Source organism: Homo sapiens, chromosome 5 (genome assembly GCF_000001405.40).
Source record: "Homo sapiens chromosome 5, GRCh38.p14 Primary Assembly".
In the NCBI taxonomy this organism is placed as follows: domain Eukaryota; kingdom Metazoa; phylum Chordata; class Mammalia; order Primates; family Hominidae; genus Homo; species Homo sapiens.
The window spans coordinates 69,468,245-70,019,185 of NC_000005.10; the positions used below are offsets into that span (position 1 = coordinate 69,468,245).

Genomic DNA, 550,941 nt, shown 5'->3' on the forward strand with positions numbered 1-550,941 from the left:
CTCACTCTGTTGCCTAGGCTGGAGTGCAGTGGTGCGATCTTGGCTCACTGCAATCTCTGCCTCCCGGGTTCACGCCATTCTCCTGCCTCAGCCTCCAGAGTAGCTGGGACTACAGGCGCCTGGCACCACGCCTGGCTAATTTTTTTGTATTTTTAGTAGAGACGAGGTTTCACCGTGTTAGCCAGGATGGTCTTGATCTCCTGACCTCGTGATGCACCCACTTGACCTCCCAAAGTGCTGGGATTACAGGCATGAGCCACTGCGCTGGGCTGAAGAAGGGTGAGTTATAAATGAAAAGCTGCATGTGTGCTCTAATAGAAGCTAGACATGCAAAAACCACAGATGCCTCCAGCATAGACCATGCTTTTGTTACCATAATAGCAGGTATTCAGTCTAAGTCCTGCTCCTCATAGCACAGAAAACCAATCACTGAGACAATGAGTATTGCCAAGGAAGAAAGCTTTAATTGGGTGCTGCAGCTGAAGACATGGGAACTAGTCTCAAATTCATCTCCTGACTGACTATAATTAGGGGTTAATCTAGCAGGGAAGAAATGTAACTATGCATGGGAAAACAGGAACTCAACTTGAGAGGGGTAAGGAAGCAATCATGATGAATGAAGGGCCTGGTGTCTCATTGTCTGGATGCAACGATCTGGTGAGTTTCAGTTCTTTTTCTTCAGGTACTTTTTGAGAGGCTTTTGAGGGTCCTTTCCTGAGGAAGGAACTCAGATAATACAAATGTAAGGTTCAAGCTTAAGACCAGAACTGTCTATGGGACTATTGAGTTGGTTTCACCTTAGCTATTCTTTAATTCCCTCCTAAGACCAAGCCCATGGAAGCAGCTTGCCCTTAAATATTGAATGGCTCAACTGCTAGTAGCACTTTATTCTTCCAAACATTTTCACAGACTGATAAGGTTTGGATGTTTTGTCTCTTCCAAATCTTATGATGAAATGTGATCCCCACTGTTGGAGGTGGGCTAGTGTGAGGTGTTTGGGTCATGGGGGCAGATTCCTCATAAATGGGTTAGTGCTGTCCTCACAATAATAAGGGAGTTCTCGCTCTGAGAGCTCTTGAGAGCTCTGGTTGTTTAAAAAAGTGTGGCACCTCCTCCACCTCCACCACTCACTCTCACCATGTGACATGTCTGCTCCTGTTTTGCCTTCTGCTATGAGTAAAAGCTCCCTAAGGCCTCACTAGAAGCCAAGCAGATGCTGGTGCCATGTTTCCTATACAGCCTGCAGAACGGTGAGCCAATTAAACCTCTTCTTTTTCCTCTCTCCTTTTTTTTTGAGACGGAGTTTCACTCTTGTCGCCCAGGCTGGAGTGCAATGGTGCAATCTCAGCTCACTGCAACCTCCGCCTCCCAGGTTCAAGCGATTCACCCGCCTCAGCCTCCCAAGTAGCTGGGATTACAGGTGCCCGCCATCACGCCCAGCTAATTTTTGTATTTGTAGTAGAAATGGGGTTTCACCATTTTGGCCAGGCTGGTCTTGAACTCCTGACCTCAGGTGATCCGCCCACCTCGGCCTCCCAAAGTGCTGGGATTACAGGCGTGAGCCACTGTGGCCGGCCACCTCTTTTCTTTGCGAATTACCCAGTCTTTTTCCAGCGGTGACGACCTACCCAGGAGAACATGCCTCTCACAAAGGATCTCCTTCATCCCTCTCCAGAATAGGGGAAGAGGAAACACAAGAAGCAGTGCCTGATGCAGAGCCCCAATTCCTACTTCATGGGTGTAAATGCCCAGGATGGTACAAAATCATCACAGTCTTTAGCCATGCACTAACAGAAATTTTGTGTGTTGGCTGCTCCACTGTCCTCTGCCAGCCTACAGAAAGAAAAGCAAGGCTTACAGAAGGATGTTCCTTCAGGAGGAAGCAGCATTAAAAAGCACTCCGAATCAAGATGAGTGGGAAATCATCTCAATAAACACTTTTTTTTTTTTGAGACTGAGTTTCACTCTTGTCGCCCAGGCTGCAGTGCAGTGGTGTGAGCTTGGCTCACTGCGACCTCCGCCTACCAGGTTCAAGCAATTCTCCTGCCTCAGCCTCCTGAGTATCTGGGATTACAGGCATGCGCCACTATGCCCGGCTTATTTTGGGGTTTCATCATGTTGGCCAGGCTGATCTTGAACTCCTGACCTCAGGTGATCTGCTCACCTCGACATTCTAAAGTGCTGAGGTTACAGGCATGAGCCACTGTGCCTGGCCTCAATAAACACATTTTGGATAAAAAATAAATAAATTACCCAGTCTCTGATATTTCTTTATAGCAATGCAAATGGACTAACACAGAGACATTATTGTGAGTGGTAAAGGCAGATTAAATGTCTTGCTTAGAATTACACAGCTGCTACTTGACTTCAAATTATACTATGAGACTACAGTAACCAAAACAGCATGGTACTGGTACCAAAACAGATACATAGACCAATGGAACAGAACAGAGGTCTCAGAAATAACACCACACATCTACAACCATCTGATCTTTGACAAACCTGACAAAAACAAGCAATGAGAAAAGGATTCCCTATTTAATAAATGGTGCTGGGAAAACTGGCTAGCCATATGGAGAAAACTGAAACTATACCCCTTCCTTATAGCTTATACAAAAACTAAGTCAAGATGGATTAAAGACTGAAACATAAGACCTAAAACCGTAAAAACCCTAGAAGAAAACCTAGGCAATACCATTCAGGACATAGGCATGGGCAAAGAGTTCATGACTAAAACACCAAAAACAATTGCAACAAAAGCCAAAATTGAGAAATGGGATCTAATCAAACTAAAGCGCTTCTGCACAGCAAAAGAAACTATCATCAGAGTGAACAGGCAATCTACAGAATGGGAGAAAATGTTTGCAATCTATCCATCTGACAAGGTCTAATATCCAGAATCTACAAGGAACTTAAACAAATTTACAAGAAAAAAACAAAGAACCCCATCAAAAAGTGGGCAAAGGATATGCACAGACACCTCTCAAAAGAAGACATTTATGCAGTCAACAAACATATGAAAAAAAGCTCATCATCACTGGTCATTAGAGAAATGCAAATCAAAACCACAATAAGATACCATCTCATGGCACATGTATACCCGTTAGAATGGTAATCATTAAAAAGTCAGGAAACAACAGATGCTGGAGAGGATGTGGAGAGAAATAGGAATGCTTTCACCCTGTTGGTATGAGTGTAAACTAGTTCAACCATTGTGGAAGATAGTGTGGCGATTCCTTAAGGATCTAGAACCAGAAATACCATTTGACCCAGCAATCCTGTTACTGGGTATACACCCAAAGGATTATAAATCATTCTATAAAGACACATGCACATGCATGTTTATTGCAGCACTATTCACTATAGCAAAGACTTAGAACCAACCCGAATTCCCATCAATGATAGACTGGATAAAGAAAATGTGGCACATATACACCATGGAATACTATGCAGCCATAAAAAAGAATGATTCACGTTGTTTGCAGGGACATGGATGAAGCTGGAAACCAACGTTCTCAGCAAACTAACACGGGAACAGAAAACCAAACACTGCATATTCTCGCTCATAAGTGGGAGTTGAACAATGAGAATACATGGACACAGGGAGGGGAACGTCACATACCAGGGCCTGTAGGGGGGTGGGGGAGAAGGGGAGGGAGAACATTAGGACAAATACCTAATGCATGCGGGTCTTAAAACCTAGATGACGGGTTGATGGGTGCAGCAAACCACCATGGCACATGTATACCTATGTAACAAACCTGCATGCTCTGCACATGTATCCCAGAACTTAAAGTATAATTTAAAAAAACTACGCAGCTGATTTCTGACAGAGCTGAGTTCATAACTGGATTTCCTTTGGATGTTTCCCTCTTTTCTTCTCTTGTGTTGCCAGAACTGATATCAAAGGGAAGGAATACAAGAGAAATATTCAATTTCACTACTTCTTTGATAGTTTGATATGTTGTCCCTAGAAGGCCATGATAATGATATGTTGTCTCTAACTTTCAGGCTAATTATAGGTACAGATAATGGGTGGTTATTTGGACTATTTTAAAAAATAGAGACAGGTTCTCACTATGTTGCCCAGGCTGGTCTCGAACTCCATGGCTCAAGTGATCCTCCCGCCTTGGCTTCCCAAAGTGCTGGGATTACAGGTGTGAGCCACCACACCCAAACTTTTTTTTTTTAATAGGTTCTCACTTTGTCACCCAGGCTGGGGTGCTGTGGTGTGATCATGGCTCACTGCAGCCTCAACCTCTTGAGCTCAAGCAATCTTCCCACCTCAGCCTACCAAGTAGTTGGGACTACAGGTGCTTGCCACCACACCCGGCTAATTTTAAAACTTTTTTCGTGGAGATAAGGTCTTGTGCTGCCCAGCTTGATCCTGGATTCCTGGGTTCCAGTGATCCTCCCACCTCGGCCTCCCCCAGTGTGGAGATTACAGGCATGAGCCATTGTACCCAGTCTATTTGTCCGATTGATTTATTGAGTTGTGGAGTTTGCTGAAGGAAACCGCACCTATGTTTTTGTTTCTAAGGCTAATATTTTCCCTTATGTTTGACAATACATTGATGTGCTAAGACTCTGCAGTGAAAATAGTTTTTTTTTTTTTTTTTTTTTGAGACAGAGTTTTGCTTTTGTTGCCCAGGCTGGAGTGCAATGGTGCGATCTCGGCTCACCGCAACCTCCGCCTCCCGGGTCCAAGCCATTCTCCTGCCTCAGCCTCCCGAGTAGCTGAAATTACAGACATGCGCCACCACGCCCAGCTAATTTTGTATTTTTAGTAGAGACGGGGTTTCTCCATGTTGGTCGGGCTGATCTTGAACTCCCGACCTCAGGTGATCTGCCCACCTCAGACTCCCAAAGTGCTGAGATTACAGGTGTAAGCCACCATGCCCGGCCTGAAGATAGTTTCTTAAAGGCAGTGTGGTATATTGGACATAATGTAAGATATACAGTCAAACTGTGTTTGAATCTCAGGTCAATTACTTGTATCCTTGGGTAAGTCAGGTAAGCTCCATGAGCCTCTGTGTCCTATTAAAAAAAGGGTGATATCACCATCTAGCTACTATACATACTTCACAGGATTGTGGTGAATATAAAATGAGGTAATTGTAGGGAAAGCTTTCCGTTGGCCCTCTGAAGATTTGTTGAACAATAACTCATAGCCAGGCGTGGTGGCTCACACTTGTAATCCCAGCACTTTGGGAGGCCAAGGTGGGAGGATCACCTGAGGTCAGGAGTTTGAGACCAGCCTGGCCAACATAGTTAAACTCCTACAAAAATTAGCCAAGTGTGGTGGCACACACCTGTAGTCCCAGCCACTTGGGAGGCTGAAGCGGGAGGATTTATTGAACCCAGGAGGTGGAGGTTGCAGTGAGCTGAGATGGCGCCTCTGCCTAGGTGACAGAAAGAAAAGGAAAAAAAGAAAACTCATAAAAGGAGATTAATTGGAGAAAAGGCATATACATGTATTAATGTGCACATAGATTGATTACTTCCAAGCTCCCAATAGGGTGTGGAAGTTTATGTATCATCTTGAGGTTCCGTAAAGAATGGGGTTTGGATAGTGGCAAAACAGGTTATGGGAGAGGGAGAAGAGGAGGCCTGGCGAAACCTCACAGGTAGCAACCTTCACGGAGAATAGATGGTGAAGGTTTTTTTCAGATCTTTAAAACTGTCGGACTCTCAGTTAACTTGTTTTAGGTCAGAGAAGGGAAGGCCGTCAGAGAAAACCTAACTGTACTGATGTAGACTTTATTTTTATAGATGTAAATCTCCTCCACAACAAACAACCTTTCAGCTATTCTATTTCTAGCCCTTTTGAATAGACATGTTGAACTATGTCAAGGAAATAAATATGTTTTGGGGTGAAACATCTTGGTTTCCTTCATAATGTTTGTAAAAATACATTTGTAAAGTGTTTCGAAGGGCTCCATGAAATTTGCAAACTATAAGTTTTAAATAACTATGAGATTTTTTTTTTTTTCATTTTAAGACAGGGTCTCACTCTGTCACCCAGGCTGTAGTGCAGTGTCATGATCATAGCTACCTGTAACCCCAAACTCCTGGGCTCAGGGGATCCTCCTACCTCAGCCTTTTGAGTAGCTAGGACTACAGGCATGCACCACTACACTTGGCTAAATTTTTTATTTTTATTTTTCATAGAGACTGGTTCTTGCTATGTTGCCTAGGCTGGTCTCAAACTTTTGGGCTCAAGAGATCCTCTGGCCTATGCCTCTCAAAATTCTGGCATTACAGGCGTGAGCTATCATGCTCAGTCACTATGATTTATTTCAAGAATGAGTATTAATTCAGGCATATTCTACTATGTATGACCAATTATGTGGTTTTTACTGCTGTTCACAGATGAGATAGCCGGTTTTCCTTCCCTTCCCTTCACATGGAAGACTGTGGCTGGGTGGGCCATCTGTCTAGTTCTGGCAATTTTTTGTGAATGGAAGTGATTTGCATCACATCTGAGTCAAAGCACTGAGTTTCCAGTGTGAGACCCTCCAGAGCTTTCTTCTCCTTTCAGATATAGATATATGTGTGTGTGTGTATATATATATGTGTGTGTGTGTGTATATATGTGTATATATGTATATGTATATATGTGTATATATGTTTATGTATATATGTATATTAGATGTGTGTGTGTGTGTGTGTGTGTGTGTGTGTGTGTATGCCTGGTAATATTTGAAATGTTTTCTCTAACAACCTGGGTCCAAGAGTGACAAAAATTATGAAGCAGATACCCTAGCCAACTCTCTCTGGACATGGCCATGAGAAAGAAAGAAAGTTTTGTTGTTCTAAGACATCAAGATTTGTTGTTCTAAGACGTCAAGATTTGTTGTTCTAAGACATCAAGATTTGTTCCCTCAGCATAACCTAGCCTATCCTAATGAAACCACTGTGATTAGCTTGGCCATTTTGGACATGGATGTTTTGGTCTATGTCAGTGAAGGTATATGGAAATGTCTGTTTAGTAAAAGAGACATAAGAAGATAATCTTGGCAAGTAATAGTCTTATGACTTCCTGCGTGTTTTTCCTTAAGCAAAAGAATGTCATAGGTCAGGTGTAGTAGCTTACACCTGTAATCCCAGCACTTTGGGAACCGGGGAGGTGGAGCTTGCAGTGAGCCGAGATCATGCCACTGCCCTCCAGCCTGGGCGACAGAGCAAGACTCCGTCTCAAAAATAAAATAAAATAAAAGGACACATAAGTGGCAGATGAGTGGCAGAGATAAGGCCACTCTCTCTTCTTTTTTTTTTTTTTTGAGATGGAGTCTCGCTCTGTCACCCAGGCGTGATCTCGGCTCACTGCAACCTCCGCCTCCCGGGTTCAAACAATTCTCCTGCCTCAGCCTCTGGAGTAACTGGAATTACAGGCGCCCACCACTACGCCCAGCTAATTTTTGTACTTTTAGTAGAGACGGGATTTCACCATGTTGGCCAGGCTGGTCCCGAACTCCTGACCTCAGGTGCTCCGCCCGCCTCGGCCTCCCAAAGTGCTGGGATTACAGGCGTGAGCCACCGCACCCGGCACACTCTCTGTTCTAAGTGGAACTGCTCACCTGGCTGCCCATCTGTCCCTCCCACTCTAGTCTCTGTGACTTGCCTTTTGAGCACACTAATTCCTCTACCTGGAACATTCTCTTCCCAACTTTGCATCTGGAGGTTCATATTCTAAAATATTGCCAGTGCTTCAAGACTGAGCTGAGATACTATCTCTTTCATTTATTATTATTTTTTAAAAGCTCCTTAAGGCCGGGCGCGGTGGCTCACACCTGTAATCCCAGCATTTTGGGAGGCCGAGGCAGGCAGATCACCTGAGGTCAGGAGTTTGAGACCAGCCTGGCCAACACAGTAAAACCCCGTCTCTACTAAAAATACAAAAACTAGTCTGGTGTGGTGGCACACGTCTGTTATCCCAGCTACTCAGGAGGCTGAGGCAGGAGAATGGCTCAGACCCAGGAGGCGGATGTTGCAGTGAACCCGATATCACGCCATTGCACTCCAGCCTGGGCAACAGAGCAAGACTCCATCTCAAAAAAAAAAAAAAAAACTAGGCTGGGCGCGGTGGCTCACGCCTGTAATCCCAGCACTTTGGGAGGCCGAGGTGGGTGGATCACGAGGTCAGGAGATCGAGACCATCCTGGCTAACATGGTGAAACCCATCTCTACTAAAAATACAAAAAATTAGCTGGGCGTGGTGGCATGTGCCTGTAGTCCCAGCTACTAGGGAGGCTGAGGCAGGAGACTCACTTGAACCCAGGAGGCAGAGGTCACAGTGAGCCGAGATCACGCCACTGCACTCCAGCCTGGGTGACAGAGCAAGACTCCATCTCAAAAAAAAAAAAAAAAAAAACTCCTTTAATTTCTCTTCTTCTCTAAGAAGTGGCTTCCCCCTATGCTGTATATACTTCAAAAACAATTTAAATCAGCCAGGTGTGGTGGCTCATGCCTGTAGTCCCAGCACTTTAGGAGGCTGAGGCTGGCAGTTCACCTGAGGTCAGGAGTTCAAGACCAGCCTGGCCAACATGGCAAAACCCCGTCTCTACTAAAAGTACAAAAAAATTAGCCGGGCATGGCCTGTAATCCCAGCTACTCGGGAGGCTGAGGCAGAAGAATTGCTTGAACCCGGGAGGCGGAGGTTGCAATGAACCAAGATTGCGCCACTCTACTCCAGCCTGGGCCACAGAGCGGGACTTCTGTCTTTAAAAATAATAATAATAATAATAACAATTTAAATATTTTGACCCCCTGAAGTTAAATCACTTTCTAACTTGTATTACTTCAATCGTGTGTGGGTCCCTCCACCTAGGTTTTATTCTCTCTGAGGGTGCCCCTCCATCTGATTCCTCTGCCCCTCCTTCTGGGACTTTGCACTTCTGTTACTTTAGCTAAGTAAATGAATAGTATTCAATGCTTCAGTACTATCCCTAAGTACTTAAGAGTTGAATTATGCTGCTAATGATATTAATGAGAAACTCACTTGCTTTCTGTGTTTATTTCTTCAAACGTGTTCCTTATAGTAGCAGTTTAACAAGGAAGTTTTCTTTACTCCTTTCCCCTAGACAAAGGGAAAAAATAACAGGAAACCAACCCACAGAAAACAATGAAGATGAATATCAAATATTTGTTCCTTTCTATATAAGAGGAGTTAGGCACAAAATTAGGTCATCATACTAACACTTGAAAGAATCAGAGTTTCTTTGAGTTTTAAGAATTTCCAGGAGAGAAATTTGGCTGTTTTTATTGAAGTGGAGTTGAAACATAGCTGCTTAACAGAAATTAGTAGATATTATTCCAAATATCCACAAGCGTCATCTAGAAGCTGCTTTCAAACTTATGATCCAGGAACTTGGTCTGATGCTGCAGGCAGTTAAGTTGCTTTCTTGTTGTGCTTACATAGACATTGTACACTGTAAAAAAATAAATAGAAGATGCCACTTATTAAGTACCGTCTATGTGTCACAAACACAGATGTTTTATACAGTTGTCACTGCAATATCTTAAATATTATCTTCATTTCATAGACAGGGAAACTAAGTTTCATAGATGTTTAAAACGTGCCCCAGGCCCGGTGCAGTGGCTCATGTCTTAATCCCAGCACTTTGGGAGGCTGAGGCAGGCAGATCATGAGGTCAGGAGTTCGAGACCAGCCTGGCCAACATGGTGAAACCCTGTCTCCACTAAAAATACAAAAATTAGACAGGCGTAGGGGCACATGCCTGTAATGCCAGCTACTCAGGAGGCTGAGGCAGGACAATCACTTGAACCTGGGAGGCGGCGGTTGCAGTAAGCCGAGACTGCGCCAGTGCACTCCAGCCTGGGCGACAGAGCAAGACTCCATCTCAAACTGGGAAAAAAAAAATAAAGTGCCCCAAAGTATACAGCTAGCAAAAAATCAGGATTCAAAAACCCATGTCTTTCTGACCCCCACACCCATGCCATCATAGACTTATTTATTTAGGTACCTGCCTCCTATGCCGAACTGTGAGGTCCTTATGTCCACATCACTTACCCTAGTGCTTGGTGCATGAGTATCGAATACTATTGAATACCTTCCAGCTTCCCTTACCCCTTTCATCTTACCTCACTAAATCCTTTTTTTTTTTTTGAGACAGAGTCTCACTCTTATCGCCCAGGCTGAAGTGCAGTGGTGCAATCTTGGCTCACTACAACCTCTGCTACCTGGGTTCAAGCAGTTCTTCTGCCTCAGCCTTCCAAATAACTGAGATTACAGGCGCCTGCCACCACGCCTGGCTAATTTTGTAGTTTTAGTAGAGATGAGGCTTCACCATCTTGGCCAGGCTGGTCTTGAACTCCTGACCTCGTGATCCACCCGCCTTGGCCTCCCAAAGTGCTGGGATTACAGACGTAAGCCACCTTGCCCAGCTACCTCACTAAATCTTACCTCACCAAATTTTATGTTTGTATTCACTCTGTACTTCCATTTATGTGAGACAATACATTGCCTTATTATTTAAACTACTTTAAACTTGTTTTTTGTAGCATTGAGCTGAAATCATCCTGATATAGGAAGCATAGGCAGCTACTAAATATCCATCGAATAATATTTATTTTGTGCCAGGAATAAGGCCATTTTACATACAACCCTTGCAAGGTGGGTATTACCATCACTTCCATTTAATTTTCATTTAAAAACTTTTTTATTGGGGGTCTCATTATATTGCTCAGGCTGGAGTGCAGTGGCTATTCACAGGCACTATACCACTACTGATGATTGGCACAGGACATACCACTACTGATGACTGGCACAGGATATACCACTACTGATTAGCATGGGAGTTTTCAGCTGGTCCGTTTCCAACCTGGGCCAGTTCACCCCTCCTTAGGCAACCTAGTGGTCCCCACTCCCAGAACATCACCATATTGATGCAGAACTTAGTGAGGACACCCAATCAGCCTAGGCTCAAGCGATCCTCCTGCCTCACTCAGCCTTCCTAGTAGATGGGACTACCGGTACCCCCACATAGGCACCACTGGGCCTGGCATCACCTCCACTTTATAAATAAGGAAATTAAGCCTCAGAAGTTTAAGTTATTTATTTAAAGTGTCATAGAGCTGGTAAATACTGAATTTGGGAATCAAAGTAGAATCTTTTGATACCCTGGCTCCCTTACCCACTATACTGATGAAGGGAAGAAGGTGAAGGTGCTCACTCTGTGCTGTGATGCTTTTTTTTTTTTTTTTTTTTTTTTGAGGCAGGGTCTCACTCTGTTGCCCAGGCTCTGGAGTGCAGTGGCACCATCATGGCTTACCACAGCCTTGACCTCCCCAGGCTCAGGTTATCCTCCCACCTCAGCAGCCCTCTTGAGTAGCTGGGACCACAGGCACCCACCACCATGCCTGGCTAATTTTTTTGTAGAGACCGGGTTTTGCCACATTGCCCGGGTTGGTCTCCAACTCCTGGACTCAAGCAGTCTGCCCACTTTGGCCTCCCAAAGAGAAATTAAAGGAGTTTTTTTTTGTTTTTTTATGTGTTTTGTTGTTGTTGTTGTTGTTTTGAGAAGGAGTCTTGCTCTGTCACCCAGGCTGGAGTGCAGTGGCGTGATCTCGGCTCACTGTGACCTCTGCCTCCTGGGTTCAAGTGATTCTCCTGCCTCAGCCTCCCTAGTAGCTGGGACTATAGGTGCATGCCACCACGCCCAGCTAATTTTTTGTATTTTTAGTAGAGATGGGGTTTCACCATGTTAGCCAGGATGGTCTCGATCTCCTGACCTCCTGATCTGCCCACCTCGGTCTCCCAAAGTGCTGGGATTACAGGCATAAGCCACCAGGCCTGGCCCAGTTTTTTTGTTTGTTTGTTTGTTTTTGAGATGGAGTCTTGCTCTGTTGCCCAGGCTGGAGTGCAATGGCGTGATATCGGGTTCACTGCAACATCCGCCTCCTGGGTCTGAGCCATTCTCCTGCCTCACAGCCTCCTGAGTAGCTGGGATAACAGACGTGTGCCACCACACCAGACTAGTTTTTGTATTTTTAGTAGAGACGGGGTTTTACTGTGTTGGCCAGGCTGGTCTCAAACTCCTGACCTCAGGTGATCTGCCTGCCTCGGCCTCCCAAAATGCTGGGATTACAGGTGTGAACCACCGCGCCCGGCCTTAAGGAGCTTTTAAAAAATAATAATAAATGAAAGAGATAGTATCTCAGCTCAGTCTTGAAGCACTGGCAATATTTTAGAATATGAACCTCCAGATGCAAAGTTGGGAAGAGAATGTTCCAGGTAGAGGAATTAGTGTGCTCAAAAGGCAAGTCACAGAGACTAGAGTGGGAGGGACAGATGGGCAGCCAGGTGAGCAGTTCCACTTAGAACAGAGAGTGTGCCGGGTGCGGTGGCTCACGCCTGTAATCCCAGCACTTTGGGAGGCCGAGGCGGGCGGAGCACCTGAGGTCAGGAGTTCGGGACCAGCCTGGCCAACATGGTGAAATCCCGTCTCTACTAAAAGTACAAAAATTAGCTGGGCGTAGTGGTGGGCGCCTGTAATTCCAGTTACTCCAGAGGCTGAGGCAGGAGAATTGTTTGAACCCGGGAGGCGGAGGTTGCAGTGAGCCGAGATCGCGCCTGGGTGACAGAGCGACTCCATCTCAAAAAAAAAAAAAAAAAAAAAAAGAAGAGAGAGTGGCCTTATCTCTGCCACTCATCTGCCACTTATGTGTCCTTTTATTTTATTTATTTATTTTTTTTAGATGGAGTTTCGCTCTGTCACCCAGGCTGGAGGGCAGTGGCATGATCTCGGCTCACTGCAAGCTCCACCTCCCAGGTTCACACCATTCTCCTGCCTCAGCGTCCCGAGGAGCTGGGACTACAGGCGCTTGCCACCATGCCCGGCTAATTTTTTTGTATTTTTAGTAGAGACGGGGTTTCACCGTGTTAGCCAGGATGGTCTTGATCTCATGACCTCGAGATCTCTCCGCCTTGGCATCCCAAAGTGCTGAGATTACCAGGCGTGAGCCACCACACCCGGCCTTTTCATTTTATTTTTAATTTTTATGAGTGTATGCCTCATCTTCTAGACGAGTGGTCCCCAACCTTTTTGGCCTAGGAATCGGTTTCGTGGAAGATAATTCTTCCATGGATCAGGGCAGAGGGGGATGGTTTCAGGATGATTCCAGTGCATTACATTTATTGTGCACTTTATTCGTATTATTATTACATTTTTATATTTAGTGAAATAATTATTTAATTCACGATAATATAGAATCAGTGAGAGCCCTGAGCTTATTTTCCTACAACTAGATGGTCCCAAATGGGGGTGATGGGAGAAAGTGACATATCATCAGGCATTAGATTATCAGAAGAAGCTGCAACCTAGATCCTTTGCATCCCCAGTTCACCATAGGGTTCATGATTCTATGAGAATCTAATGCTGCTGCTGATCTCTAACACACTCGCCAGCCACTTACATCCTGCTGTATAGCCCGGTTCCTGAATTAGCTATTTCCACTGTGCCAGTCCATGGCAGGAGGTGAGAGGCTCGATTCCTAAGAGGCCATGGTCCGTGGCCTGGGAGTTGGGGACCCCTGTCCTAGACTATGTGAAGGAAGAGTGCTGTACAAAAACATATGCTTTAAGCCCGTTGTGATGGCTCACACCTGTAATCCCAGTGCTTTGGGAGACTGAGGAGAGAGGACTGCTTGAGCCCAGGAGTTTGAGACCAGCCTGGGCAACTTAGGGAGACCTCATCTCTACAAAACATTTTAAAACTTAGCTGGACATGGTGAGATGGGAGGATTGCTTGAGCTTAGGATTTCAAGGTTGCAGTGAGCTATGATTGCGGCACTGCGCTCCAGCCTGGGCAACTGAGCAAGACTCTGTCTTAAAAAACAAAAAAACAAAAAGTATGCTTTGATTTCTTCCTGTATCATCTACTGTCCTTAGTAAATAAAAAAGTAACACATCTATTATGGAGGGGAGGGCATTGGTTGACTCATTAAAGGCAAAATAGAAAGAACATATATCACAAGAAGGAAAATTATGTCATGAAAAGTCAATATTTTAATGATTTAGAGTCTGTTCCAACTTCTTTTACTCACACTTACAATTTTTTTTTTGAGACAGTCTCACTCTGTTGCCCAGGCTGGAGTGCAGGGGTGCGATCTCGGCTCACTGCAGCCTCCGCCTCCTGGGCTCAAGCGATTCTCCTGCCTCAGCCTCCTGAGTAGCTGGGACTACAGGCACGCGCCACCACGCCTGGCTAATTTTTGTATTTTTAGTAGAGACGGGGTTTCACCATGTTAGCCAGGATGGTCTCAATCTCCTGACCTCGTGATCCACCTGCCTCGGCCTCCCAAAGTGCTGGGATTACAGGCGTGAGCCACCATGCCCGGCCTACACTTAAAAATTTTTAAAAATTCCCCTGATAGTATTAAATAGTATTGATGTTAATAGTTGATAGTATTGGAAAATAACCATAATGCAACAACCAATGCAATGATGGATCAGCAATGGACACTGAAAGCTTTCATTGGATGAAAGGTTGTTGGGGAATAAGAGAGTCACACAGAATCAAAGCACGGCTCCATGGAATACTTACAAATTACAAAGAGAAAAGAGAGATCTGGAGAGTACACCCTGAACCAAGCATTCAAACTTATCATCACCCATCCTGGGACAATTTGATAGTGATAGCCTCCTGATGTAATGCTCTATGAGGTCCACAACATCACCTGTGTAGTATTTTTGCCAAAATGTTTCCTTTAAATCTAATAATGAGGAAGGAAAATACAAATCCTGGTTGTGAGACATGCAACAGGACAACTGGACCAGATTCTTTAAAAATGGCAGTGTCATGAAAGACAAAAATGGCAATGGAACTGTTCAAGATTTAAGGAGACTTACATTTTGGGAGGTTGAGGTGGGCAGATCACTTGACGTCAGGAGTTTGGGACTAGCCATGAGGTCAGGCCAACATGGTAAAACCCTGTCTCTACTAAAAATACAAAAATTAGCCGGACCTGGTGGCAGGTGCCTGTAGTCCCAGCTCCTCAGGGGGCTGAGGTGCAAGAATTGCTTGAACCGGGGAGACAGAGGTTGCAGTGAGCTGAGATTGTGCCACTGCATCCCAGCCTGGGCGACAGAGCAAGACCCAGTCTCAAAAAAAGAAAAAACAAAGGCATGATGGTGAGATGTGAGGATGATCCTTGATTGGTTCCTGGATTTTAAAAAAGAACACATATATATATGTATAGAAGATATAGAAGATATTTTTGGAACAATTAGAACAATGTAAATATAATCTATATTAATGTTTGCTTGGAGATGTGTTCATGATATGGTAGTTGTACAGAAGTATGTCTTGATTCTTAGGAGATACATGCTGAAGTATTTAGGGTAAGGTATTATTATACCTAAAAGTTAATTTTAGAAAGCTGAACAAAAAAGTATAAATGTTAGAGTATAAATGGTTGGGCAAAAAAAGTATACCATGGGCCAGGAGCGGTGGCTCACGCCTGTAATCCCAGCACTTTGTGAGGCCGAGGTGGGTAGATTGCTTGAGCCCAGGAGTTCAAGACCAGCTTGGGCAACATGGCAAAACCCTGTCTCTACCAAAAATACAAAAATTAGCCAATATCATAACCCGGTCTCAAAATAAATAATAAAAATGTAAAAAATAAAACATACTATGTATACTTTTTATGTATATGTGTGAGAGAAAAAACAAATGTGGGCAGTGTTAACGATTGGTGAATTTAGGTGAAGGATATAATTCATTGTACTATTTCTCAACTTTTGTTTGTTTGTTTGTTTCTTTTTGAGACATTGTCTTGCTCTGTTGCCCAGGCAGGAGTGCAGTGGCACAATTGCAGCTCACTGCTGCCTCTGTCTCGGGCGATCAAGCGATCCTCCCACCTCAGTTTTTGAGTAGCTGGGACTATAGGGATGTGACACCAGGCCCAGCTAATTTTTAAACTTCTTGTAGAGACGGGGTCTCCCTATATTGCCCAGGCTGATCTCAAATTTCTTGGCTCAAGCAATCTTCCCGTCTCGGCCTCCCAAAGTGTTGGGATTACAGGTGTGAGCCACCATGCCCAGTCAACATTTCTATGGGTTTGAAATTTTCAACACAGTATAAGTTAGGGAAAAAATTAAAATATGGCCAGGCATGATGGCTCATGCCTGTAATCCCAGCACTTTGGGAGGCTGAGGCAGGTAGGTCATTTGAGGTCAGGAGTTTGAGACCAGCCTGGCCAACATGGTGAAACCCCATCTCTACTAAAAATACAAAAAATTAGCCAGGTGTGGTGGCTGGCATTTGTAATCCCAGCTACTAGGGAGGCTGAGGCAGGAGAATCGCTTGAACCTGGGAGGTGGAGGTTGCAGTGAGCCGAGATTGTGCCACTGCACTCCAGTCTGGGCAACAGAGTGAGACCTTGTCTCAAAAATAAATAAATAAAATAAAATAAAATGTTTTTTTTCCTAATTGTTGGAAATAATAGATGCCTATTCATTGAGAAATTTTAGAAAATACAGAAAAAGCGTTTTAAAACATCATGCGATTATGGTAGAGCTTCTCCTACCATGTCTCATTCCACCCCTGGCACTGTCACCAGACCTCTCAGGCACAAAGGCCAATCTTTCTAATTAAGATACATGTAGGAAGATGAATAGGAGTCGTCTGCATTTCTCCAGATCCTATCAACTGGGTTTCAGATCACCCAGACTCTCTTTCTCAAGTTTAGTCCTTTCTATTCAGAAGCCACAAACTTTAAAGATAAAATGCTCAAGCATTACAAAACATTATTCTAAAAACAGGAAAATACTTAGGTTAACATGCAGAATTTCACAACATTCCAAACATAATTCATCACCCTTCAAAGCCTTCCTGTTGCAGTTAGAAGAAAACAGACAGTTGGCTGGGTGCGGTGGCTCATGCCTATAATCCCAGCACTTTGGGATGCGGAGGTGGGAGAATTGCTCGAGCCCAAGAGTTCAAGACCAGCCTGGGCAACAAAGTGAGACCCGTCTCTACAAAATAAATAAATAAATAAAATAAAAAGTTTGCCGGATGCGGTGGCGTGCACCTGTAGTCCCAGCTACTCAGGAGGCTGAGCAGAGGGGATCACTTGAGCCCAGGAGATTGAGGCTGCAGTGAGCCATGACTGTGCCACTGTACCGCAGCCCAGGGGAAAGTGAGACCCTGCCTCAAAACAAAGAGAAAGAAAAAGAAACCCAGACACTTTATGGCACAGCATCCAAGATCTGACCTCTGCCTTCCTTGCGTTTCATCTCCCCCATGCTCCCCTTCCTCTTCCTTCCTTTGCTTTGAATGTCCAAAGTGGTCCTAGATTCTAGCCCTAGAATGTTCTTGTCACAGATCTTTGCATGGCTGGTTCCTTCTCACTAAAAGTCTTGGCTCAAATGTCACCTCTTCAGAGCAGCCACCTGTGACCACTCTACAAGGCAGCTCTTCCTCCACCTGCCTCTCCTAGCCTTCTCTGTCCCCTTAGCTGGTTTAGTTTCTCCAAGTCATTTATCATTATCTTGTTTATTTTCAGTTTCATCATCTTTGTTGTATTTCCTCTCCTAACTATTTCCTCCCTAAACTTCCATAAAGGACCTTGTCTGTCTTGAGGCCACTGTTATTTCCAGGGCTTAGAACAGGGTCTGGTATACAGCAGGTACTGAGGTAAATATTTCTTGACTGAATAAATATTCCTTTTCACATACAATTCTCATATGTCCCACTTACGCTGTACCGTGTCAGCCAACAACAACATTTCAGGAACTGTAGTGAGTTTTTGCTTGTAGGCTCCTTGAGTTTATCCTAAAGAAACTCCAAGTAAAATCAGAAAAGCTGCCATATGGGGCCAGGTGCAGTGGCTCACGCCTGTAATCCCAGCACTTTGGGAGGCTGAGGAGGGCAGATCACTTGAGGTCAGGAGTTCAAGACCAACCTGGGTAACATGGTGAAACCCCATCTCTACTAAAAATACAACAATTAGCCAGGCGTGGTGGTGCGCGTCTGTAATCCCAGCTACTTGGGAGGCTGAGGTGGGAGAATCGCTTGAACCCAGCAGGTGGAGGTTGCAGTGAGCCGAAACTGTGCCACTGCACTCCAGCCTGGGCGACAGAGTGAGACTCCGACACTCTGTCTCAAACAAAAACAAAACAAAAACAAAAAAACAAGAAAAGCTGCTATTTGGAAACCCCTGTATCGAATAAAAGGAGTCCCGTACCTCAAAACCAAAGAATAACAAGAGAAATTTGTGATCTGCTTAAAGTGTATTGGTTTCACACTGACCCAGTTCAAGAGATTTTTCTAGGGTTAGGATTCCTTATGCTAAATTACGAGATAATTATTATTATCTTTTTCAGTTTGGGGACACAGGAGGTAAAGAGCCCCATGAAGTTAAAAGTAGGTAAGCGAAGACAATATTTGGTTAATGTTTACTTTTTCCTCTTTCCTTTTTTGAGCTTAAAAGATTCAGGAAGGCTAGTTCCTGAAAAAGCCTGCAAGGCCAGTTTTCCACTGCAATAGATGACTGATACAATTAAAAAAAAGCAGTCCCAAATCTCTTTCTCTGTATTATCCTTATAATTGTGCCAATATTCTGTCCCACACCAAACCCATTTACTCTCTCTTTAGATGCTGATCTCAACTTACTCTGATCCTATGAATGTATTTTCTGCTGGTATTTGAAAAATGTTATTCACAAAACAAAAATCCTAGATGTGGATCTCCAACTATTTTCTAAGACTGTCTCTAAACCCTATTCTTAGCAAATTTTGGCCGGGTGTGGTGGCTAACACCCGTAATCCCAGCACTTTGGGAGGCCGAGATGGGAGGACTGCTTGAGCCCAAGAATTTGAGACCAGCCTGGGCAACATTGAGAGACCTCATTTCTGTTTATTTATTTGTATTTATATTTATATATTTTTTAAGACAGAGTCTCGCTCTGTCACCCAGGCTGGAGTGCAGTGGCGCTATCTCGACTCACTGCAGTTTCCACCTCCTGGTTTCAAGCGATTCTCCTGCCCTAGCCTCCGAAGTAACTGGGATTACAGGTGCTTCCACCACGCTGGGCTAATGTTTTTTGTATTTTTAGTAGAGACGGGGTTTCACCATGTTGGCCAAGCTGGTCTGGAACTCCTGACCTCAAGTGATCCACCCGCCTCCGCCTCCCAAAGTGCTGGGATTACAGGCGTGAGCCACTGCACCCGGTCTGATCTCATCTTTATTTAAAAACAAAACAAAACAAAAATCAGCCAGTTGTGGGTGCGTGCCTGTAGTCTCAGCTACCCAGGAGGCTGAGGTGGGAAGATCGCTTGAGCCCAGGAGATAGAGGCTGCAGTGAGCCATGATCATGCTACTACACTCCAGCCTGGGTGACAGAGGTGACTCAAAATAATTTTTTTAAATTATGAAATACAAAATTCCTACAAAAATGTATATAAAACATATGCACAGCTTGATAAATTGTTGTAAGGCTAACAGCCGTGTAACTTGGACTCGGGAAGAAACAGAATATTGCCTATATTGCCTATAGACAAAAAGTAGTCCTAAAATATAGTAAAACTGTTCAGAACATTGGTTCAGGAATCAGATGACCTGTATTTGAATCCTGACTCTACAACTTAGTAGACAACTTGAGTAAATGATCAATACTTTCTGAGCTTTAGTTTTCCTATGTGTAAAATGGGGAAAATAATAGTACATCATAAAGTTCTTGTAAAGACCAAAAAAATAAAAATAAAAACCCAGCCGGGGCCGGGCGTGGTGGCTCACGCCTGTAATCCCAGCACTTTGGGAGTCTGAGGCAGGCAGATCACCTGAGGTCAGGAGTTTGAGACCAGCCTGACCAACATGGAGAAAGCCCGTCTCTACTGAAAATACAAAATTAGCTGGGCATGGTGGCTCATGCTTGTAATCCCACTTACTCGGGAAGCTGAGGCAGGAGAATCGCTCGAACCTGGGAGGTGGGGGTTGCAGTGAGCCAAGATCGCGCCATTGCACTCCAGCCTGGGCAACAAGAGTGAAACTCCATCTCAAAAACAAACAAACAAACAAACAACCCAGCCGGGCACGGTGGCTCAAGCCTGTAATCCCAGCATTTTGGAGGCTGAGGCGGGTGAATTGCTTGAGGTCAGGAGTTTGAGACCAGCCTGACCAACACAGTGAAACCCCGTGTCTACTAAAAATGCAAAAATTAACTGGGCGTGGTGGCGGGCACCTGTAATCCTAGCTACTCAGGAGGCTGAGGCAGGAGAATCGCTTGAACCTGGGAGGCAGAGGTTGCAGTGAGCTGAGATTGCGCCATTGCACTCCAGCTTGGGCAACGGAGCGAGACTCCGTCTCAAAAAAAAAAAAAAAAAAAAAAAAAAACCCAAAAACCAGAAAAAAATAAAAAAAAACATAAAACTGCCGGGCATGGTGGCTCACCTCTGTAATCCTAGCGCTTTGAGAGGCCAAGGCGTTAGTATCACCTGAGGTCAGGAGTTCGAGACCAGCCTGACCAACAAGGTGAAATCCCATCTCTACTGAAAATACAAAAATTAGCCAGGCGTGGTGGCAGGTGCCTGTAGTCCCAACTATTCAGGAGGCTGACATAGGAGAATCATTTGAACCCAGGAGGCGGAGGTTGCAGAGAGCTGATCACACCATTGCACTCCAGCCTGGGCTACGGAGGAGACTCTGTTTCAAAACAAACAAACAGAAAACCAAAAAAACACTTAGCATAGTACTTAGAACATGTTTTTCCCTGAGTAAATGGTGCTATTATTATTCTTCCACCTGTTGAAGTTCCTGTTCAGGTGCTGAGTCTCTTTGTTTAAATATGGATTCCTCCCAGGAGGATCTTGCTTAACACATAGGAATAGAGAAGATAAAGGTTTACTCATCTAGTGTAATCATCCTTTTAGAAATTGTCTTCCTAGTGGCTTCCCCATAAATTCTTCCATACACCTGTCCAAGGAAACTGTCCTGTGTGGACCAGAAGCCTCCCCCTCCTCATGACTGGGCAGAGAAACTAGAGGCCTTTCAGGCCAGGCCCTCAGCAACTCCAAACTGAGTTGCCTTGGACACATACCAGTCTTTGAATTCATTTACTAAGCAGGCAAGGCAGAGTGGAAACAGTGGAACTATGTTAATCTCCCGTCTTTTCTCCTCTAAACCCTAGTACTAGAGATGTAAGCCTTGAAATGCTACTAAGGAACGTGCGGGTTTCACAATAGCAGGAGGCCATCTGAGAGGAGGACAAGACTCCACAGGCATGTTGGATTTGGGAAGCAGGGCTATAGTCATTCATTCATTCATCCAACACATAGTTATGTAATTCCTATGTGACAGGAACTATTTCAGGCATATAGGATACAGCAATGGCTTGCTCAATTTATTGAGACTTGTTTCGTGGCTCAGCATATAGTCTGTCTTGGTGAATGCTCCACATTCCCACCAACAGACTTATAAAGACAGTATTGTTTATTATCATCTCAAATTTACGGTGGAAAAAAATGAACCTTACATAGTTTAATTTCCTTTAGTCCTACCCAGCTACCAAGTAGCAACACTGGAATTTGAACTGAGATTTCTGACACCATAATCTGAGCTCTTAAGTTTCTCTTTTACACATAGAAAAGGAGAAACAAATTGTCTTTTCATCTTATCCATTTGACTGCAGGTAAAGTCAACAAGTTTCTAATCATGGGGTTCTGAAAATAATATTTACATTGCTCTGAGTCACGGGGATTTTCATCAAATAATATTCAATAGTGGATACTACTCAATACTACTGTGAGTTGCCAAGAAGGAATATTTGGTAAAAAATATAGTAATTAAATTTTGCTATAATTTATGATTATGTAACATGATTAAATTGAGCATGGCATCATTTAACATCCAACAAATTTTGTTTTGGTATTGAAGAATGATGTGTTTAAGTTTTAAGGCTGGATTTTCTTTCTAGACACTTTCAACTATGAAATATACACAATATTGGACAATAGTTAACCGTTCTTTTGATGTTGTTGTTTAGAAAATTAATCTCAAGCGAATAAAATAGAATTCATACAATTAATGAATCCTATTATTCCATATGGATGAACTCAGAACTAACTAGAAAGTAAGTTTCACAGAGATTTTTGAGTTTTGTTCACTCGTGTGTGTACAGATTAGGCACTCAGAAAATAGTTGAAGGAATGAATTGGGAAAGCAAATAGAATATGAAAGCCTTCTACCCAACACAACATGTCTTTGAGTTTAGGTTTAGGGTGGGAATAAGAAAAATAACATGATATGCATAAGTTATCTTAAAATGATAAAAAGTTTAATTTAAAAACCTAATTTACCAAGAGAACCGAAAACATATGTCCACACAAAAACTTGTACACAAATGTTCATAGTAACATTATTCATAACATCCCCAAAGGAGAAACAACCCAAATGTTCATCAACAGATGAATGATTAAACGAAATGTGATACATCGATACAATGGAATATTATTCAGTTATAAAAAGGAATGAAGTACCAATACATACTACATCATGGATGAACCTTTAAAATATTATGCTAAGTGAAAGAAGACAGACACAAAGGGCACATATTGTATTATCCATTCATATAAAATGTCCAGAATAGGCAAATTAATAGAGACAGAAAGTACATTAGTGGTTGCCGAGGGATGAGGGGAGAGGGGAAATGGGGAGTGACTATTAATGGGCATGGGGTTTCTTTTGGGGGCGATTAAAATGGAATTAGATGGTGGTGATGGTTGTACAATCTGGTGAGTATACTAAAACCCACTGAATTGTACGTGCCCTTTAAAAGGGTGAATTTTATGGTATGTGAACTCTCTTTTATAAAGTGGAAAAAAACTCCTAAGATCTCTTCAGAACATGTCAAAATACATTATAAAATAATAGACATGTGTTTACAAATCTGAGAGTATTAGGAAATGTTCCCTTGTTTAATTATAAACCAAATGGAATGTTTGGAGATTTCAGTAATCTGACAGGGAACATTAAGGGGATTAACCTGACTTCCCCAGTGTTAACAATACCAATTTAAACTGCATCATTCAAAAACTACATAGTCATATTAAAGCATTTGTAGCAATGACTTCCACGAAAAAAATACCAATTAAATTAATTACCCATTAAAGCTGCCATCATCTGAAATACCTCATATTTATATAGTGCTTTTACTTCCTCAAGTATGAATTGTGCCTTAAGATCTAATGTATGGGAGAGTCACATCTCTAACCATTTAATTAAAGGTAGAGAAGTGGGTGGGATTGGATAGAAATTTATTAGCAATGCTGACATTCCAGATTGGAACACAAAGACAAGCAGGATGTAAGAAACCTAAAAGTTCGCTTTCAATGCAGATAGTTAAATGCCAAGAACTATAATTGCCACATCCTGGAGTACAATTAAAAAATATGTTGAAAAACAACCAACATACATAAAAATATACACAGTGTTAAGTGCAGACTATGAAATTTCCCTTGGAAACAGAATCCAGATCAAGAAATAGAATACAGCACCCGGAACTAAGGTGCTTTTTCGTTTTCTTAAAAAAAAAAAAAAAGTAAACCAAGTTTATTTTGCTTTTTAAGTAGTGTTGTTCTTAAAGCACTACAGGTTGGTAAACAACGTATAAGGTGCTTTTTCTCAGGCCAAAGAGCCATAATAGTTTAAATTTCCCGGTCCTCAAGAGCGGACCGGGTGGGCAGGAGAGGACCCTGGGGTGGTGATGTGTAAACTGTATTATGCACTTTAGCCTGCTGGATGGCAACTAACACCTACAGTAGTTCACCCTCATTTTAACCCCTCTAAGTAATTGTCTCTTATTCTGAATCTAGAGATTCAGAAACAGCGCCAATGTTTACACACGACTTTTGAAATTTTCCCAGGAGTCTTTCGTTGGAGCAATACATCTAGATGCCTTTTTCCAGCAACAGTTTAATCAAATTCTGGAAGCAGAAAAGTGTCCTGTGAGGACGTGCCTTTCCTATCAAAGTGCTGAGTGCCTGGACCCTCTTTCCGGAGGAAACAGTCCCCTCTGGACCTCGTTCGGCCTCTCTCCATCAGACACCCCAAGGTTCCATCCGAAGCAGGCGGAGCACCGAACGCACCCCGGGGTGGTCAGGGACCCCCATCCGTGCTGCCCCCTAGGAGCCCGCGCCTCTCCTCTGCGCCCCGCCTCTCGGGCCGCAACGTCGCGCGGTTCCTTTAACAGCGCGCTGGCAGGGTGTGGGAAGCAGGACCGCGTCCTCCCGCCCCCTCCCATCCGAGTTTCAGGTGAATTGGTCACCGAGGGAGGAGGCCGACACACCACACCTACACTCCCGCGTCCACCTCTCCCTCCCTGCTTCCTCTGGCGGAGGCGGCAGGAACCGAGAGCCAGGTCCAGAGCGCCGAGGAGCCGGTCTAGGACGCAGCAGGTGGGACTCGCGGCGCTGGCCCGCAGGCTTCCCGCACCCCCTTCCACGTTGGTGCGCATGCCCGGGGGCAGGGCCGGTTGTAGGGAGGAGGGAAAGGAGAGGGAGAAGGGGGAGGAGACGTCCCCAGCCCAGTCCCCGGCTGAGCGCTGGCGGTCGGTGCGGCGTCAGGTGCGCCCGCCAGGTGAGCGCGCTCCCTGGCACCGTTGGCCCCCGGAGGGTCGGGCCCAGTTGCGGCGAGCGGGTGAGTGTTGGGCGCGGCGTCAGGGGCGCACGGGAGCCCGAGGGTCCCCGTGGGGGGACCGCGGCGACTATGTTAGGGGAGGTGCCGGGGGGAGGACGCTCCGCGCTGGTTTCGGTGGCAGTTTCGTCCCCGAGCTGGGACTCGTGGGAACCAGAGAGGCGCGGGTCTGCGGAGAGAGCAGCACCGGCCAACTTGGGAGGCTGCCTCCTGGGGCGAGGGGTGGCTTGGAGCCGCCGATCAAGCTTTATTCCGCGGAAACGCTGAAAGCTAGCAGTGCCTCAGCGGCGCGGGCAACTTTTCACTTTTATGGGGCACGACATTCCTGAACAGCGACGATCCTGCATCCGCTCTGGGGCTGCAGTTTGGGGGGGCGGCCTTCATGGAGAGGGATCCTGCGCCCAGCTCCTTGGGGGTCCTAAGCCTGAGGCTGCAGCGAGGCGGCTGTTCGGCGGCCCGGGCGGCTTAGATCCCGGGGGGAATTTCATTCCTTCCGCTCCCACCCCACCCCTTTGGATATCCCGGGGAGACGGGGGCTGGATTCAATCTGTGAAATATTCCAGGAGTCACGGTGTGGGCCACACTGGCTACTTCGAATCCACTTGTTGCGAGTTGTGTGAACCCGCGTCGATTTAAGCTGGGGGGCGGGGAGTTAATTTCGAGTGAGGCTGGACTTCGAGGGAAGCTGCTCACGCTTCGGATTCTCATCCGTGACCAAAAGGGCTGCCCCCAGGGGGGCGGAACTGCCTCCGGGCGGTGCCTGCCCGGCGAACGTGGGCGCGCGCTGCCTGGGAGCGCCTCGGTGCGCACGGAAGCCGGGACCCGCGCCCAGCCGGGCCACGGAGTTTGGGGACCTCCGGGACTGGGCCGGCCCCGCGCGCCAGCCATGTTGCCTGCGTCGGAGGAAGCGTGCGGGGAGCAGGGGTCGAGGGCCAAGATGGCCTCTGCGCCTAGGGGTTGGGAGCGGCGCCGAGCCCCTCGCGCTCCTCGGGAAGCCACCGGGCCCGAGGGAAAAGCCGCGGCATCCTTAGGCCGGACCCGGGGCTCGCTGGCCACACTGCCCGCTTGGGGAATTACCCTGCTCGAGGAGGAGGCGGCGGCTTTCCAGGCCAGTCAGTGTGTGGCCCTTAGGCAACAGGTGTATTATTGGGATACCTGGAAAAGAGAAACGTTTCCCATGAAGGCACTTATGGTGTTTTTTGGTGATTCTTGGTGTGATAGAAAACTAGGCGTTCCCAAGTGTAACAATAGTAACAGTAGTTCTTTTGCACTGTACATATGAGGTGCTTGTGTGTGTGTGTGTGTGTGTTTTTCCGAGACGGAGTCTGGCTCTGTCCCCCAGTGCAGTGGCATCATCTGGGCTCACTGCAACCTCTGCCTCCCGGGTTCAAGCGATTCTCCTGCTCAGCCTCCCGAATAGCTGGGATTACAGGCACCCACTAGTATGCACAGCTAATTTTTGTATTTTTAGTAGAGACAGGGTTTTGCCATTTGGTCAGGCTGGTCTCGAACTCCTGACCTCAGGTGATTCGCCCGCCTTGGCCTCCCAAAGTGCTGGGATTACAGGCGTAAGCCACCACACCCAGCCTTTATGAATATTTTCTTAGTGGTGCTTTAAAATAGACATCTTAAGTGTGTGTGGGAGGCAGAGATATTTCCTCAAACAAAGCAACACTTTTTTTTTGGTCGTTTTGCAATTTATTTAGTTATTAGGGGCCTCCTTTGTTAGGTGACGGAGCAGAGGATAGGGAGATCGGTAAGACATGATTCTCCACCTTTTGGCAGTTTCCAGGCCATTTCGGGAAATAGTGGGCAGCAGTGCCTCCTGCACGTGAGGCACTGTGGTAAAAGCATTCTGTATTTTCTCATTTAATTATCCCAACAACTCTAAAAGGCAGGCCTTAGTAGAACTCCATTTTAAAAGTGGGCAAATGCCGTGGGGGAAACGTTGCAGGTGGGCTTGCTTGCAAACTGCTTCAGCTAATATGGGAAGGAGTATCAGAAGCAGCGGTCCTTGATATTCCAGAACCAGATTTGGGGAATTTTTCTGGACTTTTCTACCATTGACTAGTAACTGTAGCCTGATACAAGATTTCCCGCATTTTGCTTGATATCAAGGTAAAATTCTTGTTTTCTTCTAAAGGTAGTGTTGGAATTACTACCTTTTCAAAATAGTATATTACTTTTAACCACATAAATGATCTGATGTAATATCTTTCATCTTCCTAGGAACCTCCCAGAAGGAAGTTTTCTTCAGTTGCATTTTAAGGCTTATTTGATTGGAATATTAATGGATCTTTTTCATCAAATTACTATTTATGGAAATAAGAGAGTAAACAGACCATGCAGATTTATGTTAGGCTTTTTGTTTTAACCCCTAGGCTTGCCGCTGTTCCGTAACCCAGTGATTCCAGTCTTGGCTGTGGTATGAATCACTTAGGGATCCTATTAAAACACAGATTCTGATTGGGAGGTCAGGAGTGGGGCCTGGGATTCTGCCTTTCTAACAGGCTCACAGGTGATTCTCAGACTGTTCTGTCTTCTTTTTCTCCCTTTCTCTTAGACTCTACGCACTTAATTACATTTGACAAACTGAAGTTGGAAAAAATAACGTTTATTGAGTGTTGTGTGAAGAACTTCAAGGCATTCACTGCTGGATTGAAATCCCAACTCTAATAATTGACTGTTGGTTTTATTAATTGAGTACTCATTGACAATCACTTTGTGCCAGGGCTAGTTCCAGCGACCAGGGATATAAATGATGGTCAAAATAGACATTTGATGTCTGGGATATGGGCATTCCAGATGCGGTGGAGATGATACCTATATTTTAGGTATGAGGGCAGAGGGGAGTTTGCTCTGAAAAAAAAAACAAGTTTTGTGTGATGGAGTGAGGGACAGGGAGGGCATCTCCCAGAAGGTGACGTCTGAGCTGAGACCTGAACAGCAGGTGTCTGTTGTGTAAAAGATCTGGGCTTTCTAGACAGGAAATTGCAAGATCAATGTCCTTTTTGGATTGACACCTTTATTGTAGACAGCAATTCTCAAAATATGTGATGTGTTTAAAAATCACCTGGAAGATTTATTAAAAATACAATTTCTGACACAGAGTCTATTACAAAATCTGCCTAACTTCAAATTTTTAGACAATTTACTAATGATGTGCCTGTAGTCTAAATCATTTAATATAAGGCACAACTTAAACTTTTTTTTTTTTTTTTGAGACAGAGTCTCGCTGTCTCCCAGGCTGGAGTGCAGTGGCACGATCTTGGCTTACTGCAAGCTCCGCCTCCCGGGTTCACACCATTCTCCTGCCTCGGCCTCCCGAGTAGTTGGGACTACAGGCGCCTGCCACCATGCCCAGCTAATTTTTTGTATTTTTAATAGAGGCGGGGTTTCACTGTGTTAGCGGGGATGGTCTCGATCTCCTGACCTCGTGATCCTCCCGTCTCGGCCCCCCAAAGTGCTGGGATTACAGGCGTGAGCCACCGCGCCCGGCCACAACTTAAACTTTTTAAAGGCAAATTGACAGTTACTGCATGTGCTCTAAAAGGAACAGACTTCTCTTAAATACAATAAAGTTTATTTTTCACTTATTGACAGTTTTCTTTAAAGAATAATTTGAGGCCAAAGCATTTTCAGACTATTTTTTCTTTTTTTATACTTTTTTTTTTTTTTTTTTTTTAAGATAGATAACGGAGTCTTACTCTGTTGCCCAGCCTGATCTTGAAGTTCTGGGCTCAAACAATCCCTCTGCCTTGGCTTCCCAAAGTACTGGGATTACAAGTGTGAGCCACCTTGCCCAGCCTCAGCCTGTTTTTTTCATCTTAGCTTAGTTTTCCATTAAGACAGCTTTTGGTCAGTAAACATTGTCAAGGGGAGAACACTTTATATTTTATCATTAGCCCAAGATGCTGGTTTTCAGATTAACATATTTGACAAGGATCTATCTGCTGCTTCCCTTTTGCCCCCGACTCTAATTTAGCTGTCTGACTTCTGTCCTTGTCACTCTCCTGACATAAGTTCCTGTAGGTGATAAGTGGCCTCTTCATTCTCATTTTTTCCTTCACTCAACACATGTACAGATTGTTAATGTTGCTGTGCTGGGCATTGGTCCTCTTTCACCTTTGGCTGCTGGCCTTAAAGCACAGTCACAGATTCACTTTGAAAGAGACCTTAGAAGTCTTCCAGTCTGGTCTCCAAAAAAATATCAAATAACTTAAGCTTTGCATAAATTGCATGAGCTCAAATTGTTGTTAGTTATTTTCGGAGAGGGTGTGGGGTCAGGGTGAGGGAGAGGCTTCCTAACATTGAGATGAAATCAGCCTGTGGTTTTTGGAATTTTTTTTTTTTAACCATTTCTAGGATAACAAAGACAGCTCTTCATATATTTCAGGGCTGCTAAAGCGATTCTTCTGACGTTAAGTTCTCCAGGCCAAACATTTCCTGTTTTTCCAATCATTTGTCTTAAGACATGGTTTTTCTAGATTTTTTTTTTTTTTTTTTTTTGAGCCAGAGTCTCACTGTGTCGCCAGGCTGGAGTGCGGTGGCACAATCTTGGCTCACTGCAACCTCTGCCTCCTGGGTTCAAGCAATTCTCCTGCCTCAGCCTCCCAAGTAGCTGGGATTACAAGCACACACCACCATGCCCAACTAATTTTTGTATTTTTAGTAGAGACGAGGTTTCACCGTGTTGGCCAAGATGGTCTCGATCTCCTTGTGATCCACCCGCCTCGTCCTCCCAAAGTGCTGGGATTACAGGCGTGAGCCACGGTGCCTGGCCAGCTTTTCTAGATCTTTAATGATCTTAGTCACCCTCCTGGAGAGGCACATAGTTTAGAATGTGATGTACAAATCAGGTTTTGTTTGTTCTTTTTAATAGCATATTATTCCTAGATATGAGCACTATTTCTGTGAATAAAGTTTGGGATAGGTTGTTAGCTTTTGTTGAAATTCTTACCAAAGAAATGCACCTTTAAAAATGAACCACTTTGGGAGGCCGAGGCGGGCGGATCACGAGGTCAGGAGATCGAGACCATCCCGGCTAAAACGGTGAAACCCCGTCTCTACTAAAAATACAAAAAATTAGCCGGGCGTAGTGGCGGGCGCCTGTAGTCCCAGCTACTTGGGAGGCTGAGGCAGGAGAATGGCGTGAACCCGGGAGGCGGAGCTTGCAGTGAGCCGAGATCCCGCCACTGCACTCCAGCCTGGGCGACAGAGCGAGACTCCGTCTCAAAAAAAAAAAAGAACGATTATTAAATTAGTTCTCCTCTATACTGTACTATGGAATTGACTTTTTAAAAATTCAGTTTATGGCTGGGCATGGTGGCTCATGCCTGTAATCCCAGCACTTTGGGAGGCTGAGGTGGGTGGATCACCTGAGGTCAGGAGTTTGACACCAGCTTGGTTAACATGGTGAAACCCCGTTTCTACTAAAAATGCAAAAATTAGCCTGGCCTGGTGGCATGTGCCAGTAATCTCAGCTACTCAGGAGGCTGAGGTGGGAGAATTGCTTGAACCTGGGAGGTGGAGGTTGCATTGAGCCGAGATCACGCCATTGCATTCCAGGCTGGATGACAGAGCAAGACTCCTGTCTCAAAAAAAAAAAAAATCAGTTTACATTTTAAAAATGACTCATTTATGCCACCAATATAGTCACCCTTCAGTATCTGTGAGAGGTTGCTTCCAGGACCCCCATGATACTAAAATCTGAGGATGCTGAAGTCCTTGTTATAAAATAGCTTTGTATTTGCATATGGCCTAAATGCTCTTGTATACTTTTTTTTTTAATTGTTTTTTTGAGACAGAATCTCACTCCATCATCTAGGCTGGAGTGCAGTGATGCAATTTTGGCCCACTGCAAACTCTGCCTCCTGGGCTCAAGCGATTCTCCTGCCTCAGCCTCCTGAGTAGCTGGGATTACAGGCACCCGGCACAATCCCAGTTAATTTTTGTATTTTTAGTAGAGACAGGGTTTCACCATGTTGGCCAGGCTGGTCTCGAACTCCTGACCTCAAGTGATCCGCCCGTCTTGGGCTCCCAAAGAGCTGGAATTACAGGTGTGAGCCACTGCACCCAGACCTCTTGTAGACTTTAAATAATCTCTAGTTATAATACCGTATACAATGTAAATACTATGTAGAATTGTGATATTGTAGTTTTAAAAATCTATTTTTTGTTTTATTGTTTATTATTTTTTTAGACAGGGTATTACTGTTACTCAGGCTGGAGTATAGTGGCATGATCACTCCAGCCTCAACTTCCTCTGCTCAAGAGATCCTCCCATCTCAGTCTCTTGAGTAGCTGGAACTTACAGGGATGTGCCACCATGCCTGGCTAATTTTAAGAAAAATTTTTTGTGGAGATGGGGTCTTACTATGTTGCTGTGGTCAGTCTTGGACTCCTGGGTTCAAGTGATCTTCCTGCTTCAGCTTCCTAGAGTGTTGGGATTACAGGTGTGAGCCACTGTACCTGCCCTGTAATTTTTAATTTTTTTTTCCCCTGAATATTTTCTGTCTGAGGTTGGTTGAATCAGAATTTAAAACCCATGGATGTGGAGGGTCAGCTGTATTTGAAAATGGATACAATATACCTAAGTGCCTAAGCACTGAAATTTCTTACTTTCAGGATAACCACCTTATGATGAATGCAGTTGCCCATTTTCTTGAAGACTTTTTCTTGTGGTTTTTTTCTTTCTTTTTTTTTTGAGCCGGAGTCTCGCTCCGTCGCCAGGCTGGAGTGCAGTGGCGTGACCTCAGCTCACTGCAACCTCCTCCTCCTGGATTCAAGCGATTCTCCTGCCTCAGCCTCCTGAGTAGCTGGGGCTACAGGCGCGCGCCACCAAGCCCAGCTAATTTTTGTATTTTTTTAGTAGAGACAGGGTTTCACTATGTTGACCAGGATGGTCTTGATCTCTTGACCTCGTGATCCACCCGCCTCGGCCTCCCAAAGTGCTGGGATCACAGGCGTGAACCACTGCGCCCAGCTCTTTAAGACTTTTTCTTATCCCAGTGCAGAGGTCAGGATTATTCCCGCATTTGAGTGCACTTAGAGGAGATAAGGAATTTGTCTCAGATTGCGAGCCAGTAAATGGGGGCTGTTAAAACCACTAGGTTGTTTCAAACTCATCATTCTGACATTACAGAGATCTTGCTTAGTGTTGATGGCCCTAGCCAATGGGTTAGTTATCCTTTCCAGTGTGTTTGGTCAGCTGCAAATCTGGATAAGCGTGTCTCCTCCACTTTGTCTGTGTTTACCAGTGGAGACCTCCCACCAGGTGGACATAAATGGTTCATTCTTTTGTGCTAATTGGGTGCCGTAATCCAGCCCCTTGGGAATCTGCCCACCCACACAAGGATGTGCTCAAGATTTTCAGGATTCTTTCTCTCTGCATTCCCTGAAGAGGAAATAATAAAGGAGAAAATAAAATCCACCAGTTTGGTAACCTTCCCAGAAAAGGAAATGAAGTTGGTGTGGCATGACTTGTTCTTAACGAGCTTTCTTTTCTTTTTTTTTTTTTTGAGACGGAGTTTTGCTCTTTTTGCCCAGGCTGGAGTGCAATGGCGCAATACTGGCTCACTGCGAACTCCGCCTCCCAGGTTCAAGCAATTCTGCTACCTCAGCCTCCCAAGTAGCTGGGTTTACAGGCATGCACCACCACGCCCCTCTAATTTTTTGTATTTTTAGTAGAGATAGGGTTTCACCACATTGGTCAGCTGGTCTTGAACTCCAGACCTCATGTGATCCACCTGCCTCGGCCTCCCAAAGTGCTGGGATTACAGGCATGAGCCACATGATTTGGTTCACAATTTAAAATCCGTGCTTTTGGGGAGACGTGACAACTCTGAATCCTGGAAATAGCAGTTTGAAAAGGGATCTTGTTTGAATTTTTGACAACTTAAGACTGAGTCTGGATTAATTTAGAGTTTCCAAAACTACCACTGAACCTAGAATTTGGGGATATTTGACATTCAGCTTCAGAACTAGGATCCCACATTTAATAGTGCTTAACTTCAGATTTTCTGTTTTACTTTTTTTTTTTAAAGGAGTCTTGCTCTGTCACCCACGCTGGAGTGCAGTGGCACAATCTTGGCTCACTGCAACCTCCACCTCGGGCTCAAGCGATTCTCATGCCTCAGTTTCTCAAGTAGCTGGGATTACAGGCACGTGCCACCATGCCCAGCTAATTTTTGTATTTTTAGTAGAGACGGGGTTTTGCCATGATGGCCAGGCTGGTCTCGAACTCCTGACCTAGGGTGATCCACCTGTCTCCACCTCCCAAGTGCTGGAATTACAGGTGTGAGCCACCTCACCTGGCCTAAATTCAGTATTCCTTAATGTTCTTTTTCTGAAGACAATCTGGACTTTTGCCTTTTTATAGTACCATAACATTTTCGCCTAAATTGCTCATTTGTATGTGTGTTTCACCATTACTAGAATATAGAGAAATTGGCCAGGTGTATTGGCTCATGCCTGTAATCCCAGTACTTTGGGAGGCCAAGGCAGGTGGATAGCTTGAGCTCAGGGGTTTGAGACCAGCCTGGGCAACATGGTGAAACCTTATCTCTACTAAAAATACAAAAATTAGCCAGGCGTGGTGGCATGTGCCTGTAGTCCAGCTACTTGTGAGGCTGAGGCAGGAGGATTGCTTGAGCCTGGGAGGCAGGTTGTAGTGAGCTGAGATGATGGCACTGCATTTCATCCTGGGCAACAGAATGAGACCTTGTCTCAAAAGAAAAAAAAAAAAAGTATAGAGAAATTGACTTGAGTGCTAGTTACAGGGCTGTGTACACTTATGATTTGTGCACTTTTCTCTATGGTATACTTTAAAAGTGGCTTTTAAAAATGTAGAAAAGTCATCTTCCTTCATGTCTTTGGAAAATTATGCTAATTGTGTTGGTGTTATTAACATTCTATATATTTCCATCTTTGAGGATTTATCTAATACATAGTTGGGCAGGGTTTAATTCTGAGAGATTTGAAATACACTGTCCTAAAGGGTATAGAAGAGAGTTGCCAGGTGGGGCGTGGTGGCTCATGCCTGTAATCCCAGCACTTTGGGAGGCCAAGGAGGGCAGATTGCCTGAGCTCAGGAGTTTGACACCAGACTGTGCAACATGGTGAAACCCCATCTTTACTAAAAATACAAACAATTAGCCGGGCGTGGCAGCGTGCGCCTGTAGTCCCAGCTACTCGGGAGGCTGAGGCAGGAGAATCGCTTGAAGCCGGGAGGCGGAGATTGCAGTGAGCTGAGATCATGCCATTGCATTCCATCCTGGTGACAGAGCGAGACTCGGCTCAAAAAAAAAAAAAAGAGTTGCCATTAATTTAAAAAAAAGTTTTAAGAGTCTGAATTGATGTACTGTTGTTAATATATTAATGTATGATTGTACAGACCGTATTAGAAAAGGAAAAAAAATCAGATACTTTAATGTACTCATTATAGATGTTACTCAAGTGTCATTCAGGGATCATACCTTTTAAAGTTACTCTGATACTTTTCCGTTACCTTCAACTTGAAAGCACAAGAGGTTTTGCAGGCAGAGATATCCATGGTCCAATCTGGTTCCTGTAAACATTCAACAAATTATCTGGACGTCTACTATGTGCCAGGCATTGATTTAATCAGTGAACAAAACATGCAAAAATTCCTGCTCACATGGAATTTACCTTCCAGTAGATCTCAAAGTTCCCTACTCTACTAATCACTGGTATAACCTGGAAAGAATTTATTGTTGGTTCAACATAGCTAAGGAGTGGCATGAAGTTCTGTAGCTGATGTGGGAAGTACCTTGCCAGTGTCTCCAGCACTGGGTTTTCTAGAATAATCCTCAAGCTTTATAGGTTAGGGGGTTGTGTGTTTACCACATCTTGCTGAGACTTGTCTTTTTCCTGGAGAGCTCTCAGTGCCCATGGATCCACCTACGGACGTAGGCAGATGACCTCCATCTTCACTTCCTCATGGATGCTAACACCAGATGTGCACTCCCCACAAAAACTGGTGTTTCCCAAATGGAACTCATTGTTTCAAACTAGCATAGTGAAAAGCACATGAAATCATCTGGGTTCAAGTTACATCTGAGTGACTCACTGACATCCATATAACCTTGAGCATATTACTTCACATCTCTTTCTGACCCTCTTTGCATCTGTAAAGTGACTAATCAACCATGGAGGGTCGTTTTGAGGATGAAAGGAGGTTTTATGTAAAGCACCCAGCACGTCGGTAGGTGTCTGATGAATGTTAGTTTCCTTCCTATCTTCTGTCTCCTAAGCTAGTCCTTCATTGTTGCCTCACACCTAGGTTTGCTGCTGCTGACTGTAGGTGCTCCTTTTTACTGTTGACTTTGTCTTTCAAATCTGGTTCAAATCAAACTTACACCTCCCTTGCCGAGAATCACGAACTGGCTCCCTGTTTCCTACCTGAAGGAAGTGAGACACTCCCACTAGACTTTCAAAGCCCTCCCTTTTCTTACTCATCCTCCATCCACTATATTCTTACTGTAACCTTATTTTAAAAGATGACACCATTCCACCATGCTCCCACTTCACTGTTCCATAAGCTAGCCACCTGTGTTATCAGCACCACACCAGCCTGGAAGAGCCAGGACCCCAGCGCTGGCTGTCATACGTCACTCCCACAGGCTCTCCTGGTCTAGTGTAGGCACTTAATAAATGCTTGTTGAGTGAAATTTCTCCTCAGATGTTTAGGAACTTGTGCTGAAGAATTTTAGGACAAAATTTCAGAAAATGACCAATTAATACCATGCATATTGTTTTTTCTCCCCTTGTATAAAAATTGTGCTCAGTTTCGAAGACTTGGAAAAGGAGATAAGGGAAAAATATCTACAATTCCACCATTTATAGATGCATTTTATTATCATTTTTAATGATAAAGGCATTTAACCCATTAGATGGTTACTTTGCATTGAGGAGCTAGTATGTGCTAGTGCGGCTATATGTGCACTTTCTTATACATTCTCATTTAATATGAACTTTCAAAAGTAATATGAAATTATATATATTTCAAATTTTTGTACAAAAAATACAGGAATTAGCCAGGCATGGTGGTGCAGGTCTGTAGTCCTAGCTACTTGGGAGGCTGAGGTAGGAGGAGTACTTGAGCCTGGTAGATCAAGGCTGCAGTGAGCTGTGATTGGACCACTGCACTCCAGCCTGGGTGACAGGGTGAGACCCTGTCTCGGGGTGGGGGTGGGATGAAGAAAAGAAAGAAACTGTGAGCTTAGTAGTAATGCCATAACTCTACTTTTGTTGCTTAGATTGGTTTATCTTGGAAGCTAAAGGGCATTGCTCATCCTGAAGATCAGCTGACCATTGACAATCAGCCATGTCATCCAGGCCTCTTGAAAGTCCACCTCCTTACAGGCCTGATGAATTGTAAGTAAATAATTCTTTAGTTATTCTCTTTTAAAAAGTCTATCACATGTAAACAATAAGTATGGTTGAAACTTTAAGTGTTTGCTTTTAAAAATAAAACGATATGTGTACTTGTAAATTTAAATTGTATCAAAGGGTCTGCACTGAAAACTGAATTTCTCTCAACTTTCAGAATGACAGTTTGTCTCTGCTAGGACAACTGCTGTCACCTATTCCTAATGTTTGTTTCAAGAGATTGCCAAGGTTTATATTTGTATGTTCCTTTTTGTTTTGTACAAATGATAATGAAGCTTCCATTTAAATGCCTCATTTAGGTGGCCATTGGGAACATATTGTCAGTTTTTAAAAATAACAGCTTTAGGCCGGGTGCGGTGGCTCACGCCTGTAATCCCAGCACCTTGGGAGGCCGAGGCTGGCGGATCACAAGGTCAAGAGATCGAGACCATCCTGGCCAACATGGTGAACTCCCGTCTCTACTAAAAATACAAAAATTAGCTGGCTGTGGTGGCGCGCACCTCTAATCCCAGCTACTTGCCTGTAATCCCAGCTACTTGGGAGGCTGAGGCAGGAGATTCACTTGAACCCAGGAGGTGGAGGTTGCAGTGAGCCGAGATCACGCCACTGCACTCCAGCCTAGAGACAGAGCGAGACTCCGTCTGAAAAAAAGAAAAAAGGCCAGGCCTGGTGGCTCATGCCTGTAATCCCAGCACTTTGGGAGGCCGAGGCGGGTGGATCACCTGAGGTCGGGAGTTTAAGACCATCCTGACCAACGTGGAGAAACCCCCATCTCTACTGAAAATACAAAATTAGCCGGGCATGGTGATGCATGCCTATAATTGCAGCTATTTGGGAGGCTGAGACAGGAGAATCGCTTGAACCCAGGAGGCGGAGGTTGAGGTGAGCTGAGATGGCGCCATTGCACTCTAGACTGGGTGACAAGAGCAAAACTCCGTCTCAAAAAATAAATAAATAAATAAAAATAACAGCTTTATTGAGATATAATTAACATACTTTACAATTTACCCATTTAGAATGGATAGTTTAATGGTTTTTAGTATATTCACAGAGTTGTAGAACCATCACCACAATTAATTTTAGAACATTTCATTACTCTCCAAAGAAACCTATCCATTGGCAGTCACCTCCCAGTTCCATCAGCCCTAAGCAACTATTGGTCTACTTTCTGTCTCTATAGATTTGTCTATTCTGCATATTTTGTATAAATGGAGAAATCACGTAATATGTGGCCTTTTGTAACTGGCTTCTTTCACTTAGCATAATACTTTCCATACTGTCAGTTTTAAGAGTGATTCCTGCCATGATCTAAAACAAGCAGTGTTGAGGGGTTTTGGGCTCCTTGGTCATGTGAAGACTTATCAGTGAATTTTTGAATTCCAAATTTGCTATCAAACATTGATAGGGATTTCCTCCTCTAAGTAGTTTGCAGCTTTAACCATGATAAGTGTAGTGGAGTGTGATATAGGCAAAAACAAACAGTTTCTCCTGCTGTTCTGTCACAACACATCTGTGACCTCTGATCACCAGAATTTGTGGGGATATTTCCCCACCAGCAACCAAGTAATCAGTTCTACAGTGGACAATAGCTGTGTGTCCTCTAATTATCAGTTCAATTCTGACACTGTCAGAGATAGCATCAGATCACAGGTTCAGGGCTCATTCCCACAAGACTGCCCCCACTTCACGTAGCAGCCACAAGCTCAGGTTGTGGCCTGTGTTTCTGACCCACCTACAGTAAATCAGGATTCCCACAGTTGTCTCCTTGGGTGCAATTAATTTGCTAAAGTGGCTTGCAGAACTCAGGGAAACAGTACTTACCATTACTGGTTTATTATAAAGGGTATTACAAAAGCCAGGTGTGGTGGTGCATGCCTGTTATCCCAGCTACTCAGAAGGCTGAGGCAGGAGGATTGCTTGAGCCCAGGAGTTTGAGGCCAGCCTGGGCAACATAGGGAAACCCTGTCTTTTAAGAATGAATGAATGAATGAACAAACAAATGATATTACAATGGATGCCAACAAACACCAGATGAAGAGGTGGACAGGGCGAGGTATGTGGGAAGCAGCCCTCCCTGGTTGTGCCACCCTCCAGGAACTTGCACATGTTCAGCTGTCCAGAAGTTCTGTGAATTCGGTCCTTTTGGGTTTTTATGGAAGCTTTATGACATAGGCATGATTGACTAAATCATTGGCCATTGGTGAGCAGTTTAAGCTTCAGCCCCTCTTTCCTGTCCAGAGAGGGTTGGGGCTGAAAAGTTCCAACCCTCTAATCCTAGCTCCCATCCTGAAGCTTCCTAGGGCTGCCAGGAACCTATCATCTCATTAGCATATAAGGGATACTTATCACTTTGGAGAGTCCAAAGATTTTAGGAGTTGTATGCCAGAAAATGGAGATGAAGACTAAATACATATTTTACAATATCACGTGAAGGTTGTGTTCCAGTTCTTTAACCTCCTTACTAGTGCCTAAAACATGGTGGGGACACAAGTTGTTTATGACAATACAGTTTTTAAAACATACTAGAGAATATAGTAATTGAGTAATGCACCACTAATCTGACACTTATTTTGTGTTGCTTTTGTAAATAATGGTGAACTGCAACATACATAAAGAAAAGGACACAGAACATATGTAGGAGATCATGAGGAAAGACCAAGCAAACATACATACTCATCACCCAGGTCAAGAAACAGAACACTTCAAAGTCCTTCCCTGTGTCCTCTCCTTTTCTCTGGAGACCACTGTCCTGACGTATGATCATTACCTGCTTTTATCATTTTATCATCTTGTATATCCTAAACATTTCAGTTTAGTTTTACCTGTTTTATTTATTTATTTTTGAGACAGACTCTCACTTTGTTGCCCAGGCTGGAGTGCAGTGGCACAATCTTGGCTCACTGCAACCTCCACTTCCTGGATTCAAGCAATTCTCCTGCCTCAGCCTCCCAAGTAGATGGGATTACAGGTAACCACCACAATGCACAACCAATTTTTATGCTTTTAGTAGAGACGGGGTTTCGCCATGTTGGCCAGGCTGGTCTCAAATTCCTGACCTCAGGTGACCCGCCCACCTCCTAAAGTGCTGGGATTATAGGTGTGAGCCACCACATCTGGCCAGTTTTACCTGTTTTAAAACTTTATGTAAATATAATAATGCGATATGTATTTTTTCATTTTTTTCAGCATTACCTGTAACTGCATGTATTCATAGTTCATCAGTTTTGGCTTCATAGCACTGTAGAAATATAACATGAGCCATATATGTAATTTTATACTTTCATTAAAAATAAAAAGATAATTTTTTTTTTTTAAGACAGAGTTTTGCTCTTTTTGCCCAGGCTGGAGTGCAATGGCACGGTCTCGGCTTACTGCAACCTCCACCTCCTGGGTTCAAGTGATTCTCCTGCCTCAGCCTCCCAAGTAGCTGGGATTACAAGCACACACCACCACGCCCAACTAGTTTTTGTATTTTCAGTAGAGATGGGGTTTCACCAGGATAGCCAGGCCGGTCTCGAACTCCTGACCTCAGGTGATCCACCCGCCTCGGCCTCCCAGAGTGCTGGGATTACAGGCGTGAGCCACCGTGCCTGGCCAAAAGAAGAAATTAATTTTAATATATTTCACTTAATCTTGTATATCTAAAACATTACTTCATCACGTGATTGATGTAAAAAATGAATGATTCAGGAAATATTTTACATTCTTTCTTCATATTATATCTTTGAAATCCATTGTGCATTTTTAAATTTTTTTGCCCTGTCACCCAGGCTGGAGTGCAGTGGGTGTGATCGCAGCTCACTGCAACCTCTGCCTCCTGGGTTCAAGGGATTCTTGATTTTCGTGCCTCAGCCTCCCAAGTAAGTGGGATTACAGGCATGTGTCACCATGCCTGGCTAATTTTTGTATTTTTAGTAGAGATAGGGTTTTACCATGTTCTCCAGGCTGGTCTCAAACTCCTGGCCTCAAGTGATCTGCCCACCTCAGACTCTCCACTGTGCATTTTAACAGCGTATCTCAGTTTGGACTAGCCACATTTCTTTTTTTTTGAGACGGAGTCTTGCTCTGTCACTCAGGGTAGAGTGCAATGGCACGATCTCGGCTCACTGCAACCTCCACCTCCCGGGTTCAAGCAATTCTCGTGCCTCAGCCTCCTGAGTAGCTGGGATTACAGGCGCATGCCACCACGTCTGGCTAATTTTTGTATTTTTAGTAGAGATGGGGTTTCACCATGTTGGCCAGGCTGGTCTTGAACCCCTGACCTCAAGTGATCCACCCGCCTTGGCCTCCCAAAGTGCTGGGATTACAGACATGAGCCACCGTGCCCAGCCGGACTAGATACATTTCAAGTGTATGATAGACCCAAGTGGCTAGTGGCTGCCACATTGGACAGTATAGCTATGGAGTATTCCATTGTATGGATATATTACAGTTACCCATTCCACTGTAGGTAATTGGTACAATCACTTTGGAAAACAGTTTGATACTGTCTAGTGAAGTTGAAGATATAAAAATATGTGATCCAGAAATTCTCCTGGTTATATACCCTAGAAAAATAAGTACTGTTCCGTACCAGAATACACATTCAAGGATGTTTATAGTTAAACTGTTTACAATACCCCCAAACAGAGATAACCCAAATGTCTGAGCAGAATGGGTTGTGGCTAGAGGCCAATAATCTTATGTTTTAACAAGCCCTCCAGGTGATTCCTGTGCACAGATAAGCTTTAGTTTCATTTACCCAATGGTTTAAATTATTCCAAATAAGTTGTGTTCTTTCTGCTTACTACCAAAAAATGCTAACTTGAAATTATTTTCATGTTCATTTCAGCAAACCGAATCATTATGCACCAAGCAATGACATATATGGTGGAGAGATGCATGTTCGACCAATGCTCTCTCAGCCAGCCTACTCTTTTTACCCAGAAGATGAAATTCTTCACTTCTACAAATGGACCTCTCCTCCAGGAGTGATTCGGATCCTGTCTATGCTCATTATTGTGATGTGCATTGCCATCTTTGCCTGTGTGGCCTCCACGCTTGCCTGGGACAGAGGCTATGGAACTTCCCTTTTAGGAGGTAGTGTAGGCTACCCTTATGGAGGAAGTGGCTTTGGTAGCTACGGAAGTGGCTATGGCTATGGCTATGGTTATGGCTATGGCTACGGAGGCTATACAGACCCAAGAGCAGCAAAGGGCTTCATGTTGGCCATGGCTGCCTTTTGTTTCATTGCCGCGTTGGTGATCTTTGTTACCAGTGTTATAAGATCTGAAATGTCCAGAACAAGAAGATACTACTTAAGTGTGATAATAGTGAGTGCTATCCTGGGCATCATGGTGTTTATTGCCACAATTGTCTATATAATGGGAGTGAACCCAACTGCTCAGTCTTCTGGATCTCTATATGGTTCACAAATATATGCCCTCTGCAACCAATTTTATACACCTGCAGCTACTGGACTCTACGTGGATCAGTATTTGTATCACTACTGTGTTGTGGATCCCCAGGAGGTATGAGTGGTGTTTTGGGTTTTTTCTCCATCTCCTTAGCAGAGGCCTTCAACTTGAGATATGTGATAGAATCACTCTGGAAACTCTTAAAAAATATTGATGACAAGGCTCCACTTCTAATTAAATCTGGGGGAGGGGCTGAGTCTCATTAAGATATGATTAACATACCATGTAATTTGATTACTTAAATAACAGTTCAGTGGTTTTTAATATATTCACAGAATTGTGCCACCATCACCACAATCAATTTTAGAACATTTTCACTATCCTAAAAAGAAACTTGTACCCGTTAGCGGTCACTCCTCATTTCCCTAACCATTCTTAGCCCTAGGCAACCACTAATCCTACATCTATAAATTTGTCTATTCTCTAGGTATTTCATATAAATGGAATCACACAATGTGGTCTTTGTGATGGGCTTCTTTTACGTAGCATAATGTTTTTAAGGTTTACCCATGTCATAGCTTGTGCCATTCTCTCATTCCTTTTTATTGCTAATATTCCAGTGTGTGGATAAACCACATTTTATTTATCAGTTGATAGACATTTGTGTCTACATTGGCTATTAAGAATCATGCTAGACTGGGCACGGTGGCTCATGCTTGTAATCCCAGCACTTTGGGAGGCTGAGGCGGGCGGATCATGAGGTCAGGAGATTGTGACCATCCTCGCTAATAAGGTGAAACCCCGTCTCTACTAAAAATACAAAAAAAATTAGCTGGGCATGGTGGCAGGCACCTGTAGTCCCAGCTACTCGGGAGGCTCAGGCAGAAGAAATGGCGTGAACCCGGGAGGCGGAGCTTGCAGTGAGCTGAGATTGCGCCACTGCACTCCAGCCTGAGCGACAGAGCAAGACTCCATCTCAAAAAAAAAGAATCATGCTATAGACATTCTTGTATACGTTTTTGTGTGAACCTATGTTTTAATGATTTCTTGAGTTGGGTTATACCTAGGGGTGGAATTGCTGGGTCATATGGTGACTCTTTAATCTTTTGGGGAGCTACCAGAGTTTTTCCAAAGAGTTTGCATCATTTTACATTCACATCAGAAATGTATGAAAGTTCCAATTTCTCCACATCCTCACCAACACTTGTTATTGTCTGATTCTAGCCATGCTGATGGGTGAGAAGTGAAGTGGTGCTTTATTGTGATTTTGATTCGTATTTTCTTTATAGCTAATGTTATTAGCTATATAGTCATGTACTTATTGGCCATTTCTCTCTTATCTTTGGAGAAATGGCTGTTTAGACTTGTCCATTTTTTTTTTCTTTTTGAGACGGAGTCTTGCTCTATCGCCCAGGCTGGAGTGCAGTGGTGTGATCTTTGCTCACTGTGAGCTACGCCTCCTGGGTTCACACCATTCTCCTGCCTCAGCCTCCTGAATAGCTGGGACTACAGGCACCGGCCACCACGCCCAGCTAATTTTTTTTTTTTTTTGTATTTTTAGTAGAGATGGGGTTTCACCGTGTTAGCCACGATGGTCTCTATCTTCTGACCTCGTGATCCGCCCGCCTCGGCCTCCAAAGTGCTGGGATTACAGGTGTGAGCCACTGTGCCCGGCCTAGACTTGCCCATGTTTTAATTGGGCTATTTTTGTTGTTGTTTTGTTTTTGAGACAGAGTCTCACTGTCACCCAGGCTGGGGTGCAGTGGTGCAGTCACAGCTCACTGCATCCTTGACCTCCTGGGCTCAAGTGACCCTCCTACCTCAGTCTCCTGAGTAGCTAGGACCACAGGGGCATGCCACCACACCCGGATAATTTTTTAAAAAATTTTTTGTAGAGACAGGGTCTCACTTTGTTGCCCGGTCTGGGCTGGAACTCCTGGGCTCAAGTGATCCTGCCTTGGCCTTCCAAACCGCTGGGATTATAGGCATCTTTTCACTTTCTTGATGGTGTCCTTTGCATAAAAGCTTTTAGTTTTGGGCCGGGCATGGTAGCTCACGCCTGTAATCCCAGCACTTTGGAAGGCCAAGGTGGGCGGATCACCTGAGGTCAGGAGTTCGAGACCAGCCTGGCCAACATGGTGAAACTCCATCTCTACTAAAAATAGAAAAATTACCTGGACACGGTGGCGTGCCTGTAATCCCAGCTACTCAGTAGGCTGAGGCAGGAGAATCACTTGAACCCAGGAGGTGGAGGTTGCAGTGAGCTGAAATTGTGCCACTGCACTCCAGCCTAGACAACAAGAGCAAAACTCTGTCTCAAAAAAAAAAAAAAAAAAAAAATTTTTAGTTTTGATGATGTCCAGTTTATTTAATTTTTCTTCTGTTGCTTGTATTTTTGGTGTCATATCTAATGCTTTGCCTAATTCAGGGTCACAAGGATTTACTCCTATGTTTTCTATTATTTAATTTTTCTATAGTTTCATAATTTTAGCTTTTACAGTTAGGTCTGTGATTCATGTTGTGTTAATTTTGGGCATGATGGAAGCAAGGGTTCTGAAAGCTTTCGCATGTTTATATGCAGTTGTCTCAGTGTTACTTGTTGAAAGGACTGTTCCTCCACTAAGTTTTCTTCATGCCTTTGTCAAAAATGAATTGATCATAAATGTGGACATTTATTTCTGGGCTCTCAGTTCAGCTGCATTAATCATATGTCCTAATGCCAGTACCATACTGTCTTGATTACTGTAACTTTATAGTAAGTTTTGAAATTGTGGAGTGGGAGTTCTCCAACTTTGTTCTTCAAGACTGTTTTGGCTAGATTCTGGATTCCTTGCATTTCCATATGGATTTTAAGATCAGCATGTCAATTTTGGAAAAAAATGCCAGCTAGGATTTTGAAGGGTTATATTGAATCTGTAGGTCAATTTTGGATGTATTGTCATCTTTACAATTACAAGTCTTCTGATTCATGAACGTAAGATTCTTTTGATTTATGTAGGTCTTGTTAAACTTCTTTTAATAGTGTTTTATAGTTTTCAGAGTGTAAGTTAGTATGTTTAAAAGCTAAGCAAGTGATTCAAATGTGCAGGTTGGAGTTGAGAAACCTACTTTAGTAACCATGAGTCATACTGATTATATTAATATCTGAAATGTTTCTGAGTTACTGATCTTTTTTCCCTTGTTTTTCCTTTTTTCTTACACTAACTCAGGAGTTCCCATTCCTGAATGAGTCACTCCTTTGGAGTTAGACCTCTAGTATCTGTCTACCATTATTTAGAAGACTGAAGGTTTTCCCTGCAGACGTAGGTTTTCACAGTGCTCGTTGTTGCCATTTAGACATGTCCATGGTAGATAGGGACTGAGGGTTGGTACTCCTATCCTACCACACCCCTATCCCTCTTAGTTCTCTTACTACTTACTCTTTGAAAAATGATGTCACTGTCAAGACAGCTGGAAGGAGAGCCTCTTGTTCCCATTAGCAGACATCCAGGGTAGAGGCCTGATATTTCCCTCAACTTCAAGTGCCTCCCAGGCCAATATACCATTTAATATCCTATCACCACTGGGAGAACTGTTAAGAGTAGGAAGTTTCTTTGTTACAGGGCCCTTTCTAGTAGTATGCAAGACTCCTGAAACAGAGAAACCTGCCAGACCAAATCAATCATTAGTCAATTTGCTATTTATAGCTTGATTAGATCCATGTCTTCATCATTTTTGGTAAGATAGAGATCTATGGACAGAAATTTACATTCAGTGTAAAAAGGCTTGCCAAGCATATGTTTTGAACAAGATTACAAGCATGATTGGCTATTTCAAAGCTGTGAATACTTTTGAGAGTAGCATTTTTCAGGCCCTTTAGAAGTATACCAATGATTGAGTTACTTTACTGGCCATTCTCGTAGGTGCACAAAGCTTGGCCCGTAGGTGTACAAGCTTTGGAACTAGTTTTTTACAGCTCTGAAATGAGGGTGATGATTGATAGTTCCTAACATTAGGCATTTTCTGAGGATTGAGTCAAGCAGTATGTACGTGTGTGTACATTTGCTGGCCTTAGCCCAGTTAGTGTGGGTTAGGTTTTATGATATGTCTGAAATGTAACTATTTGCTTCAGTTTTCTATCAATTAAACCACATGGATTTAGTAGGGCCTTAGGGTAGATAAGGGTTTTAATAATATGTAGAGGGTGAATTGTGATTAAGCAATTAAAATCTAATTATGCCAATATTTTCCACTCCTTTTTAGGCCATTGCCATTGTACTGGGGTTCATGATTATTGTGGCTTTTGCTTTAATAATTTTCTTTGCTGTGAAAACTCGAAGAAAGATGGACAGGTATGACAAGTCCAATATTTTGTGGGACAAGGAACACATTTATGATGAGCAGCCCCCCAATGTCGAGGAGTGGGTAAGTGTTAAAAAATAACTTTACATCTTTTATTAAAGCCCCAAATTTGTGTCTGAATTTTTAGTGCTTTGTTAAACTTTATTCTTAGAATTAATGTTTGTATATGTTGCAAAGGTTGTTGCATTGGTTTTTACTCAGAATTTTAAGAGGATGGGCTAAGTGGAAATGGTTTTACTAAAAGGTGAAAATCAGATTTCCATTTTCAAGGAGTGAATCTTGGTTTTGAAAAGAAATGGCTTCTAAAAAAATCATGCAGAAAGAACTTGGCCTTTGCAAAACAAAAACTACTTCTTCCCTCTACTCCCTTTTATTTTTCTGCTTATCATTTTGGAGATAAACAGAAACCATTGCCAAAGGTGCTCTCGTGGGTCAAGATTGGCAAGAGTGTTTTTGGAATAGCAGGTGGCAGGCCTTTTAAACTTTTTTTTTTTTTTATTGATCATTCTTGGGTGTTTCTCACAGAGGGGGATTTGGCAGGGTCATAGGACAATAGTGGAGGGAGGGTCAGCAGATAAACAAGTGAACAAAGGTCTCTGGTTTTCCTATGCAGAGGACCCTGCGGCCTTCTGCAGTGTTTGTGTCCCTGGGTACTTGAGATTAGGGAGTGGTGATGACTCTTAACGAGCATACTGCCTTCAAGCATCTGTTTAACAAAGCACATCTTGCACCACTCTTAATCCATTTAACCCTGAGTGGACACAGCACATGTTTCAGAGAGCACAGGGTTGGGGGTAGGGTCACCGATCAACAGGATCACAAGGCAGAAGAATTTTTCTTAGTACAGAACAAAATGAAAAGTCTCCCGTGTCTACCACTTTCTACACAGACATGGCAACCATCCGATTTCTCAATCCTTTCCCCGCCTTTCCCCCCTTTCTATTCCACAAAACCGCCATTGTCATCATGGCCCTTTCTCAATGAGCTGTTGGGTACACCTCCCAGACGGGGTGGTGGCTGGGCAGAGGGGCTCCTCACTTCCCAGTAGGGGCGGCCGGGCAGAGGCGCCCCTCACCTCCTGGACCGGGCGGCTGGCCGGGCGGGGGGCTGACCCCCCCACCTCCCTCCCGGACGGGGCGGCTGGCCGGGCAGAGGGGCTCCTCACTTCCCAGTAGGGGCGGCCGGGCAGAGGCGCCCCTAACCTCCCGGATGGGGCGGCTGGCCGGGCGGGGGGCTGACCCCCCCACCTCCTTCCCGGATGGGGCGGCTGGCCGGGCAGAGGGGCTCCTCACTTCCCAGTAGGGGCGGCCGGGCAGAGGGGCCCCTCACCTCCCAGACAGGGCGGCTGGCCGGGCAGGGGGCTGACCCCCCTACCTCCCTCCCAGACGGGGCGGCTGGCCGGGCAGAGGGGCTCCTCACTTCCCAGTAGGGGCGGCCGGGCAGAGGCGCCCCTCACCTCCCGGACGGGGCGGCTGGCCGGGCGGGGGGCTGACCCCCCCCCACCTCCCTCCCGGACGGGGCGGCTGGCCGGGCGGGGGGCTGACCCCCCCACCTCCCTCCCGGACGGGGCGGCTGGCCGGGCGGGGGGCTGACCCCCCCACCTCCCTCCCGGATGGGGTAGCTGCCGGGCAGAGACGCTCCTCACTTCCCAGACAGAGTGGCTGCCGGGCGGAGGGGCTCCTCACTTCTCATATGGGGCGGTTGCCAGGCGGAGGGTCTCCTCACTTCTCAGACGGGGCGGCTGGGCAGAGACGCTCCTCACCTCCCAGACGGGGTCGCGGCTGGGTAGAGGCGCTCCTCACATCCCAGACGGGGTGGCGGGGCAGAGGCGCTCCCCACATCTTAGACGATGGGCGGCCGGGCAGAGACGCTCCTCACTTCCTAGATGGCATGGGGGCCGGGAAGAGGCGCTCCTCACTTCCTAGATGGGATGGCGGCCGGGCAGAGACGCTCCTCACTTTCCAGACTGGGTAGCCAGGCAGAGGGGCTCCTCACGTCCCAGACGATGGGCGGCCAGGCAGAGACGCTCCTCACTTCCCAGACGGGGTGGCGGCCGGGCAGAGGCTGCAATCTTGGCACTTTGGGAGGCCAAGGCAGGCGGCTGGGAGGTGGAGGTTGTAGCGAGCCGAGATCACGCCACTGCACTCCAGCCTGGGCACCATTGAGCACTGAGTGAACCAGACTCCGTCTGCAATCCCGGCACCTTGGGAGGCCGAGGCTGGCGGATCAGTCGCAGTTCGGAGCTGGAGACCAGCCCGGCCAACACAGCGAAACCCCGTCTCCACCAAAAAAATAAGAAAACCAGTCAGGCGTGGTGGCGCGCGCCTGCAATCGCAGGCACTCGGCAGGCTGAGGCAGGAGAATCAGGCAGGGAGGCTGCAGTGAGCCGAGATGGCAGCAGTACAGTCCAGCTTCGGCTCGGCATCAGTGGGAGACCGTGGAAAGAGAGGGAGAGGGAGACCGTGGGGAGAGGGAGAGGGGGGAGAGGGAGAGGGCAAAACTTTTGACATAGATAACAGCATGACAAACCACAGTGACTAATTCTGAGTTAACATTATGAAATACTTCAGTGAGGCAAAGACAGATTAGAAAAATTTCCTTTTAAAAATATATACTATTAATCTTACCAAGCTTCCTATATGATGTGATTTGCTGAAAGCCTGGAAAGTTCCTCTTTAAAGATGCCTCCCAAATGAGTGTTAGTAAACTGTTTTTAGAGCTTTTTAGAGGCCAGGTGTGGTGGCTCACACTTGGAATCCCAGCACTTAGGGAGGCCAAGGTGGAAGGATCACTTGAGTCCAGGAGTTTGAGAACAACCTAGGCAACATAATGGGACCCTGTCTCTACAAAAAATAAAAAAAAAATTAGCTGGGCATGATGATGTATGCCTGTAGTCCCAGCTACTCAGGAGGCTGAGGTGATAGAATCACTGGAGCATGGGAGGTTGAAGCTGCAGTGAGCTGTTATTCTGCCACTGGCACTCTTGCCTGGATGGCAGAGTGAGACCCTGTCTCGGAAAAAAATAAAAATGAAAAGATGTTTGGAGTGAAACTTTTTCTAAGAAATCCTGTTAGGGTCCTGTTAGAAGCTACCTCAGAAACTGACATCACAGGGTTCTTTGAGCAGATTGATTTATTGTCATGAAGGTATGGCCACAGGTTCCCAGGAAGGTTTATTTTGGCCACTGGGAGTGGGGTGGCTAAAGATGGATGCTGGCTGCTGCTAGTCAGGTCTGGGGTAAAGACATTAATATATATATATATATATATTTTTTTTTTTTTTGAGACGGCTTCTGGCTCTGTCGTTCAGGCTGGAGTACAGTGGTGCAATATTGGCTCACTGCAACCTCCGCCTCCCGGGTTCAAGAGATTCTCCTGCCTTGGCCTCCCGAGTAGCTAGGACTATAGGTGCATACCACCATGCCTGACTAATTTTTTTGTATTTTTAGGAGAGATGGGGTTTCACCACGTTGGCCAGGCTGGTCTCGAACTCCTGACCTCAAGTGATCTGCCTGCCTTGGCCTCCCAAAGTGCTGGGATTATAGGCAAGACAATATCTTGAAGGCTTAGCTCTAACATTCTGTAAGTCTGATTTTTAAGGAAATCTAGGAAGATAGATGAAATTTTTTTCTGGTTAATTAAGGAGCAAAAATGAAGCAGTCTTAGGAAAGCCAGGAAGGCTGTGGTATGTATTCACCACTGAGACGATAGTTCTTATGTCCCTGCCCTTGACTTGAAGCCCTGTTTTTTTTTTCCCTCACTTTAAAGTGTGAAGGTGTTAGGAAGTGTTTTCTTTCGACATTTACCTCCAGGCAAGGCCACTTGTAGCTGGAATAGGACAGGTCTATATTATGAGCTATGAAGTAAATGTTTCGCTGAGAGTTTCTGGGTGTGTTAGTTTTCGTTGGCAGTTAGATTTGTTTACTTAAGGTTTCAAGAGGCTTAAAAACAACAAACCCGACTCAAGGGAGACCAATGCCAGTAATATTAGAGTCCCAGTGAACTTTGGCCTCTCATCTGATTTTACTGTCATGAAGGTTTAATCAGTTCTAGTTGCTTTTGATAATTTGGCAAAAGATAGCTGTTGTAACTTATGGAGGTGATGATGATTAAGGTGAAAGAACTACTTAGCTTTTAAGAAGGTATTATTTTAATAAAATTCCTCCTTGAACCTCTGGAAATTTGATAGCCTGTGGGTTGTTGCATGTGGACTTCATTGTTTCTCTCTAGTAACAAGTATTTTCATTGTATGTAAAAGAATTGTCTGTTGAATAGCAGATATATGATTTTGCCCAAACTAATGTTTTATGTGATTCTTAACCAGAGGCAAATTCCTCATTTCTTTTCCTCTGCCCTTCAGTTTTTTGAACTGAAATGCCTCAGAAAGCCTATTTAAAATAAATTATTTGGAGGTGGTTTAACCACAGATATTTTGCCTTTCTTTCTATTCTCCCCTCACCTGCCCAAGTTCATGTCGCGGAATTCAATACCACGTTCTCATTATTTCCTTAATTGATGGAACAGGCAGATGTAGCCTGTTACTCTCATTTCTGCCTGATTAGTTTCACCCTGATAATGTGGCCATCGCTGTGGAATTGTGTCATCCTGCATCTAAACTGTTCACAGTGGAGTAGATTAGGGAGTTTTCTTCCTTTTGGTCATGAGAAATTAATATCAAAACAATCTCTACTTAAAATAGTGGATGAGAATCTAGAATTAACTACTTGCACTAAAGGAGAATTAAAATTTGGGTTTGATTGATTGCAAAGAGCTGAGACAGGTTACTCCCCATATAGCTAATAATGGCTGATTCGGGGGGAAAAGAAAAACTCATGTCTGTAATCCCAGTACTTGCGAGGCCAAGGAGGATCACTTGAGCCCAGGAGTTTAAGACCATCTGGGGCAAGAAGGCAAGACCCTATCTCTACAAAAAATTTAAAAAATTAGCCGGACGTGGGCACAGGTGCCTGTAGTCCCAGCTGCTTGGGAAGCTGAAGTGGGAGGATTGCTGGAGCCTGGGAGGTCAAGGCTGCAGTGAGGCATGATCTCGCCACTGCACTCCAGCCTGGGTGACAGAGTGAGACCCTGTCTCAAAAAAGCAAAACAAAAAAGTACTACAGTAACAATTAGCTACTCAATATTAGTTTAATCCCTCCCTACAGATTGGGGTCGGTCTAGAATTTTATTATGTTACTAAATCTTACTGACTTCCTTCTTGGATTTTTAGCATCTTCAGGATTATAACACGCCTCCTGCCCTCCCACCTCTCAGAGCAGAGGGTAGTCAAAAGCTGTGCCTTCAGTGTTTAAAACAAGTTTTATCCCTTTTGTATAATCTGTGAGAAAATTTAGAGTTTTATAATTCCCTGTCCCTGTTGGCTCAACACAGTGGTTTCTCTGCCCTTCTTAGGGCTTTTTTTCCCCCTTCCTTTTTCTGGATATCTTGTTCCTTGTAAAATAAACAGCTCATGTTTGCACGCTGCTTGGTTTTTAACCTGGTCTTTTATAGTCACTCAGATGGATACCAGTTTGTATTTTAAATGTTTTAAGATTTGTTTAATTAAACTTTGCAGGTCTTTGTTTTGTTCTGCCCTCAAATTTCAGATCTGATTTTTTTAATTAAATATTTTATTTGGTTAAGTATGGATGATTTGGAAAATACAGTGAAGTGCAGTCATTCCTTGGTATACTCAGGTGGTTGGTTCCGGGACCCCCATGTATACCCAAATCCATGCATATTCAAGTCCTGTAGTCGGTGGAACCCATGTGTATGAAAAATTGGCCCTCTGGATACCTGGGTTTTGCATTCCGCCAATACTGTTTTCCATCTATGTTTAGTTGAAAAAAATCCACGTATATGTGGACCCATGCAGTTCAAACCTGGTTGTTCAAGGGCCAACTGTATAAAGTAATTTTTGTTTGTTTGTTTGTTTTTGAGACAGTCTCGCTCTGTTGCCAGGCTGGAGTGCGATGGCACGATCTCAGCTCATTGCAGCCTCCCGCTTCCAGGTTCAAGTGATTCTCCTGCCTCAGCCTTCCGAGTATCTGGGATTACAGGTGCCTGCCACCATGTGCAGCTACTTTTTGTATGTTTAGTAGAGATGGGGTTTTGTCATGTTGGCCAGGCTGGTCTCAAACTTCTGACCTCAGGTGATCTGCCTGCCTCGGCCTCCCAAAGTGCTAGGATTATAGGCGTCAGCCACCATGCCTGGCCTGTATAAAGAAAATTATGTCAACTTAAGTTACCACTATGGGGTACTTTTTTTTTTTTTTTGAGATGGAGTCTTGCTCTGTTGCCCAGGCTGGAGCGCAGTGGCACTATCTCGGCTCACTGCAACCTCTGTCTCCTGGGTTCAAGCGATTCTCCTGCCTCAGCCTCCCAAGTAGCTGGGATTACAGGCGCCTGCCACTGTGCCCGGCTAATTTTTGTATTTTTAGTAGAGACGGGGTTTCACCATCTTGGCCAGGCTGGCCTCAAACTTCTGACTACGTGATCCTCTGCCTCCCAAAGTGCTGGGATTACAGGCGTGAGCCACCATGCCTGGCCTGGGGTACTTTCTTTAATCATCTTTTTCCTTTCCTATTTCTTATTCTAAATTGGAAGTATGCTCATACTCCCTTAAATTTTTTTTTTTACTTTTGTTATTATTTATTTAGAGACAGGGTGTAGCTCTGTCACCCGTGTTGGAGTGCAGTGGTACAGTCATAGCTCACTGCAGCCTCAAACTTGTTAATATTTGTAAAATACTTAGTATAATACCTTGCACATGGTAAATAATGTAATGTTGTTACTTTTAATAATTTGGTGGGATTTTTGTTTTGAGATGGAGTCTCGCTCTGTCACCCAGGCTGGAGTGCAATGGCGCAATCTCAGCTCACTACAATCTCCACTTCCTGGATTCAAGTGATTCTCCTGCCTCAGCCTCCTGAGTAGCTGGGATTACAGGCACATGCCACCACGTCTAGCTAATTTTTGTACTTTTAGTAGAGATGGGGTTTCACCACGTTGGTCGAACTCCTGACCTCAGGCGATCCACCCGCGTCGGCCTCCCAAAGTGCTGGGATTACAGGCATGAGCCACCGTGCCTAGCCAATTTATTTTAAACCCAAAAATTGGTGTTATTTTAAAACCAAAAATAGGATCATAATGTACACGTTGTATGCAGTTTGCTTTTTTAAAAACTTTGTTTTGTGAACATCTTTCCAAGTCTGTCAGCACATAGACCTAATTGCTCTTGGCAGCTGGGTGGTATTTCATAGTATGAGTATACGATGATTCATTCTCCTATTTATGGACATTTTAATTGTGTTCAGTTGTTTACTATTACAGATAACGCTGCAGTGAACATTCTCTCACATGTCTTTATGCACTCTTGCTAGTGTTTGTGTAAGATAAATTTCTAGAACTAGTCATTGAGTGTGCACACTTAAAATTTTACTAGGTTAGCTGGGCATGGTAGCTCGACTCTAGTCCCAGCTACTCGGGAGGATGAGACAGAAGGATCTCTTGAGCTCAAGAGTTGAGGCTGCAGTGAGCTATGGTTGTGTCACTGTACTCCAGCTTAGGCAATAGAGCAAGACCCCTATCTCTTGAAAAAAAGCATTTTACAAGGGATTACCAAGTTGCATTGTTTTTGAAAGCTCTGCAGATTCTACTAACCCTGATGGTATATGAAATTGCTCAGTTCCCAACATTTTTTTCTGTTCTGGTTATTATCTGTCATTAATTTTTGTTAATCCAGTAAGTAAAAATAAAGTTTCATTTTCAAAATTTGGTGATTAAGCATATGCTTATTTCCTATTCTTCATCACTTGACATCTTCATAGCATGGCTTAGTTTTCCGTGATTGTTCGTTCTTTCCTGACTAGAGTTTTTTATATTATGGATATTAATATTTTGTCTTATTGATGATAACTTCTCCCACATTATTGTGGTCTTTCATCTTTGTCTACAGTGTTTTTTTGTTTGTTTTAAGAGAGAGGGTCTCACTATGTTACCCAGGCTCGTTTTGAACTCCTGGCCTCAAGTGATCCTTGTGCCTTGGCCTCCCAAAGTGTTGGGATTGTAGGCATTTGCCACCATGCCCAGACTTCTTATTTTTTTATGTACTTATATTTCCTGTCTCTTTATGGCCTCTACATATCTTTGTTCCTAGAGAGTTTTACACCCCCTTCAAGGTTTAAATAATACCCTCCTGTAGTTTCGTTGGTATTTTAAAGTTTTATTTTTTTTACCCCATGTGTACTAAATGTGTGCAGAGGGTTGAGTTAAACATATGTCAGTCCTTGGTACATTTTAACATCCTTGATTGGTGTAATGTTCCTCTCTCATATTTCTTGTTTTTATTTTCGCCCAACCTAGACCTTTAAGATCACCAGAAGCTTTAGACCACCAGAAACATATTTTTTTAAACAGCTTTATTGAGGTACAATTTATATACCATACATTGTCATCACCCATTAAAAATTTACAGTGATTTTTAGCAAACTTAGAAGTGTCGTGCACCCAATCCAGTTTTTGTGTTTTTGTTTTTGTTTTTAACATCCAGGATATACACTGGACCACCCCCCTTGTTTTTTAAGATAAATGTTTCATTTTAGAATAGTTTTATTAATAGATTTACAGAAAAGTTGCAATTATAGTATGATGGATTTCTGTATACCACGGCACTCAGTTTTCCCTTTTATTTTTTTTTTTCTTGAGGCAAGGTCTCACTCTGTTGCCCAGGCTGGAGTGCAATGGCGCAATCATAGCTTACTACAGCCTTGACTGCTGGGCTCAAGCAGTCCTCCCACCTCAGCCTCCCAAGTAGCTGGGACTACAGACATGTGCCGCTATGCCTGGCTGACTTTTTTTTTTTTAAAGTAGAGACAGAGTTCGCTATGTCGCCCAGGCTATTCTTGAACTCCTGAACTCATGCAGTTCTCCTGCCTTGGCCTCCCAAACTGCTGGGATTACAGGTGTGAGCCACTACCCACAGTGCAGCTAGTTGTCCCTATTGTTAACATCCTACATTAGTGTGGTGCATTTGTCACCACTAATGGACCAATATTGATATTTACTATTTACCAAATGTCATAACTTTATTCATATTGAGATGCTTGTTTTTTATTATAGTATGAGATAAACACTAACTTAATTTTGTTCCCAAATGGTCAACTTGAATAATACTGAAATTGTGTTTTCTGAAATTTTACAATTTTTGGTGAAAGTTGAGTCTTTTGATTATTCTTCCTTTTTTGAACACATTTTGGCCAGCATAATTGTGTAAAAGGGGGCTATTAAGCCATTTTCTAACAGTATATGATAATATTTTTAGAGAATAGACAAAATTGATGTTTACGTTAAATTTGGTTTTATATTAACAGAAAGCATTTTCATCCACATGCCTGGGGTCACATATGGGTGACAAAGCCAGGATTAGAACCCTAACTGAGCATTTCCATGCCAGTAGATTCTTAGGAAAAACCTTAATGATTACCTTTTTTTTTTTTTTTAATTATTTTTTGAGATGAAGTCTTGCTCTGTCACACAGGCTAGAGTGCAGTGGCATGATCTCGGCTCACTGCAACCTCCACCTCCCGGGTTCAAGCGATTCTCCTGCCTCAGCCTCCTAAGTAGCTGGGATTACAGGCATGTGTCACCACACCCAGCTAATTTTTGTATTTTTAGTAGACATGGGGTTTTGCCACGTTGGCCAGGCTGGTCTCAAACTCCTGACCTCAGGTGATCCACCCGCCTCAGCCTCCCAAAGTGCTGGGGTTACAGGTGTAAGCCACCGTGCCCGGCCAATGATTACCTTTTTAAAAACTGGACTTTAAGGCTGAGCACAGTGGCTGACACTTGTAATCCCAGCACTTTGGGAGACCAAGGTGCGTAGATCAGTTGAGGTCAGGAGTTTGAGACCATCCTGGCCAACATGGTGAAACCCTGTCTCTACTGAAAATACAAAAATTAGCTGGGCCTGGTGGCGCATGCCTGTAGTCCCAGCTACTCTGGAGGCTGAGGTGGGAAATCACCTGAACCTGGGAGGTGGAGGTTGCAGTGAGCCGAGATGTGCCACTGCACTTCAGGCTGGGTGACAAAGTGAGACTCTGTCTCTAAAAACAAAAACTGGACTTCAGGTGCACAGAAATAGATTAATTCAATTCTTAGTTTATGACATTATCACCTTTAGTCCATGCATAGCATTCCTGGTACATTTATTGTTTCATAATGAACACCTGCAGATCTACCATCCCACCTAATAATTACAATACATTACTAAGTTACATTATACATTTTTTACTCTCTCATCTACTTGCTTCTACCTGCCCCCAGAGGTAGCCTATCTAGAATTTTGAGTTTATTATAATTTGCTTTTTAAGTTTTTACCTGCATACATGTATAACTTAGCAACATGATTTTGTTTTGGGTGTTTTTTAACTTTGTAGAAGGTGTACCTGCATGTAGTGTCTTGGCATTTGCCTTTTTACGCAGAGTTAGGTTATAGATTAATACATGTTGATGGAGTTGAAGTCCATCTGATGTCGCCATTGTCTGGTCCTCTATTTTATCACATTTCACAGCAGTTTATCCAGTTTCCTTTTAATGGGGTTTTGGATTATTAAGACCATTACAACTGCCATGAACATTTTTATTTTTTATTTATTTATTTTTAAGATAGTGTCTTGCTCTGTTGCCTGGGCTGGAATGTAGTGGCATGATCTTGGCTCACTGTAACCTCCGCCTCCCGGGTTCAAGCAATTTTCCCACTTCAGCCTCCCAAGTAGCTGGGATTATAGGCGTATGCCACCACACCTGGCTAATTTTTGTATTTTTAGTAGAGACAGGGTTTTGCCATGTTGGCCAGGCTGGTCTCAAACTCCTGACCTCAAGTGATCCACCTGCCTTGGCCTCCCAAAGTTCTGGGATTACAGGTGTGAGTGTAATCCCGTGAATCCCGCCTGGCCCCATGAACATTTTTAAATCACCTATACTTGTGAACATTTCTCTTGGCTATGTACCTAAGAGTGGAACTTCTGGGATGCAGCGTTTGTGAGTGTACATTTCTTTCTTTTCTTTTCTTTTTTTTTTTGAGACAGGGTCTCGCTCTGTCACCCAGGCTGGAGTGCAGTGGTGCGATCTCGGCTCACTGCGAGCTCCACCTCCCGGGTTGACGCCATTCTCCTGCCTCAGCCTCCTGAGTAGCTGGGACTACAGGTGCCCGCCACCACACCCAGCTAATTTTTTGTATTTTTAGTCTAGACGGGGTTTCGCCATGTTAGCCAGGATGGTCTCGATCTCCTGACCTCATGATCCGCCCGCCTCAGCCTCCCAAAGTGCTGGGATTACAGGCGTGAGCCACCGTGCCTGGCCTGTGAGTGTACATTTCTATAAGACAATGTCAAATTATTTTTCATATATAATCTAAACCAGCAACTCTTGGTGGTGTTAGACTTTATAATATTTTCCAGTCAAACGTGTAAAAGTGTATCAGTGTTGTCTTGGTTTATATTTCTTCTGAACATGTCATGTTTATTGGCCTAATGTGTTTTCTCTTCTACTTTTTACCTTTTGGCAATTGCTGAGGTGGCAAAACTCAACCAGTTTCTCTGATACTCTTGATTTTTATAAGAGTTTTTATGGGGTAAAGGTCAACTTTTTATGAGGCATAGTCCTGAGGAAGTATAGTCTATTGCGTGATCATTAGTGTCCTTTTCACAAATGACTAACCCTTTATAGATATGACAAGCCAAAGTGCCTTCTCTCCTTTAGGGAAAGATGTGTTCCTTCCCTTTTCCATTGTGTTGATGGTATGATAGAGGTCCTTCTCAGGGCTGAGAATCAACTAATGTTTCCACTGTGATAAAAGTAGGTACCCTCAGCTGTTCTCATGCCGAGTGAACCTTCTCACCGTTTTTCTAGGTTATTTTATGACACCTGGACCAGAAAACCAGGCACTGTCAGGTTTGAGCATCACTGTAGGCAAAAGAGACCCTTAACTTGTAGGTCTTTACGAGGTACAGTGGTCTGCAACATAGAAGAGAATTGTGTCTACGTCAGTAGTTCTCAAACTTTTGCAGGCAACAGAATCACCTGGAGGGCTCATTGAAACAGCCCACTCACTCCCACCCTGGAGTTTATGATGTGTGCGCTAGGCCTGGCTGGGGCCTAGGTCGGTAATATTAATGTAGCTGGTCTGGAGACCATATTTCGAGAACCACTATTTTATAGATTCAAGCTGCAACCATTAAACTGTAAGCAAGTTATCATTACATCATGGCATACTTGGAAAATGGTGACTTAGTACAAAATACTGGAGTAAACTGAGGGGGATCTGGAACTGCAGATGATTGGCTCACAGGCTGGGCGACCAAAGACATCCTGGCACACCTGTTGAAAAACTCTGGCATGAGGTACAGGTATATTTAACAGTCTTCACAGGGATTTTTGTTTAAGTAAGGGGCCTTGAATGAGATCATTGGTAAGCCTCACTGAGTACAAGGTTTTTCTACCTCATCCCCTTCCAGAGCTCTAATAACTTATTGACTCTCAGGGAATTTCAGAATTTACCTTTGGTGGTGTCAACCTAAAGATTGACACAATTATAAATTTAGAAAGGATCTCCAGCTGTGAAAGAAAAAAGTAGAAAGGAGACTATTTATTATAAAGGGTTACAACCTGTAAGGTGGCCATCCTTGACAGTCTTGGAAGCGTAGCTTCTGGCAGACACTGAAAGGCACTTAGAAGGAGATGGAGTTGGGACAAGAGCTTAATGCTGAACAGGTTGGCCATACATTCCTATTCAACAGGTTATAGGAGGAGCTATGAATATCCGTGAATGGGGTCCTGATGCATGCGTAATGAACAAACATTCGTGTTACATACATCCCATGTTCACTTTGGGGTGGAGACTTAACATTTAAATGTATTACAATTAGGCCCTGTACATCAAAAGGTGAAGCAGGGGCCAGGCGCGGTGGCTCACACCTGTAATCCTAGCACTTTGGGAGGCCGAGGCGGGCGGATCACCTGAGGTCAGGAGTTCGAGACAAGCTGGCCAACATGGTGAAACTCCTTCTCTTCTAAAAATATAAAAATTAGCTGGGTGTGGTGGTGGGCGCCTGCAATCCCAGCTACTCAGGAGGCTGAGGCAGGGGAATTGCTTGAACCCAGGAGACGGTGGTTGCAGTGAGCCGACACAGTGCCACTGCACTCCAGCCTGGGTAACAGAGTGAGACTTCGTCTCAAAAAAAAAAAAAAGGTGAAGCAGGAACACAAGGCACTCACGTGCAGCCTCTGCAAGCTGGCCAGAACCATTCCACGGCTGCTAGTCTCTGATCAGGAGAAAGTTACTGAAATCAGTTTCTTGTCCAGTCAAAGCTGTATGGCTTGTGGAACAGGGGTCAGTCAGTATCTGTTGGTGGATGAGCTGCAGTTGTTTTCTTTTTGTATTTTTTTGTAAGTTTTTATTTTTAATTTTTGTGGGTACATAGTAGGCTTACGCAATTGCTTTAATCTTGCTTATCTTGAGGCCAGTGCTTGTTTGGCTGCTGGAGAAAAAGAGCAACCTTATGGTGGTTAGAACATAGTGTATGGTTAGGACAAATGTAGGGGTGTGGGATTTAACCCTTGTCTGGCATGGCCTTAGGTCTTATTTATAATTTGGTGTTTTATTGCCACAAAGAGTCTATTTCTATCAGTCTTGATGATCTCTATGTTAACATGAATGCTGGTCAGCTGTGTCTGAACCGCAGAAGGGAGGGAGTAAATGAGTTGTGTCTGACCTCCCATTCTGTCATGGCCAGGAACTCAGTTAAGATTTCTCTGGGGCACTCTTGGCCAAAAGGGGGTCTTCTCGGTTGGGGGCTTAGGATTTTATTTATAGTTCTCATTGGTCTATATTATTACTGTTTCTTTGGACAGCGTGCAGTTGGGTAGGGGCAATTTGTTTTCTAAATCCTAAATGCCATCTGAGCAAGGTAAAATAACCAGACATGTTCAAACCTGGTCCACGATCTCATTATTTGTGGGATTAGTAGATGTGGGACCGTCTGCCTTCAAGTGACCAAAGGTGGAGAAAAGTCTAAGAGAACTTTCCAGTCGATTTTGAAGCTTTTATTTGGGGGAGTATCTGAGGGTGTAAAATATCAAAAAACAGGAAAAACGAGTTAGACCACTTACTGTTGAGAACCTGTAGTACAAGGGCATAGGGCTGAGGAGGGTGGAATGGGCAGGTTGTAAACCTGGAGATGATCCTTAAGATTAAGATGCTCCTCCCTCTGATGCCTGAGGTATATCTCCACTTTAATCACCAAGCTGGGAAAATCCTACTCTTTCCTTTTTGAGAGAGGTGTTCCTAAACGCTGACCTAAACAAAGGCATGAAACATACTCATAATAATTTTGCATCAATAGCTGCTCTTACAAAGTTAAACTAATAGGCAAATAAAGCTTTTCAAAATGGGGAGGAGTTTAAGACAATGAGAATGGTCTCCTTTGTTACAAAGACCAGTCAAAATACCCATCCAAGATGGGTACTTCAAGCCATGTTTGAATTCTTGAGGTGGCAGTTTTTTATGCCAGAAAGAGCTGAGCTTTGGAGCTAGATGGACCAGGGTTCAAATCTCCCCTCTGCTACTTTACCTTCTCTGTGACTTTGAGCAAGTTAATTTAACTGTAGAAACTCAATTTCCTCATCTGAAAATAGAGATAATTGTATCTCCTTGGGTGGCGGTGAGAATAAACGAAGTCGGGTTTGCCTGGCACATGCTGAATACTCAACAGGTGAACTTCCCTTTCCTTCTTAGAGGTAGATGGCTTTTGCACATTGCTAGACCACATGGGTGCAGGTCTAGCCTGACTCTCTCCCATGTGTGAACTAGGGATGAAATTAGGGCGAGGAGAAAAATGAGGATTAGCTATAATTGCATATAATTTGCATATATTTTGCTTTTACTAACTCCAAATGAAATATGAAATTGATCTAAGTGGGGATAAGTGTTTTCCCCGATCTTTGTTTTGGAGGAGAGAAGATTTTCTTTCAAAGTGACCTAGAACATTCCTTCTTGACCTTTTTATTCCTTCTCTGACTTCAGGGAGTCAGGGTGGGGAAGGTGGGACCAACATGATGGTGTAGACCCATCTTACTCTCAGGTGAGGAAGAATCACGGTAGGTATTTGGAGAAGAGCACCTGAGCTGCTCTAAAGGAGAGCTGCCCTGTTTGTTTTCCTGTTGGCATCCCACAGGGGTTTAGGATGTTTTCATTAACTCTCCAAGGAGTGTTAGATGTTGTTTGTCACAAAGAATTTTTTCACAAGTGACATAATCAGAACACTTCTAATGAGTACAATTAAGCTTTGAATAAAAATTTATCCTCATAATTACCTCTTGTGAAGATCTTTTAAAATAATATTTCATTTTGCTATTTCGGAAATAAATTCTTTCTTGATTGGAATAAGAATCTTAATAAAATTTCCCTGCATATTCCCTAAATTAATAATTCATACTCCTTAAGCATGTTCAGTGTGAGTGCTTGTCCTTTTTGAATGTAATTTCAAGAGTAAGTCTGAGTTACTTTGTTGTTTTTTTCTTTTTTTTGAGATGGAATCTGTCACCCAGGCTGGAGTACAGTGGTGCAATCTCGGCACACTGCAACCTCCATCTCCCGGGTTCAAGTGATTCTTCTGCCTCAGCCACCAAGTAGCTGGGATTACGGGCGTGCGTCACCATGCCTGGCTAATTTTTGTATTTTTAGTAGAGATGGGGTTTCACCTTGTTTGCCAGGCTGGTCTCGAACTCCCGACTTCAGGTGATCCCTCCTGCCTCAGCCTCCCAAAGTGCTGGGATTACAGGCATGAGCTACCGCACCTGGCCTAGAGAAATCTTTGATTTGTGTTTTCATCCTGCTTTCTTCTGTCCTTAATTTCTTAGAGATATCCTCAAGTTACTTAAGGGAAAATTGTTACAAAGACACTTTGCTGTTTAGAATTATGCCTAGCTGGTTTTCTCAAGTACTCATTCTTTAAAAGTGAGATGTAGTGGTGTGACCCTGTAGTCCCAGCTACTCGGGAGGCTAGGGTAGGAGGATTGCATGAGTCCAGGAGTTCAAGTCCAGCTTGGGCAACATAGCAAGGCCTCATCTCTTAAGAAAAAAAAATCTTACTGTGAAAATTAAAATATTTTTCTTTTCCTTTTTAAGAGAACTTTAACTACATCATTGAGTTTTATGAGCTGACTGGGGCATTCTGTCAGTAATAACAGTGAAATTCAGAAGTCATTTCTCTCATAATAGGAAATACAGGTTGGGGACTCCTTGTAGAAATGAGCACCTGTTCACTTTGTATTGCCCCCTCCAACCCCCTTCTACTTTCCTACTGTCCTTCAAAAGCCGCAGATACTGGGTTTATACTTACTTGGCATTGGTACCATTAAGTGGGTTAGAGGAAAAAATATTTTAGCCTTTTTTCAGGAAAATTGCAGTGTAAAGAGGAAAAAAAATGATCGTACTCCTTGTTTTTCAAATATATTTTGCCTTTGCCTCTAGACTGTTGGAGTCTGGCATCAGCTGGCTCAGGATTTAAAAAAAAAAATGGAATGTTTCATGAATTTGGGTGCTGTTCTTGCCCAAAGGCCATGCTAATCTTTCCTGTATTGTTCAACTTTATATATGTGCTGCTGAAGGGAGCACTGCCTTGGAATTTATTATGCATGTGTATAGAAAAGGTTTAATCAGAGATCTTTGCTGAAGGGTGGAGTCAGTGGTCAAGCTAGTCCAGTTCTGCTGATGCTAAGAGAGAAAGGTCAGCTCAGTGTGCCTCATTGATAAAATACTTGGGTATACAGTGTAGAAATAGAACAGTTATCAATGAGGTAAACTTTATGCAGCAAACTTGGGGCTCCCGATTTGTGCCAGACACTGTGTGGTCCTTTGGAGACTCGAAGAGGAAAGCAGGAAACTGCCCGCCCTTGCATTTTCTACATCTAGGTTCTTGGGAAAGTTGTCTAACTGCCTGAGCCACAGCTTCCTCATTTCTGGAAAAGGAACGATATTTGCCTGTAAATCCATGCCTACAAAATGATCTGTCACTTCAATATTTGGCTAATTGTAAGCAGTCAGATAGTGGTGGCTTAAGCCCAGTCCGCTGCCTACTGAAGTGAGATAGGTGAGCAAGCCATTGTTCGGCAGTGCATAAGCGATTTGGTGGGAGGTTTGTATGCACAGGTGTAGGGAGATAGCACAGGTTGGTGCCTCATCCAGGAGGGGCTTGTATGAGGAGGAGGTGGTGGCACATGAGCCAAGAATTGAAACCCAATTAAGGAATAGCTGGCAAAAGGGGAAGGGCATTTTAGCCAGTAAGAAATCTCTGAAAAGATACACAGACTCTGCTAAAGCTCACGCTGTGAGGAGGAGGTGGGACCTAGAGAAGTATAAAATGGGTTTTTAAGCAAAGGAAGGATTTTTAAATTCTGATAAGGTATTGGATTAAGAATAGGCTTTGGTTTGGTGAAGCATTTGCCTGTGAAGCTTGGCAACTTCTGTTGTAAACTTTTGTTGTAAGGAATTCTGTGGGAACCAAGAGTGCTTCCCTCCCTTCCCTCCTGTGGTGGGGTCTGAGCACACTCCGTGGCAACCCACCCACTGGTTTCGCAGTTGCTGCCAAATTCCACTTTCAGAGGGAAATGATTCTATTCCTTTCTGTCTCTGAATGTTAAACAATCAAGAATACCCCTATGTACTTTGAGGGGTAGGTAAATATCTTTCTGTATGTGATACTGCCTGGATACGTCAGGAGAGTGCATCTCATGTTTTAATGTAATGCTACTAAGAATGGGAAACTTAAGATGTAAGGAATATGTATTGCAGAAGATACACTGCATTGAAGCTGAACCTAATTGTAAGGCTTTATAATAGCAAAATAATCCAAATAAAGGTCTTCTGCCACCTCCAAATTCTTGTAAAAATTATTTGATCAGATCAAGTGGCCTTAATTCCAAAATCCAGCATCTTTTGAATTTTTACTGTGTTTAAAGGCACTGTAGTAAATGTGATACCTTGTCACCTCATTTAATCATCAAAATAACTTTATGTACTAGGTAGTTTTCTCCTTTTTTTTTTCTTTTTTTCTTTTTCAGATGAAAACTAAGGCTTTATAGAATTTGTGGTTGGCAGACCTGGGGTGAGCCCAGATAATCTGATGCTATTGGTTGTGTTTGTATGTATTTGAGACAGGGTCTCATTCTGACACCCAGGCTGGAGTGCAGTGGCACAATCAGAGCTCACTGCAGCCTCCACCTCTCAGTCTCAAGAGGTCTTCCCATCTCAGCCTCCCGAGTAGCTGGCACTACAAGCACACGTACCAAACCCTAAAATGCCATTGATCCTATCACAAAGCTAGAGCGGTTCTACCCTTTTGAATAGCAGCTCTTTTTCACAGAAATATCTGTAGATTTATTTTGATTTTTTTCCCACACTTTATTTCTATTCCTTTGCCTTAAAACAACTAAATGATTCATCTAGGATTAGCACTTGTTTGAGGTCTTTGGTTTTTTTCCAATTTTTTTTCTCAATTACAGAGTGATATGTAATAATTTAAAGGCTATTAGGTAAAATGTCAAGAGTGTTGGAGCTGTTACATAAAACATAAAATCTAACAGTGGCCGGGCGTGGTGGCTCACGCCTGTAATCCCAGCACTTTGGGAGGCCGAGGTGGGTGGATCATTTAAGGTCAGGAGTTCGAGACCAGCTTGGCCAACATGGTTAGACCCCATCTCTACTAAAAATACAAAAATTAGCCGGGCATGTTGGTGGGTGCCCGTAATCCCAGCTACTCGGGAGGCTGAGGCAGGAGAATCACTTGAACCCAGGAGGCGGAGGTTACAGTGAGCCGAGATCGCACCACTGCACTCCAGCCTGGGTGACAGGGTGAGACTCTGTCTCAAAAAAAATATATATATATATGTATGCATGTATGTGTGTGTGTGTGTGTGTGTGTGTATACACACACACATGTATATATACACATATATACATATATATATACACACACATATATATATATACACACACACACACACACACATATATATATACACACACACACACACATATATATACATACAGTGTTGGGAGTCTAGTTGGCTGTGCTTTTTATGTTTAAATTTTTTATCCCAAAGGTTCTGTGGTAAGCCTTCCATGTTAATATTGACCTAGGGGAAGAAGCTGAGGCAAAATTAATATAGAAAATTTATTTGGGCCAAGGTTGAGAACAGCTGCCTGGGACATGCTTCCAAGCTGCCTTGGGGAGTGCGCCATGCAACCTTTTTTATAAGCAAGTTTTTAAAGGCAAAAACGGGGCACAAGGAGTGGATAGAAACAAAGTTGTTCATCAGGAATTCTCACTGGTTTACAGAAATAACGTTGTTACATCGTCGAGCTATAGCAGGGTTATGGTGCCCAGTGTGTAGCATTGTTAGATTACGCGGTTTCTGGAGATAACTACATAGCTCAAGGGGGAAGTAGGACTTGATTGCTGTTTCATTTTAATGCCTCTCCGGGCCTGATAGCTTTTAAGAAAGGGCTTACATTCCTCAGATAAGAAGAACCTGTATATGTATTTCACATTAAGGCATAATTTCTTTTTTTTTGACACAGTCTCGCTGTTGGCCAGGCTAGAGTGCAATGGCACTATCTCTGCTCACTGCAACCTCCGCCTCTCTGGTTCAAGTGATTCTCTTGCCTCAGCCTCCCGAGTAGCTGGGACTACAGGTGCATGCCACCACGCCCAGCTAATTTTTTTTGTGTGTGTATTTTTAGTAGAAACGGGGTTTCGCTGTGTCAGCCAGGATGGTCTCGATCTCCTGACCTCATGATCCACCCGCCTCAGCCTCCCCAAGTGCTGGGATTACAGGCGTGAGCCACCGCGCCCGGCCTATTAAGGCATAATTTCTAATGCATGTTACTTTTGTAGGATGAATTCACTTACACATCAGAATGAAATAAGGAAAGTGAAAAGGGAAGGCACTGATGTTGTGTGATATATTGTGTAGGTTATTAGTAATAGAGCCATAGAGAACGTACATTAAGGGAGAATAAACAAATCTCTTATTAAAAGAGTAGAAGTCAGCTTGAACTTCTTAATTTCTTCTGTGGTTTTAACATTCCACGTTGAGAGGTGAATGGATTAAGAACTACCAGTGTGCTTTGTTCTAGATTAGTGCTTTTCCAAGTGTGGTGCACAGACAGCAACATAGCATTACCTGAGAGCTTGTTAGAAATGAAAATTCTCCTAACCGAGACCTGGCTTAGGTTAAATGAGAGTGGTCTTTCTAATGTGGGCGTGAGATAATGAGACCAGTCTTCCTAATATGGAGGTGGAAAATTGCCATAGATAATTATGAAACCTAATCACATTAGGATGAGAACTAGGTGATCAGATTTTTCTTCTTGGTAATATACTTGTTTAAACTAGCAGTAGCACTGTTTATATGTCTATTACAATGTGGATTTAACTATTAACCTGTAATGATTGCCTTTTTATTATTAGTGTTAATAGTATTTAATGGGCCACATAAATATTAGATAATGTATATAAGATAATTTTCTTCAGTGTCTTCCCCCTTTTCATTACAAGATAAATAATAACTATCTCTTGGGGTTTTTTAAGGTTAAAAATGTGTCTGCAGGCACACAGGACGTGCCTTCACCCCCATCTGACTATGTGGAAAGAGTTGACAGTCCCATGGCATACTCTTCCAATGGCAAAGTGAATGACAAGCGGTTTTATCCAGAGTCTTCCTATAAATCCACGCCGTAAGTAGCATCTCTCTTAGTTTGATAGACTGAGTGTAAAAATGAGTATTTGCATATAATTGGTTTTTGTGCCTTTCTGCTTAAAAAAAATATCCAGCAGTGCACACAAAAGCTGGATCTGGATCTTGGTATTACAACAATCTTTGCTTTGTTGGTACAGAGGCCTACGGCTACTTGGAAGACCAGGATGAGGAGGGTGGGGTTCTATTTCCCTTCTAAGTTGAAAATGCTTCTTTTCACTTACTTGTTTAATTGAAAGGTTGGGTTGGGTTCTTTCACTCTAGGAATGTGGTTCTGCTATTTCTGGTTTTGAAGTTTAGGTGAGGGTGAGAGGAAGTTACTGAGCAGAGGTCAGTGCTGTGCTCAGCCTCTCCTTTTGCCTATAATTGTTGGATCTCATAAACAGAAGGGAGGACATTTCACATTAATCAACCCTGCCCACATACATTTCTGTTAAACTAGAAGACTTCATTTGAATCCAGGAATTGTGGTATTTCATTTGCTGTGCTAGGTCCTCAGTATTGCTGGGAGATGTGAAACCTCAGTGAACGTCTGGCCTAGGGTAGGTGTCATATGATAATTGAAATGGTATCTCTGTGGTGGAAACACTTACCCTAAAGCTCAATTCTAATTCCACCTAATGACTAGTGAGAGAAGACTATTGGAGATAATTGGTATGGACGGGGATGTAATTTTTGCCTAAGGATGATGAAGTCGTTATTTTTACATATATAGTCATGCATTGTTTAACGATGGGAATACTGAGAAGTGTGTCTTTAGGCAATTTCATCCTTGAGTGAACATCACAGTGTACTTAACACAAACCTAGATGGATAGCCTGCTACGAGCCTAGGCTATGTGGTATAGCTTCTTGCTTTTACGCTACAAATGCAGACAGCATGTTAATATACCAAATACTCTAGGCAGCGGTAATACAGTGGTATTTGTATATCTAAACACAAAAAAGGTACAGTAAATATAAAAGATAAAAAATGGTACATCTTGGCGGGGGCGGTGGCTCACGCCTATAATCCCAGCACTTTGGGAGGCCGAGGCAGGTGGATCACCTGAGGTCAGGAGTTCAAGACCGGCCTGACCAACATGGAGAAACCCCATCTCTACTAAAAATAGCCAGGCGTGGTGGCGCATGCCTGTAATCCCAGCTACTTGGGAAGGCTGAGGCAGGAGAGTCGGTTTAACCCGGGAGGCGGAGGTTGTTGTAAGTGGAGATTGTGCCATTGCACTCCAGCCTGGGCAACAAGAGCGAAGCTCCATCTAAATAAATAAATAAATAAATAAATAAATGGTACATCTTGTAAGGCACTTACCATGAATGAAGCTTGTAGGACTGGAAGTTGCTCTGGGTGAGTCAGGGAGTAAGTGGTGAGTGAATGTGAAGGCCTAGGACATTACTGTACACTTTATAAACACTATACTTAGGCTACACTAAATTTACTAAACATTTTTCTTTCTTCTATAATAAATCTTAGCTTTCTATAACTTTAATTTTTTTGACTCTTTTGTAATAACACTTAAAACACAATCACATGGCTGGGTGCAGTGGCTCACGCCTGTAATCCCCACACTTTGGGAGGCCCAGGTGGACGGATCACCTGAGGTCAGGAGTTCGAGACCAGCCTGGCCAAAATGGCAAAACCCTGTCTCTACTAAAAATACAAAAATTAGCCAGGCATGGTGGCTCACACCTGTAATCTCAGCTACTCGGAAAGCTGAGGCAGGAGAATCACTTGAACCTGGGAGGCGGCGGTTACAGTGAGCTGAGATCACACCAGTGCACTCCAGCCTGCGTGACAAAGTGAAACTCTGTCTCAAAAAAAAAAACAAAAGGCCGGACGCGGTGGCTCACCCCTGTAATCCCAGCACTTTGGGAGGCTGAGGCAGGTGGATCACGAGGTCAGGAAATTGAGACCATCCTGGCTAACAGGGTGAAACCCCGTGTCTACTAAAAGTACGAAAAATTAGCCGGGCATGGTGGCGGGTGCCTGTAGTCCCAGCTACTCGGGAGGCTGAGGCAGGAGAATGGCGTGAACCCGGGAGGTGGAGCTCCCAGTGAGCCGAGATCGCGCCACTGCACTCTAGCCTGGGCGACAAAGTGAGACTCCGTCTCAAAAACAAACAAACAAAAGAACAACAACAAAAAACACAATCACAAACCCTGGCACAGTGGTGCACACCAGCAGTCCCAGCTAATTGGGAGGCTGAGGTGGGAGGGATCATACTTGAGCCCGGGAGCTCAAATCCAGCCAAAAATAAAAGAAAAGCCAAAAATCCCATACCTACATTGTATAGATATATAGATATAGAGAAGTATTTTCCTTATTCTATAAGCTTTTTTTTTTTTTTTTTTTTTTGGTAGAGACATGGTCTCAATCTGTCACCCAGCCTGGGGTGCAGTGGTGTGGTCACAGCTCACTGTAGCCTTGACCTCCCAGGCTCAAGCGATCTTCCCACTTTAGTCACCTAAGTAGCTGAGACTACTTAGTCACCTCAGTAGCTGGGACTACACATGTGCTCCACCATGCCCAGCTATTTTTTTCTATTTTTTTTTGTAGAGACAGGGTCTTGCTATGTTGTCCAGGCTGGTCTCAAACTCCTGGGCTCAAGCGATCTGCCTGCCTCGGCTTCACAAAGTACTGGGATTACAGGCATGAGCCACCATGCCCTGCCACCAGGCTGTTCTTAGACTCCTGACCTCAAGTGATCCTCCCACTTTGGCCTCCCAAAGTGCTGTTTTCTATTTTTACCATGTAAATTTTATTTTAGTTTCTACACTTTATTGTTAAAAACTAAGATACAGACTGGGTGCAGTGGCTTATGCCTGTAATCCCACCACTTTGGGAGGCTGCAGTGAGCTGCGATTGCACCACTGCCCTCCAGCCTGGGCAACAGAGACCCTATCTCAAAAAAAATAAAAATAAACACACACACACACACACACAAACCCAAAACTAAGATACAAACATACACATTTGCCTAGGCCTACATCAATATCACTGTCTTCCATTTCCACATCTCGTTGCACTGGAAGGTCATCAGGGCCAATAACACACCCAGAGCTGTCATCTTCCATGGTGACAGTGCCTTCTTCTGGAATACCTCCTGAAGCACCTGCCTGAGGCTCTTTTAACTTTTTTTTCCTGTTTCAACTCTTTTTTTTTTTTAATAAGTTGAAGGAATCTAATAAAAAATATAGTGTAAATACATAAACCAGTAGCATAGTCGTTTATTGTCAAGTATTATATACTGTACATAATTGCATTTGCCGTATACTTTTATTAGTCCCTTATTGACTGAAATGTCTTTATGACTTTGTGACTGTAATTCTAGAACTCTAAGTTCCTTTGGAGACTGAAAAAGCCCAAAAAATTTCCTTTCAGCTAGTTTGAATGTCTATGTTAAAGGTGTATCTACTGGAAATAACTTTTTTGTTACTTCGAAGTGTTTTTTTGTTTGTTTTGTTTTTGAGACGGAGTCTCACTCCGTTACCCAGGCTGGAGTGCAGTAGTGCGATCTCAGTTCACTGCAACCTCCGTCTCCTGGGTTCAAGTGATTCTCCTGCCTCAGCCTCCTCCTAGTAGCTGGGATTACAGGTGCGCGCCACCATGCCTGGCTAATTTTTGTATTTTTAGTAGAGACGGGGTTTCATGATGTTGGCCAGGTTGGTCTCGAACTCCTGACCTCAGGTGATCTACCTGTCTTGGCCTCCCAAAGTGCGGGCATTACAGGCGTGAGCCACCGCGCCTGGCCTGCTTTGAAGTTTTATCCCCAATGCCCGACTCCTGATTAGTGGGCCATGATATATGAGATTTACTCTGAGTGCATAGTTGTTTTGGTATTCAGACTTGATCTTGCTGTTGATTTCAATTGTGAATGATTTGGAGAAAGCACATTTTCTCTGTTCTTCTCTTTGGATTTTGACAAAAACTAAAGCACTTGAGAGTGTTAGGGACAAGGGTACGCAAGAGAGATGCAATCCTTCTAAGTTTTTTTTTTTCATCATTTGTTTGAGATGCTGTTTCACTCTGTCGCCCAGACCTATAGTGCAGTGGTGTTATCATAGCTCACTGTGACCTTGAACTCCTGGGCTCAAGCAGTCCTCTTGCTTCATAGCTCACTTTAGCCAGGACCACAGGTATGTGCCACTATGGCTGGCTAATTTTTTATTTTTATTTTTGTAGAGAAGGGGTCTTGCTTTGTTGCCCAGGATAGTCTTGAACTCCTGGCCTTAAGTGATCCTCCTGCCTCAGCCTCTAAAATTTTTAAGCTATGATTTGCAGAACTTTTTTTTTCTCCTTTTTCATGTCAGATGGGTAATGTGCCAATATTGTAACAAGATTTGAGGGTGGGACATTTCACACATGCGTGTGAACACCCAATCATCATGCTCATCAACTATAAAAGGACCAATTTGCAGAACTTTCATACATACAAAATGTATATCTATACTGCATCTTGGCACCAGCTGTTCCTCTAAATTGTAAGGCCTGCGTGGTTACACAGCATTCCCTGGTGTTGTCCCTTTTCACAAAAACCAGGATAGTTTCACAAATTCATTTGAAATTAATTTGAAAGTCTTATTCCTTAAGTATTAATCTTTCTTATTCTTGAATACTTTATGTAGTGGAAAATTTAAAAGGGACAAAAGGTACCAGCTAGCTAGTTCCTCTCCCCAGAGGCAACTAATGTCATCACTTTCTATTTCTCCACAGATTTTAAAACATAAAGATACTGGCCAAAGTACATTGATTCCCCCACCCCCCCTTAAAATACTAGCATACCAGAGCTGGGCATAGTGGCTCATGCCTGTAATTCCAGCACTTCGGGAGGCTGAGGTGGGTGGATTGCTTGAGCCTAGGAGTTCGAGAACACCCTGGGCATTATTGCTAAACCCCCTCTCTACAAAAAATATAAAGATTTGCCAGGTATGGTGGCACATGCCTCTAGTCCTAGCTACTTGGGAGGCTGAGGTGGGAGGATTGATTGAGCCCAGGAGGTCAAGCCTGCAGTGAGCCAAGACCGTGCCACTCCACTTCAGTCTGGGTGACAGAGTGAGACCCTGTTTCAAAAAAAAGAAAAAGAAAATATTAGCATACCAAATGTATCATTAGCAATATATTTTATCTTGGATATTGTCCATATCACTATGCAATGAGTTGCCTGATTCTGTTTTATTTTTTTAATTATAATCAAGAAGAAGCACTATTGTGTTTTATAGCTGTATAATATTCTACCAAATAGGTATACTTTATTTATTTTATTATTATTATTTTTTGAGGCAGAGTCTCGCTCCGTTGCCCAGGCTGGAGTACAGTGGCGCGATCTCGGCTCACTGCAACCTCTGCCTCCCAGGTTCAAGTGCCTCCCGAGTAGCCTGCCTTAGCCTCCTGAGTAGCTGGGATTACAGGCACCCACCACCACGCCTGGCTAATTTTTAGTAGAGATGGGGTTTTGTCATGTTGGCCAGGCTGGTCTTGAACTCCTGACCTCAACTGATCTGCCTGCTTTAGCCTCCCAAAGTGTTGGGATTACAGGCATGAGCCACCGCACCTGGCTGGTATACTTAATGTATTAATCCTATATGATGCACACTTTCCCCCAATGTTTTGTTATTACAGACCACAAATGTATAAGGAATAACCTTATACATTTATCACTTTATACATATGTGAATGTATCTGGAGGCAGAATTGCTGAGCTAAAATAAATGTGCATTTTTTCATTTTGATAGATGTAGTAAAAGTTTTATTTCTTAAGGATTGTACTAGTTTCTGCTCCAAACTTATGCCCCAGAATTTTTTTTGAAGGTCTGGAAAGTGCAAACACGATGCTTCATTTTAGAACCCAGATGAATGGGTGAATGGGAGTGGTACTAAGAGATACTAATGCACAATATCTCCCCCAGAGCATGGTAATGATGGAAGGATTTTACAGCCTCTGGGGGGCAATAGAAATTGTAAAGTGTTGTTCATAGTAGAGTACTGAGTGCTATAGAGGATTCAGAGGACACCCACTTGAATGGGAATAAGAACACATAAGTCATAGCCTGTCTTTCCTAAGGCATTCTTGCAAGTGCTTAGTAACCCATGAGCACCTCTCTTCCTCACCATGCTAGTGGATAGAGAAGGAATTAGATGGAGAACATTGTGTCCATCCACCCATCCGTGCCAAGGATGAGGTAAATCAGTATTAAGATGTTTTTTTCTCCCAACGCGTAATGTACATTCCATAAAAAGAGCACTAATCTTGAGTATACAGCTTGATGAGTTTTCCCATCTATGACCACTTAACTCCCACCACCAAGATACATTTTGAGCCCTACATAAGGTCCCCATGTGCCCTTTCTCCATCAATACCCACCCACACCCACCCCAAGGTAACAGCTATTTTGATGTCTGTCACCATCTGTTAGTGAACGTGTTATTATTGGACTTTAAATAAAATGGAATAATGCAGTTTACTCTCATATCTGGTTCCTTTTGCTTATAATGTCCCATACCTTAGAATTTTAAGGCAGTCAGCTCTGAGAATTAATCCTGCATCAGGGGACACCAGAATTTAGCTGAAGATGGTTGCCTCTCCAAACCTACTAAACGAACTTGGGAGAGCCCTATTAGGTACACTCTCCACTATCCTGTCCACACCCAGGTTGAATTACCCTTCATAAATCAAGGAAGTTGAATGTTGCTGCAATGCAAAGCTTTCAAAGAAGGCTGACTCCTTGCATTGCTAAATGAGACCATTGTTTGGTAGTAATAGGCTGGTAGGATGATGTTAGGACTTTTATGCAAGTTAGAGGAGTTATAGAAGCCCAGTTTAAACTAGTTTAAGATGGGGCATGGTGGTTCAGGCTGATAATCCCAGCACTTTGGGAGGCCAATGAGGTGGGAAGATTGCTTGAGGCCAGGAGTTTGAGACCTGCCTGGGCAACATAGGGAGACCCTGTCTCAATTAAAAAAAAAAAAATCATGAAAAAAAATAGCTTAAGTGAAAGGAGGAATTATCTGAGTCACGTGAGGCCCAAGGACGTCTGTAGCTTCAGTCATGGCATAATCGAAGGATTCAGAAGATAGCAGGGCTGTTATGTGCTCTCTTTCATCTGTCGGTATGTTGGCTTTCTTCTCAGTTCAGCTTCTGTTGTGACAGGATAGCCATCTACATTTATTTATTTATTTATTTTTACTTTTTAGAGATAGGGTCTCACTGTTTCACACAGGCTGGAGTCCAGTGGTGTGATCATAGCTCACTGAATCCTCAAATTCCTGCACTCAAGTGATCCTTCTGCCTCAGCCTCCTGAGTAGCTAGTACTACAGGTGCATGCAACCATGCCTGGGTTTTTTTTGTTGTTTTTGGTTTTTTTGAAATGGAGTCTTGCTCTGTCATCCAGGCTGGAATGTGTTGGTGCAATCTTGGCTCATTGCAACCTCTACCTCCCAGGTTCAAGCGATCCTCCCACCTCAGCCTCCTGAGTAGCTGGGATCACAGGCTTGCACCACCATGCTCAGCTAATTTTTGTATTTTTAGTAGAGACAGGGGTTTCAACATGTTGGCCAGATCGGTCTCAAACTCCTAACCTCAAGTGATCCCCCTGCCTCAGCCTCCCAAAGTGCTGGGATTATACAAGTGTGAGCTACCGCACCTGGCCGGCTTGTTCTTTTTATTCTTCAGTCATTTGTTTTATTCTCTCTCACACTCCTTCACGCTGCCTTTATTGCTCCTACCTTGCCCTGACTCTCAGCAGAATTGTTGTGCACTTTCCTCCACCCCTGTTTTGCAGCCTCCGTGAGAACATGGACCTGGTCTTCCCAGGGTCACCTGGCTCAGTACTCTATGCATGTCAGGTGTTCAGGACAATTACTGAATTGAAAACACATGCATAAGAATCCTTCTTTTCTGATTACACACAGCATCAGTGAAGGCAGAGAAACAACCCATGATCAACAATGCCATGACTATTAGAATGACGTTTGTTGTACACACTGTATTTTAGAGCTGCTACCATTATTGGGAGGCATATCTAAGTCTTGCTAATCAGAGAACATTCTCCTGGCTTCAAGGATGACAGTGACCCAAAAAGGGCCAATCAGAATCTTTTTGCTATGTAAGCTTTGGGAAAGAAAACTTCATGCTGGGCTGGAAAGATCAACGCAGCTTGGGAAATGTGGAAGGCTCAGCCTGGGCAACAGAGTGAGACCCTGTCTCTACAAAAAAATTAAAAATTAGCCCAGTGTGGTGTTGCTCACACCTGTAGTCAATACTTTTCTTGTGAAACATTTTGCTTTTAGCTTTCATGCTAGATCAAGTATGTTAATATTTTAAAGGGGTGTAGGAGGAGGGGAGGAAAACTTCGAAGTTAAAGATATATCAATATCTAATATCATAAAAATTCTGGCAGGAGGCCTACTTTGATGTTTTACTTTTTGTTTTTATGTTTTTTTCTAATTTCTTTTGCCCTTTAGTTCCCTCCCTCTTTGGCCCCACCCCTAAAATGAATCCACTGCATTCTAAAGGTTTTGTTTTTCTACCTCAAAGAAGAGGCATAGTACCTGGCAGTTTTGGCAGAGTGTCTAGGAACTTGTTAATCATTGACTCATGGAGAAAGTCACATTTTCTCTCCATTAGAAGTAACATTAGCATAGCACACAAAGCCATATTACCTGAATAATTTTTTTTTTTTTTAGACAGAATCTCATTCTGTTACCCAGGGTGGAGTGCAGTGGTGCGATCTCAGCTCACTGCATTCTCTGCCTCCTGGGTTCAAGCAATTCTTCTGCCTCAGCCTCCCGAGTAGCTGGGATTACAGATGCCTGCCACAGTGCACTAATTTTTGTATTTTTTGTAGAGATGGGGTTTCACCATGTTGGCCAGGCCGATCTTGAACTCCTGGCCTCAAGTGATTCGCCCACCTCGGCCTCCCAAAGTGCTGAGATTACAGGTGTGAGCCACCGCCTCCGGCCATAAATCTTGAAAGAAGAAATAAATACTACCCCCACCTGCATCTACACACACATACCCCAAAGTTTAGAGTCTGCAAGAAATTGTGTGCTTAGAAATCTAAGACTCTGACAACAGTTACAGCAAAGCACATGTGGATCACCTAGAAAAGGGACTAAACCTGGAAGAGCTCAGTATGATAGTTTATGTAAATTGGCAGCAAAAAGAAACGCTTCAGACATTTTAAATAGTTGATTGGAATGGCAAGGCTGATGCTTGGAAAGTCTTAGGCCCATTCTTTGGTGTTTTCATTTCTGTTCTTGCCCTTTTCTACAAGAAAATGAAACTTCGTATTTCTTTTACTCAGAAGTAGTTCCCACTTTCAACTTTGGTATTTTATTCCTCAGTTAGGGTTATTTTCATGTTTGTGTCCGAAACATGCAATTGTGATGCAACTTTAAATAATTGTATTAGAAGAAAATAGTAAGTGTGTAATGGTAACCCTTCTATTCATTCTACGTGGCTTCAGGATTAACAGCAATTTTAAAAAGAATCCTAAAGGAACTCTTTAATTTATTGCAATGTAAAGCTTTTTACTTTTTTAGTTTAGATATTTAGTTTATTTTGCAAGATTTTATCTTAATATGATAATTGATATATGGTAGTATAAGATCAATATTACAAAGAGCATGTGTGCATTCTTCCCCATGCAGCATTCCAGGGAACTAGAAGAGCCTGTAGAAAAGAATGATCACTGTTTTCCTGACAGCCTTTGTAGAGTAAGTCCCTGGCACAGGTCAAGTAAACACCTCTTATAGATCAGCCTGAACTTTTTAAAATGAAATCTGAGATCCATTGTACTTAGAAGGTATAAAAATGGCTACTCCCCTTTAAATTGGAACCTACTACTTGTGTGTATTAGAGGACTCTGAACTGCTGTCAAATTGAATGCAGAAAACGAGGCATCTGCTCAGTGTTGAACATCTGAAGTCCTCGCGTGAGTGCACCTGCGTGCAGATGTCTGCTGGTGTTTATTATGGCTGTGCTCTGTGATTACAGTGCACTGGCAAAGGGCTGTAGTGTACTGAACAATGATGCCTGTTTTTATTAGGGTTCCTGAAGTGGTTCAGGAGCTTCCATTAACTTCGCCTGTGGATGACTTCAGGCAGCCTCGTTACAGCAGCGGTGGTAACTTTGAGACACCTTCAAAAAGAGCACCTGCAAAGGGAAGAGCAGGAAGGTCAAAGAGAACAGAGCAAGATCACTATGAGACAGACTACACAACTGGCGGCGAGTCCTGTGATGAGCTGGAGGAGGACTGGATCAGGTACCGACTCAGCTCTCCTTTCCTGGCCCACGTGCTCCTTCTGATAATTAAAGGAGACCAACCAGGTGTTGGAGTTATTGCCTCCCAAATTGAGGTCACTGGTGTAATTTCATTCTTTGCCAACCAGGACTGGAGACAGTTTTTTGTGTGGTGTTGGCTGGTTTTTTCCTTAGCACCCTTTTGTGACAAAGTTTGAAGTGGAGAGAATGTTTGGCAGTAACCATGTCTTTGAACTTTGGCAGTAACCACTTTGAACTTTCCACAGTGTGGCTGGTGAACTTCACCAGTGCTCTTTCTTATACCAATAGTCACGGAAGAAAGATGTCCTAGCACTTTGGGAGGCTAAGGCTAAGAGTTCAAGACCAGCCAGGCATAGTGGTGTGGGCCTGTAGTTCCAGCTACTCGGGAGGCTGAGGCTGAGGCAGGAGGATTGCTTAAGCCCAGGAGTTCAAGGCTGCAGTGAGCTATAATTGCATCATTGCACCCCAGGCTGGGTGATAGAGCTAGACCCTATCTCAAAAAACAACCAAAGGCCTTTCAAATAAATAAAATCCAGGTATAGAAGAACTTTGTTTTACTAATTATAAAATTCCCAAACCAGTGCTATGGTTTTCCTTTGGCATTACTTTTTTTTTTTGAGACGGAGTCTTGCTCTGTCGCCCAGGCTGGAGTGCAATGGCACGATCTCGGCTCGGTGCAACCTCTGCCTTCCGGGTTCAAGCAATTCCTGCCTCAGCCTACCAAGTAGCTGGGATTACAGGCGCCCACCACCATGCCCGGCTAATTATTGTATTTTTAGTAGAGACGGGTTTCACCATGTTGGCCAGGCTGATCTTGAAAATCCTGACCTCAGATGATCTCCCTGCCTCGGCCTCCCAAAGTGCTGGGATTACAGGAGTGAGCCACCGCGCCTGGCCGGCAATTATTTTTTAAATTAAGCTTAAAATGATAAGACGAGAGTTTCTTTTAAAGTTTAATCCAAAGAGTTCCGTAAACAATTGAGGTAACAATTTAGTGTTCAGCCACAGTTGTGGTTAAGTTTCTTTGTGTTTTGGTGGTTTTGTTACAATCCATCCACCATCACCAAATGTATTTGTGTATGATGTGTAGCCTTCCTATGCCCAAGTATTCTGAGGACTAAGACGCACATCAGAAACATTTGCAATGTGAATGGTAATCAAAACATCGCTTCTCAGAGAGTGAGGAATGATAGGCGGGGCATGGGTAGCTTGAGATCCCCTATTCACTGATGATTCTGATACTTTATCTTCCCCTCTCCCCTCAAGAGTTTTTGGCCTGGCTTAGCCATCTATCTGTAAAATATTCACCTAACTTGTATCACGGAAGATTTAACTGAAAACTTTATATATTTTTTTGAGATAGAGTCTCACTCTGTTGCCCAGGCTGGAGTGCAGTGGCACGATCTTGGCTCACTGCAACCTCCGCCTCCCAGGTTCAAGCAATCCTCCTGCCTCAGCCTCCCGAAGAGCTGGGATTACAGGCATGCGCCACCACACCCGGCTAATTTTTGTAGTTTTAATAGAGACAGGGTTTCACCATGTTGGCTGGGCTGGTCTCAAACTCCTGACCTCAGGTGATCCACCCACCTCGGCCTCCCAAAGTGCTGGGATTACAGGGGTGAGCTACCATGCCCAGCCTGAAAATTTTCAAAATCTGAAATTCTTGTTTCCCTTTTGATCAAATCATTTAAATTTCTCCCCTCTGTAAAATGAAGATGTTAGATTGTTAGATCTAAAATTTGAAATTCCACATCATTGTGAAACTCCAGTCCTGTGAAAGGATTCAGAGTATTTTCTCTATGGATTATGGGTTAATGGCATCGTCTTCCTATGTAAGGAGTGGCTGGTATATTGAGAAATAGATGTGATACAAAATTTCAGTTTTTCTTCTTTATACTTTAATGAATTGCCAGATTATTTTAACAGTGAGCACATGTTTTTATACATGTACATTTTTAATGTCTATTTTTATTGTGAAAGAAGTAGATAAGCTATTTCCACTTCGGAAAAACAAGAGCAAAAAAATAAATAAACCAGTCTGAAAACTATGGGTGGTAGCAGGAAACAGCCACTTCCAGTCAGCTGTGCTGCCACTGTGGTGATCAAAGCGGACTTTGTGTTCCAGAATTCCAGTTTTAAGACTTTAAACAGGCCAGGCATGGTGGCTCACTCCTGTAATCCCAGCACTTTGGGAGGCTGAGGCAGGTGGATCACCTGAGGTCAGGAGTTTGAGACTAGCCTGGCCAACATGGTGAAACCCTGTCTCTACTAAAATACAAAAATTAGCCGGGCGTGGTGGCAGGCACCTGTAATCCCAGCTACTGTGGAGACTGAGGCACGAAAATCGCTTGAACCCGGGAGGTGGAGGTTGCAGTGAGCCGAGATTGTGCCACTGCACTCCATCCTGGGTGACAGAGCAGGCTTTGTCTCAAAAAAAAAAAAAAAAGAAAAGAAAAACTTTATAAACATAAGTAGTCCATTATTGATATTGTGTATGGGAAATAAGTGAGTTCCTATGACTTGTACCTTCAATTTTGTAAATGATTTTCAAAATTATTTCTGCAAATTACGTAGGCATAGTTTTTATTTTTTAAAAAATGAGCAGTAATATATAGTCACTCTTAATAGAACTTATTTGTATTCTCTCTCTCTTTCCCCATAAGAAACAAAAACGAAACAAGAAAATGTCATTCTCCATACCCAACCAGCTTTATTATCTTTGAGGAAGGAGCATTGAATTTTATGTCTGCTAAGGATACATATGTAGTCATTTTCTCTCTCACCTTTTAGGGAATATCCACCTATCACTTCAGATCAACAAAGACAACTGTACAAGAGGAATTTTGACACTGGCCTACAGGAATACAAGAGCTTACAATCAGAACTTGATGAGATCAATAAAGAACTCTCCCGTTTGGATAAAGAATTGGATGACTATAGAGAAGAAAGTGAAGAGTACATGGTAAATTCAACCTGATATTTATATATTAAACAGAATTTGAATCTAATCTGTGGAGGTACAGCATCCTTTATATTAATGTTGATAAAAATGTGCTAGTAGTTATCAAACTGCAGTTTCATTGAAGAATAGTTGAGATTGGGTTTTGGATGAAATTCTTTCCTAATAGAAGATTGTACTAATGTATAATAGTTAATAATTACAAAGCACTATTCTGTTTTTTTTTTTTTTTTGAGGTGGAGTCTCGTTCTGTTGCCCAGGCTGGAGTGCAGTGGCGTGATCTCAGCTCACTGCAAGCTCTGCCTCCCGGGTTCACGCCATTCTCCTGACTCAGCCTCCCAAGTAGCTGGGATTACAGGTGCCTGCCACCACGCCCGGCTAATTTTTTGTATTTTTTTTTTTTAGTAGAGACGGGGTTTCACCATGTTAGCCAGGATGGTCTCGATCTCCTGACCTCGTGATCTGCCCGTCTTAGCCTCCCAAAGTGCTGGGATTACAGGCGTGAGCCACCGCGCCCAGCCCCTACAAAGCACTATTCTATGTACATCTATCCTTTCCTATTTAAAATAAAATAGCCAGGCTGGGCATGGTGGCTCATGGCTATAATCCCCACACTTTGGGAGGCCAAGGCAAGTGGATCACCTGAGGTCAGGAGTTAGAGAATAGCGTGCCTAACATGGTGAAACCCCATCTCTACTAAAAATACAAAAAATAGCAGGGCATGGTGGCAGACACCTGTAATCCCAGCTACTCGGGGAGGCTGAGACAGGAGAATTGCTTGAACCTGGGATGGGGGAGGTTGCAGTGAGCCAAGATTGCGCCATTGCACTCCAGCCTGGGCGACAGAGTGAGACTCCATCTCAAAAATTAATAATAATAATAATAAAATAGCCTTATTATCTTTCCTATTTATAAAGCCATTCATTCTTTCTGTAGAAAAGAACTTAAGCGGCCGGGCACGGTGGCTAATGCCTGTAATCCCAGCACTTTGGGAGGCCGAGGTGGGCGGATCATGAGGTCAGGAGATCGAGACCATCCTGGCTAACACAGTGAAACCCCGTCTCTACTAAAAAAAAAAAAAAAATACAAAAAATTAGCCAGGTATGGTGGCGGGTACTTGTAGTCTCAGCTACTTGGGAGGCTGAGGCAGGAGAATGGTGTGAACCCAGGAGGCGGAGCTTGCAGTGAGCCAAGATCGCGCCACTGCACTCCAGCCTGAGTGACAGAGTGAGACTCCATCTCAAAAAAAAAAAAAAAAAAAAAAAGAACTTAAGTAACACAGAACTGTATACAGAAAAAGAAATCATCTTAAATCCTACCATCAAGAAATCCTTATCACCAAAATATTAGTTAAAACAATCTCTCCAAGCAGGAGTCACCAAGGCACATACACCTTTCTTTAAGGAAACATCATCTTCCATGTTTCACTTATTTTCTTCCTGTCTTTTAAATCAACAGTTTATGGGTTTTTTTTTTCCCTCCCTTGATCACCTGGCTGAGATAGAATTTGTCCATGTAAAGTTACTGGATTTTTTTTTCAATCCATCCTTTTCATACTGTATTTTGTATACATACTGAAATTAATGTAGTTACACCACCTTTTAGAGGGAGATTAATCTCTTCTTGTTTATTTGTTCCTTTATTGATCAGTCAATCACTTACGTAAGTATGGACTTTACAGATACCTGTTTTATACTGTGAATTATAATCCAAGGCTGCTTTATTTTGTAGCTCTAATTGTTCTCGCTTTGACGGTTGGGAACTTTCAGTTGCTTCCCGTGTCCCTTTGACATACTCTTATTGTGGGGTTTTATCTTTAAAAAAAAAACAAACAAAAAAACTTCCTTGCACTGCTTATTTCTGGCTTTTCTTAACAGCAAGTTTTTTTTTTTATATCAATAATAAAGACCTACTTACTTTTAAGTTTTTTATGTGTAAAATTAGGTAAACAACTTTCAAATTTATGGTTGTATCATAATTTAAGAGTCATTTTCTATGGATAGACATTTAAGTATGTCTCCCCCTACTCCAGTAGTACCAGTATATACTGGTGAACCTCTCTGTTTTTGCACTCTTGTCTACTTATCTAATTTTTTTTTTTTTTTTTTTTTGAGACGGAGTCTTGCTCTGTCGCCCAGGCTGGAGTGCAGTGGCGCTATCTTGGCTCACTGCAACCTTCGCCTCCTAGGTTCAAGTGATTCTCCCGCCTCAGCCTCCCGAGTAGCTGGGATTACAGGCATGTGGCACCACACCTGACTAATTTTTGTATTTTTAGTAGAGACGGGGTTTTGCCATGTTGGTCAGGCTAGCCTCGAACTCCTGACCTCAGGTGATCTGCCTGCCTTGGCCTCCCAAAGTGCTGGAATTACGTGTGTGAGCCACAGTGCCCAGCCTGCTTATCTAACTAAAACTAATTCCAGAATGTGAAATTGCTGAGAGTCAGAGGGTACGTACCTTTGCAAAGTTGCAAAATTGCCCTCCAGAGAGACTGCACCAACTGTGTCTCCCTCTTGATACAATACAGGACTCATTTGATGCACATCTCATTAAATATTCTGCCATTTTTCAGTTGAGGTGATCTACTTTTTAGTTTTGACGTATTCACATCTTTATATAGTTAGATTTATGTATTTCTTTTATGGTTTCTATAGGGTGTTATAGATCTTTCTTAATTTAGTGAACATTTATTGATCACTTATTTTTCTTTGATGATGTGGAAATGCTGGAGCTAGAGACATAAAATCTTGTCCCCACCCTAAAAGAGCTTATATTTTAAGAAAAAAAACCTGACATCTAAACAATTTAGACAGTATGATTAATGCTGTATTTGCATCATGTGTAGAAAGCACTATAACTAACTGCTCATAGAAGAAATAAAGTCTTTGGAGGCTTCACAGTGAGGGAATCGTTAAGAGCTTTCCAGACAGAAGGGTGCGGGGAGGTGCATGATTACAGCCATAAGGAAAACATGATTGAAATCCTGAAGCATTTAACATGTCTCAGTTTTTAAAGGAGTTGCTGATGATGGGTACTGAGACTGGAAAGGTAGGAAACTGGATGAGGGGAGAAGTTAATGGGAAGCTCAGACCAGTTGTGTAGTGGGATATTACCTGATCAGCGAGCGCTCTGTGTTATAAAAGATCTTCCTGGTGTCAATGTAGCATGGGGACTGGCATGAGGAGAGATGAGAAGTAGCAGAACAGATAGTTACCTGCCTATGTGAGTGAAATGTGAAAGATACAGTATCATAAATGTCTCTTCACTGAATTCCTTCAGACCTTCCTGCTGATCATGAGTTTTAAGAGCTTTACGACTTCATTCTTTTAATTGCTTATATTTTTGTCATAAGCTGTCATTTTTAGCTCCAAAGTATAACATCAGGAATGTTACTTTTAAAAGAGAAAATGCCCCAGTAAACATATTCCTTTGTGTCTGTCGTTAATAGGCTGCTGCTGATGAATACAATAGACTGAAGCAAGTGAAGGGAGTAAGTATCCGAGATTGTTCTTTTAGGAAGAACTTTCTTTCTTCTTCTTTTTATTTTAATTCCCATACCTACTCATCTGGAGGAAGAGCTTTTCTATTACATGTTTTTCATTTTTTATTTTATATATTTTTTAAAAGTTGAAGTATACATACAGAAAAGTGTATAAATCAAAGTGTATAACATGGTGAATTTTCACAATGTGACCACATACCTGCGTATGCAGATCAAGAAATATATTTCCCAGTACCTCCCCACCCCCAGCACCCCCACCCTCACTTGTACTACTTTCCAGTGTTTACACTCTCTCCAGAGGGGTCCATCATGCTCACTTCTAACATCATAGAGTTTTGTCTATCTTGCACATTACATAAATGGAACCACACAGTATGTATTTTGTGTGTGATTTCTTTTGCTCAGTATAGTGTTTGTAAGGGTCCATTTGTAGTTCATTACTATTATTTTTTTTAGACGGAGTCTTGCTCTGTTGCCCAGGATGGAGTGCAGTGGCGCAGTCTCAGCTCACTGCAACTTCCGCCTCCCAGGTTCAAGCAATTCTCCTGCCTCAGCCTAGCTGGGATTGCAAGCACGCACCACCATGCCTGGCTAATTTTTGTATTTTTAGTAAAGACATGGTTTCACCACATTGGCCAGGCTGGTCTTGAACTCCCAACCTCAGGTGATCCCCCTGCCTTGGCCTCACAAAGTGCTGGGATTACATGCATGAGCCACCATGCCCGGCCATGGTTCATTAATTTTTTTTTTTTTCCTGAGACAGTGTCTCGCTCTGTCGCCCAGGCTGGAGTGCAGTGGCACAATCTCGGCTCACTGCAACCTCTGCCTCCTGGGTTCAAGCAATTCTCCTGCCTCAGCCTCCCGAGCCACTGGGATTACAGGCAAGCACCACCACACCTGGCTAATTTTCCTATTTTTAGTAGAGATGGGGTTTTACCATGTTGGCCAGGCAGGTCTCAAATTCCTGGCCTCAAGTGATCCACCTGCCTCCGCCTCCGAAAGTGCTGGGATTACAGGCGTGAGCCACCACGCCTGGCCGGTTGATTAATTTTTATTGCTTTGTAGTGTTGTATATAAAATGCAACTTTATTCATCCATTCTATTGTCAATGAACGTTTGGGTTGTTCCCAATTTTTGGCATTTAAAAATATTGCAGCTTCATACATATTTGTAAATGTTTGAGCGTAGAAGTGATGGGCATTTGTCTATCCAGCCTTAGTAGATACTGTCAAATGGCCTTCCAAAGTACTTGTACCAGTTTACATTCCCACCAACCACTACAGACTCCTGTTGCCCTATATCCTTGCTAACACTTGGCATGACAGTCATTATTGACTTAAAACATTAAAAAAAAATTATATTAAAATTTTTGTAAATTACTTATCCAGGTGCTGTGGTTACATGCCTGTAGTCCTAGCTACTAGGGAGACTGAGGCAAAAGGATCCCTTGAACCCAGGAGTTCAAAGCTGCAGGGAGCTATAATTGTACCACTTCACTCCAGCCTGGGCAATAGGATGAGACCCTTTCTAAAATAAGAAAAAAAAATTATAAATTACAGGCATCATGATTTGAAATAAGAGTTTAAAGGGTATACAGTAAAATTTCCCATCTCTCTTATCCCCTATTCAGCTTCCCTTTCCCCAGTCAAATGAGATCACCAGTCTCTTGTTTTACTTACAGTTTTAGATGATGTGTTAGCAAAAAGGCTGGTAAGTTTTCTTGGTCATTTTACAGATTTTTAGAAATGAGGGTATCCTTTGGAAAAACCCAGGTTAGAAGACAGAACTGAGCAAATAGAATCAGCTGCCTGTGTGGTTAGTGATACTGCCAGGCACCTTGCGTATTTTACTTCAATTAACACTCCCAGCAATTCTCTTGACTAAATATTCCATTTCTGTGTTCAATTCTGCCTTCCCAGCAGACCTGTTTTCATTTTGTTGAATTTATGTGATTCATTTTCTCCCTTTTTAGTCTGCAGATTACAAAAGTAAGAAGAATCATTGCAAGCAGTTAAAGAGCAAATTGTCACACATCAAGAAGATGGTTGGAGACTATGATAGACAGAAAACATAGAAGGCTGATGCCAAGTTGTTTGAGAAATTAAGTATCTGACATCTCTGCAATCTTCTCAGAAGGCAAATGACTTTGGACCATAACCCCGGAAGCCAAACCTCTGTGAGCATCACAAAGTTTTGGTTGCTTTAACATCATCAGTATTGAAGCATTTTATAAATCGCTTTTGATAATCAACTGGGCTGAACACTCCAATTAAGGATTTTATGCTTTAAACATTGGTTCTTGTATTAAGAATGAAATACTGTTTGAGGTTTTTAAGCCTTAAAGGAAGGTTCTGGTGTGAACTAAACTTTCACACCCCAGACGATGTCTTCATACCTACATGTATTTGTTTGCATAGGTGATCTCATTTAATCCTCTCAACCACCTTTCAGATAACTGTTATTTATAATCACTTTTTTCCACATAAGGAAACTGGGTTCCTGCAATGAAGTCTCTGAAGTGAAACTGCTTGTTTCCTAGCACACACTTTTGGTTAAGTCTGTTTTATGACTTCATTAATAATAAATTCCCTGGCCTTTCATATTTTAGCTACTATATATGTGATGATCTACCAGCCTCCCTATTTTTTTTCTGTTATATAAATGGTTAAAAGAGGTTTTTCTTAAATAATAAAGATCATGTAAAAGTAACAAATGTGTGAAATTTAAAGATTGTAAATATATATTTACTTTTTTAAGATCAAAGTTTAAACCCCGTGGTTAGAATTTTGTGTGTTTTTAAATACTTTTTATCTTTTTGCATGCCTTTTTTAAAAAACCAACTAGAACTTTTCATTATATCAGAATATCTGATTACATTTATAATTCAATTGTGACTTGAACTGTATCTTACAGGAATGTTCAATTTCTATACATATTTTATAAGGTATTAAACCTGGTGTTTTCTTTCCATAATAACCTGTTTGATGTTATTAGTGCTGTTAACATACAGCAATGGAAAACCACACTCAGGAGTTGTATCTGTTGTTGTTTATACTCCTTTGGATGCTGTGCTGGTTAGTCGTTTCCCATTCCTTTGGCTGTAAGAATGCTGATATGTCTGGGAATAGAATGCTATACCACGAAATACCAAATAATTTCAAATGGTGCCCTTAAATTGTATCACTTTTTTAAAAATTCAGATTCTTATTAGTAAAATTAGTTGATAGCACTGTGCTGACCAAGTTGATTGTGATCATCCCAGCTTAGACTTTTCTAAAAACTTTTTTTTAGAATAATCTATAAACTGAACTTTAGTATGCATTTCAGATATTTAGGTATATAATTTTTTTTTTTTTTTGAGACAGAGTCTCACTCTCACCCAGGCTGGAATGCAGTGGTGCTATCTTGGCTCACTGCAACCTCCACCTCCCGGGTTCAAGCAATTCTCCTGCCTCAGCCTCTCGAGTAGTTGAGACTACAGGTGCCCATCACCATGCGTGGCTAATTTTTGTATTTTTAATAGAGACGGGGTTTTACCATAGTGGCCAGGTTGGTCTTGAACTCCTGACCTTGTGGTCTGCCTGCCTCGGCCTCCCAAAGTGCTGGGATTACAGGCGTGAGCCACCATGCCTGGCCTAAGTGTGTGTGTGTGTGTGTGTGTGTATTTTTTTTTTTTTTTTTTTGAGATGGAGTTTTGCTCTTGTTGAACAGGCTGGAGTGCAATGTCGCGATCTCAGCTCACCACAACCTCCGCCTCCCAGGTTCAAACAATTCTCCTGCCTCGGCCTCCCGAGTAGCTGGGATTACAGGCATGCGCCACCACACCTGGCTAATTTTTTTTTTGTATTTTTAGTAGAGATGGGGTTTCTCCATGTTGGTCAGGCTGGTCTCGAACTCCTGACCTCAGGTGATCCATCCACCTCGGCCTCCCAAAGTGCTGGGATTAGAGGCGTGAGCCACTGTGCCCGGCCTATAATTTTTGATAGATGATTTTGAATTATTTTCCAGAGATAAAATTTTAAATGTTTCCATTATATCACTGATTTATTTCTGCAAATTGAATAAATTCTTAATTTTCTGCATGCACATAATACAAAAGGTATTTTCATAGTTTTGGATTTATACCAAATGAAAAGGATTCTCTTGATGAGCACCTTTAACTGATTTTTCTGTTAAAGTTTTAACAATTTGTTCTTGGAAGTCAGTTCGTGAAGGCAAGTTTGTCAGTATTTTCACAAAACTATTCAGCTGAATCCAGAAAGTGAAACAGCAAGAATTTGCATTGTAAAATTGTGTTATAAAATTGGACTTTGAAATTTCAAAAATAAGAAAAATTTTCATGTGTATTTATACTAAATACCGTTTTAGGAAACTAGGATCAGGGTGTTTCTGTTGGCGTTGGCATTAACTAGCTGGATGTAAATTTGAAAAGCCACTCAAGCAGCTTCCTAGTCTAGAAAGTCAGAGGTTTAGATTAGATTTCCGACATCCCTTCCATTTCTGACCTGTAGTTCTTGTCTGGAATTCTGCTTTGTTATAAACTATTGTTCTAAGGAGTTTGTTGTGATAGCACATAGTTCATTTTGTAAAGATTCCCTGCGTATAAAGTGATGCCCTACATATGTGATTTTGTATTAAAAGTATATAGGATCATTATTTTATTTTGAAAAATTTAAATACAGAAAAGTATAAAATATAAGTACCATCCGCCCAGAAATAACATGTGTTAATGTTTTGTCATATGTGCTTTATATTTTTTGAAATAAAGTGAAGTCAACTAGTATTTATAGTAAATAAGTTACATACACATAAGTACATATATGATATTTAATCCTCACAACGATCTTTTGACATGTGACCATTTCTTATTCTTCTTTTATAGACAAGGAACTAATGATATGATAGATTAACTGGCTGTTGTCACACTAGCAAGTGGCAAAACAAGGGATTAGGATCTTAGTCTCTTCAACTGTTAGATTCTATACTTCCATCCTGTGTTGACTTTGTTAATGGATTGGATAATGTGAGATCACTCTGATGTAAATAAAGTATCCTATATTAATTTCGAGTGCATTTTAAGTACTTGTAACATAAATGCTTCCTGTGAAATATCTGTAAAGACCTGAATGGGTACATGTGTGTAAAGAAGAATCAGGGCAGAAAAGTGCTTTTATCATGGCTCCGGGGACCTTAGCTTCAGTTGGTGTTGTGAGAATTCCTCACACAAGGACATTCTCCTTGCTTCAGCATCAGGATGGAAGTGTTTCTCATCTGGACTTTTTCAAAGACTCAGCTGGAGGAATCAGAATTCATAATTTCCTGGCAGCTCATGATTCTGCTACACTACACCATGCCATCTCTTGTGTGAAAGGACAGATTTGATGGAGGACTATGTCATCCCTCATGCGTTTCTTATTGTCTACATTTATTCTAATGGGAAGAAGTGAGCAAAAACACCTCAATAATTTGGGTAGTTTTTAGAAAACCTTGTTAGTAAATTAGAATAGTGCCACTTTGGCATTATGAGAAAGAAGCATGGATACATAACTAGGGTTTTGTGTATGACTACAACGAAATGCAGAATGGTGTCTCCAAAAGGTTTCCAATTGCTGCCACAAGAACTGCTTGGTATTGCCTACATGTGTTGTCCTATTTTTGCTTTGCCCTTCTGCAGTTACTTGCTGTGGGACCTTGGAGAAATTAACTTAGCCTCTCTGTACTTCAGTTTTTTGTATTTGTAAAATATATTTGTAATAATCTCATAGTTAAGAAGGTAGTTAATGTGTGACTCAGTCCTTGTCTAAAAGTAAATATGCCTAGCTACCCCCATCTTCCAAAGCCAGAAGGTGAAACTTTAACAAGTTTTCTAAAAGCAAATTGTGTTTTTTAAAAGTGCATGTGTCATCCAATCCCATATGATTGATCTGTGCTGGGTGCAGCCTTAGAATGTAAATTCTTTTGAATTCTAGGCAGAGAATGCAGGATTGGCATTCTAAATATTTGTACATGATAAACAAATGCTTCTTTAGGTTAGAGCAAATAGTTTACTTATCAAGATCACAATTGTTAGATACTGTTGTCAATTACAGAGGTTTTAGATGAGGCTTTCTGGAATGATTTAGTTTCCCTGTAAGGGAGCCTGTCTATTGGAATAGACAGGTTCACTTCTCCCAGTCTTTCAAGTTGCATGCTTTTTATATCTGATTCCACTGGCTGAGCTGATTGTGAATGTCCTAACCCTGTTGATTGTGTCTGGCCACTCATGGGCAAAGAACAGATTATCCATTCTTTATAGTTGTCTTTTAGTTTTACAAGTTGAAAAAACATCTGAGTAGGTTAGATAATTTATTCTACCACTTTGTAAATGATTAGAATATGTCAGTCATAATCATGCCAAGAGATTATGGATTTATGCATATTTTGTTTTGCTGTAGTACCATTCCTAGTTGAATCTTAACATCCATGTCTAAAATCTATACAGAACAAATATTACAGTTGGGAAAACTGTTTCAGTCTCCTCTCTTCGCAAATATGCTTTATATTTATTGGGGAGTCCTCTATCTTTTTCCTGGTTTTCCTTAAAGCCTTCCCAGGCTGATGGATAACAAACATATGCAAGAAACTTGGGGCTTGGGATTCCTCTAGGCTGTTTGTCCTAGAGGAATGCATCCCGTCTTGCAAATAGGATGGTCAATTAAGATGGAAGGAAGCAAAAGTGTGGATAGGAAGGAAGGGCACAAAAGGAAAAGTGTGGAATTTGTGTGTGAGTCCTCTAATGAGGTCAAAGGTGGGAGGGAGGCAAGCATGGAAGCTTCCTGGCACTGCGATACTAATTTCCCCTCCTCTCCCTTTTAAAATCCTGTCTTCTGGGAGGAAATGAGACTGATTATGGAGTTCCCACTAAGCCCTGCAGGGTTGGTGGAGACAACCCCATTTTACACATTAGTTCATAGACTTGGGTTGTGACTTGCTTGAGGTCACCCAGCCAGTGTGTCAGAGCCTGATTTTAAATCCAGGGCTGTTCTTTCCACTGCTATGCAAGATACCTTCTGTTTATATTTTTGAGGGAGACAACAGAGATGGGAAAAATTTTTAACAATAAAATAAAGGCAATGGAGGGGATGAGTATGCTGATGGGGAAGGAAAGAGGCCCTAGCTTCTGCAGTTCCTTTGTGTTATTCCTAACCCTTTTCTCATCTGGGGGTGCACTGCCTCTCCATTTCTCAAGTATGGGAAATGCCAGTAATTCCACTTGTGTTAATTGGCAGTCATACAACTTGTCCAAAACTGAATTGATCTTACCCACCCCGCCAACATTTTAATAATTGCAACCCCAACCTTTCAGTTGCTCAGCTAAAGACTATGGAGGTATCCTTGATTCTTTTCTCATAACACACATCCAGTGTATTGGTAAGATTTAGAATTCAGTCACTTCTCACCAGCTGCTGGTCCAAGCCATCACAATTCCCCCAAAGTTCTTAACAGTGCTCACAGCCTCTCCTCCCCACCTTACCCTTCTGATTGCAGCTTCCACCACTCATCCCCTGCTCACTCCTGCAGTCGTCAAAGACCCCAATGCACTTCTACCTCAGGGCCTTTGCACTTGCAGCTCTCTTTGTCTGAAGAGCTTTTCCCCTAGGTATCAGCAGGGTTAACACCCTTCCTCATTCAGGTCATGGCTTAACTGTCTTCCCAGCGAGGACTCCTCTGGCCACCCTATTTTATTTTTTGAGATGAAGTCTCTGTCACCCAGGCTGGAGTGCAAGGTTGGCTCACTGCAACCTGTGCCTCCTGGATTCAAGCGATTCTCCTGCCTCAGCCTCCCGAGTAGCTGGGATTACAGGCGCCTGCCAGCACGCCCGGCTAATGTTTTTGTATTTTTAGTAGAGACGGAATTCACTATGTTGGCCAGGCTGGTCTCGAAGTCCTGCCCTCCGATGATCCACCCCCGCTCGGCCTCCCAAATCACCATGCCTGGGATTACAGGCGTGAACCATCGCACCCGGCCTGGCCACCCTATTTTAAACTGCAAACTTCTCCCCTTCAGTGCTTAGTTTTTCTCCACAGCATTATCACCATTTCATATAGTATATGTTTTTCTTCATACTGACTCCCCTTGGAGAAGGAAAACTCCACGAGAGCAAGGATTTTTGTCAGTTTTTCATTGTTATTTCCTCAGTGCTTAGACATGCATCAGGCTCAAAGTAGATGCTCAATGTTTGTTGAATGAACAGCAAGAGCAATGGAGGAGTCCTGAAATACACAGCAAGAAGCAAGGATAATTCTGGCTTTACTTCTGTGGCCAGGGTCCTTCATCCCAACCTTTTAGAAGTAGAAAGACAAGATCGAGCTCCTCAGAACCCAGGTCGATGGCTGCAGAGCCTTCGACCTTCCGAGAGCGAATGGCGATCACTCTTTCCGGTTCTCTGCGAATTCCAGCTGGAACACCGTCCCTTTCCGCGCCCCAACTCAGCGGAGGCCATGCCCTGCACCTGAGCGCCCCGCTCCGGCAGCTGCACTCTGCAGCATCCGGAACGTTTCGGCGTGGCCGCAGGGCGCGGCGGAATGACTTCCGGGGCGCCCCTAAAGCGGCGGAGAGGAGTGTCGGGCTGAGTTTCCGGCTGAGAGTCCTTCTAGCGGCGCCGGTGAGTCCGCGTGTGGAAGTCTGTGAGGCGCAGAGGTGGGGCAGGCCGTCTGACTAGCTAGGCGGCTGGGAGCGTTTTCGTGGCGGGGAACGGAGGTTGAATTGCCCTGCCTGGGCTCATAGGGAAGGAGGATGTGAAGGAGCTTGTGAAGGCAGAGGAAGGTAACTTTCGTCTGGGGAGCCGCAGAGTAGGGAGGGAAGCTGCAGGCCGTCTCTCCCTAAGTAAAAGCGCGACTTTTAGAAATGATGGTTCAGGGTTCGAGTTTGTGACCCGCTTGAGAAAGTGACCAACCTCTGAGCCTGAATCCCATACCTGAAAAACAAGGACAGTAATCACCCTTGCCAGTTTCACATAGCTTGGTAAGGTGTGAAGAAAAGCTTCTTAAATTGGGATGTTTGGTGCTCTCATTTGTTGGCAGATAGCATTCCGAGCTCATGTAACGGGAATCACACCAGTAGGCTTATGCTGAGGAACGTGGATTGTTTGGGGTTGGATTCCAGGAAACAGATCACTTAAAAAAATTTTTTTTTCTTCGAGACGGAGTCTCGCCCTGTCGCCAGGCTGGAGTGCAGCGGCGCGATCTCGGCTCACTGCAACCTCCACCTCCCGGGTTCAAGCGATTCTCCTTCCTCAGCCTCCCGAGTAGCTGGAACTACAGGCGCGTGCCACCACGCCCAGCTAATTTTTGTATTTTCAGTAGAGACGGGGTTTCACCATGTTGGCTAGGATGGTCTTGATTTCTTGACCTCGTGATCCTCCCGCCTCGGCCTCCCACAGTGCTGGGATTACAGGTGTGAGCCACCCACCTGGCCTCGGTGATATTTTTAAGAAGAAAATGGACTGTTGGGAAGTGACAGGCCATTGGAGATCTTTACAAAGTCCATCTTCAGGATGCATGAATCCTTTAAACAGCATGCATGTTTACAATCAGACTTCCCATTGAACGTCTGCAGTTTTAGGGACCTTAATACCTCCTGTCCAGTCGGATTTCCCATTGCAGGCAGCTCTAATTAAGAAGTCCTTTTAGCCGGGCGTGGTGACTCATGCCTGTAATCCCAACACTTTGGAGGACCGAGGTGGGCGGACCAGTTGTGGTCAGGAATTCGAGACCAGGCCTGGCCAACAGGCTGGTGAAACCCCGTCTCTACTAAAAATAAAAAGGTTAGCTGTGGTGGCGTGTGCCTTAATCTCAGCTATTCGGGAGACAGAAGAGACAGTAGAATCGCTTGAACCCTGGAGGCGGAGGTTGCAGTGAGCCGAGATTGCGTCACTGCACTCCAAGCTTGGGCGACAGAGCAAGACTCTTGTCTCAGAAAAAAAAGAAAAAAAAGAATTCCTTTGATATGGTCAGCCAAAAGTCTCTCAGTTGCTATTTACTTTTATATTTATAATATTTATTATATATTTGTAATTATTTTATTTATTTTGAGATAGGGTCTCACTCTGTCACCCAGTCTGGAGTGCAGTAGTGAACATAGTAGCCTCGACTCTCCTGGGCTCAAGCCATCCTCCCACTTTTGCTTCCCAAGTAGCTGGGACTCAAGTACTCGCCACCTCGCCCAGCTAATTTTTTGATGTTTTGTAGAGACAAGGTTATTGCCCAGGCTGATCTGAGCGCCTGAACTCAAGCAATCCTTTTGCCTTGGCCTCTCAAAGTGCTGGGATTACAGGTTTGAGCCACTGTGCCCTGCGAAGAATTTGAGTTTAAAAACGTTGAGAACGTTATGCGAGTTTTTCATTTTTAAAGTTCACAATACGTAACAGAAAACAGGGAGGAGCAAAATGTTCAGTTGAGGCTGGGTGTGGTGACTCACGCCTGTAATCCCAGCACTTTGGGAGGCCGAGGTGAGTGGGTCACCTGAGGTCAGGAGTTCGAGACCAGCCTGGCCACCATGGCAAAACCCCATTTCTACTAAAAACACAAAAGTTAGCCAGGTGTGGTGGTGGGCTCTTGTAATCCCAGCTACTCGGGAGGCTGAGGCAGGAGGATCACTTGAACTCGGAGGCGGAGGTTGCAGTGAGCCGAGATCGCGCCATTGCACTCCAGCCTGGGTGGTGAGTGAAACTCCGCCTTAAAACAAAAAAAGAAACAAAAATATTCTGTTTACAGGCAGATCACTTGAGGTCAGGAGTTTGAGATCAGCCTGGCAAGTCAGGCGAAACCCTGGCTCTACAAAAATATAAAACATGGCAAAACCCTGACTGTACTAAAAATACAAAAATTAGCTGGGCATGGTGGCACGCGCCTGCAATCCCAGCTCCTTGGGAGGCTGAGACAGGAGAATCACTTGAACCCGGGAGGTGGAGGTTGCAGTGAGCCACGAGGTGGTGGAGTTGGGAGGGAGATTGCATTGGGGAGGATGGAGGTGTGATGAGGACATTTATTTGTGCATGAATGAATGAATGACAGAGTCTCGCTCTCTCACCCAGGCTGGAGTGCAGTGGCACAACCTTGGCTCGCTCCAGTGTCTACCTCCCAGGTTCAAGTGATTCTCCTGCCTCAGCCTCCCGAGTAGCTGGGATTACAGGTGTGCACCACTAGGCCCTGCTGATTTTTGTATTTCTAGTGGAGACGGCATTTCACTATGTTGGCCAGCCTGGTCTTGAACTCCTGACCTGAAATGATCTGCTGGCCTCGGCCTCCCAAAGTGCTGGGATTACAGGATGAGCCACCGTGCCCGTTTCTCTCTCTCTCTTTCTTTCCTTTCTTTTCTTTCTTTTTTGAGGCAGGGTCTCATTCTGTTGCCCAGGCTGGAGTGCAGTGACCTGATCTCGGCTCACTGCAGCCTCCGTGCCTCCTGGGTTCAAGCAGTCCTCTTGTCTCAGCCTCCCCAGTAGCTGGGATTACAGGGGCCCGCTCCCACCAACCTCCTAGCTAATTTTCAAACTCCTGACCTCAAGTGATCACCTGCTTTAGTCTCCCAAAGTGCTAGAATTACAGATGTCAGCCATCATACCCGGCCTGGTTTTTTTTTTTTTTTTTTTTTTTTGAGACGGAGTCTTGCTCTGTCACCCAGGCTGGAGTGAAGTGGTGTGACCTTGGCTCATTGCAGCTTCTGCCCTCCAGGTTCAAGGAATTCTCCTGCCTCAGCCTCCCTAGTAGCTGGGATTACAGGCACCTGCCACCATGCCCAACTAATTTATGTATTTTTAGTAGAGACGGGTGTTGCCATGTTGGCCTGACTGGTCTCGAACTCCTGACCTCAGGTGATCCGCACCTTGTCCTCTCAAAAGTGCAGGGATTACAGGGATGGAGCCACTGCACCTGGCCCTGGCCTGTGTTTGTTTGTTTTGTTTTGTTTTCAACTTTTATTTTCACAGAGTACGTGTGCATGTTGGTTACATGGATAAATTGCTTGTTGTTGAGGTTTGGTATACAAATGATCCCGTCACCCTGGTAGTAAACATAGTACCTGATAGGCAGTTTTTCAACCCTCACTCTTTCCCATCCTTCCCTGTCTAATAGTCTCCAATGTCTGTTGTTCTCATCGTTATGTCCACGTGTACTCAGTGTTTAGTTTCCACTCGTAAATGAGAACATGCCGTCTTTGGTTTTCTGTTGCTGTTTTTTTTAGGCCAGAGTGCAGTGGCACGATCTCGGCTCACTGCAACCTCTCTGCCTTCCGGGTTCAAGCAATTCTCCTGCCTCAGCCTCCTGAGTAGATGGGATTACAGGTGCTCGCCACCACATCTGGCTAATTTTTTTCTATTTTTAGTAGAGACAGGGTTTCACCATGTTGGCCAGGCTGGTTTCAAACTCCTGACCTCAGGTGATCCACTTGCCTTGGCCTCCCAAGTGCTAGGATTACAGGCGTGAGCCATTGCGTTGGGCCTCTGTTCGTGTTAATTCGATGAGGATAATGGCCTCCAGCTGTATCCATGTTGCTGCAAAAGACAGGATTTCATTGTGTTTTTTTTTCGTTGTTTTTTTGGCTGCTAGTATTCCATGATATATTACGTACCACATTTTCTTTATCCAGTCCACCATTTATGAGCATCTAAGTTGATGTGATGTCTTTGCTATTTTGGATAGTGCTGTGATTAATATGAGTGCTCTTGTACTTTTGGTAGAATGGTTTTATTTTCCTTTGGGTTTATACCCAGTATTGGGATTGTTGGATCGACATACATGTGTCCAATAAATGTATGAAAAAATGTTCAACATCACTGATCATTAGAGAAATGCAAACCAAAACCACAATGTAAATCAAAACCACAAACCCATCTCACCACCAGTTAGAATGGATATTATTAAAAAGTCAAAAAATAACAGATGTTGGCAAGGTTGTGAAGAAAAGGGAATGCTTATCCACTGTTGGTAGGAATGTAAATTAGTTCAGCCACTATGGAAAGCAGTTTGGAGATGTCTCAAAGAACTATGTTTAATTTTGTGTCCTTTTTTTTTGAATTATGAGCTATAGCATTTACCCATTTATAAATAATAAATGTGATTTAAAAACTTTTGATTATGAGAAAATTGAGACATACACAGAGAGATAGTACAATGAATCACATGTCACTCAGCTATAATAGTTCAACTACGCCCATACTGACTCCTCACAAGTCTACAGTTTGTCATGTGACACATCTATAAAGCATTTTTGTTCTTTTACAAATTGTAAAAAGACACTTATTTTTATTGGTACCAAGTTTGTGTATAAGTTCATATTATTTCTTGGAAATGAGAAATGGAGTTCTATGAAGATTTTTAAGACAATTATTGAGTAAAATACAAAGAATAAGATGACCTGGCATTCCATTTTTTTTACTTTATATATGTGTCTAATTTTCAAATTTAATTGGATGAATTTTGTAACAAACATCTTTAGATAACTTACATTCTAATGGTTTTTACAGATTATTGAATAATAAAATACAGTTTTGAAAAAAATGGATGAAGAACCTGAAAGAACTAAGCGATGGGAAGGAGGCTATGAAAGAACATGGTAAGGAGAGCTTTATTGCCCTGTCTTTTCTTTTAGACAATGTCTTTTTTTTTCTTTACAACTTTATTAAAGTATATTTTACATATGTTAAAATTCACCCATTTCCAATGTACAATTCAGTGATGTTTTATTAATAATTTACTGAGCTGTGCAGCCATTATCATAAACCAGTTTTAGAATATTGTAACCACTCCAGTAAGATCCTTCACATTCATTTACAATTAATTTAAATCTTAATTTAATTCCACCTGTGGGCAATCATTAGTCTACTTTTTGTCTCCAAATTTTAACCTTTTCTGGACATTTCACAAAAATGTGATCATATACAATCATGTGCCACATAATGATGTTTTGGTCAAAGACAGACTGCATATATGACAATGGTCCCATAATATTATAATACTGTATTTTTACTCTACCTTTTCTATGTATGTTTAGATATACAAATACTGAACATTGTGTTACAGTTGTCTTAAGATATTCAGTATAGTAACGTGCTGTACAGGTTTGTAACCTAGGCGTGGGATAGGCTATACCATCTAGGTTTGTGTAAGTATACCCTGTGATATTCACACAATAATGAAATTGCCTAACAATGCATTTCTCAGAATGTATCCCTGTCAGTAAGCGATGCATGACTATAATAGTTGGTCTGTTGTGGCTGGCTTTCACTTATTTTTAAGACTCATCCATGTTGCAGTGTGTATTAATACTTCATTCCTTTTTTATTGCTGAATAGTATTCCCATCTATGGTTATGCCACATTATTGTTTATCCATTCACTAGTCTGTGGATATTTAGGTTCTTTACAGTTTTTGACTGTTAGGAAAATGCAGCCATGAACACTTACATGCAAATCTTTGTGTGGACATATATTTTCATTTCATTTGGGCTAGTAATCATTTTAGCTTGTCTTTTCAAACAAATAATTATGACTTATAGGGAGATTCTTAAAGAAGATGAATCTGGATCACTTAAAGCTACAATAGAAGACATTCTATTCAAGGCAAAGAGAAAAAGGTATGTAACCTTCCTACGTATCTTAAAAAGGTAAAATATATTCATTTTAAGCCTTTCTATCTATAAATACTCCTCAGTACTTCATTTTAGCTGTGTTTCAGGGAAACTGACCTATTGCCTTCTGACTATGGGGAAAGAACTAGCCACCTACCCTTGCCCCAGCAGGAAATGGTCTTTAGAGACTGTCTACAATACCTATAATTATGTGTATTGTATTCCATAAGTTAATTATTTACTCCACTAAAAATGCACGTTATGACATTCTTAATCAGAATTAGAAAAAAAGAAAAACAAAGGAGGTCAATTGGAAAGTTGTATTTTTTTTTGTGGGGGGGGATAGTATATGGAATTACATTAAAATGTTTGTATAATTTTAACAGAGTATTTGAGCACCATGGACAAGTTCGACTTGGAATGGTATGTCATTATTTTTTCTTTTACTAGTACAGAACTAGTTTAGGTTAGAGAAACATTCTGTCTTGCTAGAAAAAACAATAGCAAAACAACAAAGTTTTTAAAAGAATATGTTAAAAATACGTGCATAGAATATGTAATTATTAAATGCCATTTTTACTAGTCAAAATGGCACTTGAGGCTGGGCACAGTGGCTCATGCCTATAATCCCAGCACTTTGGGAGGCCAAGGCAGGAGGATTGCTTGAGCCCAGGAGTTTGAGACCAACCTGGGCAACAGAACGAGACCCAGTTTCTACAAAACAAAACAAGTACTTGAAATTGGCCCTTTCTTTTTTCCGATAGATGCGCCACCTTTATGTGGTAGTAGATGGATCAAGAACAATGGAAGACCAAGATTTAAAGCCTAATAGACTGACGTGTACTTTAAAGGTAAAATTTAAGTTTATACTAAATCATTTAAATTTGTACCAAAATCACTTAAACTTTTACTAAAAAAGTGGGGAAGAACACTGGATTCTAAAGGATATTTTTAAAGAATGCAATATTTTTTATTTTTTGCCTTGTATTTTTAGTTAATGCTAATGATAGCTAAGTAGAAGTACTGCCAGGTTATTTAGGGAAATTTTAAACCAACATAGCTAATTATTTGTGTTTTTAATTTCTATCCTCCCACCCCACATCAGGATCTTGGTTTATCAGTTATCCCTTTTCTTTCTTGAATCTTCATTCTCCTTTGCCTTACTTAACTCTGTCTCCTCAGATTACAAATATGTTCGTATTCCTAATTTATCAAAACCTATTCTCAATTCTGCTCGTTCTCCCATCTCTCTTCATTGGATCTTTTCCTCATTGAAATTTCTTCTGACACATCCAAATGGTTCCATCTTTTAAAACCTAGCTCAAACCTATCTCATCACCCACCATTTCAAATTAACGTTTTTACTGTTTAATATTTTTATTACTTAACAGTTTTTGAAAATCTGTAAGTTTAAAAGTCATGAGAAGTGACGCTTGATTAACAGGTTTCACAAACATCAGTTGGACATGTTCTTTATGATTGTTATTTTGCCTTTATCTAGTATGTCTTTTTTTGTTTAAACAGTTGTTGGAATACTTTGTAGAGGAATATTTTGATCAAAATCCTATTAGTCAGGTACGTATCTAAGTGATAGAATTCAGAATTAGATTCCTATTTTGCTTCCAAATGTAATTTATTTTTAAAAATTGGACATGTATTTTGTGAATTACCCAAATTGTTTAACCAGTTTCTGGTATACTTAAAAATGAAAAGCGTAATAACTCTAAAAGTTAAACGTAATGTGAACTCATAGCTAAATTTATTTGCCAAAAACAGCATGAGAAAAAGTTTCTCACCTGTTGCTTCTTTCTTTTGTAATTACTAGTTTATTTTAGCTATATAAATTATTTTTTTTTCTGCTCCAATATCATCTACAGGAATAGTTATATATATTCTTAATGGGAGGAAATAACTTGTTATATTAATAATAATTTTTGTTTTTATTTCAAGATTGGAATAATTGTAACTAAGAGTAAAAGAGCTGAAAAATTGACTGAACTTTCAGGTATGCATAAAATTACCTTTACATGACTCAAGGACTTTGCTTTATTTACCCAACCTCGTAGCCCTGTTTATATGGCTGCTTAATAAGTAACGTGAAGGGTGGTTCCTCTGTCTTCTCTAGGTGAAACAATTTAATAACATCTCCCCCACCATTATATTCTTAGGATACAAGGTTAACTATTCTAAATTGAGTTCTGCATCATAGTGGTAAATAATACTACATTGAATATAAATGTTTTTATTTAAATTCTATATGTGCTTATCCTGAAATTTTTTTTTCTTTCCTTTTTTTTTTTTTTTTTTTTTTTTGGAGATGGAGTCTTGCTCTGTCGCCAGGCTAGAGTGCAGTGGCACAATTTCGGATCACTGCAAAGTCCGCCTCACGGGTTCAAGCGATTCCCTGCCTCAGCCTCCTGAGTAGCTGGAACTACAGATGCCCGCCACCACGCCCTGCTAATTTTTTGTATTTTAGTAGATACGGGGTTTCACCATGTTGGCCAGTATGGTCTCAATCTCTTGACCTTGTGATCAGCCCGCCTCAGCCTCTCAAAGTGCTGGGATTACAGGCTTGAGCCACCGCATCCGGCCTTATCCTGAAGATATTAAAATACAGTTATTGTAATCATTTATAAAATCCAGTTAATCTTAAAATTAAATTCTTAAAAAGTTAAGCATCTAATTTAAAAGGGAAAAAGTATAAAAATTAAACTGTAGCTATTGCTAATGAATCAATTTTTCTGCTTCCATGACATACCTAACTGAATTTTAGTTTCAAAACGTAGTAATGGCATTTTTTATTTGCTTTGATATATATGCTGTTACAAATTTGCATCACTGATTCTATTTTATTTTCTGTGAAATACACTCTCCCTTAAATCTGGTTTTCAACCTTTTATCCTTGCCGGCACACATAAGGGAAATGACATACTTTCTTCATTAGTAGTTTTTCATTAAATGCAGTGAGGAGTGAAATGTACATTGGCCTGGAGTGATTCAAGAAACTCAGTTGTGAGTAACCAAAAGAATGTCACACTAGCTTAAGTGCAGAAGGAAAATTTTGGGCTATGTTCAAAGGTGGGCCAATTCCATATATAGTTGCTGCATATGTTGGGGTCCTGGCTTTGTCTGGCTTCATTCTCTGATAGATTTTCTGGAAGTTGAAAAGATGTCTCTTAATTGTCCCAGTTCTACATTGTACCCGTAGCCTATAGCTTCAGCACACGTCTAGGGAGAACTCTGATTGGCCTGAGTTACGATCTGCCCATCCATGAACAAAGTGGCCAGGAAATGAAGTATTTTGTTTGTACGCTTCGATTGCCTGCTGATGCCCAGAGCAGGATAGAAGTAGGGTCAGCACCACATGAACTAAGCAGGATTATTATATAGTGGAAGAAGGATGGTTCCTCCAAGGTAGGAATATAAGGTCAATATTTTCCTCTCACTTTACCCACCCCGAGTTACCAGCAGTTTTCTATTGCTTCTTTTTTTTTTTTTTGAGAAGGAGTCTCTCACTCTGTCGCCCAGGCGGTGCTGTCTTGGCTCACTGCAACCTCCGCCTCCCGGGTTCAAGAGATTCTCCTGCCTCCCCCTCCCGAGTAGCTGGGATTACAGGTGTGCGCTGCCACACCTGGCTAATTTTATTTTTAGTAGAGACAGGATTTCACCATGCTGGCCAGGCTGATCTCGAACTCCTGACCTCAGGTGATCTACCCACCTCAGCCTCCCAAAGTGTTGGGATTACAGGCATCAGCCACCATGCCCGGCCCCAGCAGTTTTCTATGGATGTTAGTGAAGTCATGTATAAAGATGAAAAATATTCTGGAGATTCTGACAGGCCTCTTGAAGCCACCTTTTTTTCCCTCCAATCAGACCACTGCTGTAAACCACACTGACACTATTGTAGTATGCTTTTTTCCTATACCCATAACACAGTGGGAGATTAAAAATAATTTTGTAGGGTAGGAAGAGAAGTGGATAGAGAGCCAGGAGATCTAGGTTTGGGTGCTGCTGGTCCTGCAGTTAAGCAGGCATATGTCTTTGGGCAAGTCATTTCACTTGTTTAGATTAATTTTCTCACTTATGAAGTGAGGGATTTGGACTGCTTAGCGAGGTACTTTTCATCTCTAAAATTTATGAATCTAAAATACTTGCAGTAAATATTAAATATTACAAATGGTTAATATTTTAAAACTTACTCAGATGAGTAAAAACTCAAGGGAGCTCCAAGTTGATGAATAGACAAAGAAGACATGATTCACACAGAAAAAACCCAGAAATTAAATCAGGGAAACTAGTAATCCAAAAACACTCTACCCAATTACATAACATTTTATTTTTTAATATATTTTAAATGAGCAAAATTAAGTTTCCAAAGCAATATGTTGCTTGTGGAACCACAGAGAAACTGTTATTTATAGTGCTGATAGTCTTACAAATTAGTTCAATATTTTTTAGAAAAGCATAAAAATTGTTCCTGAAATTATATTTAGGGAATGTTATGGAAGGAGAATGATCACTCTACAAAGATACTCTTTGTAACATTATGTATAATAGTGACAGATTAAAAATTAAATGTTTAATAGTATGCTTTGATGGATTATATTTTATGACAAAATCAATTTAATGATACTTAGGTTATTGATTGATACGAAGACAGTGCTGAAATGGAAAATGTTTACGGAATACTATATTTCATTGAAACTCAGATTCCATCAATTACAAGATACTTTTATAAGCCATTAAGAAGGAAAAGTCCTAGTAGTTAAACTTTGACACAGTATCAAATGATATATGAGTTGGCTATACTAGCTTCTTGGTAATTTGACATGTACAGACATCTCAAATTTGGGGGCCAGGTGTGGTGACTTACACCTGTACTCCCAGCACTTTGAGAGGCTGAGGCGGGAGGATTGCTTGAATCCAGGAGTTCAGGACTAGCCTGGACAACATGGTGAAACCCTGTCTCTACCAAAAATATACAAAAAAATTTAGCCAAGTGTGGTGCTGGGCACTTGTAGTCCCAGCTACTTGGGAGGTTGAGGTGGGAGGATGGTTTGAGCCTGGGAGGTGGAAGTTGCATTGAGCCAAAATTGCCCCATTGCACTCCAGCCTGGCAACAGATATATATATAATCTAAATATAAATAATATAAAAAAATATTATATTAAAAAGAAAAAAAAGGATTTGGCAGCTTCTCCCCCCTTCATTTGAATTGCTTAGCATAAGATAGACAATCTTTTCAGATGCTATTTGGTAAGATAACACAGCCTCGTCTGTTTGTGGGAATATTCGTTTCTTAGGTCTTGTAAAGTTCTTGATTTCTTCCCTCAAGAAAAATACGGAATTGCATGCATTCTTCCATCAATATTTGATTCATTATAATAAATTTATGCCTCACTGCTGTGTTCCACACCTTTCTACATAAAAATATAGCCTTTTGTATTAACAACATTTCTAAAAACATTTTATTGTTTGTTTTTTGAGATGGAGTTTCGCTGTTGTTGCCCAGGCTGGAGTGCGGTGGTGCAATCTCAGCTCACTGCAACCTCCACCTTCTGGGTTTAAGTGATTCTTGTGCCTCAGCCTCCCTAGTGGCTGGGATTACAGGTGTATGCCACCATACCCAGCTAATTTTTGCATTTTTACTACAGATGGGATTTACACCATGTTGACCAGGTGTGTCTTAAACTCCTGACCTCAGGTTATCTGCCTGCCGTGGTCTCCCAGAGTGCTGGGATTACAGGCGTGAGCCACCGCGCCTGGCCTTAAAAACATTTTAAATGGCAGTTAAACTCACCATGAAGAGGACAATGTACATAATGCAATTGAAGCAACAACATATGAAGACCTATTTGTAGGTTCACATATGAACAGGCAAAGACTATGTTACAAGTGCTGCTGGCTACCAGTAATTATTAAACACATGCTGATTTCAGAGATGTTAAATGTGAAAATGTATTGGTCTTAAAAATGATGAAATATGGAAATATTAAGAGTAAAAAAATGCACTCTAGGTTAGCATTATTTTAAAATATGTATGCTAGTCTATAAGGAGATTATTTGTATTCTGTTTTTCAGTATGAAGTGAGAGTGTTTACAAAATATTGCAGATAAAATTCCAACAGAAATATACATTGAAAGGATTCTGTTCTTTAACATCATAGATATGTAAATTTTGAGAGAAACATAAACTTTTTTAATATATAGGATTTTATTTAAAGACCTTATTTCTATTTTAGGAAACCCAAGAAAACATATAACGTCTTTGAAGGAAGCTGTGGATATGACCTGCCATGGAGAGCCATCTCTTTATAATTCCCTAAGCATGGCTATGCAGACTCTAAAGTTAGTATTATACATTATGTATAATTGAATTAGAAGTTTTTTAAATGAGTTAAGTTGAAGTGATGTGTTAATATGGGGCCCATAAACCCAGCTATAACAAAATTGTTAAGTACGAGAATTATGTAGTGTTATTTATGATGTTTAGTGTGGTGTTGGTTAGTAATTTTTATTTTACATTTTAGTAAGATATTGTTAAAGGTTTTATAAAAATATAATTTAAAACTGTCGGCAGTATCAATAGTACAAAAATAGGTTGATGAAAAAATATTTTATTAAAATGAGATTTAATATAGTATAATAATTGTAAGTTGGTTGTACCTTTATTAACATTTATTATTTTATTTTGAAAGTAATGGCCAAAACCACAATTCCTTTTGCACCAATGTCATATATCTGTAAATTAATAGATATGGCAAGTTCAGCTATATGGAATAGAGCTAAGACCCCAAAGGAAATACTTGGTATAGTTAAAGCTTATATATATATATAAGCTTTATATACATATTATATATATAATTTATTATACATATATATAAAGCTTATATATATGTTAAACTTACATATATAAGTTAAAGCTTATATATCTATTATATATACACACACACACACACACACACACACACACACACACACGTATATATATATATTTTTTCGAGACAGAGTCTTGCTCTGTCACCCAGGCTGGCATGCAGTGGCGTGATCTCAGCTCACTACAACCTCCACCTCTGGGTTCAAGTGATTCTTGTGCCTCAGCCTCCCTAGTGCTGGGATTACAGGTGTGTGCCACCATGCCCAGCCAATTTTTGTATTTTTAGTACAGATGGGGTTTCATCATGTTAGCCAGGCTGGTCTTGAACTCCTGGCCTCAAGCGATCCGCCCACCTCAGCCTCCCTAAAGCTTATATATTTTATCTCTGGATAGTCTGCCCTGGCTCAGACTTATACCTTTATATAATAGATATTTTTCTAGTTTTGAAGTGGATGAGAAGGAGGCAACACATGTAATAGAGGTAAGTACAGTAGTAGGGTCTACCAGTGAGAGCTGAGACGATAACAATGAAAATATAAGCAGGAAAGCTATAACTAATTGATAAAATTGCTGCAGAAAGCATAAAAACGTCTATTTAGTGTAGGTGAAAACTGGTCACCACAACTTAAAACTCTACAAGCTATCATTTTAATTAAATGGTATGCAATATTAATGTTCATGATTATTATGACTCTGAATTACTGTGAGGTTAAATTATAGTAATCCCCCCTTATCTGCAGTTTCACTTTCCAGTTTTAGTTACTCTTGGTCTGAAAATATTAAATTGAAAACTTCAGTAATAAATAATTCATAAGATTTAAGTTGTGTGCCATTCTGGGTAGCGTGATGAGATCCTACACCTTCCCTCTCTGTCCTGCCCAGGACGTGAATCATCCCTTGGTCCTGTAGATCCTCACAGTATATGCTGCCCACCCATGTAATGGCCTAAGTCATCAGATTAACTGTTGTTATTGACTGTCAAAACTATTGCAGTGTTTGTGTTATTTTACTTAATAATGACCTCAAAGTGCAGGAGTAGTGATGCCGGCACGTTGTTATAAATGTTCCATTATTAGTTATTGTTGTTAATCTCTTATTGTGCCTAATTTATACATTATTGATCATAGGTGTGTATGTAAGGCACACCTCATTTTGTTGCACTTTTATTGCACTTTTCAGATAACTTTTTTTTTTACAAACTGACAGTTTATGGCAACTCTGTTGAGCAAGTCTGTTGGTGCCATTTTTTTTTAACAGCATGTGCTCACTTCTTGCCTCTATATCACACTTTGGTAGTTCTTGCAATATTTCAAGCTTTGTAAATTATTGTTATATCTGTTATGGTGATCTGTGATCAGTGATCTTTGATGTTACTATTGTAATTATTTTAGGGCACCACAAACTGCGCCCATATAAGACAACAGACTTAATTGATAAGTGTTACGTGTGTTCTGACTGCTCCACCAACTGGCTGTTTTCCAGTCTCTCTCCCTCTGTTCGGCCCCCCCATCTCCTAAGACACAAAAATATTCAAGTTACACCAATAATAACCCTCCAGTGGCCTCTGAGTGTTCAAGAGTAAGGAGGAGTCGCATGTCTCACTTTAAATCAAAAGCTAGAAATGATTGAGCTTAGTGAGGAAGGCATGTCAAAATGCAAGACTGGCTGAAGGCTAGGTCTCTTGTGCTAAACACTTAGTCACATTGTGAATGCAAAGGTAAAGTTCTTGAAGGAAATTGAAAGTGCTGGGCTGTGCGTGGTGGCTCTTACCTGTAACTGCAACACTTTGGGAGGCTAAGATGGGAGGATCACCTGAGGCCATGAGTTTGAGACCAGTCCTGGTAACATAGCAAGACCTCCATCTCTACAAAAAAAAAAAAAAAAAAAAAATTAGCCAGGCACAGTGGCGAGCACCTGTATGTAGTCCCTAACTTCTCAGGAGGCTGAGGCAGGAGGATTGAGCCCAGTAGTTTGAGGCTGCAGTGAGCTACGATTGTGCTACTGTACTCCAGCTTGTATGATAGAGCAAGATCCTGTCTCAAAATAAGAAAAAAATAATGGAAATTCAAAGTGCTGCTTCAGTGGACACATGAATGATAAGAAAGTGAAACAGCTTTATTGCTGATACAGACAAAGTTTTAATGGTCTAGATAGAAGATTAAAGTAGCCACAACAGTCCATTAAGTCAAATCCTAATCCAAAGCAAGGCTCTAATTCTCTTCAATTCTATGAAGGCTGAGAGCAGTGAGGAAGCTGCAGAAGAAAAGTTTGAAGCTAACAGAGCTGAGCTCATGAGGTTAATGAAAGAAGCCATCTCCAAAACATAAAAGTGTAAGAGGGGCTGGGCGCGGTGGCTCACGCCTGTCATCCCAGCACTTTGGGAGGCCAAGGTGGGCAGATCATGAGGTCAGGAGTTCAAGACCAGTCTGGCCAACATAGTGAAACGCTGTCTCTACTAAAAATACAAAAAATTAGCCAGGTGTGGTGGTGTGCGCCTATAATCCCAGCTACTCGGGAGGCTGAGGCAGGAGAATCGCATGAACCCAGGAGGCAGAGGTTGCAGTGAGCCGAGATCGCGCCATTGCACTTTAGCCCAGACGACACTGTGAGACTCCGTCTCAAAATAAAAAAAAAAAAAGTGCAAGAGGAAGCAGCAAGTGCTGATGTAGAAGCTGCAGCAAGTTATCCAGAAGATCTAGCTAAAATAATTGATGAAGGTGACTACACTAAATATCAAATTTTCTTTTTCTTTTTTGTTTTTGAGAGAGGGTCTCGCTCTGTCACCCAGGTTAGAGTGCAGTGGTGCAATCATGGATCACTGCAGCCTCAAACTCCCAGGCTCAAGCTATTCTCCCAGCCCCACAAGTAGCAGGGACTACAGGCATGTGCCACCACACCCAGCTAATTTTTGTTGTTGTTGTTGTTGTAGAGGTAGGGTTTCGCCACATTGCCCAGCTGGTCTTGAACTCCTGGGCTCAAGCAGTCCTCCGCCTCTGCCTCCCAAAGTGCTGGGATTACAAGCATGAGCCACTGCACCTGGCCTCATATTTTCAATGTAAATGAAACAGCCTTCTGTTGGAAGGAGATGCCATCTAGGATTTTCATAGCTAGAAGAAGTGAATGCCTGGTTTCAGAGCTTCATGGGATAGGCTTCTTCTCTTGTTAGGGGCTAATACAGCTGGTGACTTGATGTTGGCACCAATGTTTGTTACCATTCTGAAAATCCTAGAGTCCTTAAGAATTATTCTAAATCTATTCAGTCTGTGCTCTGCAAATGGAATAACAAAGCCCAGATAACAGCACATCTGTTTACAGCATGGGCTTACTGAATATTTTAAGCCCATTGTTGAGATATATCTCAGAAAAAAGATTTATTTCAAAATATTATTGCTCATTGACAATGCACCCAGTCACCCAAGAGCTCTAATTGAGATGTACAAGAAGATTAATGTTATTTTCATATCTACTAACATAGCACTCATTCTGCAACCCTTGGATAAAGGAATACTTTGAACTTTCACGTCTTGATTATTTAAGAAATACATATCATAAGGCTGTGACTGCCATAGATGGATCTGAGCAAAGTACATTGAAAACCTTCTGGAAAGAATTCACCATTCTAAATGCCATTCATAGAAAGAGGTCAAAATATCTACACTGGCTGGGCATGGTGGCTCATGCCTGTAATCCCAGCACATTGGGAGGCCGAGGCGGATGGATCACTTGAGGTCAGGAGTTCAAGACTAGTCTGGCCAACATGGTGAAACCCGTCCTCACTAAAAATACAAAAATTATCTGGGCATGGTGGTGCATGCCTGTAATCCCAGCTACTGGGGAGGCTAAGGCAGGAGAATTGCTTGAACCCAGGAGGCAGAGGTTGCAGTGAGCCGAGATCGCACCACTGCACTCCAGCCTGGGTGTCAGAGCAAGAATCAGTCTCAAAACAAAAAAAGAATAGCCCATAAACTTAGTTGGTAAAGCATCAGTGGGGTTTCAAAGGAATGACTCCCATTTTGAAAGAGGTACTACTATGAATAAAATGCTACCAAACAGCATTTGCATTCCTTTCATGAAAGGAAGAGTTGACCCATGTAACAAACTACTTTGTCTTATTTTAAGAAATTGCCATAGCCACCTCACCCTTCAGAAAGCACCACTCTGATCAGTCAGCAGCCATCAATATCAAGGCAAGACTCTCCTTCAACAAAAAGATATTATTCACTGACAGTTCAGTCGATTTTTAGCAATAAAGTATTTTTCATAAAGGTGTGTACTTTTTTTTTTAGATATAATGCTGTTGCACACTTACTAGACTACAGTATAGTGTAAACAGAACTTTTCTTTTTCTTTCTTTTTTTTTTTTTGAGACGGAGTCTCGCTCTGTCGCCCAGGCTGGAGTGCAGTGGCGCAATCTTGGCTCACTGTAAGCTCCGCCTCCTGGGTTCACACCATTCTCCTGCCACCACGTCCGGCTCATTTTTTTGTATTTTTAGTAGAGACGGGGTTTCACCGTGTTAGCCAGGATGGTCTCGATCTCCTGACCTCGTGATGTGCCCGCTTCAGCCTCCCAAAGTGCTGGGAATACAGGCGTGAGTCACCATCCCTGGCCGTAAACAGAACTTTTATATACACTAGGAAACCTGAAAGTTCATGTGACTTGCTTTATTGCAAATATTTATTGTGATATTTGCTTTATTGCTGCGGTCTGGAATCCAACCCTGCAGTATCTCCAAGGTATGCCTGTATAGGGAAAAACATGGTATAATCAGCCCTCTGAATCCTGGGAATTCGATCAACCACGCATCAAAAATTTTTGGAAAAAAATTGTACCTGTACTGAACAAATAGACATTTTTTCTTGCCATTATCCCCTAAATAATAGAGGATAACAATTACTTACATAGTATACATTGTATTAGGTATTATCAATAATCTAGAGATGACTTAAAATATATGGGAGGATGTACATAGGTTATATGCAAATACTACGCCCTTTTGTATCTGGGACTTGAACATCTGCAGATTTTGGTATCCATAGGAGGGCCTGAAATCAATCCCCCAAGGATACCGAAGAACGACTGTATATATAGGGTTCAGTACTATCCTTGATTTCAGGTATCCACTGGGGGTCTTGGAATGTATCCTCTGCAGATAAGAGGGGACTACTATAGTCTTTGAGAAAGAAGTGTGTGTTACTGTTTTGAAGCCACATCTCTGCACTTTAAAGCTGATCCATATGATATTGCCACATTTTAGTTTAAAGTTTATCCATATATTGTTGTATTTTTTATTGTATACTCTAGACTTTGTATGAAACAAACCTACTAGAATGTAAGCTTAATGATGTCGGGAACATTGTCAGTCTTGTTTATCACTCTACCCCCAGAACTTGAGAGTACTTGGTAAATATTAAATGAATCAATTAACAATTTTTTGAAGTGCATAGCTCATTTTAGAAAAATTTGCATTAAAGTGTTTAAAATATACTCACAACCTTTCTTTGCATTGTTGAAACAAATGAGATATTCTATAGTCTAAATGTGTAATCCTATGTTTACTGTTCTTTCTGGGTAAATTTTTTGGTAGTATAATTTGTTGTACCTAATTGGAGTGTATTTTATCTTTCTTTTAAGACACATGCCTGGACATACAAGTCGAGAAGTACTAATCATCTTTAGCAGCCTTACAACTTGCGATCCATCTAATATTTATGATCTAATCAAGGTAGACCAAAAAATCAAAACCAAAGTTATAACTGTAAAGAGAATTCTGTAGCAAATTGATTTATATATATATGTATTTTTGTATGTGTGATTCATCTTTGTGTTAGATGTATTGAATTTATTACTAGTTTTCAGAGCATTCTTTATTTTTCAAATACATTAAATCTTAAATGTTTTTCTTCTTTCCTAAAACTATCTATCTACTTGGATTTTATGAAGACCCTAAAGGCAGCTAAAATTAGAGTATCTGTTATTGGATTGTCTGCAGAAGTTCGCGTTTGCACTGTACTTGCTCGTGAAACTGGTGGTATATATATAATTTATTTAATATTTGCTTATAATTACTGTGTAGGAAATAATTTATTAATTAAATTAGGATGTTTTAATCTGTTCTGAGCTACTAAACTTAAAGTAGTCTAAAATATGGGCAGTCATCTTAAATATATCATTGATTCCATAAGAAATCATCTCCAAATGCAAAGAGTTTTCAGTACTTATGTCAGTATTTAGAGGAGGTATTATAACTCTTGGAAAGCTGGAAATTTTACTGTATGTAATTCTTTATAAAGATTTTATAACTTGTCTTTAATTAAATTGTAATTACAGGCCAGGCATGATAGCTCATGCCTGTAATCTCAACATTTTGGTAGGCCAAGGCAGGAGAATCACTTGAGGCCAGAAGTTTGAGATCAGTCTGGTTAACATAGTGAGACCTGTCTCTATTTATATGTTAAAATAATAATAATAGTAATAATAATCAATTGTAATTATAGTTATTCCTAGAGAAGTTGATTTAGATATATTACTTAAATAAGGTTTTAAAAGTGATAATTTAGCTAAAATCATTATTTTAAAAATGTACATTTTCAGATGATACAACTTTTACAGAATTACATAGAACGTACAGTTCGTTATGTCTATGAAGGTGTTTTTTTTTCCCTTTTCATCTTGTTAGGCACGTACCATGTTATTTTAGATGAAAGCCATTACAAAGAGTTGCTCACACATCATCTTAGTCCTCCTCCTGCTAGCTCAAGTTCTGAATGCTCACTTATTCGTATGGGTAAGTGTTTTTATGTTTTTAAAAAATACATATCTAGGCTCTCTATTTTCATTTGCACAAGTTATTTTAATATTTAAGAATTTTTAAAGAAAAAATATGCTTGTTGAAGCAATTTTGGAAAGTACAGAGAAGTGGAAAAAAAAAATTAAAACTACCAGTAGTCCTGTCACCCAGAAAATACTGTTGGCTTTCTTTATTTTTAAGGCTAGAAAGGTATAAACTGTGTTTATAGAAAAATACTTATATTAAGCCGGGCTCGGTGGCTCACACCTGTAATCCCAGCACTTTGGGAGGCCGAGGTGGGCGGATCTTGAGGTCAGGAGATCGAGACCATCCTGGCTAACACGGTGAAACCCCATCTCTACTAAAAATACAAAAAATTAGCCAGGCGTGGTGGCGGGCGCCTGTAATCCCAGCTCCTCGGGAGGCTGAGGCAGGAGAATGGCATGAACCCGGGAGGCAGAGCTGGCAATGAGCCGAGATCACACCACTGCACTCTAGCCTGGGCGACAGAGCGAGACTCTGTCTCAAAAAAGAAAACAAAAGAAAAACACTTATATTAAAAATTTTTTAAAATAAGCTACAAAGGCCGGGCGTGGTGGCTCATGCCTGTAATCCTAGCACTTTGGGAGGCCGAGGCTAGCGGATCACCTGAGGTCAGGAGTTTGAGACCACCCTAGCCAACATGGCGAAACCCTGTCTCTACTAAAAATTACCAAAAAATGGCTGGGCATGGTGGCAGACATCTGTAATCCCAGCTACTCAGGAGGTTGAGACAGGAGAATTGCCTGAACTCAGGAAACGGAGGTTGCCATGAGCTGAGATTGCGCCACTGCACTCCAGTCTGGGTGACAGAGCAAGACTCTGTCTCAAAAAAATAAAATAAAATAAAAATAAAATAAGCTACAAAATTCTCTGTACTGGATGATCAAAGCTGTGTAATACAAACTGTGCAAAGACAAAGCTTGCAGGGAAGTACACCAAATTGCTCAAAGGAGGGGAAATTATTGGTTTTGGATCACTTTTTTTTTTCTTTTTTTTTTTGAGATGGAGTCTCATTCTATTTCCTAGGCTGGAAGTGCAGTGGTGCGATCTCAGCTCACACTGCAACCTCCGCTTCCCAGGTTCAAGCAATTCTCCTGCCTCAGCCTCCCGAGTAGCTGGGATTACAGGCGGGCACCACCATGCCCAGCTAATTTTTGTATTTTTAGTAGAGACGGGGTTTCACCATGTTGGCCAGGCTTGTCTTGAACTTCTGACCTCATGATCCGCCCGCCTCGGCCTCCCAGAGTGCTGGGATTACAGGCTTGAGCCACTGTGCCCGGCCTTGGATCACTTTTTTAAAATGTTATTTTCTTCTATTTTACAAAAATGTTACAATGAAAATTTATTACATTTAGATTGAAAAAAGTATAACTTTTAATAGAAAAATAATCTCCTTATTTAATATGTATGTTTTTAAATGTTAATGAAATAAAATGCTTTTCTACTTTTGGCCTTTTATATTACCAGTCGACCTCTCTTTTCCACGGTCTTCTCATGTGTTTAATGATGTCAGTAACTATCAACCTTATTGTGTGTTTCAAGGATTGAGTTAATACAGATGATGCGTTTAGAATAATGCTTGATGTAAACATTCAATATATTTTAGATCTTATGTTTGGCTAATCTTTTTGATTTACTGATATATTTTCTTATTTCATTTTAAAGTTATTTAAATTTATAATTTATTTATTAGAGTCCTTTAGGAATGTTAACCCTTCTCAGTCACCCGATGCAAATATTTTTCTTGTTGGTTATTTGCCTTTACTTTTATTTATTTGTTTTGATATGTAGATACATTTACATTTTTTATGTAATATATCTTTTTAAAAATGGTTTCTGCTTTTCCTGAACATGTTTTCAGAATTTAAAATTGTATATGGAAAACAAATTACATGAAAGATTTGAGCATTTCAAAATTTTAAACATAAAAGCATAAACGTAGATAAAATGAAGGTGTACTATGATATCTTCAGTTTTATCAGAAATGATGTAAAAATTACAACCTCTTTAAAAAGTAGTGTTAATCATTAAGTTAGAAAATATATAGCTGGGCATGGTGGCAGATGCCTGTAATCCCAGCTACATGGGAAGGTGAGGTGGGAGAATCGCTTGAACCCAGGCAGTGGAGGATGCAGTGAGCCAAGATCATGCCACTGCACCCCAGCCTGGGTGACAGAACAAGACTCCATCTCAAGAAAAAAAAAAAAGAAAAATATATATATGAACTTCAGAATCTGAGGTCATATATAGACAGGTCTTTCCCCCGTTTCCTCTACTTTTTCTTGTAGCTTGGAATTAGTCAGTTTCATCATGCTATAATAAGCTTATCTGAAAGGCAGTAAAGTGATATTTTGTACAACTTCATTGGCTTTTTGAGAAGAACATTTTTAGGTTCTTAGTCCTAGAATTCTGCTGTTTGCTTGGAAAAAGAAAGTAATACATTTTCTTCTATGAAGGATTTCCTCAGCACACCATTGCTTCTTTATCTGACCAGGATGCAAAACCCTCTTTCAGCATGGCGTAAGTAAAGACCTTGAAAATATCAGTAATAATGTTTTTACATTTTTAATTCCTTCTTTTAAGTTATAAATTCAAAAGATAGGCAATGAAGACTATCTCTATATACTTGTATGGAGTGATCTTCAGGATAAATTACTAAGTAAAACAGTAGTTTGAGAGAATTTTGTAGTATGCTGCTAATCACCTAAGAAGAAAGTAGAGATGTAAGTGGATGTATATACTTGTTTATGTTAATAATAAAAACAATAGTATGGAAATAATAAAAACTTAAAAGGGGTGGAGGGGGAAATTTTTTTTTTTAATGTTTACCTCAGTGAGTGTGTAGGGAAAAGCAAAGGGTTAGACCCTAGACTTTTCTGAATGCATCACTTAATGATAGGGACACATTCTGAGAAATGCGTCATTAGGTGATACCATCATTGTGCAAACATCACAGAGTGCACTTACACAAACCTAGATAGTGTAGCCTACTAACATCGCAGTTATATAGTATAGCCTATTGCTCCTAGGCCGCACACCTGTACAGCATATTGTGTACTGAATAATGTAGGCAGTTGTAATGTAACACCTAGTGTTTGTTTAACTAAACACAGAAAAGGTACAACTAAAATGTATTATTTTATGGGACCACTGTCATATATGTGGTTCATCACTGACCAAAATGTTATATAGAATATTACTGTACCTTGTTTTAACTTCAGAGCTTTGTATTTTACATAATTATAAAACAAAATTAAATTTAAGAGAGTAATTCTTAAAAATCACAAACAAGATTTCTGCCTCCAGCCAAAAAGCTGTAACAGGGACTAGATTTACCCTCCTGTCAAAAAAAGCAGACAAAATATATAAAACAGTGGTTTTCAGACGTTGGACAGCAAGCCTTGCTGATAATGATCCCTGAAAGAAAGGAAACAAATGAGATGGGCCCTAAGAGCACTCCACCTTACTGCCTGGATGGAATTTCCAGGCTGCACACAGAGGCTGGAGATGTTGTTGAGTTGAAGAAACAAAGTTCATCTTTCAAGGAGGCTGAGATGGCGATAATTTTGCAGGTCAGAGTACTGGAGAGGAAAGATCTGCACAGAGAGAACTCTCTGGGGAGCTGCATAGACTTGCTCATGAGTCAGCAGCTGAGCGTTGATCAGCCCTTTTGTGTGAGGAGACTACTGGAAGTCAGGGAAAAAATCACTGGAAAGCAGCAGACAGAACAGTTTCCAGAGCTCACACAGAGAACATTCATGTTCTCACCAGTCTGTATGGAAATACCTCTTAACATGACAGGCATTGAATAGAGTCCACAGTAATGGGATCAAATTAATTCTATCACAAGAACTGGAACCAGAGGCAAAAAGAAAAGAAAAGAAAAGAAAAATCTAGACTAACAGCTGTTCTAGACCAGCCTACCAAAGTTTAAAAGCAAATTTTGAAGAGATTAAACTATTTCCAAGTTAATGAAGTATATTTCAGAACAAACCCTTAAATATTTGAGGGAATACAAAAAAAAAGAAAAAGAAAAAATCCAGCCCCCAAAACAAAGCAAAATTCACAATGTCTGGCAAAGCAAAATTCATAGTCCCTGGCAGAAATTACCAGGGATGCAAAGGAAAATATGACCCATAAAATGGAGAAAAATCACAGAATGGAAACATACCCAGAAATAACCCAGTTGGTAGAATTAATAGACAAAGGGTTGGGTGCGGTAGCTCATGCCTGTAATGCTAGCACTTTGGGAGGCTCAGGTGGGCAGATCACTTGAGCCCAGGAGTTCGAGATCAGCACAGCCAACATGGCGAAACCCATCTCTACTAAAAACACAAAAATTAGCCAGGCCTGGTGGCACACGCCTGTAATCCCAGCTACTTGGGAGGCTGAGGTACAAGAATGACTTGAACCCAGGAGGTAAAGGTTGCAGCGAGCTGAGATCGTGCCATTTCACTACAGCCTGGGTGACAGAGCGAGACTCTTATCAAAAAAGAAAAAAAAGAATTAGTAGACAAAGATGTTAGGACAACAATTATAAATGTACTCTGTATGTTCAGGATGTTAGAGAACATGAGAATGGTAAGAAGAGATATGGAAGGTATAAAAAAGACCCAAATCAAACTTCTAGTGATGAAGAATACAGTGTTTTAGATGAAAAATATATTGGCTGGGATTAACAGCAGATTAGACACTGCAGAAGAAAAAATTAGTGAATTCAAAGATAGTAATAGAGACTTTAAAAATGAAGAGAAGGGCTGGGTGTAGTGGCTCACATCTGTAATCCCAGCACTTTGGGAGGCCGAGGCAGGCAGATCACTTGAGACCAGGAGTTTGAGACCAGCCTGGCCAACATGATGAAACCCCATCTCTACTAAAAATACAAAAATTAGCTGGGTGTGGTAGCACGTGCCTGTAATCCCAGCTACTCAGGAAGCCAAGGCACGAGAATTGCTTGAACCTGGGAGGCGGAGATTGTAGTGAGTTGAGATTGTGCCACTGCACTCCAGCTTGGGCAACAGAGTGAGAATCCGTCTCAAAAAAAAAAAAAAAAAAATGAAGAGGGGGAAAAAAATGAATGTAGCATAATTGAGTTATAAGACATACTCACAGATTTTAAAATAGACTTTTAGACCAGGCATGGTGGCTCACACCTATAATCCCAGCACTTTGGGAAGCTAAGGCAGGTGGATCACTTGAGGCTAGGAATTCAAGACCAGCAATATAGTGAGAGACCCCCATCTCTACAAAAAGTTATAAATTTTTTTTTTAAATATAGACTTCTTTTGTTTTTTTTTTGAGATGGAGTTTCACTCTTGGCACCCGGGCTGGAGTGCAGTGGTGCAATCTCAGCTCACTGCAACCTCTGCCTCCTGGGTTCAAGCAATTCTACTTCAGCCTCCCAAGTAGCTGGGATTACAGGCGCCTGGCTAATTTTTGTATTTTTTAGTAGAGATGGGGCTTCACCGTGTTGGCCAGGCTGGTCTTGAACTCCTGACCTCAGGTGATCCACCCGCCTTGGCCTCCCAAAGTGCTGGGATTACAGGTGTGAGCCTCTGCGCCCGGCCAAAAATACAGACTTTTAAATAGATTTTTAAATAGTGTCAAGATTTTAAGGTCAAGATAGCATGCTTTCCCGCTCTAACTTTTCAGATCATTATATATTACCCTTTTTCCCCCTACAGGCATTTGGATGGCAATACTGAGCCAGGGCTTACATTAGGAGGCTATTTCTGCCCACAGTGTCGGGCAAAGTACTGTGAGCTACCTGTTGAATGTAAAATCTGTGGTAAGAAAACAACTATTCATTATTCAGTAAATCTTGAATGACTTCTTAATCTGTATTGCTGCTAAAATTAATGTAAATGTTAAGTTATTCCTATGTTTCTGGATTTAATCTGTGCAAAGAAAAATAGATTACTTTTTAAATTGAGTGCCCAGTACTCCACTTCCACGTATAAATGTAGCATTCTAGTTTCCTGATCCTCTTTCTGAAAAAAGTATATTCTTTAAAGGCAGTGCAGTAGATGTAGTAGACATTTTTCCATCTCTTACCTTTATAAAGTAAATATATATAAGAATGAAGAATTAAACTAATAGAATTGTCGAATTTTATTTCATTTATAATATAAGTAAGCAAATAGACCGAGACAGGTTGGTTACACACTTAGTGACAGAACTAAGACTCCATCCTACAATCTTCTGTTATAGCCACAGGTAAAATTAATAACTGCCATCCTAAAAGAAACTGAACATATTCTGCTGAAGTTACATCTTTTGGCTTTTCAGCCGTTGTCTTCATGAGGTTTGGACTACTCAACATGTCTCTCTGCTTAATGTGTTAGGTCTTACTTTGGTGTCTGCTCCCCACTTGGCACGGTCTTACCATCATTTGTTTCCTTTGGATGCTTTTCAAGAAATTCCCCTAGAAGAATATAATGGAGAAAGGTATTTCAGTTTGGACTAATTTATATCTGTTATAAGTGGTAAGCTAATGTTTGAATAGATTGTTACTACCTTAAAAAATAATCTGATTAACTTGGACAAGAGTACTTCTAATATGGAAGATGAGATAAAGAATGCCATAGTTATGATTGAAATGACTCGTTGCTAAATAGATCTGAATCTCCAGAAACCAAATAATTTCACTAAACCCACCTATGTATAAATAGGGGTGATGATTGTACTACTAAATCAGTTTTCCAGAAGGAAAAGAAAAAAAGCCCTGATTGGTAGTATTTGCTGATTTCCATGGTTTGAATACTCCCACCATGGCCAATTTTTAGCTACAATTAACAACCAGCTTTCTTGAATACATATTTAACAATATATCCTTTTGATCCAGTACAATCCAGTCCTAGCACACTACTGAAAATAAGAGGCTCATTCAGCACTTTGGGAGGCTGAGGTGGGAGGATCACTTGAGGCCAGGAGTTGAAGACTAGCTGGGGCAACATAGTGAGACACTGTCTCTTAAAAAAGAAAAAAAAAGCTGGACATGGTGGCTCATACCTGTAATCCCAGCACTTTTGGAGGCCAAGGCAGGCAGATCACCTGAGGTCAGGAGTTCAACACCAGCCTGAATGACATGGAGAAACCCCATCTCTACTAAAAATACAAAATTAGCCTAGTATGGTGGTGCATACCTGTAATCCCAGCTACTCGGGAGGCTGAGGCAGGAGAATCGCTTGAACTCGAGAGGCAGAGGTTGCGGTGAGCCAAGATCGCACCACTGCACTCCAGCCTGGGTAACAAGAGCGAAACTTCGTCTCAAAAAAAAAAAAATCTGGCATAACATAATTTATCTAAAATCTTTAAGTATTTTTACGAATGCTATTTGTGTGAAATACAACAAATAAGGTCTGAAATAGAGGTAGTCAATCCTTTAGAGAATAGTTTTCAGAAAATAAAGATTTACTACTTTTAAGAACATCTAGGATCGGCTGGCACGGTGGCTGACGCCTGTAATCCCAGCACTTTGGGAGACCGAGGCAGGTGGGTCACCTGAGGTCAGCAGTTCGAGACCAGCCTGGTCAACATGGTGAAACACCGTCTCTACTAACAATATAAAAATTAGCCGGGTGTGGTGGGAGGTGCCTGTAATCCCCAGCTACTCAGGAGGCTGAGGCAGGAGAATCCCTTGAACCTGGGAGGTGGAGGTTGCAGTGAGCCAAGATCACACCATTGCACTCCAGCTGGGCGACAAGAGCGAAACTCCATCAAAAAAAAAAAGAACATCCAGGATTTAGGAATCACATTAAACACTTACTGGCTAGCCAAAAACAATTATGTATCCATCTTGCTTTTCACACTTAAGTCATTTAGAAGTCATTCAATATCACCATATCTAGATCAATGTTGTTTTTGAAATTGTTGCATATTTCAGGTATAATTATGGTTTATATAATCAATTGCTTCCTGTTGGATATTTAAGATTTTCTTTTTTTGCTATTAACAAATAATGCTTATATCTATATTTTTGAACATTTGTACAAGTATAAATGCATGGTAAATTCCTAGAGGTAAAATTACTGAGTCAAGAGTTTTACATGTTTTGTGAATTTTGATAGATATTGTAAAGTTGTTCTTCAAAGAAGTTTCATTTATTGTTTTCCCACATTTAGCCAACATTAGGTATTATGAAACTTTTTTATATTGGCCAAAACTCACAGGCAAAAGAAAAAGAAAAAAGTCTCATTGTTTTAGCTTGGTATTTATTTGCTTATGGTTGAGGTTAAATGTAGTAAAAATGAAAAACCCAGTACTATAGAAGATAGAGTTGAAGAAATATTCCAGAAAGTACAATAAAAGGAGTAAAATAAAGAGGTTCAAATAGGAGAGTAAAGATAAGAATACTGGTGGAATTATCCAGAAGGTCCAATATGAGAATGATACGAGAAAAAAAGAAAAAAAGTAGGATAGAAAATCATCAAAGACATAGTTCAAAGAAATTTTATATTGAAGGACAGAACTTTCTAGATTGAAAGGGCCTGTTGGCTGGGAAGGGTGGCTCATAGCTCTAATCCTTGCACTTTGGGAGGCTGAGACTGGGGGATAACTGGAGGCCAGGAGTTCCAGGCCAGCCTGGGTCACACAGCAAGACCTCATCTCTGCAACGAAGATAAAAGAAAGGGACTGCCAAGTGCCTAACGTATTGAAGGAAGGCAGACCCCATAATTGTGAAATTTCAGAATACACAATAAACCATTAACCCTAAACATTTCCAGAGAGGAAAAACTAGGTCACACACAAAGGATCTGGAATTAAAATTGTTTGGCTTCTCATTAGCAACACCGGATGCAGAGAGGGAGCAGTCACCTTCAAAGTTTGTGGTGAAAATTGTTACCAACTTAGATACCCAGCCAAACTATCAGTTAAGTGTAGGTAGAATAAAGACATTTTCAGACTTGTAAGGTCTCAAAAAGAGATTTTTCTGGGGAAGGTCTGGAAGAGGTAGGTGATTCAAAGGAACTGAGAAGGAGAATGACATGGGATCTAGTAATATGTATCTAATTCAAAACAGGCTGAAGAACGGCCTAGGATGATGGTAAGGAGAAATTCCAGAATGATACCTGTGTGTCACATATGGGGAACCGTCCAGTTTGGAGACAGTCAGGATGCTCCAGGAGAGAGATCACCAAGGGGATGAAAACTGCAGAACTCCTGATGTATTTGAACATATCGAGAGGACAGTTAGACTATTCCGGAGAAGATTGGGCCTGAATTAGTGTCAATTATATAGGAAACTAACCTTGGGAATAGCAACACAGTATTTCCAGGAAAAAAAAAATGTTTTAAATAGGGGAAAACTTATGGCTTAGCTGAGAATATTTTTATAGGCATAGTAAACTAAACATTGATTATTGTTCTATCCAAAAGGAAGACTTCACTATGTAGAAAGAATTGAGAATGACACTAGTTAAATATTTATGCATTACTGGGTTCAAGATGATTGAAAGATAATTAAATTCTCTTCTTTCATAGTTGGAGATTTATAGCCAATAACTGTGAAGAATCACAAAGTAGCACTTATTAGAATAAGTGACTATCAAACAAACGTTAGAAAGTGCTTCTGGCTGGGCATGGTGGCTCATGCCTGTAATCCTAACACTTTGGGAAGCCAAGATAGGAGGATTGCTTGAGCCCAGGCATTCGAGACCAGCCTGGGCAATATAGCGAGACCCTGCCTCAATAAAAAATTAGCCAGGCATGGAGATACATGCCTGTAGTCCCAGCTACTCAGGAGGCTGAGGCAGGAGGATCACTTGAGCCCAGGAGGTTGAGGCTGCAGTGAGCTGTGATAGCACCTCAGCACTCCAGCCTTTGAGACAAAGCAAGACCCTGACTCGAAAACAAAGAAAAATAAAGCATGCTCACAGTTAACCTTAATGAAAATAAAAACTAAATTTTGGGCTGTCAGATGACCTTGTATATACTGTGGAATTTTTTTTTAAATTATTGCTATTCTTTTTTTTTTTTTTTTTTTTTTTTGTGAGTCAGAGTTTTGCTCCCGTTGCTCAGTGTGGAGTGCAATGACACCATCTCGGCTCACTGCAACCTCCGTGTCCTGGGTTCAAGCGATTCTCCTGCGTCAGCCTCCTGAGTAGCTGGGATTATAGGCGCCTGCCATCACGCCCAGCTAATTTTTGTATTTTTAGTAGAGACGGGGTTTCGCCACGTTGGCCAGGCTGGTCACGAACTCCTGACCTGAGGTGATCCACCCGCCTCGGCCTCCCAAAGTGCTGGGATTATAGGCGTGAGCCACTGTGCCTGGCCTATTGGTATTCTTAACTCTTTTTCCTGAAAGTCATGTGTAAAGACAAGTACATATTAATTAAAGGATTCTAGTTAGTGAGATTTTGTTGAACTATTTTAATGAGTAAATTCTAAGAAAAAACATTGTTAAACTTTTTTTTCAGATTTTGTTATGGATGTCAGGGGGAATTGAAAGACCAACATGTAAGTTCTTTGGCTTTCTAAATATTAAGTAATGTACAAGAAATATTGAAATCAATGGTACTATAAGTTTTCAACAGGTTGTTAAAGACCAGGCTCATATCAGTTTATTTCTTGTAAAGATAATGACAATAGGTGAAGGTAAAATAGGAACAAAATAGTTTAAATAGTAGTTTTGTTATTCTGCATTCTAATTTTTGCTATAAAGTATTTTGTAATTCATCTTTTTAAAACTTTTTATTAAAAATTTTTTAATTTTTTTCCTCTTTTTTTAAATTCTTTGATTGTTTTGTCTACTTTGGTACACCCTTGTAAAACATGTAATTTGTCTTTAGCTTTCAAGCTAAACTGCATTTAGTCTGAAAGTATTTAAAATATTTTCTTCATATTATACTTTAAGCTGTGTGATAACACATTGAAATTGTTTAAGGTGGCCACAGATAATAGGTGATTCTTCCATTATGCCAATGAGAAAATACTTTTTTAAATTTTGAAGAGGGCCAACTTTAATAAATAAATTTGTATAGATGTAAATAATATGGATCACTGTCTAGCTTTAATTTTTAATTTAGTTACATGTTCATATTTAAAACTATATATATTATATAAAATAATAATTAGAAGTATTGCTCTTCCACTGTCACAATTTATAAAGTAATTTTATTAAATTTTATATACCTCTTTGACATCAGTAGTTTACTCTTAACTGGAACCACTTTTTGAATCATTTGACAGTTTTTTGGTTTTATTTTCTGAGACAGACTCTTGCTCTGTCACCCAGGTTGTAGTGCAGTGATGCAATCTTGGCTCACTGCAACCTCTGCCTCCCAAGTTCAAGTGATTCTCATGCCTAGCCTCCCAAGCAGCTGGGATTATAGGCGTGCACCACCATGCCCAGCCAATTTTTGTATTTTTAGTAGAGACTGGGTTTCACCATGTTGACCAGCTGGTCCTGAACTCCTGGGCTCAAGCAATCCACCCGCCTTGGCCTCCCAAAGTGCTGGGATTACAGGCGTGAGTCACTACACCCGGCCTCATTTGAGTTTTTAAGAATAGGTCATTGTCTGTGTTGTTTGAAATTTATTTATTCATTCTTTTTTTTTTTTTTTATTCAAAGCCAAATACTTCTGAGATTTAGTGATTTTTGAATCTGTGTATGAAGCTGCCCTGGAAATTTTATCCCAAGGAGCAAGTACTCATATATGTAATGCTGAAAGAACAAATGTAGTTTTTTCCTTTCTGCTTGTCTTATCTGTGTCATTTGACATATTTTTTTAAAGGTTTACTTGAAAGGGAAATATGTTTGCAATTGTGAGGTCATTCCCTAAGAATAATTAAATCGATGTTAAATTTTTATGCTTCTCTTTTTAATTGAATCAATCAGGTGGTCTTGCTAAGCATTCAAAAGTAGCGCTGGTTTGAAGCTCATATGTCTTTCCTAAACCTTAGAATGAAATAATTGAGAGCGAACTGTAATAGAATAGACTTTAAAGACTCAAAAACAAAACCATTCCCTCATTTCTAAGGGATAGTTTTGGGGAAAAAATTAATTGCCTTAGATTTGAGAATATAGAGTACATTGGAAGTAATAAAGTAGGTAGTGGGAAAAAATTGGTAGAGATATAAAAGAGCAAAGCACACCTTGAATGTCATCTAGCTGTGCTGTAATTAACTTTTGGAAACTAGTTTATCACTTTTCTTCTTTTCACTACAGGTTTATGTTTGTGCTGTGTGCCAAAATGTTTTCTGTGTGGACTGTGATGTTTTTGTTCATGATTCTCTACACTGTTGCCCTGGCTGTATTCATAAGATTCCAGCTCCTTCAGGTGTTTGATTCCAGCATGTAGTATACATTGTATGTGTTAAAAAGAAATTTGCAACTGTGAATAAAAGGACTTCTTTAGAAGAAGCTTCATTTAAAACATGAAAGGATAATCTGACTTAAGAAACTTTTTGCTAAGAAAAGGTAATATTTTATTAAATTTTAAATTTGTGTTGTCACAGAAATACCTGAAATTCAGTAGTACTTCATTCAATTAATTTTGTTTTCTATTATTTTGAGTTATACTGTTTTCAAAGTCATTATGCAGTATGTATAAACTTATAAGAATTAAATTGATGTGATAATTTTATGTTTTTATAATTAAATATAGAATCTTTATGATTTATGTTAATTCATTAATTTAGTGTAAGAAGAAAGTTAAGTCTGAATGTAAATTCAGTGTAAGATGAAAATTTATCAATACTTATGAAATTAGGCTGGGCGCTGTGGCTCACACCTGTAATCCCAACACTTTGGGAGGCTGAGGTGGGCAGATCACTTGAGGTCAGGAGTTCGAGACCAGCCTGGCCAACATGGTGAAACCCCGTCACTACTAAAAATACAAAAAATAATTAGCCGGGCATGGTGGTTCACGCCTGGAGTCCCAGCTACTTGGGAGGCTGAGGCAGGAGAATCGCTTGAACCCAGGAGGCGGAGGTTGCAGTGAGCCGAGATTGTGCCACTGCACTCCACCCTAGAGTAAGACTCCCTCTCAAAAAAAAAAAAAGTTATGAAATTAATACATATGAAATGATGTACTGCTACATCCACCAGAGAGGTCTTTTTAGGTTTAACCAAACATCTGGAATATGTTTATCAAGTTAGTACATCTGAAATTATTTGTGGCTATGACCAACAGAAGTCACTTTACATTAAACATTCAAACTCACAAGACTGCCATGGCCATACTTGGTACCCGCTTACTCAGAAGGATATTAAACAGAAACAACAGCCTGCCAGCACAGCATCAAGCAGTCCTCATTAGCAGTGGAAGTCCTTGTAGCAGTCCACTAGTACAATTTGGGTGCAAGGAGATAAGATCCTCCACAGGCATCAAGGAACCAATATCTCTTAACAATTCCATAAACACAGCTTCCAGGTATCCACAAGGGATGTGTCAATTTCAAGAGTCACTACACTCAGGAAAGCCTAAAGCTTGAAGACTCCATTTATTTATAGTGCATCCCAATCCAGATACGTAACAATTAACGAGTTATTTTTACTATAAGCAAAGTTGCCTAAAATCATAGTTGATACTAACCATGGTTAACAGAGCTCTAAAGTTTGACAGAAAGTGAGATTCAAATCCTTTCACTCTCATATGCTAAACCTTTTGCCTTACTCTGGGTCATCAGAGAAATTTAGGTGAGAATGTATGATGAAGTCTGTGTTTTAGATTCAATGCAGATATATCATTGTGGGCAGAACTCTTTCTGGTTATATCCAGTTAAGAGTAAATCAGGCTTTCAGCCGGGCGCGGTGGCTCACGCCTGTAATCCTAGCACTTTGGGAGGCCGAGGCGGGCAGATCACGAGGTCAGGAGATCGAGACCATCCTGGCTAACACGGTGAAACCCCGTCTCTACTAAACATACAAAAAATTAGCTGGGCCTGGTGGCGGGCGCCTGTAGTCCCAGCTATTCGGAAGGCTGGGGCAGGAGAATGGTGTGAACCCAGGAGGCGGAGCTTGCAGTGAACCGAGATCGCTCCACTGCACTCCAGCCTGGGCGACAGAGCTAGACTCTGTCTCAAGAAAAAAAAAAAAAAAAAAAAAAAAAAGAGTAAATCAGGCTTTCATAGCAAAGGTATGTCTATTTTATGTATATAAACTTCAGGTACTCTAACTTGAGTTTCACTATGAAATTTGTGATTTTTTTTTTTTTTTTTTTGAGATGGAGTCTTGCTCCATCGCCCAGGCTGGAGTGCAGTGGCCTGCTGTTGGCTCACTGCAACCTCCGCCTCCCAGGCTCAAGCCATTCTCCTGTCTCAGCCTCCTGAGTAGCTGGGACTACAGGCGCCTGCCACCACGCCTGGCTAATTTTTGCATTTTTGGTAGAGACGGGGTTTCACCTTGTTGATCAGGCTGATCTCCAACTCCTGACCTCAGGTCATCCACCCACCTCCGCCACCGTGCCCGGCCGAAATTTGTGATTTTATAACTAAGAATTTTTAGTTAAGAACATTATCAGTAAAGACAACGTAATCCCACCCTGGAGAGTTTATTGGGAGCCCAGGAATATTCATTTTTAATACACACACACACACACACACACACACACACACACACACACACTGATCAGAGTAACGGGAGTTTCTCTCAGGAGTCATACTCCATGAGCCTGGACCCAGTGGTTCTTTATGTGGAAACAAATTTCACCTATAGGTAACCTGGTAACTGCTATTTTCTTCTGTGTGCTCTGTCAACAAAGGTATCAGTGGCTTGCAGGAGATGCCTTTAATACTCAGAGCATTCTATCTCCCCCTATCTGGTTTAGAAGGAAGGCCTTCATTAGTTACCTTTTGAGAAGTTACTAGAACTCTCTATTAGAGACTTACCCTCCTGACCTGATAAAAAGGGATACCCATGTCTCTATTAACAGCTTTATCTCTTTCTACAGTTTTGGGTATTTGATAAGGTTAAGGCAAAATTTTAGTTATGCTTAAGGAGGAGTTCTTTTTTCACAATTACAGAGAAAATTTTGGTTTGTTGAAGATTGCAGAAACAGCAATGGTAATGTAAGACAGTTTTGGCCTTTAATTTTTTTCTTGAAACTCTACAGTATACTACAATAGTGAAGGAAACTATTATCATGAGAGATCCTTCTGAATAGGATGTCTTTCTGAGTTCCACTATTCAGTTACAAAACTCCTTAATGCTTAAAATTCATTATGAAAATTAGATTTATTTTAAATACTTTCAAGTGTATACATTTTTATTTCATAATTTTTATTGTCTTTTAACTAAAGCATTTAGTTCATTTATATTTACTGTGTACCTTTTATATTTAATAAATATATTTACTTATTAAAAGATTACCACTGATATATTTTATTATAAATATTATATTTATAAATATATTATTTATATTTATATTTATATATTTATATATATTTATATATAATATATATTTTAATATATTATATATTAAAATATATAAATATATATAATAAATATAAATATTTATTAAAAGATTACCACTGATATATTTGGGTTTAAGTCTATTATCTTTGTGTTATTGGTTCCAACAATTCCATCTTTCGTTTTTTTAAATTTTTTTAACTACATATTTGATACGATCTTTTCCTTCTTGCCTTCTTTTTGATTACTTACTTTCTACCATTCTATGTTTTTCGTCACTAGTTTGAAAATTGTATACTTTGTTTTTATTCTTTCAGTGGTTACCCTAGAAATTACAACAAACAAAAATTGCAACAACAATAAATTACAACAAGAAGAATTTTTTTTTTTTTTTTTGAGACAGAGTCTCGCTCTGTCGCCCAGGCTGGAGTGCAGTGGCGCGATCTCAGCTCACTGCAAGCTCCACCTCCCGGGTTCATGCCATTCTCCTGCCTCAGCCTCCCGAGTAGCTGGGACTGCAGGTGCCTGCCACCACGCCTGGCTAATTTTTTGTATTTTTACTGGAGACGGGGTTTCACTGTGTTAGCCAGGATGGTCTCGATCTCCTGACCTCATGATCCATCTGCCTTGGCCTCCCAAAGTGCTGGGATTACAGGCGTGAGCCACCACGCCTGGTCAACAACAAGAATTTCTTAACTTAGGTCCCCTAGGAAGTAGAACCTGAGGCAAAGATGAAAGTATTGTTACTTTATTAGGGAGGGACAGATCTAGGGGGGTGAGAGTGTGGAAGAAAAGGGAAAGCAAAGCAAGGAAAAACGTGATGCATTGTGTTACTGCAGTGACCAGGCTTCATGACAAGCTGTGACGAGATACAGGAGCCTTCCAGCAAGTGTGTTCACTTAGAGTGTGGGGCTTCTCCAGAAGGTTTATAAGGAGAAACTGCCCCTCTGAGCAGTCCATTGAAGGGAGGAAGGAGAAGTAACTTAGTTTCCTAAGTTCTTCCATTTCCCGTTGATCCTAGTTTGCCCACAGGGCTGTGTCATCTCGTCCTTTGGTAACTGCTCAGGAAGCCAGATCTCGTGCTCAGTGGTGTGGCATTGCATCTACTTCTAGAAGGATTTCTCAATACTTTATAACTTCCTCATGTTTCTGGTCATGTCTGTGTTCAGCTATATCTCTAGAACGGTTGGCCAATTCATAGCATGAAATGATTTCATGAGTGGTGACAAAGAAAGGGTGCAATCAGCCCTTGGGGAGTGGGTTAGTGGAATCCCAGTCCTGAGGCCATTAGTGGGTGGCAGAGTTTAGGAGAAAAGGTAAGAAGTTTCAGTCCTTGGGCCCTGTAGTAAGGAGAAAAAGGGTACAGGAGGTTGTCACACTTCTGAGAAGTAGTCTTAGAGTGCCCTAGTGCCTGCTTTGGATCCAGTTCTGTAAGGGCAGAGGATTCATTATTTCCAGGTAATTTAAGTATGTTCTGGGGAGAAGTGTTACAAGATGGACTGGGGACTCGGCTGGGATCCTGATGGGATCTAAATTATTGATTTCACCTGACTGAATTGCTATTTGCGTCACACCTCAGGACCCTGGAAACAATACACAATTTGCCCATTCATTAATTTATTAATTCACTCAACAAACTTGTACATCTGCCATAAGTCTGACACCATCCTAGTTATCAGGGATGTAGATAGTCAAAAGAAGATGTAAACCTAACCTCATGCATCTGTGAATCTCCCCATCTAAAAAGACACAGCCTTGTAAAGAAGCTTGTGTGAAAGTGCTAACGACAGACATGCCAAGTGTTAAGGGGATGCAGGAGAGGCGTGGTAAAATGGGTTGGGAGGCAGCTCAGATGTCTAAAGGGGTCAGGCAGACAATGCAGATAAGTGAAAGAGGGCCAGTTGATGCAGAGTGGGGACATCTGGAAAGCACCCGCCCCATCTAAAGGAGGCAGCCTCTGAGAGTCTGGGGATCAGGGATAGAAGGGAGATGTACTTTTCACTGTACATCCTTTTGTATTTTTTAAATTTTGTTACTTAATTCAAAAAAATGTAAAAATAAAGTGAGGTAACCATTATTTGGCCCCAGCCTATTTTTTTCTTCTGGGAATGATACTTAAAGAGAAACTAAATCTGGATTTTTTTTTTTTTTTTTTTTTTTTTTTTTGAGACAAAGCCTTGCTCTGTTCCCCAGGCTGGAGTGCATTGGTGCAATCATGGCTCACTGCAGTCTCGACCTTCCAGACTCAAGTGATGGTCCCACTTCAGACTCCCTAGTAGCTGGGACCACAGGTGTGTGCCATTGTGCCTGGCTAATTTTTAAAAAGTTTTTTTTTGTAGAGACAGTGTCTTCCTATGTTGCCTAGGCTGGTCTTGAACTCCTGAGCTTAAGTAATCTGCACACCTCAGTCTTCCAAAGTATTGGAATCACAAGCGTGAGCCACCATGCCCAGCCGTAAAAACTGGATTTTTAAAGTGAATTCTCCCAAGTTTGAGATGTTAGCCTCTAATTTAGAAAAACACAGAGGCTAAATAAAACTTATCTTCAGTCCACCAGTTGACAAACTTTGGCCTGGCCTGTCTCTTTTCTATCGTTTATCATCAGGGCAGATAATCTTTTAAGTTTCAGGTGTTACACTTTCCTGGGATATACTCCTCTTAGGGGATAATTTATTTACTTTTTGTTTTTGTTTTTGTGACAGAGTCTTGCTCTGTCAACCAGGCTAGAGTGCAGTGGCATGATCTTGGATCACTGCAACATCTGCCTCCCGGGTTCAAGTGATTCTCCTGCCTCAGCCTCCCGAGTAGCTGGGACTACAGTCATGTGCCACCATGCCTGGCTGATTTTTGTATTTTTAGTAGTGACGTGGTTTCACACCATGTTGACCAGGCTGGTCTCGGAACTCCTGACCTCAAGTGATCCACCCACCTTGGCCTTCCAAAGTGCTGGGATTACAGGTGTGAGCCACCGTGGCCAGCCTTAGGGGATAATTTAGGTTTTTTGTGTTTCTGTTTTAAATTTAAATTTTTATTTTTTTGAGGCAGTATCACTCTGTCTCTCAGGCTGGAGTGCAATGGCACAATCAACTCACTGCAGCCTTGAATTCCTGGGCACAAGTGATCCTCCCAATTCAGCTTCTCAAGTAGCTAGGACTACAGGTGTGCACCACCATGCCTGGCTGAATTTTTTTTTTAAGAGATGGACTCTTGCTGTGCTGTCCAGGCTCGTGTCAACTCCTGGCCTCAAATGATCCTCTCTCCTAGGCCTTCCAAAGTGCTGGGATTACAGACGTTAGCCACTGTACCCAGCCTAGTTCAAGTTTTAAGCATTAAGAATTGACTCTTTGGAGGAATAGGGATCTTTTAAGGATCTCTACAGTCAGTGACTCTAAATGTAGTGTTTGGACCAGTAAGTAGCATTAGCATCACCCAAGAAGTCATTAGAAATGCAAATTCTTGGCCAGGCGCGGTGCCTCATGCCTGTAATCCCAGCACTTTGGGAGGCTGAGGTGGGTAGATCACGAGGTCAGGAGTTCGAGACCAGCTTGACCAACATGGTGAAACCCTGTCTCTACTAAAAATACAAAAATTAGCCGGCCGTGGTGAAGGGCATCTGTAATCCCAGCTACTCAGGAGGATGAGGCAGGAGAATCACTTGAATCCAGGAGGCGGAGGTTGCTGTGAGCCAAGATCGCACCACTGCACTGCAGCCTGGGCAACAGAATGAGACTCCATCTCAAAAAAAAAAAAAAAAAGCAAATTCTTGAGCCCCATCACAGGCCTGTTGAATCAGAAACTCTGAGGATGGGTCTAGCAGTCCGCTTTAACAAATCCTCCAGGTGGTTACCATAAATGTTGAAGTGTGAGAGCTACTGCCTGTAATCCCATTTAGAGAGGTACATAGGTAACTTAAAAACAGGTCCTGATAAAAGAATTCTACTAAACTTAAAAAACAAATTCAGGTAACTTTATAAACAAACAAATCTCGGCCGGGCGCGGTGGCTCACGCCTGTAATCCCAGCACTTTGGGAGGCCGAGGCGGGCGGATCACGAGGTCAGGAGATCGAGACCATCCTGGCTAACACGGTGAAACCCCGTCTCTACTAAAAATACAAAAAATTAGCCGGGTGTGGTGGCGGGCGCCTGTAGTCCCAGCTACTCGGGAGGCTGAGGCAGGAGAATGGCGTGAACCCGGGAGGCAGAAATTGCAGTGAGCCGAGATCACGCCACTGCACTCCAGCCTGGGTGACAGAGCAAGACTCCGTCTGAAAACAAACAAACAAAAAAAACAAATCTCAAACATGGAATTATTTTTTCACTTCTCTCTTTTGTTTTTTTTTTTTTTTTTTTTGAGACAGAGTCTCGCTCTGTCACCCAGGCTGGAGTGCAGTGGCGCGATCTCGGCTCACACTGCAATTTCTGCCTCCCGGGTTCACACCATTCTCCTGCCTCAGCCTCCCGAGTAGCTGGGACTACAGGCGCCCGCCACCACGCCCGGCTAATTGTTTTTTTGTATTTTTAGTAGAGACGGGGTTTCACCGTGTTAGCCAGGATGGTCTCGATCTCCTGACCTCGTGATCCGCCCGCCTCGGCCTCCCAAAGTGCTGGGATTACAGGCGTGAGCCACTGCGCCCGACCTTTTTCACTTCTCTTAATGCTCTGTAAACATTAATGTATTTATATATGTACTTAGAATTTTAAAAAATCAATTTTATTGAGTTATAATTAACATACAGTAAAAATGCTCCCATCTTGAGTAATTCCATGCCTTTTGACAAGTGTTCTGTACCCATGCCACGACCACCACAATCGAGAGAGAACATCTTCATCACTCCAGAAGGGCTCCTTTGCAGTGAGTACTCCCTAGGAGTTCCAGCGGCCGGTGACATTGATCTGTTTTCTGTCACTGTAGATGAGATTTGTCTGTTATATACAATTTTTAAAAATTAAATGATATGTATGGCTTCTTTTGCTTAGCATAATGTTTTTGAGCTTATTCATTTGTTGCATATATCAATACTTTGCTTCTTTTTACCACCTGTACTTCATTTATGGATACGTTGTTTATCCATGTGTTTATCCCCAATGGACATTGGGTTGTTTCTGATTTTTTGGTTATTATTATGAATAAAGTTGCTATGAACATTATTGTATAAATCTTTGTGTGTTCATGTGTTTTCATTTTTCTTGGGTAAATATGTAGGAATGGAATTGCTAGATTGTATGGCAAGAGTATACTTAGCTTTCCATGACACCAGTGAACTGTTTTTCCAAAGACATTGTATTAATACCATTTTACATTCCCACAACTAATGTATGAGCTTCCAGTTGCTCCATATCCTCAACTAACAGTTGATATTGTACAATACAAATGTTAACTTTTAGAATATCTTCACAACTTTAGAGTAGATAGTGATTTCTTAGGACACAAAAACTATCAATCATAACAAAAATTAAAATTGGACTTCATCAAAATTAAAAACTTCTTTTTGAAAGACACCATTAAGAAAATGAAAAGATGGTTAACAGACTGAGAGAATATATGTGCAATGTAAATATCTAACAAAGGACTAGTATGCAAAATATATAAAGAATCCTTATAATTTAGTAATAAAAAGGAAAACACGCACTTTTTAAATGGGTCAAGAATTTAATTACGGCCAGGTGCAGTGGCTCACACCTGTAATCTCAGCACTTTGGGAGGCCGAGGTGGGTGGATCACGAGGTCAGGGGTTCGAGACCAGCCTGGCTAACATGGTGAAACCCTGTCTCTACTAAAAATACAAAAATTAGCTGGGCATGGTGGTGGGCGCCTGTAATCCCAGCTACTCGGGAGGCTGAGGCAGGGGAATCGCTTGAACCCAGGAGGCGGAGGTTGCAGTGAGCTGAGATTGTGCCACTGCACTCCAGCCTGGGCGACAGAGCGAGACTCTGTCTTTTAAAAAAAAAGAAAAAAATTTAATTACCTTACCAAAGAAGATACATGAATGACCAATAAGCCATTAAATTAAAACTTCAGTGAGTATACACATATGCCCTGAAGTAGCTAAACTTTAAAACACTGCCCTATGTGTGTGTACTTTTTAGCTAAAAAAGTGTTTGAAAACAGTATTATTTTGAAACTCAAAATTCCAAATCCTCTCTTCAAATTAGGTAGTAGTGTCACTGGAAGTAAAAGAGAAGTTACTTTAACTGCTAAAGAGTATCCACTAAGAATCTACAACAAACATCATGTTTAATGCTCAAACTTTAGAAGAATTTATACCAAAAGTCAAGAATAAGATAGGATATCTATCTTCATTATTAAGCAACATTATATTAGAGGCCCTAATCAATGCAACAAGGCAATAAATAAAAGACAAAACTGTCATAATCAGATACTACAAACATCTAAGAAAATTCAGGGGGATTTACAGTCATATATTAAACAGTCCAGAAGGAGTCCTATACATCATCAATGAATATTGAGAATAAAAAATAGTTTTTAAAACCCCTCCAATTTATAAGGGCAACAAAATGTACAAGGTACTAAAATAAATGTAATGTGTATTTGGGTATAAATACAGCAACATAATGAAAAGGTTTATTGGGGAAAAAATTACAGGGAGAAGGGTCAACAACGTGAAGAGGTTCCCCTGCCATCTGGACTTCTGGAAAAAGACCTGCTGGTCTAGGCACAGCTGGATGCACCATGGAAAGTGGTTCCAATAAACACTGGCACTGTAACAATTGTGTATGTTGATACAAAAAGAGGGAGCCAATGAATACTTGGTCGATTATTTAACAATTGCTTCTCTGCTGAAGAAATGGCCTTGTTGGACTAGAGCTTAACTGTGGTTCACATACTAATGCTGCTATAACAGCTAGAAGCCTTACTAAGAAATTTACTAAACCACCAAAAAGAGGAAATGAACCTTCTAGGACATCTGGATTGCCTTTTCTTAAAAATCTAGTCTTGGCTGGGTGCTGTGGTTCACGCCTGTAATCCCAGCATTTGGTGAGGCCGAAGTGGGCGGATCACGAGGTCAAGAGATCGAGACCATCCTGGTCAACATGGTGAAACCCTGTCTCTACTGAAAATACAAAAATTAGCTGGGCGAGGTGGCATGTGCCTGTAGTCCCAGCTGCTGGGGAGGCTGAGGAAGGAGAATCACTTGAACCCGGGAGGCGGGGTTTGCAGTGAGCTGAGATCACGCCATTGCACTCCAGCCTGGCAACAGAGCAAGACTCAGTCTAAAAAAAAAAAAAAAAATCTAGTCTGTATGGCAGCACAACATCAGGTAAAAGTACAGACTAGCCAGATCACTGGTTAACCTTAACCCCTATGTGCTTGAGTTTCCTTATCTGTAATATGGAGATGATATAGCAATAGCTGATTTTGGACTGTTAAAGGAATTAAGTGGACACATGTAAAGTGCTTAGAATTGTGCCTGGCAAGTAGTAGGCTGCAATATTGTGATATAATAAATATATATATTTGATCTTCATCCAGTTCCTGGCACAGATCTCCAGAAACCCTTGTAATTTCCTGAGTGACAGGGGTGATAGAAACATCTTTTATTAGAATACTTGGTCTTGGTTCCTGACACAAGAGCTTCTAAGACCTTTGGAATCTCCAAGTGATAAGAGTGTATGACAGTGAGCTAACTGGTGGCTGGGATCCTTTAGACAACTTCAGGATGGGGGCTATCCCGTGAAAGACTAAGGCATGATTAGAGGTCTGGGATTTGCAGCCCCACGCCTCGACCTCCAGAGAGGGTAAAAGGGCTGGCGATTGATTAACCACCAGTTGCCAGTGATTTAGCCAATCATGCCTAAGTGATGGCACCTCCATTAAAAAATAAACCACAGGTTTGGAGAGCTTTCGGTTTGGTTAACCCCAACCACATACCAAGAAGGCGATGCACCTCAAACTGCATGAAGACAAAAGGTCCTGTGCTCACCTGGGACCCTTCTGGACGTTGCCCTGTGTACCTCTTCGACTGCCTGTTCATCTGTATCCTTTATAATAAAGCAGTAAACATAAGTAAAGTTTCTGAGTTCTGTGAGCCATTATAAGAAACGATCGAACCTGGGATTTTCCTTTCGGAAGCCGCTCTCTCTCACAAGGGAGAGAGCTGTTCTCCTTTTTCTTTTGCGTGTTAAACCTCCGCTCCTAAACCCACTCTTCGTGTGTATCGTGTCCTTAACCTTGTTGGTGCGAGACGACGAACCCCGGGTATTGACCCCAGACAACAATGCCACTTCATATTGGGGACTTCGTCTGGGATTCCAAGGTGCATTCATTGCAAAGGTGAGTAAAGGGGCGGACCTCAACTCTGTCCTTTGATTTCGAGGCTCTTGGCCTCCATTTTAGAATCAAACCAAACCAAATACTGGGCCCCCTTCTGCTTCTGTGAATGAGAAAACTCTGCCTTCACCAATTAGCCATTTAAAAATTATGAGCGTGGCTGCCAGCCTTACAAGTTTTGGGGGACAGGCTTGCTGGGGAGAACATGGAGAACCCCCCAATACCCACGGGCTGCTGGGCATATTGGCCATGTTTGAACCAGTTTCCTTTCACGGAGGACCAAGCTGTCGTGTGGGGCTGGAAGAGGTCCTGGAGCAACTGAGGATTTCTGGCTGGGGCTACCTCCTGGTGCCATCCGAAGGCTTCTGGACTGACCCCAGCCTCCGGCCACCCTAAGGGGTGTCGGCAACAGGACCTCCAACTTTCCTATCATAATTCCCTCATTTCCTATCCACGACCACCATGTCTCCTAACCTCTCTCTGTATGCAGTACTGAGGGAGTTTTACAGTTCAGGGAAGTAATCTTGTTAGGCAAGAACAAAGACTGCTGTAGTAACCAGGGATATAGCACAGGGGCATGCTGTTGTGATTTTCTAGGAACAGAGGGTCTCCTCTCCCACCACAGTGAGCGTCACTCTCTGCCCTTGCTCTGGAAAGCACATGGCATGTCAAGGTCACTCTGCCCTTTGTCATAGTAAGATTAGGGTGGGGCGCCCAACCTTCCCCGCGTGCTATGTAAACGTCACACCTGTTCAAACCAACCTGTGGGCTCTGCGCAAATCAGACGCCGCCTCCTCAGGCCTACCTATAAAATCTGGTGCAGTCCACCGCAGGCCGGATTTTCCTTTCGGAAGCCCCTCACAAGGGAGAGATCTGTTCTCGTTTTTCTTTCTTTTGCCTATTAAACCTCTGCTCCTAAACTCCCCCAACCCCCAAGAAAGAAATTATCGAACCTGAGGGGGTTGCAGATACCCATGATTTGTAGTGAACTCAGACAGAAGTGTGGGTACCCTGAGGTCCTAATAGTTGTGGCTGGCATCTGAAGTAGGGGGCAGTCTTGGGGGCTGAGCCCCTAACCCGTGGGGTCTGCACTAACTCTGGTTAATTAGCATCAGAATTGAGTAAAATTGTAAGACACTCAGCTGCTGTCTGTGGAGAATTGGAGAATTGGTTGGTGGAAAACCCATATATTTGATGTCAGAAATGTGAGTAGAGAAATGGTTTTTCCTTGATAGGCTCTATGTAAATTTTAGTTCATGTTTTTGGTAATAAATACACAATATTACTGATTCTTAAAAGTATAAACCCAGGAAAATTAAGAAAACAAGAATGTCAAGTCCAACAGAGTTTAAAGGTAAAAAAAAATAAAATAGAACAGAAATGGGACCAGTAGCACATAGAATATTTTAACACATTCTTGGAAAGTAGAAACTATATGGACTAGTAGTCAGGAAGGAAGCAGCTCAAGGAAACCGCTTCCTGAATATGGAGTCTCCTATGAGAGACTATCTGCCCTATGGAGAAGCTTGGAGTAACTGCGGACACAGGATGCCAGATAGGAAGGAGGGCTGGAGTGACATGAAGGGCTGAAAATTGAGGGACTAATTGGAAGCCCGTGCACGGGACAGTCAGCTCTCTCTACCCCATGATCAGAATATTTGACACACAAGTGTTTACCCTGGGGCAAAAAATTACAGGAGTCTTCCCTGCTTCCCCCAAAATTGAACACATTGCTTTCTCTTAGCTGACCTAGAGAACCAGTGTGGGCACTGGCACCCCAAAACTAAGAATCCTTTTAAGAAATGGTGATTTTATGTCCAAGGAACGTTCCAAGTAAGTTTTCGGCTGCTAGCTTTGTCTTTACAAGTAACGGGCCAGGCCCAGTGGCTCATGACTGTAATCCCAGCATTTTGGGGGACTGAGGTGGGCAAATGGCTTGAGGTCAAGAGTTCAAGACCAGCTTGGGCAACATGGCGAAACCCTGTCTCTACTAGAAATACAAAAATTAGCCAGGTGTGGTGGTGCATGCCTGTAGTCCCAGCTATTGTGGGGCTGAGATGAGAGGATCACTTGAGCCTGGGAGGTAGAGGCTGCAGTGAACCGAGATTGTGCCACTGCACTCCAGTCTGGGTGACAAAGTGAGACCCCATCTCCAAAAACAAAACAAAACAAAAAAAACCCCAAGTAACTTGAAATCATTTTCTGAAATCTTTCTCTGACATTCTGACATTAGGGTAATTCTTGTTCTCCATAGAGTGAAAGGCTCAGGTTCAAGTCCCACTCCTGTGGCTCCTGATTTTTTAATGATTAGTTTGACCAATGTGTTTTTAAATGACTTAATTTTTAAACATGAGTTGAAAACCCAGGATCACTACACATTTGAGGAAAGTTGATAATATGAAAAGTAAACACCAAGGTAAGTGGTAAAAACCTTTGAGGAAACATAATTCAGGAAACAGGAACTTAAACATTAGTATCGTACAGCAGATTCAGGAAGATGGCACTGGTTAAAAAAATTGACACTATGAAAATAAGGCACAGAGAAAAGAAAGAGCTGTGGGAAATTATAATTGCTGAAATTTTAAACTAGATTGGAGAGCCGGAATATAAAGGAGAGGACAGCTGGGTGCGGTGGCTCACACCTGTCATCCCAGCATTTTGGGAGGCTGAGGCCGGCAGATCACTTGAGCCCGGGAGTTTGAGACCAGCCTGGGCAACAAGGTGAGACCCCCATCTCTACACAAAATAAAATATAAAATCAGCTGTGCATGGTAGCACACGTCTGTAGTCCCAAAACTTGGGAGGCTAGGTGGGAGGATCACTTGAGTCCAGGAGGTGGTGGCTGCAGTGAGCTGTGATTGTGCCATTGCACTCCAGCCTGGATGACAGAGCGAGACCCTTAGAAAGTAGGAAAAGAATATATGAAAAAAAAATAAGTGATCAATTAATTACTCACCTGAATAGTGGGAATACCAAAAGAGTAAAAAGAGAGTAACAGACAGTAGGAAGTTATCAAATAAATAATAGAAGGTAATTTCCCAGGCTTGATGGGAGACCCAAGAGCTCAGATTGAAAATGCCCATTGAATACCCAGCCCAATGAATGTAGAGAGGTCTACACTTAGGAGAAAAGATCCTAAAAGCTACCAGAAAGATAGAAACTGTTACTATAACAGAAATAAGACACTAGCACCTTAACTATTAACCAATCTTAACAAACTAGAATAAAGGCCGGATGTGGTGGTTCATGCCTATAATCCTAGCACTTTGGGAGGTCGAGATGGGAGGATCGCTTCAGCCTGGAAGCTTGAGGCTGCAGTGAGCTAGGATCGTGCCACTGTACTCCAGCCTGGGCGACAGAGTGAGACACTGTCTCAAAAACAACAGAAACAAAAAAACTAGAATAAAATACTTCTGGTGTGAGACTCTGTAGGTTTCATTACTCCTTTTGGGTCCTGATTAAATCCTGTTGACTCAAGACCTTAGAGCATTTACTGGTAAAGTCTCTGACTGCGCGATTTTTTTTTGCATTTTAGTTCCTTAAATATTTTCTCACTGCTTCCTACTAAAGGACGGACAGAGCATTTGTTCTTCAGCCACATACTTTCCTTCCACTGGCCAGCATTCTCCTCTATTAGACTAGAACTGTGGATAAACCTCAGGTAAGTAAATTACTATCCCTGGCAAAGGTGCTTTTCTTCCACACCTAAACCTATGGTCCCTTCTTTGTCTTGCTATTGTTTCTCTCTTTGGAGGCAGGATGGTATGGAGGAAAGAGGACAGACACTGGAGTCACACAGACTTGGGTTTAAATCCTAGCTCCATGGCACAGTTGCCTCAATGGCACTCTTAGCACTGTAGTCAAAGAATATTAGACCTGGAAAGGGCCTTGGAAATTACTTCTCCTCCCCCAGAAACAGCCTCTAGACTGGCATGATTGACCACCAAACTTCGTTGTGTCAGACAGGATCAATGTCTGCTGGTCTGCTGCAACTCTGTACTCATTTATCTCTGGGGAGGCCTGAAGCCTTGGTGCTGTTCCTTGGCCAAACCTAAATGAAATGTACTAGCCAGTGATTAATAGAGTCCTGTGCTGGGGTGGGAGACAGACCAGGGAGCAGCCTGTTTCTTGCTTCTTTCTTTCTTTTTGGAGATGAAATCTCATTGGCTTTGAACTTCTGGGCTCAAGTGATCCTCCCACTTCAGCCTCCCAAGTAGCTGGGATTACAGGTGCATGCCACTGCCCCAGCTTGACTATACCAGCTTGTTTCTGGTTTTGAGCCCTGGTATGCAAGCTAGTGTTGGCTACCTGATCAGAGGAGTATAAAAGAGCCTCAGATGAGGTTACAGTTCTCTTGAGACCAAGGTGTCTTGCATGTATCATCTAGCTGGTTCATTGCTTAAAGATGAAGCACATCTTCCACATCCTCTGTGGCTGCAAAAGGACCCTAGGAACTGGGTGTGGTGTTTCACTTGCCTTTTGGTTTGTTGGGTTTTTTTTTTTTTTGTATCTATCCTTTACCTTTATTAAAGCCTTATGTGAGGATACTATGCGGAGTCTTCTAAGTCTTTTCAATGATCCAAACCTGTGTAATTGATGAAGAGGGTACTGTGAATAGGATCATTACTTTTTTTTTGTTTTTGAGACAGGGTCTCTCTCACTCTGTCACCCAAGTTGAGTGCAGTATCTTGATCACAGCTCACTATAGCCTCAACCTCCTGGGCTCAAGAGATCCTCCCACCTCAGCCTCCCGAGTAGCTGGGTCTATAGGCGCACACCATCACGGCTGCCTAACTTTTAAAAAAATTATTTTGTAGAGCTGGAGTCTTACCATGTTGCCCAGGCTGGTCTCGAACTCCTGGGCTCAAGTGATTTGCCTGCCTTGGCCTCCCAAAGTGGTGGGATTACAGGTGTGAGCAACTGCGCCTGGCCCCAGGTTTTTTTTTTTCTTTTTTTTTTTCGAGACAGGGTCTCACACTGTTGCCCAGGCTGTAGTGCAGTGGCACTGAAGCCTGAAACCTCTGCCTCCTGGGTTCAAACAGTTCTTGTGCCTCAGCCACCCGAGTAGCTGGGATTACAGGCATGCACCACCACGCCCGGCTAATTTGTTTGTATTTTTAGTAGAGATGGGGTTTCGCCATGTTGGCCAGGCTGGTCTTGAACTCCTGAACTCAAGTGATCCGCCCGTCCCAGCCTCCCGAAGTTCTGGGATTACAGGTGTGAGCCACTGCGCCTGGCCCCCCAGTTTTTTACTTTATAATTTAAATGATAGCTAAGGCTTTGTTTGGGAGAAAGATGAAAAGTGGGGAAAGATTTAGAGCCACTGGTGCCAGGCTAGTTGCTGGGGAATCCCTGTTTGAATTTGCTGAAGTGCTACAACTCTCAATGGGAAGAAAGGGATGACAATGGAACTTGAAGGTGGTTGATGCAGAGCAAGAGGAAATCGCTAAATAGATTTAAAAAGAAATCCAGACACAGAGGAAGTCAGCCAAGAATACAGTTCCCTGGCTGGTTAGGCTGCTTTGGCAAAAATGAAAGTAACTAAAAAAGAGCCTGTGTTGCCAAGTCCACCAATTTCCTTCTGTAAAGGGAAGGAACATGATGCCAAAGAGGAGTTGGGCAGATATTTCTTCTGATGGGAATGTGACCCTCATCGGGTAGATAATCACCAACGAAACTACAGTGGGAGGGCATCAAGAGACAACTGAAACAGGGAACTACACAAGAGTGAAGTTGCCTGTGGACTGACAGAGCTTCCTGCAGAACCACTGCTGGGTTGGATATACATGAATGACAAAGGAGCTCTTTTCCTTGTATTAGGTACTGTCAAATGTACCTTCAAATGAAAGGGTGTGTTTGGTCTTAATTAGCTGAATTCGTTGAAGATCTTCAATTAGCTGCAGCTTTTGCCGGAATGTGGTTAGCTGGGCAAATTCCAAATCGGTTGAGCTGCACAAAGGTGGCAGTACATAAAACATATCTTGTAAAGGGGAACTGCCCAATTCCACCCATAATTGTTAGAAGAAATACTCCCTAGAGGTTACTGAAATGTTGAGAATGCAAACAAACACATTTGGACTGGTTCTGTGATGAAACTAAGGTATCCCTTAATTTTATGTCTTTGACTTAAGTGATGATTGTTGCTGTGATAAGAGGGCCTCTACCTTCGTAGACTTTTTGTATGACCCTACTACTGGGGGAGCAGGATGAAGTGAAAGCCTGTTGAAGACTTACTAGTTCCTTTGCTCCAAATTGTGCTGAATGATGAACAGATTAATATCATTCAAAAGAAAGGAGGCCGGGTGTCCTGGCTTACACCTGTAATCCCAGCACTTTGAGAGGCTGAGGCAAGAGGATTGCTTAAGCCCAGGAATCTGAGGCTACAGTGAGCTAGAATCATGCCACTGCACTTGTACTACAGCCTTGGCAACAGAGTGAGCCCTTGTCTCCTATTTAAAAAAAAAAAAAAAAAAGGAAAGGGCTGGGCATGGTGGCTCACACCTGTAATCCTAGCACATTGGGAGGCCGAGGCGGGTGGATCACCTGAGGTCAGGAGTTCGAGACCAGCCTGGCCAACATGGTGAAACCCTGTCTCTACTAAAAATAAAAAAATTAGCCGGGCATGGTGGCACATGCCTGTAATCCCAGCTACTCAGGAGGCTGAGGCAGGAGAATTGCTTGAACCTGGGAAGCAGAGGTTGCGGTGAGTCAAAATTGTGCCACTGCACTCCAGCCTGGGTGAACAGAGCAAGACTCCATCTCACTTTGTTGCCCAGACTGGTTTCAAATTCCTGGGCTCAAGCAATCCTCCCACCTTAGCCTCCCAAAGTGCTGGGATTACAGGTGTGAGCCACTGTGCCCAGTCAAGATTCTAATGTATCCTAGTCTTGATGAATTAAACAAATAAACCTTTAGGATGATGCAAAAGCAGAATCTACAGTCACTTTAAAGCAGTGTGATGTAAAGAAAAGGGTGGCAGAGTCTCTTGGTGCTATGGGACCCAAGGACATTTACATTGGTGTGGATAAAATGCCCGGAGTGGTGAAAAACTTTATTGTCATTGTTGGACCATGGTGCATAATGTATTGTTATACCTGCTAATAAAAAATTAAACGGCAATTAACTTAGTTTAGTATGACAATACAACTGTAAGTTTAAGAGTGAAAAATGGGCCAGGTGTGGTGGCTCAGGCCTGTAATCCCAGCACTTTAGGAGGCTGAGGTGGGAGGATCACTTGAGCCCAGGGGTTTGAGACCAACTTGGCAACATAGTGAGACCCCCCCCACCAACACCCCCAACACGCTTGTCTCTATAAAAAATGGTGGTGTGCTCCTGTCGTACGAGCTGCTTGGGAAGCTGAGGTGGGAGGATCGCTTCAGCCCTTGAGGTTGAGGCTGCAATGGATGGTGATCAAGCCACTGCACTCCAGCCTAGGTGACAGAGCAAGACCCTGTCTCAAGAAAAAAAAAAAGTGAAAAATGTCCATATAAAAACTTGCACACTAATGTGCACAGCGGTATTATTTATAATAGCCAAAAAGCGTAAACAATCCACACATCCATCAACTGGGTTGAGGAATAAAATATGGTATATGTGATAATAAAGTGTGGTATATCCACATAATGAAATATTATTTGACAATGAAAAGGAATATGAAGTACTAAAACAATACAACATGGATGAATTTCGCTTCCTTTTTTTGTTGTTCTTTTTATTTTATTTTTTAAGCACCTCTACCAACATGAACATTTTGCAAAGTGAAAGCAACCAGACACAAAGGACCACGTACTGTATGATTCAATTTATATGAAATGTCCCCAGTAGGCAAATCTATAGAGACAGAAAGTAACATAGTAGTTGCCTAGGGCTAGGAGGGTAATGGGGGACATGGAAAGCAACTGCTAATGGGCACAGCGTTTCTTTCTGGGGGGATGAAAATGTTCTAAAATTGATTGTGGTGGTGGTTGTGCATGTTTATGAATATGCTGATATTTATTGAACTGTACATTTTATTTACTTTTTTTAGAGACAGAGCCTCACTCTGTTGTCCAGGCTGGAGTATAGTACTGCAATCATAGCTCCCCGCAGCTTCATATTCCTGGGCTCAAGAGATCCTTCCACCTCAGCCTCCCACGTAGTTAGGACTACAGGCACATGCCACCATGCCCTGCTAAGTTTTCGTTTTCTTTAAAAAAAAGTTTTTTAGAGACAGGGTCTAGCTATGTTGCCCAGGCTGATCTCAACTCCTGGTCTCAAGCAATCCTCCCGCCTTGGCCTCAAGAGCATTGGGGTTATAGGTATGAGTCACCGCACCCTCAGTTGTTCATTTTAAATGGGTGAATTTTATGATGTGTGAATTATATTTCTTTCTCTTTTTTTGAGATGGAGTTTCACTCTTGTCGCCTAGGCTGGAGTACAGTGGTGCGATCTCGGCTCACTGCAACCTCTGCCTCGTGGGTTCAAGCAATTCTCCTGCCTCAGCCTCCCGAGTAGCTGAGATTATAGGCATGCGCCACCATGCCCAGCTATTTTTTTTGTATTATTAGTAGAGATGGGGTTTCACCATGTTGGCAAGGCTAGTCTTGAACTCCTGGCCTCAGCCCCCCAAAGTGCTGGGATTATAGGTGTAAGCCACCACAGCCAGCCCCAACTAGCTGGGACTACAAGCACGTGCCACCACACCTGACTAATTTCTTTTTTTTTTTTTTTTTTTTTGTATTTTTAGTAGAGATGGGGTTTTGCCATGTTGGCCAGGCTGGTCTCAAACTCCTGACCTCAGGTGATCCACCCACCTCGGCCTCCTAAAGTGCTGAGATTACAGGCATGAGCCACTGCTCCCGATGGATTATATTTCAATATAATTCAATTATGCAATATAATTGCATAATTGTTATCATCTCTCCCTGATATATTATCGGAATGGATGTGACATCTGAATGGGGATGCTGTTGAGGAAAGAGATTTCATGAAATGTACAGTGAGTGGCATAATTGTGGCTCACTGTAACCTTGAATTCTTGGGCTCAAGTGATCCTTCTGCCTCTGCTCCCCGAGTAGCTGGGACTACAGGCATGTGCCACCACATCTGGCTAATTTTTGTAATTTTAGTAGAGATGCGGTTTCATCATGTTGCCCAGGCTGGTCTGAAATTCCTGGCCTCAAGTGATCCACCTTGGATTCCCAAAGTGCTAGGATTACAAGCATGAGCCACCTGTGCCTGACCAAGATTTGTTGTTTTCTTTCTTTTTTTTTTTTTTTTTTTTTGAGAGTGAGTTTTGCTCTGTTGCCCAGACTGGAGCCCAGACTGGAGTTTAGTGGTGCAATCTCAGCTCACTGCAACCTCCACCTCTCAGACTCAAGCAATCCTCCCACCTCAGCGTCCTGAGTAGCTGGGACCACAGGTGCCTACCACCATGCCCAGCTAATTTTCATATCTTTTATAGCGACAAGGTTTCACTTTGTTGCCCAGGCTGGTCTGGAACTCCTGGTTCTACAAACTCCTGGACTCAAGTGATCCTCCCACCTCAGCCTCCCAAAGTGCTGGGATTACAGGCATGAGCCACTGTGCTCAGCCCCTTAAGATTTTTAATTCGTAGATTTCCTCTTTATCCATCTCTTTTTTCTTGTCACTTATTTGTTAAAGAAGCCATGTAATCTGTCCTGTAAAATTCCCTCTACTCTAGATTTGGCAGAATGTGTTCCTCTGGCATAGTCTAACATGTTCCTCTACCTTCTGCATTTCCAGGAACCTGACACTTGGATCTAGCAGTTTGGTCAGGCTCAGATTCTATTTTCTTTCTTTCTTTTTTTTTTTGTGACAGTCTCACTCTGTTGCCCAGGCTTGAGTGCAGCGGTGCAATCTTGGCTCACTGCAACCTCTGCCTCCTGGGTTCAAGCGATTCTCCTGCCTCACCCCACCCAGGTCTGGGATTATAGGTGCGCACTGCCACACCTGACTAGTTTTTGTATTTTTAGTAGAGACGGGGTTTCTCCATATTTGCGAGGCTGGTCTCGAACTCCTGACTTCAGGCAGTCCACCTGCCTCGGCCTCCCAAAGTGCTGGGATTATAGGCATGAGCCACCGTGCCCAGCCTCAGATTCTATTTTCTTTAACAAATATTTGTCACACACCTACTACATGCAAAGTTGTTGGTTGGATACTAAATTAACTACAAAACTGGACACAGTTATTTACATTTATAAGTCATCTTGCACATGGACAGCCATGCCCACAAAAGTGAATGGAGGCCCGGCATGGTGGCTCATGCCTGTAATCCCAGCACTTTGGGAGGCTAAGGTAGGCGGATCATTTGATGTCAGTAGTTCAAGACCAGCCTGGCTAACATGGTAAAACCCTGTCTCTATTAAAAATACAAAAATTGGCCAGGCGTGGTGGCAGGCGCCTGTAATCCCAGCTACTTGGGAGGCTGAGGCAGGAGAATTGCTTGAGCCCGGGAGGCAGAGGTTGCAGTGAGCTGAGATCGCACCACTGCACTCCAGCCTGGTCAACACAGCGAGACTCCATCTCAAAAAAAAAAAAAAAAAAAAGGCTGGGCACAGTGGCTCACACCTGTGATCCCAGCACTTTGGGAGGCCAAGGCGGGCAAATCACTTGAGGCCAGGAGTTCATTCAAGTGATGAACTCTCCTCTCCCCTCTTCCCTCTCTCCTCTCTCCTCTCCTATCTCCCCTCTTCCCTGGCCAACATGGTGAAACCCCATCTCTACTAAAAATACAAAAATGAGCCGAGCGTGGTGGTGCGTGCCTATGGTTCCAGCTACTCGGGAGGCTGAGGCAAGAAATTGCTTGAACCTGGGAGGCGGAGGTTGCAGTGAGCCAAGATCACTCCACTGCACAGCAGCCTGGGCAACAGAGTGAGACTCCATCTCAAAAGAAAAAAAAAGTGAATGGATATCTTTGGTATGTTTTGATACGTTGTGTGGGAAAGCAATATGCACAATAAGTGCAGTGTGAGACTTTGAAAATGTTTAAAACCACTCAAACTATATATGGAGTTGCTTGAAAATATATAGAAAACCTTATGAAAATATGTAAACCAAACTGTAGATACTTCTGGATCTGGATTTGTCAGGGGGTGAAGTAGTGATGGATTTTCACATTTATTTTGTTCATTGCTGTCTTGTTTAAATTTTTGGAAACAAGTATATATTACTTTCATAGTTGAAAAGAAAGTGAGGAGATTAGGAGGGAGGAAGTAAACAAGGGAGGAGAGGAGAAAGGCAGGAAGAGGAGAGAGAGAAAGTTAGACAAGTAGATGAGATGGTTATAGGGACGAATGAAGCTAGAATTGAGAAATCATTTGACAGTCACTCTGGCTCCCTGACGAATCAAAACAGCCACCCAGGCAGTCCTTGTCCATGCTGACAGTGCACCATATATGCATATGTAACAGGGAACAGCAGCCCCGGCTGGAGCACAAGCCGCTGCTCGTGGGCACCTGTCTCAGCTCTAGCCTCAGCTCAGGCTTCACTTAGCCTCAGGGTCACTGTGTTTAGTGTCGCTGGGTTATACACTGGACAAGTACCAGTGGCACCACTCACACATGATCACATTATCATGTGACTAGCACCTACTAGAGCCGCACATCCTGTCTGCAGGGGCCTTCATATGCCTTCTCTAACATAGTCAGAGGGTAAGGTAATAAGCACAGGGAGGGGAGACAGCAGTCCAGCAACCACTCCTAGAGAGGAAGGAGTTCAGGCCAGCAAACAAGGGCAGGGGGTAGTGCAGAGGCTTAGGAGATAGAGCCAGGCTTGAATCTGCTGCTACCTGACTACCAGACCCTAGGCAGGTGACTGACCTTGTCTGAATCTCATATGTAAAATGCAGTGTCAACAACAACAAAAAAATTAGAGACAGATATCCCCAAATATGTCAAATTTATTCAGGAATAAGAAAAGAGGGTTATGATTTGGAATGCACTACTGTAAACCACAGGCACGTGCAGTGAGGGAAGAGTAAAGGGAATTTTTCTTGGCAAAAGGGAGAAGTTCACATAAGCTGCTTAGAAACAGAGTTCATAGCTGGGCATGGTAGCTCATACGTGTAATCACAGCTATGTGGGAGGCTGAGGCGGGAGGGTCTTTGGAGGCCAGGAGTTTGAGACCAGCCTGGGCAATGTGATGAGGCTCCAGTTTCTTTAGAGAGAGAGGAGAGAGGGGAGAGGGGAGAGGAGAGAGAAGACAGGGGACGGGGGAGAGGGGAGAGGAGAGAGGGCAGAAGAGAATTCCTTGGTTCTGAAGGCTCAAAGCCTTCTTGTGTGTTCTTGTGTGTTCATTGGTGGAGATGCTGTTCCTGGGCAGGTGTTCTTTTGACAGCATCTCATCTCATGTTATCTTATCTGAATTGCTGCAGTCCAAAAGAATGTGCAGTGATAAACCTTGCCATAGAAATATGTGCGTACATGCAAGCAATGCAAAGCAGGAGATGCGTGACAGGCGTGAAGGGATTTCTTATGGGATTCTTAGAAAGTCTTTGGAACCGTTCCTGTCTTGGACATGAAAGCCTGAACCCCACTCCTTCGTGCCTTCCCAGCCCTATTTTGTGTGGGTCTGATAAAAGTGATTTCATCTTGGTATCTGCGACTTCCACAGCAGATAATAATGTACAGCTTGTCTGGTGGTTGTAAGGATGAGAAACAAAGTATATGGATCAAATGCTTTGTAAAAATTACCATGTATAATGTGAGGATGACAGATGACCCACTGTTTTGCCTTTCATTTGTTTGTCGTCATAAGCACATGGTCAGTCAATAAAATCTAAGAGCTGGAATTAGAGCAAGAATCCCCAAGTTTCTTGTTGGGTTACTCTGTCTTTAGCTTTCTGGACTTCAATTTGTTGCTTCTTTTTATCAACTGTCAACAAAATGAGTATACCCTTACACTTTTTAAAATGTGGCACTCCATAAATGTAAGATGATTTTATGGTAACTTTTTAAGGTACTGAGTTCCTCCTCAATCCATATAAATCATGAGGACAGGGAACCACCCCGTGCATTGTGTGCCATGTAGGTTATGTGCAGACTTACGGCAATCCTTGGAAACATTTATACACCTGAAAACTGGGGACCCTGGCTGCCTATCACATAGAATCATGGCCCTGGGGAAATATGCAGATCATCTGATGGCATCCATGTTCTCCTGTGATTATAAGAGAACATGGCAAGGTTGGTCACATCCCCACTGGTGGAAGAGCGGGTACTAATGCTCCAGCCTTTGGGTTCCCAGCCCATTCTTTGCTACAGCACCATAGAAAGAAAACTTAAATTTGAATTGGAGGGATTTTTATTTTTATTTTTATTTTTTTTGAGACAGAGTCTCTCTCTGTTGCCCAGGCTGGAGTGTAGTGGTACAATCATGACTCACTGCAAACTCTGCTTCCCAGGTTCAAGTGATCCTCCCGCCTCAGCCTCCCAAGCAGCTGGGATTACAGGCGCCCGCCACCATGCCTGGCTAATTTTTGTATTTTCAGTAGAGATGGGGTTTCACCATGTTGACCAGGCTGGTCTCAAACTCCAGGCCTCAAGTGATCCACCCGCCTCAGCCTCCAAAAGTGCTGGGATTACAGGCATGATCCCCCATGCCCAGCTGAATTGGAGGAAATTTTAAAAGTTAATTTTAAAACTGCTTCTCTTTTATGGGAAAGGAATATGTTTTTAAATGGTATTCAGTGTGCTCTTTTTTAAAAAAATCAAAAATTATCCATTAACATCCGTTACTTTTTTTGTTTTTGGTTTTTTTTGAGATTGAGTCTTGCTCTGTTGCCCAGGCTAGAGTGCAGTGGCATGATTTCAGCTCACTGCAACCTCCACCTCCCAGGTTCAAGCGATTCTCCTGCCTCAGCCTCCCAAGTAGCTGGGATTACAGGCGCCCGCCACCACACCCAGCTAATTTTTGTACTTTTAGTAGAGACAGGGTTTCACCATCTTGGCCAGGCTGGTCTCGAACTCCTGACCTCGTGATCCACCTGTCTCGGCCTCCCAAAGTGCTGGGATTCCAGGCGTGAGCCATCACGCCTGGCCTAATAGCCATTACTTTTTAATGCATGGTAATTTTTTGTTCAGTAGATAAATATATTGTTATCTTAAAAAGATTTTTTGTATTTACTTTTGAGACTGGGTCTCAGTCTGTTGCCCAGGCTGGAGTGTAGCAGCCTGATCATGGCTCAGTGCAGCCTCTACCTCCCCGGGCTCAGGTGATCCTCCCCCTTCAGCCTCCTGAGTAGCTGGGACTACAGAGGTGTGGCACCATGCCCGGCTAATTTTTGTATTTTTTGTGGAGATGGGGTTTTGCCATGTTGCCCAGGCTAGTCTTGAACTCCTGGATGTGAGCCACTGCGTCTGGCCTATTATTTTAAATATAGTTCTCTTTACTGCCAGTAGCTTTCATATAACCCTAGCGACTAGATTTAGTCACCACTGCTTAATTCCAAAAAACAAAAGCTCCATCCTATATTTACTGTAAATCAGTCTCTTTGATTGTATTGCATGTTTTATTTCAAGAAAAAAGTTAACCTGAAGATTTAATTTTAAATAACTACACATGTTGTCACTAATAGAAATAACAAATAATTATATGAGAATAATGGTAATTCTCCTAAGTTTTGTGGTAAATTTTTTGGCAATTTTATTGAAGTATAATAAAATTCAACAATTCAATACGTCTTTATAAATGTTCATTGTGATATAGGACAGCTCTATCACAGTACTGGGGTAAATTTTAATTATATTTATTAATTACAGATGTGAATTTCTTCGGAGTAAGAAATCCTCAGAGGAAATTACCCAGTATATTCAAAGCTACAAGGGATTTGTTGACATAACGGTAATGTATAACAGCAATTTTTTTCTCAAGTTTTTGGATTACCTGTAAGTGTCTGACTCAGAAGGGCATAGGCATTCTTTTTATGTCATGGGTTTGATTTCTTTCTTCCTTTCTCCTTTCATTCCCCTGGCTCCCATCTTCAAAGTGAAAAATATCACATTCACTTGCTGACCTAGAGCCTTTTTCTTTTTCCAGGTCTGGCTTCTGACGGGCTCTGCTTGCCTTCCTGATAGTCTTCCCCTTTATGAATGAAGCCACTTGCCCCAGCTTCCCTCTGCTGCCCCTATCTGCAGGCTTGCTAAGATCTCCTGACCTAGGCGCTGTCACCCACAGTGGGCTGCAGAGCTGGCTCTTCCTAGCTGGCTAACTATCCTGAATCAGTAAAAATTTCCTAGTGGAGAGTGATGGGAAATCGAATCCAAACTGGCTTAAACAAAAATGAGAATTTATTGATTAACATGACTCAGGAGACCAGAACTCTATAGAGAACATGGCCTGACAGTGGGGGAAGAGAGGTGTTTCCTCAAAAAGAAACTGGGTGCAGCTTTCCCAGAAGAATCAGTTGCTCAATATATAATACCCTGATGAATTTAGTTACCATTCTATGTCTCTTACTTCCTCATTCGTCAAAGTACATCTGTGATATTTAAATGCAGGTCTGTTTTCAAGGTCAGTTTCCGGAAACAGTGACCCTGAGAAGGCTTCCTCCTGAGTATGCATAAACATTCACAGCTTGCATGCGTGTGTGTGTGTGTGTGTGTGTGTGTGTGTGTGTATGTTTGCTTGCACTGCATAAAAACAATTGCAACATCAACAGAAATAAAAATTAAAGGAATAATTCTCCTCCGACTCTGCCGTTCCATCCAGTGAAACTCTTCATTCTGGGGTAAAGTTCCTTCAGTTCTTGTTCATAGATAGGTATATACTTCATAAGTCAAACAATCAGGCTGGGCGCAGTAGCTCATGCCTGTAATCCCAGCCCTTTGGGAGGCCGAGCTGGGCAGATCACTTGAGATCAGGTGTTCGAGACCAGCCTCAAGACCTCCAACATGGGCCGGGTGCAGTGGCTCACGTCTGTAATCCCAGCACTTTGGGAGGCCGAGACGGACGGATGATGAGGTCAGGAGATAGAGACCATCCTGGCTAACATGGTGAAACCCCATCTCTACTAAAAATACAAAAAAAAAAAAAATTAGCCCGGCATGGTGGCAGGCGCCTGTGGTCCCAGCTACTCGGGAGGCTGAGGCAGGAGAATGGCGTGAACCTGGGAGGCAGAGCTTGTAGTGAGCCAAGGTCGTGCCACTGTGCTCCAGCCTGGACGACAGAGCGAGACTCTGTCTCAAAAAAAAAAAAAAAAAAAAAAAAAAAGACCTCCAACATCGTGTCTGTCTCTACTAAAAATACAAAAAAAAAAAAAATTAGCCGGGTGTGGTGGCACATGCCTGTACTACTCGGGAGGCTGAGGCAGGAGAATCACTTGAACCCAGGAGGCGGAGGTTGCAGTGAGACGAGAACCTGCCACTGCACTTCAGCCTGGGCAACAGAGTGAGACTCTGCCTCAAAAAAAAAAAAAAAAAAAAAGTCAGATAATCAACAACTTGAATTTTAATTTCCCTCAGGGAGAACATTTTGTGAATTCCTGGGTCCAGAGAGAATTACCTATGGCATCAGGTAAAAACTCAAACATTTTCCAAAGGCTTTGCTTGTTTATTTCTTCTTTTGATTTTTTGTCCCTATCTCTTTTTGTCGTCCCCCCCGCCCCGCCCCGTTTATTTTGAAGCAAACTCTAGACATCATTCCATCTGTAACTGTGAAGGGACAACTTGAACGCTGATACTTGCAATATCAAAGCCTACTGGTCTCTTTAATTTGTGCAGCAGCAATAAAGATATAGAAAAAAAAAAGACTAAAGCCTGCTGGTCTCACCTTGTGCTTTTTATTCAAGCTTATTGCAATGACAGCATCTTTGCTTACGAAGAACTACGGCTGGACTCTTTTAAGGACTGGCCCCGGGAATCAGCTGTGGGAGTTGCAGCACTGGCCAAAGCAGGTCTTTTCTACACAGGTGAGTCAGTAGGTTGTGCCCACTTGCTTGCTTGACCTTTAATTCCCACATAGACTTTATGCTCCTGGGCTTACGTTTAGCTACACTCAGCAATGTCCACTAGCTTCAGCGTTTCTTTTTCTTTTCTTTTTTTTTCCCCCTTGGAGACAGAGTTGCCCAGGCTGGAATGCAGATCTTGGCTCACTGCAACCTCCACCTCCCGGGTTCAAGAGATTCTCCTTCCTCAGCCTCTGGAGTAGCTGGAACCACAGGCGCCTGCCACCACGCCCAGCTACTTTTTTGTATTTTTAGTAGAGACAGGGTTTCACCATGCTAGTCAGAATGCTCTTGATCTCCTGATCTCGTGATCTGCCCGCCTTGGCCTCCCAAATGCTGGGATTACAGGTGTGAGCCATCGCGCCAGGCCTCTCTTCAGCATTTCTTATAGATTCGTTTTCTTTTCTTTCTATTTTTTTTGAGACATGGTCATCCAGGCTGGAGGGCAGTGGCGAGATCATGGCTCACTGCAGCCTCAACCTCCTGGGCTCAAGTAATCCTCCTGCCTTGGCCTCCCAAAATGCTGGGATTACAGGTGTGAGCCACTGCACCTGGCATACATCTCTTTTCTTTCCTGCATCATAAATCCTCTCCCAGTTTTCTATTCCTCCCTTAGGTGGTAAACCTTCAAATTTGAAACCTTAAGGTCTGGACTAACAATGAATACAAGTATTCTATTTGTGATAATTATCATGTCTTTTCTTTCTACACATTACTCTCCTCACCTCTTGTCCCCTGACAAAGTGCTCCTAGAAACTGTCACAGGACACTTCTGCTTATATTTCTTTAATCAGAACTTAGTTGGATGGGCCGGGCATGGTGGCTCACGCCTGTAATCCCAGCACTTTGGGAGGCCGAGGTGGGTGGATCACCTGAGGTCAGGAGTTTGAGACCAGCCTGGCCAATATGGTGAAACTCTGTCTCTACTAAAAATACAAAGAATTAGCCAGGCATGGTGGCGGGTGCCTGTAATCCCAGCTACTTGGGAGGCTGAGGCAGGAGAATCGCTTGAACCTGGGACGTGGAGGTTGCGGGGAGTCAAGATCATGCTATTGCACTCCAGCCTGGGCAACAAGAGTGAAACTCTGTCTCAAAAATAATAATAATAATAATAATAATAATAATAATAATAATAATTATTATTATTATTATTAGTCAGATGACCATACCTAGCTGTAAGAGGAGCTGGGAAACCTAATCTTTTTCCTGGGTGACAATGTGCCCAGCTAAATATTGGGATTTCTATTAGTATGGAAGGATTTGAGATAATAGGAACATGGATAGCAATCTTTGCCACATTCTGCCTGCAGGAGAAAATCAGGAAATTAATTTTCATGATTCCTAAACACGTAGAGCCTTCCACCAGATTGTGGCATTTTCTCTTTAGCTGCTGGTCATTAGGAAGCACCTCTGCAATCTATAAATGATGGGCTGGTTCCTGTCAGCTAAATCTCTGCCTGAAATACAAGATGATCAGGGAAAGGTTCCTAGGTACCTTGCTGGTCTTGCTCAAACCGAACACATGCATAAGTTACAGTGGAGGTTAATGCAGATCTTTAACTGAGAGATCAAGTAGTTGTCACAAATACCATAGAGCAACACAGAGAAGCAGAATATAGTTGTCACTCTACCTAACAGACATGTGCCATTGGAAAAAAAAAATCTGACTGCCTCACAATCTTAAGCCTTTGGAAAGAGTGTTTGCCATTTCTCCCTACTCTACTGTGTCTTCCTCTTGTCAGCCTTCCGCAAGACCCCTCTGACCAGTGTGCTCCCCCTCTTCCTTTCCAATCCTCCACCACTCCACACAAATCCTAATCATCTCTGACTGTTTTCAGATCTTGCAAGCTCTAGGATCTCATATTTCTGGGAGGCTTTCCTCTGCCCCAGCTTTCCCAGAGTGGAAGGAAGATGAGAAATGCTCTGTTTCTAGTTTGATCCTTTTGCAGAGCTAAATACCAATTTCTTTCCAAAGAAATATAATTTCACAAAGAGACTTAATCCTATTTCTGGTGTAATAAACATGGCAATAATGTGGTAAGAGGCAATTAATTCTTCATGCATTCACTTACATAAGGGCTGCTAGATTTGCTGGTATTTTTTTTTCCGTGAGCTCTAAATATATTCTTTCTGATTCATTCATTAAACGAATACTAATTGAGTGCCACATGAGTGTCAAGCACTTTTCTAGGTTCATGTCATTCATTAGTGAGCAAAAACCTCTACCCTCATAGAGCTTATTTTTATTTTTATTTTTTGAGACAGAGTTTCACTCTTGTTGCCCAGGCTGGAGTGCAATGGCGTTATCTTGGTTCACTGCAACCTCCGTCTCCTGGGTTCAAGCGATTCTTGTGCCTCAGCCTCCTGAGTAGCTGGCATTACAGGCATGTGCCACCATGCCCAGCTAATTTTTGTATTTTTAGTAGAGACAGGGTTTCACCGTGTTGGCCAGGCTGGTCTCAGACTCCTGACCTCAGGAGATCCGCTGGCCTTGGCCTCCCAAAGTGCTGGGATTACAGGCATGAGCCACTGCGCCCAGCCCCCTCATGGAGCTTCAATTCCAGATTCTGGTTGCCAATCTGTTTGTTGATCAAAGGAGAATGGGGCAGAGGGATGGTGTGCATCAAAGTGCATGGTGTGTAGGAGCATTCAATGACTACTTGCCAGTTACCCCATTGGTGGACAGAGTCTTATATAGAAAATTGCCTCACTGGTAACCAACTTCTGACTGTCACAAAACCCAACTGGAGACTGAATAGGCTTTCACTATTACAGGTCTGGTGGTTATTATCTGCATGTTAATGGACAGATGCCCATGCCAGTGGCACTGATCAAGTTTCCTTACTTTTAGGTATAAAGGACATCGTCCAGTGCTTTTCCTGTGGAGGGTGTTTAGAGAAATGGCAGGAAGGTGATGACCCATTAGACGATCACACCAGATGTTTTCCCAAGTGAGTGGAATGAATGTTAACCATCTGCAACTTTGGATGCACTTCAACAGTTTTTTTCTTTTTCCTCATTTCCTGCCTTATTTTATCTTTAGATTGAGTCTTTATCCACTCCTCGGATTCAGGCTATGAAGGATGAGTCTTCATGTCTTTCATCCCTTTGCTCCATGACCCCCTTCCTGTACTAGCCTTCCCCTCTTTATAGTTATGGCATAGTTTTGGCTAGATTCATATATTCACATTACATGTTTACATTATCATGACTATACAAATGCTATGTGGAGCTGAAGCTTGTGGTAAATTTTTATTTATTTTTCCCTTCCTGTATATCCTTTTATTTTTTTAGGAAGTAATAACTGTCCTGTTGGTATGTTAGCTTATTTTTTTTTCCTGAGGTAAAATTCAGGTAGTAACCATTTTATTTATTTATTTATTATTTTTTGTGACAGGTTCTCTCTCTTGCCCAGGTTGGAGTGCAGTGGTGCAATCATGGCTCACTGCAGCCTTGACCTCTCTGGCTCAAGCAATCTTCCTCGCTCAGCCTCCCAAGTAGCTGGGACTACAGGCACATGTCTTCACACCCAGCTAATTTTTTTTTTTTTTTTTTAAGAGACAGGGTCTCTCTATGTTGCCCAGGCTGCTCTCAGACTTCTAGGCTCAAGCAGTCTTCCCATCCTGGCTTCCCAAAGTGCTGGGATTATAGGCGTGAGCCACCATGCACAGCAATTAAACCATTTTAGAGTACACAATTCTGTGGCATTTATTATAGTACATTCACAATGTTGTGCAACCACCCCCTCTATCTAGTTCCAAAACACTTTCATCGCCCCCAAAGGAAACTCTGTATCCATCAAGCAGGCCCCCCTCCTCTCTCCACCCCACTCCATGCCCAGCCCCTGGGATACACCAACCTAATTGGTGTCTATGGATTTATTTGTTCTGACTATTTCCTCTAAATGGAAGCATACCGTTTGACCTTTTGCATTTGGATTCTTTCACTTGGCATATTGTTTTGAAGTTTATCCATGTTGTAGCTTGCATAAGTACTTCTTTCCTTTTGAGACCAAGTAATATTCCATATGGATACACTGCATTTTATTTATCCATTCATCTATTTGTAGATATTTGGGTTGTTTCTACCTTTTGGCTACCATGAGTAATACCGATAGGAACATTTGGGTACAGGTATCTGATGGAGCATGTAACTGTATTCAAGTCTCTGGGGCATATACCTAACAACGATATTGCTAGCTGTATAGTAATTCTATGTTTTTACTTTTTTTTTTTTTTTCTCACACAGAGTCTCACTCTGTCACTCAGGCTGGAGTGCAGCGGTGCGATCTCAGCTCACTGCAACCTCCGCCTCCCAGGTTCAAGCAATTTTCCTGCCTCAGTCTCCTGAGTAGCTGGGATTACAGGTGTCTGCCACCATGCCCGGCTAATTTTTTGTATTTTTAGGGTTTCACCATGTTGGCTAGGCTGGTCTCAAACTCCTGACCTCAAGTGATCCACCTGGCTTGGCCTCCCAAAGTGCTGGAATTACAAGCGTGAGCCACAGCGCCTGGCCTGTTTTAACTTTTTGAGGAAATGCTAAACTGTTTTTTCCACAGTGCTTGCACCATTTTAAATTCCCACCAACAACAATGTTGTGCAACCACCCCCTCTATCTAGTTCCAAAACACTTTCATCGCCCCCAAAGAAAACTCTGTATCCACTAAGCAGGCCCTCCTTCTCTCTCCACCCCACTCCATGCCCAGCCCCTGGGATACACCAACCTAATTGGTGTCTATGGATTTATTTGTTCTGACTATTTCCTCTAAATGGAAGCATACAGTTTGACCAACAATGTATGAGGTTTCCCATTTCTCATCAACACTTTTCTATTTTTAAAAAAATTATAGCCATCTGCTTAATTTTTTTTTTTTTTTTTTTGAGATGGAGTCTCACTGTGTTGCCCAGGCTGGAGTGCAGTGGCATGATCTCGGCTCACTGTAGACTCTGCCTCCCAGGTTCAAGCAATTCTTCCTGCCTCAGCATCCCAAGTAGCTGGGACTACAGGCATGCACCACTATGCTTGGCTAATTTTTGTATTTTTAATAGAGATGGAGTTTTGCCACGTTGGCCAGGCTAGTTTCAAACTCCTGACCTCAAGTGATCCGCCTGCCTCAGCCTCCCAAAGTGCTGGTATTACAGGCGTGAGCCACTGCGGCTGGTCCATTTTCATCTTGGAGGAGTCATCCATCATTTTCACCTCCTTGAATGAGTTTCCCTGGAAGTCTTCTGGCCTGCTGGATTATGAACAACTTGTCCTATAATCATCCTGGGATCCAGGGATCTTTCTTCACAGGCATCCTGGAGATTATCTCCTCTGTTGTATCTCCTGGATCTAATGTCATCCTCTTCTTGGTTCACTCGCTCATTTTGTTGGAACACTTCATCGGAGTTCCCTGGGAAAGACTGCATAAGAAATACACACTTTTAGTTGCATATAATGCATATACAGACATATAGATCTATCTAGATATATGTTTTTCCTGTATTCTCACACTTATTTGATAGTTTAGCTAGGTGTAGAATTATAGGTTGGAAGTCATTTTAATTCTAAATTGTAGAGGCACTGCTACATTTCTACTGGTTCCTAATGTGCTGTCGAGAAGTTCCATGCCTTTCTGCTTGTCAATCCTTTTACTGCAAACAAAATTTTTTTTTTTCCTGTGCTGGAAGCTTTCAGAAAAATATCTGTTCTAAAATTTTACGAAGAAATATTTCTTTTCTATGAATCTTTAAACTTAATTTTTTTTACCCATCAAACTCTTTAGAAATGTTTAATTGCAAGAAGAAATTTGTGTTTTCACTATGTAATTAGTAAGAGTTTTTTTTTTTAGAAATGAATATGAACACATACAGATTTTAAAATGAATGCTTCCTGCTCATTTGTATAGTGGTAAAAACAAAAATAAAACAAAATGAATACTTCTATCTAATTTTATTGCCTTGAAGGTATTTTGATAGCAGTAGTTACCTCATTTTTCTTTCTTATTTGGGCTTAGTGTATAATAAATTATTGAGAACAATGGGGACATTCTACTTAATTCTTGGAAGGATAAGCTAGGATGCAGTCTAGTCTTATTTAGAACTTACTCTGGAATCGATCAACTCCCTTTTATACTATTATTATTATTATTAGTTTTAGTGTTTTGTTGTTGTTGTTTTTGAGATGGAGTCTCACTCTGTCACCCAGGCTGGAGTGCAGTGGCGTGATCTCGGCTCACTGCAACCTCCGCCTCCCGGGTTCAAGCGATTCTCCTGCCTCAGCCTCCCAAGTAGCTGGGATTACAGGTACCTCCCCACCATGCCTGGCTAATTTTTTGTACTTTTAGTAGAGACGGGGTTTCACCATGTTGGCCAGGCTGGTCTTGAACTCCTGACCTCAAGTGATCCTCCTGCCTCAGCCTCCCAAAGTGCTGGGATTACAGGTGTGAGCCGCCACACCTGGCCTTTAGTGTTTTTTTGTTAAGAGACTGGGTCTCGGCTCTGTCACCCAGGCTGGAGCAAGTGCAGTGGTACAATCCTAGCTGACTGTAGCCTCAAATTCCTGGGCTCAAGTGATCCTCCCACCTCAGCCTCCCAAGTAGCTAGGACTACAAGCATGTGTCACCATGCCCGACTAATTTTTTAAAGTTTTTTTTTGTAGAGATGGGGTCTTGCTTTGTTGCCCAGGCTGGTCTCAAACTCCTGGCTCCAAATGATCCTTCTGCTTCAGCCTCCCAAAGTACTTGGATTACAGGCATGAGCCACTGCTCCCAGCCAACTCCTTTTTGGATTTTTACTCTTCCTTTGCCTCTTAAAAAAACTGCAAACCAGTATGTCTCCAAATGATTACCTAAAATTTTTATGTATGCTTTAAAGAATGAATAAAAAGCAACCTATGAACCTCCTAGTAAAGTCAAGAAATTGGACATTATCAATGCCTTAAAAGACCCCTGCGGCCGGGTGCAGTGACTCACGCCTGTAATCTCAGCACTTTGGGAGGCCGATGTGGGCAGATTGTCTGAGCTCAAGAGTTCGAGACCAGCCTGGGCAACATGGTGAAACCCCATCTCTGTTAAAAAGCAGAAAAATTTAACCGGGCCTGGTGACACACACCTGTAGTCCCAGCTATTAGGGAGGCTGAGGCAGGAGAATGGCTTGAACCTGGGAGGCGGAAGTTGCAGTGAGCCAAGATGGCGCCATTGCACTCCTGGGCGACAGAGCGTGACTCTGTCTCAAAAAAAAAAAATAAAAAAAAAAACAACTCTGCATGCCAACCACCCCCTAATTCTGATTATATCCCTGTCCCTCCAATCCAGAGGTAAATGTGATGCTCAGTTTGGGTTAATTATTCCCTTGCTTCTCTTTGTGGTTTTACGAACTACATATACATCCTTAAACATATTTAGCTTTGTCTATTCTTGAAGTTCAAATAAGAAGCATACTGCATGATTCTTCTTGTAATTGGCTGGTTTTACTCCACGATGTTTTTGAGATTCATCCATATTTATATGTACTACACAGTTGTAGTTCACTTGTTTTCATTGGTAAATAGTGTATTATTTTATGAATATATAATAACTTATTTTACTGTTGATTAACCTCGTGGGTCGTTTTCAGAGTGTTGCAAATTCAAATAATGCCCTATGAACATTCTTGTACATATTTTCCAGTGCTCATGTGTGTTTCTCTAGGATACATAACAAAGTAAAGAATTGCAGAGTCATAGAACTTTGCGGGTGTTCAACTCCACTAGATAATGCAAAGCTTTTTCCCAAGTGGTTGCACTGATTTACATTCCCATTGGCCTAGATGCGTTGCTATTGATTTGCTTCCTCACTAACTTGGTATTGCCCAAATTTTAATTTTTGTCAGTGTAATTACTAATAATGTTAAGCTTATTTTCTTCTTCTTTTTTTCTTTCTTTTTTTTTTTTTTGAGACGGAGTTTCACTCTTGTTGCCCAGGCTGGAGTGCAATGGCACGATCTCGGCTCACCACAACCTCCGCCTCCCAGGTTCAAGTGATTCTCCTGCCTCAGCCTCCCGAGTAGCTGGGATTACAGGCATGTGCCACCACGCCCAGCTAATTTTGTATTTTTAGTAGAGATGGGGTTTCTCCATGTTGGTCAGGCTGGTCTCGGACTCCCAACCTCAGGTGATCCACCCACCTCAGCCTCCCAAAGTGCTGGGATTACAGGTGTGAGCCACCGCGCCCGGCAGTTGAGCTTATTTTCATATTTTCCTGCAGAATAGTCTTGTTCTTTCTCTTCAAGAGTGTGTCTTAGCTATTTTTTTGCCCTTTGGTCTTTCATATTCCAGAGAATATATTAAATATCCCAAGCAGGCATGGTGGTTCACACCTATAATCCCAGCACTTTGGGAGGCTGAGGTGGGAGGAGTGCACAAGGCGAGGAGTTTGAGACTAGCCTTTGCAACATAGCTAGACTCCATTTCTACAAAAAATTTTTAAAACAAACAGGGTGTGGTAGCATGCATCTGTAGTCCCAGCTACCTGGGAGGCAGAGGCAGGAGAATCGCTTGAGCTCAGGAGTATAGGTTGCAATGAGCTATGATTGTGCCACTGTACTGTGGCCTGGGTGACAGAGTAAAACTTTGTCTCTAAAAAACAGAAATATCCCTCTTTATCCTTGATAGTATTTTTTAGGCCTTTATTAGTTTTTTCATGTTACATCTTTTAGATTATTTTCTTTTTAATCTATCTGTGACTATATTTAAAGTCAATTCTTGTTTTTTCCTTTTCCTTTTTGTGGGTAACGGGGTCTCACTATGTTGCCCAGGCAGATCTCAAACTCCTGGGCTCAAGCTGTCCTCCCACCTCTGCCACCCTAAGTGTTGAGATTACAGGCATGAGCCACTGCACCCAGCCTTAAAGTGAATTGTTATAGGCAACAACACAGTGGGGTCTTTTATTTTATTTTTTATTTGTTTATGAGACAGACTCGCTCTGTTGCCTACGCTGCAGTGCAGTGGTGCAGTCTTGACTCACTGCAGCCTGGACTTCCCAGGCTCAAGCAATCCTCCCACCTCAGACTCCTGAGTAGCTGGGACTACAGGCACATGCCACCATGCCAGGCTAATTTTTTTTTTCTGGGCCTAGAGATCTGTGGAACTTTGAACTTGAGAGAGATGATTTAAGGTATCTGACAGAAGAAATTTCTAAGCAGCAAAGCATTCGAGAAGAAGCAGAGCATAAAATTTCAGAAAATTTGTAGCCTGATGATGCAACAGAAAAGAAAAATCTATTTTCTCAGGAGACTGGGTTGTAGAAATTTGCATAAGTAATGAGGAGCCAAATGTTAATCACCAAGACAATGGGGCAAATGTCTCCAGGGCATGTTAGAGACCCTCACAGCAGACCCTCCCATCGCAGGCCAGGAGGCTTAGAAGGAAAAATGGTTTTGTGGGTCCAGAACCCCCTGCTGTGTGCAGCCTAGGAACTTGGGGCCCTGCATCCCAGCTGCTCCTGCCATAGGTAAAAGGGGACAAGGTACACCTCAGGCCATGGCTTCAGAGGGTGCAAGTTCCAAGCCTTTCAGGTTCTAGGTGGTGTTAAGCCTGCAGATGCACCGAAGTCAAGAATTAACGTTCATGAACCTCCGCCTACATTTCAGAAGATGTATGAAAATGCCTGGAAATCCAGGCAAAAGTTTGCTGTGGGGGGGAGGGGAGGGGGGGGCCCTCATGGATAACCTCTGCTAGGGCAGTGTCAAAGGGAAATATGGGGTTGGAGCTTCCACACAGAGTCCCCACTGGGGTACTGCCAAGCAGAGCTGTGAGAAAAGGGCCACCATCCTCCAGACCCCAGAATGGTAGATCCACTGACAGCTTGCACTGTGTGCCTAGAAAAGCTGCAGACACTCAATGCAGCCAGAAGGGGGGCTGTACCCTGCAAAGCCACAGGGGCGGGGCTGCCCAAGACCCTGGGAACCCACTTCTTGCATCACCTAGATGTGACACATGGAGTCAAAGGAGGTCATTTTGGAGCTTTAAGATTTGCCTGCTGGGTTTTGGACTTGCATGGGGCCTGTAGCTCTTTCGCTTTGGCCAATTTCTCCCATTTGAAACGAGTGTATCTACCCAATGCCTGTATCCCTGTGTATCTAGAAAATAACTAACTTGCTTTTGATTTTACAGGCTCATAGGTGGAAGGGACTTGCCTTGTCTCAGATGAGACTTTGGACTATGGAATTTTGAGTTAATGCTGAAATAAGAGTTTGGGGGACTTAGGGGAAGGCACGATTGCTTTTGAAATATGAGGACATGAGATTTGGGAGGGGCCGGGGAAGAATTATATGGTTTGGCTCTGTCCGCACCCAAATCTCATCTTGAATTGTAACAATTCCCATGTGTCAAGGGTGGGGCCAGGTGGAGATAACTGAATCATGGAGGCAGTTTCCCCCATGCTGTTCTCATGGTAGTGAATAAGTCTCATGAGGTCTGATGGTTTTATAAATGGATGTTCCCCTGCACATGCTCTCTCCTGCCCACCATGTCTGACTAAATTTTGTATTTTTACTAGAGACGGGCTTTCACTATGTTGGCCAGGCTGGCCTCCAACTCCTGATCTCGTGATCCGTCCACCCCGACCTCCCAAAGTGCTAGGATCATAGGCATAAGCCACCACACCCGGCCTCTTTTTTTTCTTTTTCTTTTTTTTATCTGGAGACTGAGTTTTGCACTCGTTGCCCAGGCTGGAGTGCAATGGTGCGATCTCAGCTCACTGCAGTCTCCACCTCAGCAGGAGAGCAGGAATCTTCAGTGATCCACGGGCAAATATGCAGCCATTGTGGGCACCTGTTCCTCCCGCGACCTTTGTGCCCACGTCTCTCCCTCCAGTACCTACTGCACGACCCCCCACGTCCGCCTCCTGCCATTGCCAGCAGGTGCCTTGCGCGGGTACCTGGCTGCGCTTATTCATCCATTATGGTCGCTCTGTCACTGGTGCCATTATGTGCTCACATGCCCACTCCCTCAGGTTTAGAAGTCGCGTTGCCCGGCAACAGAACAATCTGCTGGCTTAGCCTTTGGCCAAGTTGGCAGCTGGACGAGGACGCTCAGAGCCCAGCTCTTGAGAGTTCAAGTATCCGACAGTTCCCCACTGCTCCCAGGAGCGGTTACCCGGGCACTCTGTGCCCCTCATTCCTGTTTGGGCCAAGGCCGAGGACCTGCGAGTAGGGCTCAGTTGCCTGGAGCCCCTTCAGCCCATCCCCCAGTTCACTTTGCTTGTGGGATCTCCCCGTTGCTCCTGCCCCTGGACTGAGTGGCAGGCCATCCTACAAACACCCGCACACTCGACATCAGTGGTGTCAAGACAACTCTAAGAAGGTTTTCCGTGATCCTGCAAGACCTGTGTTCCATCCTGGTGATTCTGTCTTCAACTTCACTGCACAGGTACCACAGTAAGCCAGTGCTGTGTGCTCTGAGTTCCAGGGCATCCCCCAGCTCAGCCACTACACTGAGCACAAGGACTCTGTGGGGCCCAGGAGCAGGTAGTCACCCCTTTGGGGTCCACAACACCCGGCTGTCCCCAGACTTGTGTCCAGGGAAGATAGTGTTGAGGGCCCTCAAGGAGAGCGGGGCAGGGATGCCTGAGCAGCACAAGGACCCCAGAGTCCAAGAAAATCCTGATGATCAGAGAACGGTCCCCGAGGTCACCGGGGATGCACGGTCTGCATTTTGGCCCCTGCGGGACAATGGAGGCCCCTCTCCCTTTGTGCCCAGGCCCGGGCCTCTGCAGACAGACCTCCACGCCCAGAGCTCAGAAATCAGATATAACCACACATCCCAGACATCCTGGACGAGCTCGAGCACCAAACGAAATGCCATCTCCAGCTCCTACAGCTCCACGGGAGGCTTGCCGGGGCTAAAGCAGAGGAGGGGGCCAGCCTCATCCCGCTGCCAGCTGACCCTCAGTTACTCAAAGACAGTGAGTGAGGACAGGCCTCAGGCTGTCTCTTCGGGTCACACACGGTGTGAAAAGGGGGCAGATACAGCACCAGGGCAGACAATCGCCCCAACGGGTGGCTCCCCCAGATCCCAGGACTCTAGGCCCCGTAGACGCAAGATTCCCCTGCTGCCACGCAGGCGAGGGGAGCCTTTGATGCTGCCACCTCCCTTAGAGCTGGGGTACCGGGTCACGGCTGAAGACCTGCACCTGGAAAAAGAGAAGGCATTCCAGCGCATCAACAGTGCACTGCACGTTGAGGACAAGGCCATCTCGGACTGCAGACCCTCACGGCCTTCCCACACTTTGTCCTCACTTGCAACAGGGGCTTCGGGTGGGCCTCCCGTTTCTAAAGCACCCACTATGGATGCACAGCAGGACAGACCCAAGTCCCAAGACTGCCTGGGCCTAGTGGCCCCCCTAGCATCTGCAGCAGAGGTCCCCGCTACAGCTCCCGTGTCTGGGAAGAAGCACAGACCACCAGGACCCCTGTTCTCCTCCTCAGATCCCCTTCCGGCCAACTCTTCCCACTCCCGGGACTCAGCCCAGGTCACCTCGATGATTCCTGTCCCCTTGACAGCTGCAAGCAGGGATGCCGGCATGAGAAGAACAAGGTCGGCTCCTGCAGCTGCCGCAGCAGCCCCTCCCCCCTCCACATTGAACCCCACGTCGGGGTCACTACTCAATGCAGTGGATGGAGGCCCCTCACATTTCTTGGCCTCAGCCACAGCTGCAGCACGTGTCCAGAGGTCAGAAGTGAGATATAACCAGAGATCCCAGACCTCCCGGACCAGATCGTGCCTCAAACGAAATGCCAGCTCCAGCTCCCACAGCTCTACGGAAGGCCTCCAGGAAGTAAAGCGGAGGAGGGGGCCAGCCTCATCCCACTGCCAGCTGGCCCACAGTTCCTCAAACACAGTGAGTGAGGATGGACCTCAGGCTGTCTCTTCGGGTCACCGCTGTGAAAACAAGGCAGGTACAGCACCAGGGCAGACACTTGCCCCCAGGGGTGGCTCCCCCAGATCCCAGGCCTCTAGGCCCCACATCAACACTGCACTGCACGTTGAGGACAAGGCCATCTCGGACTGCAGACCCTCACGACCTTCCCACACTTTGTCCTCACTTGCAACAGAGGCTTCGGGTGGGCCTCCCGTTTCTAAAGCACCCACTATGGACGCACAGCAGGACAGACCCAAGTCCCAAGACTGCCTGGGCCTAGTGGCCCCCCTAGCATCTGCTGCAGAGGTCCCCTCTACAGCTCCCGTGTCTGGGAAGAAGCACAGACCACCAGGACCCCTGTTCTCCTCCTCAGATCCCCTTCCTGCCACCTCTTCCCACTCCCGGGACTCAGCCCAGGTCACCTCGCTGATTCCTGCCACCTTCACAGCTGCAAGCAGGGATGCCGGCATGAGAAGAACAAGGTCGGCTCCTGCAGCTGCCGCAGCAGCCCCTCCCCCCTCCACATTGAACAACACGTCGGGGTCACTACTCAATGCAGTGGATGGAGGCCCCTCACATTTCTTGGCCTCAGCCACAGCTGCAGCACGTGCCCAGAGGTCAGAAGTGAGATATAACCAGAGATCCCAGACCTCCCGGACCAGATCCTGCCTCAAACGAAATGCCAGCTCCAGCTCCAGCTCCCACAGCTCTACGGAAGGCCTCCAGGAACTAAAGCGGAGGAGGGGGCCAGCCTCATCCCACTGCCAGCTGGCCCACAGTTCCCCAAACACAGTGAGTGAGGACGGACCTCAGGCTGTCTCTTCGGGTCACCGCTGTGAAAACAAGGCAGGTACAGCACCAGGGCAGACACTCGCCCCCAGGGGAGGCTCCCCCAGATCCCAGGCCTCTAGGCCCCACATCAACAGTGCACTGCACGTTGAGGACAAGGCCATCTCGGACTGCAGACCCTCACGGCCTTCCCACACTTTGTCCTCACTTGCAACAGGGGCTTCGGGTGGGCCTCCCGTTTCTAAAGCACCCACTATGGACGCACAGCAGGACAGACCCAAGTCCCAAGACTGCCTGGGCCTAGTGGCCCCCCTAGCATCTGCTGAAGAGGTCCCCTCTACAGCTCCCGTGTCTGGGAAGAAGCACAGACCACCAGGACCCCTGTTCTCCTCCTCAGATCCCCTTCCTGCCACCTCTTCCCACTCCCGGGACTCAGCCCAGGTCACCTCGCTGATTCCTGCCACCTTCACAGCTGCAAGCAGGGATGCCGGCATGAGAAGAACAAGGCCTGGCACCTCGGCTCCTGCAGCTGCCGCAGCAGCCCTTCCCCCCTCCACATTGAACCCCACGTCGGGGTCGCTACTCAATGCAGTGGATGGAGGCCCCTCACATTTCTTGGCCTCAGCCACAGCTGCAGCACGTGCCCAGAGGTCAGAAGTGAGATATAACCAGAGATCCCAGACCTCCCGGACCAGATCCTGCCTCAAACGAAATGCCAGCTCCAGCTCCCACAGCTCTACGGAAGGCCTCCAGGAAGTAAAGCGGAGGAGGGGGCCAGCCTCATCCCACTGCCAGCTGGCCCACAGTTCCTCAAACACAGTGAGTGAGGACGGACCTCAGGCTGTCTCTTCGGGTCACCGCTGTGAAAACAAGGCAGGTACAGCACCAGGGCAGACACTCGCCCCCAGGGGTGGCTCCCCCAGATCCCAGGCCTCTAGGCCCCGCATCAACAGTGCACTGCACGTTGAGGACAAGGCCATCTCGGACTGCAGACCCTCACGGCCTTCCCACACTTTGTCCTCACTTGCAACAGGGGCTTCGGGTGGGCCTCCCGTTTCTAAAGCACCCACTATGGATGCACAGCAGCACAGACCCAAGTCCCAAGACTGCCTGGGCCTACTGGCCCCCCTAGCATCTGCTGCAGAAGTCCCCTCTACAGCTCCCGTGTCTGGGAAGAAGCACAGACCACCAGGACCCCTGTTCTCCTCCTCAGATCCCCTTCCTGCCACCTCTTCCCACTCACGGGACTCAGCCCAGGTCACCTCGCTGATTCCCGCGCCCTTCACAGCTGCAAGCAGCGATGCCGGCATGAGAAGAACAAGGCCTGGCACCTCGGCTCCTGCAGCTGCAGCAGCAGCCCCTCCCCCCTCCACATTGAACCCCACGTCGGGGTCACTACTCAATGCAGTGGATGGAGGCCCCTCACATTTCTTGGCCTCAGCCACAGCTGCAGCACGTGTCCAGAGGTCAGAAGTGAGATATAACCAGAGATCCCAGACCTCCCGGACCAGATCCTGCCTCCAAGGAAATGCCAGCTCCAGCTCCCACAGCTCTACGGAAGGCCTCCCGCAACTAAAGCGGAGGAGGGGGCCAGCCTCATCCTACTGCCAGCTGGCCCACAGTTCCTCAAACACAGTGAGTGAGGACGGACCTCAGGCTGTCTCTTCGGGTCACACCCGCTGTGAGAAGAAGGCAGGTACAGCACCAGGGCAGACACTTGCCCCCAGGGGTGGCTCCCCCAGATCCCAGGCCTCTAGGCCCCGCATCAACACTGCACTGCACGTTGAGGACAAGGCCATCTCGGACTGCAGACCCTCACGGCCTTCCCACACTTTGTCCTCACTTGCAACAGGGGCTTCGGGTGGGCCTCCCGTTTCTAAAGCACCCACTATGGATGCACAGCAGGACAGACCCAAGTCCCAAGACTGCCTGGGCCTACTGGCCCCCCTAGCATCTGCTGCAGAGGTCTCCTCTACAGCTCCCATGTCTGGGAAGAAGCACAGACCACCAGGACCCCTGTTCTCCTCCTCAGATCCCCTTCCTGCCACCTCTTCCCACTCCGGGGACTCAGCCCAGGACACCTCGCTGATTCCTGCCCCCTTCACACCTGCAAGCAGGGATGCCGGCATCAGAAGAATGTTTCGTGTTCGAAATTGTTTGAGGGGTTTGGGTTTATTTTTGTTGGTTTTTTCTTTTTTTTTTTTGCTTACGTGGGCATCCTTCAGCTTTTAATAATCTGAAAAATTGTATTTACCCATTGTCAATGTGTATAAATTAATCTCAGTCAATTTTATACAATAAAAGGTGAACTTTTATCCATCAAACAATAATTTAACAAAAAATGTACCGGAAGAAGAATGTTCATTACAAATATAGGAAACATAAATATTACCAAATATTGGCAAGCACTAAAATGTTCAGAAATATAAGTCTATTACAGTTATAGCTCTCTCAAGCAAAAAAACAGCAGAGAAAAACTTAGTTTTCCTGAGGGGCTATTTATTTACTTAGGGATTTGTTAAAAGGTCAAATGGGGTCACACAGAATACTAAGAAGAGCTGTTCACCCAGGCCTCACTAAGAACTCTTCTTCATGCAGTAGCTATATAGGAATATGACAACTGCTCCTACGACCCAAAGAGGAACTACAGCAACTACTCTTTAGCATCTGTTGCTCCCAACTCTGCTTTGCAATTATATGACTCAAGCATTCTGGCTCCGTTAACTATTACTGCTGTTACTCCCAAGTAAATTCCCTCTAAAAAATAAAAATTTTTAAAGCTGTAATTTAAGCTCTCTGCTGCCTCATGACTTCAATTCCATCAGAGTTACGCATTGTTTCCTCTGTACATCTTTGCTCTGCTTCCATTGCTAATTCCCTAGTAAAGTGTTGTATATTCAAAGTTCCAAAGAAACAGAATATCCAAGACATCACCAATCATCCAAAACACAGTGTAGGAGGCCACAGTTAAGAGAAGCAAGACCATTAGCTCTTTTTATAGGCTCGAGAACAACAGGATGCTTTGGTCCTGTATCAGCAGGACGCTTTTTGGGTAGATCCTACTGCCACCCTACTATCGGGTAGATCCTACTGTCACCCTAGCTATGGGCACATGTCAGAGTCCCATGTAATAAAGGAGACAAAAGGAAACCACCACGAGTATAAACTAAGAAAAGTACTCCAAGGTTTCTAAGAATGGAGCTGTATAACTCACTTTGCCCCGTTTGTTACTTCTCCACGGTACTTACCACCACCTATTACATATATTTTGTTTATAGTCAGTCTTCCCCCATTAGAATGAAAGTTCCGTGAGGATAGGACTATACAGTCAGCCCTCAGTATCCATGGGGGACTGGTTTCAGGATCTCCTGAGGGTAACAAAGGATACTCAAGTCCCTGATATAAAATGACATAGTATTTGCACATCACCTTTGCACATCCTCCCATATACTTCATATCAACTCTAGATCACTCATAATATCCGATGTAAATGTCATGCAAATAGTTATTGTACTATATTGTGTAAGGAATAAGGACAAGAAAAAAGTCTGTACATGTTCAGTACAGACGCAATTTTTTTTTCCAATATTTCCAATCCTTGGTTGCCTTAACGGATGTAGAACCCAGGAATAAGTTCTGGTGTCCTATTGCATAGTAGGATGAGTATAGTTAACAATAACATATTATATATTTGAAAATAGCCAGAAGAGTAGATTTTGAATTTTCTCCCTACAGAAAAATCATTATGCAAATTACCCTGATTTGATCATTACACATTGAGTACATGTATTAAAACATCACATTCTACCCCATATATATGTACAGTTATTATGTGTCCATAAAAATTTAATGTCAATGTGTGAAATAAAATGAAAAAATAAAAATTTTTAAAGCTGTAATTATCTCCATCTGGTAGGAATATATACAATCTGAAATAAAAAATATATTTGTAATTGTTAGGACAAAATAGATTATACATTAAGTCTGCAAATTATAAATTATAAAATTCTCACAGAACCTGAAAAATTATTGATACTGTTAAATATTTAAAAAGCTGTCCTTGGAGAGAAAGAAACCTATCAGATTTACATCAACAAGTGTAATATGTCAGCCTATTACCATCTGCTACAGACTGCATGTTTGTGTTCCCTCAAAATTCATATGATAGGCCCGGCGCGGTGGCTCATGCCTGTAATCCCAGCACTTTCGGAGGCCGAGGCGGGTGGATCATGAGGTCAGGAGATCGAGATCATCCTGGCTAACATGGTAAAACCCCGTCTCTACTGAAAATACAAAAAATTAGCCGGGCGCAGTGGCGGGCGCCTTAGTCCCAGCTACTGAGGAGGCTGACGCAGGAGAATGGCGTGAACCCAGGAGGCGGAGCTTGTAGAGAGCCGAGATTGTGCCACTGCACTCCAGCCTGGGTGACAGACAGAGCGAGACTCTGTCTCAAAAAAAAAAAAAAAAAAAAAAATTCATATGATAAAGCCCTAACCCCCAAGGTGAGGATACTGGGAGGCGTGGCCTTTAGGAGAGAATTAGGTTTAGATGAGGTCATGAGAATAGAGCCCCTATGGTGGCATTACTTCCTTTATAAGAAGAGACACTAGAGCTGCTTTTCTCCCTGCCATGTGAGGATACCGAGAGAAGATGGCCATTTCCAATCTAGGAAGCAGGCCCTCTTTAAGAAACATAATTTGCCAACACTTTGATCTTGCACTTCCAGTCTGCAGAACTGTGAGAAATATCTGTTTTTTTTTGTTTGTTTGTTTTTGTTTTTTTTGAGACAGAGTCTCATTCTGTCATCCAGGCTGGAGTACAGTGGTGCGATCATGGCTCACTGCAACCTCCGCCTCCCAGGTTCAAGCAATTCTCCCACCTCAGCCTCCCAAGTAGCTCAGACTACAGGCGTGCACCACCACGCCCAGCTAATTTTCGTAGAGACAAGGTTTTGCCATGCTGCCCAGGCTAGTCTCAAACTCCTGAGCTCAAGTTATCCACCTGCCTCGGCCTCCCAAAGTGTTAGGAATACAGGCATAAGCCACCACGCCTGGTCAAAATATCTACTGTTTAAGCTACCTAATTTATGGTATTCTGTTTTAGCAGCTGAAGCAGACTAAGATACCATCCTATAAGCTACAGACCAGCACTATCCAATAGAACTTTATATGACGAGGAAATGTTTTATATCTGTGCTATCCCTTATGTTAGCCACTAGCCACATGTATCCATCAAGTATTTGAAATATGGCTAGTGCAACTAAAGAACTTAATTTTTAATTTTCTTTTTTTTTTTGAGATGGAGTCTCGCTCTGTCCCCCAGGCTGGAGTGCAGTGGCGCCATCTCGGCTCACTGCAAACTCTGCCTCCCAGGTTCACGCCATTCTCCTGCCTCAGCCTCCTGAGTAGCTGGGACTGCAGGCGCCCGCCACCACGCCCGGCTAATTTTTTGTATTTTTAATAGAGATGGGGGTTCACCGTCTTAGTAAGGATGGTCTCGATCTCCTGACCTAATGATCTGCCCGCCTCGGCCTCCCAAAGTGCTGGGATTACCGGCGTGAGCCACCACGCCCGGCCAATTTTTATTTTATCTTATTTAAATAACCACATGTGGCTAGTGGCTAATGTATTGAACACTACAGCTGTAGACAATACGAAATAAATATAAAGCAGTCTCAACTTTGGAAAAACAGAAGACTCTTACTGCCTCATAATATAGATGAAAAATGAAATACTAAGATAAGTAAAACGTTCTTTAAAGAACAAAAACAAAAGAAAACCTAATGAAAGCTATAAAAGTCCATTGGATAATAATGCTACCAGTACTAAGGAAGTACAGCCCCTAAGAGTGACTTGCAGTCACAAATATAAAAATGACTATTCAACTGAACTCCTAAGGTGAAAATTTCTTATTCACCATGCTCCAAAATGGTCTGTAATATTCTTCAGAGATGGCATGGTGGGGGAGGCAAGTGGCATCTCTGCCCAGAGAGAATACACAAGCAGAAAGTTCAACACCGCTTACCTGGTGAAGCCCTACAAGCGTTTCCACTCCATACGCGCTCTGAATAATGGGATTGTGATGTCTTACACCAATTCTCAAACTGGGCGGCCAGCTGCAGCTGAATCAACTCCAGGTGCCCGTAGTTGCGATACCAAGAGTAGTAGCTGTTCACACGGATCACATCCACATACAGAGCCTAGGACCAGAGCAGCAGAGCCCGTTCAGCAACCACAAGACCGCATGACTCAGTACTCACATGCTGTGGGGGCTCCTCTGACAGAGAAGGTAAGAAGGGGATGTAATCCCAGCACTCTGGGAGGCTGAGGCAGGAGGGTGGCTTGTGGCCAGGAGTTCGAGACCAGCCTGGGCAACACAGCAAGACCCCAGCTCTACAAAAAATAGTATCAAGAAAATCAGCACGGCACAGTGGCTCATGCCTGTAATCCCAGCACATTGGGAGGCCAAGGTGGGAGGATCACTTGAGCCCAGGAGTTTGAGACCAGCCTGGGCAACGTCGTAGGACTCCATTTCTACAAAACAAAACAAAAAGCCTAGAACGGGAAGAGCTGCCTCTCGGGGCTGAGAACATCCAACTGCACCAATTTAGATCCTGAAATTACCCTGCCCCACAAGCAAAAAACATGGTCACAAAGTGGCCCAAAGGAGGCAGGCCTGTGATTGCACACTGACGCTCACGACGTGTGCAGCTGGGAAGGGCTGTGAGAGGCAGAGCAGCTGCCAACACGCAGTCCTCAGCCAAAACCCAGGGCCCCCGCCACTGGAACTGACTCCTCTCCAGGCAGCACTCCCAGCACTGGGCATCCCCTCACCTTGCCCTGGAGAAGCCCTCCCACCCAAGGGGCCAATGCAGTCATTCTCGCAGATAATCTTTTTCCGCTTTGTTTGGAAGACAGAGTCTCGCTCTGTTGCCCAGGCTAGAATGGAGTGGCACAATAATGCAAGCTCTGCCTCCCACGATCAAGCGCAGGCGTGGTGGCATGTGCCTGTTATCCCAGCTACTTGGGAGGCTGAGGCAGGAGAATTGCTTGAACCTGGGAGGCGGAGGTTGCACTGAGCTGAGACTGTGCCACTGCACTCCAGCCTGGGCAACAGAGCAAGACTCTATCTTAAAAAAATAATAAAAAATAAAAAAGAATGCTAGTATCAGCCAGGCACGGTGGCTCATGCCTGTAATCCCAGCACTTTAGGAGGCTAAGGCAGGAGGATCACTTGAGCTCAAGAGTTTGAGACTGGCCTGGGCAACATAGTGAGATCCCATCTCTACAAAAACATTTAAAATTAGCCGGGCACAGTGGTGTACCCCCGGAGTCCCAGCTACTTGGAAGGCTGAGGCAAGAGGGTTGCTTAGGCCCAGGAATTCAAGGCTGCAGTGAGCTGTGATCACACCACTGCACTCCAGCCAGAGCAACAGAGTAAGACCTTGCCTTCACACACACACACAAAAAAACAAAAAACTCAGGTTCCAACCCTGGAGTTACTAAATCAGGATCTCAGAACGCAGAGATCTGGCATTTCAATAAAACTTCCCCTGGAGATTCTGATCAGCCAGGTTTGGGCCAGATCAACTCTAAGCTCACTTAAACCTTTGACATTTTATGAGTCTATTAAATCGAGTACAAAAAATGCTGAGTCCAAACCGGGCAAACAAATCCCATCTCCCTATGCCCAGCCTCCTTGGATTCAGAAAGCCACACTGCCTGGAGAGTAAGCAGAGAGAGAATTGTCATTAACCCAAAGACCATCTTTGAAAACAGACTGGCTGCGGCTGAGTGCGGTGGCACACGCCTGTAACCCCAGCCCTTTGGAAGGCCGAGGCAGGAGGATCACTTGAGCCCAGGAGTTCGAGACCAGCCTGGGCAACATGGCAAGACCCTGTCTCTATCTTTCTAAGTAAAACAAAATAAAAAGCTCAGACTGGCAGCACATGGTTCTTTCCAGCTGTTCCCATGAGCAGGCTTCAGGACAAGCCCAGGCAAAGGCAGGGAGAAATGGGGTGGGGACCCCCAGGCTCACCCCCTTGTCTGCTGCGTAGGTGGAGTTGGTCACAAAGGTCACAGGCTGGGAGGGGTCCAAGGCTTTGGTGTGAGCAATCACCATCCTGTCCACAAAAGAGAGAAGACACAGGTTCCGTCAGTCCGGGAAAGGCTCAGACACCCTCCCATCCTCTCTGTCCCATCTTCCCCTGCCAGAACACAACTGGGGGCCAGGCACGATGGCTCACGCCTGTAATCCCAGCACTTCAGGAGGCTGAGGCAGGCAGATCACTGAGGTCAGGGGTTCAAGAACAGCCTGGCCAACATGGCAAAACCCCATTTCTACTAAATATACAAAAATTAGCCAGGCTTAGTGGCACGCATCTGTAACTCCAGCTACTCGGGAGGCTGAGGCACAAGAATTGCTTGAACCCGGGAGGTGGAGGTTGCAGTGAGCCGAAATCACGCTACTGCACTCCAGCCTGGGCCACAGAGCAAGACCCTGCCCCAAAACAAACAAACAAACAAACAAACAAAAAAAAAAAAAAGAAAGAAAGAAAAGAAAAAAAAAAAAAAAAACAAAGCACAGAGCCGCTGCTTTCTTCCCTAACTTGAGATGTATTTTACATAAGGGCACGTTCCTCTAGTCCTAGACCGAGCTCTCTAACAACACTCTTTCTCCCCCACCCCTGAATCCAACTCCCCCAGAGGCGTAGCCACCCTGCCGGGTACACAGAGCTGAGGTCACTGGACTGAACACTGCCAGAAATGAGGTTCACTTCCTGAAATAGCTCTTGAACACAGGAGTGAATGGGCTGTGGATTCAGGTGGAATATTTATTAATGCATCAAGCAAACAGGTAGTGCGAGGTGGGAGGTAGGCATGAGGCTGGGTGCTAGGTGCTCAGTAATGACTCAAATCTAAGTCCACAGGTCCTGGGCAGTGGGAGTGGAGATGCATGCACAGAAAAACGGTGCAAGTGCCAGGCGAGGTGGCTCAAGCCTAGAACCCCAGCACTTTGGGAGGCTTACTTGAGACCAGGCGCTTGAGACCAGCCTGGACAACATAGCAAGACCTTGTTTCTACAACAAATTTAAAAATTAGGGCCGGGCATGGTGGCTCAAGCCTGTGAGCACTTTGGGAGGCCAAGGCAGGTGGATCACGAGCTCAAGAGTTCGAGACCAGCCTGGCCAACATGGTGAAACCCCATCTCAACAAAAAATAAAGAAGAAAACTAGCTGGGCATGGTGGCGTGAGCCTGTAATCCCAGCTACTCGGGAGGGTGAGGCAGGAGAACTGTTTGTACCCAGGAGGTAGAGGACGCAGTGAGCCAAGACCGCAACACTGCTCTCCAGCCTGGGAGACAGAGCAAGACTCTGACTCGTGGGGAAAAAAAAATATTAAAATTTAGCCTGGCAAGGCAGCGCACGTCTGTGGTCCCAGCTATTTGGGAGGCTGAGTGGGGAGGATCGCTTAAGCCCAGGAGGTCGAGATGGCAACGAGCTATGATTGCACCACTGCACTCCAGCCTGGGCAACAGAGTGAGACCCTGACTCTGAAAAACAAACAATGAAAGAAATGTTGCGAATGGAAATGACAAGTGGTGGCAGGAATTGGGCACTCTATGAGACAACAGACACATCCCCGATTGGAGAGTCAGGGACAGGCTCTTAGAAGAAATGGCCTTTATGCTGAGTCAAGTTAACCAGGAGGGATGAAGGGAAGAGGCTCCCAACAGAGGGACCAGTCCGTGCTCAGAGCTCCCAGCATCTGCCCAAGGCCTCCACAGAACAGACTGTTGTGTTTTTGTTTTGTTTTGTTTTGTTGAGATACAGAGTCTCATTCTGTAGCCCAGGCTGGAATGCAGTGGCATTATCTCAGCTCATTGCAATCTCTGCCTCCTGGTTCACCTGAGGCGATTCTCCTGCCTCAGCCTACCTGGTAGCTGGCATTACAGACGTCCACCACCATGCCCAGCTAATTTTTGTATTTTTAGTAGAGACAGGATTCACTACCTGTTGACCAGGCTGGTCTCGAACTCCTGACCTCGGGTGATCCACCCACCTCAGCCTCCCAAACTGCTGGGATTACAGGCGTGACCCACCGCATCCGGCCTAGACCGTTGTTGAAGCTGGTTTTCTTCTTCTTTCCTCAGTTCTTTTCTTTTACATCTTCCCCCCATCATTGCTCTGCCCATCCGAAGGCTGTGGCTGGCACAGGACAGAATAGAACCTCCTAGCCTCAAGTTCCAAACCCACACTCTCCAATAGCCAGGCTCTCAGATGGGAAGCTTCAAAGCCTTGTGACAGCCTGGCTGAACCTCTCCAGCCTGGGCCCTCCCTCCATTTCCTGCCCCGGAAACAGGCATCTCCTCTGGCCACCTCCCAAAGCCTGTCTGGAAGCCTCAGGCACCCGCTCCTGGAAGCCTGTACGATTCACAACAAACGGCCTGTCCACCCAGTCGTGCTGAGCACACCCCTATTCCCCCGAGCTCTGAACTGTCCTTTGCCCAGGCTAGGACAACATCTCAGAGCCTTCTGCCTGCTGCAGACTCGGCTCAGCCCAAATCACTCCATGAAATTGGGGTGTGGCATCTGCCTCAAGGAGCATTTCTACAACCTCTGCTGCCTCTACCGCAAATGAAACTGGCTCTCACCCACTGGCTCTCGGTGACGGGCACAGTGCGGAGCCCCACAGGGAGTGTGTAGAAGTCAAAGGCCCCAGTGACTTCTGTGCAGTCAGCCGCACCTACGACAGCCAAAGCGCCAGGTGTGAGCGCCCCGACAGCCTGAGCCCCATCTGGCCTGCCCTACAGCAGGAAGACCCCTCGTGCATGCACCCCAGAAGTCGCCACTGGGCCTGCAGAGAAGCAGCAACCAGAGGCTCTGCCCTTCACTGGCTGACCCTGGGACCTGCCCTTCAAAATCAGGCCTTCTCCTTGACCAGACGAGGTGGCTCATGCCTGGAATCCCTACACTTTGGGAGGCTAAGGCAGGAGGATCACCTGAGTCCAGGAGTTCAAGACCAGCCTGGGCAACCTAGTAAGACCCCAACTCTATAAAAAGGAGTTTTTTTTTTTTTGAGACAGTCTCACTCTGTCACCCAGGATAGAGTGCTGCGGCATGATCTCAATTCACCGCAGCCCCTGCCTCCTGGGTTCAAGCAATTCCCCTGCCTCAGCCTCCCGAGTAGCTGGGATTACAGACGTGCACCATCATGCCCTGCAAATTTTCATATTTTAGTAGAGACGGGGTTTCACCATGTTGGCCAGGCTGGTCTCCAACTCCTGGCCTAAAGTGATCCGCCCGCGTCAGCCTCCCGAAGTGCTGGGATTACAGGTGTGAGCCACCATGCCCGGCCTACAAAAAAAATTTTTTTAATTAGCCAGGCATGGTGGCATGTGCCTGTAGTCCCAGCTACTCAGGAGGCCAAGGTAGGAGGATTGCAGCTCAAAGCTGCAGTGAGCTGTGATCAGGCCATTGCATTCCAGCCTGGGTGACAGAGTGAGACCATCACAAAAACAAACAAATAAATAAATAAATAAATAAATAAATAAATAAATAAATAAAAAATCTGGGCCTCCCACCAAGGGTGGGAAACATCAGAAAGCTCAGAGGACCACACCTGCCCGTTCACCTGTCCTGGGCTCCTGCTGAAGCCAGGGCTACCAGATGGGGGCAAAAGACCTCCCTTACGCAAGTCCCAAACCACCATTACCTCCCACGAGTACAGGTAGGCGGGGTGTTCGTGCATCAGGTACGGCCACCAGAGGTTGGCACCCAGCACCTTCAGCTGGCCCTGGGTCCCAGCCTGGTTGTCCACGACTTTGTTTTCTGCATTCAAAAGACACACTTCCAACTTGAACTGGTTACTGCACTTGACGGAGATCTGGTAATTCACCAGCCCTGCAGGAGGCAAGAGAGACCAGGGCTTAGGGAGGGACATGACCTGGGTCACACAAACGGGAAGGCCCCACAATGACCACTCCCAGGCACTCTCATTTGCTTCTGTTGCTTTTTTTTTTTTTTTTTTGAGATAGAATCTCGCTCTGTCACCCAGGCTGGAGTGCAGTGGCATGATCTGGACTCACTGAAACCTCTGCCTCCCAGGTTCAAGTGATTCTCCTGCCTCAGCCTCTGGAATAGCTGGGATTACAGGCACCTGCCACCACATCCAGCTAATTTTTGTATTGTTAGTAGAGACGGGGTTTCACCACATTAGCCAGGATGGTCTTGATCTCCTGACCTCGTGATCCGCCTGCCTCGGCCTCCCAAAGTGCTGGGATTACAGGCTTGAGCCACCGTGCCCGGCCCTGAACCAATGCGCCCAGCCCGCTTTTAATTTAATTTTTTAATTTTTTTTTTTTTTTTTTTTTTTTTTTTTTTTGAGATGGAGTCTCACTGTCACCCAGGCTGGAGTGTAGTGCTGCGATCCTGACTCGCTGCAACCTCCACCTCTGGAGTTCAGGTGATTCTCCTGCCTCAGCCTTCCGAGTACCTGGGAATACAGGAATGCACCACCATGCCCGGCGAATTTTTCTATTTTCAGTAGAGACGGAGTTTTGCCATGTTGGCCAGGCTGGTCTCGAACTCCTGAACTCAGGTGATCCACCCGCCTCAGTCTCCCAATAGATTACATATATTATTAATGAATTGCTTCCTTTAACACCCTATTCATTGAATTTTCCAGTAAACCACAATTACTAATTACTCCTGAAATCAGAAAAGAGGTTAAAAAGATTTTATAACAGTATCCTATGAAATCTACTACTTTCAAGTAATAGTAGTTGAATTACCAAAACCCGTCACTCAAGCCAATGACTACAATTAAGATATGAGTAACATTTCCTAGATAAATAAAGTCAATTAATTATATTTGCATCTGGGAAATAGAGAAAGTACATATAAGCCATGATTTTGAAGTCAAAAGAGAGAGAATATTTGCCAAGGAGGGGTGAGTTATAGTATGTAATTATAACATACAGAAGTTTTTTGTATGCTGGTAACTAATTTTAATTTCCTACATTTTTATGTAGATTTCTGCTATTCTTGTCCTATTTTCCTAATCATCTTTCTATATGAATGACTACATAATTCTGAGAATACCAAAAGAGACAGACACAGAACCAATCGGATTCCTTTCTTCTTGAAGCTTCTGCACAGCAAAAGAAACTATCAACAGAGTGAACAGACAACCTACAGAATGGGAGAAAATTTTTGCAACAATGCATGTGACAAAGATCTAATGTCCAACACTGATAAGGAACTTAAACAAATTTACAAGAAAAAAAAAAAATCTCATTGGAAAGTGGGCACAGGACATAAACAGACACTTCAAAAGAAGACACACATGCGGCCAACAAGCATATGAGAAAAAGCTCAATATCACTGATCATTAGAGAAATGCAAATCAAAACCACAATGGCATACCATCTCACACCAGTCAGTATGGTTATTATTAAGAAGTCAACGCCGGGCATGGTGGCTCACGCCTATAATCCCAGCACTTCAGGAGGCCAAGGCAGGCAGATCGCATGAGGTCAGGAGTTCCAGACCAGCCTGGACAACCTGGCGAAACCCCGTCTCTACTAAAAATACAAAAATTAGCCCAGCGTGGTGGCGGGTGCCTGTAATCCCAGCTACTCAGGATGCTGAGGCAGGAGAATCGCCTGAACCCGGGAGGCAGAGGTTGTAGTGAGCCGAGATCATACCACTGCACTCTCCAGCTTAGGTGACAGAGCGAGACTCTGTCTCAAAAAAAAAAAAAAAATATTTGAATTTTGTTTAAATCGCTAACACATACTGGGCATTTAATAACAAAAAAAAAGGACATGAGATTGTGATCCTTATGAAGGTTTGAGAGGCATTTCACTAGGGTTCAACATACAGCAGTCTGAAACATACTGTAATAATTTAATCCAATGGCTCATCTACAGCACCTAAAAAGATTACAGCAGATTCTCATTATTCAGTGTAGTTACGGTCTAGAAAGTTCCATGAACAAATAAAAAGTTAGGTTTCAGCAAGCTACTGGTCACACTTTTGTAAGCTTACCAACACCTACTTTTGTTGTATGTGTGCTTATTTAATATATATTGTTGGCCAGGCACAGTGGCTAACGCCTGTAATCCCAGCACTTTGGGAAGCCAAGGCGGGCAGATCATTTGAGGTCTGGAGTTCGAGACCAGCCTGGCCAACGTGGTGAAACCCCGTCTCTACTAAAACTACAAAAAAAAAAAAAAAAAATTAGCCAGGCATGGTGGCGCATGCCTGTAGTCTTAGCTACTTGGGAGGCGAAGGCAGGGGAATCGCTTGAACCCAGGAGGCAGAGGTTGCAGTGAGCCAAGACTGCACCACTGCACTCCAGCCTGAGCAACAGAGTGAGACTCTATCTCAAAAAAAATAATAATAATAATTAATTAAATGAAGAATAAATAAATAATATACATTGTTCATTCATTAACATTGAACTCACAGCCAACGGCACTACAGCACTCACGCCTGAATGGAGTTTATTTAATGCATGTATTTTCTCTGTAAGACACATCACAGACTTCTTGGACTTGTGAATGCTAAGCAGCACTTCAGCACTATGCTTGGGGGTTAATTTAAATGGCAAAACAACCAACAAACAGTACAAAAACAGGAAAAGCATGGCATTAAATAGACCACAAAAAGGATACCTGACTATTGTATGAGAGCTGAAAAAGAAGGCAGAATATCATCCTGTTCAAACTCAAATTCTTTGACACTCTGCGCAAACACATGACTATGAAAGTGCTGTGAGTACTGATTTGGGGGTTACAAAAAATAGTAGGTGAGTTCACAAATACAAAAGCTGAAAACAAGGAGGATCGACTGTATTTTCGTAGACAATCTAATCTCAGAAGATTTCAGTTCAGACAAAAATCATGATAATTACTGTATTACAAAAGGGCACTAGATAGGGGGGAAAGAGTAAAAATCACAATTAAAACAAAGGTTCAAAATTCTGCAGCAACCATATCCAGTTACACTTTAATATGTTTGCGGCAGACTACATTATTGTTCCCAACTCATCACCCCTCCCTATATCTAAAACCTTTCCCCAAGACAATGCAGTTCCTCCTGCTAGAGATCAGGTATATTTATCTATACTATCAATGTTAGCCATGGACAAGGTATGTGCTTTGGCTGACTGAATGTTAGTGGACATGAGAGAAGCAATGGCTTAAAATGTACTTCCAGAACTGGAGTTTCCTTGTGATTCTATCACTGTGACAGAAACACATTCTCAGGTAGTCCACTGATCCAAGGGGGAACAAACACACAGAAAACATACCTAGACTCTATCTGCAGCTTGCAGCCTCACCAAGCCAACAACAGTCAACTCACAGATATGTTAGCAAAAATAAATGTTTTTCGTACCTTAAGTTTTATATAATTATTGACCTGCAGTTAACTGATATACAATATACATTAATCTTAAAATATCAGTATCCCATTAAAAATATTTACATTAAAAACTGAGACCACTTTCTTTCCTCCTTTTTTTTTTTTTTTTTTTTTAAATTAAGAGACAGGGTGTCTCAATGTTGCCCAAGCTGGAGTTCAGTGGCTAGTGGCTATTCACAAGAACGATCATCGCACACTACCTCAAACTCCTGGGATCAAGCAATCCTCCTGCCTCAGCTTTCCAAGTCGCTGGGACTATAAGTGTGTACCACAGCATGTCAGCTCTCTCTCTCCTTCTTGACCTAAAGCCTAGCATAAAATTAGCTAAGTAGAATGTTTCCAAAGATGCCTGCATCAGTATCTCCCATCCCACATAATTTCTGTTTGATTTTGCCATTCACCCATAAAATGGTGGGATCTACCTCCCCTCCTTGCAAATTTGAGCTGGCCCTCTGATCCTGTCTAAGATCTGAAGCCAGATATTAAGGTACTTCATTAATTTCCATGTTTGTCCTCTATGCAACCTAGCAATCAAGCAAGAAGTCAAAACATACTGACATAGTTTGGATGGGTCCCCACCCAAATCTCACCTTGCATTGTAATAATTCCCACGTGTCAAGGGTGGGGCCGGGTGCAGATAACTGAATCATGGGGATGGTTCCCCCCATACTGTTCTCGCGGTAGTGACTAAGTCTCATGAGATCTGATGGTTTTATAAATGGGAGCTCCCCTGCACATGCTCTCTCCTGCCTGCCACTATGTGAGACATGCTTTTGCACCTCCTTGCCTTCCACCATGACTGTGAGGCCTCCCCAGCCATGCAGAACTGTGAGTCAATTCAACCTCTTTCCTTTATAAATTACCCAGTCTCAGGTATGTCTTTATTTGCAGTGTGAGAACAGACTAATACAATAAGTTGATACCAGTAGAGTGGGGTGCTGCTGTAAAGATACCCGAAAATGTGGAAGCAACTTTGGAAATGGGTAACAGGGAGAGGCTGGAACAGTTTGGAAGGCTCAGAAGAGGATAGGAAAATGTGGGAAAGTTTGGAACTTCCTAGAGACTTGTTGAATGGCTTTGACCAAAATGTTAATAGTGATATGGACAACAAGGTCCAGGCGGAGGTGGTCTCAGAGGCAGATGAGGAATTTGTTGGGAAATGGAGTAAAGTCACTCTTACTATGCAAAGACACTGCAGGCATTGTGCACCTGTATTAGAAACGGGCATAAGATAGGCGGGAAAGAGGGAAAATAAGAATTTTTTTCTAGAGTTCCCTACAGATCTGTGGAACTTTGAACTTGAGAGAGATGATTTAAGGTATCTGACAGAAGAAATTTCTAAGCAGCAAAGCATTCGAGAAGAAGCAGAGCATAAAAGTTCAGAAAATTTGTAGCCTGATGATGCAACAGAAAAGAAAAATCTATTTTCTCAGGAGACTGGGTTGTAGAAATTTGCATAAGTAATGAGGAGCCAAATGTTAATCACCAAGACAATGGGGCAAATGTCTCCAGGGCATGTTAGAGACCCTCACAGCAGACCCTCCCATCACAGGCCAGGAGGCTTAGAAGGAAAAATGGTTTTGTGGGTCCAGAACCCCCTGCTGTGTGCAGCCTAGGAACTTGGGGCCCTGCATCCCAGCTGCTCCTGCCATAGGTAAAAGGGGCCAAGGTACACCTCAGGCCATGGCTTCAGAGGGTGCAAGTTCCAAGCCTTTCAGGTTCTAGGTGGTGTTAAGCCTGCAGATGCACCGAAGTCAAGCATTAACGTTCATGAACCTCTGCCTACATTTCAGAAGATGTATGAAAATGCCTGGAAATCCAGGCAAAAGTTTGCTGTGGGGGGGAGGGGAGGGGAGGGGGGGCCCTCATGGATAACCTCTGCTAGGGCAGTGTCAAAGGGAAATATGGGGTTGGAGCTTCCACACAGAGTCCCCACTGGGGTACTGCCAAGCAGAGCTGTGAGAAAAGGGCCACCATCCTCCAGACCCCAGAATGGTAGATCCACTGACAGCTTGCACTGTGTGCCTGGAAAAGCTGCAGACACTCAATGCAGCCAGAAGGGGGGCTGTACCCTGCAAAGCCACAGGGGCGGGGCTGCCCAAGACCCTGGGAACCCACTTCTTGCATCACCTAGATGTGACACATGGAGTCAAAGGAGGTCATTTTGGAGCTTTAAGATTTGCCTGCTGGGTTTTGGACTTGCATGGGGCCTGTAGCTCTTTCGCTTTGGCCAATTTCTCCCATTTGAAACGAGTGTATCTACCCAATGCCTGTATCCCTGTGTATCTAGAAAATAACTAACTTGCTTTTGATTTTACAGGCTCATAGGTGGAAGGGACTTGCCTTGTCTCAGATGAGACTTTGGACTATGGAATTTTGAGTTAATGCTGAAATAAGAGTTTGGGGGACTTAGGGGAAGGCACGATTGCTTTTGAAATATGAGGACATGAGATTTGGGAGGGGCCGGGGAAGAATTATATGGTTTGGCTCTGTCCGCACCCAAATCTCATCTTGAATTGTAACAATTCCCATGTGTCAAGGGTGGGGCCAGGTGGAGATAACTGAATCATGGAGGCAGTTTCCCCCATGCTGTTCTCATGGTAGTGAATAAGTCTCATGAGGTCTGATGGTTTTATAAATGGATGTTCCCCTGCACATGCTCTCTCCTGCCCACCATGTCTGACTAAATTTTGTATTTTTACTAGAGACGGGCTTTCACTATGTTGGCCAGGCTGGCCTCCAACTCCTGATCTCGTGATCCGTCCACCCCGACCTCCCAAAGTGCTAGGATCATAGGCATAAGCCACCACACCCGGCCTCTTTTTTTTCTTTTTCTTTTTTTTATCTGGAGACTGAGTTTTGCACTCGTTGCCCAGGCTGGAGTGCAATGGTGCGATCTCAGCTCACTGCAGTCTCCACCTCAGCAGGAGAGCAGGAATCTTCAGTGATCCACGGGCAAATATGCAGCCATTGTGGGCACCTGTTCCTCCCGCGACCTTTGTGCCCACGTCTCTCCCTCCAGTACCTACTGCACGACCCCCCACGTCCGCCTCCTGCCATTGCCAGCAGGTGCCTTGCGCCGGTACCTGGCTGCGCTTATTCATCCATTATGGTCGCTCTGTCACTGGTGCCATTATGTGCTCACATGCCCACTCCCTCAGGTTTAGAAGTCGCGTTGCCCGGCAACAGAACAATCTGCTGGCTTAGCCTTTGGCCAAGTTGGCAGCTGGACGAGGACGCTCAGAGCCCAGCTCTTGAGAGTTCAAGTATCCGACAGTTCCCCACTGCTCCCAGGAGCGGTTACCCGGGCACTCTGTGCCCCTCATTCCTGTTTGGGCCAAGGCCGAGGACCTGCGAGTAGGGCTCAGTTGCCTGGAGCCCCTTCAGCCCATCCCCCAGTTCACTTTGCTTGTGGGATCTCCCCGTTGCTCCTGCCCCTGGACTGAGTGGCAGGCCATCCTACAAACACCCGCACACTCGACATCAGTGGTGTCAAGACAACTCTAAGAAGGTTTTCCGTGATCCTGCAAGACCTGTGTTCCATCCTGGTGATTCTGTCTTCAATTTCACTGCACAGGTACCACAGTAAGCCAGTGCTGTGTGCTCCGAGTTCCAGGGCATCCCCCAGCTCAGCCACTACACTGAGCACAAGGACTCTGTGGGGCCCAGGAGCAGGTAGTCACCCCTTTGGGGTCCACAACACCCGGCTGTCCCCAGACTTGTGTCCAGGGAAGATAGTGTTGAGGGCCCTCAAGGAGAGCGGGGCAGGGATGCCTGAGCAGGACAAGGACCCCAGAGTCCAAGAAAATCCTGATGATCAGAGAACGGTCCCCGAGGTCACCGGGGATGCACGGTCTGCATTTTGGCCCCTGCGGGACAATGGAGGCCCCTCTCCCTTTGTGCCCAGGCCCGGGCCTCTGCAGACAGACCTCCACGCCCAGAGCTCAGAAATCAGATATAACCACACATCCCAGACATCCTGGACGAGCTCGAGCACCAAACGAAATGCCATCTCCAGCTCCTACAGCTCCACGGGAGGCTTGCCGGGGCTAAAGCAGAGGAGGGGGCCAGCCTCATCCCGCTGCCAGCTGACCCTCAGTTACTCAAAGACAGTGAGTGAGGACAGGCCTCAGGCTGTCTCTTCGGGTCACACACGGTGTGAAAAGGGGGCAGATACAGCACCAGGGCAGACAATCGCCCCAACGGGTGGCTCCCCCAGATCCCAGGACTCTAGGCCCCGTAGACGCAAGATTCCCCTGCTGCCACGCAGGCGAGGGGAGCCTTTGATGCTGCCACCTCCCTTAGAGCTGGGGTACCGGGTCACGGCTGAAGACCTGCACCTGGAAAAAGAGACGGCATTCCAGCGCATCAACAGTGCACTGCACGTTGAGGACAAGGCCATCCCGGACTGCAGACCCTCACGGCCTTCCCACACTTTGTCCTCACTTGCAACAGGGACTTCGGGTGGGCCTCCCGTTTCTAAAGCACCCACTATGGATGCACAGCAGGACAGACCCAAGTCCCAAGACTGCCTGGGCCTACTGGCCCCCCTAGCATCTGCTGCAGAGGTCTCCTCTACAGCTCCCGTGTCTGGGAAGAAGCACAGACCACCAGGACCCCTGTTCTCCTCCTCAGATCCCCTTCCTGCCACCTCTTCCCACTCCGGGGACTCAGCCCAGGACACCTCGCTGATTCCTGCCCCCTTCACACCTGCAAGCAGGGATGCCGGCATCAGAAGAATGTTTCGTGTTCGAAATTGTTTGAGGGGTTTGGGTTTATTTTTGTTGGTTTTTTCTTTTTTTTTTTTGCTTACGTGGGCATCCTTCAGCTTTTAATAATCTGAAAAATTCTATTTACCCATTGTCAATGTGTATAAATTAATCTCAGTCAATTTTATACAATAAAGGGTGAACTTTTATCCATCAAACAATAATTTAACAAAAAATGTACCGGAAGAAGAATGTTCATTACAAATATAGGAAACATAAATATTACCAAATATTGGCAAGCACTGAAATGTTCAGAAATATAAGTCTATTACAGTTATAGCTCTCTCAAGCAAAAAAACAGCAGAGAAAAACTTAGTTTACCTGAGGGGCTATTTATTTACTTAGGGATTTGTTAAAAGGTCAAATGGGGTCACACAGAATACTAAGAAGAGCTGTTCACCCAGGCCTCACTAAGAACTCTTCTTCATGCAGTAGCTATATAGGAATATGACAACTGCTCCTACGACCCAAAGAGGAACTACAGCAACTACTCTTTAGCATCTGTTGCTCCCAACTCTGCTTTGCAATTATATGACTCAAGCATTCTGGCTCCGTTAACTATTACTGCTGTTACTCCCAAGTAAATTCCCTCTAAAAAATAAAAATTTTTAAAGCTGTAATTTAAGCTCTCTGCTGCCTCATGACTTCAATTCCATCAGAGTTACGCATTGTTTCCTCTGTACATCTTTGCTCTGCTTCCATTGCTAATTCCCTAGTAAAGTGTTGTATATTCAAAGTTCCAAAGAAACAGAATATCCAAGACATCACCAATCATCCAAAACACAGTGTAGGAGGCCACAGTTAAGAGAAGCAAGACCATTAGCTCTTTTTATAGGCTCGAGAACAACAGGATGCTTTGGTCCTGTATCAGCAGGACGCTTTTTGGGTAGATCCTACTGCCACCCTACTATCGGGTAGATCCTACTGTCACCCTAGCTATGGGCACATGTCAGAGTCCCATGTAATAAAGGAGACAAAAGGAAACCACCACAAGTATAAACTAAGAAAAGTACTCCAAGGTTTCTAAGAATGGAGCTGTATAACTCACTTTGCCCCGTTTGTTACTTCTCCACGGTACTTACCACCACCTATTACATATATTTTGTTTATAGTCAGTCTTCCCCCATTAGAATGAAAGTTCCGTGAGGATAGGACTATACAGTCAGCCCTCAGTATCCATGGGGGACTGGTTTCAGGATCTCCTGAGGGTAACAAAGGATACTCAAGTCCCTGATATAAAATGACATAGTATTTGCACATCACCTTTGCACATCCTCCCATATACTTCATATCAACTCTAGATCACTCATAATATCCGATGTAAATGTCATGCAAATAGTTATTGTACTATATTGTGTAAGGAATAAGGACAAGAAAAAAGTCTGTACATGTTCAGTACAGACGCAATTTTTTTTTCCAATATTTCCAATCCTTGGTTGCCTTAACGGATGTAGAACCCAGGAATAAGTTCTGGTGTCCTATTGCATAGTAGGATGAGTATAGTTAACAATAACATATTATATATTTGAAAATAGCCAGAAGAGTAGATTTTGAATTTTCTCCCTACAGAAAAATCATTATGCAAATTACCCTGATTTGATCATTACACATTGAGTACATGTATTAAAACATCACATTCTACCCCATATATATGTACAGTTATTATGTGTCCATAAAAATTTAATGTCAATGTGTGAAATAAAATGAAAAAATAAAAATTTTTAAAGCTGTAATTATCTCCATCTGGTAGGAATATATACAATCTGAAATAAAAAATATATTTGTAATTGTTAGGACAAAATAGATTATACATTAAGTCTGCAAATTATAAATTATAAAATTCTCACAGAACCTGAAAAATTATTGATACTGTTAAATATTTAAAAAGCTGTCCTTGGAGAGAAAGAAACCTATCAGATTTACATCAACAAGTGTAATATGTCAGCCTATTACCATCTGCTACAGACTGCATGTTTGTGTTCCCTCAAAATTCATATGATAGGCCCGGCGCGGTGGCTCATGCCTGTAATCCCAGCACTTTGGGAGGCCGAGGCGGGTGGATCATGAGGTCAGGAGATCGAGATCATCCTGGCTAACATGGTAAAACCCCGTCTCTACTGAAAATACAAAAAATTAGCCGGGCGCAGTGGCGGGCGCCTTAGTCCCAGCTACTGAGGAGGCTGACGCAGGAGAATGGCGTGAACCCAGGAGGCGGAGCTTGTAGAGAGCCGAGATTGTGCCACTGCACTCCAGCCTGGGTGACAGACAGAGCGAGACTCTGTCTCAAAAAAAAAAAAAAAAAAAAAAAAATTCATATGATAAAGCCCTAACCCCCAAGGTGAGGATACTGGGAGGCGTGGCCTTTAGGAGAGAATTAGGTTTAGATGAGGTCATGAGAATAGAGCCCCTATGGTGGCATTACTTCCTTTATAAGAGACACTAGAGCTGCTTTTCTCCCTACCATGTGAGGATACCGAGAGAAGATGGCCATTTCCAATCTAGGAAGCAGGCCCTCTTTAAGAAACATAATTTGCCAACACTTTGATCTTGCACTTCCAGTCTGCAGAACTGTGAGAAATATCTGTGTTTTTTTGTTTGTTTGTTTTTGTTTTTTTTGAGACAGAGTCTCATTCTGTCATCCAGGCTGGAGTACAGTGGTGCGATCATGGCTCACTGCAACCTCCGCCTCCCAGGTTCAAGCAATTCTCCCACCTCAGCCTCCCAAGTAGCTCAGACTACAGGCGTGCACCACCACGCCCAGCTAATTTTCGTAGAGACAAGGTTTTGCCATGCTGCCCAGGCTAGTCTCAAACTCCTGAGCTCAAGTTATCCACCTGCCTCGGCCTCCCAAAGTGTTAGGAATACAGGCATAAGCCACCACGCCTGGTCAAAATATCTACTGTTTAAGCTACCTAATTTATGGTATTCTGTTTTAGCAGCTGAAGCAGACTAAGATACCATCCTATAAGCTACAGACCAGCACTATCCAATAGAACTTTATATGACGAGCAAATGTTTTATATCTGTGCTATCCCTTATGTTAGCCACTAGCCACATGTATCCATCAAGTATTTGAAATATGGCTAGTGCAACTAAAGAACTTAATTTTTAATTTTCTTTTTTTTTTTGAGATGGAGTCTCGCTCTGTCCCCCAGGATGGAGTGCAGTGGCGCCATCTCGGCTCACTGCAAACTCTGCCTCCCAGGTTCACGCCATTCTCCTGCCTCAGCCTCCTGAGTAGCTGGGACTGCAGGCGCCCGCCACCACGCCCGGCTAATTTTTTGTATTTTTAATAGAGATGGGGGTTCACCGTCTTAGTAAGGATGGTCTCGATCTCCTGACCTAATGATCTGCCCGCCTCGGCCTCCCAAAGTGCTGGGATTACCGGCGTGAGCCACCACGCCCGGCCAATTTTTATTTTATCTTATTTAAATAACCACATGTGGCTAGTGGCTAATGTATTGAACACTACAGCTGTAGACAATACGAAATAAATATAAAGCAGTCTCAACTTTGGAAAAACAGAAGACTCTTACTGCCTCATAATATAGATGAAAAATGAAATACTAAGATAAGTAAAACGTTCTTTAAAGAACAAAAACAAAAGAAAACCTAATGAAAGCTATAAAAGTCCATTGGATAATAATGCTACCAGTACTAAGGAAGTACAGCCCCTAAGAGTGATTTGCAGTCACAAATATAAAAATGACTATTCAAGTGAACTCCTAAGGTGAAAATTTCTTATTCACCATGCTCCAAAATGGTCTGTAATATTCTTCAGAGATGGCATGGTAAAGTACGATAAAAGGGTAATATTAACAGTATGCTGTCACAGGTGCCATTCTCTTAAAAAAGAAATCCAAAAATAAATATAAATGGAAAGCAAATAATTAATGGAGTTTTGACGGTCAATCAATGGTAAATATTATTGGCATTAGATTTTTCTATTAATTATAGTTTACCTATGATCATGTATTTTTCCATTTAAAAATTACCCTAAAACTTAATGGCTTAAAATAACAAATATGTATGACACAATTCATAGAAGTCAGGGAAATGATGGATTTGGGTAGGTGGTTCTGACTCAAAGTCTCTCATGAGTAAAGGTTGCTGTCATGTTGTTGACCCAGGCAGCATCCCCTGAAGCCTTTAACTTGTGTTGGAAGGTCCGTGTCTTAGTTTGTTTGCACTGTCGCTACAGAATACCATAGACAGGGTAGCTTATAAACAACAGAAACGTTTGTAATGGTACCGGAGGCTGGATGGTGCAAAATCAAGGTGCTTGCAGATTTGGTGTCTGGTCAGAGCCCATTTTTTAGTTCATAGATTACTGTCCTCTAGCTCACATGGCAGAAGGGGCAAGGACGCTTTTTGGGGTCTCTTTTATAAGGGCACTAATCCCCGGCTGGGCACGGTGGCTCACATCTGTAATCCCAGTACTTTGGGAGGCTGAGGCAGGCAGATCACGAGGTCAGGAGTTCCAGACCAGCCTGGCCAGTATGGTGAAACCCCGTCTCTACTAAAAATACAAAAATTAGCCAGGTGTGGTGGTGCGTACCTGTAGTCTCAGCTACTCAGCTACTCAGGAGGCTGAGGCAGAAGAAACACTTGAACCCAGGAGGCAGACGTTGCAGTGAGCTGACATGGCACCACTGCACTCCAGCCTGGGTAACAGAGCAAAACTCTGTCTCAAAAATAAATAAATAAATAAATAAAAATAAAAATAAAAACAAAAAATAATAATCAAGGCACTAATCCCCAACATGAAGACAGACTATCATCTACCAAAAGCTCCACCTCCTACTATCATTACACTGGGGGTTAGGATTTCACAAATTCAGTGCATCATAGTCTGCTTCTAGAATGTTTAATCATTTGGCTGGATATCAGATAGGATGCCTCGGTTCTTCATGTGAGCTTTCTAGAAAAGATAGTTTGGAATTATTTGCATGGTGGCTGGGCTCGTAAAGAGTTGAAGGAGAGAAAGAGAGAGAAACACCAGTAAGGAGCAAATTAGTTCACTCAAAATTAAAACCCTAGCCTTTGTGACCTTGTCTCACAAGGTAACATTCCAATCCTGCGGTGTTTTATTTCTTAGATGGGAGTCACTCAGCTTAGCCTGCCTTCAAGGGGAGGAGTATGAAGCTCCACTTCTTAAACTGAGAAGAATCAACAAATATGTAGATATATATATATTTTTAATAGTATTACAGCTCATGAACCCATTTAAACCCATTTTAGAACTTTAAAGAAATATTTTAAAACGGAATTTTCAATTAAGCAGAAGAAATTGCCAGCTGTGGAACAGTGAACTTTATCGCTGAAATCACACACACATATATACACACACACAGTGCAAACTCATACATGATCAAATCTATAATCTTATTACACAAAGTTTTGTGAGAGGAAAAATGCTTGACTTTTCAAAAGGGCTCATTTATTAAAAATAAAATGACCATTGTGTTCATTTTAGCTGCAACCTTTAAGCAATCAATGACTATATACTTGCTGTAATCATCCTTTAAAATTAGAATTATTGAAAAGCTTTATCACTGATGAATGAAAGAAAGTAATATTGATTTGTGGCCAAGAGAGATAATCTCAGGCAATAAACAGGTGCAGTCTTTGAAGGAATCATTTTATTTTATTACTTTCTGACATTATTGAAGCCAATTTTAAATAAATTCATCATGTTTTTAAATTTAATCACGTATTATTTTATCATACATTAGGTAAAGTTTCAATCTAAGTAACTCCTGGATAAAAAATGAAGTATATCAATTTACAATTACAAATACCCAAATTGTACAGGCATGCATTTTTCAATGACATTTATAAACTGTGTTTTGTTGTTTGTGCCTTGTGTTTGTTTTATTAATCAAATTAATTTATACAGATATATGTATGGAAATGAGACAGATATAACCAGTTCTCTATAAGTAAGCATTATTTAATGGAGTCTTTCCTTTCACTAATGATCATCAGGACAGCTAGGGAAGTGAGTTGAAATTTTCAGGCCATTAGGTTAATAGTTCTAGTAATTCTAGTAATGTTTCGACAGTCATAATATAAATGATACTATGTGGCTTGAATTAATGCATTTTCTTATGTAACAAATAATAAGACAATTTTTAAAAGTGGTAATTACTATTTTTAAATATGACAATTAAAAATAATGAAAGAAAAGAGGTTGTACATTGAGTAGCCATAACATTATCTTTAAACATATTTATTCTTCATTTCCTAACTTTTCCCACCTTTTGGCTAAATCGTATGTTCTTTCTCTAACCTCACTTCTGTTTTATTACTCTCTGGGAAAGATTTTTATATAAAACGTCTAAGCAATCAAACCTAACACAGGATGAATTTCTACACATTACTATACCCTCTGGTCACTATTTTTTTCTTCTCTTTATTGCCCATTTCCCTGTTCTTGAAACATTCCAATTATTTGCCTTCCATGACATTCTACTCTTACTTTTACTTTTCTGTCTCTGATTACTCATTTCCAGTTCCTTTTGTCATCTCCTTGTCTTCCTACACCTGCCAATTAAATTTGAATTTCCTCTGCATTTCATCTTATGTCTCCTTTTCTTCTGCCAAATTCTCTCCTTAGACAAATACAGTCATTCCCATGGTTTTATATCCCACTTATATTCAGGGGCTCTAGAATGTATAGCGCCAGGCCAAATCTATCTTAAGAACTTACTTTACTTAACCAATTACATCTGCATCTGCTCAGGATCATGTAACCCACATCAGCATTTGGCTCTTTTGTAGACCCATTTTTTCTTTTCCTGGAAGTCTATTTTGACACCTACTTTCTGTCACTACCCACGTTTTAGCATTTAGCCTTGTCAATTTACTCTCATCCATATGTAACTCTATCCATTTTCTTCTCTCTATTATGAACAGCAGTTTGAGCCATCATGACCAATTTTGCAGTATCCCTTCTTAAATTAGCCTCCTGTTTCGCATTGGACATTTTCACCCCCCAGCAATTCCACCGATTTCATTCTCGGAAAAATATAAATGAAGAGTTACATTTTTCAATAGCCATAATCATTAAATTTCCATGTGTAAGAAAATGTTCAGAACAGTATCAGTGCATTTATAATAAAATTTTAAAACTTGACCCACAAATCTCTACTTGTCCTTCTAGTTTTATTTCATTTGTCTCTCGTCAATCTCTACATTCTGATCACCACAATCTTTTAATTCATCTGAAAGCTAAGCTCTCTCTTAATTTACATTCTCTATACTTGCAATTTTGTCTACCTAGAAGTGTCTTCTTCCATCTTTGGATTGTTATTGCAAATCCATTGAATAGTTCTCATCTGAATTGTTTCTTCCTTGGGATGACTTATAAACACTTCATCCTACAGCCAAATCAGAAGACCAATATCAAAATCTTTCATCACATCCTAAATTTGCTTATATGTAATTATATGGCAAGAATCTCTTTGTCTTTATAATCATTATTCACTTATCTATGTTTTTTAAAAACTCTTCTAGGTGGTGATGCTAAGCTCCGTAATGTTGGGCTTGTTACCTGTCTCAACTATCTTCCACACCTACCACAGTACCTGCTACATAGATGTATTCAATATATATTTTTAGAATTAGTAAATGATGAGCAAGCGTGTACTTTTGTTCTCTTTCATTACAGTGTTAGAAATGCTATTACAGCATTAGAAAAGATAATCAGAAAGAAAATTTAATAGATCATCAGAAAAAATCCCAAGACTTTTAGGCAAATGAGCCTACAAACACAGGTGGAATGGACTTGCAATTTACCAAGAAATAGGTTTGTCATACTTAGAAACCAACTGCATAAACATGTTTTTATCTATTAATAACTTCATTTTCCAAAACGCTCTACTTTATATGAGACGATTCTTGATGGAAATACCATTTGCTTCTAGGCTCGTTGCTTAAACATAAAGTTAAAAATCTTTGTATGACACATAAAATTGTGGTGACTGCTTAACTTTGCAACTATAGTGCTCCTGAAATGCTCATTTAACCAGTCTGTGTTCCAGACCTACAGAACTTAGATGGTGCTAAAATTGCGCAAAAATTGTGTATTTCTTCTACAACTAACTTCTGATAAAAAGGGGGCAGAGAAGGTTAACTCTCTCCCCCTTTAGCTTTATTTGCTTAGTGAATTTCTACAAAACATAATTTAAGTGCTATATTTTTCCAAGGTTTTAATAAGGAAATAAAAACCGCAATAGGTATCTTAAGCAGAAAGTGCATTTCATACATATACAATAGGAAGGGCTAAAATAACTAAAGTAGCTGTGGCATGGAGGAAGGTTTTGAGTTCTTGAATTCAAAGGCACGCAATCATTTCTGCAATCCTGGGTCAAAAAGATGCTCCTGCTATTAAAACTTTAAGCCTCTTATGCCCATGAAACTGGGGATTAGGCACAAGGATATTGAATCCTACCACTTCCACTACTTCTGAACTATTGTCCCCATGATTTCACTTGCCAGAATCAACAATAGCAAGACAGGCTTTGATCTCTTCCATTTTTCTAAGTCTGATTCATATGCAAACAATCGGTAAGTGGTCTAAGCTGCATTCATAAAGCTAGCTCAAGGGAAGCTGCATTGCTTGTTTTGTTTTGTTTTAGTTTTCTAACCTCTTCAAAGAGTGGAACGAAAGTTGAGGAAACCTGTCCAACAGTCTACCACACACCTTCCATGAAAGGTTCCCCAACACCTCCAACAAAATAATGTAAACACATGCTGGAACCTGTATTACTCTCGCACCATAACACTTCCCACACTTCCCACGATACTTTTTCTCTTCATGGGAATATCCTTCCAAAACATGCTGATATCTCCTAAGCATTATTCATCTGTCGAATTTTCCCACCTATTGTAAGGTCTTCCAATTGTTAGGTTCTTAATAAATATATTTTAAATTATTAAAATTCTGAACTAATGGGTAATCAACTGTACAACCCGAATTGCTGATTTGCATACAGCTGAAGTCCCTCCTCAAAACTTCTGTAATACATGAAACTTAGGCAAATGGTTGGGTCATTACCATATATTACTTTATATTTTTATTTATCAGTATATGTGATTACAGTTATGCTTATGTTAATTGATATGTATATGTACATTGTATTATTCTGTTACATAGCACAGCATTTTGTACTCAAAAAGTGACCAATAATAATAAGCTACATACTTTGGGAAGCATTGCAGGCTAGTCGTACAGTTTTGTTTTGTTTTTTTCCCTGCAGCCTGACAACCTTTTTAGTCATTCACTAAACCTCTCTCAGCTTCAGTTTCTTCATCTGCAACATATAGCAAATAATAAAACTTAACTCAGATGGTTCTAGTGTGAAATAATACAGAGTAAATGTGCCACCAAATACAAACCAATGGCTTGATTGACATAACTCACTGTTAATTTTCTTGAAATGATTCAAAGTATTTTCCAGACAAGCACACACTGAGGGAATTCGTCACCACCAAACGAGTCCTATGAGAAATACTCAAAGGTGTCCCAAACACAAAAATGAAAGGTCAACATTCATCATCATCATCAAAACACATGAAAGTAGCAAACTCATAGGTCTTGTAAAACAGTCACACAAAGTAGGACGAGCAATCAAATAGCAACACAACAGATTTCCACCAAACCACAAAGACAAAGAGACACACAGAAAGAAAAACAAAAAACAACAACAAAATAACCCCAAAGAACTTATAAAACAAGTAGAAAACAAACAGCAATATGGCAGAAAGAAAACCTCATGTATTAACATTAACCTTGAATGTAAATGAATTAAACATTCCACTTAAAATATATAGATTGATAGATATTGGGCCAGGTGCAGTTGCTCACACCTGTAATCCCAGCACTTTGGGAGGCCGAGGTGGGTGGATCACGAGGTCAGGAGTTCGAGGCCAGGCTGGCCAACATAGTGAAACCCTATCTCCATTAAAAATACAAAAATTAGCCAGGCGTGGTGGCCGGCACCTGTAATCCCATCTACTTGGGAGGCTGAAGCAGGAGAATCGCTTGAACCTGCAAGACGGAGTTTGCAGTGAGCCAAGATTGCGCCACTGCACTCCACTCTGGATGACAGAGTGAAACTCCATCTAAAAGTAAAAAAAAAAAAAAGAAAGGTAGATTGATGGAACGAACTAAAAAATGATCCAAAAATATTATGCTTACAAGAAACATATAGACACATACAGACTGAAAAGTAAAGACACATACAGATTTAAAGTAAATGGGTGAAAAAAGATACTCCATGTAACGGAGACTAAAAGCAAGCAGGAATAGCTATACTTATATCAAGTAAAACAGAACTTAAATCTAAAACAGTATAACAATGACAAAGGAAGTCATTACATAATGATAAAGGGATCAATTCAGCAAGAGGATATAACAATTCTAAACACATATGCATCCAACACTAGACCACCAAGATTCATCAAATAAATATTACTAGACATAAAAAAGGAATAGACAGCAATACGATAATACTGGGGGACTTTACCATCTCACTCACAGCATTAAATGTTATCATCAAGACAGAAAACAAATAAACCTAAGACTTAAATTCAACCTTAGATGAAATAGACCTAACTGACATTTACAGAAAATACTACCCAGCAACTACAGAATATACATTCTTAATAAAACCGCAATTTCACCCAACAATCCCACTACTGGAGATCTACCCAAAGGAGAACAGATAATTGTATGAAAAAGGTATCTGCACCCATATGTTTATCACAGCACTATTCACAATAGCAATGTGTCCCTCAGTGGATGATTACATTAATAAATCTGGCACATATGCGCTATAGAATACTATTCAGCTATACAAAAGAATAAAATCATGTCTTTTGTAACAACATGGATGTAACTGGTCATTATTTTAAGTGAAACAAATCAGACACAGAAAGACAAATACTGCATGTTCTCACTTATAACTGGACGCTAAATAATGTATACACATGGACATAGAATGTGGAATGATAGACAACAGAGACTTGGAAATTTCAGGAGGGTGGGAGGAGGGGATGATGAGAAATTATGTAATGAGCACAATGTACATTTTTCAGGTGATGTATATTCTAAAACCCTTACTTCAACACTATGTACTTTATGGAGGTAATAAGATTATATTTGTATCCCATAAATTTACATAAATAAAAAATTGCCTTCTGTACTTACTTTAGCCCAGTTATTGTTAGGTTCAACATTCAGCACTTTACTCAAATTTTCTATAGCTTTCTGGACCTTTTTTTGATATTTATATATAGTAGTGTGGCACAGAAGTGCTAATATTTACCAAAATAAAAGTTATATTTTTAATTAAAAATTAATTAAAAGGTTGTAGAATCTCAGGATGGAATGCAGACTGTTACAAATTTATCTAGCTCTATTATGAACCATACAAAATAACTTCAGTGAGGGACTTAAGGGAAAGGGTGCTAGTCAAAGTGATATTGAAAATGAGTGCAGTCTCTTAAGATGAAAGGCAAAAGAAACTTGTACGAAGGCACTTAATTTAGTTGATAAAGATGTTCTTCTACTAAGGGCAGGTTATCAATTCTGGTACAGCTATATACATATACTGGAAGTGAACAATTAACTAAATAGATGTCACAAAGTAAGAGTCAGGATTTTTATTGTTGGAGTGGGGGTTTAGAGATACAGGAAGGCATTGATGCTTGCGGGACTAGGTTAGAGGTAGTGACATCAGTAAGAACCCATGTTTAGCTTAATACAGACATAGATGGTGATATGGTTTACATTTTGTCCCCTCTCAAACCTCTCGTCCAATTGTAATCGCCAGTGTTGAAGGAGGGGTCTAGTGGGAGGGGACTGGATTATGGGGGCAGATTTCCTCCTTGCTGTTCTTGTGATAATGACTTAGTTCTCACACAATCTGGTTGTTTAAAAGTGTGTAGCATCTCCCCCTTAGTTCTCTTCCTCCTTCTCCAGCCATGTAAGATGTGCCTGCTTCCTCTTTGCCTTCTGCTATGACTGTACGTTTTCTGAGGCTTCCCCATCCTTGCTTCCTGTACAGCCTGTGCAACTGTGAGGCAATTAAAGCTCTTTTCTTTATAAATTACCTAGGATCAGGTAGTTCTTTATAACAATGGGATAATGGACTAATATAGATGTTTACATATAGAAATATTTAAAGATATGTGTCTACATATGTGTAAGAATATACACATTGTTTCTTTGCTCTCTCATCTTAGAGAGCTATGAAAAAATTGATACTCCCTTAGCTACAGGCACAGCTAGCACTTAAATATTGATTTCATATATAGAAAGCAGGGCGTCTTTGAAAGTGGCTGATTCTAAGAATGGGGAAGAAAATACACAAGATGAGCCTGGGACATCCTCTAGTGCCAGAAATTATGAAAATACTAACAAAAATCTATTTGTGAGATATGTCAAACAAGCACAGGGGCCAGGTGAAAGGTCTTTCAATTTCTAGAATAATTTTAGCAACACAATACATTAATTGGTAGTATATTTGGATTATACCCAAAAATGTAATTTTCCTTAGTCCATATTGATATCAATAAATGACTGAATAAACAAATGAATGAGATAAAAGAGGTAAATCTCCTCTGCAAATAATTTACATATGTATTCCAACTAAAGGAAGTCAGCTCTTAAAGACATCTTAAGCAATACTGCAACTGAATTAGCTTTCCAAAGATACTGTCACAATTCATCTATTCCAAGACCTATACATTTCATATTTTAATATCTCCTGAAAATATAATGCATTTTACAATTCAGTGGTATGTCTTAGTTTAATTAGCCACAATGCGAATTACTTGCTTAACGGGACATAAAATAGTGCATTATACAATCTATGGGCTCTTGGACTCAAGAAAATACGATAGAAAGGAGTTTATGTTAGAGTCTGCGCACTGACTAAAGATCAGAGCAGAAAGCAGATTCTAGGAACAGTCACATTTGTGGCAGTCACTGGTCTCGGCATGCAACAAAATTCAAAGTAAATAGTGGTAAGGTGGGAAATGGACAAAGCTATGTAGCTAGAATCAGAAGTCCTTGAAATCAAAACATCAAGATTCAAACTATTTAGGGGCAGTGGGGCTGACGTGGTGACCGTGGGCCTGATCAGATAAAACCTTTACAAAGAAACAGTAGCTCTCAGACTCACCTCCTGAGACAGAGTTGTTCTGAGGGGAAAATGGGTAAGTTTCCACAGTAACATACAGTACTTAAACATACAGTAAGATACAGTACTTAAAGCCCTGACCTGTCCAGTTCCCAACACATCTTTCTTGATGGGCACCTAAATGTCACCTTTTGGTTTTATTTTTGTGTTTTTCTCATCTAAGCTCGGAGAGCAAAGCCTGACAGGGTGAGCCCCCAAAGTGTGTTCATGTCTTAAGAGTGTCCAGAAGCCACCTAGGGAGTGTGCAAGTTTTTCATTTTCATGCCAGGGACAATGTCTCTCTTTATTGAGCTAATGGCAAGGTATGGGCCTCAGAATATGTACAGTTTGAACATATTTGCATCTTCCCTTTAATTAACTGTGAAATCTGTGAGGCTAATGAGAAGAAAATTGATGGGTAGTCGGTGGAAGAATTTTTTTTTCATTGTCATATCTTCAACTTTCCTGGGGTATAATAAGAGATGCACAGTCAATTCAGTATACTTGAAATGTGTGATGTGGTCAAATTTGAGATAGATATATATATATATGTATATACTTTTGGAAATATCACTACATTCACAACCATCATTATGAAAAGTTTTCTTGTGCACCTCAGTAATCAGTCTCTCCCTCCATGCTGTCTCCAGGCAGCCATTTGATTTTCCATCAGGTAACATGAGTGAGAAGAAAATGTTTGTTGCAAGCTATTGAAATTTTGTGGTTGTTCACTTTTTAGAAACTCTTTGGAATTTTCTTTCTCATATCTTTATTAACATATAAAGTGTCTGTCTGGCATACTTTCAGATAATGTAAATAATATACTCAGCAATTGTTTTGTGCTGGGCTTCCATTTAATCTTTCAAGATCATATGGATTTTTATAGCTTTATATGTTGTGTTTGGCATCTTAAGCTCACTATCTACCTACTGACTCTTAAATCCCAAACTCTAAAGAGGTTCTGAAGATTCCAAACAATGGCTTGATAGCTTAAAGTAAAAAAAGCTCAGGATAACTCAAATTTTGTGACTTAGCATGCTTGAGAAAGTTTTTTTTTTTTTTGAGACAGAGTCTCACTCAGTCACCCTGGCTGGAGTGCAGTGGCGGGATCTCGGCTTACTGCAAACTCCGCCTCCCGGGTTCACGCCATTCTCCTGCCTCAGCCTCCCGAGTAGATGGGACTAAGGCGCCCGCCACCGTGCCCGGCTAATTTTTTTTTGTATTTTTTAGTAGAGACGGGGTTTCACCGTGTTACCCACGATGGTCTCGATCACCTGACCTCGTGATCTGCCCACCTTGGCCTCCCAAAGTGCTGGGATTACAGGCGTGAGCCACCTCGCCCGGCCTTGAGAAAGTGCATTTAAGCTCCTTCCTAAATGAATGATTATTTAGTCTTGCAGTGTCCATAATTTCTTTAGGTCACTTACGGAAGTCTCAAACTTGTCTGTAACACCTGATAATAACTTCCAGTACTATTCTAAAATGTAGATTTACTTTATCACATTTTCTTCTAACTTCTACTTGCCCCTGTTGTAACAATCTTCATTCTTCTTTTGTACTTATATTTTCTCCTTTTAAAACTCAATATCTAGGTCCTCTCTTATAATTGTGCTTAAAATTCATCCTGCAGTAGTGTCAGAGCAGGGTTTCTCAAAGTCATTGTGGGGAACTATCGTGTACATTGTAAGATGATTAGCAACATCCCTAGCCTCGACCACCAGATGCCAGTAGCACACCCTCTCTTTCACAGTTTTTTTTTTTTTTTAATCAGAAATATCTGCGCACATTGACAAATGTCCACCGGATGGGAAGAAGAATGTGGGGTGTAAAATTCCCATTTTTGAGACCCACTTGCTTAGAATGTATTAAAGACCTATAATTGAAAATACCTTGGCAAAATCTCCCAAAATTGTCTCTCAAAATAACAGTATATACAGTGTAACATACACAACATCCTGTTATACTAATGAAAAAATCTAAGAAAAACTCTATAGGATGATATTTAGATATTACAGTCACTATATTAACTATTAGGATAATGTGCCACTAATTCCCAATCGTCACTGCTTTCATGTAGTGCTTGCTCCATATTGTCTTAATGTTAATCCTTAACATACACAGCCTAACATATTTATTGATGTGAAAGTTTTTGTTTTATTTTCAACAACACGGTCTCAACCAGGGGTGATTTTCACTACCAGGGACAATTTGTCAATGTTTAGAGACAATTTTAGTTTTTACTGCTGTAGGTAGTGGAGTGTGCTATTCACATCCGGTAAGTTTAGGGCAGGAAAACTGGTAAACCTCCTATAATATGAGGCTAGAGCCCACAACAAAATTATCAGGTCCAAAAATGTCAATAGTATTGAAGGTGAGACAATTTCTAGGGAGATATTACACCTTGATATTCTCATTTAATATGCTGGTAATGTAATCCAGCATTTTTCCAAAAATGAGAATAGCCTGGTGGCCTTAAATGTCATTGTTTTACTCTTACTTACATTGGACTAAAGAATGAGATCAAATGCAGCTGAATAATTTGGATATTTAAAGCAATAACATTTTTCACTAACGCGCATAGGCTTAATGCCTGGGTGACAAAATAATCTGTATACCTATTTACCTATAGGTTTACCTATATAACAAACCTGCACATATACCCCTGAACTGAAAATAAAAGTTAATAAATAAAGTAATTACATTTGTTTAGAAATAAAATAAATTTAGAAATGGAAAATATTGTTGAAAATATTCTAAGAATTTTAAATTTATACATTAAAATAAAAATAATCTGAATATTATTACTAACAGAAAATCTTTGTCTTGATCTCAAATTCCAAGTAGAATACCTTTAGACTATCTCTAGCAATAGCTAACAGAATAAGATTTACAAATCTTGATAGATCATTTTTCATGCCTGTGTCATTTTAAAATGAATTGATGGCTGTTAAAACTTAATTTAATTTGAGTCTCTTCCGGATCATATACATAGTTTTACAGACAGCCATGTTCAATGAAATTATAATATGTAACACAAGAAATATGCCAGATGTAAAGTAAGAATCTCTTTTAAACGCTCTGATATTCAAAAATCTTTATCAGATTTCCTAAACTAACGATTTTAAACAAAACCTTTTAGTTAAGAAAGCATTGGTCTCAATAGTAAATCTGCCAATATGAATTGCTGCATTTTATTTTTGAACTTTCTAAAGGCCATCTGCCAGAGTAATTAGATATAAAATCCTGCATGCAATCTAATATTAGATGAAAAGTTTAAACTACCAATGATACAATATTGATGCACAGAGGAATGAATTGATTTTTTATGTTATTCTCAAATTGAAAGTCAATCTTTTTATAAAATAAATTTATAAATAAATCCAAATATGATATTTTAGCTCACTTTTGACAGTAGGTTTTCAGTTTCTGATGTTAACAATGGCATAATTATGATTTGCTGAATGACTTTAAAGTGATCGGATAAGGAAACAATTAGGGTTTGCAGTAGCTGGAGAAAGAAAAAAAAGAAATATTTAGATATTGCATACTCAATATGGCACATACTACGTCACAGGCTTTAATATCAGTTGACTACTCTCTTTAGAAGGAGTACGGTTTGACCTAGACCAGTTTATTTATTCATTTTTGTAATAATTTTTCCTCATTCTCTTTGACACATTGGTTAACCTAAAATTACTGTGTTGCTTAGGACATTGACTAAAAATCGTAGTCTTTCAGTTTGTGGCTGCTCACAGGATTTTTTTTTTTTTTTTGCTTTGGCTTACTAAATAATCTTTTATTGGAGTTAAAACAACAAAGCTAGTAAAGATATATAAATCAATGCCAAAAAAAAGGAGACAGGCCTACTTATATGCCATTATCTTCTGTTATTGCCGTTGGATAGAAGACAGACATTATCATTTTTAATCAATTGTATACTTCATAAATATGATACAACAGATATTTTTACTTCCAAGATTATACATAGAGTTTTTATGATTCCTTTGTGAGTGTGAACTATATAGCTGTCCCTAAAACATAATTGAGAACAGAAAGGTTTTATTTTTAATTATATAATTTTCTTGCCCAAGTTATATGGATTCATAGGTTACAGAATGTATAACAATATACATTTTTTGCATTTTTAAATTTACTGTATAATTTATTTCTGAAACCAAATTTGATATACAACTATGTAAACCATTAAATATGATCTGGATTAAAATAATCTTAACAGACAAATCCAAAAACACTGCATTTTATTATTTCTATTTCTAATGTTACCTCCAGGTTTAGACTCCCCTAAGTAATTGACTCTACCTATTATGTTTGTGTTTTGAAACATCACTCTATATTGTAACAAAAAGAAAAATGACACAATTAGTTTCCTATATGTACACAAAAATTTTCAGTTTTAAATAAGGAAATATAGTTTTGAAATTTAAAAAAGTAAATGTTATAATATTTTCTCAAATAATTTACTACTCATATTCCCATTGCTTAGTTTCATTAATTTTTACACTCACATTTTACATATCCAAGATATATTTCCAGCTTTATTTTCAGAATGAACTGCTAGGATCTTAGATGAGTTTATTATTTTGCACGAGGTGCCACTGCTTGACACCTGATTGTGTGTATACCCCCCCTTTTTTTTTTTATATACTTTTAAGTTTTAGGGTACATGTGCACAATGTGCAGGTTAGTTACATATGTATACATGTGCCATGCTGGTGTGCTGCACCCACTAACTCGTCATCTAGCATTAGGTATATCTCCGAGTGCTATCCCTCCCCCCTCCCCCCACCCCATAACAGTCCCCAGAGTGTGATGTTCCCCTTCCTGTGTCCATGTGTTCTCATTGTTCAATTCCCACCTATGAGTGAGAACATCCGGTGTTTGGTTTTTTGTCCTTGCGATAGTACTGAGAATGACGATTTCCAATTTCATCCATGTCCCTACAAAGGACATGAACTCATCATTTTTTATGGCTGCATAGTATTGCATGGTGTATATGTGCCACATTTTCTTAATCCAGTCTATCACTGTTGGACATCTGGATTGGTTCCAAGTCTTTGCTGCCCAAGGTAATTTATAGATCCAATGCCATCCCCATCAAGCTACCAATGACTTTCTTCACAGAATTGGAAATAACTACTTTAAAGTTCGTATGGAACCAAAAAAGAGCCCGCGTTGCCAAGTCAATCCTAAGCCAAAAGAACAAAGCTGGAGGCATCACGCTACCTGACTTCAAACTATACTACAAGGCTACAGTAACAAAAACAGCACGGTACTGGTACCAAAACAGAGATATAGATCAATGGGACAGAACAGAGCCCTCAGAAATAACGCCGCATATCTACAACTATCTCATCTTTGACAAACCTGAGAAAAATAAGCAATGGGGAAAGGATTCCCTATTTAATAAATGGTGCTGGGAAAACTGGCTAGCCATATGGAGAAAGCTGAAACTGGATCCCTTCCTTACACCTTATACAAAAATTAATTCAAGATGGATTAAAGACTTAAACGTTAGACCTAAAACCATAAAAACCCTAGAAGAAAACCTAGGCATTACCATTCAGGACACAGGCGTGGGCAAGGACTTCATGTCTAAAACACCAAAAGCAATGGCAACAAAAGCCAAAATTGACAAATGGGATCTAATTAAACTAAAGAGCTTCTGCACAGCAAAAGAAACTACCATCACAGTGAACAGGCAACCTACAGAATGGGAGAAAATTTTCGCAACCTACTCATCTGACAAAGGGCTAATATCCAGAATCTACAATGAACTCAAACAAATTTACAAGAAAAAAACAAACAACCCCATCAAAAAGTGGGCGAAGGACATGAACAGACACTTCGCAAAAGAAGACATTTATGCAGCCAAAAAACACATGAAAAAATGCTCACCATCACTGGCCATCAGAGAAATGCAAATCAAAACCACGATGAGATACCATCTCACACCAGTTAGAATGGCAATCATTAAAAAGTCAGGAAACAACAGGTGCTGGAGAGGATGTGGAGAAATAGGAACACTTTTATACTGTTGGTGGGACTGTAAACTAGTTCAACCATTGTCGAAGTCAGTGTGGCGATTCCTCAGGGATCTAGAACTAGAAATACCATTTGACCCAGCCATCCCATTACTGGGTATATACCCAAAGGATTATAAATCATGCTGCTATAAAGACACATGCACACGTATGTTTATTGCGGCACTATTCACAATACCCCATTCTTTAGACTTTTAAAATCAATACCCACTCTTCCCCACGAACAAGAGAAAGTAAAAACAACTAACAGTGGATTTCTGTATCACGATGACTCATTTTCAATAGAACACTACCATAGGTCAAATGGATGAATGCATAAATAATGAATGGATTAATATCTTTTACATAATCATGTGCCACATAACAACGTTTACATCAATAAGAGACAGCATGTAAAACAATGGCTCATTAAGATTATAATAGGGTTGAAAAATTGCTATCACCATTATAGATTGATCACTCTATGAAGTTTGCACAGTAAGATAATCACCTAGCCACACACTTCTCAGAACATATCCTCATTGCTAAGTGACACAAGGCTATATTTCATTTAATGATTGCGTAAATAGTTGTTGAGAAAAATCTGCACTCTAAGTACCAGGATAAAAGAGATTAATAATAAATTAATGATTAAATGCACCATGATCAATCTTATCATTGAGGTCTATATGCTACATTTGGATTACATCGTAAAGGCAGAGGTTAATCATCGCAACTTACACAACAGGATACAGAGTGGATCAGCAGATAATTACATAATAGAATACAGTTTGAAACCTGCAAGATGCATTAGAATTAATTAGAATCAAACCATATGTGTGACTTTGGTTTAAATGTGCAAAACCTATTAATATAGATATAGCCAGGACATTTCTATTGTGTGTGTGTGTATATATATATATATATATATATATATATATATAGTGTGTATCTATATATATACACACACATATACATTTATATATACATACATACATATATATAATATATAATATATATATATATATATATATATATATATATATATATATATTTTTTTTTTTTTTTTTTTTTTTTTTTTGTGATGGAGTTTCGCTCTTGCTGCCCAGGCTGGAGTGCAATGGCATGGTTTCAGCTCACTGCAACCTCCGCTTCCAAGGTTCAAGCAATTCTCCTGCCTCAGCCTCCCAAGTGGCTGGAATTACAGGGGCCAACCACCACACCAGGCATATCTTTGTATTTTTAGTAGAAACTGCTTTCACCATGTTGGCCAGGCTGGTCTCGAACTCCTGACCTCAAGTGATCTACCCCCTCGGCCTCCCAAAGTGCTGGGATTACAGGTGTGAGTCACTGTACCCAGTTTGTCTTTATAAATCTTATAGAAATATTTAACTTTTAAAATCAACCACACACAATTAAGACTTTGATAAAAGTAATTAAGAAGTAAAGCAATGGAAAAAGCAATTTTTAAAAACATATATGAATGATTGAAAGCCAGGAGTAAAATTAAGAATTGTATTAAAATATCACTATTAAAATTAGCTACATAAATATTTAATTAATGCAGCTAAATTGTTAACAAAATTTACAGAAGAAAAGTATGTTAACATTACTGAATCATCTTAAAATCTTATTAAAATTTAAAGTTCTTCTCAACTGAAATTATATCACAGAAAAAAATAATGTCACCTTAAAAAGTTTAGGATTAGAAATACATAATTATTTTTAAATATAGTCTTTATATATTAATTATATTTCATTAATGTCTTATTTCTTGAATAAACTTTTTTCATGATACTATTTAAGTGCCACATTCTACAATAATATGGAAAACAATTCTACAAAATGTGGCATACAGTAATTGATAGGTAGTATAGCACACCTTTTATCTTTATAGCAAAAACATAATGTGTAAATTAATATAACACTAAGTCCCATATTGTCATTTTTTGTCAAAGAGCTATCTCCTTGAAAACCATCATCCTCAGATGCATCTCTAACTTCAAAAAGACCTTAGAAACTGTAACAATTGTAAATGCGTTATAACTTAAAGAGATATTATCTTCACATTAGAGGCTAACAGGCTTATACCTACTGATAGCTGACAAGTATTATAGGAATCCTGGCAGGCAAATTGTTGCATAAAAATTATGTAATTTACTAACTGTAAAATAACCTTTAGAGTTTAGAATCAGTCAGATAAGTAGAACAGACAATTGTTATCAAAGCCATATAAATGGCTATTAAAATTATTTTTTGCTACCCTCATTTTATCTCTGAAGAGACATCTTGTTAAAAAATGAATAACAGACACATATAAATACCTAATTACAAGCAGAGTTAAGATTAAAATTCAGCCTCATTAGGGGTGGGATAGAAATCAGTACACTAAAGAATATTTTGGTGCAGGTAGTTTGTTTCAAATGATTCAACCTTCAACATTACTTCACTTAAATTTTAGCAAACTTTCTGCTATAATTTAAGCATACAGACCTATGACACTAGACATATGTCCTGTGTAAGCCTGGGCTAGGGGAGCTCTATTTAATACTTACATAAACCCCAAAGATGTCCTAAGAAATAAAATTTGGAAAAACTTTGATGTGCTACAGCACGGATTTTCTCCTACAGCAACAGAGCAGACACTTGAATGTAGTTATACTCCTGCTTTCCACCTCCCTGTCAAAACAATAAAAAAGGCCACAGGCCTGTGGTTCTGGCCTCCAGGGAACTGGTGGCTTCTTTAACCCACACTGCTGCTGCTGAATCCCATTTAGGTTTAGGGTTTATTTTGTATATGCCTTTGTACAGGCTAAATGCTGGTCTAGTTGAAAATCAACCTAAAACAACCTTAATAGCATCTCATTTTATTGTGACTTTACTTTTTGTGTTGTTTGGTGTTTTACTTTTGGAGACAGAGTCTTAATCTGTCACCAAGGCTGGAGTGCAGTGGCATGATTATGGCTCAACCTCCAGGCTCAAGTGACCCTCCCACTTCAGCCACCTGAGTAGCTGATACCACAGGAACATGCCACCACATAAGGCTAACTTAAAGAACATTTTTTTAGATGGGATCTCACTATGTTGCCCAGGCTGATCTTGAGCTCTTTGCCCCAAGCAATCCTCCCACCTTGGCCTCCCAAAGTGCAGGGATTATAGGTGTGAGCCACTATGCCAGGCCTCTCTCATGACTTTAAACTTGAACATGCTTTTGTGCTGTGGCCGAGTTTAGGATCCCAACCAGCCTGTGATTACTGTGGTCACCACACAGATTCCCTCTTGTTCCATCTTTTATATTCCATCTTCTCACTCTCATAACTGTGTGGATAGGAAAACAATTATCCATACAGGTATGATATTGGCAGAGAAAATCACAAAATGTTTTAATGAGCAAACACTTTGGGGATGGTAATAATCTTTCTACCACCTTCATTGTCTTGTTTAAGTATCTCTACATTCTTCTTTAAAAATTAGGAATATATCTTTCTTGCTCTTTCGTTGTTGTTGAACACCAGAAGGGGATATTCCTTAATTCTCTCTCCATAGCTAAGGACAGTACAGCACAATATTCCATTCAGCAGGTGAAGTCAGTATGAATGAATGCATTTCAATCAGCAAATTGCTGGTTGTGTTGCAACTCCTAGTTATGATGTTTTGTGTACTTTGAAGGGCTCCCATTAATTAAGGTATTTCTTATAAGCATTCAGAAAGTTTCTTTTCTTGGCATGCGACTTGAAAATTTGTCCTGATATTTTCCCTGTGACAATGTTTTGTGAATTGTAACTCAGCCACTTAAGTGGCTCCTCATAATAAAGCCACATGGTATCCATGTACACATATTTAACAAATCAAAGAAGTGGTTCTCAACCTAATCTCTAGAGGAGGTCCTTCTTGTTCACTTTCAATAACTATGTTGAAGAATAGATTCTAAAAAGCTATCACCAAATTTTCGAATATGTTTTGAAATTTGTGTCCACAAAATCTATAAATCAATAAATGTATAGAATAGAGCATAATAATCCAATTAACAAATTTAAGATGTCATCTAAGCAGGAATGAATGCAATAAATAGGCCTTCTTACTTCAAAATCAACTGCAGAGGTAATGCATTGCCACTAGACTTGTGTGCTGTGTTGGTAATAAATTAACAAAAACTTTGGGGATAAGAAAAATCTGCAAATAAAATGGTGTGTCATTTGTGAAATATAATCACAAAAATGTTCAGATTGTTATAATTAACAGAAAAACTATTGTTTTTATTATATCCAGTGTTTAACAGACACTATTCATGTATACATACAACATTCTTATAATAACTCTTGTGTCCATGTAAATAGCAGTCTTGCCAAAAAGAATTGATTATCATGTAGTAGTTTGTAAGTATTTTCATGCATAGGCTGCAACCCTTTAGAGTGCTATTCTAATAAATTATTAATATTAACTTGATGAACACAATTCTAAGACATTTCATTTGAGGATATGTTTATTAACTATTAGGTTGGTACAAAAGGCATTGCGTTTTTTGCCATTACTTTCAATAAAAAATAGAACCAGCATTTAGAAATCTACTTTCAGAAACTTAATAAAATGAGAATTTGTCCTCTTTTACATATAGGAAGCCTGCATAATAAGCATTCTGTTGCTAGTACATAAGCTTCCCATTTTCATCAGGAAACTATACACTTACATTTCACTTTTACTAACTTCAATGCATGACTTCTACCTTCAAGGTGATTTCATGCTTCTAGCCACCATGTCTGTACTCCAGGACAGCAGCACAAAGTGTAGAAAAATAAAAAAGACATACCTCCCTAATGAGTCAACTGCACTTAAGGAGCCATCCCAGAAGTTTCACACGGCTTATTTGAATACAGCTATATCCAGATGCAAGGAATGCTGGGAAATGTGGTATTGTGCGCAGCTAAAGTTGGGATTATGTTAGTGAAAATGAGACCACGAACATTGGAAGGTTAAAAGCAATCTCTCATGACATATACAATTACAGAAATTAAATTAAATCTTTAAGCAATGTGATAAACCTATGGAATGTTAACAGGCAAAAATAGCAACATTAAAAATTACAGTGAGGGAATAAGGTATGATTCGTTTGTAGATGGTTTGTGTGTCATTAATCTAGGCAAAAAGTCATAAACTCCTCTAACAGTGACCACATGTATAAAAGAAATAATAATACACACTATGGCTAACAACATTCCATTTTGGCCTATTTACTGTTGTTAAGTCTCTATGGTTAGCATCAGAAATGTACAGTTTTGATAGCCTATGACCTCAACATGTTCAGTTTGATAGTAGAAAGGACAACATAAAGACAAACCAATCAACAAATAAGAATAAAAACTGTTAAAAAAAGGACAATATTATCATAAGAACATAAGGATGTGATAATGTATTTGACATATCGTTTATTTATTGTTTTATAGTTGGATAATACATATAAATTTACTGCTCCTTCAATGTTAGAATCAATAGAATCATAGCAGAAGTAATTAAGCAGATAAAGATCAAAACGTCACCTTTATTACTTACTGTTTGAAAAATAGTCTAAGGCTGGTTTTACAGGGTTGCTCCTATCCATCACCTGATGTGAAGTTTCTTAGGAAGCTTCAGGACTACACCAAAGAAGCAGAACCTGCTCTTTCACTCTGTTGCATTGTGTGGAGTGCAGGCCATCATGACTGCTCTCTACAAGAAAAAGAAAGGAAATAATTAAGAAACGCACAAAAGTTTGTGAATTGAGAATCCCAAAATAGGTATGAAATTGGTTAGCTTTCTAAATTCACCAATCTCATAACTAACACCTGTCCCCATGCAGTGAATGAGTAAAGGATGGACAGACTCCATAATGATTATTCTAGGGAAAGCCTTCTGAGTAGAAAGAGGAGAGTTTTGCAAACAGTTTTGTAGAGTTTACTCTTGTTTATGCACTGATAATAAATAAGAGTTCCTAAAATTCTCTCTAGAACTCTAGGTAAATGAGATATTTCACCGCTCATGCTGTGTGACCTTCATGTCCCATCTGCCTAGACTGTAAATATGCTTTCTGAAGTTTAAAAGAATTAGTATACTATGCTTACATTAAGCAAAAAAGTACCCTTATTATGCAGGATCAAGTAACACTCTAAAGATTCATGTTTATGAAAAAACACTGATGATTCTATTTTATTATGTGTCTTCTAAAGAGAAAAATACTTGTGCTCTGCAGCATAATTTTACAATGTGCTATTCTAAATACTTTCATTTAAACAAGACCATTATGAAAATGTTTTGCACACAGAAATATATTTTGAATACTTTTTTAAAAAGATCACAAAGTATATGGTCTCTGTACGTGTTCAATTATTTTAATGCTTTCACTATAACAGGAATTCTTAAAGAGGATATGTACTTGCATAATGCTGATAATTCTTTCTCATTTCTGTTTGTGCTTTGGCTGTTGTTACAACCACTGAAAGTAGTAATTACATGAGTGTATTATCCATGATTATCTTTAGATATATGTGCATTTTCTTTAATTAAACTATAAACTCTAAATGAAAAATAAAAAAGAAGTCACCTCTTGTCTCTTTGTACAATATTAAAATTTTTTTCTTGTATCCAGAGTTTCCCAAATGCCTGTTGCAAAATTTTACTTAGGGAGTAGAAAGTGGAGAATCAATATGGTAAAAAAAACTGTGTTACAGGGAAGGAGACACAGGGTAAGCATTTTCCTTATCTTCTCTCCTGTATCTACGTGCTGCACAAGCATAAATGATAGCAGTCACATGAACGAGTACTTTTCAAGAACGTAGAATATGGTGATGGAAAAAAAAAACCGCTTTGAAACATCGAATAATATAAAAGCCAGAACTACTACAACTATTTTTTACATCCATAGAAGGTAAACTATTTTTAGATATAAAATTCCTTCTGACGGTAGTCCTGATCATTTAACCAATATTTTGATAAATCAAAGAAGGGAAAAATGGACATTCAGTCCAAAGATGGGCATGTATTCCCATGCCCAGTCAGGCAAAATTGTGGATGTTCTTTAAAATAACAATTCATTCAACAAATAATTTTTAAATGGCTACTGAATACCTGGAAAGGTTCTAGACACAGGGGCTATAGTAAGAAACAAGAAGGAACTAATTGACAAGAATGTGCTCACCGACAATGAAACATCTCCTCATGGAGCTTGAGTTCTGTTTGAAAAGACAGAGAACAAAAAAATATTATTGCACAGAGTGTTAGTTATGTGTGAATTAAAAGACTGGTCAGTACTTGAAGGAGAAGGAGTGACAACAAATCTCACTTCCAGTTCTATTTACCTGAACAGATTAATTCTATTTTGTTTCAATGCAACAGTAGTCCTACGGTTAACAAGATGCACTACACAAAGCAAACAACTTATAAAACGCATTTTTTCCTTATATTGCAAATCAATTTTAAGTGGATCTACAAATATACAATAAATAATATAAATTACGGATCGTTTGTTTCTAAGGTAATAAGTACATTTGTTAATTTCACATAAATAATTTCAGAAGGAGAGCAAATGTAAAAATGTGTTTTAGACAGTGGAGATGCCATTTTATTGTAAGACTATTTATACTCAAAGGACAAAGTAATCAGCTTTCTATGTCAATGATCGTCCTTCTCTATTTCACCCAGTTCCAGACAAACCCAAGTCTTCCAAGTCTCTTCATATATCTGATCCAATAAAATCTATAATGAGTTCAGTTAGCATACACACACACACACACACACACCACACACACACAAGCACACAAACACACACACATGACTGCATTGAAATACTTGCTCTAGGGAAGGAACATAGTGTATATGCAACTTGTGTACTTTCTAAGTATGGGAAGACTAATCCTTTAACAACTGCATTTACTTTCTTTCACTTCTATCGTTGCTATCTACTCCTCAGAAATCTACTTAAACAACCAATAAATATATATGATGTTGTTATGAGAGTTTTGGAAATAATTCCTAAAAATTTGCATGGTTGCCTCTTTATATTTGGCAGCTTCTATCACCCATGGGAACAACCCCTACAGAATGATCAGAATATAAAGCATGTGAGCCCTGGGTTTCTCAGGCACTGGAAGGACCTGTCAGAATCCTCTCAGGTGGGTCAAAATGGCCAGGCTTTATAACCTCATCTCCATTCGTGTTTGCATGTCCAGTGCTCCAGGATGCCCTAACATTGAGCCAGACAATGGTTACAGCTGAGGCAAACTTTGAAGGAGCTGAGAGCTGAAGGCTGCTTTGTAATATTGCTCCTAGCAGCCAAGGGGGAAAGAAATCTTTTCTTGAAGAGCGATCTGTGTCCATAGCAAAATGTTTTTTTCTTAGCTCTTGTAAAATCGAAATTGTTTGCTTTTGAATTTTTTTAAATGATTCCTTTAAGATTCTTAATACCAAGATATCACAAGGTCAAGGAATTTTATAAAGAAGTATTTCTATTTATGTAATTTCCTAAATTTATCTATACACAAATCAGCACTAAAACATGCCTTTGATACTAACAACTTGATCGGTTTGTGAACCAAATCTGTCATGCAAATACATACGGCTGTTTTTAGATAAATTCTAAAGGTATTACCAAATCATTTAATTTTATTGTGTATCTCAATATTCTGGTTGATGTATAAGTTTAAATAGAACAAACTATTTGACATTGAAATGTTCTTTATCAAAGGAGAAGGAATACAATTTTAAAGCCACAACGAGTGACACATAGTTCTGAATGATTTATTGGCTGTCTGCCATTCTGAAATGGCTGCCAGTCAATGTTACATGTGACATCTTTCAGATAGTGTGAACTCTTTTATGCAAGCACCTTTCACTATAAAATTACAGCTGGAGATCATGAAGAGAAAAGTGTGGTGTTTATCTTAATGGGCTGAAAGACCTATTTCAACAGTTACAGTAATTCAGAAAAATAGTCTGAAGTCTAGTATTTCAATAATGTTATTTTCATAGATTTTAATCTCTAAAGACAATGCTTCACTTTTGTAGAAAATGACTTTTCTAATCATCCTGGATTTCAAAATTCTTTCCATTACTTAATATTTAAATCACTGGCAGAACTTGGCATGAGGACTAGAGAGCTGTCACCAAGCAGCCAGTCATTTTTCTTGGCTTCCCATATGCCATGCCCAGCAATAGAGCATTTCTTAGTAGCTGAGGAATAGCAGCAGTGCTAAACACAGAGATGACATTAACAGGAATGAGAGGGTCCAAGCTGTTTTCCTAGACTAATTCTCATTCAGCCTGAATTCAAAGCATTTTCCTATCATTATCATAGATATTTCGCTTGTGGTATTATCTATCTTTTGGCAATGTTGATTTTTTTCTGATTATCCAAATAAGTAATGTTAATGGAAAAAATCAGATATTAGGGGAAAAAAAACTCTAGAAATAAATGTTAACCCAAGACAATAACAATTCAATTAATTTATATGATACCTTAGGGATTGTGTCAATTATTTTTTAAATGAAATTCAAAAAATTCAACACCTGTGTTTTCTCCTACGATTACAAATTCAACTAGGGCACAATTGTAAATGGTTGTATTTGGTTGAATTTTTAGATTGTTTATAAGTTTTACTCTTGCAGACAATAATAATGGAGTTTCTTTGAAAATAAATTTAGTTGTTCTATAACCAAGGCATAAATATTCAATTCAATAAAATTAGCAAAAATATTAAATGAAAAGTATATTATATATAAAATGCATAAATAAAATATCCTGCACTGATCATTTTATGTCTATGGTTACCCTACTGATTCTGTGCACATTTGCATATGGGTATATATGCAATTTTATACAATGAAGTATTAATAGTGTACATAAATTTAGTAATTATTTTACCCCTTAAAAGTATATGCAATGAGTGTCACTTATATATAAATTCTGTTAACGTGGAAGAAGAATGTTAGTCAAAAAAACTACGAATTTAACAATTTTCTGGTTAATTCAAAGGGCTTTCCAAAAATGTCTTTTAAAATTCAATTTCATTTATTTTCTCATAGCAGAATATGAGAATGAATCTTTTTTGCTGCAAATTGGCTAGCAATAAATTTTTATTTTTATTATTTTAATTCTGTGAATTTCGGGAATGGAGTCTCATTCAGTATAAATATTATAATACTAATGAGATTGACTCCCTCCTTCTTATTAACAGTGTGCATTTTTACCCTCCGTGATTCAGTGCATGGTGTAGTGCTATAATTAAAAATGAACATTTTTTTTAAATTTTATTATTATTATATTTCAAGTTTTAGGGTACATGTGCACAATGTGCAGGTTAGTTACATATGTATACATGTGCCATGCTGGTGTGCTGCACCCATTAACTCGTCATTTAGCATTAGATATATCTCCTAATGCTTTCCCTCCCCCCTTCCCCCACCCCACAACAGTCCCCAGCGTGTGGTGTTCCCCTTCCTGTGTCCATGTGTTCTCATTGTTCAATTCCCACCTATGAGTGAGAACATGCGGTCTTAGGGTTTTTGTCCTTGCGATAGTTTACTGAGAATGATGATTTCCAATTTCATCCATGTCCCTACAAAGGACATGAACTCATCATTTTTTATGGCTGCACAGTATTCCATGGTGCATATGTGCCACATTTTCTTAATCCAGTCTATCATTGTTGGACATTTGGGTCGGTTCCAAGTCTTTGCTATTGTGAATAGTGCCGCAATAAACATACGTGTGCATGTGTCTTTATAGCAGCATGATTTATAGTCCTTTGGGTATATACCCAGTAATGGGATGGCTGGGTCAAATGGTATTTCTAGTTCTAGATCCCTGAGGAATCGCCACACTGACTTCCACAATGGTTGAACTAGTTTACAGTCCCACCAACAGTGGAAAAGTGTTCCTATTTCTCCACATCTTCTGCAGCACCTGTTGTTTCCTGACGTTTTAATGATTGCCATTCTAACTGGTGTGAGATGGTATCTCACTGTGGTTTTGATTTGTCCTCTCTCACCACTCCTATTCAACATAGTGTTGGAAGTTCTGGCCAGGGCAATTAGGCAGGAGAAGGAAAGAAAGGGTATTCAATTAGGAAAAGAGGAAGTCAAATTGTCCCTGTTTGCAGATGACACGATTGTATATCTAGAAAACCCCATTGTCTCAGCCCAAAATCTCCTTAAGCTGATGAGCAACTTCAGCAAAGTCTCAGGTTACAAAATCAATGTACAAAAATCACACGCATTTGTATACACCAATAACAGACAGTCAGAGAGCCAAATCATGAGTGAACTCCCATTCACAATTGCTTCAAAGAGAATAAAATACCTAGGAATCCAACTTACAAGGGATGGGAAGGACCTCTTCAAGAAGAACTACAAACCACTGCTCAATGAAATAAAAGAGGATACAAAGAAATAGAAGAACATTCCATGCTCATGGGTAGGAAGAATCAATATCGTGAAAATGGCCATACTGCCCAAGGTAATTTATAGATTCAATGCCATCCCCATCAAGCTACCAATGACTTTCTTCACAGAATTGGAAATAACTACTTTAAAGTTCGTATGGAACCAAAAAAGAGCCCGCGTTGCCAAGTCAATCCTAAGCCAAAAGAACAAAGCTGGAGGCATCACGCTACCTGACTTCAAACTATACTACAAGGCTACAGTAACAAAAACAGCACGGTACTGGTACCAAAACAGAGATATAGATCAATGGAACAGAACAGAGCCCTCAGAAATAACGCCGCATATCTACAACTATCTCATCTTTGACAAACCTGAGAAAAATAAGCAATGGGGAAAGGATTCCCTATTTAATAAATGGTGCTGGGAAAACTGGCTAGCCATATGGAGAAAGCTGAAACTGGATCCCTTCCTTACACCTTATACAAAAATTAATTCAAGATGGATTAAAGACTTAAACGTTAGACCTAAAACCATAAAAACCCTAGAAGAAAACCTACGCATTACCATTCAGGACACAGGCGTGGGCAAGGACTTCATGTCTAAAACACCAAAAGCAATGGCAACAAAAGCCAAAATTGACAAATGGGATCTAATTAAACTAAAGAGCTTCTGCACAGCAAAAGAAACTACCATCACAGTGAACAGGCAGCCTACAGAATGGGAGAAAATTTTCACAATCTACTCATCTGACAAAGGGCTAATATCCAGAATCTACAATGAACTCAAACAAATTTACAAGAAAAAAACAAACAACCCCATCAAAAAGTGGGCGAAGGACATGAACAGACACTTCTCAAAAGAAGATATTTATGCAGCCAAAAAACACATGAAGAAATGCTCACCATCACTGGCCATCAGAGAAAAATGAACATTTCAAAGATGTGCTTCCAAATGCCAAATCATCACTAAAAAGCTCTGTGGCATAGAGGAAATTTCACAACCTTTTAGCGCCTCAATTTTGTGGAAGAATGGTTAGGAGGCTATTGCAATAACAAAAGAAAATTTGAATAGCTGTATCCAACATGAAAAGATTGCTAGTAGAATTAAATGAGTTACTATAGGTAAAACAATCAGGGAAGTAATTAAAGAGAATCTGCACTAACATTGTTTTATTAATTTAAAATATCTGTACACAATCCTTTGACTCATTTGGAATTAGTTTTAGTGTATTTTAGAAAATAAGGTTTATTTTTTATTTTCTCCCAAAACAATTCTTCAAGACAACTTTTCGAACAGTAAATTCCTTCTTTGTTTATAATATGTATTTTAATAAAGTCACTTATCTTCATGATTTCTAGGACATCGGTTCTATCTAATCTATTGTTCAGCATTCGTCTGAGTATTTTCTGAGCAGCAATTAACCCCTCTGTACCTCTGAGTGCCCACATTTCCTTGATCCATTTCACCTTGCTGATCAATCCTTCTTTACTCATAGTCTAAATTTTTTTTTTAGAACTTCTGAGAGTGCCTCAAACCTTGGTCTTGGGTCTTCCTTCAATCTTATTTGTCTTTCCACCTGATCTTAATTATTTACATCACATTATACCCTATCTTTATGGTGACAAATCTCAAAATTATCTCTCTGACCTAAACTTATCATTAAAGATTTGGTTGCAACTTATTAAGAAGTCAGGTTCAATGTAATACATGCATTGTTGATTTAATATGCTCATCAAAATACTTAAAATTTTATTTGAATGCAAAAAAATAAAGCTTTTAATTTTATCTCCTATTTAATAATTTTGACAAAAACATTATACCAATCATTACTAATTATTGCTGGCTTTTAAAATATTATCTGATTAAATATTTTTGACTTGGAAAAATGGTAACAAATGCTTCTCTCTTTCTTGTCCCCTTGAACCATACTTGATATATTGCTTTTTCCAAATCCGGGCCACAAGTTCAGAATATAGCCTGTTAAAATATCTTCTATGTATAAACTATCTTTAAATTTTCTTGAGAGAATACTGAGTAACCAAAAGCATTGCTCCTTCACCCTACAAAAGAGAGAAAAATTAAAAAATCACATTAATTTGTAATTTTAAATGGTAATTAAAGCTATTGTGAGGGCTCTTTTATCGGCCAAACTTGTGAACAAAAAACAGCTCAAATTTATGTGTAAATAAAATATATTGAGATGAAGCCTTTCATTCAATGTGTGATTTTCAGTTCAAAAAAACACACTGATGTTCAAGAACAAAGACTGGTACAATAACTATCTACAAAATGCTTTTGTTACTAGATTTTAATTCCTTCATCAAACAGACACAGTCAAAGTTGATAGTGTCACTAGATCTAGAGGTCTATCAATATCCTTCCCACCATTTAATATGTTCTTAATCTCAGGGAAATTCTAAATCATATTCTTCTAAATTGTACAGTTGACTCCTGAAAAACACAAGGTTTAGGGCCATCAAACCTCCCTAACCCCTCCCCACCACCCCAGCACAGTCAAAAATTCACATATAACTTTGGACTCCCCAAAACTAAACTAACAGCCTACTGTTGACTGGACAATCCTTAACACATATTTCATACGCTGTATGTATTTTACAACGTAGTTTTACAATGAAGCTAGTTACAGAAAAGAAAGTGTTATTAAGAAAATTATAGGGAAGAAAAAATACGTTTACAGTACTACAGTATATTTATTTCTCTCATAAGTTTACAATCCTGTGTTTACAAGATGGATCCTTCTTCTGAAATGGCAGCACACACAGCTGCAGGCCTCAATCTAGGGTACCTATCAAGCAATTCATTGTTTTCCTGTAATGTCAGGACCCTTCTCTGTTTCCTGGAAGAACTTTCAGCATCACTAGCAGCACTTTTTATAGGTCTGAAGGTGTTATTCAAGGTTTATGGTATTGCACTAGACATCATGAATAATACAGGAGAAACATGAGAGAACACTTTTTACTGTGTTAATTTACTGGAGAGACAAGCTACTCACAAGAAGATGATTAGCATTATGTGGCATTTTAAGTGAATACTCACAACACTTGAGTTCACTGCAAGAACAACAGGTGGAGGCTAGGAAATTATCCCAGTAGTACAGTATGTACTACAGTTAATTTTGTGCAGTTATGATTTACTTTTGTATATTTTTGTTTTACTTTTCTCTAAACTTCAATTGGCTGCATGTATGCTCTGTGTTTGCCTACGTCTTGATAAATTTTAACTTTTTATAATAGACGCATATATATCTCATTGTATTAAATGATCACTAGTATCTACATATGATTTATGCATTCATGACATCGTTTTCTTAGTTTTTTAATATTTCTTGTGTAGATGGGTCACCTGTTATCTTTTTCAATTTTTCATAAATCTCCAAAAATTTTCTAATATATTTATAGGAAAAAATCTACATATGAGCAGACCTGCACAGTTCAAACCTGTGTTGTTGAGGAGTCAACTATATATTATAATTTAAGAGAGGATTCAACTCTTTCATTCTACTGGCAATGGGTTAACATAAACTTTAGTCAGAACTGCTGAGCTTTTCTGGCACAATGAGGACAAATTGACCAATGTATTTAACCAATAGCTGGGGGAAAATTTTGCTAAAATTGGTAAGTATATCTTTATATAACTATATCCTTACAACTTGTCTCAACCTTCGTCAGATTAATCCTAACAAAACTGTAAAATGTCTCAGTAAAAATCTAAATGAATTTTTCATAACAAGTGCTGGCAATAGATTTTAAATATGTTCTGATCATTATTTGTCTCTTGTTGGCATGGAGAAAATCCTTTTTTTTTTTTTCAGCCTGGGGAATCCCAAACTATATCTCTAGTAACAAGGAAACCATTTTACCGGAATTTTTATTAACATGGAAAAGTTCTGTCAATTAATCAGACTTCACTGTCCATATCACTTTCAACCTTTTGGGAAGGTAGAAAGATGGAATTCTGAAACTAAAGTTGGTAAAGTTCACAGACATCGTCAAACTTGCATGGTCTAAGGTATTTCTTCTTTCTGTGGTTCATGAGTTAGTAACAGCTAAACCAAGTGTCTAGGAATATTAGCTCTGATTCTAGAAATCTACACTTATTTAACTAAATGCTGTAAGGACTCAGGAAATCCATTCTTTCAACAAAAGTTACTGAAGACTTTCCCCATTAGTATCCTAAACAATGTCTGCAAAATTGGTTTTCATACCTGGATACCTTGTCTTCTAAGAGACACGGCAGGGAAAGATCATAGGAAAAAAGTCACTATCAGGCACAGCTAACAACTAGCAAACCCATAGTCTTTAAAAGACTGATCCTTTGATTCCTATCTCTCAAGTAAAGAGGTTTAGGTCATCTTCATATTACAGGAAAGTATCCCTACCAAAAACTTCTAACTAATGACTCTTAGGATTCTTCCAAAAGCAAATAGTCTTTGGGAGAAGACAGCTTCCATCAAATGCCTTTGGATCAAGTGAATCACTATATGAGATATCGGTATCTGCAAACCAAGATCCACAAAAAAAGATCCATTGTTTGTCATATTTAATCTGTATATCTTGAGTTTTCATTTTCCTAGTTAACTTTATCTTTTTATGCTTAAGGTTACATTTAATTATTTTACCTATAAAGCTACTATTCCTAATTCCTCTATGCCGTCCTTAGTCACTCTCTAGAAGAGTCCGGAAGCTGGCCGTAATTTGTTCACAATTTGGCTAAACATGCAGTTGAATCAGTGCTAAGCTGCACACATTTTCCTTAGGATGCCAATTAGAGTTTTTTTTTTTTAACATCGATTCCTAAATATGAAACATCTGGGTTTATCAATAATTGGACTCACTATTTATTGTTATTTTATCTGACAAACAGCAGAGTATTAGATAAATAGAAATCTTAAATCCTAACATGCTGCACCCAGGAAAGAAAGCTTATGCCTACAGCAGAACAGCACTTAGGGATCTTTAATAGAATGCAACTTCTGTCACTAAACCTTTAGAAAGAAATGTCTTAAAAAGAAGAGAACAAATGGCACATACTTAATTCATTTCTCACATTTACATATCATAAAAAATTCTTATTACATATTCAAGCTCCTATCACATCTACCTCTTCCTCTATGTGATAAGGTCTTCATTTTATATCCCCAAAAGTGATTAATAGCAGAATGGAGCTGAAAGCAATCAATAAACTCAATCAACCTTAATGACTGCTACTGGATTTGTGGTACCAGAACCTATTGATTATTACAGCAATCTTGACATAAACTAACATACTGATGTGGTAGTCAGAATAATGGCTCTTCAGAGATGATGCGGTCCTAATCCAGATAATTTATAAATTTGTTAGCTTACCTGGCAGGACAGACTTTGCAAATGCAATTAGAGTTAAGGATTTTGAAATGGAGAGACTATCATAGATTTTTAGATGGCCAAATGCAATCATAAGATTCTTTACACGTAGAAGAGGGAGATATAAAAGGAGAATGTGAAGACTTGCTCCTTCATTTGTAGCTTTGAAGGTCAAGGAAAGGAACTGTTATGAACTGAATATTTGTGTCTCCCTAAAATTAATCTATTGAAGATGATTGGCATTGTTCAAATATTAATAGATTATTTTCAATGATCTATTAATTGGCAGTGTGATAGTATCTGGAGATGGAGCTTTTGGGAGGAACCTAGGTTGAGATAATGTCCTAAGTGTGGTGTTCTCATGATAATGTTAGTGTTCTTATAAGAAAAGGTGGAGATACTAGACCACCTCCCACCCAACCACCCTTCTCTTTCTCTCTCCGTAAACATGTATCCAGGAAAGGCCATGTGAACACAGAGAGAAGGAGGCCATCTACTAACCAGAGAGGGAGTGGGCCCTCACCACGAACCAAATATACCAGCACCTTAATCTTGGACTTCCCAACTTTCAGAACTCTGAGAAATAAATGTCAGTTGTTTAAGTCACCCGGTCTATGGTATTTTCTTACAGTATTCCAAGCTGCCCAAGACAGGGAACATGCATCAAAGAATGCAGCTGGATTCTAAAGCCTGGGAAAGGCCAGGTCATGGATTATTCCACAGAGCCTATAGAAGGAATGCAGTCTTCCAATGCTTTGATTTTAAATCAGTAAGACCTGTGTTGAACTTCTAACCTGGAATACTGCTAGACAATAAATTTATGTTGTTTTAAACTACTAAGTGTATTGTGATTTTTATAACAGCCACAGGAAAATAATACATTTGGCAAATCAGTGCATGTTTCATGATGGTCAATGATATGCCCCAGGGTCCATCTTAGCCATGATTTCTATCCCTTCAAAAACCAAAACAAAATAAAAAAGTAAAACAAAAAGACCAATTTTACTATACTACTTGATTTTTAACAATATTTTATATGTATTTAATCCAGTATATCCAAAATATTGTCATCTCAGCATAAAACAATATTAAAATTATTCAGTTTTACATTTTTTAAACTAAATCTAGTTTGTATTTTACATATAGCATAAATCAATTCAAATCCACCATATTTCAAGTGTTCAATATCTACATGTCACTAGTAATGACTATAGTGGACAGAATTGATCCAGATTTCCAGGTGTATTGCTATAAAACTAACCATATTTTTATCTTATTAAAACAAAACAAAACTCCTCCATAACTATGTCTATGTTCCTTTTGCTTTTATTAACATTGAACATATTCTTGTTTTTAATCTAATTTTGTCTGTATTTAGGTCTATTTTTTGGTGGTGTTATTTCTTGTATGCTTGGCATCAACTTTTTTTTCAATTTCTTAGACTATCTAAACTATTATGCTCTGAGTTTAGCTCAATTTCAATCAGCTACTCACTTTGAAAGACTCATTTAACTCTCTTAAGCCATTCTCCACAAACATGAAAAATCTTCCTCTCACTCTTCCCTGCTGAAACACTGCAAAAGTATGTCAAAATGGTGTACTTTCTTGGCACAGGGTTTCAATAAACTTAGTTTTGCTTTAATAACAAATTATCTGAATATATTTCAGGGAGTTCCACTGGTAAAAGCATAAAATCATGTTAGTTCAGGTCATCTTTTGTAAAGTTATGACAGTGCCATAGTATCAATTCTTGTCAAAATTTATGACTTCAAAATCAACTTAATATGCATCAACATAGATATTTTTTAGTTAATTCTAGACTCCAGGTGCTCATTTAAATAATATGGGTACATAAGACTGAACAAAACCAGTTGCTATTGAATGTACATTTTAGAGAAATACTTCATACACAGCTGTGTTTTGTTAAATAAGGAACTTGATGACATAATCAATATCACGGCAGCATACAACTGTTTGGTTAGTATGTCTCTTTAAACAAGCACATATGCTCATTCATGGAGTGTGTATTTGTATCTGTGTATGGTCTGTGTGGTGAAGCAGCAAGCAACAGTTGGATGTCTTAATTATCTAACAGGAAAAAACACCTAAATAATCAGAAGAAATTTTGATTTATTTATTAGTTCGACTGAGCTTTTCTCTTGAATGTAACACAGATGGTCCCAGATTTACAATGGTACAACTTTACAGCTTTATCATGGTACAAAAGTGATAAACATTCAGTAGAAACAATGCTTTTATTACCCATATACCCATTCCGTTTTTCACATTCAGTATTTAATAATTTACATGTGATATTCAACACTTTATTTAAAAATAGGCTTTAGGTTAGATTTTTTTTTTGGACTGGCTAATGTAAGTGTTCTGAGCACATTTCTTAAGTGTATTTTTTTTTAATACTTTAAGTTCTAGGGCACATGTGCACAACTTGCAGGTTTGTTACATATGTATACATGTGCCATGTTGGTTTGCTGCACCCATTAACTCATTAACTACATTAGGTATTTCTCCTAATGCTATCCCTACCCATCCCCCCACCCCACAATAGGCCCCAGCATGTGATGTTACCCACTCTGTGTCCAAGTGTTCTCGTTGTTCAATTCCCACCTATGAGTGAGAACACACGGTGTTTGGTTCTCCGTCCTTGCGAAGGTTTGCTCAGAATGATGGTTTCCAGCTTCATCCACGTCACTACAAAGGACATGAACTCATCATTTTTTATGCCAGCATAGTATTCCATGGTGTATGTATGCCACATTTTCTTAATCCAGTCTATCATTGATGGACATTTCGGTTGGTTCCAAGTCTTTGCTATTGTGAAGAGTGCCGCAATAAACATACATGTGCATGTGTCTTTATAGCAGCATGATTTATAATGCTTTGGGTATATACCCAGTAATGGGATCACTGGGTCACATGGTATTTCTAGTTCTAGATACTTGAGGAATTGCCACACTGACTTCCACAATGGTTGAACTAGTTTACACTCCCACAAACAGTGTAAAAGCATTCCTATTTCTCCACATCCTCTCCAGCACCTGTTGTTTCCCGACTTTTTAATGATCGCCATTCTAACTGGTGTGAGATGCTATCTCATTGTGGTTTTGATTTGCATTTCTCTGATGACCAGTAATGATGAGCATTTTTTCATGTGTCTGTTGGCTGCATAAATGTCTTCTTTTGAAAAGTGTCTGTTCATATCCTTTGTCCACTTTTTGATGGCTTTGTTTTTTTCTTGTAAATTGGTTTAAGTTCTTTGTAGATTCTGGATATTAGCTATTTGTCAAATGGGTAGATTGGAAAAATTTTCTCCCATTCTGTAGGTTGCCTGTTCGCTCTGATGGTAGTTTCTTTTGCTGTGCAGAAGCTCTTTAGTTTAATTAGACCCCATTTGTCTATTTTGGCTTTTGTTGCCATTGCTTTTGGTGTTTTACACATGAAGTCCTTGCCCATGCCTATGTCCTGAATGGTATTGCCTAGGTTTTCTTCTAGGGTTTTTATGGTTTTAGGTCTAACATTTAAGTCTTTAATCCATCTTGAATTAATTTTTCTATAAGGTGAAGGAAGGGATCCAGTTTCAGCTTTCTACATATGGCTAGCCAGTACCATTTATTAAATAGGGAATCCTTTTCCCATTTCTTGTTTTTGTCAGGTTTGTCAAACATCAGATGGTTGTAAATGTTTAGCGTTATTTCTGAGGCCTCTGTTCCATTCCATTGGTCTATATCTCTGTTTTGGTACCAGTAAAATGCTGTTTTTGTTACTGTAGCCTTGTAGTATAGTTTGAAGTCAGGTAGCGTGATGCCTCCAGCTTTGTTCTTTTTGCTTAGGATTGTCTTGGCAATATGGGCTCTTTTTTTGATTCCATATGAACTTTAGTTTTTTCCAATTCTGTGAAGAAAGTCATTGGTAGCTTGATGGGGATGGCATTGAATCTATAAATTACCTTGGGCAGTATGGCCATTTTCACGATATTGATTCTTCCTACCCATGAGCATGGAATGTTCTTCCATTTGTTTGTGTCCTCTTGTATTTCGTTGAGCAGTGGTTTGTAGTTTTCCTTAAAGAGGTCCTTCACATCCCTTGTAAGTTGGATTCCTAGGTATTTTATTCTCTTTGTAGCAACTGTGAATGGGAGTTCACTCATGATTTGGCTCTCTGATTGTCTGTTATTGGTGTATACAAATGCATGTGATTTTTGCACACTGATTTTGTAACCTGAGACTTTGCTGAAGTTGCTCATCAGCTTAAGGAGATTTTGGGCTGAGATGATGGGGTTTTCTAAATATACAATCATATCACCTGCAAACAGGGACAATTTGACTTCCTCTTTTCCTAATAGAATGCCCTTTATTTCTTTCTCTTGCCTGACTGCCCTGGCCAGAACTTCCAACACTATGTTGAATAGGAGTGGTGAGAGAGGGCATCACTGTCTTGTGCTAGTTTTCAAAGGGAAAGCTTCCAGTTTTTGCCCATTCAGTATGATACTGGCTGCGGGTTTGTCATATATAGCTCTTATTATTTTGAGATATGTTCCATCAATACCTAGTTCATTGAGAGTTTTCAGCATGAAGGGCTATTGAATTTTGTCAAAGACCTTTTCCGCATCTATTGAGATAATCTTGTGGTTTTTGTCTTTGGTTCTCTTTATGTGATGGATTACATCTATTGACTTGCGTATGTTGAACCAGTCTTGCATCCCATGGATGAAGCCAACTTGATCTTGGTGGATAAGCTTTTTGATGTGCTGCTGGACTCGGTTTGCCAGTATTTTTGTTAAATGTACTAAATGCATTTTTTACCTAAAATATTTTCAACTTATGAGTATATCCAGATCCATCATAACACATCTTGGCCTGTGGTTATCAGGATGTAACTCATTATAAGTCGAGGTAGATTTGTATTATATCCCATGTACACACACACACACACACACACACACACACACACACACACACAGACTTAATCTGTTTACAGAAATAAAAGGAATAAAATACCGTTTCTATTATACACCAAAACTAGCCATCTTGACAGATACTTCACTCTGAAAAATAACGTTTTATAGCTACTTTACAGATTAGTATAATAATTTGGTGTTTCTGTTTCAGAGATTCGATTTCACATTTCAATAAGTAGGCCGCTCCCTCTGCTAAGCCTGGGAATGTAATTCTTTTGAAAAACTATCTGTGCTGTAAAATTACATGTCATATTGGGAAAAGGACAATCGCAAACAGTAGTCACACATAAAATCAAGCAACACAGACATCCTTTTCACATACAGTGAAGACCCTTGTCAATTTTGAGATTACACAGGAAAACAGAATGGGGGACAAGTGTCTCTGACACATAGAAAATCCCGTGAAGAAGAACTCAGCTGACACAATCAAAACATACACAAAACTGAAAGAAACAAGGTGAGTGCTTTTTATATTAGTTCAGCTGTCAAGAAAGTGTAAAATAAACCTAACATTTTTTTACTAAGTGAGGATTTTCTTTTTTGAAACATCATCATTTATATTTATCCAGTTTGCAACTTCATCAGCTGAATCTCAGGATGCGTTCCATGACACTGAAGGACAATTAAATCATATCCATGACAATATATGAGAAGCTGACAGGAGAACATGGTGGCATTTGAATTAATGTCTATCATTAGATAGAATTTCTGATCACATAATTTAAGTTGTAGTTTTCCATACAATTTAATCAAGATAAGCACTTATTAGGTGAGTGATATACTTTGGCTCTGTGTCCCCACACAAATCTCATGTTGAATCGTAATCCCCACGTGTCAGGGGAGGGGTCTGGTAGGAGGTGATTTGATCATGGGGGTGGATTTCCCATACTGTTCTCGTGACAGTCAGTGAGTTCTCACAAGATCTGATGGTTTAAAAGTGTGTGGAACTTCCCCCCGGCTCTTCTCTCTACTGACACCATGTGAAGAAGGCACCTGCTCCCCCTTTACCTTCTGCCATGATTGTTAGTTTCCTGAGGCCTCCCAGTCGTGCTTCCTGTTAAGCTTGCAGAACTGTGAGTCAATTAAACCTCTTTTCCTCATAAATTACCCAGTAGTTCTTTATAGCAGTTTGAGAAGAGATAGATACAGAAAATTGGTACCAGAGAAGTGGGGCATTGCTATAAAAATACCTGAAAATATGGAAGTAACTTTGGAACTGGGTAACAGGCAGAGGTAGGAAACAGTTTGGAGGACTCAGAAGAAGACAGGGAGATATGGGAAAGTTTAAATCTTCCTAGAGACCTGTTGAATGGTTGTGAACAAAATGCTGATAATGATTTGGATAATGAAGTCCAGGCTGAGGGGGTCTCAGATGGAGATGAGGAACTCATTGAGAACTGAAGAAAAAGTTACTCTTGCTATGCTTTAGCAAAGAGACTGACAGCCTTTTGACCCGGCCCTAGAGATCTGTGTAATGTTGAACTTCAGAGAGATGATTTAGGGTATCTGGTGAAACAAATTTCTAAGCAACAGACCTTCCAACATGTGGCCTGGCTGCTTCTAAAAGTTTATGCTCATGTCCATGAAGAAAGAGATGGCTTGAAACTGAAACGTATATTTAAAAGGAAAGCAGACCATAAAAGTTTGGAAAATTTGCAGCCTAACCATATAGTAAAAAAGAAAAACCCACGCTCTTGGGAGAAATTCAAGCAAAAATTTGCATAAGTAAAGAGGAGCCAAATGTTAATGGCAAAGACAATGTGGAATACGTCTCCAGTACATTTCAGAGACCTTTGAGGCAGCCCCTCCCATTATAAGCCTGGAGGCCTAGGAGGGAGAAATTGTTTAGTGGGATGGGCCCAGGGCCCTGCTGCTCTGGGCAGCCTCGGGACATGGTGCCCAGTGTTCCAGCTGCTCAGCTCCAACTGTGGCTAAAAGGGTCCAAGGCACTACTCAGGCCATTGCTTCAGAGAATACAAGCCTCAAGCTTTGGTGGCTTCCACATGAGGCTGGGCCTGTGGTTGTGCAGAAGGGAAGAGGTGAGGTTTGGGAACCTCCATCTAGATTTCAGAGGATGTATGGAAATGCCTGGATGTCTAGGCAAAAGTCTGCTGCAGAAGTGGAGCCCTTATGGAGAACCTCTACTAGGGCAGTGCAGAGGGAAAATGTGGGGTTGGAGCCCCCACACAGATTCCCCACTGGGGCACTCCCTACTGGAGCTTTGAGAAGAGGGTCATAGTGCTTCAGACCCCAGAATGGTAGATCCACTGACAGCTTGCACAGTGTGCCTGGAAAAGTCACAGGCACTCAATCCTAGCCTGTGAAAGCAGCTGTGGGGGCTGTGCCTTGCAGAGCCACAGAGGCAGAGCTGTCAAAGCTCATGGGAGCCCAGATATTGCATCAGTATGCTCTGGACGTGAGAGATGAGGTCAAAGAAGATTGTTTCAGAGCCTTAAGATTTAATGACTGCCTTGTCGGGTTTTGGACTTGCATGGGGCCTGCAGACCCTTTGTTTTGGCTAATTTCTCCCTTATGGAATTGGAGTGTTTACCTGATCCCTGTACCCCCACTGTTGTCTTGAAATTAACTAACTTGTTTTTGATTTTACAGGCTTATAGGCAGAAGCGATTTGCCTTGTCTCAGATGAAACTTTGGACATGGACTTTTGAGTTAATGCTGGAATAAGTTAAGACTTTCAGTCTGTTGGGAAGGCATGATTGGTTTTGAAATGTGAGAAGGACATGATACTTGGGAGGGGCCAGAGGAGAAATAATATGGCTTGGCCCTCTGTCCCCACCCAAATCTCATCTCAAATTGTAATCCCCTCATGTCAAGAGAGGGGCCTGGGTGGAGGTGACTGGATCATGGGAGCAGATTTCCACATGCTATTCTCATGATAGTGAGTGAGTTCCAAGAGATCTGATGGTTTAAAAGTGTGTGGCACTTCCCTCCTTGTGCTCTCTCTCTCCTGGTGCCATGTCAAGAAGAACCTTGTTTCCCCTTTGCCTTCCACCATGATTTTCTGAGTTTCCTGAGTCCTCCCATTCATGCTTCCTGTAAAGCCTGAAGAACTATGAATCAATTAAATCTCTTTTCTTCATAAATTACTCAGTCTCAAGTCATTCTTTATATCATTGTGAAAACTGACTACTACGGTTAGCAATCTTAAAGAATACTTGTGATTTTGAGAATCAGGCACATATTTTTTTAATAATCGGACTGCTTATAATTGTTTAACTCCTTGCAACTTATAGTTAGTGCCTAAAACTTTGATGACTTTCATTACATTTCAATGGCTCTGTTCCCTTATAGCAAACTACCTTTTTTACTGTACTTACTGTAACTACAGTGCATTTATTTTCAGCCCAAATAGTATTCAGTAATAAGCATTTCTTCCCACATAAGAATAAGTTATATTCCTATTCACTATATTCTAGAATTTCTATTTTCCTTCCACAGTGCCAGCTAAAATTAAAGTGGAATAATCTATTGGGGCCCTGTGTATTTAATGTTTGTTTTCTTAGTATATTATAAACACTGTGAAGGAAGGAAATCCTTGCCTCTTGTTTATACTTTTATCTCCATTATAGAAACACTCTGCATTATTTTCTTACTGCTGCTGTAGCCAATTACTACAAAGTTAGTGGTTTAAAATAGCACAAATATAGTGTCAAACAATTGTGTTTGTCAGATGTCTGCAATGCATCTTATGAGGCTAAAATCAAAGAGTGAGAACTGTTGTGTTCCTTTCTGAAGGTTTTAGGGGAAAATCAGTTTCCTTGACTTTTCCAGCCTCCAGAGGCTGTCCTGATTTGTTAGCTTATGGTCTTTCATTTGTTCAAACCAGAAATGCTGTGTCTCTCTGACCATTCTTTTGAAATCATACCACCTTATGTTTCTAGCCAAGAATGTTTCCCTAGTTTAAACCCATTTGATTACACTGAACTCAAAAGGACACTTTTTCATCTTACCATCCTTAACATTATAATACTTGCAAAGCCCCTTTTACCAGATAGTTAACATATTCACAGCTTCCAGAAATCAGGACATGCGGTTTTTTTTTTGTTGGTTTGTTTGTTTTGTAAACCATTATTTTGCTTACTATACTGTCTTAATTGGAGGAAGCAACTTCTTCGAATAGGTGAATTAATTTCAAATTGATAATGTGATTCTGAATGAACATTAAAGAAATCAACTATTACACCGAACATTACTTTATTGAGCTAAACAAATATTAACTGACTATATAAAATTCATTACACATTTGGAGATAGAATTTTGTACTCTTTAATAAGACTTTTTACATTTTTTGCAATCCTTTTTCTTATTTAAAAAATCAGTACTGTATTAGTACCCACAATATAAGTTTGTTCTAAGAATCAAATGAGATAAACATTTCAGACACCTATCATAGTATCAAGTTCATATCGTAAGCCTAAAATACCAGATGACTTTTATTATTTTCAGAATGTAGTCAAAATCAACATAAAGTTACATTAACACTTGGTTTACTGTATCATAATGCTAGCTTTGTGTCATATCTATCTAGAGAGTACACTGAATAGCTTAAACCAAGTAGAAGGTGATTTCTTGCTTACATAACAGTTTACCATAAGTAATTTTGGCTAAAGACGCATCTTTCCTGCAAAAAATAATTCAAGTTAACGAAGGATCTACTATTACCAAATTGTATCTTCCCAGATTACTTTGTATATATCACCATTCCAGAAGACAAAAGACTACTCATGAAATACAATTTGCACACTTCTTTATATATGAAAAATTCACTTTTCTTCCCTCTGTAAACAACTTAAAGTTTTGCCCAGTTACTGCCTACAACTTAGAGTTCAGGATGTTTCATGACGTGCAGTTCTCTCCCTCAGGCCACTATATGACTTAACGAGGACTAGTGTCCTATAAAGTCAAAAGACAAATTATCTGTAAAATCTAAGTTACCATGGTGAAGCTCCTATCAGAAGACAAAGAAGTCTGCAGAGCACTGACAAAAATATTTCTGAGCAGTACAAATATTTATTTGATGAAACCATAAACATGTCCTGTGGAAATAACTTTAAGGTCCATTGTCCCTGTGGCTCATAGATTTACTTTCTGAGGTAATTTACATTTTCTCTTATTCTCCATGCCTCCATCTTAAATTAGAACAATGAGTGTTTTCTCAGCATGACTAATCAATTGCACTGATTAGTGCAATTTGGGATGCTTGAGGATATTTTAAGCCTTAATTTTTTTTTCTCACAATAGGCTTATTGTACCTTTGCCAAGTAGTTACGTGGAAACCATTTATTTATTTATTGGATCTAGTTTATAACCAAACATACAGTTCTTTCCTAGGTATAATTCTAAAGTCTGCCTCATTTCCTTCTTTTTTCTCCTCCCCAACACACATATGCTTCTCTGACTGTAAAGATGACCACTTTAAGGTCATTTGAAATCATAGACTTGAAAGAGAAAACAACTTCCCTGATGAGTTCTTTGCTTCAGGGCTGGGTTCCTTGTTTTTTATGAACACAGTAGGATTTAATTTCTGAGCAGCTTTTTCAACCTAATCAGAAAAACCTGAGCTTTTCTGTCACTGTATAATTCCACCATTACTAGACTTTTTGTTTACAAGTGGTTTCCAACAAGGAATGACTTTGTTTCCATAGAACACTTGTCAGTGTCTGGAGACATTTTGAATTATAATGATTAGGTGGTGATGCTACTGGTATGTGGTGGTATAGCCTAAAGATACTATTAATATCCTACAATGCAAAGAATAACCTCCCACAGAATGCAGGAATATCAGGCATAAAATGTCAATAATGCTAAGGTTTAGCAACTCAACTCTATCCACTTTCTTTCCACTCTAAAGACAGGATATTTCTTTTTTCTTTTTTTTTTTTTTTTTTTTTTGCCTGTGTTTATCTATTTCTTGGATTATGGAACAGAACAAACATGAACACATTACCTTTTGCCTTTCCTCATTTCCCACACTCTTTCCTAGAGGTAATATTAAGCTTCCAATTAATTTTAGATGGTAGTTTCAATAATTTTTTTTCACTGGGTATTACAAGTCTTCATTTCAACCCTCTGAGTTTGGTTTACTTGTCCATTTAATACTAATTTAGTGGATACGTTTTAGGTGCTGTTATGGCAGACCCAACTCAAGCTGGTGATTTCTATATTACTTGGAATCGTGCTAGTTGCTTTGACAACTACACTCAACAACATATAATATCTTAAACAGAACAGAAGTTTCATTCATATAAACTGTTTTTTTAAGATAGGAAAAGCATTGCTCCTTTATGTCCGCATTCAAGAACATAGGCTACTAAGGTATTTAATCTGCAGTATGTTGCTTCCAAGACTACTGTAGAATTGGCCGTTCCAGTCAAGCATACTGAAAAACGTATACAGAAGAGTGCATGTTGGGATTTTGGAGACTAAATTGGATATAAAATATGTTATTTCTACTAATTTTCCACTATTTTGACTTTAATCCCATGCCCTAATATAAAGTATATAAGAATGAGAAACATAGTTTATGTATCTATCAAAATAGAACATAAATGTTTGTGAACATTTGAATCTGTCAGCTTCTCTTGCTCACGTGCCTGTAGTGCCTGTACTCAGGATGCTGAGGCAGGAGAATCGCTTGAACCCAGGAGGTGGAGGTTGCAGTGAGCTGAGGTCACACCACTGCACTCCAGCCTGGGCAACAGAGCGAGACTCCATCTCAAAAAAAAAAAAGAAGTGACTCAACTGATTGATGTGTAAAACCTCATTGTAAAATAATGTTCTGTAAATGAGACATTAATACAGTTAAATTTTTGGATTAAAAAAGTCTGCCACTTTGTGAATATGTTTTATTTAGGCTTGATTTAGTTAATTTTCTTTTTTCTTTTTCTTTTTCTTTTTTTTTTTTTTTTTTTCTGAGGAGTTTCACTGTTGCTGCCCAGGCTGCAGCGCAGTGCTGGGATCTCGGTTCACTGCATCCTCCACCCCGCCAGTTCAAGTGATTCTCCTGCCTTAGCCTCCTGAGTAGCTGGGATTACAGGCACCCACCCACCACCATACCCGGTCAATTTTTTGTGTTCTTAGTACACATGGGGTTTCACCATGTTGGCCAGGATGGTCTCGAACTTCAGACCTCAGGTGATCCGCCCACCTTGGCCTCCCAAAGTGCTGGGATTACAGGCATGAGCCACCGCACCCAGCCAGTTAATTTTTCTATTAACTAAGACCTAATTAAGATTGAGGCAGAAGAAATGGGTCCTTGGGATTTGAAAATTACTATTCAATTTGGAAGTTTAATTTGCAACATAGATTGTCTGTTATTAAATTACTAGATATAATATCACAAAGGTGGAAAGAAAGGTTGCTTAGTTAAAGATCTAAGTTACTAGTCATGGTGTCAGATATAGAGAATGATTGAAGGTTATCAGAGTCACACACCAGATGAGTAAATTGTTGTTTTCAAGGAAGAGGTTACATAAAGGTAAGCGGAGTAATATTTCAGCATTTTTGTTAATTAAAAATTTGTAAAGTTATTTCCATTTCAAGGAAATTACTCTCAGTAATTTTACGGGTAAAATGACAAATTCCAAGTTTAATTTTCTCATGTAACACCCTCCTTGAGCACTTATTTTTATAAAGCTATTAATCTATTTTGGTCTCAATTTACCTTTCTTTAAAGAGATTTTAAAATTTTCTGAAAGAAGTTGACATCTGGAAGTGTAGCTGTTATATTTTTCCATTTTTAATTACATATTTAATTATCCTTTAATTACTTAAGGTTATTCTCAAAAGTGAAGAGATAGCTGGGATCACACTGCGTAAGATTTTACTCCTGAATGTAATATTCAAAAATGTTACAAAGTCTATCAAAGAGGTTTTCATTCTGTGACAATACATGGTCAATTTGACATGGTCAGGAAGCACCACCCCCACTGAGAGATACCAAATTATGGAGTAAACCACCGTAATTTAGGCAGATCTTGAGAGAGAAAATGCTGAGTGGATGCAGAGGCAGCAATGAAGCTGAGCTGAAGAGGGAGGAAGCCTGTGCAGGGAACCCAAACACTACAGCTAGTTCCCCAGAATGGCTCCTAGGAAAGGGCCTCTGCCTGAGAGAGACCTGTGGCCTAGAACACCTAACACAAGAAACACAGTGATTGCAGGAGACTCCCCCAGGGCCCAGGAGCACATCTGGTGATGGAGGCATCTCTCCCACCCCCACTATAGAGCACACCTGCAAACAAAAGGAAGTATAAAACAGCCATGCCACTGGGTATTAGGCTAGCCACTGGCCATCACTCTTAAGCACTATGCATTGGATCACATCCCAAACTACAACATCAAAATTTATCCTGCTACATATACACCTGTGAAACCAAACACAAGAATTACTCATACATAAAAATCCTGGACAGAGAAAGCCCTGACCCTTTGAAAGCATCCAGAAACAAAACCAATTGCCTATACTCAACATACACTACAGTTAAAGGAACACTAACCCTACCAGAAGAGAAAAAATCAGTGCAAGAACTCTGGCAATTCAAAAAGCTAGAGTGTCCTCTTACCTCAAAATTAGCCCACTAGCTACCAAGCAATGGTTCTTAATCAGTCTAAAATAATTGCAACAGACATAGAATACAGAACCTCGATGGCAGGGAAGCTCATGAACATTAAGGAGAAAGTTGAAACCCTAGCCAAGTAATCCAGTAAAGCAATCTAAGTAAGTGCTGAAAGATGAAATTGCCATTTTAAACAACAGCCACACTGAATTTCTAGAGCAGAAAAAATTCAGTATAAGAATTTTATAATACAGTAAGAAATATTAACAGAAGGTAGGCCAAGCTAAGGAAAGAATCTCAGAGCTCAAAGACTGGTTCGTTGAATCAACTGAGTCAAAAGAAAATTTTAAAAAAGAATTAAAAAAAGAAAATGAACCAAAGCTTTAAGAAATATGGAATTATATAAAGAGACCAAATCTACGACTCATTGTCATTCCTAGAAGAGAAACAAAGAGAAAAGGCAACTTGGAAAATAGATTTGAGAATAGAGTCTATGAAAATTTTCCTAACCTCGCTAGAGAGAGTGACATGTAAATCCAAAAAATACAGCAAACCCAGCTAGGCACTATAAAAGGTGACTATCCCTAAGGCACACAGTCATCATATTCACCAAAGTAAATACAAAAGAAAAAAAAAATCTTAAAGGCAGCTAGAGAGAAAGGTCATGTTTTCATAAAGCAAGAACTCCACTAGGCTAGTAGTAAATATCTCAGCAAAAACCTTACAAGCCAGAAGAGATTAAGGGCCTATGTCCAACATCATTAATGAAAATAAATTCCAGGCAATAATTTTATATTTCACTAAACTAAACTTCCTAAGTGAAGAAGAAACAAATTTCTCCTCAGATAAGCAAATACTGAGGGAATCAATTTCAACTTGACCAGCCTTATGAAAGGTCCTTAAGGGAGTGCTATACATTGAGTAAAAAGAATGACACCTGCTACCACAAAAACCCACTTAAGTACATAGCTCACAGGCACTATAAAGTATCTACACAATCAAGTCTACCTAAAAACCAGCTACAAACGTGATGATAGGATCAAAATCTCATGTATCAACATTAACCATAAATGTAAATAGGCTAAACACCCCCACTTAAATGACATACAATGGCAAACTGGATAAAAATGCAAGGCTCACCATCTGCAGTCTTCAAGAGACTCACCTCATATGTAATGACAGCCACTGGCCCAAAATAAGGGGATGGAGAAAATCTGCCATGCAAATGATAACAAAAAAGCAGGAGTAACTATTCTTATATCAGATAAAACAGACTTTAATCAAAATTAAAAAGAACAATTGAAGAATGAAGAGCATTATGTCATGAGAAAGTATATGATCAAACAAGAATACTTAAGTACCCTAAATATAAATGCACCCAACATGGAGCACCCAGATTCATAAAACAAGTTCTTTTTGGACTACAAAAAGACAGACGACCACCCAATAACTGTAGGAGACTTCAACACCCCCGCTGGCAGCACTGGATCATCAAAGCAGATAACTAAGGAAGAAACTGTGTACTTAAACTTCACCCTTGACCATCTGGACCTAATAAGACATCTACAGAACACTCCACTCAATAACCACAGAATATACATTCTTCTCATCTGCACAGGGAACATATTCTAACATTGACCACATGCTTGGTCATAAAGCAAGTCTGGATAAATTTTAAAAAATGAAATCATATCAAGCACACTCTTAGATCTCAATGTAATCAAAATATAAATAAATACCAACATCTCTCAACACTACACAAATAGATGAAAATTAAACAACTTTCTCCTGAATAACTTCTGTGTGAAAATCAAAATTAAGGGAGAAATTTTAAGAAAGTGAAATTAATGAAAATGGGAACACAAATTACCAAAATCTCTGGGATGCAGCTAAATCAGTGTTAAGAGGAACGTTTAAATGCCTTTATCATAAAGTTAGAAATACTTCAAATTAACAATCTAACACTACACCTAAAGGAACTAGGGAAGAAAAAAAAAAGAACAACCCTACATCAACGCTAGGAATGAAAAGAAACAACTAAAATAGAGAAGATCTGAATGAAATTGAGATGCAAAAATCCATACAAAAGATTAATGAAACCAAGAGTTGATTTAAAAAAAGAGATTGATAGACCTTTAGCTAGATAAACAAAGAAAAAAAAGAGAAGATCTAAATATATAAATCAGAATGACAAAAACGACATTAAAAATGGTCCCACAGACATACAAAATAATCCTCAGAGAATACTAGGAATAACTCTAGACACAAAAATTAGAAAATCTAGAGGAAATGGATAAATTTCTGAAAACAGGCAATCTTCCAAGATTGAATCAGGAAGATACTGAAATACTGAAGAGACCAATATGAAGCTCTGAAATTGAATAAGTAATAAAAAATCTACCAAGCCAAAAAGCCCTGGACTATATGGATTCACAGCAAAATTCTACCGGAAGTATAACGAAGAACTAGTACAATTCTACTGAAACTATTCCAGAAAAGTTGAAGAGAACGTACTCCTTCCTAACTCACGCTGTGAAGCCAGAAGCAGCTTAATACCAAAACCTGGCAGAGACGCAAAAAAAAAGAACATTCAGGTGACCACTGTTGACGAACATAGACTCAAAAATTCTCAACAAAGTACTAGCAAACTGAATCCATCAGCAGCATATCAAAAAATTAATCTACTATGACAATACAGGCTTTATTCCTGGGATGCATGGCTGGTTCAACATATGCAAATCAATAAATGTGATTCACCAGATAAACAGAATTAAATCAAAAACCATATGATCATCTCAACGGATGCCGGAAAAGCTTTCAATTAAATCCAGTGTCCCTTCATGAAAAAACAAAACAAAAAAAAACCCTCAACAGTTGAGGCTTCAAATAAGCATACTTCAAAATAAAAAAGAGCTATCTACAACAAACCCACAGCCAATATAATACTCAATGGGCAAAAGCTGAAAGCATTCTCCTTTAGAAATGAAACAAGCCAAGGACATCCACTCTTACCACTCCTATTCAACATAGTACCAGAAATCCTAGTCAGAGCAATCTTGCAACAGAAAAAGAGAAAAGCACCCAAATAGGAAGTGAAGATTAAGGCAAACTATCTGTCTTCACCCAACAATATCCTTCTATACCTAAAAAACCTTAAAGACTTCAACAAAAGTCTACTAGAAATGATAAAGGATTTTAGCAAGGTTTCAGGATACAAAATCAATGTACAACAATTAGTAGCATTTCTATACAACAACAACATCCAGGTTGAGAGTTAAATTAAGAACACAATCATATTTACAACACCTAGGATGAAAATAAAATCCCTGCAAATACAACTAACCTAAGATGTGAACGATCTCCACAAGGAGAATTACAAAACACAGCTGAAATCTGAAGCTGGATGCAGTGGTTCATGCCTTTGGGAGGCCGAGGCAGGTATATCGCTTGGACCCAGGAGTTTTGAGACCAACCTAGGCAACATAGTGGAACCTCATCTATACAAATTTTTTTTTTTTTTTTAAATAGCGAGGCATGGTGGCACATGCCTGTAGTCCTAACTACCCTGACGGCTTGAGGCCAGGAGTTCAAGCCTGCAGTGAGCTATAATAACTCCACTGCATTCCAGCCTGGGTGAAAGGGTGAGACTCTGTCTCAAAAAAGGAAGGAAATAAGAAAAGGAAGGAAGGATGGAAGGAAGGGAGGAAGGGAGGGAGGGAGGGAAGGAAGGGAGGAAGGGAGGGAGGGAGGGAGGGAGGGAGGGAAGGAAGGAAGGAAGGAAGGAAGGAAGGAAGGAAGGAAGGAAGGAAGGAAGGAGATTTTGATAACACAAATAAATGGAATAACATTCCATGTTTACAGATTAAAAGAATCAATATGTTAAAATGGCCACACTGCCCAAAGCAACTTGTAGATTCAAGGCTATCTCCATGAAACTACCAACATCATTCTTCACAGAATTAGAAAAAACTATTCTAAATTTATATGGAACACCCCCAAAAGCCAGAATGGCCAAAGCAATTCTGAGCAAAAATAATAAAGCCAGAGAGGCGTCATACTACCCAATTTCCAGCTATACTATAAGTGTACACTAACCATGATACTGTTACAAAAGCAGACACTTAAGCCAATGGAACAGAATAGAACACTCAAAAATAAAGCTGCACACTTACCACCATCTGGATCGTGGACAAGGCCAACAAAAACAAACAATGGGGAAAAGGCACCCTATTCAATAAATGGTGCTGGGATAATTCGCTAGCCATAAGCAGAAGAGTGAAACTGGATGCTTACCTTCCACCATACACACAAATTAATTCAAGATGGATTAAAGGTTAAAATGTAAGACTTCAGATTATGAAAACTCTAAAACAAAACCTAGGAAATATTTTTCTCGACATTGGCCTTGGCAAATAATTTTTGGCTAAGTTTCTAAAAACAATTGCAACAAAAACGAAACTGACAAGTGAAAGTCAATCAAACTAAAAAGCTTCTGCACAGCAATAGAAACTATCCACAGAGTAAACAGACAACTTACAGAATGGGAGAAAATATTTGCAAACTATGCATCTGATAAAGATCTAATATAACAAATCCATAAGGAAGAAAAAATGACAAGCATAAAACAACCCCAGTTAAAAAGGGCAAAGCTAATACAGGAGCAGAAAATCAAACTCCGCATCTTCTCACTTATAAGTGGGAGCTGAACAATGGGAACACATGGACACAGGGAGGGGAACAACACACAATGGGGAACAACACACAACACACACTATAATTTTCTGTAGGGGGTTGAGGAGAGGGAGAGCATCAGGAAAAATAGCTAATGCATGCTGGGCTTAATACCTAGGTGATGGGTTGATAGGTGCAGCAAACCACCACCACACACGTTTATCTATGTAACAAAACTGCGCTTCCTGCACATGTACCCCAGAACTTAAAATTTAAATCAAGAAAAGGCAAAGGACATGAACAGATATTTTCTCAAAAGAAGACACTCAAGTATATGAAAAAACACTCATCCTTACTAATCATCAAATAAATAAATGCAAGCAAAAACCACAGTAAGATGCCATCTCACATCAGTCACAACAGCTATAATTAAAAAGTAAAAAAATTAGATGTTGGCCAGGCTGCAGAGTAAAGGGAATGCTTATACACTACTGTTGATGGAAATGTAAACTGGTTCAGGTACTGTGGAAAGTATTTTGGAGATTTCTCTAAGAACTTAAAACAGAGATACCCTTCGACCCAGCATTCCCATTACTGGGTATATATTCAAAGGAAAATAAATTATTCTACCAGAAAAATATACATGCACTCGTACGTTCATCAGCATGTTATTCACAATAGCACAGACATGGAATGAACCTAGGTGCCCATCAAAGGTGGATTGGATAAAGAAAATGTGGTACATATACACTATGGAATACTATGCCTCCATAAAAAAGAATGAAATTATGTCCTTTGCAGCAACATGGATGGAGCTAAGGACATAATCCTAAGCAAATTAGTGCTGGAAAAGAAAACCAGATACCACACATTCTCACTTATAAGTGGAACCTAAACACTGAGCACACAGGAACATTAACATGGGAACAAGACATGCTGCAGGCTACGGGGGTGGGGGAAAGAGGGGAGCATGGGCTGAATAACTACCTACTGGGTACTATGCTCACTACCAGGGTGCACTGTACAAAAGTAACAAATCTGCATATGCACTATCTGTGTCTGAAAAAAACTGAAATTATAAAAACCAAGAGAATATGTTTCTAATGAACGTAGACTTTATTTGATGGACTGGATTAGAATATAATTTTTTTTAAGGGGAAAGGCATTGGGGGATGCACAATGTCTACAGGTTTCTAAACCTCTCTGGTTTCTCACCTAATTCATAGTCTCTTATGTCATTTTCATAGTTTTCATATTCTGCCTTTCCACCTCTTCTTTTTAACAAGTAAAATTCCTCATAGCATACAAAAAAACAATTTTATAAAAAACCCATATTATAGATCAGGGACCTGTGGATTATATGCTATTAGAACTATACAAAATGTCTCTATATAGTTTTCTGTATCTTTGGAATATCTTTGGGTGAAGCTGCAGACCTTCTCGGTGAGTGTTACAGCTCTGCGCAGAGCCAAACAGTGAGCAGCAGCAAGACTGCAAAGAGCAAAAGAACAAAGCCTCCACACTGTGGAAAGGGACCCTAGCACGTTGCTGTTGCTGGCTCTGGCAGCTGCTTTTATTCCCTTATCTCACCCCACCCACATCCTGATGATCGGTCCATTTCATAGAGAGCTGATGGGTTCATTTTACAGAGAGCTGCTTGGTCTGTTTACAATCCTTTAGCTAGACACAAAAGTTCTCCAAGTCCCCACCAGATTAGCTAGACACAGAGCACTGATTAGTGCGTTCACATACCTTGAGCTAGACACAGCATGCTGATTGGTGCATTTACAATCCTCCAGCTAGACGTAGTAAGTTCTCCAAGTACCCACCGGACTCAGGAGCCCAGCTGGCTTTGCCTAGTGCATCCCGGCCGCGGGCGGAGCTGCCCGCCAGTCTCTGGCGCGCTGCCGCACTCCTCAGCCGTTGGGCGGTTGACGGGACCGGGTGCCGCGTAGCAGGAGGTGGCGCCCGTCCCCTCGGGGTGGCGCGCGGGAGCCTGCGGTTGGGGGGCGGGGGGCGGGGGGCGGGGGGCAGGGGACGGGGGCGGGGAGGAGGGTGAGGGCTCCAGCATGGCAGGCTGCAGGTCCCGAGCCCTGCCCCCTTGCCCCGCGGGGAGGTGGCTGAGGCCCAGCGAAAATTCGAGCGCGGCGCCGGCGGGCCATCACTGTTGGAGGACCCAGTGCACCCTCCGCAGCTGCTGGCCCGGGTGCTAAGCCTCTCACTGCCCAGGGCCGGCGGCGCCAGCCGACCGCTCAACAGTGCGGGGCGCGCCGAGCCCGCGCCCACCCGGAAGTCGCGCTGAGCCCGCGCCCACCCGGAAGTCGCGCTGGACCTGCGAGCACCGCAGGCAGCCCAGGTTCCGGCCCGCGCCTCTCCCTCCACACCTCCCCGCCAGCAGAGGGAGCCCGCTCAGGCCTCAGCCAGCACAGAGAGGGGCTCCCACGGTGCAGCTGCGGGCTGAAGGGCTCCTCAAGCGCGGCCAGAGTGGGCTGAGGCCGAGGAGGCGCCGAGAGCCAGCGAGGGATGCCAGCAAGCTGTCACCTCTCAGAAATACAGGAAGAACATCAATAATGTTCGAAGTTATAAAGTAGTAGGTTTCTATCAAGAGTAAAACATAAACGAAGTTATAAAGTAGTAGGTTTCTATCAAGAATAAAACATAAACGATCAAAGAATTCCTTATAAAAACATTTTTTATTTCTAGGAATCAAAACATAAATATAAAATTTGAGAGTCCACCAAAAAAAATTAGATGCCAGATTTCACTATAATTATCAGGGAAGCGCCCAAATGGGTTGTTTACGGCGCCTCGGGGAAACTTTCTGTTTCGTGTTAAGGGTCTTGAACCATGATGTTTAGAAAACCATGGGCTGATGCTTTCAGAACCTCTGTGATTTTTGCCTCTGACACTGCATCCAATAGACTAGCATGTTGATTAGGGAAAGCTAAATTCAATAAAAGACGACTGTAAGTGGGGTCACCACCTTGAGGGGTCATGTTAGAAAAGTAGATGATAAGGTGGTATTGATAGAGTATTGAAGTCTGGGCTCAGATGGTTGCCCGGGGCCTTTCAAGACCAATGACTGATAAGAATAGGTAATGTTCAGGACATAGAGTTTAGGATTGGGGGACACTGTGAGTTAAGGGCCATGACAGAAGTCTTCATAAGTAAACTGTTAATTGACACAAGCTGCTACCTGCCCAGGTGAGCAATCTGTTGGCCCAGAGGAGAGTTGCTTACTGACATAAATTGATTTGCAGAAATTTCCTGAAGCAAACAATAAGTTATTTATTGGTTTGCAGCCTTACTTTCCTGAAAAATAATTTTCTGGAATGAATTGTGAAATCATGTTGACACAGATGGCCTCAGGTTTCAGTTCGGATAATTAAGCTGTGTAAATATAGAAAGTCGAAGGTTTCTGGGTGCTGTTGATTCACAGTATGCAACAATGATCATATTACTTTTATTTACTATGAGCTTCAGCTGAAAATCCAAAAGAAACTTTAATTTCAGATATTTAATGAAATCATTATAGCTGTGGTAATTTCCTTTAGCTGGGTGTGAGTGTGTGATGTGAGCGTGTGATGTGTGTGTGTGTGTGTGTGTGTGTGTGTACTCTGGCAGCATATTCCAAATAATTTCTGTAAAATTTCAGTTTGAAATTAATAGAAGACATATTAAATTGTTTAAACTCTTTGTTATTTAAATTCTATATTACTTTAGTCGATTACTCTGTATTATTACGGCAAAGCTTTGATATGTTGCCCTGAATTTAAATGAAAAGGCTGTTCGGCCTAAAAACAGGAATATTTTATTACCAAAAAGAATTAACTACCATATGTCATTTACAGAAAAGAGTAAATTCTTCAGGGCATAGAAAATACACATTTCCTTCTGTTTGTGTGGAAATAAGCAAAATACCTGTTATAATAGATTCCTCACAGAATTTTGTGAAGCTTCAGGTAAACTTGAAAGAGAAAAATTAAAATGCTAGAGTTTCATAATTACAAATTGGGATATAAAAATAGAATAATTATTTGAATTTTGTATTTCTCTCCAGGGGATCAAAAGTAATATATAAACTTTTAATAAATATTGATATAGCTTCACGTTGACTCCATATGTGAGCAATTTGCTTTCTGTTAAATTCACAATTGCATAATTTTTTTCAGGCTGGAATGCACTTGGATGCCAGAGATTTTGATTTCTTCATGTGACATAAGATGATAATACATTCCAAAGTATATATTTTTTCAACTTTGAATATATCTGGTGTATTTGGAGTAATATCTGAGTAAATACACTTATATGTAAGAGAATCAAAGGAACAAGATATTATTTTATATCCAAGGAAATTAACACTTAGAACATAAATACGTATTGCATTACTTCATATTAAAGAAATGTTTTACAAAAGAAAATAAAGGAGCTTATTTTATAGCCCCATTTCCACAAATAATAGCAAAGGTACATACACATATCTAATGTTTTACACACTCATTATTGTTTCTCTTAAAATTTGTTGCTTATACTATTTTAAAAGGCAAGCCTATAGATTGTTGTGTGTATATACATATACACACAACATACATATGTGTGTGTGTGTGTGTGTGTATATATATATATATATATATATATATATATATATATATCAGCAAGCAAGAGAATGGGCCTCTTCCTACTGAGGTTTAACATTTGCATGTATATGTATATTTTGATTCACATAGACTTATTGTTCTTTAATTACATGAACAGTGATTCCTGGTTACATTATTGGAAAATGGAAGCAATGCTCAAAGAGCATCACCTAAATTTCCATCATATTTTGCTCTCAATATGTTTTGTACATCCAAATATATTGTGATTAATCTGCATACATTTTTGCTGTTCTAGGTGACGCTGGTATGAGGCTAGGTAATACACGACCTTAGTCTGCATGTTGTACTTGTGTAACACACATAATTTTACAGTGCTAACAGGTGCTATAATAACTAACTATAGTTAATGATGAATGAAAGAAGGAAGATGTTAAGATGTTAGGGAAGGACTCAAAAGATGCAGTGCTTGAGTTAGAATTTTAAGGGAGATTATGCAAAAGCAGTCACTTAAGGTGGGTCGGGATGATCTAGAATGTGGGAATGATGTATGCAAAGTCACACAGGAGAGATACAGCATGCATGTTTAGAAAATTGTTGATTACATATGGAAAGTTTGCAGGACTTGCATCCTAGAATGTCAGGATTTTAAGCTAAGTAGGGTTCAAATTAAATTTTTCACATACTTCGCTGCATTATAATAACTAGTTTATGTTTAACTCATCCACTAAACTAAGTTATTTGAAAAGAGATGCCAGTGTTCACTCAATCTAGTTGTCTGTCATTAATAATTTAAAAATAATTGAGATTTTAATTTTGGTCTGCTAAGCCTGTTTAATTAAAATTTGACATTAAATAAGATTTTACAGGCCTCATTTTTTTTTTCAGTCATCACAGTTTGAATATTAAACATTACTACTTTTATCTCCCTCAGTCAGCATAAAACATACTACTTATGGTTTTAATAACCAAATTCAATGAGCACCAACAAAATTTGATGTAACTATTAACTTTGAAATTTTGTTGAAATAGAACTATGCCTTGGGTATCATTCAAAGCATTTAATTGTTGCAATAAAAAACTTTGAGATAAATTGAAATGATGGACAATATGGGTCGAAAGCAACACTGGCTTGAGGGAATAGGCTAATGTTTGAGAACAGAATTGTTAAGGACAAGATTGGATGTTTATATTACTTTAGGAAAGACACACTCTAATGGAGTTTAATTCTAAAATGTTTAATATTATGAAAATATTATATGTTATATGATCATTATAGAAAATTAAAAATATAAGAACATCAGAAGCAAAATAGTCAAAGTCTACCTAAACCCAATTAGAAGTGAATACTATTAATCTTGATTTGCATGTTTCTAATCTTATTATTATCAAATTAATAAACAGCTTTCAGATATTCTGCTTCTCCCTGTTACTAGATCAGGATAATGTCATTTATGTACAGGCATCTCCTGCTTACTCAGTTCAGCATTGATCAATAAATATTTTAGACTTCTATTCAAAACACTTCCATTTTTCTTTTGCCCATATTCTTTTTATTCAGTGCTGCCTGTTTTCAAATACACAACACTTTGTCAAACAAATTCCAACATTAGATTGGATATAGTTGGTATCAGAGTAGTAATACACATTGCCATTCCTAATCCTCAGTGCATTGATCCTGAAAATTATTTGTAAGAATAGAAAAATACTGGATATTTCAAATTAAGTCTCATTTTGTTGCTTACCCATGAAAGACTGGAATTAACCAACATAACCATTACAAGGTGATTGAGCAAATGAATAGATGGAAAATATTATAGAAACTTTACTGCAGTTCATCAACCATTGTGGTCATTAGGCCATAGGAAAATACAGTGTGACAGTACCCCTGTCTTCTTTTCCATTTGTTAAGTCTCATATCCAAGTAACAGTGGGTAGACCTTATGAGAACCCAAAGTGAGATAAAAATAATTTTTGGCTTTTCAATGTATCTTATTTGATCTAAGAGGTATTTCCCCGACTTTGATGCAATAATTCTTGTCACAAAATTTGACTTTACTGAAGACCGTTTTAAGGATCTTTGCAGCTGACAGCAGTGACTTTTTTACCTCCTACAAAGTTTCAACTGACAGTCTTATTGTCTCTGACTTTCCCAAATTAATGACATAATTAGTCACCAGGGCTTTGGCTGCTCAATAGGGATTTAGTAAGCAATGAGTCATATGTTGGGGAACACTTCAACAAACAAAATGTTGGCAGAGAAAGATGTATGAATCAGCTAGGAAGAAACACTATTCTATCACTGAGGATCTTTCTAATATTAGATATCACAGAAAAATTTTCATATAGATTACCATATGAGTGAGCCAAAACCTCTAGGAACAAAAAAGCTTAGTATAATTATAACTCCTTGCCATGATTTAACTTAAAATTTCTTTACTTATTTAGCAATTCTATAAACAAGAATCATTTCTGTTAAGGATACTAAGGAGAGTGTTCCTATTGAATCAGAACATTTAAAAGAAATAATTGAGGGAACTCACACATGTAAAACGTCATTAACCAAACTAAAATAAAATGTGAGGGCATAAACTTAACCAGAAATGTTTAAAACCTATATATAAAAAAAACTAGAAAACACTTCTGAATGGCACAAATTTGGACTTGAGCACGGGGAAAGAAATTCCATGCTCTTGAAAAAGCCTTAAAATCATAAATGTGCCAGTTCTTTAAATAAACTTATATCTTCTGTGTCATAACAAAACGACATTTTCTAGAATTTCTTTTTCCAGATTTAGAAAAATAGACAAATTTACTTGGAGGAATAAAGAAGCAAGAATAGCTAGAAATATCCTATAAAATCAATGGAATTTGGAGTCAATACAAAATATTAAGCAATTCTTAAAGCTTCTATGATTAAAATGAGTTATAACTACAGATAGATGAAGATCATATAGAAAATCAAGACATTGACAGATATGGAAAGGTGGTATATAATGAAAACATTTCAGATCAATGAGGGGGAAATGTTAACCGGAAAAGAATATTAAAAAGGCAATGAACTCAATAAGACAACAAGAAGCAAACCACAGAAAAATAACTGGACTGGATTAGAAAGAAAATATTTTAGACACTTCAAAAATAAAATATTCAAATAACCAATGAACTTATTAAAAGGTTTTTATTTATATTGGTTACCTGAAAAAATAATTCAAACCACAATGAGATGTAAGTACTTGTCATTCAGAATCCTGAATTTGAAAGGAATATTTTAGAATTCTAAGTTGAAGAGAAAGTGCAAAGTATTGATGAGAATGTTGACTAATTAGAACACTCAAATTGATGTTATTGGCATAACTTAGTTCAAATAATTTGGATAAAGATATGTATTAGGCCCCAAAATTCTACTTGTAAAGATGGTTTCTCCAGAAATGCATGCATATATATAGCTAAAAAAAATGTGTACTCATGAAAACACTTTTCAGAATAACACCAAAATAACCCCAAACTGTGGCCCAAAAGTGGACTAAAATACTTATAAAGAGTACAGTAAACAAATAAGTTGTAATATGATCACCTAATAAAATATTAGAGAAATAAATATAAATAGTTTCATTTGCAGGTCATATAGTCAATTCGTCTCACAAATATAATATTAAGCAAAAAAATGTGGTTCAAAACACTACACACACTATTTGATTCCTTACTGGTAAAAGTTAGAATAGTGTTATGTTAGGAGGGATGGGTGGAAATCAGGTGTGTGACTATTACATTTTCTTATTCTGGATGATCATAGTATTTTAAAACTCACTAAGCTTTAAACTTATGTGCATTTACCCATGTGTATACAATACTTTAATAGAAGCTTCAAATCAATGAGAAAACATGAAACTGTCTGATGGAAAAATAGCTTGAGGAAATGAACAGGTATAGCAGAAAAGAAGGGCTGCATATAGTTTAAAAACTTGAAGAGATGTTTAATCTCTTTGCAAATAGAAAAACATACGCATTTAAATTGAAATACCATTTTCATGTTCCAAAATTAAAATTATTAGAAATATGATGGTATACAGTGATGGTAATATGGGAGAAAGGAAACATCCTAGGCAATTTGGCTAAGCTTTTCTGAGAAAGATTTAGGCAATATGCCATTAAAAGATTTAATGTGAACAAATGGGAAATTTGCCCACATAAATAAATGGAAAGATACTCTATTTTTCCTAATTTAATCTGAAAATACCTAAGCCCCTGATATTTTAGAGACATAATTTTCACTGCGATGGTCATAATTTTAAAAGGTTGCATCATCCATTTTTAGTTAACATATATTGTACTAACATCACATATCTATGTAACAGAAAAATAGAGTCAACTCATGTAGGGACAGACATGAAAATGACAAATACATATAGAGATAGAAAGGTATCTTGTGCATTATACTGAGAAAGACAATAGAAATAAACAATTTACATGGGTTGATTTATTTTGATTAAGATATATAAGTGGTTAGATAAATGTTAAATAGGTCAGTATGTAATTACAGAAAATGACAAATTGTTATGTATGGTACATTTGTAGGCATAACACAGACATTACATTTTGGAAAATTGTGTTCTATGCAACAGTGCCAAGTCTAATGAAAGTAAGAGGAAGAGGAATTCAGCCAAAGTACCAACCCCTGTTATCCATTCCTTAAGAAAGGAACTTCTTTATACACTCAAAAGAGGGGATTCTTTTTAAATTTGTTTCCAGAGGGGCATCTGCATACACATACACATACACACACACACACACACACACACACACATTTACATTATATTTAAATGTGTGTGCATGATATATATATATACATGTATTTATTTATTTAATATATATGTGTTATCTGGGTCCTATATAGGAACACACACACACACACACACATTTTGAATCAAACACTCTTTCGTATAATTTTGGTGACAAATGTATGCAATAAATGAGAATACTTTAACTTTCCAAAAAGCTATTCAAAAGTATAATTTTCAAATAAAATATATGTTTGTATGACAACAAATGATTTTTTACAAATAATATATTCTGCATTATCAATCTGCCACTGGTTTTTATTAAATAAAAAAACCTGTAAGTTTGTATGCTCTTAAAATACATATAACATTTGTAAGAATAGTTTTTATGTAAAAATAATTATAGTTCACTATAACTATGTTAAAAATAGACATAGCCAGGCAAGTCGCTCATGCCTGTAACCCAGCACTTTGGTAGGCTGAGGCGGGCAGATCACTTGAGGCCAGGAGTTCAAGACCAGTCTGGCCAACATAGCGAAACCCCATCTCTAATAAAAATACAAAAATTAGCCGGGCATGGTGGCCCATACCTTGTAATGCCAGCTACTCAGGAAGCTGTGGCAGGAAGATTGCTGGAACCCGAGAGGCGGAGTCTGCAGTGAGACAAGATCATGCCACTGCACTCCAACCTGGGTAACAGAGTGAGACTCTGTCTCAAAAAAAAAAAAAAAAAAAGAAAAGAAAAGAAAAGAGAAAAATAGACACAGATGAAGGGTGTCTTTGATTATGCAAATAGATTACCCATCTTGTACTCACTGTGTTTATTTCAATAAATGATCCACAGAATATGCTACTTTTGATTTATAGTTTTCTTCTCCTTCACCGCTGTGGACTGGGAAAATATTTCTTATTATTTCTGCTGCAGAGTAGCAAAAAATTATGAGCCAGAAGGAAGACCACTACAACAAGCAAAATCTCTGAGTAATCATAAAATGAAGAACTATTTCCTGTTGGGATTCACTGTGACGAATTTGATTTTAAATTCTTGATGTTGGCATTTTATTTTTAAAACTTAGCTTTCTTGCCTATTCTGAAATTGTCAAAAATTCAGAAAAACAATCATGATCATTTGCTTGCTGACCAGTGGAGACCTACTGATTTTTAGGCTGTGAGACTACAGTAATAAATAAATAAAAAAGTTCATACTTCCTTCTATCGAGGGAAATTGAGCATTTTTCTCATAGTCCTAAATCACCAGATCAAGGGATATATGTAATACTTGAGTGTTGACATTTTATTAATTTTTATATTTAACTAGAGCTGTAAAGTTGAAACAAATGGGTCAATGCAGTAGCCCATAAAATATTTTAAAAACACATAAAAGAAATATCACTAAAATTTAAACATAAAAAAAATACAAAAAAACCCTGAGCTATAGGAAGGGAAGTATCCTCTAAATGCCCAAGTTGAAGGTAGTCCTCTTAGAAAGGCACAGTAAGAAGCAGTGTTTGATGGGAACGTGATTTTTCAAGTATTTGAATTTTCAAACTCACCACATTAACTGAGTAAAATGAAAAAAATATATAAACTTCCTCTGAGGCAGAAAAAACATTTGGCATTTTCAAGATAGAATTATAATAAAAATATCTCGCCCCAATAGAATACAAAGAAGCATCCTTAAGCAAATAGAAGGCATCTACGGAAATATCACACTGAAGTTTGAACTAATAAATTATTCATTTAAGATCCAGAAGAAGACAAAGTGTCCTCTTTCACTATTGTTCTCTCTACTGTATGGGAGGAATTAACCAGTGAGACAAATCAAATAAATAAGTAAAACATACACAGTTAAGAAATGAAAAATACAATTCTAAATTTTTAAACAACTCCATTACCTACACATAAACTTCTAGTGACTGTAAAAATCAGCTGCTGGAATAAACTAGTAATTTTAGCCACATCATAGAAAAAATAAGTCAACCCATTAACTTATTTCTATATATTTCCAATGAGCAATTAATGATAAAAATCAAATCCATGTAAAATACTAATAAAAATAAAATATGTATATATGATTTTAACAAATTACATGCAAGATCTCTCTAAATAGGAAACTAGCAAAAGTGTTGGGAGATGTAGGAAAGTTCTAAATAAATGGAGTCGCATACAATAATTGATGGTTTTGATGTGTGTCCCTGCCCAAATCTGGTATGATGTAATCTCCAATGTTAGAGGTGAGGCCTGATGGGAGGTGATTGGATCATGGGGTGGATTTCTCATGAGTGGTTCAGCATCATCCCTCTTGATACTGTTCTCATAATAGTGAGTGAGTGAGTTCTCATGAGATCTGGTCATTTAAAAGTGTGTAGCAGCTTCCCCTTTCACTCTCTTGCTGTTCTGGCCATGTGACGTGCCTGTCCCCCTTTGCTTTCTGCCATGATTGTGCGTTTCCTGAGTCTTCCCAGAAGCTAAGTAGATGCCAGCATCATCCTTCCTGTATAGCCTGCAGAACAGTGGGGCAATTAAACCTCTTTTCTTCATAAATTGTCGAATCTTCTGTATTTCTCTATAGCAATGCCGGAACAAACTAATACAATAATCATGGCTTGAAAGTTCAGTGAATTTTAGTGTGTAAAAGGTTTTGGTTTTTCCAAATTAATCATTCTAGAAATCCTCACCATAATCACAAAAGATATTTTTATATAAATTGACACACTGATTTAAAAATGTACATCAAGAGAGCAAAAACAAATGATAGAAAGCTGAAAAAAAAGTTGGAATACTCACACTTCCTAACACCATGCAATAACTTAAAGCTATAGTCATCGAGAGAATGTGTTATTAGTAGATGGATAAACAATTAGAGTAATGGAATGGAATAGAGTTCACAAATAGATCCATGCTTATATGAATAATATAATATCAAAGATACTGCAGTTATTCAAAGGGGAAAGATAATTTTATTTAACAAAGTGTGCAGAACTACGAGATAAATGTGAAGAAAACAAACCTCAAGTCCTTCCTCACAACAAAAGCGTGAATGAGTTCAAAATTAAAGGAGTCCAAAATATATTATGGAACAATGTGTAAAAGTGAAAGCATAGGCTTCAAATATAAAGCACAGAAAATGTCTTAGTAAACTACATGAAAGCACTTCTTTTTATCCAAACTGTGGATACATTTCTTTTTATTCAGAAAGCAATAATTATATAATGATAAACTACAGAAATGTGTAAATATATTTATACTTTAATGTTTATTTTTAATTACACAATTATATATACTATTTATTATGAATAAGAGCAAGAATATATAAATATAATGTACAACATAGAAACAAGAGAGCTATAAAAACTAACAGATGCTACACAAAAATGATATAATAGCAAATAAGCAAAGGAAAAATTTCTTAATATCGTTAGTAATAAAAAATAAAATGAGATAATTATACACATCTACTAGAAAAGCTACTATTTTAAAAATTGTGTTACCAATATTTGGCATAGATGTCAAGAAACCAGACTCTAGAGTTTGCATACATCGACGGTGGGAGTGTAACACAGTACAGCTACTTTGGATAACTAAATCTACCTTACATGTACCAATTCTACCCCTAGGCATTTATCCTAGCGGGGAGAAAAGCATAAGTCTGTAAAAAGGCTTGCACAAGTACCTTTATTCATTATTGTCAAAAACAGACACCATGCAACTGTCCACCAAGAGCGGCGTTCTCAAGTTCAGCACTATTAGCTGTTGAAGTGGCTTAATTCTTTGTTGTGGGGAGCTATCCTTTGTGGAACCCTGGCCTGTGGACACTCTATCCCCTCCTCCACAAACCTCTGATAACCAAAAGTGTCCCCAAACATTGGAAATGTCCCCGGCAGGTAAAATGTCCCTCATTTGAGAACCTCTGGTCAAGAGTTTAGTAAATAAATTATAGTGGTATGTCTATGAAATGAAATAATACGTAACAATAAAAAAAGGTGCTACTTCAACATGCAAGAAATTGTTGAATCTCAAAAATATTATGCTTAAGGAAAAAAGACAAAAAGAATTCATACTCTATAATTCTACTGATATATAATTGTAGAAAATAAAAGCTAATATATGGTAATAAAACCAGATTAGTACTGGATTGACAATGTGTTGAAAGTCAAAAGAAGAGGCTTGAGATCTCTTTCTAGTGTGATGGTTTTACAAGTATATACGTATGTTAATGTTTAAAAATTTCACACCTCAAAAATGTGCAGTATACCAGATGTTAATTATATCTCATAAAGCTATTAAAATTTTATCTCAAAATTATAGCTTTATTGCATTTAGGGCATTATCCAATTTTGAATCTAGTCCAGTTATCATAGCTTAATGCAGTATTATGAAAATAATGCCTATAAAGGTCCAGTTCCTCAAACACCCTTGGAACCAATTTTGTCATCTATATTAGTTACCTTGGGCTGCTATAATGAAGTACCACAAGCTGTGTGTCTTTAAGCAACAGAAATTTCTTCCCTCACAGTTGCGGAGGTCAGAGGTCAGAAAACAAGGTGTCTGCAGGACCAACCTCTCCTCTGGATGCTCTAGGTGAGAATCTTTTCCATGCCTTTCTCTTAGCTTCTGATGTTGCCATCAGAACTTCAGATGGTGTTCCTTGGCTTCTGTCAATATTAATACATAAATCCTTTTCAGTCTCAGCTTCTCTCTTCACATGGTCCTCTCCACATCCTATCTGTTTCTGTTCCCTCTTCTTATAAAGACAACCCATGTTATTTTAAGTCCCACCTACAGACATAATTTTAGCTTGATTACATCTGCAAAAACTTTGTGTCCAAATGAGGTTTCATTTACCTTATGTGTATAACTAGGGGTTAGGGCTTGAACATACGGGTTTGGGGAGGGGAACACAGTTCAGACCATGACACTCATTGTTTCACTCATTAATGAGTTAAGGGTGCTTTGATATTATTACATTTGAATGAGAGTGGTCTTTAAAATTACATTTTGTCGTGTAGTTTGTTCCACCCTGATGCTTAAAGGGAGTCACCTGCCTCAGCCAATTAAACTGTGTTGTCTCTGCAGTGCGTTTTATCACAAGAACATGACCTTTAAGCACAAGAACACCTTGTACTCCACCACTAAAAACAGAAATGACATCTACCTTCACTGCTTCCCTATTTCTCTCCATCTTTACTGACTTGGTATTTTGTTGTTGCTGTCATTTCTGGTTGTTGGTCAATTTTCATTTCTGTTCTTATTTTGCTGATAATTCTTATAAATCAGTGCTGAATTTTGTCAAATTATTTTTCTGCATCTCTACAGATGATCATTTTATGTTTTCGTCCCTGTGATAATTTAGTGAATGTCATTGATCAATTTTTAAATAATGAATATCTTTGCATTTAAGATAATATTTTTCACTATTAATGTTATCTCTGAAATGAAAGCTAAACCTAGTCAATAGATATTAGAGGTGCATGATTTTTAAAATTGTATAAAATTAGATAAAAAATACAAAGAAATATATATAATTTTAAAACTATGTAAAAATGTAAATGCCAAATGATAGAGCACTAAATGAAGCTTGTAATATTAAATACAATCTTTAGAAACTCTTTTGCAGTGCAGGAAAAAAATAGAACTGAAAACAAAGCAGAAGAAATCACAGATATAAAATTAAAGAGGATAGAATTAAGCACCGGAGTTCCCACATCTAAAGTGAAAATCTAAGAATTTAAATATCATTCAAATGCAGACTAAAATACAATATAAAATAAAATTTCCTGAGCTAATTTTTAAAATACTGCTTAATTTGTAGGTAAAAATGCAGACTAATTTTCTGACTATATTACTATAAAAACCTTCTACAAATATTTTTTAACTAAAATTATAAGAAAAACATCCGCCATAAACACGTAAGATTAGTATTTTCGTTTCTGAAGTATAAAATGTCTGGATAGACTTGAGCTTGTTGCTTTAGTTTTATATGTGAAGACTGGAAAAATTCTGTTTTGTTTTGAAAAATATTTTGAGCTAAAAATGTTGTATTCCACATTTGTTAGGAATGGAAGTCTTTAAAATATGAAATATTTCCAATTGAAGAAAAATAGTGAAAATGAACTTTATCTGAATAAGATTAATGAAAATTACATGTTGAAAAAGTAAAATAGTTATGTGTACTAACAGTGACTACTAACCCAACAATATAAAATTAAGTAAAAATGTTATTACCATGTTAAATACAAATTAAAATTAATTATAAAAAAGTTAAGATCTATGATTAAAGTATTAAAATAAAATGAGACTGTATTCACAAATCTAAAAGCAAATTGGTGAATGACATATTTTTTGAAATAATAAATTCTTTGGCATATTTTATATTTTTTATTATAAATGAAAATTATTTATTTGAAATATTTAAAGGAACAAAATATTTGCAGCTCTATTTTATTGAGAAAGGAATTACAAAACAAAAACAAGGAGCTTTTGTAATTACAAAAGAATATATTAATAATATTATTTAGAAGCACAAAACCAGAAAAGCTTTATATTATTTCTAACAATAAATGTAAACCATCTAATTTTCTGAAAAGGGGTGGAAATAAATATTTAACAAAGAAGATGTTATTCTTAAATTGTAATATGTACATTGCCTAAAAATAAAAAGGTAGTTGAAGATATATTGTGAACAACAAAAAATGAAGAGCTGATAATATTAATGTGCGAAGGAAACTCATAACATATTGTACTAATTATAAATCAGTGTATTGACAAAACCTGAGTCCTCAATTATTATTGACTGTCATTGACATGTTAATGATAGAATATTAAATATAGAATATAATAAAGCAATTTAGAATAAAAAAGAGAAAGCGATAGACATGAATAGAAACAAAATGCAACTGTTCAATATTAAAAGCCTTTCTAAATTGCTTGTGTTTTTCTAGTGACCTGTTTCGCTATGCAGTGTAGGCTCAGGTGTCTAGATTTTAGTTGCAGATAAACACAGGTAGTGTTTTCCAGATCTCAGAATGACCAGTTACATAAAAATAGGCCATAAACCATATATTTCATTCTTGCGGTTGACAAACCTCTAATTCACCTGAAAATATTAAAAAGAAAGAAGACAGACGTGACAGTGGTTGGAAGTTGAGGATAAGAAGAAGTTGGCAGAAATAAGCTTTCTTCTTTTGGACAGCAATGCATGATAAAAAAAATTAAACTAAATTCAGTTCATTTCCACTAACTGGGACTTATTTAGAAACTTTAAGAAAGTCTGAAGAATTTCAATTGAGGAGTAAATAAGGGCCAATTTATTTCATAGTGTGGACTCTCAAGACAATATACAACAGTGCTTCTCAAGGTTAAACAGTGTATGAGTGACCTGGAAATGAAGATGCAGATTTAATAGGGCTGGAGAGAAGTCTGAGATTCTCAATTTCTAATGAATTAAATTACAAAGAGGAGAAAATAAGGTTATTGCTTACTTTATATACATTCACAAACACAGGCTAATCAAATAATTGTTTAAAGTATTGCTCTGATAAGAATTAAATTACATAGTTCATAGGAAACATTTTCTTTACATTCGGATTTTATCTATTATTAGAATAATAATAGAATCTTGACTTTATGTAACTCTATGTTCCAAACAACTAGAAACTTTTCGATAGCAATTGTTCACCATTTAATAACATTTTTCCAAGATACCTAATGCACTCAAGGACAAAATAGCTGCCTTCCAGTGATTTCCAATTTATTCAATTTTCAGGCCATCTGTCTGCCCACACAATGACAGATTATAGTTACATTCTTGCCATGCTCTGAACAGCTAAGCCAATTGTTTTCAATCTTTTTTCTTCAGCAACTCCATCTCTTAAAGTACTTCAGAGTAGTTCCTGAAAGGATTCCTCTTTAGTTAAATGGCTATACAGCTCTCCCATCATCCAAAATAATCAGTGGAGAGATAGCAATATTTTTCATTACATTAGGCCAAGTTCCGTTGCTTCCTTCATCTTGTAATCTGATCAGAAACACCACTATAGATTCAATAATTGAGTTTAGAGTTTCAGAGAATTTGGGGTCACAGAACATCTATGTCTATTTTGTAAAGATTATTGCATATTACTGAAATAGCTTGTCAAACACTGCAGTCTGCTTAAAGTATCAAAATAGAAATGTTGAATGCTGTGTCTGCACAGAGTTCATTTAAGCAAAGAATCTACTAGGCTCTTAAGTCTGTTAATGCAAATTCCTGAATACAGCTGACCCTCCATACCCCCATTGTGGGTGGATTTAACTAACCATGAATCAAACATATTTGTTAAAAGAAATACCAAGAATAATTTTTAAAAAGAAATACAACAATAAAACAATGCAAATAAAAAACAATCCTTATAACAATTATGTGCATAGCATTTATATTGTATTCAGTATTATTAATGTAAGTAATAATCTGGAAATGATAGAAAGTATACAAGAGGGTTGTGTAAGTTATATGCAAATACTAGGCCATTTTATATAAGAAACTTGAGCATCTCTGGCTTTTGCTATGAAGGGATGATGGTGGTAGGATTGGTGGTGGTCCTGGAACAAATCCCCAGCAGGTACCAAGGGGGACTGTAGACCCCAAAGCTGTTTAGGAATGGGTCACAGCAGCAGGACTGAGGCAGGAATGCTCCCCACAGAAAACATCAACCACCTGTTGATTTTTGAATCTGCTCCTCTCAGGCATGCCTTCAAATGCTATAACCTGGAGAGTCAACTCATTTTCATGCTGCTAAGTAGGAATAGGTGATTCAATTCCCCAAGAAAGTGACAGAGGTCCCTGAAATATAGATTTAAAGTTACATAGTGTCAAATGCTAGTCATTTTCTTTTTGCTCGATGGTATCCTCTCAGAAAAACCTTTTATAATATTTCTAATTCATTTACCAGATTTATAGAATCATCAAATTGTCTATCCATGTGTTTTTCAAATATTTTGTGAAGTGTCTAGGGTAACAACCTAGTGTTCGAACGTATTTTGTGAAGTGGCTAGGGTAACAACGTAATGTTCGAACTTATGTTCGTATTTAAATACAAATGTATTTTGGTTGAGTGATTACTCAAGGTCACTGAGGAATCCACAAGGTTAACCTCCTGACTCTAGAACCATTGTTATATAGAGATATATAAATAGCTGATTTAATATTATAGGCTTAGCAAAATATTTAATAAATAAGGTCTTAGTAAAACAACACACATGTATTTATCCACTTATTTAATTTTGTTTTTCCATTTCTTCTGAACATAAGTTCCTGAGGACACGGGCCTTTTTTCACAGTTCATTTTTGGATTCCAACATCTAGCCAGTACTCTGCAAAGAGCACTGAATTTGAAAGAAATTTCTCAGTTAATGATTTGAATCATATAAAATATTTAGTAAATTTGAAAACTAGTAACCGTGTAAAGCGATTAAAACAAACATACTAGAGGGTAATAATCCCCCGCCCCTTGCCTTCTTCCTTTACATCCACTTCATTCTTATTCTTGTCTACTTCCCCTGCCCCACCCAGGGAACGTGGTTAGCCCATCAGCTGCAAAGATTGTTCTCATATAATATTGTTCTGATGGATAATGAGACTCTGAAAGTGGAACATAAACAGATAAAACAAAAACAAACAGAAAAGAACCCAAAAACCTAAACTCAACTTCAGTTAAAGCAGAAAATATCTGTCCAGCCTAAACCAGGCATACTCCACAGACTTCTGTTAGACGCCTGATCCTACTTCAGTCTGGAACCACCTAGTCTTCAGGTTTGCCTGGTGCTCACCAGCTGAAGAAATCCTTTAACGACCTTTATTCAGTCAAGTAAATCGTTTTCTTTTGGCAACTTGCATGTTATTTTTTAGGTTTTCATTTATTTATTTTTTTATATTTAAAGTCATATTTTCTTCCTTTTATTCACTTTGCTGGTCTTTCTCACTTTGATTTTTTTTTTTTTGCCTTGTTTTGCATTTGTTTACTTTAACATTTTTTGTAACTTATCTCTTTTATTTTGGAAATTATTCACATTATCAGTTTTCTTTTGCTAGGCAATTTTGATATTCTAATAAACATTATTAACATAAAATATAAAGTTTACTAACACCAAGCCCAAACAATACAAAGTCTTAGGGCTCTTTAATTGCAATTATTTAAAAATATTTGCTACAAATTGTTCATTATTTTATATTCATGTTGTTTTTCTTATTCCCACAAATCACATATTGTTGGTGTGTTTGTTAAATAAAATTGTGACTGCTTATATATGTTTTTTCACATCCTTTCTTCTTCTAATATTTTGGAATTTACATCCAGTTAATTATCCTTTATTCTATGGTACATACTGTAAAAGTTACTATTCTTGGTAGTAAACTCTCAGTTTTTGGATTGTCTGAAGATGTCTCTATTTTGATCTGCTCTTGAATTCTAAATCTAATTGACATAAAATTCTAGATTTGCCGTTATCATTTATTAGCACTTCAAAGATATTCCACAATTTTCTGACTTTCAATATTTTTGTTGGTAAAAATGGTGATTGTTAATTGGCTTGCATATTCTGTTTTGGATATTCCACTGTTTCCTTATAATTTGTTTATTTATAAGGAAACTTATAAACAAATTATAAGGAAACAATAGAATATCCAAAATAAAGAGAATAGTTATGGGTTCGTATAGATAATTCTTCAGAATCTACTAATTTGTGTCTTTCTTCTTTACTTCTGTAAACTTTTCAGCTACTATATATTAGAATATTTCTTAACTTTTTTATATTCATTCTGAAATTTCTTGCTGAAATTTGTTCAGAAGGTGAGTTAACGGAGCTATACATCTTTAGTGTCATGTGCTCTAAATTGCAAAATACATGTATTTTTATTTCAGACAACTTGAGTAACATTTGTGCAAATGTTTTATATACACGGACTTAATTTGGTAAATTTAGGCATGTGGTAGACAAATTTAAAAATGTATAAAAATCATGGGCAAGCATATGAACATTCTATTTTTGCTACTATAAAAAAATAGCAGACTATCCAACTATTTTATGATACTCAACGATACATCTTACTAAATGGTCACGACTCTTGCCTCTCAGGGTCAGAGTTTGCAATAGTGAAAGCAAGAGAAAGCCACGGAAAAAAAAACAGGGAGAGGGAAAATATTAAGCTCTAGAATATGTACATTGTTTTGCTTGTATAAATTTGGAACATTCAACACATGTTTACAATGAATACATATAAAATACCAATGACATGAGGAGAATTAGAATAGAAATAAATACAAGGATTCTTTCATGATAACTAAAAATATCAGTGAAGGTTTGTACATAAAATTTAGGGATTTTATATTATTACCTAATACAATTCTGGCTATAACATCACTAAAGGATTGTAAACGTCTGCTGGGAAACCTATGGGAAAAAAATGCAAGTGGAACTGGTGTCATACAAACACATTTTCTAATGGGAAGCTTAACTGGTGAAATGTAAGTTGGAAACGTTACTCAATTTAGGTCTATGAAAATGTTTTCCCAAATACAATCTTTTCTTGTTTGATAGGAGGTTTTACTGTGATGTATTATTTCTGACAGCCTCTTTTTTTTTTTTAAAAGCAAACGAGTAGAATTAAGTGAATTAATTATCATATCTAACCTGTAAGTACAAATTACTTTCCCTTGGAATTACATAATTGATAATTGTACATCCTCAGATGTGTTTGAATCTGAGATTTACTCTAAACTCAGAGGAAAAAAAGTGAAATTTTGTTTCCATTGTGGCACCTTTGTTTCCTTTTTAAGTTTTCAAAATTTCTTAGAAATTATTTTTCCCTTTCATAATTTATTCAACAAGTATCTATTGTTAGGTGTTGGGAACACAAGACCTAAAACTCCTGACAAATATATTCTATTTCTGAGGTCAATTTGTACATTAATAAATGCATATATAATACCAGACAAGATTGTAATGCTAACCAGTTTGACTTTGAGGCACGGTATTCAGAATGTAAATGCCCCTGGAAAAAACATTGAATATAAATGCCCCTGGAGAAAGAATGTAGTTGGAAAAAACATTCTGAGGTAAAATTATGCAATATTGGTATGACTAATTAGAGTGACCAGAGGTTCACACATTTTTGTGACATGCCATTGGTAGAAAAAGAGCCATAGCTGAAAAAATATGGCAGTCATAAGATGTCAGTGGAAATGAAGACAAGGATACCTTTTGGTCAATTTTCTTGAAAATATTGGCTTTTTCAACAGTGTAGTTTATTTAAAATTTAGTCCCAGTTCTTAGCAATTATTTATATACTGATGGACTTATATCCAGGGTCTTCTTGAATTAAAAAAAGTCAAAAAATAATTTTATAAATTTAAAATATTATAAAATTATGATATATACAATTCTTGCTCTCTCTGTCATATTTTTCCAATTTTTTGTCTGTCTTGTTTTTTCTTGCCTTTTCTTCCCTGTCCTTTCCCTTTCGTTTCTTTTCTTTTTGTTTCCTTTGTCTGGCCTTGCTTTGAGTTTCTTTTCCAAACGAATTCACTGGAGGTGGTATTTTTATGCATAATATACACAGCAAATGTCTAGGGCCTCTCATTTTTTACAAATCTTTGTAAGAAAAGGCTATCTATTAACCCAATGACATTGTCATAACCTTTTCTAAATTTCAATGATATTCAGTTTCTCGCAGCTATTACATTACAAAGTATACCTCAGTAAAAATCTAGTAAGTCATAGGGCTGATGTTGCTGATTGCTCACTTGCTCAAGCCAGAAGCTTAGAATACATGCTTGATTCTTCACTTTCCTGTGGGTTTATGCCAAATCAATTTCAAATCTATAGATCTTATCCTCTAAATAACATACAGCATGCCTACTTTTTTCTCTCTCTCGACTACTGTCACATTAATTCAAAAGAAAAAGACTGATGATTCCTAACTTCCTGGCTTCAGTAATTGGCAACGATGACATCACTACTAAGGCTTCACTTCTCACCTCTGCTTCCATATGAGTGTAATGTTATTTTCTCCTATGACAGATAAGTTTATTTTTCACCATTAAAAGGTAAGAAACTCACGCATAACCAAAGTTGGAGGAGACAGTTATTTTTTTTCCCCAGCTTGCCTGTTAAAACCATAAGGAATGATTAATCTGCCATGGTGCTTGATGTGGCCCAGGGATGTGCTCAGACTCAGTCATGTAGGGGCAGGTGGTATTAACATTAGTTCAAACATGGAACCATGGCATGTGTTAGAAATAATGGCTTATATTAGAAACCGGACATAAAATTGTCGTGAGCAAGAAAGTTACCTCAATTTGAGTCTACTAGAAGTTTCAGAGTGCCATTTCACATGGCCACAAAGTTCAAAAGTTCCAAAAGAAGCAAAAGTTTGACCAAGAAATCAGTGATTTTTTAAAAAAGAGAAATTGAGCTCAATCATGTTTTTTATATCTTCTACTGTACTAAAAGTTTTTTTCTCAATAATTGACTAAAAGTTCATTAACTACTGCACAGACTTCAATATTTAGAAATGTAATACGGGCTTGCTAACTAAAAGTGAAGTTATTTTATTGTCGGAACTAGCTATTGTTAGAAAGACTCATTTGCTTTTTATAATACAATTTTACATATGATTTATAGATTGACAGATTATAACAATTTATAGATTATTACCTCATTAATTTATTGAATAACCTGACTAAATTACTTAGTCACTGAATTAAATACAACCCAGCCTTAATACTTTGGGTCAAGGAACATTGACCAAATATGTATTTATGCCACAGATTCCTTGAAATTTCTTACCAAAGTAAATTGTTTCATGAAAAATACAGAAATAAATTGGTAACTAAATAAAACATGTTCTATATTTCAACTTGAAAAATTAAAGAAATTAATAATTCTTAAAATCAAAGCAATGATCATTTGTTTCCTAATTATTATTATTGTGAATGTACTTAAAATTTTTGCTATGCTTTTAAGAAAGATGTACTTCTATTAAAAATTATTAAAATAAACAGCAGAGAGACTGACTTTTCAAAATAGTTTATCTGGGAAGAGCAATGAACTGCAATTTGGGATATGTGTACCGTACTGAACCATAGGCACATTTGAAAAAGCTGGGGGAGCCGAAGCTTTTTTAAGGGTAAAAGGTGAAGTTCCCCATCAAACTACCGTTGGCATTCTTCACAGAATTAGAAAAACCTATTTGAAATTTCATATGGAATCAAAGAAGACCCCATATAGCCAAGACAATCCTAAGCATAAAGAACAAAACTGGAGGCATCACACTACCTGACTTCATTACTGCAGGGCCTCAGTAACCAAAACAGCATGGAACTGGTACCAAAACAGACATATAGACCAATGAAGGTGAACATAGACCTCAGAAATACACCACACGTCTACAACCACCTGATCTTCAACAAACCTGACAAAAACAAGCAATGGGAAAGGATCTCATATTCAGTAATAATGTGGGAAATCTGGCTAGCCATATGCAGGAAACTGAAACTGGACCCCTTCCTTACACCTTATACAAAAATTAACTCAAGATGGATTAAAGACTTAAATGTAAAACCCCAAACCGTAAAAACCCTAGAAGAAAACCTAGGCAACAACATTCAGGACATAGGCAGGGTGGGCAAAGACTTCATGACAAAAATGCCAAAAGCAATTGCAACAAAAGCCAAAATTGACAATGGGATCTAATTAAACTAAAGAGCTTCTGCACAGCAAAAAAAAAAAAAAAAAAAAAAAAAAAACTATCATCAAAGTGAACAAGCAACCTACAGACTGGGAAAAAATTTTTGCAATCTACCCATCTGACAATGATCGAATATCCAGAATTTACAAGGGACTTAAACATGCTTACAAGAAAAAGACAAACAACGCTATCAAAAAGTGGGCAAAGGATATGAACAGACACGTCTCAAAAAAAGACATTTACGTGGCCAAAAAACATACAAAAGAAGCTCAACATCACTGATCACCAGAGAAATGCAAATCAAAACCACAATGAGATGCCATTTCACGCCAATTAGAATGGAGATTATTAAAAAGTCAGGAAACAATAAATACTGGAGAGGATGTGGAGAAATGGGAATGCTCTTACACTGTTGGTGGGAAAGTGAATTAATTCAACCATTGTGGAAGACAGTATGGGCATTCCTCAAGGATCTAGAACTAGAAATACCTTTTGACCCAGCAATCCCATTACTAGGTATATACCCAAAGGAATATAAATCATTCTACTGTAAGGGAACATACGTGTATATATTTATTGCAGCACTATTTACAATAGCAAAGACATGGACCCAACCCAAATGCCCATCACTGATAGACTGGATAAAGAAAATGTGGTACACATACACCATGGAATACTATGCAGCTATAAAAAAGGAATGAGAGCATGTCCTTTGCAGAAACATGGATGAAACTGGAAGCCATCATCCTCAGCAAACTAACACAGGAACAGAAAACCAAATACCGCATGTTCTTATTCGTAAGTGGGATTCGAACATTGAGAACAAATGGACACAGAGAAGGAAACAACACACGCTGGGGCCTGTTGGAGGTTGGGGGGTGAGGGGAGGGAACTTAGATGATAGGTTGAAAAGTGTAGCAAACCACCATGGCATACGTATACCTATGTAACAAACCTGCACGTTCTGCACATATATCACTTTTGTTTGTTTTTTGAAGAAGAAGAAGAAATAAAGAAAAAAAAAGGTGAAGTTCATGTAAATTATTTTAAAATAAACCTCTTTGGCCCCAGAAGCTTATTGCTTGGTATGGACAAATACTCATCGGTGATACTGGCTATTGCTGGGAAGATGTCTTCATAGAAGCGTCGTATCTAAAATTTTTGTAGTTTTCAGGGAGTCCTTGCAATAGTTCTTTTAGAGACATCCATGCATGAAGGGCCTTCTTTTATACTCTCCCAGCTCCATTTTGTTGTGGTTTGACTTCAGTGAGTCAACTTCTTTGCTTGTAACTTTAACATTTCCCCCCTTTGACCAAGAATTTTTTCTGAAAGCATTGCTGATTAATCAGCCTATAGTTAGGTTTTGATTGTTTCTTGGTGCTGGAGTGGACCTTTCCTAGTCAGTCTGATCCTGCATCAGAGGTGAATGGCCAGCAACTAAGAGCAGATGTCAAAACCCTTTTAGTCACATTTAAGAAACAAAGAGGTTCAGAAGGAGTGGCTCTCAGGATAAATCTGCCTGGAGTTCATTGCTAAGTTCAATTTTGTCAGTTCCATAGGCATTGACTACCATTTGGAAGTTCTGGACCAGTGTTATTCTGTTAGATGCATCATTTCTGCAGAGGTTGGACAGGAAACAGATAAAAAGTTTAAAAAGAATGATGCGGTACAAAATTAATAGTAACATGAAATATTGTCTATGAACATGGACCCAAAGGCAGCCAACTAATGAATCAAAAGTCTATGTGAGACTGAGTGAGATCTGTTGTAGCCATAAAGCCTGTCTTGCTATTTTATGCAATTAGGTCTTGACTTCCCCAGAGAAATATATTCAGGTACAGCATGTAGTTATTAGCAATGGCACAGACATTCTTGTTCAACCAGTAGATAATTGAGAGTTATCTCATCCTGTCCTGTTGTGTTATCTACGGCTACTCAGCAAGATACTTTAATGAGCACTGCTGGGCGGCAATAGCCTTTGCGGTGAAGCCTGCAACGAAACCCAAGGTGGCAAATAAATTAGGGATGTTGCCATAGTTACCCACTGGGTGGACTAAAGGATCCCTTAGGTCATGTAAAGATGTGGGTTTGACACGACAGATCCAAAACTTCATTCAGTTACGGAAGCTACTGAATGTGAAATTCTAACCACAGCGTTATTCTGCCAAGTGAAAAATGTAGGCATAAGCAAGAAAAAAAAAAAATAAGAAGGATAAGAGTCCAGTTTTGTTACAATGTCTTGGGAAAAGCTTTCCACACTGTGATGTCATCAACTTCTTACTCTGGTTTGTAGTTTGAATGTTCCTGGGTATAGCATGGGGCATTTTAGTCAATTCTCTTTGTAGCCCACACAATAGCCATGAGATTTCTCTCTTGAAATTTACATGGAGTTTTCTGGCTCCAACTTGTAGGACTTTAGGAACAAGGCAGTTTATGTTCTTAGTTGGAGAATCATAGCCAGACGTTGGAGGAAATTAGAATAATTAAGTGCCCTGTCTAATTTAGAGATAGATGACAAAAACTTGAAAACAACAAAGAAAACTACAATCTACTAACAGGTGTACTGCAGTTTTTCTTCAGAAACATAATTTTTCTCTGTACAATCATCCCTATTTCTACTAAAGATAATCAGAGTAAGACTAATTTGTCTGCTGAATAAGTTTAGTCTCATTAAACTTGGCATGATTATTGACAACAGTATAGCAAGAAAAGGGATGAAACATGGGCTGTTTTTAAGTTTATTTTGATGGAACTTTTGATAAGAAATCTCAGATTAGACTTTTAAAAGCCTTTCAAGGGTCAGAAGTCAAAGGAGGGCGAACATCAGACTTTGGCTGCAGTATCTAAAAATCTGCATGAATTTCTCTCTTCTTGAGGTCTCCAATATATCTGGAGGTTCCTGGCCTGTCAAGAGGTAAAAATGTTTATTCACTCACTGTGAGCTTGGGAATCCTTGAAGCTAGGCATCCTGTGCATAGTCTCAAATATCACATTCAAGTCAAACCATTTATAATATAACCAATGTTTGTAATTCTATCCTGTTACAAAGAGAATAGATTTTTATTGAATTAATGCAAATAACTATGTTGCCATAAAATAAAAATATCAATAAGAGCTCTCTGAAGACTGCAGCCGCAGGTAGGAAGAAAAAATAAATATTTCCATTTTTATTTATAAAAGTATACTTTACCAAATTGCTGTATGCTATAGATAGCTTTTTAAAAGTTTTCTCAAATCTGGAAAACAAAAAATTTAAAAAAAACAGCAAAATGTTAAACAAAAAGTCACTCGAAAATATTGCCATCAGTTTGTTTAGTCCCATTCATTAAACTTATTCTACTTGATCTGGGTTAGATGTTTTAAGAAGCCATCGTTTCTTCATTAGAGTCCTGGAAATTCTTTCCCAGTCCAGTGGTATAATCTTAAACTCATAAGAAATCTAAATTCCAGCATACTTGTTAGAGTCCTTTTCATGAACCTCCTTGAAGAGGAAGTATTTTTCTTTATTCATTTTAATTTATTCTCTACAATACTTCATTAGGGAGTTCAATGATTTGCACTCAGAAGTTAAATAGCCAAGAGGCAAGCAAGTATAATAAACTTCAGAATTGGACTGAGGTTGTTGCACTGAAGGCCATGTAGTCTTTTGCTTCAGGGAAATAACAACAAAAATAACCAAAATGAACACATAGCTCCCTAGGCTTCTGAATCTCAGTAGAGAATAACATCAACATTTAATGAAATTGTAGATATTAACACATCATGGGAAAAAAGATACTGTGCAAAATATTATAATTAACACTTGGCACTTCTTATGTCTAGATTTTTATTATAAACAATAAAATATATGTAATATCTTAACTACAGACCTTTCATGTTGAAAGGGCATCTAACATAACTTGTTTTAACATTATGAAGGGAAAAAGTTTAGAAATTTCAAAGTGGAAACAATCCAACACTAACAAACTATAGTGATCAAAAGTATTAACTTTTAAAGAAAAACAAGGACAATTCATAAAAGTAGAACTACCATTTGATCCAGCAATCTTACTGGTTATCTACCCAGAGGAAAAGAAGTCATTACACAAAAAAGATACTTGCACATGCACGTTTATAACAGCACAATTAGCAATTGCAAAAATGTGGAACCAGCCTAAATGCCCGTGAATCAATGAGTGAATAAACTGTGGTATATATTTATGTGTGTGTGTGTGTGTGTGTGTGTGTGTGTGTATGTATATGTATATATATATGCATATGTATATATATATATATGCATAAATACATATATGTAATGGAATACTATTCAGCCATAAAAAGGAATGAATTAATGGCATTCATAATAACCTGGATGGGATTGGAGACTATTATTCTAAGTGAAGTATCTCAGGAATGGAAAACCAAACATTGCATGTTCTCACTCTTAAGTGGGAGCTAAGCTATGCAGATGCAAAGGCATAAGAATGATACAGTGGACTTTGGGGACTCAAGGGAAAGAGTGGGAAAGGCATGAGGGGTAAAAGACTACAAATTGAGTTCAGTGTATACTGCTCGGGTGATGTGTGCACCAAAATCTCACAAATCACCACTAAAGAACTTACTCATGTAACCAAATACCTCATGTTCTCCAAAAACCTATGGAAATAAAAAATTTAAAAAATTACAGAAAGGGAATGTATTATGAGACAAGCCACGTTTATAGACCAAAGCATGCTCATAGCTAGGGATGAAACAAACCACAAACCAAGCCAGCAAAGTTGGGTTGATTCCTTGAAAAGAATGGTTACCTATTGTCCAGATTGAGTAGCCCAAAGACAGAGGAAACACTGAGCGTAAAACATTCCCTTTTTTTTAAACCTACCACTCACACCACATGCACTGATCACTCTCATCACTGCTTTGGTAAAGCATGTAGGATGCAGTTCAGTTTCAATTTGGAGCTGTTACCTCCCCAGGCAAAGCTGCCACACAGATGATCCAGGCTTGGTGTTTTTCCTGAGAGCCACCTGCCACACATTTTCATAAGGTGACCATGACTATGCACATCCAGGCTACTTCCTGACTAGGCCCTGTTCAGGAAGCATCCTGAGGTGTCCATTCCTCGTGGAGCCAAATAGTTCCCTTGGTTGACTCCTGAGTCCCCTTGGCAAGCCAAGCAGAATTCAAGCATTTCTACTGCTAGCCTTGTGTGGGAGCATGAGCGAATGTAAAGGGAGCAAGGCTCTTCAGTCCATAAACCACAGCCTACTTCGGGGTGGTGCTGGACCAGCCCTATTCTTGGGTACTGAATTTCTTTTTCTCATTTGTTGGGATTTTAAATTTTCTATTTATTTTCTTAAATGGCAGGTATCCTACTGCATCTTCAATAAAATAAAATATATACATATATATGTTGTACACTGGAGAAAACAAATAGGGGAACAGTTTGATAGTTTAGCCCCATTTTTTGCTTTTATTTAACCTTTAGAAGTAAAACACAATTATTAAAACAGAATGCTTGAGCAGTAATAAGCGTAGCCCTATGTATCAATATTATTGTACAAATTGGATGTGGGTGCTTAACCCAGAGCTGACCACCCTGATAATAATCCAGAAAAAAACCATTGTTACATCTGTTTGTAACAAGACATTTATTATTCTCAGCACCAGGACATCATAAAATGACTCCTTGATCTTCATTTACTTCACCAAGGGAAACGTGGCAGGCTACAGAAACTCAGCACAGCAGTTAGTGGGGCTGTGCCCTGGGTGCCCTGATGTCACCCACATTTCCCTTGCATGTCTCAGGTCCTAATAAGCAGTGCAGGACAATGTTGAGCCAACCTACTCACCCGTGCCCATTCCTTCCCAGAAACTTAAAGGTGATCCCTATAATAGCACATATGTCCTTTCCCAAATTGTGTCTTTGCTCCCCTAACCCCATTCTTGGCAGAAGAAAAAACAAAACATCTCTTGACTTGAATATTTGCTTATTTTAGAAACCGACACAATCACCATAAACTTAAAAAAAAAATAAATCAAAATGTTGTTTTCACTGGGTTGACACCTATCTGCTTCAAGAATTCTCTAAGCATGTTGTTGAAAACCAGTGTAACATCTTTAGGATCTTTCTCCCAACTGACCAGTCTTCCTGTGAATCATTTCAGCAGTTCCTTTGTGGCAATGTTTACAAAGCATCTTCTAAGTCCTCTAATTCTATGAGCTTTGCTATCAAAATAGTGAAGAATAGGAAAGGGGGAGGAAAAAACTAGCTGACAGCTGTTTGGAAATCAGCAACAATGTGAAAGAGAAATGTATCTCATGAAAGTTTGAAAGACATGGAATAAATGAGCTCCTTGGAAATTTGCCCTGGCGGAGTGAAGATTCCCACTTTATCTTCTTAGGCAAGATAAAGATCCACCTTATGTAATTACACAGCTTTGTTTAAGCATCCTGTAAAAGACTGAAAAATCAACTGTCTTCCTAACTCTACAGGCAAACTAGAAAAAGGATCTCCCTGCTTACTGGTCCCTCAGGATGTTTTCCTGAAAAGAAAACCAGCTTAGAGATACTGGATTTTCTTCTATGACAAAGTGTCCTCTTAAAGTCCAACCGAAACTTGTTTGCACACTTACACTTCTGAAAGCCTAGGTCCGACTATAGGGCTGATACCGGGAGAGAAGTGAAGTAGCTGGGTGGTGAGGAAGTGGTCTCTCCTTTCACATCTCTGTGCAGTCATGATATCAAGACCCCTTGTGGACATCTCTATTCCATTCCTCAGTCAGTGACACCACAGAGCTCTGTTTGATACCGGGAGACTTAATGCAGTAAAAGTGACAGAAAGTGCAACTGATAGTAGGATGAAAATTATAATCTTCAAGGATTATTGAGCCATGAGATCTGCAATGCTATCGTAGGGTTTCTGATCCTGATGTGGGTCTCTGTCCGGGATCCTTGAAGAAATTATGGCACCCACATCCAACCCTAACATAGCTTCCACTTATGAAACAAGGAGGTTGTAATCAACTCTTGGTATGTAATAAACTGGAAGTTCAAAAATGTAATTTAAAACAATCTAAAAGAATGTAGTGTTGGTCTCCATTGCACAGACTGCTAGGGGAATATATCAACTTGATTTGGGGAGGCTGTAGAGGTATATAGAGGAGTATATGGGTTAAACCTTAATGGATCATCAGTTTCAGAGAAGAAGCAATTTTTTATTGTAGCTGATGGCAAATGCTTTTACAAAAGAATGAAAGCAGTCGGTCCCTGTGGATGACAGACTTAGAGTGGCCATGGTTAAAAATCTCATGGAGTTTATTATACTAATAATGTAATTGACAAAGAAATTTGTTTATTTCTGTGGCATACAAAACTTGAAGATAATAACCAAGATTATGACCGATAACATGTCAGATTTTGAAGAATTCAATATAATTTTGTAACACATATCAATAACATTCTGAAATACAACTTAAAGAAGGTTTAGCACCACTTAGTATTTGACAATACTCCCTATATAATTTAATATATCAAGTAAGTCTCATTAGTTTAATATATCTCTTTACAATGTGAGATACACATTCTTTGATCTTTCCAGGGGTCCAAATGAGAAATATCAAAATTAACTTGAGGGCAAAAAGAGTTAATTTAAAATATTATTTTGGGAAGTTTGTCAAAAACATCAAACAGTTTAAAACACTTTATCAGAGTACGATAACAGGTAACCAAAATGAAAATTAAAAGATTTCAAAAAATAAATGTAGAAATTTACATAATTGTCAACAAAAACATAGCTTTTTAATACTGAGAACATTTACTTTTCTCTTTTTTTAACTTTTATTTTAGGTTCAGGGGTACACATGTGGGTTACTTACGCATTTATATAGGTAAATTGTGTGTCACGGGGTTTGGTGTATAGATTATTTCATAACCCAGATAATAAGCATAGTACCCAGTAGGTAATTTTTAAATTTTCATCCTCCTTCCTCCCTCCACTCTAAAGTAGGCCCAGTGTCTGTTGTTCCATTTGTGTCCATATGTACTCAATGTTTAGCTCCCCTTATAAGTGAGAACATATGGTATTGGGTTTTCTAGGATAATGGCCTCCAGCTCCACTCATGTTGCTGGAAAAGAGATGATCTCATTCTTTTTATGGCTGCATAGTATTCCATGTTGTATATCTACCACATTTCTTCATCCAGTCTACCACTGATGGGCATTTAGGTTGATTCCATGTCTTTGCTATTGTGAAAAGTGCTGCAATGAACATACACGTGCATGTGTCTTTATGGTAGAATGATTTGTATTTCTTTTGGTATATACTCAACAGTAGGATTGATGAGTTGAATGGCACTTCTGCTTTGAGTTCTTTGAGAAATGGCCACACTGCTTTCCACAATGGCTGAACTACCTTACATTCCCACCATCACTGTATAATCATTCCCTTTTCTCCACAACCTCACTAGCATCTCTTATTTTTTGAGTTTTTAATAATAGCCATTCTCATTGGTGTGAGATGGTATCTCATTGTGGTTTTGATTTGCATTTCTCTAATGATTAGTGATGTTGAGCATTTTGTCATATGCTTTCTGGCCACATGTATGCCCTCCTTTGAAAGTGTCCGTTCATGTACTTTGTGTACGTTTAAATGGGATTGTTTGTTTTTCACTTGTTGATTTTTTTAAGTTCACCAGATGCACTGTGCTGGGGTTCTGTGATAGTCCCTAATTGCTGTGCACCCTCCCAAGCCTGAGAGCAGCAGGAGGGAGGGTTGCGAGACAGCAAAAAGGTGGACTGCCTCTCTCTTTGGAAGCTGCATGCCGGAGAAGTGTAGAGCTGCTCCCAGCTGGAGAACTCAGGAGGACTAGGGTGGCCTCACTAGCATCCCAGGCTAGTGGGCCTTATCCTACAAGGTTCAGTGGTGGTGAGGTCTGCAGTCTATCACTGCTCAGCCCCATGGACTTGGCCCCTTTTCTGGGGAGCGTGCAAGAAAACTTGGCCTTCCCAATTGCTGGAGCTGCAGCCCCTGGTTTTGGGGTACCCAGGGAACAAATGCTACTGGGACTCCACACCTACCTAAGAAGCAGCTCTACCCAGACTCCACATGGCTCTCTGTTTTGGTCTGGAGACCCCAGCTGGGGTATCTCCTGAGCCCAGGGATTCAAAGGTTCGTGGCAGAAATATGCATCCCACGGGACTCTCACTCACTCACCATTTTCTTGTAGGGGGATTCCCCTGGGTCTGTGCCACTCCTGGGTGAATGGCTGATCTGTCTCACTCTTCTCCGTGATCCGAAGGTCACACTATGTCACTGATGAATCCTTATGTGTCCACCTGGATGTTCCGGTTGAAGAGCTAGTGTCTCACCACTCTTTCTGCTATTTGTGAGAGTGGCACACACTAGCTGCTTCTAGTCAACCATCTTGGCCCCACCTCACTCACTTTTCTCAAGTAATCAAAGACCTAGTAAAAGAGAGCATAAAGCATAAGAAATTACCTTGATAAACAAAAAATCTTGGTTTATTAGGCCAGTTATCTAAAAGGTAGAGAAAACATTTCACTATTTTCTATTAAGAGCAGGTCAATACTCAAAGAAAAGCTTGTTGTTTCAGCACAGGGGACAAATTTCAAGTTTTCCATTCCTGTACTTTTGATAATAATGCTCAAGTTTTCAGAATATTTATAAATAATTTCCTTTTAACTTTAGCCAACTTGGTCACACATAAAATTCTTTTCACAAGATTAATCTTCCACAAACTTTCTATAAATTTGTCATCCAGTTATCTTATTCAGTTTTTGTCTATATTTTTTCTCTTTTTCTTTTTGGAACAGTAAGACATTCTACTTTTAGACAAAAAATACTCTCTTTTTCCCTTAACAAAAACACAACCTCTTACTTATAACTTTCTTTATGTGTTTTCCTTCCCTCGCGTACAGATTTGTTTCCCTTCATTATTTCTAGTTTAAATTACTCTAATATTAATTTTAATTAACTCTTAGTAACCTTAATTTCTAGTGAAAATTAGTAAGCATTTTGAAGTGCATCATGTTAGTATTTTGCAGATGAACACCATCTCATAAAATAATTTTTATGCCTTTAATTAACAGGCCCAAATATGTTTAGCTTTTCCATAACATGTGAAACCAAGATGCCAAATTACGTATATTTTAAACTTCTGTTAAGCAATTGATATTTCAGTATTTTCCTTAGAAATGACTCAAATATTAAATCAGTAAAGTGTTACTTAATTTAATATAACATGATTTTAAGATTTCAAGTCACACTAAATTATTTTTGAAATTCTGACAACTTTATTATCAACCTTTTGTCAATGTATATTCACCTAATTCACTTGTTCTTAACAATTGTGCTTCAGTTCCTCCTTAAACACAACGATGAGTGGATTTATAGCTTTAAGACATTCATTATACATCTCAGTAATAGCAAGCTTGTTTCACCAGTAACTTTAGGTTTAAAAACTGTATCTGTACATTGTAATTAATGCTGACAATTCTGAAAATATTTGTTTTTATTTTGCCAACAAATTTTAAAACTAGCTTTGTCTGCCAAAGATTATTTCATCACATAAGCCAAAAGGCAATTGAGTTTCTGTTTTTCTGAGAGAATTCTTAGTTTAAACACTTATGTTTTCTCTGTAAGCCAATTAAGTAGAGCCGTTTATGAATTTTGGTAGAAAAAATTGTACATACGCACACACACACACACACACGTAGAAAAATACAGACAGAGGAAGAACTTACAACTTGCATTAAGAATTGTTATTTGCCTGGCTTGCAAGTAGTTTTACTCCCTCTTTCAGACTATCTGTCTTTTAATGATCTGTTCAATTGGCCCATAAACAAGTGTTAGTTAGGCCACCCAAAATTTGTACTTCCAAAGAGATGATTTTTAGGTGAAGGAATGTAGAAAATTTAAATCTCAAAGGTACAGAACTTAAACACCACTATTTGTTGAGATGAAAAAAAGCATATATAGGAAGCCTTCAGAATGAAATGGTCAAGGGTGAGTTTACACAGATAGATAGATTTAGGTCTCTTCCTTTTGCTTTGTGAAAGCATCTAGTGTTTTAGGTGTCAGAGAGGGAGATATCCTTACAAAGCAGAGATTATCATTACAGGTTTACATTTCTTACAAAGAGTTTCAAAATAAACAGGTAAATGCCAAAAACATATATTTTGGAGACGGATTAATTCACTAGTTGGTCTATTCAACTTAACTTGTTTCCTAATGAGATTAAATTCATGCACAAATAACCAAACCAAAAATTAAACCAAAAGAATACTCACCAGAAAGGATGTCCTTTACAAGAGCAGATCCCCCAAAATGTAAGAGTTCACTGAAAAGGTGGGAGCTCAAACCAAGAGAGGACTTATCTCGCAGCATAAAGACAACTTGTACAAGTGAAGATCACAATAGGCTCAGGTGAGTATCATACACAATTTCAAGTATCGCCAGATACTTGAAAGCCTTCCAAAGGCTTTCTTTGTTACTGTTTGGATAACAGTGCTGTAACTGTAAGTAACAAAGAAGGCTTGGAGCCTTTGCATCTTGCTTCTGACATTAGATTATGTCAACTTAAACAACAGAGATACTGACTCTCTAAAATAAAGAGTGGAGTGTATTCAGGAAATAGCAGTAAATTGCAATTTGAAATACACATGCTATGGTGGACCTTAGGCACCAAAGAAGCTGAGGGACTGTATTAGTTTGTTCTAGCACAAAGAACTACCTGAGACTTGGTAATTTATAAAGAAAAGAGGTTTAATTGACTCATGATTTCATAGGCTGTACAGGAAACATGATTGGAGGAGGCCTCAGGAAACTTACAATGATGGCAGAAGGCAAAAAGGAAGGAGGCACGTCTTACATGGCCGAAGCAGGGGGAAGAGGGCAAAGGGGAAATACCACACACTTTTCAACAAGCAGGTCTCATGAGAACTCACTATCACAAGAACAGCAAGGAGGAAATCCACCCCCATGATCCAATCGCCTCTCACCAAGCCCCTCCTCCAACATTGGGGATTACAATTCGACATGAGATTTGGGTGGGGACACAAATCTAAACCATATCAGGAAGGCAAAAATCTTAAAAGAGAAATTTTATGTAAGTTTTGTAATAAACCTCATGGGCCAGAGAAGCTTGTTACAAGAGTTGGCAAATACTCATTGATAATATTGGCTGTTGCTGGAGAGATGTCTTCATAGAATTATCATATCTAACATTTTCGTGGTTTTTGAGAGAACCATTGCAGCAGTTCTTATTATAGACATATGTACATGAAGGCCCCTCTTTCATGGCCTCCCAGCTTCATTTTTTTATGGTTTGATGTAAGTGACTCCATTTTGGTGCTCACAACTTCCACATTTCTCCCTTTTGGTTGAAATATTTTTCTGAAAGCATTTCACACTTAAAAGATATAGATTGGCCGGGCATGCTGGTTCATACCCGTAATCCCAGCACGTTAGGAGGCGGAGGTGGGTGGATCACCTGAGGTTGGGAGTTCGAGACCAGCCTGACAAACATGGAGAAACCCCATTTCTACCAAAAATACAAAATTAGCTGGGCGTGGTGGCACGTGCCTGTAATCCCAGCTACTCAGGAGGCTGAGGCAGGAGAATCACTGGAATCCAAGAGGCAGAGGTTGCAGTGAGCTGAGATCACGCCATTGCACTCCAGCTTGGGCAACAAGAACGAAACTCCATCTCAAAAAACAAAAACAAAAACAAACCAACAAAAAATGAAATAATTGTAAAAACCAACCATAGTTCTCAGTAATGATAGTTTCATTTCCGTCAGCTATTAGTAGAGTTAATTAACTCCTATCAACCTCACATTTTCCATTTAAAAAATACAGGAGAAAAAGTTTGATGTGGGTTTAATGAGAAAACTTATATAAAATAGATCTAACTACTATATTTATCACAAAACAGATGCACAAACTATGTTTTTTTCCTCTCACTTGTTCTTATTTTATATATCATTTTAATTGAGGAAATCATTGAGCATAATGTAACAAATATTTTCATAAGTTATTATAAAGAGGGTTTGAAGGACTTGTTAGAAAGTGTCTGGCAGTGGAAAAAACATCTGAATAGAAAAAGAAAATAGCATGTGAATGCTGAAATAGCGTATTAAATAGCTGCAACTCTAATATAATTTACATTTGGATTTTAGTGTAGACAGAATACTTAAATTTATTTCTGCAGTCTTTTCAGTTGTTAAACATTTTATTGAACTCTTCATGTGCCTTTCAGATGTATTGTGCTTCAAGTGTGCTTGTACCAGCTTTTTCTGTTTAGAAATGCTTGAGTGTCTCCATTGTCAAAACGATCAGAAGGCAGTAATTGTATTTCCAATGTGAGGACAAACAATACTAGATATCCTGCGATCCTACATTGTAAAAAATATTCCCATCAAATGCCCCAATGGATAGCCACGTAAGTGATCATCTGTAATTATTTAGTCAAGAAATGAATATTTTACATGTAAATACTTTGAATGGCTTAATACAAACTAAATTTTTCAGAATGCAACCACTACGGAAATTGAAGAGAAAAAGTCTTTTTATTGTAGAAACTTCCCAGAGTCTTTCAATATTTACAAAAATTATGTTGCCAGTGGCAATACCTTAGTTATTTGAATCACCAGTAGAACACACTATAAAAACATGCATTGTCACATCTGTACCCTGTCACATCCAGGATAACGATAATATTGAGATATATAACTATTTAGCCCTTATTTTAAAACATCAGGTAACAAGCATCAATCAATTTCTATCAAATGTTTCAACTTGGGTATTACAGCATAAGCAGAAATATACTGTTACCAATATCCCAGCCAATTTCTTTTCCTAATGAAACAATAAAACTGAGAATATAGAGACCATTTAGTAAAGCTGATATATATATATGTTTGCATATGTGTGTGTGTGTGTGTGTGTGTGTATATACATATAAATGTAATTAATACAGTAGATGAGGTCAAAGAAGCAAGTGATACACAACTTTTAATTTGGATGGGATGTCCTTGAAGATTCCTGTATTAGTCCTTTCTCACATTCCTATATGAAAATACCTGAGACTGAGTAATTTATAAAAGAAAGAGGTTTAATTGACTCACAGTTCCCTATGACTGGGGAGGCCTCAGGAAACTTACAATCGTAGTGGAAGGTGAAAGGGAGGCAGGCACTTTCTTCACAAAATGGCAGGAAAAAGAAGGATGGGAGGAGGAACTTGCCGAACAGTTGTAAAACCATTAGATCTCGAGAGAACTCACTCACTGTCATGAGAACAGCTTGGGAGAAACCACCTCCATGATTCAATTACCTCCACCTGGTCTCTCCCTTGACATGTGGGGATTATGGGGTTTACAATTCACCATGAGATTTTGAGTGGGGACACAGCCAAACCATATCAACTCCTAAATCTTAATACACTTTATTACTAGCTGATATGATTTGGATCTGTGTCCCTTACCAAATCTCATGCCGAATTGTAATCCCCAGTGTTGGAGGTGGGGTCTTGTGGGAGGTGACTGGATCATGGGGGCAGATTTCCCCCTTTGATGCTGTATCATGATAGCATCCTCATGAGATATGGTTGGTGAAAGTGTGTGGCACCTTTTCTCTTCCTCTCAGTCCTGCTTCTGCCTCGCAAGATTCGTGCTTCCACTTTGCCTTCTGCCATGAGTAAAATCTCCCTTTAGCCTCCCCAGAAGCAGATGCTGCTATGCTTCCTGTTCAGCCTGCAGAACTGCGAGCCAATTAAACTTCTTTGCTTTATAAATTACCCCATCTCAAGTGTTTCTTTATAGCAGCAGTGTGAGAACAAGCTAATACACTAGCCTTCTTGAATACATCTTAGCAAGCTCTCGAGCAGCGTAACCACATAGATTAGAGAAGGCCAAAACTGACAGATTCCCATCTTGACCAAAGTTTAATCATTCTTCTCCAGTCCCTCTTCTCAGGCCCAGTTTAACAAAGACGCCTGCTAAGCCAGTTCACTGAGAATCACTTCGCCCTGGATATCTTATCACTTTGGCATGCCTTTAGCAATAATGCAGTTTAGCAAGAACCCCGCTCCCCGCCACCCCACCCCCCGCCACCCTTAATATCTAATTAGTTTCTATCCACTGACTCACTCCCTCAGCTCTTTGCTTATAAATTTCCAGCTCCATGCTGGGAGAAATTTTAGTTCAATCTCTCTCTACTATAGCTATATTATTCCCCCATTGCTATAGTCCTGAATAGTCTTCCTTGCTATTTTTAACAAGCAACCAGTGTACACGTTTCCTTTTGACAAAACATAGTGTCCATATGTAGAGGGAAGAGGAAAGCTAACAAAATATAAAGTCATCCAAACCACACACACCTTGGACAAGCTTATCATGTGTGGGAATAAAATGCTGGAGGTGGGTTTGGCTTCCCAAAAAAAAAAAAAGTGTGTAGTTTGAAATTTCATATCAAGAACAGTTAAATTCCCAGATTCTTTATCATTACTGAATACCTTAGTAATTATTCTTCATTTAACACAACAGGAAATAGGAGATTTATTTTCTGGAGAGACTTGTCCAATTAAAGTGGGGATATGGTTGCTCCGTTGAGCAGAAATTTGGCTTATATAGACCCAAAGCTCAGAAAAAGAGTTATAGATCTAAAATGACAATCATTGAGACAATAAAGTCCATGGAAACCACGATGGGAAGCATCTACGTGGAAATAAAAAGTTGGATTTTCAGTAGAGAAATTGGTAACAATGTAAATTTCCTCTTAATGTCAGGTGAGAACTAATTCTGAAGTCAGAGGAGGAAAGTAGCCTACAACAAAGAGTAAGATCATCTTGACAGGATCAGGGAGAAAGATAATAGTTGCAAATGGAGACAGGTATATTGATTTAGTGCCAGGTAGTTGAAAGACTATGAGTATAAAGACTTATATTTTCTCTGTGTTGCAGTAGCAAAGTCATCTGCAGAGAGAGAGAAGTGAGAAGGGAGAAGAGAGTGTCAGAAATTAGAGGATTGTAGAGATTGAAAAAGTTATGTCAGGCACAATTGAAAACCCGGTTTCCAATGGTGATCATTGTCTTAAAATATTATCAGTTTGTTTTCTTGCATGGCATTCTTCAGCAGCAGTCATGGACTGAGAAATATGCAGAAATCAGATAGTTGAGTTCATCTAGAGAAGAGGTTGCAATGTGCTTCTAAAAAGGACAAAACCAAAAGCAACCGAGGGAGAGAGAGAGAGAGGGAGAAAGAGAGAGAGAAAAATGAAGATGTGAAAGGGGATAGGTCAAAACTCATTAATTTTTTTTAAGCAAAGGGCCAGATAGTAAATATTTTTATTTTGTGAGCCATATTGTCTCTGTAGGAAGTACTCAGTTCTCCCATGTTCTGCAAAAGCAACCATGGACAATAAGAAAATGTGGCTGCGTTCCAATAAGAATTTATTTAAAAAATAGGTGATGGATTGTATTTAGCCCAAGGGAAGCAGTATGTCAATTCTGGTTTTATGTTACTGGCAATTACATTTTAAAATATTCAGTAATTGAATCTACAATATCGATTCCCAACTATTGCTGCATATTAGTATCATAATAGAATGCCAGGTCCCAGAGACACTGGGTCAGCCAATCTCAATTGGGGCCAAGGCACTCATATGTATCTTTGGAACCTCCTCAGGCAATTCTAACATAAAGCCAGTGTTGAGAAGAGCCATTGTTAGTTTGCTTGTGGGAGTAACTGACCGCAGGAGGATCATAATGCTATAGGCAAAGGCTGAGGCACCAGTGGATTGAAAGTCCTAGTGAGGCAGGAGAACAGCTGCAGTGGGAATTGTTGCCACACTGAACAGACAGGAGATTGATCAAAGAGTGGTGTGCTTATTTAGTCATTTAAGAGGAATATCATGTTTTGTCATTATACATTTCATGGGTTTGGTAAGCAGCCTCTAAAATTGCTCCATGTCACTTGTACCCCTGGTAGAGGTAACTCCTTGAGGAATCTTCTACTCTGTTGTCCTAGTTGAATTTATCTCACTTCACTATCAAATAGACTGTGGCAGAAGTGATGGATATCACTTCCAACATTAGATTGCACAAAGACTGTGGCTTCTGTCTTGGGAATCCTCTCTCTCTCTTTCATTGTAAGGGAAGCTGACTTCTATGTTGGGCGCTGCCTATTAAGAAGTCCACATAGCACGGAGCCAGTGTCACCAGTCACAGCCAGCAAGGAAGGACCTGGGGACTGCCCCCAGCCACATGATTAATCTTAGAAGTGAATCTTCCCTAAGTAAGGCTTTTAAATGATGGCAGCCTTATGAGAGTCCTTGAGCTAGAGGGCCTTACTAATTCTGATATAGTTCCTGACCCAGAGAAGTTGGCATAATGAATGTTTGTTGTTTTAATCCACTAAGTTTTGGAGGTAATATGTTAAGCATCAACAGATAACTAATAAAAGGAGTGATTCTGAGCAAGAAAGGCTTAAGTGGAGGGAAGCTAAGGTCGAATAGTTTATGAATATCATCCTGTAAGAATACAGGGCTTGGAGCTTTGAAGGTGGGAGCAGAAAAAAATTTATGTAAGCTTGTCATTAACAATATGACTAAAAAAGTTCATTATACTGAAGGATAAATGCTTACATGTGCCTCAGAGAATAGATGTTTTTATTCCCGGGAAGAAAGATAAACTTTTTCAAAAAACATAAAGATTAAGTAGGATGCAGTTTCCAGCTTTGGATTCTGACATTCAGGACATGGGGAGGGTGATGAGCTTCTCCTGGAGGACTGAATTTAGGACACAATCAAGTTCATGATGGAAGCCCTTATGAGGTAGAGAGGGAGTGCATCTCAGCTCTTTCGATTAATTAAATGATTGTTTGAATTGGAGAAGGTGTGGGTATTTTGTGTTGTTTGGGTGAGTACATTGGAATGGTTTTCTAGCATTCCTTTGAGATTTTCCACAGTATAAGTTAAGGTAAAAGAACATTTTTACTTGTTTCAGAAAGCATACTGAGGAAGCTTTAATGTTACTATTAAGTAGGTAGGGAAATGACCAATATTATAAACGCAGATTTCCAGCCTCTCCTTTTAATGCTTTCAGAATGATTCCACAAGAACCTTGAAAATGTTGAGTATTTATATTTATTTTATGCCCTTTTATTGTGATTTTTTTAATAAATAACATTTTTTTGGTAAATACTGGAAGTTAATATTCTATAGTTCAGAAAAGCAATTTTGAACACTCAACTAGTGAGCCCATATAAAACTACATAACAGCACAGAATATAGTAAAATAATAATATAATGAACTGGGAGACAAACTAGGCACTGTGTGCCAAGTTTTTCAAGGAAGATACAATTTCAATACCAATGAAATAAACTCCCACAAATTGATTTTTCTTTGTGTGCACTCATCAGTGTAAATACAATTAAGTAATAAAGCCTGTATTTGTTCAGGAAAGATGTTTTCTATTCATAGTCTGATATCTGGGTGCTTTGGTTTCTGATAATTTGTTATGTAAAAACCCTGCAAATTAAAAAAAAAAAAATCAGCAGCTCCAAGTTCATGGGCCCTTATCACAGAGGATTTAAAACCTGTGCATTTTCTTTAAACTGAGAATATTATTACATTTTTTAATCCAGTGATGAGACCATAATAGTTTTCTGAAATAATTCAGAATAATTATATACCTAAAAGTTAATTTGCATGTGCTGTAATTTAAATAAAAGGACAGTTAATTTTTGCATTACAAAACATGAAAAATAAAATCAAACGTTGCATCTTTACTTTTATTACATAAATTCCTTTACATTGTAGTGCCCCCTAGCACCACGCAAGTTTATAAACTGCTTTCAATATTAATTATGTTATTATAATAATAACTAATTTAAGAATGTATTATTAAAGTCAGTAATTTAATAATAATAATTTCAACAATATATGTGTCACAAAAATACCTGAAATTACAATTAGTATGTCCGGTTTACTGATGGGAATACTGTGGCTCAAAAACATCATCTCAGGCAGGGTGTGGTGGCTAACTCATGTAATCCCAGCACTTTGGGGGTCCAAAGCAGGTGGATCGCCTGAGATCAGGAGTTTGAGACCAGCCTGGCCAACATGGTGAAACCTCATCTCTACTAAAGTACAAAACCGGTCCGGCATGGTGGTGCACACCTGTAATCCCAGCTACTCGGGGGGCTGAGGCAGGAGAATCACTTGAACCCATGAGGAGGAGGTTGCAGTGAGCCAAGATCACACCACTGCCCTCTAGTCTGGGTGACAGAGTGAGAGTCCTTCTCAAAAAAAAAAAAAAAAAAATCATCTCACCCAAATCATGTAGCTACAAAGTTATGGTTTAGAATAATTCAACTATTTTACTGAAATCAAAACTTTTACTATTAACCAATCAGTTACACTCAGCTTTGTGTAACTGAATACCAAATAACATCATGTTCCAGTAATTTTCATTTGAGTGAGAAGGGAGCACACTGGTACCCTGGACACACCCAGATACACTAAATCAGAACCTCTAAAACTTGGTGACTGTAAAAATAATTTTATTCTGAGTCTGAAACATATGCTCCGTGTTTCTTAGCAAGTTTCTGCAGCACAGGAGTCAGGTGAGGGAAGGTAGCGCCCCACTCCTGGTTATGGAAGGCAGAGGGTGAGTTCTGCTGCACATATGAAGCTATGGAGAGAGCAAGACTGCATAGGAGCAGGGTACAGTCTCTGGATATAGAAGACAGATAAACCTGGGTTATAGTTGACCCAGTGGAAAATTATAGGCCAAGAATAAGTTTCCAGATACCTTAATAGGACTGGGCATTTGATAAATTTTGAAAGTTCTCTGATAACTCGTATGTGCAGTGTAGGCTAAGAACTCACGGAAACAATATAGACATTTTTTGCCTCTCAGGGATATGCAGACACCCCAGTTCAGATATGATGTCTTCATGATCATCAGAAATCCAGATGGCTATTATCTTGTTGCTTTGCACCTCCAAGTACTGCTGCTTGTCATGTTGCCCCATGGCTGCCCCAGATCTAGCCATCAGAGCTGCCTTTCCAAGAAGGAAGAAAGCACAGAGATAGGACATGCCCCCTGCATATAAGTCAGCTTCTCAGAAGTTACACGCGTTACTTCCCCTTACACAACATAGGTCAGAAATTGGTCACATGTGTCATGCCCTATGTTAAGAAAAGATTGGGAATATAGCATTTATTCCTGGTGATCATGTGTCCGGCTAAGCATTAGAGGACATTTTTACTGATGGCGAAAGGGTCAGTGGAGATTGCGGTGAACCAGCCATCTCTGTCCAATAGGCACTTTATTTGGTGACGATAATTATAGGAAAGGTAGCACTAGACAGTTTTAATTCATTGAAGTTATTTTGGTTTTTTCTTGTTAATTTGTTTGTTTGCTTATTTGTTTTATCCTTCAGAGAAATGCTAGAAATTTAGTAATTAAATTAAATATTTCATTGAACACAAAAGCATAACATTATGGAAAAGAGTAACTGTTGTTTGGTTTTATTTATATATGTTAGTGTTTATACTGACTAATCTCACCAATGGAGACAGACAATTTCTAAGATTTATTATAGGCATTGTGTTTGGATCTTTCTTTCAGAAAAGTAAAAATCAGCTTAACCCAAAAATTATTTTAATAATAATTGGCATATCCAGCTTCATCCATGTCCCTACAGCGGACATGAACTCATACATTTTTATGTCTGCATAGTATTCCCATGGTGTATATGTGCCACATTTTCTTAATCCAGTCTATCATGGATGGACATTTGGGTTGGTTCCAAGTCTTTGCTATTGTGAATAGTGCCGCAATAAACATATGTGTGCATGTGTCTTTATAGCAGCATGATTTATAATCCTTTGGGTATATATCCAGTAATGGGATGGCTGGGTCAAATGGTATTTCCAGTTCTAGAAGCTGGAAACCATCATTCTGAGCAAACTATCGCAAGGACAGAAAACCAAACACCGCATATCCTCACTCATAGGTGCAAATTGAACAATGAGAACACCTGGACACAGGGTGGGGAACACGACACACCGGAGCCTGTCGTGGGGTGGGAGGAGGGGGCAGGGATAGCATTAGGAGATATGCCTAATGTAAATGACGAGTTAATGGCTGCAGCACACCAACATGGCACATGTATACATATGTAACAAACCTGCACATTGTGCACATGTACCCTAGAACTTAAAGTATAATAAAAATAAATAAATAATAATTGGCATATCCAGAACCCTTTGCTGTCTTCTGCTACATTTGCACAAATTCACAGCTATTTGAATACCAGTCATTGTCAATCCTGGTCAGCTTTGAAAATACTGTTCCTTAGTTTTGCTCTCTGCCTAATTTACTTGGATTGAGGGGAAACCCAGGAATCAGTTGATTTGAGTACGTAGCCAATGTTGTAAAGAACTAATTGCTTTAACTTCTAATAGAAAAATATCACTATTTTTTTTAAAAAGTTACATAATTCATGTGTAGGAACATAATCCTTTTAGCCTAGAAGTAAAAAATGATATAGTCTTGCCCTATAGCACTGATCATGGCCATATATAATTTATAATAACCAAAATAATGACAATATTTTGGTACAGCATGCTCTATTAATTTGAATGCTCACGAGTTAACACATAATTCAATGTGATATGTATTAGGTTATAGAAAACCATGAGGTAAAAATCATAGGCTGCATTGAACTTTCTACTTCCCCAACTTTGCCTCATTATAGGGAGGGATGCAGCCCTAGAGTTCAAGAATTCCATAAAGACCAACCTGAAATTCTGGTGCCTGGCATCTTGTCACACCTTCTTCCAATACACAAACATCAAGGAGTGTAGAAGTTGAACATGGTCTGTTGTCACTGCCTCAAAGAATCCACTTCTAGCTTGTTCACACTAGGGTGTGAACATTTAAAGAGGGTAGGGAAGAACCACCTGGGTGGATTTTCACTGGGGATCTTATAATAAACTCTCAAAATCCCAGATTGAGACAAGGGAAGGGATGCTCAGTCGTATGTAATTAGGAAAAAGAGAGGGATTTTGAACCCACCCCTGCATCATCTAAGTCAAATAGAGCCAGTGTAACTGTTGGGACCGTTGCAGGTAGGGTGTGCTAGGTACCAAGCCGCAGTTAGGTAACCAATGACTTTTACAAGCTTATTTTCATCTCAGTACACCACATGCTTCATGTGCCACGTGCATGTATGTAAGTTACACATCTAAGATTATATTATTGGGTTACACTACCATGAATTATCTAAGGAAAACAGAATGATCATCATTGTGTGTGCAAAGACGACTTCTGAAATTAATACCAACAAGAGATTTCTTCTTTGCATATTTTCAAGCAGAAAGTGGACTAAATTATATCATTGGAGCATGACGTCTCAAAAAATATTTATTGCCAAATAATTCTTTACTGCTAAAAATTATTTATTGCATGAAATAGAAAAGATCTGAGACTGAAACTTCCATTTAAAAACATGATTTAAAAAAATAGAGTAATTACATAACAATTATGAAACTCAGATGCCAGAGTCAGAAATCAAGAAATTAACTATGTCAAGCAATTACAATATGATTACAAAGGCCCTTATATATTCATACAAGCTTTTTGCATTTTTTGAGCTAATTTTATGAAAAACATCAAAAGCCAGAAAACTAATGCTTAATGTATATTTTAAGGCCAAGAACAATATAGAAAAATTAATTTTCTCCTTAAAGTTTTTTAAGATATTTAAAGTAAACATTTTAAAAATTATTTAATCTGTGACCCAATTTGAATCACTTTGCTCTTCAGATTCCGATGTCTCCACAAAAATTCCGATGTCTCCTTGAAATTAGCTGATACATTATAAGAAATGAATGACTGTCCTGTCCTATTTGGGATACACATAAAAGTTACCCCAAAGGTTTAATTAGATAGTGAAGTACAAAAATACAGATTTGTAAAATATTACATATATAAACAATATAAATCTCTATTTTGACAAGTGACTTGATAAACTAGGTTAAATAATTGTTAATAGAGTTGAGTAAAGGCAGTGATGTTGGTAAACTAGTGATCCAAATGAAAAGAAAGTCGGCTGGGCACGGTGGCTCACGCCTGTAATCCCAGCACTTTGGGAGGCCAAGGCGGGTGGATCACAAGGTCAGGAGTTCGAGACCAGCCCGGCCAATATTGTGAAACCCCGTCTCTAATAAAAAATACACAAATTAGCCCAGCGTGGTGGCATGGTGCCTGTAGTCACAGCTACTCAGGAGGCTGAGGCAGGAGAATCGCTTGAACCAGGGAGGTGGAGGTTGCAGCGAGCTGAGACCACACCACTGCACTCCAGACTGGGCAACAGAGTGAGACGCCATCTCAAAAAAAAAAAAAAAAAAACAGAAAAAAAGAAAGTCTTGATACATGGTGTATGCTGCATGTATGTAAGTTACACTCAAAGAGTAAGTCCTCCCACCATAGCTGTTTTCAAGTTATTACCATTTCAAGATACTAACTCCTGTGAATAGGAGGGTGAAGTCTTTAAATTACAGGAAATTGCAATAAAAGCCTGAGGCAAAGATATTTCAAGGGTTTTGGTTAAACAAAAGACACATTGGCTGGCATGAACAAGAGGAATCCACTATTGAAACCATCTTAGTCAATGGCAGGAAGACAGTGTTATGAGTCTACTGGTTACAGAAAATCTTTGTTTTAAAAACTCAGGTTTATCGAATTAAAATTTATATATGCCAAAAGTCATCTTTTTAAGTATGCAGTGTGTTGAAAACATAGATGGTTATATAACAAATACCATCCTCAAGATATAGAACAGTAACATCACCTAGAAAAATTCCCTTTTGTGCCTTTTGAATCAGTATTTCTGCTGCCCTCAGTCTTTGGAAATCGCTGTTCTTTGTCCCTATGGTTTTATATTTTCTAGAATGTCATACACAAGGGAGCAAACAGCATCCTGAATAGGCCTTTAAATCTGGCTTTTAAAATAGCATAATAAATCTGAGACACATTCATGTTGTTATGTTATCAGATTTGTTTCTTTTTCTTCCTAATGTGATATTAAATAGATACAGTATATAACTTTTTGACTATTCACCAGTTTTTGAAATTATGAATCATATGGTTAAAGTCACCAACAGATATACATATGTATATTACATATATGTATAATAATGTATGTATATATAATATATGTATATATACATATATGTATATAGTATACATATAAATCAGTGGATTCTTCAATTTTTTTATTGTCAAAATGATTTTTCCATTATAATTCCTTTGCTTCTCTGTTGAAAGTTTTAGAATGAGCTTGTTTGTTAGTTGCAAATATCCTGTTAGGAATTTTAACTGGATTGAATTTTTGTATTGAATTTTTTGTTTGGTTTGAACAGAATTAATTTATTGTCAATATTGGCTACCAAGCTCTTTACTTATTTACTTCTTCTTTGATTTCTTTTACCAGTGTTTTTTTAGTTTTTGTTACCCTTTCTCCATGTTTTTTTAGATTAAGAATTTAATGTTTCTTGTGCTACTTTAAATGTAACTTTAAAAAATTCTAATTTCCAATTGTTCATTAATAGTGTTGTAAAGTAGCGGGTCCCCCACCAGGGAATTTAAGGGCATATGTTGACTGCTTGAGTCCTGAAGGCTAGATGGTGAGCAAAGTTCATGGTGCTCAGCCGAGGAGCAGATGTCCCTGAAAACCAAAACATCCGGGAGCATATCTAGGTACATACCAAGAAGAACAGTTTCATCACATGTAGTAAGCAAAGAGCCAGAAAAGTAGCTTTGGCCGGGCGCGGTGGCTCATGCCTGTAATCCCAGCACTTTGAGAGGCCAAGGCGGGCGGATCACGAGGTCAGGAAATCAAGACCATCCTGGCTAACGTGGTGAAACCCCGTCTCTACTAAAAATACAAAAGATTAGCCGGGCGTGGTGGAAGGCGCCTATAGTCCCAGCTACTCGGGAGGCTGAGGCAGGAGAATGGCGTGAACCTGGGAGGCGGAGCTTGCAGTGAGCCGAGATCCCGCCACTGCACTGCAGCCTGGGCGACAGAGCGAGACTCCGTCAAAGAAAAGAAAAGAAAAGAAGAAAGGAAAGGAAAGGAAAGGAAAGGAAAGGAAAGGAAAGGAAAGGAAAGGAAAGGAAAGGAAAGGAAAGGAAAGGAAAGGAAAGGAAAGGAAAGGAAAGGAAAGGAAAGGAAAGGAAAGGAAAGGAAACAGAAAAGAAAAGAAAAGAAAAAAGTAGCTTAAAAGCAGCTTAGAGGAAGATGGTGGGCAGCAGGCGGATCTCTGGAGTTATCCCGCTGCCCTTTACGTAAGTCCTAATAAACTCATCTTCTCATGAAGCTGGACTTGTCTGAGTCCTTCTTTGTTATTTCAGCACTATCTCTTTGGCAGAGGGATGTTCTTCTACACAGGTCTGGGTTTTTCCTGCAACAATTATATATAAAAAATAATTCTGTATATTAACATTATAGTGTTATAGTGCATAGTGTGAAATTACAAAACTCACAATTTATTTCTAGTAGCTTCACTTTTAATAATTTTAATTATTTTGTACTCACAATTTATTTCTAGCAGCTTCACTGCTAATAATTTTAATTATTTTGTACATAATGGAATACTGTGCATAGACCATCCACGAATCAAATAGAGTTTTATTTCTTCGTATCCAATTTGTATGCCTTTTGTTTATTTTTCTTACTTTAGTACACTGGTTAAAATTTCCAGTATACAGTTAAATAGTTCTTGAGGACAGGTTTCCTGTACTTCTTTTCTTCGTGCCTGTGTATAACGTATATTTAACTATATAATACATACAACACAACTATGTTTGTCTTCATATAATTTTTTACCTTTTTTTTAGTTTGTTTACGTAGCCCCTATATCTCTAGAAATGTTTCTTGGATTTACGATTTGATTGCCTTCACTTCTTTTGGAAAATTCTCATTCATTTTGTTTTTAAGTATTTATCATCCTTGTTCTCTTTCATGAATCCGTTCAAGTTAGGCATCCAGAGCTGTCCTTCAGCTCTTGGATGCCATGTTCTGCTATTTATCACTCTTCTTGTTTCTTACTTGTATTTGTTATTCAATTTCTATGTTTTTTATCTTCAACTTTACTGTTCCATTCTTTATTCATATCAAGTCTTCTGATGAATTACTTCATTGGTGTTTGCATTTTGAGGTAGATACAACAGTATATCTATTGAGACATTAATTAGTGCAATTAAACCGAAGTTTAACACATTTTAAGTAAAAATTTATCCCACTATCGCATAAAACTTGTGAAAGTTAAAGTCATCAGCACTTAATATTGTCTGTCATGCGAGGCAATCGGCACTCAAGTGGCAAATGCACTCATTTAACTCTAAATTGGTACTTTAGTTAATCTCTCATATTGATTTTTTAACCCTTAAACACTGGCAAAGAGAAGCATACACCTAAAGAGAGATTTTTTACATTATTGTTTATTTAGTTAGTTTTTAGAAACAAGGTCTCCTCTCTCTCCCAGGCTGGAGGGCTGTGGTGCAATCACAGCTCACTGCAGCCTCAAAATCCTGGGCCCAAGCATACCTCCCACCTCAGCCTCCCAAGTAGCTTGGATTACAAGTGCCTGCCTCAGTACCCGGCTACTTTTAAAACATTTTTTGATACACATAGAGTCTCAGTTTGCTGCTCAGGCTGGTCTCAAACTATTGGTCTCAAGCAATCCTCTTGCCTCAAGCTTCTGAAGTGCTGGGATTACAGGTTAACCAGGACACCTGGCCGAGAGGTTATTTTTTGTTGTTTTAATTTCTTTATTTAATAGTCTGTGTATTTAAATTTTGTTGACAATAATCTTAACAGCAACAATAGTATCTACTTGAAAGGTATGCATTCTATATATAATTCCTTAGATATAAATTTAAGTATAAATATTTGAAAACTCTTTAATTTTTTAATATTGTGTCCCATTTCTTAAAAAAGAGAGAAGCTATATTAACTTTTGAATTCAGTACACAGTTAACAGTTCTTTCATTTAATATGTGATAATATAAATTTAACAGTGAAACTTTCAAATACTCATATTAACTTACCCTGATAGATTTTATAGCTTTAATATAAAACTTCTCATAAATGTAAAATTTGACAAAGCACAATATTCTCCAGGAAGTTAGAAAAGTAATATAATTTTCTGTCTCTCAGAATGTGTTTTCTAACCTCTAAATATAAATTGATGGACTAATCTTTTAAAATTCAGAATCAAATATAATTGCTTTGGTTTGATCATTGAGAATTCTTTTTCCATTCCATCATTTTATAGTTTTTGCCTAAATAAAATACTTAAGGAAGTTATTGTTATGTTGTATTTGAAAGATGCCTGATGGAGAAACATTCATAGTTCTTTTCTATCCTTATGAAAGGTTATATGAAAACATATATATATGTATATATATAAACATGTGGATAAAGTACAGAAAATCCTATCATTGCCTCTGACTCAAATGGTAATCTTTAATATAAAGATTTGAAACTTTCATGGAACAGTATATCAGAACTTTATTTCCAATTTGTTTATGTATACTTAACGTATATCCTAAGTATCAAGAAATCACATTCAATTAACATATACATTATAAAACAATTCCTATATGATAATTCTAATAAGTAAACATGATTTTAGTGGTAGTAATTATTCAATCAAATATTCATATTTTAAAGATTAAATCTTCATATTTTAAAGCACATTACATCAGTTTACAATTCGATATTGACTACTGGATAGAATTTATCAATGAAATTTTGAATATGGCATGGTTAATGCAGATCATGTGAATTAAATTGCAAGGCAGAGAGCTTTTAAATTAAAAAAATAAGCTGGTTTATAAATCCAGTGCTAGACAGTTAATAAAAGCAATACATATAAATCTCCCAGACACCTCCCAATCTTGGTATTTTGAAATATTTTCCTCTTTTTAATATTATTTAAATAAAAAAATTATCTGCCTTTAAGCAACAAAACATGAACTCTTGGTAGAAAATTCACTAATTGACATAGGTATCTAGACTTATAAACCTGTAAAAAATGTGAAATAGAAGGCATAAAGTATTTGAGTCAATAAATTACTAACTAAATCTTTTTTTTTTTTTTTTTTTTTTTTTTGGGACGGAGTCTCGCTCTGTCGCCCAGGCTGGAGTGCAGTGGCGGGATCTCGGCTCACTGCAAGCTCCGCCTCCCGGGTTCACGCCATTCTCCTGCCTCAGCCTCCCAAGTAGCTGGGACTACAGGCGCCCGCCACTACGCCCGGCTAATTTTTTGTATTTTTAGTAGAGACGGGGTTTCACTGTTTTAGCCAGGATGGTCTCGATCTCCTGACCTCGTGATCCGCCCGCCTCGGCCTCCCAAAGCGCTGGGATTACAGGCGTGAGCCACCGCGCCCGGCCTTAACTAAATCTTTTGATTAAATCAGCTTTATAAAAAAAGTAAACGTAAACACATAAGTCTTTGTATAAGCACCCCTACATTTTTAAAAGTATATTTGCCTTTTCATAAACTCAGTTGAGTAGTGGTAACATTCATCATCACAACTTTTTAGAGGCAATGAAATTGATGTCATTTGAGGTCTTCATCTCATATTTATCTTTTATTTTCTTATTTTGTCATGTTTAGCAAAGGATAGTAAAAGTAGAGGATCATTCAACCCAGAAATACAGGGAAACTGATCCTTGTAAATAGCACCCTTTATAGACTAATGGATATTTTAAGAGCAAGATGTGCTAGAAAGGAAAATAAGGCAATCTCTTAATGCTGTGCCTTTTCTTCCATTACATTTTTAGATTATATATTATCCCTTGTTTATTGCTGTAGCTGGGGAAAATATTTTTATTGAAATAGATTGTTTTTTGAAGTTTGCTATATTAGGTAAAAATAAATACCAAACTTCTCTGTCTTCAGTTTAATAGAAAAAAAAAATCCCTTGTTACTCTGTTTCTGCCTTACTGTTAGTAGAAAGATTTATGATTAAGTAATTTTAGTAGGACAACATTAAGAACAAAAACATGAACCAAAATACTTTTTAAAATAAATATACACATTTTTACTATATATAGACACATATATAAAAGTATATATACATATATGTATATATGTGACTTCAATAACAGGAAAATAGATTTTCCAGATTAACAATCTAAACATCTCATCCATAACAAAAGGTTAGGCTCTATACCAATGCTTGAATGAAAACTGTAATATCATCCATTTAAAAAAATGCCAACACATGCATAATTTTAGGCTGTAAAAATGAAAATATTTCAGAATTGATTAACAAATGGTGGAAGTTAAAGTTGTCTCTTCCCGACCTGCACTTTGTTTTCTGTCTCTTGCCTTTTCTCACATTTTATTTTTCCTTCCTATCTCAACAATATACCCCACCTGCAGTGTGCCCAATGTGGACACATACCTGCTTTTTTCAGGCACTGTTTTGGACAACATTTCCCTACTGAGCATTAAATCACTTTTTCTTAAATACGTACTAAAGATTTCCATGGCTGAAAAGCTAGTTCCACATACATTAATAATCCTTGAAGAATTAAATCAGATACAACCTCTACATCAGCACAATATTTCAAGGTGGTAAGGGAGTGCTACTGCTGGGTTTGTCTTCACTTAATAACTTTATTAATGATGTGGATGAGTGAACAAATATGAAAAGAAAATTTATAGGTATTACATACGTAGATTCTGCAGAAACAAATAGGCTGGAAGGTAATGACTGTAGAATGACCTAGAGAGGTTAAAAAAAGAAAATAGTAGTCCAATATTATTCCACTTTTAAGTAAATGAGACCATTAAGCTCTTTAAAATAACCAGTAAATAAAAACTCAAAGCAATGATAGCTACATCAAAAAGTGAGGGAAGAGGGGAAATTATATGTTGCAATGTTACAGAGTACATTAAAGCATTCAGTATATTTCCTGAAAATTTCATAAGCACAGTTCTTAATGTTTATTCATAAATAAACAAAACCAAACCAAAAGCCATAGTTCATTTGTTTCTAACTAAGAGTACAAATTATTTATGCGGAAAAGTACATATAAGCTCACATAAATAACACGAATAATGTTTTCATTGTGAAGATATTCATAACGTTCAAATGACAAGGTCTTAGGAACTCTGCACCTTCATTAATTTTAATCAATATTTAACAATCAAGATTGTTTTCAATAAATCATGATCTAATAATGAAAGGGGGAAACTATTTGTTTTAACTTTCATTTCAGTTTTACCCTTTACTCACAAGTTGAAATTCATTCTCACTCTTTGCAAACTATTTTGAAACACTTCCAGGTAAAATTCATATAAATATTTTATTTTTCCTAATTTTTGGAAAAATTTTAGACTATTACAATCTGAGTTAATAGCCTAGTTCCTTTGTTGATCCAGTGTAAATAAATATTTCTCTTTTCTTGCTGTATTAAAAAACCCACAGTCTCTATAGCCAAGTCTATATCTATATCGATATCTATCTGTATCTGTATCTATCTATGTGTATCTCTATCGATGTATGCATACACAAATAATATCTGTGGAAGAATTTTTTTTCATGTAGTGTAATATCCACAGCTCTTCTACTTTAACCATAACTCAAGTTAATAACATTTTATTGTCTTTTGTTAGTTTTACCTGGAAAAGAAAGCACATCATATACAATATTATAAAATAGAAATAAAACTAAATATAGCGTTTTAGAAGGTAACAAAGTTTTATGTTTAAGGATATTAAATAAAATCTATTTCTTCCAGTATATTTTTTCACAATCTGTCTTAAATGGAATCTTCAGATATCTTAACAAGTTGACTACTAGATTTTGTAGTGTATTCCAATCAGATATCTATCTGAGGCCACTCTTTTTTTTAATAATCTAGGCTTCTGTAGACAATGTGGAAACATTTTTAAAATGATGACGCCCTCCTTTTCCTTCGTAGCTAAATTAGTACACAAAATTCTAAATATTTCCTTAGTTTTAATAATAATAAAGCAATATAAGATTCACCCTCTGTATTCAATTCTTTGTTACCAATTCTGCTACAATGAGAATTTTTGAAATTCTTAGTTATAACCTTTATTTTTGATAATTGCATTTAAAATGCAATGATAAAGCAAATAATTAAAATGCTAGGAATAAAATTGTCCTTTATTAGTTTATCATAAAGTTCCATAAATTTCAGCTCTCCTTGATTTCTCACTATTCTAGTTCATCAATTTTGTAATTAATCATTAAACATTATTCTTTCTCTATATTAAAAATATTAGCAATTAAAAAATCCCTATTTAATATTATATTCATTGTTTTAGTTTGATGCTTTTTTTTTTTAGTGATATGTACAGAAGACAAAAAAATGATGTGCAGCCTTTGTGTTCCATTTATTGTTGCGTAAAATAAAATTTCATCAATCTTGGATAAAAATTCTTAGGCCTATGATTATATTTGAAGGAAACACTAACTTCTGACATGATTATTTAGAACACACATTTTCTTAACTTGTCTTCCATTTTAGTGGAGCTATAAATAGCTTTGGGAAATTTTTCTGCTTTGCTGTTAATTTAACTCAGTAGATTTATTGAAATTTTAAGACACCACGTTACGCAAGATTTAGGGTATGTGACTACTCTTTCCTCCTGTGTGGAGGTCGACATTGCCACAGTCTAATATCATAGTTCCCCTAAGTGGTCCCCTCCCAGAAGTGAGTTGCAAGTTCCTGCTGACTTTCAGAATTATTTCTCCATGTTTATGTCATTTTGATGCAAGAGAGGTCAATACACAGGTATGTCATCAAAATAATATTTAGACTATGTCATTCCCACAAAAAACAACTTATATGCCATGTTTTACTCACTACCAAAGTCTTGTTGAATACTACTTGTTTCATTCCTCTAGCCAGGAGACAACCTGGCAGGTATACTGCCTGAGCACCAAGAAGTTATCATATAATTTGCGTTTCACTGACCTCTCTTACCTTGTCAAATTACCCACAATAATTTTGGTAAAGTTGCATCTAACTTGGTATGGACTAAAAATACTTGCGTCGCCCCCAAAATTTGTATGTTAAAACCCTAATTCCACTGAGATGATATTTGGAAACAGGGCCTTTGGGAAATAATTAGGTCATGAGTCTCTCTCTCTCTTTCTCTCTCTCTCTCTCTCTCTCTCTCTCTGTCTGGTCTCTCTCTCTGTCTCTTTATGAGGACATGACAAGGAATGGAGGTTTTACCTGTAACCATTGACTGGCACCTTTATCTTGGACTCTCAGCCTCCAGAACTCCGAGAAGTAAATTTCTATTGTTTAAACCAGTCAGTGTATGTTGTTTTTGTTGTTGTTATAGCAGCTTGAATTAAGACACAATTTTCCTAAAACTTAAAAATGTCGGATTGGTGGATAAAATTGTATTTCATTGTGCTTTTTTCTTCAAGCCTTATACCTCTGACTCCAAACTCATAGTAACCAGTGTAAGACATGGTAGAATCTTTCCACTAGTGCTTGGGACACTATTTATAGTATCTACCCAATCTAATTTTAATGAAAAAGTTGAAGGTTGGTATAAAAAAATGTTTATCATCTAGGAGTTCCAGGCTCAATTCAACATACTTGTGATGGTCTCATGTAGTAGCAGTGACAGTCAACTACAAATGGTGCCTGAACAGGGACATTTCAGAGACTATCAGGGACATACAGAGACCTGAAAGGACCTGGAGGGACCTGAAGAGGTCTGCAGGGATAAACAGAGATAAGTAGAGGTAAGTAGAGAAAAGTAAGTAGAGATAAGTAAGTAGAGAAAAGTAGAGATAGGTAGGGAAAGACGGGGACTTGCAGGAACTTGCAGGAACTAACAGGTACCATAGGGACAGACAGAGACAGATAGGAATAGATAAAGACTAGCAATATAAGGTCAGTGCCCTGAAGAGGTACTGGTCTGCGTCCTAAAGAGGTACAAAAGTAGAGACTAGCAAAGACTAGGAGAGATTTGGAGGAACAGACAGGGACAGATAGGGACAGATAGGGTCCTATAGGACTAGAGCGAGGAAGGTCTGCTGGAACAGAAAAAAACTAAAACCAACTAGATGAACGAGAAAGCCCATTACAACTCTGTTGGCAGCGACATAAGGTTAGTGCTCTAAAAAGGTACCGGTCAGTGCCCTAGAGGTACAAAGAATGGGAAGTTTTTAAAACAGGGAAACGAGGAAGAATTTGGCTATTTCTTTTCTCTTTTTTGTTTGTTTGGAGTTTTGGTATGTACCATCTTTTTGTTATTTAGAATTTTTTGCCCCACCTACAGTGCCTATCGAAAATGGTGAACAGAAGAGGGAGAATGAAAATTGCCTTGTATCGTCTTCTTTGGTGGCTACAGAAAGGCTAACTTTAGCTTTGGCTTTCATGGATTGTAAACGTGCACTGGCACCTGTGAGATGTGCAGAGGACTTGGGAGGCTTTCTCAGAGCTTGTCAAGATGTGGGAACTGAGCTTCATTGCTCTGCAGTATTGACTCAGGCAATAGCAAATTTGGTGGCTGACAGATCTAAAAGAAGCCAAGGGTCAAGCCCTAAAGTGGGAAAGTGTCATAAGTGTAGAAAACTTGGACGTTTCAAAAGAGAATGCCGTCAGACCTCTGTGAACAAGAGATCTTGTAACATAGTCCCCCTCTTAACAGAAAAAAAATGCCGGACTTTGCCCTCGATGCAATAAAGGAAATCATTGGGCTAATCAACACCACTCAAAATTTCATCAAAACGGCACCCCCCTGTTGGGAAGCAAGAAGGGGGCCTGGACCCGGGCACCTCAAACTATGAGGGCGTTCCCTGTCCAGGCCACAACTCCGTTTCAGGGATGGGTTTCCAGAGGCACATGGATTCCCTCTCCCCAGGAACACCTGGAAACGCAGGATTAGATCTCCCAGAGAACCAATTACATTAAATGAAAGAAACAAACTCACTAAGATTCACATTGGTATTTGGGGATCTTTGCCAACAAGATACATGGGATTGATTTTGGTAAAAGCTGTCTTAACTTACAGGCCCAGGAGTTGTTGATTTTGATTGTGAAGGAGAAATTCAGGTAGTGGTAATGTCACAAGATCTTTGAGTTTTTGAACTGGGACAATACGTTGCTCAATTTTCGCTTCTTCCCTGTAAATTGTACCCTTCTCCACATAAGAAGAAGCGAGGTGGTCAGGGATTTGGAAGTGCAACTAGGAGAGAGATTTATCTATCACCACCCATAGCATCTAGTGGACCCACCTGTACAGTGCAAATTGAAGGTTTAAGGATTGCTTTTTGCTATACTGTTTTACGAGAAGGATAAGCCTCGATTTGCTTTCTCTGTGCCGTGTGTTAATCAGAAAGAGCCTGCTTCTTGTTCTCAGTGGAAAGTTTTACCCCACGGCAATTAACCAAAGAGGCAGAAGCTGAGTTACAAATGTTTCAGTAATGGCTTGCCTCCCGGCTACAGCAAAAAAAAATAAAAAATAAATAAAAAAGAAAACACTTTTGATTCTGTTTGGTAGATTTACTAACGTGGGGACGAGGGTATACTTACGTCTTTGCAGAAGATGAACAAACCGAGTGGGTGCTCCCAAGGTGTGTACGACCGTTGAACAGGAGACTGGAGGGACCCATGGATCCCAACCATGGACCTTGTTCCCCCAGTATGAACCATGAACCAGTTGAATCTGAATGCAAAGATGGAATGAGGACCACTAGAAGCAGGGAGCTCTCTTCTTCCCCATGCTAGCCTTTCCTTAAAACAGTTTCTTTTGTTTTTTGTTACCATTTCTATGTTCGTCTCTTCATTCAGTCTAGTAATGACGGTCTCAAGTAGTAACCGTGGCAGTCAGCCACACTTAAATCTTAATGCTTTTGAATTCTAGAAGGAACTCAAAAAGAGACAAACAAGTCAGTCATAGTAGTAATACATGGAGAATGAATTGTGAAATCTAAGAGACTGAATATCATGTCAAGCATAAGCTTTTTCAAAGCAATTAAACTGGGCTTTTGATGACATTACTTAGACTTTCCAGACAAAATGTGTAACAATACAGCTAATTTTAATAAAATGACTTTGAAATCCCCAAACTCAAATATAATCTCATGAAGTAATTGTTTGTGATAACACCTTAATATGTTTTATACCATCATTATGAAAAACAGTGCAAGAGAAAGGAGAAAAAATTCTTTATTGTGAGTTAAAAACTTTGAAACCTAAGTCAATCATTTTTATTGTTTCAAGAAATATTTCCCCACGGCTACTTTAGTAGCAAAATCAAAGTCAGGAGAGCCCAGGCTTCTGTAAACAAAGTTTAATTGTATCCCCTCCCCCTTTCTTCTCTGTCTCATAATTTTCTCAGTACTTTTTAAGGAGCGAGAGGCATCCCCATGAATGACACTGTTATAGGTTCTAAGGCAGAGGATGTGATGATGATGATCTTTGGGAAACGGTGAGGTGAATGTTGTCCACGAAGCTGCTTTCTAGTAGGGTGTCTGTGGGAAACTATACCCTTTCTGTGGGGTCTTCTGAATGTAGCTAATACTATTTTTGTTTGGGCTGGAAGTTTTTTATTATTATTGTTTTTACACTTTAAGTTCTAGAGTACATGTGCATAACGTGCAGGTTTGTTACATATGTATATATGTGCCGTGTTGGTTTGCTGCACCCATTAACTCATCATTTACATTAGGTATTTCCTCTAATGCTATCCCTCCCCCATCCCTCCACCCTACGACAGGCCCCTGTGTGTGATGTTCCCCGCCCTGTGTCCAAGTGTTCTCATTGTTCAATTCCCACCTGTGAGTGAGAACATGCGGTGTTTGGTTTTCTGTCCTTGTGATATTTTGCTGAGAATGCTGGTTTCCAGCTTCATCCAAGTCACTACAAAGGACATGAGCTCATCCTTTTTTATGGCTGCATAGTATTCCGTGGTATACATGTGCCAGATTTTCTTAATCCAGGCTATCCTTGACGGACATTTGGGTTGGTTCCAAGTCTTTGCTATTGTGAATAGTGCCTCAATAAACATATATGTGCATGTGTCTTTATAGTAGCATGATTTATAATCCTTTGGGTATATACCCAGTAATGGGATGGCTGGGTCAAATGGTATTTCTAGTTCTAGATCCTTGAGGAATCGTCACACTGTCTTCCACAATGTTTGAACTAGTTTACACTCCCACCAACAGTGTAAAAGTGTTCCTATTTCTCCACATCCTCTCCAGCACCTGTTGTTTCCTGACTTTTTAATGATCGCCATTCTAACTGGTGTGAGATGCTATCTCATTGTAGTTTTGATTTGCATTTCTCTGATGACCAGAGATGATGAGCCCTGTTAAGTTCTATCCTCTCCATATGTCCATGGGGCTGTTGGAAATATTCTTTTTCTGGGCTTCATGCTGTGCCCAGAGCATTTCCTTTTTCCTTCTCCTTTTTAAGGCAAGGATGCATCTGTTTTCATAAGGTTTGTGATAAAACAACACTCAAGTTTTGCAAGTTACATGATTGTCATCATCATCGCACTAATTTTTTGTGAAATATGCATTTTAATTACTTCCAAGAGGGTTTATTTCTAATGAAAAAAATTAAACAATAAATAATTTTAGACTTACCCCATGCAAGAAATGACAAATTCACTGAAGCAAACATGTTTAGGCTACACTGTATGCAATCTACAAATTGCCTGCTCAGTCTCAGTTTCTTGCATATATTTCTCATACATCTAAATGTTAATTTCCACACTTCTGTCTCTCTGAATCCCTGGCAAATGGCAATGGCTAGTGACTTTGCATTCACCTATCAGAAAAACATGAATCCGGACACACTTCCGGGAGCGTGGGACGTGGTAGGAATTTACTGGATAATAGGAACTGATATGTTATTTTGAGAGTGCTAAAATTCTCCCAGTGAATGTAACTTTGCCTATATTTTATATAACTTATTGGTTTTGGTTTGATAATTAAAAATATCAAAATTATCCTGGGGCAGGAGCCAAGGATGGTATTATACAGTGAGAAGTGAGTCCCACATGTCAGTCTTGTCATTTTCTTCCTCAGATAAAGTGCAGAATTTTGTCATCAGTAATATGAAAGAGAGATTTTACAGAAAAATTGCCAATTTTTGTCCATGAAGATGAGGGCAATATGCTAAGTATCAACGGACTAAAAGATGGCATATATTTTTTAGTGGGACATCCATGCAAGACTGCATTTCTTACCTGTTGACTATTACAGTAAATAGAAAATAATTATTTTAATTAAGCGACTACAATTTAGGGCATTTGTTGTAGAGATTTACAAATGTTTCACATTGCTTGACTTCAGGGGGCGCCATTTTTACATCATCCATTTCTAATAGCATGGCCAAGAGTATACTCCAAGTAACAAATGAGGTATAGCATATGAGACAAAGTAGAAACACTTAAAGGGTTAAAGAAATTTTCACCCGTATCTCTATGATGCAAAGTAAAGCAAAAGACAAAGAAACAAGCAAAAAAGAACAAGTGGTCGCCAAGCTGGACTGCAGTGATAAAACCATGGCTCACTGCAAACTCCGCTTTCTGAGCTCAGGCAATCCTCCCACCTCAGCCTCATGAGTAGCTGGGACCACAGGTGCCCACCACCACTCCTGGCTAATTTTTGGGTTTTTAGTAGAGACAGATTTTTGCCACATTGGCCGGGTGGGTCCCAAACTCCTGAGCTCAAGCAATCCACCCACTTCGGCCTCCCAAAGTGTTGAGATTACAGGCATAAGCCACCACACCCGGCCGCTGCATTTTTTTTTAATGGGAAATAACAAGCATATTCATTACATATAAAATGATATATTTAGAAATTTTGTAGGCTTTATAAATTCTGTTGGATAATGGAAAATTTTTTATTGTATTTTTTGTGTATGAGAACATAATGTTATAAAGTAAAATGTACATAGAGGGAAATGGGATTGTGAGGATAGTAACCATAGGTGAGGAGATGGATGAAAGAAAGGTCTTACACTGCTGTAAGGAGCTGTTACTATATCTTCTTCATATTTTTATAAAACATATCTTATTAGAAGACTTAAGTTACTTATTTTTTTCTTGTATGTATATATTCACCTCCATTTTGAAGGCTATTAGTCTGGGAAACCTACAAGAACATTGCCGTAGGGAAGCTCAAGTATGTTAACAACAACAAAAATAGTTCTGTGAATGCCTTTACATAATATAAGGTCTACATATTCTCTCTAGATCTGTGCGCCGTAAGACTGGATTTTGAAAAGCTGAGGCATAGACTGATAGCTCTTTACCACACTTGTTTTTTCTTCTTTCTGGATACATAGCTTGGCTATATTTCCATGCAACTGTGTCCCGGTTAATGTGTACCACTTTTAGAGGGTGGTACATATAAATGTTTCTTCCAGTTCTTTCAACATGTGTCATTTGAAAAAGGAGAACTCTGAAGCCCTCTAGGAAGTTGGAGCTACAATACTGGAGGCCAGTTTCCTGAATTACTCCCTGGTAAAAGCCACCCAGACAAGAAATGCCTTTATTTGAATGTTATTAATGAGAAACACATTTTAAACTTTCAGCCACTTTAACTTTGAGGATTGTTTGTTAAAACAGCTGGTGTTACCCAAACTGTTATAGGAGTCTACTAAATATCATTTCATTTTTTTCCCTTCTCAAACTCAGAATGAATTGGGAGATAGCCGTGGGCATTAAAACTGTTTCAAGAAGTGCAACTTAGCGTTCAGGGCTGACCTCATGAGCTTCCAGAGACATCAGAGTAAGTGACCCTTATTCTAGTTTCGAAGCTCTGTTCTAGTTCTAAGCATGCAAATAAATTTTAAGCAGGATTTCTTAGCCTGCAGGAGCTGAGGATGATTAATAAGTCCTGCTGTTATGCATAAATGCACTGACCTATACTGTGCCCTTCAGTCAAATTGTATATTGTTTAATCGTGATAAATGAAGTGCACCAGGCACAGATAAGCTAGTCCCTGGAGTATGTCCAGATACACCTGAAAGAAGAATGACTCAAGCTGGGTGTGTAAAGCTACACTTTGGAGGATAGAGCTTCCCACAGGTGCAATGGAACTCTCACTTCTCACTTGCTCAGAAATTATGATCTGCAGTGTGAGTCTCCCCTGGTAAGGAAACGTGTCCAGCTCCTTGAAACATGTTCTAGAGAACAGCATTCATTACCCTCCCATGAACTTAAACATGCTTCTTGGCTCCTGTGCATTTTAGGTAAGTAAGCTTTGATTTCCCCAGGTGGTGTCGGTGTCTAGTCTTTTCATAAACTTGCACTTACTATTAACATGGAGAGGACATCCACAGGCCGAGATACATTGCCATGTCTTGCATTAAAAGCAAATGAACCTGAAGTTTTTTTGTAAACAACTTACGAAGTTTCATTTGATTTGATTTGATTTTTAATAATTCCCTGAATTGCTGTGATAATTAGAGTAGTGAATTCATTTCTGGTATGTTTTAAAAGTAATTCAAGGAAAATAATTTTGCAGAATCCTGATTTAGATAATATGAAGAGTGAATAGGAAAATGATGAAATTGTTGCTGCTTTTTACAGAGGCTTAGAATCATGGAAATCATTTGCTTTCAGGTATAAAAGGGAATAATTTCATTTTCTACTTTTTACTTTAAATTTCTGTTATCTATGTCTACATGCTTCTGTCCATTTCTTCATAGTTTGTTTTTTAAATAATATGCTTCTACCATTCTCTGAAAGCTATTTTAATTTTTCAGCTTGAATATAAATTGGTTGATACTGGCTGCAAATTATTTTTGGTATTCTAATTTGTCTATTTTTCTTTTTCTTGAAATGGAATAAATAAGCTTCACACACACACACACACACACACACACACACACACACACACACACAAAAACCCTAAACAAACAAAAAAAATCACACAGCACCAGCAAACTACTAGGATTTACTGTAGGATAAAAGCTCTACATGGCCCTGCATACAAACTTTCTGCATACTTCTGCAAATTTTTATGCATTACTCAATCCATTAAAAATCACCTTGGAAGAAACTGCAAACACAATAGAAACTAAATGAGATAGTCACAGAGAACAACAAAAATAGTAATTTAAGCTCCCATACAACATCAAGTGTGTTCAGTCTATTTTTGGTTCTTCGGGTTCTCTTTAAAATTGAATTGAGTTTGTATATGCATATGTATGTAGGAGTGGAGGATGGAATTAATTATCCCAAACATCCTACACTCACTCCTCTAATATTTCTTTTGTTAACATGCAAATCTGTTCTCTTCATTACGGTGATACTGCATTTACATTACAACACAATTAGAGATCATTAACTTTCTCCTTTATAATCAGCCATTTTCACAGGCCTTTGATATACAAGCACCTATAATATATTCTTACTCATCTCACACTTTCATTTACCAAAGTGTCAAAACAACATTTTTACATCATTGATATTTGTTTTAGTTTCTGCAAGCTGGCTGTTAGAAGATGATTACTTCTCTTAAATTACCTCTTACCCTCATCTTGCTATCTTTTTAAAAGGAAAGAAAAAGCACTATAAAAATCAGACACTTTGGGTTCTGAACCTTTTATTTTGTGTGAAAAGATACTTATTTATGTATGCTAAATCACACTGATGCGGAAGACAAACTGGCTCTTCGTTATTTTTTTTTTGGCACTTTATAGAGGAAATGTGTGGAGAACAGATCTTTCCTAAGGTATTATATTCATGTGCCTTAAAGATTAAGAATACTCAATGCGCCAAGAAGTGCTATATACCAGAAAAGTTTGTATCAATTAATGTATCTAAATTAAGTTAAAGTTTCTTTCAATTTAATGTGCTTGCAGATGTAAAATTGCATGTTTAAGTTTTGCAGTTATGTACTAAATCTGGTGCTACACTTCTAATGTCTAAGGTTTTATTCAATTTCAATTTATTTGTTTTATAGTTTGCCAGAATGTGCTTATGAAAGGCACTCTCAGTCATAAAAATAAATTGTAAGCAGACTGGCACGTAACTATTTTTTTAAATAATAAACTTTCTGATTTTAGAGACTTGTATTCTTTTATAGGTCCTGGTTCTCTTTCACTCTCTGACCTATAAGAACCCATACAGCGTGCATTGCTGTGTATGGAAAAGCAGTAAAGGGAAGTACAGCCACCTTTTAGGTCCCATGAATAGCAAAATCTCTTTGACTAATCTCTTGTTTCAGGGTACGTCCACTCCTTGTTTAAAGAATGTAACTGGCTGGGCTTGGTGGCTCACTCCTGTAATCCCAGCACTTTGGGAAGCCAAGGTGGGCAGATTACAAGGTCAGGAGTTTAAGACCAGCCTGGCCAATATGGTGAAACCCCATCTCTACTAAAAATACAAAAATTAGTCGGCCGTGATGGTGGGTGCCTGTAGTCTCAGCTACTCAGGAGGCTGACTCAGGAGAATTGCTTGAACCCAGGAGGCAGAGGTTGCAGTGAGCCAAGATTGTGCCACTGCACTCCAGCCTAGGGGACAGAGCGAGACTCTGTCTCAAAAAAAAAAAAAAAAAAAAAAAAAAAAAAAAAAAAAAAAGAATGTAACCACACTCAATAGTCACTAGCACATTGTTCTGAATAGACTATATACTGAAAGATATCTGCTGGATATAGAATGACCTCAGGAAAAAGTCTAGACACTATAATCCATCTCACTTGCCAGCATTTAGCGACCTTTCAGCTTCATTACTGACTTTCACCCAGTGTCCCTCAGGTGAGTGACTTGAGTCCTCTTTCATAATATTTGGCAGGAGAAAAGATGAGGTCATTGCTCCATCAATCCCGTCATGTCATGTCTGCTCATGTGTCATAGCTTATAAATAGTCACATGGTTCTGTCCAAGTGCAAGGGGGGCATTGCAGGTAGAGGTCCGTCTCCATGTGCCTTGAAAAGAAAATAACCAAATATCAGGGGAAAACAATAATATGAGCCATAGTGCCTGATATATACTATGACATCATAGAGATTTAATGAGTATTAATCAGGATTCAATGGCTGCAGGAGACAAACAGTTTCACAAACGAGGGCAATTAACTGGCTCATAGGCAATATCTCAAGAAAGGTGGGGTATTGTTATACTTCATGTGTTGCAGAAACATAGATGCTCCAATTTTACATGTTCTTTCTGTGTATGTAACATTCTTTGCCTTCTGGGTCTCAGCTTTATCTCTCAGGTTAACGTCTGTCACAGCTGTAGAGATAGTCACTGTCAATTCCTAGTTTCACAGTCTCCCATTTTCCAACGGAGTCTTACTCTTTCTTTGTTTCCAGTTCAAATGTATTATTGAAGAATCCTGGTTCTTAATTTAGCTTCGGGACCTATTGAATCAGTCTGTGGAAGCTGGAATAATATGATTAGGGCAGCAGAAATGAAGAATGCTTCTTTAGACCAATCACTATGTCCATGAGGCAGACTAAGGACTACATGACCCTAATAAATTCTAATTTCTAGAGCTTCTTATCTGGATCCTGAAGCAGTTTCGGCCTTTATACTATGAGAGACTGAATACACTAACAGACAATGGTGGTTCCACACACAGAAAATCAACTCTGACCTCTGCAGCAACCAGTCTGCAGCAATTGGTCCAAATGCTTAGGAATTGGTGGGTAACTTCCAGCTTCCCTAAGTGTTTCCCTCCAGCTTCCAATTTAGAACCAACCAGAGAATGCTAATTATGCAGCTTCACCCATCAAATAGGATGTTTTGCTTCTAGTTATCCAACCTTTAGATTCCCCATGACAATAATTTCCAACCAGGGCATTCCTGCAGCCTTCTGGTTTTCCCACGATAAAGCTTTCTCACTGCCTGCCTGCCTTTGATTCGTTGCCATATTGCAAGTGATGGTGGCCAACTCCCTGGCTACAGCAAGCTCTGACTGAATAACCTGTATTTCTTTTCATTTGAGCAGTCTTAGCTTATTTTTATAACTATTGAGGAAACGTTGTAGCAACCCTTACACTAAATGAACTTAATTATGCCAAACCTTTACTTACTACTTAAACAAATACTCTTCCAGACAATGTTACCAAACAGTGTCCCCTTTGTTGTGAAATCTTGTAGATACTGTTTAATTAGTAGAATCCTCTTACTTTCTTTTCCCTGTCAGTTTTACAGTATCCAACTGGTCCCGTGTATGATAGAAAACATTTCTATAAGGTAACACAGTATATTTCAACCCACACTATTACTATTGATGAGATTACTTTGCTATTCACATCTCATAACATTAGCAAAAATGCACAAATCTTAAACTGCCTTCTTTTTCCCCTCCAGGATGAAGGACAACCACATATTTAGCTGACAGTGATTCAAACTCTCATCTTGTCCAAAACTGACTTAAATGGCATAACTTTAATTAACTCTGATCTTACATTATCTGTTGACAGTTTTCACCTAGAATAGAGAAAATTAACCTTGTTTTGGATATTCTCTTATCTCTGAAGACTCCATCTGCCTGGGTTGCTGAATCAATTTTTGTAACTGGAACTCACAATCCAGCCTGAGGCAAAAAGTGAAGAGTATATGAGAGAGAGAACATTTATGTAGATAGTAGACAAGCACTAGAAATTGTGCATGATTTTGGAATGAAGGGCTCTTAGGTTCATTTTCGACTCTTAGCTGCAAGTATAGAAATTAAAAAGAAAATTAATGTTTTATCTGACTCCTTAAGAAATTATAAGTTAATTTAAACATATCTACTCCAGTGAAATAGAAATGAAATCTAAAGTTAATTCTCAGGCATATTGCTTTGCAAGAAATGCTCCTCTTCATAGAAAGCTGCCCAAGTAAACAAAATACTCCCTTACTGTAAACATTTATTCCTCTTTATGAAAAGTTACTTGTAAAAGAATTTTAACTAGGTATTGAGATTTATTTGACAGTTCAATGATAGCCACTCGGTGGCTCCTAAATCCGTACAAATAACATTAGCAATCACACTGTGTGGATCTACCTAAAATACTAAAGGTAACTCAGAATCAGTGTTACTAAGATATCGTGGATGAGTTTGTCTAGAGAAGAGCAAGCATGCCTTATCTGGAAATTCTGTAACCACCACAATGCTGATTAATCTGTAAAAGTGGGTCAAAACTTTCAACCACTATCACAGGAACTTTAACCCCCTATAAATGGACATTGTACAAATACCTTAGTCCCAAGGAAACCAATATGTCCTGGAGATTGTTTGTGAATGTCCCTAGTGGAGCAAAGCCTAAGTATAAAAATCTTTTTGGTGTGTTTTCCCCACCTGGGATCTCCTGTCAACCCTGTCAGCTGAAGGAAGGGCTCATTTTACAAGGAAGTGTTTTTGACGATTTTGCATGGTTGTCTTTATCTCTAAAGCATAATTACACTTATAATCTGAAAAGTATATAAAAGATAGAGATATTAAGTTGTTTGTTAAAAATAAGTAATCTGAATGTTCAGAATGACTTCATCTCCCTTGTTCTATAGTGCTTCTTTCAGTGTTACTAGCCATGTGATCCTCAGCTTTAAATCTTACAGGCTTTTTCTTGTGAAGTGGTAACTGTAAGAACCATGAACTTGGATCTAGTTACTACATTCACCAATTCTTCATTTTGTGGTAGTTGTTGTTATTTTTCTTTATGAGACAGGGTCCTGCTCTGTTGCCCAGGCTGATGTACAGTGGCATGATCACGGCTCATTGCAGCCTTGAACTCCTGGGCTCAAGCAATCCTCCAACCTCAGCCTTCTGAGTAGCTGGAACTACAGGCATGCACCACCATACCTCACCATTTTCTTTTTTTGTATATATACATTTTTTTTTTCGGTAGAGAATCAGTTCTTCATTATTAAGTTTATAAAATACCAGCCAGAGGCCAGGCGCAGTGGCTCACGCCTATAATCACAGCATTTTGGGAGGCTGAGGCAGATGGATCACTTGAGGCCAGGAGTTCAAGACCAACCTAGACAACATGGTAAAATCCTGTCTCTACTAAAAATACAAAAAAATTACAAAAAATTAGCCAGGCATGGTAGTGCCTGCCTGTAGTCCCAGCTACTTGGGTGGCTGGGGCATGAGAATTGCCTGAACCCAGAAGTCAGAGGTTGCAGTGAGCCGAGATCATGTCACTGCACTCCAGCCTGGATGACAGAGAGAGAAGCTCTCAAAAAAATAAAAATAAAAATACAGCCAGAGATCGATTTAACTGTTAACTATTATTTGATGTAATTAGCTACATACCTATCATATAATTAAAATTCAGTATTGAGATGGTTGTCATAGGGACACTTCAAACAAGATTAAGTTTATTTTAAAAGTGAATTGAGAGATTTTACTTTATAAAAAAAAAACCAGTTTGGTTAGTTTGCCATTTAGGCTTCTAATTTTGATCTGAGGCCTGCTAACCCTGGAGATTACACAAAGACTTTGTGAGGCGTACTGCGGCCAGGCAAAGACTTTTAAAGAACAGGTTTCCAGGTGTCACATTCGAATACTTCTTTCATCATTCTTGCTGTCCCTCTTTCATTTCTTCTTTTTCAAAAGAATTCTTCTCCCACAATGTTTCTTTTTTTAAAAGAGAAAAATATATCTCCACTTTTTTTAACTTTACCTTGGTGCTTTGTCTCCAGGTGTTGAAATTTCCAGGATGCAAAACGAAGGGGCAATTCAAAACATTCATCTCCACTTCTCAAAAGTAAGTCACCTTGATGACTGGGTAACAAAATCTTGCTAATCATTTGTGTTTTTTGTTTTGTTTTGTTTTGTTTTAGATTTTTAATTACTTTTAAAAATTTGAAGAAATACCTAGTTGAATTGTCAATGGACACCTGCAATTTTTGTTGTCATTCTTCAAAGGAGTTCAAAGAATCAAATGTCATTGTTATAACAAAGCCCTTCCAATCCTATCCACTTATTTCTGAGAACAAGATTTCTCAGTTCTTAGATCTTATAAAAATAATGATATAGGAATAAGAATGATGTGGAACCTGCCACCTTCTAGCAATAAAAAAGGTTCATTTATAAAAACATGAATTTATAGGCAAAACATTAGGAGGTAAATTTCAAAAAACGCTTTTGCAAATAATTAAATTTTAAAATCTGTCACATGTTTATGTTTTAATTCAACTTTTAATAAAATTTGAATGTATGGAGGCATTTTTTATTTTTTCCTCCTTATCACTCTGGGCCATAAAGCTCCACTTCTTTCAGAACATGTGCATGAGATATTTATACAGCTCTTCAGCTAAGGTTACTAATATGCAGCCCTGTGATGCCACCAGTTATAATTCTATTACTGCATTATTACTCTTTCAATTAAAAAGAAATAGTAGAAAAAACAAAGCAAACAAACAAACAAAAGGCAAAATAATTGCATTTCAGAGGATGTCTGTTCCCGTGTAAGTTGCGCCTGTCCTTGCTTCAAGGGGAGTGGGTTACTTTTTTTTAAGTTTTTATATTTTCAAGATTTGGGGTTTGATACAACCATTTTTTTTTTAACTTTAAATTCTGGGATACATGTGCTAAACGTGCAATTGTGTCACATAGGTATACATGTACCATGGTGGTTTGCTGTACCTATCAACCTGTCATCTAGGTTTTAAGCCCCACATGCATTAGGTATTTGTCCTAATGCTCTCCCTCCCCTTGCCCCCCACCCCCCGACAGGCCTTGGTGTGTGATGTTCCCCTCCCTGTGACCATTTGTTCTCATTGTTCAGCTCCCACTTATGAGTGAGAACATGTGCTGTTTGGTTTTCTGTTCCTGTGTTAGTTTGTTGAGAATGATGGTTTCCAGCTTCATTCATGTCCCTGCAAAAGACATGAATTCTTTCTTTTTTATGGCTGCATAGTATTCCATGGTATATATGTGTCACATTTTCTTTATCCAGTCTATCAATTGATGGGCATTTGGACAACCATATTTTTTGTTGAGTTTTGTTTCTTTAGTGGCTTAGCCATCTCTGCTGGTTTTAGTTAGTTCCAGCTGAGTCAATGGCTCATCTTAGACTGCATTTCTACCACCAACCTCTGCAAGGAAATACTCCATAGGACTTCTGGCCTAGACCTGAGGTTGCCATGGATTCATATTGAGCAAGTGAGTTCCATGTACACATCCCAGTCTTTCCTCAAGTAGCCTGCACGCCCTGTCTCCACCCTCAGTTTAAGAACACCAATGAGGTTTTTGAGATGTTCTTCTTACTTTCTGCCAAAGCAAGATATCTGATAGAAGGAGAAACCCTGTATTGACTCCCTGGCTTTTTGTTTATTCCAAAATTATGCTCTGTCTGGCTGACACATTGTGAAATTTAAGGGGAAAATTAGACCTTTTCCTCATTTCACTTTCATTGTTTTTTTTTTTTAAATCTATTGTGTATTTCATTCATTTTGGGGGGGGAACAAATTCTACAAACTGCTTTAATATTGTCCTTTTTTTCTAATATTCACATTAACTTTTTATGTAAAACATACCAATGCTTTTAATAAAGCTTACATAGGAATAAACTATTATAGACCTGCATAGATATAAGTACACATGTATTAATCTACACTAAAATAATGGATTTTATTCTGCAAAGACTCCAAGTTGCTCCTGGGTGCTAAGTGAAGCACTTAGGGAAATGTGTTCAGTCTTTGAGGTCATAGGAACATTAGATTATATCAAAGGAAACCTGGAGCCATCAGCTAAGTGGCCCTTCTGTCCTGTAGATACATAAAAACTAATGTGCTCCGCTATGCGGCTCACTTTCTGCTATTAGATACTATGAGGCACTAAGAAAAAACTACTGCCTGCATCATATCTTTCTTCGGTTTGAGATAAAGAGAATGGCCAGAACTGTATACAAGTCATGAAAGGCCCTGGTGTACATTTTTCAAAGTAGTGCAGATTGTGTTGAAATTATCAGTTTATCTTGCATATAAAAAAAACGTATATACACTTTGAGTAAAATATAAAACGTGGTAAATATCACGAAAAGTTTGTTTTACTGTAACCATTTCTTGTTCTATTCTATTTGAGTATTTGCTCTATATATTTGATATACTTCCAGAATGCATCCTATTCACAAAGCAGGCAATTACTCTATCAGTGAATACAGTTGCAGAGTCTCTCCTCTATTCAGCTTCATTTGTACCTCCACTCCAGCCACTTGCAGAAATGGCGGATGCATCAAAAAGACTGGTTACAGGCCTTGCAACCTCCAAGCGGCTAACTACCAAGATGTTAAGTAAATGACCATTGCTCTTTATCATCCCCAATGGCGTATAAAAAGGATGTTAAACAGGTTGTCTCATGTTCCCTATACATTTATTCATTCCCGTGTTAAAATACGTCTTATGGGAAAAACAAAATTCACCAAAGAATGAGGAAGCGAACATGTGTTAACAGAGGGACTTCTGGCTAATTTTACAAAGAAGGATTAAAATTCTCAAAATATGTGTGGGGTGGATTGCGGGGGTATTACATATTCATAGCATGCCGCAGAAATCATTTTAAGTCTATCAAAAACAACTATATTGTGCATTTTCAAATAAGCACATATAAAAGATGAGCTATAAGAAGAGAGAAGGATGCTAAAATAAATAAGTGAAAGAGAAAAATGGCTGGGCACGGTGGCTCAAGCCTGTAATCCCAGCACTTTTGGGGGCCGAGAGGTCAGGAGTTCAAGACCAGCCTGGCCAACATGGTGAAACCTGGTCTCTACAAAAATACAAAAATTAGCTGGGCATGTTGGCTCATGCCTGTAATCCCAGCTACTCGGGAGGCTGAGGCAGGAGAATCCCTTGAACCTGGGAGGCGGAGGTTGCAGTGTGCCAAGACCGCATCGTTGCACTCCAGCCTGGACAACAAGAGTGGAACTCCGTCTCGAAAAAAAAAAAAAAAAAAAGAGAAAAGTAGGTGAAAAGAAGTAATTAAATGGTAAGGAAAGAATAGGTCAGGACAGGAATCCAGGATGACTTTACTATATTTGAACCATAGAACATTAACCAAAATCTTATTTTTCTTCCCCTCAGTAGTTTGAAGTTGAGCAATATCTGTCTCTTTTGCATCACACTCTGAAATTGCAAATTATTTCTTGTCCTTTCAGATAAATGATTATGCAAAAGAAGCCCAGAACTGGCACAATTTAGAAGGTTTGAGGTTGCTCTCATGTGTTTGTAGGGTATGCTATCATCATCCCATAGCCTAAGGCTGTAGTATTGGACTCTCTGGAAGCAGCTCTGAATGTGATAGGATGGAGATAATTGAAGATACAAGCAGCCATTATGTGTCTGAATATTGGTTTACTAGAAGAGCTAGATGTGTAGGAGCACATCCTTACTTGACAAATGTCTGACAGAATGACCTGGCACCATTACTGTTTTAAATGTGTAATATGCTATCTCAACTGGGACATTTTATGAAAGCTATAGGTTGTGACCTACTGTTCATTACACTTAGTTTCTGAGGTGCCAAAGATTGATGTGTGAGCCAAAGTTCATTATTGTTCTTCACTGGATCTTTGCATTTATTAGTCTGATGTTAATGGGATTCACTCTTGAGTTGGATTGATGTTCAAGGTTAGAGCCACAGATGAGCTCCTGATCTTGACCAGAAATGATTTGCCCATTGCCAATTAGAAGAAGAAAAGGGCAAGGTGGAGGTTGAACTTGGAGTTAATAGGAATAATAGATGCTGAGGGTGCAAGATGAAACTCAGTAAGATAATACACTCTATTCTTAGACTGGCAAATTTACATAGTAAAGAGAACTTTTATCATTGTCATCCAAAGGAAATATAATCCTAAGAGAAAAAGTCCCGCTAGTTTTTTTTTCTTTTTTGTTACCTGCTCATAGGATATAAACTTATTTCTATCACACACAGGTATCATTTTCTACACTTAAAACACTTCTTCTATTTCACACAAATGACAAAAAATGTCCTTCAATTATTTTGACACGTGATCTCTCAAGATACATATCGTTTTATATCAACTATAAATACAAATTTAAAATTTTGATAAAAGAGAAATAACTGGAATAAAACAAAGCAGTATTTTTTAAAACTATAGCTGTTCCCCTAAGATATTCTCACACTAAAGAATTTTTCCCAATTCTTCTCCCCCACTGAGAAGTACAGTCTTCAAAAATTAGTCCAGGTATTAGTGTTTACCAAGGAGGAATATTTTGAACAAGAATAATCTGATGCTACTTTTCATTTGTCAAGTACATTTTCTAAATTATATTCTAATAAGAGAGAATATGCACATTTGCATGTCATGATTCTTATAAATATTTACTGAGTACTGTCTCTCTGTAAAGAACTACAGTGGGATGGATTTAAGATATATAATACATAATTTTTCATCTTCAAATTTTTCACGTTTTGTAGAGATAGTAACTTGTGCATAAATGACTAGAATGTTAAGTTGCTAAGTGACAAGTGACAAAAATGTTTAACCTGTAAAATCTTCCCCTTGGGAAATTGAGGAATAAAAACTTCCAACTAAAGGAACAAAGATTGTCATGAGCAAAGTTGTATAAAAAATAAATTAAATGTAGGATAATAAAGGTAGTGTATTAAAGTGAGAAGGGTTAGGGTTTCTTAGGTGACAGACTGGCTTGATTTTGTGACTTGTGTGATGGTAGCAAGTTATGTAACACCTCTGAGTTTCCATATCTTCATCTGTGAAGTAGACATAGCTGAACCAACCACATGGAATTGTTGCGAGGGTGAAATGCAATGGTGTGTGCAAGTTTCTAGGCAGTGTTGGACTGGATCTACTATTACGCTATACAAATGATACTTAGAATTTTTACAGTTATGCTTAATATTGTCATAATTCCAGGAAATGAGAAAAATCTCAGCAGAGGTACAAAACGCGCAAGCTCTGGGCAAAATGATCTTAGTGGGTTTATTTCAAAGGATGCTTGAAAGTGATCTGTGGAAAACAAAATTGACAAAAAGTGCATGTTGAAATGGAAATTAACGGGTCTTTGAATGTTAAGAGAAAGATAGCGGGCATGCTCTTTCATCTGTCTATCCCTGGCCCTTAGCATGCCTGGTGCTTTTCAGTGCTCCAGCTTTACGTGTTTAATCGTTTTTGTTTCATTCGAAATAAATGTTCTCATAGATATAGAAAACCAGCAGGCAATAAAATATATATTCTGAGCTGTATTTAGTGGTATTATTACTTAGCAACAGTGTGTAGGATGAATTACAGAAAGCAAAAGTAGGGCATAATTATAATCACTAAGACTAATTATCAATATAAACTTTTGCCAGAACAATTGTAAATATATGGAGAGGTGATGCACATGAAAAACACATTAAAATACCCTAGGATTTTGCCAAAATAAGCTGTGTAATAAAACAAAGGGAGAAGAAATTGAAGAATATGATGAAGTTTAAATTGAGGTTCAAGGTGTTTTGCATGAAGAAAGATGAGAAATTTAAATTTGAGATATGATGAGTTTATGGTAGGAAATTGAGATACCATATTTTGCCAGTTGGACTAGACCTCACAAAAAGACTCAAAATAAGTATGCAGAACGCATTAGTTTAGATATATTTGAAGAGACCATGGGAAAAAAAGGAAAAAGGGAGGAGTTTAAAGAGTCAAACAAAAAGATGATGGAAAGGCAGTGGGAGACATAAAAGGGAACCAGAAATCTTAAGAGGAGAAAGTGTTCTGAAGAAACACACAAAGTCAATTACTTAAAAAGTTGAGAATCACTGGCAGTGCTGGATGATCGTGACTTTTTTCTCTATTTCAGTAAGCGGGCGATGGACATTAGAATGCAAGAGATGGATGAGGTATGGAAGTAGAAGGAATAAATGTCAACTATTATTTTAAAACATTTGCACAGAAAGCAAAGTAGGATAAGAGCTTAAAAATAAAGGTTCTGTTTATTTTCATTTTGTAGTCGTAGGGAAAATGTGGGCATGTTAAAAGAAAAGCTGAGTGTAAAAAGGGAATGAGAGGACAAATTGAAATAGACATGGGTTCAAATCCCAGATCCCACTGGACATCTCTGAGGCTTACTAGACATCATCTGTAAATATAAGATAAACACCTAATATAAAATGTGTTCAGCTATAAGAAGTTTGAGTTAGTGTATATGATTTTTAGAAAATCAATTTATCATATACAATAAAACATATATTAAATTAGTTTGATGCATATTGACAATTGTATATCCCCTGCACATTTCCATCATATATGAAAACTTCTCACATGCCCTCACCATCTCAATCCCTGATCACAGGCAACCACTGATGGAGGTTCTGTCATTATGTACAGGATATATCTTTTCTAAATTTTGTATAAGTGACATCATACATGTGCATTATTTTGTTTCTGTCTTCTTTATCTCAGCATCTTGTTTTTTGAAATTTGTTCTTATTGAGTACATCAGTGGTCAGCTCCTTATTATTGCTTAGTGTATTTCATTTTAAAAGTATAATTATTACATATTGTGTGGAAAGATTTAAACATTCAGAAAATATAAAACTCAGTGCAACTATTTTTTCCTACTCTTCATGTATTATAATTCAGTCTTTTTGATAATTTTATATATATAGAAGGTATGATATTTATATTACATTTAAAATTTAGTACAACTTTTATTAAAGTGTACATATTATTTATACAATGCTTTTTTCTTTTCTATATCTATACAGCTTACCCATTTTTGAGAAGGCTGCATTTTTTTCTATAACATGTATATGTTGTACTTTACTTGTCTATATCCCCATTAAGAGATATGTTGCTTCCAGGTTTCATTATTATAAATACTGTTTCAGTGAACAGCTTTCAATATACATCTTTGTGCCCATGTGACAATAAAAGTATTTTTGTATGCATCTGCAAGTATAATAGTTATAGTGTCCATGCATTTTCAATTGGGTAGTTGTTTCAAAATAGCCCTACATTTCTCAAATAATTCTAATTCAAAGGACTGCTCCCCTTTCAAACCTGGTAAATATTGAAGTCCTTAATGCTTTTGCCAGAATTAGGCTGAATTGACAGAGCACTGATATGTAGAAGATATATATATATATACATGTATATTATATATATAATATATTATAAATATAATGTATATATATAAAATTCTTAAAATTTAGCAAGTAACTGAACAACAAAAATGACAGATAAAAGAAGCAGGTCATGCATAGCCTATCTGCCTGAGATTTATTTAACCCTTCTTCAGAAGAGGCTTTGATTCTTGTCTCTCTGTGTCTACCTATAGACAGCATTTCTCCCAGGAAGCTTGCCCTGACCTCCTAGAATTGGTTATGTACCATTTATATATTTTTCATATTCCACTGTACATAACTCATAACAGAAATTATCACAAGGGAACAGCTGTGGTGTTATTGTTATGTCTAGCTATCCAGCTATCATCTTCACCAGACTGTAAGCTCCTTGAAGGCAGAAGCCAGATTTATCTTCATGACCTCTGTGTTTTAGATGAGGTCTCAGAGATAGAGGTCAGAATTTTCCCTCTAGGTAAATTAATTAGATTAACCTCAACTTATACAAAACAGTAGTCATTAAATTTATCCCCAGCCATCAGGAGCTTAACTACTCTGGAGAGAGAGCCAGGTGTTGGAGTAGGCAATTAAGACATCAAGACAAAAGGACATTAACAAACCTTTGAGGTTAAACTGGAAAAAGCCCTGACGGTCCAGTCCCCATCCTTTTTTTCCTTCATGAAACAGCTCTATCAAGGATCACATGGGTCAGCACAGATGTGGAGTTGTCTCACTATCAAAGGAACCCTGAACAACAGGCTCCTGCCTGCAGTTTTATGGAAGGTCAGGAAAAGGCTGGGAGCGGAAAAGCACTGAGTATTGAATCAGAAGGAAGACAATTGTCTTCAAGACTCCTCCTCCTCTCCCCATGAAAAGGAGGTCTTGGGCAAACATGCCTGGGGAAGGTCTGCCAAGGTCCCACAGTGGAGAGGCCTCCAGGGGAGGCACCAGTCAAGTGATGCTGATCTGTGTGTGAGCATGGCCCTGCAGCCCTTACTGAAACTGCCATTAGAGGACTATGCACTAGTGTGGGGAGGGCAGCTCTCCCTGTGGGACCCACTTGGTCAAGTCTTTGTCATTGTTTATGGATGGGCCCAAAAATCACATATAGGATTGAGTCTGGGGCTGAACTCTTTACTGCTCTGTCTGTATTCCCTGTCTTGGTTGACACCTAATACATGACTAAGAAACTAAGAAATCATTTTAGACGTCGTTTTTGTGTCTGTGTTTTATGCTTTGTTGGCTTGAAAACTTCATCCAATAAAACTTTAGTTATTTTTATTACCATTTCTTCCTTTATGACCCCACAGCATCCTCCATGTGCCAGGGTCCAAATCATCTTTAACCCGGACTATTGTATCAGTACCCAAATATATTCTTTCATCAAAATATATTCTTTCTCTTCTCTGGCTGTAATCTCATTCATTTCCAGGCTACTTCTTTTCAAACTAAAAAGCAAATATAATCACACTATTCTCTTTCTTCAAACACTTTCCCAATTCCTAGAGTAAAATCCCCCTTTTATAACATATAAGGCCTCAGTGACCTACCCTCAGGACTTCTTTAATTATTCTCCCATATTGTCCTATTATGTACCTGTTCCATCATCCTTACAACCCTCAGAACTCCCTAATCTGTTTTAATGCCACATTGTTATGCTCTTAATTTCCTTTGATAAAATGATTCTTTCCATTCATAAACTAGTTGATTACCACAATTTCTTAAGTATTCTATTGAAGTTTATCTTATTAGTCCATTTCACACTGCTATAAAGATACTACCTGAGAATGGATAATTTATAAACAAAAGAGGCTTACTTGACTCACAATTCCACATGGCTGAACTTATAAGTGAACTTATAATTAAACTTATAATCATGGTGGAAGGTGAAGGGAAAGCAAGGCAAGTCTTACACTGTGGCAGGTAAGAGAGAGAGCATGCAGGGGAAACTGCCACTTATAAAACCATCAGATCTCCTGAGAACCCCCTCACTATCACAAGAACAGCATAGAAAACCACCCTTTTGAGCTAATCACCTCCCACCAGGTCCCTCCCCATGACACATGGGGATTACAATTCGAGTTGAGATTTGGGTGGGGACACAGAGCCAAATCATAACATGTATCTTCTTTGCCAAGATTTTCCTTACAACGCAAAGTAGATTGACATATTTTAATTTCTTCCATCCCACCCCACCATAATATTCTTACCTCTATGACAGTGCTCATCAAAATTTGTAGCTATTATTTGTTTAAATGACTTCATTATGCTTCTTAAGAGGCATAAACTTTCTGCTATATTCATCTTTGTATGCCTGTCACACATTACATTGGCTGAGACAAGGTAAATATTTAATACATATCTATTAAATAAGAAACTTAAAAAAATAAAAGAGTGAATGAATAACTGTATCTAGGAAGTATGAAAGTGACTTATCTTTTAGCATTTTTCATCAAGGAATTAAGAAATGTGTGGGGAAAAAGTTAAGAGGCCCCAGTTAAAATGGCTTTTATCCCAAATTCAGGCAATAACAAAAGTTGGCGAGGATATACAGAAAAAGGAACCCTTGCACACTGTCAGTGGGAATGTACATTAGTATGACCCTTAAGGAGAACAGTCTGGAGGTTTCTCAAAAAGCAAAAATTGAGCTATCATATGATCCAGCAATCCCACTCCTGGGTGTATAACCAAAAGAAAGGACATAGTATATCAGAGAGATATCTGCACTCCATGTTTATTTCAGCACTACTCACAATAGCCAAAATTTGGAATCAACCTAAGTATCCATCAAGAGATGAATGAATAAAGAAAATATAGTACATATACAAAATGGAATACCATTCAGCCATAAAAAACAATGAGTTCCTGTCATTTGCTACAATGTGGATAGAACTGGAGGTCATTATGTTAAGTGAAACAAGCCAGGCGCAGAAAGACAAACTTCGGATGCTCTCACTTATTTGTGGGAGCTAAGGCTTAAAACAATTGAACTCATGGAGATAAACAGTATAAAGGTTAACAGGCTGAGAAGGGTAGTGAGGGTTTGGGAGGAAAGCGGGGCAGACTAATAGGTACAAAAACATAGTTAGAAAGAATGAATAAGACCTAGCATTTGCTAGCACAACAGGGTGACTATAGTCAAAAATAATTTAATCGTACATTTAAAAATAACTAGAAGAGTATAATCAGATTGTTTGTAACACAAAGGATAACTGTGTGAAGTGATGGATATTCAATTTACCCTGATGTGATTATTATGCATGTATCAAAACATCTCATGTACTCCATAAATTTTCAAAAGAAGTATGTATAGCATAATGCTTAAAATAATATACTGTAATAGTCTACAACTTGGCAAGAAATTAAGCTTTCGTTTATTTTTGTCACAACAGGTATACTACATGCAGATTAAAATATATATTTTATATTTATATATATATATATATACCATCTATCTTTTAAGGGCATTTTTCATAACCCTGAAATATAAACAATAAAAATTATGAAGCAATAATTTATTTTTTAAAAAAAATCCACTTGCCAAACAAACAAGATACTCCTTCCAGGATGTCAGTAATATCAAGATAAAATGCCAGAGAATTTTAGCTGAGTATAGGAAATCAAACAGCTAATTTTTAACTTTGATGGAGGAGAAAATTAGATAAATTCTGAAAATTCATCCATCATTTTTAGAGCACTAACCTTATGTCGCTGCCAACAGAGTTGTAATGGGCTTTCTCGTTCATCTAGTTGGTTTTAGTTTTTTTCTGTTCCAGCAGACCTTCCTCGCTCTAGTCCTATAGGACCCTATCTGTCCCTATCTGTCCCTGTCTGTTCCTCCAAATCTCTCCTAGTCTTTGCTAGTCTCTACTTTTGTACCTCTTTAGGACACAGACCAGTACCTCTTCAGGGCACTGACCTTATATTGCTAGTCTTTATCTATTCCTATCTGTCTCTGTCTGTCCCTATGGTACCTGTTAGTTCCTGCAAGTCCCCGTCTTTCCCTACCTATCTCTACTTTTCTCTACTTACTTATCTCTACTTACTTTTCTGTACTTACCTCCACTTATCTCTGTTTATCCCTGCAGGCCTCTTCAGGTCCCTCCAGGTCCTTTCAGGTCTCTGTATGTCCCTGATAGTCTCTGAAATGTCCCTGTTCAGGCACCATTTGTAGTTGACTGTCACTGCTACTACATGAGACCATCACAAGTATGTTGAATTGAGCCTGGAACTCCTAGATGATAAACATTTTTTTATACCAACCTTCAACTTTTTCATTAAAATTAGATTGGGTAGATACTATAAATAGTGTCCCAAGCACTAGTGGAAAGATTCTACCATGTCTTACACTGGTTACTATGAGTTTGGAGTCAGAGGTATAAGGCTTGAAGAAAAAAGCACAATGAAATACAATTTTATCCACCAATCTGACATTTTTAAGTTTTAGGAAAATTGTGTCTTAATTCAAGCTGCTATAACAACAACAAAAACAACATACACTGACTGGTTTAAACAATAGAAATTTACTTCTCGGAGTTCTGGAGGCTGAGAGTCCAAGATAAAGGTGCCAGTCAATGGTTACAGGTAAAACCTCCATTCCTTGTCATGTCCTCATAAAGAGACAGAGAGAGAGACCAGACAGAGAGAGAGAGAGAGAGAGAGAGAGAGAGAAAGAGAGAGAGAGACTCATGACCTAATTATTTCCCAAAGGCCCTGTTTCCAAATATCATCTCAGTGGAATTAGGGTTTTAACATACAAATTTTGGGGGCGACGCAAGTATTTTTAGTCCATACCAAGTTAGATGCAACTTTACCAAAATTATTGTGGGTAATTTGACAAGGTAAGAGAGGTCAGTGAAACGCAAATTATATGATAACTTCTTGGTGCTCAGGCAGTATACCTGCCAGGTTGTCTCCTGGCTAGAGGAATGAAACAAGTAGTATTCAACGAGACTTTGGTAGTGAGTAAAACATGGCATATAAGTTGTTTTTTGTGGGAATGACATAGTCTAAATATTATTTTGATGACATACCTGTGTATTGACCTCTCTTGCATCAAAATGACATAAACATGGAGAAATAATTCTGAAAGTCAGCAGGAACTTGCAACTCACTTCTGGGAGGGGACCACTTAGGGGAACTATGATATTAGACTGTGGCAATGTCGACCTCCACACAGGAGGAAAGAGTAGTCACATACCCTAAATCTTGCGTAACGTGGTGTCTTAAAATTTCAATAAATCTACTGAGTTAAATTAACAGCAAAGCAGAAAAATTTGCCAAAGCTATTTATAGCTCCATTAAAATGGAAGACAAGTTAAGAAAATGTGTGTTCTAAATAATCATGTCAGAAGTTAGTGTTTCCTTCAAATATAATCATAGGCCTAAGAATTTTTATCCAAGATTGATGAAATTTTATTTTACGCAACAATAAATGGAACACAAAGGCTGCACATCATTTTTTTGTCTTCTGTACATATCACTAAAAAAAAAAAGCATCAAACTAAAACAATGAATATAATATTAAATAGGGATTTTTTAATTGCTAATATTTTTAATATAGAGAAAGAATAATGTTTAATGATTAATTACAAAATTGATGAACTAGAATAGTGAGAAATCAAGGAGAGCTGAAATTTATGGAACTTTATGATAAACTAATAAAGGACAATTTTATTCCTAGCATTTTAATTATTTGCTTTATCATTGCATTTTAAATGCAATTATCAAAAATAAAGGTTATAACTAAGAATTTCAAAAATTCTCATTATAGCAGAATTGGTAACAAAGAATTGAATACAGAGGGTGAATCTTATATTGCTTTATTATTATTAAAACTAAGGAAATATTTAGAATTTTGTGTACTAATTTAGCTACGAAGGAAAAGGAGGGCGTCATCATTTTAAAAATGTTTCCACATTGTCTACAGAAGCCTAGATTATTAAAAAAAGAGTGGCCTCAGATAGATATCTGATTGGAATACACTACAAAATCTAGTAGTCAACTTGTTAAGATATCTGAAGATTCCATTTAAGACAGATTGTGAAAAAATATACTGGAAGAAATAGATTTTATTTAATATCCTTAAACATAAAACTTTGTTACCTTCTAAAACACTATATTTAGTTTTATTTCTATTTTATAATATTGTATATGATGTGCTTTCTTTTCCAGGTAAAACTAACAAAAGACAATAAAATGTTATTGACTTGAGTTATGGTTAAAGTAGAAGAGCTGTGGATATTACACTACATGAAAAAAAATTCTTCCACAGATATTATTTGTGTATGCATACATCGATAGAGATACACATAGATAGATACAGATACAGATAGATATCGATATAGATATAGACTTGGCTATACAGACTGTGGGTTTTTTAATACAGCAAGAAAAGAGAAATATTTATTTACACTGGATCAACAAAGGAACTAGGCTATTAACTCAGATTGTAATAGTCTAAAATTTTTCCAAAAATTAGGAAAAATAAAATATTTATATGAATTTTACCTGGAAATGTTTCAAAATAGTTTGCAAAGAGTGAGAATGAATTTCAACTTGTGAGTAAAGGGTAAAACTGAAATGAAAGTTAAAACAAATAGTTTCCCCCTTTCATTATTAGATCATGATTTATTGAAAACAATCTTGATTGTTAAATATTGATTAAAATTAATGAAGGTGCAGAGTTCCTAAGACCTTGTCATTTGAACGTTATGAATATCTTCACAATGAAAACATTATTCGTGTTATTTATGTGAGCTTATATGTACTTTTCCGCATAAGTAATTTGTACTCTTAGTTAGAAACAATTGAACTATGGCTTTTGGTTTGGTTTTGTTTATTTATGAATAAACATTAAGAACTGTGCTTATGAAATTTTCAGGAAATATACTGAATGCTTTAATGTACTCTGTAACATTGCAACATATAATTTCCCCTCTTCCCTCACTTTTTGATGTAGCTATCATTGCTTTGAGTTTTTATTTACTGGTTATTTTAAAGAGCTTAATGGTCTCATTTACTTAAAAGTGGAATAATATTGGACTACTATTTTCTTTTTTTAACCTCTCTAGGTCATTCTACAGTCATTACCTTCCAGCCTATTTGTTTCTGCAGAATCTACGTATGTAATACCTATAAATTTTCTTTTCATATTTGTTCACTCATCCACATCATTAATAAAGTTATTAAGTGAAGACGAACCCAGCAGTAGCACTCCCTTACCACCTTGAAATATTGTGCTGATGTAGAGGTTGTATCTGATTTAATTCTTCAAGGATTATTAATGTATGTGGAACTAGCTTTTCAGCCATGGAAATCTTTAGTACGTATTTAAGAAAAAGTGATTTAATGCTCAGTAGGGAAATGTTGTCCAAAACAGTGCCTGAAAAAAGCAGGTATGTGTCCACATTGGGCACACTGCAGGTGGGGTATATTGTTGAGATAGGAAGGAAAAATAAAATGTGAGAAAAGGCAAGAGACAGAAAACAAAGTGCAGGTCGGGAAGAGACAACTTTAACTTCCACCATTTGTTAATCAATTCTGAAATATTTTCATTTTTACAGCCTAAAATTATGCATGTGTTGGCATTTTTTTAAATGGATGATATTACAGTTTTCATTCAAGCATTGGTATAGAGCCTAACCTTTTGTTATGGATGAGATGTTTAGATTCTTCATCTGGAAAATCTATTTTCCTGTTATTGAAGTCACATATATACATATATGTATATATACTTTTATATATGTGTCTATATATAGTAAAAATGTGTATATTTATTTTAAAAAGTATTTTGGTTCATGTTTTTGTTCTTAATGTTGTCCTACTAAAATTACTTAATCATAAATCTTTCTACTAACAGTAAGGCAGAAACAGAGTAACAAGGGATTTTTTTTTTCTATTAAACTGAAGACAGAGAAGTTTGGTATTTATTTTTACCTAATATAGCAAACTTCAAAAAACAATCTATTTCAATAAAAATATTTTCCCCAGCTACAGCAATAAACAAGGGATAATATATAATCTAAAAATGTAATGGAAGAAAAGGCACAGCATTAAGAGATTGCCTTATTTTCCTTTCTAGCACATCTTGCTCTTAAAATATCCATTAGTCTATAAAGGGTGCTATTTACAAGGATCAGTTTCCCTGTATTTCTGGGTTGAATGATCCTCTACTTTTACTATCCTTTGCTAAACATGACAAAATAAGAAAATAAAAGATAAATATGAGATGAAGACCTCAAATGACATCAATTTCATTGCCTCTAAAAAGTTGTGATGATGAATGTTACCACTACTCAACTGAGTTTATGAAAAGGCAAATATACTTTTAAAAATGTAGGGGTGCTTATACAAAGACTTATGTGTTTACGTTTACTTTTTTTATAAAGCTGATTTAATCAAAAGATTTAGTTAAGGCCGGGCGCGGTGGCTCACGCCTGTAATCCCAGCGCTTTGGGAGGCCGAGGCGGGCGGATCACGAGGTCAGGAGATCGAGACCATCCTGGCTAAAACAGTGAAACCCCGTCTCTACTAAAAATACAAAAAATTAGCCGGGCGTAGTGGCGGGCGCCTGTAGTCCCAGCTACTTGGGAGGCTGAGGCAGGAGAATGGCGTGAACCCGGGAGGCGGAGCTTGCAGTGAGCCGAGATCCCGCCACTGCACTCCAGCCTGGGCGACAGAGCGAGACTCCGTCCCAAAAAAAAAAAAAAAAAAAAAAAAAAAAGATTTAGTTAGTAATTTATTGACTCAAATACTTTATGCCTTCTATTTCACATTTTTTACAGGTTTATAAGTCTAGATACCTATGTCAATTAGTGAATTTTCTACCAAGAGTTCATGTTTTGTTGCTTAAAGGCAGATAATTTTTTTATTTAAATAATATTAAAAAGAGGAAAATATTTCAAAATACCAAGATTGGGAGGTGTCTGGGAGATTTATATGTATTGCTTTTATTAACTGTCTAGCACTGGATTTATAAACCAGCTTATTTTTTTAATTTAAAAGCTCTCTGCCTTGCAATTTAATTCACATGATCTGCATTAACCATGCCATATTCAAAATTTCATTGATAAATTCTATCCAGTAGTCAATATCGAATTGTAAACTGATGTAATGTGCTTTAAAATATGAAGATTTAATCTTTAAAATATGAATATTTGATTGAATAATTACTACCACTAAAATCATGTTTACTTATTAGAATTATCATATAGGAATTGTTTTATAATGTATATGTTAATTGAATGTGATTTCTTGATACTTAGGATATACGTTAAGTATACATAAACAAATTGGAAATAAAGTTCTGATATACTGTTCCATGAAAGTTTCAAATCTTTATATTAAAGATTACCATTTGAGTCAGAGGCAATGATAGGATTTTCTGTACTTTATCCACATGTTTATATATATACATATATATATGTTTTCATATAACCTTTCATAAGGATAGAAAAGAACTATGAATGTTTCTCCATCAGGCATCTTTCAAATACAACATAACAATAACTTCCTTAAGTATTTTATTTAGGCAAAAACTATAAAATGATGGAATGGAAAAAGAATTCTCAATGATCAAACCAAAGCAATTATATTTGATTCTGAATTTTAAAAGATTAGTCCATCAATTTATATTTAGAGGTTAGAAAACACATTCTGAGAGACAGAAAATTATACTACTTTTCTAACTTCCTGGAGAATATTGTGCTTTGTCAAATTTTACATTTATGAGAAGTTTTATATTAAAGCTATAAAATCTATCAGGGTAAGTTAATATGAGTATTTGAAAGTTTCACTGTTAAATTTATATTATCACATATTAAATGAAAGAACTGTTAACTGTGTACTGAATTCAAAAGTTAATATAGCTTCTCTCTTTTTTAAGAAATGGGACACAATATTAAAAAATTAAAGAGTTTTCAAATATTTATACTTAAATTTATATCTAAGGAATTATATATAGAATGCATACCTTTCAAGTAGATACTATTGTTGCTGTTAAGATTATTGTCAACAAAATTTAAATACACAGACTATTAAATAAAGAAATTAAAACAACAAAAAATAACCTCTCGGCCAGGTGTCCTGGTTAACCTGTAATCCCAGCACTTCAGAAGCTTGAGGCAAGAGGATTGCTTGAGACCAATAGTTTGAGACCAGCCTGAGCAGCAAACTGAGACTCTATGTGTATCAAAAAATGTTTTAAAAGTAGCCGGGTACTGAGGCAGGCACTTGTAATCCAAGCTACTTGGGAGGCTGAGGTGGGAGGTATGCTTGGGCCCAGGATTTTGAGGCTGCAGTGAGCTGTGATTGCACCACAGCCCTCCAGCCTGGGAGAGAGAGGAGACCTTGTTTCTAAAAACTAACTAAATAAACAATAATGTAAAAAATCTCTCTTTAGGTGTATGCTTCTCTTTGCCAGTGTTTAAGGGTTAAAAAATCAATATGAGAGATTAACTAAAGTACCAATTTAGAGTTAAATGAGTGCATTTGCCACTTGAGTGCCGATTGCCTCGCATGACAGACAATATTAAGTGCTGATGACTTTAACTTTCACAAGTTTTATGCGATAGTGGGATAAATTTTTACTTAAAATGTGTTAAACTTCGGTTTAATTGCACTAATTAATGTCTCAATAGATATACTGTTGTATCTACCTCAAAATGCAAACACCAATGAAGTAATTCATCAGAAGACTTGATATGAATAAAGAATGGAACAGTAAAGTTGAAGATAAAAAACATAGAAATTGAATAACAAATACAAGTAAGAAACAAGAAGAGTGATAAATAGCAGAACATGGCATCCAAGAGCTGAAGGACAGCTCTGGATGCCTAACTTGAACGGATTCATGAAAGAGAACAAGGATGATAAATACTTAAAAACAAAATGAATGAGAATTTTCCAAAAGAAGTGAAGGCAATCAAATCGTAAATCCAAGAAACATTTCTAGAGATATAGGGGCTACGTAAACAAACTAAAAAAAAGGTAAAAAATTATATGAAGACAAACATAGTTGTGTTGTATGTATTATATAGTTAAATATACGTTATACACAGGCACGAAGAAAAGAAGTACAGGAAACCTGTCCTCAAGAACTATTTAACTGTATACTGGAAATTTTAACCAGTGTACTAAAGTAAGAAAAATAAACAAAAGGCATACAAATTGGATACGAAGAAATAAAACTCTATTTGATTCGTGGATGGTCTATGCACAGTATTCCATTATGTACAAAATAATTAAAATTATTAGCAGTGAAGCTGCTAGAAATAAATTGTGAGTACAAAATAATTAAAATTATTAAAAGTGAAGCTACTAGAAATAAATTGTGAGTTTTGTAATTTCACACTATGCACTATAACACTATAATGTTAATATACAGAATTATTTTTTATATATAATTGTTGCAGGAAAAACCCAGACCTGTGTAGAAGAACATCCCTCTGCCAAAGAGATAGTGCTGAAATAACAAAGAAGGACTCAGACAAGTCCAGCTTCATGAGAAGATGAGTTTATTAGGACTTACGTAAAGGGCAGCGGGATAACTCCAGAGATCCGCCTGCTGCCCACCATCTTCCTCTAAGCTGCTTTTAAGCTACTTTTCTTTTCTTTTCTTTTCTTTTCTTTTCTTTTCTTTTCTTTTCTTTTCTTTTCTTTTTTTTCTTTTCTTCTTTTCTTTTCTTTTCTTTGACGGAGTCTCGCTCTGTCGCCCAGGCTGCAGTGCAGTGGCGGGATCTCGGCTCACTGCAAGCTCCGCCTCCCAGGTTCACGCCATTCTCCTGCCTCAGCCTCCCGAGTAGCTGGGACTATAGGCGCCTTCCACCACGCCCGGCTAATCTTTTGTATTTTTAGTAGAGACGGGGTTTCACCACGTTAGCCAGGATGGTCTTGATTTCCTGACCTCGTGATCCGCCCGCCTTGGCCTCTCAAAGTGCTGGGATTACAGGCATGAGCCACCGCGCCCGGCCAAAGCTACTTTTCTGGCTCTTTGCTTACTACATGTGATGAAACTGTTCTTCTTGGTATGTACCTAGATATGCTCCCGGATGTTTTGGTTTTCAGGGACATCTGCTCCTCGGCTGAGCACCATGAACTTTGCTCACCATCTAGCCTTCAGGACTCAAGCAGTCAACATATGCCCTTAAATTCCCTGGTGGGGGACCCGCTACTTTACAACACTATTAATGAACAATTGGAAATTAGAATTTTTTAAAGTTACATTTAAAGTAGCACAAGAAACATTAAATTCTTAATCTAAAAAAACATGGAGAAAGGGTAACAAAAACTAAAAAAACACTGGTAAAAGAAATCAAAGAAGAAGTAAATAAGTAAAGAGCTTGGTAGCCAATATTGACAATAAATTAATTCTGTTCAAACCAAACAAAAAATTCAATACAAAAATTCAATCCAGTTAAAATTCCTAACAGGATATTTGCAACTAACAAACAAGCTCATTCTAAAACTTTCAACAGAGAAGCAAAGGAATTATAATGGAAAAATCATTTTGACAATAAAAAAATTGAAGAATCCACTGATTTATATGTATACTATATACATATATGTATATATACATATATTATATATACATACATTATTATACATATATGTAATATACATATGTATATCTGTTGGTGACTTTAACCATATGATTCATAATTTCAAAAACTGGTGAATAGTCAAAAAGTTATATACTGTATCTATTTAATATCACATTAGGAAGAAAAAGAAACAAATCTGATAACATAACAACATGAATGTGTCTCAGATTTATTATGCTATTTTAAAAGCCAGATTTAAAGGCCTATTCAGGATGCTGTTTGCTCCCTTGTGTATGACATTCTAGAAAATATAAAACCATAGGGACAAAGAACAGCGATTTCCAAAGACTGAGGGCAGCAGAAATACTGATTCAAAAGGCACAAAAGGGAATTTTTCTAGGTGATGTTACTGTTCTATATCTTGAGGATGGTATTTGTTATATAACCATCTATGTTTTCAACACACTGCATACTTAAAAAGATGACTTTTGGCATATATAAATTTTAATTCGATAAACCTGAGTTTTTAAAACAAAGATTTTCTGTAACCAGTAGACTCATAACACTGTCTTCCTGCCATTGACTAAGATGGTTTCAATAGTGGATTCCTCTTGTTCATGCCAGCCAATGTGTCTTTTGTTTAACCAAAACCCTTGAAATATCTTTGCCTCAGGCTTTTATTGCAATTTCCTGTAATTTAAAGACTTCACCCTCCTATTCACAGGAGTTAGTATCTTGAAATGGTAATAACTTGAAAACAGCTATGGTGGGAGGACTTACTCTTTGAGTGTAACTTACATACATGCAGCATACACCATGTATCAAGACTTTCTTTTTTTCTGGTTTTTTTTTTTTTTTTTTGAGATGGCGTCTCACTCTGTTGCCCAGTCTGGAGTGCAGTGGTGTGGTCTCAGCTCGCTGCAACCTCCACCTCCCTGGTTCAAGCGATTCTCCTGCCTCAGCCTCCTGAGTAGCTGTGACTACAGGCACCATGCCACCACGCTGGGCTAATTTGTGTATTTTTTATTAGAGACGGGGTTTCACAATATTGGCCGGGCTGGTCTCGAACTCCTGACCTTGTGATCCACCCGCCTTGGCCTCCCAAAGTGCTGGGATTACAGGCGTGAGCCACCGTGCCCAGCCGACTTTCTTTTCATTTGGATCACTAGTTTACCAACATCACTGCCTTTACTCAACTCTATTAACAATTATTTAACCTAGTTTATCAAGTCACTTGTCAAAATAGAGATTTATATTGTTTATATATGTAATATTTTACAAATCTGTATTTTTGTACTTCACTATCTAATTAAACCTTTGGGGTAACTTTTATGTGTATCCCAAATAGGACAGGACAGTCATTCATTTCTTATAATGTATCAGCTAATTTCAAGGAGACATCGGAATTTTTGTGGAGACATCGGAATCTGAAGAGCAAAGTGATTCAAATTGGGTCACAGATTAAATAATTTTTAAAATGTTTACTTTAAATATCTTAAAAAACTTTAAGGAGAAAATTAATTTTTCTATATTGTTCTTGGCCTTAAAATATACATTAAGCATTAGTTTTCTGGCTTTTGATGTTTTTCATAAAATTAGCTCAAAAAATGCAAAAAGCTTGTATGAATATATAAGGGCCTTTGTAATCATATTGTAATTGCTTGACATAGTTAATTTCTTGATTTCTGACTCTGGCATCTGAGTTTCATAATTGTTATGTAATTACTCTATTTTTTTAAATCATGTTTTTAAATGGAAGTTTCAGTCTCAGATCTTTTCTATTTCATGCAATAAATAATTTTTAGCAGTAAAGAATTATTTGGCAATAAATATTTTTTGAGACGTCATGCTCCAATGATATAATTTAGTCCACTTTCTGCTTGAAAATATGCAAAGAAGAAATCTCTTGTTGGTATTAATTTCAGAAGTCGTCTTTGCACACACAATGATGATCATTCTGTTTTCCTTAGATAATTCATGGTAGTGTAACCCAATAATATAATCTTAGATGTGTAACTTACATACATGCACGTGGCACATGAAGCATGTGGTGTACTGAGATGAAAATAAGCTTGTAAAAGTCATTGGTTACCTAACTGCGGCTTGGTACCTAGCACACCCTACCTGCAACGGTCCCAACAGTTACACTGGCTCTATTTGACTTAGATGATGCAGGGGTGGGTTCAAAATCCCTCTCTTTTTCCTAATTACATACGACTGAGCATCCCTTCCCTTGTCTCAATCTGGGATTTTGAGAGTTTATTATAAGATCCCCAGTGAAAATCCACCCAGGTGGTTCTTCCCTACCCTCTTTAAATGTTCACACCCTAGTGTGAACAAGCTAGAAGTGGATTCTTTGAGGCAGTGACAACAGACCATGTTCAACTTCTACACTCCTTGATGTTTGTGTATTGGAAGAAGGTGTGACAAGATGCCAGGCACCAGAATTTCAGGTTGGTCTTTATGGAATTCTTGAACTCTAGGGCTGCATCCCTCCCTATAATGAGGCAAAGTTGGGGAAGTAGAAAGTTCAATGCAGCCTATGATTTTTACCTCATGGTTTTCTATAACCTAATACATATCACATTGAATTATGTGTTAACTCGTGAGCATTCAAATTAATAGAGCATGCTGTACCAAAATATTGTCATTATTTTGGTTATTATAAATTATATATGGCCATGATCAGTGCTATAGGGCAAGACTATATCATTTTTTACTTCTAGGCTAAAAGGATTATGTTCCTACACATGAATTATGTAACTTTTTAAAAAAAATAGTGATATTTTTCTATTAGAAGTTAAAGCAATTAGTTCTTTACAACATTGGCTACGTACTCAAATCAACTGATTCCTGGGTTTCCCCTCAATCCAAGTAAATTAGGCAGAGAGCAAAACTAAGGAACAGTATTTTCAAAGCTGACCAGGATTGACAATGACTGGTATTCAAATAGCTGTGAATTTGTGCAAATGTAGCAGAAGACAGCAAAGGGTTCTGGATATGCCAATTATTATTTATTTATTTTTATTATACTTTAAGTTCTAGGGTACATGTGCACAATGTGCAGGTTTGTTACATATGTATACATGTGCCATGTTGGTGTGCTGCAGCCATTAACTCGTCATTTACATTAGGCATATCTCCTAATGCTATCCCTGCCCCCTCCTCCCACCCCACGACAGGCTCCGGTGTGTCGTGTTCCCCACCCTGTGTCCAGGTGTTCTCATTGTTCAATTTGCACCTATGAGTGAGGATATGCGGTGTTTGGTTTTCTGTCCTTGCGATAGTTTGCTCAGAATGATGGTTTCCAGCTTCTAGAACTGGAAATACCATTTGACCCAGCCATCCCATTACTGGATATATACCCAAAGGATTATAAATCATGCTGCTATAAAGACACATGCACACATATGTTTATTGCGGCACTATTCACAATAGCAAAGACTTGGAACCAACCCAAATGTCCATCCATGATAGACTGGATTAAGAAAATGTGGCACATATACACCATGGGAATACTATGCAGACATAAAAATGTATGAGTTCATGTCCGCTGTAGGGACATGGATGAAGCTGGATATGCCAATTATTATTAAAATAATTTTTGGGTTAAGCTGATTTTTACTTTTCTGAAAGAAAGATCCAAACACAATGCCTATAATAAATCTTAGAAATTGTCTGTCTCCATTGGTGAGATTAGTCAGTATAAACACTAACATATATAAATAAAACCAAACAACAGTTACTCTTTTCCATAATGTTATGCTTTTGTGTTCAATGAAATATTTAATTTAATTACTAAATTTCTAGCATTTCTCTGAAGGATAAAACAAATAAGCAAACAAACAAATTAACAAGAAAAAACCAAAATAACTTCAATGAATTAAAACTGTCTAGTGCTACCTTTCCTATAATTATCGTCACCAAATAAAGTGCCTATTGGACAGAGATGGCTGGTTCACCGCAATCTCCACTGACCCTTTCGCCATCAGTAAAAATGTCCTCTAATGCTTAGCCGGACACATGATCACCAGGAATAAATGCTATATTCCCAATCTTTTCTTAACATAGGGCATGACACATGTGACCAATTTCTGACCTATGTTGTGTAAGGGGAAGTAACGCGTGTAACTTCTGAGAAGCTGACTTATATGCAGGGGGCATGTCCTATCTCTGTGCTTTCTTCCTTCTTGGAAAGGCAGCTCTGATGGCTAGATCTGGGGCAGCCATGGGGCAACATGACAAGCAGCAGTACTTGGAGGTGCAAAGCAACAAGATAATAGCCATCTGGATTTCTGATGATCATGAAGACATCATATCTGAACTGGGGTGTCTGCATATCCCTGAGAGGCAAAAAATGTCTATATTGTTTCCGTGAGTTCTTAGCCTACACTGCACATACGAGTTATCAGAGAACTTTCAAAATTTATCAAATGCCCAGTCCTATTAAGGTATCTGGAAACTTATTCTTGGCCTATAATTTTCCACTGGGTCAACTATAACCCAGGTTTATCTGTCTTCTATATCCAGAGACTGTACCCTGCTCCTATGCAGTCTTGCTCTCTCCATAGCTTCATATGTGCAGCAGAACTCACCCTCTGCCTTCCATAACCAGGAGTGGGGCGCTACCTTCCCTCACCTGACTCCTGTGCTGCAGAAACTTGCTAAGAAACACGGAGCATATGTTTCAGACTCAGAATAAAATTATTTTTACAGTCACCAAGTTTTAGAGGTTCTGATTTAGTGTATCTGGGTGTGTCCAGGGTACCAGTGTGCTCCCTTCTCACTCAAATGAAAATTACTGGAACATGATGTTATTTGGTATTCAGTTACACAAAGCTGAGTGTAACTGATTGGTTAATAGTAAAAGTTTTGATTTCAGTAAAATAGTTGAATTATTCTAAACCATAACTTTGTAGCTACATGATTTGGGTGAGATGATTTTTTTTTTTTTTTTTTTGAGAAGGACTCTCACTCTGTCACCCAGACTAGAGGGCAGTGGTGTGATCTTGGCTCACTGCAACCTCCTCCTCATGGGTTCAAGTGATTCTCCTGCCTCAGCCCCCCGAGTAGCTGGGATTACAGGTGTGCACCACCATGCCGGACCGGTTTTGTACTTTAGTAGAGATGAGGTTTCACCATGTTGGCCAGGCTGGTCTCAAACTCCTGATCTCAGGCGATCCACCTGCTTTGGACCCCCAAAGTGCTGGGATTACATGAGTTAGCCACCACACCCTGCCTGAGATGATGTTTTTGAGCCACAGTATTCCCATCAGTAAACCGGACATACTAATTGTAATTTCAGGTATTTTTGTGACACATATATTGTTGAAATTATTATTATTAAATTACTGACTTTAATAATACATTCTTAAATTAGTTATTATTATAATAACATAATTAATATTGAAAGCAGTTTATAAACTTGCGTGGTGCTAGGGGGCACTACAATGTAAAGGAATTTATGTAATAAAAGTAAAGATGCAACGTTTGATTTTATTTTTCATGTTTTGTAATGCAAAAATTAACTGTCCTTTTATTTAAATTACAGCACATGCAAATTAACTTTTAGGTATATAATTATTCTGAATTATTTCAGAAAACTATTATGGTCTCATCACTGGATTAAAAAATGTAATAATATTCTCAGTTTAAAGAAAATGCACAGGTTTTAAATCCTCTGTGATAAGGGCCCATGAACTTGGAGCTGCTGATTTTTTTTTTTTTAATTTGCAGGGTTTTTACATAACAAATTATCAGAAACCAAAGCACCCAGATATCAGACTATGAATAGAAAACATCTTTCCTGAACAAATACAGGCTTTATTACTTAATTGTATTTACACTGATGAGTGCACACAAAGAAAAATCAATTTGTGGGAGTTTATTTCATTGGTATTGAAATTGTATCTTCCTTGAAAAACTTGGCACACAGTGCCTAGTTTGTCTCCCAGTTCATTATATTATTATTTTACTATATTCTGTGCTGTTATGTAGTTTTATATGGGCTCACTAGTTGAGTGTTCAAAATTGCTTTTCTGAACTATAGAATATTAACTTCCAGTATTTACCAAAAAAATGTTATTTATTAAAAAAATCACAATAAAAGGGCATAAAATAAATATAAATACTCAACATTTTCAAGGTTCTTGTGGAATCATTCTGAAAGCATTAAAAGGAGAGGCTGGAAATCTGCGTTTATAATATTGGTCATTTCCCTACCTACTTAATAGTAACATTAAAGCTTCCTCAGTATGCTTTCTGAAACAAGTAAAAATGTTCTTTTACCTTAACTTATACTGTGGAAAATCTCAAAGGAATGCTAGAAAACCATTCCAATGTACTCACCCAAACAACACAAAATACCCACACCTTCTCCAATTCAAACAATCATTTAATTAATCGAAAGAGCTGAGATGCACTCCCTCTCTACCTCATAAGGGCTTCCATCATGAACTTGATTGTGTCCTAAATTCAGTCCTCCAGGAGAAGCTCATCACCCTCCCCATGTCCTGAATGTCAGAATCCAAAGCTGGAAACTGCATCCTACTTAATCTTTATGTTTTTTGAAAAAGTTTATCTTTCTTCCCGGGAATAAAAACATCTATTCTCTGAGGCACATGTAAGCATTTATCCTTCAGTATAATGAACTTTTTTAGTCATATTGTTAATGACAAGCTTACATAAATTTTTTTCTGCTCCCACCTTCAAAGCTCCAAGCCCTGTATTCTTACAGGATGATATTCATAAACTATTCGACCTTAGCTTCCCTCCACTTAAGCCTTTCTTGCTCAGAATCACTCCTTTTATTAGTTATCTGTTGATGCTTAACATATTACCTCCAAAACTTAGTGGATTAAAACAACAAACATTCATTATGCCAACTTCTCTGGGTCAGGAACTATATCAGAATTAGTAAGGCCCTCTAGCTCAAGGACTCTCATAAGGCTGCCATCATTTAAAAGCCTTACTTAGGGAAGATTCACTTCTAAGATTAATCATGTGGCTGGGGGCAGTCCCCAGGTCCTTCCTTGCTGGCTGTGACTGGTGACACTGGCTCCGTGCTATGTGGACTTCTTAATAGGCAGCGCCCAACATAGAAGTCAGCTTCCCTTACAATGAAAGAGAGAGAGAGGATTCCCAAGACAGAAGCCACAGTCTTTGTGCAATCTAATGTTGGAAGTGATATCCATCACTTCTGCCACAGTCTATTTGATAGTGAAGTGAGATAAATTCAACTAGGACAACAGAGTAGAAGATTCCTCAAGGAGTTACCTCTACCAGGGGTACAAGTGACATGGAGCAATTTTAGAGGCTGCTTACCAAACCCATGAAATGTATAATGACAAAACATGATATTCCTCTTAAATGACTAAATAAGCACACCACTCTTTGATCAATCTCCTGTCTGTTCAGTGTGGCAACAATTCCCACTGCAGCTGTTCTCCTGCCTCACTAGGACTTTCAATCCACTGGTGCCTCAGCCTTTGCCTATAGCATTATGATCCTCCTGCGGTCAGTTACTCCCACAAGCAAACTAACAATGGCTCTTCTCAACACTGGCTTTATGTTAGAATTGCCTGAGGAGGTTCCAAAGATACATATGAGTGCCTTGGCCCCAATTGAGATTGGCTGACCCAGTGTCTCTGGGACCTGGCATTCTATTATGATACTAATATGCAGCAATAGTTGGGAATCGATATTGTAGATTCAATTACTGAATATTTTAAAATGTAATTGCCAGTAACATAAAACCAGAATTGACATACTGCTTCCCTTGGGCTAAATACAATCCATCACCTATTTTTTAAATAAATTCTTATTGGAACGCAGCCACATTTTCTTATTGTCCATGGTTGCTTTTGCAGAACATGGGAGAACTGAGTACTTCCTACAGAGACAATATGGCTCACAAAATAAAAATATTTACTATCTGGCCCTTTGCTTAAAAAAAATTAATGAGTTTTGACCTATCCCCTTTCACATCTTCATTTTTCTCTCTCTCTTTCTCCCTCTCTCTCTCTCTCCCTCGGTTGCTTTTGGTTTTGTCCTTTTTAGAAGCACATTGCAACCTCTTCTCTAGATGAACTCAACTATCTGATTTCTGCATATTTCTCAGTCCATGACTGCTGCTGAAGAATGCCATGCAAGAAAACAAACTGATAATATTTTAAGACAATGATCACCATTGGAAACCGGGTTTTCAATTGTGCCTGACATAACTTTTTCAATCTCTACAATCCTCTAATTTCTGACACTCTCTTCTCCCTTCTCACTTCTCTCTCTCTGCAGATGACTTTGCTACTGCAACACAGAGAAAATATAAGTCTTTATACTCATAGTCTTTCAACTACCTGGCACTAAATCAATATACCTGTCTCCATTTGCAACTATTATCTTTCTCCCTGATCCTGTCAAGATGATCTTACTCTTTGTTGTAGGCTACTTTCCTCCTCTGACTTCAGAATTAGTTCTCACCTGACATTAAGAGGAAATTTACATTGTTACCAATTTCTCTACTGAAAATCCAACTTTTTATTTCCACGTAGATGCTTCCCATCGTGGTTTCCATGGACTTTATTGTCTCAATGATTGTCATTTTAGATCTATAACTCTTTTTCTGAGCTTTGGGTCTATATAAGCCAAATTTCTGCTCAACGGAGCAACCATATCCCCACTTTAATTGGACAAGTCTCTCCAGAAAATAAATCTCCTATTTCCTGTTGTGTTAAATGAAGAATAATTACTAAGGTATTCAGTAATGATAAAGAATCTGGGAATTTAACTGTTCTTGATATGAAATTTCAAACTACACACTTTTTTTTTTTTGGGAAGCCAAACCCACCTCCAGCATTTTATTCCCACACATGATAAGCTTGTCCAAGGTGTGTGTGGTTTGGATGACTTTATATTTTGTTAGCTTTCCTCTTCCCTCTACATATGGACACTATGTTTTGTCAAAAGGAAACGTGTACACTGGTTGCTTGTTAAAAATAGCAAGGAAGACTATTCAGGACTATAGCAATGGGGGAATAATATAGCTATAGTAGAGAGAGATTGAACTAAAATTTCTCCCAGCATGGAGCTGGAAATTTATAAGCAAAGAGCTGAGGGAGTGAGTCAGTGGATAGAAACTAATTAGATATTAAGGGTGGCGGGGGGTGGGGTGGCGGGGAGCGGGGTTCTTGCTAAACTGCATTATTGCTAAAGGCATGCCAAAGTGATAAGATATCCAGGGCGAAGTGATTCTCAGTGAACTGGCTTAGCAGGCGTCTTTGTTAAACTGGGCCTGAGAAGAGGGACTGGAGAAGAATGATTAAACTTTGGTCAAGATGGGAATCTGTCAGTTTTGGCCTTCTCTAATCTATGTGGTTACGCTGCTCGAGAGCTTGCTAAGATGTATTCAAGAAGGCTAGTGTATTAGCTTGTTCTCACACTGCTGCTATAAAGAAACACTTGAGATGGGGTAATTTATAAAGCAAAGAAGTTTAATTGGCTCGCAGTTCTGCAGGCTGAACAGGAAGCATAGCAGCATCTGCTTCTGGGGAGGCTAAAGGGAGATTTTACTCATGGCAGAAGGCAAAGTGGAAGCACGAATCTTGCGAGGCAGAAGCAGGACTGAGAGGAAGAGAAAAGGTGCCACACACTTTCACCAACCATATCTCATGAGGATGCTATCATGATACAGCATCAAAGGGGGAAATCTGCCCCCATGATCCAGTCACCTCCCACAAGACCCCACCTCCAACACTGGGGATTACAATTCGGCATGAGATTTGGTAAGGGACACAGATCCAAATCATATCAGCTAGTAATAAAGTGTATTAAGATTTAGGAGTTGATATGGTTTGGCTGTGTCCCCACTCAAAATCTCATGGTGAATTGTAAACCCCATAATCCCCACATGTCAAGGGAGAGACCAGGTGGAGGTAATTGAATCATGGAGGTGGTTTCTCCCAAGCTGTTCTCATGACAGTGAGTGAGTTCTCTCGAGATCTAATGGTTTTACAACTGTTCGGCAAGTTCCTCCTCCCATCCTTCTTTTTCCTGCCATTTTGTGAAGAAAGTGCCTGCCTCCCTTTCACCTTCCACTACGATTGTAAGTTTCCTGAGGCCTCCCCAGTCATAGGGAACTGTGAGTCAATTAAACCTCTTTCTTTTATAAATTACTCAGTCTCAGGTATTTTCATATAGGAATGTGAGAAAGGACTAATACAGGAATCTTCAAGGACATCCCATCCAAATTAAAAGTTGTGTATCACTTGCTTCTTTGACCTCATCTACTGTATTAATTACATTTATATGTATATACACACACACACACACACACACACATATGCAAACATATATATATATCAGCTTTACTAAATGGTCTCTATATTCTCAGTTTTATTGTTTCATTAGGAAAAGAAATTGGCTGGGATATTGGTAACAGTATATTTCTGCTTATGCTGTAATACCCAAGTTGAAACATTTGATAGAAATTGATTGATGCTTGTTACCTGATGTTTTAAAATAAGGGCTAAATAGTTATATATCTCAATATTATCGTTATCCTGGATGTGACAGGGTACAGATGTGACAATGCATGTTTTTATAGTGTGTTCTACTGGTGATTCAAATAACTAAGGTATTGCCACTGGCAACATAATTTTTGTAAATATTGAAAGACTCTGGGAAGTTTCTACAATAAAAAGACTTTTTCTCTTCAATTTCCGTAGTGGTTGCATTCTGAAAAATTTAGTTTGTATTAAGCCATTCAAAGTATTTACATGTAAAATATTCATTTCTTGACTAAATAATTACAGATGATCACTTACGTGGCTATCCATTGGGGCATTTGATGGGAATATTTTTTACAATGTAGGATCGCAGGATATCTAGTATTGTTTGTCCTCACATTGGAAATACAATTACTGCCTTCTGATCGTTTTGACAATGGAGACACTCAAGCATTTCTAAACAGAAAAAGCTGGTACAAGCACACTTGAAGCACAATACATCTGAAAGGCACATGAAGAGTTCAATAAAATGTTTAACAACTGAAAAGACTGCAGAAATAAATTTAAGTATTCTGTCTACACTAAAATCCAAATGTAAATTATATTAGAGTTGCAGCTATTTAATACGCTATTTCAGCATTCACATGCTATTTTCTTTTTCTATTCAGATGTTTTTTCCACTGCCAGACACTTTCTAACAAGTCCTTCAAACCCTCTTTATAATAACTTATGAAAATATTTGTTACATTATGCTCAATGATTTCCTCAATTAAAATGATATATAAAATAAGAACAAGTGAGAGGAAAAAAACATAGTTTGTGCATCTGTTTTGTGATAAATATAGTAGTTAGATCTATTTTATATAAGTTTTCTCATTAAACCCACATCAAACTTTTTCTCCTGTATTTTTTAAATGGAAAATGTGAGGTTGATAGGAGTTAATTAACTCTACTAATAGCTGACGGAAATGAAACTATCATTACTGAGAACTATGGTTGGTTTTTACAATTATTTCATTTTTTGTTGGTTTGTTTTTGTTTTTGTTTTTTGAGATGGAGTTTCGTTCTTGTTGCCCAAGCTGGAGTGCAATGGCGTGATCTCAGCTCACTGCAACCTCTGCCTCTTGGATTCCAGTGATTCTCCTGCCTCAGCCTCCTGAGTAGCTGGGATTACAGGCACGTGCCACCACGCCCAGCTAATTTTGTATTTTTGGTAGAAATGGGGTTTCTCCATGTTTGTCAGGCTGGTCTCGAACTCCCAACCTCAGGTGATCCACCCACCTCCGCCTCCTAACGTGCTGGGATTACGGGTATGAACCAGCATGCCCGGCCAATCTATATCTTTTAAGTGTGAAATGCTTTCAGAAAAATATTTCAACCAAAAGGGAGAAATGTGGAAGTTGTGAGCACCAAAATGGAGTCACTTACATCAAACCATAAAAAAATGAAGCTGGGAGGCCATGAAAGAGGGGCCTTCATGTACATATGTCTATAATAAGAACTGCTGCAATGGTTCTCTCAAAAACCACGAAAATGTTAGATATGATAATTCTATGAAGACATCTCTCCAGCAACAGCCAATATTATCAATGAGTATTTGCCAACTCTTGTAACAAGCTTCTCTGGCCCATGAGGTTTATTACAAAACTTACATAAAATTTCTCTTTTAAGATTTTTGCCTTCCTGATATGGTTTAGATTTGTGTCCCCACCCAAATCTCATGTCGAATTGTAATCCCCAATGTTGGAGGAGGGGCTTGGTGAGAGGCGATTGGATCATGGGGGTGGATTTCCTCCTTGCTGTTCTTGTGATAGTGAGTTCTCATGAGACCTGCTTGTTGAAAAGTGTGTGGTATTTCCCCTTTGCCCTCTTCCCCCTGCTTCGGCCATGTAAGACGTGCCTCCTTCCTTTTTGCCTTCTGCCATCATTGTAAGTTTCCTGAGGCCTCCTCCAATCATGTTTCCTGTACAGCCTATGAAATCATGAGTCAATTAAACCTCTTTTCTTTATAAATTACCAAGTCTCAGGTAGTTCTTTGTGCTAGAACAAACTAATACAGTCCCTCAGCTTCTTTGGTGCCTAAGGTCCACCATAGCATGTGTATTTCAAATTGCAATTTACTGCTATTTCCTGAATACACTCCACTCTTTATTTTAGAGAGTCAGTATCTCTGTTGTTTAAGTTGACATAATCTAATGTCAGAAGCAAGATGCAAAGGCTCCAAGCCTTCTTTGTTACTTACAGTTACAGCACTGTTATCCAAACAGTAACAAAGAAAGCCTTTGGAAGGCTTTCAAGTATCTGGCGATACTTGAAATTGTGTATGATACTCACCTGAGCCTATTGTGATCTTCACTTGTACAAGTTGTCTTTATGCTGCGAGATAAGTCCTCTCTTGGTTTGAGCTCCCACCTTTTCAGTGAACTCTTACATTTTGGGGGATCTGCTCTTGTAAAGGACATCCTTTCTGGTGAGTATTCTTTTGGTTTAATTTTTGGTTTGGTTATTTGTGCATGAATTTAATCTCATTAGGAAACAAGTTAAGTTGAATAGACCAACTAGTGAATTAATCCGTCTCCAAAATATATGTTTTTGGCATTTACCTGTTTATTTTGAAACTCTTTGTAAGAAATGTAAACCTGTAATGATAATCTCTGCTTTGTAAGGATATCTCCCTCTCTGACACCTAAAACACTAGATGCTTTCACAAAGCAAAAGGAAGAGACCTAAATCTATCTATCTGTGTAAACTCACCCTTGACCATTTCATTCTGAAGGCTTCCTATATATGCTTTTTTTCATCTCAACAAATAGTGGTGTTTAAGTTCTGTACCTTTGAGATTTAAATTTTCTACATTCCTTCACCTAAAAATCATCTCTTTGGAAGTACAAATTTTGGGTGGCCTAACTAACACTTGTTTATGGGCCAATTGAACAGATCATTAAAAGACAGATAGTCTGAAAGAGGGAGTAAAACTACTTGCAAGCCAGGCAAATAACAATTCTTAATGCAAGTTGTAAGTTCTTCCTCTGTCTGTATTTTTCTACGTGTGTGTGTGTGTGTGTGCGTATGTACAATTTTTTCTACCAAAATTCATAAACGGCTCTACTTAATTGGCTTACAGAGAAAACATAAGTGTTTAAACTAAGAATTCTCTCAGAAAAACAGAAACTCAATTGCCTTTTGGCTTATGTGATGAAATAATCTTTGGCAGACAAAGCTAGTTTTAAAATTTGTTGGCAAAATAAAAACAAATATTTTCAGAATTGTCAGCATTAATTACAATGTACAGATACAGTTTTTAAACCTAAAGTTACTGGTGAAACAAGCTTGCTATTACTGAGATGTATAATGAATGTCTTAAAGCTATAAATCCACTCATCGTTGTGTTTAAGGAGGAACTGAAGCACAATTGTTAAGAACAAGTGAATTAGGTGAATATACATTGACAAAAGGTTGATAATAAAGTTGTCAGAATTTCAAAAATAATTTAGTGTGACTTGAAATCTTAAAATCATGTTATATTAAATTAAGTAACACTTTACTGATTTAATATTTGAGTCATTTCTAAGGAAAATACTGAAATATCAATTGCTTAACAGAAGTTTAAAATATACGTAATTTGGCATCTTGGTTTCACATGTTATGGAAAAGCTAAACATATTTGGGCCTGTTAATTAAAGGCATAAAAATTATTTTATGAGATGGTGTTCATCTGCAAAATACTAACATGATGCACTTCAAAATGCTTACTAATTTTCACTAGAAATTAAGGTTACTAAGAGTTAATTAAAATTAATATTAGAGTAATTTAAACTAGAAATAATGAAGGGAAACAAATCTGTACGCGAGGGAAGGAAAACACATAAAGAAAGTTATAAGTAAGAGGTTGTGTTTTTGTTAAGGGAAAAAGAGAGTATTTTTTGTCTAAAAGTAGAATGTCTTACTGTTCCAAAAAGAAAAAGAGAAAAAATATAGACAAAAACTGAATAAGATAACTGGATGACAAATTTATAGAAAGTTTGTGGAAGATTAATCTTGTGAAAAGAATTTTATGTGTGACCAAGTTGGCTAAAGTTAAAAGGAAATTATTTATAAATATTCTGAAAACTTGAGCATTATTATCAAAAGTACAGGAATGGAAAACTTGAAATTTGTCCCCTGTGCTGAAACAACAAGCTTTTCTTTGAGTATTGACCTGCTCTTAATAGAAAATAGTGAAATGTTTTCTCTACCTTTTAGATAACTGGCCTAATAAACCAAGATTTTTTGTTTATCAAGGTAATTTCTTATGCTTTATGCTCTCTTTTACTAGGTCTTTGATTACTTGAGAAAAGTGAGTGAGGTGGGGCCAAGATGGTTGACTAGAAGCAGCTAGTGTGTGCCACTCTCACAAATAGCAGAAAGAGTGGTGAGACACTAGCTCTTCAACCGGAACATCCAGGTGGACACATAAGGATTCATCAGTGACATAGTGTGACCTTCGGATCACGGAGAAGAGTGAGACAGATCAGCCATTCACCCAGGAGTGGCACAGACCCAGGGGAATCCCCCTACAAGAAAATGGTGAGTGAGTGAGAGTCCCGTGGGATGCATATTTCTGCCACGAACCTTTGAATCCCTGGGCTCAGGAGATACCCCAGCTGGGGTCTCCAGACCAAAACAGAGAGCCATGTGGAGTCTGGGTAGAGCTGCTTCTTAGGTAGGTGTGGAGTTCCAGTAGCATTTGTTCCCTGGGTACCCCAAAACCAGGGGCTGCAGCTCCAGCAATTGGGAAGGCCAAGTTTTCTTGCACGCTCCCCAGAAAAGGGGCCAAGTCCATGGGGCTGAGCAGTGATAGACTGCAGACCTCACCACCACTGAACCTTGTAGGATAAGGCCCACTAGCCTGGGATGCTAGTGAGGCCACCCTAGTCCTCCTGAGTTCTCCAGCTGGGAGCAGCTCTACACTTCTCCGGCATGCAGCTTCCAAAGAGAGAGGCAGTCCACCTTTTTGCTGTCTCGCAACCCTCCCTCCTGCTGCTCTCAGGCTTGGGAGGGTGCACAGCAATTAGGGACTATCACAGAACCCCAGCACAGTGCATCTGGTGAACTTAAAAAAGTCAACAAGTGAAAAACAAACAATCCCATTTAAACGTACACAAAGTACATGAACGGACACTTTCAAAGGAGGGCATACATGTGGCCAGAAAGCATATGACAAAATGCTCAACATCACTAATCATTAGAGAAATGCAAATCAAAACCACAATGAGATACCATCTCACACCAATGAGAATGGCTATTATTAAAAACTCAAAAAATAAGAGATGCTAGTGAGGTTGTGGAGAAAAGGGAATGATTATACAGTGATGGTGGGAATGTAAGGTAGTTCAGCCATTGTGGAAAGCAGTGTGGCCATTTCTCAAAGAACTCAAAGCAGAAGTGCCATTCAACTCATCAATCCTACTATTGAGTATATACCAAAAGAAATACAAATCATTCTACCATAAAGACACATGCACGTGTATGTTCATTGCAGCACTTTTCACAATAGCAAAGACATGGAATCAACCTAAATGCCCATCAGTGGATGAAGAAATGTGGTAGATATACAACATGGAATACTATGCAGCCATAAAAAGAATGAGATCATCTCTTTTCCAGCAACATGAGTGGAGCTGGAGGCCATTATCCTAGAAAACCCAATACCATATGTTCTCACTTATAAGGGGAGCTAAACATTGAGTACATATGGACACAAATGGAACAACAGACACTGGGCCTACTTTAGAGTGGAGGGAGGAAGGAGGATGAAAATTTAAAAATTACCTACTGGGTACTATGCTTATTATCTGGGTTATGAAATAATCTATACACCAAACCCCGTGACACACAATTTACCCATATAAATGCGTAAGTAACCCACATGTGTACCCCTGAACCTAAAATAAAAGTTAAAAAAAGAGAAAAGTAAATGTTCTCAGTATTAAAAAGCTATGTTTTTGTTGACAATTATGTAAATTTCTACATTTATTTTTTGAAATCTTTTAATTTTCATTTTGGTTACCTGTTATCGTACTCTGATAAAGTGTTTTAAACTGTTTGATGTTTTTGACAAACTTCCCAAAATAATATTTTAAATTAACTCTTTTTGCCCTCAAGTTAATTTTGATATTTCTCATTTGGACCCCTGGAAAGATCAAAGAATGTGTATCTCACATTGTAAAGAGATATATTAAACTAATGAGACTTACTTGATATATTAAATTATATAGGGAGTATTGTCAAATACTAAGTGGTGCTAAACCTTCTTTAAGTTGTATTTCAGAATGTTATTGATATGTGTTACAAAATTATATTGAATTCTTCAAAATCTGATATGTTATCGGTCATAATCTTGGTTATTATCTTCAAGTTTTGTATGCCACAGAAATAAACAAATTTCTTTGTCAATTACATTATTATTATAATAAACTCCATGAGATTTTTAACCATGGCCACTCTAGGTCTGTCATCCACAGGGACCGACTGCTTTCATTCTTTTCCAAAAGCATTTGCCATCAGCTACAATAAAAAATTGCTTCTTCTCTGAAACTGATGACCCATTAAGGTTTAACCCATATACTCCTCTATATACCTCTACAGCCTCCCCAAATCAAGTTGATATATTCCCCTAGCAGTCTGTGCAATGGAGACCAACACTACATTCTTTTAGATTGTTTTAAATTACATTTTTGAACTTCCAGTTTATTACATACCAAGAGTTGATTACAACCTCCTTGTTTCATAAGTGGAAGCTATGTTAGGGTTGGATGTGGGTGCCATAATTTCTTCAAGGATCCTGGACAGAGACCCACATCAGGATCAGAAACCCTACGATAGCATTGCAGATCTCATGGCTCAATAATCCTTGAAGATTATAATTTTCATCCTACTATCAGTTGCACTTTCTGTCACTTTTACTGCATTAAGTCTCCCGGTATCAAACAGAGCTCTGTGGTGTCACTGACTGAGGAATGGAATAGAGATGTCCACAAGGGGTCTTGATATCATGACTGCACAGAGATGTGAAAGGAGAGACCACTTCCTCACCACCCAGCTACTTCACTTCTCTCCCGGTATCAGCCCTATAGTCGGACCTAGGCTTTCAGAAGTGTAAGTGTGCAAACAAGTTTCGGTTGGACTTTAAGAGGACACTTTGTCATAGAAGAAAATCCAGTATCTCTAAGCTGGTTTTCTTTTCAGGAAAACATCCTGAGGGACCAGTAAGCAGGGAGATCCTTTTTCTAGTTTGCCTGTAGAGTTAGGAAGACAGTTGATTTTTCAGTCTTTTACAGGATGCTTAAACAAAGCTGTGTAATTACATAAGGTGGATCTTTATCTTACCTAAGAAGATAAAGTGGGAATCTTCACTCCGCCAGGGCAAATTTCCAAGGAGCTCATTTATTCCATGTCTTTCAAACTTTCATGAGATACATTTCTCTTTCACATTGTTGCTGATTTCCAAACAGCTGTCAGCTAGTTTTTTCCTCCCCCTTTCCTATTCTTCACTATTTTGATAGCAAAGCTCATAGAATTAGAGGACTTAGAAGATGCTTTGTAAACATTGCCACAAAGGAACTGCTGAAATGATTCACAGGAAGACTGGTCAGTTGGGAGAAAGATCCTAAAGATGTTACACTGGTTTTCAACAACATGCTTAGAGAATTCTTGAAGCAGATAGGTGTCAACCCAGTGAAAACAACATTTTGATTTATTTTTTTTTTAAGTTTATGGTGATTGTGTCGGTTTCTAAAATAAGCAAATATTCAAGTCAAGAGATGTTTTGTTTTTTCTTCTGCCAAGAATGGGGTTAGGGGAGCAAAGACACAATTTGGGAAAGGACATATGTGCTATTATAGGGATCACCTTTAAGTTTCTGGGAAGGAATGGGCACGGGTGAGTAGGTTGGCTCAACATTGTCCTGCACTGCTTATTAGGACCTGAGACATGCAAGGGAAATGTGGGTGACATCAGGGCACCCAGGGCACAGCCCCACTAACTGCTGTGCTGAGTTTCTGTAGCCTGCCACGTTTCCCTTGGTGAAGTAAATGAAGATCAAGGAGTCATTTTATGATGTCCTGGTGCTGAGAATAATAAATGTCTTGTTACAAACAGATGTAACAATGGTTTTTTTCTGGATTATTATCAGGGTGGTCAGCTCTGGGTTAAGCACCCACATCCAATTTGTACAATAATATTGATACATAGGGCTACGCTTATTACTGCTCAAGCATTCTGTTTTAATAATTGTGTTTTACTTCTAAAGGTTAAATAAAAGCAAAAAATGGGGCTAAACTATCAAACTGTTCCCCTATTTGTTTTCTCCAGTGTACAACATATATATGTATATATTTTATTTTATTGAAGATGCAGTAGGATACCTGCCATTTAAGAAAATAAATAGAAAATTTAAAATCCCAACAAATGAGAAAAAGAAATTCAGTACCCAAGAATAGGGCTGGTCCAGCACCACCCCGAAGTAGGCTGTGGTTTATGGACTGAAGAGCCTTGCTCCCTTTACATTCGCTCATGCTCCCACACAAGGCTAGCAGTAGAAATGCTTGAATTCTGCTTGGCTTGCCAAGGGGACTCAGGAGTCAACCAAGGGAACTATTTGGCTCCACGAGGAATGGACACCTCAGGATGCTTCCTGAACAGGGCCTAGTCAGGAAGTAGCCTGGATGTGCATAGTCATGGTCACCTTATGAAAATGTGTGGCAGGTGGCTCTCAGGAAAAACACCAAGCCTGGATCATCTGTGTGGCAGCTTTGCCTGGGGAGGTAACAGCTCCAAATTGAAACTGAACTGCATCCTACATGCTTTACCAAAGCAGTGATGAGAGTGATCAGTGCATGTGGTGTGAGTGGTAGGTTTAAAAAAAAGGGAATGTTTTACGCTCAGTGTTTCCTCTGTCTTTGGGCTACTCAATCTGGACAATAGGTAACCATTCTTTTCAAGGAATCAACCCAACTTTGCTGGCTTGGTTTGTGGTTTGTTTCATCCCTAGCTATGAGCATGCTTTGGTCTATAAACGTGGCTTGTCTCATAATACATTCCCTTTCTGTAATTTTTTAAATTTTTTATTTCCATAGGTTTTTGGAGAACATGAGGTATTTGGTTACATGAGTAAGTTCTTTAGTGGTGATTTGTGAGATTTTGGTGCACACATCACCCGAGCAGTATACACTGAACTCAATTTGTAGTCTTTTACCCCTCATGCCTTTCCCACTCTTTCCCTTGAGTCCCCAAAGTCCACTGTATCATTCTTATGCCTTTGCATCTGCATAGCTTAGCTCCCACTTAAGAGTGAGAACATGCAATGTTTGGTTTTCCATTCCTGAGATACTTCACTTAGAATAATAGTCTCCAATCCCATCCAGGTTATTATGAATGCCATTAATTCATTCCTTTTTATGGCTGAATAGTATTCCATCACATATATGTATTTATGCATATATATATATATACATATGCATATATATATACATATACATACACACACACACACACACACACACACATAAATATATACCACAGTTTATTCACTCATTGATTCACGGGCATTTAGGCTGGTTCCACATTTTTGCAATTGCTAATTGTGCTGTTATAAACGTGCATGTGCAAGTATCTTTTTTGTGTAATGACTTCTTTTCCTCTGGGTAGATAACCAGTAAGATTGCTGGATCAAATGGTAGTTCTACTTTTATGAATTGTCCTTGTTTTTCTTTAAAAGTTAATACTTTTGATCACTATAGTTTGTTAGTGTTGGATTGTTTCCACTTTGAAATTTCTAAACTTTTCCCCTTCATAATGTTAAAACAAGTTATGTTAGATGCCCTTTCAACATGAAAGGTCTGTAGTTAAGATATTACATATATTTTATTGTTTATAATAAAAATCTAGACATAAGAAGTGCCAAGTGTTAATTATAATATTTTGCACAGTATCTTTTTTCCCATGATGTGTTAATATCTACAATTTCATTAAATGTTGATGTTATTCTCTATTGAGATTCAGAAGCCTAGGGAGCTATGTGTTCATTTTGGTTATTTTTGTTGTTATTTCCCTGAAGCAAAAGACTACATGGCCTTCAGTGCAACAACCTCAGTCCAATTCTGAAGTTTATTATACTTGCTTGCCTCTTGGCTATTTAACTTCTGAGTGCAAATCATTGAACTCCCTAATGAAGTATTGTAGAGAATAAATTAAAATGAATAAAGAAAAATACTTCCTCTTCAAGGAGGTTCATGAAAAGGACTCTAGCAAGTATGCTGGAATTTAGATTTCTTATGAGTTTAAGATTATACCACTGGACTGGGAAAGAATTTCCAGGACTCTAATGAAGAAACGATGGCTTCTTAAAACATCTAACCCAGATCAAGTAGAATAAGTTTAATGAATGGGACTAAACAAACTGATGGCAATATTTTCGAGTGACTTTTTGCTTAACATTTTGCTGTTTTTTTTAAATTTTTTGTTTTCCAGATTTGAGAAAACTTTTAAAAAGCTATCTATAGCATACAGCAATTTGGTAAAGTATACTTTTATAAATAAAAATGGAAATATTTATTTTTTCTTCCTACCTGTGGCTGCAGTCTTCAGAGAGCTCTTATTGATATTTTTATTTTATGGCAACATAGTTATTTGCATTAATTCAATAAAAATCTATTCTCTTTGTAACAGGATAGAATTACAAACATTGGTTATATTATAAATGGTTTGACTTGAATGTGATATTTGAGACTATGCACAGGATGCCTAGCTTCAAGGATTCCCAAGCTCACAGTGAGTGAATAAACATTTTTACCTCTTGACAGGCCAGGAACCTCCAGATATATTGGAGACCTCAAGAAGAGAGAAATTCATGCAGATTTTTAGATACTGCAGCCAAAGTCTGATGTTCGCCCTCCTTTGACTTCTGACCCTTGAAAGGCTTTTAAAAGTCTAATCTGAGATTTCTTATCAAAAGTTCCATCAAAATAAACTTAAAAACAGCCCATGTTTCATCCCTTTTCTTGCTATACTGTTGTCAATAATCATGCCAAGTTTAATGAGACTAAACTTATTCAGCACACAATTTAGTCTTACTCTGATTATCTTTAGTAGAAATAGGGATGATTGTACAGAGAAAAATTATGTTTCTGAAGAAAAACTGCAGTACACCTGTTATTAGATTGTAGTTTTCTTTGTTGTTTTCAAGTTTTTGTCATCTATCTCTAAATTAGACAGGGCACTTAATTATTCTAATTTCCTCCAACGTCTGGCTACGATTCTCCAACTAAGAACATAAACTGCCTTTGTTCCTAAAGTCCTACAAGTTGGAGCCAGAAAACTCCATGTAAATTTCAAGAGAGAAATCTCATGGCTATTGTGTGGGCTACAAAGAGAATTGACTAAAATGCCCCATGCTATACCCAGGAACATTCAAACTACAAACCAGAGTAAGAAGTTGATGACATCACAGTGTGGAAAGCTTTTCCCAAGACATTGTAACAAAACTGGACTCTTATCCTTCTTATTTTTTTTTTCTTGCTTATGCCTACATTTTTCACTTGGCAGAATAACGCTGTGGTTAGAATTTCACATTCAGTAGCTTCCGTAACTGAATGAAGTTTTGGATCTGTCGTGTCAAACCCACATCTTTACATGACCTAAGGGATCCTTTAGTCCACCCAGTGGGTAACTATGGCAACATCCCTAATTTATTTGCCACCTTGGGTTTCATTGCAGGCTTCACCGCAAAGGCTATTGCCGCCCAGCAGTGCTCATTAAAGTATCTTGCTGAGTAGCCGTAGATAACACAACAGGACAGGATGAGATAACTCTCAATTATCTACTGGTTGAACAAGAATGTCTGTGCCATTGCTAATAACTACATGCTGTACCTGAATATATTTCTCTGGGGAAGTCAAGACCTAATTGCATAAAATAGCAAGACAGGCTTTATGGCTACAACAGATCTCACTCAGTCTCACATAGACTTTTGATTCATTAGTTGGCTGCCTTTGGGTCCATGTTCATAGACAATATTTCATGTTACTATTAATTTTGTACCGCATCATTCTTTTTAAACTTTTTATCTGTTTCCTGTCCAACCTCTGCAGAAATGATGCATCTAACAGAATAACACTGGTCCAGAACTTCCAAATGGTAGTCAATGCCTATGGAACTGACAAAATTGAACTTAGCAATGAACTCCAGGCAGATTTATCCTGAGAGCCACTCCTTCTGAACCTCTTTGTTTCTTAAATGTGACTAAAAGGGTTTTGACATCTGCTCTTAGTTGCTGGCCATTCACCTCTGATGCAGGATCAGACTGACTAGGAAAGGTCCACTCCAGCACCAAGAAACAATCAAAACCTAACTATAGGCTGATTAATCAGCAATGCTTTCAGAAAAAATTCTTGGTCAAAGGGGGGAAATGTTAAAGTTACAAGCAAAGAAGTTGACTCACTGAAGTCAAACCACAACAAAATGGAGCTGGGAGAGTATAAAAGAAGGCCCTTCATGCATGGATGTCTCTAAAAGAATTATTGCAAGGACTCCCTGAAAACTACAAAAATTTTAGATACGACGCTTCTATGAAGACATCTTCCCAGCAATAGCCAGTATCACCGATGAGTATTTGTCCATACCAAGCAATAAGCTTCTGGGGCCAAAGAGGTTTATTTTAAAATAATTTACATGAACTTCACCTTTTTTTTTCTTTATTTCTTCTTCTTCTTCAAAAAACAAACAAAAGTGATATATGTGCAGAACGTGCAGGTTTGTTACATAGGTATACGTATGCCATGGTGGTTTGCTACACTTTTCAACCTATCATCTAAGTTCCCTCCCCTCACCCCCCAACCTCCAACAGGCCCCAGCGTGTGTTGTTTCCTTCTCTGTGTCCATTTGTTCTCAATGTTCGAATCCCACTTACGAATAAGAACATGCGGTATTTGGTTTTCTGTTCCTGTGTTAGTTTGCTGAGGATGATGGCTTCCAGTTTCATCCATGTTTCTGCAAAGGACATGCTCTCATTCCTTTTTTATAGCTGCATAGTATTCCATGGTGTATGTGTACCACATTTTCTTTATCCAGTCTATCAGTGATGGGCATTTGGGTTGGGTCCATGTCTTTGCTATTGTAAATAGTGCTGCAATAAATATATATACGTATGTTCCCTTACAGTAGAATGATTTATATTCCTTTGGGTATATACCTAGTAATGGGATTGCTGGGTCAAAAGGTATTTCTAGTTCTAGATCCTTTGAGGAATGCCCATACTGTCTTCCACAATGGTTGAATTAATTCACTTTCCCACCAACAGTGTAAGAGCATTCCCATTTCTCCACATCCTCTCCAGTATTTATTGTTTCCTGACTTTTTAATAATCTCCATTCTAATTGGCGTGAAATGGCATCTCATTGTGGTTTTGATTTGCATTTCTCTGGTGATCAGTGATGTTGAGCTTCTTTTGTATGCTTTTTGGCCACGTAAATGTCTTTTTTTGAGACGTGTCTGTTCATATCCTTTGCCCACTTTTTGATAGCGTTGTTTGTCTTTTTCTTGTAAGCATGTTTAAGTCCCTTGTAAATTCTGGATATTCGATCATTGTCAGATGGGTAGATTGCAAAAATTTTTTCCCAGTCTGTAGGTTGCTTGTTCACTTTGATGATAGTTTTTTTTTTTTTTTTTTTTTTTGCTGTGCAGAAGCTCTTTAGTTTAATTAGATCCCATTGTCAATTTTGGCTTTTGTTGCAATTGCTTTTGGCATTTTTGTCATGAAGTCTTTGCCCACCATGCCTATGTCCTGAATGTTGTTGCCTAGGTTTTCTTCTAGGGTTTTTATGGTTTGGGGTTTTACATTTAAGTCTTTAATCCATCTTGAGTTAATTTTTGTATAAGGTGTAAGGAAGGGGTCCAGTTTCAGTTTCCTGCATATGGCTAGCCAGATTTCCCACATTATTACTGAATATGAGATCCTTTCCCATTGCTTGTTTTTGTCAGGTTTGTTGAAGATCAGGTGGTTGTAGACGTGTGGTGTATTTCTGAGGTCTATGTTCACCTTCATTGGTCTATATGTCTGTTTTGGTACCAGTTCCATGCTGTTTTGGTTACTGAGGCCCTGCAGTAATGAAGTCAGGTAGTGTGATGCCTCCAGTTTTGTTCTTTATGCTTAGGATTGTCTTGGCTATATGGGGTCTTCTTTGATTCCATATGAAATTTCAAATAGGTTTTTCTAATTCTGTGAAGAATGCCAACGGTAGTTTGATGGGGAACTTCACCTTTTACCCTTAAAAAAGCTTCGGCTCCCCCAGCTTTTTCAAATGTGCCTATGGTTCAGTACGGTACACATATCCCAAATTGCAGTTCATTGCTCTTCCCAGATAAACTATTTTGAAAAGTCAGTCTCTCTGCTGTTTATTTTAATAATTTTTAATAGAAGTACATCTTTCTTAAAAGCATAGCAAAAATTTTAAGTACATTCACAATAATAATAATTAGGAAACAAATGATCATTGCTTTGATTTTAAGAATTATTAATTTCTTTAATTTTTCAAGTTGAAATATAGAACATGTTTTATTTAGTTACCAATTTATTTCTGTATTTTTCATGAAACAATTTACTTTGGTAAGAAATTTCAAGGAATCTGTGGCATAAATACATATTTGGTCAATGTTCCTTGACCCAAAGTATTAAGGCTGGGTTGTATTTAATTCAGTGACTAAGTAATTTAGTCAGGTTATTCAATAAATTAATGAGGTAATAATCTATAAATTGTTATAATCTGTCAATCTATAAATCATATGTAAAATTGTATTATAAAAAGCAAATGAGTCTTTCTAACAATAGCTAGTTCCGACAATAAAATAACTTCACTTTTAGTTAGCAAGCCCGTATTACATTTCTAAATATTGAAGTCTGTGCAGTAGTTAATGAACTTTTAGTCAATTATTGAGAAAAAAACTTTTAGTACAGTAGAAGATATAAAAAACATGATTGAGCTCAATTTCTCTTTTTTAAAAAATCACTGATTTCTTGGTCAAACTTTTGCTTCTTTTGGAACTTTTGAACTTTGTGGCCATGTGAAATGGCACTCTGAAACTTCTAGTAGACTCAAATTGAGGTAACTTTCTTGCTCACGACAATTTTATGTCCAGTTTCTAATATAAGCCATTATTTCTAACACATGCCATGGTTCCATGTTTGAACTAATGTTAATACCACCTGCCCCTACATGACTGAGTCTGAGCACATCCCTGGGCCACATCAAGCACCATGGCAGATTAATCATTCCTTATGGTTTTAACAGGCAAGCTGGGGAAAAAAAATAACTGTCTCCTCCAACTTTGGTTATGAGTGAGTTTCTTACCTTTTAATGGTGAAAAATAAACTTATCTGTCATAGGAGAAAATAACATTACACTCATATGGAAGCAGAGGTGAGAAGTGAAGCCTTAGTAGTGATGTCATCGTTGCCAATTACTGAAGCCAGGAAGTTAGGAATCATCAGTCTTTTTCTTTTGAATTAATGTGACAGTAGTCGAGAGAGAGAAAAAAGTAGGCATGCTGTATGTTATTTAGAGGATAAGATCTATAGATTTGAAATTGATTTGGCATAAACCCACAGGAAAGTGAAGAATCAAGCATGTATTCTAAGCTTCTGGCTTGAGCAAGTGAGCAATCAGCAACATCAGCCCTATGACTTACTAGATTTTTACTGAGGTATACTTTGTAATGTAATAGCTGCGAGAAACTGAATATCATTGAAATTTAGAAAAGGTTATGACAATGTCATTGGGTTAATAGATAGCCTTTTCTTACAAAGATTTGTAAAAAATGAGAGGCCCTAGACATTTGCTGTGTATATTATGCATAAAAATACCACCTCCAGTGAATTCGTTTGGAAAAGAAACTCAAAGCAAGGCCAGACAAAGGAAACAAAAAGAAAAGAAACGAAAGGGAAAGGACAGGGAAGAAAAGGCAAGAAAAAACAAGACAGACAAAAAATTGGAAAAATATGACAGAGAGAGCAAGAATTGTATATATCATAATTTTATAATATTTTAAATTTATAAAATTATTTTTTGACTTTTTTTAATTCAAGAAGACCCTGGATATAAGTCCATCAGTATATAAATAATTGCTAAGAACTGGGACTAAATTTTAAATAAACTACACTGTTGAAAAAGCCAATATTTTCAAGAAAATTGACCAAAAGGTATCCTTGTCTTCATTTCCACTGACATCTTATGACTGCCATATTTTTTCAGCTATGGCTCTTTTTCTACCAATGGCATGTCACAAAAATGTGTGAACCTCTGGTCACTCTAATTAGTCATACCAATATTGCATAATTTTACCTCAGAATGTTTTTTCCAACTACATTCTTTCTCCAGGGGCATTTATATTCAATGTTTTTTCCAGGGGCATTTACATTCTGAATACCGTGCCTCAAAGTCAAACTGGTTAGCATTACAATCTTGTCTGGTATTATATATGCATTTATTAATGTACAAATTGACCTCAGAAATAGAATATATTTGTCAGGAGTTTTAGGTCTTGTGTTCCCAACACCTAACAATAGATACTTGTTGAATAAATTATGAAAGGGAAAAATAATTTTTAAGAAATTTTGAAAACTTAAAAAGGAAACAAAGGTGTCACAATGGAAACAAAATTTCACTTTTTTTCCTCTGAGTTTAGAGTAAATCTCAGATTCAAACACATCTGAGGATGTACAATTATCAATTATGTAATTCCAAGGGAAAGTAATTTGTACTTACAGGTTAGATATGATAATCAATTCACTTAATTCTACTCGTTTCCTTTAAAAAAAAAAAAAAAAAGAGGCTGTCAGAAATAATACATCACAGTAAAACCTCCTATCAAACAAGAAAAGATTGTATTTGGGAAAACATTTTCATAGACCTAAATTGAGTAATGTTTCCAACTTACATTTCACCAGTTAAGCTTCCCATTAGAAAATGTGTTTGTATGACACCAGTTCCACTTGCATTTTTTTCCCATAGGTTTCCCAGCAGACGTTTACAATCCTTTAGTGATGTTATAGCCAGAATTGTATTAGGTAATAATATAAAATCCCTAAATTTTATGTACAAACCTTCACTGATATTTTTAGTTATCATGAAAGAATCCTTGTATTTATTTCTATTCTAATTCTCCTCATGTCATTGGTATTTTATATGTATTCATTGTAAACATGTGTTGAATGTTCTAAATTTATACAAGCAAAACAATGTACATATTCTAGAGCTTAATATTTTCCCTCTCCCTGTTTTTTTTTCCGTGGCTTTCTCTTGCTTTCACTATTGCAAACTCTGACCCTGAGAGGCAAGAGTCGTGACCATTTAGTAAGATGTATCGTTGAGTATCATAAAATAGTTGGATAGTCTGCTATTTTTTTATAGTAGCAAAAATAGAATGTTCATATGCTTGCCCATGATTTTTATACATTTTTAAATTTGTCTACCACATGCCTAAATTTACCAAATTAAGTCCGTGTATATAAAACATTTGCACAAATGTTACTCAAGTTGTCTGAAATAAAAATACATGTATTTTGCAATTTAGAGCACATGACACTAAAGATGTATAGCTCCGTTAACTCACCTTCTGAACAAATTTCAGCAAGAAATTTCAGAATGAATATAAAAAAGTTAAGAAATATTCTAATATATAGTAGCTGAAAAGTTTACAGAAGTAAAGAAGAAAGACACAAATTAGTAGATTCTGAAGAATTATCTAAACGAACCCATAACTATTCTCTTTATTTTGGATATTCTATTGTTTCCTTATAATTTGTTTATAAGTTTCCTTATAAATAAACAAATTATAAGGAAACAGTGGAATATCCAAAACAGAATATGCAAGCCAATTAACAATCACCATTTTTACCAACAAAAATATTGAAAGTCAGAAAATTGTGGAATATCTTTGAAGTGCTAATAAATGATAACGGCAAATCTAGAATTTTATGTCAATTAGATTTAGAATTCAAGAGCAGATCAAAATAGAGACATCTTCAGACAATCCAAAAACTGAGAGTTTACTACCAAGAATAGTAACTTTTACAGTATGTACCATAGAATAAAGGATAATTAACTGGATGTAAATTCCAAAATATTAGAAGAAGAAAGGATGTGAAAAAACATATATAAGCAGTCACAATTTTATTTAACAAACACACCAACAATATGTGATTTGTGGGAATAAGAAAAACAACATGAATATAAAATAATGAACAATTTGTAGCAAATATTTTTAAATAATTGCAATTAAAGAGCCCTAAGACTTTGTATTGTTTGGGCTTGGTGTTAGTAAACTTTATATTTTATGTTAATAATGTTTATTAGAATATCAAAATTGCCTAGCAAAAGAAAACTGATAATGTGAATAATTTCCAAAATAAAAGAGATAAGTTACAAAAAATGTTAAAGTAAACAAATGCAAAACAAGGCAAAAAAAAAAAAATCAAAGTGAGAAAGACCAGCAAAGTGAATAAAAGGAAGAAAATATGACTTTAAATATAAAAAAATAAATAAATGAAAACCTAAAAAATAACATGCAAGTTGCCAAAAGAAAACGATTTACTTGACTGAATAAAGGTCGTTAAAGGATTTCTTCAGCTGGTGAGCACCAGGCAAACCTGAAGACTAGGTGGTTCCAGACTGAAGTAGGATCAGGCGTCTAACAGAAGTCTGTGGAGTATGCCTGGTTTAGGCTGGACAGATATTTTCTGCTTTAACTGAAGTTGAGTTTAGGTTTTTGGGTTCTTTTCTGTTTGTTTTTGTTTTATCTGTTTATGTTCCACTTTCAGAGTCTCATTATCCATCGGAACAATATTATATGAGAACAATCTTTGCAGCTGATGGGCTAACCACGTTCCCTGGGTGGGGCAGGGGAAGTAGACAAGAATAAGAATGAAGTGGATGTAAAGGAAGAAGGCAAGGGGCGGGGGATTATTACCCTCTAGTATGTTTGTTTTAATCGCTTTACACGGTTACTAGTTTTCAAATTTACTAAATATTTTATATGATTCAAATCATTAACTGAGAAATTTCTTTCAAATTCAGTGCTCTTTGCAGAGTACTGGCTAGATGTTGGAATCCAAAAATGAACTGTGAAAAAAGGCCCGTGTCCTCAGGAACTTATGTTCAGAAGAAATGGAAAAACAAAATTAAATAAGTGGATAAATACATGTGTGTTGTTTTACTAAGACCTTATTTATTAAATATTTTGCTAAGCCTATAATATTAAATCAGCTATTTATATATCTCTATATAACAATGGTTCTAGAGTCAGGAGGTTAACCTTGTGGATTCCTCAGTGACCTTGAGTAATCACTCAACCAAAATACATTTGTATTTAAATACGAACATAAGTTCGAACATTACGTTGTTACCCTAGCCACTTCACAAAATACGTTCGAACACTAGGTTGTTACCCTAGACACTTCACAAAATATTTGAAAAACACATGGATAGACAATTTGATGATTCTATAAATCTGGTAAATGAATTAGAAATATTATAAAAGGTTTTTCTGAGAGGATACCATCGAGCAAAAAGAAAATGACTAGCATTTGACACTATGTAACTTTAAATCTATATTTCAGGGACCTCTGTCACTTTCTTGGGGAATTGAATCACCTATTCCTACTTAGCAGCATGAAAATGAGTTGAATCTCCAGGTTATAGCATTTGAAGGCATGCCTGAGAGGAGCAGATTCAAAAATCAACAGGTGGTTGATGTTTTCTGTGGGGAGCATTCCTGCCTCAGTCCTGCTGCTGTGACCCATTCCTAAACAGCTTTGGGGTCTACAGTCCCCCTTGGTACCTGCTGGGGATTTGTTCCAGGACCACCACCAATCCTACCACCATCATCCCTTCATAGCAAAAGCCAGAGATGCTCAAGTTTCTTATATAAAATGGCCTAGTATTTGCATATAACTTACACACACCCTCTTGTATACTTTCTATCATTTCCAGATTATTACTTACATTAATAATACTGAATACAATATAAATGCTATGCACATAATTGTTATAAGGATTGTTTTTTATTTGCATTGTTTTATTGTTGTATTTCTTTTTAAAAATTATTCTTGGTATTTCTTTTAACAAATATGTTTGATTCATGGTTAGTTAAATCCACCCACAATGGGGGTATGGAGGGTCAGCTGTATTCAGGAATTTGCATTAACAGACTTAAGAGCCTAGTAGATTCTTTGCTTAAATGAACTCTGTGCAGACACAGCATTCAACATTTCTATTTTGATACTTTAAGCAGACTGCAGTGTTTGACAAGCTATTTCAGTAATATGCAATAATCTTTACAAAATAGACATAGATGTTCTGTGACCCCAAATTCTCTGAAACTCTAAACTCAATTATTGAATCTATAGTGGTGTTTCTGATCAGATTACAAGATGAAGGAAGCAATGGAACTTGGCCTAATGTAATGAAAAATATTGCTATCTCTCCACTGATTATTTTGGATGATGGGAGAGCTGTATAGCCATTTAACTAAAGAGGAATCCTTTCAGGAACTACTCTGAAGTACTTTAAGAGATGGAGTTGCTGAAGAAAAAAGATTGAAAACAATTGGCTTAGCTGTTCAGAGCATGGCAAGAATGTAACTATAATCTGTCATTGTGTGGGCAGACAGATGGCCTGAAAATTGAATAAATTGGAAATCACTGGAAGGCAGCTATTTTGTCCTTGAGTGCATTAGGTATCTTGGAAAAATGTTATTAAATGGTGAACAATTGCTATCGAAAAGTTTCTAGTTGTTTGGAACATAGAGTTACATAAAGTCAAGATTCTATTATTATTCTAATAATAGATAAAATCCGAATGTAAAGAAAATGTTTCCTATGAACTATGTAATTTAATTCTTATCAGAGCAATACTTTAAACAATTATTTGATTAGCCTGTGTTTGTGAATGTATATAAAGTAAGCAATAACCTTATTTTCTCCTCTTTGTAATTTAATTCATTAGAAATTGAGAATCTCAGACTTCTCTCCAGCCCTATTAAATCTGCATCTTCATTTCCAGGTCACTCATACACTGTTTAACTTTGAGAAGCACTGTTGTATATTGTCTTGAGAGTCCACACTATGAAATAAATTGGCCCTTATTTACTCCTCAATTGAAATTCTTCAGACTTTCTTAAAGTTTCTAATTCTAAATAAGTCCCAGTTAGTGGAAATGAACTGAATTTAGTTTAATTTTTTTTATCATGCATTGCTGTCCAAAAGAAGAAAGCTTATTTCTGCCAACTTCTTCTTATCCTCAACTTCCAACCACTGTCACGTCTGTCTTCTTTCTTTTTAATATTTTCAGGTGAATTAGAGGTTTGTCAACCGCAAGAATGAAATATATGGTTTATGGCCTATTTTTATGTAACTGGTCATTCTGAGATCTGGAAAACACTACCTGTGTTTATCTGCAACTAAAATCTAGACACCTGAGCCTACACTGCATAGCGAAACAGGTCACTAGAAAAACACAAGCAATTTAGAAAGGCTTTTAATATTGAACAGTTGCATTTTGTTTCTATTCATGTCTATCGCTTTCTCTTTTTTATTCTAAATTGCTTTATTATATTCTATATTTAATATTCTATCATTAACATGTCAATGACAGTCAATAATAATTGAGGACTCAGGTTTTGTCAATACACTGATTTATAATTAGTACAATATGTTATGAGTTTCCTTCGCACATTAATATTATCAGCTCTTCATTTTTTGTTGTTCACAATATATCTTCAACTACCTTTTTATTTTTAGGCAATGTACATATTACAATTTAAGAATAACATCTTCTTTGTTAAATATTTATTTCCACCCCTTTTCAGAAAATTAGATGGTTTACATTTATTGTTAGAAATAATATAAAGCTTTTCTGGTTTTGTGCTTCTAAATAATATTATTAATATATTCTTTTGTAATTACAAAAGCTCCTTGTTTTTGTTTTGTAATTCCTTTCTCAATAAAATAGAGCTGCAAATATTTTGTTCCTTTAAATATTTCAAATAAATAATTTTCATTTATAATAAAAAATATAAAATATGCCAAAGAATTTATTATTTCAAAAAATATGTCATTCACCAATTTGCTTTTAGATTTGTGAATACAGTCTCATTTTATTTTAATACTTTAATCATAGATCTTAACTTTTTTATAATTAATTTTAATTTGTATTTAACATGGTAATAACATTTTTACTTAATTTTATATTGTTGGGTTAGTAGTCACTGTTAGTACACATAACTATTTTACTTTTTCAACATGTAATTTTCATTAATCTTATTCAGATAAAGTTCATTTTCACTATTTTTCTTCAATTGGAAATATTTCATATTTTAAAGACTTCCATTCCTAACAAATGTGGAATACAACATTTTTAGCTCAAAATATTTTTCAAAACAAAACAGAATTTTTCCAGTCTTCACATATAAAACTAAAGCAACAAGCTCAAGTCTATCCAGACATTTTATACTTCAGAAACGAAAATACTAATCTTACGTGTTTATGGCGGATGTTTTTCTTATAATTTTAGTTAAAAAATATTTGTAGAAGGTTTTTATAGTAATATAGTCAGAAAATTAGTCTGCATTTTTACCTACAAATTAAGCAGTATTTTAAAAATTAGCTCAGGAAATTTTATTTTATATTGTATTTTAGTCTGCATTTGAATGATATTTAAATTCTTAGATTTTCACTTTAGATGTGGGAACTCAGGTGCTTAATTCTATCCTCTTTAATTTTATATCTGTGATTTCTTCTGCTTTGTTTTCAGTTCTATTTTTTTCCTGCACTGCAAAAGAGTTTCTAAAGATTGTATTTAATATTACAAGCTTCATTTAGTGCTCTATCATTTGGCATTTACATTTTTACATAGTTTTAAAATTATATATATTTCTTTGTATTTTTTATCTAATTTTATACAATTTTAAAAATCATGCACCTCTAATATCTATTGACTAGGTTTAGCTTTCATTTCAGAGATAACATTAATAGTGAAAAATATTATCTTAAATGCAAAGATATTCATTATTTAAAAATTGATCAATGACATTCACTAAATTATCACAGGGACGAAAACATAAAATGATCATCTGTAGAGATGCAGAAAAATAATTTGACAAAATTCAGCACTGATTTATAAGAATTATCAGCAAAATAAGAACAGAAATGAAAATTGACCAACAACCAGAAATGACAGCAACAACAAAATACCAAGTCAGTAAAGATGGAGAGAAATAGGGAAGCAGTGAAGGTAGATGTCATTTCTGTTTTTAGTGGTGGAGTACAAGGTGTTCTTGTGCTTAAAGGTCATGTTCTTGTGATAAAACGCACTGCAGAGACAACACAGTTTAATTGGCTGAGGCAGGTGACTCCCTTTAAGCATCAGGGTGGAACAAACTACACGACAAAATGTAATTTTAAAGACCACTCTCATTCAAATGTAATAATATCAAAGCACCCTTAACTCATTAATGAGTGAAACAATGAGTGTCATGGTCTGAACTGTGTTCCCCTCCCCAAACCCGTATGTTCAAGCCCTAACCCCTAGTTATACACATAAGGTAAATGAAACCTCATTTGGACACAAAGTTTTTGCAGATGTAATCAAGCTAAAATTATGTCTGTAGGTGGGACTTAAAATAACATGGGTTGTCTTTATAAGAAGAGGGAACAGAAACAGATAGGATGTGGAGAGGACCATGTGAAGAGAGAAGCTGAGACTGAAAAGGATTTATGTATTAATATTGACAGAAGCCAAGGAACACCATCTGAAGTTCTGATGGCAACATCAGAAGCTAAGAGAAAGGCATGGAAAAGATTCTCACCTAGAGCATCCAGAGGAGAGGTTGGTCCTGCAGACACCTTGTTTTCTGACCTCTGACCTCCGCAACTGTGAGGGAAGAAATTTCTGTTGCTTAAAGACACACAGCTTGTGGTACTTCATTATAGCAGCCCAAGGTAACTAATATAGATGACAAAATTGGTTCCAAGGGTGTTTGAGGAACTGGACCTTTATAGGCATTATTTTCATAATACTGCATTAAGCTATGATAACTGGACTAGATTCAAAATTGGATAATGCCCTAAATGCAATAAAGCTATAATTTTGAGATAAAATTTTAATAGCTTTATGAGATATAATTAACATCTGGTATACTGCACATTTTTGAGGTGTGAAATTTTTAAACATTAACATACGTATATACTTGTAAAACCATCACACTAGAAAGAGATCTCAAGCCTCTTCTTTTGACTTTCAACACATTGTCAATCCAGTACTAATCTGGTTTTATTACCATATATTAGCTTTTATTTTCTACAATTATATATCAGTAGAATTATAGAGTATGAATTCTTTTTGTCTTTTTTCCTTAAGCATAATATTTTTGAGATTCAACAATTTCTTGCATGTTGAAGTAGCACCTTTTTTTATTGTTACGTATTATTTCATTTCATAGACATACCACTATAATTTATTTACTAAACTCTTGACCAGAGGTTCTCAAATGAGGGACATTTTACCTGCCGGGGACATTTCCAATGTTTGGGGACACTTTTGGTTATCAGAGGTTTGTGGAGGAGGGGATAGAGTGTCCACAGGCCAGGGTTCCACAAAGGATAGCTCCCCACAACAAAGAATTAAGCCACTTCAACAGCTAATAGTGCTGAACTTGAGAACGCCGCTCTTGGTGGACAGTTGCATGGTGTCTGTTTTTGACAATAATGAATAAAGGTACTTGTGCAAGCCTTTTTACAGACTTATGCTTTTCTCCCCCCTAGGATAAATGCCTAGGGGTAGAATTGGTACATGTAAGGTAGATTTAGTTATCCAAAGTAGCTGTACTGTGTTACACTCCCACCGTCGATGTATGCAAACTCTAGAGTCTGGTTTCTTGACATCTATGCCAAATATTGGTAACACAATTTTTAAAATAGTAGCTTTTCTAGTAGATGTGTATAATTATCTCATTTTATTTTTTATTACTAACGATATTAAGAAATTTTTCCTTTGCTTATTTGCTATTATATCATTTTTGTGTAGCATCTGTTAGTTTTTATAGCTCTCTTGTTTCTATGTTGTACATTATATTTATATATTCTTGCTCTTATTCATAATAAATAGTATATATAATTGTGTAATTAAAAATAAACATTAAAGTATAAATATATTTACACATTTCTGTAGTTTATCATTATATAATTATTGCTTTCTGAATAAAAAGAAATGTATCCACAGTTTGGATAAAAAGAAGTGCTTTCATGTAGTTTACTAAGACATTTTCTGTGCTTTATATTTGAAGCCTATGCTTTCACTTTTACACATTGTTCCATAATATATTTTGGACTCCTTTAATTTTGAACTCATTCACGCTTTTGTTGTGAGGAAGGACTTGAGGTTTGTTTTCTTCACATTTATCTCGTAGTTCTGCACACTTTGTTAAATAAAATTATCTTTCCCCTTTGAATAACTGCAGTATCTTTGATATTATATTATTCATATAAGCATGGATCTATTTGTGAACTCTATTCCATTCCATTACTCTAATTGTTTATCCATCTACTAATAACACATTCTCTCGATGACTATAGCTTTAAGTTATTGCATGGTGTTAGGAAGTGTGAGTATTCCAACTTTTTTTTCAGCTTTCTATCATTTGTTTTTGCTCTCTTGATGTACATTTTTAAATCAGTGTGTCAATTTATATAAAAATATCTTTTGTGATTATGGTGAGGATTTCTAGAATGATTAATTTGGAAAAACCAAAACCTTTTACACACTAAAATTCACTGAACTTTCAAGCCATGATTATTGTATTAGTTTGTTCCGGCATTGCTATAGAGAAATACAGAAGATTCGACAATTTATGAAGAAAAGAGGTTTAATTGCCCCACTGTTCTGCAGGCTATACAGGAAGGATGATGCTGGCATCTACTTAGCTTCTGGGAAGACTCAGGAAACGCACAATCATGGCAGAAAGCAAAGGGGGACAGGCACGTCACATGGCCAGAACAGCAAGAGAGTGAAAGGGGAAGCTGCTACACACTTTTAAATGACCAGATCTCATGAGAACTCACTCACTCACTATTATGAGAACAGTATCAAGAGGGATGATGCTGAACCACTCATGAGAAATCCACCCCATGATCCAATCACTTCCCATCAGGCCTCACCTCTAACATTGGAGATTACATCATACCAGATTTGGGCAGGGACACACATCAAAACCATCAATTATTGTATGCGACTCCATTTATTTAGAACTTTCCTACATCTCCCAACACTTTTGCTAGTTTCCTATTTAGAGAGATCTTGCATGTAATTTGTTAAAATCATATATACATATTTTATTTTTATTAGTATTTTACATGGATTTGATTTTTATCATTAATTGCTCATTGGAAATATATAGAAATAAGTTAATGGGTTGACTTATTTTTTCTATGATGTGGCTAAAATTACTAGTTTATTCCAGCAGCTGATTTTTACAGTCACTAGAAGTTTATGTGTAGGTAATGGAGTTGTTTAAAAATTTAGAAGTGTATTTTTCATTTCTTAACTGTGTATGTTTTACTTATTTATTTGATTTGTCTCACTGGTTAATTCCTCCCATACAGTAGAGAGAACAATAGTGAAAGAGGACACTTTGTCTTCTTCTGGATCTTAAATGAATAATTTATTAGTTCACACTTCAGTGTGATATTTCCGTAGATGCCTTCTATTTGCTTAAGGATGCTTCTTTGTATTCTATTGGGGCGAGATATTTTTATTATAATTCTATCTTGAAAATGCCAAATGTTTTTTCTGCCTCAGAGGAAGTTTATATATTTTTTTCATTTTACTCAGTTAATGTGGTGAGTTTGAAAATTCAAATACTTGAAAAATCACGTTCCCATCAAACACTGCTTCTTACTGTCCCTTTCTAAGAGGACTACCTTCAACTTGGGCATTTAGAGGATACTTCCCTTCCTATAGCTCAGGGTTTTTTTGTATTTTTTTTATGTTTAAATTTTAGTGATATTTCTTTTATGTGTTTTTAAAATATTTTATGGGCTACTGCATTGACCCATTTGTTTCAACTTTACAGCTCTAGTTAAATATAAAAATTAATAAAATGTCAACACTCAAGTATTACATATATCCCTTGATCTGGTGATTTAGGACTATGAGAAAAATGCTCAATTTCCCTCGATAGAAGGAAGTATGAACTTTTTTATTTATTTATTACTGTAGTCTCACAGCCTAAAAATCAGTAGGTCTCCACTGGTCAGCAAGCAAATGATCATGATTATTTTTCTGAATTTTTGACAATTTCAGAATAGGCAAGAAAGCTAAGTTTTAAAAATAAAATGCCAACATCAAGAATTTAAAATCAAATTCGTCACAGTGAATCCCAACAGGAAATAGTTCTTCATTTTATGATTACTCAGAGATTTTGCTTGTTGTAGTGGTCTTCCTTCTGGCTCATAATTTTTTGCTACTCTGCAGCAGAAATAATAAGAAATATTTTCCCAGTCCACAGCGGTGAAGGAGAAGAAAACTATAAATCAAAAGTAGCATATTCTGTGGATCATTTATTGAAATAAACACAGTGAGTACAAGATGGGTAATCTATTTGCATAATCAAAGACACCCTTCATCTGTGTCTATTTTTCTCTTTTCTTTTCTTTTCTTTTCTTTTTTTTTTTTTTTGAGACAGAGTCTCACTCTGTTACCCAGGTTGGAGTGCAGTGGCATGATCTTGTCTCACTGCAGACTCCGCCTCTCGGGTTCCAGCAATCTTCCTGCCACAGCTTCCTGAGTAGCTGGCATTACAAGGTATGGGCCACCATGCCCGGCTAATTTTTGTATTTTTATTAGAGATGGGGTTTCGCTATGTTGGCCAGACTGGTCTTGAACTCCTGGCCTCAAGTGATCTGCCCGCCTCAGCCTACCAAAGTGCTGGGTTACAGGCATGAGCGACTTGCCTGGCTATGTCTATTTTTAACATAGTTATAGTGAACTATAATTATTTTTACACAAAAACTATTCTTACAAATGTTATATGTATTTTAAGAGCATACAAACTTACAGGTTTTTTTATTTAATAAAAACCAGTGGCAGATTGATAATGCAGAATATATTATTTATAAAAAATCATTTGTTGTCATACAAACATATATTTTATTTGAAAATTATACTTTTGAATAGCTTTTTGGAAAGTTAAAGTATTCTCATTTATTGCATACGTTTGTCACCAAAATTATACGAAAGAGTGTTTGATTCAAAATGTGTGTGTGTGTGTGTTCCTATATAGGACCCAGATAACACATATATATTAAATAAATAAATACATGTATATATATATATCATGCACACACATTTAAATATAATGTAAATGTGTGTGTGTGTGTGTGTGTGTGTGTGTATGTGTATGTGTATGTGTATGCAGATGCCCCTCTGGAAACAAATTTAAAAAGAATCCCCTCTTTTGAGTGTATAAAGAAGTTCCTTTCTTAAGGAATGGATAACAGGGGTTGGTACTTTGGCTGAATTCCTCTTCCTCTTACTTTCATTAGACTTGGCACTGTTGCATAGAACACAATTTTCCAAAATGTAATGTCTGTGTTATGCCTACAAATGTACCATACATAACAATTTGTCATTTTCTGTAATTACATACTGACCTATTTAACATTTATCTAACCACTTATATATCTTAATCAAAATAAATCAACCCATGTAAATTGTTTATTTCTATTGTCTTTCTCAGTATAATGCACAAGATACCTTTCTATCTCTATATGTATTTGTCATTTTCATGTCTGTCCCTACATGAGTTGACTCTATTTTTCTGTTACATAGATATGTGATGTTAGTACAATATATGTTAACTAAAAATGGATGATGCAACCTTTTAAAATTATGACCATCGCAGTGAAAATTATGTCTCTAAAATATCAGGGGCTTAGGTATTTTCAGATTAAATTAGGAAAAATAGAGTATCTTTCCATTTATTTATGTGGGCAAATTTCCCATTTGTTCACATTAAATCTTTTAATGGCATATTGCCTAAATCTTTCTCAGAAAAGCTTAGCCAAATTGCCTAGGATGTTTCCTTTCTCCCATATTACCATCACTGTTTACCATCATATTTCTAATAATTTTAATTTTGGAACATGAAAATGGTATTTCAATTTAAATGCGTATGTTTTTCTATTTGCAAAGAGATTAAACATCTCTTCAAGTTTTTAAACTATATGCAGCCCTTCTTTTCTGCCATACCTGTTCATTTCCTCAAGCTATTTTTCCATCAGACAGTTTCATGTTTTCTCATTGATTTGAAGCTTCTATTAAAGTATTGTATACACATGGGTAAATGCACATAAGTTTAAAGCTTAGTGAGTTTTAAAATACTATGATCATCCAGAATAAGAAAATGTAATAGTCACACACCTGATTTCCACCCATCCCTCCTAACATAACACTATTCTAACTTTTACCAGTAAGGAATCAAATAGTGTGTGTAGTGTTTTGAACCACATTTTTTTGCTTAATATTATATTTGTGAGACGAATTGACTATATGACCTGCAAATGAAACTATTTATATTTATTTCTCTAATATTTTATTAGGTGATCATATTACAACTTATTTGTTTACTGTACTCTTTATAAGTATTTTAGTCCACTTTTGGGCCACAGTTTGGGGTTATTTTGGTGTTATTCTGAAAAGTGTTTTCATGAGTACACATTTTTTTTTAGCTATATATATGCATGCATTTCTGGAGAAACCATCTTTACAAGTAGAATTTTGGGGCCTAATACATATCTTTATCCAAATTATTTGAACTAAGTTATGCCAATAACATCAATTTGAGTGTTCTAATTAGTCAACATTCTCATCAATACTTTGCACTTTCTCTTCAACTTAGAATTCTAAAATATTCCTTTCAAATTCAGGATTCTGAATGACAAGTACTTACATCTCATTGTGGTTTGAATTATTTTTTCAGGTAACCAATATAAATAAAAACCTTTTAATAAGTTCATTGGTTATTTGAATATTTTATTTTTGAAGTGTCTAAAGTATTTTCTTTCTAATCCAGTCCAGTTATTTTTCTGTGGTTTGCTTCTTGTTGTCTTATTGAGTTCATTGCCTTTTTAATATTCTTTTCCGGTTAACATTTCCCCCTCACTGATCTGAAATGTTTTCATTATATACCACCTTTCCATATCTGTCAATGTCTTGATTTTCTATATGATCTTCATCTATCTGTAGTTATAACTCATTTTAATCATAGAAGCTTTAAGAATTGCTTAATATTTTGTATTGACTCCAAATTCCATTGATTTTATAGGATATTTCTAGCTATTCTTGCTTCTTTATTCCTCCAAGTAAATTTGTCTATTTTTCTAAATCTGGAAAAAGAAATTCTAGAAAATGTCGTTTTGTTATGACACAGAAGATATAAGTTTATTTAAAGAACTGGCACATTTATGATTTTAAGGCTTTTTCAAGAGCATGGAATTTCTTTCCCCGTGCTCAAGTCCAAATTTGTGCCATTCAGAAGTGTTTTCTAGTTTTTTTTATATATAGGTTTTAAACATTTCTGGTTAAGTTTATGCCCTCACATTTTATTTTAGTTTGGTTAATGACGTTTTACATGTGTGAGTTCCCTCAATTATTTCTTTTAAATGTTCTGATTCAATAGGAACACTCTCCTTAGTATCCTTAACAGAAATGATTCTTGTTTATAGAATTGCTAAATAAGTAAAGAAATTTTAAGTTAAATCATGGCAAGGAGTTATAATTATACTAAGCTTTTTTGTTCCTAGAGGTTTTGGCTCACTCATATGGTAATCTATATGAAAATTTTTCTGTGATATCTAATATTAGAAAGATCCTCAGTGATAGAATAGTGTTTCTTCCTAGCTGATTCATACATCTTTCTCTGCCAACATTTTGTTTGTTGAAGTGTTCCCCAACATATGACTCATTGCTTACTAAATCCCTATTGAGCAGCCAAAGCCCTGGTGACTAATTATGTCATTAATTTGGGAAAGTCAGAGACAATAAGACTGTCAGTTGAAACTTTGTAGGAGGTAAAAAAGTCACTGCTGTCAGCTGCAAAGATCCTTAAAACGGTCTTCAGTAAAGTCAAATTTTGTGACAAGAATTATTGCATCAAAGTCGGGGAAATACCTCTTAGATCAAATAAGATACATTGAAAAGCCAAAAATTATTTTTATCTCACTTTGGGTTCTCATAAGGTCTACCCACTGTTACTTGGATATGAGACTTAACAAATGGAAAAGAAGACAGGGGTACTGTCACACTGTATTTTCCTACGGCCTAATGACCACAATGGTTGATGAACTGCAGTAAAGTTTCTATAATATTTTCCATCTATTCATTTGCTCAATCACCTTGTAATGGTTATGTTGGTTAATTCCAGTCTTTCATGGGTAAGCAACAAAATGAGACTTAATTTGAAATATCCAGTATTTTTCTATTCTTACAAATAATTTTCAGGATCAATGCACTGAGGATTAGGAATGGCAATGTGTATTACTACTTTGATACCAACTATATCCAATCTAATGTTGGAATTTGTTTGACAAAGTGTTATGTATTTGAAAACAGGCAGCACTGAATAAAAAGAATATGGGCAAAAGAAAAATGGAAGTGTTTTGAATGGAAGTCTAAAATATTTATTGATCAATGCTGAACTGAGTAAGCAGGAGATGCCTGTACATAAATGACATTATCCTGATCTAGTAACAGGGAGAAGCAGAATATCTGAAAGCTGTTTATTAATTTGATAATAATAAGATTAGAAACATGCAAATCAAGATTAATAGTATTCACTTCTAATTGGGTTTAGGTAGACTTTGACTATTTTGCTTCTGATGTTCTTATATTTTTAATTTTCTATAATGATCATATAACATATAATATTTTCATAATATTAAACATTTTAGAATTAAACTCCATTAGAGTGTATCTTTCCTAAAATAATATAAACATCCAATCTTGTCCTTAACAATTCTGTTCTCAAACATTAGCCTATTCCCTCAAGCCAGTGTTGCTTTCGACCCATATTGTCCATCATTTCAATTTATCTCAAAGTTTTTTATTGCAACAATTAAATGCTTTGAATGATACCCAAGGCATAGTTCTATTTCAACAAAATTTCAAAGTTAATAGTTACATCAAATTTTGTTGGTGCTCATTGAATTTGGTTATTAAAACCATAAGTAGTATGTTTTATGCTGACTGAGGGAGATAAAAGTAGTAATGTTTAATATTCAAACTGTGATGACTGAAAAAAAAATGAGGCCTGTAAAATCTTATTTAACGTCAAATTTTAATTAAACAGGCTTAGCAGACCAAAATTAAAATCTCAATTATTTTTAAATTATTAATGACAGACAACTAGATTGAGTGAACACTGGCATCTCTTTTCAAATAACTTAGTTTAGTGGATGAGTTAAACATAAACTAGTTATTATAATGCAGCGAAGTATGTGAAAAATTTAATTTGAACCCTACTTAGCTTAAAATCCTGACATTCTAGGATGCAAGTCCTGCAAACTTTCCATATGTAATCAACAATTTTCTAAACATGCATGCTGTATCTCTCCTGTGTGACTTTGCATACATCATTCCCACATTCTAGATCATCCCGACCCACCTTAAGTGACTGCTTTTGCATAATCTCCCTTAAAATTCTAACTCAAGCACTGCATCTTTTGAGTCCTTCCCTAACATCTTAACATCTTCCTTCTTTCATTCATCATTAACTATAGTTAGTTATTATAGCACCTGTTAGCACTGTAAAATTATGTGTGTTACACAAGTACAACATGCAGACTAAGGTCGTGTATTACCTAGCCTCATACCAGCGTCACCTAGAACAGCAAAAATGTATGCAGATTAATCACAATATATTTGGATGTACAAAATATATTGAGAGCAAAATATGATGGAAATTTAGGTGATGCTCTTTGAGCATTGCTTCCATTTTCCAATAATGTAACCAGGAATCACTGTTCATGTAATTAAAGAACAATAAGTCTATGTGAATCAAAATATACATATACATGCAAATGTTAAACCTCAGCAGGAAGAGGCCCATTCTCTTGCTTGCTGATATATATATATATATATATATATATATATATATACACACACACACACACACACACACATATATGTATGTTGTGTGTATATGTATATACACACAACAATCTATAGGCTTGCCTTTTAAAATAGTATAAGCAACAAATTTTAAGAGAAACAATAATGAGTGTGTAAAACATTAGATATGTGTATGTACCTTTGCTATTATTTGTGGAAATGGGGCTATAAAATAAGCTCCTTTATTTTCTTTTGTAAAACATTTCTTTAATATGAAGTAATGCAATACGTATTTATGTTCTAAGTGTTAATTTCCTTGGATATAAAATAATATCTTGTTCCTTTGATTCTCTTACATATAAGTGTATTTACTCAGATATTACTCCAAATACACCAGATATATTCAAAGTTGAAAAAATATATACTTTGGAATGTATTATCACCTTATTTCACATGAAGAAATCAAAATCTCTGGCATCCAAGTGCATTCCAGCCTGAAAAAAATTATGCAATTGTGAATTTAACAGAAAGCAAATTGCTCACATATGGAGTCAACGTGAAGCTATATCAATATTTATTAAAAGTTTATATATTACTTTTGATCCCCTGGAGAGAAATACAAAATTCAAATAATTATTCTATTTTTATATCCCAATTTGTAATTATGAAACTCTAGCATTTTAATTTTTCTCTTTCAAGTTTACCTGAAGCTTCACAAAATTCTGTGAGGAATCTATTATAACAGGTATTTTGCTTATTTCCACACAAACAGAAGGAAATGTGTATTTTCTATGCCCTGAAGAATTTACTCTTTTCTGTAAATGACATATGGTAGTTAATTCTTTTTGGTAATAAAATATTCCTGTTTTTAGGCCGAACAGCCTTTTCTTTAAATTCAGGGCAACATATCAAAGCTTTGCCGTAATAATACAGAGTAATCGACTAAAGTAATATAGAATTTAAATAACAAAGAGTTTAAACAATTTAATATGTCTTCTATTAATTTCAAACTGAAATTTTACAGAAATTATTTGGAATATGCTGCCAGAGTACACACACACACACACACACACACACACACACAATCACACGCTCACATCACACACTCACACCCAGCTAAAGGAAATTACCACAGCTATAATGATTTCATTAAATATCTGAAATTAAAGTTTCTTTTGGATTTTCAGCTGAAGCTCATAGTAAATAAAAGTAATATGATCATTGTTGCATACTGTGAATCAACAGCACCCAGAAACCTTCGACTTTCTATATTTACACAGCTTAATTATCCGAACTGAAACCTGAGGCCATCTGTGTCAACATGATTTCACAATTCATTCCAGAAAATTATTTTTCAGGAAAGTAAGGCTGCAAACCAATAAATAACTTATTGTTTGCTTCAGGAAATTTCTGCAAATCAATTTATGTCAGTAAGCAACTCTCCTCTGGGCCAACAGATTGCTCACCTGGGCAGGTAGCAGCTTGTGTCAATTAACAGTTTACTTATGAAGACTTCTGTCATGGCCCTTAACTCACAGTGTCCCCCAATCCTAAACTCTATGTCCTGAACATTACCTATTCTTATCAGTCATTGGTCTTGAAAGGCCCCGGGCAACCATTTGAGCCCAGACTTCAATACTCTATCAATACCACCTTATCATCTACTTTTCTAACATGACCCCTCAAGGTGGTGACCCCACTTACAGTCGTCTTTTATTGAATTTAGCTTTCCCTAATCAACATGCTAGTCTATTGGATGCAGTGTCGGAGGCAAAAATCACAGAGGTTCTGAAAGCATCAGCCCATGGTTTTCTAAACATCATGGTTCAAGACCCTTAACACGAAACAGAAAGTTTCCCCGAGGCGCCGTAAACAACCCATTTGGGCGCTTCCCTGATAATTATAGTGAAATCTGGCATCTAATTTTTTTTGGTGGACTCTCAAATTTTATATTTATGTTTTGATTCCTAGAAATAAAAAATGTTTTTATAAGGAATTCTTTGATCGTTTATGTTTTATTCTTGATAGAAACCTACTACTTTATAACTTCGTTTATGTTTTACTCTTGATAGAAACCTACTACTTTATAACTTCGAACATTATTGATGTTCTTCCTGTATTTCTGAGAGGTGACAGCTTGCTGGCATCCCTCGCTGGCTCTCGGCACCTCCTCGGCCTCAGCCCACTCTGGCCGCGCTTGAGGAGCCCTTCAGCCCGCAGCTGCACCGTGGGAGCCCCTCTCTGTGCTGGCTGAGGCCTGAGCGGGCTCCCTCTGCTGGCGGGGAGGTGTGGAGGGAGAGGCGCGGGCCGGAACCTGGGCTGCCTGCGGGGCTCGCCGGTCCAGCGCGACTTCCGGGTGGGCGCGGGCTCGGCGCGACTTCCGGGTGGGCGCGGGCTCGGCGCGCCCCGCACTCTTGAGCGGTCGGCTGGCGCCGCCGGCCCTGGGCAGTGAGAGGCTTAGCACCCGGGCCAGCAGCTGCGGAGGGTGCACTGGGTCCTCCAACAGTGATGGCCCGCCGGCGCCGCGCTCGAATTTTCGCTGGGCCTCAGCCACCTCCCCGCGGGGCAAGGGGGCAGGGCTCGGGACCTGCAGCCTGCCATGCTGGAGCCCTCACCCTCCTCCCCGCCCCCGTCCCCTGCCCCCCGCCCCCCGCCCCCCAACCGCAGGCTCCCGCGCGCCACCCCGAGGGGACGGGCGCCACCTCCTGCTACGCGGCACCCGGTCCCGTCAACCGCCCAACGGCTGAGGAGTGCGGCAGCGCGCCAGAGACTGGCGGGCAGCTCCGCCCGCGGCCGGGATGCACTAGGCAAAGCCAGCTGGGCTCCTGAGTCCGGTGGGTACTTGGAGAACTTACTACGTCTAGCTGGAGGATTGTAAATGCACCAATCAGCATGCTGTGTCTAGCTCAAGGTATGTGAACGCACTAATCAGTGCTCTGTGTCTAGCTAATCTGGTGGGGACTTGGAGAACTTTTGTGTCTAGCTAAAGGATTGTAAACAGACCAAGCAGCTCTCTGTAAAATGAACCCATCAGCTCTCTATGAAATGGACCGATCATCAGGATGTGGGTGGGGTGAGATAAGGGAATAAAAGCAGCTGCCAGAGCCAGCAACAGCAACGTGCTAGGGTCCCTTTCCACAGTGTGGAGGCTTTGTTCTTTTGCTCTTTGCAGTCTTGCTGCTGCTCACTGTTTGGCTCTGCGCAGAGCTGTAACACTCACCAAGAAGGTCTGCAGCTTCACCCAAAGATATTCCAAAGATACAGAAAACTATATAGAGACATTTTGTATAGTTCTAATAGCATATAATCCACAGGTCCCTGATCTATAATATGGGTTTTTTATAAAATTGTTTTTTTGTATGCTATGAGGAATTTTACTTGTTAAAAAGAAGAGGTGGAAAGGCAGAATATGAAAACTATGAAAATGACATAAGAGACTATGAATTAGGTGAGAAACCAGAGAGGTTTAGAAACCTGTAGACATTGTGCATCCCCCAATGCCTTTCCCCTTAAAAAAATATTATATTCTAGTCCAGTCCATCAAATAAAGTCTACATTCATTAGAAACATATTCTCTTGGTTTTTATAATTTCAGTTTTTTCCAGACACAGTGCATATGCAGATTTGTTACTTTTGTACAGTGCACCCTGGTAGTGAGCATAGTACCCAGTAGGTAGTTATTCAGCCCATGCTCCCCTCTCTCCCCCACCCCCATAGCCTGCAGCATGTCTTGTTCCCATGTTAATGTTCCTGTGTGCTCAGTGTTTAGGTTCCACTTATAAGTGAGAATGTGTGGTATCTGGTTTTCTTTTCCAGCACTAATTTGCTTAGGATTATGTCCTTAGCTCCATCCATGTTGCTGCAAAGGACATAATTTCATTCTTTTTTATGGAGGCATAGTATTCCATAGTGTATATGTACCACATTTTCTTTATCCAATCCACCTTTGATGGGCACCTAGGTTCATTCCATGTCTGTGCTATTGTGAATAACATGCTGATGAACGTACGAGTGCATATATATTTTTCTGGTAGAATAATTTATTTTCCTTTGAATATATACCCAGTAATGGGAATGCTGGGTCGAAGGGTATCTCTGTTTTAAGTTCTTAGAGAAATCTCCAAAATACTTTCCACAGTACCTGAACCAGTTTACATTTCCATCAACAGTAGTGTATAAGCATTCCCTTTACTCTGCAGCCTGGCCAACATCTAATTTTTTTACTTTTTAATTATAGCTGTTGTGACTGATGTGAGATGGCATCTTACTGTGGTTTTTGCTTGCATTTATTTATTTGATGATTAGTAAGGATGAGTGTTTTTTCATATACTTGAGTGTCTTCTTTTGAGAAAATATCTGTTCATGTCCTTTGCCTTTTCTTGATTTAAATTTTAAGTTCTGGGGTACATGTGCAGGAAGCGCAGTTTTGTTACATAGATAAACGTGTGTGGTGGTGGTTTGCTGCACCTATCAACCCATCACCTAGGTATTAAGCCCAGCATGCATTAGCTATTTTTCCTGATGCTCTCCCTCTCCTCAACCCCCTACAGAAAATTATAGTGTGTGTTGTGTGTTGTTCCCCATTGTGTGTTGTTCCCCTCCCTGTGTCCATGTGTTCCCATTGTTCAGCTCCCACTTATAAGTGAGAAGATGCGGAGTTTGATTTTCTGCTCCTGTATTAGCTTTGCCCTTTTTAACTGGGGTTGTTTTATGCTTGTCATTTTTTCTTCCTTATGGATTTGTTATATTAGATCTTTATCAGATACATAGTTTGCAAATATTTTCTCCCATTCTGTAAGTTGTCTGTTTACTCTGTGGATAGTTTCTATTGCTGTGCAGAAGCTTTTTAGTTTGATTGACTTTCACTTGTCAATTTCGTTTTTGTTGCAATTGTTTTTAGAAACTTAGCCAAAAATTATTTGCCAAGGCCAATGTCGAGAAAAATATTTCCTAGGTTTTGTTTTAGAGTTTTCATAATCTGAAGTCTTACATTTTAACCTTTAATCCATCTTGAATTAATTTGTGTGTATGGTGGAAGGTAAGCATCCAGTTTCACTCTTCTGCTTATGGCTAGCGAATTATCCCAGCACCATTTATTGAATAGGGTGCCTTTTCCCCATTGTTTGTTTTTGTTGGCCTTGTCCACGATCCAGATGGTGGTAAGTGTGCAGCTTTATTTTTGAGTGTTCTATTCTGTTCCATTGGCTTAAGTGTCTGCTTTTGTAACAGTATCATGGTTAGTGTACACTTATAGTATAGCTGGAAATTGGGTAGTATGACGCCTCTCTGGCTTTATTATTTTTGCTCAGAATTGCTTTGGCCATTCTGGCTTTTGGGGGTGTTCCATATAAATTTAGAATAGTTTTTTCTAATTCTGTGAAGAATGATGTTGGTAGTTTCATGGAGATAGCCTTGAATCTACAAGTTGCTTTGGGCAGTGTGGCCATTTTAACAATATTGATTCTTTTAATCTGTAAACATGGAATGTTATTCCATTTATTTGTGTTATCAAAATCTCCTTCCTTCCTTCCTTCCTTCCTTCCTTCCTTCCTTCCTTCCTTCCCTCCCTCCCTCCCTCCCTCCCTCCCTCCCTCCCTTCCTCCCTCCCTTCCATCCTTCCTTCCTTTTCTTATTTCCTTCCTTTTTTGAGACAGAGTCTCACCCTTTCACCCAGGCTGGAATGCAGTGGAGTCATTATAGCTCACTGCAGGCTTGAACTCCTGGCCTCAAGCCGTCAGGGTAGTTAGGACTACAGGCATGTGCCACCATGCCTCGCTATTTAAAAAAAAAAAAAAAATTTGTATAGATGAGGTTCCACTATGTTGCCTAGGTTGGTCTCAAACTCCTGGGTCCAAGCGATATACCTGCCTCGGCCTCCCAAAGGCATGAACCACTGCATCCAGCTTCAGATTTCAGCTGTGTTTTGTAATTCTCCTTGTGGAGATCGTTCACATCTTAGGTTAGTTGTATTTGCAGGGATTTTATTTTCATCCTAGGTGTTGTAAATATGATTGTGTTCTTAATTTAACTCTCAACCTGGATGTTGTTGTTGTATAGAAATGCTACTAATTGTTGTACATTGATTTTGTATCCTGAAACCTTGCTAAAATCCTTTATCATTTCTAGTAGACTTTTGTTGAAGTCTTTAAGGTTTTTTAGGTATAGAATGATATTGTTGGGTGAAGACAGATAGTTTGCCTTAATCTTCACTTCCTATTTGGGTGCTTTTCTCTTTTTCTGTTGCAAGATTGCTCTGACTAGGATTTCTGGTACTATGTTGAATAGGAGTGGTAAGAGTGGATGTCCTTGGCTTGTTTCATTTCTAAAGGAGAATGCTTTCAGCTTTTGCCCATTGAGTATTATATTGGCTGTGGGTTTGTTGTAGATAGCTCTTTTTTATTTTGAAGTATGCTTATTTGAAGCCTCAACTGTTGAGGGTTTTTTTTTGTTTTGTTTTTTCATGAAGGGACACTGGATTTAATTGAAAGCTTTTCCGGCATCCATTGAGATGATCATATGGTTTTTGATTTAATTCTGTTTATCTGGTGAATCACATTTATTGATTTGCATATGTTGAACCAGCCATGCATCCCAGGAATAAAGCCTGTATTGTCATAGTAGATTAATTTTTTGATATGCTGCTGATGGATTCAGTTTGCTAGTACTTTGTTGAGAATTTTTGAGTCTATGTTCGTCAACAGTGGTCACCTGAATGTTCTTTTTTTTTGCGTCTCTGCCAGGTTTTGGTATTAAGCTGCTTCTGGCTTCACAGCGTGAGTTAGGAAGGAGTACGTTCTCTTCAACTTTTCTGGAATAGTTTCAGTAGAATTGTACTAGTTCTTCGTTATACTTCCGGTAGAATTTTGCTGTGAATCCATATAGTCCAGGGCTTTTTGGCTTGGTAGATTTTTTATTACTTATTCAATTTCAGAGCTTCATATTGGTCTCTTCAGTATTTCAGTATCTTCCTGATTCAATCTTGGAAGATTGCCTGTTTTCAGAAATTTATCCATTTCCTCTAGATTTTCTAATTTTTGTGTCTAGAGTTATTCCTAGTATTCTCTGAGGATTATTTTGTATGTCTGTGGGACCATTTTTAATGTCGTTTTTGTCATTCTGATTTATATATTTAGATCTTCTCTTTTTTTTCTTTGTTTATCTAGCTAAAGGTCTATCAATCTCTTTTTTTAAATCAACTCTTGGTTTCATTAATCTTTTGTATGGATTTTTGCATCTCAATTTCATTCAGATCTTCTCTATTTTAGTTGTTTCTTTTCATTCCTAGCGTTGATGTAGGGTTGTTCTTTTTTTTTTCTTCCCTAGTTCCTTTAGGTGTAGTGTTAGATTGTTAATTTGAAGTATTTCTAACTTTATGATAAAGGCATTTAAACGTTCCTCTTAACACTGATTTAGCTGCATCCCAGAGATTTTGGTAATTTGTGTTCCCATTTTCATTAATTTCACTTTCTTAAAATTTCTCCCTTAATTTTGATTTTCACACAGAAGTTATTCAGGAGAAAGTTGTTTAATTTTCATCTATTTGTGTAGTGTTGAGAGATGTTGATATTTATTTATATTTTGATTACATTGAGATCTAAGAGTGTGCTTGATATGATTTCATTTTTTAAAATTTATCCAGACTTGCTTTATGACCAAGCATGTGGTCAATGTTAGAATATGTTCCCTGTGCAGATGAGAAGAATGTATATTCTGTGGTTATTGAGTGGAGTGTTCTGTAGATGTCTTATTAGGTCCAAATGGTCAAGTGTGAAGTTTAAGTACACAGTTTCTTTCTTGGTTATCTGCTTTGATGATCCAGTGCTGCCAGCGGGGGTGTTGAAGTCTCCTACAGTTATTGGGTGGTCGTCTGTCTTTTTGTAGTCCAAAAAGAACTTGTTTTATGAATCTGGGTGCTCCATGTTGGGTGCATTTATATTTAGGGTACTTAAGTATTCTTGTTTGATCATATACTTTCTCATGACGTAATGCTCTTCATTCTTCAATTGTTCTTTTTAATTTTGATTAAAGTCTGTTTTATCTGATATAAGAATAGTTACTCCTGCTTTTTTGTTATCATTTGCATGGCAGATTTTCTCCATCCCCTTATTTTGGGCCAGTGGCTGTCATTACATATGAGATGAGTCTCTTGAAGACTACAGATGGTGAGCCTTGCATTTTTATCCAGTTTGCCATTGTATGTCATTTAAGTGGGGGTGTTTAGCCTATTTACATTTATGGTTAATGTTGATACATGAGATTTTGATCCTATCATCACGTTTGTAGCTGGTTTTTAGGTAGACTTGATTGTGTAGATACTTTATAGTGCCTGTGAGCTATGTACTTCAGTGGGTTTTTGTGGTAGCAGGTGTCATTCTTTTTACTCAATGTATAGCACTCCCTTAAGGACCTTTCATAAGGCTGGTCAAGTTGAAATTGATTCCCTCAGTATTTGCTTATCTGAGGAGAAATTTGTTTCTTCTTCACTTAGGAAGTTTAGTTTAGTGAAATATAAAATTATTGCCTGGAATTTATTTTCATTAATGATGTTGGACATAGGCCCTTAATCTCTTCTGGCTTGTAAGGTTTTTGCTGAGATATTTACTACTAGCCTAGTGGAGTTCTTGCTTTATGAAAACATGACCTTTCTCTCTAGCTGCCTTTAAGATTTTTTTTTTCTTTTGTATTTACTTTGGTGAATATGATGACTGTGTGCCTTAGGGATAGTCACCTTTTGTAGTGCCTAGCTGGGTTTGCTGTATTTTTTGGATTTACATGTCACTCTCTCTAGCGAGGTTAGGAAGATTTTCATAGACTCTATTCTCAAATCTATTTTCCAAGTTGCCTTTTCTCTTTGTTTCTCTTCTAGGAATGACAATGAGTCGTAGATTTGGTCTCTTTATATAATTCCATATTTCTTAAAGCTTTGGTTCATTTTCTTTTTTTAATTCTTTTTTAAAATTTTCTTTTGACTCAGTTGATTCAACGAACCAGTCTTTGAGCTCTGAGATTCTTTCCTTAGCTTGGCCTACCTTCTGTTAATATTTCTTATTGTATTATAAAATTCTTATACTGAATTTTTTCTGCTCTAGAAATTCAGTGTGGCTGTTGTTTAAAATGGCAATTTCATCTTTCAGCACTTACTTAGATTGCTTTACTGGATTACTTGGCTAGGGTTTCAACTTTCTCCTTAATGTTCATGAGCTTCCCTGCCATCGAGGTTCTGTATTCTATGTCTGTTGCAATTATTTTAGACTGATTAAGAACCATTGCTTGGTAGCTAGTGGGCTAATTTTGAGGTAAGAGGACACTCTAGCTTTTTGAATTGCCAGAGTTCTTGCACTGATTTTTTCTCTTCTGGTAGGGTTAGTGTTCCTTTAACTGTAGTGTATGTTGAGTATAGGCAATTGGTTTTGTTTCTGGATGCTTTCAAAGGGTCAGGGCTTTCTCTGTCCAGGATTTTTATGTATGAGTAATTCTGGTGTTTGGTTTCACAGGTGTATATGTAGCAGGATAAATTTTGATGTTGTAGTTTGGGATGTGATCCAATGCATAGTGCTTAAGAGTGATGGCCAGTGGCTAGCCTAATACCCAGTGGCATGGCTGTTTTATACTTCCTTTTGTTTGCAGGTGTGCTCTATAGTGGGGGTGGGAGAGATGCCTCCATCACCAGATGTGCTCCTGGGCCCTGGGGGAGTCTCCTGCAATCACTGTGTTTCTTGTGTTAGGTGTTCTAGGCCACAGGTCTCTCTCAGGCAGAGGCCCTTTCCTAGGAGCCATTCTGGGGAACTAGCTGTAGTGTTTGGGTTCCCTGCACAGGCTTCCTCCCTCTTCAGCTCAGCTTCATTGCTGCCTCTGCATCCACTCAGCATTTTCTCTCTCAAGATCTGCCTAAATTACGGTGGTTTACTCCATAATTTGGTATCTCTCAGTGGGGGTGGTGCTTCCTGACCATGTCAAATTGACCATGTATTGTCACAGAATGAAAACCTCTTTGATAGACTTTGTAACATTTTTGAATATTACATTCAGGAGTAAAATCTTACGCAGTGTGATCCCAGCTATCTCTTCACTTTTGAGAATAACCTTAAGTAATTAAAGGATAATTAAATATGTAATTAAAAATTGAAAAATATAACAGCTACACTTCCAGATGTCAACTTCTTTCAGAAAATTTTAAAATCTCTTTAAAGAAAGGTAAATTGAGACCAAAATAGATTAATAGCTTTATAAAAATAAGTGCTCAAGGAGGGTGTTACATGTGAAAATTAAACTTGGAATTTGTCATTTTACCCGTAAAATTACTGAGAGTAATTTCCTTGAAATGGAAATAACTTTACAAATTTTTAATTAACAAAAATGCTGAAATATTACTCCGCTTACCTTTATGTAACCTCTTCCTTGAAAACAACAATTTACTCATCTGGTGTGTGACTCTGATAACCTTCAATCATTCTCTATATCTGACACCATGACTAGTAACTTAGATCTTTAACTAAGCAACCTTTCTTTCCACCTTTGTGATATTATATCTAGTAATTTAATAACAGACAATCTATGTTGCAAATTAAACTTCCAAATTGAATAGTAATTTTCAAATCCCAAGGACCCATTTCTTCTGCCTCAATCTTAATTAGGTCTTAGTTAATAGAAAAATTAACTGGCTGGGTGCGGTGGCTCATGCCTGTAATCCCAGCACTTTGGGAGGCCAAGGTGGGCGGATCACCTGAGGTCTGAAGTTCGAGACCATCCTGGCCAACATGGTGAAACCCCATGTGTACTAAGAACACAAAAAATTGGCCGGGTATGGTGGTGGGTGGGTGCCTGTAATCCCAGCTACTCAGGAGGCTAAGGCAGGAGAATCACTTGAACTGGCGGGGTGGAGGATGCAGTGAACCGAGATCCCAGCACTGCGCTGCAGCCTGGGCAGCAACAGTGAAACTCCTCAGAAAAAAAAAAAAAAAAAAAGAAAAAGAAAAAGAAAAAAGAAAATTAACTAAATCAAGCCTAAATAAAACATATTCACAAAGTGGCAGACTTTTTTAATCCAAAAATTTAACTGTATTAATGTCTCATTTATAGAACATTATTTTACAATGAGGTTTTACACATCAATCAGTTGAGTCACTTCTTTTTTTTTTTGAGATGGAGTCTCGCTCTGTTGCCCAGGCTGGAGTGCAGTGGTGTGACCTCAGCTCACTGCAACCTCCACCTCCTGGGTTCAAGCGATTCTCCTGCCTCAGCATCCTGAGTACAGGCACTACAGGCACGTGAGCAAGAGAAGCTGACAGATTCAAATGTTCACAAACATTTATGTTCTATTTTGATAGATACATAAACTATGTTTCTCATTCTTATATACTTTATATTAGGGCATGGGATTAAAGTCAAAATAGTGGAAAATTAGTAGAAATAACATATTTTATATCCAATTAAGTCTCCAAAATCCCAACATGCACTCTTCTGTATACGTTTTTCAGTATGCTTGACTGGAACGGCCAATTCTACAGTAGTCTTGGAAGCAACATACTGCAGATTAAATACCTTAGTAGCCTATGTTCTTGAATGCGGACATAAAGGAGCAATGCTTTTCCTATCTTAAAAAAACAGTTTATATGAATGAAACTTCTGTTCTGTTTAAGATATTATATGTTGTTGAGTGTAGTTGTCAAAGCAACTAGCACGATTCCAAGTAATATAGAAATCACCAGCTTGAGTTGGGTCTGCCATAACAGCACCTAAAACGTATCCACTAAATTAGTATTAAATGGACAAGTAAACCAAACTCAGAGGGTTGAAATGAAGACTTGTAATACCCAGTGAAAAAAAATTATTGAAACTACCATCTAAAATTAATTGGAAGCTTAATATTACCTCTAGGAAAGAGTGTGGGAAATGAGGAAAGGCAAAAGGTAATGTGTTCATGTTTGTTCTGTTCCATAATCCAAGAAATAGATAAACACAGGCAAAAAAAAAAAAAAAAAAAAAAAAGAAAAAAGAAATATCCTGTCTTTAGAGTGGAAAGAAAGTGGATAGAGTTGAGTTGCTAAACCTTAGCATTATTGACATTTTATGCCTGATATTCCTGCATTCTGTGGGAGGTTATTCTTTGCATTGTAGGATATTAATAGTATCTTTAGGCTATACCACCACATACCAGTAGCATCACCACCTAATCATTATAATTCAAAATGTCTCCAGACACTGACAAGTGTTCTATGGAAACAAAGTCATTCCTTGTTGGAAACCACTTGTAAACAAAAAGTCTAGTAATGGTGGAATTATACAGTGACAGAAAAGCTCAGGTTTTTCTGATTAGGTTGAAAAAGCTGCTCAGAAATTAAATCCTACTGTGTTCATAAAAAACAAGGAACCCAGCCCTGAAGCAAAGAACTCATCAGGGAAGTTGTTTTCTCTTTCAAGTCTATGATTTCAAATGACCTTAAAGTGGTCATCTTTACAGTCAGAGAAGCATATGTGTGTTGGGGAGGAGAAAAAAGAAGGAAATGAGGCAGACTTTAGAATTATACCTAGGAAAGAACTGTATGTTTGGTTATAAACTAGATCCAATAAATAAATAAATGGTTTCCACGTAACTACTTGGCAAAGGTACAATAAGCCTATTGTGAGAAAAAAAAATTAAGGCTTAAAATATCCTCAAGCATCCCAAATTGCACTAATCAGTGCAATTGATTAGTCATGCTGAGAAAACACTCATTGTTCTAATTTAAGATGGAGGCATGGAGAATAAGAGAAAATGTAAATTACCTCAGAAAGTAAATCTATGAGCCACAGGGACAATGGACCTTAAAGTTATTTCCACAGGACATGTTTATGGTTTCATCAAATAAATATTTGTACTGCTCAGAAATATTTTTGTCAGTGCTCTGCAGACTTCTTTGTCTTCTGATAGGAGCTTCACCATGGTAACTTAGATTTTACAGATAATTTGTCTTTTGACTTTATAGGACACTAGTCCTCGTTAAGTCATATAGTGGCCTGAGGGAGAGAACTGCACGTCATGAAACATCCTGAACTCTAAGTTGTAGGCAGTAACTGGGCAAAACTTTAAGTTGTTTACAGAGGGAAGAGAAGTGAATTTTTCATATATAAAGAAGTGTGCAAATTGTATTTCATGAGTAGTCTTTTGTCTTCTGGAATGGTGATATATACAAAGTAATCTGGGAAGATACAATTTGGTAATAGTAGATCCTTCGTTAACTTGAATTATTTTTTGCAGGAAAGATGCGTCTTTAGCCAAAATTACTTATGGTAAACTGTTATGTAAGCAAGAAATCACCTTCTACTTGGTTTAAGCTATTCAGTGTACTCTCTAGATAGATATGACACAAAGCTAGCATTATGATACAGTAAACCAAGTGTTAATGTAACTTTATGTTGATTTTGACTACATTCTGAAAATAATAAAAGTCATCTGGTATTTTAGGCTTACGATATGAACTTGATACTATGATAGGTGTCTGAAATGTTTATCTCATTTGATTCTTAGAACAAACTTATATTGTGGGTACTAATACAGTACTGATTTTTTAAATAAGAAAAAGGATTGCAAAAAATGTAAAAAGTCTTATTAAAGAGTACAAAATTCTATCTCCAAATGTGTAATGAATTTTATATAGTCAGTTAATATTTGTTTAGCTCAATAAAGTAATGTTCGGTGTAATAGTTGATTTCTTTAATGTTCATTCAGAATCACATTATCAATTTGAAATTAATTCACCTATTCGAAGAAGTTGCTTCCTCCAATTAAGACAGTATAGTAAGCAAAATAATGGTTTACAAAACAAACAAACCAACAAAAAAAAAACCGCATGTCCTGATTTCTGGAAGCTGTGAATATGTTAACTATCTGGTAAAAGGGGCTTTGCAAGTATTATAATGTTAAGGATGGTAAGATGAAAAAGTGTCCTTTTGAGTTCAGTGTAATCAAATGGGTTTAAACTAGGGAAACATTCTTGGCTAGAAACATAAGGTGGTATGATTTCAAAAGAATGGTCAGAGAGACACAGCATTTCTGGTTTGAACAAATGAAAGACCATAAGCTAACAAATCAGGACAGCCTCTGGAGGCTGGAAAAGTCAAGGAAACTGATTTTCCCCTAAAACCTTCAGAAAGGAACACAACAGTTCTCACTCTTTGATTTTAGCCTCATAAGATGCATTGCAGACATCTGACAAACACAATTGTTTGACACTATATTTGTGCTATTTTAAACCACTAACTTTGTAGTAATTGGCTACAGCAGCAGTAAGAAAATAATGCAGAGTGTTTCTATAATGGAGATAAAAGTATAAACAAGAGGCAAGGATTTCCTTCCTTCACAGTGTTTATAATATACTAAGAAAACAAACATTAAATACACAGGGCCCCAATAGATTATTCCACTTTAATTTTAGCTGGCACTGTGGAAGGAAAATAGAAATTCTAGAATATAGTGAATAGGAATATAACTTATTCTTATGTGGGAAGAAATGCTTATTACTGAATACTATTTGGGCTGAAAATAAATGCACTGTAGTTACAGTAAGTACAGTAAAAAAGGTAGTTTGCTATAAGGGAACAGAGCCATTGAAATGTAATGAAAGTCATCAAAGTTTTAGGCACTAACTATAAGTTGCAAGGAGTTAAACAATTGTAAGCAGTCCGATTATTAAAAAAATATGTGCCTGATTCTCAAAATCACAAGTATTCTTTAAGATTGCTAACCGTAGTAGTCAGTTTTCACAATGATATAAAGAATGACTTGAGACTGAGTAATTTATGAAGAAAAGAGATTTAATTGATTCATAGTTCTTCAGGCTTTACAGGAAGCATGAATGGGAGGACTCAGGAAACTCAGAAAATCATGGTGGAAGGCAAAGGGGAAACAAGGTTCTTCTTGACATGGCACCAGGAGAGAGAGAGCACAAGGAGGGAAGTGCCACACACTTTTAAACCATCAGATCTCTTGGAACTCACTCACTATCATGAGAATAGCATGTGGAAATCTGCTCCCATGATCCAGTCACCTCCACCCAGGCCCCTCTCTTGACATGAGAGGATTACAATTTGAGATGAGATTTGGGTGGGGACAGAGGGCCAAGCTATATTATTTCTCCTCTGGCCCCTCCCAAGTATCATGTCCTTCTCACATTTCAAAACCAATCATGCCTTCCCAACAGACTGGAAGTCTTAACTTATTCCAGCATTAACTCAAAAGTCCATGTCCAAAGTTTCATCTGAGACAAGGCAAATCGCTTCTGCCTATAAGCCTGTAAAATCAAAAACAAGTTAGTTAATTTCAAGACAACAGTGGGGGTACAGGGATCAGGTAAACACTCCAATTCCGTAAGGGAGAAATTAGCCAAAACAAAGGGTCTGCAGGCCCCATGCAAGTCCAAAACCCGACAAGGCAGTCATTAAATCTTAAGGCTCTGAAACAATCTTCTTTGACCTCATCTCTCACGTCCAGAGCATACTGATGCAATATCTGGGCTCCCATGAGCTTTGACAGCTCTGCCTCTGTGGCTCTGCAAGGCACAGCCCCCACAGCTGCTTTCACAGGCTAGGATTGAGTGCCTGTGACTTTTCCAGGCACACTGTGCAAGCTGTCAGTGGATCTACCATTCTGGGGTCTGAAGCACTATGACCCTCTTCTCAAAGCTCCAGTAGGGAGTGCCCCAGTGGGGAATCTGTGTGGGGGCTCCAACCCCACATTTTCCCTCTGCACTGCCCTAGTAGAGGTTCTCCATAAGGGCTCCACTTCTGCAGCAGACTTTTGCCTAGACATCCAGGCATTTCCATACATCCTCTGAAATCTAGATGGAGGTTCCCAAACCTCACCTCTTCCCTTCTGCACAACCACAGGCCCAGCCTCATGTGGAAGCCACCAAAGCTTGAGGCTTGTATTCTCTGAAGCAATGGCCTGAGTAGTGCCTTGGACCCTTTTAGCCACAGTTGGAGCTGAGCAGCTGGAACACTGGGCACCATGTCCCGAGGCTGCCCAGAGCAGCAGGGCCCTGGGCCCATCCCACTAAACAATTTCTCCCTCCTAGGCCTCCAGGCTTATAATGGGAGGGGCTGCCTCAAAGGTCTCTGAAATGTACTGGAGACGTATTCCACATTGTCTTTGCCATTAACATTTGGCTCCTCTTTACTTATGCAAATTTTTGCTTGAATTTCTCCCAAGAGCGTGGGTTTTTCTTTTTTACTATATGGTTAGGCTGCAAATTTTCCAAACTTTTATGGTCTGCTTTCCTTTTAAATATACGTTTCAGTTTCAAGCCATCTCTTTCTTCATGGACATGAGCATAAACTTTTAGAAGCAGCCAGGCCACATGTTGGAAGGTCTGTTGCTTAGAAATTTGTTTCACCAGATACCCTAAATCATCTCTTTGAAGTTCAACATTACACAGATCTCTAGGGCCGGGTCAAAAGGCTGTCAGTCTCTTTGCTAAAGCATAGCAAGAGTAACTTTTTCTTCAGTTCTCAATGAGTTCCTCATCTCCATCTGAGACCCCCTCAGCCTGGACTTCGTTATCCAAATCATTATCAGCATTTTGTTCACAACCATTCAACAGGTCTCTAGGAAGATTTAAACTTTCCCATATCTCCCTGTCTTCTTCTGAGTCCTCCAAACTGTTTCCTACCTCTGCCTGTTACCCAGTTCCAAAGTTACTTCCATATTTTCAGGTATTTTTATAGCAATGCCCCACTGCTCTGGTACCAATTTTCTGTATCTATCTCTTCTCAAACTGCTATAAAGAACTACTGGGTAATTTATGAGGAAAAGAGGTTTAATTGACTCACAGTTCTGCAAGCTTAACAGGAAGCACGACTGGGAGGCCTCAGGAAACTAACAATCATGGCAGAAGGTAAAGGGGGAGCAGGTGCCTTCTTCACATGGTGTCAGTAGAGAGAAGAGCCGGGGGGAAGTTCCACACACTTTTAAACCATCAGATCTTGTGAGAACTCACTGACTGTCACGAGAACAGTATGGGAAATCCACCCCCATGATCAAATCACCTCCTACCAGACCCCTCCCCTGACACGTGGGGATTACGATTCAACATGAGATTTGTGTGGGGACACAGAGCCAAAGTATATCACTCACCTAATAAGTGCTTATCTTGATTAAATTGTATGGAAAACTACAACTTAAATTATGTGATCAGAAATTCTATCTAATGATAGACATTAATTCAAATGCCACCATGTTCTCCTGTCAGCTTCTCATATATTGTCATGGATATGATTTAATTGTCCTTCAGTGTCATGGAACACATCCTGAGATTCAGCTGATGAAGTTGCAAACTGGATAAATATAAATGATGATGTTTCAAAAAAGAAAATCCTCACTTAGTAAAAAAATGTTAGGTTTATTTTACACTTTCTTGACAGCTGAACTAATATAAAAAGCACTCACCTTGTTTCTTTCAGTTTTGTGTATGTTTTGATTGTGTCAGCTGAGTTCTTCTTCACGGGATTTTCTATGTGTCAGAGACACTTGTCCCCCATTCTGTTTTCCTGTGTAATCTCAAAATTGACAAGGGTCTTCACTGTATGTGAAAAGGATGTCTGTGTTGCTTGATTTTATGTGTGACTACTGTTTGCGATTGTCCTTTTCCCAATATGACATGTAATTTTACAGCACAGATAGTTTTTCAAAAGAATTACATTCCCAGGCTTAGCAGAGGGAGCGGCCTACTTATTGAAATGTGAAATCGAATCTCTGAAACAGAAACACCAAATTATTACACTAATCTGTAAAGTAGCTATAAAACGTTATTTTTCAGAGTGAAGTATCTGTCAAGATGGCTAGTTTTGGTGTATAAAAGAAACGGTATTTTATTCCTTTTATTTCTGTAAACAGATTAAGTCTGTGTGTGTGTGTGTGTGTGTGCGCGCGCGCGTGTGTGTGTGTGTGTACATGGGATATAATACAAATCTACCTCGACTTATAATGAGTTACATCCTGATAACCACAGGCCAAGATGTGTTATGATGGATCTGGATATACTCATAAGTTGAAAATATTTTAGGTAAAAAATGCATTTAGTACATTTAACAAAAATACTGGCAAACCGAGTCCAGCAGCACATCAAAAAGCTTATCCACCAAGATCAAGTTGGCTTCATCCATGGGATGCAAGACTGGTTCAACATACGCAAGTCAATAGATGTAATCCATCACATAAAGAGAACCAAAGACAAAAACCACAAGATTATCTCAATAGATGCGGAAAAGGTCTTTGACAAAATTCAATAGCCCTTCATGCTGAAAACTCTCAATGAACTAGGTATTGATGGAACATATCTCAAAATAATAAGAGCTATATATGACAAACCCGCAGCCAGTATCATACTGAATGGGCAAAAACTGGAAGCTTTCCCTTTGAAAACTAGCAGAAGACAGTGATGCCCTCTCTCACCACTCCTATTCAACATAGTGTTGGAAGTTCTGGCCAGGGCAGTCAGGCAAGAGAAAGAAATAAAGGGCATTCTATTAGGAAAAGAGGAAGTCAAATTGTCCCTGTTTGCAGGTGATATGATTGTATATTTAGAAAACCCCATCATCTCAGCCCAAAATCTCCTTAAGCTGATGAGCAACTTCAGCAAAGTCTCAGGTTACAAAATCAGTGTGCAAAAATCACATGCATTTGTATACACCAATAACAGACAATCAGAGAGCCAAATCATGAGTGAACTCCCATTCACAGTTGCTACAAAGAGAATAAAATACCTAGGAATCCAACTTACAAGGGATGTGAAGGACCTCTTTAAGGAAAACTACAAACCACTGCTCAACGAAATACAAGAGGACACAAACAAATGGAAGAACATTCCATGCTCATGGGTAGGAAGAATCAATATCGTGAAAATGGCCATACTGCCCAAGGTAATTTATAGATTCAATGCCATCCCCATCAAGCTACCAATGACTTTCTTCACAGAATTGGAAAAAACTAAAGTTCATATGGAATCAAAAAAAGAGCCCATATTGCCAAGACAATCCTAAGCAAAAAGAACAAAGCTGGAGGCATCACGCTACCTGACTTCAAACTATACTACAAGGCTACAGTAACAAAAACAGCATTTTACTGGTACCAAAACAGAGATATAGACCAATGGAATGGAACAGAGGCCTCAGAAATAACGCTAAACATTTACAACCATCTGATGTTTGACAAACCTGACAAAAACAAGAAATGGGAAAAGGATTCCCTATTTAATAAATGGTACTGGCTAGCCATATGTAGAAAGCTGAAACTGGATCCCTTCCTTCACCTTATAGAAAAATTAATTCAAGATGGATTAAAGACTTAAATGTTAGACCTAAAACCATAAAAACCCTAGAAGAAAACCTAGGCAATACCATTCAGGACATAGGCATGGGCAAGGACTTCATGTGTAAAACACCAAAAGCAATGGCAACAAAAGCCAAAATAGACAAATGGGGTCTAATTAAACTAAAGAGCTTCTGCACAGCAAAAGAAACTACCATCAGAGCGAACAGGCAACCTACAGAATGGGAGAAAATTTTTCCAATCTACCCATTTGACAAATAGCTAATATCCAGAATCTACAAAGAACTTAAACCAATTTACAAGAAAAAAACAAAGCCATCAAAAAGTGGACAAAGGATATGAACAGACACTTTTCAAAAGAAGACATTTATGCAGCCAACAGACACATGAAAAAATGCTCATCATTACTGGTCATCAGAGAAATGCAAATCAAAACCACAATGAGATAGCATCTCACACCAGTTAGAATGGCGATCATTAAAAAGTCGGGAAACAACAGGTGCTGGAGAGGATGTGGAGAAATAGGAATGCTTTTACACTGTTTGTGGGAGTGTAAACTAGTTCAACCATTGTGGAAGTCAGTGTGGCAATTCCTCAAGTATCTAGAACTAGAAATACCATGTGACCCAGTGATCCCATTACTGGGTATATACCCAAAGCATTATAAATCATGCTGCTATAAAGACACATGCACATGTATGTTTATTGCTGCACTCTTCACAATAGCAAAGACTTGGAACCAACCGAAATGTCCATCAATGATAGACTGGATTAAGAAAATGTGGCATACATACACCATGGAATACTATGCTGGCATAAAAAATGATGAGTTCATGTCCTTTGTAGTGACGTGGATGAAGCTGGAAACCATCATTCTGAGCAAACCTTCGCAAGGACGGAGAACCAAACACCGTGTGTTCTCACTCATAGGTGGGAATTGAACAACGAGAACACTTGGACACAGAGTGGGTAACATCACATGCTGGGGCCTATTGTGGGGTGGGGGGATGGGTAGGGATAGCATTAGGAGAAATACCTAATGTAGATAATGAGTTAATGGGTGCAGCAAACCAACATGGCACATGTATACATATGTAACAAACCTGCAAGTTGTGCACATGTGCCCTAGAACTTAAAGTATTAAAAAAAAATACACTTAAGAAATGTGCTCAGAACACTTACATTAGCCAGTCCAAAAAAAAAATCTAACCTAAAGCCTATTTTTAAATAAAGTGTTGAATATCACATGTAAATTATTAAATACTGAATGTGAAAAACGGAATGGGTATATGGGTAATAAAAGCATTGTTTCTACTGAATGTTTATCACTTTTGTACCATGATGAAGCTGTAAAGTTGTACCATTGTAAATCTGGGACCATCTGTGTTACATTCAAGAGAAAAGCTCAGTCGAACTAATAAATAAATCAAAATTTCTTCTGATTATTTAGGTGTTTTTTCCTGTTAGATAATTAAGACATCCAACTGTTGCTTGCTGCTTCACCACACAGACCATACACAGATACAAATACACACTCCATGAATGAGCATATGTGCTTGTTTAAAGAGACATACTAACCAAACAGTTGTATGCTGCCGTGATATTGATTATGTCATCAAGTTCCTTATTTAACAAAACACAGCTGTGTATGAAGTATTTCTCTAAAATGTACATTCAATAGCAACTGGTTTTGTTCAGTCTTATGTACCCATATTATTTAAATGAGCACCTGGAGTCTAGAATTAACTAAAAAATATCTATGTTGATGCATATTAAGTTGATTTTGAAGTCATAAATTTTGACAAGAATTGATACTATGGCACTGTCATAACTTTACAAAAGATGACCTGAACTAACATGATTTTATGCTTTTACCAGTGGAACTCCCTGAAATATATTCAGATAATTTGTTATTAAAGCAAAACTAAGTTTATTGAAACCCTGTGCCAAGAAAGTACACCATTTTGACATACTTTTGCAGTGTTTCAGCAGGGAAGAGTGAGAGGAAGATTTTTCATGTTTGTGGAGAATGGCTTAAGAGAGTTAAATGAGTCTTTCAAAGTGAGTAGCTGATTGAAATTGAGCTAAACTCAGAGCATAATAGTTTAGATAGTCTAAGAAATTGAAAAAAAAGTTGATGCCAAGCATACAAGAAATAACACCACCAAAAAATAGACCTAAATACAGACAAAATTAGATTAAAAACAAGAATATGTTCAATGTTAATAAAAGCAAAAGGAACATAGACATAGTTATGGAGGAGTTTTGTTTTGTTTTAATAAGATAAAAATATGGTTAGTTTTATAGCAATACACCTGGAAATCTGGATCAATTCTGTCCACTATAGTCATTACTAGTGACATGTAGATATTGAACACTTGAAATATGGTGGATTTGAATTGATTTATGCTATATGTAAAATACAAACTAGATTTAGTTTAAAAAATGTAAAACTGAATAATTTTAATATTGTTTTATGCTGAGATGACAATATTTTGGATATACTGGATTAAATACATATAAAATATTGTTAAAAATCAAGTAGTATAGTAAAATTGGTCTTTTTGTTTTACTTTTTTATTTTGTTTTGGTTTTTGAAGGGATAGAAATCATGGCTAAGATGGACCCTGGGGCATATCATTGACCATCATGAAACATGCACTGATTTGCCAAATGTATTATTTTCCTGTGGCTGTTATAAAAATCACAATACACTTAGTAGTTTAAAACAACATAAATTTATTGTCTAGCAGTATTCCAGGTTAGAAGTTCAACACAGGTCTTACTGATTTAAAATCAAAGCATTGGAAGACTGCATTCCTTCTATAGGCTCTGTGGAATAATCCATGACCTGGCCTTTCCCAGGCTTTAGAATCCAGCTGCATTCTTTGATGCATGTTCCCTGTCTTGGGCAGCTTGGAATACTGTAAGAAAATACCATAGACCGGGTGACTTAAACAACTGACATTTATTTCTCAGAGTTCTGAAAGTTGGGAAGTCCAAGATTAAGGTGCTGGTATATTTGGTTCATGGTGAGGGCCCACTCCCTCTCTGGTTAGTAGATGGCCTCCTTCTCTCTGTGTTCACATGGCCTTTCCTGGATACATGTTTACGGAGAGAGAAAGAGAAGGGTGGTTGGGTGGGAGGTGGTCTAGTATCTCCACCTTTTCTTATAAGAACACTAACATTATCATGAGAACACCACACTTAGGACATTATCTCAACCTAGGTTCCTCCCAAAAGCTCCATCTCCAGATACTATCACACTGCCAATTAATAGATCATTGAAAATAATCTATTAATATTTGAACAATGCCAATCATCTTCAATAGATTAATTTTAGGGAGACACAAATATTCAGTTCATAACAGTTCCTTTCCTTGACCTTCAAAGCTACAAATGAAGGAGCAAGTCTTCACATTCTCCTTTTATATCTCCCTCTTCTACGTGTAAAGAATCTTATGACTGCATTTGGCCATCTAAAAATCTATGATAGTCTCTCCATTTCAAAATCCTTAACTCTAATTGCATTTGCAAAGTCTGTCCTGCCAGGTAAGCTAACAAATTTATAAATTATCTGGATTAGGACCGCATCATCTCTGAAGAGCCATTATTCTGACTACCACATCAGTATGTTAGTTTATGTCAAGATTGCTGTAATAATCAATAGGTTCTGGTACCACAAATCCAGTAGCAGTCATTAAGGTTGATTGAGTTTATTGATTGCTTTCAGCTCCATTCTGCTATTAATCACTTTTGGGGATATAAAATGAAGACCTTATCACATAGAGGAAGAGGTAGATGTGATAGGAGCTTGAATATGTAATAAGAATTTTTTATGATATGTAAATGTGAGAAATGAATTAAGTATGTGCCATTTGTTCTCTTCTTTTTAAGACATTTCTTTCTAAAGGTTTAGTGACAGAAGTTGCATTCTATTAAAGATCCCTAAGTGCTGTTCTGCTGTAGGCATAAGCTTTCTTTCCTGGGTGCAGCATGTTAGGATTTAAGATTTCTATTTATCTAATACTCTGCTGTTTGTCAGATAAAATAACAATAAATAGTGAGTCCAATTATTGATAAACCCAGATGTTTCATATTTAGGAATCGATGTTAAAAAAAAAAAACACTAATTGGCATCCTAAGGAAAATGTGTGCAGCTTAGCACTGATTCAACTGCATGTTTAGCCAAATTGTGAACAAATTACGGCCAGCTTCCGGACTCTTCTAGAGAGTGACTAAGGACGGCATAGAGGAATTAGGAATAGTAGCTTTATAGGTAAAGTAATTAAATGTAACCTTAAGCATAAAAAGATAAAGTTAACTAGGAAAATGAAAACTCAAGATATACAGATTAAATATGACAAACAATGGATCTTTTTTTGTGGATCTTGGTTTGCAGATACCGATATCTCATATAGTGATTCACTTGATCCAAAGGCATTTGATGGAAGCTGTCTTCTCCCAAAGACTATTTGCTTTTGGAAGAATCCTAAGAGTCATTAGTTAGAAGTTTTTGGTAGGGATACTTTCCTGTAATATGAAGATGACCTAAACCTCTTTACTTGAGAGATAGGAATCAAAGGATCAGTCTTTTAAAGACTATGGGTTTGCTAGTTGTTAGCTGTGCCTGATAGTGACTTTTTTCCTATGATCTTTCCCTGCCGTGTCTCTTAGAAGACAAGGTATCCAGGTATGAAAACCAATTTTGCAGACATTGTTTAGGATACTAATGGGGAAAGTCTTCAGTAACTTTTGTTGAAAGAATGGATTTCCTGAGTCCTTACAGCATTTAGTTAAATAAGTGTAGATTTCTAGAATCAGAGCTAATATTCCTAGACACTTGGTTTAGCTGTTACTAACTCATGAACCACAGAAAGAAGAAATGCCTTAGACCATGCAAGTTTGACGATGTCTGTGAACTTTACCAACTTTAGTTTCAGAATTCCATCTTTCTACCTTCCCAAAAGGTTGAAAGTGATATGGACAGTGAAGTCTGATTAATTGACAGAACTTTTCCATGTTAATAAAAATTCCGGTAAAATGGTTTCCTTGTTACTAGAGATATAGTTTGGGATTCCCCAGGCTGAAAAAAAAAAAAAGGATTTTCTCCATGCCAACAAGAGACAAATAATGATCAGAACATATTTAAAATCTATTGCCAGCACTTGTTATGAAAAATTCATTTAGATTTTTACTGAGACATTTTACAGTTTTGTTAGGATTAATCTGACGAAGGTTGAGACAAGTTGTAAGGATATAGTTATATAAAGATATACTTACCAATTTTAGCAAAATTTTCCTCCAGCTATTGGTTAAATACATTGGTCAATTTGTCCTCATTGTGCCAGAAAAGCTCAGCAGTTCTGACTAAAGTTTATGTTAACCCATTGCCAGTAGAATGAAAGAGTTGAATCCTCTCTTAAATTATAATATATAGTTGACTCCTCAACAACACAGGTTTGAACTGTGCAGGTCTGCTCATATGTAGATTTTTTCCTATAAATATATTAGAAAATTTTTGGAGATTTATGAAAAATTGAAAAAGATAACAGGTGACCCATCTACACAAGAAATATTAAAAAACTAAGAAAACGATGTCATGAATGCATAAATCATATGTAGATACTAGTGATCATTTAATACAATGAGATATATATGCGTCTATTATAAAAAGTTAAAATTTATCAAGACGTAGGCAAACACAGAGCATACATGCAGCCAATTGAAGTTTAGAGAAAAGTAAAACAAAAATATACAAAAGTAAATCATAACTGCACAAAATTAACTGTAGTACATACTGTACTACTGGGATAATTTCCTAGCCTCCACCTGTTGTTCTTGCAGTGAACTCAAGTGTTGTGAGTATTCACTTAAAATGCCACATAATGCTAATCATCTTCTTGTGAGTAGCTTGTCTCTCCAGTAAATTAACACAGTAAAAAGTGTTCTCTCATGTTTCTCCTGTATTATTCATGATGTCTAGTGCAATACCATAAACCTTGAATAACACCTTCAGACCTATAAAAAGTGCTGCTAGTGATGCTGAAAGTTCTTCCAGGAAACAGAGAAGGGTCCTGACATTACAGGAAAACAATGAATTGCTTGATAGGTACCCTAGATTGAGGCCTGCAGCTGTGTGTGCTGCCATTTCAGAAGAAGGATCCATCTTGTAAACACGGGATTGTAAACTTATGAGAGAAATAAATATACTGTAGTACTGTAAACGTATTTTTTCTTCCCTATAATTTTCTTAATAACACTTTCTTTTCTGTAACTAGCTTCATTGTAAAACTACGGTGTAAAATACATACAGCGTATGAAATATGTGTTAAGGATTGTCCAGTCAACAGTAGGCTGTTAGTTTAGTTTTGGGGAGTCCAAAGTTATATGTGAATTTTTGACTGTGCTGGGGTGGTGGGGAGGGGTTAGGGAGGTTTGATGGCCCTAAACCTTGTGTTTTTCAGGAGTCAACTGTACAATTTAGAAGAATATGATTTAGAATTTCCCTGAGATTAAGAACATATTAAATGGTGGGAAGGATATTGATAGACCTCTAGATCTAGTGACACTATCAACTTTGACTGTGTCTGTTTGATGAAGGAATTAAAATCTAGTAACAAAAGCATTTTGTAGATAGTTATTGTACCAGTCTTTGTTCTTGAACATCAGTGTGTTTTTTTGAACTGAAAATCACACATTGAATGAAAGGCTTCATCTCAATATATTTTATTTACACATAAATTTGAGCTGTTTTTTGTTCACAAGTTTGGCCGATAAAAGAGCCCTCACAATAGCTTTAATTACCATTTAAAATTACAAATTAATGTGATTTTTTAATTTTTCTCTCTTTTGTAGGGTGAAGGAGCAATGCTTTTGGTTACTCAGTATTCTCTCAAGAAAATTTAAAGATAGTTTATACACAGAAGATATTTTAACAGGCTATATTCTGAACTTGTGGCCTGGATTTGGAAAAAGCAATATATCAAGTATGGTTCAAGGGGACAAGAAAGAGAGAAGCATTTGTTACCATTTTTCCAAGTCAAAAATATTTAATCAGATAATATTTTAAAAGCCAGCAATAATTAGTAATGATTGGTATAATGTTTTTGTCAAAATTATTAAATAGGAGATAAAATTAAAAGCTTTATTTTTTTGCATTCAAATAAAATTTTAAGTATTTTGATGAGCATATTAAATCAACAATGCATGTATTACATTGAACCTGACTTCTTAATAAGTTGCAACCAAATCTTTAATGATAAGTTTAGGTCAGAGAGATAATTTTGAGATTTGTCACCATAAAGATAGGGTATAATGTGATGTAAATAATTAAGATCAGGTGGAAAGACAAATAAGATTGAAGGAAGACCCAAGACCAAGGTTTGAGGCACTCTCAGAAGTTCTAAAAAAAAAATTTAGACTATGAGTAAAGAAGGATTGATCAGCAAGGTGAAATGGATCAAGGAAATGTGGGCACTCAGAGGTACAGAGGGGTTAATTGCTGCTCAGAAAATACTCAGACGAATGCTGAACAATAGATTAGATAGAACCGATGTCCTAGAAATCATGAAGATAAGTGACTTTATTAAAATACATATTATAAACAAAGAAGGAATTTACTGTTCGAAAAGTTGTCTTGAAGAATTGTTTTGGGAGAAAATAAAAAATAAACCTTATTTTCTAAAATACACTAAAACTAATTCCAAATGAGTCAAAGGATTGTGTACAGATATTTTAAATTAATAAAACAATGTTAGTGCAGATTCTCTTTAATTACTTCCCTGATTGTTTTACCTATAGTAACTCATTTAATTCTACTAGCAATCTTTTCATGTTGGATACAGCTATTCAAATTTTCTTTTGTTATTGCAATAGCCTCCTAACCATTCTTCCACAAAATTGAGGCACTAAAAGGTTGTGAAATTTCCTCTATGCCACAGAGCTTTTTAGTGATGATTTGGCATTTGGAAGCACATCTTTGAAATGTTCGTTTTTCTCTGATGGCCAGTGATGGTGAGCATTTCTTCATGTGTTTTTTGGCTGCATAAATATCTTCTTTTGAGAAGTGTCTGTTCATGTCCTTCGCCCACTTTTTGATGGGGTTGTTTGTTTTTTTCTTGTAAATTTGTTTGAGTTCATTGTAGATTCTGGATATTAGCCCTTTGTCAGATGAGTAGATTGTGAAAATTTTCTCCCATTCTGTAGGCTGCCTGTTCACTGTGATGGTAGTTTCTTTTGCTGTGCAGAAGCTCTTTAGTTTAATTAGATCCCATTTGTCAATTTTGGCTTTTGTTGCCATTGCTTTTGGTGTTTTAGACATGAAGTCCTTGCCCACGCCTGTGTCCTGAATGGTAATGCGTAGGTTTTCTTCTAGGGTTTTTATGGTTTTAGGTCTAACGTTTAAGTCTTTAATCCATCTTGAATTAATTTTTGTATAAGGTGTAAGGAAGGGATCCAGTTTCAGCTTTCTCCATATGGCTAGCCAGTTTTCCCAGCACCATTTATTAAATAGGGAATCCTTTCCCCATTGCTTATTTTTCTCAGGTTTGTCAAAGATGAGATAGTTGTAGATATGCGGCGTTATTTCTGAGGGCTCTGTTCTGTTCCATTGATCTATATCTCTGTTTTGGTACCAGTACCGTGCTGTTTTGGTTACTGTAGCCTTGTAGTATAGTTTGAAGTCAGGTAGCGTGATGCCTCCAGCTTTGTTCGTTTGGCTTAGGATTGACTTGGCAACGCGGGCTCTTTTTTGGTTCCATACGAACTTTAAAGTAGTTATTTCCAATTCTGTAAAGAAAGTCATTGGTAGCTTGATGGGGATGGCATTGGATCTATAAATTACCTTGGGCAGCAAAGACTTGGAACCAATCCAAATGTCCAACAGTGATAGACTGGATTAAGAAAATGTGGCACATATACACCATGCAATACTATGCGGCCATAAAAAATGATGAGTTCATGTCCTTTGTAGGGACATGGATGAAATTGGAAATCATCATTCTCAGTAAACTATCGCAAGGACAAAAAACCAAACACCGGATGTTCTCACTCATAGGTGGGAATTGAACAATGAGAACACATGGACACAGGAAGGGGAACACCACACGCTGGGGACTGTTGTGGGGTGGGGGAAGGGGGGAGGGAAAGCATTAGGAGATATATCTAATGCTAAATGACGAGTTAATGGGTGCAGCACACCAGCATGGCACATGTATACATATGTAACTAACCTGCACATTGTGCACATGTACCCTAAAACTTGAAATATAATAATAATAAAATTTAAAAAAAAATGTTCATTTTTAATTATAGCACTACACCATGCACTGAATCACGGAGGGTAAAAATGCACACTGTTAATAAGAAGGAGGGAGTCAATCTCATTAGTATTATAATATTTATACTGAATGAGACTCCATTCCCGAAATTCACAGAATTAAAATAATAAAAATAAAAATTTATTGCTAGCCAATTTGCAGCAAAAAAGATTCATTCTCATATTCTGCTATGAGAAAATAAATGAAATTGAATTTTAAAAGACATTTTTGGAAAGCCCTTTGAATTAACCAGAAAATTGTTAAATTCGTAGTTTTTTTGACTAACATTCTTCTTCCACGTTAACAGAATTTATATATAAGTGACACTCATTGCATATACTTTTAAGGGGTAAAATAATTACTAAATTTATGTACACTATTAATACTTCATTGTATAAAATTGCATATATACCCATATGCAAATGTGCACAGAATCAGTAGGGTAACCATAGACATAAAATGATCAGTGCAGGATATTTTATTTATGCATTTTATATATAATATACTTTTCATTTAATATTTTTGCTAATTTTATTGAATTGAATATTTATGCCTTGGTTATAGAACAACTAAATTTATTTTCAAAGAAACTCCATTATTATTGTCTGCAAGAGTAAAACTTATAAACAATCTAAAAATTCAACCAAATACAACCATTTACAATTGTGCCCTAGTTGAATTTGTAATCGTAGGAGAAAACACAGGTGTTGAATTTTTTGAATTTCATTTAAAAAATAATTGACACAATCCCTAAGGTATCATATAAATTAATTGAATTGTTATTGTCTTGGGTTAACATTTATTTCTAGAGTTTTTTTTCCCCTAATATCTGATTTTTTCCATTAACATTACTTATTTGGATAATCAGAAAAAAATCAACATTGCCAAAAGATAGATAATACCACAAGCGAAATATCTATGATAATGATAGGAAAATGCTTTGAATTCAGGCTGAATGAGAATTAGTCTAGGAAAACAGCTTGGACCCTCTCATTCCTGTTAATGTCATCTCTGTGTTTAGCACTGCTGCTATTCCTCAGCTACTAAGAAATGCTCTATTGCTGGGCATGGCATATGGGAAGCCAAGAAAAATGACTGGCTGCTTGGTGACAGCTCTCTAGTCCTCATGCCAAGTTCTGCCAGTGATTTAAATATTAAGTAGTGGAAAGAATTTTGAAATCCAGGATGATTAGAAAAGTCATTTTCTACAAAAGTGAAGCATTGTCTTTAGAGATTAAAATCTATGAAAATAACATTATTGAAATACTAGACTTCAGACTATTTTTCTGAATTACTGTAACTGTTGAAATAGGTCTTTCAGCCCATTAAGATAAACACCACACTTTTCTCTTCATGATCTCCAGCTGTAATTTTATAGTGAAAGGTGCTTGCATAAAAGAGTTCACACTATCTGAAAGATGTCACATGTAACATTGACTGGCAGCCATTTCAGAATGGCAGACAGCCAATAAATCATTCAGAACTATGTGTCACTCGTTGTGGCTTTAAAATTGTATTCCTTCTCCTTTGATAAAGAACATTTCAATGTCAAATAGTTTGTTCTATTTAAACTTATACATCAACCAGAATATTGAGATACACAATAAAATTAAATGATTTGGTAATACCTTTAGAATTTATCTAAAAACAGCCGTATGTATTTGCATGACAGATTTGGTTCACAAACCGATCAAGTTGTTAGTATCAAAGGCATGTTTTAGTGCTGATTTGTGTATAGATAAATTTAGGAAATTACATAAATAGAAATACTTCTTTATAAAATTCCTTGACCTTGTGATATCTTGGTATTAAGAATCTTAAAGGAATCATTTAAAAAAATTCAAAAGCAAACAATTTCGATTTTACAAGAGCTAAGAAAAAAACATTTTGCTATGGACACAGATCGCTCTTCAAGAAAAGATTTCTTTCCCCCTTGGCTGCTAGGAGCAATATTACAAAGCAGCCTTCAGCTCTCAGCTCCTTCAAAGTTTGCCTCAGCTGTAACCATTGTCTGGCTCAATGTTAGGGCATCCTGGAGCACTGGACATGCAAACACGAATGGAGATGAGGTTATAAAGCCTGGCCATTTTGACCCACCTGAGAGGATTCTGACAGGTCCTTCCAGTGCCTGAGAAACCCAGGGCTCACATGCTTTATATTCTGATCATTCTGTAGGGGTTGTTCCCATGGGTGATAGAAGCTGCCAAATATAAAGAGGCAACCATGCAAATTTTTAGGAATTATTTCCAAAACTCTCATAACAACATCATATATATTTATTGGTTGTTTAAGTAGATTTCTGAGGAGTAGATAGCAACGATAGAAGTGAAAGAAAGTAAATGCAGTTGTTAAAGGATTAGTCTTCCCATACTTAGAAAGTACACAAGTTGCATATACACTATGTTCCTTCCCTAGAGCAAGTATTTCAATGCAGTCATGTGTGTGTGTTTGTGTGCTTGTGTGTGTGTGGTGTGTGTGTGTGTGTGTGTGTGTATGCTAACTGAACTCATTATAGATTTTATTGGATCAGATATATGAAGAGACTTGGAAGACTTGGGTTTGTCTGGAACTGGGTGAAATAGAGAAGGACGATCATTGACATAGAAAGCTGATTACTTTGTCCTTTGAGTATAAATAGTCTTACAATAAAATGGCATCTCCACTGTCTAAAACACATTTTTACATTTGCTCTCCTTCTGAAATTATTTATGTGAAATTAACAAATGTACTTATTACCTTAGAAACAAACGATCCGTAATTTATATTATTTATTGTATATTTGTAGATCCACTTAAAATTGATTTGCAATATAAGGAAAAAATGCGTTTTATAAGTTGTTTGCTTTGTGTAGTGCATCTTGTTAACCGTAGGACTACTGTTGCATTGAAACAAAATAGAATTAATCTGTTCAGGTAAATAGAACTGGAAGTGAGATTTGTTGTCACTCCTTCTCCTTCAAGTACTGACCAGTCTTTTAATTCACACATAACTAACACTCTGTGCAATAATATTTTTTTGTTCTCTGTCTTTTCAAACAGAACTCAAGCTCCATGAGGAGATGTTTCATTGTCGGTGAGCACATTCTTGTCAATTAGTTCCTTCTTGTTTCTTACTATAGCCCCTGTGTCTAGAACCTTTCCAGGTATTCAGTAGCCATTTAAAAATTATTTGTTGAATGAATTGTTATTTTAAAGAACATCCACAATTTTGCCTGACTGGGCATGGGAATACATGCCCATCTTTGGACTGAATGTCCATTTTTCCCTTCTTTGATTTATCAAAATATTGGTTAAATGATCAGGACTACCGTCAGAAGGAATTTTATATCTAAAAATAGTTTACCTTCTATGGATGTAAAAAATAGTTGTAGTAGTTCTGGCTTTTATATTATTCGATGTTTCAAAGCGGTTTTTTTTTTCCATCACCATATTCTACGTTCTTGAAAAGTACTCGTTCATGTGACTGCTATCATTTATGCTTGTGCAGCACGTAGATACAGGAGAGAAGATAAGGAAAATGCTTACCCTGTGTCTCCTTCCCTGTAACACAGTTTTTTTTTACCATATTGATTCTCCACTTTCTACTCCCTAAGTAAAATTTTGCAACAGGCATTTGGGAAACTCTGGATACAAGAAAAAAATTTTAATATTGTACAAAGAGACAAGAGGTGACTTCTTTTTTATTTTTCATTTAGAGTTTATAGTTTAATTAAAGAAAATGCACATATATCTAAAGATAATCATGGATAATACACTCATGTAATTACTACTTTCAGTGGTTGTAACAACAGCCAAAGCACAAACAGAAATGAGAAAGAATTATCAGCATTATGCAAGTACATATCCTCTTTAAGAATTCCTGTTATAGTGAAAGCATTAAAATAATTGAACACGTACAGAGACCATATACTTTGTGATCTTTTTAAAAAAGTATTCAAAATATATTTCTGTGTGCAAAACATTTTCATAATGGTCTTGTTTAAATGAAAGTATTTAGAATAGCACATTGTAAAATTATGCTGCAGAGCACAAGTATTTTTCTCTTTAGAAGACACATAATAAAATAGAATCATCAGTGTTTTTTCATAAACATGAATCTTTAGAGTGTTACTTGATCCTGCATAATAAGGGTACTTTTTTGCTTAATGTAAGCATAGTATACTAATTCTTTTAAACTTCAGAAAGCATATTTACAGTCTAGGCAGATGGGACATGAAGGTCACACAGCATGAGCGGTGAAATATCTCATTTACCTAGAGTTCTAGAGAGAATTTTAGGAACTCTTATTTATTATCAGTGCATAAACAAGAGTAAACTCTACAAAACTGTTTGCAAAACTCTCCTCTTTCTACTCAGAAGGCTTTCCCTAGAATAATCATTATGGAGTCTGTCCATCCTTTACTCATTCACTGCATGGGGACAGGTGTTAGTTATGAGATTGGTGAATTTAGAAAGCTAACCAATTTCATACCTATTTTGGGATTCTCAATTCACAAACTTTTGTGCGTTTCTTAATTATTTCCTTTCTTTTTCTTGTAGAGAGCAGTCATGATGGCCTGCACTCCACACAATGCAACAGAGTGAAAGAGCAGGTTCTGCTTCTTTGGTGTAGTCCTGAAGCTTCCTAAGAAACTTCACATCAGGTGATGGATAGGAGCAACCCTGTAAAACCAGCCTTAGACTATTTTTCAAACAGTAAGTAATAAAGGTGACGTTTTGATCTTTATCTGCTTAATTACTTCTGCTATGATTCTATTGATTCTAACATTGAAGGAGCAGTAAATTTATATGTATTATCCAACTATAAAACAATAAATAAACGATATGTCAAATACATTATCACATCCTTATGTTCTTATGATAATATTGTCCTTTTTTTAACAGTTTTTATTCTTATTTGTTGATTGGTTTGTCTTTATGTTGTCCTTTCTACTATCAAACTGAACATGTTGAGGTCATAGGCTATCAAAACTGTACATTTCTGATGCTAACCATAGAGACTTAACAACAGTAAATAGGCCAAAATGGAATGTTGTTAGCCATAGTGTGTATTATTATTTCTTTTATACATGTGGTCACTGTTAGAGGAGTTTATGACTTTTTGCCTAGATTAATGACACACAAACCATCTACAAACGAATCATACCTTATTCCCTCACTGTAATTTTTAATGTTGCTATTTTTGCCTGTTAACATTCCATAGGTTTATCACATTGCTTAAAGATTTAATTTAATTTCTGTAATTGTATATGTCATGAGAGATCGCTTTTAACCTTCCAATGTTCGTGGTCTCATTTTCACTAACATAATCCCAACTTTAGCTGCGCACAATACCACATTTCCCAGCATTCCTTGCATCTGGATATAGCTGTATTCAAATAAGCCGTGTGAAACTTCTGGGATGGCTCCTTAAGTGCAGTTGACTCATTAGGGAGGTATGTCTTTTTTATTTTTCTACACTTTGTGCTGCTGTCCTGGAGTACAGACATGGTGGCTAGAAGCATGAAATCACCTTGAAGGTAGAAGTCATGCATTGAAGTTAGTAAAAGTGAAATGTAAGTGTATAGTTTCCTGATGAAAATGGGAAGCTTATGTACTAGCAACAGAATGCTTATTATGCAGGCTTCCTATATGTAAAAGAGGACAAATTCTCATTTTATTAAGTTTCTGAAAGTAGATTTCTAAATGCTGGTTCTATTTTTTATTGAAAGTAATGGCAAAAAACGCAATGCCTTTTGTACCAACCTAATAGTTAATAAACATATCCTCAAATGAAATGTCTTAGAATTGTGTTCATCAAGTTAATATTAATAATTTATTAGAATAGCACTCTAAAGGGTTGCAGCCTATGCATGAAAATACTTACAAACTACTACATGATAATCAATTCTTTTTGGCAAGACTGCTATTTACATGGACACAAGAGTTATTATAAGAATGTTGTATGTATACATGAATAGTGTCTGTTAAACACTGGATATAATAAAAACAATAGTTTTTCTGTTAATTATAACAATCTGAACATTTTTGTGATTATATTTCACAAATGACACACCATTTTATTTGCAGATTTTTCTTATCCCCAAAGTTTTTGTTAATTTATTACCAACACAGCACACAAGTCTAGTGGCAATGCATTACCTCTGCAGTTGATTTTGAAGTAAGAAGGCCTATTTATTGCATTCATTCCTGCTTAGATGACATCTTAAATTTGTTAATTGGATTATTATGCTCTATTCTATACATTTATTGATTTATAGATTTTGTGGACACAAATTTCAAAACATATTCGAAAATTTGGTGATAGCTTTTTAGAATCTATTCTTCAACATAGTTATTGAAAGTGAACAAGAAGGACCTCCTCTAGAGATTAGGTTGAGAACCACTTCTTTGATTTGTTAAATATGTGTACATGGATACCATGTGGCTTTATTATGAGGAGCCACTTAAGTGGCTGAGTTACAATTCACAAAACATTGTCACAGGGAAAATATCAGGACAAATTTTCAAGTCGCATGCCAAGAAAAGAAACTTTCTGAATGCTTATAAGAAATACCTTAATTAATGGGAGCCCTTCAAAGTACACAAAACATCATAACTAGGAGTTGCAACACAACCAGCAATTTGCTGATTGAAATGCATTCATTCATACTGACTTCACCTGCTGAATGGAATATTGTGCTGTACTGTCCTTAGCTATGGAGAGAGAATTAAGGAATATCCCCTTCTGGTGTTCAACAACAACGAAAGAGCAAGAAAGATATATTCCTAATTTTTAAAGAAGAATGTAGAGATACTTAAACAAGACAATGAAGGTGGTAGAAAGATTATTACCATCCCCAAAGTGTTTGCTCATTAAAACATTTTGTGATTTTCTCTGCCAATATCATACCTGTATGGATAATTGTTTTCCTATCCACACAGTTATGAGAGTGAGAAGATGGAATATAAAAGATGGAACAAGAGGGAATCTGTGTGGTGACCACAGTAATCACAGGCTGGTTGGGATCCTAAACTCGGCCACAGCACAAAAGCATGTTCAAGTTTAAAGTCATGAGAGAGGCCTGGCATAGTGGCTCACACCTATAATCCCTGCACTTTGGGAGGCCAAGGTGGGAGGATTGCTTGGGGCAAAGAGCTCAAGATCAGCCTGGGCAACATAGTGAGATCCCATCTAAAAAAATGTTCTTTAAGTTAGCCTTATGTGGTGGCATGTTCCTGTGGTATCAGCTACTCAGGTGGCTGAAGTGGGAGGGTCACTTGAGCCTGGAGGTTGAGCCATAATCATGCCACTGCACTCCAGCCTTGGTGACAGATTAAGACTCTGTCTCCAAAAGTAAAACACCAAACAACACAAAAAGTAAAGTCACAATAAAATGAGATGCTATTAAGGTTGTTTTAGGTTGATTTTCAACTAGACCAGCATTTAGCCTGTACAAAGGCATATACAAAATAAACCCTAAACCTAAATGGGATTCAGCAGCAGCAGTGTGGGTTAAAGAAGCCACCAGTTCCCTGGAGGCCAGAACCACAGGCCTGTGGCCTTTTTTATTGTTTTGACAGGGAGGTGGAAAGCAGGAGTATAACTACATTCAAGTGTCTGCTCTGTTGCTGTAGGAGAAAATCCGTGCTGTAGCACATCAAAGTTTTTCCAAATTTTATTTCTTAGGACATCTTTGGGGTTTATGTAAGTATTAAATAGAGCTCCCCTAGCCCAGGCTTACACAGGACATATGTCTAGTGTCATAGGTCTGTATGCTTAAATTATAGCAGAAAGTTTGCTAAAATTTAAGTGAAGTAATGTTGAAGGTTGAATCATTTGAAACAAACTACCTGCACCAAAATATTCTTTAGTGTACTGATTTCTATCCCACCCCTAATGAGGCTGAATTTTAATCTTAACTCTGCTTGTAATTAGGTATTTATATGTGTCTGTTATTCATTTTTTAACAAGATGTCTCTTCAGAGATAAAATGAGGGTAGCAAAAAATAATTTTAATAGCCATTTATATGGCTTTGATAACAATTGTCTGTTCTACTTATCTGACTGATTCTAAACTCTAAAGGTTATTTTACAGTTAGTAAATTACATAATTTTTATGCAACAATTTGCCTGCCAGGATTCCTATAATACTTGTCAGCTATCAGTAGGTATAAGCCTGTTAGCCTCTAATGTGAAGATAATATCTCTTTAAGTTATAACGCATTTACAATTGTTACAGTTTCTAAGGTCTTTTTGAAGTTAGAGATGCATCTGAGGATGATGGTTTTCAAGGAGATAGCTCTTTGACAAAAAATGACAATATGGGACTTAGTGTTATATTAATTTACACATTATGTTTTTGCTATAAAGAGATAAAAGGTGTGCTATACTACCTATCAATTACTGTATGCCACATTTTGTAGAATTGTTTTCCATATTATTGTAGAATGTGGCACTTAAATAGTATCATGAAAAAAGTTTATTCAAGAAATAAGACATTAATGAAATATAATTAATATATAAAGACTATATTTAAAAATAATTATGTATTTCTAATCCTAAACTTTTTAAGGTGACATTATTTTTTTCTGTGATATAATTTCAGTTGAGAAGAACTTTAAATTTTAATAAGATTTTAAGATGATTCAGTAATGTTAACATACTTTTCTTCTGTAAATTTTGTTAACAATTTAGCTGCATTAATTAAATATTTATGTAGCTAATTTTAATAGTGATATTTTAATACAATTCTTAATTTTACTCCTGGCTTTCAATCATTCATATATGTTTTTAAAAATTGCTTTTTCCATTGCTTTACTTCTTAATTACTTTTATCAAAGTCTTAATTGTGTGTGGTTGATTTTAAAAGTTAAATATTTCTATAAGATTTATAAAGACAAACTGGGTACAGTGACTCACACCTGTAATCCCAGCACTTTGGGAGGCCGAGGGGGTAGATCACTTGAGGTCAGGAGTTCGAGACCAGCCTGGCCAACATGGTGAAAGCAGTTTCTACTAAAAATACAAAGATATGCCTGGTGTGGTTGGCCCCTGTAATTCCAGCCACTTGGGAGGCTGAGGCAGGAGAATTGCTTGAACCTTGGAAGCGGAGGTTGCAGTGAGCTGAAACCATGCCATTGCACTCCAGCCTGGGCAGCAAGAGCGAAACTCCATCACAAAAAAAAAAAAAAAAAAAAAAAAAAAAAAAAATATATATATATATATATATATATATATATATATATATAATATATTATATATATGTATGTATGTATATATAAATGTATATGTGTGTGTATATATATAGATACACACTATATATATATATATATATATATATATATATATATACACACACACACACACAATAGAAATGTCCTGGCTATATCTATATTAATAGGTTTTGCACATTTAAACCAAAGTCACACATATGGTTTGATTCTAATTAATTCTAATGCATCTTGCAGGTTTCAAACTGTATTCTATTATGTAATTATCTGCTGATCCACTCTGTATCCTGTTGTGTAAGTTGCGATGATTAACCTCTGCCTTTACGATGTAATCCAAATGTAGCATATAGACCTCAATGATAAGATTGATCATGGTGCATTTAATCATTAATTTATTATTAATCTCTTTTATCCTGGTACTTAGAGTGCAGATTTTTCTCAACAACTATTTACGCAATCATTAAATGAAATACAGCCTTGTGTCACTTAGCAATGAGGATATGTTCTGAGAAGTGTGTGGCTAGGTGATTATCTTACTGTGCAAACTTCATAGAGTGATCAATCTATAATGGTGATAGCAATTTTTCAACCCTATTATAATCTTAATGAGCCATTGTTTTACATGCTGTCTCTTATTGATGTAAACGTTGTTATGTGGCACATGATTATGTAAAAGATATTAATCCATTCATTATTTATGCATTCATCCATTTGACCTATGGTAGTGTTCTATTGAAAATGAGTCATCGTGATACAGAAATCCACTGTTAGTTGTTTTTACTTTCTCTTGTTCGTGGGGAAGAGTGGGTATTGATTTTAAAAGTCTAAAGAATGGGGTATTGTGAATAGTGCCGCAATAAACATACGTGTGCATGTGTCTTTATAGCAGCATGATTTATAATCCTTTGGGTATATACCCAGTAATGGGATGGCTGGGTCAAATGGTATTTCTAGTTCTAGATCCCTGAGGAATCGCCACACTGACTTCGACAATGGTTGAACTAGTTTACCGTCCCACCAACAGTATAAAAGTGTTCCTATTTCTCCACATCCTCTCCAGCACCTGTTGTTTCCTGGCTTTTTAATGATTGCCATTCTAACTGGTGTGAGATGGTATCTCATCGTGGTTTTGATTTGCATTTCTCTGATGGCCAGTGATGGTGAGCATTTTTTCATGTGTTTTTTGGCTGCATAAATGTCTTCTTTTGCGAAGTGTCTGTTCATGTCCTTCGCCCACTTTTTGATGGGGTTGTTTGTTTTTTTCTTGTAAATTTGTTTGAGTTCATTGTAGATTCTGGATATTAGCCCTTTGTCAGATGAGTAGGTTGCGAAAATTTTCTCCCATTCTGTAGGTTGCCTGTTCACTGTGATGGTAGTTTCTTTTGCTGTGCAGAAGCTCTTTAGTTTAATTAGATCCCATTTGTCAATTTTGGCTTTTGTTGCCATTGCTTTTGGTGTTTTAGACATGAAGTCCTTGCCCACGCCTGTGTCCTGAATGGTAATGCGTAGGTTTTCTTCTAGGGTTTTTATGGTTTTAGGTCTAACGTTTAAGTCTTTAATCCATCTTGAATTAATTTTTGTATAAGGTGTAAGGAAGGGATCCAGTTTCAGCTTTCTCCATATGGCTAGCCAGTTTTCCCAGCACCATTTATTAAATAGGGAATCCTTTCCCCATTGCTTATTTTTCTCAGGTTTGTCAAAGATGAGATAGTTGTAGATATGCGGCGTTATTTCTGAGGGCTCTGTTCTGTTCCATTGATCTATATCTCTGTTTTGGTACCAGTACCGTGCTGTTTTGGTTACTGTAGCCTTGTAGTATAGTTTGAAGTCAGGTAGCGTGATGCCTCCAGCTTTGTTCTTTTGGCTTAGGATTGACTTGGCAATGCGGGCTCTTTTTTGGTTCCATACGAACTTTAAAGTAGTTATTTCCAATTCTGTGAAGAAAGTCATTGGTAGCTTGATGGGGATGGCATTGGATCTATAAATTACCTTGGGCAGCAAAGACTTGGAACCAATCCAAATGTCCAACAGTGATAGACTGGATTAAGAAAATGTGGCACATATACACCATGCAATACTATGCAGCCATAAAAAATGATGAGTTCATGTCCTTTATAGGGACATGGATGAAATTGGAAATCATCATTCTCAGTAAACTATCGCAAGGACAAAAAACCAAACACCGGATGTTCTCACTCATAGGTGGGAATTGAACAATGAGAACACATGGACACAGGAAGGGGAACATCACACTCTGGGGACTGTTATGGGGTGGGGGGAGGGGGGAGGGATAGCACTCGGAGATATACCTAATGCTAGATGACGAGTTAGTGGGTGCAGCACACCAGCATGGCACATGTATACATATGTAACTAACCTGCACATTGTGCACATGTACCCTAAAACTTAAAAGTATATAAAAAAAAAAGGGGGGGGTATACACACAATCAGGTGTCAAGCAGTGGCACCTCGTGCAAAATAATAAACTCATCTAAGATCCTAGCAGTTCATTCTGAAAATAAAGCTGGAAATATATCTTGGATATGTAAAATGTGAGTGTAAAAATTAATGAAACTAAGCAATGGGAATATGAGTAGTAAATTATTTGAGAAAATATTATAACATTTACTTTTTTAAATTTCAAAACTATATTTCCTTATTTAAAACTGAAAATTTTTGTGTACATATAGGAAACTAATTGTGTCATTTTTCTTTTTGTTACAATATAGAGTGATGTTTCAAAACACAAACATAATAGGTAGAGTCAATTACTTAGGGGAGTCTAAACCTGGAGGTAACATTAGAAATAGAAATAATAAAATGCAGTGTTTTTGGATTTGTCTGTTAAGATTATTTTAATCCAGATCATATTTAATGGTTTACATAGTTGTATATCAAATTTGGTTTCAGAAATAAATTATACAGTAAATTTAAAAATGCAAAAAATGTATATTGTTATACATTCTGTAACCTATGAATCCATATAACTTGGGCAAGAAAATTATATAATTAAAAATAAAACCTTTCTGTTCTCAATTATGTTTTAGGGACAGCTATATAGTTCACACTCACAAAGGAATCATAAAAACTCTATGTATAATCTTGGAAGTAAAAATATCTGTTGTATCATATTTATGAAGTATACAATTGATTAAAAATGATAATGTCTGTCTTCTATCCAACGGCAATAACAGAAGATAATGGCATATAAGTAGGCCTGTCTCCTTTTTTTTGGCATTGATTTATATATCTTTACTAGCTTTGTTGTTTTAACTCCAATAAAAGATTATTTAGTAAGCCAAAGCAAAAAAAAAAAAAAAATCCTGTGAGCAGCCACAAACTGAAAGACTACGATTTTTAGTCAATGTCCTAAGCGACACAGTAATTTTAGGTTAACCAATGTGTCAAAGAGAATGAGGAAAAATTATTACAAAAATGAATAAATAAACTGGTCTAGGTCAAACCGTACTCCTTCTAAAGAGAGTAGTCAACTGATATTAAAGCCTGTGACGTAGTATGTGCCATATTGAGTATGCAATATCTAAATATTTCTTTTTTTTCTTTCTCCAGCTACTGCAAACCCTAATTGTTTCCTTATCCGATCACTTTAAAGTCATTCAGCAAATCATAATTATGCCATTGTTAACATCAGAAACTGAAAACCTACTGTCAAAAGTGAGCTAAAATATCATATTTGGATTTATTTATAAATTTATTTTATAAAAAGATTGACTTTCAATTTGAGAATAACATAAAAAATCAATTCATTCCTCTGTGCATCAATATTGTATCATTGGTAGTTTAAACTTTTCATCTAATATTAGATTGCATGCAGGATTTTATATCTAATTACTCTGGCAGATGGCCTTTAGAAAGTTCAAAAATAAAATGCAGCAATTCATATTGGCAGATTTACTATTGAGACCAATGCTTTCTTAACTAAAAGGTTTTGTTTAAAATCGTTAGTTTAGGAAATCTGATAAAGATTTTTGAATATCAGAGCGTTTAAAAGAGATTCTTACTTTACATCTGGCATATTTCTTGTGTTACATATTATAATTTCATTGAACATGGCTGTCTGTAAAACTATGTATATGATCCGGAAGAGACTCAAATTAAATTAAGTTTTAACAGCCATCAATTCATTTTAAAATGACACAGGCATGAAAAATGATCTATCAAGATTTGTAAATCTTATTCTGTTAGCTATTGCTAGAGATAGTCTAAAGGTATTCTACTTGGAATTTGAGATCAAGACAAAGATTTTCTGTTGGTAATAATATTCAGATTATTTTTATTTTAATGTATAAATTTAAAATTCTTAGAATATTTTCAACAATATTTTCCATTTCTAAATTTATTTTATTTCTAAACAAATGTAATTACTTTATTTATTAACTTTTATTTTCAGTTCAGGGGTATATGTGCAGGTTTGTTATATAGGTAAACCTATAGGTAAATAGGTATACAGATTATTTTGTCACCCAGGCATTAAGCCTATGCGCGTTAGTGAAAAATGTTATTGCTTTAAATATCCAAATTATTCAGCTGCATTTGAACTCATTCTTTAGTCCAATGTAAGTAAGAGTAAAACAATGACATTTAAGGCCACCAGGCTATTCTCATTTTTGGAAAAATGCTGGATTACATTACCAGCATATTAAATGAGAATATCAAGGTGTAATATCTCCCTAGAAATTGTCTCACCTTCAATACTATTGACATTTTTGGACCTGATAATTTTGTTGTGGGCTCTAGCCTCATGTTATAGGAGGTTTACCAGTTTTCCTGCCCTAAACTTACCGGATGTGAATAGCATCTTTGGAATCTTCAGAACCTCTTTAGAGTTTGGGATTTAAGAGTCAGTAGGTAGATAGTGAGCTTAAGATGCCAAACACAACATATAAAGCTATAAAAATCCATATGATCTTGAAAGATTAAATGGAAGCCCAGCACAAAACAATTGCTGAGTATATTATTTACATTATCTGAAAGTATGCCAGACAGACACTTTATATGTTAATAAAGATATGAGAAAGAAAATTCCAAAGAGTTTCTAAAAAGTGAACAACCACAAAATTTCAATAGCTTGCAACAGACATTTTCTTCTCACTCATGTTACCTGATGGAAAATCAAATGGCTGCCTGGAGACAGCATGGAGGGAGAGACTGATTACTGAGGTGCACAAGAAAACTTTTCATAATGATGGTTGTGAATGTAGTGATATTTCCAAAAGTATATACATATATATATATATCTATCTCAAATTTGACCACATCACACATTTCAAGTATACTGAATTGACTGTGCATCTCTTATTATACCCCAGGAAAGTTGAAGATATGACAATGAAAAAAAAATTCTTCCACCGACTACCCATCAATTTTCTTCTCATTAGCCTCACAGATTTCACAGTTAATTAAAGGGAAGATGCAAATATGTTCAAACTGTACATATTCTGAGGCCCATACCTTGCCATTAGCTCAATAAAGAGAGACATTGTCCCTGGCATGAAAATGAAAAACTTGCACACTCCCTAGGTGGCTTCTGGACACTCTTAAGACATGAACACACTTTGGGGGCTCACCCTGTCAGGCTTTGCTCTCTGAGCTTAGATGAGAAAAACACAAAAATAAAACCAAAAGGTGACATTTAGGTGCCCATCAAGAAAGATGTGTTGGGAACTGGACAGGTCAGGGCTTTAAGTACTGTATCTTACTGTATGTTTAAGTACTGTATGTTACTGTGGAAACTTACCCATTTTCCCCTCAGAACAACTCTGTCTCAGGAGGTGAGTCTGAGAGCTACTGTTTCTTTGTAAAGGTTTTATCTGATCAGGCCCACGGTCACCACGTCAGCCCCACTGCCCCTAAATAGTTTGAATCTTGATGTTTTGATTTCAAGGACTTCTGATTCTAGCTACATAGCTTTGTCCATTTCCCACCTTACCACTATTTACTTTGAATTTTGTTGCATGCCGAGACCAGTGACTGCCACAAATGTGACTGTTCCTAGAATCTGCTTTCTGCTCTGATCTTTAGTCAGTGCGCAGACTCTAACATAAACTCCTTTCTATCGTATTTTCTTGAGTCCAAGAGCCCATAGATTGTATAATGCACTATTTTATGTCCCGTTAAGCAAGTAATTCGCATTGTGGCTAATTAAACTAAGACATACCACTGAATTGTAAAATGCATTATATTTTCAGGAGATATTAAAATATGAAATGTATAGGTCTTGGAATAGATGAATTGTGACAGTATCTTTGGAAAGCTAATTCAGTTGCAGTATTGCTTAAGATGTCTTTAAGAGCTGACTTCCTTTAGTTGGAATACATATGTAAATTATTTGCAGAGGAGATTTACCTCTTTTATCTCATTCATTTGTTTATTCAGTCATTTATTGATATCAATATGGACTAAGGAAAATTACATTTTTGGGTATAATCCAAATATAATACCAATTAATGTATTGTGTTGCTAAAATTATTCTAGAAATTGAAAGACCTTTCACTTGGCCCCTGTGCTTGTTTGACATATCTCACAAATAGATTTTTGTTAGTATTTTCATAATTTCTGGCACTAGAGGATGTCCCAGGCTCATCTTGTGTATTTTCTTCCCCATTCTTAGAATCAGCCACTTTCAAAGACGCCCTGCTTTCTATATATGAAATCAATATTTAAGTGCTAGCTGTGCCTGTAGCTAAGGGAATATCAATTTTTTCATAGCTCTCTAAGATGAGAGAGCAAAGAAACAATGTGTATATTCTTACACATATGTAGACACATATCTTTAAATATTTCTATATGTAAACATCTATATTAGTCCATTATCCCATTGTTATAAAGAACTACCTGATCCTAGGTAATTTATAAAGAAAAGAGCTTTAATTGCCTCACAGTTGCACAGGCTGTACAGGAAGCAAGGATGGGGAAGCCTCAGAAAACGTACAGTCATAGCAGAAGGCAAAGAGGAAGCAGGCACATCTTACATGGCTGGAGAAGGAGGAAGAGAACTAAGGGGGAGATGCTACACACTTTTAAACAACCAGATTGTGTGAGAACTAAGTCATTATCACAAGAACAGCAAGGAGGAAATCTGCCCCCATAATCCAATCCCCTCCCACTAGACCCCTCCTTCAACACTGGCGATTACAATTGGACGAGAGGTTTGAGAGGGGACAAAATGTAAACCATATCACCATCTATGTCTATATTAAGCTAAACATGGGTTCTTACTGATGTCACTACCTCTAACCTAGTCCCGCAAGCATCAATGCCTTCCTGTATCTCTAAACCCCCACTCCAACAATAAAAATCCTGACTCTTATTTTGTGACATCTATTTAGTTAATTGTTCACTTCCAGTATATGTATATAGCTGTACCAGAATTGATAACCTGCCCTTAGTAGAAGAACATCTTTATCAACTAAATTAAATGCCTTCGTACAAGTTTCTTTTGCCTTTCATCTTAAGAGACTGCACTCATTTTCAATATCACTTTGACTAGCACCCTTTCCCTTAAGTCCCTCACTGAAGTTATTTTGTATGGTTCATAATAGAGCTAGATAAATTTGTAACAGTCTGCATTCCATCCTGAGATTCTACAACCTTTTAATTAATTTTTAATTAAAAATATAACTTTTATTTTGGTAAATATTAGCACTTCTGTGCCACACTACTATATATAAATATCAAAAAAAGGTCCAGAAAGCTATAGAAAATTTAAGTAAAGTGCTGAATGTTGAACCTAACAATAACTGGGCTAAAGTAAGTACAGAAGGCAATTTTTTATTTACGTAAATTTGTGGGATACAAATATAATCTTATTACCTCCATAAAGTACGTAGTGTTGAAGTAAGGGTTTTAGAATATACATCACCTGAAAAATGTACATTGTACTCATTACATAATTTCTCATCATCCCCTCCTCCCACCCTCCTGAAATTTCCAAGTCTCTGTTGTCTATCATTCCACATTCTATGTCCATGTGTATACATTATTTAGCTTCCAGTTATAAGTGAGAACATGCAGTATTTGTCTTTCTGTGTCTGATTTGTTTCACTTAAAATAATGACCAGTTACATCCATGTTGTTACAAAAGACATGATTTTATTCTTTTGTATAGCTGAATAGTATTCTATAGCGCATATATGCCAGATTTATTAATGTAATCATCCACTGAGGGACACATTGCTATTGTGAATAGTGCTGTGATAAACATATGGGTGCAGATACCTTTTTCATACAATTATCTGTTCTCCTTTGGGTAGATCTCCAGTAGTGGGATTGTTGGGTGAAATTGCGGTTTTATTAAGAATGTATATTCTGTAGTTGCTGGGTAGTATTTTCTGTAAATGTCAGTTAGGTCTATTTCATCTAAGGTTGAATTTAAGTCTTAGGTTTATTTGTTTTCTGTCTTGATGATAACATTTAATGCTGTGAGTGAGATGGTAAAGTCCCCCAGTATTATCGTATTGCTGTCTATTCCTTTTTTATGTCTAGTAATATTTATTTGATGAATCTTGGTGGTCTAGTGTTGGATGCATATGTGTTTAGAATTGTTATATCCTCTTGCTGAATTGATCCCTTTATCATTATGTAATGACTTCCTTTGTCATTGTTATACTGTTTTAGATTTAAGTTCTGTTTTACTTGATATAAGTATAGCTATTCCTGCTTGCTTTTAGTCTCCGTTACATGGAGTATCTTTTTTCACCCATTTACTTTAAATCTGTATGTGTCTTTACTTTTCAGTCTGTATGTGTCTATATGTTTCTTGTAAGCATAATATTTTTGGATCATTTTTTAGTTCGTTCCATCAATCTACCTTTCTTTTTTTTTTTTTTTTTACTTTTAGATGGAGTTTCACTCTGTCATCCAGAGTGGAGTGCAGTGGCGCAATCTTGGCTCACTGCAAACTCCGTCTTGCAGGTTCAAGCGATTCTCCTGCTTCAGCCTCCCAAGTAGATGGGATTACAGGTGCCGGCCACCACGCCTGGCTAATTTTTGTATTTTTAATGGAGATAGGGTTTCACTATGTTGGCCAGCCTGGCCTCGAACTCCTGACCTCGTGATCCACCCACCTCGGCCTCCCAAAGTGCTGGGATTACAGGTGTGAGCAACTGCACCTGGCCCAATATCTATCAATCTATATATTTTAAGTGGAATGTTTAATTCATTTACATTCAAGGTTAATGTTAATACATGAGGTTTTCTTTCTGCCATATTGCTGTTTGTTTTCTACTTGTTTTATAAGTTCCTTGGGGTTATTTTGTTGTTGTTTTTTGTTTTTCTTTCTGTGTGTCTCTTTGTCTTTGTGGTTTGGTGGAAATCTGTTGTGTTGCTATTTGATTGCTCGTCCTACTTTGTGTGACTGTTTTACAAGACCTATGAGTTTGCTACTTTCATGTGTTTTGATGATGATGATGAATGTTGACCTTTCATTTTTGTGTTTGGGACACCTTTGAGTATTTCTCATAGGACTCGTTTGGTGGTGACGAATTCCCTCAGTGTGTGCTTGTCTGGAAAATACTTTGAATCATTTCAAGAAAATTAGCAGTGAGTTATGTCAATCAAGCCATTGGTTTGTATTTGGTGGCACATTTACTCTGTATTATTTCACACTAGAACCATCTGAGTTAAGTTTTATTATTTGCTATATGTTGCAGATGAAGAAACTGAAGCTGAGAGAGGTTTAGTGAATGACTGAAAAGGTTGTCAGGCTGCAGGGAAAAAAACAAAACAAAACTGTACGACTAGCCTGCAATGCTTCCCAAAGTATGTAGCTTATTATTATTGGTCACTTTTTGAGTACAAAATGCTGTGCTATGTAACAAAATAATACAATGTACATATGTATAAAAGTTAACATATACATATCAATTAACATAAGCATAACTGTAATCACATATACTGATAAATAAAAATATAAAGTAATATATGGTAATGACCCAACCATTTGCCTAAGTTTCATGTATTACAGAAGTTTTGAGGAGGGACTTCAGCTGTATGCAAATCAGCAATTCGGGTTGTACAGTTGATTACCCATTAGTTCAGAATTTTAATAATTTAAAATATATTTATTAAGAACCTAACAATTGGAAGACCTTACAATAGGTGGGAAAATTCGACAGATGAATAATGCTTAGGAGATATCAGCATGTTTTGGAAGGATATTCCCATGAAGAGAAAAAGTATTGTGGGAAGTGTGGGAAGTGTTATGGTGCGAGAGTAATATAGGTTCCAGCATGTGTTTACATTATTTTGTTGGAGGTGTTGGGGAACCTTTCATGGAAGGTGTGTGGTAGACTGTTGGACAGGTTTCCTCAACTTTCGTTCCACTCTTTGAAGAGGTTAGAAAATTAAAACAAAACAAGCAATGCAGCTTCCCTTGAGCTAGCTTTATGCATGCAGCTTAGACCACTTACCGATTGTTTGCATATGAATCAGACTTAGAAAAATGGAAGAGATCAAAGCCTGTCTTGCTATTGTTGATTCTGGCAAGTGAAATCATGGGGACAATAGTTCAGAAGTAGTGGAAGTGGTAGGATTCAATATCCTTGTGCCTAATCCCCAGTTTCATGGGCATAAGAGGCTTAAAGTTTTAATAGCAGGAGCATCTTTTTGACCCAGGATTGCAGAAATGATTGCGTGCCTTTGAATTCAAGAACTCAAAACCTTCCTCCATGCCACAGCTACTTTAGTTATTTTAGCCCTTCCTATTGTATATGTATGAAATGCACTTTCTGCTTAAGATACCTATTGCGGTTTTTATTTCCTTATTAAAACCTTGGAAAAATATAGCACTTAAATTATGTTTTGTAGAAATTCACTAAGCAAATAAAGCTAAAGGGGGAGAGAGTTAACCTTCTCTGCCCCCTTTTTATCAGAAGTTAGTTGTAGAAGAAATACACAATTTTTGCGCAATGTTAGCACCATCTAAGTTCTGTAGGTCTGGAACACAGACTGGTTAAATGAGCATTTCAGGAGCGCTATAGTTGCAAAGTTAAGCAGTCACCACAATTTTATGTGTCATACAAAGATTTTTAACTTTATGTTTAAGCAACGAGCCTAGAAGCAAATGGTATTTCCATCAAGAATTGTCTCATATAAAGTAGAGCGTTTTGGAAAATGGAGTTATTAATAGATAAAAACATGTTTATACAGTTGGTTTCTAAGTATGACAAACCTATTTCTTGGTAAATTGCAAGTCCATTCCACCTGTGTTTGTAGGCTCATTTGCCTAAAAGTCTTGGGATTTTTTTCTGATGATCTATTAAATTTTCTTTCTGATTATCTTTTCTAATGCTGTAATAGCATTTCTAACACTGTAATGAAAGAGAACAAAAGTACACGCTTGCTCATCATTTACTAATTCTAAAAATATATATTGAATACATCTATGTAGCAGGTACTGTGGTAGGTGTGGAAGATAGTTGAGACAGGTAACAAGCCCAACATTACGGAGCTTAGCATCACCACCTAGAAGAGTTTTTAAAAAACATAGATAAGTGAATCATGATTATAAAGACAAAGAGATTCTTGCCATATAATTACATATAAGCAAATTTAGGATGTGATGAAAGATTTTGATATTGGTCTTCTGATTTGGCTGTAGGATGAAGTGTTTATAAGTCATCCCAAGGAAGAAACAATTCAGATGAGAACTATTCAATGGATTTGCAATAACAATCCAAAGATGGAAGAAGACACTTCTAGGTAGACAAAATTGCAAGTATAGAGAATGTAAATTAAGAGAGAGCTTAGCTTTCAGATGAATTAAAAGATTGTGGTGATCAGAATGTAGAGATTGACGAGAGACAAATGAAATAAAACTAGAAGGACAAGTAGAGATTTGTGGGTCAAGTTTTAAAATTTTATTATAAATGCACTGATACTGTTCTGAACATTTTCTTACACATGGAAATTTAATGATTATGGCTATTGAAAAATGTAACTCTTCATTTATATTTTTCCGAGAATGAAATCGGTGGAATTGCTGGGGGGTGAAAATGTCCAATGCGAAACAGGAGGCTAATTTAAGAAGGGATACTGCAAAATTGGTCATGATGGCTCAAACTGCTGTTCATAATAGAGAGAAGAAAATGGATAGAGTTACATATGGATGAGAGTAAATTGACAAGGCTAAATGCTAAAACGTGGGTAGTGACAGAAAGTAGGTGTCAAAATAGACTTCCAGGAAAAGAAAAAATGGGTCTACAGAAGAGCCAAATGCTGATGTGGGTTACATGATCCTGAGCAGATGCAGTTGTAATTGGTTAAGTAAAGTAAGTTCTTAAGATAGATTTGGCCTGGCGCTATACATTCTAGAGCCCTTGAATATAAGTGGGATATAAAACCATGGGAATGACTGTATTTGTCTAAGGAGAGAATTTGGCAGAAGAAAAGGAGACATAAGATGAAATGCAGAGGAAATTCAAATTTAATTGGCAGGTGTAGGAAGACAAGGAGATGACAAAAGGAACTGGAAATGAGTAATCAGAGACAGAAAAGTAAAAGTAAGAGTAGAATGTCATGGAAGGCAAATAATTGGAATGTTTCAAGATCAGGGAAATGGGCAATAAAGAGAAGAAAAAAATAGTGACCAGAGGGTATAGTAATGTGTAGAAATTCATCCTGTGTTAGGTTTGATTGCTTAGACGTTTTATATAAAAATCTTTCCCAGAGAGTAATAAAACAGAAGTGAGGTTAGAGAAAGAACATACGATTTAGCCAAAAGGTGGGAAAAGTTAGGAAATGAAGAATAAATATGTTTAAAGATAATGTTATGGCTACTCAATGTACAACCTCTTTTCTTTCATTATTTTTAATTGTCATATTTAAAAATAGTAATTACCACTTTTAAAAATTGTCTTATTATTTGTTACATAAGAAAATGCATTAATTCAAGCCACATAGTATCATTTATATTATGACTGTCGAAACATTACTAGAATTACTAGAACTATTAACCTAATGGCCTGAAAATTTCAACTCACTTCCCTAGCTGTCCTGATGATCATTAGTGAAAGGAAAGACTCCATTAGATAATGCTTACTTATAGAGAACTGGTTATATCTGTCTCATTTCCATACATATATCTGTATAAATTAATTTGATTAATAAAACAAACACAAGGCACAAACAACAAAACACAATTTATAAATGTCATTGAAAAATGCATGCCTGTACAATTTGGGTATTTGTAATTGTAAATTGATATACTTCATTTTTTATCCAGGAGTTACTTAGATTGAAACTTTACCTAATGTATGATAAAATAATACGTGATTAAATTTAAAAACATGATGAATTTATTTAAAATTGGCTTCAATAATGTCAGAAAGTAATAAAATAAAATGATTCCTTCAAAGACTGCACCTGTTTATTGCCTGAGATTATCTCTCTTGGCCACAAATCAATATTACTTTCTTTCATTCATCAGTGATAAAGCTTTTCAATAATTCTAATTTTAAAGGATGATTACAGCAAGTATATAGTCATTGATTGCTTAAAGGTTGCAGCTAAAATGAACACAATGGTCATTTTATTTTTAATAAATGAGCCCTTTTGAAAAGTCAAGCATTTTTCCTCTCACAAAACTTTGTGTAATAAGATTATAGATTTGATCATGTATGAGTTTGCACTGTGTGTGTGTATATATGTGTGTGTGATTTCAGCGATAAAGTTCACTGTTCCACAGCTGGCAATTTCTTCTGCTTAATTGAAAATTCCGTTTTAAAATATTTCTTTAAAGTTCTAAAATGGGTTTAAATGGGTTCATGAGCTGTAATACTATTAAAAATATATATATCTACATATTTGTTGATTCTTCTCAGTTTAAGAAGTGGAGCTTCATACTCCTCCCCTTGAAGGCAGGCTAAGCTGAGTGACTCCCATCTAAGAAATAAAACACCACAGGATTGGAATGTTACCTTCTGAGACAAGGTCACAAAGGCTAGGGTTTTAATTTTGAGTGAACTAATTTGCTCCTTACTGGTGTTTCTCTCTCTTTCTCTCCTTCAACTCTTTACGAGCCCAGCCACCATGCAAATAATTCCAAACTATCTTTTCTAGAAAGCTCACATGAAGAACCGAGGCATCCTATCTGATATCCAGCCAAATGATTAAACATTCTAGAAGCAGACTATGATGCACTGAATTTGTGAAATCCTAACCCCCAGTGTAATGATAGTAGGAGGTGGAGCTTTTGGTAGATGATAGTCTGTCTTCATGTTGGGGATTAGTGCCTTGATTATTATTTTTTATTTTTATTTTTATTTATTTATTTATTTATTTTTTGAGACAGAGTTTTGCTCTGTTACCCAGGCTGGAGTGCAGTGGTGCCATGTCAGCTCACTGCAGCGTCTGCCTCCTGGGTTCAAGTGTTTCTTCTGCCTCAGCCTCCTGAGTAGCTGAGTAGCTGAGACTACAGGTACGCACCACCACACCTGGCTAATTTTTGTATTTTTAGTAGAGACGGGGTTTCACCATACTGGCCAGGCTGGTCTGGAACTCCTGACCTCGTGATCTGCCTGCCTCAGCCTCCCAAAGTACTGGGATTACAGATGTGAGCCACCGTGCCCAGCCGGGGATTAGTGCCCTTGTAAAAGAGACCCCAAAAAGCGTCCTTGCCCCTTCTGCCATGTGAGCTAGAGGACAGTAATCTATGAACTAAAAAATGGGCTCTGACCAGACACCAAATCTGCAAGCACCTTGATTTTGCACCATCCAGCCTCCGGTACCATTAGAAACGTTTCTGTTGTTTATAAGCTACCCTGTCTATGGTATTCTGTAGCGACAGTGCAAACAAACTAAGACACGGACCTTCCAACACAAGTTAAAGGCTTCAGGGGATGCTGCCTGGGTCAACAACATGACAGCAACCTTTACTCATGAGAGACTTCGAGTCAGAACCACCTACCCAAATCCATCATTTCCCTGACTTCTATAAATTGTGTCATACATATTTGTTATTTTAAGCCATTAAGTTTTAGGGTAATTTTTAAATGGAAAAATACATGATCATAGGTAAACTATAATTAATAGAAAAATCTAATGCCAATAATATTTACCATTGATTGACCGTCAAAACTCCATTAATTATTTGCTTTCCATTTATATTTATTTTTGGATTTCTTTTTTAAGAGAATGGCACCTGTGACAGCATACTGTTAATATTACCCTTTTATCGTACTTTACCATGCCATCTCTGAAGAATATTACAGACCATTTTGGAGCATGGTGAATAAGAAATTTTCACCTTAGGAGTTCACTTGAATAGTCATTTTTATATTTGTGACTGCAAGTCACTTTTAGGGGCTGTACTTCCTTAGTACTGGTAGCATTATTATCCAATGGACTTTTTTAGCTTTCATTAGGTTTTCTTTTGTTTTTGTTCTTTAAAGAACGTTTTACTTGTCTTAGTATTTCATTTTTTAATCTATACTATGAGGCAGTAAGAGTCTTCTGTTTTTCCAAAGTGGAGACTGCTTTATATTTATTTCGTATTGTCTACAGCTGTAGTGTTCAATACATTAGCCACTAGCCACATGTGGTTATTTAAATAAGATGAAATAAAAATTGGCCGGGCGTGGTGGCTCACGCCGGTAATCCCAGCACTTTGGGAGGCCGAGGCGGGCAGATCATTAGGTCAGGAGATCGAGACCATCCTTACTAAGACGGTGAACCCCCATCTCTATTAAAAATACAAAAAATTAGCCGGGCGTGGTGGCGGGCGCCTGCAGTCCCAGCTACTCAGGAGGCTGAGGCAGGAGAATGGCGTGAACCTGGGAGGCAGAGTTTGCAGTGAGCCGAGATGGCGCCACTGCACTCCAGCCTGGGGGACAGAGCGAGACTCCATCTCAAAAAAAAAAAAGAAAATTAAAAATTAAGTTCTTTAGTTGCACTAGCCATATTTCAAATACTTGATGGATACATGTGGCTAGTGGCTAACATAAGGGATAGCACAGATATAAAACATTTCCTCGTCATATAAAGTTCTATTGGATAGTGCTGGTCTGTAGCTTATAGGATGGTATCTTAGTCTGCTTCAGCTGCTAAAACAGAATACCATAAATTAGGTAGCTTAAACAGTAGATATTTTGACCAGGCGTGGTGGCTTATGCCTGTATTCCTAACACTTTGGGAGGCCGAGGCAGGTGGATAACTTGAGCTCAGGAGTTTGAGACTAGCCTGGGCAGCATGGCAAAACCTTGTCTCTACGAAAATCAGCTGGGCATGGTGGTGCACGCCTGTAGTCTGAGCTACTTGGGAGGCTGAGGTGGGAGAATTGCTTGAACCTGGGAGGCGGAGGTTGCAGTGAGCCATGATCGCACCACTGTACTCCAGCCTGGATGACAGAATGCGACTCTGTCTCAAAAAAAACAAAAACAAACAAACAAAAAAACAGATATTTCTCACAGTTCTGGAGACTGGAAGTGCAAGATCAAAGTGTTGGCAAATTGTGTTTCTTAAAGAGGGCCTGCTTCCTAGATTGGAAATGGCCATCTTCTCTCGGTATCCTCACATGGTAGGGAGAAAAGCAGCTCTAGTGTCTCTTCTTATAAAGGAAGTAATGCCACCATAGGGGCTCTATTCTCATGACCTCATCTAAACCTAATTCTCTCCTAAAGGCCACGCCTCCCAGTATCCTCACCTTGGGGGTTAGGGCTTTATGATATGAATTTTTTTTTTTTTTTTTTTTTTTTGAGACAGAGTCTCGCTCTGTCTGTCACCCAGGCTGGAGTGCAGTGGCACAATCTCGGCTCTCTACAAGCTCCGCCTCCTGGGTTCACGCCGTTCTCCTGCGTCAGCCTCCTCAGTAGCTGGGACTAAGGCGCCCGCCACTGCGCCCGGCTAATTTTTTGTATTTTCAGTAGAGACGGGGTTTTACCATGTTAGCCAGGATGATCTCGATCTCCTGACCTCATGATCCACCCGCCTCGGCCTCCCAAAGTGCTGGGATTACAGGCATGAGCCACCGCGCCCGGCCTATCATATGAATTTTGAGGGAACACAAACATGCAGTCTGTAGCAGATGGTAATAGGCTGACATATTACACTTGTTGATGTAAATCTGATAGGTTTCTTTCTCTCCAAGGACAGCTTTTTAAATATTTAACAGTATCAATAATTTTTCAGGTTCTGTGAGAATTTTATAATTTATAATTTGCAGACTTAACGTATAATCTATTTTGTCCTAACAATTACAAATATATTTTTTATTTCAGATTGTATATATTCCTACCAGATGGAGATAATTACAGCTTTAAAAATTTTTATTTTTTCATTTTATTTCACACATTGACATTAAATTTTTATGGACACATAATAACTGTACATATATATGGGGTAGAATGTGATGTTTTAATACATGTACTCAATGTGTAATGATCAAATCAGGGTAATTTGCATAATGATTTTTCTGTAGGGAGAAAATTCAAAATCTACTCTTCTGGCTATTTTCAAATATATAATATGTTATTGTTAACTATACTCATCCTACTATGCAATAGGACACCAGAACTTATTCCTGGGTTCTACATCCGTTAAGGCAACCAAGGATTGGAAATATTGGAAAAAAAAATTGCGTCTGTACTGAACATGTACAGACTTTTTTCTTGTCCTTATTCCTTACACAATATAGTACAATAACTATTTGCATGACATTTACATCGGATATTATGAGTGATCTAGAGTTGATATGAAGTATATGGGAGGATGTGCAAAGGTGATGTGCAAATACTATGTCATTTTATATCAGGGACTTGAGTATCCTTTGTTACCCTCAGGAGATCCTGAAACCAGTCCCCCATGGATACTGAGGGCTGACTGTATAGTCCTATCCTCACGGAACTTTCATTCTAATGGGGGAAGACTGACTATAAACAAAATATATGTAATAGGTGGTGGTAAGTACCGTGGAGAAGTAACAAATGGGGCAAAGTGAGTTATACAGCTCCATTCTTAGAAACCTTGGAGTACTTTTCTTAGTTTATACTCGTGGTGGTTTCCTTTTGTCTCCTTTATTACATGGGACTCTGACATGTGCCCATAGCTAGGGTGACAGTAGGATCTACCCGATAGTAGGGTGGCAGTAGGATCTACCCAAAAAGCGTCCTGCTGATACAGGACCAAAGCATCCTGTTGTTCTCGAGCCTATAAAAAGAGCTAATGGTGTTGCTTCTCTTAACTGTGGCCTCCTACACTGTGTTTTGGATGATTGGTGATGTCTTGGATATTCTGTTTCTTTGGAACTTTGAATATACAACACTTTACTAGGGAATTAGCAATGGAAGCAGAGCAAAGATGTACAGAGGAAACAATGCGTAACTCTGATGGAATTGAAGTCATGAGGCAGCAGAGAGCTTAAATTACAGCTTTAAAAATTTTTATTTTTTAGAGGGAATTTACTTGGGAGTAACAGCAGTAATAGTTAACGGAGCCAGAATGCTTGAGTCATATAATTGCAAAGCAGAGTTGGGAGCAACAGATGCTAAAGAGTAGTTGCTGTAGTTCCTCTTTGGGTCGTAGGAGCAGTTGTCATATTACTATATAGCTACTGCATGAAGAAGAGTTCTTAGTGAGGCCTGGGTGAACAGCTCTTCTTAGTATTCTGTGTGACCCCATTTGACCTTTTAACAAATCCCTAAGTAAATAAATAGCCCCTCAGGAAAACTAAGTTTTTCTCTGCTGTTTTTTTGCTTGAGAGAGCTATAACTGTAATAGACTTATATTTCTGAACATTTTAGTGCTTGCCAATATTTGGTAATATTTATGTTTCCTATATTTGTAATGAACATTCTTCTTCCGGTACATTTTTTGTTAAATTATTGTTTGATGGATAAAAGTTCACCTTTTATTGTATAAAATTGACTGAGATTAATTTATACACATTGACAATGGGTAAATAGAATTTTTCAGATTATTAAAAGCTGAAGGATGCCCACGTAAGCAAAAAAAAAAAAGAAAAAACCAACAAAAATAAACCCAAACCCCTCAAACAGTTTCGAACACGAAACATTCTTCTGATGCCGGCATCCCTGCTTGCAGGTGTGAAGGGGGCAGGAATCAGCGAGGTGTCCTGGGCTGAGTCCCCGGAGTGGGAAGAGGTGGCAGGAAGGGGATCTGAGGAGGAGAACAGGGGTCCTGGTGGTCTGTGCTTCTTCCCAGACACGGGAGCTGTAGAGGAGACCTCTGCAGCAGATGCTAGGGGGGCCAGTAGGCCCAGGCAGTCTTGGGACTTGGGTCTGTCCTGCTGTGCATCCATAGTGGGTGCTTTAGAAACGGGAGGCCCACCCGAAGCCCCTGTTGCAAGTGAGGACAAAGTGTGGGAAGGCCGTGAGGGTCTGCAGTCCGAGATGGCCTTGTCCTCAACGTGCAGTGCACTGTTGATGCGGGGCCTAGAGGCCTGGGATCTGGGGTAGCCACCCCTGGGGGCGAGTGTCTGCCCTGGTGCTGTACCTGCCTTGTTTTCACAGCGGTGACCCGAAGAGACAGCCTGAGGTCCGTCCTCACTCACTGTGTTTGAGGAACTGTGGGCCAGCTGGCAGTGGGATGAGGCTGGCCCCCTCCTCCGCTTTAGTTCCTGGAGGCCTTCCGTAGAGCTGTGGGAGCTGGAGCTGGCATTTCGTTTGAGGCAGGATCTGGTCCGGGAGGTCTGGGATCTCTGGTTATATCTCACTTCTGACCTCTGGGCACGTGCTGCAGCTGTGGCTGAGGCCAAGAAATGTGAGGGGCCTCCATCCACTGCATTGAGTAGCGACCCCGACGTGGGGTTCAATGTGGAGGGGGGAAGGGCTGCTGCGGCAGCTGCAGGAGCCGAGGTGCCAGGCCTTGTTCTTCTCATGCCGGCATCCCTGCTTGCAGCTGTGAAGGTGGCAGGAATCAGCGAGGTGACCTGGGCTGAGTCCCGGGAGTGGGAAGAGGTGGCAGGAAGGGGATCTGAGGAGGAGAACAGGGGTCCTGGTGGTCTGTGCTTCTTCCCAGACACGGGAGCTGTAGAGGAGACCTCTGCAGCAGATGCTAGGGGGGCCAGTAGGCCCAGGCAGTCTTGGGACTTGGGTCTGTCCTGCTGTGCGTCCATAGTGGGTGCTTTAGAAACGGGAGGCCCACCCGAAGCCCCTGTTGCAAGTGAGGACAAAGTGTGGGAAGGCCGTGAGGGTCTGCAGTCCGAGATGGCCTTGTCCTCAACGTGCAGTGCACTGTTGATGCGGGGCCTAGAGGCCTGGGATCTGGGGTAGCCACCCCTGGGGGCGAGTGTCTGCCCTGGTGCTGTACCTGCCTTGTTTTCACAGCGGTGACCCGAAGAGACAGCCTGAGGTCCGTCCTCACTCACTGTGTTTGAGGAACTGTGGGCCAGCTGGCAGTGGGATGAGGCTGGCCCCCTCCTCCGCTTTAGTTCCTGGAGGCCTTCCGTAGAGCTGTGGGAGCTGGAGCTGGCATTTCGTTTGAGGCAGGATCTGGTCCGGGAGGTCTGGGATCTCTGGTTATATCTCACTTCTGACCTCTGGGCACGTGCTGCAGCTGTGGCTGAGGCCAAGAAATGTGAGGGGCCTCCATCCACTGCATTGAGTAGCGACCCCGACGTGGGGTTCAATGTGGAGGGGGGAAGGGCTGCTGCGGCAGCTGCAGGAGCCGAGGTGCCAGGCCTTGTTCTTCTCATGCCGGCATCCCTGCTTGCAGCTGTGAAGGTGGCAGGAATCAGCGAGGTGACCTGGGCTGAGTCCCGGGAGTGGGAAGAGGTGGCAGGAAGGGGATCTGAGGAGGAGAACAGGGGTCCTGGTGGTCTGTGCTTCTTCCCAGACACGGGAGCTGTAGAGGGGACCTCTGCAGCAGATGCTAGGGGGGCCACTAGGCCCAGGCAGTCTTGGGACTTGGGTCTGTCCTGCTGTGCGTCCATAGTGGGTGCTTTAGAAACGGGAGGCCCACCCGAAGCCCCTGTTGCAAGTGAGGACAAAGTGTGGGAAGGCCGTGAGGGTCTGCAGTCCGAGATGGCCTTGTCCTCAACGTACAGTGCACTGTTGATGTGGGGCCTAGAGGCCTGGGATCTGGGGGAGCCTCCCCTGGGGGCGAGTGTCTGCCCTGGTGCTGTACCTGCCTTGTTTTCACAGCGGTGACCCGAAGAGACAGCCTGAGGTCCGTCCTCACTCACTGTGTTTGAGGAACTGTGGGCCAGCTGGCAGTGGGATGAGGCTGGCCCCCTCCTCCGCTTTAGTTCCTGGAGGCCTTCCGTAGAGCTGTGGGAGCTGGAGCTGGAGCTGGCATTTCGTTTGAGGCAGGATCTGGTCCGGGAGGTCTGGGATCTCTGGTTATATCTCACTTCTGACCTCTGGGCACGTGCTGCAGCTGTGGCTGAGGCCAAGAAATGTGAGGGGCCTCCATCCACTGCATTGAGTAGTGACCCCGACGTGTTGTTCAATGTGGAGGGGGGAGGGGCTGCTGTGGCAGCTGCAGGAGCCGACCTTGTTCTTCTCATGCCGGCATCCCTGCTTGCAGCTGTGAAGGTGGCAGGAATCAGCGAGGTGACCTGTGCTGTGTCCCGGGAGTGGTAAGAGGTGGCAGGAAGGGGATCTGAGGAGGAGAACAGGGGTCCTGGTGGTCTGTGCTTCTTCCCAGACACGGGAGCTGTAGAGGGGACCTCTGCAGCAGATGCTAGGGGGGCCAGTAGGCCCAGGGAGTCTTGGGACTTGGGTCTGTCCTGCTGTGCATCCATAGTGGGTGCTTTAGAAACGGGAGGCCCACCCGAAGCCCCTGTTGCAAGTGAGGACAAAGTGTGGGAAGGCCGTGAGGGTCTGCAGTCCGAGATGGCCTTGTCCTCAACGTGCAGTGCAGTGTTGATGTGGGGCCTAGAGGCCTGGGATCTGGGGGAGCCACCCCTGGGGGCAAGTGTCTGCCCTGGTGCTGTACCTGCCTTGTTTTCACAGTGGTGACCCGAAGAGACAGCCTGAGGTCCGTCCTCACTCACTGTGTTTGAGGAACTGAGGGCCAGCTGGCAGTGGGATGAGGCTGGCCCCCTCCTCCGCTTTACTTCCTGGAGGCCTTCCGTAGAGCTGTGGGAGCTGGAGCTGGCATTTCGTTTGAGGCAGGATCTGGTCCGGGAGGTCTGGGATCTCTGGTTATATCTCACTTCTGACCTCTGGGCACGTGCTGCAGCTGTGGCTGAGGCCAAGAAATGTGAGGGGCCTCCATCCACTGCATTGAGTAGTGACCCCGACGTGGGGTTCAATGTGGAGGGGGGAGGGGCTGCTGCGGCAGCTGCAGGAGCCGACCTTGTTCTTCTCATGCCGGCATCCCTGCTTGCAGCTGTGAAGGGGGCAGGAATCATCGAGGTGACCTGGGCTGAGTCCCGGGAGTGGGAAGAGTTGGCAGGAAGGGGATCTGAGGAGGAGAACAGGGGTCCTGGTGGTCTGTGCTTCTTCCCAGACACGGGAGCTGTAGCGGGGACCTCTGCAGCAGATGCTAGGGGGGCCACTAGGCCCAGGCAGTCTTGGGACTTGGGTCTGTCCTGCTGTGCATCCATAGTGGGTGCTTTAGAAACGGGAGGCCCACCCGAAGCCCCTGTTGCAAGTGAGGACAAAGTGTGGGAAGGCCGTGAGGGTCTGCAGTCCGGGATGGCCTTGTCCTCAACGTGCAGTGCACTGTTGATGCGCTGGAATGCCGTCTCTTTTTCCAGGTGCAGGTCTTCAGCCGTGACCCGGTACCCCAGCTCTAAGGGAGGTGGCAGCATCAAAGGCTCCCCTCGCCTGCGTGGCAGCAGGGGAATCTTGCGTCTACGGGGCCTAGAGTCCTGGGATCTGGGGGAGCCACCCGTTGGGGCGATTGTCTGCCCTGGTGCTGTATCTGCCCCCTTTTCACACCGTGTGTGACCCGAAGAGACAGCCTGAGGCCTGTCCTCACTCACTGTCTTTGAGTAACTGAGGGTCAGCTGGCAGCGGGATGAGGCTGGCCCCCTCCTCTGCTTTAGCCCCGGCAAGCCTCCCGTGGAGCTGTAGGAGCTGGAGATGGCATTTCGTTTGGTGCTCGAGCTCGTCCAGGATGTCTGGGATGTGTGGTTATATCTGATTTCTGAGCTCTGGGCGTGGAGGTCTGTCTGCAGAGGCCCGGGCCTGGGCACAAAGGGAGAGGGGCCTCCATTGTCCCGCAGGGGCCAAAATGCAGACCGTGCATCCCCGGTGACCTCGGGGACCGTTCTCTGATCATCAGGATTTTCTTGGACTCTGGGGTCCTTGTCCTGCTCAGGCATCCCTGCCCCGCTCTCCTTGAGGGCCCTCAACACTATCTTCCCTGGACACAAGTCTGGGGACAGCCGGGTGTTGTGGACCCCAAAGGGGTGACTACCTGCTCCTGGGCCCCACAGAGTCCTTGTGCTCAGTGTAGTGGCTGAGCTGGGGGATGCCCTGGAACTCGGAGCACACAGCACTGGCTTACTGTGGTACCTGTGCAGTGAAATTGAAGACAGAATCACCAGGATGGAACACAGGTCTTGCAGGATCACGGAAAACCTTCTTAGAGTTGTCTTGACACCACTGATGTCGAGTGTGCGGGTGTTTGTAGGATGGCCTGCCACTCAGTCCAGGGGCAGGAGCAACGGGGAGATCCCACAAGCAAAGTGAACTGGGGGATGGGCTGAAGGGGCTCCAGGCAACTGAGCCCTACTCGCAGGTCCTCGGCCTTGGCCCAAACAGGAATGAGGGGCACAGAGTGCCCGGGTAACCGCTCCTGGGAGCAGTGGGGAACTGTCGGATACTTGAACTCTCAAGAGCTGGGCTCTGAGCGTCCTCGTCCAGCTGCCAACTTGGCCAAAGGCTAAGCCAGCAGATTGTTCTGTTGCCGGGCAACGCGACTTCTAAACCTGAGGGAGTGGGCATGTGAGCACATAATGGCACCAGTGACAGAGCGACCATAATGGATGAATAAGCACAGCCAGGTACCCGCGCAAGGCACCTGCTGGCAATGGCAGGAGGCGGACGTGGGGGGTCGTGCAGTAGGTACTGGAGGGAGAGACGTGGGCACAAAGGTCGCGGGAGGAACAGGTGCCCACAATGGCTGCATATTTGCCCGTGGATCACTGAAGATTCCTGCTCTCCTGCTGAGGTGGAGACTGCAGTGAGCTGAGATCGCACCATTGCACTCCAGCCTGGGCAACGAGTGCAAAACTCAGTCTCCAGATAAAAAAAAGAAAAAGAAAAAAAAGAGGCCGGGTGTGGTGGCTTATGCCTATGATCCTAGCACTTTGGGAGGTCGGGGTGGACGGATCACGAGATCAGGAGTTGGAGGCCAGCCTGGCCAACATAGTGAAAGCCCGTCTCTAGTAAAAATACAAAATTTAGTCAGACATGGTGGGCAGGAGAGAGCATGTGCAGGGGAACATCCATTTATAAAACCATCAGACCTCATGAGACTTATTCACTACCATGAGAACAGCATGGGGGAAACTGCCTCCATGATTCAGTTATCTCCACCTGGCCCCACCCTTGACACATGGGAATTGTTACAATTCAAGATGAGATTTGGGTGCGGACAGAGCCAAACCATATAATTCTTCCCCGGCCCCTCCCAAATCTCATGTCCTCATATTTCAAAAGCAATCATGCCTTCCCCTAAGTCCCCCAAACTCTTATTTCAGCATTAACTCAAAATTCCATAGTCCAAAGTCTCATCTGAGACAAGGCAAGTCCCTTCCACCTATGAGCCTGTAAAATCAAAAGCAAGTTAGTTATTTTCTAGATACACAGGGATACAGGCATTGGGTAAATACACTCGTTTCAAATGGGAGAAATTGGCCAAAGCAAAAGAGCTACAGGCCCCATGCAAGTCCAAAACCCAGCAGGCAAATCTTAAAGCTCCAAAATGACCTCCTTTGACTCCATGTGTCACATCTAGGTGATGCAAGAAGTGGGTTCCCAGGGTCTTGGGCAGCCCCGCCCCTGTGGCTTTGCAGGGTACAGCCCCCCTTCTGGCTGCATTGAGTGTCTGCAGCTTTTCCAGGCACACAGTGCAAGCTGTCAGTGGATCTACCATTCTGGGGTCTGGAGGATGGTGGCCCTTTTCTCACAGCTCTGCTTGGCAGTACCCCAGTGGGGACTCTGTGTGGGAGCTCCAACCCCATATTTCCCTTTGACACTGCCCTAGCAGAGGTTATCCATGAGGGCCCCCCCCTCCCCTCCCCCCCACAGCAAACTTTTGCCTGGATTTCCAGGCATTTTCATACATCTTCTGAAATGTAGGCGGAGGTTCATGAACGTTAATTCTTGACTTTGGTGCATCTGCAGGCTTAACACCACCTAGAACCTGAAAGGCTTGGAACTTGCACCCTCTGAAGCCATGGCCTGAGGTGTACCTTGGCCCCTTTTATCTATGGCAGGAGCAGCTGGGATGCAGGGCCCCAAGTTCCTAGGCTGCACACAGCAGGGGGTTCTGGACCCACAAAACCATTTTTCCTTCTAAGCCTCCTGGCCTGTGATGGGAGGGTCTGCTGTGAGGGTCTCTAACATGCCCTGGAGACATTTGCCCCATTGTCTTGGTGATTAACATTTGGCTCCTCATTACTTATGCAAATTTCTACAACCCAGTCTCCTGAGAAAATAGATTTTTCTTTTCTGTTGCATCATCAGGCTACAAATTTTCTGAACTTTTATGCTCTGCTTCTTCTCGAATGCTTTGCTGCTTAGAAATTTCTTCTGTCAGATACCTTAAATCATCTCTCTCAAGTTCAAAGTTCCACAGATCTGTAGGGAACTCTAGAAAGAAATTCTTATTTTCCCTCTTTCCCGCCTATCTTATGCCCGTTTCTAATACAGGTGCACAATGCCTGCAGTGTCTTTGCATAGTAAGAGTGACTTTACTCCATTTCCCAACAAATTCCTCATCTGCCTCTGAGACCACCTCCGCCTGGACCTTGTTGTCCATATCACTATTAACATTTTGGTCAAAGCCATTCAACAAGTCTCTAGGAAGTTCCAAACTTTCCCACATTTTCCTATCCTCTTCTGAGCCTTCCAAACTGTTCCAGCCTCTCCCTGTTACCCATTTCCAAAGTTGCTTCCACATTTTCGGGTATCTTTACAGCAGCACCCCACTCTACTGGTATCAACTTATTGTATTAGTCTGTTCTCACACCGCAAATAAAGACATACCTGAGACTGGGTAATTTATAAAGGAAAGAGGTTGAATTGACTCACAGTTCTGCATGGCTGGGGAGGCCTCACAATCATGGTGGAAGGCAAGGAGGTGCAAAAGCATGTCTCACATAGTGGCAGGCAGGAGAGAGCATGTGCAGGGGAGCTCCCATTTATAAAACCATCAGATCTCATGAGACTTAGTCACTACCGCGAGAACAGTATGGGGGGAACCATCCCCATGATTCAGTTATCTGCACCCGGCCCCACCCTTGACACGTGGGAATTATTACAATGCAAGGTGAGATTTGGGTGGGGACCCATCCAAACTATGTCAGTATGTTTTGACTTCTTGCTTGATTGCTAGGTTGCATAGAGGACAAACATGGAAATTAATGAAGTACCTTAATATCTGGCTTCAGATCTTAGACAGGATCAGAGGGCCAGCTCAAATTTGCAAGGAGGGGAGGTAGATCCCACCATTTTATGGGTGAATGGCAAAATCAAACAGAAATTATGTGGGATGGGAGATACTGATGCAGGCATCTTTGGAAACATTCTACTTAGCTAATTTTATGCTAGGCTTTAGGTCAAGAAGGAGAGAGAGAGCTGACATGCTGTGGTACACACTTATAGTCCCAGCGACTTGGAAAGCTGAGGCAGGAGGATTGCTTGATCCCAGGAGTTTGAGGTAGTGTGCGATGATCGTTCTTGTGAATAGCCACTAGCCACTGAACTCCAGCTTGGGCAACATTGAGACACCCTGTCTCTTAATTAAAAAAAAAAAAAAAAAAAAGGAAAGAAAGTGGTCTCAGTTTTTAATGTAAGTATTTTTAATGGGATAATGATATTTTAAGATTAATGTATATTGTATATCAGTTAACTGTAGGTCAATAATTATATAAAACTTAAGGTATGAAAAACATTTATTTTTGCTAACATATCTGTGAGTTGACTGTTCTTGGCTTGGTGAGGCTGCAAGCTGCAGATAGAGTCTAGGTATGTTTTCTGTGTGTTTGTTCCCCCTTGGATCAGTGGACTACCTGAGAATGTGTTTTTGTCACAGTGATAGAATCACAAGGAAACTCCAGTTCTGGAAGTACATTTTAAGCCATTGCTTCTCTCATGTCCACTAACATTCAGTCAGCCAAAGCACATACCTTGTCCATGGCTAACATTGATAGTATAGATAAATATACCTGATCTCTAGCAGGAGGAACTGCATTGTCTTGGGGAAAGGTTTTAGATATAGGGAGGGGTGATGAGTTGGGAACAATAATGTAGTCTGCCACAAACATATTAAAGTGTAACTGGATATGGTTGCTGCAGAATTTTGAACCTTTGTTTTAATTGTGATTTTTACTCTTTTCCCCCTATCTAGTGCCCTTTTGTAATACAGTAATTATCATGATTTTTGTCTGAACTGAAATCTTCTGAGATTAGATTGTCTACGAAAATACAGTCGATCCTCCTTGTTTTCAGCTTTTGTATTTGTGAACTCACCTACTATTTTTTGTAACCCCCAAATCAGTACTCACAGCACTTTCATAGTCATGTGTTTGCGCAGAGTGTCAAAGAATTTGAGTTTGAACAGGATGATATTCTGCCTTCTTTTTCAGCTCTCATACAATAGTCAGGTATCCTTTTTGTGGTCTATTTAATGCCATGCTTTTCCTGTTTTTGTGCTGTTTGTTGGTTGTTTTGCCATTTAAATTAACCCCCAAGCATAGTGCTGAAGTGCTGCTTAGCATTCACAAGTCCAAGAAGTCTGTGATGTGTCTTACAGAGAAAATACATGCATTAAATAAACTCCATTCAGGCGTGAGTGCTGTAGTGCCGTTGGCTGTGAGTTCAATGTTAATGAATGAACAATGTATATTATTTATTTATTCTTCATTTAATTAATTATTATTATTATTTTTTTTGAGATAGAGTCTCACTCTGTTGCTCAGGCTGGAGTGCAGTGGTGCAGTCTTGGCTCACTGCAACCTCTGCCTCCTGGGTTCAAGCGATTCCCCTGCCTTAGCCTCCCAAGTAGCTAAGACTACAGGCATGCGCCACCATGCCTGGCTAATTTTTTTTTTTTTTTTTTTTTTTGTAGTTTTAGTAGAGACGGGGTTTCACCACGTTGGCCAGGCTGGTCTCGAACTCCAGACCTCAAATGATCTGCCCGCCTTGGCTTCGCAAAGTGCTGGGATTACAGGCGTTAGCCACTGTGCCTGGCCAACAATATATATTAAATAAGCACACATACAACAAAAGTAGGTGTTGGTAAGCTTACAAAAGTGTGACCAGTAGCTTGCTGAAACCTAACTTTTTATTTGTTCATGGAACTTTCTAGACCGTAACTACACTGAATAATGAGAATCTGCTGTAATCTTTTTAGGTGCTGTAGATGAGCCATTGGATTAAATTATTACAGTATGTTTCAGACTGCTGTATGTTGAACCCTAGTGAAATGCCTCTCAAACCTTCATAAGGATCACAATCTCATGTCCTTTTTTTTTTGTTATTAAATGCCCAGTATGTGTTAGCGATTTAAACAAAATTCAAATATTTTTTTTTTTTTTTGAGACAGAGTCTCGCTCTGTCACCTAAGCTGGAGAGTGCAGTGGTATGATCTCGGCTCACTACAACCTCTGCCTCCCGGGTTCAGGCGATTCTCCTGCCTCAGCATCCTGAGTAGCTGGGATTACAGGCACCCGCCACCACGCTGGGCTAATTTTTGTATTTTTAGTAGAGACGGGGTTTCGCCAGGTTGTCCAGGCTGGTCTGGAACTCCTGACCTCATGCGATCTGCCTGCCTTGGCCTCCTGAAGTGCTGGGATTATAGGCGTGAGCCACCATGCCCGGCGTTGACTTCTTAATAATAACCATACTGACTGGTGTGAGATGGTATGCCATTGTGGTTTTGATTTGCATTTCTCTAATGATCAGTGATATTGAGCTTTTTCTCATATGCTTGTTGGCCGCATGTGTGTCTTCTTTTGAAGTGTCTGTTTATGTCCTGTGCCCACTTTCTAATGAGATTTTTTTTTTTCTTGTAAATTTGTTTAAGTTCCTTATCAGTGTTGGACATTAGATCTTTGTCACATGCATTGTTGCAAAAATTTTCTCCCATTCTGTAGGTTGTCTGTTCACTCTGTTGATAGTTTCTTTTGCTGTGCAGAAGCTTCAAGAAGAAAGGAATCCGATTGGTTCTGTGTCTGTCTCTTTTGGTATTCTCAGAATTATGTAGTCATTCATATAGAAAGATGATTAGGAAAATAGGACAAGAATAGCAGAAATCTACATAAAAATGTAGGAAATTAAAATTAGTTACCAGCATACAAAAAACTTCTGTATGTTATAATTACATACTATAACTCACCCCTCCTTGGCAAATATTCTCTCTCTTTTGACTTCAAAATCATGGCTTATATGTACTTTCTCTATTTCCCAGATGCAAATATAATTAATTGACTTTATTTATCTAGGAAATGTTACTCATATCTTAATTGTAGTCATTGGCTTGAGTGACGGGTTTTGGTAATTCAACTACTATTACTTGAAAGTAGTAGATTTCATAGGATACTGTTATAAAATCTTTTTAACCTCTTTTCTGATTTCAGGAGTAATTAGTAATTGTGGTTTACTGGAAAATTCAATGAATAGGGTGTTAAAGGAAGCAATTCATTAATAATATATGTAATCTATTGGGAGACTGAGGCGGGTGGATCACCTGAGTTCAGGAGTTCGAGACCAGCCTGGCCAACATGGCAAAACTCCGTCTCTACTGAAAATAGAAAAATTCGCCGGGCATGGTGGTGCATTCCTGTATTCCCAGGTACTCGGAAGGCTGAGGCAGGAGAATCACCTGAACTCCAGAGGTGGAGGTTGCAGCGAGTCAGGATCGCAGCACTACACTCCAGCCTGGGTGACAGTGAGACTCCATCTCAAAAAAAAAAAAAAAAAAAAAAAAAAAATTAAAAAATTAAATTAAAAGCGGGCTGGGCGCATTGGTTCAGGGCCGGGCACGGTGGCTCAAGCCTGTAATCCCAGCACTTTGGGAGGCCGAGGCAGGCGGATCACGAGGTCAGGAGATCAAGACCATCCTGGCTAATGTGGTGAAACCCCGTCTCTACTAACAATACAAAAATTAGCTGGATGTGGTGGCAGGTGCCTGTAATCCCAGCTATTCCAGAGGCTGAGGCAGGAGAATCACTTGAACCTGGGAGGCAGAGGTTTCAGTGAGTCCAGATCATGCCACTGCACTCCAGCCTGGGTGACAGAGCGAGATTCTATCTCAAAAAAAAAAAAAAAAAAGCAACAGAAGCAAATGAGAGTGCCTGGGAGTGGTCATTGTGGGGCCTTCCCGTTTGTGTGACCCAGGTCATGTCCCTCCCTAAGCCCTGGTCTCTCTTGCCTCCTGCAGGGCTGGTGAATTACCAGATCTCCGTCAAGTGCAGTAACCAGTTCAAGTTGGAAGTGTGTCTTTTGAATGCAGAAAACAAAGTCGTGGACAACCAGGCTGGGACCCAGGGCCAGCTGAAGGTGCTGGGTGCCAACCTCTGGTGGCCGTACCTGATGCACGAACACCCCGCCTCCCTGTACTCGTGGGAGGTAATGGTGGTTTGGGACTTGCGTAAGGGAGGTCTTTTGCCCCCATCTGGTAGCCCTGGCTTCAGCAGGAGCCCAGGACAGGTGAACGGGCAGGTGTGGTCCTCTGAGCTTTCTGATGTTTCCCACCCTTGGTGGGAGGCCCAGATTTTTTATTTATTTATTTATTTATTTATTTGTTTGTTTGTTTGTTTGTTTGTTTGTTTTTGTGATGGTCTCACTCTGTCACCCAGGCTGGAATGCAATGGCCTGATCACAGCTCACTGCAGCTTTGAGCTGCAATCCTCCTACCTTGGCCTCCTGAGTAGCTGGGACTACAGGCACATGCCACCATGCCTGGCTAATTAAAAAAATTTTTTTTGTAGGCCGGGCATGGTGGCTCACACCTGTAATCCCAGCACTTCGGGAGGCTGACGCGGGCAGATCACTTTAGGCCAGGAGTTGGAGACCAGCCTGGCCAACATGGTGAAACCCCGTCTCTACTAAAATATGAAAATTTGCAGGGCATGATGGTGCACGTCTGTAATCCCAGCTACTCGGGAGGCTGAGGCAGGGGAATTGCTTGAACCCAGGAGGCAGGGGCCGCGGTGAATTGAGATCATGCCGCAGCACTCTATCCTGGGTGACAGAGTGAGACTGTCTCAAAAAAAAAAACTCCTTTTTATAGAGTTGGGGTCTTACTAGGTTGCCCAGGCTGGTCTTGAACTCCTGGACTCAGGTGATCCTCCTGCCTTAGCCTCCCAAGGTGTAGGGATTCCAGGCATGAGCCACCTCGTCTGGTCAAGGAGAAGGCCTGATTTTGAAGGGCAGGTCCCAGGGTCAGCCAGTGAAGGGCAGAGCCTCTGATTGCTGCTTCTCTGCAGGCCCAGTGGCGACTTCTGGGGTGCATGCACGAGGGGTCTTCCTGCTGTAGGGCAGGCCAGATGGGGCTCAGGCTGTCGGGGCGCTCACACCTGGCGCTTTGGCTGTCGTAGGTGCGGCTGACTGCACAGAAGTCACTGGGGCCTTTGACTTCTACACACTCCCTGTGGGGCTCCGCACTGTGCCCGTCACCGAGAGCCAGTGGGTGAGAGCCAGTTTCATTTGCGGTAGAGGCAGCAGAGGTTGTAGAAATGCTCCTTGAGGCAGATGCCACACCCCAATTTCATGGAGTGATTTGGGCTGAGCCGAGTCTGCAGCAGGCAGAAGGCTCTGAGATGTTGTCCTAGCCTGGGCAAAGGACAATTCAGAGCTCGGGGGAATAGGGGTGTGCTCAGCACGACTGGGTGGACAGGCCGTTTGTTGTGAATCGTACAGGCTTCCAGGAGCGGGTGCCTGAGGCTTCCAGACAGGCTTTGGGAGGTGGCCAGAGGAGATGCCTGTTTCCGGGGCAGGAAATGGAGGGAGGGCCCAGGCTGGAGAGGTTCAGCCAGGCTGTCACAAGGCTTTGAAGCTTCCCATCTGAGAGCCTGGCTATTGGAGAGTGTGGGTTTGGAACTTGAGGCTAGGAGGTTCTATTCTGTCCTGTGCCAGCCACAGCCTTCGGATGGGCAGAGCAATGATGGGGGGAAGATGTAAAAGAAAAGAACTGAGGAAAGAAGAAGAAAACCAGCTTCAACAACGGTCTAGGCCGGATGCGGTGGGTCACGCCTGTAATCCCAGCAGTTTGGGAGGCTGAGGTGGGTGGATCACCCGAGGTCAGGAGTTCGAGACCAGCCTGGTCAACAGGTAGTGAATCCTGTCTCTACTAAAAATACAAAAATTAGCTGGGCATGGTGGTGGACGTCTGTAATGCCAGCTACCAGGTAGGCTGAGGCAGGAGAATCGCCTCAGGTGAACCAGGAGGCAGAGATTGCAATGAGCTGAGATAATGCCACTGCATTCCAGCCTGGGCTACAGAATGAGACTCTGTATCTCAACAAAACAAAACAAAACAAAAACACAACAGTCTGTTCTGTGGAGGCCTTGGGCAGATGCTGGGAGCTCTGAGCACGGACTGGTCCCTCTGTTGGGAGCCTCTTCCCTTCATCCCTCCTGGTTAACTTGACTCAGCATAAAGGCCATTTCTTCTAAGAGCCTGTCCCTGACTCTCCAATCGGGGATGTGTCTGTTGTCTCATAGAGTGCCCAATTCCTGCCACCACTTGTCATTTCCATTCGCAACATTTCTTTCATTGTTTGTTTTTCAGAGTCAGGGTCTCACTCTGTTGCCCAGGCTGGAGTGCAGTGGTGCAATCATAGCTCGTTGCCATCTCGACCTCCTGGGCTTAAGCGATCCTCCCCACTCAGCCTCCCAAATAGCTGGGACCACAGACGTGCGCTGCCTTGCCAGGCTAAATTTTAATATTTTTTTTTTCCCCACGAGTCAGAGTCTTGCTCTGTCTCCCAGGCTGGAGAGCAGTGTTGCGATCTTGGCTCACTGCATCCTCTACCTCCTGGGTACAAACAGTTCTCCTGCCTCACCCTCCCGAGTAGCTGGGATTACAGGCTCACGCCACCATGCCCAGCTAGTTTTCTTCTTTATTTTTTTTTGAGATGGGGTTTCACCATGTTGGCCAGGCTGGTCTTGAACTCTTGAGCTCGTGATCCACCTGCCTTGGCCTCCCAAAGTGCTCACAGGCTTGAGCCACCATGCCCGGCCCTAATTTTTAAATTTGTTGTAGAAACAAGGTCTTGCTATGTTGTCCAGGCTGGTCTCAAGCGCCTGGTCTCAAGTAAGCCTCCCAAAGTGCTGGGGTTCTAGGCGTGAGCCACCTCGCCTGGCACTTGCACCGTTTTTCTGTGCATGCATCTCCACTCCCACTGCCCAGGACCTGTGGACTTAGATTTGAGTCATTACTGAGCACCTAGCACCCAGCCTCATGCCTACCTCCCACCTCGCACTACCTGTTTGCTTGATGCATTAATAAATATTCCACCTGAATCCACAGCCCATTCACTCCTGTGTTCAAGAGCTATTTCAGGAAGTGAACCTCATTTCTGGCAGTGTTCAGTCCAGTGACCTCAGCTCTGTGTACCCGGCAGGGTGGCTACGCCTCTGGGGGAGTTGGATTCAGGGGTGGGGGAGAAAGAGTGTTGTTAGAGAGCTCGGTCTAGGACTAGAGGAACGTGCCCTTATGTAAAATACATCTCAAGTTAGGGAAGAAAGCAGCGGCTCTGTGCTTTGTTTTTTTTTTTTTTTTTCCTTTTTTTTCTTTCTTTTTTTTTTTTTGTTTGTTTGTTTGTTTGTTTGTTTTGGGGCAGGGTCTTGCTCTGTGGCCCAGGCTGGAGTGCAGTAGCGTGATTTCGGCTCACTGCAACCTCCACCTCCCGGGTTCAAGCAATTCTTGTGCCTCAGCCTCCCGAGTAGCTGGAGTTACAGATGCGTGCCACTATGCCTGGCTAATTTTTGTATATTTAGTAGAAATGGGGTTTTGCCATGTTGGCCAGGCGGTTCTTGAACCCCTGACCTCAGTGATCTGCCTGTCTCAGCCTCCTGAAGTGCTGGGATTACAGGCGTGAGCCATCGTGCCTGGCCCCCAGTTGTGTTCTGGCAGGGGAAGATGGGACAGAGAGGATGGGAGGGTGTCTGAGCCTTTCCCGGACTGACGGAACCTGTGTCTTCTCTCTTTTGTGGACAGGATGGTGATTGCTCACACCAAAGCCTTGGACCCCTCCCAGCCTGTGACCTTTGTGACCAACTCCACCTACGCAGCAGACAAGGGGGTGAGCCTGGGGGTCCCCACCCCATTTCTCCCTGCCTTTGCCTGGGCTTGTCCTGAAGCCTGCTCATGGGAACAGCTGGAAAGAACCATGTGCTGCCAGTCTGAGCTTTTTATTTTGTTTTACTTAGAAAGATAGAGACAGGGTCTTGCCATGTTGCCCAGGCTGGTCTCGAACTCCTGGGCTCAAGTGATCCTCCTGCCTCGGCCTTCCAAAGGGCTGGGGTTACAGGCGTGTGCCACCGCACTCAGCCGCAGCCAGTCTGTTTTCAAAGATGGTCTTTGGGTTAATGACAATTCTCTCTCTGCTTACTCTCCAGGCAGTGTGGCTTTCTGAATCCAAGGAGGCTGGGCATAGGGAGATGGGATTTGTTTGCCCGGTTTGGACTCAGCATTTTTTGTACTCGATTTAATAGACTCATAAAATGTCAAAGGTTTAAGTGAGCTTAGAGTTCATCTGGCCCAAACCTGGCTGATCAGAATCTCCAGGGGAAGTTTTATTGAAATGCCAGATCTCTGCGTTCTGAGATCCTGATTTAGTAACTCCAGGGTTGGAACCTGAGTTTTTTGTTTTTTTGTGTGTGTGTGTGAAGGCAAGGTCTTACTCTGTTGCTCTGGCTGGAGTGCAGTGGTGTGATCACAGCTCACTGCAGCCTTGAATTCCTGGGCCTAAGCAACCCTCTTGCCTCAGCCTTCCAAGTAGCTGGGACTCCGGGTGTACACCACTGTGCCCGGCTAATTTTAAATGTTTTTGTAGAGATGGGATCTCACTATGTTGCCCAGGCCAGTCTCAAACTCTTGAGCTCAAGTGATCCTCCTGCCTTAGCCTCCTAAAGTGCTGGGATTACAGGCATGAGCCACCGTGCCTGGCTGATACTAGCATTCTTTTTTATTTTTTATTATTTTTTTAAGATAGAGTCTTGCTCTGTTGCCCAGGCTGGAGTGCAGTGGCACAGTCTCAGCTCAGTGCAACCTCCGCCTCCCAGGTTCAAGCAATTCTCCTGCCTCAGCCTCCCAAGTAGCTGGGATAACAGGCACATGCCACCACGCCTGCGCTTGATCGTGGGAGGCAGAGGTTGCATTATTGTGCCACTCCATTCTAGCCTGGGCAACAGAGCGAGACTCTGTCTTCCAAACAAAGCGGAAAAAGATTATCTGCGAGAATGACTGCATTGGCCCCTTGGGTGGGAGGGCTTCTCCAGGGCAAGGTGAGGGGATGCCCAGTGCTGGGAGTGCTGCCTGGAGAGGAGTCAGTTCCAGTGGCGGGGGCCCTGGGTTTTGGCTGAGGACTGCGTGTTGGCAGCTGCTCTGCCTCTCACAGCCCTTCCCAGCTGCACACGTCGTGAGCGTCAGTGTGCAATCACAGGCCTGCCTCCTTTGGGCCACTTTGTGACCATGTTTTTTGCTTGTGGGGCAGGGTAATTTCAGGATCTAAATTGGTGCAGTTGGATGTTCTCAGCCCCGAGAGGCAGCTCTTCCCGTTGTAGGCTTTTTGTTTTGTTTTGTAGAAATGGAGTCCTACGATGTTGCCCAGGCTGGTCTCAAACTCCTGGGCTCAAGTGATCCTCCCACCTTGGCCTCCCAATGTGCTGGGATTACAGGCATGAGCCACTGTGCCGTGCTGATTTTCTTGATACTATTTTTTGTAGAGCTGGGGTCTTGCTGTGTTGCCCAGGCTGGTCTCGAACTCCTGGCCACAAGCCACCCTCCTGCCTCAGCCTCCCAGAGTGCTGGGATTACATCCCCTTCTTACCTTCTCTGTCAGAGGAGCCCCCACAGCATGTGAGTACTGAGTCATGCGGTCTTGTGGTTGCTGAACGGGCTCTGCTGCTCTGGTCCTAGGCTCTGTATGTGGATGTGATCCGTGTGAACAGCTACTACTCTTGGTATCGCAACTACGGGCACCTGGAGTTGATTCAGCTGCAGCTGGCCGCCCAGTTTGAGAATTGGTGTAAGACATCACAATCCCATTATTCAGAGCGCGTATGGAGTGGAAACGCTTGTAAGGCTTCACCAGGTAAGCGGTGTTGAACTTTCTGCTTGTGTATTCTCTCTGGGCAGAGATGCCACTTGCCTCCCCCACCCTGCCCTGCGCCCACTGCAGTGCTCCCCTTGCTTCAGCTTTGGGCTCACCTCCCGCTACCCTGTCCACGTTCCCTTCTCACCAGCAGCCAGGCCTCTGCCCCACTCGCTTGGTCCTCAAAGGTGGACTCCTTACTGGCCTTGTTTCCAGACAGCCTCCTATCACCCGTGCCCAAGTGGTCTTTCTAAGAAATCCAAATTTTTATGTGTTTTTGAGACCGCCTCTCTCTCTGTCACCCAAGCTGGAGTGCGGTGGTGCGATCACTGCTCCCTGCAGCCTTAACCTCCTGGGCCCAAGCGATCTTCCCACCTCAGCCTCCTGAGTATCTGGGACCATAGGCACAGGCCACCATGCCTGGCTAATGTTTTTACTTTTGTAGAGATGGGGCGTTGTTGTGTTCCCCGGGCTGGTCTTGAATTCCTGGGATCAAGTGACCCTCCTGCCTCAGGCTCACAAAGCGCTGGGATTTACAGGTGTGAGCCACTGTGCCCGGCCACAAATCAAAATTTTTGAGTCCTGTCATTGGCTCCCCCAGGCCCATAGGACAAAGTCCTAACCCCTAGTCAGGACACTCAGTGTCCTCTGCTCTCTCCTGGGTTTTCATCCTCTTCTCTTCTCACTCCTGGCCACTGATCTGTTTCCACTGCCCTCATTTGCTCTCCTGCTCTTGCTTGAGCTATTCTTTCTGCCTGGAATGCCCAAGTTGGCACCATAATCACCAACTAAAAGATCCTTTTCTTTTTATTTTTTTAGAGATAGGGTCTTGCTATGTTGCCCAGGCTGGTCTCAAACTCCTGGACTCAATTGATCTTTTTGCCTTGGCCTCCCAAAGTTCTGGGATTAACAGGTGTGATCCACTGTGCTAGCCTTTTTTTATTTTTTATTTTTTTCCTGACAGGGTCTTGTTCTGTTGCCCAGGCTGGAGTGTGGTGGTGTCATCATAGCTCACTGCAGCCTCGAACTCCTGGGCTGAAGCAATTCTCCTGCCTCAGCCTCCTGAGTAGCTGGGACTACAGGCGTGCACCACCATGTGCAGCCTAGTTTTAAAATATTTTGTAGAGATGAGTCTCGCTATCAGGCTGGTCTTCACCTCCTGTCTTGGACTCCCAAAGTACTGGGAATACAGGCATGAGTCACGACACGTGGCTGGAAAGATTCCTATTTGGCATCTGAGTCTCCTCATAGCTGTCCCCTCTGTGGGGAGGTTTACCCTGCCTGCCCCAGGCGGAGGGAACCTTCCCCGTGCTCTGCCCTGTTGCAGCCGGAACCTGGCTCCCCCAACATTCTCGCCAGGCACCGTTGTTATTTCTTTGGCTCTCTCTTTGATCGGACTGTGGGCTCAGGAGACAGGAGTCCTATTTATTGTTGTTTCCCAGGTACTCTGCAATAGCTGACACAGTACATGCTAAATAATACCTATTGAGGGCATGGGTGAGATCTTAGAGCCATGTTTAATCACTCACTTTGTCTTTTTTTTTTTTTTGAGATGGAGTCTCACTCTGTCACCCAGGCTGAAGTGCAATGGTGTGATCTCAGCTCACTGCAACCTCCACTTCCTAGGCTCAAGCGATTGTCCTGCCTCAACCTCCCAAGCAGCTGGGATTACAGGCACCTGCCACCATGCCCAGCTAATTTTTGTATTTTTGTAGAGGTGGGGTTTTGCCATGTTGGCCAGGCTGGTCTTGAGCTCCTGACGTCAAGTGATTTGCCTGCTTCCGCGTCCCAAAATCCTGGGATTACAGGCCTGAGCCACCATGCCTGGCCTGTCCTCATTTGTTTATCCATCTCATTTTTTGTCCTTCTCACCAAAGATATGTTGCTTTGTCTTGTGGGGTTTTTTTCATGTGGATTCCTGAACCCCATCCAGCCCCTTGTCCCCTCCCCAGCCAGCTCACACTCTTTTGCACAGCTCCTGGGACTCCCGTTGACACACAGGGAACAGCCACCCACAATGGACTGCACTGTTCTGTTTGCACCCTTAAATTTATCGTGCTTACAGAATGACACTTCTGCAAACTAGTCAAGTAGGGGGAAGTGATTTGTGGATATGCACCCTTGTTCATTCTCTTTGAAAAGGTAACCAGCTCTGAATTCTTTCTCCTTTTAGGAGGAGTTTCACTTGTCGCCCAGGCTGGAGTGTAGTGGTGCAATCTTGACTCACTGCTACCTCCGCCTCCCAGGTTCAAGCAATTCTCCTGCACCAGCCTCCCAAGTAGCTTGGATTACAGGCATGCACCACCATGCTCACCTAATTTTTTTTTTTTTTTTTTTTTTTTTAGTAGAGATGAGGTTTCACCACGTTGGTCAGGCTGGTCTTGAACTTTTGACCTCAAGCGATCCACCTGCCTTGGCCTCCCAAAGTGCTGGAATTACAGGCATGAGCCACCATACCCAGCCCCAGTTCTGAATTCTTAAGAAACTCGAGAGGGTCTAGGTGAGCATTGATAGAACCTCTGCAGTGCTGGGTGTGCTGGCTCACACCTGGAATGCTAGCCCTTTGGGAGACCGAGGTCAGAGGATCTCTTGAGCCCAGGAGTTTGAGACCAGTCTGCACAACATGGACCCCATCTCTACAAAATATTTAAGATGAGTTGTGGCTGGGTGCAGTGGCTGACGCCTGTAATCCCAGCACTTTGGGAGGCTGAGGTGGGTGGATCACGAGGCCAAGAGTTCAAGTCCAGCCTGACCAAGATGGTGAAACCCCGTCTCTACTAAGAAAACACAGAAATTAGCTGGGTGTGGTGGCATGCACCTGTAATCCCAGCTACTCAGGAGGCTAAAGCAGGAGAATCGCTTGAACTGGGGAGGTGGAGGTTGCAGTGAGCCGAGATTGTGCCACTGCACTCCAGCCTGGGCGACAGAGCAAGAGTCCGTCTCAAAAAAAAAAAAAAAAAAAAATAGTTGGGTATGGTCGTGCTTGCCTCTAGTCCCAGCTACTTGGGAGGCTGAGGTAGGAGGACTGTTTGAGCCCAGTAGGTCAAGGCTGCAGTCCGCCATAATTGCACCACTGTACTCCCACCTGGGTGACAGAGTGAGACCTTGTTTCAAAAAAGAACCTTTGCAATGATGGAAATGCCCCATGTCTGCACTGTCTGAAATGGTAGCCACTAGCTACATGTGGCTATTGAGGTCTTGATATATGACTAGGATAACTGAATTTATCTGGTTTAATTAAAAAAAATTTTTTTTTGAGACAGCCTTACTCTGTTGCCCAGGCTGGAGTGCAGTGGCGTAATCACAGCTCACTGCTCAACCTCCTGGGCTCAAGTGATCCTTCCTCCTCGGCCCCCCAAGTAGCTGGAGCCACAGTCATGCGCCACTATACCTAGCGAATATTTAGCCTTTTTATAGAGACTGGGTTTTACTGTGTTGCCTAGGCTGATCTTGAACTCCTGAGCTCAAGTGATCCTCCTGCCTCGACCTCCCAAAGTGCTGGGATTACAGACCTGAGCTACCATGCCCAGCCTGGTTTAGTTTAATTTCATTTTACATTCATTCATTCATTCATGAGATAGGGTCTTGTTCTGTCACCCAGGCTGGAGTGTAGTGGTGCAAACCACAGCTTTGACCTCCGGGACTGAAGCAGTCCTCCCACCTCAGCCTCCCAAGTAGCTGGGACCACAGGTGTGTGCCTCCATGCTTGGCTAACTTTTGTACTTTTTGTAGGCTAGTCTTGAACTCCTAGGCTCAAGCAGTCCTCCCACCTCGGTCTCCCAAAGTGCTTGGATGACAGACATGAGCCAGCGCGCCTGACCTAAAGACATATTTTTCCTTCTAGTGTAGTTCAGCCTTAAGACTGTATCAGCAGACAGAGACGGAAAAGTAAGAAAAATTGAGTATCAGGTTATATTTATAAATAAAGCAGTTGCTAATTGATGGTTTTTTTTTAAACCTCCTTTTTAATTCTGGGTTACATCATTCCCTGGCTGTCGTTTCTTTTTTTGTATTTTTTTTTATTATTATTATACTTTAAGTTTTAGCGTACATGTGCACATTGTGCAGGTTAGTTACATACGTATACATGTGCCATGCTGGTGTGCTGCACCCACTAACTCGTCATCTAGCATTAGGTATATCTCCCAATGCTATCCCTCCCCCCTCCCCCCACCCCACAACAGTCCCCAGAGTGTGATGTTCCCCTTCCTGTGTCTATGTGATCTCATCGTTCAATTCCCACCTATGAGTGAGAATATGCGGTGTTTGTTTTTTTGTTCTTGCGATAGTTTACTGAGAATGATGATTTCCAATTTCTCCCTGGCTGTCTTTACCCTAGCATCAGTGAGTCCTGCAGTCCCTACAGCCCCCAGTGAGGACAGATATTTTGGTCACCATCAAGTGGATCTTTATTTTTATCTAACATTTACAATTCTGCCAGTTCTTACTCTTAATTCTCTTTGCCTTGAATCCCAGGATCCACCTCTGATGTTCAGTGAAGAGGACCGGAAAAGTCTGCTAGAGCAGTACCATCTGGGTCTGGATCAAAAACGCAGAAAATACGTGGTTGGAGAGCTCATCTGGAATTTTGCCGATTTCATGACTAACCAGTGTAAGTGGCAGTTTAGCGCATGGGATAATGTACCCGTCCTCATTTTTTCAGGTTGCCTTGCCCATTCTGGACATTTTGGCTGTAAGAATATTGGAAACAAAGGGGGGAACCTGGTTTAATCCATGTAGGTTGTGTTGAGAATTTCCTAGGAAAAGTAAGTTGTGCTTAGGAAGTAGGAAAGCAGTCAGGCCCCCGCTTCCCACGTACGGTCAAAAAGCAAACATGAGAGTCTGCTATAGTGAGATGGAAATGGCTAGCTTGCCTTTTTCTTGTCTATTTCATAGCCAAGGATGAAGGAAAAACTGGACCTCATTATGGATTTACTTTTGGGATACACTCATTATTCCAGAGGAGGGTAAAAGGCTGAGAAGCTTAAGGTATTTCAGTCTGTTTTATGTTACTCATTTGCGAAAAGCAGGCTCATCGAATACAGGTGAGTTTCAACGCGTCTTGAATATGGCAGCATTTAAAAGTCTTCAGACCAGGCATGGTGGCTCATGCCTGTCATCCCAGCACTTTGGGAGGCCAAGGTGGGAGGATTGCTTGAGGCCAGGAGTTCGAGACCAGCCTGTTCAGCATAGCAGGACCCCCATCTCTACAAAAACTAAACAGATTAGCTAGGTGTGGTGGTGTGTGCCTGTAGTCCTAGCTGCTTGGGAGGCTGAGGCAGGCGGATAGCCTGAGCACAGGAGTTGGAGGCTGCAGTAAGCCATGATTACACCACTGCACTTGAGCCTGGGCAGCAGAGTGAGACCTGTCTTTAAAAAAAAAAAAGGAGCTGGGCACGGTGGCTCATGCCTGTAATCCCAGCACTTTGGGAGGCCGAGGCAGGCAGATCACGAGGTCAGGAGATCGAGACCATCCTGGCTAACAGTGAAACCCTGTCTCTACTGAAAATACAAAAAAAATCAGCCGGGCGTGGTGGCGGGTGCCTGTAGTCCCAGCTGCTCGGGAGGCTGAGGCAGGAGAATGGCATGAACCCAGGAGTTGGAGCTTGCAGTGAGCCGAGATTGTGCCACTGCACTCCAGCCTGGGCGACAGTGAGACTGCTTCTCAAAAAAAAAAAAAAAAAAAAAAAAAAAGAAAGGGTCTTCAAAGACAATAAGATCTGTGCTCTCACGTAGGGTGGATGAGGGGCTGCCAAGTTAGCAATGAATGTTTCCCATTTCTTCTTAGTTTATGGACTTTCCATAAACTCAGGATGGCAGTTTGGTTGGTTGGAGAAGGATATGGTGATGGCGGGAGTTACAATACATTACTTATAGGGGAAGATAGGCTTTTGAAAGGTTAAAGCTTAAAAGTGAGAATGGAAAAGGGATGAATGAATGAACATGATGAGGTGAGAGGGAAGAGGTAAAGGGAAAAGGAGAACAAGCAACTCTTCTCTGCGTGGCACCTGGGATGAATGGTTTCTGGGGACATCCCTGATGGCAGTTTTGTGGAGAGGTGCAAAGCTTTATGTGTTAAGAAATGAGCTGTAGGCTCAGTGCAGTGGCTCACGCCTGTAATCCCAGCACTTTGGGAGGCCGAGGTGGGTGAAAAGAAAAAATGGGCTGGGCGCCGTGGCTCACGCCTGTAATCCCAGCACTTTGGGAGGCCGAGGTGGGCGGATCATGAGGTAAGGAGTTCGAGAGCAGCCTGGCCAACATGGTGAAACCGTGTCTCTCCAAAAAAATAGAAAAAACATCCCTGTATGGTGGTGAGCACCTGTAGTCCCAGTTACTCAGGAGGCTGAGGCATGAGAATCGCTTAAACCTCGGAGGCGGAGGCTGCAATGAGCTGAGATGGTGCCACTGCACTCCAGCCTGGGTGACAGAGCTGGGTGGTGGCTCAAGATATGTTTTGTAAACCTGAAGATTTGAGATCATATAAGCCAAATCGAAACTTAATTGGCATTCATAACTTTTGGTTCTAGAGACTCCATGATCAACTAAGAGCCACCAAACATTTCCCATGTAGACTATTTTGACCATGCTGACTCTACTGACACTGTGGTTACTGAATTCACTTTATCTCTAGAAATTAATTCTTACTAATGGATGTCTGTCACTGTAAGATCCTTCTCTCCTCTGAAATAAGGAGAACATTTTAACTTCAGTAGTTTAAACTAGTGTCCTAAACTATAGCATTCAAAATGAGATAATATGCTAAAGTAATACACAAACCAAAAATCCCAGTGGCTAACACAAAAAGTTTTTCTTACTCATTTTACATATCCAGGGTAAGTCAGTAATAGACGCAGACACACCCAGAGACCAAGGATGAGTTGTGATCTGTCTGCACACATAGTTCACAATGCCTGAGTGAGTTGTGCTTTGGCCTTTAAACTTCCACTCATGTTTAATTAATAAAGATTTTGCTCAAATGCCATTTGATGATGAGTTTCATGACGATGATCAACTTTAAAAGAACTTGGAAGTACAATCCTCAAGCGTTTCTGGAAATAGCAGAACTACAATATTTGAGAAAAATATTTTTTAATGTATAAAAAATTGGCAGGGTAGGCTAGCAAGCAAGAGACCTAGAGAAAAGTTGATGTTACAGTCTCAAGTCGAAAGGCAATCTGCAGGCAGAATTATTTCCTTGAGGGATCTCAGTCTTTTAATATAATCAATTGACTGGATGAGCCCTACAATATTTTGGAAAATAATCTGCTTTTCTCAGAAATTACTGATTTTCATGTTAATCTCATCTAACAATACTTTCAGAGCAACATCTATACTGGTATTTGAATATATAACTCTTTTATCTTTTAAAATATCAAATAATACAGTTATATATACATACACACATATGTATATATGTCACCTAAATTGTAGATATCAGAAATCAGAATGCTGTGATATGAATATTTAGTATATTTTAATCATGATAAATTATACATCCTTCTACCTTATGATAATGGATTTTAAGATCTATGCTGTTAAACTCTATATTTATCCTTTAATTCATATCTTGCTTATTTTACATTTATCTGAGAATACATTGGGTCTACTAAATCTTTACTATCATTCACAAGTCTTACATCTTAAGATAACTTTTCAATAAAATAAAAATTCTTCATTGCACCTAGAAAGGAGCAGGGTTTTGAAAGCGATCAATGATTACTCTGATACCTAATATAATAATATAATATAGTAAAAATCAAAATACTTGAATGAAAAATGTAAAATTAATAGTTTTGCTTTCATTGTTTTTATTCCAGTGTCTATTTTAGAATGTTTTTACTCTAATTGTGTTTTTATGCAAAACCAAATGAGCTTTAGATAATTCCATTGATACATTACATATGAAAGTTCTCGTTAAATAGGATATAGCATATTTTACTTAAAAATCCAAATTATAAAATAAAGAGGGATTTTAAGTTGAGTCTAAAATTTTTGTTTCAATTTTGTTTTTATTTAAAGACTTGCTATAATTCTGTGAGAGAGCTATAAAAGTCTGCTCAGAAACATTATAATGTAAAATGGACAGAGAAGGACAATGAGATATTTAATTTGCCACGGCAAAGCCATTGCTGTGAAGAATGGATAATATATGTCAATGGTAATATATGAAGAAATAACACAGGTGAATAGCAGAGGCAATAAATCTGTTTTTACCACAGGACTTGTCTTACACTTTTCTCTTAGTAATAAATAAAATAATTTTCGACCAGATGGAGCTGGCTTGAAATCCTCTTGTTTATGGCAGTACATATCGGTTATGATTCAAAAAATATAGCCCATTTCCAAAAACCTGCAACAAAGAGATACTTTCTCAGGTGAGTGTTCAGATCATTATTCATTACAAAGTGTCAGTTTTGTCTTTATTGATCCTCATTATTGTAAGAAAGTATGTGGTCCTGTCTCCATTCTATTAAAACAACATTGTAGAGATTAGCACTGAGTCTTTCCAGCCATGTGCATCTGTTCATTTCCGTCTCCAGCTTGAGTTTTTCTGTGTATTACAAAATAAGAAAACAAAAATGACACAATAATCTATTTTGTCTGGTTTTGCTCTTTATTAGTAGAAATAGACAAGTGAGGAGTTGGAGGAAGAAATTGCTTCTGATCTGTTTTAGATACAGGTGAAACTCTCCCTCCCTCCCCGCCCTACCCAGTCTTTCTCTGTCTCCCTCCCTGAGCCTATTCTTGCTTCTTCCCTTTACAAATAATTAACTGCTCAGGTCATGTTGAACCAAAAAATAGCGTCTGTAGCCCCTGTGTGCTTACTTTAAGTATATGTTACTGAAAAATGCGGAGTGAGCACTTAACAACTCATTCTCCTGGGAAGCACAGTGCTACTATACCCCAAATGCTTTTCTTTATCATTTTAATTTTTATCTTCTTTACTTACATTTCCAACATCAGTTAAGAGGGTCTTGTAGTTTTCTAACTGAAAGGAGACTGTAAAATCTCCTTGCTCAAAACTCAGATGCAGAATATTATTTTTACTACAATAAATACATCTACAACAATGGTATTATATCTGGTTTATTTCAAAGTCAAGTTCTAATACAGGTAAACAAATATACTAATAAAGAGATAATGCTTTTCTCATGAAATGTATAATCTAGTAGGAATAAAGATAAACAATTTTTTTAAAAATTCTATTTCATTAAGCAAAAATGCAACTCAGAAGAATAATGTATATTAGCAGTCATTTACTATTTTTCAATTAAATTCCGATATATATGTAAAGTAAATTATTACTAATATCAAACATAGTTTAAAGAATTAGTGACTATGTGCACTTGGATCTCCATATGTAATGTACTATCAGCATCTTCACAAACACAGTAAATTTTAATATGCAAGTAAAACTTATTTTACTAAACGATGATTACTCCTTCTATATTCATATTCCTAAACACATACAGTTTCTTAATGTAATTAAGTTTTTAACTAAAAAAAGGGAAATGCATTATTGAGGCGATAGGATTACTGGGTGGCTATAAACACATCTGCTGCACAGCTGACATTTATCTTCTACAATGAGCAGTGACAATTTTATTTTTTAATAATCAGTATGGACTAATCCTGATGATTTTTTTTAACATTTTCAAATAGGGCTGCATATGGCTTAAAATTAATATATACATGTGTACCTATATAATATTCTTATTTATTAATGGACTTCCTACATAGCTCATATTGACGTTAGATTTAAATGAAATTCCAGAAGGGTTTTCTATAGGTAAGTCATACATTGGATTTCCATATTACCTATGATTATTGAAGTATTTATTTCTGTTTTTAAGACTTCAGAGCAATTTTGCTGGTCATTTGTTTTCTGTGTTTTTATTTTGAAATTGTTCTTTGAGGCATTGTCCTATTACATTTTTAAGGTATGTTAATAAAATAATATTTTTAATGAAATTTTGCCTACTGCTTTCCAGGTGAACTCTTGTTTAAAGTATTAATTCACCAAAAATTACTTATATTCAGAAAATGAACTAAAAAAAATAATATGACGTGTTCAAGAAAGTCGAACAAAAGTTACGTGATGTTTGCAACATACACAACTCCATACCCTTCTCAAATAGTAAAGAGAATAGTAAATAGAATAGGTAGTAAGCAGAGTAGGAATTGTGGAATATGGAACTCTCAGTCACTCAACTGACTTTATTTTTTAGTAATACGGGATTTGAATTATTCAAGCTGAAGCCATTAAATATTCATAGTGCTTCGTATTATAAAGTTATTGATTAATGTCTTTGGTAAAGAACACTATTATTTCTGATTACATCAAGGTCATCCCGAGGAACAGGACCAAAGCATAAAGTTTTATATATGAAATATGAGAAGTTAATACATAATTCATATTTAACAGATAACATAAATGTTAACCCCTTGGAGAATCTGAAGCTAATACCCATGTTCTTCTGGCAATTCTTTATACTGGCAATTTGGAAAATGCCAGTGTTTTATCGCTACCTATTCTTGTATTATGACATGAATTAATACATATCTGCCTCACTATTCCTGTGGGCAAAAAAAGACTGTGAATTATGTGCCAGAGAGAGATTTTACAAAATTAAATGAGGCAAAGTACTTTTCCTCTGTATACTCATTAGAAATATGCTGAGTAGTTCCTTTCAGTTCCTTTCACTTTCCGATAAAATATAATCAGTTCAGCCATATAACAGATATCTTTTAAACTTTTAATGTCCTCTGTTAGAATGAATATGATATTTGGGACCAATTCACATTTTGGAATAATGTACATACTAAGCATAAGTGAAGAATTTAAACATTAACTTGATTTAGGACTGGACTCTTAAGAGGTTTTAAAAAGTTGAAAAACGGAATTCCAACAAATTTAAATGGCTTGTTTAGGGTTTCCACAGGCAATACGGGTGGGTGCAATGGAAAGAGAATTCCTTTAATCTAAACGTGGGCTTTATTCTGGCTCTGCCACATATTGACTGTTTCATACAAATGTAACTTAAACTGCAGGTGTCATGATTTTTCACACATATACAAATAAAACAATGTTGATTATATAGGATTTGTTGAGAAAATGCAATTATGCCAAGTACAAGTATTTGGCCTATTATCTCACTTTATAAATATTAGCAATTCTTTTTGTGGAGGGAATAAATCTAACATGCTGGCTTTTAGAATTTCTTCTTATTTTTCTTTCAACTTTATTGCCATGTAACATCTTTAAGTCAATAAATCTGACAATTAGACTGTGGGTAATTTTCTTCCAAATCCATATCTTGTTTTCTCTATCCATAGTAGCATTTTAAAACAACAGAAGGGAACTTTAATTACAGTAGGTTGGGAGCCATTTTCTCCCTTTGGTCATATTTTCATTGAAATTCCTACATTGTTTAATATTAGGACTTAGTTTGAATATCACATCAACAAGGTTGCTCAATAGAAATATTATGGAATCATTTTTCTGTCATGCCACAGAACTTATTAACTGTATGTTCAAAATGCAGCTCAATTCTGATCATTTTTGCTACTTTCACCACTAGCATCCTGGTGCTAACCACCATCATTTATTGCCCAGGTTATTGAAATGGCCAGCAAACAGGTGTTTCTGATTCTGCGTAAGGCACCCTTCAGTACATCCTCAAAAGAGCAATTTGTATAATCACTTTAAAACATGTATCAGGTTATTACCTTTTTCTGTGTAAAACTCTGATCTCTCGTTTCATTCATTGTAAAAGTCAGAATCTTGCACAATGCTTTATAGATGCTCCACCACATGAAGCCCCCAATTCTTCTATGGACTTCCCTCCTTCCACTATGTAATTTTCTCACTCAGCTTCACGTACAGTATTTTCTTGGTTATTACTAAACATGCAACAGATACGGTTTGTTCTATATCTTCCTCATGCTTTTGGTCAGATGCCATTATCCCAGTGAGGTTTTCCATAGCCACTTTATTCAAATTCCAAACAATCTGTCCCCTTAGACATTCTCCATTCTTAATTTTTTGCCATTGTACTTACTACAGTCTAACACACTATACATGTTACATTTTTGCTTATTGTTTATTGTATAGTCCCTAGAATATTAGTTCCCTGAGGACAGAGATTTCTGTAAGCTTTTCCAAAGATGTATCCCCAAAGCCTAGAATGCTACCTGGCAACAAATACTTGTTATAATGAATTAGAAGTGGGTAGATTCACACATCAGAGACAGCGTAGTGTATATAATGATTTTTTAAAGCATTAGAGTCATAGATATTAGGATTTGTATTATGTCTTCACCATTTACAATTATGCTACCCTCAACAAGTTGTTTAATCTTTCCATTCCTCAGTTTCCTCATGACTCATATATTGGAAATATTGTCTACCTTAGAGCTCTTCCAAGAGTAATATTGAGACAATGTTTCAACAATGTTTAGCACATTGCTGAATATTAATACATTATTTCTATTAATGTAAGAAATTTCATAGACTTGCTAGAAATAACGAGGATGGAATATAGATGAAGATCATAAAACATGATGGAAATAAATGTTGGAAAATGTGGGTGGTATCCTTAGCACACTCTCTAACGTAAGGAGTAAAATCTGTGTCATATGACTTTATCTTTCTTCTGGAAACTAACGGAATTTAGTAACACACTTTTCTTGACCTGAGGATTTGCCCTTACCACAAAATTGTTTTTGAAACTTGAGTGTTTACAATGGCTTTTTACCAGTTCTTTTATGTTCTACCAGTTCCTCTCCAATTTACTATGGACTGAAGTCACACTAATTTGTTAAGAGCAAACAAAACAAAACAAAACAAAACAGTTATTACCTCATTCTAGCCTCAAAGCATCTGCCTTTTCAATGCAATCAAAATTAAATGCAATGAAAATTAAATGCAATCAAAATTAAATGCACAATTCTAATTTTGATGACTTTAGTCCCTGCTTATCTGTTATATTAGGCTGTTCTTGTATTGCTATGAAGAAATATCTGAGACTGGATATTATAAAAATGTTTAATTGACTCACAGTCCTGCAGGCTGTACAGGAAGCACAGTGGCATCTTCTTCTGGAGAGGCCTCAGGGAGCTTTTACTCATGACAGAAGGCAAAGCAGGAGCAGGCACTTCACATGGTGAAAGCAGGAACAAGAGAGAGAGAGTGTGTTGGGGTAGGTGCACTACCATGGAGACAGCACCAAGTCACGAAGGATTCGACCTCATGATCCAAACACTTCCCACCAAGCTCCACCTTCAGCACTGGGGATCTGGTTTCAACATGAGATTTGGGCGGGACATCCAAACTATATCATCTGTCTCCCTCATCCAAGACCATGTGATCCGTAGCTCACTTTTGTCTAGCAACAGATTAAATACAGCATTTTCTGTGTGATATCTTTGTTGAGGTCTTTGCAGATGGCTGTTTCTTTGTCCTGAAACTTTCTTCATCTGCTCTTTCAAAATGAGTGACTCTTCATCCTCGAAGTCTATGCTTATATATTGCTTTTCAGAGGAATCTTTTCTGAACTGGGCATTCTGCCTTCAACCAACTATTTTCTATTATAGTTTCCTGTTTGTGAGTTAATAGTCCTTTTGAAAATTTGACTACTCATTTACCTTCTTGGGTTATTTGAAATTATCTCCTCTTCACTAGATTCTATAGAAGCATAGCCATGCCTGCCCTCTTTACTGTTTCTCTACTGACTTGTTGCAATGAATATTGTCAGTAAACATGGAAATAAATCAGTTATTCAGATATCCTACCTTGGTGCTTGCTTAGATAACTCCACACTGTGATGCCTAATGACCTACACAGGGCTTTCTAGCAAGGAGTGACTTTCTTTCTGCTACGTGTAATAATGATCCGTCAACTTAAACATATAGTTATATTTCCAGCAGACGGTTTCTTGAAACTAATGTCCAGGGTGTAGTTATTCAAAAAAGCAAACTCTTCTCTTGATTTCTGCCATACATTGGTACTCTTTCTCTCTCCCTTTTTTATTTTATTATTTTTTTTTGAGACAGAGTCTCACTCTTTCACCCAGGCTGTGGTGCCATCCCAGCACACCCTGCAACCCATTGCCTCCCAGATTCAAGCGATTCTCCTGCCTCAGCCTCCCTAGTAGCTGGAATTACAGGCATGTGCCACCATGCCTGACTGATTTTTTGTATTTTTAGTGGAGACGGGATTTCACCATGTTGTTCAGGCTGGTCTCAAACTCCTGACCCCTAGTGATCCATCTGCCTCAGCCTCCTAAAGTGCTGGGATTACAGGCGTGAGCCACCCCGCTCGGCCTACTCTTTTATTTCTGTTTTGTCTTTCCTTTCTCAAGAAAGAAAACAAACGAAAACCAAAACAGTTTGGAAGACTTTATAGTATTCATCCATACAAAAGAACAAGATCATGTCCTTTGCAGGAACATGGGTGGAGCTGGAGACCATTATCCTCAGCTCCACCCATCCTCAGCTCCCACTAACGCAGGAACAGAAAAACAAATGCAGCATGTTCTTATTTATAAATGTGAGCCAAGTGATAAGAACACATGGACTCATAGAGGAGAACACCACACACTCGGACCTACCTGAGAGTAGCGGGTGGGAAAACGGAGAGGTTGAGGAAAAGTAACTAATGGGTACTAAGCTTAATACCCGGGTGACAACATAACCTGTACAACAAATCCCCATGACACGAGTTTACCTGTATAACAAACCTGCACGTGTACTGCTGAACTTAAACTAAAAGTTAACAAAAGGCCAGGTGCAGTGTTTCACACACGTAATCCCAGCACTTTGGGAGGCTGACATGGGTGGATCACCTGAGGTCAGGAGTTCAAGACCAGCCCGACCAACTAAATACAAAAAGTTAGCTAGATGTGGTGGCAGGTAATCCCAGCTCCTCTGGAGGCCAAGGCAGGAGAATCGCTTGAATCCAGAAGGCAGAGGTTGCAGTGAGCCGAGATTGTGCCACTGCACTCCAGCCTGGGCAATAAGAGTGAAACTCTGTCTCAAAAAAAAAAAAAAAAAAAAAAAAAAAAGTTAACAAAACGTTCTTCTCTAGTTCTAAAGCACCAACACAGAGGTGATCAAAATACTCTAAGAAGCACTGGGAAACATTGAGGGGATGGTTCAAACATCAGAGCTAAGGCCTAATTTCCCAACAGTCATTATTTCTGTGGTATTTTGCATATTAGAGACGTATAGGTTCCTCACCTAATCCTTGTTTTTTCATTTTATTTTTAATACATATGAAAGTCATAATAACAAAAAAAATTCATACATCAGCAGCTCAGCTAGAAATAAAAGTCTCAATCTACTGGAAGCCCCTGTGAACTTGTATCAAATTCCTTTCTCTCTTCATAGAGGAAATAATGACTCCCAAAATGTGGTAATGAACAAATATCTCTAATTGTTTAAAATTTAGTATATGTGCAAGTCTCCACAGACACAATCATGATCATATATTTTTAGAAGTTAAAAACGTGTCTATCATCAGGGCGTGGTGGTTCATGCCTGTAATCCCAGCACTTTGGGAGGCCTAAGTGGGTGGATCACCTGAGGTCAGGCGTTCAAGACCAGCCTGGCCGACATGGTGAAACCCTGTCTCTACTAAAAATACAAAAGTTAGCCAGGCGTGGTGGAGGGTGCCTGTAATCCGAGCTACTCAGGAGGCTGAGGCAGGAGAATTGCTTGAACCCGGGAGGCGGAGGTTGCGGTGAGCCAAGACCACGCCACTGCACTCCAGCCTGGACAACAGAGCAAAAACTCCGACTCAAAAAAAAAGTGTCTATCTACCTTCTGCTTTATTTTGTTTTATATGACATTGATGATGTCCATCTATGTTGGCCCATATAATTCTTATCAATTATTTTAAATGCTGTTTAGCATTGTACTATATAAAAATATCAAAACACAGCTCCCTTTTGTTCATTATATTGCCATTTAGTTTTTTTCTCATTTTTTGCTATTTCAACAAAAAGCTGCTATGAATGTGTATGTGTGTATATATATATTAAATGTGTATATATATGAATGTATATATATATACACATATATATGTCAGAGTTTCTCTAGGATATAAACCCAGGAACAAAATTTAAAAATCATAGGGTGTATTGGATCTTACATCACTGCAGACCCTCTCAGCATTACCTCTTGTTCCAGTCAGAGCCTTGGTTACTATTTTTATGTAGACTTTGGTCAGTTTCATAAAGATGGAAGTGATAGTATGTGGCTTCAGACCAGAGCAAGAATTCACTTTCTGCTGTGGGATTTCTCAGACAATGTTGTGTGGATTGTTGTAGGCATTTTGCTTGTTACTCATAAATGCACTGTCTAGACACATCGAGAAGTTAGCATCCATGAGGCTATGCTTGAAAAATGGAACTCCTAGAGCTGATGGATACATATTTCCCCCGTTGTTTCACTTCAGTGAATGGTCATATAGTATTCCATCACCTAACTTAATAATGTGTTCTAGATTTTACTCTCTCTCCCTATAGCACCCATCCTGTTTCTTATTCTTACTCCACAATACACTCCCAACTTAAACACACAGTCTCTTCTTTAGGTGTTGGGGGTTGGGAGTTATTACAAGATGACATGGTGTATGCATTTATTTCTTTGTCTACGTTGATTGCACTGATTTACAGTCTCACCAGCAGTTCATAAAATCCTTCCTTGCAGCTAAGATATGGGCACAAGACTAAAATTTATATCTTTAGCTGATATCTCATTCCTGAACACTCATCTCATTTGCGACTGCCTTGAATATCAAATAGGCATCTCAACCTTAGTAAGTAAAAGAGAATTCTTTATCTGCATCCTGCCAATCCTGCTTCTTTCCCAGTAATTTTTCACTCAGTAATTTGAGCCATTATTAATCTATTTTCTAAAGCTTCAAAACATGGAGTCATTACCAGCTGTTTTATATACACCATTCCAAGCCATTAGAAAGTCAATTCCATTTCACCTGGAAGTTTATTGCAAATTTGACAATTGTCTCTTACATGAACTACTAAAATAGCTTCTCAGCAGCATCTGTGTGCTGCCATTATCCATCCTTCCTCCAGTCTCTTCCCCACCAGGCAATGGAAGTCATCTCTGGCAATATAATGCATTTCACATTAGTTTCATTTTTCCAGCTGAAAATCTCAAAAGTATTTCATTTACATGCCTAATAAAAGCTAAAGATATAATCTTGCTCAGAACTATAAGCTGGCTTCTCCACCTACCATTATCCTTTGCCTTGATTACTCTGCTCTATATCATCATCTTGCATACCCTAACACATGACTTTTATACTCATTGCTCCATCTGTTATAAACATACTGATAAATAATGTTTCCTCTTTAGCAGTGATTTCCTGATCTAATCAATATTTTGGTATCATATAAACTCATTGGATTATTAGTGATTATCACTAACCTGCTATCATACAATACACATTTAATTTCTTTTCTCCTTGTTTATTGTCTAAACTGCTAGGTAGAAGGGCACTTTATCTATTCTTATCACAAACGTAGGACAACGGCTAGCACAAGGTTAGGAACTTACACGCTATTCGATTAATTGTTGTTTAATAATTGATTAAAAACTCCAGAACTTTGGGTTCCATTCTTATGATGACAATAATATAATGCTAGGGATGCCAAGTGAATAGCAAGTTTAACCAAGTTATCCTGTATGGGGAGCCACAGTTACTTAAAATGTCTGACAATCCACAGTCCTGGTGATGATGTGGAATATCACTCTCTTAATCAATGCAAACAATTTATTTAATAGTCATAGTGCTAAAGATGGCATGCCCTCCAAATGAGCAATTGCACTCTTGGTTATGCATTTATATGAATATGTATATAGGAATAGTCATGATAAAACTACTAATTATTATAAAATTTTTGGAAAAAGCATAACTATTAAAAATGAAATTGGTAACTTAAGACTACTCAATACATCAGTAAAAATGAATGAACTAAGCAAAAACATGGATGAATTTCAAAAACGAAATTTATTTTCATTATTTATTAAGAAAGAAAATTTGCACTGTTTTCAAGTCTAATACCAAACAGAACTAAATGGTATTTCTGGATAAACAAATTAGAAAATAAAATTATGAAAAATGCAAGAAAAAAATTACCACAAAAGTTGGGATAGAAGTTACATTAAGAGATGGCATGGTCTTATACAAAGAAAACCCTAAAGACTCTGAAAGACTCCTAGACTTGGCAAATGACTGCAATAAAGTTTCAGAATACAAAGTCAATGTCCAATAGTCAGTAGTATTTCTATATAGCAATAATATTCAAGCTGAGAACAAAATCAAGAACTCAATCTCATTTACAATAGACACACACACACACACACACACACACACACACACACACACACACACACATATAACTGAGAAATACGTTTAACCAAGGAGGTAAAATATTTCTACAATAAGAACTACAAAAGATGGGTGGAAGAAACCTGAAATAAAACAAACTAATGGAAAAATATCCCATGTTCATGGATTAAAAAAAATTAAAAATGACCATGGTGTCCAAAGCAATCTAAAGATTCAGTGCAATTTCTATCAAACTACCAATGTCATTTTTCACAGAATTAGAAAACAACAATCCCAAAGTGTATATGAAATTCTGAATTGAAAAAATGACCCAGATAGCCAAAGCAATTCTAAGCAAAAAGAACAAAGCTGGAGTCAGCACTTCACCCCATTTCAAATTATACTACAAACCTATAGTAACAAGAACAGCATGGTACCAATACAAAAACAGATACATAGTTTAATAAAATTAAATAGAGAACCAAGAAATAAAGCCACATACCTACAACCAACTAATCTTCAACAAAGCATGCACAAATAAACAATGTGGAAAGGATACCTTTTTCAATAAATTGTACTAGAAAAAATGGATATCCGTATACACAAGAATAAAACTGGATTCCTATATCTCACCATATATAAAAATTAACTCAAGATTGATTAAATACTCAAATGTAAAAACCTATACAATTCCTAGAAGAAAACCTAGGAAAACTTTACTGAATATCAGCCTTGACAAAGAATTTATGACTAAGTCATCAGAAGCAAATGAAACAAAAATAATAATAGGCAAATGGGACCTAAGTAAACTAAAAATCTTCTGCACAGCAAAGGAAATAATCAACAGAGTAAACAGGCAACCTACAGAACAGGAGAAAATATTCACAAATTATGCATCTAACGAAGTACTAATATCCAGAATCTACATGGAACCCAATAAGTAATAAACACATTATGTCATTACAAAGTAGGCAAATGACATAAACAAACATTTATCAAAAGAAGACATGCAGGTTGCCAACAAACATTAAAAAATACTCAAGATCACTGATGATCATAGAAATGTAAATCAATATTGAAGTGTGTATTAGTCTGTTCTCATGCTGCTATGAAGAAATACCCGAGACTGGGTAATTTATAAGGAAAAGAACTTTAATGGACTAACAGTTCCGTACGGCTGGGGAACATTCAGGAAACTTACAATCATGGTGGAAGGGGAAGCAATCAAGTCCTTCTTCACATGGCAGCAGGAAGGAGAAGAATGAGAGCCGAGCAAATGTGGAATCCCCTTATAAAACCATCAGATCTTGTGAGACTCACTCACTATCACAAGAACAGCACGGAGGGTAACCGCCCTCATGATTCAATTACCTCCCACCAGGTGCCTCCCATGACACATGGGGATTATGAGAACTAAAATTCAAAATGAGATCTGGGTGGGGACACAGCCAAACCACATCAAAAAGTGATTCATTTGACATGGTCTTCCCTATCTTCTCTCATTTAGGGTAACATTATTTCCTTGAATCAAAAGGGTATCCCTGTAGACTTTGAGTTCATCTTGACATCTTTGAACCATGGATTATCAATTTGCAAATGTTATTTGTTGAATTATTGAGCTATATTCCTTGACATGCTTTTAAGAATGATATTTTCATTAAAATAAATGAGGGACTCATCCTAATATTTAGGAAGATTTCTCAACATCATCACATACAATTATGAATTATTATGGACACAACAGTGGTAGTTTGGATTTTTATTGTGGTTAAACTTTTAGAAAGTACAAAGTATTCATAAATCTACATTTTAATATTTTATAATTCAAATGAATTTTAAGTAACTATTTTGATATTCTATAAATAAAAATGTCACCTATACTATATAAGGATTCACTCACTTCTCTCTGCATTCTCATCAATACCTGATGTGTTGTGACTTTTAAAAACTAGCCATTCTGACTAGTATAAGGTGACATTTCGTTGTGGTTTTAATTTTTATTTCTCTGATGATGAGACTGAGCATTATTTCATATGTTTGCTGTCCACTTGTATGTCTTCTTTTGAGAAATGCCTGTTTATGTACTTTGTCCATTTTTTAATGGGGTTATCTATTTTGTTGTTGTTGTTGAGTTGTTTGAATTTCTTGTCGATTCTGGATATTAGTACTTAGTTGGATGCATAGTTTGCAAATATTTTCTCACATTCTTCAGGTTATCTGTTTTCTCAGTTATTTCTTTTGCTGTGCAGAAACTTTTTTGTTTAATTAAGTCCCATTTGTCTACTTTTGTTTTTGCTAAATTTGCTTTTGAGGTCTTAGTCACAAATTTTTTGCCAAGGCCAATGTCTAGAAGAGTTTTTCCAGGTATTCTATGAGTACTTTTATATCTTCAGGTATTATATTTAATTCTTTAATTCATCCTGAGTTAATTTTGTGGATGGCAACAGATAGGGGCCCAGTTTTATTCCTCTGCATGTGGCTTTCCAATTTTCCCTGCACTATTTATTGAAGGGGATATCCTTTTCCCAGTGTATGTTTTTTTCAATGTTGTCAAACATCCATTGACTGTAGGTAGGTCCCTTTATAAATATCCACTAATAAAGTGACAAAGTGCCTTTGTCACTTTATTCCTGGAATTTCTATTTTGCTCTATTGAGTATTGTGTCCATTTTTATATCACTATCATATTGTTTTTGTTACTATAGCCTTATAGTATAATTAGAAGGAATGTAAATTTGTCCCACCTCTATTAAAACAGTATGAAAATTTTTTCAAGTATTAAAGAGCCACAATTCACTCTATCAATCCTATACTGGGTGTATACCCAAAAGAAAAAATATCATTATACCAGAAAAGATATTTGCACTCATTTATTTATAGCAGCAATATTCATAATACCAAAGATATTGAATCAACATGTGTCCATCAACAAATAACTGGATAAAGAAAATGATGTGATATACATATATACATATATACACACACATACACGCACCATGAATACTACACAGCTATAAAAAATAACATCATTTCACTTGCAGCAATATGGAAGGATAATTTTACACTTTATGTCTTAGTCTGTTTTGTGCTGCTGTAACAAAATACCTGAGACTGGGTAATTTATAAAAAATAGAAAATTATTTTCTGATAGTTCTGTAGGCAAGGAAGTCAATGATCAAGATACCAGCATGTAATGAGGGCCTTCTGTTGCACTCTCAGATAGCATTAGTTTAAATGGCAAGAGAAAGGCAGAACTCTATTTGAGAGGGCTGTTGCAACCTTACAGCATGATACATCTTGTGAAATATGGTTTTGAACATTTTTATTAAAAATGTAGGCATCAAAATCTCTACCATTTGTGTCATGTTATAATAATAACTATAAAACTGCATTATTCAGAATATGTAACAATAAAAATTAATATTAAAAAGTTTTAAAATGTATTTGCTTTTGCATATATCGTTTCTATTGATCATAACAACCAGATGTGATAACCAGGGCCAGATATTTCTACTGTTATCATTAGAAATCAAAGAAAACTAACATATTGGATGGTTTTAAAAATTATAAAAATTGTAAGTGTACATATAAATATTAACTTGTAAGTCATCTTGCAAGTATTATAATCAGATTTCATTTTCAAATCGTGATGAATCTAACATGATACCTAAGTTTGTATATTGAACAATGTGTATACATGTGCACACACTTTTAATTTATATTTTTCTCATTCTGAGTGATAATGCAGCAAAATTTAAAGAGATTACACTATAATTATGTTTAAAATCTTACTTGTACTTTTGAAACAAATCACAGGTTGAGTCATGATAACAGGACAAAATATACTTAGCTGCTGAATATAAACAAAGTATACAGAAGCGTAAATCTTGCGAGCACAAAAGTGTTAAAAACAGCAAGATCTAGAGGCTCAAGTACAAGAGAGATATATTATACCAAGAGCAGTAATCTCAAAAATTTATATCCCAAATGTGTAGACTTGATCTTATTTTCAGTCAGTGTGTTCTGTATGGAAGATGAACATGCTCCTGACAACGGAGTATGATTTAGAAAACTATATCCTGCACAGAGGGATATAAAATGTGATTATATACTGCACTTCTGTGCAAAATTTTAAACAGAATTTAATCAATCACTTTGAAACCTAGATGTATTTGTGGAACAATGACATCACTTTGAAATTATGTGTAGTTTGTAAATGCACAAAATTAATAATGTATTTTGTGTAAATGGATTACTTTGGAAAGAAACTCATAAGAACTACATTATCAGACAAAACATTCTTTGAAAATGTGTGTGCTACAAGGCAATTTGCCATTTCATTTTAATAGAATGTTCCATGCTGAAAATGTCTAACTGCTCGGAAGTGGAATAGGAGTGTAAATTTATTATCTGAGAAAAGAAAATTAATTGACACAGGCCAAAAATGTAATGGAATTAGACCCATGTGCCTTAGTGAGAACTTAGGAACTCGATCTGGGCTCTATGGAGTGACAAAATTATGCAAAAAAAAAATGAAGTATGTCATTTTTGCACAAAGCTCAGGATTTCTCAAAGGAATATTACATAAAATAATGAAGTCTCCTTTATCTCCAAGACAGTCCAGTCTTAGAACGCAATGGAACATGCCATTTGAAATAAAAAACAAATTTTGTTTTTGTTTTGTTTTGTTATGTTTGGTGCTATTTTAAGTATTTAACATTCATAAAGAGAGAATTAGCAATTAATGAGATAAAGTTTAAAAAAAATCGAGATCAGGACAAGGTAAAAAAAAATCATTCAGTCTTGCAAATCTGTTATTTAATAGGTCATGTTTTAAGAACTGGGAATACAGATACTACGTGTATTTTAAATAGAAAATTTGAAATGTACAAGAAGTCATTTTTAAATATAGTCACTCTGCTATAAAGTCAATCTCTAAAACTCAATCTTTGTGTCTAACTGAAACTGTACCCTGTGAACAACATCTCCCCATTCCCTATCCCTTGCCTCCAGCATTAACTAGCATTCTACTCTCTACTTTTAAGGGTTTGCCTTTTTTCGATTGCTAAAAAGTCTATTTTCAGTGTTCTCACAACAAAAAGATAAATATGTGACATAAGAGATGTGTTAAGCAGCTTGATTTAATCATTCCACAATATAAATATATACGAAGACATAATACTGTACCCCTCAAAACAATTATTATTTGTTTATTTAAAACATTTAAAAACAAAAAATGAGACAAATATCAGGAAAGTAATTTTATACATAAGCTAGATAATTGCCTATAGCTGCGTATGCTGTGAAATAATTTCTGTTTGAAAAGACAGGAAAAATTATATGGCAAAACCATAGTGCAGTAATAAATTTGCCATGTTTAGTAAACAAAATATAGTTCAATGTGACTGAAGCATACCAAGAGGCAGAAGAATGTGGTGTACACTGTAGTGTAGAGGAGTGTCTTAGTTTGGGCTGCTATACAAAATACCATAGATTGAGTGGCTTACAAATAACAAAAAAAGTATTTCTTACTGTTCTAGGGGTTGGAAGTCCAAAGTCAGAGTGCCAGGATGTTCTGGTTTTGGGGAGGGCCCTTTTGCGGTTGCAGACTGTTGGGTTTTTGTATAAGCACATGGGGAAAGAAGTGAGAGCTCTCTTAGGTCCCTTTTATAAGAACACTAAGCCTATTCATGAGGCCTCTACTATCACAACCTAATTACCTCCTGAAGGTCCCACTACTAATACCATTACATTGACAGTTACGATTTCAATATACAGATTTTGAGGGTACACTTTAAAAATTCAGTCCGTAACATTCTGCCCCAGGTTCCCCAAAATTCATGTCTTCACATGCAAAATGCAGTCATTCCATTCCAACAAATCCACAAATCTTAACTCATTCCAGCCTCAAGTCCAGTCTAAAGTCCAAGGTCTTATTTAAATATTACCTAAATCAGATGCAGGTGAGCTTCACGGTACAGTTCATTCTCACAAAATTTCTCTTCATCTGTGAACCTGTGGAATCAAACAACATGAACTTTCAAAATACAATGGTGAGACAGGCATAGGATAAACATTCCCATTCCAAAAAGAACCACTATTCGAAAAAAATAAAATATATGAATGCTGGATCCCAAGTAAATCTAAAACCTAACAGGGCAAACTCCATCAAACCCTAAGGTTCAAGAAGCATCCTCTTTGGCTTGATGACTCACCTTCCAGACAGTCCCCGACAGCTCAGTGAGGCACTGCTCGCTGCTGACTCTATGCACTGGACCCACTTATGGCACAGTCTTTTGTCAGGGCTGATGTCACTCACCCAGGGCTTCACTGGATGGCCCTCCCACACAGCTCCTCTGAGCATCATTTCTGTCCTTTGAAATCAAAATGGAGGCAACCTTGGCCCACCTTGCCATACCCTCTGGATTTTTGGTAAAAGCAGCAGCTGTAATTGTCTCCAAATCCCCTTTGCGCCCCTTCTTCCGTAATTTTGAAGGAGAGAATAGCACACATCCACAACTGAATAGCTCTCGGGTCCGGGCCTGTAGGGCTTAAGCATTCCGAATGTCTTCCTTTATTTCGTCCCATTATCTCTGTTTCCTTTAGTCCCAACTGGCAGTGTTTCTCCTGGTATAATCCCATTTCTAGTCATGGTTTGTGTTGAGATGTTTGATTAAGCCTGTGGTTCACACCCATATTAATCAAATCAGTAAGGGTCCGAAACACTCTTCATGTTCTCTTCAGAACACACTTTCTCACTTTTTTTGCAATATGGACAGGCTGAGAATTTCCCAGATCTTAAATTATGGTTACTTTTTCCTTAACAATTCCATCTTCAAACCTTTTTCTTTTTCTACATTTGACTCTACGGATTCAGAAGGAACCAAGCTGCTGCTTCTACATGTTGCTGAGAAATCTGCTGGGTTAAATGTCCAATTTCACTGCACACAAGTTCCACCTTCCGCAAAACACAAGAGCATGAATACAATTCAAAGAAGTTTGTTTCCACTTTTCAACATGGATTGCTTTTGCTCCATTTTCCAATAACATTTTCATTTCCATTTGAGACTCCAACAGAATGACCTTTACTGTCCATATTTTATCAATATTCTGTTCATGATTATTTAATTATTTTCTGAGAAGACAGCGTTTTCTTCTATATTTCTTTCCGAGCCCTCACGAGAATTGGCTTTTAAATTTCTTCCACAGTAATCTAGCATTTTGCATAAAACCTCATCAATCTCTGCCAATCACTGAGCCCAAAGCCATTTTCACTTTGTTTTAGGTATTTATAATAACAGCACTCCCACTTCTCATGATCAATTTCCACCTTCAGCGGTTCAGGCTGCTTTAATAAAGTTCCATAACCTGAGTGGCTTTTAAATAACGGAATGCACATCTCACAGTTCTGGAGGCTGGAAGTCTAACAGCAGAGTGCCAGCATAATTGGGTTCTGGTGAGAGAGCTCTCTTGGGTTTCAGACTGCTGCCTTCTCAATGCAGCTTCACATGGTGGACAGAAAGAGCTCTCAAGAGTCATTTTTAAGGGCACCAATCTAATTTATGAAGCCTCCACCATAATAAGCTAATTACTTCCCAAAGTTCATTATAAATATGCAGCTTATAGGTCCTGCTACCATCATACTGAAGGTTAAGTTTTCATCACATGAATTTTGAGGGGACACAACATTCAGTTGCAACAAAAAATACTCAGTGGTTTTTAATTACAATATTGATTATGTAAATACAGAATAAATTTTAGCTCTAAACATTATCCATGATGTGATTAATTAAATTACTAGTTTAAAAAATTGAATCTGTAATTTATCTTGCCTCTATAATTATTATAAGAACTTGTAAACTTTTAACTTGTTTTCTTTAATTTGACCATTTCTGAAATTGTATCTCTAAGTATTGATATATACACTTCCTAGTGCATATAAAAGTTATGCATATTTAGAGTAATAAGTAGTGTGTTATCATGTTTTTATATCAGGGCAGGAAGGGAGAAGTTGAAGAACAAAGTGTCCTTTTCAAGAACTTCAGCCCACGTATGTTTCTACAGGACTATAACATGTCACCAGCCACAAGGGCAAGGAGACTGGGCATTGTAGTTATTTGGCAGGACACATTGCTCTTTCAAACAAAAATGGCATTCAGAAACAAGAAAGTAGGGAAGAGAGGTTTTGGTTGGACAACTTGCATTGTTGTCCCTTCTTTTCTTAGACTTCCAAATTCTTGGTTTCAGAATTCTTCATAAGGTTACCCCTCTGAGTAATTTTATCAGAGGGGTAATTAAATCTCCCAAGTCCAGGTCCCCAAGCTCTTCTCAACTAGTATGACAGCAACTTGTATAGAGATGTCAATGCAGTACAAATGCTTGTTTTAAAGTTGTTTTAATCCAGCTTCTATCATTCTAAATATTGTTTTAATCCAATATTCTAATTCAGAATATTGAGAATAAACTAATCTTACATGAAATATCTTTTTTCTCCTATTATTTGATATGTGTGTCTATAAAATAACATTTTCTAATTACAGAATGTGCAAGCAAAAAACAAAAAGGGCCTGTGTCCCTAGTCCCATTTTCTTGCTTGGAGGTAACATCCACAACATTTTTAGTTTTCTGTTGTTCTTCTCTAATGCTCCCAATAATATACCTTTTTTGTGGTTATTGTTGTTATTATTGCTCTTGCATCAAGCACTATCTCTTAGTGCTCATGCACATCCTTACCGAGGTCCATTTCTTTACTCTCTGCCCCATTCCAAGTTGTGTTAGGTAGAGGATTATACTGATCAAGTCCTGTTTTTAGCTATCTTCATGACATTAACACTTTAAACCTCAATGTCTTCACTGTTCTACTGTCCTGTGAGCTCTAGCAATCTCAAGTTTCATGTCACTTCTCAGACTATGGCAATGGTAATCTGCATTAATGGCAAAATCATTAATATTGATGAAAATTTTTATTTTCTGCCCTTCCCAAAATCATCTACTTCTTTGGAATTTACATTAGCAGGCAACAATGGCAGTGGCAATACTACCTTTTGGAAGGTAACTGTAGCTCCACCCTTATCTGTAAAAAGATATGTGTTAAGACCCCCAGTTGATGCCTGAAACAGTGGATAGTAAACATGTACTATTTTTCCTACACATACATACTTATAATAGACTGTAATTTAAAAATTAGGCATAGTGAAATTTAACTAATAATTATAGTAGTTTATTAGTTAAACTACTACTAATTATTATAGTAGTAGTATTTGTTTAAACTAATATACTCATTATGGGAGTAGTATTAAACTAATAGGCTAATTTTATTAGTTTAATAATTCTATTAGTTTATTAGTTAAACTAACACTACTAATGATAATAGAATTATATTAGTTATACTAATATATTATTTATAGGAGTAGTATACTTCTATAATTATATAGGAATATAAATATATTCCTTTTACTAATAATTATATGAACATAACATAATAGAATTATTATAACAATATACTGTAGTAAAAGTTATGTGAATGTGGTCTCTCTTTCTCTTGAAATACCTTATTATTATCTACTTTTCTTTTTGTGATAAAGAAAACAGGGAGTAGGATGGACAACCTGAGAATTTATCACGTTATGGTACACAATATCAAAGTTATTATTTCTATAAATTTTATTTAATATTTTTCAAAACATGATTGACCCCTGATAGCTAAAACTGGGGAAAGTGAAACCGCTGGTAAGGGGGGACTGCTGTGTTGCTAAAAGTGTCTTCCTTTGCTAAATGTACCAAGAGTAGATTCTCAAGAGGAGTAACATAGATAGGAATTTACGTTGTAGATGGCCTCAGCTATTGCTAAATATCTACAAATTCACTTGGGAATAATATAAGCAGCCACATCAGCAACAATATCTTGAGTAATATTGTTAATGGAGCATCAGGAATTAGGGCTTTGCAATTATGAGATACATTTTTCCAAAGACATGATGCAAACATCCTTAGCAGTAGAAGAAAAAAGTTGAATTCCAACTCTTTGTCAAGAGGCATTTTTGGGAATTGTTATTATATCCAATTTTCGCCCAGGATTATGTGGCATGATAAATATGCCTTACAATAACGTAGTTAAGAATATTATAGGTAATACATATTTCATCACCTTAAGAAATGTGAATGGCTGTTTGGAGGTATATTAACATCATGTAGATGGAGGTTCAAGACTGCTGAGATAAAATTGAATACATTTAGAAAGACTGATGGCATATTTTCCTGAAGAGAATCTTTAGAAAACCAAAGAGTTAATGTCAGGTTTTCATATGTCTTAGTAGTCTGAATAAAACCTGTTAAATAATTTTTCCTGGAAGAAACATATTAATATTTAATTTTCAAAAAGTGATATTAATAGTTAATTATCCAGTTATCTGGACTTTTTCCAAAAGAGTTTATCTATAAAGAGCATCTACTCTATGAAATGTAGAAATAAACTCAAAGGATAGTAAATCAGTATTCAGTCTGTAAATATTACCTCACTGTGTCCATGACATTTGTGAACTTAGTAACCAAATTTAAGGATTTAATGTGTTTGCTTGTTGTTAACATATATGGAGAGAGAAAAATAAATGGATGAAGTTTCAGAATTTATCTAATTTTCTCCTCCATCAAAGTTAAAAATTAGCTGTTTGATTTCCTATACTGAGCTAAAATTCTCTGGCATTTTATCTTGATATTACTGACATCCTGGAAGGAGTATCTTGTTTGTTTGGCAAGTGGATTTTTTTAAAAAAATAAATTATTGCTTCATAATTTTTATTGTTTATATTTCAAGGTTATGAAAAATGCCCTTAAGAAATAGATGGTATATATATATATATAAAATATATATTTTAATCTGCATGTAGTATACCTGTTGTGACAAAAATAAACGAAAGCTTAATTTCTTGCCAAGTTGTAGACTATTACAGTATATTATTTTAAGCGTTATGCTATACATACTTCTTTTGAAAATTTATGGAGTACATGAGATGTTTTGATACATGCATAATAATCACATCAGGGTAAATTGAATATGCATCACTTCACACAGTTATCCTTTGTGTTACAAACAATCTGATTATACTCTTCTAGTTATTTTTAAATGTACGATTAAATTATTTTTGACTATAGTCACCCTGTTGTGCTAGCAAATGCTAGGTCTTATTCATTCTTTCTAACTATGTTTTTGTACCTATTAGTCTGCCCCGCTTTCCTCCCAAACCCTCACTACCCTTCTCAGCCTGTTAACCTTTATACTGTTTATCTCCATGAGTTCAATTGTTTTAAGCCTTAGCTCCCACAAATAAGTGAGAGCATCCGAAGTTTGTCTTTCTGCGCCTGGCTTGTTTCACTTAACATAATGACCTCCAGTTCTATCCACATTGTAGCAGATGACAGGAACTCATTGTTTTTTATGGCTGAATGGTATTCCATTTTGTATATGTACTATATTTTCTTTATTCATTCATCTCTTGATGGATACTTAGGTTGATTCCAAATTTTGGCTATTGTGAGTAGTGCTGAAATAAACATGGAGTGCAGATATCTCTCTGATATACTATGTCCTTTCTTTTGGTTATACACCCAGGAGTGGGATTGCTGGATCATATGATAGCTCAATTTTTGCTTTTTGAGAAACCTCCAGACTGTTCTCCTTAAGGGTCATACTAATGTACATTCCCACTGACAGTGTGCAAGTGTTCCTTTTTCTGTATATCCTCGCCAACTTTTGTTATTGCCTGAATTTGGGATAAAAGCCATTTTAACTGGGGCCTCTTAACTTTTTCCCCACACATTTCTTAATTCCTTGATGAAAAATGCTAAAAGATAAGTCACTTTCATACTTCCTAGATACAGTTATTCATTCACTCTTATTTTTTTAAGTTTCTTATTTAATAGATATGTATTAAATATTTACCTTGTCTCAGCCAATGTAATGTGTGACAGGCATACAAAGATGAATATAGCAGAAAGTTTATGCCTCTTAAGAAGCATAATGAAGTCATTTAAACAAATAATAGCTACAAATTTTGATGAGCACTGTCATAGAGGTAAGAATATTATGGTGGGGTGGGATGGAAGAAATTAAAATATGTCAATCTACTTTGCGTTGTAAGGAAAATCTTGGCAAAGAAGATACATGTTATGATTTGGCTCTGTGTCCCCACCCAAATCTCAACTCGAATTGTAATCCCCATGTGTCATGGGGAGGGACCTGGTGGGAGGTGATTAGCTCAAAAGGGTGGTTTTCTATGCTGTTCTTGTGATAGTGAGGGGGTTCTCAGGAGATCTGATGGTTTTATAAGTGGCAGTTTCCCCTGCATGCTCTCTCTCTTACCTGCCACAGTGTAAGACTTGCCTTGCTTTCCCTTCACCTTCCACCATGATTATAAGTTTAATTATAAGTTCACTTATAAGTTCAGCCATGTGGAATTGTGAGTCAAGTAAGCCTCTTTTGTTTATAAATTATCCATTCTCAGGTAGTATCTTTATAGCAGTGTGAAATGGACTAATAAGATAAACTTCAATAGAATACTTAAGAAGTTGTGGTAATCAACTAGTTTATGAATGGAAAGAATCATTTTATCAAAGGAAATTAAGAGCATAACAATGTGGCATTAAAACAGATTAGGGAGTTCTGAGGGTTGTAAGGATGATGGAACAGGTACATAATAGGACAATATGGGAGAATAATTAAAGAAGTCCTGAGGGTAGGTCACTGAGGCCTTATATGTTATAAAAGGGGGATTTTACTCTAGGAATTGGGAAAGTGTTTGAAGAAAGAGAATAGTGTGATTATATTTGCTTTTTAGTTTGAAAAGAAGTAGCCTGGAAATGAATGAGATTACAGCCAGAGAAGAGAAAGAATATATTTTGATGAAAGAATATATTTGGGTACTGATACAATAGTCCGGGTTAAAGATGATTTGGACCCTGGCACATGGAGGATGCTGTGGGGTCATAAAGGAAGAAATGGTAATAAAAATAACTAAAGTTTTATTGGATGAAGTTTTCAAGCCAACAAAGCATAAAACACAGACACAAAAACGACGTCTAAAATGATTTCTTAGTTTCTTAGTCATGTATTAGGTGTCAACCAAGACAGGGAATACAGACAGAGCAGTAAAGAGTTCAGCCCCAGACTCAATCCTATATGTGATTTTTGGGCCCATCCATAAACAATGACAAAGACTTGACCAAGTGGGTCCCACAGGGAGAGCTGCCCTCCCCACACTAGTGCATAGTCCTCTAATGGCAGTTTCAGTAAGGGCTGCAGGGCCATGCTCACACACAGATCAGCATCACTTGACTGGTGCCTCCCCTGGAGGCCTCTCCACTGTGGGACCTTGGCAGACCTTCCCCAGGCATGTTTGCCCAAGACCTCCTTTTCATGGGGAGAGGAGGAGGAGTCTTGAAGACAATTGTCTTCCTTCTGATTCAATACTCAGTGCTTTTCCGCTCCCAGCCTTTTCCTGAACTTCCATAAAACTGCAGGCAGGAGCCTGTTGTTCAGGGTTCCTTTGATAGTGAGACAACTCCACATCTGTGCTGACCCATGTGATCCTTGATAGAGCTGTTTCATGAAGGAAAAAAAGGATGGGGACTGGACCGTCAGGGCTTTTTCCAGTTTAACCTCAAAGGTTTGTTAATGTCCTTTTGTCTTGATGTCTTAATTGCCTACTCCAACACCTGGCTCTCTCTCCAGAGTAGTTAAGCTCCTGATGGCTGGGGATAAATTTAATGACTACTGTTTTGTATAAGTTGAGGTTAATCTAATTAATTTACCTAGAGGGAAAATTCTGACCTCTATCTCTGAGACCTCATCTAAAACACAGAGGTCATGAAGATAAATCTGGCTTCTGCCTTCAAGGAGCTTACAGTCTGGTGAAGATGATAGCTGGATAGCTAGACATAACAATAAAACCACAGCTGTTCCCTTGTGATAATTTCTGTTATGAGTTATGTACATTGGAATATGAAAAATATATAAATGGTACATAACCAATTCTAGGAGGTCAGGGCAAGCTTCCTGGGAGAAATGCTGTCTATAGGTAGACACAGAGAGACAAGAATCAAAGCCTCTTCTGAAGAAGGGTTAAATAAATCTCAGGCAGATAGGCTATGCATGACCTGCTTCTTTTATCTGTCATTTTTGTTGTTCAGTTACTTGCTAAATTTTAAGAATTTTATATATATATATTATATTTATAATATATTATATATATAATATACATGTATATATATATATATATCTTCTACATATCAGTGCTCTGTCAATTCAGCCTAATTCTGGCAAAAGCATTAAGGACTTCAATATTTACCAGGTTTGAAAGGGGAGCAGTCCTTTGAATTAGAATTATTTGAAAAATGTAGGGCTATTTTGAAACAACTACCCAATTGAAAATGCATGGACACTATAACTATTATACTTGCAGATGCATACAAAAATACTTTTATTGTCACATGGGCACAAAGATGTATATTGAAAGCTGTTCACTGAAACAGTATTTATAATAATGAAACCTGGAAGCAACATATCTCTTAATGGGGATATAGACAAGTAAAGTACAACATATACATGTTATAGAAAAAAATGCAGCCTTCTCAAAAGTGGGTAAGCTGTATAGATATAGAAAAGAAAAAAGCATTGTATAAATAATATGTACACTTTAATAAAAGTTGTACTAAATTTTAAATGTAATATAAATATCATACCTTCTATATATATAAAATTATCAAAAAGACTGAATTATAATACATGAAGAGTAGGAAAAAATAGTTGCACTGAGTTTTATATTTTCTGAATGTTTAAATCTTTCCACACAATATGTAATAATTATACTTTTAAAATGCCAGTAAGGTAATATATACAAATAGCTAATTAAAGCTTAATAAGAACTTTGGAAAAATCTTTTTAATAAAGGTTTTACATACATCAGGGTTACAATTAAATTTAACATGCTTTTTATTTTGTCAATTTCTTTTATTTAAAAAATACTTAAACTAACTTCCTTTTTGCTTTTTCCTATTAAAAGAAAAAGCATTTTGCCCTCATAAAAGAAAATTAGTTTCAGATTACTAGTAATTATTTAGGTACTAATTAAAAAATAATGAATCTCAGTTACTAAATACACAAATAAGGGAGTTATATGAAACTGTGCAATAGTCATTCTATGGATAGTCATATTTAAAATAAAATGAAAAGAGACTAAAATATGCATTTGTGCTTTTAACTCTGAAAACCTGAATACCTATTCAACTGTTGATTCTGAGTATTTACAGAACTTTATTTCTTCTTTGGACATGCTTTCGCAGTTTTTACCTAATGTATACACATTTTTGCCTTGTTCTTAATAATTAAATATCTGAGAAAAAGATATTCAAAAAGTGGTTTTTTGTGCGTACTCATGATAAACAGTAACATAAAAAGTTACAGAGGTCGGGCCCAGTGGCTCACGCCTGTAATCCCAGCACTTTGGGAGGCCAAGGTGGGTGGATCACTTGAAGTCAGGAGTTTTAGACCAGCCTGGCCAACATGGTGAAACTCCATCTCTACTTAAAAAATAAATAAATAAATAAATAAACAGGCATAGTGGCTCACGTCTGTAATCCCAGCTACTGGGGAGGCTGAGGTGGGAAAATCACTTGAGCCCAGGAGGCGGAAGCTGCACTGAGCCAAGATCACGCCATTGCCCTCCAGCCTGGGTGACAAAGCGAGACTCCATCTCAAAAAAAAAGAAAAGTTATAGAAATAAATATGATGATATGATTTACTGAAAGCAAGTCTCAAATGCCTAAAAAAGGCCAAACTTCCTTTGGTCTTTGGATATCATTCTGGAGGGTGGGTGAGTCTACTTTTGTTTCAAATGTGTTATTTTCATTTATTTTTGAGCAAAAATATCATTTTATAATTTACACTTATTGAACATAAATGTGGAAATACTACTAAATTGTCTCCACATGGAAAATTTCTTGTGACATGTATTTCATCTAACTTGTGAAGTTCACAACTATTTCAAAAAACAGTTAAGCTTGTTCCAAAAACTCACTGCCATCCCACCAAACACACATATGGACTTGAGAATAATTAGGCTTTCAGAAACCACTTTAGTATCCAATTAATTGTAGTTTTCTTCAGAAAGTGGTGTAAATCTGATTATATATAGTTGCTTCATGTAGTATAAATCTGATTATACACAGTTGTTTCATATAGTATATATCTGATGATATACAATTGCTTCATGTAGTTCAACTTGTTACTAGATAATCCATGTGTAATTGTCACAGAAAATCTTACGTGTACATTTGGACAATGTCTCTATCTCTGTTTCTTTCTCTCTGTTTCTCTCTCTCTCTCTCACACACACACACACAGTCCTTTACAATTACTTTGGGAAAAAAATCACAAAAAGGAAAAAATCATTAATCTGAGATTATAACATAAAATCCACAATTTGTCTGTAAACTATCTTTAAATCTATGTTTATACTTGAAATCTACTAGGCTTATGAGAGTCAAAGACTTCCAAGCTTTGAATATTCTTTTCACTTCAAAAGGAACTGAAAATCTAAATGTAATTTGGTACACCTTTTAAAATATTCACTGCTGCCTGCCAGCTAGCTGCAGGTTATTTTAGCTACTAGAAGCAGCACTAATTTGCAATATCTTTCTAAGACTATCTATAGGTAAAAATTTGACATTGGCTGACTCTAACCAATGTCAAGCTTTAGGATAGCAACGTAATCCCTAAAAGAAAAATGAGAAATAACCTAACTATCTAAACATCAAAAACAAATTAACCTTGCTTGCCCATTTTTAGGACAACATAACGGTTTCTTGAGATTTTCCAACATTTATGAAAAGATAAAAATTAAGATGAGTCATTTAATAGCATGCGTGCTTGAACCAATAAAATGATTTCTTATTTTATGAGTTGTTTTTAAAAAATGAGCCCAGATGTTTCAAATTATAAATAATTTGTCAATTTATGCATAAAGCCAAATTTGAAAAATGTGACTGGTCATTCCCATTAAGAAACTCAACTGAAAATCTGTTTCACTGAATCAAGCTTAAATAAGTAATTGTGTACTTAGATGTAGCTGAATTCTAAGAACTATTTGGACCACAACTTATAGACTATTTATATATTTTGCAAACTGTTTGCTGTTCTCTGACTTCAAGTAAGAGAGAGATATTAAGTGACAAATCATACAACGGAAAGGGAGAGCTATTAAGTGATAAATCATACAGTGGAAAGAGAGTTATATAGGAAGACTCTCCATTTTAACTCAGAATAAAATATGTAACCATCTTTAAGTTTTAATGGGGAGACCTGTGTGGCTGACTTTTTTTTTTCCCAATCTAGCTTCCTCATTTGGAAGAATGTTTTGTTTCTGTATATGAAAACTGAAGGATTTCTATTCAAGGCCACTGTGGTAGACAGAATAATGGCTTACTAAAATGTCGACGTCCTAATTTCTGGAACCTGTGAAAATGTCACCTTCCATGACAAAAAGGACATTGTAGAAGCAATTATTTAAGGATCTAGAGATGAGAATATTAAGATGGGTTATTTGGGTGTTCCAAATGTGAACCCAAGTGGAGTTCTTGTAAGACTGAGAAGATGCCTTCGAGTTAGGAAGGAGATGGGAGATGTGTTATGAAAGCAGAGGTTGGAGTGACAGAATTTCAAGATGGAGAAAGGGGTTATAGCCAAGAATCCAAGCAGCCTCAAGAGAGTAGAAGCTCTTGATTTTCACCTATGTGACTCTATTTTAGTCTTTACTTGCAGAACTGTAAGATAGTAGATTTGTGGTGTTTTAATCCACTAAGTTGGTAGTAATGTGCTCCAGCCACTATGAGACAAATACAGTATACACACACACACACACACACACACACACACACACACATATATGTGTGTGGGTGTGTATTAGGAAAAGTAGTAAATCTAAATCTAGACTTTCTCATTCTCACCTAGGTTCTTATATTTTTAATTATATAACTAGTTACATAACATTATTTATATAATACTAGTTATATAACTAGTGCTCTGTTATTTTCCTTCTATTTTAATTTTTCTGTTAAAAGAAAGTTTAAGAACATATGTATCCATATATGTATATACACATGCAGAAATATATATCTGTGTATGTGTGTGTGTTTATGAGTATATATATTCAAAGTTCTGAAACGTTTTTCAAAGCAATGCTGGCAATGGAATTCTCATTTCTATTTATCTTTTCTGTGGAGGTTTAAGTATGATTTATTTGGGAATTGCTACATTATCCTGACAAAAATATAACAGTAGTGGCAATATATAATCCCCCAAAAATGTTATATCTCCAGATAACTTTTAATGAGTTGGCATTGACTAGTATGAGAAATACAAGGCACAGAGAGTGATATGGTTTGGCTCTGTGCTGTCACCCAAATCTCATCTTGAATCGTAATTCCCATAATGCCCATGTGTTGAGGGGCCTGGTGGGAGGTGATTGGATCATGGGCACAGTTTCCCCTAGATGTTCTCATGATAGTGAATGAGTTCTCATGAGATCTGATGGTTTTACAAGTGTTTGACAGTGCCTCCTTCACATGCTCTCTCTCCCCTGCTGCCATGTAAGACGTGCCTGCTTCCCCTTCCACCATGATTGTAAGTTCCCTGAGGCCTCCCCAGCCGTGCAGAACTGTGAGTCAATTAAGCCTCTTTCCTTTGTAAATTACCCTGTCGCAGGTATTCTTTATAGCAATGTGAAAATGGATTAATACAGAGAGTCTACACATTTCTTTATATAAGATATACTTGTTTTCTGTTTATAGTTAGCAATTACAAAGTTTACAGTAAAATTTTTACTTACATTCATATAACATTTAAGTTATTCTCAAAATTTTATGCAACCATTTTAGATCTAAAGTGGACTTTGTTTTTTTCCATAGAATAAGTATTTTGTAGGACTTCTCTTCAATATTGGTGTGTAGAAAAAAAAATGTGAACTTCAAGTTTCAATCAATTAAACTTTTGCTTAAACTGAAAAACCATGCCAACACACAAAAAGGTCATCTGGGGTGTGCCATTACATTAGGATTACATACTGGTACTACACACTCAGTTGTGTAGGACATAAGAATGGATTATACTTAAACCTCTAAAGGATGGCCTGAATTAAAGTGATAGAAAATGGGAGTTAATATTGCTAGTGTTACCATGTAAAATTTAATAATTATTTGCTTAATTATTGTCTTATTAATTTAATAGTTTCTAAACAGAAATTTCATTAACAAATTAACAGGAACAGCTACAAAATTTGCAGTGTTCAGTGCAAAATTAACATATAGGACATCTTACTCAAAAATTATTTAAAACTTGACACGAATGACACCAAAGAATTAGCCAAGTGATGGGCCCCTGCAAATGAGCAGATCACATAAATCTATCCCTGAACATCAATTAGTTATAAAAAAATAAGAATTTAAGGCTGGGACCCATAGCCATAATTTTACCCATACCTGCATTTATATCTGTATTTATATACCTGTAACAGTATTTAGATCTATTTATTCACAATCTCAGAATCAGATTGTAGAGACATTTAAAGATTAACTAATACAAACTTGTCCTCTTACAAAAGAGAAAACTGAGCCGCAGTGCTTTGATTGTATCAGTAGCTAATATTAGAAATAAAAGCAACACATTATCTTAAATATTTTATGTTTTTCTTATTACTACCAGTTTAGTGCTCCTATGTATTTTGTAGTACTTCTCTTCAATATTGGTGTGTAGAAAGAAAATGTGAACCCCGAGTTTAATCAATTAAACTTTGATTAAACTGAAAAACCATGGTCAATCCCAATACACAAAAGGGTCATCTGGGGTGTGCCATTGCATTAGGATTACATACTGGTACTATATGTTGCTGCTACATGCTCTTTCACTCAGTCGTGTAGGACAGAAGAATGGATTATACTTAAACTTCTAAAGAATGACCTCAATTAAAGAGATAGAAAATGGGAGTTAATATTGTTAGTGTTGCCATGTAAAATTTAATAATTAATATAATGTCTCATATATTCCGTGGTGATTAATTGGTGTGGAATATTTAAGCCACGAGAATAAGTACTATAAAAGCAAGAATTTATAATAGGGTCTTTAATGATCAGTTCTGTTCTTACACAGCTTCTCCCCACTCCTACTCCTTGGAAGCAACCAAGTGGTATGAGTTGGCCCCTACTCACCCCCTCCCTGGTGTCAGTGGACCACATCAGGGAAGTGAGGTTATTTTTTCACTTGGAGGAAACAAAGATATGTAACTCAGTACCCTACTTTTGCCATGAGGTTGCCAGTGGGTGGAGGGAGAAGACAAACTTCCACCTAACCAGTCTGCAAGAAGGAAGTATAAGTTAGTACTCTACTTTTGGTAGGATGGTATTAGTAGGTCCCATCAGGAAGATAAACACGCACACCCACCCAGCTCTCAGGTTACACATCAATAGGGAACCATCTACGAAATAATAAGAGAGAAAAATTCTCATAATATAAAAAAAAATTCAGGACACAATAAAAATCACTTATAAGACAAAAGAACTAGGAAATCATAACCTGAATGAGAGAAAGACAACAGACACCAACACAGACATAAAAAAGGGGTTGGGGCTGGGCGCAGTGGCTCACACCTGTAATCCCAGCACTGTGGGAGGCCAAGATGGGTGGATCACTTGAGGTCAGGAGTTCAAGACCAGCCTGTCCAACATGGTGAAACCCCGCCTCTACTAAAAATATAAAAAGTTAGCTGGGTGCATTGGCACATGCCTGTAATCCCAGCTACTTGGGAGGCTGAGGCAGGAGAATCACTTGAACCTGGGAGATGGAGGTTGCAGTGAGCCAAGATCATACCGCTGCACTCCAGCCTGGGTAACAGAGTGAGACTGTTTCAGACAAAAAAAAAAAAAAAAAAAAAAAAAAAAAGAGGTTGGAATTATCTAACAAGGATTTTGAAGAAACCATCATAAAAGTGTTTAAATAAGCAATTATATATTGTATTCTCTTGGAACAAATAAAAGTTAAAATTAAAAATAAATTCAATAATGACTTATAAGTTATAAAAAGTAAACATGAACTAAATAAAATTAAAATACAATAATGGAAATAATAGATGCAGAGGATGGTCACAAAAGAAGAGAGCACAGAGCAGAAGATGGAATCAGTGAATCTGAAAACATGCCAACAGAATTTACTGTCTGAACAAGAAGAAGAAAACCGATAAAAAAAAATTTAACAGCATTTCAGGAAACTTTAGAACAATAATAAAAGAGCTAACATTCATAATCACAGGAGATATAGAAGACGAGGAGATAGAATGTGGGACTAAAAAACTATTAAAAAATAATGACTTCAACCTTCCCAAATTAGATGGAAGACATAAACCTAAATATTCAAGAAACAGAGCAAACCCTAAATAGAATACACCCAAATACATTCAATTTCTGGAAATGAAAAAAAAAAATTAAAAATCTTGAAAGCAAACAGAGAAAAATGGCACATTTCTTACAGAAAAACAATAATGTAAACCACAGCAGATTTTCCATCTGAAACCATGAAGGTTGGAAGGAAACAGATAATATTTTTGAAGTACTGAAAGAACAGAACTGTGAACTGTAAATTCAATACCCAGCAATAATATTCTTCAGGCACTAAAGTGACATAGAAAACATTGTCTAATGAAAGAATGCTAAGGTAATGTGTTGCTAACAAACTTACCTTTAAAGAATAAGTTCTCTAAACAGAAAAGAAATGATAAAAGAAGAAGGTTTGCAGCTTTTACAAACATCCATCTAAATGGGTAAAATTAAGCATAAATATAATGTATAATCAAACTTCTCTTGAGTTTTTAAGCCATTTCTAATAGTTGAAGCAAAAATTAATGACCTATCTGGTTAGATGCTCAAGGAACATAGAGGAAGTATTTAAGATAATTATATCTAAAAAGTAGTGATAGTAAAGAGACTCATATGGAAACAAGTTTTCTACACTTCACTCAAAGAGGTAAAACATCATTAACAGTAGATCTTGACATTACACATATATTATTTTAACCAGTGCAATTAATAAAACCAAACAAAATCATGTACAATCATGCACTGCATAACGATGTTTTGCTCAGCAGTAGACTGCATATATCATGGTGGTCCCATAAGATTATAATGGAGATGAATATTACCTAGTGACATTGCAGCTGAGCTGTCTTAACATCATAGTCTAACATATTTCTCACCTGTTTGTGGCAATGATGGTGTAAACAAACCTACTTCATTGCCAGTTATATAAAAGTGTAGCACATAAAATTCTGTCTAGTACTGATATTGTTTGGCTGTGTCCCCACCCAAATCTCATCTTGAATTGTAATCCTCATGATCCTCCCGTGTCAAGGGCAAGACCCGGTGGGAAGTGATTGGATCCTGGAGGCAGTTTCCCTCATGCTGTTCTCATGATAGTGAGTAAGTTTTCATGAGATCCGATGGTTTTAAAAGTGTTTGAAAATTTCTCCTAGACACACTCATTCTCTCCTGTTGCCTTTTGAAGAAGCCAACTGCTTTTATTCCACCATGATTGTAAGTTTTCTGAGGCCTCTCCAGCCATGCAGAACTATGAGTCAATTAACCCTCTTTCCTTTATAAATTACCCTGTCTTGGGTAGTATCTTTATAGCAGTGTGAGAACAGACTAATAGAGTAAATTGGTACTGGGAGTGGGGCACTGCTATAAAGATACTGAAAATGAGGAAGTGACTTTAGAACTGGGTATCGGGCAGAGGTTGGAAGTGTTTGGAGGGCTCAGAAGAAGACAGGAAGTTGTGAGAAAGTTTGAAACTTCCTAGGGACCTGTGGAATGGTTTTGACCAAAATGCTGATAGTGATATAGACAGTGAAGTCCAAGCTGAGGTGGTCTTGGATGGACAAGAACTCATTAGGAACTAGAGCCCAAAGATCACTGTTACTCTGCCTTAGCAAAGAGACTGGAAGCATTTTGCCCCTGTCCTAGAGATCTGTGGAACTTTTAATTTGAGAAACATTATCTCAAATTGGAACTTATGTTTAAAATGGAAGCAGGGCATAAAAGTTTGGAAAATTTGCAGCCGGACCATGCAGTAGAAAAGAAAAACCCATTTTTCAGGGGAGGAATTCAAGCTGGCTACAGAAATTTGCCTAAATAACAAGAAGCCAAATGTTATTACAGTAGCCAAAACAATGGCAAAATTTTTCTTGGGCGTATCAGAGACTTCCATGGCAGCCCTTCTCATCACAGACCCAGCAGCCTCTGAGGGAAAAATGGTTTCATGGGCTGGGCCTAGGGCCCCGTTACTCTGGGCAACCTCAGGACTTGGTGCCCTGTGTCCCAGCTGCTGCTACTCCAGCTCCAGCCGTGGCTAAAAGGAGCCAATGTACAGCTCATCTGTTGATTCAGAGGGTGCAAGCCCCAAGCCTTGGAGGATTCCATATGGTGTTGGGCCTGAGGGTACACAGAAGTCAAGAATTCAGGTGTGGAAACCTCTGCCTAGATTTCATAGGTTGTATGGAAATGCCAGGATGTCCAGGCCGAGATTGGTTGCAGGGGTGGAGCCATCATGGAGAACCTCTGCTAGGGTAGTGCAGAAGGAAAATGTGGGGTTGGAGCTCCCACACAGATTCCCCACTGGGGCACTGCCTAGTGAAGCTATGAGAAGAGGGCCACTGTTCTCCAGACCCCTGAATGGAAGATCCACCAACAGCTTGTACTGTGCACCTGGAAAAGCCACAGACACTCAATGCCAGCCTGTGAAGGAACTGCCCAAGGCCATGGGAGCCCACCTCTTGCATTAACATGCCCTGGATGTGAAACATGGAGACAAGGAGATTATTTTAAAGCTTTAAGTTTTAATGACTGCCCTGCTGGGTTTCAGACTTTCATGGGGCCTGCATCCCCTTTGTTTTGACTAATTTCTCCCATTTGGAATGGGAGCATTTATCCAATTCTTGTACCCTCATGGTATCTAGGAAGTAACTAACTTGCTTTTGATTTTACAGGCTTATAGGCCAAAACGTCTTGCCTTGTCTCAGATGAGACTTTGAACTGTGGGCTGTTGAGTTACTGCTGAAATGATTTAAGACTCTGGGGGACTGTTAGGAAGGCATGATGTTGGGTTGGAAATGTAAAAAATATGTGAGATCTGGGAGGGGCCAGGGGTGGAATGATATATTTTGGCTCTATATCCCCACCCAAATCTCATCTTGAATTGTAATCTTCATAATACCCATGTGTTGAGGGCAGGATCTGGTGGAAGGTGATTGGATCATGTGGGCGGTTTCTGCCATACTGTTCTTACGATAGTGAGTGAGTTCTCAGGAGATCTGATGGTTTTGTTAAGTGTTTCACAGCTCCTCCTACACACAATCCTTCTCTCTCCTGTTGTCTTGTGAAGAAGATGACTGCTTCCCATTTCACCATGATTGTAAGTTCCATGAGGCCTCCTCAGCCATGCAGAACTGTGACTCAATTAAACCTCTTTCCTTTATGAATTACCCAATCTCGGGTAGTGTCTTTATAGTAGTGTGAGAATGGACTAATACAAGTACATTTTACTTAGTAATAATAATAAACAAATATATTACATTTTTGTGTATTTACTACACCATATTTTTTATTGTTATTGTAGTGTACACCTTCTACTTATTAAAAGAAATAGGCCCGAGGTGGGCAGATCACGAGGTCAGGAGATGGAGACCATCCTGGCTAACATGGTGAAACCCCATCTCTACTAAAAATACAAAAAATTAGCCAGGCCTGGTTGGGGGCGCCTATATTCCCAGCTATTCGGGAGGCTGAGGCAGGAGAATGGCGTGAACCCAGGAGGCGGAGCTTGCAGTGAGCCGAGATCACGCCACTGCACTCCAGCCTGGGCGACAGAGCGAGACTCTGTCTCAAAAAAAAAAAAAAAAAAAAGTAATAGGCAACTGTAAAACAGCCTCACAGTGGTCCTTCACGAGGCATTTCAGAGGGCATTGTTATCATAGATGTCGACAGATCCATATGCATTATTGGCCTAGAGGAGCTTCCAGTGGGACAAGATCTGGAGGTAGAAAACAGTGATGTTGATCATACTGACCCTGTGTAGGCCTACGCTAGTATGTGCATTTGTGTCTTTGTTTTTAACAACAACAACAAAAAAATTAAAAATTAAAAGATGTAAAATTACAAAAAAATCTTAGAGAATAAGGATATAAGGAAATAAAGTATTTCTGTGTACAATATGTGTTTTAAGCTAAGTGTTGTTACAAAAGAGTCAAAAAGTTAAAAATAAGTTAAAAAGTTTATAAAGTAAAAAAGTTACTGTAGGATAAGTTTAATGTATTTTGAAAGAAATAAGTTTCTTTATAAATTTTATAAATTCAGTGTTTATAAAGTCTACAGTTTTGTACAATGATGCCCTAGGCATTTACGCTCACTCACCACTTACTCACTAACTCTCCCAGAGCAACTCCTAGCCCTGCAAACTTCATTTATAGTAAGTGCCCTAATCAGGTATACCATTTTTGATGTTTTGACTGGATTTTTTACTGTACCTTTTTTTATGTTTAGATACACAAATATTTACCGTTGTGTTGCAGATGCCTACAGTATTCAGCACAGTAACATGCTGTATAGGTTTGTAGCCTAGGATCAATAGGCTGTACCACATAACCTAGGGTGAGTAGTAGGTTATGCTATCTCTATTTACACATAGAATACACTATATGATGTTACACAGTGAAGAAATTGCCTAATGCATTTCTCAGAATGTAATTTTTGTCATTAAGTGATGCAACATTGTATTTAAAACACTATAAATAAATTAAGATGGAAACTTAACATGTTTATGTAACCCATTGGAAAGCAAGAAAAAGACACAGAGGAATAAGAAACAGAAACAAACAGAAACAAATAACAAAGTGGTAGACATCAACCACAACATACAAATTGTTAAACATAAAAGGCCTATAGAAACCAACTAAAAAACATAGATTGGCAGAGTAGTTAAAAAAACAAAAATCAAAAACGAAAAACCATGGCCAACAATATTGTCCAAATTGCATTTGTACCCCATAAATAAATAATTTTTAAAATTCTGTCTATATAAAACTAACTTCAAATACAGCATAGGTAAGATAAAAGTAAAAAGAGAGAACCAGTAAAATAATTTAAAAATGCAAGTGAGGTTATAGTAATATATCAGCTACATAAATTTTATTTTATTTATTATTATTATTATTATTATTATTTTGAGACAGAGTGTCGCTCTGTCACCCAGGCTGGAGTGCAGTGGAGCAATCTCAAACTCACTGCAAGCTCCACCTCCCAGGTTCATGCCATTCTCCTGCCTCAGCCTCCCGAGTAGCTGGTACTACAGGTGCCCACCACCACGCCCAGCTAATTTTTTTGTGTTTTTAGTAGAGACGGGGTTTCACCGTGTTAGCTAGGATGGTCTCGATCTCCTGACCTTGTGATCCTCCAGTCTCAGCCTCCCAAAGTGCTGGGATTACAGGCATGAGCCAGGGTGCCCGGCCCAGCTACATAAATTTTAAAAAGTAAAAAAAGTCAAATTGCGTTTTTAAATATTTTACATTCCATTGCCATTCAAAGAAATAACATTGTTTTCAATACGATTAAGCAAGTATCATTAGACCTAGAAATAGCCACAATCATTTCTTTAAAAGATTATTAATATTTATTTATTTATTTATTTATTTTTAGGCGGAGTCTCACTCTGTTCACCAAGCTGGAGTGCAGTGGTGCAGTCTCAGCTCACTGCAATTTCTGCCTCACCCTCCCAAGTAATTGGGATTACAGGCACGTGCCACCACATATGGCTAATTTTTGTATTTTTAGTAGAGACTAATTTTTGTACTTTTAGTAGAGACAGGGTTTCACCATATTGGCCAGGCTGGTCACAAACTCCTGACCTCAGGTGATTGGCCCGCATCAGCCTCCCAAAGTGCTGGGATTACAGGCGTAAGTCATCGTGCCCAGCTAAGATTACTAATATTTATAAGCTCTACCTTCTTTCTTGGAGAAATGACTTTATAATTTCACTTTCTAATTCAGTTACCTGTTGAAACTAAATTAAAATATATTCATATGCAAAATGCAAGTAAATAAAAACAGCAGCTTTCTCTATGCTAAAAGGAAGTTCCTTTGGAGCTCATTTCCTTGACAATGCAAGAAAGTACTTCACTGCACTATCTTCATTATGCAAATAAAGGTGCATTTTAGCTCTTTGAAGAAGAAGAGGAAGAACATGTCTCTCAAATGGCAGGAAAGAACAAATTTCCTTAAGGAAGAGTGAGGGAAAGTTCATCAACACCAACCCTAGGTACATCTTCATTCAGACTTGAAAAGCTTTTGAATAGCGTCTGTTTATTCCTGTTAGAACTGAACTGGCAGGAAAAGACAATGGAGAAGCCACAAAGAGGAGTAGCTAGGTAGCAGCATTCAGGTCCACAATGCCTGGATTTCATTATTATTATTCTACTGTATCTTCAGGCAGTTTATGTAAATCATGTTATTGAGTTCTCTCATCTGGAAGATGAGAGTACTAATAGTTCCAGCGTTCTTACATTAGTGCTGCTGCCATTAGTTATCATCATTTAAGTGTCTGTTCTTATTGTTCAAAGAGTGACTGGCAGTTGAGAGTCCCTGGGACCTGAAGTAGGGAGGTAGAGAATTTTGCATTGGAGTATACTGTTATCTTAACCTTGGAGGCCTGAGTGTTCTTAGGTAAAAGACTGCTTTGGAGGCTGCAAATGGAACTAGAATCCCACCAGATCACAGCCATCTGACTTGGTTGCGTTTTTATGGAAACCAGCGTGTTGAGGATGTGAGACTGATATAAAAGCACTAGGATATTCACAGGGTAAAAGTCAGGAGGATCATAACAGCACAGTACTAGAGAACCAGTACGTAGTGGTGTGATGAATGAAAGCCACTGACATAACTTTCGCATCTTGTCTTCCTGTATTCTTTCTTTCTGTGACAGTTGTTGAGATCATGACCTCTTCTGGAATGGTGTTCTCAGAAGTCCTTGGACAATCAGGGTGTACTAGGAGAAAACATGCTGTGAGATGGGATGAAAGTCTTCAGGATGGACACTATACTTTCTGTTATTGGAGGATTCGGTAGTTTGAATAAGCGTTTGAATGAATAAAATATTTGAGTTGAGGACTAAATTCTGATTTTTTTTTTTCATCTTGCCCAAATTCCTATTTAAAGAAACTGGGAGTCAGCCCTACGAATGATAACATCTCTTTACATGGGTTTTTTATTAACCCTATATAATGTGGCTTGCTTTCCAACCTGACTCTGGTACAGCATCACATAACAGACAGCAGACCCTGAAGGATATAAAAATATTTTGCCCTAAAATATATTTCTTTGATGTCTTTTGAAATGGCTGTTGCAAGGCCAGCAAACTGAGGTAGAGGAAATTTGCATCTATGGAGAATCTTCATTAATGCAGCCATGCTTCCCCTTTCTATGCCTTTCCAGGACCTAGGAGTGATTGAGAGTCTGATACCTTTAAAGGTCTGAAAAGAAACATTTACCATCTATTCTCTCTGAGGGCCACCTATGAGGCTTCATCTACTTAATAAGATCCTTGGTCTTTCCCCCACTCTTATCTGAACTCAGGCATTCCTTTCTATCGATTTCAAGACTTTAGACGATAGCATAACTCTCTCAACCAATTGTCAACTAAAGGATCCCTAAAAGCCCCTTATGACGTACAAGCTCCTACCCTGACCTACCTGCAATTACCTGCAGTTGGTTGTCTCCTTGGAATGTATAAAACCAAAGTGTAACCCGGTTGCCTTGGGCACGCTTTCAGAACCTCTTGAGATAGTGTAACCCAGGCCTTGGTCACTTATACTGGCTCTGAATAAACCTCTTTAAATATATTTTGACAGAATTTGGTTTTTGTGTATTTTTCTGTGTATTTCTACCTCTGAGAAGAGGAGTAATTTATACTCTTTAAAAATCATGGTCAGGTATGACTGGTGCTAGAATGAGGATGAAGGGAAGAGAAAGGGAAGAAATAATTCTCCACTCTTTGTTTCCAATTTTAGTTCTTTAAAGTAAAAGTACAAAACATTTTGTAGAGATGTAGTTTGTGGTGGCATGGTTGAAAAACTTCTGCAGTTTATGATTCCTCCACTACAGTGTGATAATGTTTTAAATAGCATTTAAAATGTAGATTCTGTCCAATCCTTACAATTAACTTTTTTATTGTTTGGAATCCATGAAGTTGGTATATGCATGAGCAGATACATATTTATTTAAGAAAAAAAATTAGGCCTTACAGAAAATTGGTTTCTCAGAGACATGATAAAAGTTACCAGATAATGTCTCTCAGACTATATCTATGAAAAAATACATAACCAAATAGACACCAATTGCAAATGAATTAATTACATTGAAATTCTAATAACTTTCATTTCCTAAACTGACATTGATGGAAAAGAATTCTAAGATATAAAATAAGCTCTACTTCATCCTGCTTTCAATAGCACATGATTTAATCAGAATATATAAGTAATACTGTTGAGCACATAAATATTATTTTCATTACTTGATGATAATTATGACTATTTTCATTGCTATAATTTTGGTCATGCCATATTGATTAGCAATAAAATATATACTTAGCTAGAGAGGCAGCTAATCCAAAACTTTTGGGATTTCTTTTTTTTTTTAGATTATTGGTGCTCCTCCTCCTGTCATTGAGGTTAAAATTAAATGTTACATATTCCTTCTCTGTGTATGTGTATCTTATTTCCTCATATTCTACCTCTTCAGAGTAGTGTGTGTGAGTGCATGCACACACACTTGCATGTGAGAGCTTCTAATATCTAAATTAATGTTGAATCATTATTCAGAAACAAAGAGAGCTAACTGTTATCCTGACTTTATTCTTTATGAAGAAAAATACAGTGATTCCAAGTTACCAAGTTAGTGCTGCTTTATTTATAAATGAAGTAACATTTTACAAGTTGTGCATAAGTTAAAATTCAGAAATAAAACTTCATCCTAAAACTCTGTGTGTTGCTTTAAATAATCAGAGCATCTGCCTACTTAATTTTTTTTGTGTGGGTGCACAATAGATGTTTAATGAGATCCTGTCATCTGTCTGCTTTTTTATTGTAAAACAGGAGGGGTTTTAATCCTGGAGGAACAACTGATGTACCTCTGAAAAAGAGAGGGATTAGTTATTAATTGAATTGAGGGTTGTCTTGTCTTAGTAGCTTTTATTCTCTAGGTACTATTTGATTATGATTGTGAAAATAGAATTTATCCCTCATTAAATGTAAAATCAACAGGAGAATAGCAAAAACTTATGAGATAGATGAACATTGTGTGAGTGGCATGGTTTAATTTGTTTGGAAGAAGCACTTGCCCCAGAAGATACACAATGAAATTCATGTTATTGAGTAGAGTAGTAATACAGTGTGTTCCCTTGTGAAGTTCATAACCAAGAATTATTTTAGTAGTGGATAGGTAGGCTGAATAATTGACTTCCTATCATTTTCAGGTTCTGTGTTTGATTTTTTTTACATATTAATTTCTTTGATCCACATTAAGCTCAGTTATGTATTTCCATTTTATAAATGAAAAAAAAAAAAATAGGCACTTGCAAATGTCAGATCACTTGCCTGTGGTCATTCGGGTAGAGATTTGTGAAGCTAAGTTGGTCTTAATCAAATGTCAAGCTTTTTTTTTTCTTATAAAATATAGATTTTAATATGAGTTTTAAAATAAAATTAATTAGAAAAAGGCAAATTACTCAATATATAAAATGTATTGCATTTGTAATAGGTAGGTATTTCATTTTCTAGTTATGGTGGGATATTATTCAGACTATAATTCCCAATGAAAAAACTTTAAAAAATGCTAGTGATTGCACATTTAAAACACCTTTTAAAAAGCATTGAGAGCTTATAAAATTTTAATAAGTGATCAAACCAAATTTGAAGAGAAAAGAAGAACCCAGAGAGGTAAGGATATAACCTTACCAGTTGCAATTTGCCGATCTCTACAAATATTAATATTTATTTTGACAGTTTCAGGGTGAATGAGAAAGAAACCAAAACCGAAGACTAGCATATGTTAAGTCTTCTTAAGGAGCCCTCCCTTAAAAGATTGAGATGACCAAATCTTATACCCTCAGCATAAGGTGAACCAGACAGACCTAAAGCAGTGGTAGCTTGGATCCACTACTTGGGTTTGTGTGACTGCGTGACTCAGGTAATCTCAAAAATTGAACATTTTTTTAAGGTGGTCCTACTCGTATGCCCAGGTGTTAGGGAGAAGCAAATCTGAATGCTTTATAAAAATACCCTGAAGCTAAATCTTACAATATTCTCAAGAACACAGTGAAACAAGGCAAAATAAGTTAAAATCAACAAAAACAACATGAAACATAATTAGACCCACAAAGACTTCAAACATTGGACAATATCAGAGAAAGATAATAAATATTTTACTCTTTAAAAATTTAGTTAAAAGCTTAAACTAATTGTAGAGAAAAAACTGTGTTAGTATTATATTGTGGATGAAATAAGCAAAACATTTAAAATACAAATGTGATTACTTAAATTAAATATAATAGATAATTTACCACCAGATTAGATACCATTGAAGGAATAATTAATATACTGAAATACAGGTCAGTAGAAGTTTTTTTCAATTCAGCATGGAGATGTAAAAAATGAAAATTAATGCAAAAAATAAGGGCACAAAAAGAAATGAGTAATTTTGATCAGAAATGTATTAAAATTAATAAACTGGAAATTTGACATTTAAAAAAAAGCATTGTCGTCCAAGTAGATGTGTCTATTAAATAGTTGTTCTCATATCCAGTAATGTAATTATTATTCCCCCTCATGCAGTTCAGATTCTGGGGTAATCTTTAGACATCAGTTTTATCTTTTATATTATTTATTCTGTTTACTACATTTTATTTTGCTAATGATATTTTTAATTTCTGACATTCTGGAGTATTGCTTGTAAAAGGTATTTTTAAAGATATTTTATGGTTATTTTTGTGATTCCTATTCCTGTATGGACACCAAGGCTATTGACATTTTCTTTAGTTTCTTCTGTTAATTCTATTTTCTTAGTGTTTATATCATTTCATAGATAGGATATTCTTTATTTTTTATTTTTATTTAAATATTTGGTGATTCTTGGTTTTCTCAGCCATCTATTGTCAAGTGTTCTTATTAAGCATTGTTATTAAATAAAGATTATTTCCTCTAATCACATGAGAATCTTTATTTCCCCCAAGTAATTGAAAATTGCAATGCCATGCTGCCATGTGGTACAGCATGGGTTTGGGCTTGCTTTCTTCTTTTTTTTTTAACTTTTATTTTAGGTTTGGGAGTACCTGTGAAAGTTTGTTATATAGGTAAACTCGTGTCATCAGGGTTTGTTGTACAGATCATTTTGTCACCTAGGTACCAAGTACTCAACAATTATTTTTCCTGCTCCTCTGTCTCCTGTCACCCTCCACTCTCAAGTAGACTCCAGTGTCTGCTGTTCCCTTCTTTGTGTCCATGTGTTCTCATAATTTAGTTCCCCACTTGTAAGTGAGAACATGCAGTATTTTCTAGTATTTGGTTTTTTGTTCCTGTGTTAATTTGCCCAGTATAATAGCCTCCAGCTCCATCCATGTTACTGCAAAGAACGTGATCTCATTCTTTTTTATAGCTCCATGGTGTCTATATACCACATTTTCTTTATCTAAACTCTTATTGATGAGCATTGAGGTTGATTCTATGTCTTTGCCATTGTGCATATTGCTGCAATGAACATTTGTGTGCATGTGTCTTTATGGTAGAATGATATATTTTCTTCTGGGTATATATGCAGTAATGCGATTGCTGGTTGGAATGGTAGTTCTGCTTTTATCTCTTTGAGGAATTGCCATGCTGCTTTCCACAATAGTTGAACTAACTTACACTCCCACTAACAGTGTGTGTTTCCTTTTCTCCACAACCTGCCAGCATCTGTTATTTTTTGACATTTTAATAGTAGCCATTTTAACTGGTATGAAATTATATTTCATTGTGGTTTTAATTTGCATTTCTCTAATGATCAGTGATATTGAGTTTTTTTTTTTTTTCACATGCTTGTTGGCTACATGTACATCTTCTTTTGAAAAGTGTCTGTTCATGTACTTTGCCCACATTTTAGTGGGGTTGTTTTTCTCTTGTAAATTTGTTTAAATTCCTTATAGGTGCTGGATTTTAGACATTTGTCAGACGCATAGTTTGCAAATAGTTTCTCCCATTCTGTAGGTTGTCTGTTTATTTTGTTAATAGTTTCTTTTGCTATGCAGAAGCTCTTAATAAGTTTAATGAGATCCTGATATGTTTAGGCTTTGTATCCCCACCCAAATCTCATCTTGAATTATAATCTCCATAATCACCACATGGAGAGACCAGGTGGAGGTAATTGAATCTGGGGGTGGTTTCACCCATGCTGTTCTTGTGATAGTGAATGAGTTCTCACGAGATCTAATGGTTTTATGAGGGGCTCTTCCCAGCTTTGCCTGGTACTTCTCCTTCCTGCCGCCTTGTGAAAAAGGTGCATTGCATCCCTTTCACCTTCTCCTATAATTGTAAGTTTCCTGAGGCCTTCCCAGCCATGCTGAACTTCAAGTCAATTAAACCTTTTTCTTTATAAATTACTCAGTCTCTGGTGGTTCTTTATAGCAGTGTGAAAATGGACTAATGAAGTTCCCATTTATGAATTTTTGCTTTTGTTGCAATTGCTTTTGACATCTTAGTCATGAAATCCTTGCCTGTTCTAAGTCCAGGATGGTATTGCCTAGGTTGTCTTCCAGGGTTTTTCTAATTTTGTGTTTTGCATTTAAGTGTTTAATCCATCTTGAGTTGATTTTTGTATATTGTGTATGGAAGGGGTCCAGTTTCAATCTTTTGCATATGGCTAGTTAGTTATCCCAGTACCATTTATTGAAAAGACAGTCTTTTCCCCATTGCTCGTTTTTGTCAGTTTTATTGATGATCAGATAATCATAGCTGTGTGGCTTTATTTCTGGGTTCTCTATTCTGTTCTATTGGTTTATGTCCCTGTTTTTGTGCCAGCACCATGCTGTTTTGGTTAACATAGCCCTGTAGTATAGTTTGAGGTCAGATAGCCTGATGCTTCCAGCTTTGTTCTTTTTCTTAAGATTGCCTTGGCTATTTGGCCTCTTTTTTGGTTCCACATGAATTTTAAAACAGTTGTTTCTAGTTTTGTGAAGAATGTCATTGGTAGTTTGATAGAAATAGCATTTAATCTGTAAATTGCTTTGTGCAGTATGGCCTTTTAATGATATTGCTTCTTCCTATCCATGAGCATGATATGTTTTCCATTTTGTTTGTATCCTCTCTGATTTCTTTGTGCAGTGTTTTGTAATTCTCATTGTAGAGATTTTTCACCTCCCTGGTTAGTTGTATTTTACCCTAGATATTTTATTCTTTTTGTGAAAATTGTGAATGGGATTGCCTTCCTGATTTGACTGCCAGCTTGGTTACTGTTGGTTTATAGAAATGCTAGTGATTTTTGTACATTGATTTTCTTTCTAAAACTTTGCTGAAGTTTTTTTTATTAGCAGAAGGAGCTTTGCGGCTGAGACTATGGGGTTTTCTAGATATAGAATCATGTCAGCTTCAAATAGGGATAATTTTACTTCCTCTCTTCCTATTTGGATGCCCTTTATTTCTTTCTCTTGCCTGATTACTCTGGCTGGGATTTCCTATGTTGAATAGGAGTCATGAGAGAGGGCATCAAATCTACACATATCAAATACTAACCTTGAATGTAAGTGGGCTAAATGCCCCACTTAAAAGGTAAAGGGGGGCAAGCTGAATAAAAAAGCAAGACTCAATGGTATGCTGTCTTTGAGACCTATCTCACATGTGATGACACCCATCGGCTCAAAATAAAGGAATGGAGGAAAATCTACCAAGCATGTAGAAAACAGAAAAAAGCAGGGGTTGCATCCTAATTTCAGACCAAACAGACGTCAAACAAACAAAGTTCAAAAAAGACAAAGAAGGGGCCGGGAGTGGTGGCTCACACCTGTAATCCCAGCACTTTGGGAGGCCAAGGTGGGCGGATTACAAGGTCAGGAGATCGAGACCATCCTGGCCAACATTGTGAAACCCCATCTCTACTAAAATCCAAAAAAAAAAAAAAAAAATAAGCTGGGCTTGGTGGTGTGTGCCTGTAGTCCCAGCTACTCGGGAGGCTGAGGCAGGAGAATCACTTGAACCCGGGAGGCGGAGATTGCAGTGAGCTGAGATTATGCCACTGCACTATAGCCTGGCGACAGAGTGAGGCTCCGTCTCAAAAAAAAAAAAAAAAAAAAAGACGAAGGGCATTACATAATGATGAAGGGTTTTACTCAACAAGAAGACCTTACTAACCTAAATATATATGCACCCAACACAGGAACACACAGATTCATAAAGTAAGTTCTTAGAGTACAAAGAGGCTCCCACACAATAATAGTAGGAGACTTTAACACACCACTGATAGTCATAGACAGATCATCAAGGTAGAAAATTAACAATGATATTCAGGATCTGAACCCAACATTCCACCGAATGAGTCTGATAGACATCTACAGAACTCTCCATCCAAAAACAACAGAATATACATTCTTCTCATCTCCACATGACACATGCTCTAAAATTGACCACATAATGCCTTTCTTTTCAGTGGTCCATATGTAAGTCTTTTGAAAGTGGCAGCATCTCTACTGCTCATGCTTGTTGCAAGGAACTCTACTGAATACAAGGAACTTTACTAATCTCTAATGCTTGTGAGTAGATTCTGAACTCATCATTTAGAAAGCTAAACTGGGGGCTTTCTTCCCAGAGCAAAGACATAAAACAAACCTCAATTGAGCGTGGGACAGGGAGTCATGTGCTATAAACTTCTTGGACAGTTCTTATTCTATGGACCAATTACCATTCCCTTGTATCTCTAATTTTGGGATTATTTCTGGATTAAAACACAAAAAAAATCAGACTGTAAAAAGTCATCATTTCTACCAGTGTGAGAATATGTATTCCTCACCTTTACTGGGATTCACTGCCAGTATATATGCAAATGACTTATACACACACATACACACACGCACATACACACACACGTGTGTGTGTGTAGGTATGTCTGTAATAGGTATTTATATGTTTGCCTGTCTTTCTATTAGAATTGAGATACAGCAAAATGCACAGAAATTAAGCATTCAATTTAGTAAGTTTTCACAAATGTACATATTTAATCAATATCTCAATCAACGCAAAAACCATTGTTTCACCTCTGAAGATAATTTTTAATCTTTTGCAAATTATTGAGACTTATTTAATGACCGAGACTACACAGTCCTTCGTAAACATTCCATGTAAATTTGATAAAAATATTTCCATGAAATTTTTTGTGTAGTGTTCTAAAACTTGAAATTAGACTACATTAGTTGATAGTATTATTAGAATCTTCCAAATCCTTACTAATTTTTATATGTTCATCTATTGTTTATTTTGAGCCGATGATTAAAATCTTCAACTATGAGTGAAAGTCTATTTCTCTGTTTAGTTCTGTCTGTTTTTACTTCATGCATTTTGACACTCTGTTATCAGTTGTATAAACATTGAGAATTATAATGCATTGCTAATGAGCTTAACCTTTTATCATTCCATCTCTGATATTTCAGCTTATTTTGAATCCTACTTTCTCTGGTATTAGCCAGCTACATCAGTTTTACTTCCTTTCATTTTCAACCAATTTTATGACTCCATCTCAAAAAAAAATGCATTCATTATACAGAGCATATAGTTTTGTCCTTTTTAAATCCAGTCTCAAAATTGCTAGCTCTTAATTTAAGTGTGTTATGGGTTGAATTGTCTGCCAAAAAAAACATACGTTGAAGTCCTTACCCCAGTAATTAAGGATGCAACCTTATTGAAAGATAGGATCTTTATAGATGTAATCAAGTCAAAATGGGATCATTAGAGTGGCCTGTAATCCAATGTGACTGGTGGCCTTATGAAAGGGGGAAATTTGGACACAAAAATGCCACCAGAAAGCACAACATATGAACATGAAGAAAGCCATCTAAAAGCCACGGAGAGATGTCTAGAACAGATTCTTCTTCACAGCCTTTAGAAGGAACCAGTACCTTGAATTCAGACTTCTAGCCTTCAGGACTTGAGATAATACATTTTTGTTGCTTGAGGCACCTAGTTTATGGTACTTTGTTATATAACCCTAGGAAACTAATATAAATGTTCAATCCATTTACATTTAATCAGTGATGTCAGTGTTGTTAAATCTACCATGTTACTATTTGCCTACTATTTTCTTATTTGGGTGTTGTTCTCTTCCCTTGGTTGTTGATATTTCTTTCTTCACCGGTTCAGTGTTACCTTCCTTAGAGTAAATGGATATTTTTCAATATTTCATTTTAATTATGCTATTGGCTTTATACCCTTCATACATGTGTTCTTGTTGATTCGATGTTCTTGGATCTCTGCATTGAAATTTTTCATCAAAATTTGAAAACACTGGCAATTATTTCTTCAAATATATTTTTTCTTTCCCATTTTCTGACTCATCCTTTTGAGACTTCATTTGTGTATAGGTTTGATGGCTTGATATCCCATGTCATTCAATCTCTTATTTTAATCATTTTCCTCTTTTGTTTGAGATTAGATAAATTCAAAAATGGTTTTCAAGGTTATTTGTCTGCTTTTCAGAGAGCTGAAATCTGAGAGTATACCCTGCCAGTGACTCTTTCATTGTATATTTTGCACTTGTTACTTCAACAATGTTCATTTCTCAAAATTACCTTTTTCGTTCTATCATTGTGACAATATCTCCATAGTCTAAGGACATATTCATAATATATATCTGTTGATTTCAATGCCTGGGTCATTATGATGTATGTTCTATTGACTGCTTTTTTCCCCTTGATTATTTATTAAATTTTCCTGCTCCTTTGCGTAACTTGTATTTTTGACTAATACACTGTAGAAAATCTAGACGTTGTCTTCTTGTAAAAGGCCCTAAGATAGTCCTTTGAAAGCTGTTAAGTGGCTTCCAGATCCTTTTGATCTGCCATGCCTGGTTTCATTATTTGTTAATGAAAATCTCTTTCATTTTTGTTCTTAAAGATAGGACATAGTCTTTACTGAAAGAAATAGTCCTTGTTCTTAATGCCTGGAATATTCCGTAAAATATCTTCCCTGTGGCTAGTCAGTAACCCAAACATCTCCTTGTCCTGTTACTACTGATATCTTATTCCCACAGTATCTGCTTTCAGCAGGTCTTGCAGATGTTAACCCTGCTCAGGTATAGAGCAGCTTTTGACGAAATTGGTGCCAAATACTTATTCTGGCTTCTGTAGGCCTACCCCATGCCTCTTTTTCCTTTCCTATACAAATTTCAGCCACTTCAGCAGCTCTTAAATAACAACCACTTAAGCAAGTGTAAGCTATTTACAAATATCGATAGATAGATAGATAGAGAGAGAGAGAGATGATATAGATAGAGATTTAATTGTAATTTTAGATTCAGGGGGTATATGTGCAGGTTTGTTACAAAGTTATATTGCTTGCTGCTACTGTTTGGGCTTCCACTGATCCTGTCACCCAGGTAGTGAACTGAATACCTAACAGGAAGTTCCTTGGCTCTTGTCCCTCTACCCCTACCTCTTTTTGGAACCTAATTAAACTAAGAGCTTCTGCATAGCAAAAGAAATTATCAACAAATAAGCAGACAACCTACAAAATGAGAGCTTTAAGCTTTAATTTCTTCCTCTAAACTCATTATTTTTAGAGTCTGCCTCCTTGTTTAATGGGAGAAAAAGTGCCCCTAGTCACATTCTCTGGTTAAATGTGGTACTTACCTCACAGCTTTCTTCTCTCTTGAGTATGAAAAACTTGTACTTCTTGTTTGATGCATAAAATCTGGTTCCTCATATATGTTGCCCAGTTTTATCATTGTTTATAGTGAAAAGGCAAGTCCCTCCAATAATTCTATTATGGCCAAAGACTAAAGTGCCTCTGATATGACTTATGTCCTTCAGAAATTGCTTACTCTTTAGTCTGTTGGTAGAATTCTTCTCAACTTTCCATAGTTATTTTAATAAGTACTGTATTTTCCTATTTCAATGGCAATCTGGAATAAAGGAGAAATAAATGTATTTGTTTGGTCCATCTTTGTGTATTCAAACTGTTAAGTCATTACTTTTCACGTCCACTACACATATTACTGCACAGTAATTCCTTGTTTACACCTATAATCTCCCTCTCCTGTTTTCCTAGTTTCTATTCAAGTATTTGGGGTAACTGATATTTCTTAAAACAATATGTATTCTTGGAAAGAGATGTTTCTAGAATCCCCTTCTTAGGTGACTTATTAGGAAAAATTATAAGAATAAGAACGAGAATAGAGAAGAAAAGTAATTGAAGACATCCACTTCAACTCTAAATCCCCATAGGAGAAAAAAGGCTAGCACTTATTTAAATGCCCTTCTTAGGTGACTTATTAGGAAAAATTATAAGAATAAGAATGAGGATAAAGAAAAGTAATCGAAGATACCCACTTCAACTCTAAATCCCCACAGGAGAAAAATGGCTGGCACTTATTTAAACTCATCTAGGGTTTAGTTTTGCTGATGTTGTTTTTCCAATAATAATCTGTTTCAATTATTATAACAGCAATTTCAGTGAAATACGGTACTTACCAGCTAAGTTTTACACAGGGAAGCACTTTCCTAAACACTTCCCCATCCTTCTTCAAAGTTTGAATCCAAATCTTTTGTACTCCAGGGCTTATTTTGTTTTTCCTACAGCATTCTGCCTTTCTAGAATTAGCACTAGTTACCCTCAGGAAAAGCAAATACATGGACCCATAAAATAATCTTTGGAAGTCTTTCTTCTCCTGCTGGTTACCAAATTATAATCTTCTTATTGTAATAATAAAATAAAATACAAAATAAAAAGAACTATTTTACTCTAATAAGTTTCCCATTAAGCTAAGCCTGCTTTTGTTGTATTAGAGATTAACATATGTAGACAGTGTTCTTTTTGACTGGAAATGGGGATTAGTTATGGTTCAAGTAATGCATAAACAAGATGTATTTTTAAAAATACGTCATATTTATGCATTATATTTAAGCAGCCATTTGTAAAAAGCTGAAACTTATTAGAAAGTGAATTCTTCATAATCATGTGTGTATTTTCAATGTTTAGGATTATTTGTTAGCTTAGGTATAGACTAGATTATTTTTCTAAACAAACAGGAATAAGAAATATAGGTAGTAAAATTTACATGACCTGGTAAAATTTAAAATATCCATTCTGACTAACAGGCAGTGATGAGAACAATAAATAAAATATATCTTGGTTTAAATTCTAAGTAAATATATTTGACAATATAAATATAAACATACTCATATGAGTGAATTGCTTCTAATTCTGGCTTTTAGCTAAATAAGCACTTAATGCTAGTAAGAAAAATACATTATTTCATAAAGATAACAAATTCTTTCAGAAATAGTAATTATATTTTTAAAGAGTTTGGGGAAAATAGAAGTGTATACTCTAATCTTATAGCAAAGTTTCTGCTAAGTTTTTGTGATGCCAGTGTTTTCATTATGAATCATTTCACTGTCAAACAAAATGTACGCTGTTGATTAAACAGAGGCAAAAAGAGACGGAAAGAAAAAGGTATATTAAAAAAAAGACCTTTGGTTATTCTGGCTGCCACCAATTGCTTTCTTGTTTCAGCTGAATTTTGAAGTAGCTAATCATATTTTGGCATTTTCTTGTCATCAAAGCATTTCGTGAAATTATCCCATTACAATGTTTTTCTCAGAGGCAAAATTAACATGGTTGACAGTTTAATTGACATATTTCTTTTTCGTTGTGTGCCTTTGCCAATTAAACAAATTGCACCCTATTTTGATGTTCATTTTGTTAATTATTTGTAAAACTGTAGACTCTGATTTTTTTTTTTTTTAATTTTCAGGTGTCAGTTTCTTGGTCGGGAATGAAAATAGTGCCAACCTGTGATACCTTCACTCTAATTTTACTTTCTGAGGAAGTTTTCTGTAATAGTTATTTGGTGATAATTATTAATACTGGTGAGTTTTAAAATTTTTGCTTTCAGCAATTTTCCATTTTTTTCAACATACTTATATCGCAATGAGGCAACCAAATATGAATCCTGAGAATGAAGATGGAAAATGAATATTTTAATCCAATATCGAGTTGTTCTTTCAACATTTTTAGTTTTAGTTTTAATCGAAAATATAAAGTTACATAATTGTGTGAGGAATAATTTTTGCAGAGAAATTTTTAAAAATTCACAAAAGGAAAAAGAAACCTTTACCATGAGTCTATAACATTGAAAGACTGTGTTTAAGTTATTTTAATAAAGCCAAACCAACACTTTCAGCAGGAACTAAATGGCAGCATCTGATTTCACGCTGATACATATGTATTAGTGTGGTGCTCACTTTTACCCTTCATTTTACCTTGGGTCTTGCCATTTTCTTTCTTTTTATTTTTATGTTTTTTTGTGTTTTGTTTTCTTTTGGAAGAGGTAATTTTTAGGGAGAAAAAAAACACTTTTTCCTCATAGGTCGATTTAAAATGTTGGCCTTACCTTAATCTCCTCTCTCAAACTCAATCCACTATGTAATGGGTCAACATACTTTTCTGTGAAGGAGCAGATAGTAAATATTTTAGTCTTTGCAGGCCATATGGTCTCTGTTGCCAGCTCTTCCATTGTGGTGTGAAAGCAGCCATAGACAACACAGAAATGAATAAGTGTAACTGTTCCAATAAAAACAGATGATATGTTGAATTTAGCTCACAGAGTTTAGCTTGCTGCCCCTGCAGGAGGCCTTTGGAGTAAAAGCTTCCTGAGAGGAGGACTTTTTGTCTTTTTTGCTCAAGTTCTAGCTCCAGTACCTAAAATAGTGCCTGTCAACGTAGGTATTGATGAATATTGGAACCTGTTGAACATACACCTAAAATAAAACATTTGGCAAGATACAGTACTACACAATTTGGAGAACACTTGGCTCCCATAGAAATCAAAGCCTTCCTGAGTAATTAATTATTTGGCCTGATGATGAATTACTGTGCCTGAGATGATAGAGCTAATTTATTTTTCAATTCACTCAGGGGACACACGTTATTTTCACTGTGAATTTGGTTAAAATGAAAAGATTTCCTGCTCTAAGTCCTGGATAGACCTTTATGTAATAGCATACTCTTCACTCTTTTTGAATCGCATGCAGTTGTCAGACTGGATGATTTCCAGACAGAGGTTCCAAGTCTTTCATCATGTTTGGGTTAAAGACCTCATTAACATACTAGTCCTGCCATTTGAGTCTGTTCTCTTCACGGAATATTTTCACCTGAATCAGTGGGTATAATTCATCAGTGTCTGGTTGCTTCAAGTTATTTTTCTTAATGCTGATGTTAATGCATGCCCATCTTTATGCCTCAACACATTGCACAATGAAAAACAAAAATTATTTTGGAAGACACAGCTGACATCTATATGAAATATTCAGTATCAGTGATTGAACTTCAGCAAGCTCCTGTGGCCAGCAGGGTTTTACGGAGGTGCAACTGCTCTCCCACGATCACTTATCATAAAGCCAGAGACAATTGGGCCAATGTAGCCTCTTGCCTGCTTTTGTGTACAAAATATAAATAGAATAGAGCAAATAAGGAAAAATAGTCCCGCAGCTGGAAGGCAACTTTAAAGAAAAATGATGTTCATAGCTGTCTTGCCAGTAGCTGGCAAAGCAGTTTTTATAAGACATATTTAATGTTTACAACCACTTGGAGGCTGGGGAAGGAGTAATACTTTGAAAATATGTTTAATGTTGTGAACCACTCTGTGGCCGAGAAGCAACTCCGGCTAAAATATATTTAATGCTTAGAGTCATTTGGCGGTTTCGAAAAAAAGAAACTTCTTGTTAATTTTTAACATTTATTGCTGATCAGTGGCTGCTAAAGTAACTATCAGTACAGCATGATTTATATTTAGGGACACGCTGTGCTGCTACTAAAACAATTCATACTCTTCTCTCAAGGCTACACAAAAAGTGTCAATAGCATTACCTTTGCAATTGCACCACTAATAAAAACATAGGAATCAAACAGACGAATAAAATGCTCCCTGCCCACACAGCCATAACATCCTATGGCCCTGAAAATAGTTCTGCCAAGCTGCGTGCAGTGGACACTTCACGGCTGGCACAGGAGAGATCACAAGGCCTTGCTCAATTTCATCAAAAGTGTTAAAGCGACTCAGCAGATTGTGAAGCACAAGTGGAAGCTGATAATTGGTGTTTCTTACAAATCAACGGCTTGTCTCCACACATCAAGGTAAAGGCGTCCTCTACACCAAAGAAAATGTAAATTGGGATAGAAGGTCATTATGTTTTTAAATAAACTTGGTTAAATTTGTAGAAAGGGCAATGGTAAATACTGAGCTCACATGTCAGATGGAGAGAAAACTTGAGAAAAGGGAAGAAGATAATGAGCTGGAACCTTTACCATTTAGACTTTCTCTGGCTAGCTTTCTGAGAATGATCATCAAACTCTTATGAGGACCCTTTCCAATGTATTGACTGCACTTCCCCAGGGATTGTGGCAAATGGTAAATATATATTTTCTCCTTGCTACTTGCAATAACCCTGCTCATAAAGTGTTACTATTATTCACTTGCAGGTGAGAAAATCAATGTAAAAGAGGAGAAATAACCCACACAACCACATACAACTAGGAAATGATAGATGGATCTGAAAAAAAGGATATGCACTCTTAACAAGTTCAACACCCAAGTACTATTGCAAGTACCAGCTGTATTTCATGGAAAAAAAAAAAAGAATAACTCAAAAGGCAGAACGAAGAGCCTAGAGGTCAGAGATGAGAGGCATGAATAATTATTCACAGGTGTTGAATATAATCAAATGACTTGCAACATTTACCACTGGGATTTTAAAATGTGGTGGACCAATCATTCTTTTAGTCTGTGCATTTTCCCATTTTTTTCAACAGGAATGTCTAGAGACATTATTCCTGTTTTGCCACTGTATTTTTGGTGAATGTGTAGTAAGTAACTGGCCTCTTTAGTATCACAAAGCTGGATGAAGAAAATGTGGTACATATACACCATGAAATACTATGCCGCCACAAAAAGGAAATGAGATCATGTCCTCTGCAGGGACATGGATGAAGCTGGAAGCCATTATCCTTAGCAAAGTAACGCAGGAACAGAAAACCAAACACCACATGTTGTCTCTTAGAAGTGGGAGCTGAACGGTAAGAACACATGGACACAGGGTGGAGAACAATACACACTGGGGCTTGATGGGGGGTGGAGGGGAGGGATGGGGAGCATTAGAAAAAATAACTAATGCATGCTGGGCTTAATACCTATGTGATGGGTTGATAGGTGCAGCAAACCACCCTGGCACATGTTTATCAATGTAACAAACCTGCACATCCTGCACAGGTACTCCAAAACTAAAAGTAAAAAAATCTAAAAGAAAAAAAAAAAAGAATTAAACCCAAAATCACTTCCCCATCTGGACTTGATTTAGATGAAAAGCTTCTGGACTTTGAGCTGATGCTATAGTGGGTTGAAAATTTTGGGGTCCTCAGAAGGGGATGAGGATATATTGCATGAGAGAGCAACATGAATCATTGAGAGCCAGAGTATAGAGAGTGGTAGGTAGACTGTAGGAGAGCCCTCAATGATCCCGGCTTTCTTGTATTCGCGTTGCACTTACTTGTATAATATGGCAGATGGGATGTGATGTCACTTTCAAGATTAGGTTATAAATAGACTATGGCTTCAATCAGAGGGTTTTCTCTCTGTCTAGCTCTCTTTTGGGTAGTTCATTCTGAGGAAAGCCAGCTGCCACGTTATGATGTAGGCCTGTGAGGTCCACGTAGCAAAGAACATATGGAAGATTTCTACCACCCCCTAACTAAGCCTTTAGATCAGACCGCAACCCCAGCCAACAAGGTAGCTACAAACTCTTGAGAAGCCTTGAGACAGAGGTACTCAATAGAGCCATTCCTATGAGAAACGTAAGTATCTGCTGTTTTACACCGCTAAGGTTTTAGCTAATGTATTATGCCATAATAGATAAGTTATATACAACCTTTATCAAATAATAAAAGTAACCATCATCAGTAATGAGACAAATCAAAAACCATGGCCCACCCAACAGAACATAATGAGGAGAGTACAGAATTGCTTCTGGGATATTTCTGACAAAGATGTATATGCTTCATTCATACATGAGGAAACATCACACATACTCAAGATGGGAGAGCCATTCTAAAAAATAACTAGGCAGAAATCTTCAAAAATATTAAAGTCACGGAAACCAAGAAAAAATATGAACCTGTTTCAGATTAAAGGAAACTAAACAGACCTAACATTTTAATACAATGTTTGATTTTGAACTTGAACTTTTTGTTATATAAGACACTATTGAGACAAGTGCTAATGCTTGAATAGGGCTGAAGGATTAGATTATAATAATACATTAATGCAAATTTCCTGATTTTAAACATTGTAGTTTGATTGCACAAGGAGAATGTCTTTATGTGTGGAAAATAAATAGTCAACATTCTGTCTTCAAGCTTCTGAGAAAACTCTGCTTTTAGGGCATAGATAGAAGTGGATGATAATTCACCTGTTCCTCTGCTACTAATTGAGCTGCTCTCTGTTTCCATGGCTGGCTCATGGGATGAGAGAATATATCTAGTTTTTTATGTTTCAATTTGTCTCTCTATGGCATTTTTGTGAAAATAAGGAAGTGTGGAGACTTATATATGTTTCTAAATTGTAATAGTTCATTAATGTAAAGTACAGACAGTCTTCACTTTTCCTTCTTAGACCGTTTAAATATGGCCACGAAACAAGTAGTCTCTGGTTGGCTGGGCACTGTGGCTCATGTCCTTAACACCAACACTTTGGGAGGCCGAGGCAGGCAAATCACTTGAGGTCAGGAGTTCGAGACCAGCCTGGCCAATGTGGCAAAACCCCATCTCTTCTAAAAATACAAAAATTAGCTGAGTGCGGTGGTGCACACCGGTAATCCCAGTTACTCGAGAAGCTGAGGCAGGAGAATCACTTGAACATGGAAGGCAGAGGTTGCAGTGAGCCAAGACCGCACCACTACACTCCAGCCTGGGCAATAGAGCAAGACTCCATCTCAAAAAAAAAAGAAAAAAGAAAATAGTCTCTGGTTAAATAACCTCTGAAAGACTCCACCAAAAATTTCATCTTAGCATTTCTCCCCAAACTTCATGTAAAATAAAATAGAGTTGAGAGAAAAATAGAAAGGCAAGGGAGTACCTGTTCACTATTTTTATTAAACCAGTGTTCTACTTTATTTTAGGTGTATCTTTTCTTATTTAAATGTCAGCTAAACTTTCTTTTTAAGATATTGAATGAAAGATGCCCATCCTTCAGGTTTCGTTTAAGCAAGAATCCCCATTCTCAAATAATATAATATAAACTTTCCAAATTCTTAAGTAGATCATCTGAGATTGAAAGCTAAGTTTAACTTTCTCAAAGATATTTTAGCCGCCATGACACCTAGACAAAGTGGTATATTAAATTCTGATTAATTTGGTCCTAAAGCACCTAAGAATCATTCTTACTTTCTTATCCACAGGGGTTATTAAGTTTTCACATTAAAAAAAATCCAACAGTGAATAATACTGCATTGGGGTTACTGTAATTGTTAAGTAAAATAAGAAATACAAATCTTTAGTTAGATCACATGGCACCTGACTACTGCTTAGAAAATGGTAAGACTTACTACATAAATCATGAGTCACTATTGACATCTACTATATCATATCATAGGTTAGGTATCTAATTATAAATAGTCAAATCAGCTGACTCAAGGTGGCATAGCTCAAGCAGAGGAAGATAATACAAGTTGAGTATGGATTTAACACTCTAAACCTGTCAGCACTGTAGGAAAAGTAACTTAAAACTGCACACCCCACTTATGCATAATCATCAGATATAAAGAGGGTACATTCCTGTAATTTATTGTTGCTCTAGTGATCTTAAAGAATTAAGTCCACATTCATAAAGTCCAAACTTGTCTCCAAGGATTTGCTTTGACTTTGGGAGTATCTGGATCATTAAGTAATTTCCGGAGGTCAGAGTAAAAGCTTTTTATCTCTAAATATTACTTCCCTGGAATATTAGATGTAGCAGAAGTCAGTAACGGAGTGACCTTTCTCTTAAACAATTCATAGATTCACTGAAATTTTCTTCAACTTTAGGAAAATTAAATATATTCCACAGTGCTGTAAGTCTTAAATATTGATTTTCCTCTGAAATCTTGACTCATCCTACCCACCAACATTCTCCCTTTGTACACTATGTTCTTTGTAATGTTCATGTTACACAAGTGAAAATTAGTAACATTAGTAAATTTTCATTGCAGGTTTATTTGTTCATATTTCTGGATATATAATCCATTACTGTTAAACTTCATATCAATGTTCCGATATTTCTTCATCTTATGTTTTATGTTACAAAACAGGTTATTTCACTATATGTATGTTTAATTGATTAATTCTTCCCTTTTTTTGGAAATGAAACAGCACTCTCAATTATTGGGACAGAAAAGTTATTTCATAGGGAATACTTCAAACACTGATATCTACAACAGGCAGTAAGATTCGTCACAACAATTGGTATACTGTCAATATACCATACAAAGTTCCATCTGGTCTTGATTAAAAATTATTTTAGTTTTCTCAGGAAAATGATACAGAGGGAGAATTGCCTAGATTATATGAGAGAAAAAAAAGTAGAGAGAAACATAATGTTTTCTTAGATTATTACAGCAGTGAACTATTTCCACCTGGTAAGAAGGGTGCACTTGAGAATGGGGTTCAAGTACTCTAGGAACATAGATGTAAGTTCTGGATGCACAGTAGTTGTTGCTTAGCTGTAAGCTGGAAATTTCAAGGCAGAAACAGCAGATACCACAACTATAACTGGGTCTCCTTGTTTTTTGTTTTATGTGTATACGTGAGATTATGGGGAAAGACAAAAGTAATGCATAGAGATTTATTTTTTAACATTCAATTCATAAGCAGTGTTTATACCTCTTTGTACTTACTTGAAAAGTGTATATTATGTAAATTTAGTATAAAAACACTTGGACTAATTCATACCATGTGGTAAAATTTCACATTCAAAAGAAATACCCTTCTGTTATTAAAAATAAAAAAAAAAGGAGCCAGGAGGGTGGCTCATGACTGTAATCCCAGTGCTCTGGGAAGCCAAGGTGGAGGGATCATTTGAGGCCAGGACTACTTGAGAACAGCCTGGGCAACATAGCTAGATCCCTTCTCTACAAAAAGTAAAAAAAAAAAAAAAAAAAAAAAAAAATAGCTAGGCAGGGTGGCACATGACTGGCTATTAAGGAGGCTCAGGTGGAGGGATCTCTTCAGCCCAGGAATTTAAGGCTTCAGTGAGCTAAGATTGGGCCATTGCACTCCAGCCAGGGCAACAGACCAAGACCCAGTCTCAAAATAAATAAATAAAAATGAAAGAAAGCAGTGCACTGAAAATCAATTTAAGTATTTACTGGAGTTGTCTTGAAGGCCCAATGGGAAATGTCAGTAAGGGCACATGAGAAAACACTTTAAGAACCTATTCTTCCAAAGATCTTTCCAGTATCTTATGACAACACAGTAAATTATACCCACTCCAAATGCAAAAGCTGAAACTACTCTGCTTTCTCACTTACCTACACTTTTGACTTTCGAAATACATTTCTCTCTTCGGATATGAGCTGCAAACTCCTTATATAAAGGCTCCAACTCTGCAGCCCTAATTATTCTAGTTGGCCCAAGAAAAATCCTAATTGTTTTATCTAAGGAGACGGAATTTTCCAATACTGTAGAGGCATGTGTGTGTGTTTGCTTTAAGGAAGCTGTTTTGGTAATAAAAAGTCACTGAGGGTCATAAATTCATGTTAACACATCCAGTGTACATGAAGTAGGCACCGAGTTAAACTATTTGTCTACTATATAGCATGTCATCTTAAAAGCCTTATTTTTTCCTCAAAATATTAACTTTATTTTTCTCCCTGTAAAATCAAGACACAGTTAAAATGTAGCCTTCCTCATTTTCTGGGAATACTTTCTAACAAGATATGCTTCTTTCCAATTGGACTTCTAAATTTCTAGCAATTCTAACAGTGCATAAAAGAGGCAACCCCAAAAGTGTAGCAGGTACTGAATAACAGATTTGCAGCCTTGGGTATCCACATTAAAATTTGAAATCTAAGTGAATTACTTCAAGCTGATTTCTTAGGTCAAGGAGAGATTATGGTCCTTAAATGCCTGATAAGGTCACATACACAATTTCAAGTGCATTATAGTAAATCCATGTGACAGCTCCTACAGCTACTAACCTGCTTCCGCCCTCACGGTAACGTGCACAATCTTCATCGCATGTCCTGGGTGGTGGTAGGAGCAGTAGAAACCCCCTGGGTCATGTCAGATTTAGAAAATATAAGCAATGGCTCATACACGAATTTTAAGTTGTAACCTACATGTGATAAGTTGCTTTATCTTCCAAATGTAATAAAAACCAGAAGTTACTTTGAAATAAATTGAAGGATTAGCAGTGGTGACTGAGGAATAAAAATTATAATTTAAAATTGTCCTTAAAGCTGGAATTCTTAACTTATTGACCTTATATCCTACATATTATAGGACTTTGTAAATTTAGGCTGATATGGAAATGTATATTTATATCAAATTTAAATTTTTAGAATGATGGTGCTACTATATTCTAATTGTTAATTTGATAATTGTAATTGTAATTTGTTAATTTGTTCTAATAATATTTTCATGACATTATTCATTTGCTGCTTGGCTTGATGGCATAACAAGTATGGGTTATTTACCCTGAAAAGGAAACAGTATCACCCTTCCAGAATCTCTATTTACAGCTACAGAAGATGCAACACACCTGTTTCTGGACCACTTCCAGATCAGATGTGATGCATGCTTTAGATCATTTACTTTGATCTAGGAATTACTGTCTGGCATTTCGTGGTGTAGGGTAGGTGTCTCCAGCACTGTATAGGTGTCTGGAATTGAGATAAGAATCAATTTCAATACAAAATACATTTTTTGCTTAAAGCACGCAAGGATTCTATGAATTCAGGTAAATTCACAGGGTGGAAAACAGGAACTAATGTTATATATTCCTGTAGTTATCTTCATAATGAAGCAGAAAGAAAAACAAAAAAGTTACAAAAATAAATGAAAAGAACTGTATTTTCTAGAATTGAAAAATAATTCTTTTAGATGATAGATAAGATGTTTACATCAACCTGCAAAAAGTCAATGTTGAAGAGGTCTCATTGTATCTCACAGAATTTTGATTTGCCTACTCACCCACAGGAGACATTTCTGGGACAGTAGCAACATAAGGTCCATCCCAAAACTTTGGCTCATTATCATTAATATCCTGCACTTTGATGATGAATTCTGATTCAGGCTCCAGGGGCTTTCTGGTTTCTATGTCCACAGCCTGAGCACGAAGAGTGTAGAAAGGTTTTTCTTCTCTATCTAGGCTCCTTATTGCATGAATGTCCCCTGTGGTTTCATCAATGGTAAAAACGGTGCCAGCGCCATCTCCTGAGAGGGTGTATTTCGCAGTGCCCTCTCCCTTGTCTAAGTCGGAATGGAGCTTTAGGGAAGAGAGGGAGAGAGAGAGGAAGAGAAAGAGAAGGACAAAGAAAGAACACCATTAAAAGGATGTTGCCAAATTAAAAAGTCATAATTTGCAATACAATTCCTTTAATCAAAAATGTTAAATAAAAATCTTATGGTTCTGTTTTCTTGTTTTTTATTTCTCCAACTTCTTTTTATAAAAATTTCAACACAAAAAGTTGAAAACTGCAATGAACACATATACATATACATCCAAACATTCCTCCATTCGTCTATTAATCTGCTTGCCTTATCAGATAGGTCTCATATCCATTCTTCTGTTCATCCTTCTCTTAACCCATTTTTTTTTTGAGGTGTTACAAAGATCAGAACAAAAGTACAACCTCAGATATAGCAGCAGGCAAAAAAAAAAACAATAAATTTTGAAAATTTGTATTTAGTTCTTCTGTATCCCTTTGGGATAACATTTTCATAAAATGAAATGCACAAAACTTCAGTGTACTTATTGTTTCATTTTAAATAAACATTGCAATAAAAATAAATTAGCTCATAAACACCACAAAATAAACTTTCCAAGTGTTCTGAAGATGAAATCAATGACCTGAATCCAGTGGGAGATAGTGCAAAGGAACTCAGAAAACACTAAGCATTTTCATTTGTAAAGAAGGGAAAAATCTGGCAAATCAAGAGGTTTTCAGTGATATAGGGCAGAGCGTCTCATTTTAACAGGCTGAGTTTGAATGAGTTTACCACTATGATTGGTAGAATCACTGATTATCCTTTCAGATTCACAAATAGCTTGTTCCAATTCATTCTATATAGAGAATATTTATGTTGAGTAATATAGGAAAGCATTGAAATTCTGCTAATTTTTTTTTTAAATTCAACACATGTATGGTACATTACATTATAGCATGGAATAAGATACACATGAATAAGCGATAAGGAAGAGAACTAAAGAGTAGAGAGAATTATCAGTGTAATGCCATAAAGCAGCGTTGTTCAAACCGGAGACCAAGAATAAATGAAAAATGGACACAGTCTTAAAAGTATATAAATTATGTGTAAATAAATATATACATAAAATATTACATAAAATAAAATAGTACATCATATACAATTTTCTAGTAGTATATATTTGTATAAATATATTCTTATGCATAATATAATTATATATACATAACAGTCAAATAATATTTATATTAATTTTTATGCAGATGCTGATTTAAATGTTTTAAACTATTCTTGCTCATTTGGGTATAGCCATTTGATTTCAGCATCCAAATTTTTACATGTAACAGCTTTTTCCAGACAACAGATCACCCAAAAGAAAATTAAACTTTTGCAGCATTTCTAACCATTTGGGCTACGCCTTAAAAATCTGCATATGAGCACTGCTCTTTGCAAATCATTGCTTAAGAATGAGTTCTGTTTTCCTAACATTTCAACACACACAAAAACTCTGAAAATATTTTAAATTATATAAATATCCTGTTGCAAATAAGCTTCCTGTGTATTAGTATGAGTAATTATAGCCCAAATAAATACAAGTTCAACTGTGGCTACATCTTTGCTCTTAAGCTCAAGAGCGTGCTTTAAGTTCAATAAAATAATATCATTGTTCATATTAATGTTATTAAGGTAAACTTATTCATTTTGTGACCCTGCATTTCCTTCAATATTTGTTCTAAAACTGTTTTGTATGAGAGTATAAGCATAACCATAAAAACCTGGTTGGGTAATATAATAAAAATAATGTGGCAACAATAAGAGGGAACAAGATTTTGACGTTCCTTTAAAAGTTTCTGTATATTTTACTTAAGTATAAAGAAAATTGTTATGAATGATAGGAGGAAGGATTTTTGTCCACCTATTAAAAAAAAACTGCTGTGAAGCATAGGAAGTTTCAAGCATAAAATCAAGCAGTAGATAAATGTTCTTTGAACTTATGAATTTCAAATTATAAATTTCAACCATGCTATTAAAGATATTCAACACAGTGGATATTCCTTTTGCTTTCAAATTTATCTAAATATATGAGACAGGCAAAAGCTCAATGCAAAAGGCATGACTTTATAAAATGGATCCATTTTGCCAATAGCTCAAAGAATTATGGTAATATTGTGGGAACTGAGTGAAAATTCAGAGTAGGTTTTGAAATGTGATACAAGTAGAATTTTAAAAAGAAAAAAGAAAAAAATTTCTGTATTTAGCTAAAATCATAACTGTTTCCTTTGCAAACTGACATAAAAATGAAGAAGCAAAATGTGTCTTTAGTTATATCCAAGTTCCAAATTCAAGTTAATTACTGCTGCTCCTCACTCTTCTACCTTTTCCTTCAAATTTAAAGATGGGCTTTGCAGAGATTAAAGCTTCAGAAAAAAATATGGGAAAATATGTTAAAATGTTGACCTGAAAATGAAGTGGATGACTATAAAACTCTTGAGAGAATTAGACTTTTTGTAGCAGTTTATTACATGATAATACCTTAAAGGAGATCACATTCAGTGACCTGCGTTGACAGGTAATATTTAAAATTAAGTATTAATGCTGATTAATTCAGGCAGATGGGTGGTAGCCTAAAGTATAGACATTTTTCCAATATTAATTTTGATATTAAATAAATGACATCGGCTCTTGTTGGATATTGTAAAATTTCCTTTACTTCAACTGTAAAATAATTTCAACAGTGAAAGGTATAAAGTAAGATGAAAATTTCCATCATGATCTTACCTAGAGATAACTTCTCTTTTTTTGAGTCGGAGTATCGCTCTCGTTGCCTAGGCTGGAGTGCAGTGGCGTGATCTCGGCTCACTGCAACCTCCACCTCTCGGGTTCAAGCAATTCTCCTGCCTCAGCCTCCAGAGCAGCTGGAACTACAAGGCGCATGCCACCATGCCAGGCTAATTTTTGTAGTTTTGATAGAGACAGGGTTTCACCATGTTGGTCAGGCTGGTCTCAAACCCCTTACCTCAAATAATCCGCCCGCCTCAGCCTCCCAAAGGGCTGGGATTATCGGCATGAGCCACTGCGCCCTGCCTTCTTTGTTAATTTTATATGTTTCGGTTATGTAAATATATAACTGAAAGGGTAAATATATATAAATACATATTTACTGCACATTTATATTGATATATATTTCTCTGCTTGTATCTATCTATATACACACTTTATAAATAAATGAGTCAAGATTTTTAAAACAAAATACCAAATTTTTCAGTATCATTTGAAATTTTTCAAAATTACTTTTTTAAAATTTCTGCATATTCATTCAGTGAAGTTGAATGATCCAGTGGGCACTCTGTATTCCTTCATAAACTGTGTGGTGAATGTGCGTGTGTGTATGTATGTATATGCACGTGTTTATGTGTTTTCTGGGGTTAATTTCCTTAAAATAAAAAGGCAACTGTCAAGACTAAAGCTATAATAATTTTTATGAATCTTAGAAAATGTTGAATTTTTAGTGATTCCAGAAATTGATCTCTATCGATGAAACTGCTTTCTCAAATACGTCAGCAATGGGATTCAGGCTTTGCTTACAATGTGAAGGAAGTTCTTAGTCTCATTTGCACAAAGAAGGAAGGAGGGCTAAAGATAAAAAGAACTCATAGTCTTTTCCATAGTTTTGGGTCATGTTCACTGTAAAAAAAAATCACAAGATGCCATTTTTACACAGCCTTTTTAATCTACACATACGACAAGCTAATAATTCCAAAAAAATAATTTCTTTCCTTTGTAGCCATTTAAAACTAACAGCTAGAAATATTTCTTCTTCCAATTATTAAAAATAAGCTGTTTCTGAGTCGGTGCTGACTACATTTACTGATTGAAGCAGCCAACTCCAAATATACCATCTTTTAGTATTGACACTTAAAATAAAACTTCTCCCCAGAAAAAGAGTTCTATAAATGATGGCTGTAGAAATAGGCACTGTCCAGGCAGTTGTTTTGTGGAAGTAGTGTTGTTATTTTCTGGTGTTTTCCAAGTCATCTCAGATGGTGCGTGAAAATGAGATGCCAAAGAAGGCTTAAAAAAGATACCCTGCACCAGCTTCAGAATGTAAGCAAATCTTTCATTCCAGCGCTTAAAAGTTTTGAGAAAGCTAATCTAAAGTTAAATGTTTACTAGCATCTCTCCGATTATATTTTAGAAACTACTGCACAAAAATAAAACAAATTTCTTATTTTCTCTGGGTTGAAAAGTGCACATAAAATGGAAAATGCTTTTTATACCACTATTTCCAGCAGGGATTTTATTTTCATTTGTCATTTGCCAGCCTGGGGTATGTTGGGAGAAGGAACAATTGATTTTTGAAAAGGTGCATTTGTGTGAAAACCAAAAATTGTGTTCAACAAATACTACTACTAACCCATATGTGGATATATGTGTTTTATACATGAGTAAAAAAAAAAAAAAAACATACATATATGTATGGCATATATATATATATATATATATATATATATATATATATATATATGCTATAGAAATGCCATCAAGTTACCAGTTTACTTCTAAATGTAACTGCTTAATATAAAATATGCATCTTTTTGTAGTACCTAATTCTTGCAATTCAGTGTATTTCCTGGCGAGAGGCAGAGATGAACAACCCTGGACAGTTACCACATATGGCTCTTATGAGGTAATGAGGATGGTTGTGATGAGAAGGGTAAAAAATAAAAAAGTTATTACAAAACATTTTTCAAGGAATTTTCCAAAAAATGATTTTAATATTCTCTTTGCTTATGGAATGATATTTAAAACCATGATTTCTGTGTCCTTTAAAATGACTTCTGATTTGTGAATTGTTCTCTGTGCTCCAAACTTCTTTTATTTGTCCCTGTGTTTATGCTCATAACCATTCATTTCCCTCTTTTCCCACTGACTTAGCCTCTGGGGTTGTAAAGAAGTTACTCGTTTATTTTTGTGTATGTGTGGGGTTTTGTCTTTTGTTTTCTGAGAATAAAGTATATGAGATCATGGAAAAAATCAGAAAACGAGGAAAATCATAAATTCATTACCAAAATAATTTCTGATTTGGTATTATAGCTCTGCAAATTACTTCACTAATTGTGTTCATAGGTACTATGGTACACTGTACACTGTTTTGTAACTTGCTTTTTAGATGGATTATATCATATTTTTCTGTATCAATAAATATGAATTCATTACATCAGTTTAAACTGATCAAAAACATTTTAATCAAAGTAATACAATTAAATTGCTAAATATCATAGGGAATCGAAGAGTTTATAATCCCAAACCATACTCTTTCTTTTCCTAGCCAGCTGGGGACATTTTTAATTGTTTCTATTTTCATTCTTTCTGTTTCAGTTCTTATAAAAATACATATATAAAATTGGCTAAATGATTAAATGTTATAGTAGTTCTTTAATTATAAATTTGAATAATATTTGTTGACTTCCAAACTGCATACCCCTTGCCTTGTCCAAGTAAAACTGTACCATCGTTTATTCTCTGTGTTGTCAATAAAACACTAAGTGATATCTGAGTTTCTAAATTTCAGTTCACTCATAGAATGTATCCTTTTTTTTCTTCTTGCCTCCAACATTTTATTATGAAATTTTCAAATTCATGATAAAAGTATATAGTATTCATCTGTATACTTACCTCCTAGTCTATATATTTTTTACATACTGTTTATAATTGTTTTATTATTTTCTACCCATTTGTCTATCTGTTAACCCAGCTTAATTTTTGATGCATTTAAAAGTAGGTTGTAGATACAAATAACCATCACCCTAACACCCTTCAATACAATGTTTACAGTTGTTTTTTTGACATTGGAATGTATCTGTGGTTTCTCTATTTCATAGGATCATAGCATTAACACCTTTACACTTCCCCTTACATCTCCTTCCATTTCTTCTCCCCGTCCGCCACCAGCTTCCATCATCTGTATTATACAGAATCTGTCCTAAAAAATTCTGAAGTAGGCCTTAGGTTTTTTTTGTTTTTTAAAGGGTCTTGTTCTGTGGCCCAAGCTACAGTGCAGTGGCACAATCTCAGCTCACTGCAGCCTCTGCCTCCTGGGCTCAAGTAATCCTCCTGAATAGCAGGGATTACAGGCACAGACTACCATGCTTAGCTAATTTTTCTATTTTTTTATTTGTAGAGATGGGGTTTCATCATATTACCCAGGCTGGTCTCAAACTTCTGGGCTCAAGCAATCTACCTGCCTATGCCTCTGAATGTGCTGGGATTACAGGTGTGAGACACCCTGTGTGGCCAGGCCTCTTTTTAAAAATAAGCCTGATAGTTAATTTTATATGTCAATTTGACTGAGCCATAAGTTGCCCAGAGATTTTGTCAAGCATTATCCTGGGTGTGCCTCTGTGGGTGTTTCTGAATGAGATTAGTATTTAAATCAGTAGACTGAATAAAATAGATTGCCTTCCCTAATGTGGATGGGCCTCATTCAATAGCTGTGGGAATGAATAGATCAAAAGGGCAAACCCCTCCGTGAGTGACAGAGATCTCTTCCTGCCTGACTGCCTTCAAGCTGAGACACTGGAATTTTTTTTCTGCCTTTTGACTTCAATTAAAACATTGGCTTTTCCTGGGTCTTGAGCCTGCCCGTCTTTAGACTAGAACTAGAAGCTATCCTGGGTCTACAGTTTGCCAACTGCATACCTTTGGACTAGTCAGCCTTTATAATTGTGTGAGCCAATTCCTTATAACAAATCTTTATATATCGATATATAGAGATATATATTGATATATATATATATATACCTATATAGAGAGATATATCTATATATCTATATAGATATCTATACCTATATAGAGAGATATGTCTATATCCATATATAGATATATAGAGATCCATATATATCCTCTATATATGGATACATCTATATATAGAGAGATCTCTCTAAATATCTCTATATCTATAACTATATCTACATCTACATCTATAGCTATATCAACATCCAATTTGTTCTTTTTCTCTGAGAACACCTACTGATAAATAAGTTTCTAAGTTTTGTCTATCAGTTGATGCTAAAACATTAAAAAAAGAGAACAACTAATACTCTTTTTACACTAATTAGAACAATGTAAGCCTTTTTGTTTTATTACCAAATAATTTGTATTTCCTATGTAATTGCTGCAGTTTTATTTTGCATATAGATTTTTTTTCCGTAACATCTTTGTCTGTTAGTGGTTTTATTTATGAATAAATAAATCCTTAGATTCATCCCACTTCTGAGGTCAGACATCAAATCTTTTCACTACATGCCTCTCTTTGGGAGGTTTCTTTCTTGCTAATCCAAACAAGAACATCTGCACAATTGTCAACCTGGAATTTACTTTATTAATCTCCTGGTTTGGAAACACTTTTTCTTGGATGTTATATTTACTTTAGTTTACTATTTTGTTGGCTTGCACTAATTTTATATGATTTCTTAATAATGAGTGTATGTTAGACATTTTACTTGAGTCTTTTCATATCACGGTATGCCTTTATTTTACCCTCATATATAATTAATTTTCATCTGGGCATATATTTCCAGATTAGAAATCATTTCTTTTCATACATTTTAAGGAATTTATACATTTGCATCTGAAATTGTATTCATTATCTTCTAGAAACCAAGAGTGGACTTGGTATCCGTCTGATTATATTTTCTTTGTTGGTAAAGAGCCTCTTTTTTCCCTTTTTATTTTCATCTTCTCTTTCTCTAGTGTTTATAATCTTATTTTTATGAATGTAGTCTAATTATTTAGAACACTGTCTCCGAGTATGTGTTTATTTGGGTTTGTGTTTTGAACATTGCCTCCAGGTGCGAGTTTATGTGTGTTTATGTTTCCTATTTGAGGTTGGACACTTAGAAAATTTTCTCAATTCGAAAACTATTTTCCTTCAGCACTCAGAAATTTTTATCAAAGATTATTTCCACGATTATTTCCTGTCCTTGGTTTTTCGTGTTCTTAACCTAGAATTCAATTGTTTAATGTTAGACCTTACACATCTTCAATGTATCATATATATTTCACTCATATTATTTATTGTCATATCTTTTGGACTATTGTGTGAAAGCAATAAATGTATATTACTTTATTTATTGGTAATGCTCTTCATTTTCAAATTTAATACACACAAATTGTGCATACCCACACACATATACCACAGATATATTCATTTTCAGGATTTCTTTAAGTGTTATTTTAAAAATAATCATATTCTTATTTTGTGAACTGTGGGATTTCTTGAAACTTTTTGAAAACTCTCATTAGTCTGTGTTTGTGTGGTTTCTTTAAATTATCTCTTCCTTCAGAATTACTTTTGTGTTTTGAATTTGAGTCTTTGCCATTCATAAGGCGGGCTTTCCTTGAATACCAGATAACTCTGAGTTTCCTGTTCATATTTAAGAATAAATAACCTAATTTGAAGTTTTGAGTTTTTGAGTTGTATTTATTGATCAGAGTTTTGGCCTAGAATGAATAAAAGAATCAATCATTTCTTCTACTTTCAGATATTCGGTTGGGGGTGTTCTAAGCACAATGGTGTCCCAACACTGTCCTAATTCTTTGCAGGTTACCTACAGAATAACGTCTTTTAAAAATTATTTCTTTATTGTTTACATTCTGGTCATTAATGCCTATATTTTATGCATTCTCAAGCATATAGGAGAAATTCTGTATATAGAATATTAGTTCATCTCTGTGTTTTTCCTGGCAAATTTTATGCCTTTTCTTTGGAATCACTGCCAAATCTGGGTCTCTTTCAGAGCTGTGCCTTCATTGCTGGAGCCCTCTCAGTGTAAACACTCGCATATAGCTCCTTTGGGCTTGTTTAAACAGTCACCAATCCTTCACCTATGTGCAATGTTACAGAAATTGGCCATCTTCTCTGATGACCTCTACGCCACTCCCTCCCATCAGAATTACGGGTTGTTATTTTTGTTCCTCTGCTATAAATTACTGATGCTCTCTGAAGAGGAGTTAAAGGTGTTTGGGAGGTACACCATTTCCCTGTACCAAAATCATATTAAGTAAAACTTGAAATCAACAGAAAAAATAGAAGTAATTATATGATGAAAATCTATATTCTCACAATCTAGATTAAACCATTCTCAACATTTTGTTGTATTTGCTTTACTTTCATATATGGATGATTTGAAAATAATTTACAAACATCATACCAACTCACTACACAATATTTCAGCACCAGTTTTCTGAAAATAAGACCTTTTCCTGCATAACCACATTGTCACAGTTTCAGTTAAGAAAATTAATTAAAATGCCTGTTATCACTTAATAATGGGTCATATTCAATACCCCCACTTCTCTCTCCAAATATCTTTGTAGCATTTTCTTTCTTTGTTTTCTGAACACGAAGCCCCATAAGTTTCAAGCATTGCATTTGGATTAGTGTCTTTACTTTCCTTAATATAGACGGATCACATATTTAAATATTAACAATTTATTTGTCATTATCTTTTGTCATGGAACTAGGTCCCCATTTTGAATTTTTCTGCTGGAATGAGAAACTTCCAGACATGTGGTCTAAATCTTTATTGCTCTATCTGTTTTACTATCGCTCTTCTTCAGTCTCAAAACATATATGGACAAAAGCAATCACATAAAGGTCTGTCCTACTTAATATGGACATCTTTATAAAAGCAATTACAGAATCTTCTGATAGATCTATACACACATTCAGATGTAAGGGATATGTTTCTTATACAGGATACTCTCAGTACATTTTGTTATAATAATCACGTATAAGTGGTAAGACCCATTACCATTCTTGAAATCTATGATTATAAGTGATGTAGAATGGTTTAGTAGTTAGTGATTGAGATTTAAAGTAATATTGTCACTGATTTGTTTACTTACACACAGGATTTACTCACTTAAACCAGCCAATATGAGTATAAGAAAATTTTGCGTGAGTTTCTTTGTCTGAAATAATTTTATTATGTACAACACAAACTACTTTTGCTAGATTCTTCCTGGTAAACTTATAAAACACTTAGTGTTTCCTTTTTTGAAGTTGCCTAGTTTCATGCTAATACTTATTCTGAGCTCAAGAACATCATAGTGGCCATTATATTAACTACAAAGCCATTAGATTATACTTAAGGTATTTATAGATGAAAGAAGATCAGACCCAAAGATGATCTATAACTCTGCCTGAGTAATGTTATGCAAATTGTTCTCTTTTCAAAGTCACCGAATGCCCAAGAATATTTAACATTCTATGCTAGTCTACTCTCCTGAGGTGACTCATTTGTTCTCCCTAGTTTAATTGTTGCTATATGAGCAAGAGGGATACCACTTTACAAGGTTAGGAATTCCCTCTAACAGCCCAATGTGCTTTGAGAACTCCCCTGCCTGAGTAACAGACCCAGAGCTATTTATCATCTGGAAATATTTCACCTTATATTGAAGAGAGCAGAAATCCATCTCAAAAAGGCCCCCAAGCATCCCCAGTGTATGCCAAAGAAGCTCACAGAAGAAAAAAGAATATTTGCAATGCTCAAGAGCAAAAAAGCTTATGTGCTAGGATATATTATACATCCTGTTATAGAAAAAAAAATATGCTATTCCCCCAATGCTGTCTTTTATCTTTCTTACTTTGCTCGAATATTGCCTTCATGGCTACATATAAAAGCCATCCTATTTTCTCAGATTGTCATATTTTACAACTTTAGCTCACTCCAATTATAATCTCTCATTTCAAAGTGTCACAATATGTGAATAAGAACTTCTATAAAAGTTGGAGAGGTCACTGGCTTGGACCCAGGATTTGGGAAGAAAAATATGAGAGAAGGTTAAAATAACTTCTTTCTTACTTTTCCAACATTGTAAAACATATTTCACAAGCTCGGTTTTAGGGAAAAAATTTCCAGACAATAAACCATTCATATCAAATTTTCAGTAATGGAATCTCTATTTTGAATAACAGTAAATTTGATGTATCATTTCAAACAATGTAGTTATTTTTCAGAATACTACATAAATGTATGTGATTTAGTCTAGATTTAAAAATAAATGCCAATAATAATCAGTTATTAATAACAATACATTACTATAGTTAGATATCATTTCTTAATTTATTGTTAGCATTTCTTCATTATTTCCATTATTAGCTCTTATCGAATATTATATACTATGTTAAATGCCTTATAGGTTTTATTTAATTTTGACTAACCACTGATATGCTATCATGAAAAATCTAGTAATAAAATCTTTTTAACTGAATTCAAATAGTCCCAAGTGCAAAATAAAATTTTAAAAACTATATGTCCTACACTAATTTATTTGCATATGCACTTAATAATCCCAATAAAGCAGCTTAACCCAAATCTGAACTCGAATGTAAACTCCATCTAACCTAATTTCTTTCTGTTAGTCTTTATTATCATAGTCACTTCTATTTATGTTTTATTTTCTCCTTTATTTTTTAATTTTTTTTTAATTTTAAATACCCTTTTATTTAATGGTATAAAATGTCTGGCTACATAAAATCAAATCAATTACGATAAGATAAATATAAGTACGATTTCAAAAAAAGCTAAATCTAGCTAAAAATTCTACATTTTTAACACATGCGAAGTATACATGATTTATTAGTAAAATGTAATACATTGGGAGTAAAACTTTAAAAAATATTTGATATATTCACATTTCTTAATTGCAGTATAGACAAAATGACCTACGAATCAAGCATTTTGTTCCACGGTCTCTACTGTTAGCTGTATGTCTCAGAAACAGCTTCTTTCTCAAGAGAGAACAAGAGGGATAATGCTGGATCTAAAGGCATCATCTGAAGAAGACAAAGATATCAACAATCGCAACTATTTGGCTTTCTGTCCATCACTGAGACTTTTCATAATCTTCCCTTCATAAATAGGATCTCTTGATCAGAACAGAAAAGTTGAGTCTTAAATTTCCTGTATTTATTTCTGACTGATACTGAGGGAAGTGCAAATTTGGTTGCTATGATTAAACTCCTTGATTGTTCTTAATGGGACTCTTTTAATAAGTCAAACATTTTTGCATCTAAGTATATTGATGAGCGCCACTTTATCTCAAATGTTTACACATACTAGGGAAAAGCATCTGCAGTTTCTGAACTCTTTGTGAATCAGTATCACTTTTTCATGTTACTTCAGAGATCAATATTCAGTGCATTGGTTTTATTTACCATCTTTTCTCCCAGTTGATCTTGTAATCATCAGAAAGGGAAAAAAAAATCTCCTTCACAAAGCCCTTTGCGACAAACTTATGTAAATAATAATCTAAGGACAGCTAGAAAAAAAATACACCATACAGGGGAATAGATCCAAAATTGATATCTGCCTCACCTGTATCACCTATTGTATTAGTAACTGGAAAGGTAAATAAATAGCAGAGACTAGAATGTTTCCAAACGTAGTCGTGAAAACTACTCCCCTCCTCCCCCCATATAACACTACAACAGGTTACTTTGGTTACAGGATATGACAATAGCTCTGCAATATCAGAAAAATGCCTGCCTGGCGCTGCGGCTTATGTCTGTAATCTGAGCACTTTGGGAGGCTGAGGTGGGCGGATCACTGGAGGTCAGGAGTTGGAGACCAACCCGGCCAACATAGTGAAAACCCGTCTCTACTAAAAATACAAAAATTAGGTGTGGTGGCGGACGCCTGTAGTCCCAGCTACTTGGGAGGCTGAGGCAGGAGAATGGCGTGAACCTGGGAGGTGGAGCTTGCATTGAGCCGAGATCACTGCACTGTACTCCAGCCTGGGCGACAGAGCGAGACTCCATCTCAAAAAAAAAAAAAAAAAAAAATGCCTACAGTAGATTAGAAATAAGGAAAAGTTGCTTGATTTCCTAATTTTCAGGGTATAAGAAGAAATCTAGGCTATCCATGGGCATTCCCAGAAACATCAAGGTTTGCTAAAAACAGAAAATCGGAAGTAGAACAAAAAAAGCGGTGGGAAAAGCATTTAAGACATTGAGGCAAGCCGTGAGGAGTTTGTCAGTCTAAAGGTTGAGTAGAGGACCTTTAAGAAGAGGGAGACAAACATTAAATTTTCAACTTTCTGTAGTTTGATATAATACTTTCCAAGTTCTAGGGTTTCATTAAAACTTCACAAGCTTTTGGATTTTTTAACAAATATTAGGGCTGTGCTTCATGCTTGGGTTAATATGGGGTGAATAGAAGGAACAGCTGGGGAAGAAGAGATAAGAGACAGATTCTCTAGTAGAAATTAGGAGAAACGTAAGAATCCTATACATCTGCGTATATTTGAGGAGTCTTTAGAGTTCACTGAAGTTCATGGATCGGACGTTATAGCCATTTTAATGTATTTTCATTGTGACAGGATTGACTTTAGAAGGCTTAAGAATTTTGACGAAGAAAAAAGGGGAAAAAGAAGGCATAATAGAGAGAAAGGAAGGAAAGAAGAAAAGACAAAAGTGTAGCCACAAAGTTGTCAACAATAAGAATTGTATAAGAATACATATTCTTCAAGAAATGAAAATAATTAGAACACACATTATGCCTAAATACGTTTTAAGAAATCAAATAAACATGTAGTTTCTAATGGAAGTTCTTCCATGTATTAGTAAATTCTTCCCACAAAGCAGTTTATCTATTTATTGTGAAAGCGATTGAGTTTTGCAGTACCAAGGGATCTTTTGCTTTTAAACCAGTTAATTAGTTTTTATTAGATGCAATGCAATGTTTTGACCAGACTTTTCTCTGTGCTTTTGGGTGGGTTTCCCTATTAGCAGGTAAAACATTTATCTCTTGACTAAAAGTAGATGACATCTTTCCCCAACCATGAGTCCTCAGGTTGTTACAGAGGCTGCCTTCCTGTCTCACTCTGTACCCCCCATTGCCTCTCCGAGTTTAAAAAGGAAATGATTAATTAGTCAAAAGAATATGTCAAAAATGTAACATATTATGTTTAACATAAGTAACTAATGATTAGTCAAAAAGAATATGCTAAAACTTTAACACATTATGTTTAACATAAGTAACTATATTAAAATTTAGAATATATTTATGATTTCCAAATCAATGGTTTGTTTTTGCAAAACCTGCACCAGAATGAAATGACCCTACAAAGTGGAGATAATATAAAATCCTTTTTTTCCACTGAAATTTGTTTTAGATAATACTAATTCTATCAGTGGCTTTCTTTTACCCTTAAATGGATGTTAAATTAGTTGAGAGATGTGTTCAATTCACAATATTTGAGAATGGAGCAATATGATACACTTATATCAAATCCCTTTGTGTAATCTTATTCTTTCTCTGGCTGTTGTACACTTTTCCACCACCTCATATTTAATTTGTATCCTTCTTTCTGTCATTTGCTGTGGATTTTTATCAGAGTTGGTCTAACTTTAGAGGTCGAAGTTTTCTTTTCACAGGGATATGAAATTAGACACAATCATACCATATTTAGTGATTTCTGTGTTTTCACCAGATCAAACACAGATCACATGGTCCATGCTCAGCAATGGTTTAATGAACTAATGAATTTATAAAGGAACGAATGCATGCACATATAGCAAGCCCATCTTTAAATTTTGTTGTTGTTGTCGTTTGAATTTTTGTTTGGCATATAGGGTGTATACAACATAAAAAGAGTTAAAATCCATGATCCTGAACATCAGATATTTGTGGGTTAGAATCCGAAACTGATCACTTATTACATTTGTGTTATTGTGTAAATTACTGAATTTCTTCATACCTCAGAGTCTTCATATGTAAAATGTAGACTATAATATTTATATCATAAATTTGGAGAATACTGTAGAGAATTTGGCTTCACAGTTTGTTTTCCTTCATTTCTCTCCCTTCATATCCAAATAAGCCCAGTATAGCAATATTCCTTTCTATTTATATTAACTTATATAAATGTGCATGAGAAAACTGATTGGATTCAATAAGATGGTAGAAAAAGCTATCAAGCTTCTATATTTTGCCAGGCAACTTTCTAATGGCTTTATGTGTCTAAACCCACTTTAATACTCAGAAAAACACTATGATTACAATCCTTCTATTAGCATTCTCATGTTGTAGATACAGAAATTGAGGGACAGGCAGGCTAACTTGGCTCAAGACACACAAGTAAAAATATTCAGAGCAGAGATTAAACCAGGTTGTCTAACCCCACGTGTCTTTGGGACTAGCATTTAAACTGACTCATCTCACTTTTAATTTGATAATACAATGCCATTAACAGGAAAAAAAACTTTTGAAATATCTTGAGAGAAAAAAACCAAAAAAGCTGAATCTATGTTCAGAGAATTGAATTAGCAATAGATATAAACTACCCAAGTTTTCGTTTTGTGACATCAATTTGAGCAAAGCCAGATTTGTATTACCCTGAATGCATTAATAACAATAGTATCATTGAAAAATACTTTCGACTGCCCATTAGTAATTGTACTAGGTACTAGAAAACACAATTTAGTAATCGCTCCCAGGGAGTCAGTTTTTTGAATAAAATATTTTTCTATGGTTGTGCACATTGTGCCATAATTTGCTTTGAAAGACATAAAATCCATCATATTAAAAAGGTAATAGAGTAACTCCATTTAATAACAGAAATGGTCATTAAAATATCTACATTCTTTCTCACAATGAACTAATAACTACACAGATTTGTGCATGTGTATGAAGACGTTTATATGTGTTTTATGTGAGAGAAAAAAATGAAAAAATGGTATTTTCTTGTGCTCAGACAAGCACAATTTTTGCAAAATAAATACAAGGCCAAATATATATATTTATTTATATATATATATACTTGTTATATATGTATATATAGGTTATATATATATTTGTTATATATATAACAAATATATATATAATTTGTTAAATATATAACATTTATATATATGTATATATATCTCAATGCTCTTAACAATGCTCATAAGAACACAATCTGAAATTACAGTGTCTGCTTATTTTCAAGGGTGGTTTGAAGGTGACCTATTTTTTGTAGCATCCATCACTGTGGGGATTGCTTAGTGTGTTAAAGCATGAAGCCGCCTTACCGAAGTCTTCTATTTCCTTTCCTCATTCTATAGTAACTACTTCAAATGGATTTGAATGTGTAATATCACAAATGCAGAAAAAATAAATACAAGAACTTAGCTTGTTTTCTTTGCATTATGAGTCAAGTTTTTTTGTCAAATTTACTGCTAAGAATTAATATTTCATGGTCTTATATCTTGTAATAGTATCATAAATATTATCTTACTTGCATAATAATTTATACATAATATTTATTTTCTGCCCCATAGTGTGAAAATGAGTAATCTTAATCCCAAAGATAAATATTAACTATCCTGTGTAAGAAATGCAGTAAGTTACATCTTGTTTCTAAATACAGGTTAGTGAGAGATCATTTTTTTAAAGCTCTCATTATAAACATATTAAGAAAGGAATCATTCTCAGAGTTTACTTATTTCCCAATAGGTTAATAGGATTCCCAAGAAACTGCCAAAGAGATAATAGTTCCATTTTGACTTTAACTTAAAAGAAAAAAATAAAATAAGAAGGCAAAAATGCAAAAACGAAAAAAATAGATGTCACAGATGCTATAACTTGAACTTTGACTGTTTTAGCAAGTATATACTATTGAATGCCTGACTGAAATAAATTGATTTCAGGCTGTTGCATTTTTAAAGGTCAGAAAGTTTTTTTTTTTTTTTTTTTTTAAATGAGTTTCAGGATTATGAAAGCAGGTGCTTAAGTAGAGATTGATTGAAGCCTTAAATGTTGAATATTTCTTTTAAAGTTTGGTTGCTTTTCAGAAGCTACTAATTTATTATTATTATTATTAAGGTTCTCCTAATGATTCTTGGAGTCCATGGAATTATGTGTGTGCATACGTGTTCGTAGAACATTTTCTTAAAACTGACACATGAATGTTATTGACCATAGAGGTGCATTATTTCCGAGATTAAAAAAAAAAAATTAGTTTTCTTACTGATCATCCACTGGTTTTTACAATTTTTCCTTCTCCATGTATCGTTGGTTTCTTATTAAGGTAAGTTACAGACAGAACTTATAGATGGAATTTCCAAGACTAACCAGGGTCCAAACATACTTCAGTGTATTATTTTACATCATAAAACTTGATGTATTAGTCCATTTTCACTCTGCTGTAAAGAATTACCTGAGACTGGGTAATTTATAAAGAAAAGAAGTTTAATTGATTCACAATTCTGCACAGCTGGGGAGGCCTCAGAAAACTTACAACCTTGGCAGAAGGCGAGGCACATCTTACATGGCGGCAGGAGAGAGAGAGAGAGATAGCCAGGGGTGAAGTGCCACAATTTAATACCATCAGATCTTATGAGAACTCACTCACTATCAGAACGATGAGGGGGACATCTGCCCTCATGATCTAATCACCTCCCACTAGGCCCCTCCTCCAACATGTGGATATTACAATTCGAGATGAGATTGGCGGGGGGTGGAGGGTGGACATAGAGCCAAACCATATCACTTTAGCTTATCAATACTGAACTAAATCAAAATCAAACCTGAATTTTCAATTATGACTGAAATGTAACCTACAGAGTAGTAGGAAGTATTCTACAACAGACTCCTAGATTTCTCTCCCCTGAGTGTCCATATCCTGCATAATCTCCAGGACTGTCAGGACAATGGATTTTATTACTATGCTTATGCTATGTCATATGACACAGTTAATCTTCAAATAAGATTATTTGGGTGGGCCTAACCCTATCACATGAGACCTGTAAAGCAGAAAGTTTTTTCCAAGTGTAAGAAAAGGAAGTCCAAAACACATGCTCCAGCCAGCTTGGAAGAAAGCAAATACATGTGTTAAAGCTGTGGATGCAGAGAAGCCACCTGCAGGAGTTGAACTACCTACACCCCAGCTCACAGCTGGCAGTAACAAAGGAAACCTCAACCTTAAGAGAGCAAGGAAGTGTCTTCTATCAACAATATGAATTATCTTCAAAGCTGCTTCTTCCCTAAGAGCCTCAAGAGATGAACACAGCCCTGCTGACACCTTGGTTTCAATCTTGTGAGACCCTGAGCAAAGAACTCATTCACACTGGGCTGAATTTTTGCCTGCAGAACTGTGAGTTAATAAATAAGGGTTATTTTCAGCTGCTAAGTTTATGGAAATTTGAAATGCAGCAATAGAATACTAGTACAGATAAATACTGAAATCTAATATTTGCATTACTTCACTTAAAAAGAAATCATGCCTTAAGAGTAAAGAGAATTTTTATTTCTCGGTTATGTGCTATAGTTCTCTGATACATTTTAATTTGTTTGCTTATTTATTTTTCCCTGCCAGTATCCTCTCTCCACTATTTCTGGTTGACACTTCTGCCCCTTCGTTTTATCAGTGTTTTGATACCTATCCTCTCTGTGAATACAGTGATATTGGTAATTACTGTATTTTGTCCCTTACCCACAGGCTGAGCAAGAGTCTTAGGTCTGGCCAATAATCATGGGCAGCTTTTTAGAAAAAAGAGTAGTTGCTTCATTACTCAGATGGTCCCCACCTCATCTTGTGCACTGGACAATGTAATAGAGTTCCCTCTAAAAATGGAGAAAATAGAGACTACACACAAAGGGAGACAGAGGTAAGAAAATTAAGAAAAGGAGAAAGAAAGGAGTTCTGACCACATGATGTCAATTCCAACAAGTATTCTTGACTTTTCCACATATAATGTACTCATCAATCTCTTACTCTGAATTTGTTTTTGTTACTCTAAAGAACAACAACAACAAAAAAGAAAAACAATATTCGGCCTAAGTGACCCCCAAAACACAATTTCCTACTTTCTTTTCCATGCAACTGGCATTTATTGAATACTCATTGTATTCAAGTTTCACAGATTTGGAACAAGTTCATCATTACGTCCCCAAAGGTAACCTGGGAAGAGAAACCTTGTTCCACATCAAAGTCAGTACAGCAGGTTTTGCTACTGCTTCATCATTTATACAGTTGGAAACAACTCTGTTTCTTCTACTAGGTCAAAGTGAAATTGAGAGGCGAAGCCGGCTGGGCTTCTGGTCTGGTGAGACTTGGAGAACTTCTCTGTCCAGCTAAACGATTGTAAACATACCAATTAGCACTCTGTGTCTAGCTGAAGATTTGTAAACACACCAATCAGTACTCTGTAAAAGCGGACCAATCAGCACTCTGTAAAATGGACCAATCAGCAGGATGTGGGCAGGGCCAAATAAGGGAATAAAAGCTGGCCACCTGAGCCAGCAACGGCAACCGAGTGGGGTCCCCTTCTACACTGTGGAAGCTTTGTTCTTTTGCTCTTGCTGCTGCTCACTCTTTGGGTCTGCACTACCTTTATGAGCTGTAACACTCACGGTGAGGGTCTGCCACTTCACACCTGAAGTCAGTGAGACCAGGAACCCACCAGAAGGAAGACACTCCAGACACATCTGAACATGGGAAGGAACAAACTCTGGACACACCATGTTTAAGAACTGGAACACTCACCGCCATCACGGCTTAGTGCTTGAAGTCAGCGAGACCAAGAACCTACCGGAAGGAACCAATTCCAGACACAAAATGTCAGCCAATCCAAACTTATGAAGGAGGGAATTCTGGGCTGTTGATCTAGTGTGTAGTGAGCTCAATATAGAGGACAGAGCTTTCATCATGTAAATTGATATGCAAAGGCAAATGAAACGTGGTGTGTACTTCCTACTGATGCGTCAGGGTATAGGCCTCTTTTTCTGCCATTCAAATAATGGAAGTTAATTAAATTTTAAACAAATGTATAGATTCATTAGTTTTACTGTGCTCCATGCCAGTATTCTCCAACTCAGCCATCCTAAGCATTTTTTAAAACAGGGGATTTTTGAAAATGAAAGCTTAGCAGCCACCTCATTATGCTAAATGTCTGTGGAAAAATGCGGGGCCAGGGTTCAGTTTCTCCCCACTCCCCTTTCCCAATTCATAATCATAGGCACACACAGGAGGTATCACTGTAATTCACAGAACACATTTAAATCTTCTGCTTGAAACTTTGTGGTACCATTATTTGGCTACTCCAAGCTAACCTCTCTCCTATCCTTTTCTGAGGGAAACACTTTGTGCTCAACATAATTTTTGTTTCATTCCAAGTTTTGATGCTGATTGCATAAAAAACAGCCCACAAGTACTGCTGTATTTTTAGTTTAAAACAGGCTTTATTTACTGCCTTATAAAATGTTGAGTACTTTTGCTTCCGTGATCATGCTATGCTTACAGATATAAAAATTGCCGCCCATTTTATGTCTTGAATCCTTCCCTGAATAGTCGGCATAACATTTGTTGGTTCTGAGTACACGTTGGTGCTAATGAAGCTTGAAATTTATTGACCTTCTCGTAAGAAGGAGAATAATAAGATATTTGAGCAGTCGGCTCAGGTACTTATAAGTTCACACACACGTGTTTTTTTTTTTTTTTTTTTTCTTCCAATGCCTGCTTGAAGTGTAGACCATGTCTTTCGTACTAGAACTATTTCTACTACGATTCTTGAGCTGGCCATTCTAGAGCTTTGCACATTCCTTGTCTGAAGGGATCGGCCCTGGCCATGCCAGCTGCCTCCCAGCCATAGGTAGCTCCTAAACCAAATTATACTTGTGATCAGGTATTGCAAAAATAATGTTAGTGTAATATAAATTGGTAAGAAGAAAGTATAGATTTTAAAAGAAAACCAAATGGTTTTCATGCATGGCTTCTGTCGGCATAAAATCAGGCCGCTGGAACTAGGAAGTTCCTTAGAGAACATTGTTTCAATTACTTCAGTTCACAAATGAGGAAATTGAGAATCAGGAAGGCTAAGTGATTTCCCCAATATCATAGAGCTAGTTAATTACAGAAATCAGAATAGAAACTGGGTTATCCAATCCTCTGCCCAGGGTTCTTTCCATTACACCAAATAAAATTACCTGCTGCTATTTGGGCTAGATGGCTCATTATAGGAGCCTTTTAATGTTTCACAAATCAAAATATTATGTTCCTATAAAATTTAAAACAGTTAAAAATAAAACAAGTTTTGTTTTCTGATGGTTTCAGATAAAATACATTACATTAAATGGATTTCATATGTAAATGTGTTACCGCATTTATATGAGGAAAAAGTTCTACCAGAAAGCATTAGGAACTGAGAATTGATGGCTGCCAGGATTAGAAAGGATGACATCAAGTTCAAGCTCCAGTAGCAACACAGAAAAATATAACATGGAGTAAAATTAGTAGATAGAAGCGTCATTATCTGACTTGGGTATGTTTGAAGAGAAAAATGTAAATCAAAAGAAATGGGATTATTTGTTTATTAATAATGACATTAATATTTTCTATTTGAATAATTGCTATAGACCTGTGAATTATTTTATAGATATTATCTTCTTTGACATTATTAATAATCGTTTTCTTCTTAGCAATCAAGATGAGGGGGCTAAACCTTGGGATATTAAAGTATTTGTCCAGCATATTGCAGCAAACAGGTTCAGAGTCTGGGAACAAAACTCAGGTGTCCTGACTTTGTCTCAATAATACATATTCTCTGGTTTTATTTTAAATTTTACTGTAATCTATTTTGGAAGCTTTTCAACAATGAAAAAGAATACTGTTCCTCCAATATTTATCCCTGTTTAAAGGGCCCAAAGTTGTGGTCATGAAGAAGCAGTAAATGATGAATATTTTCTGCATTTCACATCTTTTATCACATGTTATATATTGTGGGGCATAAAATTTTATGAAATTATAGTTACATGCCTGAAATGGATTTTAAATCTCTTCATTTTCTGTGTCAAAAGTGACAGCTGTAAACCTGAAAAATTAAAGCTGCGGTGTAATTCATCTTATCCATAAATAGTTTACTATACATTATACAGTTTGAAGTAAACAATAGACCAGACTTAAAAATGATATTTTTCCATGGAAAACTATGTGATAAATACTAGAGATGCCATGAATATAACTGAAATTATATCACTTAAATATAGACAGAAGATTCTCTACTTTCTTCTTTTACCTTCTTTCTCTCATACTCAAAAGATATGAAAATGTCAAATAATATGCATATTTTAAAGTTGTTTGCACTGCAAATAGATAAACGAAATCGATCTGCAAATTTCCAAGCTAAGAGATGATTATATCTAAAGTAATTCACCTGATTATTTAGGATTGCCTGCAAAATCTACAATGATTTTATTCCTCACAATATTGTTTTCCAATTTGGGGTAGGAGCTAAAAGTTATTGTATGACATCAAGTGATTTGAGGGATGAGAATGTGTTTCCTTAGCGGGAAAACTTGCTGAAAAGAAGAGAGATTTTTTAAAAAGTTCTTGCTTTGACCTGTCTGGATCAGATGGTTTAAGGCTACAACACGAGGCCAATATCTGTATGTGAAGGAGACAGAAACATCAATGTTTGGAGTATATATTGACCTTCATTCTTACTTTCTCCTTATTCTCTTATGTAACTGTTAATTTTTCCCTTCCTTGGCTCTATGTATTTAATTATAATAAGCTTTACCTACAAGCAAAACAAACCAAACATGAACAATGAAAACTACTTTTGGTCATGTAGCAGAAACAGCAGTCAATAAAGGAGAGAATGAAACTAGAATCTTTTTTAAACTAAATCTGAGAAGAGTGTAAGCTTTCAAAATTTTAAATATATATATACATTTGCACTTCAGTGATAGTGCAATTCCAGTCCTTCCACCACAGATCATGTGTGGTTTTATCTATTAGCATAATGTTAGTTTTCTCTTGCATCTTATGTTGAGTTTACGTAGTACAGAGGACACAAATAGTTCCCTGCTTAAAATGAGAACTAATCCTTTTGTGTTATTAATAATTACAATATCAAAGTTTACATTAAAATTTTTAAAAATGTCTGTACAAAATATCAGAAAAATCAGCCTACTTCTTTATAATTGGCTGGGTAAAGTTGCATTGATGTTAGATCTTTATAAAATATTTTAAGGGTCAGCATTTTAAGCAGAATAGCAGTAAATAGTTCCTTACATAAAAGCAAACTTAAACATATGACAGTGTCTTCTCGTGTGTCATTTGAATGAGGGAACCACAGTTGGTCTCCTGAGAAACTGTTCTACCCTTCATTTCATGATACACAGTACCCTAGGCTCTGTCTTTCTTCGTTCTTTTCCTTCTCAAGGGAAGGTTTCTTCCTTCAAAATGAGGCATAGATAAAGAAGGATCTTATATTTACTATAACTTATGCATGTTTAATTGTTTTAAAACATCATACAGAGAAAATTAAATACCACAAACGAAAGTATTTAATCTTAAAGTTTGCCTTAACGGTCTCCATTTCCATTCACAGTGCTTAGAGGTGAAGTGCTTCCACCATTTACAATTTGCAGCAGGACATACTGGCAGGAAATCTTTATTAAAGCAATAGTAGCCCTTTCCTTTTTTCTTTATTTATTTTACAAACCAACCCTTAGTTACTATGCTTTAGCTGAGACTTACCAATTTTTCTTCAAGTATCAATTAAGGTAGACATATTATTCATCATGAGAGAATTACCATTCAGTATTCTCTGGGTGCTTTTTCTCACATACTTGTATCTTGGTCTTAAAAATGAAGCACCAACATTTAAAAGGCAAACATGAGACCATCTCTTCTGAGACTGCCATTGTATCTAATATTGTCTGATTCAAAATGTGGGTCTAAAAGCAAATGAAAATTGACTTTCTTTTCCAGCTCGGCACACAAACCCATTGAACTGTCCCTTCAGGTTTGATGCGCTATCAGTTAACACTGCACTATCTTCACAAGAAATATGATTTGACCTGAGAAGAACTGCAGCAGCCTGAAACATATATTCCCAGATCATGTCTCTCAGAGTACTGTAGCCATTAAATGTCTTCCATAATGTTCGTGATAAATCTGAGTATTAGTGAACAATATCTGTTAAAGGCATCTCTTTGGAACTTCAAGTCTAGTGTACAGGTGCGCATCTGCAATGGGATTTTCCAGTCATAAATGTCGATAGGTCAATCTATCAAGGTTTTCCTCAAACAAGTATATATACTCAGCACTAGTGAAGTTTTATTTTTTAGAATTTATTTTGTATCTCTAGGTGGATATAATGTAGAATATCACTTAAATGCATAGACTTTAAAATCAACTGCCTGGGTTTGGTGCTATGACCTTGGGCAAAATAATTAACTTTGTATGTGTAAAAGGGAAATAACTGTGGCAGTTGGGAGAATTAAATAAAATAATAAAAAGTTAAGAGTTTAATACAATGCAAATACTTTGCACTACTAGGCATTACCTAGTATTTCCTTCCACCCATTTGTGTCTAGTTTCTTTTTCCCATGGTTGTTTGAGCCGATCTGCTCATTTGCTGTTATTAATGAAGTTCAGTCACAGTGTAGAAATGTGACTCCTGCTATTTGCTTTTTCTTTTCTTTTTTCTTTTTAAAATTATTTTGTAGAGATGGAATACTGCTATGTTGCCCAGGCTTGTTTTGAACTCCTGGCCTTAAGCTAGTCTCTCGCCTTGGCCTCCCAAAGCTCTGGGATTACAGGTGTGAGCCACCACACTCAGCCCCATGTGCTGTTTCTTATGCTTAATGTTTTTTGGTTATTTTTTTTTTATCTTTGACAGCCTGAGCCAATATCTATGTGTACTAGGAAAATGCCACACAGAACACTGAGCCTGGCATCACATCAGCCGTTGGCCTGAGTGCAAATGATATCTGCAAGACCAAACAGATAAAGCTATATGTATAAGTCTCAGAAAGAGTAGGAGGACTCAACTTTGGTGATCACTTTATCAAGTTAATCTCAACAAATAAGCAAGGGGTGGGACTCAACCTCTTCATTCTTACTGTAGCAATCTGGAATCAGTCCATCACCATGACTGATGGTGTAAAATGACATAATTACTCATTAATCTCCACTTAGAAAGTATATATTGCTACTGGCTGGAAATACTGCAGCAACCAGGAGGACCTTCACATTTCTACCATGTAGAAGAATTAAAGATTATTACATTCTGTCTTCAAGTGATGATCGGATAGTGCACAAATATTTTACCTGCCATACATATAAATTCAGCCAATGTGCAATTTAGTTTACAATATTCTTCAGCTGCAAAAGGGTACTTATACTTTCTTTAATATCTATTCAGCTCGAAAAAAAGCCTATCATATCTATTAAAATCAATAGACTTTTTACTTTGCATTTGTTGTTTACTTACATTATTAGAAAAAAGAAGTAATCAGTACTGTAGAAAATTTCATTGATGCAGTTTTCCTTTTCCTGAATATTTTATAAATTAGAAAATAAAGGCCAAGACATATTAAATAACTTGCCCAATCCTAGGTAGCTGGAACATAGGGAGTAAAAACACAGACGTGACTTCACCCTCTAAATTTGTCACCATTAATTGTTGTAGCTTTCAGCAAATGATTACTTCAGAACATTAAATCATAAGACAATGAGATACACTATCTTTTATTTCACTGAAGCTAGTGAACATCTATTTTAAGCAATGTCTTTAACAGTTTCTTAGCCTTTTGGGATCTGATTGCAAAGTTGTTAATGAGCATGACAGCCACCGCTAGAGGCCTACCTGATATCCCGTTCCCCTTCTCCTTATTAATAGAATCCTTCCATAGTCACAGCATGTATCATCAATGGCTGTGTTTTGCCCAATTAAAATGCTCACTCCTCCCAGAATGCCTCAGAGCTAGAGTACACATGTGACTTCATTTCACCTTATGCAGTAAACATGGGAAAAATCTTTTGGGGCTTTTTAGGAAAAGTTTTTTTAATTATTTTATTCTATTTTTTAACTTTTAGGTTCAGGAGTACGTGTGCAGGTTTGTTATATAGGTAAATTGAGTGTCATGGGGGTTTGGTGTACAGATTATTTCATCACCCAGGTTATAGGCATGGTACCCAATGGCTAGGTTTTCATTCTGCACCCTCCTCCTTCCCTCTGCCCTCGAGTAGGCCCTGTCTGTTGTTCCTTTCTTTGTATCCACCTGTATTCATACTGCATGTACTTTTTGCTGCTTTTTTTTTTAATCTCTCCCATTTTTTCCTTTGTCTTTTCCATGGCTTGCCAAAATAATGATTAGAGATGCAGAAACTGGTTTACGATCATAAAAAAGAAAGCCACATGTTTGATTGAGAAATTAAAAGGTCCTTTTTTGATGTTATCATGGAGTTGCTGTATAAGACCCAGGATGCCAATCTTTGGGTTGCTGTATAAGACCCACGAGAAAAATAAATCCTTCTTTGTTTAAGAGATTATAATTGGATTTCCATTCTGTGCTGCTGAATCCAAATCTGACCTAGGAGATTACTAGGTCAGTATTTTTCTTCATGCAGCAGTGTTTATACTTGTAAAAGTTATTTATGACTTTATAGGAAGAATCATATCAATGTAAAACATATGTAAAAGAGAGACTCCAAAACTCATTTAGTTTGCTCTATACTAGTCAGTAAATAGAAAATGAAAAATATTCCAAACATTTTTATTGATAGTCAATTAATTTTGTATTTTTAAATGACAAATGAATACTTTATGCAAAGAAAACTTATTATGAACTCTCTAATAAATAATGAAACAATTATTTTGTAAAGCATTTTAAAAAGACAAGAACATTTAAAGGGAAATGATCTGTATTGAGAATACAGAGCTACCCTTTTGTTACAAATCAGGTAACTGTTCTATATACTATTTTGCATAAAACTGCTATAAAGTTTGTATTTTAATAATGCAGTTTTCCATTTTGTAAATATATTTTCTTACAAAATATGAGATGCATTTAAAAATGATATTTATTCATTGGATTTATTCTCCATATCCCTTAAAATTCAATTAAATCATTTACAAATTGTCTGGTTTTAACTTATCTGATTGAACATCTGTAAATAATGTGTTTGAGCAAAATTCACTTTTTTATAAAATTGCAAGTATGGGTATCTTTTAGGGACATGTGGGTGACTCTTTCAATATAGAAGATCACACAAAATTTGGCCATAACACGTCACATATCTCCATAGCCTAGAGACACATCATGAAATAAAGTATTTCATTAGCCTGCTGGGACAAGATTCAGTGTGCACAGCAATATGGAAAAAAAAAATCAATATAATGAACATTTTCATAAGCTCAGATTTCCTGATTAAAGTATGATTCTCTGAAGACTGCTTCAAAATGGATATAAATATAAGTACTTTCTCACTGAGCACTCTAAGAGAAAGTTTGGAACACATTCTATTTTGAACATTATAAATTGTGCTTTCAAAAATGATATATAGCTAAAGAAAATTATTTAAACAAAAATGGGCTTTTGATTTAGTGGATATATGCCTAAAAACTGTATATTTTTCATTTTAATAATACCTGTATGGGAAATATATATGGGTGTTAAGGGATCTTATTGCCAGTCAGAGAATGGAATTTGCTTTTATAAATTTATGAATAATTCTTACCTTATATAATATATATAAAATTTTCAGTATGATGCATGTATATTAAAATGTATAAAAAGAACTATAATCGTCACATTTTCTCCAAGCATTTACGTGAACAACATGTGAGCTGGGAAGAGAATCAGAGGTTTATTTAACTGGAATTAGTTAATGAAGTCATCTGTCACTGTTAATTTCTTGCCTTGCTATTCCGTTATCAAAGCAACTGAAATGATCTTAAAAGCCAACCATTACAATCATTAATACTCAAAGTAAATATTACATTTATAGATGCAGTAATCTCAAACCTAGCACTTTCATTCAATCATAGATTCTGTCATATGAAGAAAGCCAAAGAGACAATTTCAGAGTAAACATTGTTAATGGAAATTACGTTTTGAAAGGGCCTCAATTACATTGGCAGTGGGCCGTCCTCTGAGCACCATAAGAAAATGTAATTTCATTGAATAATTCTAGTGTTGCATTGACTGGAATCAAAAAGTGAGTAATTCATTTGTACTTATAAAAGGAAAAATACTTCACTACCACACAGAAAGTGGAGAAGAAGCACACTGGACTGTGAGCTTCTAAAGGGAATATTTCCCCGAGACCCATCTTCATAGTCAATAAATAAATGTTTATTTGTTTCGTTTCATGAAAGAATAAATGATCAGTAGGCCCCTGCTTCCAAAAAAAAAAAAGGATTTACATTTAGGTTAAATTCCAGAAGTGTAATACTAAGAAGTGTCTTTTTTAATTTAAAGCTTCATGCTATGTTAAAACATTTTTGGCTCAAAATTATCTTCTTTTTTTGTCCCATTTCTGTCTGAGCACTTTGAAATAGTAATTTAGTTTTACAAATGGAAATGATTTGACTAAGAACAGGAGGGTCTGATGCAGAAAAAGCCTCAAATCCTGGATCCAGATTCAATGTATTTATCTTTATATCAGTGAATGAGAATACAAATGTACGCATTAAACCTCAGTCCATTTCTCTTCCATTCTTCTAAAACAGCCACCCATTAATTTCTTACCTCTGTTCATTATTAAGCAGAACACATATGGTTTGCATTTTCATAAGACACTTGTAAACTATTCCTTCCTCATGCTGTTATTTTGTGGTAATTGTCAAAGCTACTTATGAAGCCACTCTCAGTGCATAGAAATCCTACACTGAACCCCACTGGAGAAATGAGGGGACTAGTGTATATTGTTAGCAATAGGAAGGCTCCTATTTCACTCAGTAAAACCTAAATCCTTGGAGTGGCCTTCAAGTTCCTACACTTTCTGGCCCCTACACTCATTCCCACTGTTTCCTTAACCTCATTTCCTATTACTCTCTTCTCGCTGTTCATGCACGCTGCCCTGCCACCTCAGGGAGTTTGCACTGCTGTTCCCATACCTAGAGTGCTATTCCCTAGATATCCGCATGGCTAATTCTCACTTCTTTCAGTCCACATTGTTGCTGAAATATCAACCAAATTGAGTATTGTTGTCAATCCCACTTTATTTTGTATTATAAGTACGGGGGTACATGTGCAGGTTTGTTACATGGATGTATTGGGTAATGGTGAGGTTTGTGCTTCTAATGTACCCATCACCCATAAAGTAAACATTGTACCCAATAGGTTATTTTTCAACCCTCATCTCTCTCCTATCCTCCCCACTTTTAGAGTCCCCAATGCCTATTATTTTCCTCTTTATGTCCATGTGTACTCATTGTTTAGCTTCCGCTTATAAGTGAGAATATGCAGTACTTGATTTTTCGAGTTATTTCACCCAAGATAATGGCCTCCAGCTCTATATGTGTTGCTGCAAAACACACGATTTTATTCTTTTTATGGCTGGTATATGTACCATATTTTCTTTTTTCTTTCTTTCTTTACTGTATTTATTTATTTATTCATTTATTGAGACAGAGTCTTGCTCTGTTACTCAGGCTGGAGTGCAATGGCGCAGCCTAGGCTCACTGCAGCCTTTGCCTCCTGGGTTCCAGCGATTCTCCTGCCTCAGCCTCCTGGGTAGCTGGGATTACAGGCACCTGCCACCACACTTGGCTAATTTTTTTGTATATTTAGTAGAGTCAAGGTTTCGCCATGTTGGCCAGGCTGGTCTCGAACTCCTGACCTCAGGTGATCTGCCCGCCTCGGCCTCCCAAAGTGCTGGGATTACAGGCATGAGCCACCGTGCTCGGCCCTAGTATGTACCATATTTTCTTTATCCAGTCATCCATTGATGGGCACTGAGGTAGATTTCATGACTTTCCTATTATGAATAGTGCTGCAATAAACATAGCAGGCAGGTGTCTTTTTATAAAAATGATTCCTTTTCCTTGGTGTAGATATACAGCAGTGGGTCAATCCCATTTTAAAATGCAACCTGCTTTGACCTCAAACACTCTTGATCTTTCTAATTGTTGTGATCTACTTAAAAAAAAAAACCCACTGGCCATTTTCTAATGTATTGTATTAAAACATTTTTACCTGATATTTATTGTTTCTTTATCATTCTACTGGACCTTAATTTCTATGAGAGCAGAGGATATTGTCTGTTTTACACTGCAAATATACCCAAACCACTCAGAACAGTGTTGTGTTTACTGCCACTATCAGACACTTTTTGAATTAATGAATAAATTTATAATCAGTCCTTCAATTATTTTTTCCTAAATTGCCTGAAATTGTATACCTAGTCAACTTACTCTCCTACTCTCTGCAATGGGTTTTCAAATGTATTCAAACTTCTGGTTACCTTAGAACTTCTAGTGCCATCCCTTTACCTTTGCAGCTTATAGGTCACCTTTGTTCTCAGGTTGGCTCAATCCTATGGAAAAGCTTTCTATCCTCTTTCTACCAACTACTAAAGCTGTTTATCATTTTCTTTTGGAAACATCTTTCTTTGGCTTCTGAGGCATCCCACAGACCAGATTTTCTATCTCCTCATCTGGCCCTCTTTATCAGTTTCCTTTGCATGGTTATACTTCCTTGCCCCACTTATTGGGTAACTCTATGTCTGTGTTTCAGGCCACCTCTCTACTTTTAATTTTTTTTTAAATATAGATGGGGGTCTCATTATATTGACCAAGGTGGTCCCAAACCCCTGGCCTCAAGCAGTTCTCCCATCTTGGCCTCCAAAAGTGCTAGGATTACAGGCATGAGACACTGTGCCCAGCCAAGCCCACCTCTCTGCTTATTTGAAATGCTTTCTCGGGTAATTTCATTCATTTTTACAGCCTCAATCCTTATTAATACACCTAAATATCCCTCTCATCTAAACTTCTGCTTTTAAGTTCCAGTCTATTGTTTCAGTCTCTACCCAGATGTCTCAAAACTTTATGTCTATAAATGTGTAAATAACAAGAACTTGATCTATTTAGAAATTATATAATAGTAAACATTACTCATAATTTAACTGTGAAAACACCACAGTTTTGAATCTTATGTCTGAAGGCTTTAGTGAGTTCACCTATAGATATAACATTTGCAAACTAATAGGTGAGAGATTGGGCTTTGAGTCAGATATTGGTTTGAGTCCATGCTCTGTTCTTTTTAACTTCATTAGTTTTCTTATCTTCTCTATTTCTCAGGGTCCTCATCGGTATAATCTGATCACTGACAGTAACTAGCACATTAGGTCGCTCTAAGCATGAAAATAGGTAATGCATGTGAAGTGTTCACACTGTAACAACCTTGCATTAATCCCTCAGAACAGTTTTTTATTATTATTAAAATTAGTATTGTTTTATTTTCCTGTTTATCTCAAATTATAAACTTTATAAATAATATGAGTCATTTTCTTTAATATTGGCCTATGAATCATAAACAAATAATTCATAGGCCAATATTAAAGAGAATGAACTCATGTTATTTAAAATTATTTATTTACACTTTTGACAATAAAAACAGAATTACCAACCAGTTGCATTCAAGTCACTAAATTAATTGTTTTAGAAAATCTCTATTCTTGGATTGCATAGGAAAAATCTAGTGTAACAGTAGATAGCACTATATAGGGAAACCAATAAAGGTAATAAAAGACAGATCCTGGACTTATCTTCTCGTGTATTAACATTAAATGAGGATGATAACAAGCTCAAGAGATCTGTTATACAACGTGGCGACCATAGTTAATAGCAATGTATTGTATAGAGTGCTTGAAAATCACTGAGAGTAGATTTCAAGTGTTCTCACTTTAATATCTGGTAAGTATGTGAGGTAAGCCATATATTAATTAGCTTGATTTAGCCATTGCACAATGTGTACATAGTCCAAAACATACTGTTGTACACCATAAATATATACAACTTTTTTGTTAGTTAAAAAAATAGTAAAATGATGATGACAAACACAGACCAGGAAGTAATAGTGTGGCTTCCACTAAGCCTATTTTATAAAAATAAAACATTCTGTTGTTTGTATCAGTTGGCCTGCAAAATCCAGAAAAATTATTCCCGTTTAAATCATAACACTTTCTGGTTTCATTTAATTCCACTGTTATTGTTAGGTTGAGAAATGTAAATAAATGTATAGAGATGCAAACTGAAAATAACAGGGACTAAACCTTCTCCCCATGGTTTCCCAGGAAGAAGATGGTGAAGTTAGAAATTCTTCCTAGTTTCCTTTCATTTATACAAAATCACACAGTAGCTAGGCTATATAATGTTTTGGCTGATGATTTCAATGCCTGTTACACATATCATTTTGTTATTTTGCGGCTTTTCTGGTTTTTTTCATTATCCTTCATCTGTCTATTTTCAGTTGCAAAGGAAATGTTTGTGTTGTATATGTGTTGTGTACATGCATGTTTTGAGATTGAGAGAAAAAGAGACAGACAGACACACAGGGACAGAAAGAGAGAAAACAGGAGCTCATACTGATTTTGTATTCATTAGAAGGCAAGCCCCATGAAGGTGGTAGATGTCCTGCTTTCCTCGCTGCTGTTATTTTTGTATTATCTTGATGCTTTTGGCACTCACCATATATTTGTTGGCTGTGTCGTGAAATGACATTCCCTGCTTTCGGAATTATGAGGAGGAGATGAGTTACTTATAAAAGCACTTAGAATTCTGCTCACATGAACTATACAATTTTTTTTTTTTTTTTTTTTTTTTTAGATGGAGTCTCGCTCTGTCACCCAGGCTGAAGTGCAGTGGCATGATCTTGGCTCACTGTAACCTCCACCTCCTGGGTTCAAGCAAATCTCCTGCCTCAGCCTCCAGAGTAGCTGGGATTACAGGCGTCCACCACCACGCCTGGCTAATTTTTGTATTTCAGTAGAGATGGAGTTTCACCTTGTTGGCCAGGCTGGTCTCCAACTCCTGACCTCAAGTGATCCGCCCACCTCTGCCTCCCAAAGTGCTGGGATTACAGGCGTGAGCCACTGCACCCAACCTACAAGCTCCTTAAATTGTATTTTTATTATGAAGACCCTCAAGTTTCACAGCCACTTGAGGTTTGATCATATCCTTTGTTTTATCTATAAATTTGCTCAAAGAGACTTCCCTCTCCATCTGTTTGTGATAGTTTTGTTGGGAACTCATTTCCATAGAACTTTATCTGAGGGAATATTTGAGGACTGGGCTTAGGGTACATTCCTCAGCATAGGATTTGGGTTTGCATGTCCCAGATATCTGGGATTGCTCCTGACCTGAGACCATTTTAAAACCACATTTGGGACTTTAAGGTCTTCTGGGACCCTTCCCCGGTGTGAAGGAGAGCCCATGGAGAAGAATTCTGCCAGGAGTCTTCTCTTTCCCTTCTCTACACAGAACAGTCTCTGAGACAGTCATGGTTATCTTCCATCCTCTTCTATGGGGTAGAACTTGCTTAATTTTTTGAATGTTTTAGTCTCATTTAGGGGTGCTAATCTAAGCTCTACCTGGACTATGTGGCCATAGTCCTTGTTTACTGTCTCACACTTGGGTGTGGCCTATTAAATCTCAAACTCTGCATCGATGGGACCCCAGTGGTGTACTTCTAATGCCATCAAGAGAACATGATGCAAGAAGCTGAGGTGACTAATATTCCCTGTTCTTACACTCTGGATCTACCACCACTAAGGCCATGTTCTTTCAGGCTTCCCAGCTAATGAATAAGCGAAACAGAATTAATAATGCCAGCTCATCCTTGTAGGATGTGCACTCCTCTGACTTTGGCTACAGGACTCACCATCTCTCTGGCCAACATTACTGTTTTCAGAGCTGCCCTATTATATGAGGGCCTTCCTGCACGCCCTACTTCCATTCACAAATTT

The 550,941-nt window shown here is 38.6% G+C and overlaps 4 protein-coding genes, 2 long non-coding RNA genes, 1 other non-coding gene and 10 pseudogenes across 29 annotated transcripts, besides 14 other annotated features; 8 read left to right on the forward strand and 9 right to left on the reverse strand.

Moving 5' to 3' along the window:
- RPS27P14 (ribosomal protein S27 pseudogene 14) lies at positions 1,608-1,943 on the forward strand (annotated as a pseudogene).
- LOC101928924 (uncharacterized) lies at positions 9,228-17,368 on the reverse strand. The gene is made up of 2 exons (NR_134279.1): positions 17,239-17,368; positions 9,228-9,431 (listed from the first exon to the last, which is right to left on the reverse strand). It is a non-coding gene; the product is annotated as an uncharacterized LOC101928924 (long non-coding RNA).
- On the reverse strand, positions 10,753-11,021 carry RN7SL616P (RNA, 7SL, cytoplasmic 616, pseudogene; annotated as a pseudogene).
- On the forward strand, positions 24,303-89,860 carry OCLN (occludin). 7 transcript variants are annotated; one of them, NM_001438604.1, is made up of 9 exons: positions 24,303-24,466; positions 35,933-36,050; positions 40,897-41,575; positions 45,704-45,865; positions 66,450-66,595; positions 76,660-76,875; positions 79,686-79,857; positions 83,300-83,341; positions 85,326-89,860. In NM_001438604.1, exons 2-9 carry the CDS (start codon positions 36,001-36,003, stop codon positions 85,425-85,427), a joined length of 1,569 nt encoding a protein of 522 aa, NP_001425533.1. In that variant the 5' UTR covers positions 24,303-24,466; positions 35,933-36,000; the 3' UTR covers positions 85,428-89,860. The 7 variants fall into 7 exon arrangements, with proteins under 7 accessions (NP_001425533.1, NP_002529.1, NP_001397672.1 ...); NM_002538.4 differs by having other exon boundaries at positions 24,303-24,415; NM_001205254.2 differs by lacking the exon at positions 24,303-24,466 and adding an exon at positions 24,546-24,656.
- Positions 31,538-32,087: an enhancer, noted in NCBI's record as "H3K27ac-H3K4me1 hESC enhancer chr5:68795609-68796158 (GRCh37/hg19 assembly coordinates)". NCBI's record gives its function as "activates a minimal SCP1, AML or CMV promoter by ChIP-STARR-seq in naive H9 embryonic stem cells {active_cell/tissue: H9 hESC(naive)}" and the evidence as "EXISTENCE:reporter gene assay evidence [ECO:0000049][PMID:30033119]".
- Positions 48,867-49,748: an enhancer, noted in NCBI's record as "H3K27ac hESC enhancer chr5:68812938-68813819 (GRCh37/hg19 assembly coordinates)". NCBI's record gives its function as "activates a minimal SCP1, AML or CMV promoter by ChIP-STARR-seq in primed H9 embryonic stem cells {active_cell/tissue: H9 hESC(primed)}" and the evidence as "EXISTENCE:reporter gene assay evidence [ECO:0000049][PMID:30033119]".
- Positions 62,369-62,473, reverse strand: RNU6-724P (RNA, U6 small nuclear 724, pseudogene; annotated as a pseudogene).
- Positions 69,470-69,969: an enhancer, noted in NCBI's record as "H3K4me1 hESC enhancer chr5:68833541-68834040 (GRCh37/hg19 assembly coordinates)". NCBI's record gives its function as "activates a minimal SCP1, AML or CMV promoter by ChIP-STARR-seq in naive H9 embryonic stem cells {active_cell/tissue: H9 hESC(naive)}" and the evidence as "EXISTENCE:reporter gene assay evidence [ECO:0000049][PMID:30033119]".
- SNORD13B-1 (small nucleolar RNA, C/D box 13B-1) lies at positions 70,917-71,020 on the reverse strand. Its single transcript, NR_145987.1, has one exon. It is a non-coding gene; the product is annotated as a small nucleolar RNA, C/D box 13B-1 (small nucleolar RNA).
- Positions 91,947-126,977, forward strand: GTF2H2C (GTF2H2 family member C). 15 transcript variants are annotated; one of them, NM_001376000.2, is made up of 17 exons: positions 91,947-92,159; positions 94,429-94,526; positions 96,856-96,944; positions 97,887-97,964; positions 98,345-98,381; positions 98,723-98,809; positions 99,483-99,533; positions 99,909-99,963; positions 104,201-104,306; positions 110,468-110,558; positions 110,777-110,864; positions 111,513-111,620; positions 114,122-114,185; positions 117,350-117,453; positions 118,010-118,112; positions 122,084-122,123; positions 123,835-126,977. In NM_001376000.2, the coding sequence occupies exons 3-17, from the start codon at positions 96,889-96,891 to the stop codon at positions 123,952-123,954; spliced, it is 1,188 nt and encodes a 395-aa protein (NP_001362929.1). In that variant the 5' UTR covers positions 91,947-92,159; positions 94,429-94,526; positions 96,856-96,888; the 3' UTR covers positions 123,955-126,977. The 15 variants fall into 15 exon arrangements, 11 of the variants coding, with proteins under 11 accessions (NP_001362929.1, NP_001362930.1, NP_001092198.1 ...); NM_001376001.1 differs by having other exon boundaries at positions 91,947-91,998; positions 123,835-126,972; NR_164749.1 differs by lacking the exon at positions 94,429-94,526 and having other exon boundaries at positions 99,460-99,533; positions 123,835-126,972.
- Positions 150,066-155,205, forward strand: NAIPP3 (NAIP pseudogene 3; annotated as a pseudogene).
- LOC728488 (POM121 membrane glycoprotein (rat) pseudogene) lies at positions 163,512-168,709 on the forward strand (annotated as a pseudogene).
- Positions 164,825-165,490: an enhancer, noted in NCBI's record as "H3K27ac-H3K4me1 hESC enhancer chr5:68928896-68929561 (GRCh37/hg19 assembly coordinates)". NCBI's record gives its function as "activates a minimal SCP1, AML or CMV promoter by ChIP-STARR-seq in primed H9 embryonic stem cells {active_cell/tissue: H9 hESC(primed)}" and the evidence as "EXISTENCE:reporter gene assay evidence [ECO:0000049][PMID:30033119]".
- Positions 165,491-166,157: an enhancer, noted in NCBI's record as "H3K27ac-H3K4me1 hESC enhancer chr5:68929562-68930228 (GRCh37/hg19 assembly coordinates)". NCBI's record gives its function as "activates a minimal SCP1, AML or CMV promoter by ChIP-STARR-seq in primed H9 embryonic stem cells {active_cell/tissue: H9 hESC(primed)}" and the evidence as "EXISTENCE:reporter gene assay evidence [ECO:0000049][PMID:30033119]".
- Positions 166,158-166,823: an enhancer, noted in NCBI's record as "H3K27ac-H3K4me1 hESC enhancer chr5:68930229-68930894 (GRCh37/hg19 assembly coordinates)". NCBI's record gives its function as "activates a minimal SCP1, AML or CMV promoter by ChIP-STARR-seq in primed H9 embryonic stem cells {active_cell/tissue: H9 hESC(primed)}" and the evidence as "EXISTENCE:reporter gene assay evidence [ECO:0000049][PMID:30033119]".
- Positions 171,219-242,283, reverse strand: GUSBP3 (GUSB pseudogene 3; annotated as a pseudogene). The gene is made up of 6 exons (NR_027386.2): positions 242,100-242,283; positions 212,522-212,555; positions 210,901-211,056; positions 177,638-177,825; positions 173,961-174,045; positions 171,219-172,122 (listed from the first exon to the last, which is right to left on the reverse strand). The product of NR_027386.2 is annotated as a GUSB pseudogene 3 (transcript).
- Positions 173,488-173,989: an enhancer, noted in NCBI's record as "H3K27ac hESC enhancer chr5:68937559-68938060 (GRCh37/hg19 assembly coordinates)". NCBI's record gives its function as "activates a minimal SCP1, AML or CMV promoter by ChIP-STARR-seq in primed H9 embryonic stem cells {active_cell/tissue: H9 hESC(primed)}" and the evidence as "EXISTENCE:reporter gene assay evidence [ECO:0000049][PMID:30033119]".
- Positions 185,005-187,885, reverse strand: LOC124900997 (uncharacterized). Its single transcript, XM_047417976.1, has one exon. It carries the CDS (start codon positions 186,083-186,085, stop codon positions 185,501-185,503), a length of 585 nt encoding a protein of 194 aa, XP_047273932.1. The 5' UTR covers positions 186,086-187,885; the 3' UTR covers positions 185,005-185,500.
- Positions 185,064-185,753, forward strand: LOC728499 (POM121 membrane glycoprotein (rat) pseudogene; annotated as a pseudogene).
- Positions 194,232-194,785: an enhancer, noted in NCBI's record as "OCT4-NANOG-H3K27ac-H3K4me1 hESC enhancer chr5:68958303-68958856 (GRCh37/hg19 assembly coordinates)". NCBI's record gives its function as "activates a minimal SCP1, AML or CMV promoter by ChIP-STARR-seq in primed H9 embryonic stem cells {active_cell/tissue: H9 hESC(primed)}" and the evidence as "EXISTENCE:reporter gene assay evidence [ECO:0000049][PMID:30033119]".
- Positions 241,435-242,251: an enhancer, noted in NCBI's record as "NANOG-H3K27ac hESC enhancer chr5:69005506-69006322 (GRCh37/hg19 assembly coordinates)". NCBI's record gives its function as "activates a minimal SCP1, AML or CMV promoter by ChIP-STARR-seq in naive H9 embryonic stem cells {active_cell/tissue: H9 hESC(naive)}" and the evidence as "EXISTENCE:reporter gene assay evidence [ECO:0000049][PMID:30033119]".
- Positions 242,252-243,068: an enhancer, noted in NCBI's record as "NANOG-H3K27ac hESC enhancer chr5:69006323-69007139 (GRCh37/hg19 assembly coordinates)". NCBI's record gives its function as "activates a minimal SCP1, AML or CMV promoter by ChIP-STARR-seq in naive H9 embryonic stem cells {active_cell/tissue: H9 hESC(naive)}" and the evidence as "EXISTENCE:reporter gene assay evidence [ECO:0000049][PMID:30033119]".
- Positions 304,560-305,061: an enhancer, noted in NCBI's record as "NANOG hESC enhancer chr5:69068631-69069132 (GRCh37/hg19 assembly coordinates)". NCBI's record gives its function as "activates a minimal SCP1, AML or CMV promoter by ChIP-STARR-seq in primed H9 embryonic stem cells {active_cell/tissue: H9 hESC(primed)}" and the evidence as "EXISTENCE:reporter gene assay evidence [ECO:0000049][PMID:30033119]".
- LOC105379623 (uncharacterized) lies at positions 340,943-376,120 on the reverse strand. 2 transcript variants are annotated; one of them, XR_001742419.2, is made up of 5 exons: positions 375,839-376,120; positions 374,202-374,252; positions 364,463-364,527; positions 357,364-357,405; positions 340,943-341,068 (listed from the first exon to the last, which is right to left on the reverse strand). It is a non-coding gene; the product is annotated as an uncharacterized LOC105379623 (long non-coding RNA). The 2 variants fall into 2 exon arrangements; XR_001742418.2 differs by having other exon boundaries at positions 375,225-376,114.
- Positions 375,686-376,509: an enhancer, noted in NCBI's record as "NANOG-H3K27ac hESC enhancer chr5:69139757-69140580 (GRCh37/hg19 assembly coordinates)". NCBI's record gives its function as "activates a minimal SCP1, AML or CMV promoter by ChIP-STARR-seq in primed H9 embryonic stem cells {active_cell/tissue: H9 hESC(primed)}" and the evidence as "EXISTENCE:reporter gene assay evidence [ECO:0000049][PMID:30033119]".
- Positions 421,756-422,357: an enhancer, noted in NCBI's record as "OCT4-NANOG hESC enhancer chr5:69185827-69186428 (GRCh37/hg19 assembly coordinates)". NCBI's record gives its function as "activates a minimal SCP1, AML or CMV promoter by ChIP-STARR-seq in naive H9 embryonic stem cells {active_cell/tissue: H9 hESC(naive)}" and the evidence as "EXISTENCE:reporter gene assay evidence [ECO:0000049][PMID:30033119]".
- Positions 429,971-435,165, reverse strand: LOC728506 (POM121 membrane glycoprotein (rat) pseudogene; annotated as a pseudogene).
- Positions 433,548-442,301, forward strand: LOC124900996 (uncharacterized). The gene is made up of 2 exons (XM_047417975.1): positions 433,548-435,525; positions 442,131-442,301. The coding sequence occupies exon 1, from the start codon at positions 433,880-433,882 to the stop codon at positions 434,462-434,464; it is 585 nt and encodes a 194-aa protein (XP_047273931.1). The 5' UTR covers positions 433,548-433,879; the 3' UTR covers positions 434,465-435,525; positions 442,131-442,301.
- Positions 442,130-452,623, forward strand: GUSBP13 (GUSB pseudogene 13; annotated as a pseudogene).
- Positions 493,413-494,053: an enhancer, noted in NCBI's record as "NANOG-H3K4me1 hESC enhancer chr5:69257484-69258124 (GRCh37/hg19 assembly coordinates)". NCBI's record gives its function as "activates a minimal SCP1, AML or CMV promoter by ChIP-STARR-seq in primed H9 embryonic stem cells {active_cell/tissue: H9 hESC(primed)}" and the evidence as "EXISTENCE:reporter gene assay evidence [ECO:0000049][PMID:30033119]".
- Positions 516,955-517,256, reverse strand: CDH12P2 (cadherin 12 pseudogene 2; annotated as a pseudogene).

What these genes read in the sequence shown, in the direction of transcription:
- LOC124900996 (XM_047417975.1), top strand. Translation starts at nt 433,880, where the DNA reads ATGCCGGCATCCCTGCTTGCAGCTGTGAAGGGGGCAGGAATCATCGAG.
- LOC124900997 (XM_047417976.1), bottom strand. Translation starts at nt 186,085, where the DNA reads ATGCCGGCATCCCTGCTTGCAGGTGTGAAGGGGGCAGGAATCAGCGAG.
- OCLN (NM_001438604.1), top strand. Translation starts at nt 36,001, where the DNA reads ATGTCATCCAGGCCTCTTGAAAGTCCACCTCCTTACAGGCCTGATGAA. An exon ending in CCCCCAATGTCGAGGAGTGG is followed by an intron (nt 45,866 to 66,449) that starts GTAAGTGTTAAA and finishes GGGTTTTTTAAG; the next exon opens with GTTAAAAATGTGTCTGCAGG. An exon ending in TCTTCCTATAAATCCACGCC is followed by an intron (nt 66,596 to 76,659) that starts GTAAGTAGCATC and finishes TGTTTTTATTAG; the next exon opens with GGTTCCTGAAGTGGTTCAGG.
- GTF2H2C (NM_001376000.2), top strand. Translation starts at nt 96,889, where the DNA reads ATGGATGAAGAACCTGAAAGAACTAAGCGATGGGAAGGAGGCTATGAA. An exon ending in ATGGCTATGCAGACTCTAAA is followed by an intron (nt 104,307 to 110,467) that starts GTTAGTATTATA and finishes CTTTCTTTTAAG; the next exon opens with ACACATGCCTGGACATACAA. An exon ending in GAAGAATATAATGGAGAAAG is followed by an intron (nt 118,113 to 122,083) that starts GTATTTCAGTTT and finishes CTTTTTTTTCAG; the next exon opens with ATTTTGTTATGGATGTCAGG.